Raw genomic sequence first — 553,437 nt, 5'->3', positions numbered from 1 at the left:
ATTATAGATGAATTGACATAATATAGACTAAGAAAATAATTATTGAACTGTATATGATATGAAAAAGCAGTTTGTAATATAATAACTATAGATAATAATCATATTGTTATGCATCTACATAAATTGGCGGAGCTTTGGACATATCAATGTCCATTCTTCGGAAAGAATATTAAAAATATCCTCCCCACTAACTCTCTACCAAAACGTTAATTTCGTTATTTAAACTAAGGATTTATTTATTAATGGAAATATTGTAAAAGTTTTAATCAATATGAATATTAAAGAGAAAAAAACAGAAAATTGATAGAGTAAAGTAATTATATAGGTAGATAAGATCAAATAATTGATTAATAAAATGAAGTAGGCTTTTCATAAGTGAAGTAGGTATTTTGAAGGCTACTTGATAAATGAAGTAGGTATTCATAAGTGATAACTAGTGACTCCCTGGGTTGGAGAACTCGCTCATGAACTGTTGTATTGTAATCTTTGAAACCCGTAACTTTTAATTATACAGAGTTAGTGAAAATTATGGAAACAGCTAAATATTTATTTTACAAGAATAATTTGACAGTTGTAGGTTTATTGAGGATCCTATATGAAATGAAAAATTACCCTCATATGAATTCATTTTTTTTTAAATGAGAAGGTGGTCAAGTGATACATGATTTCGATACAGACTTCCTAGAGAAAATGATAATCTCATTGATATCTCAACCCGTATCAGTTTGTTTCTGTAAAAGTTGTGTATGTAAATTATGTTGTGTATTAACTAGTTGAAATCATGTATGAGCGTCTGTGTGATATTTTCCAGATAGCCTCAGCTGATGTTATGAATGAATGAATGGAAAAACTGTAGTAATTGCATGCAATGAATTCTTCAGCTGACTACATCACAAAAATTTTTTTCTCATGCAATCTCAATGTTATTTTTATATACTAAAAAAGGACGAACAAGTGAGTCAATTTTGTTGTCCAACGAACTTGACCTGTGTAAAGATTCGAAGAATACGTGTTCAAAATTTGAAGCAGATTGATTTTTTTTGTAAAGTTATTGTAGAACATACAAAAAGATAGACAACGACTTTGGTCTTCAGTAAGTCAAAGTTCTCAATTGATAATGTTACATCATGTGGAAGTTGATTCCTCAAATAATGCGTCATTCCTGTATATTTTAATAAGACAATTACTTTCTTCATAAGATAAACATTAAATCCTCTTTATTATGAAGGTTTGTCAATACTGTATTTATTATACCGTATATGTATAAGCCAATTACTAATGATAAACCTACTCTCATTTTTATAATGGTGGTTTGAGTTTTATTAGGGTGTGGGGGGGGGTTTGAATGGTTGCTGGCCTACCAGACAACAACAAACGACTCCTGCTTGAAAGATATAAATCAATAAATGTGATAGGATGATTGCCTCGAGGATAAGGCGGCTTAGTTCAAGCCTTTGAAGCTTAAAAGACGGGGCACTGCGTTCAGAAACTGCCGAACATGTGTGGATAAAAAAGATCCTTTCTTCTCCTCTATTCAATATTGTCAACAAACAAAAAAGTATAGAATTGGACAGAGAGGTAGATTGGTTTTCACAAGTGTTATAAACGTTTCAATGAAATCCTCACAGCTATCGTCATGTTTGAAGAATTTATGAACTCTCATAATTATAGTACTCGAACTTAAGTACACAATTATAGTACATAATACTCGAACTTCAAGTTCCTCGCATCGAGGAGCATAAGAAGGAAAAGTTGATAACGATTTTCATCTCTCAAAAAATGGGCAAAAAATTTACTAAGAATATTGCGGTTTTTAATATATAAGTGGTCCTATTATCTACTGAACAGGAGAGAATTTTCCAAACCCGTTTGCAGATTCGAGTTCATCACATCAAGGAGCATAAGAAGGAGTAGTAGATGATGTTATTATCTATCCCAAGAAAATGAGGAAAAAATGAACTGACCAATGTGCGTTTTTTAATAATATACTTGAGTGGTCCTATCTACTGGACAAGAGAGAATTTTCCAAATCCGTTTGCAGATTTGAGTTCCTTGCATCAAGGAGTATGGGAAAGCGTCGTGAATAATGTTATTATTTCTCCCAAAGAAATGAGAGAAAATGTACTGGCCAATCTGCGATTTTCATATATTCGAGGGATCATTTCTCTTGAACGGGGAAGAATTTGGCAAACCTGTTTGCAGGTTCGGATTTCTCGCATCGAGGAGCATAAGAAGGCAGATTTCATGATGATTAAATTTCTCCTGAGAAAACGAGAAGGATAATGATCTCACCAATTTGCATTTTCCAATATATTTAAGGGGTCATATCTCTTGAAAAGGAAAGAATTTTGCTAATCTGTTTGTAGATTCAGATTTCTCGCATCGAGGAGCATGAGAAGGCAAAGTTGATATCGATTTGATTTCTCCCGAAAAAATGAGAAAAATAATGTACTGACCAATTTGCATTTCCCACTATAATCAAGAGGTCATATTTATTGAACGGGAAAGAATTTTGCTAATCTCTTTGCATATTCAGATTTCTCGCATCGAGGAGCATAAGAGGGCAGAGTTTATAATAATTCTATCTATCTCGAAAATATGAGAAGAATTATGTTTCGATCAATTTGCGTTCTTCACCATATTCAAAGATTTACAGATTCAAATTTCTCGCATCAAGTAGCATTTGGAGGCAGAGTTGATATCGATTTAATTTCCCTCGTAAGAAATGAGAAAAAAAATGTACTGACCAATTTGCATTTCCCACTATATTCAAGAGGACATATTTCCTGAACGGGAAAGAATTTTGCTAATCTGTTTGCAGATTCAGATTTCCCGCATCGCGAAGCATAAGGAGGCAGAGTTGATATCGATTTAATTTCTCTCAGAAAAATGAGGGGAATAATGTTTTGACCAATTTGCATTTTTCACTATATTTAAGGGTTCATATCTCTTGAACGGGGGAGAATTTTGCTAATCTGTTTGCAGATTCTGATTTCTCGCATCGTGGAGCATAAGAAGACAGAGTTGATAATGATTCTATTTTTCTCGAAAAAATGAGAAAAATAATGTTCTGACCAATTTGCATTTCTCACTATATTTGAGGGTTCATATCTTTTGAACGGGGGAGACTTCTGCTAATCTGTTTGCAGATTCAGATTTCTCGCATTGAGAAGCTTAAGGAGGCTGATTTGATAATGATTTATTTCCTCTCGAAAAAATGAGAAGAATAATGTACTGACCAATTTGTATTTCCCACTATATTTAAGTGGTCATATCTCTGGGATGGGGAAGAATTATACTAATCTGTTTGCAGAATCAGATTTCTCGCATCGAGGAGCATGAGAAGGCAGAGTTGATTATGATTTATTTTCTCCCGAAAAAATGAGAAGAATAATGTAATGACCAATTTGCATTTCCCACTATATTCAAGGGGTCATATCTCTTGAACGGGGAGGAATTTTGCTAATCTGTTTGCAGATTCATATTTCTCGCATCGAGGAGCATAAGGAGGCAAAGTTGATATCGATTTAATCTCTCTCAAAAAATGAGAAGAATAATGTACTGACCAACTTGCATTTCCCACTATATTTAAGTGGTCATATCTCTGGAATGGGGGAGAATTTTGCTAATCTGTTTGCAGATTCATATTTCTCGCATCGAGAGCATAAGGAGGCAAAGTTGATATCGATTTAATCTCTCTCAAAAAATGAGAAGAATAATGTACTGACCAACTTGCATTTCCCACTATATTTAAGTGTTCATATCTCTGGAATAGGGGAGAAGTCTACTAATCTGTTTGCAGATTCAGATTTCTCGCATCGAGGAGCATAAGGAGGCAGAGTTGATATCGATTGGATTTCTCTCGAAAAAATGAGAAGAATAATGTACTCACAAATTCGCATTTCCCACTATATTTAAGAGGTCATATCTCTAGAACTGAAAAGGAATCAGCTAATCTGTTTGCAGATTCAGATTCCTCGCATCGAGTAGCATAAGGAGGCAGAGTTGATATCGATTTTATTTCTCTCGAAAAAATGAGGAGAATAACGTTTTGACCAATTTGCATTTTTCACTATATTTAAGGGTTCATATCTCTTGAACAGGAGAGGATTTTGCTAATCTGTTTGCAGATTCAGATTTCTCGCATCGAGGAGCATGAGAAGGCAGAGTTGATAATGATTTAATTCCCCTCGAAAAAATGAGAAGAATAATGTACTGACCAATTTGCATTTTCCACTATATTGAGGGTTCATATCTCTCGAACAAGGAAAAAGTTTGCAAATCTGTTTGCAGATTCAGATTTCTTGTATCGAGGAGCATGAGAAGGCAGAGTTTATAATGATTTTATCTCTCTCAAAAAATGAGAAGAATTATGTTTCGACCAATTTGCATTTTTCACCATATTTAAGAGGTCATATCTCTTGAACAGGAAAGAATTTCGCTAATCTAATTGCAGTTTCAGATTTTTTCGGATCGAGGAGTATAAGAAGGCAGAGTTGATAATGATTTAATCTCTCTCGGGGAAAATGAGAAGAATAATGTTCTAACCATTTTGCATTTTCCACTAAATTCAAGAGGTCATATCTCTTGAACGGGGAAGAATTTTGCTAATCTGTTTGCAGATTCAGATTTCTTGCATCGAGGAGCATGAGGAGGCAGAGTTTATATCGATTTAATTTCTCTTGAAAAAATGAGAAGAATAATGTACTGACCAATTTGCATTTTCCACTATATTCTTTGACTCATATCTCTTGAACGGGGAGAATTTTAAAAATCTGTCTGCAGATTAAGATTTCTCGCATTGAGGAGCATAAGGAGGCAGAGTTGATATCGATTTAATTTCTACCGAAAAAATGAGAAGAATTATGTTTTGACCAATTTGCATTTTTCACCATATTTAAGGGGTCATATCTCTTGAACGGGAAAGAATTTTGCTAATCTGTTTGCAGATTCATATTTCTCGCATCGAGGAGCATAAGGAGGCAAAGTTGATATCGATTTAATCTCTCAAAAAATGAGAAGAATAATGTACTGACCAACTTGCGTTTCCCACTATATTTAAGTGGTCATATCTCTGGAATGGGGGAGAATTCTACTAATCTGTTTGCAGATTCATATTTCTCGCATCGAGGAGCATAAGGAGGCAGAGTTGATATCGATTTAATTTCTACCGAAAAAATGAGAAGAATAATGTACTGTCCAAATTGCATTTTCCACTATATTCAAGGGGTCATATCTCTGGAATGGGGGAGAATTCTACTAATCTGTTTGTAGAATCAGATTTCTCGCATCAGGGAGCATGAGAAGGCAGAGTTGATAATGATTTTTTTTCTCCCGAAAAAATGAGAAGAATAATGCTATGACCAATTTGCATTTTCCACTATATTTGAGGGGTCATATCTTTTGAACGGGGGAGACTTCTGCTAATCTGTTTGCAGATTCAGATTTCTCGCATTGAGAAGCTTAAGGAGGCTGATTTGATAATGATTCAATTCCTCTCGAAAAAATGAGAAGAATAATGTACTGACCAATTTGCATTTCTCACTATATTTAAGTGGTCATATCTCTGGGATGGGGGAGAATTATACTAATCTGTTTGCAGAATCAGATTTCTCGCATCGAGGAGCATAAGAAGGCAGAGTTGATATCGATTTAATTCCTCTCGAAAAAATGAGATGAATAATGTACTGACCAATTTGCTTTTTCCACTATATTCAAGGGGTCATATCTCTTGAACGGGGAGGAATTTTGCTAATCTGTTTGCAGATTCATATTTCTCGCATCGAGGAGCATAAGGAGGCAAAGTTGATATCGATTTAATCTCTCAAAAAATGAGAAGAATAATGTACTGACCAACTTGCATTTCCCACTATATTTAAGTGGTCATATCTCTGGAATGGGGGAGAATTCTACTAATCTGTCTGCAGATTCAGATTTCTCGCATCGAGGAACATAAGGAGGCAGAGTTGATATCGATTTAATTTCTAACGAAAAAATGAGAAAAATTATGTTTTGACCAATTTGCATTTTCCACTATATTTTAGGGGTCATACCTCTTGGACGGGAAAGAATTCCTCTAATCTGTTTGCAGTTTCAGATTCCACGATTCGAGAAGCATAAGGAGGAAGAGTTGATAATGATTTGATTTCTCCTGATAAAATAAGAAGAATATCGTTCTGACTAATTTGCATTCCCCACTATATTCAAGAGGTCATATCTCTTGAACGGAAAAAAAATCAGCTAATCTGTTTGCAGATTCAGATTCCTCGCATCGAGTAGCATACGGAGGCAGAGTTGATATCGATTTTATTTCTCTCGAAATAATGAGGAGAATAATGTTTTGACCAATTTGCATTTTTCACTATATTTGAGGGTTCATATCTCTTGAACAGGAGAGGATTCTGCTAATCTGTTTGCAGATACAGATTTCTCGCATCGAGGAGCATAAGAAGGCAGAGTTGATATCGATTTAATCCTCTCGAAAAAATGAGAAGAATAATGTATTGACCAAATTGCATATTCCACTATATTGAGGGGTCATATCTCTTGAACGGGAAAGAATTTTGCTAATCTGTTTGCAGATTCAGATTTCTCGCATCGAGGAGCATAAGGAGGCAGAGTTGATATCGATTTAATTTCTCTCGAAAAAATGAAAGGAATAATGTACTGACCATTTGCATTTCCCACTATATTCAAGAGGTCATATCTCTAGAACGGGAAAGAATTCAGCTAATCTGTTTGCAGATTCAGATTTCTCGCATCGAGGAGCATAAGAAGGCAGAGTTGATAATGATTCAATTTCTCTCGAAAAAATGAGAAGAATAATGTTCTGACCAATTTGCATTTTCCACTATATTTAAGGGGTCATATCTCTAGAACGGAAAAGATTTTGCTGATCTGTTTGCAGATTCAGATTTCTGGCATCGGGGAGCATAATAAGGCAGAGTTGATAATGATTTAATTTCTCTCGAAAAAATTAGAATAATAATGTACTGACCAATTTGCATTTTCCACTATATTTCAGGGGTCATATCTCTTGAACGGAGAAGAATTCAGCTAATCTGTTTGCAGATTCAGATTTCTAGCATCGAGGAGCATAAGAAGGCAGAGTTGATATCGATTTAATCTCTCTCGAAAAAATGAGAAGAATAATGTTCTGACCGATTTGCATTTTCCACTATATCAAAGGGTCATATCTCTTGAAAGGGAAGGATTCTGCTAATCTGTTTGAAGATTCAGATTTCTCGTATCGAGGAGCATAATAAGGCAGAGTTTATTATGATTTCATCTATCTTGAAAAAATGAGAAGAATAATGTTCTGACCAATTTGAATTTTCCACTATAGTTGAGGGGTCATATCTCTTGAACTGAAAAGATTTTTGCAAATCAGTTTGCGGATTCAGATTTCTCGCATCGAGGAGCATAACAAGGCAGAGCTGATAATGATTCAATTTCCCTCAAAAAATGAGAAGAATAATGTACTGACAATTTGCATTTTCCACTATATTTGAGGGTTCATATCTCTCGAACGGGAAAGAATTTTGCAAATCTGTTTGCAGATTCAGATTTCTCGCATCGAGGAGCATAAGAAGGCAGAGTTGATATCGATTTAATTTCTCTCGAAAAAATGAGAAGAATAATGTACTGACCAATTTGCATTTTCCACTATATTTAAGGGGTCATCTCTTGAACGGGAGAATATTTCGCTAATCTGTTCGCAGATTCTGATTGCTCGCATGAAGGAGCATGTGAAGGCCTAGTTGATGATGGTTTTCTTCTAAAAAATTGTACTGTTCAATTTGCAATTTTCAATATATTGAAGTGGTTCCATCTCCTGAACAAGGGAGAATTTTGATAATATGTATGAAGATTCGTATTACTCACATCGAAGAGCTGAAGAAGGCAGAGTTGATCATGATATTATTCTTTCCGAAAAAAATTTAAGATAGGCTATTGACCGATTTTTGTTTTCCTCTTATATTTAAGGGGTCACATCCCGTGAACGGGAAATAATTTTGTTCATCTGTTTGCATGTTCGGATTCCTCACATGAGGGAGCATAAGAAGGCAGAGTTGATCATGATATTATTTCTCCCTGAAAAATGAGAAAAATATTGTACTGACCAATTTCCATTTTTATATATATTTGAGGGATCATATTTCCTGAACGGGGAAGAATTTCGCTAATCCGTTTAATGATTCGGATTCCTTGCATCGAGGAGCATAATAAGGCATAGTTGTTAATGATATCATTCCTCCCGAAAAAAATTAGAAAAATAATATATGCTACTGACCAATTTTCGTGTTTGATTTTATCTTTGAAATCATATTTCCTGAACTGGTAAGAATTTTGCTAATCTGTTTGCCGATTCATATTCCTCAAATCAAGGAGCATTAGAAGGCAGAGTTGATGATGTTATTACTTCTCCCAAAAAAAGGTCAATAATGTTCTGACCAATTACTACATTTAAGGGTTCATATCTTCTGAACGGGGGTTAATATTGCTAATCTGTTTGCAGATTCAAGTTCCTAACATCATGGATCATAAGGAGACAGAGTTGATAACGATTCTTTTCCTCCCGAAAAAATAAAAAGAATAATGTTGTAGGCTACTGACCAATTTTCGTTTTCCTTTTATATTTAAGTGGTCATATCTTGTTAACGGGAAAGAATTTTGCTAATCTCTTTGCAGATTCGGATGCCTCGCATCGAGGTGCATAGGAAGACAGATTTGATAATGATATTATTTCTCTTGAGAAAAATAATGCACTGAACAATTTGCATTTTTCAATGTGCAAAAATATTTTTCTTTTGCATTTAATGGGGTCATATATCCTGAATGGGAAAGAATTTCACTAATTCGTTTGCAGATTCGGATTACTCGCATCACGGAGCATAAGAAGGCGGAGTTAATAATGATTAATTTTATTTCCGAAAAGTTAGAAAAATAATATACTGGCTAATTTGCCTTTTCTACTAAATTTAAGGGTCATATCTCCTGAAGTGGAAATAATTTTCCAAATCCTTTTGCAGATTCGAATTCCTCACATCAAGGAGCATAAGAACGATTGTTGATTACGATCCTTCTTCTCCCGAAAAAATGAGAAAAGTAATGTACTGACCAATTTGCGGTTTTTAATATATTCAAGTGGTCCTATCTCCTGAACGGAACACAATTTTCCAAATCCGTTCGCAGATTCGAGTTCCTCACCTCAAGGAGCATAAGACGGCTAAGTCGATAACTATTTACTTCTCCCCAAAAAATTAGAAAACTTATGTACTGACCAATTTACATATTGCAAGGTTTTTCAATACATTCAAGTACTCATGTCTCCTGATCAGCAGAGAATATTGCTAATCTGTTTGCAGATTCAAGTTCCTAACATCATGGATCATAAGGAGACAGAGTTGATAACGATTCTTTTCCTCCCGAAAAAATAAAAAGAATAATGTTGTAGGCTACTGACCAATTTTCGTTTTCCTTTTATATTTAAGTGGTCATATCTTGATAACGGGAAATAATTTTGCTAATTTTTTTGCAGATTCGGATCCCTCGCATCGAGGTGCATAGGAAGACAGATTTGATAATGATATTATTTCTCTTGAGAAAAATAATGCACTGAACAATTTGCATTTTTAAATGTGGAAGAATATTTTTCTTTTGCATTTAATGGGGTCATATATCCTGAATGGGAAAGAATTTCACTAATTCGTTTGCAGATTCGGATTACTCGCATCACGGAGCATAAGAAGGCGGAGTTAATAATGATTAATTTTATTTCCGAAAAGTTAGAAAAATAATATACTGGCTGATTTGCCTTTTCTACTAAATTTAAGGGTCATATCTCCTGAAGTGGAAATAATTTTCCAAATCCTTTTGCAGATTCGAATTCCTCACATCAAGGAACATAAGAACGATATTGTTGATTACGATCCTTCTTCTCCCGAAAAAATGAGAAAAGTAATGTACTGACCAATTTGCGGTTTTTAATATATTGAAGTGGTCCTATCTCTTGAACAATTTTCCAAATCCGTTCGCAGATTCGAGTTCCTCACATCAAGATAACTATTTACTTCTCCCCAAAAAATTAGAAAACATATGTACTGACCAATTTACATATTGCAAGGTTTTTCAATACATTCAAGTAGTCATGTCTCCTGATCAGCAGAGAATCTTCCAAATCCGTTAGCAGATTCCAGTTCCTTGCTTAAAGGACCATGAGAAGGCAGAGTTGATAATGATTCTATTTCTCCCGAAAAAATTTGAAATAGTATATTTCGCACCTAGGGCCGAAAATGAGACTTTTCCGGCTCGAAATCGGTTTTCAAATCCGAGGCCGTAGGCCGAGGACTAGAAAAGATTGAGAGCCGGAAAAACATTTTTGCCCATGGTGAGAACGTTATTTTTCGCCACACAGAAAAATAAACAATATTAATATGAGAATAATTGTTTATTAGGCACTTCCGAAAGCAAAACAGGAAGGTCATAGCTCTAGCAAATCTGAGGTAATCTGAATATCAGGAAATTGTCCAAGTATTTTTATTTTTTATTCTGATTTGTCCACATAACCTAAAGGATTATGTTCAATTATGTAAGAGGTTGAGTTTATACTTTTTATTCTTCCAAATGACAATAAGATGATATTATTATAAATGTTTTGATTCTTGAATAATAAACACAAATAATAATGGAAAGTTTTTTGATCAGCTGTTTTAGCACCCTTGAAATTTGGCCAATCTGAATGTCAACGTCAACAATGCTTGTTGTTGTTGACTTCGGAAGTTTAGGTTAGAAGTTCTATCCTACTCTGAAAATCGAATTTGAATAGTTTATAATATATATCTTATCTGTATTTTATTCATCCAAATAAAATGATAGTATCTTATTGCAGAATACTTATTCAACTCTAGAAGCATATAAACTGATTCCGTTTCATAAACCATTTTGTAAACACGTTCACATCAAATCAGAATCAGCTGACTTCAAGGTTATTTTACAGCCCTAGGGCCGTAAAACTTTTACCGGCCTGGTCAGAAAACAATCATTTTCGGCCTCCATATGACGCACGAAAACCAGCTCATTACATTCAAGTGGGGCGAAAAGTAATGTACTGACCAATTTGCGTTTTTTAATATATTCAAGTAGTTATATCTCTTGAGCGGGAGTGGATTTTTCTAATCAGTATCATCTCCGTATCATCTTTGTATCATCTTTGCATCATCTTCGTATCATCTTCATATAATCTTTGTATCATCTTCCCATTTATGGTCGTGTAGCGTTTGCTTTGTGGAGTCTACTCTCTACTTTTGCTACAGTCTGCCAGTAGGAAGTTGTTAGTGTGTGATCTCATTGGATGCGTATATGTGCAAGTGCACGCTTACTTGGTTATGCATGACCAAGCGTGCAGATGAAGAACATAATCAGGAAAGAGTAATGGGAACACTCACACTGAACGCGTGCACTTGCTAATTGCGTTCATTGTGAGCAACTGCATGAAAGCGCAATAGTTATTTGTGCAACTAGTGCGCAAAGTGACAGTTTGCTGCACCGAAAGAAACGTTTACGCCCGAGCCGTAGGCGAGGGCGGAATGGCTTCTTGAGTGCAGCAGAGGAACTTTGCGTACGTATTTCACATTAAGTTTTTCCTACAGTTACCATTGAATATGAAAAGTGGTAATTATGGGAAAAATTGCCTGAAATGCATCAAATGTTTTTCTGTGTAATTTATTATTGATAAAAACCTTAATTTATTGTCAAATTGAATAAAAATGTTGTCCTTGGTTATAATATATAATTAATAATTAGCGCGTTGTGCTTCGTTGCACCTCTGCTTACTATAGCAGCCACAGCAGTCACTGTTACCAACTTCATTTTGATTTTGCTGCACTGTTGCTCCATATAACCTACTAAGTATTTTGCGTTGCCATGTTGCAAATCTGGAGTGCAGAAAAATTTTTCCCGCACTAGAGCGGAAAAGTGATTCTTTGCGTTCTGTAATCAGTGCAGCAATGGCCACTTATCAACGTAACTGTAGGAAAAGTAAAAACATATTCCTTCTCCTGTGATGCAAGTTACAATGTGTTTTAATGGAGCTTTCCATAGTTTGTTCTTCGGCTCCTGCATGATCTGACGTGCATATACGCATCCGATGTGATCACACCTTACTCTCTCATGCTTCTCACCTCAAACTGAATCATATTATGGACCACACAACAGCTGTTGAACCTACACAAGGTCAGGGGTGCTGGTGTGGGTGTGGATCGATGGACTCGCGCACGCGCGTATCTCAAACACCAGCACTCGCTCCCTGAATAATGGAATTCCTTCAGCTAGGTCTAATTGATCGTGGGTTGTCTAAATAAGACAAGTCCGCAGACTATGGTCAGGTCCACGTTAAAATGACAGTATTTGTTTGATATTGGTGTTGCTATCCTTGTCTATCATTCGACAAAGCAGATAGCGCTATCCCTTTCCAGGATAGAAAAGGACGTTGCCTGATCATTTTTAACAATGTAGAAATATAAATAGTAGACTAAATATTCAACCTCAATCATTGAACAATTTATATTTTATTGACGAATAAAATATAATTATTGATTATTTTTGAACAAAAATGAACAGTAAGTTAATATTTTATCAAATGTCCGGTATCAGCTATCCTCTACAGAAGACAGAGAATCGGCAACGCTGTTTCCTATCCATCCCCACTGCCATTATCACGTGGTCGGCCAGGTGGAAAAATGCGCCTCTCCGAAATTTGGCAAAGACAGTCGTTCTTGCATGCCAAACAAGGCCAAATTCAGTCTCCTATCGTAGGGCTTTCACAGGCTAAAGGTCATGAAAATCACGTTTTCCTCTAGATACTGAATTCCTCAACCGTTTTTCAATATAGGCACGCGCTTAGATCGTGAAGGATTTGGGGGACACAAATCAAAATACGATAGAAAATGAGAAAGTGGGATTGTTCCGAATAGAATATTTTGAACAATAAAAGTTAATGTTTAAAATAGAATAATATGGAATGTTTATTCCACTAGTAGTTCTGTGAACAGTAGACCTCACACAGTTTTCTCATCCACAAGTATCTGATGTCACCTGTTCTAGTTGATTCAGTTGAATTACAACTCTTAGTTGAATCATAATTTACTCTTAAAAACTGTTATTTTTTTCTTCGAGATCAAAAACTCATTTATGTTAATAAACTCAGTTCACGTTTGAATTTGCATCCCATATGATGATTTATCCAATTTCGTGATAATCTTTCCATCAGATATTCAATATTTCTCAACTATTTTAAAATTATTTTTTTTCAATCAAGAATATTATAATTTCTTCAGCATTATTCAGTCCATTCAATCATTTTCTATTTTATTTTTAATCACCTATTAAATTTGTTCTTCAAATGTGAGAATATTGATACTGATGGGCACACATCATAAAAAATATTGAAACTCTACCTTATAGAAATATACACGGCCAGACATCTGTGTAATGCATGCAATGAATAATCCAGATGTCAGCTGATTGATTATGAATAATTCTATAGTCTGATTGATCCTATCTTCACAGTAGATGATATTTATAGTGATATCAGAGTATGGAGGAATTTCTTTTCTTTTCATATTATCCTTAAAATGCAGGGAATATTCCTGCCAAATTCCATCGAATTCTATCAACGCGTTTGGCCGTAGTTGCGTTACAGACAGACAGACAAAAGCAGATTGAGTTGAAACATAGACCTCACTACGTTCGGTCAACAAGGAAAACATATGAAATACAATAATTTTTAATGAAAAGCAGAAACACCTCAAAAGAAATCAAGTACAATAATTCGCATGAAATCCCTTCTCATAAAATATAAAGTACAGGATTGCGCAGATGAATCGGGTGGTTTTGAAATACTTGTCAAACTGACAATTTTAAAGGTATTGGATTGAAATGAAGTGCAAAACGTGTAGTTACAATGGACGTTCATTAACAGAAAATTAGTCAAGTTTTTTTTTTTAAATTACATCCATTAAATGGCCACCTCTCGACGCATTGTTCAAGTGGTTGCGCATGCGCATTGCCCGCTCAACGAATTGATGTGATCTAGTCGTCAATTTCTGCCTTCAACTCCTCAATGGTCCCATAATACATAATGTAGACCCTTGCTTCTAAATAGCCCCATAAGAAAACGTCACATACCGTAAGGTCCGGTGCATTGGCCCCAGTGCAAATCTGAATTAAGGGAAATCAAAATTTCAAATCAAATTTCAAAATCAGATCTGAATCAGGGAACAGAGCGCGTACAGCTTGCATTGATATCCTATAGTGAGGTCCACGTTATAATGGTAGTGAAGAAAGATAGAAGAACAACGTTGCCGATTCTCTGTCTTATCAATGCCTTCTATAGACGGTAACTGATACAGGTTTATTGATGTAATGTTGAAACTGTTCATTTTCGTTTAAAATATTCAATGTTATTTTAACAAGCAAGAAATTATATTTTTCAATAATTTCATAATGAATTTTCATAATAAAGATGGACTATTTTGTTAAATTATTATCAATTCTACATTGTTAAAAGACGATCTGGCAACAGAGCAAAGCGAGAAAGAGATAGTGCTATCGGCTTTGTTGAATGATAGACAAGGATAGCAATACCATTGATAATCAAACACTGTCATTATAACGTGGACCTCACTTTACTGGTATGTGCCCAGTCTTGTTGGAACCACATATTGTCCATCTCGTGAGTGTAATGATCATGAATTTCTGTTGTGTTCTGAAGTGCTTGAGCAGTCTAAGTTTATAGACTGATTACAATTACTGGCTATAGTAGGGAGGCGCTCCGACACTGTCCTCCCTGTAATTTTGAAGAAAAGTCAATAATTATTGAAAAGTTTCGATAATATATTTTGTTCCATATTTTCAGATTTTACTAGGCAACTTTTATAGTAGTGAAAAGTCAAGACAAATGTTACCAAACGTTCAAATTTGCCGCTACCGCGAGTGAAGCAATAGGATCGATGTATCATGGATCATCGATCGATAGATCGATTGTATATGGTTCAACGTGGCAACATGGGTCTATGGGGAGCTAGAGAGAGTAACCTTCAGAAAATTTTCATTTGTCAAAAGAAAGCATTGCGCACTATGTTGAGGTTGCATCCACAAACACATTGTAGGGACTATTTTATTAAAATGGAGATTATCAGTGTTCCCTGTCTCTATATTTTGGAAATGTGTGTATATATTAGAAGGTGTTCACTACAGACTATTAATAAGACGCATGAATATAATACACGGCATAAGAGTACCTTCTCGGAATATCATAAATTGACTTTGTATGAAGAAAACCCCAGTTATATTGGTAGAAAGATTTACCAAGTACTACCAATTCGGTTGCGGGAAATATTAACTATAGAAGAGTTTAAACGAAGTTTGAAATTATTTCTAAAGGAGGAATGCTTTTATAGTCTGGAGGACTATTTTGATTACTGTAATAGAGTCAAAGACAAATAGTAATTATATACTAGATATAAATTTAATGAAAAATTTATGGTGTCTCGCTTTTGCTAGCACTTTGACTTCTCTGACGCCGTTGAGGCCAACCAGACGTAATATATATCTATCTATCTATCTATCTATCTAACATTGTACAACGAGTTTATACGGGTTGAGGTACAAGGACACATCTTCAAGCGTCCCATCTTATAGCATTGAGTCTATGTAACAGTATTGCCAATTCTGCAATCGTACTTCATAAGCTAAATATTGCAGGATGAGTCGCCGCCTTTTCGTTGTATTTAATCTGAAATTTTCAGTGCAAATCCGTAGTATACGGTTTCGTATTTGAGACTTGCAAAGAAGTGTTTTGAATTTTATTTTTAAAGGTTCGTAGACCTATGTATTTTTCAAATAACATGTTTAAGGCTATGTAATTTATTGCTTTAAAAAGGTGCCTTGATTCGTTAATGGTGAATGGATAGTAGATCTGGTTTATTTTGTCATGAAGAAAAATGTGGTGTGGTACACTCACACAACTTTCCTTGCTCATTGATCTATAAGCCTCATTAACGAGGATAATTTAGGGAATAACATTATGCCGATTGGCGGCTAAATAATTAAAACTACGATTATACCATTGTGATGGTGTTCAGAGTACATTTCCCTTTGTTTGAAATTATGAAAAATCATGTTTTTGGACTCATGGGACTTTGAAACGTATAGAAAACATGAAATTAGGGTACCTTAAATTTTTTTGGAAAGCAATACTTTTCTTACCTATGGTAATAGGGCAAGGAGAGTAAAAAGCAGTGAATCGACAACACTGTTGTTTCTCCACTGTCATTATAGCGTAGACATCACTTCAGCCAGTTTTACTGTACATGAGAGAGTAGAGTTGAAAATCAAGTACCTACTTGAGATACTTTGACTCAGTTAGAACTGAGTTCTCTAAAATTTCAAAAGGAATGAATAGCCTAATATTTTGATTCATTGAACGAATGTTTCCCTCACATCTTCTCATGCAGCTTGAGTTCAATGCCAGAGAGAGTCCGGAGCATTCAGCACAAAATATGGGAGGAATTTTATTTACTCCGTTCTTCAAGCTTGATTCTTTTTTCAGTTGAGGCAAGTTACAGGGAAATATGATAGAAGTGAATGACATGATATCGGACGCCCACTTCGGTTGAACCTCAATTTGCTGAATTGCCGCAATTACTAAAGGGAAAAGGGAAATCTGTGTCGATGCTGAAAGGGAAAAACATGAAAGTAATCTCATCATCTCTACATCAAGAGTGTTCAACTTTCAGCCACTCTAAACAAGTCGGATTTTTTTGAAAGTGTGGCTTGTCATCCATCAAATTTCTCCGATCATCATCTAGATAACTACAACATTAAACTCGGAATATCGGGGGACCGAGCTTCGCTCTGGAGTGTAAAATAGTATATTTCGCACCTAGGGCCGAAAATGAGACTTTTCTGGCTCGAAATCGGTTTTCAAGTCCGAGGCCGTAGGCCGAGGACTAGAAAAGATTGAGAGCCAGAAACACATTTTTGCCCATGGTGAGAACGTTATTTTTCGCCACACAGAAAAATAAACAATATAAATATGAGAATAATTTATTGTTTATTAGGCACCTCCGAAAGCAAAGGAAGGTCATAGCTCTAGCAAATCTGAGGTAATCTGAATATCAGGAAATTGTCCAAGTATTTTTATTTTTTATTCTGATTTGTCTAAATAACCTAAAAGATTATGTTCAATTATGTAAGAGATTGAGTTTATACTTTTTATTCTCCCAATTGACAATAAGATGATTTTATTATATATGTTTTATTTCTTGAATAATAAACACAAATAATGAAAAATTTTTTGATCAGCTGTTTTAGCACTGAAATTTGGCCAATCTGAATGTCAACTTCAACAATGCTTGTTGTCGTTGACTTCGGAAGTTTAGGTTAGAAGTTCTATCCTACTCTGAAAATCGAATTTGAATGATTTATAATATATAATTCTATTCATCCAAATAAAATGATATTATCTTATTGCAGAATACTTATTCAACTCTAGAAGCATAAACTGATTCCGTTTCATAAACCATTTTGTAAACACGTTCACATCAAATCAGAATCAGCTGACTTCAAGGTTATTTTACAGCCCTAGGGCCGTAAAACTTTTACTGGCCTGGTCAGAAAACAGTCATTTTCGGCCTCCTTATGACGCACGAAAACCAGCTCATTACATCCAAGTGGGGCGAAAAAGCATAGAACATTTGTCACGAAAGATTGAATTCATAGTTTCAGTCATACAATTTCTCAGTCGTACAATTATGTTTTCGCCCCACTTGGATGTAATGAGCTGGTTTACGTGCGTCATATGGAGGCCGAAAATGATTGTTTTCTGACCAGGCCGGTAAAATTTTTATGGCCCTAGGGCTGTAAAATAACCTTGAAGTCAGCTGATTCTGATTTGATGTGAATGTGTTTACAAAATGGTTTATGAAACGGAATCAGTTTATGCTTCTAGAATTGAATAAGTATTCTGCAATAAGATACTATCATTTTATTTGGATGAATAAAATACAGATAAGATATATATTATAAACTATTCAAATTCGAATTTCAGAGTAGGATAGACCTTCTAACCTAAACTTCCGAAGTCAACGACAACAAGCATTGTTGACATTGACATTCAGATTGGCCAAATTTCAAGTGTGCTAAAACAGCTGATCAAAAAACTTTTCATTATTTGTGTTTATTATTCAAGAATCAAAACATTTATAATAATATCATCTCATTGTCATTTGGAAGAATAAAAATATGAACTCAACCTCTTACATAATTAACATTATCTTTTAGGTTATTTAGACAAATCAGAATAAAAAATAAAAATACTGGACAATTCCTTATAATCAGATTACCTCAGATTTGCTAGAGCTATGACCTTCCTGTTTTGCTTTCGGAAGTGCCTAATAAACAATTATTCTCATATTTATATTGTTTATTTTTGTCTGTGGCGAAAAATATCGTTCTCACCAAGAGCAAAAATGTTTTTCCGGCTCTCAATCTTTTCTAGTCTTCGGCCTACGGCCTCGGACTTGAAAACCGATTTCGAGCCGGAAAAGTCTCATTTTCGGCCCTAGGTGCGAAATATACTATTACAGTTATATGAGGAGGCACAACAGGCTTATGCCCAAAACTGTCCCTTTTCAAATGTAGGATATACTACAGTCCAAATCAAAATCTACGTTAAGCTACTATCACTCATCCAAATAACAATTTATTCACACTTCAAAAAACAAACACATCATCAATTACAAATAGGTATACTATGAATTCTATTTAGAATGATGTACTATGTTTGCTACAATATTTGTTAATATACTATGTACTATTCTACACTAACAGCATCTAGTTACTATTTTGGACTTTCTGAAATAAACATGTTCTCTAAAAATAAGGAATAAACAAAAATAAGTTTTTCTTGTTGGATTATTCTTCTCGTAAGATCAGCTGAGGAATAACATACACATGCACTCGCTTACTCACTTCCATTACGGTATCGAAAATTCCAGCTGTTTTTCCAAGGACGTATTTATTCTTTTAATGTCCTTCAGCGAGTTACCCCAGGGTTGAGACCTAGTGCAATCGAATTTTCATATCATAAACCTACTTTGTTCAAAATATCGTGAGAATCGTTAGAGTCGTTTTCGAGTTTCGGTCAAATACAGATATGATATATCTATTATGGTTATATTATAACCATCTAAACATATAAACAGAAATTGCTCGTTTAATAGTATAGGATATAGATGGAGTTAATTTATTGAATAGGTCTATTCATACTTTTTTCTTCAAATAACTAAGAATTTCCATTCAATGAACCTTATTCAATTATTTAATTATTGAAGATTACTTTCTATTTAAAAAATTTTTCTATTTAAAAAATTGTTTTATTACTTTCCTTGCCCTATTACCATAGGTAAGGAAAGTATTGCTTTCCAAAAGAAATTAAGGTACCCTAATTTCATGTTTTCTATAAGTTTCATTACTTTCCTTTCCCTATTACCATAGGTAAGGGAAGTATTGCTTTCCAAAAAAATTTAAGGTACCCTAATTTCATGTTTTCTGTACGTTTCAAAGGTCCCCTGAGTCCAAAAACATGATTTTTGGGTGTTGGTCTCTCTCTGTGTGTGTGTGTGTGTGTGTGTGTGTGTGTGTGTGTGTGTGTGTGTGTGTGTGTGTGTGTGTGTGTGTGTGTGTGTGTCTGTGAACACAATAACTCCATTCCTAATTAACCGATTGACTTGAAATTTTAAACTTAAATTCCTTATACCATGAGGATCCGACAATAAGAAATTCAATAAAATTCAATTCAAAATGGCGGATAATGGCTGAAAAACCATATTTTTCACGGTTTTCTCGAGAACGGCTCTAACGATTTTCTTCAAATTCATACCCTAGATAGCTAGCTATTCATAAGCCCTATCAACTGGCATGAGTCTCATTTCTGGGAAAATTGCAGGAGCTCTGTAATATTCCTGAGAAGAATGAATTTTGTTAAATTTCTATCACGATTTTCTCAAAAATAACTTGACCGATTTCTTTTCAAATTCATACCCTGTATAGTTATTTATCAGCTCTATTAACTGGCATTAGTCTCCTCCCGGGGAAACTAACAGGGGGTCCACCCCATCACTGAGAAATTTACTTTGTAACCTCCTTCTCGTGCGTGAGGTAGGTAGGTAGAGCAGATTATTCAAAAGAACACATGTCGATATTTTATTTGTAGAACAGCTGTTTTGACAACTTTTAAAAAATCCTCAAATTTCATAATTCAAACAAAGGAAAATTTACTCTGAAAACAATAACAATAGTATAATCATAGTTTCAATTATTTAGCCGCCAATCGGCATAATGTTATTTCCCGAAATTATCTTCTTTTAAGAATGAGGCTTATAGATCAATGAGCAAGGAAAGTTGTGTGAGTGTACCACACCAGATTTTTTTATTTTGTACTGCAAGTGTAATGTTGTAATCATGACAAGTCTGTTGATTAAACAGCTATTTCGTGACGTTTCTATTATGTGCACCGTTAAGTGGGAGGAGAGTGTCTAGCTGGGCCAATGGCAGGCGTTCATGTCCTTGACCAATGGCGGTACTCACCAAGTAGTTAAACTCTGCTGCTCTTGTATCTAGTTCCAGGTTATCAGAGATTGACGAAGGTGTTACAACCGAAACCGGTCTTTCTACTATGGTCTGATCAATACTTATGAACACGAAACTATTTTAAATTTGGATCTAGAATAAAACTGTGTTTAAATCAGGCAAGTTTCCTTGAATTCAAGTTTTTTTATCGATTGAGTTTAATGAGCGATTTTGAAAAGTTGAAGTCAAGTTTACTTGAATTGGAGTTACTTGGATTGAAGTCAACCTCATTTTAAACGTTACTTTCATACATTCTACATTGACCGTTTTCATCTCATTCTCCCATTTGCAAGTAGTTCTGTGAACAGTAGACCTCACGCAGTATTCTCATCCACAAGTACCAGATGTCAATTGTTTTAAATGTTAACAAACTCAGTTCACGTTTGAATTTGTATTTCATATGATATAATTCATCCAGTTCCGTGATGATCTTTCTATCTGATGAAAATTAATTTTTTAGAATCAAAAATATTATAATTTCTCCAGCATTATTTAGTTCATTTGTTCATTTTTAATCACCTATCAAATTAGTTTTTTCGAATGTGAGAATATTGATACTGATGGGCACGCATAATAATACCATGACTGCAAAACAAAATATTGAAACCAAAGACCTTAAAGCTGCGATTAGACCAAATTTATTAAAAAAATGTTCATAACTCAATCCTTTTAGATTACATTAGATTGAGCATAACTTATCATACAAATGATGAACATATGTGTTTGTCAACTTCCGTTCAATCTAATAGAATCTATAAGGATTAAGTTATAACCATTTTGTTAATAACTTTGGTGTAAACCCAGCTTAAAGATGCATACCTCTCTAATGTATTTGATTGAAACTATAGACCTTATACAAATACAGTAATAGACTGGCTCCTCCACACATCTGTGTAATCACTTGTCAGCTGATTTATGAAGAATAATTCTATAGTCTGATTTTTACTCTAATATTGGCGGAGGTATGAAGGAGGCTCCTTTTTCCTTTTATATCATCCTTGAAATGCAAAATTTCCAAAAACCTTTTATATACGTCGACGCGCAATTTAAAAAGGAACATACCTGTCAAATTTCATGAAAATCTATTACCGCGTTTCGCCGTAAATGCGCAACATATAAATATATAAACATTTAAACATTAAGAGAAATGCCAAACCGTCGACTTGAATCTTAGACCTCACTTCGTTCGGTCAATTATACATTTAAGATTCAAGTTGAATGCAAAAGTGAAGCATGTCCAACAATTACTTGAATTATCAACAAAACTTGAAGAAGAGTCCACATTGGTGGATTCAAGTTTCTCTTCTTGTAAACTCGACTTCAAGTCTGCAGAAATAATTAATTTATTGATTTTACTCAAGGAAACCTGACTATTGTGAACGCCCCTTTAATAATATTTGATTATTGATACTCATCCAGTCAAATTCTTGCACTGATTGGTGCATGATCAGTCGATCTCTGTGTAGAATTGATTTCCTAGAGGAGTTAACTCAATCCCATGAATTGGTTTATCCCTATTTTTGACTTTGGATGTAACTCCTCTCTAGAGGAAACTTCAGGGTTTGGTCAGTTGCAAAGCTCAGACTTGAGGAGATCTCTCTTGGAAACTTGTTCACAACTTCAAGAATATCGCCCAAAACTCTGAGAAAGACAGAAGACTGAACATTATACTATACCATGAGTCAAACATTCAGAATTACTCGATTTCCAGATATTGCTTGAGTTTTAGTTGAGATCTGAATGTATTTCACTCCTGTTTGGAAACAAGAATTTCTCAAGCAAACCGTATTCAATAATCTGTAATAAAATTTGTGTAAAGTAGTTTGTTATGTAAATGTTGTCATCGAATAAAACTTGATTTGATTTGATTTCATTTTTTTCTCAATGACGAATGACGAAGCCTATTGTGAAACATTGTATATAATGGCTTATTCAATTCTCAGCTTGGCTTTTGAAATATTGGATTTAACATCTAACATATTGGCCCATATAAATAAAACCAGAGCAAATGCTCATGAGCAAGATCATGGAGCATAAGGTTTTGCTCATGAGCAAGAGGTAGAAGCAAAAGCATTAGTTCATTTCTATATGAATGACCTTTACCTTATGCTCCTGAACTCTGGAGCAAATGCTCACGTATTTTTATAATTTTTCATCAGCTGATTCGCTTTTGCAACCTTACTTTGTTTTTATAGCTCACGGAAGCGCTAAATATGCAACTATGGGGCACCGCTTGTGTTTGCGTCGTCTGCTCTGTTTTCTATTTATGAATAGAGTTGTAGGTTAGTTGAGTTTAGAATTTAGAAATTCTAATAGCGTGTAAATGTCAACTCTATAATAATCTTCAGCATATTCTTATAATATCAATAGCCTTCTTATAATCGTCTACACTCTCATTTTCTTAAATGCCTATTTCCTATTTTGTGATGGCTATCTTTATATCAGGTAGCTATCTTTTGTAGGAATAATTGTTATATGAGGAAGATGAAACTATACCAGCAGATACAATCACAACCAATATATATATATATATGATATATATATATATCATGGTTGAATCTAAAAGTTTTATAGTTCTCAAATATTGTTTGTGATTGTATCTGCTGGTATAGTTTCCTCTTCCTCATACGAATTAGTTGAGTTATTTTACTATGAGCAAAAGGTGATAAGCTGCTCTAGACTAGACTCACCTTTTTTGAAGCATTTGCTTCAAAAGTTGAGCAAATTCTCTAGTCTATTCATACAATTTTGAGTATAAGCTTTTACTTTTGAGCAAATGCTCAAACTATTCTTGTGATGAGCATGAGCAAAAGGTTTTGCTCACGTTTATTTATAGAAAATGAAGCAAATGCAAATTCATATTTTAGAAGAATAAGCAAATGCTCAACTTTATTCATATGGCCCATTGTTTTATTCCACATCCTCCACTATCTCAAATTCAATAGAAAAACCAATTAGAACGAGGGAATTGGGGGATTATATTTTCACTTTTATGAGCAAATCACAGTTGGCCGAGACACTCCCAACTATTCCAAGATGGAAATTACTGAGATATTGCAATTATTCAAATATTCATTAGATTGATAAATTATTTAACGAAAATACAAAATTAAATGATCACCCCTTTATTACATCTGTAATTTCCATCTAGCTGTTCACCCTGTTGTCAATATTTGCAGTAGCAAAAGTCTTCGGGGTGATTTACAGCATTTAATTTTGAATTTTCGTTCGATAATAATTATTCCAAATATGATCTTAAGAACCGTTAAGCCCTGTACACACACATTGATTTTGTTGGTACGATATTTTGCTGTCCTTATGAATTCAATCAGATTAAACTGAACTTGACAAACATCATCTGTTTAATCCAATAGAATTTATATGGACGGCAAAATATCGTACGGGCAAAAATCGATTTGTGTGTAGCTAGCCCAAGGCTACATGAAACCTGTAAGGTGGATGTTACGTTGTGAAATTCATGTTGATTCAGTATTGAGCCGATGAGTATTTGACGATATCGCTATTGAATCTGGAGCCATTATTGAGGATTATAATTAATTAGAACACTGTGATAACAAAATAATCTCTTTAATCCTGTATCCATTTGCGCCATTAGCAGGTAAAATTGTGCTCTGTGATACTCCACGTTCTCAACGGGATCGAAATTGAAATTGATTTATCTTCTTCTTTTGTTACAAAATAAAATCTGTCGATTATTGTTGAAACCTCTCGTCTATGAGAATTAATGGCATTTTATGAGTATTTTGTAGCAGTTTAACTGAGGTTTATCTCCAAATTCAATGGAATTCCTCCATTTATGAATAAATGATTATTCTACATCCGCTAATGAGATTTTCAACGCTGTTTTGTCGAGAATATCATTGATCCAGTCGAGTTTAAACTATAGAGTTGGTGATTCCTTATTTTCACAATAACAGGTTTATTTGATGGTCACAACTCGAAAGTTTGAGATCTTTCTTCAACGATCGAAATCAAATAAATTGATTGATCGTTGAACTGTTTTTAGTGATTCTCGTACTAGGTGTATGTATTGACAAACGTGAATTGAATATGCATAGTATGAAATCAATAAAAACGTATGAAATATTAAGGGCTAAACCTGTTTTTTAATCTCAAATTCAATTCAATTCAAATTCGAATTTATTTATTCCACACTCATGAATACATATACATAAATCAAACAAAGCTCAACATGACAATACAATCCAAACAAAGTGTAATAATAATAAACGGTAAGTGAAAAAACCACTGGCATAAGATGACTCTTTTTCGCCAGTGGGAGTAGGAGATAAAATTATAATACGCTTAACCTGATTTAAATTGATTTAGCATAGAAGCAAATATTTATACAGAATAGTAAATTATGAAACGAAGAATCGAAACAAAATTCACAACAAAAAAAATTAAAAAATTCTCTCGAGTAATATAATATACTATATAACTATGGTACTCTCTTATTCATTCATCTTTTGGAACAAATGACTGAAACTGTCCGGCCCTAGAACGATCACATGACATCCATCCCCCACCCATCCCACAAATACAAACCTTTAAACCATGTTATAGAACGAATTGTATATATATATATATATATATATATATATATTATATTATTTAAACTCATGTTATTCCAATATCCACTGCATACTGCTGTATATTACTGAAAGTTGATAACCCTGATCTACTTTCAGCCTACTTCATTTTATTAATCAATTATTTGATCTTATCTACCTATATAATTATTTTACTCTATCAATTTTCTGTTTTTTTCTCTTTAATATTCATATGATTAAAACTTTTACAATATTTCCATTAATAAATAAATCCTTAGTTTAAATAACGAAATTAACGTTATGGTAGAGAGTTAGTGAGGAGGATATTTTTAATATTCTTTCCGAAGAATGGACATTGATATGTCCAAAGCTCCGCCAATTTATGTAGATGCATAACAATATGATTATTATCTATAGTTATTATATTACAAACTTCTTTTTCATATCATATACAGTTCAATAATTATTTTCTTAGTCTATATTATGTAGATTCATCTATAATTTTGCTGTATTGTAATCTATTGTATATAAGTGTATAAGCCAGTATATATTGTAATCTACATAAATAAAGTACTCAATCAATCAATCAATCAATTCATAGATAAAGTGATTCATAAATACAGTGTAAACAGGGTATAAAGAACGCATTTCATGGTAAATGGGAAGAGGGAAAATTATAATATTCTTATAAAAACCAAAAAAAAAATATATATATCACAAAATATTTAAATTGAAAATAAAAAATTCTGACAAATCGTAATTCATGTTTTTGGACTCAGCGGACCTTGAAACGTATAGAAAACTTGAAATTAGGGTACCTTGAATTTTTTTGGAAAGCAATACTTTCCTTACCTATGGTAATAGGGCAAGGAAAGTAAAAATAGCTTGAGCTGATTTTCTCTATGATAATAGCTGTACAAAATCATCCATAACTTTAGCAAGTTATTACTAGGAGTTGACTTCCATTTGTCATATAGATCGTACTCAATTTTCTTTCAATTCACTTTATTTGAACGATTTTCTATGCAGACGCGCTCACTATTCAAAAGAGTGATATCTCATAGAACTCAATAAATAGGTAGAAGATCGTAGACTGGAATACGAAATACCAGACAATAGGAAGCTGCTTCAAAATCAGTCCAAGTTCAATTTGAATTCAATTCCATTGAGATTGAATGTAAACTGAAACTAATTTGTTCCAATGATATTGCAGTTCCTCCTCATAACTCTTACTATAATAGAAATTCAAAGCTTCTTCAATTCCTAGTTATTGTGTACCGTTTTCATTGAATGTACTGCTATTAATTTGTTTATTGAAAATGATATTGCAGCCCGTTTTCATAACTCATCTTCAAACTTTTCAATCATAGAGTACTGTTCTTATTCAGATCAAAATGAAGCTCAACAATTTCTCCTACATTGAATCTAATAACGAGATGTTTGATTGAATTTGGAGCACATCTTTGAAGCACATCATTTGAATTCATGAAGTACGGTACATCTTTTCCCAACCTACAGCCGTCCGATTCACACAAAATAGTGTTCTGTTGACGAGACGAGTTTCTACTTCAAGTGAGAATAAGTCTTGGAACATCTGCTTTCCTCCAAGCTACATTGCAACCATTTTGTTTTTCACACCTTCACCTCGTTCATAAGATATCGATCGAAGGAGAGAAGGAACGTTTTCATCCGTATTCACGACAATACCGAGTTGCTACACGATCTATAACGTATAGGGAAATGATGGCACGAGAGGATATCCCATGGTATAGGCAATACCTACTATTACTTCAGGCCCCACAACTAATTAATGACGTCATAACATGTAGATTGATTCTTCCTAGATCATAGTAGTTTCTACTAGCTTATCAATGTAACTTTTGTTACTGTATCAATTTTTTATTGGATGGAATACTATCTAAATTTCAGATTAAAGACACTTGTATTTTAATAAATATAAATTTTATTGAAATAAAAACACTTTATTCCACAAATGCAATAATTTATCCATACTTTCAGATTGATAGACATAGGCCTACTCGATTCAGTGATAGAGCTATTGATAAATTCAAACAAAAATACTTAATAATAGCCTGTATCAGAGTCGAAGGAGAGGTAAATCAAAGATAAACCAAATTTGATATAACTCTTTTTTAGGAAAGAGCCTCCCACAAACTTGATCACAATTAATCTGTAGTACAAAGAAACCCATCAAGAGATGTTTTTTAGTTAGGTAAAACCTTTAATATTATGATGTTTTGGACAGTTCCAACACTTTGCATTTACTTTTTAATTTATTAGTTCAAAAGTTCTTTCACACACTTTAAGCACACTGTTCTTCCACACTCTAATACACTGTTATTTCAAATTTTATTTAAGCCTACACTTTAATTAAACTTTCCACTCACACTCTATTTACACTGTTCTTCTTCACTTCATGTAAACCGTTGTTTTGTAGAATTGAAGTTCTTTCTTCTTATCGCTCGTATCCATTTTCGTTTCATCATTCGAAAAAGAAAATACCGTTTTAAACTTTAAAACCGTACGGAAACTTTTGGAATCTTGTTACGATTCCCGCAACAATTAGGTACACAACAGTATCCCATGATTTAAAACCAAAAAGAATTCATTAACAAAAACAAAAGGATTATTCATTATTACTTTTCACAAACGAATATTAGAAGAATGATAAACAAACCATATTCATTGAAATGGAACACCGTGAAAATTGAATTTGTAATTCCAATTTTGTTGATTACCATATCAGATGTGATTACAAGCATCAGCGCTCTTATTTCGCTTGCTTACCGCCAGTAGATCATCGATGATCTACATGTGATGACGTCATAGTTTATTAGAGATCAGTTGTGGGGCCTGAAGTAATAGTAGGTATTGGTATAGGGCGTTTATGTTTCAAATTTCAATATTTACTGAAGCCTAGTCTTAGAAGTTGTTTTTAGTGAGGCTATGAGAAGATTTAGTGAAACAATCTTTTGCTAAAAATATTTTAATACTACCACAGACAACACCTAATTATGTTCTGCACCTGGAGCTTGATTTTGAGCATACGTTTCTGTTCGTTTTGAAGCTACATGTGGAGTAGAGAATAGAATAGAATAGAAAATATATTTATTGATACAATAAAAAACATAACATGACACTCAATCAATAATAATTTGATGATTACACAAATATATATATTATGACATGACCTGTTGGTCGTCTGCCAAGTTGAGCTATTTTATTGATTCAAAATTTACATGCAAGTATTTGAAATTGAAGTTTATCCAATTTGAAAAATTCCAAATTTCAAACAATTTTGGAATCAATCAACCAAAGAGATCATGGCAACAAAAGTATTACATATGAAATTACATTATACTACATATGCAGGAGTAAAAAAAGAAAAGCAGTGAAACCATCAAGTATTATATTCCTGTATTAGCATTTTTCTGTAAGCCCAAGCATTCCTCCCAAAACCTATCAGCGCCCTCCAATCACTACCATTCAAAAACCCTACCACCTGATCCTCTGATAGCTCTCTATCGCCTAAATGCGCTCCTCTTATCTCTGCTAGTACTGGACACCTTCCGATAAAATGCATTGTATCCTCCCTTTCCCTCCTATTGCATAACGTACATATGGTCTGAATTCCCTCTCTTCCCACACTACTATTCAAGTACCATAGACCTCCCCTTGATCTGAATATGATTGACTTCTCATTGCGGGTGAGATTGGCTCCTATATAATTATTGTGTTCGGTGATTGGAGTATGTGGAGTATGTGTTCAGAGTTATGAAACTACCCAGGGAAAGACTGCCTAGAGGGTTAGCAGAAAAAGTATTGAGAAAGAAGAGTTTTTGGTGTAGAGAGTGGATGAGGAATTGGACTATAACCTAGTGAGATGTTTGATAGATAGGGCTGAATGAAGAAATGATGTCAGGTCCATGTGCGAAGGAATGAAAGAGAAAATGAGAGTTGAATGGGTAAGGAGAGCTAATCAAGCAGAGTTTCATCCGCTGTATAGACAGTTAGAACAGCGGAGTGATGTTAAATCTTATCTAAACTCGGGCTATGATAGAAAAAAATAAGTTTGATTTTTACAGCCAGAGATTCACTCTTCTATCTCAACTTTGCGCATGGAAGAGAGGGGAGACAGTGGTTATGTTCCTTGTGCAATTTGGCAGAGAAAGAGGACATGCTGCACTTCATGGGGATTTGTCCGATATTGGCGGGTGTCCGAAGAACATGGCTTGGGAAATGTAGACCCTCCGAGGTTGAGGTTATCGAATGGTTGAACGGGAAGAGTTGGGATAGATTGACAGCATTTATGATAGCGGCTTTGAATTTGAGAAAGGATTTGATATTGGAATTCAATTATTAGTCTTCAATGTTTGATTCCATTACGAACTGCTTGTTAAATAATCACTTTGAACAATTAATTACGACATAGCAGTCAGGTATTTATAAATAAAAGCTATTAGCTTCTACTTACATTAGTGTAGCGCTTTCGGACACCTTACATTAGTGTCCGAAAGCGCTACACTAATGTAAGTAGAAGCTAATAGCTTTTATTTATAAATACCTGACTGCTATGTCGTAATTAATTGTTCAAAGTGATCAATTATTAGGCTATGACCGACTCCTGGCAGAAAACTTCAAAGGTTATGCCAGTCACCAACCTAATAATATCAAATATAATTCAATTTATTATGTAATAAATTCTATTGTTGTATTGAATTGTTTACTACAATAAATTTTGTCAATTAAGGTTGTTTTACTAATACTACTTACTAGTGAAGCTATGTTACGAAGTTAGTCTCTTATACTGTACCGTTCTTACACTCTCACCCAGCCACTACAGCAGGCTAATAATCGACAGTAATCGGCTTGAAATTTGGAACATAAACGACCTATACCATGGAATATCTATTTAAAACCAGGTAAAAGATCTTGTTTTCTCTTCTTCTACCTCTACATCACAGAAAACATTCTGAAAGAGCATGAATGGATTTCAGGGCTTCATTTCTCTCTTGTCTCCTACTAATTAGAATCTTGAATCGACCCAGCTCGAGCGCTTGTTTTCACTGTCATGAACTCTCTATTTGATGTAGTCGGTCGGTTTCGTGCAAAACAAAACTCCAAGGACGAGCTCTTTCTTTCATGTGCTCTATCTACGCAGAATAGATTTACATCAACCATCAACCTCACAAACGACTCTATCCTGTATAGTAATAATAATAATAATAATAATAATAATAATAATATAATAATAATAATAATAATAATAATAATAATAATATAATAATAATAATAATAATAATAAGGAGTATTTGAGGCGACATAATAATGTTGCAAAAATAGTGCACCTGAAATTGCAGCAGGAATTTGGCTTCTTTGAAGAAATGCCCCCATACTATTCTTACTCTCCTCCTGCATTTATTGAGAGAAACCAGATTAAGATCTATTGGGATGTTCAAATGATCACTGACAGGCAAGTCATTCATAACAAGCCTGACATCCTAATGTTGAACATGAATCAAAAAGAAGCCTTGATAATTGATGTAGCCATACCAGCAGATGAAAATTGTCAAAGAACAAGAGGTGAGAAATTGAGGAAGTATCAAGAGCTAGCATTTGAGCTCAAAGATATGTATGGGCTCAATAATGTTAGAATAATCCCAATTGTAATATCTGTGAATGGTCTGGTTCTTAATTCAACAGTGGAGAGCTGTAAGGCTATTGATGTCTCAGAAACTCTGGTAGGGAAAATGCAGAAGTCTGTTCTGCTTGACACAGCTCGCATAGTACGCCAAACGCTCCAACATATTTGGTAAAATACTCCATCAATAATAGAAAATAATGCCAAGAGGTTGCATAAATTTTGCCCCTCTTCGCATAAGCTATCCGCAACTGCGTGAAAAAGAGAGAAAAATAATAATAAAAATAATGTCTCTGGTCGAGGTTACAACACGACTTGAGGAGTTTATTCAAATTATAGACATGATTACAAAAAGCATATAAGGTACAATTATTTACAAAGTATTAATACAATTGGTTGATTACTTGCTCTTCTAAGAAAATGTGGCCCCCACTATGTATGAATATGTGTCGGGATGCCACTCATTTTACTATTGTTCAAGATTTTATGCCAAAAGTTAAAAATTCTAATAAAGATACGTTTTGCGAGTCATTAGAAGTTCATAAAAACCACATTTCTTTATACAAATTTAAAAAAGAAAATTGATAACCTATGATGTAGAAATTTTATAAAAATCTAACATAAAAAACATTTATAATACTCATGGGAAAAATCATTATAATGAAGAAAATGAGGATGAAACAGTATGGATAATTTTTCATAGAACTAATTGTTCTCCATGATTGGTTTTATTGGACAGGAGCCAGTTTTTTGCTTTCGATTTGAATGAATTGATTGGAACTGTTTCTTTAATAGATATTGGCAGTTTATTGAAAATTGTTGGTCCTAAATATGTGGCTGACCTCTGAGCAGCTGATGTTGTCATCCTGGGAATTGCCAAGTCCATGTTCCTTCTGCGTGTTCCTTGCGGGCGATTCAAATTGATGAAGAGTTGTGGGTCCTTTCTGGTGAATGTTACAAGTCTGTGAATGTAAATCTGTCTTATGCTGAGGATGCTGAGCTCCGAGTATAGTAGTACTGAAGGGAAGAGTGGATGTTTGCGTTCTATTATCCTCAAAATTAGCTTCTGAACCTTGAAGATAGTGTATAGTATGAATATATCCTGTTGTAATGTGTAGTATATATTCGGTATATATCATGTTGATAGTGGTGGGATTGTAATTCCTCATCACTGCCTTGTACATTTCAAAGCGCTGAATACAATTCTTTGAGCTTCTCTTGGAATGTGAAAAACCCAATGATTCAACCACTCATACTATAGTGAAGTCCACATTTTTAAACCTCTCTGCCACTGGATACGCTATCTTTATTGAGTGAATAGGATTCAAACTTTTTAAGTTTCGTTGTTGAAACAAGCTGGAAATCGCCAAATATGTTTCGTTTATGTGGAGTTATTGAGATATTTGAAAAACCCTTACAATGAACGCTTTTCATCTTGGAATTTTGAATTCAAAAGATAATCATTTAATCAATTCAATTTGATTTTGAATTCAAATTTTTTAAATAAGTGCAATATTTCTAAAGTTTCTAATTTATTGTGATACATTCTGTAATTTATTTATTTAGAGTATAAAATCAACCTTCAAAATTCAAAATTTTAAATCATCATTCTTGGACCGAAAATCAAGTGACGAAGCAGTGTGTGATTACATAACCTTATCTTTTGGACAACATTAACATTTTATCAAAATTTTTGGAGAGAAATAGTACAGGTTCAACCTAGTTTTTCCTCCAATGTCATAATTGTATTATGATTATAGTATTTTATACAAAAAAATGAATAAATTTGAATTAATAAATTGGGAATATTAAACTTGAGCCAATTCCTCTGAATATGATTCATGAGTTGTAAAATCGCTTCCCGGTGGTTCTGTACATCCATTCATCTCTCAGTATCATCCGCCTCATCACCCACGCACAAGCCTAGAGCTTATGTGGGCATCACCCTCAGCAAAAAAAGTGTAATAGAACATGAACTTGACCCTTGAGATTCAATATCTTGTTAATTGATTATATTTCTTGATTGTTCAACAACGGAAGCTCCATTTCAAGTTGCAAATGTCAATTTAGCTCCACTAACATTTAGGATTCAACAATTAGTTGACCGGTAATATCCAACAATGAGACATGTTTTTCTTCTTTTTTTTGCTGAGGGTGATGTGAGGTGAACTTGACCCATGGAGCGCTGTCATCTGTAGCAAGATGGAGAACTAGTAAAGGCCTACTGAGAATGCGAGGACCAATAGGAAGCTTTGTGACGGAAACGGGGCAATGCCAGCCAATCAGAAGGCGTTTGGCTAGTAGGTCCGCCTTTAATCGTTCCCATTAGTGTATAGCCATCTTTCACCATATTCTTGAGGTTGAGAGTACGTTGAAACCCACCTTAAACTGTTGTAGGCTCACTCATCTCTCATTACAATCCACGCAGATGAGGGTGAACGTCACCCTCAGCAAAACAAATCATCATATAGGGTCGGCCATGGTTTATGATTTTGAGAGATTAACTACAGTCGGTATGGAAAAATTGGGCCTAGGGAAGCCAAATTGTCAAATCCTGCCCTGTCTAGAATACATCACAGAATGATCACTTGAGTCCTTGTATGTTCTATTAAATATTTATTTTATTTATTGTATAAAATATCATAATTATGGCCATGAAGGAAAAACTAGGCTGATCCTGTAACATTTCTCTCCAACAGTTTGAAAAAAGCTAATGTTGTCATGGTGTTATTAGGTTATGAAGTCACACATCATTGCTTTGTCACTTAATTGAAATATTTAATCTATGTTTGTTCCTTGAAGTTTAAATCATTAAAGCAGAATTACCTCGATTCAGATGAAAGTAGTCATCTATAATGATTGGGTGATAGTGGGACTATCTATAATGATTAAGAGGAAATCTATAATGATTGGGTGATGGGGGGACTATCTATAATGATTATAGGAAATTCATAATGATTGGGTGATAGGGGGACTATCTATAATGATTAAGAGGAAATCTATTATGATTGGGTGATGGGGGGACTATCTATAATGATTAAGAGGAAATCTATAATGATTGGGTGATAGGAGGTCTGTCTATAATGATTGAGAGGAAATCTATAATGATTGGGTGATAGGGGGTCTATCTATAATGATTTATAGGAAATTCATAATGATTGGGTGATAGGGGGACTATCTATAATGATTAAGAGGAAATCTATAATGATTGGGTGTTAGGAGGACTGTCTATTATGATTAGAGGAAATCTATAATGATTGGGTGATAGGAGGTCTATCTATAATGATTTAGAGGAAATATATAATGATTGGGGATAGGGGGTCTATCTATGATGATTAATGGGATATAATGATTGGGAATAGAGGGACTATATATAATGATTAAGAGGAAATCTATAATGATTGGGTGATAGGAGGTCTGTCTATAATGATTAAGAGGAAATCTATAATAATTGGGTGATAGGGGGTCTATCTATAATGATTTAGGGGATATAATGATTGGGGATAGGGGTTCTATTTGATTCCCTAGCATAAGGCCCTTTCATTCCGTGTGAGAGTTACCAGTTATTCCTAATTCGTGTTCTCATACATCTTACCCTAAGATAAACTACCTTTTAGAATGACGTGCACGTTCATTGTCTACTTTAGAACGCTCAGTGGGAGGATACACCTGCACAAATGTTTACTTAAGCTGCTGGTCCAAATCTACAGTCATTATTCTTGCGCTGAATGCGTGCTAGTCACTGACTCCAGGTGTCATTAGTACCCCTGAACACCCCCCAACACTAAGAACCCCTCCCCCGCCCACCAACAACAAGTGTATGACCACATGCTCATCTTTCATCCAAAAGTTCTACTTCACCATCAATTTTCAAAAACAGATCTTCTTTAGAATCAAATCTTATCTACAGTGTAGACTAGTACAGTCTTGTTTGTGATAGATGATAAATTTCATTCATATTCAAGCTTATCACTGATTGTAATCTATTAGTTCTGTGAACAGTAGACCTCGCGTAGTTATAAACCACAGTCTCCTCTAATACTGTCCATCAGAGTAAATTTTGTCCTGTCCTGTCGTGTCGGCGAGATATCAGTGTATAAACGACTAATGACTGTTTGGGTTGTATGGAAAATGCTAATACTTTGATGTAAACAGCTATGCTACTATCATCAAAAGCTTACCGAGTTGAAAGCAGAGAAAAGTCGGGAGAAAATACTATGCTACTACAAGCCTCACTGCATTCAATTGATAGTCCACACAACAGCTGTGTTTTCTCTAAGTTACATTGAGATATTGAATTGCAAGCGTCATTGCATGCAATTTATAATCCACTCGACAGCTGAATAAATGATGAATAATTCTATAGTCTGATTTTTACTCTAATATTGACGTATGAAGGAGGCTCCTTTTCCTTTTATATTATCCTTGAAATGCTAAATTTTAAAAAACCTTGTATATACGTTGACGCGCAATTTGAAAAGGAACATACCTGTCAAATTTCATGAAAATATATTACCGCGTTTCGCCGTAAATGCGGAACATATAAACATATATTAAAAAACATAAAGATGAATGCAAAACCGTCGACTTGAATCTTAGACCTCACTTCGCTCGGTCAATTATAAACACAGGTTTTCCTTCATTTGCTCCTTTCTACTGTTACTCACTCAATAGTACTAATTGAGTGAGTAACAGTAGAAAGGAGCAAATGAAGGAAAAACTGTGTTTATAATTGACCGAGCGAAGTGAGGTAAGTTCATCTACTATGTCTATTATACAATTATTTATTTATACATTGATACAAACAATATCATTCTCAACTATGAATGATTGGCGAAAGAAAAACAGGCTTAAACCCCCAAACTGTTCCTTTCTCAAATTTAGATGGAAATTGTCCAAAAATAGGTTATGTTTAGACTTCATGATTTTTGTCCAATATATTATATTTAGCCCAGTCAACGAAGTGTTATAGAGGGAAAAGTTTGGAAGACAATTTTTGACCCCGCAGTTCTGTTTAGGGTAGTGACGAGGTAAACATATCAAAAGTCCCCACCCCTACCCTCTGTGCTAAAGGGGGTGGGGGTGGTTCAAAAGTACCATTTTTTGGTTTCTCGCATATAACTCGAAAATTATGCATTTTACAGACATGACTATTCCATAAGAAATTAAAGCTTACATAATTTCCTATAATATTGATCCTACAACTTTTCTATATCTCTGTCACTTTTCGAGATATCCACTCTAAAAGATGTGAGATTTTTGAAAAAACACATTTTCCCTAATATTTTTGCTCTTATAACTTTTTGAATATCGATGGAAAAAATCCATGCTGATCATGAGCTTATAGAGCATCAAATTCTCTTCAATTTGATGTATAATTTGACAAGTTTGCGCACATCCCCACGACTGTTGCAGCAGCGTCAGTGTTGAGTGTGTCTCTCGAAAAGTGAAAGATATATAGAAAAAGTTGTGAGATCAATATTATAGGAAATTATGTAAGCTTTAATAATCATGTCGATTCATGTCTGTAAAATGCATAGTTTTCGAGTTATATGCGAGAAACCAAAAAATGGTACCTTTGAACCATCCCCACCCCCTTAGCACAGCAAGTAGGGGTGGGGACTTTTGATATGTTTACCTCCTCACTACCCTAAACAGAACTGCGGGGTCAAAAATTGTCTTCCCAACTTTTCCCTCTATACCCTTTTTTGAGCATTCATTGCCTGGACTAACTATATTTTCACACTTCATGATTTCAATCATAATAATTATCGATGGATATAAATGTCCATAGCGCTAATGTGTACTGCCAATCAATACCTACTAGTCCATCTACTATATAATATCATAGAGAAACAATAGCATAAGAAGATATCCCATGGTATAGGGCGTTTATGTCGCAACTTTCACTGTAATCTGAAGCCGATTACTGTCGATTATTGTCGATTTTTACTGTTTTGACCGGGTAAGTGTGTATGAACGGCACAATATGAGAGACTACCAGCGCCATGAAGCTTCACAGGAAAGAATTACGTGGACTATCAGCTTGAGATAACAGTAAAAGTTGTTACATAAATGCCCTATAACATGGGATATCTACTTATGCTATTGTTTCTCTATGATATTATACAATCATGATGATTAGTAATAATTTATTATAAATGTCTATAGTGCTGCGAATGCAAATGTATGTGATGCTTATCTGCTATAGTGAGGTCCACGTTATAATGGCAATGGAGAAAGATAGCAGAAAAACGTTGCCGATCCTCTGTCTTGTCAATGCCTTCTGTATACGGTAGCTGATACAGGTTTATTGATGTAATATTAATGGTTCATTCTCGTTTCAAATAATCAATTATATTTTATTAAGCAAGAAATAATGGTTCTCAATATTCTTATAATTAAGATGAAATATCCTGTTAATTAATTATTAATACTACATTCTTGAAAGACGATCTGGCAACAAAGGAAAGTGAGAAAGAGAGAGCGCTATCCGCTTTATTGAATGATAGACAAGGATAGCACTGCCATTGCTAATCAAACACGGCCATTATAACCTCATTAACTTCACTATACAATCATATAATATTGATGCTTATAAAGGACAACTTATGTAAGGATAACTTAAAAAGCCGTAGAATTGTGAAAAGGGTGGTGGAATTTAATTTGAACAGTTTTTGAAGTTTTATCAAAAAATTTTAAAAAGCAAAGCGAGAAAAAGATAGCGCTATCCGCTTTGTTGAATGATAGACAAGGATAGCAATACCATTGCTAATCCATAAAAACCCTTTATTAGGCGGTGTTAGGACTCCACTCATAATCATCATGATTAGAGCCATTTTTTAGAGTGACTGTGGATGTGACATCTTGGGAGAGATTTAAGGCTTTTGAAGAAGGTTGAAGAACACTGCTTGAGTAGTTTGAAGTGTTTGTGCACAAGAGTATGAGCTTCTTAATTGGAGACTGTTGTTGAAATAATCAACAAGTTTTTCTCGTCACTTTTACACTGAATTTATGAAGCTTGTAAGGAGATGCACCCATTCATCAACTATTTTACTAGAGTGAGGTCTACGTTATAATAGCAGTGAAGAAAGATAGGAGAAAAACGTTGCCAAGTCTCTCCATTTTGCCACTGAGTGTACACAGCTGTTACTCAATTCATCACATTAAATTTGATCCAATTTCAAATTAATCAACAAAATTTCTTTCCATAATTTGATTCGAAAATTTGCTTTCATAACTGAGATTAGATTTTTATTTTTATTCAAACCTGGAATGGCGGCTAATTTAAAAAGCTGTGATACAACAATCTAAATTTCAAAACAACAGAAATTGAGTTATTTGGTAGGTATTCAATTCCAATTTCTTTTGAAAATAATAGAAAAAATAGAAATCCTATTCAAAATAAGTAATTTCAATGGAAATAGTTCTGAAATAACTTTTCAATATTAATTATACCGGTACGAGTAGGTCTAACCTATACGTGTAGGCTAACTGAAGCATGGATAAAGTCTAGGATGGTTAGTTATAAACTAACCAGTTTTAAAATGTCATTTCAAGTATTTTAATTTGTATTTCTCATACGGTAATGTCTAAAAATTATTTCATTGTTTCAGAAATACATTTTAAATCAATTGTAGGACTTGTGTACTCAAGAGTTTTGATAGAATGAAGGAAAAAATGGCGACTGATATTGAATTGTCTATTTTTGTACAGTCGCTGTCAAAAGTAAAAATAAAATATTCTGGCAAACTGACAACATTGCAAAGCTAGAGAGAGAAATTTTTATCTGTTTTGTTGTATGATAGAAAAGGACAGCAACAGTATTGTCAATCGTACACTGTCATTATAACATGGACCTCACTATATAATATTATTTTATATAATGATATAATTTCTTCATGAAGAGATCGAATCTTTTCTGCATGTTAGGTAGCGTGGCATTTTCTACGGTGGCAGTTCTTAGTGGGAAAGTCCACGAATACATTTGAAATTAATCTTGGTTCGTGGGAAACGCCAACGTAGCAAGTGTCACATAGCCGTTCAGTAATATTCTGCGACAGTTGAAGTGGATATTGTATTGTTAGAAACATGAAACTTGTTTGCAATTGAATTTGAAGGATGTTTCAAATAGTTGTTCCCGATACCTTCCAGATCCTGAGATTGATCATAAAATCAATATTCAATATTTTGTGGTAACCGAGGTCAGTCTGTGAGGGCCCCCCCCCTGAAGTAGCAGAATAGTTGAACTGAATTAATTACAAGTTGAGATATTCGCCCAAGTCCAGAAATTATCCATGAAACTGTCTATCTGTAGACCACTATCGATTTCCTCTTCGAATATCATCTCCAATCTATCTCCTATCTTCATCCATGAAAACGGAATGTCACTGATTTATCAATACTTAATGTATAGAGATCGTCTCAACCAATAATTTCAAAATTTGTCAGGTTTGTTCAGCTTGAACTGTATATAAGTTTACATGAAGACAGTTTTTGACATTCAAAAATATGTTAAATTAAACCAGAAATCAAAAATTACTGAGGATCAAGAGCTTGAAAAATCACGAAACTATAAAATACTGTATACAGGTTGAGTCATATGTATGGGAACCCTTTAATAAGTTGGAGACTGTGGTAGATATAATACTGTAACTTTCAAGATAAGTTATTGGTCGAATACTCCACCTTTTGACGTACAAATGTATTTCAACCCCTCATAAGGGGGTGACTTATGGGTTGTAACTCGAATATTTAAAATGTAAACACCCATTGTGTGGTACATCATTGTAAAGGCCTTTTTAAATCAAGAAAGATGGCATCAATAAAAATGTTCTGTTATATCTGTATTCAAAATTGCGGTCGATTGAAGTTTTAGTTTTTAGAGAAATGAGGGGTTGTAACTCAAATACTTTAAATGTTAACACCCATTTTGTGGTACATAATTTTGAAGACCTTTCTAGAACAAGGAAGATGACATCAATAAAAATGTTCCATGATACTTGTATCCAAAATGGCGGCTGATTGAAGTTTTAGTTTTTAAAGAAATAATTGATAAAGTTCAATCAGCCGCCATTTTTGATAAAAGTATCATAAAACATTTTTATCGGTGCCATCTTTCTTGTTTTGGAAAGGCCTTAAAAATGATGTATTACACAATGAGTGTTTACGTTTGAAATATTCGATCTACAATCCCTAAGTCACGCCCTTTCGAGGGGTTGGAATACATTTGTACGTCAAAAGGTGGAGTATTCGACCAATAACTTATCCTGAAAGTTACAGTATTATATAATTTATCTGCAACTCCAACTTATTGAAGGGTTCCCATACATATGACTCACTCTGTATAAGTTTACACAAAGACAGTCTTTGACATTTAAAAATATGTCAAATTAAACCAGAAATCAAAAATTACTGAGGATCAAGAGCTTGAAAAATCAACAAACTATAAAATATATAGTCCCTCCTATCATTAAACTATAATCACTCATTTAGGTTTTTCTATTCGTGTTGTTGTTTATAAGCTATGGAAGAGACAGCTTAAGTAATCCTGTAACGGATATAAACGACTTTATTTTGTCAAAACCACTGATTAATTGAAACAATAGCTCGAGATCCTAGTTTCAGTTGTTTCAACTGAAAGCTGAAAAATTGAGCAGCAGAATATATAGTGTGAGTGAAGCCCTACGATTGGTCATTAGCTGTTGAAGGCTCATTGACCAATGAAGACTGAGCTCTACTGTCTTTGGCTGAGGCTAGACATGCTCAAGTTATCCAAATATGGTCATGAGAATCATAACAATTGAAACAGCAACAAGCAAAAATAAACTCGATTACTAACAAAACTGAATGAATAATATTAGTGAGAGTGGTTGAAAAAACTATTCTAAAGCCAGTGGACATACACTACACCAGTATACCCTACCATACAAGCACTACATCAAAAACGAAGGTGAAAAATTAATTTATATTAAGGGAGCAGCCAAGATCAAATTCGAAAGTAAATTGGCAAGAAAGTGAGAACTGAACTTCTTCTCTGAAAGTACGAGTTAATGGCCTATATCAATAAAATCAGAGCAAATGCTCATGAGCAAGAGCATGGAGCATAAGGTTTTGCTCATGAACATTGGGTAGAAGCAAAAGCATTTGCTCATTTTTATATGAATAAGCCTTGCCTTATACTCTTACTTTATGTTCCTGAACTCTGGAGCAAATGCTCACGTATTTTAACGATTTTTCATCAGCTAATTCACTTTTGTAGCCTTACTTTGTTTTTATAGCTCACGGAAGCGCTAAATAATATGCAAGTAGGGGGCACCGCTTGTGTTTGCGTCTTCTGCTCTATTTTCTATTTATGAATAGAGTATTAGGTTAGTTGAGTTTAGAATTTTGAAATGATAGCGTGGAAAAATGTCTTTAATAATCTTCAGCATATTCTTATAATATAGCATATTCTTATAAGCACCTTCTTATAATCGTCTACACTCTCATCTTCTTAAATGCCTATATCCTATTTTTTGATGGCTACCTTTATCTTTTGTAGGAATAATGGTGATATATATCATGGTTGAATCCAAAAAGAGTTTTATAGTTCTCAACTATTGGTTGTGATCGTATCTGTTATATAGTTTCCTCTTCCTCATACGAATTAGTTGAGCAATTTTACTATGAGCAAAAGGTGATAAGGTGCTCTAGACTAGACTCACTTTTTTAAGCATTTGCTTCAAAAGTTGAGCAAATGTTCTAGTTTATTCATACAATTTTGAGTATAAGCTTTTACTTCTGAGAAAATGCTCAAACTATTTTTTTTGATAAGCATGAGCAAAAGATTTTACTCACGTTTATTCATAGAAAATGAAGCAAATGCTTCATATTTTAGAAGTACAAGCAAATGCTCAACTTTATTCTTATGGGCCAATGACTATTAAATTTTATGAGAAGTAGAACATAAAATTTATTTTCCACTATATGTGTGATGTACTGGCTGAAATAGGACCATTTATATTCAAAAACTTAGAATCGTTTTTAATTACCCTACCTATTCTCATTGCTTCTAGAATGTTCAACTGCATGCCTTTGCCATTGTCAAACAGAAAATTAACATCTTCTCCAGCATTGAATCATAGAGAAAAGATAGCATAAGCTAAAATAGATAAGCTAGATAGTATAAAATATTGTTATCTTTCCTCTACACTTATGATTATTTGCTAATACTATAAGATGGGACCATAAATAGAAAATTCTCTAGTCTTAAAACCAAGCATCACTGAATAAAAAGCAGTCGTTAGGTCATGTCAGAGGCTCTGAAATAGATAATTTGCGACCTGAAAACTCTGACACCAGACCTCAGCCAGAAAGGTCACTCGATATTATTATTACTGAATAGCAACTCCTCGTTCGGCTGAACAATAAATGAATTCACGTAGTCAAGGAGATTTCTTTCAGAAATATTTTCATTATTCCGTAGAATAGAGTTTCATTTATTAGAATTACATAATCATACACTAAGAAGCTGTAGCTGACTATTTGCCTGAAGCACTCTGAAATGCTTTAACAATAGGAAGCTCACAAAACAGACAGTCAGCACTTCCATTGTTGGGTAGAAATAATATTCATAACTTTCCTATTCCCAGCATTCATTCTTGCAGAAAATAATAACTAGTTCTTTTCAAGAGAGTTTCAATACAACAATCAAATTACGTTCCAGGTGTCACAAAAAAAAAAAAACAGTACAGTAGTACAATAGAAGGTTGTGCACAAAGCAGTAACATCTCACTTCAGTATCACTACAATAATCCAACTGTGTTTTTTGTAATGTCTCTGTTGATTCTTCTTCTTCTGCTTCAATCGTCCGATTGGTTGGCAGCTTTCCATCTTTGTCTGTCCAGAGCCAGCTGTTTTAGTTGGGTCTGCTTCAAATATTGTAGCCGGGGTCTTCCACGAGCCCGTTGTCCACTGATTGCACCTTCCAGTATTGTTAGCGTGAATTCGCTGTTTCTTATAATATGTCCTATCCAAGAATGCCGTCTGTCCCTAAGAGATTTCAATAGAGTTTTTTGTGTCTCGTCAGCCCTTTGAAATACTTCTTCATTTGTTATTCTATCGGTCCATTTTATTTCCAGCATTCGCCTCCAACACCATACTTCAAATGCATTAATTGCCTTTTCTTCCGCCTTACCGATAGTCCATGTCTCTGAGCCATATAGTGCAATACTCCAGATACAACTCTTTATAAGTCTCTTTCTCAAATCAGACTTTTGGAGGAAAGCACATTCCGTTTATTGATGAAATTGGCCTTGGCTTCTCTTATACGGCGCTTTATGTCTTCTTTGTCTTTTCCATCCTCTGAAATAATGCTACCTAAGTATTTACATTTTTTTACTTGTTTGAGGGCGTTATTCTCTATCTTTACTATTTCAAAATCAGGATTCTTGGAGCAGATCATCACTTCTGTCTTAGCCTTATTTATCTCCATGTAAAATTCATTTTTGAGAATGTCATGCAAGGTATTCAGTGCTCTCTCTAGATTACCTTTATCTTGTGCCACTATTGCAATATCGTCTGCGAAGCGGAGCATTTGCACTCTTAATCCATTTACCTTGATTCCTGAACAATATTCCTTACATTTATTGACAGCCTGTTCTACATAGATATTGAACAAAAGCGGTTGATTATTTAACAATAATTTAAACTGTGTTTTCTGTGATGTCTCTCTCTTCAAATGATACATTTGAAAACACTTAATATGCACTTAATTAACACTAAATAATCTAAAACACAATGATAATCAGAATGCTGTATCTATAAACAAAAAATATGAGAGTCGCCAATAAATTAGTTTCAATTTTAAAAAGAAGTTTTTGATAATGAAGTATTTAAATATCTACCAGATACTCGTAACCTCATTTGGACTATTCTTATCAAAAACAGGGAGAGAAGCAGTTTTTGGTTTATCCTGTTGATTCATGGAAAAATTTGTAATGTGAAATTTTCAGCTTCAATATTTACATCAAATTTTTATATTTGTTTGCTTTTTAAATGTGAATTTGTGTTTAGAAATGAGTTTTCTTGATTTTAAACTTCATAAAATAGAAACTCAGGGAGTGAAAGTGCAAATTTATGGTGAGAAAACAATCATGAAGAACCCAATATTTAACCTATAAACTTGAGTGTTGATAGGAAATGACATTGGGTGATAGGGCAAGGCAGAACATCCAAAAGGATCTCTCTGTTGATAGAAGCCATATAAATAAATAAATAAATCCTGTTGATTCTCTTCCAATCATTTATCTGATATTGTGATTGTGGAATTAAATAAATTAATAATATAATGCAATTTAAAATTAGGCCAGCATGGTTTTTGTAGACGCTAAAGGATTTTTTGAAGACTGGTATCACTGCAAAGAACATTCAAAATAGAGAAATTTTCAGACAGAAAGTGCAGAGTGTGATATTCGGAGAGGTGGAGGAGGAGGAGAAGGAGGAGGAGGAGGTGGAGGAGGAGGAGGAGGAGGTGGTGGAGGAGGAGGAGGAGGAGGTGGAGGAGGAGGAGGAGGAGGAGGAACAGGATGAATAGGACGAAGAATAGAAGGACGAGGTGGTGGAGGAGGAGGAGGAGGAGGAGGAGGGGTAGGAGGAGGAGGAGGATGAATAGGACGAAGAATAGGAGGAGGAGGTGGTGGAGGAGGAGGAGGAGTAGGAGAGGGAAGAGGATTAGTTTAGATTGGATTTCTTTATTTATGTATGTTACAATAATTACTGGCTTATATACTAATTTACATTGAATGGCGATAATGCTAGTTATTCAAAGAATTTTAAAAAGTATAAATAATTTATCAATCAATGAGAATAAAGATTGAATGCAATTAAAATAACGATAATATAATAATGTGATGTAACTTCATAAATCGGCGGTGTTTCAACAAATAATTGTCGATTCTCTTAGAAGGATATAAAATATCCTTCCCATTAACACACGACCGGGTTGTGATGAATTAGAGCTGTTGGGAATTATAACTCGAAGTAATGTTCAAATAAGAAACTCTACTTAATAAGTTAAAAACTAGTTAATTTGAATTTTAGAATTATGGGATGAATGAATGGATGAAATTAGAGTGAGTAATAGTGAATACAATATTGCATTGATAATTATTAGATAAATGGAACAAACGTTATAGAGTGGGATTTAAATTAAAATTTTAAAAATTGATTGAGTTATATTGACAATATACAATACTAAAGAACAGAGAATCTTAAGATGGGAAGATGAATATGTATTATGTAGAATGGAGATGGGATGTGGAAAATGGATGAATGAATGGAATGAAGAATGTAAAGGAAGGGAGATTAGAATATTATTTGTCATGCAGTGCTCTAGGGTTGGACAGACTCAGTCATTTTCTCTATAAGATACTTTTTCAAAGACAGGATGAAGCCTGCTCGGCTTTCAATGCATCTAATAGATGAGGAGGTGGTGTAGGAGAAGGTGGAGGAAGAGGAGGAGGAGGAGGAGAAGTAAATGGTTGATGAGGAAGAGGAGGAGGAGTGGTTGGAGGATGAGGAAGAGGAGGAGGAGGTGGAGGAGGTGGTGGATGAGGAGGAAGAGAAGGAGAAGGTGGAGGATGTGTAGGATGATGAGAAGGAGGATGATGAGGTGGTGGAGAAGGATGAGGAGGAGTGGCGCGTGAACCCTACAGCATCGAACAGCTGAGAAAGGATAGATCGGAAAGAATGAAATTGATGTGGGCATAGAGGCTATAATGGAGGAACAAAACATAACATATTATAGTCACCCAAAATATTGATTAGACGTGCTGTGCTCTCTCAAACGAGTTATTCGAAAAAAATCAAATTTCATTCAATCGGAGATAAAAATATTATCAATTTAAGTCACTCGGTCATAATAATTATTTTACACTACTTACAAGCTTGATTGAAATACTTCTGTAAAGTACAATTAATTTCACTTCATATTAATTTCAATTTCACCTTCCGGTAGTCGCGCCCTACTCAATCACACGAGCAGTCGCGTGTTGTATTTTTTACAACATCCAATTTTCCTAGTTTTATGTACTCTGTTTACTGTCAATAATTGTATAATTACTTTTTCATCTACTCGGATTATTTTACGCTTATGACCATTTGGATGGTTACCATTTCATAGCCCAATAAGGTACATCAAGCAAAGCCATCAATTCTGTACTATTGGTTCGTTTACAGTCCCCGTATACAGTCTTTCCCCATCTTAATGCACAGTGCGACTCAAGCACTGTCGCCACTAAATGGCACCTAAAGACTGAACCATTGCTCGGTTGATACTACAACTCAGTGGAGTGATGGGGGAAAGTTTTGGAATGCATAGGTGACTCATCCCCACACCACCCCATTTAATAGTTTTGTGCAGCAAAAAAACTGACACTGTTGTACTTTTTACAATAGCGCGACTCTGAGGTGATTTTTTTTAAATTAGCAATTTTAGTCTATCGGGCATGATTATTGTACACTACGTAAAAACTTTTCTAAAATAATTTTGTAGAGTGTACTGTATTCAATAAAAAATTCCAGATACTTTACAAGACCTTTGATTCCCGTACGCTCAATATGATCATAACTGAATGAAAAAGACTTAGAAATTGTCAAAAAACCACTGATTTATTGATAATTAGAAAGACCGGTTTCGGTTATTACACCATTGTAATATTGACAATGGTGTAATAACCGAAGCCGGTCTTTCTAATTAATTATCAATAAATCAGTGGTTTTTTGACAATTTCTTAGTCTTTTTCATTCAATATGAATAATTACCACAATATCAACTTCTCAACTACACAAAAAATGATCATAACTACTCCTGTTCCAATGTTCTGAGAACTTTGAACTTTGAACTTTATTTTCCAAAAAAACATTACAAACAAAGAAAACGAAAAACAATAATGGTACTTACTTATTGGATTAGCAAGTTGATGCTAAATGTAGCTATATATTTATAGTTTATTAATAAAAAAGAGATAATCTGAGAGATATACAGCCTAAAAAAATCACAGTTGACTTTGAAGTAGGCTATATACTTTAGAGTTTGGAGAGAGAAGAGTGATGACTTCATTCACTTTCATACAGGAGAAATATTATGCCGTTATTTTCCATTGAATACCAGCAGACCAGGCTAATTTCAATTCAGGGTATATCATTCTATACTCCGGCGGTTCCTAACCTTTTTTCAAAGAGCGTAACCCTTGATTGAAAATTTCAATTTTGCTTCCCCTTTGTTATCGGGCATGGGAGGAGGTGGGGTGTCATTGTAGCGGGATATCAGTTTCACTTTTTCAGCTTTCATGAATTCTTTCCCAGCTCCAGAATGTGTAGAATAATTTTGAATAAAAATCAATCGTCCTCAAGATGCTCTTGTTTCTGTTTTTGATGGGGAAAATGTGTGTTAAGCATATGTTGTATTTATAATATTATCAGCTGTCCTAAAGAGTTGAGTTTGTTATAGTAATTGAAATAAACACTAACTTGAAAACATATTCGCTTGAGAGTTATTACTAATATTTTGTATCCATATTTTATATTCTTTACAACTGTACAGAAAATGATTGAGAACGATGTTGACAGTTGATAATCTTCAATAATGTTGACTGTAGTTTCGAAAAGGACACCAGCACAAATCAAGGCAGTCGTTGAACATGATTTTTTTGGTTTCTCTACCACCAAAATGTGAATCAGCAGCTCTATATCATAGAATAAACAATCTCAATCTTTTTCCCTTCCACCTACTGTTTAAAGTGCTTACTTTACTCCCTGGAAAATAACGATAAAGTGTCACTTTTTGCTCTTGCGGGACTAGAAATAAAGAAAACTCCCTAGAGACCAAAAGTAACTACATTTAAATAACATGGAATACATCTCTATTTTGAAAACTTACATTAGAAATAGGTTGGGAGTTCGAAGCTCAGATGAGGGAACATAATAGAGTTGTCTGTCATTGAGCCAACTGAATTCAATACCTCAACCAGGCATTTGATCAATATATGAAATTTATGTTTTTATGATAAAATTATTACAAACTTTATATAACTATACTAAAAAATGTATATTTTTTTATTTCATGCTATTTGAAATGCCAGCCAACAAATATTCCTGATTAACTAATCAAATTTGAAACGGGAACTTCATCATAGCTGTAGTTGTGGCGGCCATTGTTGTTACAACTTAGATACCGCTGTCGGCAGAGAACTGTGATTTTATTCCATGCTATTTAAAATGCCAGCCAACGAATATTCCTGATTAACTAATCAAATTTGAAACGGGAACTTCATCATAGCTGTAGTTGTGGCGGCCATTGTTGTTACAACTCTTGCCGACAGATACCGCTGTCGGCAGAGAACTGTGATTTTACTCCATGCTATTCAAAATGCCAGCCAACGAATATTTCTAATTAACTAATCAAATTTGAAACGGGAACTTCATCATAGCTGTAGTTGTGGCGGCCATTGTTGTTACAACTTTTACCGACAGATAGCGCTGTCGGCGGAGAACTTTGATTACAATCCAGCTGTCTCTGTTTACTTTTTAGATTATGTTGTAACACATTGTTTGGTCACGTACGTTTTTAAAAATTATTTTATTTGCAGTTTTTATAAAAATGTAGGTGGAGGAAAAATGTTGTGTACATCACGAGTGAAAAATGTTTTTCTCCCTCAGGAAAATTGTTGCCCTCGGCTTCGCTCCGAGCTTTAAACTCTTCCCTCAGGGAGAAAAAAACAGTACTTTCCACTCTAGATATACAAATAACTATTTTTCCATGCCTATACCCTGTTCTTCACTGAGTAATTTCGGTATTCCGGTATTTTCACTGAGCCCACCTGCAAATCAAGGAATGAAATATCAAAATTAAAAAGAGTATCTCCAGTCCGAGAGATATTACTTTTATAACATGAAGAGGAGAAGCCGATTTCTGGTTGCACAGTTTATAGCATGGACAGAGTAGTGTAGAGGGGTAAGATTGCTGCGCACAATTGGATTCTGACACAAAAAATGTAGGGAGAATGCTGTTAGGTGGTGGCAGTGATTGGTGCAGGAAAGAGCATCAGGTCTCTCTGTCATCGAGAGAGAGCTGTGTAAAAAGTAATATCTCTCGCACTATAGATCTGATATCAATGAAAGTATAGATCTGATATTAGCAAGAACTAGTATCTTACGTCACAAGGACGGGAAGGGGCATTTGCAGGCAATAATGATGTTTCTAGTCGAGGCGTTAGCTGAGCCTAGAATTTCATTCGAGAACTGCGAAAGACATTCACGTCCAAGTAAAGTTCACTATTTTTTGTCATAATAATCTAAGGGTAAACGCACACTAGTCAGACCAAGACACGACAAATGCAAGACAAACGCACGACTACAGCAGTGGGCTCTGGTCGCACAGACCAATTGCCAGGCCAGTACATTTATAAATGTAAAACTTTGGTCTTGGTCTTGGTCGAGGTTGTGGTCGTGCTGTTCCAGACCAGTACTGGACTTGGTCGAGGTCCTGGTCTTGGTCAAGGTTGTGGTTGTGCTCTTCCAGACCAGTACTGGACTTGGTCGTGGTCTTGGTCTTGTTGGATGTTGTGGTCGTGCTGTTCCAGACCAGTACTGGACTTGGTCGTGGTCTTGGTCTTGTTCGAAGTTGTGGTCGTGCTGTTCCAGACCAGTACTGGACTTGGTCGTGGTCTTGGTCTTGTTCGATGTTGTGGTCGTGCTGTTCCAGACCAGTACTGGACTTGGTCGTGGTTTTGGTCTTGTTCGAAGTTGTGGTCGTGCTGTTCCAGACCAGTACTGGACTTGGTCGTGGTCTTGTTCTTGTTCGAAGTTGTGGTCGTGCTGTTCCAGACCAGTACTGGACTTGGACGTGGTCTTGGTCTTGGTCGAGGTTGTGGTCATGCTGTTCCAGACCAGTACTGGACTTGGTCGTGGTCTTGGTCTTGGTCTTGGATGTGCTAGTTCGCGTTTATTCCAAAGAAGAATAATTGAGAAATAGAAAACATTACCTGCTTGTGCTGAACTAGTTCTAGCCGAGACTAGAATTCCATTCGAGCACTGCAAAAGACATTCACGTCCAAGTAACATACACTATTTTTTGTCACAATCTAAAGACGAATAATTGAGGAATCATCAGAAAACATTACCTGCTAGTGCTGAACTTACTACATGCATTCTATAAACATAATCTGGTATACAAATTCCGAATCAGGAATTTTGTGGAAGTTGACATAACTACCACCTGGAGCGCTGAAAGTGGTTTTTTGTAGTAGTTTTGCTATTCCTATTTCGGAACTAGGTAACATACTCGACTGTGAAGGAAACATATGATTCTCATTGAAAACAATGGTTTCATTACAGGAGAGTATGCTGTAATGCGAATCATATGTTTATTCGCTCTGCAAACAGCTGTTTACCGGATTTATTTCATGCATGGAAATCAGCTGAGATTGAATGACTATGACAAAAAAGATTTCAGCACTCCACGTCTACTATCTATTGGGCGTACCCTAAGGGTATGTGACAAGGGACAAGAGACAAGGCTGTCCCCTGAAATCGCTTCAATAAAAGTTTGAAGCGAGAACAATGAAACGATCGGATGTTTCCCAAAACTTTGGAGACTCTGTCGCAGACATATTTTCCATTGTAGGAATACGTGATTGAAAATTTAATTTTCGTTGATTCAACTTTGTTAATAATGTACAAACGAGTAACAAACTTTTAACTTTACATTTGTTGAACAATTACTACAGTATTCACTGATTTTCCAACGATCAGAGTTTTTCCATGAACATAAGCAGTCTAAGTTGTGTGACTTTAACTGTGTTTTTGTATGTTTTTCATATAAAAATCATTTTCCATGATGATTTGCTTTATTTTTCATCTTCAATTTTGATTTCATAATAATCTTCAAGAATTAACTGGATTTGAAAGTGCTGATACATTTCAGAATTCCATCATAATTTTGATTTTATAATAATCAACAACAATTTACCAGATTTGGAAGTGATGAGTCATTTAAGAAACAGATATCCTTAGAAAGAGAGGTTTTGATGCACCTACCTTCACTCCGCTCCTCACTCTCAATGATAACAGTAACAAAGTGTATAGGTTATAGAAGAAGTGGAGAAAGATTGGAGAACATTGTTTCTCTGCCTTGCCACTGCCTTCTATAGAGGATACCGGTATCTCTGATGAAGTAATGGCATGAATTAATGTAATGAATAGTTAAATATCCTTGTTCAAAAAAATCAATTATATTTTATCTGTGAAGAGAATATATTTTTAAAATTAACGTTAATATGTTTGAGATTGAATATTTTGTTAATCAATTATATTTCTACGTTGTTAAAAAATGATCTGGCAGCATTGTCTGCTTTGTCGAATGATAGACAAAGATAGCAACACGAATGTTCATAAAATACTGCTATGATAACGTGAACATCACTATAGTAATTTTCCCAAGCAATATAATAATATTTATTGATTCTTTTTTACATTCACAATTGAAAAAAAGCACAAAATAATTTGTATACATCTTAATAATATAAAAAGATCCAAATGGCTCACAAGACTTTCGTCTGATCGTGAGCCTGAGGAAGATACAAACAAAAAAATAAATTAAAAGTGAAAAACAACTAAGCAAATGAAGAAGAACAAAAGTTTTGAAAAACTAAAGAAGTTATAGTGAGATAGAATATGTTAAAAAAAGAGATAAAAGAGAGTAGGAAATGATAATCTCTAATACGAAAGTACCACATTTTTTATCAAAGTAAACACTCTGTATAATAAAGGAATGAATTGGCTTATACAAGTATGGTATAGGATATTCACGAATTAGGTATCATCACGTCTGAACTACTCAACTGATTAAATTGAAATTCTACATAATGGTTGTTAATTTACCGATGATGGTTAAAGGCCTATTTCAAATTCTTCTAGATTTCAGTAGGTCATGTTTTCAGTTTGACAAGTTTTTAATTCGACCTTTGCGGATCACGGGTAGTGAATGAATGGATGATATTGAATGTTCTCTGTTGAAGTATAATTGTTTTTGTCAAGTTTAGAGCAGTACCCTACTCCTGCCAATGCTGGATAACAAGTCATTCGACCGCTGTATGCTGTCACCACACCTCTGCAAATCTCAGGCTCCCCGATCTCATCTGACAAACACCTGCAGATAAATTGAGTTTGATAGTTTAGTAAATTGAGCTCCATTCTGTATACATGTTCACGCTGTATTTGATTGCAAGATTGGATTAATTATCATAAAATTGATCCATTCTATAATGTTTGGTAACATAGAATACACTGGTACCGTACTAACAAAAATATTAGTAGTGTTCCTTTTTCATAGCTTCCATGCTTTATCCTAATCGAATTTCTGGTGGAACATAGAACAGAATGTAGGTCAAACTTGTTTTAGCACAGGAACACTATTTCAGGAACCGAGTCAAAATCAATGTCATGACACTCCATTATGTTCCACCAGCAGGTAACCCGTGCTCCGCAAGGGTCTGATTGAAAACTTGACACACTGAAAACTTGACCTGATGAAGTCTTGAAGAGTTGAAAATAGGCCTATACCATCCTCGGTGAACTGAGATCCTGTATGCAAAAATTCAAGTTAATCAGTTGAGTACTTGAGACGTGATATGCGTCATTCGTGAATTTCCTGTCCAGTACGTGTATAAGCCAGTTCTTTCCTTTATTATATATTTTTCCTCCTCCTACTGTCAAAAGTACTTACTTTACTCCCTGAAACATGATACTAAAGTGTCACTTTTTCGCTCTCGGTACTAAAAAACAGAAAAACTCCCTAGGGAGTAAAAGTGACTCCATTTAAATAACATGGGAAGCATCTCTATTTTAAAAACGTACATTTGGAATAGGTCAGAAGGTCTAAGCTCAGATGAGGAAGCATAAATAGAGTAGTCATTAAACCAACTAAATTCAATACCTCAACCAGACATTTGATCGATATATAAAATTTATATTTGTATGCTGAAATTATTATTACAAACTTCATATCACTATACTAGAAACAATTTATTTTTTTTCTTTTAATCCATGTTATTCAAAATACCAGCCAACGAATATTACTTATTAACTAATCAAATTTGAAACGGGAACTTAATCATAGCTGTAGTTGTGGCTGTCATTGTTGTTACAACTTTAGCCGACAGATAGTGCTGTCGGAGGAGAACTGTGATTACAAGCCAGCTGTTTCTGTTTACTTTTTAGATTATGTTGTAACACATTGTTTGGTCACATACGTTTTCAAAAATTATTTTATTTGCAGTTTTTATAAAAATGTAGGTGGAGGAAAAATGTCGTGTATATCACGAGTAAAAAATGTTTTTTCTCCCTTAGGAAAATTGTTGCCCTCGGCTTCGCCTCGGGCTTCAAACTTTTCCCTCAGGGAGAAAAAACAGCACTTTTCACTCTAGATATACAAATAACTATAAGATTATCATCTATAACGCATGACGCATCATCACGTCTGAACTACTGATCTGATCAACTGTATACTTCTAAAACTCTGTATAATAATGGAGAGAATTGGCCTATACAAGTATGGGATAGGAAATTCACATCTGAACTACTCAACTGATTAACTTGAAATTTTGCATATAGATTCTCAGTTCACCGTGGATGGTTATAGGCCTATTTTCAACTCTTCAAGACTTCATTAGGTAATGTTTTCAGTTTGTCAAGTTTTCAATTAGACCTGCTAGTACTATAAACAGGACCTGGTTTTGTAGCTTCATCAGCCACATCTTCAACTGTTTACAACTTACTGCCTACACAAGAGAGCAAGCGCACAAAACAGCTGAACACGTGGCTGGTAACTGGTAAAGCCTCGAAACCAGCATCTGTTTATATTATAGTATTATACAGAGTGTTTCAGAAGTAGTGTCGAATATTCTAGGGTTTGTTCCTGGATGATAGGAGACTACAAATGTCGTATTTGAAGTGTCCAAAACTTAGTGGTTATCCTTATAGCTGCCATTTAGTTTTTTTCACTTAGTTATTTTCATCTCAAGAACTGAATGATGAATTGATCTGAGATTTCGCAAGAATATTTATGCTATGAAGACTCAACTTTGAAATAAAAAAATGTCTTTGTAAATTTTCAAAATGGCGGCCAATTTCATTTTTTGATGGCGAGTTTCACGAAAACCGTTCACATTACAGAAAATTTACAAGAGACAAAAAAGTTGGAAAATTTTATCAAAATTTCAATGACACCCCATTTATTGAGATTGGTCGGGGAATAACAGAGAAATAAATTATTTACGTATTGCATGCATGACCACTTTAAACATAAATATTACACTTTTAATTCCAATTATATTTGAGATGAAGCTTTGAAACTCGGTATGGCTTCATATGGCCATCCAGCTGATTTTACAATGTTTTTCAGATGATCTTGTTTGTTCATGATCATGCATGCTGTACGAAAATGATTAATTTCTTTGTTATTCTCTGACCAATCTCAATATATGAGGTACCCTTGAAATTTTGATAAAATTTGCTAACTTTTTGTCTCCTATAAATTTTCTGTAAAGTGAACGGTTTTCGTGAAATTTGCAATCAAAAATTTAAAATGGCCGCCATTTCGAAAATTTACATCGAAAAGTTTTAATTTTATTTTGTGGAGTTGAGTCTTCATAGCATAAATATTCATGCCAAATTTCAGATCAATGCATGATTTCGTTCTTGAGATAAAAATTCCTAAGTGAAAAAAAAACAAAATTGCAGCTATAAGGATAACCGCTGAGTTTTGGGCACTTAAAATACGATATTTGTAGACCCCTATCATCCAGGAATAATTCCCTAGAATGTTCGACACTACTTCTGAAACACTCTGTATAATATGATAATAAAAGTTGTTGACAATTCCATATTTTATTTTCAAAATTTGGTTTCAATCGACTTGGGAGACCATTCCTGTTGATTGTTTCGAGGATGACGCAGCCTTGGAAACCGGGACGACGCAATATAAATTAATCAATCATTCCGAATGAGTGGTCGATGTGTGAGTCTTTCATCTCTTGCCGGTCATTGGTCAGCTATTAAAAATAGCACAAGCTCTGCTGCCTTCTGTCTCTCTCCTTTGCTCTCAAATCTCTCTCACTTCACCACACATTTCATACCACAGTAAACTCCCATTAACTTCAACAAATCTCACCACACGAAGCCATTACACAATAGAATCAGTCATTTGAGAAACACCTCATGTCCAAAAAAGTGAATTTTTGGGATATGACTAAAAACCTTTTATTTATATCCTCTGACATTTTTTTACTCTTTTGGAGTTTATATTGATTTGTGTGGCTGTTTGATCAGGTAATGATAATAATGAAAAATATTTCTTAGGGCAGGCTTCCGAGCTCGGGATTTGGCTAAGTTCTAGATTTTAAACAGCTGGAGTCAGAAAATTGACTTTCCGAAACGGGTCGCACTTTTTATGATCTTTATTTTCTCATTTCTATAATAGGAATCGTTTTTCCTATCAAGATATAGGAGTCAGAAAATTCGATTACGAAATCGGGGCGTAGTCGAAGTCGACATTTAAATTAAATTCCGAAAAACTAGAAAATTGAACACAAAATAAAAAAAAGAGAAAATAGTGTAAAATTTAAGATATTTTGAATCACTCAGGAATGTTCCAAAGAGAAAATAGTGTAAAATTTAAGATATTTTGAATCACTCAGGAATGTTCCAAAGAGAAAATAGTGTAAAATTTAAGATATTTTGAATCACTCAGGAATGTTCCATTTCGTCAAGGGAAAACTTTCCCATTTATAGAAATGAGAGAATAAAGATTATCATGAAAATAAAGATTATCATGAAAACTGCGACTACGCCCCGTTTCGGAAAGCTAATTTTCTGACTCCAGCTGTGAAGTCTAGAGCTTAGCTAAATCCCGAACTCGGGAACCGGCCCTAATACTTTCATTCGATGATTAAAAGAATTTGATAACCCCATTGGAGATGTGTTGTTCCCCAAATGAATGACATATTATAGTGTTGAAAAGTATAAAAGAGCATGAAACAGGAGATAAATCCACAAAAACTAGAAAACTTGAATTACAGAAAAAAAGACAATCTGAAAACTTGACAAACTAAAAACATGAAGTACTGGAAACTTGACAAACTGAAAACATGAAATACTGGAAACTTGACAAACTGAAAACATGAAGTACTGGAAACTTGACAAACTGAAAACATGAAGTACTGGAAACTTGACAAACTGAAAACATGAAGTACTGGAAACTTGACAAACTAAAAACATGAAGTACTGGAAACTTGACAAACTGAAAACATGAAGTACTGGAAACTTGACAAACTGAAAACATGAAGTACTGGAAACTTGACAAACTGAAAACATGAAGTACTGGAAACTTGACAAACTAAAAACATGAAGTACTGGAAACTTGACAAACTGAAAACATGAAGTACTGGAAACTTGACAAACTGAAAACATGAAGTACTGGAAACTTGACAAACTGAAAACATGAAGTACTGGAAACTTGACAAACTGAAAACTTGATAAACTGAAAACTGAAGTACTGGAAACTTGACAAACTGAAAACATGAAGTACTGGAAACTTGACAAACTGAAAACATGAAGTACTGGAAACTTGACAAACTGAAAACATGAAGTACTGGAAACTTGACAAACTGAAAAATGAAGTACTGGAAACTTGACAAACTGAAAACATGAAGTACTGGAAACTTGACAAACTGAAAACATGAAGTACTGGAAACTTGACAAACTAAAAACATGAAGTACTGGAAACTTGACAAACTGAAAACATGAAGTACTGGAAACTTGACAAACTGAAAACATGAAGTACTGGAAACTTGACAAACTGAAAACATGAAGTACTGGAAACTTGACAAACTGAAAACATGAAGTACTGGAAACTTGACAAACTGAAAACATGAAGTACTGGAAACTTGACAAACTGAAAACATGAAGTACTGGAAACTTGACAAACTAAAAACATGAAGTACTGGAAACTTGACAAACTGAAAACATGAAGTACTGGAAACTTGACAAACTGAAAACATGAAGTACTGGAAACTTGACAAACTGAAAACATGAAGTACTGGAAACTTGACAAACTGGAAACATGACAAACTGGAAACTTGAAGTACTGGAAACTTGACAAACTGAAAACATGAAGTACTGGAAACTTGACAAACTGAAAACATGAAGTACTGGAAACTTGACAAACTAAAAACATGAAGTACTGGAAACTTGACAAACTGAAAACATGAAGTACTGGAAACTGACAAACTGAAAACATGAAGTACTGGAACTTGACAAACTGAAAACATGAAGTACTGGAAACTTGACAAACTGAAAACATGAAGTACTGGAAACTTGACAACTGAAAACATGAAGTACTGGAAACTTGACAAACTGGAAACATGACAAACTGGAAACATGAAGTACTGGAAACTTGACAACTGAAAACATGAAGTAATGGAAACTTGACAAACTGGAAACATGACAAACTGGAAACTTGAAGTACTGGAAACTTGACAAACTGAAAAATGAAGTACTGGAAACTTGACAAACTGAAAACATGAAGTACTGGAAACTTGACAAACTGGAAACATGACAAACTGGAAACATGAAGTACTGGAAACTTGACAAACTGAAAACATGAAGTAATGGAAACTTGACAAACTGAAAACATGAAGTACTGGAAACTTGACAAACTGAAAACATGAAGTACTGGAAACTTGACAAACTGAAAACATGAAGTACTGGAAACTTGACAAACTGGAAACATGACAAACTGGAAACATGAAGTACTGGAAACTGACAAACTGAAAACATGAAGTACTGGAAACTTGACAAACTGAAAACATGAAGTACTGGAAACTTGGAGAACTGAAAACTTGATGAACTAATAACTTGATGTATAAAAACCTGACTAATTGAAAACTAGATTGAATGAGAACTTGGTGCAATGAAAACTTGTCAAACTTAGATATTGAGAATTTAAAATTCGTAGATGAAATAATTATTACGTGACACTAATTGAAACTAAATTGAATGGAAGCCTGACAGAGTAATTTCTGATCATTCATTGCGAACCACTCAGGCTGGGTTTATACACTACGGTTGTGGTCATACATATCCACATAGTTACATATCTACATAGATACATATCCACATAGTTACATATCCATATAGATATCCACTCATCTAGTTATTCAATCACTCTGCCTAATAGGGAAATGAAGCTGTTAGAGGTTAATAAGGCCGTGGTACCACTACCTCAGTAACTAACCTACCTAATACTATATTATATAATTATATACTAACCACCTAGCTTAATGAGTAGCTACCCAAGTTAACTCTATAACACACCCCTGAAATTAACAGGGTGGTTATGATGAAACAGAGTCCAGGGGCCTCCGGCAAATTTAATGTTGTTAACGGAAACGGAAATACTCTCATTGATTAATTACTTTCAAAGAGAATATTATTGATATATCCATGATTTGTATTTGTATGGACTTTTATATTTCAAATCTCTATAATATTTATAAATTAGGAATATAATTGTATAATAATAATAATAATAAATCATTTATTTGTTTCGACAATTATTGCCATACAAATGAGTTGAGTCATTTACACATGAATATAGATATTTTTGTATATATAAATATTTTTTTACATCAATATTATAACATGATAAACCAATCATAATGCCACCAACCAAGTACAGAAAAGTAAGAATGACTAATAACAAAGATTGAAAACATGAATACCTCTATACATCTAACCTATAATATCTTAAGGCTGGCAGTGACTGATAACTATCGTAATTATCATGCTTATCTATCGGTGGTCGACACCATATTTTCTCTCTTGATAAGTGCTTTCACAGTATACTGATATACCTGTTTGATTTTCTCATCATTAAAGTTAGATAACAGTACCATCAATTTGTCTACATTTTGAACTACATTATTTACATAAGGTAAAATATACTGCAATCTAATACTTTCATATTCCGGACAGATCAATAGAAAATGTATTAACGAAGATTCGAAATCTAAATCACAGGCAGGGCAAATTTTCTCTCCGTCAAGCTGATATCTCTGACCGTTTATGTGTAAGAATGTACTCGTGTTTGACACTCTGTACTGTGTCATACAACGAATCATTTTAATTGGCAGATAATTGTATAATATCATATTATACAGTTGATATTTATACTCGCTGTAAGCACTCAAATTTCGGTTTTGAAGGCAGCGCCTGATGTGTCATTTCTTCTTCTTCTTCTTCTTCTTCTTCTTCTTCTTCTTCTTCTTCTTCTCCTTCTTCTTCTCCTTCTTCTTCTCCTTCTTCTTCTCCACAATGTTACGTTTCGTGTACATATAAGGATTGACTTTCCTTAAATCAAATTTGACTCGATTTGATATTCCTATCTTCTTTGCGACTACGATCTACTACCTCTATAGTCAACCGCACTAAAATAGTCCAATGTAAATTGGAACAGATGAGTGCAGCGTTGCCAAATAAGAGTTGCTCAACGTTGTTCACAGCTGATTATAAATGAGAATTGATTATTATTTTTATAATACACCAGACGGAATGGCAACGTCTGAGGTGGTGAGAGGGGTATAAGATTATCAGCATAGAAGGCAGTGGCATGGAATCGGCAAAACTGTTCTCCTATCCTTCTACACTGCCATCATAACCTTGACCTTACTGTAGGAATTTACGACCCATGATTCAATTAATCTTACGATAAGATGTGGGTGACAGCTCTGAAATCAATATGATGAGGATAAATTTCCAATTATATTTGATGATGATTATAATCCGTGTATCAAATTCAATTTGAGAAACGATTTATTCACACGTTATCTTGGTATTAGCATTCTTGATTGAATTGACAGTTGAGTACACAAATAGTTTAATCCATCGTATGTGCATGCGCATGGGTGAAAAACGATAGGACTATTCAAACATTTTGTGTATTTAACTGTCAATTAAAGTCAAACACGAACCAATCCAGACCAGTCTTTTCCCCCGTTCAATAGTTTTCCACGGCTTTCCAGACACACGAGATGGGTGGGAAATTTATCGGGAAGAGAAGTTGATGGTATCGTTTCCAGGGTTTATCAATTAATAAATAAATTAATTTCTCCACTCATTCTATTCAGCACACCTCATCATGAGCCCATTTTTCTACATTTTATTTGAAATTGTTATTTTGATTCTATTGTTTTTACTTTCCTCGACCTATTACCATAGGTAAGGAAAGAATTGCTTTCCAAAAAAATTTAAGGTACCCTAATTTCATGTTTTCTATACGTTTCAAGGTCCCCTTAGTCCAGAAACATGATTTTTGGATGTTGGTCTGTGTGTGTGTGTGTGTGTGTGTGTGTCTGTGAACACGATAACTCCATTCCTAATTAACTGATTGACTTGAAATTTTAAAAAATTAAGGTCCTTATACCATGAGGATCCGACAATAAAGAATTCAATGAAATTCAATTCAAAATGGCGGATAATGTCTAAAAAACCATGTTTTTCACGGTTTTCTCGAAAACGGCACTAACGATTTTCTTCAAATTTATACCTTAGATAGCTATTTATAAGCCCTATCAACTGACATGAGTCTCATTTCTGGGAAAATTGCAGGAGCTCCGTAACATTCCAAAGAAGGATGAATTTTGTTAAATTTCTATCAGGATTTTCTTAATAATTACTTGACCGATTTTTTTTCAAATTGAATGAAAAAGACTAAGAAATTGTCAAAAAACCACTGATTTATTGATAATTAGAAAGACCGGTTTCGGTTATTACACCATTGTCAATCTCTGATAAACTTAAACTAAATACAAGAGCAGCAGAATTTATACTAGTAGGCGAGTACTGCTATTGGTCGAGGGCATGAACGCCTGCCATTGGCCTAGCTAGACAGTCTCCTCCCCCTCAACGGTGTGACAAAATGGCGGCTTAAGCAACAGAATCGCCATGATAATAAAATTTACTTTTTTCAAATTCGTACCATGTATAGTTATATATCAGTTCTATTAACTGGCATGAGTCTCCTCTCTGTGAATCTAACAGGGGGTCCACCCCATCCCTGAGAAATTTACTTTGTAACCTCCTTCTCGAGCGTGAGGTAGGTAGGTAGAGCAGTTTATTCATAAGAACACATGTCGATATTTTATTTGTAGAACAGCTGTTTCGACAATTTTTAAAAAATCATCAAATTTCATAATTCAAACAAAGGAAAATGTACTCTGAAAACAATAACAATAGTATAATCGTAGTTTTAATTATTTAGCCGTCAATCGGCATAATGTTATTCCCCTAAATTATCCTCGTTCAAGATTGAGGCTTATAGATCAATGAGCAAGGAAAGTTGTGTGAGTGTACCACACCAGATTTTTGTATTATTTATTGAGTGCTTTTATTGAATTCATTAAATCGATATTAGATTGAGTTTCGAATTCATCTATTCACTCGAATTAATTTGAAAACAAGCGGCTCAAAACTGTTTCCTCCACAAGTCACATACATCTGGCTTTTTAGTTCAGAGGCCCGGGTTTAAATCCTGGCCCGGGCAAGATATTTACCTGGGGCCACTCCCGTGTTTCGGATGGACACGTTAAGTCATCGGTCCCCGCTGCCTGAAAAACAGTCGTTGGTTCATGTCAGAGGCCCTGAAATTGATCAGCTGCGACCTTAAAACCCTGACATTAGACCTGAGCCAGTCAGGTTACTAGATATTATTTTTTTTTTCATATACATCTGAGAAAAGTGAATAAATTTTTTAACAATATTCACAAATATTCAAATTTATGAGATTCGATTAAATGGGGATTGAGAAAGTAAAGTAGATAGAATTGAAACAAGTAAGAAAACACGAAATTTTGAGAGAAAAAATATAGAAAATCACATAAAAATTGGATGTAGCCTAACTTTTTTCAACTTCATTCTATTTCTCATTACATGTTCTAACTTTAAATGCCATTTTGAATTACATTATTGCACTCATTTGAAAATGACAGAAGCCAAGTTTTAGTGTGGCTATCATAATGTGTTGCCTTACTAACAGTTTCATGTTTGTCAACATATTCATTAAATTGATACTGGTTCTTGGTTTGATAACTTGTCTCAACTACAAAAGTCGAAACATGATGACTTAAAAAAAAATGATTCAAGAAGAAGAAGAAAGAGAAGAAGAAAAATAAGGAGAAGGAGAAGAAGAAGAAGAGGAAGAAGAAGAAGAAGAAGAAGAAGAAGAAGAAGAAGAAGAAGAAGAAGAAGAAGAAGAATAACGATGCGGAAGATATGACAATCTCTTATTATATTAAAGCTGCAAAAGACAAAAAAATACGGAAAATTCTCAGCCAATACGGCTGATTGTCTCGGAAAATCAGTTAGAGAACACACTGGAGGCTATGGGAAAACCTCCAAATCACGAAAATTTTACCCCCCTGGTACCCCTAGAGCCCCCCAAATTTTTACGACACATTTGAATAAGCCTCGCACAGAAAATTCGATACAAGCTTTTTTGTTCAGCTCCCGGGGATTAGCCTATATTCATAGATCGATTTCGACCAAATTCAAATGGCGACCGGGAAATTGAGTTTCCATCGAAAATTTGAAGTTTTCAAAATACCAAAAATTCTCAGCCAAAACTATAAGATCGCTGTGAAAACTGAACACCAAAACTGTTGAAACTACACTGGAGGCTACGGGAAAACCTCCAGACCTTCCAAATTCTTCCCCACGGCACCCCTGTACTCGCCCAAATATTTGGGACACATTTGAATTTGTTTCCCACAGAAAATGTATCAAAAGCTTTTTTGTTCAGCTCCCGGAGATAAGTCTATAACCATAGCTAAATTTCAACTAAATTCAAATGGCGACCCGGAAATTGAGTTTTCACCGAAAATTTGAAGTTTTCCCAAATACGAAAAATTCTCAGCCAAAACTATAAGATCGCTGTGAAAACTGAACACCAAATCTGTTGCATACTGCACTGGATGCTACGGGAAAACCTCCAGACCTTCCAAAATTTTCCCCCCCAGCACCCCTGTAATCGCTCAAATATTTGGGTCACATTTAGATTTGTTTCCCACAAAAGATTTATTACAAGCTTTATTGTTCAGCTCGCCAAGTTAAGTGGATAGCCATAGCTAAATTCCAACAAATTCAAATGGCGACCCGGGAAATTGAGTTTTCATTGGAAACTGTGTGTGTGTGTGTGGTGTGTGTGTGTGTGGTGTGTGTGTGTGTGTGTGTGTGTGGTGTGTGTGTGTGTGTGTGTGTGTTGTGTGTGTGTGTGTGCGTGTGTGTGTGGTGTGTGTGTGTGTGTGTGTGGTGTGTGTGTGTGGTGTGTGTGTGTGTGAGTGAACTTTGTATCGCAACACTCCCCTCCAGCGTCCTGGCGTGTCCCAAAGGCGGTCTTCACACTATTGATTTTTATGTCACTCGATAGTTGATAAAAAGATGGAACATATGCTTTTTGAATGTAAGTCTTCAGACTGCCAACGGTGATAGAAAAATCGTGCCAGAATATAAAACCTGTCCTATTTTCAGAGCAGAGCAATAGTAATGACGCATTTGCTTCTGCATACAACCGTTCACACTGGTAGAGATTAGTCACTGGAGCCCATTCTTCTCAACTTTATTAGGGTCAGTAGCCTTTGCTGGCTTCACACTGTCGATTTTTCGCTGTGGCTACAGTTATGGTAACCGTATATCTATTTCGCTTTCCGGTAAAGTTATGATCTCGTTTGCGCATGCGCCAACAAACTTCGTTTGTCATAGCATTCATTACCGGAGCTCACTTTTTCTAAATACAGCGTTGTAATGCCTATATTTCTATATATTTTCAACTTCTAAGGTTGTTTCCTAATCTATATTTCGGAGTTTCGGAAACAGAACCCCCTTCAAAACCCTCCCCCCCAAAAAATTGGGAAGTTTAGGTAATAGATAGTTTAGGTCTTTGATGATTCGTTTGAAGGCTCATCACATAGTTCTTTCCTTAACTTACCTCTGTTTTGGTGGATGTCACTTGGAACTACTTTTCATTACACCACCATGAATATATTTGTACTTCAATTAGTGTTGTATAAGCTCATCCTTTGGAAATAGAATCTTCTTTTCTTTTTCACTAATATATTATTTTACAAATCCTGAAAGGATTTAAACTCCATGATTGAAACATTGAAACGATAGGTTACTTAGAAATCATAACCATGTGACCAAAAACAAACACCACAATGCACATGTGAATAGTGGTAGCCGCTCATGTGCAAATGTTTACAGTCATAAAAGGCGATTGGTCGGGTGAAGCCCGCCTCCCAGCCAGAGCGCGAAGCGCGGAGGCTGCTACTGAACCCTATATAGCCATAAAAGGCTATTGGGCGAGCGAAGACCGCCTCCCAGCCGAAGCGCGAAGCACGGAGGCTGCTATCCATCCCTATACAGTCATAAAAGGCAATCGGGTGGGCAAAGCCCGCCTCCCAGCCGGAGCGCGAAGCGCGGAGGCTGCTATCCATCCCTATACAGTCATAAAAGGCGATCGGGTGGGCAAAGCCTGCCTCCCAGCCGGAGCGCGAAGCGCGGAGGCTGCTATCTAACCCTACTGGCGGTGCAGGGGGCGAAGCCCCCTGCCGAGCGTGAAGCGCGAGTACATTGATAAAGCTGGAATAAGAAGAGACAACCAAATCTGATACATACCGACCACAAAGGCATTCACCCCCCACCCCTCCCCGGAAGCTCAACCAACCCCCAAAAAGGAATTCACCCCCTCTCTCTACCGCACCAACAAAGTTCCCATTCAATACGCACTGCATTCATTCGATTGGTTCATGAATTGCAGTCTGTTCTACTGTTCTGATAATGTGTATAGTCTGATCTTGCAGCTTGCAGCTAATCAGGGAACATGAAGATTAATAATTGACATCAGGAAAGGACTATAGATAATACCATTCACACGCTTAGTAAGAAAAGAAATTACATGCATATTTTTAATAGCCGAGACCACTTCAGTCAGTTACACCATAGATAAACAATAGCATGAGTAGATATCCCATGGTATAGGGCGTTTATGTCGCAACTTTTACTGCTATCTCAAGCCGATAGTCCACGTGGTTCTTTCCCGTGAAGCTGTGTGACGCTCGTAGTTTCTGTGCCGTTCATACACTCTCACCCCAACAACACAGAAACAACCGACAGTAATCGATAATAATCGGCTTGAGATAACAGTAAAAGTTGCGACATGAACGCCCTATACCATGGGATATCTACTTACGCTATTATTTATCTATGGTCACACACACATCGATTTTTGAACGTACAATTTCTCTGTCCTTATGAAGTCTACCAGATTGAACGGAACTTGACACATATCGGTTTTTGAACGTACAATTTTTCCGCCCTTATAAGAAGTCCATCAGATTAAACGGAACTTGACACACATCGATTCTTGAACGTACATTTTCTCCGTCCTTATGAAGTCTACCAGATTAAACGGAACTTGACACATATCGGTTTTTGAGCGTACAATTTTTCCGCCCTTATAAGAAGTCCATCAGATTAAACGGAACTTGACACACATCGATTCTTGAACGTACATTTTCTCCGTCCTTATGAAGTCTACCAGATTAAACGGAACTTGACACATATCGGTTTTTGAACGTACAATTTTTCCGCCCTTATAAGAAGTCCATCAGATTAAACGGAACTTGACACACATCGATTCTTGAACGTACATTTTCTCCGTCCTTATGAAGTCTACCAGATTAAACGGAACTTGACACATATCGGTTTTTGAACGTACAATTTTTCCGCCCTTATAAGAAGTCCATCAGATTAAACGGAACTTGACACACATCGATTCTTGAACGTACATTTTCTCCGTCCTTATGAAGTCTACAAGATTAAACGGAACTTGACACACATCATCTGTTTGACATCATTCTATAGAACTCATAGGGACGGCAAAAAATAGTACTTCCAAGAATCGGTGAATGTGTAACTAGCCTAAGGCGTTACACCCTTCAGTCTTCTAGCACTGCTGGTCGTGGGTTTGAATCCCGCTGTACGGAAATCCGAGCGTCTCCTAAACTGGATGCTAATTAGATGATTACCAATTGATTTAGGAATATTTCTCCATGATAAAATTGAATAAATGTGTGGTTGGACGAGAAATAATACGTATGTATGGAGTGTAATAGTAATACGCGAGTATGATTGTATGGAGTATGTTGTTGAATATTGTGAAAGATTTTTGTGAGAATTTTTCCCAACTGTCTAATGCCCGGTTGCAGACTCATCACATAAAGTTGAAAGCAGGCAGTCAACCCATTTATGAAGCCATAGATTCATTTTCCGTTGCACAGATGTCAAAGTAAACTATAGCTCTCATAAAACTAAAAACTCCCAATTAGACACATGATTTCGTTGCACAGTCGTCAGAAAGACCTTATTAATGTCTCCAATAGCTAAACACGGTCAGTTAAGTTATGGGCCCGAAGTCGTGCTGTTAAATCCAATATCTACCCTCGCCAAATGCATTTTAGAGGTTGTGATAGCTTTTTTTGAAAGATGTTTACAAAAAACCATCTATATATTATAAGTAAACTATCTTTTCTTCCCCTATGTTTTTTAAGTTGTTTATAACCTCCAAATCGCTAAATATGGTGAGAAATCTCGCCAAAAGCCAAGAATCGCCATATTATTCATCAATTTTATGTGAGGGTTTTCAGGTCTGTTCACAGTGATTTCGATTGAAACTTTGCCCGATGCTAAGACATTGGTTGGATAGAAGCATGTACGGAAAAAAGTGAATAGAGCTGCAGTGTGACTCAAAGTGTGATGCTAATTCGAGATATAGCTAAATGGGTTCCGGCAAACGACTATGCAACAACCAACAATTCATGTCATTGATTTTAAACTATGTCTCACATAGCTATGTTTGGTTTTATGTAACGACTCTGCAACCGGGCATAAATCTTAACCTAGCTCCGCAGTGCAGGCTGGTTGCTTGGCTGAATCGGACTAGGCGCTGAGACAGCAAATAATAGCAGCGTTGGTGGGAATGCGAGCGGCCGCAGTAAACCTAGTATATTAATGACTTTTCATGATAATTTTCAATTATTTAAAAACATTGTTGACATTCTGAGCCTTTAGGCTAAACTTGGGGTCGCTGAGAACGAATCTGCAATCAGAATTTCTCTATCACGAAAAATAACGAAAAAAATCCAGCTGTTGATCTTCCAGCAACCGTTAACAGTCATCCTGCAATGCGGCCGAAACACTTCCAAGCCAGACACCCATCTCGAATGACATCAACGCCAAGCTGTAAGAAACCATCCTGCACTGTGGCGCTAGGTTTACGGTTCCATGGAGTCTGATTTTTGCTGTAGGATATGACAGACCTTCATATCTTCGCTTTTAGCTTGGATGGGAGGATGACTGAATTGATTATTGGTTGAGTTCCTTTGTATTACATGTTGCCAGTACTTTGTGGACTGAGCTTAAGAGGGCGATGTGACTGTATTGCTAGCTTCATCATACTCACTGGGCACTTGAGCACGCTCTTCTCTCAGAAATGCTTTTCCATTGAAACGTACTTTGCATTATAGGTCCTGTATTTTCAATTGCGATGCTTTCGAAGTTACAAGAGGGAATCTATTGAAGTCATAGTGGAGCCCTTGATAGTCCTGATTTTAACATCCCCTATGTATTATACATAGGCTGAATGTATTGGCAACTATTTTAGAAATTCTACATAATTTCCCATGCTGACAAATAATTTTACTTTCCCTATTACCATAGGTAAGGAAAGTATTGCTTTCCGAAAAAAATTAAGGTACCCCAATTTCTATATTTCTAAACGTTTCAAGGTCCCCTGAGTCCAAAAAACTGGTTTTTGGGTATTGGTCTGTGTGTGTGTGTGTGTGTGTGTGTGTGTGTGTGTGTGTGTGTGTGTGTGGTGTGTGTGTGTGTTGTGTGTGTGTGTGTGTATGAGTGTATGTGCGTCTGTGTACACGATATCTCATCTCTCAATTAACGGGATGACTTGAAATTTGAAACTTAAGGTCCTTTCACTATAAGGATCCGACACGAACAATTTCGATCAAATGCAATTCAAGATGGCGGCTAAAATGGCGAAAATGTTGTCAAAAACAGGGTTTTTCGTGATTTTCTCGGAAACCGCTCCAAAGATTTTGATCAAATTCATTCTTAAAATAGTCATCGATAAGCTCTATCAACTGCCACAAGTCCCATATCTGTAAAAATTTCAGGAGCTCCGCCCCATCAATGCAGATAGATTCCCAATTATCAGGCTTCAGATACAATTGAAACAAAAAAAATCAAGTGGAGTAGATTGAGCATGAAAATCTCTACAATTAATGTTCAGTAACATTTTCACCTAATAAAATTTGAAAATAAGCTTTAAATTCGAGAAAATGTGATTATTCAATTACAAATTATTGTTGATTCTATTAAATCATTCAAATCATGAAGAGATAGCAGACCTCATGTGTGTCTCCAGCGTTATTGCCCTGTTACCAGCTGGCTCAAATCTTTGAATAGTAGACTTGAGATGCGCGGATACACTAGCGTCAGGTGATCAATTTTCATAACGGCAAGGAAAGTTGTGTGAGTGCGGCACACCAGATTTTTTGAATAGTAGCGCTCATCGAATTTCCATCTAGCTGTTTACCCCGTTGTCAATTATATTTGCAGTAGGGGAGGTCTTCGGGGTGAATTGCAGCATTTAATTTGGATTCTTGTTTTATGATAATAATTTTAAAAATTGGAATACTCCTATAGTGAGGCCCACGTTATAATGGCAGTATTTGATTAACATTGGTGTTGCTATCCTTGTCAATCATTCCACAAAGCAGATGACTCTATCCTTTCCTGGCTTCAAGACTTGGCCAGATCTCTTCAACAATCCAATCGACTATTCGATCAAATAAATAATTATCTTATACTAGCTGTCAGGCTCGCTTCTCTCGCCATATCCGTCTAGCCAGGGGGCTCCGCCCCCTGGACCCCCGATTGGATCGTCCAAGGATGAGATCAACAGGCTCGCTTCGCTCGCCTGCATTTTTCATTTGTAGGACGATCATATGTTAGGACGATCCAGTCGGGGGTCCAGACTAAACGTCTGGCTAGACGGATATGGCGAGCGAAGCGAGCCTGATGGCTAGTAATATAATATTCCCAGGAATAGCTCTGATTGAAGTAGCAGTGCCCAATCAATTTTCCCGCGATGAATGCATTTCAATCTTCAACTTGGTGTCAACCTAACGAAGTCAACTCAACTTAATGCCAACCTGACAACATTAATTATTTAGTTACCAGTTAACAACTGTTTCGAAGAGGTACTCTCTCTAGATTATAATTCTATATTAACATATGGTATGGACATTTTTCAATTATAATTAAGAGATTAAGAAGAATATACATGCTAAGAGACGAACTTTAAACCCTTAAAAACCACCCTTAGAGTTAAAATATTACCAAAAGATTTCTTAGTGCGCCTCCAAAGGGCCAACTAAACATACCTACCACATCTGAACGTTTTTGGTCCGGTTGATTTTTAGTTCGACGAATGAGTGAGTCAGTGAGTGAGTGAGTGAGTGAGTGCCATTTCGCTTTTATATAATAGATCTATTGTATAGATCAATTACGATTATTTATTATTCAATCCTTGGACAATATATTTTCTTGACGAATAAAGTATATTTGATTATTATTCCCAACAAATTCAAATTCAAATTTATTTTGTCAATCAAAACAATTACAATTTCAAAGAAAATAGTATACATCACAGAAAATATAATCAGAAAAATCCTTAATAAACAAAAAATGAAATAGAATTAATCATATAACATGAGCTTAGTTTATCAAGAATGTATGAATGGGAATATATATATATATAAATGTATACAATAATACTTATAATTTAAAAAATGATTTGACAAATTTTACTGAGCGCAAAAAAATATAAAATTTTCGTCCGCGCTCAGGGGTAAGCCCTTATGCAGTGTTATAAAGAGTGTCCATGCATTGTTAAAATCCCAATGACCAACAAAAAAAAAATGGAAATGAAATTATTATCAAGAAGAAAAATAAAGAATAATAGAAACTGAGAATTTCTATTTTTAAAGCAAAAGAAAAACAGCAATGAATGATACATTAAAGTTGAATGAAAAAAGACTAAGAAATTGTCAAAAAACCACTGATTTATTGATAATTAGAAAGACCGGTTTCGGTCTGAAACTGAGTTTATCAGAGATTGACAATGGTGTAATAACCGAAACCGGTCTTTCTAATTATCAATAAATCAGTGGTTTTTTGACTATTTCTTAGTCTTTTTTCATTCAATATGAATAATTACCACAATATCAACTTCTCAACTACACAAAAAGTGAAAATACATTAAAGTAGTTACTCATCGTTATCCAGACAACAATCAATCAACCACTCGATACCAACCCTCAATCTCATCAATACAATGAGTAAGCAAAAACCTCCTGAGATTGATTCTGAAACGATGCCTCAGGAATGCTGAATCAATGATGTCTCGAGGCAACCTGCTGTAAAATCTGCCTTGCAAGAAGAGGAAAGATTTTTGGAAAAATGTCAAAAACGGCCTTGGAGTGCATAGCCTCTCCATTACTCTTGTATTGTAATGCCTTTCTGCTTGGATGAACGCGCCGCGCCATCTCCAGTACCACTCAAGAACTGAATGATTACTTTGAAGACATACAAGTATCTTAGAGGCATGACATCCTATGATTGACAAGAATTCAACAAGTCCCCACGTCTACATCCTCCATCAATGAGGCAGATCATAGACTTCTGAAGAGTGATGAGTGATTTTAGTGATTTAGTGAAAAGAATGAATAGTTAATATTACATAACATAAACCAGTATCAGCTATCCTCTATAGATGGCAGAGAGTCGGCAACGCTGTCCTACTATCTTTCTTCACTGCGAGTAACAAAGTGCACCTCACTATACACTTTGTTACTCTTACCATTGAGTGCCTTGATTGAGAGGAGGGGTGGAGTTATTTCAAGCATGAATGAACAGTTGATATCACATCAGATATACTGGTATCAGGGAATAGGCAACACTGTTCTTCCATATTTCTCCACTGACATTATAATGTGGACCTCACTATAGATTGTTGATGTTGATCAACCTATAACCGACCACGCAAGCGTTGTAAGTCGATACGTAAGTTCCTAGAACACTACACGTTTACAGTGCTTGATTTTCGAGTAAATCCGCTTACAGACATGCGGTTTTCGATGTTGATATTCCCATTGATATTTATCAAGAGCAGAGGTCGCAGAGATATAATATTCGCTCACTGTTTCTCCTGCTTGTTGAACACGTATTGATAAGTAGGGATGGGTATCGAAAGACAAAACATCGATGTTTTGAACATCGATGTTTTTTTCTCCTGAACATCGATAAGTGAAAAACATCGAACAGTAAACATCGACGTGTTGCCGTACATTTTACGGAAGACTATTATATACTTAGAGTAACTCAGATAGTGAAATCAATTTCCTTTTTTATGTACATGTAAAAGAAAGGGACAGAGCTTTTAAAAAGTAGTTAACAATGAATGAATATTATTGATTGGAAGCAACGAAACTGTAAGTTAATAAATTGTTTGTAGTTGTAGGTAATCAGACTCTACGTTATCAACGGATCGAATATAAAAAAGAAAGTCCAATAATAGTTGAGTCAGAAACCTCTCGGGATATCCTCGAAGATTCTGTCTTGGGATTTCATCCTAAGCTAATTTTAGCAATCATTGTTACTCATAATCGTATTCATTCAATACCCGATAGTTTTATTTAGGAAATGATAATGAATAGAGGTGTTTTTTATGGCTATCTACACTCCTTACAATACGAGGACCTCTATTCCAGAGCTAGATTAATAATTGGTATCAAACGTATGTTGAGGAAAGCACTTGTAATAAGAAAAACTCTTTCTTCCTAAGAAACGAAAAATCCGACCTCTTATTCAATCATAAATAGGTATCTAACCTTGACAAGGGCCACAGTTATGTAAATCTTCAAGAGTATCCAACAGTCTCACATAAAAATACAGAGAGCCTGATTGAAAAATTCCTTTTTGTTGGGAAAAACATCGATTGACCGATGTCTAGGTAAAACCATCGATAAGTGAAAAACATCGAACAGTAGACATCGTTGTTAAAAACATCGATGTTTGATGTTGAAACATCGATGTTTCTAAACATCGATGTATCGATACCCATCCCTATTGATAAGCAATATCTAGAGGTGCGTCCAGACTTTCGCTCTGCTCCGCAACCGAACGTCACTCCAGCAGAGCGATTGATGATCGACCGGGGAGCAACAGTGGTTTGACCGGGGAACGCGAGAAGATCTAACATCTTCCGTAACGTTCATGATGGGTGCGTGGGTGGAGCGACTGTGGTTCGATGGAGGAACGAGGGCGGTACGAGGGCGGTACGAGGTAGAAGCGTGCTCGGTGCGGGTTGGAAGCGCGAATATGTGTACGCAGCTTAGCATGTATACTATTATTTTTCTTGATGAAGAATGAATCTAGAGTTGAAATAGCTTGACTGTAACTGTTGCAGTCATTGATTAACTGGAAGATGTTATAGCGAGTTCCACGTTATAATGACAGTGAAGAAAGATAGGAGAACATCGTTGCCGATTATTTGCCTTTACTTGCGCACACCAAGACAAGTCAAGACAAGACATTATCAGACACGTTCAGTCACAATACGTCACATTGTTGCTTATGAGACGCAACTCACACTAATTAGTCATTGCAATTATACATGTCTTCATAAGCTACTATGTGAAGTATTGTGACTGAACGTGTCTTGTATTGACTAATTGGTGTGTGCCTAGCCTCAAGCCTGGTCCAGACGCGCAAGTTTAGCTTCAGTCTTTTGCTCAAGCAAAAGTCGGAACACGTAAGTCGTTGCGTCTGGACGGTAAAACGGATCGGACGGTCTTCAAGCTTAAGTCGTCAAACTTAAAATGTATCGGCCGGGAATCGTCTTTTGCCTATCCACCAAAATCTAAATCGCGTAGAAATGGAAATGGAGAAATAGTGATTCCAGATTCGGATTCAGCGCCCTCAAATTAATAAAATGCCTCGCGAGTACTTGAAAATAAGCAAATTTTTATTATCGATTGTAGGAACGTCATTTAACCCGTTGTTTCTTTTCTTGATTCTCATGATACTCTCAGAATTTGATGTTGATATTATGATTTACTATCATTAAATATTAAGATGTACTATATTGAATGAAATAGACTAAGAAATTGTCAAAAAACCACTGATTTATTGATAATTAGAAAGACCGGTTTCTGTTATTACGCCATTGTCAATCTCTGATAAACTAAATACAAGAGCAGCAAAATTTATACTAGTAGACGAGTACTGCTATTGGTCAAGGGCATGAACGCCTGCCATTGGCCTAGCTAGACAGTCTCCTCCCCCTCAACAGTGTGACAAAATGGCGGCTTGAGCAACAGAATCGCCATGATAATAAAATTTACTTTTAGTACAAAATAAGAACCAAGAAAACAAGTGTGAAAGATAATAAAAATGATATGTAAAGTTTTGTACTAAAAGTAAATTTTATTATCATGGCGATTCTGTTGCTTAAGCCGCCATTTTGTCACACTGTTGAGGGGGAGGAGACTGTATAGCTGGGCCAATGGCAGGCGTTCATGCACTTGACCAATAGCAGTACTCGCCTACTAGTATAAATTCTGCTGCTCTTGTATTTAGTTTTAGTTTATCAGAGATTGACAATGGTGTAATAACCGAAACCGGTCTTTCTAATTATCAATAAATCAGTGGTTTTTTTGACAATTTCTTAGTCTATTTCATTCAATATGAATAATTACCACAATATCAACTTCTCAACTACACAAAATGAACTATATTGTTTATAAGAATACTATCTTCAAAATTTCAATCCAATTAAAATCACTGTGTCTCGAAATATGACATGTAAACAAAGCCATTTAGTGATTAACAGTAATATTCTTGTCATTATGTTTTTAAATATAGCATTATCCAGTTGAATCAGCGAAAAAATACGATATAATTATTATTCATCTACCGTATACAATTCAGACTCAATGAACCATATAAAACCCAATTTCTATGAGTCAGTGAGCACAAAAATAGGTAAACGGACGACATAAGACGGATGCGTGTGGACGCAGTTTTGCAATTTTACATCCGTCTTTTGCTTGAACCAAACGATCCGTCTTTTGCTTGAGCAAAAGACTGATGGTATACTTGAGCGTCTGTACAACAACACATTTACCGAAAACAGCTACTAGCCCAGTCAAATAGTCATCATAATGAGCCCCGACCAAACAAAAACTAAGGTAATTGATTTTATTGTTTTAATCGGTCCATTTGGGTACTAGTAAGAGTAATCTATGGTTTCCCACCAAAATTTCTGAAGGCATAACTTTTGGCAGCCTGAAAACCACGAGATTTTCGTACTTTTTCAGTTTTTTCACGATATCTCCAAAACCAACTGTTCAATCAATATTTTTGTTCTATACTTTTTTGAAGATCATTAAATTCTCTACAATTTTCATACCCTAAATGTTTTCCTATCTCCAATAGGAAGCGAGTTATAGGTCGTCGAAAATTGGTAATTTTTTTCAAATTTGCGAGTAAGAGTAATCTAGTAAACTAGTAAGAGTAATCTATGGTTTCCCACCAAAATTTCTGAAGGCATAACTTTTGGCAGACTGAAAACCACGAGATTTTCGTACTTTTTCAGTTTTTTCACGATATCTCCAAAACCAACTGTTCAATCAATATTTTTGTTCTATACTTTTTTGAAGACCATTAAATTCTCTACAATTTTCATACCCTAAATGTTTTCCTATCTCCAATAGGAAGCGAGTTATAGGTCGTCGAAAATTGGTAATTTTTTTCAAATTTGCGAGTAAGAGTAATCTAGTAAACTAGTAAGAGTAATCTATGGTTTCCCACCAAAATTTCTGAAGGCATAACTTTTGGCAGACTGAAAACCACGAGATTTTCGTACTTTTTCAGTTTTTTTCACGATATCTCCAAAACCAACTGTTCAATCAAAATTTTTGTTCAATACTTTTTTGAAGATCATTAAATTCTCTACAATTTTCAAACCCTAAATGTTTTCTTATCTCCAATAGGAAGTGAGTTATAGGTCGCAAATTTGAAAAAAATTACCAATTTTCGACGACCTATAACTCGCTTCCTATTGGAGATAGGAAAACATTTAGGGTATGAAAATTGTAGAGAATTTAATGATCTTCAAAAAAGTATAGAACAAAAATATTGATTGAACAGTTGGTTTTGGAGATATAGTGAAAAAACTGAAAAAAGTACGAAAATCTCATGGTTTTCAGGCTGCCAAAAGTTATGCCTTCAGAAATTTTGGTGGGAAACCATAGATTACTCTTACTAGTACCCAAATGGACCGATTAAAACAATAAAATCAATTACCTTAATTCTTGTTTGGTCCGATGTACTATTTGATTGGGCTATACCCTATATAGAAGGCAAATAATCGCCTATCTTTCTTCACTGCCATTATAACGTGGAACTCGCTATATCTCTGCGACCTCTGATCTTGATAAAAATGTCAATGGGAATATCAACATCGAAAACTGCATGTCTGTAAGTGGATGTACTCGAAAATCAAGCACTGTAAACCTGTAGTGTTCTAGGAACTTACGTATCGACTTACAGCGCTTGCGTGGTCGGTTAGTAGTGACTGTGATAACATGGGTAGGGGGTCCTAGTGGTGGGGGGGTTGGTTGTGGGGGAGTGAGTGGAAGACGCCTCCACATTCGCGTACTGGACTCGGCACTGAGCGGACTCTCTCCTACTCCAGGACTGCAGGTTAGCCAGACTATTAGACACATGCGCCTCCTCATGCACAATACACACACAAGCACACATTCACTAACACTAAACCACACTAATTTTTCCAAAAATCACGAATTTTCTATATCTTGGTTTCATGATTGTGTTGTCAATAGAAGAATACCTACGACGCTCTGTTGACATCATTTGGAGCAGTTACACAAAGAGCGCAAACTTAGACAACTGACACATACAAAAACAGCCATAAATGCACTTGAAATATACTGTAGTAGGCACCGCTTATTGTTATGCCTATTCTTTTTCCTATTCCCTCCTTGCATGAGAAAAGTTTCAACGTTGAATGCTTCACGAACGTTTCCTCTCTTCCAAATTGAAATCTGGAGGGTGACTTCTCTAAATTTGGCTTCTCCTCAATGAAAATCCAACTCTATAAAGACTAAGATTATGAATTTGATAGTTAGATAAAAATCAAACTTCAAGACTCAGAGTTAAAAGAAAGAGTTTGGTAGCTTTAATTGGGGTAGTAAAAGGAATGTATAAGTTTTTCCAGCATTTAATTACTAATCAGAATCTGCCTTCAAATTGGATTGAAGTGTAGGGAGGAGCTAGTCTAGTAAAGAACTTTCAAAGTATGTTCCTGATATATCCAACCTATAAGACTGTATAATCCAGTATAGAACCAATTTCCGAGTATAAGAAAGTTCAATTTATTGTAACATACATGAAGAGCTATAATCTAATCTAATCTATATTGCTAGTGCCGCAAGCTTCAATTATTTATTGATTACTTTTTACAATGAAGCACAGATTGGGAGAGAAAAACTAAGAGTACCTTGTACTATTTCTCTCCCAATTCAGGTAACATTAATAAGCATATCTTGGCTCTCTCAAGGCTCAAGATTCAGTCAAATGCCGGTTGGAAAATGAATATAAATAAAGTTCTTATTATGTACCATCCTATTCAGTCAAATGCCGGTTGAAAAATGAATACAAATAAAGTTCAGATGATGTACTATCCCATTCAGTCAAATGCCGGTTGAAAACTGAATACAAATAAAGTTCATATTATGTACAATCCCATTCAGTCAAATGCCGGCTGAAGAATGAATACAAATAAAGTTCATATTATGTACAATCCCATTCAGACAAATGCCGGTTGAAGAATGAATACAAATAAAGTTCATATGATGTACCATCCCATCCAGTCAAATGCCGGCTGAAAAATGAATACAAATAAAGTTCATATTATGTACAATCCCATTCAGTCAAATGCCGGCTGAAGAATGAATACAAATAAAGTTCATATTATGTACAATCCCATTCAGTCAAATGCCGGCTGAAGAATGAATACAAATAAAGTTCATATTATGTACAATCCCAGTACATAATATGAACTTTATTTGTATTCATTTCTCAGCCGGCATTTGACTGGATGGGATGGTACATCATATGAACTTTATTTGTATTCATTCTTCAACCGGCATTTGTCTGAATGGGATTGTACATAATATGAACTTTATTTGTATTCATTCTTCAACCGGCATTTGTCTGAATGGGATTGTACATAATATGCACTTTATTTGTATTCATTCTTCAACCGGCATTTGACTGAATGGGATTGTACATAATATGAACTTTATTTGTATTCATTCTTCAACCGGCATTTGTCTGAATGGGATTGTACATAATATGAACTTTATTTGTATTCATTCTTCAACCGGCATTTGACTGAATGGGATTGTACATAATATGAACTTTATTTGTATTCATTCTTCAGCCGGCATTTGACTGAATGGGATTGTACATAATATGAACTTTAGTTCTATTCATTTTTCAACTGGCATTTGATTGTTTGGGATGGTATTTGATATGAACTTCAGTTATATTCATTTCCAATCATCAATATTAAATGAATGAAATGGTACATAATATGAAATTAATTGTATTCATTCTCAACCGGCATTTGAATGAATGGGATAGCACATAATATTTTCCAATAAATTTGATATTATGTACCATCTCATACAATCAGTTGCTGGTTGAAGAATCGAAACAATACAAGTTCATATCATGCACCTTCTGATTCATTCAAATTGAGGCTGAAAAATTAATATAACTGAACTTCATTATGTACCATCTCTTCTTGAAAATCACTTTGTGCATTTCTTTCTCCCGTTCTCCAGTATCGAGAGTGAGAAACTATCACAGAACAAGATTCACTTGAGGGTGTAGACGCTCGTGTAAACACCCTAATAGGGTGGTCACACACATGTTGTAGTGTCAGTGTGTAGGGCTTTGAATGTGCAGCAATAATTGGCTGGCTGTCTCGTGTCATGCAATATTGTGTCGGTTTTTTAGTAGAACTTTTCCATAGAAAAGATAGTTTTTAGTCAACAGCATTTGTTATGGATTCTTTCTCAATGTGAGGGTGAGTTATCAGTTATTGATAGCAATGTTGGAAATGAATGTGTTCAATTAGGAATATAAATAAAAATAAAAATCCAAGTACCCTTTTTAAAAATTGTTACCCACAACATGTTTTGGCTATGATGCCATTATCAAGGTATAGGTATATGATGCAATTATACAGAATAGGTGAAAAGTCCGAGTTCGGCTCAATATTTCATACACAAAGGTAATTTGATGGTGGGTGTGATCGGGGATCCTACTCAAATTGAAAATACTACTCTACTATGACTTCAAAAATCTGGTCCGCCATCTTGGATCCGCCATTTTTAAATCAACTTCATTTTTTAAAATGGGAAGGTGTTCATGCGATACATGATTTCGATACGGTACTTCAAGGAAAAATTGAATGGCGGAACCGCACATTGATATCTCAAACCGTTCCAAAGATATTCACATTATTAATCAATACCTCGCAATGCAGAAAGGAGAGAAAAAAGTATGAGAAGGACTTAGTATCTCATAAGAAATGTGATTTCAAGGTGGTTGTGATTGAGGATCCTATTTAAATCGAAATTACTACTTTACTGTTACTTGAAAAATTTTGTCCACCATCATAGATCCGCCATTTTTAATGTAACTTTTCTTTAAATAGGAAGGTTGTCATGTGATACATGATTTCTATACGGAATTTCAAGACAAAATGAATGGCGGAAACCGCACATCGATATCTCAAACCGTTTGAAAGATACTCACATTATTAATCAATACCACTTGTGTTCCATTTCTGATTTGCATGGTATTGATTGAATTTATTCCAAACGGTTTGAGATATCTCAATGTGATGTCTTCATTTTTTCGTGAAATTCCGTATTGAAATCATGTGCATTACCTCTCTCCTATTAAAAAAAATAAAGTTGCATTCAAAATGGCGGATCCAAGATGGCGGACCAGATTTTTCAAGTCATATCAAAGTAGTATTTTCAATTTGAGTAGGATCCCAACTACACTTACCTCGAAATCACATTTTTTAATGAGATACTAAGCCCTTCTCATACTTTTTTCTTTCCTTTCTGCTTTGTAAGGTATTGATTAATAATGTGAATATCTTCGGAACGATTTTAGATATCAATGTGCGGTTTTCGCCATTCATGTATCGCATTACCACCTTCCAATTTAAAAAAAAGAGTTGCATTCAAAATGGCGGATCCAAGATGGCGGACCAGATTTTTCAAGTCATAGTAACGTGGTATTTTCAATTTTATTTTAGTAGGATCCCCAATCACACCTACCGTCAAATTACCTTTGTTTATGAGATATTGAGCCGTTCTCGGATTTTTCACTCACTCTGTATATATCATAATCAGGAATATTATATTGGATCTCGATGTAGAGAGATCTTTTACTCATGAACAATAAATCTATAATATGATGAAAGGGAGAATTGACTTATAGATTTATAGGATTGGAAATTCATGAATGATGCTACCAGTCACTACTACTTCTCAATAATTTTCAATTTTTGTAGCTTTTTAAAGAAAGATGAGGATATTAGCCATGGAGAGTGGAGAGTGTCCAAAAGAACTGAAAAATTTACATCAGCGAATGTTTTGAACTGGAGAATGAAGAGTCACTACTTATCTCTAATCGATTTTTCCCAATTTTCTTAGCGTTTTTAGATATAAAAAAATATTATCTATGGAGAGTGTGCATGGAGTAGTATCCATTGGATAGTGGAGAATATCCATGGAGTATCCATTGGATAGTGAAGAGTATCCATGGAGTATTCATTGGATAGTGGAAAATATCCATGGAGTATTCATTTGATAGTGGAGAGTATCTATGAAATATCCATCAATTGGATAGTGGAGAGTATCCGTGAAGTATCCATTGGATAGTGGAGAGTAGCCATGGAGTATCCATTGGATAGTGGAGAATATCCGTGAAGTAGTATCCATTGTATAGTGGAGAGTATCCATGGAGTATTCATTGGATAGTGGAGAGTATCCATGGAGTATCCATTGGATAGTGGAGAGTAGCCATGGAGTATCCATTGGATAGTGGAGAATATCCGTGAAGTAGTATCCATTGAATAGTGGAGAGTATCCATGGAGTATCCATTGGATAGTGGAGAGTATCCATGGAGTATCCATTGGATAGTGGAGAGTATCCATGGAGTATTCATTGGATAGTGGAGAGTATCCATGGAGTATCCATTGGATAGTGGAGAGTAGCCATGGAATATCCATTGGATAGTGGAGAATATCCGTGAAGTAGTATCCATTGTATAGTGGAGAGTATCCATGGAGTATTCATTGGATAGTGGAGAGTATCCATGGAGTATCCATTGGATAGTGGAGAGTAGCCATGGAGTATCCATTGGATAGTGGAGAATATCCGTGAAGTAGTATCCATTGTATAGTGGAGAGTATCCATGGAGTATCCATTGGATAGTGGAGAGTATCTGTGGAGAATGAAGAGTCACTTATTATTCTCCATTTTTGTAGCATTTTAGTTGAAAAAAGTTTCATATTATCCGAGAGTTATGTTATTTATTGAGGAGTTGCCAATTTTCTACCCCTTCCTAGATCAACGTAAAAAACTCATTTCCTTCTTGGCACCAGATATCACATCAAAGTCAAGTGATAAGTACATAACACATAGACCCAAAACATGTACTACAGTGCTACATATGTAAAAGTACAAGAACTGTAGTACTATATAGTGTTCATGTACTAGCTAGTTCGTTTTACATGCACACCAAACTCTGTGAATAATCAGAGTAATCTTCCACCGAAGTTCAATTTATTTCATTTATTCAAGAAAATAAATACGATATTCAATAGAGGAAGACAGTCGATTGTCCAAAGAATTTCCTATTCCTCAATTTTGTCTCAAATTTTCTTACCTATTACAAAATGTGTAATGTATATTAAATATACTGAGTTACAAAATCAAATCAAATCAAGTTTTATTGTTCACATCGGAGAATACACATCAAATAATTATAGGCTACATTGAAAAGCAGCAAAATACAAAATCAAAATATTCCAGAAAAAAGTATTACATTGTATTCAGTAGAATTATTATTCAACAGCAATGAGCTAACAGTACTTATTAATCTACAATGAAACTTGAATAATTGATTGAATTGGATTGAATTTATTGCCAGAAATTACAAATACATATTTCTACAATACAATATAAATAACATTGATTGTAACTTAAGTGACTTAGTATATTTTCTCGATAATAGAAAAGTAAGCTTTAGTTTTTTTAGTTCATATTTGTAACATTTTATTGTATTTTATTTGTTTTGTAATTCTTTGTCATTTTTTGTCTTGTTTATTGTGTGTTTTAATAAAATTTATTTGAATTGAAGAAGCTTTGTGCAGAATTAATTATTGTTTTGGTGTTCTTATAATTGCTTTTGAACAACACCGCAGCAATAATTTTAATTCAATTCGATTTTATCAGAACACACAAAAAACTAGACAAAACAAAATGACAAAGAATTACAAAACAAATAAAATACAATAAAATGTTACAAATATAAACTAAAGCTTACTTTTCTATTATTGAGAAAATATACTATCATGTATGATAAATGATAATAATGTGAACAATTTTAAGCTTAGCAATCGACCAATGTGAAGAATTATTCATTTATTTATTCAACAAAAACGGAAACACATAATCATAGAATGATTGGAAATGGAAAAACAGGCTTAAAGACCTTATCATTCCATTCCCGAATTTTGATTGAAGCTTAGTCCAAAAGATGTTATGATTCCTGAGCACTTTCAAACACAAATATTTTTGGTCCCAGAATAGTTACAAAAATATTGAATTCAGAATATTAAAATAGTAAATTGATTTAAATACTTTACTGATGTAGTACCTAATGTGTTGAAACTTGAAAAATATTGAACAAATTTGGAGCCTTAATAGAAACACAAACTCACTCTCTGAGTTACCTGATTATTTGACATAGGGAATTTGATGAATTTCCAAAATCGGGGATAAATTGGAGATTGAAAATTGAACAAATTAGTATTTTTCCCCATAAATAGAATTCAAAAATGCTTTGTAAACAGTAAATTTAGTTACATTTTTGAGCCTGGTACAATTCTACCATTTTTTTGTGGTGTGAATTCTATCGGTTTTGGAGTAAAATTACTCATGTCATAATCATATAATTATCAAAAATCATATGACTGCATTTGATATCAAATAATAGAGAAATTAGTGTGTCAAGTAGGAAATAAATAAGGGGTGCCTACTACCTCACTTTTTCATTGTCTTGTTCTCTTCGCTGCTTTTTCTCTATCTACTCCATTTCAACACTATTTTTTATCTTGTTTATCATTCTGAAAAAGATTCAGATCTTTATTTTTAGCGGGCCACATTTGTTGAACCTAGCTGTTCAAAATTAGATGCTTTCGATGTCTTTGTTGTGTAGAAGTATGGATTCATGTAAGATTGCTATCTCTATCCTTCTCTTCGACCCCTGACCTATTCATGAATACGATGTCTGGTGAACGTAGGTCCTAGCAAAGGTAAGAAGGCTTGGACCGGAAGGAAGGAAGTAAGGGAGGTTCGTAGCGGTGGTAGTTCAATAAATGTATTGAACTAGGGGAGCATTCACCACCAACAAAACCGATAAATTATAATTATCATTCATCAATTCCCCTTACTACTACCTGAGCTTGATTTCTATACTGGAACTTTGTCACATCCTTACTCGAGAGAGTCCCCTGGTGGTTTTACTATTCACGCTGGCACAATATATCGATTTGCAACATCTTACTCCAAAATACAACCGAAAGGAATATATTGGCAAATAAAAATCCATGACAACATATATTTCTTCTCATTAGATTGCTGGACTTATCACAATATTATTCTTGTAGGGCATAATCGTATAGGGGATATGAATTTCACCAAGCGCAATATCGATTTGCAACATCTTACACCAAAAGACAACCAAAAGGAATGAATTCGCAAATATAAATCTATGACAACATATATTTCTTCTCATTATATTGCTGAACTCTCCAACATATATGTAAGGCATATTTGTATAGAAGAAATGAATTTTATCAAGCACTATATCGATTTGCAACATCTTACACCAAAAGACAGCAACCAAAAGGATTGAATTGGCGTATATATATCTATGACAACATATATTCCTTCTCATTAGATTGCAGGACTTTTCAACATATATGTAAGGCATATTTGTATAGGGGATAAGAATTTTATCAAGCACAATATATATTTGCAACATCTTACACCAAAAGACAGCAACCAAAAGGATTGAATTGGCGTATATAAATCTATGACAACATATATTCCTTCTCATTAGATTGCAGGACTTTTCAACATATATGTAAGGCATATTTGTATAGGGGATATGAATTTTATCAAGCACAATATCGATTTGCAACATCTTACACCAAAAGACAGCAACCAAAAGGAATGAATTCGCAAATATGAATCTATGACAACATATATTTCTTCTCATTAGATTGCTGGACTTATCAGAATATTTGTAGGGCATAATCGTATAGGGGATATGAATTATTTTATCAAGCACAATATCGATTTGCAACATCTTACACCAAATGACAGCAACCAAAAGGATTGAATTGGCAAATAAAAATCTATGACATCATATATTCTTTTCATTCGATTGCTTGACTTATCAGAATATTTGTAGGGCATAATCGTATAGGAGATATGAATTTTACCAAGTACTATATCGATTTGCAACATCTTACACCAAAAGACAACAGAATGGAATAAATTGGCGTATATAAATCTATGAAATCATATATTTCTTCTCATTAGATTGCTGGACTTTCCAACATATATGTAAGGAATATTTGTATAGTATATATGAATTTTATCAAGCACAATATCGATTTGCAACATCTTACACCAAAAGACAGCAACCAAAAGGAATGATTTCGCAAATATGAATCTATGACAACATATATTTCTTCTCATTAGATTGCTGGACTTATCAGAATATTTGTAGGGCATAATCGTATAGGGGATATGAATTTTACCAAGTACTATATCGATTCGCAACATCTTACACCAAAAGACAACAGAATGGAATAAATTGGCGTATATAAATCTATGACATCATATATTTCTTCTTATTAGATTGCTGGACTTTCCAACATATTTGTATAGGGGATATGTATTTTTCCCACAGTTACCTTGAAAAGTGGCCATTGCTGCACTGATTACAGAACACAAAGAATCGCTTTTCAGCTCTAGTGCGAGAAAAATTTTTTCTGCACTCCAGATTTGCAACATGGCAACGCAAAATAGTGAGTAGGTTATATGGAGCACCAGTGCAGCAAAATCAAAATGAAGTTGGTAACAGTGACTGTGGTATAGTGTTGCGGTGCGCGTTATAATAATAACGATGGACAACAATGAAAGCGACAGCCACCACATTCAGCACACAGCCGCCTTCATTCATTTACTACTACATTATTCAATTTTAAATAAATTAAGGTCTTTATTGATAATAAAATTACACAGAAAAGCATTTGATGGATTTCAGGGAATTTTACCCATGATTACCCACTTTTCATATTCAATGGTAACTGTAGGAAAAATTTAATGTGAAATACGTGCGCAAAGTTCCTCTGCTGCACTCAAGAAACCATTCCGCCCTCGCCTGCGGCTCGGGCGTAAACGTTTCTTTCGGTGCAGCAAACTGTCACTTTGCGCACTAGTTGCACAAATAACTATTATCAAGCACTATATCGATTTGCAACATCTTACACCAAAAGACAGCAACCAAAAAGATTTAATTGGCAAATAAAAATCTATGACAACATAATATTTCTTCTCATTAGATTGCTGGAATTATCAGAATATTTGTAGGGCATAATCGTATAGGGGATATGAATTTTATGAAGCACTATATCGATTTGCAACATCTTACACCAAAAGACAAACGAATGGAATAAATTGGCGTATATAAATCTATGACAGCATATATTTCTTCTCATTAGATTGCTGGACTTTCCAACATATATGTAAGGCATATTTGTATAGGGGATATGTATTTTTCCCACAGTTACCTTGAAAAGTGGCCATTCCTGCACTGATTACTGAACGCAAAGAATCACTTTTCCGCTCTTGTGCGAGAAAAATTTTTTCTGCACTCCAGATTTGCAACATGGCAACGCAAAATAGTTAGTAGGTTATATGGAGCACCAGTGCAGAAAAATCAAAATGAAGTTGGTAACTGTGACTGTAGTATAGTGTTGCGGTGCACGTTATAATAATAACAATGGACAACGACAGCCACCACATTCAGCACACAGCCGCCTTCATTCATTTACTACTACATTATTCAATTTTAAATAAATTAAGGTTTTTATTAATAATAAAATTACACAGAAAAGCATTTGATGGATTTCAGGGAATTTTACCCATAATTACCCACTTTTCATAGTCAATGGTAACTGTAGGAAAAATTTAATGTGAAATACGTGCGCAAAGTTCCTCTGCTACACTCAAGAAATCATTCCGCCCTCGCCTACAGCTCGGGCGTGAACGTTTCTTTCGGTGCAGCAAACTGTCACTTTGCGCACTAGTTGCACAAATAACTATTATCAAGCACTATATCGATTTGCAACATCTTACACCAAAAGACAGCAACCAAAAGGAATGATTTCGCAAATATGAATCTATGACAACATATATTTCTTCTCATTAGATTGCTGGACTTATCAGAATATTTGTAGGGCATAATCGTATAGGGGATATGAATTTTACCAAGTACTATATCGATTCGCAACATCTTACACCAAAAGACAACAGAATGGAATAAATTGGCGTATATAAATCTATGACATCATATATTTCTTCTTATTAGATTGCTGGACTTTCCAACATATTTGTATAGGGGATATGTATTTTTCCCACAGTTACCTTGAAAAGTGGCCATTGCTGCACTGATTACAGAACACAAAGAATCGCTTTTCAGCTCTAGTGCGAGAAAAATTTTTTCTGCACTCCAGATTTGCAACATGGCAACGCAAAATAGTGAGTAGGTTATATGGAGCACCAGTGCAGCAAAATCAAAATGAAGTTGGTAACAGTGACTGTGGTATAGTGTTGCGGTGCGCGTTATAATAATAACGATGGACAACAATGAAAGCGACAGCCACCACATTCAGCACACAGCCGCCTTCATTCATTTACTACTACATTATTCAATTTTAAATAAATTAAGGTCTTTATTGATAATAAAATTACACAGAAAAGCATTTGATGGATTTCAGGGAATTTTACCCATGATTACCCACTTTTCATATTCAATGGTAACTGTAGGAAAAATTTAATGTGAAATACGTGCGCAAAGTTCCTCTGCTGCACTCAAGAAACCATTCCGCCCTCGCCTGCGGCTCGGGCGTAAACGTTTCTTTCGGTGCAGCAAACTGTCACTTTGCGCACTAGTTGCACAAATAACTATTATCAAGCACTATATCGATTTGCAACATCTTACACCAAAAGACAGCAACCAAAAAGATTTAATTGGCAAATAAAAATCTATGACAACATAATATTTCTTCTCATTAGATTGCTGGAATTATCAGAATATTTGTAGGGCATAATCGTATAGGGGATATGAATTTTATGAAGCACTATATCGATTTGCAACATCTTACACCAAAAGACAAACGAATGGAATAAATTGGCGTATATAAATCTATGACAGCATATATTTCTTCTCATTAGATTGCTGGACTTTCCAACATATATGTAAGGCATATTTGTATAGGGGATATGTATTTTTCCCACAGTTACCTTGAAAAGTGGCCATTCCTGCACTGATTACTGAACGCAAAGAATCACTTTTCCGCTCTTGTGCGAGAAAAATTTTTTCTGCACTCCAGATTTGCAACATGGCAACGCAAAATAGTTAGTAGGTTATATGGAGCACCAGTGCAGAAAAATCAAAATGAAGTTGGTAACTGTGACTGTAGTATAGTGTTGCGGTGCACGTTATAATAATAACAATGGACAACGACAGCCACCACATTCAGCACACAGCCGCCTTCATTCATTTACTACTACATTATTCAATTTTAAATAAATTAAGGTTTTTATTAATAATAAAATTACACAGAAAAGCATTTGATGGATTTCAGGGAATTTTACCCATAATTACCCACTTTTCATAGTCAATGGTAACTGTAGGAAAAATTTAATGTGAAATACGTGCGCAAAGTTCCTCTGCTACACTCAAGAAATCATTCCGCCCTCGCCTACAGCTCGGGCGTGAACGTTTCTTTCGGTGCAGCAAACTGTCACTTTGCGCACTAGTTGCACAAATAACTATTATCAAGCACTATATCGATTTGCAACATCTTACACCAAAATACAGCAACCAAAAAGATTGAATTGGCAAATGAAAATCTATGACAACATATATTTCTTCTCATTAGATTGCTGGAATTATCAGAATATTTGTAGGGCATAATCGTATAGGGGATATGAATTTTATGAAGCACTATATCGATTTGCAACATCTTACACCAAAAGACAAACGAATGGAATAAATTGGCGTATATAAATCTATGACAGCATATATTTCTTCTCATTAGATTGCTGGACTTTCCGACATATATGTAGGGCATATTTGTATAGGGGATATGAATTTTATGAAGCACTATATCGATTTGCAACATCTTACACCAAAAGACAAACGAATGGAATAAATTCGCAAATATAAATCTATGACAACATATATTTCTTCTCATTAGATTGCTGGACTTATCAGAATTTTTTATCAAGCGCTATATCGATTTGCAACATCTTATTCCAAAAGACAACCAAAAGGAGTGAATTGGCATATATTTCTTTCTATTATATTGCTGCAATCTCCAACATATAGATTGATAGATAGATGGATAGATAAATGCATTTCTATTTACCCTTTTAATAATAAAAGTTTTGTGGGCGAAGTTGAGGCAACCAAAACCGGTATTTCGTTTTTTAATAAATCCGTGATTAGACATCTAGTCTTTTTATTCAGTATGACGATAGCTACAACAATATCAACTACTCAAAAACTGCGATAACTTCTCAATAATTTCGTATTAAACTTTCTCCACACTCGGACCTAGCTCAAAACAAAGAGCTGATGTTCTTTATTGCTCGTGTTAATAAAATATTGTTGTTTCAAATCAGATTCTATGGCAACAGTCCACGAGGAATGAACGTTTGAAGTAGGTCATTATTATAAACTTTCCCAACATGGTGGCTGTGGGATACATCACCTGTTGGTCTGCACTTCTCTAGGATGTGTTCTCTCTCTTCTCAGAGGCTTATGTCTCTGTCGATTAACCGCTTGAACGAGTAAATGGTCGAGAGGGAGTGGGCCACTCCATAAGTATAGGCACAAAGTTTATGCGGAGGACGGAAAAACTTCACTTCGTGACCCAGTATAGTTCTTGAGAAGTTTCTGATATGGAGCGTAATATTTGAAGACACTGAAAAACCTCATATCAACTCCCAGCCAGTTCTCAATGGGGACAACAAATCTTGCCTTTTCTCAAAGGGAGAAATAATATGAAAAATGCTGGAAACCACATAGATTCCAGGCGTGGAATAAAATAGTTATTTTGCAACTAGTGCGCAAAGTGACAGTTTGCTGCACCGAAAGAAACGTTTACGCACGAGCCGTAGGCGAGTGCGGAATGGTGGTTTCTTGAGTGCAGCAAACGAACTTTGCGCACATATTTCACATTAAATTTTTCCTACAGTTACCATTGAATATGAAAAGTGGGTAATTATGGGTAAAATTCCCTGAAGTCCATCAAATGTTTTTCTGTGTAATTTTATTATTAATAAAAGCCTTAATTTATTTAAAATTGAATAATAATAATTGAATTATAATGATTAGTGATTCAATTGAAAATTTATCTGACTGCTTGAAGGGGGTTTATCTTATGTAAGCATTGAAATCACAATAATCATGGCACATAATGGCAAGGCAACGCTGTTCTCCACTGCCATAATAACGTGGGCCTCACTATGAGTATTACCAACTTTATTTTGATTTTGCTGCACTGGTGCTCCATATAACCTACTAACTATTTTGTGTTGTCATGCTGCAAATCTGGAGTACGCAAAGTACTCACTTTGCGCACTAGTGCGGAAAAGTGATTCTTTGCGACCTGAAATCAGTGCAGAAATGGTCACTTTTTAAGGTATCTGTAGGAAAAAATATTCAAGATCTCTTCTTACTCTTCTATTGGGCTTTTGACAGAGTCTGTAACACGGATTTAAGCATTTCATGATAATCTCTTATTCTCGAAAAATATGAATGAATGCTTTAAAATGTACCGTAACTAAAACACAAAAAAAATCTTATTAAAAACAAAAGACCAAGAAATTGTCAAAAAACACAGATTTAATTAGAATTGGAAGCCCAGTTCCGGTTGTTACACCATTGTCAATCTCTGATTATCTACAAATAAATACACGAGCAGCATCAAAAAAGTCTGTAGCTTGAACCGCCATTTTGGTGACGTTTCTATTAAATGCACTGTTAAGTGGGAGGAGAGTGTCTAGGGTCTAGGCCAATGGCAGGCGTTCATGCCCTTGACCAATACCGTTACTCGCCTACAAGTATAAATTCTGCTGCTCTAGTTTTTAGTTTTAGTTTATCAGAGATTGACAATGGTGTAACAAACGAAACCGGTCTTACTACTTTTAATAGAATCTGTGGTTTTTTGACAATTTCTTAGTCTTCTTATTCAATATGAATAATTACCTTAATATCAACTTCTAAACTACTCAAATAGTGAAAAAAAAACTGAAAAATTCCCCAGATTGATTTGAGGTACGGTAACTTTTAAACCCCTTCCTAATCACACGAATTTCACTCAAGTTATTTTCTCATTCAATACTACGCGTATGATTCATTCTTGGGAAATCTGGAAAGCGTAGAAACACTGGGAGGGTTAAATGCGTGAAGATGATCTCAAAATCGGTTATTAGCGCGAGTCCATCAGAAATCAAAACTGTCTTCAGATTTGAATGAGTCTGATTGAATCGATTTTTTGTTGCTTAAACTTGTTCTATAGTGAGGTCCACGTTATAATGGCAGTGGAGAAAGATTGCAGATTCTCTGTCTTGTCACTGCCTTCTATAGAAGATATATATCTAGTACCGGTATATCTAATGATATATCAACTGTTCATTCTCTCAATTATACTCAATTCATCAAGAAAATATTACATTCTTTGATAATTGAGATTCAATATTTTGGTAATTACTAATCTTTCTACATTTTTGGCAACGATAGAAGAGGATAGCGCTATCTGCTTTGTGTAGTGTTAGACAAGGATAGCAACACCAATGTTAGTAAAATACAACCGCTATAACGTGGACCTTGCTTTGCTAAATAGAGGTATTGAGAATACCGTTTATCATAGCTTTATCAGTAAACATGTATTTCATGTGTAGCTTGAAAGTCATGAGCATTATCAAAGCAATCAGCACATACCAGCATTCAGAAATCCAACAAATTTGATCGAACGTTGCAATGAAAAATCTGAGTAAATTATAAGAGAGGCCGGAATTCCGTTTCCAATGTAACTGTAGGGTATTTTTACACCTCTTGAATACACGCTTTCCAGTAGATGAACATGTGAATCCAATTCAGCCTTCTAAGCTCAGTTGTTCTCGAACAAGCTGGATGAACGCCAAAAAAGCCTGGAATTCATTGATTCCTTGTGTGATTTTCAGGATTATGAACACTTCCGGCCAGTCATTGGCGTGGAATCTGGAAAAACGCATTGATCACGCAAGAAAATGATTTGATTCATTTAATTAATTCTCGAGTTGAACCTGTAAATCAAATTGGAATTCCACTGCTCGAATCGTAACAAATATTCTATTGATAAACTTGAGATTTTGGCCTCAATTTAGGGAAATTCCAAAACCCTTCTTCCTTCTTCAGCCTTTAGCTAAACCAGTGTGTAAAAGAGCTGACAAGTCTATAAAAATTCGATTCTGTAGATTGAACGTTTCTTTACTCATAGCTTAGACAGTACTAACTGAACGAAAAAATATATAACAAACTTTTTGAAAACACAAATTTGAAATTGTCAACCACTTTTTAAAACACAAATAAAAAGTGGTTGACAATTATTTTCAAATTAGTGTTTTCATTATGGAAAAGTACCACAACATCACTCACAACACAACTGTAAGGTAACAATTTTTTTTCAGGGGTTGCCAGGCAACGAACGTAAATGATACGGTAGCCATGAGGGGGATTCCCTTCACAAGTGTATCAAATTTGTAAAATTCTGAATCATTTGTTTCTAAGAAGTGTAAGAGCACAAGGCTGAAACACTAAACACTAATAGTCTATTTTGCGCCTAATTTGAAGAAGTTTTCTTGAATATCTTTGAATCCTTAAATAATCCTTGAATACACACATGGCTTGTGATCCCAAAATAGGCTCAATCTATATAATAAGAGAGAGAAGGGTTGTGTTTGTTCGTGTGTTCGTTTGTTCGCATCAAAACATGTCAACTTGTGGATTGCATACCGGAAAACCGGGAATGATTTAGATCTCCAAATTTTGCACATAGATTCTAAAAATATCAATCTCGTGCACCTGGAAGTCCAAATTTCAATTTTCCTTCTAGATTTTCCAGAATTAATGTTCAAATTTCATTCATGCTACCAAACATGAAGTTCCCTTTACGTTGTAGCCCAAAAGTGTGTTTTTTTATGAGGAGGTTATAATGCTGTTACAAGACATTCATTTTGACCGGAGCTGTGTAGCAATGGTAAGACGCTCGCTTTCGGAGCGATAGTTCCTCGGTTCGATTCCCGATTTACCCGATTTTTTTTGTTCCTTATTTTTTTCCTCGAAACGTATTATTATCAATTAATTGTTGAAGGAATTTGTTCTCATTAAAATTGAACTGAGATTTTATCAAATAATTATTTCTAATGTAAAATTTTGCCACCAGTACAAATAAAATGGACATAGTCTTCAATAAATGTATGTATCTTGGTTTAAGTGCAGTAGCATATACTTATATTTATTTTTTGTAAAGCTTTTTTGTATTTTGTTTTTGGCAAAATAAATTCATTCATTCATTCATACTGTAGGCCTATCATTGAATTTCATAAGAAAAACATGGATAGATCACAATAAAATAAGTGATAATTTATATTCTTCAGTTATAATGTACTACTAGACACAAATTCAAGAAAATTATGTTTGACGCATCATCACGTCTGAACTACTGGACTGATTGATTTAAAATTTTGCATAAAGATTCTTTATTAACCGAGGATGGTTATAGGACTATTTTCAAATTTAAATTTTTTTATTACGTCAAGTTTTCAGTTTGCAAAGTTTCAAAATATACCCTTGCTAAGCACAGGTTACCTACTAGTAATATATATTACGAACTTCAATCGCGAAATGATGTTTAACCAATAAACATAAAAGCCGTTTTTTAATTTTATACATCAATTTAGCAGGGTAGCTCTAAGTAGAGTTGAGGCTGAAGAGATTGGGCCTATGGGTATTGTAGTTCAATCTGAAAATCTTTGGATAATTTTTAAATCTGTTGTAAGGAGTCGTCCAAAGGTTAAACTGAAATTAACGGTCAAATTTCAATGTATCTGGTTGACTAGACTTCTAGATTATGGTGATAGATGACTCCATTTTGATTTTCAACGGATTTCTAATACAATATTAAAGGTAGCTTGAAATGAGAATATGGAAATTTGATAATGGTTGAAGTACAGACATGTCAAATTTGGAGTGAATTAGGAATATATTCAGCCACAGTATGTTTATATTGGGTGGGAAATATTTTAATAACTGTCGAAAGCAGAAAAATGAGGAGGAGCGTGTCATGTAAAAACATCCCATTTATGAAATGATCATTTTGTTCAGAATGGAATTGGCTTGAATTCCGAAGGTGTCTGGCAATGACAAGTTTGGTATGTTGATTTCGAATCTCTGAACAATATCAGATTATTTCTCTCTCACGACCTATTTCAGTAATCGACTGCTGTCGATAAATGATTATTTTTTGCTTCTATATGGAGAGGGAAATGTTTTATTGAGAAAATCAAACAATATGTCTCGTATTAAACCCTCACTGAGACAGTTTCTCTCCTCATTTCAATTCGAATTTCTCTTCTGATTTGTTCAATTCTTTCAGAGAAATAAATCATACCGAGGTCATAATCACATTTTATTACTGAACATACTTTCAGCTTGGCTGATTAAACCATAATCATGTAGAGGGAGGAATCGTTTAAAAAATTGAGACAAAATAATATAATATTCATCATTAAACGAAAATCCAAATTAAATGCTGTAATTCACCCCGAAGACTTCTGCTACTTCAAATATTGACAACAGGGTAAACAGCTAGATGGAAATTCGTTAGAATTTGAATAATTGCAATATCTCAGTAATTCCCAACAGGAGAATATTTCAAGAACACTTTTATTTCATCACAACACAAGTGGTTTCAACTCTCCAATAGCCATTTCAAGTGTAGATGTACATCGTGATAATTAATCGTGGGAATCATTCTAACTTGAACCTTCACAGACTGCCAATACTTCAGACAAGTAGACATGTGTGGATTGACAGACTGTATCAATCAAAACCTGAGGAAATAGTCTGTAATCCAATTACCAGAGTGAATGGTTCCTCGACTTGATAGGTGTATCAGAATCACTCAGGGAAAATGTCAGGAAAATATGTACGATATGTATGATATCAGTAAGGAACGGCATTTCATTTTTTCTGTAATTTTTGTAGTCGAGAGGAAACAATTTAGATCGTTGATGATACATTGACAACATTAACATTCCCTGAAAAGCTAGAAAAAGTATTGAAAAATGTTGAACTTCATTCATATTCGGGCTTATCAATGACCAAGAATTGCAATTTATTTACACAGTTTTTCCTCCATCTGTTTCTTTTCACTGCTACTCAATCTTCCATATATAAAAGCGAAATGGCACTCACTCACTGACTGACTCACTCACTCGCAGAACTAAAAATCTACCGGACCAAAAACGTTCAAATTTGGTAGATATGTTCAGTTGGCCCTTTAGAGGCGCACTAAGAACGCATTTGGAAAACTTTTCAAATATACGCCCAAAATCTGCGTTTTTCCAGCGTTTTTTTGTTTGTTTGCTTTTTCTCAGATTTATCGAGAACAAATAAACAGAAATTGTTCAAATTTAGTACAGGAGCTAAGCTAGGGTGTAATAATGTTGTGCTAGAAGGAATTTGAAATAATGCCAAAGATACGCCCAAAATCTGCGTTTTTCCAGCGTTTTTTGCGCTTTCTCAGCTTTATCGAGAACAAATGAACAGAAAATGTTCAAATTTACTAAAGAAGCTCAGCTGGGGTGTTATAATGTTGTGTTAGAAGGAATTTGAAATAACGCCAAAGATACGCCCAAAATTATTGGTACAGAGGTTTAGCTAAGGTCTAATTTTGTGTGATGATATTTCCTCAAAGATAAGCCCAAAATCAGCGTTTTTCTCAGCTTTACTGCGTTTTTCTCAGTACTATGACATTCTGATGGAATGAAGCATGCTCAAATGAAAAATGCAGGTGAGCGAAGCGAGATCGCTGATCTCATTTTTGGACGATCCAGTCGGGGCTCCGCCCCCTGGCTAGACGGATGTGGCGAGCGAATCGAGCCTGCCGGCTAGTCTCTTATATTTTTAACTCCATCACACGATCAAGATAATTTATTATTGACTCTTGTAGATGTAAAGGTGCGTACAGGCTTTCGCTCTGCTCCGCAATCGAACGTCACTCGAGCAGATCGATTGATGATCGACCGGGGAACGCGAGAAGAGCGTGTAACAGAGGTTGCGCTTGGCAAGCTCCTAGCTTGCGGAGCGAGTGCGGATCGCGCGTGGAGCGATTTCGGAGCGAGTGCGGAGCGTGCGTGGAGCGAGCGCGGAGCGTGCGTGGAGCGAGCGCAGAGCGTGCGTGGTGCGAGCGCGGAGCGTGCGTGGTGCGAGCGCGGAGCGTGCGTGGTGCGAGCGCGGAGCGTGCGTGGTGCGAGCGCGGAGCGTGCGTGGTGCGAGCGCGGAGCGAGTGCGGTGAGTGCGCGGAGCTTGTTGGAGGGGCGTATATCTGTACGCACCTGAAGGATAACTTTCAAGGCGTAAAATCGTGAGATGGAATCGTGGGTAGAGTTGTGAGGAAGTTAGTCCTGTAATGAGGTTCACGTTATAATGACAGTATTTGATCATCACATTGGTGATGCTACCCTTGACTATCATTCGACAAATATTAACAAAATTTTTCTTCTTAATTATGAAAATGTATTATGAAACTATTAAAGAAATATAATCAAATCAAGTCAATTTATTTTCCGTTTTTTACAGTATATACAGAGCATGAAATTACCATAGTTACGGAAATAATTACAAGATAACTAAAAAATCACAATTATACCCTAAAGAACATTACAAAATCATTATTATGGAAAATTATCCCAAAGGTTACAAAAACCAGTTTGGGCAGGAAAAAGAAAGAGTCAACAGTTACAGTTAACACAAAGCAAATTAAGAAAGAGAAAGAAAAAATTACAAAACTGAAAAGACAAGAAGAAAAGAAAGAGAGCTTCAGTATCAGTTTAACATTACAAAAATACTAACAATATTACACTATACACAATAACATTACAAACTCTAAAAAAAAAATGTCGGGCTTACCAGTTGTAAAAAAGTGTACTACTAATAACCGGAAACATCTTCATGTATCAAATGACTATGCAATATCTTGCTCAATAAAATATATTGATTATTTTGAACGACAATGAACAGTTCATACTACATCAAATATACCGTTATGGGCTATCCGCTATAGAAAGCAGTGGCAAGGCAGAGTGAATCGGCTACGCTGTTCTCCTATTCTCCACTGCCATCGAAACGTGGACCTCACTGAATAGTAGGCTCCTGGAGGGATACGATAGCTGAATAATAATAAATGTTTCTGTTTCTTTATTCCTCTTGGCTTTTTCTGCAACTGGAACTGATACATTTTCACATAAAAATGTACATAAAATTATCTTGAAAAGTTTAATATAGGCCTAACACTAAACACTAATAATTGACACGATGATCATGTTTTAAAAAGTTATCTGAATTCGATCTGAGAATGGTTTCGCACTCTGTTTCTCAATTTGTCCAGATAATGTATTTAAGTTTTGATATCCAACAGATGTTTTGTAACAGACAGATCTGAAATAGAGAGCATACATATAATAGAATGGATGAGTTTTGTTCTCAATAAAAGTTAATATATAGATACAACTAAAAACATTTCACTTGAATGGGCTACTTTTATACAAATTATTAAAAACAATATGAAACTTGTAGTACCCTTTATTATTAGAAACTATGAAATATTTCAACGACTAGTTTCAACCATAACTTATGTCATTTTCAAGTTGAAATGTGGAAAATAGATAAACAAGTTGATACTATATAATATGAACATATGCTTATTTTAATAAATAAGTATAATAATTTAATAAAATATAATTCAATTTGACTTAAATAATTCTATTTTTGATAAAATTGAAAGTAAATAAAATTTAAATTTAATAACTTCAACCAAAAATAATGAATAAGAAATAAATTAATCATATGAAAATAATTTGTCGACACCAATTCACCTATCTTTGCAATATATTTTCAAACAAAATTCCGATAAAACTAATTAATTCAAAAATTACCAAAGCACTTATCAAGGAAATAAATGTATGGGTTGAGCAGAATATATATTTTACAATGTTAATAAATCTATTCATGATTCTTTTGAGTTTTGAATGTCTTTCTATCTTTTGTATTATTTATGAAAATTGATTAAGCACTGGGATGTGCTCACAACTGAAAATTTCATTTTTATTGTATTCTTCTTCATTAGTTTGCATTTAGAAGATTTGAATGTAGGCTGTATGACTTGTTTTTGGTTATCACCTGTATAATTGGTTTTAACACGAAATTATTCAATTCTTATCATTGTATTATTTATAAGAAGCATTACTATAATATTTATTATATAAGTATATATTTTTTTTCATTTTTCAGTATTGCTATAGGCTACTTCGTACTGTTTGCTTTATGAACTCACAGCTAGCGCACAAGTTTAATTTTGCTGGCTGTACCAAATCATTTAGATCTATAATAATTTACATTTTTATTATGCATTTTGTATGTATCATTCATGTTTTGTAACTATGTAATTTTGGCGAAATAAACATTCTTATTCTTATAAGAATATACAAGCATATGTTCATATTATAAATAGTATCAACTTGTTTATTTATTTTCCACATTTCAATTTGAAATGACCTAAGTTAGGGTCGAAACTAGACGATATTCTAAAGTTTTTAATAATAAAGGGTACTACAAGTTCCATTTTGTTTTTAATAATTAAGGGTACTACAAGCTCCATTTTGTTTTTAATAATTTGTACAACTGTACAGTTCAGATAGGTGGGCCAGCTAATTTCATAGAACAACCGAAGCCAACCTATCACGGATTACTACGTTCTGTCCGGAAAAACTGAATCCGGATCCAGAAAAATTGCGTCCGGATTCCGAAAATCCGCGTCCGGATCCGGAAACACTGAATCCGGATCAGGAAAATGTCCACATGCTGCTTTATGGTTTTCGATTCTGGCATTCAGGAAACGGAGATGTGAGTTTTGAGTTGGAGATGTTTTGAGCTACATGTTGTTAAGCTTTGTTTAAGTTCGGGTGAGATTCAAGTTGGGGTGAACGACATTAAGTTAAGCTTCAGGGTGAGATCTAAGTTGGGATGAGCTACATTGAGTTAAGCTTTGTTGAGTTAGGGTGACCTAAATGATTGTCACTTAATGATGCGCATATTCTCTGTGCCTCGAACTAATAATTTCCCCACAAAACTGATGATATTTGAAGCACCGGAATTCCGAAAATCATCAAAATATTTGATTTCAAACTAGTTTCCGGTTTCAAATGGATGCACTTTGTGAGGAACCTCAATGAAACATTTTGTGATTCGATATTAAGGTGTATACAGACTCATGCATTTCACTTTTCATCAGCTGATGCTATGCTTATTGTAACTGTATCTCACTGATTCTGTACAAATACAGATATCATCAGAATATTATCAACTGATAAAAATTGAAATGCGTGTGTCTGTGACAGCATAATTCTGTAGACACGTTTATATATAGGAGTATATCGCATTACCATATCTTTACTGATTCTCTGATGCCATTCTGACAATCCTATTTTTCTCACAAGTCGAACATTATCATTGACAACACTATAGACTTGAGGCCGCTATCGTCATCCTATCAAAGATTATTTTGACTTGCTGATTTCTCCTGGTTTCTCTTCCACAAGGATTGACTATGCATGTCACCTCTCTTCTATTCTCACAGACACCATACATCTATTCCTCTCTCTCTATGATCTGACACTTTTTCTACTCGAACGAATGACTTCATCCAAAACTAGTACATTCATTGAACGAACATAAGCGGGAAAGTCGTAATAGTTGACTTTGAAAGTACTCAACACAATTACCGATGATTAATGATATTGTTGTGATTGCATTCCGCACTGCGATCTCGGAAGATCGTTGGTACCATGTCTGAAGATCGCAAGAGGGCTCTGGGAGTAGTGGCCCCTCCTCAAGGCCTTGCTCCGGCTCTTAATCCGCCACAACCAATTTATGAACCCGGTGTCATCTACGGCGTTTATGGACAGCAACTGGTGAGTCTAATCGATTCATTCCTTCCGTATTCATTTTGGATGAACACAAAATTTATGATTGATAATCATTCCACCATTCAAGCAAATCCCCTATCACCCTTCCCCTGGAAACTGGAATGCTGTAGTCCATAGGCAAGTGTACAAACGTTGCATTTTGAGTTCACTGTCATAATCTGGATTCGCAAACAATAGAATGAACATTGGACCATCCCACTCCAAGTGACTATGAATAATACCATTAGAACTTATGAGAATATTATTCTTATATAGCTGATGCCAAAAAGTTAGGTGGCTTCATGGGTCACATGGTGTAACCTACTCACAGCTGATGCAATGCATCTATTTATTGTCTCTTTTGATTTAAAAATCATCACTCAAGCCAAGCTAGATGACAACTCTACTTGACAACATCAGCTGTAGGAATGCACAAGTGACCCACGAAACCACCTAACTTTTTGGCGTCACCTATACCTGTAGTGTGGCGAAAAATATCGTACGCGACTCTCTCAGAAAGGTGTTTACGGTATTCGGATAACATATTCCCGGGCTCGGCAAGCCTCGCCCGGGAAACTATCCTCATACCGTAAACACTAACTTTCTGGGCTTGTAGCGTAATATACTATTTCACTGTTGTGTGCGAGTCCAGCTCAATTCGATGATTGATGGAACGTATATTAGTACAACAAGTTCGCAAAGATATACTCTGTCAAACTAGATAGAATGTAAAAACTCGACCGAGTCATTGTCAATATTGTAGAACCGTTGAATAAAATTGAATAAAAACACACATATGTTGTCAAATTCTACACAGTTTGTAGACTACAAAGTCACAAACTGTGTAGAATTAGACAACATACAGGGTCTGTATAATAAGTAACAGGACTGACCTCAGGGAATTTTTAATTGGAAAAATATGTACAATTTTTCATCAGTCCGGGTTCATCGAGTCCGTCCGGGGATTGCCGATTCGTGGATCCTCCATCACGACAATGCTCCGTCGCACACCTGCCTACTCGTCACCGAGCAGTTGGCCAAACAGTCGAGGGTAACGTTGCCACATCCTCCTTACAGCCCGGATATGGCACCACCGGACTTCTTTTTGTTCCCCAAGATCAAGAGACAACTTAAGGGGACGCGGTTCGGGACTCAGGAAAACGTTGAACGTGCTACGACGAGGGCTCTAGACAGCATAGAGGTTGCCGACTTCCAGGGAGCGTTCAGGGATTTGAAAATCCGGTATCAGTGTGTTATCGACTCCAATAGGGACTACTTTAAAGATATCTGATGAAAAATTGTACATATTTTGCCAATAAAAAATTTCCTGAGGTCAATCCGGTTACTTATAATACAGACCCTGTATGTGTGTTTTTATTCAATTTGATAGAGTGTGATGTACAAAATATAGCTTTAGTTTGGCTATCTATTGAGTTTGACAAAATGCTTGCGTTCTTCTTGTACACACTATTTTTTCCAGCACTCCAAAGACCTATCGCATGAGGAAACGCAAAATTATAATATTAGAAGCCAGCTGGTTATTGTAATTAGAAATTACAGAAATATTAGTTTGTATTTTCTCAAGCAACAGGCCTCTGTTAACATCAATAGTAATGATATCTGTTATCATTACTTGATAACAAATACAGAGTGACACAGAATAACGGGAACTTTTAAAAACGCCATAAAACATCAGTGGAAAGGGCAATAATGATTTTATTCAAACTAATGTAAAGTTCAAGACTTGCCATTTGAGAATTATTGATAACATCTATCACTTTTTGAAAATTACTTCGTTAATATGGCTCCCTCCTAAACGAATACACTCTTGAAATCTGTGTTGACGATTCCTCATTGATCGCTGCAACATCTGCGTTTCCTGGTCCCATGATCTGTCCACCTGCGATTTTCTGTTTGTGGAGCTATCTCAAATCAAACGTTTTCACAACTTGACCAATAACTGTGGTTCAATCATAACAGACAATTCAAAATACTGTTGTTGAGCTATCTCAAATCAAACGTTTTTAAAACTTTACCAATGACTGTGGTCGAATCATTACAGACAATTCAAAATGAAAATAACAATATCCCAGCTGAAATGTTGCAGCAATCGTTCAGGAATCTCAACATTGATTTTAAGAGTGCATTCGTGTAGGATGAAGCTATCTTGAAGAAGTAATTGTCAAAAAGTGATAGATGTTATCAATAATTCACAAATGGCGAGTCTTAATCTTCACAGTAGTTTGAATAAAATCATTTTTGCCCTTCCCACTAATGTTTTATGGCGCTTTTAAAAGTTTCCGTTATTCTATGTCACTCTGTATTATTTACTGATAAATATATTTTGTAACTTTCAAACACCAAGTGAGAGTTATAATACTGAATGTGAAAGTGTTCAATGCATCAAAGCAGTTAGGCATCAAAATAACAGCTCAAGGGACAACCCAAACGAATCGTTTTTCAGGCGTTTTCAGAGGAGTCGACAATGCAAAAAGCTCTCCAATATTGACGTTTGGTAATCAGCTGATAATTAGTCAATCGGAGAGCTTCCTGCCCTGCAGTGTGGTCTGAAAATGCCTGAAAAACCACTTCGTGTGACGTGGCTCTCAATTATTATTTGAAAAGTATTGTGACATTGCGGGAATAGATGATAATTCGCGAAGGGGACGGGAAAAACATTTTCTACCACGATGCTCGGCGTCGGAATGTTGGAGTTCGATAACAGTCTGGTTACACTAGAACGCATATTTCATGAGTTATTCAGTAGAATTTCAAAGCTCAGACAAACAAATTTTCCAATGGATTCATGTTTTCTATCCCTCGTTCAGTTATGCTTTGTGGATTGAACTGGGTGTAAGAATGGATCTGAATTTTCGACTGTAAGCTTGAATTAAGCTTGCAAATGACACGTTCAGAACCACGCTACTCATTCTATCAAATACAAATTCACAGTTCAGAAGAGAATGATTCGTACGAGGCGTAGTCCCGCTCTCAAAACATTTTCCATTTCTAGATTGCAAACAAACAGAATTTAATATCTCTCTTCTAATATATTTTTGATGCTACAGCTATGGAATAATGTCAAAAGACTCCTTCATTTGATGTCGGCGCTCGCCTTTTGCCGAGTTCGTACGAATGTCTATGGTTGTGAGAGTATAAATTACCTGTCTATAAATCTGGCCTTCGCTCCGTTTTTTGTCGATTGGAGACGATAGCCATTTGGTGAGAGTGAGGCGCCGGCATAGAGTGAGGTTCACGTTATAATGGCAGTCGGAGAAGATAGGATAATACAATTTATTGCCAATTCTCTCTCTTGCCAATGCCTTCTATACCGACACCGTTTATAGCTTTCTAGCCCACACCTTCTATAGCTGACACCAGTATATCATTTATGTAATATCAACTTTTCATTCTTGTGTAGAATAATCAATTATATTTTACTCGTCAAGAGAATATATTTTCCAATAATTGAATAGTAAATTTCCTTACTTGAATGAATTATTAAATATCTATATTTTTACATTGTTGAAAGAGCGGAATGGATAACAATAAAGTTAGACAAGGATAGAAACTACAATGTTATTCATATAGTGCCATTATAACGTGGACCTCAATGTAGCACTCTGTTATAACCTATATTTCTCAACTTGATATAAATATTCCATGATATAATTTTCCTTAATAGGCTTTATAAAGCTATATATCATAGGCTTGAATCAGCTCACTCTCTATATTTATTTTAATATCACATGTATAGCTGATGCTCCTTCAATCAACATAATCGAACTGGAATCGAATTAAAAATTATTTTTCCTACAGTTACCTTGGAAAGTGACCATTCCTGCACTGATGACAGAAGGCAAAGAATCACTTTTCCGCTCTAGTGCGCAAAGTATTACTTTGCGTACTCTAGATTTGCAACATGGCAACACAAAATGTTGGTGGGCTATATGAAGGATTAGTGCACGAAAACAAAAATTAAGTTGGTAACAATGACTGTGGTTGGATTTAGATAAGAATTATTTCAATGACTACCTTTCATTTATGATAAAATCCCAATCTACAAATCCAAAACAAGAATAATGTTCATCTAAATCATAATTAAATAATCATCATTCACGAATTCTCATCATTTAATAATGAATAATAGTTCTTTTCTATTGATAATTATTATTTCAAATGCAAGCAATGAGAAAAGTAGCAAAAAATATACATTATAAAATTTGAATTTTGAGGTTAAATGATTACCGTTTGATATCCATATAAATAAAAATGATAAAAAACATGAGAATACTACAATAAATATTCTCTGTTGTCTATGTTATTTTTATAAATATTTTTCCGTTTAATTTGAGCATTTTTCTCGGTAATTTGAGCAAAAGTCTAAATTTCTGAATTCTGTTTCAGTACTTTTTAGCTGGATGAAACAAACTCAGGTATGATCTCCCCGCTAGGTCGCGCGATTGTCAGTTCAGCCATCTTGCAGCCAACCCAATCAGCTGTTGGCGTGTATTTTGAATGCGAATTTTTTGATCTGTATTTTTTCTGATTCTTGAATGAATAAAAATGAGAACTTTCACTGAAAATTTTCAACTTCAATTGGATTATTAATTATTAAGTAAACGTTTCTCTCGGTGCAGCAAACTGTCACTTTTCGCACTAGTTACACAAATAACTATTGAAGTTGATTAATATCTGAGAAGAATATTCTATTGATAAATGTATTAACATGACAACATATTGCATAATGAATGATCATAAACAGTCTTTTTGGACTCCATCCTACAGGAATGTCTTAGTGCCGTTTCCACAAAAGCTGGTTGAGTTTTTATCGTCATTAATTCACGAGAACCAATCAGAGAAGCCGTCTCATCAAAAGGCCTTCTCTGATTTAAATTAATCACGGTTGAAATTTGACCGGCTTTTGTGCAACCGGGCTTCTTGTGCAAGTGGAAAAACATATTTTTCGAATTTATGCTCCATTTAAGTTTCAAATTTCATTACCAGCCATATTATTTCCTCTTGTTAGGATGATATGAAAATTTTAACACCCACAATATTATTGTGCTAATAGAAATAGTATATTTCGCACCTAGAGCTGAAAATGAGATTTTTCCGGCTCGAAATCGGTTTTCAAGTCCGATGCCGTAGGCCGAGGACTAGAAAAGATTGAGAGCCGGAAAAACATTTTTGCCCGTGGTGCGAACACTATTTTTCGCCACACACAAAAATAAACATTATATATGAGAATAGTTGTTTACTAAGCACTTCCAAAAGCAGAAGTGAAGGTGATAGCTCTAGCATATCTGAGGTAATATGAATATCAGGAAATTGTCCAAGTATTTTTATTTTTTATTCTGATTTGTCTTAATGACCTAAAAGATGATGTTCAATTATGTGGGAGGTTGAGTTTATACTTTTTTATTCTTTCAAATGACAATAAGATGATATTATTATAAATGTTTTAATTATTGAATAATGAACACAAATAATGAAAAGTTTTTTGATCACCTTTCTTAGTTCCATGCTAGCGGCTGGAAAGGGTACTCTTTCCGGCCTAGGCCGGAAAGAAACCTGTTCTGACGTCAGACGAGTGTTGTCTGCAAACAATGCATTTCAGATCTATGTAGGGACTGGAAAACAGCTGCTTTCTGTGCAGTGTGGCGAAAACATATTTTTCGAATTTATGCTCCATTAAAGTTTCAAATTTCATTACCAGCCATATTATTTATTCTTGTAATGATGATGTGAAAATTTCAACAACCACAATATGAGTAAGCTAATGGAAAAATATTTATTTAATAATCTCTCTCCGGTACATTTTTGTAGAAAAAGTGTTTAAAATGCATTAGCAGACGCCAACGTTCAGGAAAGCATCACCTGAGGAGTCAGTCACAGGCCGCAGCATTCTGAGGCGGGATAATCGATACAAAACTTTCAAATTAACCTCCACTCTCTCAAACAATAACAATGAGGAAACACAAAACTTCCAGGTAGCAAGCTCATGAAATATGCATTCTTGTTAGAAATTGTTCAAGGTAAAGCTTGTACTTAAAACTCGACTAAAAACATTTTTGGTAAGAAATCCATTTTGTATCGGAATGACTGAATTATAGTCGATGATGTATAAACTTTGAAATCAGGGCCGCCATCTTGTTCCTTAGTTTATAAAACAAGAGGTGGAATTCCATGCAACGGTACTCAAAATCTAAAATGAAGTTCTTGGAAAGTTCTGCTTATACTGTAACAGGAAGAAAATCAGCTCTGAAAATTCATAGTTGGGATTTTAATTGTAATTTCCTATTTGCTAGTGGAAATATTTTGTTTTGAACTATTCTTGACGACATTACAGTCTAATTTTTTGAATAATATTAATTAAAAAAAGTACTCACGTGTGTGCGCTTCCGGTTTCTTACTCCCATTTTCAACTCTCATTTTAATGAGTGTTGAAAAAGTTACCAGGTGAGTTTATGTCATGTTCAAAAGTTTTCTTACATCATGGATTTCCATACTCATCTATTCAACTTTTCATGACGAACTGATACTTGATAATACCTTTTTAAACTATTTTTGACGACACCACAGTCTATTTTTTCGAATAATAGTTTAAAAAAAATCTGGTGTGGTACACTCACACAACTTTCCTTGCTCATTGATCTATAAGCCTCATTAACGAGAATAATTTAGGGTATAACATTATGCCGATTGGCGGCTAAATAATTTTATTAAAACTAAGATTATACTATTGTGATTGTGTTCAGAGTACATTTTCCTTTGTTTGAATTATGAAATTTGAGGATTTTTTAAAAGTTATCAAAACAGCTGTTCTACGAATAAAATATCGACATGTGTTCTTTTGAATAAACTGCTCTACCTACCTTCCTCACGCACGAGAAGGAGGTTACAAAGTAAATTTCTCAAGGATGGGGTGGACCCCCTGTTAATTTCTCCGGTAGGAGACTCATGCCACTTAATAGAGCTGATATATAACTATACAGAGTATGAATTTGAAAAAAATCGGTCATGTCATTTTTGAGAAAATCGTGATAGAAATTTAACAAAATTCATTCTTCTCAGGAATATTACGGAGCTCCTGCAATTTTCCCAGAAATAAGACTCATGTCAGTTGATAGGGCTTATAAATAGCTATCTAGGGTATAAATCTGAAGAAAATCGTTAGAGCCGTTTACGAGAAAACCGTGAAAAACATGGTTTTTTAGCCATTATCAGACATTTTTTCCGCCATTTTGAATTGAATTTTATTGAATTTCTCATTGTCGGATCCTCATGGTATAAGGACCTTAATTTTAAAATTTCAAGTTAATCGGTTTATTAGGAATGGAGTTATCGTGTTCACACTCACACACACACACACACACACACACACACACACACACACACACACACACACACACACACACACACACACACACACACACACACACACACACACACACACACACACACACACACACACACACACACACACACACACACACACACACACATTACCTATGGTAATAGGGCAAGGAAAGTAAAAACATGAAGTTAGGGTACCTTAATTTTTTTGGAAAGCAATACTTTCCTTACCTATGGTAATAGGGCAAGGGAAGTAATAAAGCGTATAGAAAACATGAAATTAGGGTACCTTAAATTTTTTTGGAATGCAATACTTTCCTTACCTATGGTAATAGGGCAAGGAAAGTAAAAACATGAAGTTAGGGTACCTTAATTTTTTTGGAAAGCAATACTTTCCTTACCTATGGTAATAGGGCAAGGGAAGTAATAAAGCGTATAGAAAACATGAAATTAGGGTACCTTAAATTTTTTTGGAAAGCAATACTTTCCTTACCTATGGTAATAGGGCAAGGAAATTAAAAACATGAAGTTAGGGTACCTTAATTTTTTTGGAAAGCAATACTTTCCTTATCTATGGTAATAGGGCAAGGAAAGTAATAAAACGTATGGAAAACATGAAATTAGGGTACCTTAAATTTTTTTGGAAAGCAATACTTTCCTTACCTATGGTAATAGGGCAAGGAAATTAAAAACATGAAGTTAGGGTACCTTAATTTTTTTGGAAAGCAATACTTCCCTTACCTATGGTAATAGGGCAAGGAAAGTAATAAAACGTATGGAAAACATGAAATTAGGGTACCTTAAATTTTTTTGGAAAGCAATACTTTCCTTACCCATGGTAATAGGGCAAGGAGAGTAAAAAACTTCGTAACCATGAACGAAATCATGGTCCTGTACCAATAAAGCTGTGTAGAATTTGACAATATATGTGTGTTTTTATTCAATCATGGAACGGTTCTACAATATTGACAGTGACTTAGTCGAATAATAGTTAATTAGAACTAGCACTCCTGTGTGCTTTACCCACTTCCCTAAGTGTTTAAAATGGGTGTGAAAATCCAAAAGTGCTCCACAATTAATTGAGCACTAGTTTTCAATAACTATCATTCAAAAAATTAGACTGTTGTGTCGTCAAAGGAAAGTTCAAGAAAGAATATATCAACTATATTGAGGTCCACGTTATAATGGCAGTGTTTTATTAGCTATGGTATTGCTATCCTTGTCTATCATTCAACAAAGCGAATAGCGCTATCTCTTTCTGGCTTTGCTCTGTTGCCAGATCGCCTTTTAACAATGTAGAATGGATAATTAATTAACAAAATATTAATTGACAAAATATTTCATCATAACTATGTAAATGCATTATGAGATTATTATAAAAATATAATTTCTTGCTTAATAAAGTATATTGATTATTTTAAACGACAATGAACAGTTAATATTACATCAATAAACCTGGCTACCGTCCATATAGAAGGCATTGGCAAGACAGAGGATCGGCAACGTTGTTCTCTTATCTTTCTCCACTGCCATTATAACGTGGACTTCACTACAGCAGTCTACCATAGAAAGTGAAATAGATGTGTATGAAAATGCAAGATGTGTGAAACTTTTGAACATAGAATAACTCACCACAAGTCATCGTTCTTTTTATGGAGAATCAACATGATTAGGTCGAATGTGTTTTGTCTCTCTGTTACTAAAATGCTCAGTCCAGTGAGTGAAACTCGAATTGCATCAAAATGCACCTTCAAAAGCCATTTTGTGACACTTGTCTGGGACTATAATATTATAGACTACGAGTTTTGTCCTTTCCAGCGGTTCTTATTCATTTTCCAGCTTCCATGCACTAGAGTAAAATTCTGAACTGTAGTTAGTGCACGAAATCGGAGTTGGGAGTGTCCAAGTAGGTCAATATAGCCCTGAGTCCTGCATTTTGGATGGTTATGACGTTTTGGTTTGAATTGCGGTCATTTTTGCTCTTATTCTCACAATCATGAATGGACTCCGTTACTTTCATTCAACATCACACACTCATTCTTTTCATTCATATTTATAAGTCGAAATGAGAGAAAGATAGTGTGTAAAATCAGTGCGGATCACATTGGGATATACACATTACACAGATTATTGAATATTCAGAGCATGAATCAGAGTGATGCCTTCAGGAGATTCAATGTCAATCATATCTTCATCACTGGTATAATTTTAATAATAATTATAATTGAAATCATAATTTTGTCATGTGAACTGCACTTCATTCATCACATTCTTGGCATAATCTTATTTATTTATTTATACGTGGATACAATAACAAATCATATAAATATGGCTTGGCCCAAAACTATTCCATTCCCAAATTTTGATTACATGTCCAAAAATAGGTTATGTTTGTTCTGTAAGAAGTTCAAGGTCAACTTTCGTCCAAAAATAAATATGAGATGCAAATTTTAAATTTAGAAAAATTAAAACACCAAATTATAGTTAAATATTACACTTAATTATTACTGCACATTGTATTAATTAAGTTATTTTATGAATTTTGAAGCCAAAAATACACACAAATTCTCACTAAGAACAGCTGAACATCTTGTTTCTAATCATGGTAATCATGCATGTAGTATACAGATTTGATATGCTGGAAATGCTTCAAGAGTTCGAATAGGTGATACTTGTTGATAATGAGAATATAGAATTCTACATTGTTCCTATGTATGTGTCGGTCAACATGAAAATAATAAGTGAGGCGCACATCTCAGGCTTCCACGAATATTTCCTCTTTCCCACGTGTTTTCTTCCGTGGGAACCTATTTTAATAATAGGCCTACTGAGGGTGATGGAACATAAGCTCTTGGGCTTGTGCGTGAGTATTGAGTGAGAGGGATGATGATGAGAGATGACGACTACTTTCTAGGTAGACGGTATCGACGGCTTATCGTCTCCTTAGAAAAACGGGGTGGCCGTATCTTCGTGATTGTGCTGCAGTCAAAATCTTTTGCCCCGGTCGAGATTCGAACTCGGGTTCTCTTGATTAATAGACTGCCGCGTTAGCACTTACTCCAACGAGTCACCCTGAGAAATAGTATATTTCGCACCTAGGGCCGAAAATGAGACTTTTCTGGCTCGAAATCGGTTTTCAAGTCCGAGGCCGTAGGCCGAGGACAAGAAAAGATTGAGAGCCGGAAAAACATTTTTGCCCATGGTGAGAACGTAATTTTTCGCCACACAGAAAAATAAACAATCTATATATATAAAAATGTTATGTTGGTTTGTGTGTAATGCAAAAACTCCAAAAGTACTGGACCGATTGAGTTGAAATTTTAACATGATATAAAATCCGCATCAAGGATGGTTTTTATCTACTTTTTATACCTTTTACAATTTTCAGGGGCGCTACGCTCGCCCGAAAATTTTTAACTTTTTTGTTTATGGATTTTTCCGATTTTTGACTTCACATTCGGGGTCAGCTCGCGAAAATAAGTCGATTAAAAAAAAAAAAATTGACCGGGCTCGCAGGGTGGCCCGGGGGGAGGGGGTGAAACTTTGGCCATTTTTGGCCAGATTTGAGCTGAGCGCTGCTGCAATCAAAGTGCAAAATCTGACCGCTAGATAGCGCGCATGTTTCAAAACGCAGCTTCAACAGGTTCGTGAGATATAGAGTACCGGTAAACTACACTCTTGATTACCGTATGTTTTCCGGTACAATTATTGGATTTCAATTACTTTCGCAATTCAGAACAAAGAAAGCATACCGATGCTTTTTTTTCGATAATAAATTCGTGTTTCAGTGCAAATAATCGTGTTACTTGTGTTAATATTGTAGTAATTTCAATCAGTGAATGGATCGATACCGGTACTGTGCTACAATCAATTGGCGATTCAGTCGATAGTGTGAGTATAATCTTATCGATGTAAATCAATCTTGTAATGAATAATAATTATTGAGGCTTTTATTCTTGCATTTGTGTATTCATAATTTCTCAATTGTCAATGTTTCATAATCCTCCAAACCTTAGTTCATAAGCTGATCGGCTTATCTTATAGTTTCAATATCTTATTTCTTTTTCATATTCATGCTATGTTTCCTTCTATCATAAAACAACGAGAAATAAAAAAAAATTCTTATCTCTTTTCTACTAACATACCGGCATTTGACAACGGTGTTGTTGATAATACGATCTGGGCTGTGTTGCATGCTAAAATACAAAGTAGGCTAATATTTTAGTAGTCAGCTGGTTATTTGATCATATAAACAAAATGAAGGGATAGATTATAATAATGTATTAGTCTATCTTTAGAATTGTGTGGTCTAGATTTAGATGTGGATTGCTTTTCACATGGACAACTGTATGTTGCGTGTCCCCGAGTCGGCAAACCAGATAGTCTTTATATTTACGCAGACAGTGGAAAAACAAAAAATATTGTATATAAACAAGTATTGCAAAATTAAACTTATATGAAATGTATTCTTTGTTTTTTCTCATTTCTCAACCATTCGCAAACAGAGAGTGAGAATAGGGAAAAATCTGAGTGCAGAAGAAGGCCTTCCTGTAAAATTCGGCGTGCCACAAGGAACAGTTCTTGGTCCGATACTGTACCTCATCTTTGCCAATGAGTTGTGCTCACTCGACATTGGTGGCAAGATTATTGTCTTTGCCGACGACACAGCTGTGATATTTCAAGGCAACAACTGGAACGAGACTTTCATAACCGCTGAATTAGGCATGGAAAAAATTACACTTTGGCTCCACAGTAATATCCTGACTCTCAATTCATCAAAAACTAAATTTCTAGCATTTTCACTGACGGACTCCAAAAAACCTGTACGAAATACAATCAAGTTACATCACTGCAAAATAAATCGCATAGACTGCAATTGTCCATCAGTAGAACGAACAGATAATATAAAATATTTAGGAGTTATAATAGACGACTTACTTTGGTGGGACAAACACATCATACAGCAAACAACAAAACTCAGGAAACTGGTTTACAGTTTCATTCAACTCCGACAGATACTCACACTGGATACGTTAAAAATTGTATATCACGCATTGGTAGAGTCAATAGCAAGATATGGAATCCTGGCATGGGGAGCTACGTATTTCTGCCATATCAATCCTGTTTTTAAAGTCCAGAAACTCATCCTCAGAATAATGGGACAGAAACATCCACTCTACCCTTCAGATTCTCTATATGAAGAGCTCCAACTACTGAGCATCCGACAAATTTACATTCACAAATTACTCACATTCATCAGGAAAAACCCGCAGTTCTTTCTCAACATGGACCACACCCACAGCACGCGAAGAAGGAATATTGATCTAGCAGTCCCCAGGATGACAACTGCCGCCCAGAGAACAGTCACATACTTAGGACCAAAGATTTACAACAGGCTGCCAATGGACATCAAGGAAATGGTACTGGTTAATATATTTAAAGCAAAAACAAAAACTTGGATAATTGAAAATAGAATAAATTATAGTGAAGACCTTATTACAAACTAGATATTATGAATATTATTAATTCATTTTTTTATCAATCCTTTTTAAGAGACTATTCTCAAATATTTTTTTCTTTTAGAATCTAATTATTTTCCATCAATAATTTTCTATTTTATATATAGGTATTCATTTACTCATTTTAATTTCTTTTTTCTAAAAATTTTGCTTTTTTTCATTTTATTTCTCACATAAACATTATTTTTCCTTTTAGTTTTGTAATTGCACAATAAACCAGATTTAACAGCTCACATAACACAGATGTTCATAATTTATTTAACAAGCATAATATTTGTGGTTTCCCAACACATATTTTATATATAGTGGGGGCCACAGAAAAAAAAAATAAACATTCAATCACAATGTGCCACTGCAAAGCGTGGCAGGGTACAGCTAGTATATATATATATGAGAATAATAATTATTCTCATTGTCTATTATAAGCACTTCCGAAAGCAAAAGTGGAAGGTCATAGCTCTAGCAAATCTGAATATCAAGAAATTGTCCAAGTATTTTTATTTTTTATTCTGATTCATCCAAATAAAATGATAGTATCTTATTGCAAAAACTTTATTCAATTCTAGAAGCATAAACTGATTCCGTTTCATAAACTATTTTGTAAACACGTTCACATCAAATCAGAATCAGCTGACTTCAAGGTTATTTTACAGCCCTAGGGCCGTAAAAATTTTATCGGCCTGGTCAGAAAACAATCACTTTCGGCCTCCATATGACGCACGTAAACCAGCTCATTACATCCAAGTGGGGCGAAAACGTATTTTTCCTACAGTTACGTTGAAAAGTGGCCATTGCTGCACTGATTACAGAACGCAAAGAATCACTTTTCCGCTCTAGTGCGGGAAAAATTTTTCTGCACTCCAGATTTGCAACATGGCAACACAAAATACTTAGTAGGTTATATGGAGCAACAGTGCAGCAAAATCAAAATGAAGTTGGTAACAGTGACTGCTGTGGCTGCTATAGTGAGCAGAGGTGCAACGAAGCACAACGCGCTAATTATTATTCATTATATATTATAACCAAGGACAACGAGGACTTTAGGATTTTAGGATTAAGGTTTTTATCAATAATAAAATTACACAGAAAAACATTTGATGCATTTCAGGCAATTTTACCCATAATTACCCACTTTTCATATTCAATGGTAACTGTAGGAAAAACTTAATGTGAAATACGTGCGCAAAGTTCCTCTGCTGCACTCAACAAACCATTCCGCCTGAATACATTGAACCATTCCAATAAACGTTTCTTTCGGTGCAGCAAACTGTCACTTTGCGCACTAGTTGCACAAATAACTATTCTGAGGAATACTACATATTTTATACATCATCAGCGGTATTTTACTTTCAAACAAATCATTTTTAAATCTTAATATAGATCGATTGCAGAATGTGAGGTTGGAGAGTTAGAATAACAATCGAGCAGATCTAAGAAATGAGTAACATCAATAAAAAACTGGATTGAATTGCGGTAATGATATTTCGTATATCTGGTAATATTCAAGATAACTAGATTCAGAAGATTTGATAAACGGTGAGTCAACAGACTGGAATACAATCAGAGGCTTAGAAATCTTCACTCCAACTGGCTACCTCTCAAGCATGCGCAGTTAATTGTGTGTTGTGTTTGAATAATAGACATATAAATAACATGACAAATTAATTCAAATTGTGATCAAAATTCACTCCTAAAAAAGTATTCAGAGTTGGTGGAAACTATGGTAACAGCTTAATACTTCTTCTGCAAGTATATTTCGAGGATTCTATTCGAATTGAAAAAAAAACTACTTTTTTGTCGCTTCAAAATCTTATTCCCCTATTATGCATCCAACATAATTTTTGTGAATGAAAAGGTGGTTATATGATATATGATTTCAATACAGAATTTCAAGAGAAAATCAATGGCGGAACCCCTACACCGATATCTCAAACCGTTCCAAAGTTATTCACATTCAAAGATACCAATAGATCATACGAAAATGGGATAAATGAGTACATAAAAAATCTGACGGAGTTCTCTGTTTCAAATTTATTTACATTGAAAAATAAATTATACAAAAATGAAATGAAAAGTACATTGAGAATTTTGACAGAATTCCCTGTTCAACGTATTAAAAAATGTTATCATATTTGTTTTGTTCATTGATGCCATATTGTATTCCACTCTTGCTCAATCAAAACTCCCCAGCGCCTATCAACTCTGAATTTTTCAGCGGTAGAGAACGTTTTGAAACATAGTGAATCAATTTGTTCATCCTGACCAGCTGTGACCGTGAGTGAATCCACTTAGTGAGATCTATTTCAAATTGGCAGCATTCTATTTGAATAACATCACTGCTCTCCATTTAAACAATACTGACAGATGTCGTAAGAGACTGCCTTGAAGCTATTATGACAGTCGATATTTTCACGCTGAGCTGTGATGTGATGCGTCGAAAACCTCTCATTTGAATACCATGAAAAACATTTATTCAAAAATAACATAATAGCGGTTTTCGTGCGTAAAGGTAGACTTGAGGATAGCTTTTTTCAAGCTACTGCTTGTAGAATCCTGAGGTCGTGTTGAGTTTAGACGTTTCTGAAACACTTTTCTATTCAATATACAGAGTGAGTCATATGTATGGGAACACTTCAATAAGTTGGAGACTGTTGTAGATGTAATACTATAACTTTTAGGATAAGTTATTGGTCAAATATTCTCCTTTTTGATGTAGAACTGGACTTCATCACCTAATAAGGGGGTGACTTAGGGATTGTAACTCGAATATTTTAAATGTAAACACCCATTGTGTGGTACATCATTTTAAAGGCTTTTTTGAAACAAGAAAAATGGCATCGACATAAATGTTCTATGATACTTGTATTCAAAATGGCGGCTGATTGAGGTTAGAGTCTTCAAGGAAATGAGGGGTTGTAACTCAAATATTTTGAATGTTAACACCTATTGTGTGATACATCATTTTTAAGGCCGTTTCAAAACTAGAAAGATGACATCAAGAAAATTGTTCTATGATACTTTTATCCAAAATGACGGCTGATTGAAGTTTCAGTTTTTAAAGAAATGAGGTGTTGTAACTCAAATATTTTGAACGTAAACACTCATTGTGCAGTACATAATTCTAGAGGCCTTTTCAAAACAAAAGATATGACATCAATAACAATGTTCTATGATACTTGTAACCAAAATAACGGCTGGTTGAAGTTCCAGTTTTTAAAGAAATGAGGGGTTGTAACTCAAATATTTTGAACGTAAACACTCATTGTGCAGTACATAATTCTAAAGGCCTTTTCAAAACAAAAGATATGACATCAATAACAATGTTCTATGATACTTGTAACCAAAATAACGGCAGGTTGAAGTTCCAGTTTTTAAAGAAATGAGGGGTTGTAACTCAAATATTTTAATCGTAAACACCCATTGTGTGGTACATAATTCTGAAGGCCTTTTCAAAACAAAAGATATGACATCAATAACAATGTTCTATGATACTTGTAACCAAAATAACGGCTGGTTGAAGTTCCAGTTTTTAAAGAAATGAGGGGTTGTAACTCAAATATTTTAATCGTAAACACCCATTGTGTGGTACATAATTCTGAAGGCCTTTTTAAAACAAAAGATATGACATCAATTAATAGCAATGTTCTATGATACTTGTAACCAAAATGGCGGCTGATTGAAGTTTCAGTTTTTAAAGAAATGAGAGGTTGTAACTCAAATATTTTAAACGTAAACACCCATTGTGCGGTAAATAGTTCTAAATGCCTTTTTAGAACAAGAGAGATGACATCAATAAAAATGTTCTATTATACTTGTAACTGAAATTACGGCAAATTGAAGTTTCACCAATCATTTCTTTAAAAGCTGATACTTCATCAAATTATTTGTCAGACCGGAAATTGAACCCGGAACCTCCTAATAATTGTCGGTCAGGAATGCCTACACCAAACTGACAATCTCTGGATAGCATCATTTCATCTAATTTCCATCTGTATCTAGGCCTATAGCAATTTGTATCTTGTGGTTGAAATTTCTGTGAGTGTGGAATGTTCTCCTCCTGTAGGAAAAGATTACAACAATAATAGTATATTTCGCACCTAGGGCCGAAAATGTGATTTTTCCGGCTCTAAATCGGTTTTCAAGTCCGAGGCCGTAGGCCGACGACTAGAAAAGATTGAGAGCTGGAAAAATATTTTTGCCCGTGGTGCGAACGCTATTTTTGCCACACAGAAAAATAAACAATATATATATATATATATATATATATATATATATATATTATATATATATATATGAGAATAATTGTTTATTAAACACTTCCGGAAGCAAAAGTGGAAGGTCATAACTCTAGCAAATCTGAGGTAATCTAAATATCAGGAAATTGTCCAAGTATTTTTATTTTCTATTCTGATTTGTCTAAATAACCTAAAAGATTATGTTCTATTATGTGGGAGGTTGAATTTATACTTTTTTATTCTTTCAAATGACAATAAAATGATCTTATTATAAATGTTTTAATTATTGAATAATAAACTCAAATAATGAAAAGTTTTTTGATCAGCTGTTTTAGCGCACTTGAAATTTGGACAATCTGGATGTCAATAATGCTTGTTATCGGAAGTTGAGGCTAGAAGTCCTATCCTACTCCGAATATTGAATTTGAATAGTTTATAATACCGGGTGATTACAAATGAAATAGACAGTTTGAATAGCTTGTAGAGAATTTATTATTTAAAAGTTTAGGTCATTACTTACATGATTACATAGAAGAATTCTTGAAGTTTTTATTGAAAATTTACAGATGTTCAATGTGTGCACCATTTGCAACACGACAGATATCAACACGGTAGTCAAATTCTGACCACACACGACTAAGCATCTCACGGTTAATGGTAGCAAGAGCAATTGTGATTCGTTATTTAAGATCATCGATATCAACAGGAAGCGGTGGTACGAAAACTCTGTCTTTTACATAGCCCCACAAGAAAAAGTCGCAGGGCGTTAGGTCCGGACTACGTCGAGGTGTCCACGGCTGAAACACAACGTTTTCCTCACTTGCACGGCCGATCCATCGTCTAGGAAGATGTTCATTCAGATACCCTCTGACGTCTGAGTACCAGTGAGGCGGAGCTCCATCTTGTACAAAAATGAAGTTACAACTATCTTCATGGAGTTGAGGCATTAACCATTCGGTTAACATGTCCAGATAAATTCTTCCGGTTACTGATGATTCTTGGAAGAAGAAAGGCCCGTAAACCTTTTCACAAGATAAAGCGCAAAACACGTTCACTTTAGGAGAATCGCGTATATGCTGTATAGTCTCTCTTGGGTTTTCTGTTCCCCATACTCGTACATTATGTCTGTTAACTTTTCCACTAATGTGAAAAGTGCATTCATCACTGAAAATTAGGTGATTAGACAATGTGTCATTTTCAAGACAATGTTGCATCTCTTGACAAAAATTTTTACGTACAACTTTATCATTGTCATTTAAACTTTGTACTAACTGCAATTTATAAGGTGTCATTTTCAAACGTTTCCGCAGAATTTTCCACACAGTAGGTTGAGGAATTTGCAATTTTAAACTCGCTGATCTAGTCGATTTTCCTGGACTTCGTACAAAAACATCACGAACACTATCAATTTTTTCTTCTGTAACAGAAGGTCATCCCCAGTACTCTTCTTCTTACACACACATCCACTGCTTTAAAAACGTTCATACCAGTCATAAATTGATTGCCTTATTGGTGGTGGTTTACCGTATTTTGTTCTCAAATGACGCTGCACAACAGTAACAGAGTTTGTTTTGGCTAATTCAAGAACACAATAAGCTTTCTCCACTTGAGTAGCGGCCATATTGCTAAACTAAACTGGCTGTTGTAACACGGAGCTGCCAACAATAGCCAGCAACAGTTCTATCAACATAAACTTTAAGAAATTCTCTACAAACCTATATCACTTACTATGTTGAAATACACCAGTTTAATTTTGTACAGGCTATTGAAGTTGTCTATTTCATTTGTAATCACCCGGTACCTATATCTTGTTTGTATTTCATTCATCCAAATAAAATGATAGTACCTTATTGCAGTATACTTTATTCAATTCTAGAAGCATAAACTAATTCTGTTACATAATTAACTACTGTATTTGTAAAACGTTCAGCAGCAAGGAAATTGCCCAAGTTGTTAGAAAATTATCCACCAAGTTTCGTACTAAACACAGTACTTCCAGGTTTGAGGTTAGATTCTATTATTCTCTGAAAATTGAACTTGAATAGTTCATAATATCTCATTTGTATTTCATTTATCCAAATAAAATGGTAGTATCTTATTGCAAAATACTTTATTCAATTCTAGAAGCATAAACTGATTCCTTTTCATAAACTTTTTTCTAAACACGTACACATCAAATCAGAATCAGCTGACTTCAAGGTTATTTTACAGCCCTAGGACCGTAAAAATTTTACCGGCCTGGTCAGAAAACAATCACTCTCGGCCTCCATATGACGCACGAAAACCAGCTCATTACATCCAAGTGGGGCGAAAACTTATTTACACATTTATTATTATAATTGAACGAGGAATGCCTTGATAATATTGTTACTCCTTTTAAATGCATGAGAAATTCACTGCATTGCATTCTGAGAATAATTTTATTGTGCGTTTTCATTTTATCGAAACTTATCACTGTCTCCTCTGAATGACCTTTTTGAAAAACAAAAATGGAATATCATCACATAGATTTATGGCTTCGATTGTCATGCAGCTTCAGGAGTCCACTACCATAGAAACTATAAGTCGAGGGATAAAGAGATCAACAACGGTGTATATATCTTCAGGCCTGAATTTATTGTAACGCGTTTATAGTGAGGTCCTCGTTGGAAGTGGAGAAAGATGGGACCATAGCGTTGCTGATTCTTAGCCTTGCCACTGCCTTCTATAGAGGATAGTTAATACCGGTATATTTGATGTAATATTAATTGTTCATTTTTGTATCAAATGATTATATTTTATTTGTCAAGAAAATATATTTTTCCATGAACTAATAATAAATGTTTATGATTGAGTTTCAATACTTTGTCAATCAATTGTAGTTTTACATTGTTAAGAAAACGATCTGGCAACTTTGCGGAGCTAGAGAAGGATAGCGCTATCTTATTTGTCGAATTATAGACAAAGGTAGCAACTAAACTTTCGTTTACCATTAAACCAATGTTTTTCTTATCACTTCCCAGAAGCAAATACTGTCTAGCGTGCAAATACACGCGGCACAAGCCAAGAGCTCATGTGGACATCACCCTCAGCAAAAAAATTCTCTCCTTATAATTACAGTAGTATACATTCCTTTGTTATTTTTGTATTCTTTCACATTACGGTATTGTACTTGATTTTAAATTGGTATAACTGTTAGAAATCGAATGAATAAATATAATATACTTGTAATTTAATACAATTTAAAATGATTATCAACGTACTCCAAACTTCAAGAATATAGTGGAAGATGTCTTTAGACTAATGGGAACGATTTAAGGCGGACCTTCCAACCAAACGCCTTCTGATTGGCTGGCATTGCCCCTTCACCGTCACAAAGCTTCCTATTGGTCCTTGCATTTTCAGTAGGCCTACACTAGTTCTGCATCTTGCTACAGATGGCAGCACTCCATTGGTCAGGTTCATGTTCTATTACACTTTCTTTTTTTTCTGAGGGTGATGCCCACATGAGCTCTCTAGGCTTGTGCGTGGGTGATGAGGCGGATGATACTGAGAGATGATTGGACGTACAGTTTTAGGTGGGTTACGAACCACCGGGGAGCGATTCTAAAAATCATGGATCATGCTCAAGCGGTCACCCTTCCAATGGTAGTAACAAGCGCATGATCCTTAACTTATGATATCCATATGAACAAATTATTCACATTACAGAAACACTTGATCAGAGCTGCATTATGCAGGCCAATATTGTACCCTAGTGGACTTATTTTTCAAGAATTCCAGGTGCTTAAAGTGAGGCAAACATATGTTTAAAGAATAATATTATTCATTAATAAGAATAGTGATACATTCAACTTAAGGAATAATCCATATAATTTGCGTCCCTCCAATCCATTACAAATTTATATTGACTTTACCAGCTTAAGTGTATGTAGACGTCAGTTTGAATATCAGTCTTACTTGTTTATAAATAAAGTCCCAACTGAATTCATTATTAATAGAATTACAAAATCCATAATGAATCTTATACTGGATTGGATTGGGATAAATGTTTATTTGTAATTATCTTTATTCATTATGTAGAGTTTCATTCTTGTGTTATAAATTAAAAAAAAAATTGTCATGGCTTCCTTGAATTGGTCTTCATAAGTTTGTCATTTGCTTGTGATTTTGTTACTTTGTCTTATCGTTTGTAAGTATTGAGATGTGACCTGGTTTCCATAATTTTAGTTATTCTGGTGGTTTGAATAAGCTCTTTTTCTTTCTATTGACATGTACCTATTGGCTGTACCTAGTTGTTCGAACTCACTGCCGGCGCACAAGTTTCCTTTGCCGGTAGTGCCATTTTGTAAGTTGGAATATTTATTTTATCAATCTGTATTATTTTATGGCAAATAAATGAATTTGAATTTATCTAACGATTGCTTATCATTCTGACAACTGAGTAAATCACTTATAATGATTATAGTCTAGTTGAAATAAGTTGAGAGATAGAGATCAAATCAATTTGATTTATTATTTATTATACTGAGCATGAGAGACTACCAGCGTCACATAGCTTCACAAAAAATAACTAGTATAATTTATTATTACTTAACGAAAATCCAAATTAAATGCTGTAATTCACCCCGAAGACTTCTGCTACTGCCAATATTGACAACAGGGTAAACAGCTAGATGGAAATTCGATGAGCGCTACTATACAAAAATTATTTGTCAGCCCGGGAATCGAACCCAGTACCTCCTAATTGACGGGCAGGAATGCTTACCCTCACACCAAACTGACAATCTCTGAATACCAATAACTACTATGATTGTTAGCTTAAGTTGAAATTGAAAAATGTTATGCCCTATACCATTAGATATCTTCTGATGCTATCTTTTCTCAACGGTACATTATACCTTCTTCTTCATCCATTACCCACAACTGTATGATCGAAACCTAATAAACGGTTAAACCTAATTAACATTTTACAACAAGCTCTCAAGTGTGTGAATCAATGAATGCATATTTCCAACAAACTAACTCTTTCTTGAGAAACTCAGAAGGAAAATGGATAGACATTTTAAATAATATCGGAGAGGATAGAAAGAATCATTTCTGTTATTCTCTCCGAGTCCACAATTTAACAACTAGATGAGAAACAAAAGAGAAAATTATCAGAAGGACATCCTGCTGTTCCCGAAAAACACCAGCTCTCCAAATTCATTCCGATAGGGTTTTGCTGCCTCTATTCTGTTGGATTGTGACGTCACACTGCAGCCAGATCTCGTGTCTGCGTGTCTGATCCACAGAAGCCTTGACCGATGTCATGATTTTTTGCATGAATGTTCCCAATAAAAACGGAGGGTGTCTATGTAAGAGTGTTTTCCACGTTCACTTTTGTTTGAAGATCACGTCAGAATCATGAATTATGTGAAAACTATCGCAAACCAAACCATAGATTCAACTTCCATAATATATTTCGAAGGCACTGAACTGGCTGCCTGTCTATCTCACTTATTGAAGTACAACCTTAGTTTTGGATTGTCTCTCAGTTATAAATCAATTCCGTTGAACTGTCTTCATCTGCTTCCCATACATTTTATCTGGTATTTTATTCCGTAACTAGTTATGCATGTGCATATTCATTTCAATAGAAGTCAAAATTCAAGAACAAACATTTAAAATACAATAAAACAGGATTCATGGTAGGGTATGCTGAATGGAATGAAAGGAGGGAAAATGCCTAGCCAACTATGATTTCTCATATAAAAAGCTGTTAGAGGGTATAAACTAGTAGTTTTGTGAACAGTAGACCTCGCGCTCAGTAAGTTGCATTGAGCTGTTGTTATGTTTTTTCAAAAATTAATAAATAATTTTTATCAATTTAAAATGTCTAGAAGAAATCCTAAATAAGCATAGAGCTTTCTGTCCTATATCGTACCGTGACGTGTCGTCCCGAAATGTGAGTGTGAGCGCTGTTATAAGGTCTGGCTGCAACTGTCTACAACGTAGATGGAAAGATACATTTTCAAGATGTTCGATGTTTTTGAACGGGTAGTATTAAACTCAACTGTCCACTAAAATTAATGGAAAGATACATTTTCAAGATGTTCGTTGTTTTTGAACGGGTAGTATTATAGTCCACTAGACAGCTGATTTATGATGAATTCTATAGTCTAATTTTTACTCCAATATTGGCGTATGAAGGAGGCTCCTTTTTCCTTTTCTATTATACTTAAAATTGAAAAATTCCAAAAACCTTGTATGTACGTCGAAATTTCTTGAAAATCTATTACCGCGTTTCGCCGTAAATGCGCAACATATAAACATTGAAACATTCAAACATTTAAACATTGAGAGAAATGCCAAACCGTCGTCTTGAATCTTAGACCTCACTTCGCTCGGTCAATTAAAGTAAGGAATGAAATAAGGCCGAATATTATCATTAATATACAAATATTATTACTCTCCATGATTAAATAATCAATTTCCTTTGAGAATAAATATTTTGTAAATCAATTATATTTGTACATTGTTGAGAAACGATCAGGCAACTTTGCGGAGCTAGAAAAAGATAGCGCTATCTGTCTTGTCGAATAATAGACTAGGATAGCAACACCAACGTTAATCAAATACTCTCATTATAACGTGGACTTCACCTTACAATGCCTGCATGTTTTGTGATACGAGAATCATGTGATGAGGATTCATAATACAGACAGGTCTATTATTTGTACCTTCATTAGCTAACAGCTGATTCCATTCGATATTCGTTGAGGCTTGAACAACTCTCCTAGTTGAAAAGCCAAAAGCCACTGACGCTGAACTTTGGTGATTATACGTGACCACAATTGATCGCTCAGCGCGAGTCTCCGAAATGCGGAGGCAACTTCATTCCACATTCAAAAAATCTGGTGTGGCGCACTCACACAACTTTCCTTGCCGTTATGAAAATTGATCACCTGACGCTAGTGATCTCGCGCATCTCAAGTCTACTATTCAAAGATATGAGACAGCTGGTCATAGGACAATAACGCTGGAGACACACGAGGTCTGCTATCTCTTCGTAGTGAATGATTTAATAGAACCAACACTTGCCAACAGTTTGTAATTTAATAATAATTTTTTTTCGAATTTCAAGCTTATTTTCAATTTTAGGTGAAAATGTTACTGGACATTTTTATTGCAGAGATTTTCATGTTCTATCTTTTCAACTTGAAATTTGTTGTTCAAATTGTATCTGAAGCCTGATAATTGAGAATCTAAAATCTAACTTTGCATAGATGGGGCAGAGCTCCTGAAATTTTTACAGATATGTGACTTGTTGCAGTTGATAGAGCTTATCAATGACTATTTCAGGTATGAATTTGATCGAAATCGTTGAAGCCGTTTTTGAGAAAATCGCGAAAAACCCTGTTTTTGGCAACATTTTTGCCATTTAAGCTGCCATCTTGAATTGCAGTTGATCGAAATTGTTCGTGTCGGATCCTTATAGTGTAGGTCACTAAAGTCATTCCGTTAACTGAGAGATGAGATATCGTGTACACAGACGCACATACACTCATACACACACACACACACACACACACACACACACAAACACACACATACAGATCAATACCCAAAAACCACTTTTTCGGATTCAGGGGACCTTGAAACGTATAAAAATTTAGAAATTGGGGTACCTTAATTCTATTCGGAAAGCAATACTTTCCTTACCTATGGTAATAGGGCAAGGAAAGTAAAATTATCGTTTTCATCCTGGGTCGAATGTAGAGAAGGATAGTGCTATCTGCTTTGTCGAATGATAGACAAGGGCAGCAACACCAATGTTAATCAAGTACTGTCATTATAATGTGGACCTTACTATAGTTGGATTGTATACTATTAGTATGTTGAAACTCCATACGGCATGAGTTGAGAACAAAAACCGAGAATTTAACATGAGATTGACAGAACAAAGCCAAACTAAGTTTGTGATGAAGTTTATACAAAATCTATATATATATATATAAGCGAAATGGCACTCACTCACTGACTGACTGACTCACTCACTCGCAGAACTAAAAATCTACCGGACCAAAAACGTTCAAATTTGGTAGGTATGTTCAGTTAGCCCTTTAGAGGCGCACTAAGAAATCTTTTGGCGATATTTTAACTCTAAGGGTGGTTTTTAAGGGTTTGAAGTTCTTTTGGCATGTATATTCTTCTTATTCCAATATCTTAAAATTATAATTGAAATGTCCATACCATATGTTAATATAGAACTATAATCTAGAGAGAGTACCTCTTCGAAACAGTTGTTAACTGGTAACTAAATTAATAATTTTGTCAGGTTGTAATTAAGTTGAGTTGACTTTGTTAGGTTGGCACCAAGTTTAAGATTGAAATGCATTCATCGCGGAAAAACTGATTGGGCACTGCTACTTCAATCAGAGCTATTCCTGGGAATATTATATTACTAGCCGTCAGGCTCGCTTCTCTCGCCATATCCGTTTAGCCAGACGTTTAGTCTGGACCTCCGACTGGATGGTCCTAACATATAAATGCTCAAATGAAAAATGCTGCTGATCTCATTCTTGGACGATCCAGTCGGGTGTCCAGGGGGCGGAGCCTCCTGGCTAGACGGATATTGCGAGCGAAGCGAGCCTGACGGCTAGTCTTCAATATAATAAAGTAAGAATCGGCTCATACATGTAGGGGATAGGAAATTTACTTAATTTTTCATATTCGAAAAATTATCGTTTCCAACCTAGGTCATAATTTCAGCCACTCTATATGGAATGAACTGCATATTTCTTTCTACCCCTTGTTTGTATTATCACCACAAGCTCGTAAGGGTGGATAATTGAATTTACATAATTTATGGGTAAAGAGCTGAAGGTTTACCTGGGTCTGTACCTGAGGTATATATTACCTGGTCTATACAGGTATTATCATCTATACCTGTTTCGAGTAAAGCTCTCCATTTGCGTAGCATGTTGATCATTGATCAAACGATCCATGTATATTTCGCATATGTATGTATAATTGAAGAGTGACAGAGTGTTTGTTTGATCATAAGCAAACAATTTCTAATGTAAACTCTAGGAAAACTGGATGATTTGAAACCGAGCACTCCGCATTGAGGTTTCACCATTACGTTGATGTACCTACCTTAAAGCCAGTGTTTCATTTTTCCTTCAAGATGGTTGAGAATCAATAATTGAAAGCCACATTGAAAACTTGGCAAGCTGGTTCATTGATTGATTGTTGGACAAAAACTTGTCATGTGGTATAGTGTGATCAATTCTATAGTGGCAGTATTTGATCAATATTGGTGTTGCTATCCTTGTCTATCATTCGATAAAGCAGAAAGCGATATCCTTTTATAGCTCCGTAAAATTTAAAATAAATCATCTGGTGTGGTACTCAACTTTCCTTGCTCATTGAACTGTGAGCCTCATTCTTGAACGAAAATAATTTAGAGGAATAACATAATGACGATTGGCGGCAACATATTTGAAACTACGATCAAACTACTGTATATATGTACTATATATCACTTTTTGTGTAGTTGAGAAGTTGATATTGTGGTAATATATTCCTAATCATTCATATTGAATGAAAAAGACTAAGAAATTGTCAAAAAACCACTGATTTATTGATAATTAGAAAGACCGGTTTCGGTTATTACAGCATTGTCAATCTCTGATAAACTAAAACTAAATACAAGAGCAGCAGAATTCATACTAGTAGGCGAGTACTGCTATTGGTCGAGGGCATGAACGCCTGCCATTGGCCTAGCTAGACAGTCTCCTCCCCCTCAACGGTGTGACAAAATGGCGGCTTAAGCAACAGAATCCCAATGATAATAAAATTTACTTTTAGTACAAAATAAGAACCAAGAAAACAAGTGTGAAAGATAATAAAACAAATATGTAAATGGAAAAACTATTGACTAATGTATGCTTACAATTTTATGATAAAACTAAATTTGTAGTGTTGTATTGGTTGAAATGAATCTGGTCATTCAAACTATACTGGGAATTTTCCTTAATTACTCTTGTTATTTCTCAAGCCTCTAGAATATTCAAAGATCTGCCTTTGTTATTAAAATGCAGAAACTCAACATTCTCCTCAACTGTGAACTTGTGATTATTTGTTATCAAATGTTCTGCATAGTTAGATTCCCCATTTTGTCTATTCCAATCTCTGATGTGTTCTTTAATTCTACTTTTGAAACTTCTACCAGTCTGACCCACATAACAAGCATTACAATCATCACATTTAAGTTTGTACACCCCGCTTTTATCCCAAATATCAATTTTGTCTCTACTCCAGTTAAACAGACTATTTAAAATCGGTTTGGTCTTGAAAGCAACATGAAATCCATTCCTCTTCAATTCCCTACCTATCTTATCAGATACAAGGCCTAAATATGGGATTGTTATCCAAGTCTTTTCCTCACAGTTTGATCCTACAAAGCTAGAATTGATTGAAATTTGTCTATTAATTTTACTCAATAATCTGTCCACCATACTTTCTTCATACCCATTTGTGACAGCTATCTGTTTAATTTTAGTGATCTCAATATCAAAATCATGATGGCTCATAGGTATTGTTAGTGCTTAGTTGACCAATGGCTGGCGTTCACGCCCTCGACCAATAGCAGTACTCGCCTACTAGTATAAATTCTGCTGCTCTTGTATTTAGTTTTAGTTTATCAGAGATTGACAATGGTGTAATAACCGAAACCGGTCTTTCTAATTATCAATAAATCAGTGGTTTATGACAATTTCTTAGTCTTTTTCATTCAATATGTACTATATATAATTGTTTTCAGAGTACATTTTCCTTTATGTAAACTGTGAGATTCAATGATTTTTTTTCAAAGTCGTCAAAACAGCTGTTCTACAGATGAAAATCTCGACTATGTGTTCTTCTTATAAACTGCTCTATCTACCTACCTCATGCACGAGAAGGAGTTTACAAAGTCCATTTCTCAACGATGGGGTGGACCCCATTAGTTTCCAAGGAAAAAGACTCATGCCAGTTGATAGAGCTGATAAAATAAGGGTAAATAAGGGTATGAATTTGGAATAAATCACTCAATTCATTTTTGAGAAACTCGTAAAAAACATGGTTCTTTAGTAATCATCCGCCATCTTTCTCAAGAATATTACGGAGCTCCTGCAATTACCCCAGAAATGAGACTCATCTCAGTTGATAGGGCTTAAATAATAGCTATTCATGGTATACATTTGAAGAAAATCGTTAGAGCCGTTTTCGAGAAAACCGTGAAAAACATGGTATTTTAGTAATCATCCGCCATTTTTTCCGTCATCTTGAATTGAATTTTATTGAATTTCTTATTGTCGGGTCCTCCATGGTATAAGGACCTCAAGTTTAAAATTTCAAGTCAATCGGTTAATTAGGAATAGAGTTATCGTGCTTACAGACATACACACATACACACACACACACACACACACTCACACTCACACACACACACACACACCACACACACACACAACAACACTCACACATACACACATACACACACACACACAACAACACACACACACACACACATACACACACACAGACCAACACCCAAAATCATGTTTTTGGACTCAGGGGACCTTTAAACGTATAGAAAACTTGAAATGGGGGTACCTCAATTTTTTTGGAAAGCAATACTTTCCTTACCTATGGTAGTAGGGCAAGGAAAGTAAAAATAAATTAATATCTTTATTCCCATCATAAAACTCACTTGACATTCATTTTAAATTTTGGAAATGATATGACCACTTTGACAAGTTGTGTTGTCATTGTTAGTAATTTATTTAATTGTAATTACTAAATGATTGTTAAGACGTATAGATTTTTTTTGGAGTTCAGTTCATTACTTTACAGACAATTTAGCGCACGATGTCTGTAGCATCCTGTAAACTTTAATCACTATTCCCAACAAGCCAAGATAACCAGCAAGAAGCAAAAAATCAAATATAACAAGACAACATACATGAGTAGATCTCCGTACAGCACAATGATATACGTACAAACATACAATTAACAATAAACAAGGCAGCATACAGAAACAATACCTAAACTGAGAAACAACTGGATTCATGAATTTCCAATCAACATAATCAACTCTAAATGAACAGTAAGTAATACAAAAAAATTCAAACCGGGTTAACTCTTAGAACATCAACATCCGTTTGGACCCATAGCCATGCTTTAATTTTCTTTAAAAATTTATTCTTATTATTACATTTCCTGATATCTATTGGCAAACTATTAAAATATTGTGTACCCAAGTAACTATAGGAATTATTGAAAATCATTGTACTAACTTTTTAAGATCTGAAAAAATTTGAAACTGCTCTTCTAGTATTATAAATCAAGTTATTTGTACTCGTATTTCCACTTTTAGAATGATCGCAGAACCCTGAAAACAAAAAGATATTGAACCGGCAAGACATTTATTGTTTTATAAAGTGGAAAAGAGCTTTCACGCCTTGGCTTCTTCAGAACTTATAAAGTGATTTTGCGTAGTTCTAATTGGTTTTACCAATGTTTCAAAGGTTCCAACCCAGCATGTGAATGAATGAATGAATGAATTTATTTTGCCAAAAACAAAATACAAAAAAAGCTTTACAAAAAATAAATATAAGTATATGCTACTGCACTTAAACCAAGATACATACATTTATTTAATTAGATATAATAACGAAATGATATCCTTTATATTATAAATAATAGTTTTAAAATGAAGATTCAATTTATGATCACATGCATAAGTACAGTAGGTGAGGCAAAAACACCGGCAAAAGGAAGATTCTTTGTGCGCCAGTGTGAGTCGTAAATCAGCTTAATCAGGGATGTAATATATAAACTTGAATCTAGCGTATGAAGTGTTCGAAAATATAATTACAATTTATATGAAGTTGATTATTGTATAAAAGTCAATGATTGAAAATAATTCAAGTTTAGCCATGCCTCTATGGCTCTTTTTCTGTGTTTATTATGTCGGAAATTATCAAGTGGAAATTCACTTTCTAGTAAATTTATGAATTTACTGCTAATGTAGTAAAGTTGCCTTCTAAGAAGAGCTGAGTTGGTGTTATATATTTCATATTTTCTTATTGTATTAGGTCTAAGATTATAATTTATGTCATCGGCTAGAGAGAAATTATGCTCGTATTTAAAACTATAATTTGTTATTCAACTAAGATATAACTGTCGTATAGTTTTAACATCAAATTCACTGAACAAAATCTTACTATCATAAGTTCTAGGTTTCTTTAAAATTGTCTTTATGATGAATTTTTGTATTAGAAAAAGGTTTTTAATATGGGTATCGAAAGTCCCACCCCAAACTATTAAACCATATCGCATTAGGGATTCTACTAGTGCCGTATATACCTGTTTGCATTCTGAGAAAGATAGCACATTTTTCAATTTATAAAATTTATAAGATAGGTATTCTTATTCCATATTATTATTATAGGTATGTTATTCCATATTGCAGATTTCCAGATAGTTTTTTATCAATGTAGGATTATAATCAACAAAATATTTAACCCTCATCATGAAAGTTCATTATTGAATCATTGAAACATACTTGTGACGAACTTACTTAAATTGATTATTTTTAAGACAATAAACAGTTAGTATTAAAGTGAATATACTGGTATCAACCATCTTCTATAGAAGGCAGAGAATCAGCAACACAATTATTATCCTATCTTTCTATACTGGAATATTATAACGTGAACCTTACTATAGCGAACTTACCTCTTGAACCATAGTTTCTCACATAAAACATTACTGTTGGTGACATTTTGTCAATTATCCTCAACTCTAAAGCTGCATACAGATATACGCGCCTCCAACCCGCTCCTCGCCGGCTCCGCCCTCGTTCCTCCATCGCACCGCGGTCGCTCCGCCCCCGCTCTGCAGTCGCACCGATCATGAACGTTACGGGAGATGTTAGCTCTTCTCGCGTTCCCCGGTCGATCCACCACTCTTGCTCACCGGTCGATCATCAATCGATCTGCTCGAGTGACTTTCGGTTGCGGAGCAGAGCGAAAGTCTGTATACACCTTAAGGCCGGTTACAGAGCTCGACCGACCGTCAGTGCGTACGTCAGTCGTGATTGTCTTTTCCATAGATGATTTATTCCATGCATCCGATCAGAGCAGGACTGACGGCACGCATGCGCACGGTCAGGACCATGCGTTTTGCACTGCGTACGAAGACCATCGGTCGAGCTCGTGCACATCCGTTCCATCGGTCGACTGACGCGCATTTGAAACAAATAGAAGCTTTCAGATATGTACTGATCAGTAGCCCGATCGCAACATAACCAATGTGCTGACACCTCTGCCCGACAATCAGCTGATATTGAATTGAATAGCATAATGGATGAATTCAATTAATAGTGTCATATTTGAATTCAGAGTTTTTCTATACATTTCTTCAATCATTTCTAATTTTTTTTTTTGAAAAAATAATATATTATTAATATTATCTACACTTATTTGATCCGTAGCTTAAAGTGACTGCAAGTATTCCCAATGGTGATACAAGCTCGAAATAACTCATCAAAATTTCTGATGGACATTCTGAGGTAGTTAAAAAATGTATCTCCATCCCCAAGCAATGATGTACAATGGTACTAAATTCCCTTTGAAATGCTCTTTGGGCGACCATCGGGTGAACTTGATATCTACGTCTTTTAAGTTTTAATCTTTCGTTTACGAAGATAATATGCTGCAATTAAAGACGTCCATTTTGTGAGTGAGAAAAACTGATGTATGGATGTGTATGGTCAGGATGGTGCATACGCACTGACGGTCGGTCGAGCTCTAAATGTGTAATAGTATATTTCGCACCTAGGGCCGAAAATGAGACTTTTCCGGCTCGAAATCGATTTTGAAGTGCGAGGCCGTAGGCCGAGGACTAGAAAAGATTGAGAGCCGGAAAAACATTTTTGCCCGTGGTGCGAACGCTATTTTTCGCCACACAGAAAAATATACAATATATTTATAAATATATGAGAATAATGTTCATTAAGTACTTCCGAAAGCAAAAGTGGAAGGTCATAGCTCTAGCAAATCTGAGGTAATCTGAATATCAGGAAATTGTGCAAGTATTTTTATTTTTTATTCTGATTTGTCTAAATAACCTAAAATATTATGTTCAATTATGTGGAAGGTTGAGCTTATACTTTTTTATTCTTTCAAATGACAATAAGACGATATTATAAATGTTTTAATTATTGAATAATAAACACAAATAATGAAAAGTTTTTCGATCAGCTGTTTTAGCACACTTGAAATTTGGCCAATCTGAATGTAAACGTCAACAATGCTTGTTGTCATCGACTTAGAAAGTTTAGGTTAGAAGTTCTATCCTACTCAGGAAATTGAATTTGAATAGTTTATAATATATATCTTATCTGTATTCCATTCATCCAAATAAAATGATAGTATATTATTGCAGAATACTTCATCCAATTCTAGAAGCATAAACTGATTCAGTTTCATAAATTATTTGTAAAAACGTTCAGCAACATGGATATTGCCCAAGTAGTTCCAAAATTATTCACCATGTTTCGTGATAAACGAAGTACTATGAGGTTTGAGATTAGATTCTATTATACTCTGAAAATTGAATTTGAATAGTCTATAATATCTTACTTGTATTTCATTCATCCAAATAAAATGATAGTATCTTATTGCAGAATACTTATTCAATTCTAGAAGCTTAAACTGATTCCGTTTCATAAACCATTTTGTAAACACGTTCACATCAAATCAGAATCAGCTGACTTCAAGGTTATTTTACAGCCCTAGGGCCGTAAAAACTTTACCGGCCTGGTCAGAAAACAATCATTTTCGGCCTCCATATGACCCACGTAAACCAGCTCATTACATCCAAGTGGGGCGAAAAACTGATTTATGGATGCGTATGGTCAGGATGGTACATACGCACTGACGGTCGGTTGAGCTCTGTAACCGGCCTAAAGCAGATTTTTTCTTTGTAATTTTGACAAGGTGAAAAAATTATCAGTTTTCAAAAATTCAAGTTTAATGCAATTAGTGACAAATAGAAGAAAGTGTTCCAATATTATAGTGATGTCAAGGTTATAATGACTCTAGAGGAGGATAGGAGAACAGTGCTGCCTTCTGTAGATGAAACACTAACTGTTCATTCTTGTTAAAACTAATTCGATCATAGATTATTCGTCGGGAAAGTTCCATTCTTCAAAGATTGAATAATGGATGTTCATGATTGAAATTGAATATTTTGATGAATAATTTTATTCCTACTATCTAATCCAGAGAGCTAATAAATGCTTTGATGTTATCAAGTCCTGGTTAAAGAATAGTCTCCTACATTTGAATATTCAAAAAACTAGATTTCTTCCCTTTTCATTGTCGTCTTCTGGATTGCCTCCAGATAATACTGACTGTAAACTAGTATCACATAATATAAATTGTGCCAGTCCATACTACAGCTGTGGATGTCCTACATTAGAGAAAGAAAATGAAATAAAATATTTAGGTGTAGTATTGGATGTACATTTCGGGTGGAGCTCGCACATTTCATACATCTGTTCAAAACTTAGAAAATTAATTTATAAATTCGTTCAATTAAGGAATGTCCTTCCTATCTATCAATTAAGAATGTTATTCTTGGCACTGATACAGTCAATTATCTGCTATGGTATTGTATCCTGGGGAAGTTGTGGGAGTTCAATTTTGCAACCTCTCATAATTCTTTATAAAAGAATAATAAAAATATGTTTAAAGAGACCCATAAGATATCCAACCGAAGTATTGTATAGAGAATTTGGCGTTTTTAGTGTTGATACCCTATTTGAAATAAATCTTTTGAAGTTTGTGTATTTAAGACGTTCAGAGTTTCCAGTTATGGATGAACATGTATATTCCACTCGTCGAAATCTTGCTAATTAATTAAAAGAACCCTTCACAAGAAGTAGAGTGGCCTCCTTACATGCTTTTGCTAAGGGACCACGACTTTTCAATAAACTGCAATCAGATATATCAGATGCACCCAGTTACAATTTGTTCAAGAATAGACTTAATCGCTTCTATGAAGAAAAACGTTTAATAGAGGTGTAATATTATTTACATTTTTTGCTGTCTTCATTCAAATGTAATTTATTGTTAAAGATTCATAATCCCATCTTGTGAAAAGCACACTGATTATTGTATAAAATTTACTTTATTGTTTGATACCTCAAAATTGTTATTGTATTATAATTAAGTTGACTCAATTAGAGAGCGAGACATCCCTCAACACAGGTTTAGCCTAAAGAGGGATGCACTGTGGTTTTTTCTGTTACATGCTTAATATTATTATCTATGTTCAATTATTATGCTTAAGGTATGTATTTGTATTACCAATTGTAATGTTCAACCATTATGTTTAATGTATGTATTTGTATCACCAATTATTGTGAAAATGCAGTGAAATAAACGAATTATTATTTATTATTTATTTATTTATCTGGCAACATTTTGGAGGTAGACAAGGATAACGCTATCTGCGTTGTCGAATGATTGAAAAGGATAGCAACACCAATGTTAATCAAATACATTATTAAGGAGTACCTCTCTATAAGGGTTTTCTAGAATAGTTACTCACACATCCAGTGGATAGTTGAAATTCTTAATTACTGTTCACAATAATAATTACTACTAAGGATATCGAACAAGGAGAATACAATAAACGTCAGATAAATCAACTCCAGAAGGGAGAAAAAGCTTCTCATAGAGAGAAGCGAACAAAAAATGTCAAGACTTGTAAAAAATCTGAATTGAGAAAGACTTGTATGAATTACAGGAAAGATTATGAGCTTCAGGATCAAAGAGAAAAGATAAAAACTCAGAATTAACGTTATATCGTGTTTACTGAGCTAACAAGAGCGCAGAGTCGGCGGAACGAGCGTTTGGTTTTTCATATCAAAGAGAATAATTATCCAGCAATTTCATTCTTATTCAGATATTTCGAATCGAGTTTAGATCATTCTGATGTAGTAATCAAGCCATTCTCATATCCAGATTGAAAGTGGAAATCAAGTATCGAGAGAAATCTTTATCAATTTAAATACAAGGAAAGCAGCCAGTTTCGAAAAATTAATTAAGGCCGGTTTCCAAGCTCGGAATTTAGCTAAATTCTTGACTTTAAACAGCTGGAGTCAGAAAATTGACTTTCCGAAACGGTTCGCACTTTTTATAATAATCTTTATTCTCTCATTTCTATAATTGGAAACGTTTTTCCTTGACGAAATGAAACATTCCTGATAAATTCAAAATATCTGAAACTTTACACTAGTTTCTCTCCATTTCATTTTGGGATCAGTTTTCAACTTTCGAAATTCAATAAATTGAATCGTGGACTGCGACTACACCCCGTTTTGGAAAGTCAATTTTCTGACTCCAGATTTTTAAAGTCTAGAACTTAGCTAAAGCCCGAGCTCGGAAACCGGCCCTTAGAACAATATAACATGACGAAGCTACGAGAAAATCTATTGCTGTCCTCGCTTTTTATATCAATTTAGATTGTAGCATGTGCCTGATGCTTATACTGGAGCTGAATAATAATTTCTCAAAAATTATGAAAACGACGACATTAACTCAATTCCTTCCTGTAGTCTACATTGACGTATAAACAGTTAAGGTCCTTCCATAATTAAACACCATTTCTTCAGACATACCTGCTCTGTAACTGAGAAATATTGAATGACTGTCTCAATTTCCAGATTCCATTCATTCTCATACAGTTATATCTCTATATCTATAAAAGGCTGAGTCTCAACAGACTGATATCACACCACAGCTCAAACTACTGAGCCTAAAAACTTGAATTTCTGCACAACTTGTTTATGGTAGTCTCAAGACATCCACTAACAAAGGTTTTTTATTAATTTTCTCCTCTGAGGGAGCTAGGGGCCCCCAAAATTTTGTACTTCTTTTCAACCGCCCATTGCACAACAAAGTCATGAGAAACGTTCAGCTACGAAAATAATTTAGATCCATGCAGGAAAATTCCGACCAGGAGCACAGGGGGGTCCAGGAGAGGGAATTTTTCGAAACTTTTTAAGTAAAATCACCAAACTACTTGGTCTACAGACTTGAAAGTATGCACAAATATTCTTCAAACTTGCTAGACGCGCACTAAGAACGGATTTTGAGATATTTCGCCTCTAATGCCCCGTTTCACCAACCTTGGTCAAGGCATTTGAACATGGTTAAAGTCTATCAGCTGGTCAGATCAGAAATAATTCATTCGTTCCACCAACACCAGTAACGTTTAACCACAGTGAAACCAATGGTTAAGTTTGACTGCCGCCGAACGGGCGATCAAACTATTTGAACACGGTCAAAAGACTGGTTCTATCAATTTCCTTGCTTGTTAGTGACATAAATTGAATTCTCGCATATGAAAGAGTTACAGTCGATCGTGAAGAGGAATTCAAAATCAAGGAACAACATAAACAACGAAATTTTGACAAACGTCACAGAGCAAGACAGCTGTGAAGTTCATGGGGGAAGAAGGTATGGATTTTGATACCCGTCATAAGGAGGGTTTGTAAAATACTCGAAAATCTTGACGAAATAAGATACAGAGTGTCTTCCCAGGGTGGAGTGTTGGACAGAGATAGAAGACTGCTGACTTCATTCAAGAGAAAGGAAGATAAAGTCTGTAACTATCAGATGTTTTGCCTTAGCAACTGTTCCATGCTTGTGTACACATTCATTAAAGTGATATTGATTCTTGGCTCGATAACTTGTCTTCAGTGTTGAAATAAAAATTTAAATTCTGGGGTCTGTTTAGTATCAATGTGATAATACACATTTTTCTCAACTCACTTTGCTTGATAAGAAACAATGAACTGCACAGAGATTCACGATATTTGTTCGTGTCTATAATGGGGTTCACGTATATAGTGAGGTCCACGTCATAATGGCACTGGAGAAAGATAGGAGAACAGCTTTGCGGATTCATTACTTCACCACTGCCTTCTATGGATACTGGTATATTATTTGTTGTAACATTAACTGTTCATCCCTGTTAAATAATGATCAATTAAATCCGTCAATAAAATATGTTCTCCAATAATTGAATAATATATTCTAAAAATTGAGATTGAATATTTTGTTAATTAGTTATAATACCGGGGACCGAGCTACGCTCTGGAGTGTAAAAGCATAGAAAATTTGCAACGAAAGATTGAATTTATAGTTGATATTTATTTTTCCTACAGTTACCTTGAAAAGTGGCCATTCCTGCACTGATTACAGAACGCAAAGAATCACTTTTCCGCTCTAGTGCGGGAAAATTTTTTTCTGCACTCCAGATTTGCAACATGGCAACACAAAATAGTTGGTGGTTTATATGGAGGATTAGTGCACGAAAACAAAAATTAAGTTGGTAACAATGACTGTGGTTAGATTTAGATGAGAATCATTTCAATGGCTACCCTACATTTATGATAAAATCCCAATCTAGAAATCCAAAACAAGAATAATGTTTATCTAAATAATAATTGAATAATAACTTCTCATCATTTAATAATAAATAATGTTTATTTTCTATTGACAGTAATAATTATTTCAACTCCAAGCAATGAGAAATGTAGCAAACACACATTTTTAAATTCGAATTTTCAGGTTGAATAATTACCGTTTGAAATCCATGTCAATAAAATTGATAAAATAACATTAGAATATACTACAATAAAAAATTTTCTGTTGTCTATGTTATTTTATAAATATTTTTTAGTTCACTTATAGTATTTTTCGGTAATTAAAGTTAATCATAATTCTAAATATCTGAATACTGTTTTTAGCTGGATGAAAGAACGAAGTTAGGTACGATTCTTCCCGCTAGGTCGCGCGCTTGTCGGTTAAGCCATTTTGCAGTCATCCAAGCCAGCTGTTGGCGTGATTTTGAATGCGAATTTTTTGTTTCATCTGTATTTTTTCTGATTCTTGAATGAATAAAAATGAGAACTTTGGCTGAGAATTTTCAACTTCAATTGGATTATTAATTTTTAAATGAATTAAGGTTGTTATTAATAACAGCATCACACAGACAAACATTTGATGGATTTCAGCCATCATTTTATCCATAATTACCCACTTTTCATATTGAATGGTAACTGTAGGAAAAATTTAATGTGAAATACGTGCGAAAAGTTCCTCTGCTGCACTCGAGAAGCCAAACCGCCCTCGCCTACGGCTCGGGCGTAAACGTTTCTTTCGGTGCAGCAAACTGTCACTTTGCGCACTAGTTGCACAAATAACTATATTCATTTTCTCAGTCGAACAATTATGTTTACAGTTATATGGGGAGGCACAACAGGCTTATGCCCAAAGCTATACCTTTTTATATTCATACTACAACCCAAATCAAAATCTAGGTTAAACTACTATCGCTCATCAAAATAACAATTTATTCACACTACAAAAAACAAACAAACACATCATCAATTACAAATAGATACTATGAATTCGATTTAAAATGATACAATAATATGTTCTCCAATAATTGAATAATTTATTCTAAAAATTGAGATTGAATATTTTGCTACAATATTATTTGTTAATATACAATGTACTATTCTACACTAACTGTACTATTCTCTACTATTTTGGACTTTCTGAAGTAAACATGTTTACTTCAAGAGAAATAAACGAAAATGAGTTTTTCTTGCTGAATTGTGAGATCAGCTGAGGAATATCCCACACTTGCACTCGCTCACTCGCTTCCATTATGGTATAAACGAAAACATTTCCAGCTGTTTTTACAAGGACGTATTTATAATTTTAATGTCCTTCAGCGAGTTATCCTAGTGTTGAGACCTAGTGCAATCGAATTTTCATATCATAAACCTACTTTGTTTCAAATTTCGTGAGAATCGTTAGAGCCGTTTTCGAGATCCGGTCACATACAGATATATATAGACATAAAAACATCTAAACAGAAATTGCTCGTTTAATAGTATAGGATTTCTACATTGTTAAAACTGCCCTGGAACGTTGCGAAGGTACAAATGGATAGGGTCAGACAGGTAGAAGTTTGAAAAGTAGAATTAAAGGACAAATCAGAGACTGGAATAAACAAAATGGGGAATCTAACTTTGCGAAACATTAGATAACAAATATTCACAAGTTCACAGTAAGTTGAGGAAAATGTTGAGTTTCTGCATGTTAATGACAAAGGCATTTTAAGGCAGATCTTTGAATATTCTAGAGGCTTTAGAAATATCAAGAGTAATTAAGGAGAATTCCCAGTGTAGTTTAAATGACCAGATTCATTTCAACCGAATTAAGCTTTATTATAACATTGTAAGCATCCATTATTCAATAGTTTTTCTATTTACATATTTGTTTTATTATCTTTTACTTGTTTTCTTGATTCTCATTTTGTACTGAAAGTAAATTTTGTTATCATGGCGAGTCTGTTGCTTAAGCCGCCATTTTGTGACACCGGTGAGTGGGAGGAGACTGTCAAGCTGGGCCAATGGCAGGCGTTCATGTCCTTGACCAATAGCAGTACTCCCCTACTAGTATGAATTCCGCTGCTCTTGTATTACGTTTTAGATTATCAGAGATTGACAATGGTGTAACAACCGAAACCGGTCTTTCTAACTATCAATAAATCTGTGGTTTTTGACAATCTTTGTATTTGTATTTATACTTCTACATTGGAAACGACAACGTTGCAGAGGTGGAAAAGGATAGCGCTATCTGCTTTGTAGAATGATAGGCAAGGATAGCAACTAAAACTCATGTGAAACAAACACTGCCATTATGAGGTGAACCTCAATATAGTTGGAAGATTAGTATGTTGAATTGCCTTACGGCATGAGTCGAGAACTTCACAGGAGACTGAACAGAATAAGGCCGAACCAAATTTGTGATTGAGATCTACAATTATATAAAATAATAATAGTTATTTGTATATCTAGAGTGAAAAGTACGACTTTTTCTCCCTGTGGGAAAAAGTTTGAAGCCGAGGGCAACAATTTTCCTGAGGGAGAATAAGTATTTTTCGCTCGTGATGTACACAACATTTTTCCTCCATCTACATTTTTTTATAGAAACTGCAAATAAAATCATTCTAATAACTTACGTATTGGTGACAATGTTTCCTAACAACATAACCTAAAATCTAAAACCTAAAAACTGGTCGTCTGATTGCGCTATCTATCGGCAAAAGTTGAAACAATTAAATCAGCTGGGCAGCTACCAAAAATGGCCGACTCCAGATCACGCGGTTCAGATTTGAATTGCAGATCAAAAATATTTGTTGGCTGATATTTTGAATAGAATAAAATATTTTAAAAATTGTATAAATTTTTATCGTCTACTAATATTAAGAATATAATATCATACAAACATATATTTCATGAGTTGATCAAATTTCTGGTTGTGCTATTGAATTCAGTTTACTCAATGACAGACACCTCTATTATGCTTTCTCATCTGAGCTTAGACCTTCTAACCTATTACCATGTAAGTTTTTAAAATAGAGATGCTTCCCATGTTATTTAAATGGAGTTACTTTTCCTCCCTAGGGAGTTTTTCTGTTCTTTACTACCGAGAGCGAAAAAGTGACACTTTAGTATTATGTTTCAGGGAGTAAAGTTAGTACTTTAGACAGTAGGTGGAGGAAAAAATAATTGTTTACCACGCCTAGAACTAATCACTCAAGCCACGGATGAGCTCAGAACTGAAGTTTTATAGTTCTTTGTAGGTAAAGAAGTGTACTGAAAATTAATAAGTTAATTAGTCTGAGTTCATATAGAGAGAAGTCAAAGTTATAATTGCAGCATTTTTGATTAGCATTTGTTTTGCTATCCTTATCTATCATTCGACAAAGCAGATAGCGCTATCCTTTTCCACCTCCGCAACGTTGCCGTTTTCAATGTGAAATTGAAATTTATTCACAACACTGACATATTTTTACAATGCAACTATCATAAAGAAACAGTATCATGATGGAATAAAAAAGAAAAGAACTTGAATAGCTTAACAGCTGTGGTTGAAGTTCTACACTATTGTTATTGTACATAATATGAACGAGACAGTCACTTGATTTGATAACTAAAATAAAAAAAAAGAATGAGTCTTTGTCAATTTCACACAAACAGAATTAGAGCAATAGTAAAAAACAAAAAAGAAATAATGATAAAATCTAAAAAAACAAAAAAATACAATTTCCTGAAGTACTTAAACATCTATACAATAATATTTATTATTTATAACATAAAAAATGAATAAATAAATAAACCTCTGTCACCAGTCAAAATTTTTACCAATTGAGTCTAAAATCAGTCGAATTGAGCATCAGTAAAGTAACAAATGAAGGAAATGTTAAATTGTTTGAAATACTACAAGGAAATACTGAAGGAGGAATAATATTAATCCAATAAAACCTATTTATGCGGGAAAAAAAGAAGAAAATCAAAAACAGTGACAAGCGTCTTGAAAAGATGAGAAAAAAGAGCAACGAATGTGGAAGTATAAATAAAAATACTAAGAAATTGTCAAAAACCACAGATTTATTGATAGTTAGAAAGACCGGTTTCGGTTGTTACACCATTGTCAATCTCTGATAAACTAAAACTAAATACAAGAGCAGCAGAATTCATACTAGTAGGGGAGTACTGCTATTGGTCAAGGACATAAACGCCTGCCATTGGCTCAGCTAGACAGTTTCCTCCCATCCACCGGTGTCACAAAATGGCGGCTTAAGCAACAGACTCGCCATGATAACAAAATTTACTTTCAGTACAAAATGAGAATCAAGAAAACAAGTAAAAGATAATAAAACAAATTTGTGAATAGAAAAACTATTGACTAATCCATGCTTACAATGTTATGATAGAACTAAATTCGTAGTGTTGTATTGGTTGAAATGAATCTGGTCATTGAAACTATATTAGGAACTGTACTTTTACTTTTGTTACTTCTGAAGCCTCTAGAGTATTTAAAGATCTACCTTGTTATCAACATGCAGAAACTCAACATTCTCCTCAACTGTGAACTTGTGATTATTTGTTCTGCAAAGTCAGATTCCCCATTTTGTTTATTCCAATCTCTGATGTGTTCTTTGATTCTACTTTTCAAACTTCTACCTGTTTGACCCACGTAACAAGCATTACAATCACCACATTTAAGATTGTACACCCCACTTTTATCTCAATTATCAATTTTGTCTTTACTACAGCTGAATAGACTATTGAAAATCGGTTTGGTCTTGAAAGCAACATGAAATCCTTTCCTCTTCAATTTCCTACCTATCTAATCAAATATAAGTCTTAAATATGGAATTGTTATCCAAGTCTTTTCCTCACAGTTTGAGCCTACAAAAACGAAGAATTGATTGAAATTTGTCTGTTAATTTTACTCAATAATCTATCCACCATACTTTCTTTGTGACTGCTATCTCTTTAATTTAATATGAATAGTTACCACAATATCAACTTCTCAACAACCCAAAAAATGTAGATGTATCATTAATTAACAGAATTTTATTGATTGACGAACTATCCAATCCCAATATGAGAATATATTATTGAATCATTTAAAAATATATTTCCTTAATTGAAATATGATTGATTATTTCCAACAAGAATGAGCAGAAACTTATTAATATTACATTACAAATCAGCCATCAGTTATCCTATATACAAAACAGTGGCAATACAGAGAATCCGCTACGCTTTTCTCCTATCTTTATCCACTGTCATTATAACGTGGATCTCATTATAGCTTTCTGATTGCAATGACATTCATGAATTTGAATTATTCACTCATTCATTTATAGATTCACGAAGGATACAATCGTGATGAGGAGAACCCATCAGGCTCAGCTCAAAACTGTTCCGTGTTTTGATAAATTGTCACGTGACACAAAGTATTGATTCGACGCGAAGTTCAGCAATAATCAACTCTTTGTCTTTGTCAAATCTGAAGATATCCTTGAGGCATCTCTTGAAGCTTGCCAACAGCAATAACCTTCAATCTTCAAGTTGACTGTATAATATAAGTTTGCATCAAAGTCTGCAGGCGTCCTATTGAGAAGAACAGAAACTTTTTATCCTTACAATCATTGTTGACCGAGCGAAGTGAGGTCAAGATTCAAGTTGACGGTTTTGCATTTCTCTTTATGTAATAATAGTTAATAATGAATGGCCTTTATTCAATTATTCCACAAAAAATCAGTACACAAAGCAATTCATTGCAGGCATTTTCATCCCATGGCATAGTGCCGTCTGGGGGATTCTCTTTATGTATTTTTATGTTTATACGTTCCGCATTTTCGACGAAACGCGGTAATAGATTTACATGAAAATTGACAGGTTCCTTTTTGAATTGCGCGTCGATGTATTTGTAAGGTTTTTTGAAGTATTTCAAGTATTTATATTGTTTTTCCTGCATCTAAGGATTTTAAGTATGTATTTAAAGTATAGTATGAAGGAAGAGCAATTCCTCCTATACTCTGATATTACTTATCAACAAATCCAAGTAGCTTTTCTTCATTTCTTGATAAATAAGCGTAGCCCTCACCAAAGGTATATTACTATAATACCATATGATATCACTATACAGGGTGAGTCGGCATAGCATAGTATGGGAACCCTTCAATAAATTGGAGACTGTTGTAAATAGTATAATATTGTAACTTCCAAGATAAGTTATTGGTCAAATACTCTACCTTTTGATGTACAACTGAATTTCAACCCCTCATCACAGAGTGACTTAGGGGTTGTAACTTGAATATTTAAAAATGTAAAAACCCATTGTGTAGTTCATCATTTTAAAGATCTTTTCAAAACAAGCAAGATGACATCAATAAAAATGTTCTACGATACTTGTATCCGGAATGGCGGCTGATTAAATGAATAGTTTCTAAAGATTTGTGGGGTTGTGACTCAAATATCTTGAATGTAAACACCCATTGTGTGACATCATTCAAAAGGACTCTCCAAAACAAGAAACATGACATCAAAAGAAATGTTCTATGATACTTTTATCCAAAATGGCAGCTGATTGAACTTTATTCATTATTTCTTTAAAAACTAAAACCTCAATCAAGTATCATAGAACATTTTTATCGATGCCATCTTTCTTGTTCTGAAAATATCTTTGAAATGATGAACTTCACAATGAGAATTAACATTTAAAATATTCGAGTTACAGCCCCTAAGTCACCCCCTTATGAGGGGTTGAAATTCAGTTGTACGTCGAAAGGTAGAGTATATGACCAATAACTTATCCTAAAAATTACAGAATTATATCTACAACAGTCTCAAACTTATTGAGGGGTTTCCATACATATTAGTCACTCGGTATATATTATCTGATTATAACATAGGAAAAATCAGACTATAGAATTAATGAACCTAACCAGCTGTCAAGTGAAGTACTAAGTGCATGTAATTAACCTCTCAATGCAACTTTGACTATTTCTTTTGACTTTGCACTGCTTTCAACTACTTAGCAATGTTGCCATTCTACCTAGGGTATTACATCTTACTAGAGTAGGCTGTTGTTTAACACTAATGCACGAGGTCTACTGTTCACAGAACTTCTATAGTCAACCGCACCAATATAGTACGATTTGAAATTGAAAATGCAACGTTGCCAAATAAGTTTTGATCATCGATGTCCACAGCTGGTTATAGATGAAAGTTAAATAATATTTTTGTAATACATGTGACGAATTGGCAACGTCTATGGTTGAGTTTGTGGGAGGTGAGGGGAGACTCATCTGTTCCAATTCCCATCGGACTATTTTCGTGTGGTTGGATATAGTATATATTTTTGGTTTGTTCGATTACAATATTGAGCATTGATGGCGGGGCTTATCTCCGCCCGCCATCCGCTTTCGCTTTTATATAATATATAGATAAGCTCAAATGTGATCATTCACACTGCTAGGCCGTGTTAAGTGGGAACTGTCCAATCAAAACTCATGGAAATTATTTTTCCACTTCACTGATGTGTGAGAAACCAGCTTTAGACGGTCAGCATAAGAAGCGACACGGGTTTCTATAGAAAACAATATAGAATTAAATAAAATGCTTCATTTAGTGACTCCAGCATAGGTCAAATATCATCGTCTCTTATAATTTCATCAATCATACTGAGTGCCGATTGCACAAAAGCCGGTTAAATTTAAAACCGTGAATAATTCCACGAGAACCAATCATAGAAGCCGCCTTTTCAAAAAAGCCTTCTCTGATTGGTTCTCGCGAAATTAATTTAACCGGCTGTTGTGCAAACGGGCCATGTTATTTAAATTTGAATATTGAATCGTTCTGGATATTAAATAAATTCGGTTTTTTTATTGTACTCTTATCACGCTATCAGATATGTTATTGAAGCTTGCACTGGAATTAGACTGTGAGCATTCCTATGTTTGTATCGAATAAATAGATAGATGAGTAAGATGATAGGTACTGTACCATATGAGAAAGGAGAAATTCTATTAATCATTCCAGGACCACGTGCCTATTAGATCATGGAGATTAATTTCATACACTAAACTCACTGATATGAATAATAATGAGCAAGTTCATATTTCCTTATATTTCAAATAACCTAATATTAGAGAAAATTGACTTTTTATCAAAATTTGTGAGAGATATCGTAGAGGCTCAGCCCAGTTTTCCTCCATGATCATATTTATATTCTGATTATAGCGTTTTCTAAAATGAATGGATGAATAAATAGATAGATGAATAACATATAGAAAATTGATCAAATTCAAGTGAAAATTAAAATAATGTAAACTCTGAAAATCCAATGGTCTACTCATTACACCTTGATTCAAATACGAGTAAAACTATAATTCAGTATCAAGGTACGCTGAAGATAGGGTCCATTTGGTTGAAACACGTCTGGGCTTCACATGTCAGGCTAGGGCCACACGAGCGCACATAGTGCGTCCGCTGCAACTTACTTTTTGCGGCCGTCGCCAATGACACCACACGAGCGTTGAGTGTGGTGCGTCAACGTCAGTTGGCTTTACGCAATTGAACCAGACGAAGCAATAACTTTTGCATGTCTCGACGTGCGTTGTAGCATTTCTGCGCAGTTCCAAAATCACCCATCCGTTACGACTTCCGTTACTTGGTACGCACGTACCTCGTTTGTCACCAATTCACTTCTATGTATTTCTACAACGGACGTCAAAAAGTGAGTTGCAACGGACGCATTTTGTGCGCTCGTGTAGCCCTAGCCTCAGTGGGCTACTGTATTTTTGTACGTTGTAGGCCTATTGTATATATGTGACATTTCATACGAACTAGACAAATACGTGTAGATAATTAGAATAGATCCTTCAAAATTTTCCTTGTAATACTACTCGTTGAATAACCCATGTACTATGAACCAAAATAATTGTCTCCTACCTGTATTAATGATGTTTCTCCCGCTGTGGGAGCTCCCAACAAGATGACTTTCACAAGATCAACCGAGTCAGGGCTCATTTCTACTATAGACAGCGGACGCGCTGGTCTGTTCCCATCCCTTCTCTCCAGATAGTCCAGATCCAGCTCTGAAACAAAATATTTCAATAGGATCAATTACATATATTTGATATCAGAGACATATAATCTAAATAAATAGTTATTTGTATATCTAGAGTGAAAAGTACTGTTTTTCCTCCCTGAGCGGAAAGTTTGAAGCCCGTGGCGAAGCCGAGGGCAACAATTTTCCTGAGGGAGAAAAAACATTTTCACTCATGATATACACAACATTTTTCCTCCAGCTACATTTTTATAAAAACTTCAAATGAAATAATTTTTAAAAACGTACGTGACCAAACAATGTGTTACAACATAATCTAAAAAGTAAACAGAAACAGCTGGCTTGTAATCACAGTTCTCCGCCGATAGCGCTATCTGTCGGCAAAAGTTGTAACAACAATGGCCGCCACAACTACAACAGCTATGATGAAGTTCCCTTTTCAAATTCGATTAGTTAATGAGGAATATTCGTTGGCTGGTATTTTGAATAACATGGAATAAAAAAAATTCCACATTTTCTTAGTATAGTGATATGAAATTTGTAATAATTTTAGCATACAAACATAAATTTCATATATTGATCAAATGTCTGGTTAGAGTATTGAATTTAGTTGGTTTAATGACTACTCTATATGTTTCCTCATCTGAGCTTAGACCTTCTAACCTATTACAATGTCAGTTTTTAAAATAGAGATGCTTCACACGTTATTTAAATGGAGTCACTTTTCATCCCTAGGGAGTTTTTCTGTTTTTTCTACCGAGAGCGAAAAAGTGACACTTTAGTATTATGTTTGAGGGAGTAAAGTAAGTACTTTAGTCAGTAGGTGGGCGAAAAATATACTTAATATCTTCTAACTATGGAGTTTCAATGTTGAGAGAACTGGCATGAGTTCTTCGCTTAGTAGTTACAGTGGGCCTACGCATCCGTAGCTTTGCCCCTGTGACTTTGATATGGCAAGGTATGGTTTGCGGGGTAATATTCATGGCATCGCAAAAACATCAGCCTTCAGTGACCCTAGGATGGAGGAAGCTCCTCACAGAGCTTCCTTGAAGAAAGCTCCCTACACACAGAGATTCTTCATGATTGAGAGAGTTACAACAATGGAAAGAGCATGTTGAACAAATGTCAGCTGATAGACTGTGTTGTGCTAGAAGGACCCAACTCCAAAAAGCTCCTTGTGTATCTTTTCGGATGCAACACGTTGCTTTTCAGAGGATACAAAAGGGCATCTGTTGCTTATTCAAGAATGTTAGATTCAGTAGCGGCTCGTGATCTTTTAGCTTGGGGGTTCAACCTCATGATCTATTGGGGAGAAAGGGCAAGATGATATAGAGTATTGAGCATAATCAAGAGTGTAAAGGTAATCAATAATAATTTCAAGGGATTACACCCCAAAGATTAAGCATACTTTCTACAATTATAGATTTTTTGTCCCGTTCATATTTTTCCGTGAGTCTTAATAATGTAATAATTAAATGAGAGTTAATAATTCAATAATTTTTTCAATATGATACTCAACAAGTCATAAATCAAACAATGAATCACAGCAAAAAATACACACTTTTTATTGATTTGAATAAAATCAAGATAAACTTGAACACTCGCCAAATCAGGACACTGTTTCTTCATAGCTTCAGCTATTGCGTTTCTTCAATGGGCCAATGTGGTAATATAATTTCCACAACCACTTCCACTACCGATACACAAAAACACCACTGTACAAAACTACAGGTTCCAATGAATAAGCTATTATAATTTCTTGCGACACTGTTTCAACTGAATGAAGTAAATTGCATATTCAAGTGATGTAGTAATGATAAATAATAGTCCTTAAAAACGACACTAATCTAACAAAATATTATATAATGAATCAAAGCAAAAAAATGTAGCACTAACGTTACTGTACAAAGCTTTAAGTGAGAGTTCATGTTACTTCAAGCTTCTGTTGATGAAACAAAATTTTTGTACACAAAATCTAGTCTTCTCTCTTTTTTGCAACAAAAAATTCAATAACTTTTTCATTAAAGTCAACCAATTGATGAACCATTTTTTTTTTCAATTGATAACATTGCTAGGGCAGTAAGTCTTTCTTCTTCCATTGTACTACTAAGGAATGTCTTAATTCTCTTGAGAGAAGAAAAGCATCGTTCAGCCTCTGATGTAGTCATGGGAATTGTGTTAAGAATTTTTAGTGCTTTTATTACCTCACCATAGCATTCTTCTAAATTATTGTCAATCAAACAACTCAAAAGATCAGTTACTTTTTTCACATTTTTGGAGTCTTCTCTACCATAAAGTATCTGCAATTCCGACTTCAATTTGCTTCTATCAAAAATAGAGTCGAAAGATTTGAGCACATCATCAAGAATTTGATTAGGAAAATGTTTATCAAAATCCGGAAAATTATCACTATTGAACAAACTTGCAATCATTAGGTGGCCATTAAATTTTAATCCTTCAGTAAAACTGTTCACAATAATGCCACAAATTTCTTTAGCAGCTGCAACTCTTGTGATCTGGTAATCTTCACGGATTCTTTTGGAGGTATGAGGGAAATTCTCAGAGATTTCAGAAGCTATCAGATCTACGTTTTTTCAAATTTTCCTCATTTCATTGGTGAAATCTTCCGTTGCAGACATTGCTGTTAATGGATTTAAATTACGTTTCTGCAGTATATTATATAATATATCAACTTGAGGCATGACTTTATAGGAAAACTCTAACCAAAAATTAAATCCAGCTTGTTGAAGTTTCAACCTTAAACCTTGAACCTGGTTGATGGTATTATTTTGCATCGAGGTTTCTTCTATTTTCTCAAAGCATTCAATTATAGATTCCCTATGCTCATAAACTGTGAGCACTGTCCTGCTTTGGAAATTCCATCGAGTTGAAGAGCCACTTGGCAGTCGCCTGCCCACAATATCATTCAATACTTGGGTTCTCTGAGGTGAATGGGGGAAGAAATTTACAATTTCAGATAAATTCGCTAAGAATATTCTCACTTCTGTATTTTGACTGGCAGCACCAGAAATCACAAGATTGAGTTGATGTGCATAAGAATGGATGAAATGAGCATGTGGATACTCTTCCCTAATCAAAGCTTGCCTAATAGGCTTGCTCGCCTCCTCGCTGATCACTCATCACTTTTTGGTAGAGAGTTAGTGGGGAGGATATTTTTAATATTCTTTCCGAAGAATGGACATTGATATGTCCAAAGCTCCGCCAATTTATGTAGATGCATAACAATATAATATCTATAGTTATTATATTACAAATTACTTTTTCATATCATATACAGTTCAATAATTATTTTCTTAGTCTATATTATGTAAATTCATCTATAATTTTGCTGTATTGTAAGCTATTGTATATAAGTGTATAAGCCAGTATATTGTAATCGACATAAATAAAGTACTCAATCAATCAATCAATCAATCACAGATGCTCCATCATTATGAAATAATCCATCTTTGTGAAATAAGTTTATTTTTTTGTTGCCGTATCACATCATTCAATACATTTTTTCTACAGTCTGTTATGGAAATAGCATTACAACCTATTGGGTTTATGAATGTCCAAAATCTCTCAACAACATGTCCATTTTTCAAAATGTATCTTAAAATGACCACTAATTGATATTTAGATGAAACATCTGTGGTTTCATCTGCGATAAGAGCAATATAGATTTGAGGTGTGTGTGTGTGTGTGTGTGTGTGTGTGTTGTGTGTGTGTGTGTGTGTGTGTGTGGTGTGTGTGTGTGTGGTGTGTGTTGTGTGTGGTGTGTGTGTGTGTGTGTGTGTGTGTGTGTGTGTGTGTGTGTGTTGTGTGTGTGGTGTGGTGTGTGTGTGTGTGTGTGTGGTGTGTGTGTGTGTGTGTGTGTGGTGTGTGTGTGTGTGTGTGTGGTGTGTGTGTGTGTGTGTGTGTGTGTGTGTGTGTGTGTTGGCGATTTCACGCCTTTGTGGGTGATCTGTTTCTTCGTCTGTTTGTTTCATTCTCATGAGAGGGGGGGGGGGGGTTTAGTGTCACTATTATTGAAATGTCAACAAGCTTAGCCGATCTGTGCAAGTACTGCGAAATATTTATATATGCCTATTCCTACCTTAGACTCATTCTCGCACACAGGCAGTAATGCCTCTGCGAGAGTAAATATTTCTTAATATATATTTGTTTATCTGCTGTCATTTATGTGGTGCTGACATTGTCTTATTTTTATTGTAAAGTGTATTCTTATTTTATGATGTAGGCTACCACTGTGATTGCTTGTAAGACTTGTGAAAAAAATAACTTTTTGAATTGAATTGAATAGTCAGTATGAGAGATTTCTGAAAGAATATTCTGACGACATACCTGCAACATACAGTCTGAAAGATCATTTTGTATCTCCTTGGAAGTTCCTTTGAAGATGGTGGTGCTTTTGAAATGTTCATTTAACGCAGAATCTAATGCAGCAGAAAAATTAATAAGCCCTCGAAAAATCCCAGCATTTGAGGAATCAACTGTCTCATCGTGACCACGCAGACCAAGCTCAGATTCACCACAAAATTTGAAGCAGTCGATTATTTCTGAAAGAATGTAGCGATTCTTTCGAACTAAATCATTGTGTCTCTCAATATTCTGCCTGAAAGCATTACTCAATTGTTGTCTAATCTCAGTCTTTCCTAGCATACTAAAATCAATGCAGGCATTCTTTTGGTGGGAAGATTCTTCATGTTTTTTATTTTTTGTGATAGATGAACTAGATCATTGATACCTGTCTTTGTCCATGCTGAATCACAACCCTTTGCGTAAATTAAACATGGAAAACAATACAATCGATCACTGACTTCACAACCACAAATCCATGAATTGCGCTGATAAATGTTATTGTTGAATGAGCGACAGTGATTTTTCCCTTTAACAATGTAATCTTGTTTAATTTTTACTTCGAGAGTTGGTCTACCATCATGTTCTATTTTACACCTATCCTCAATATTAATAATGTTTGTCTTTAACAAATACTGAACCTTATTCATATTTCTTCATCAAAATTCTATCACGCTAACACAATAAATTATTTTCACACTTTCACTAAAAGAAAACGGACATACTAAAAAAAACTCCCAATTACACGAAATTACTATATTATTCTTCAACACGCAAAACAAATTTATGTAACGAAAAATGCAGTGAAATCGATCACAACTGTATACAGTTTATAACCTAAACCGTACTGTATAACCTCAAAACTGTCACGCTTACTTGTTTACCGCTTTTTCACTGTCTACTGCCACCAAATTTTAATTCATTGGTTAAGTTCAAGAAGGCACTGATACCGAATCCGCAATCACGAATACTCGAATATTCCGAGGTTTACCGAATGCATTAGTTGCCTCGGCTAGGTTCGGCTACTCTCGGATGAACTCGTGCAAGCGTGGTTCAGGCAGTATCATAGATGAAGGATAAGTGAGAAATATTATTATATTATTCTTACTATTCTGAGTAGATTTTTGCCCACACCTGTCTCTATCAGAGTTCCCAGTGTCGCTCTGGGCCGGCTAAACTCAGTCGGCGACTGGGGAGGGCCGCGGCAGGGGACGGGAGTCTCGGTGGGGCGTCCGTCAACCACCCTCGCTCGGGTTGGGGGTTGAAACAGGGCTTTGAGTGCTTTGGAGGAATGTTTCCCTCTTTTAGGAAAGAGGGGCCGTGCTTTCGCACTGCCAAACAGGGTTGGTCGCGGAAAGAAGGGGACAGGAACCTTGCAGTGTTAGTCGTGAGAAAAGGGCTTCGTGTCGGGACTGAGTCCTAGGCCTCGGGCACCGGGTGTCTTCCGGGGTCTGGGTTGGTTGCGGGGCTCTGGTAAAGGCTTTCCCTGGCCTTCCCAGAGGTCCTCTTGTGATCCCGCACTGGACCGGTGCGCTGCGGCGGCCAGCACTCTGGACTTTCCTAAGTCCTACTGGCCGGGCACTAGCTGTCCTCCCGGGGTCCGGATCGGCCGCGGAGTTGCGGGAAAGGCTTTTCCTGGCCTTCCTAGACGTCCTCTTGCGATCCCGCACTGGACCAGCACGCTGCGGCGGCCAGCACTCTAGACTTTCCTAAGTCCTACTGGCCGGGCACTAGCTGTCCTCCCGGGGTCCGGATCGGCCGCGGAGTTGCGGGAAGGGCTTTTCCTAGCCTTCCTAGACGTCCTCTTGCGATCCCGCACTGGACCAGCACGCTGCGGCGGCCAGCACTCTGGACTTTCCTAAGTCCTACTGGCGGGCACTAGCTGTCCTCCTGGGGTCCGGATCGTCCGCGGAGTTGCGGGAAAGGCTTTTCCTGGCCTTCCTAGACGTCCTCTTGCGATCCCGCACTGGACCAGCACGCTGCGGCGGCCAGCACTCTGGACTTCCCTAAGTCCTACTGGCCGGGCACTAGCTGTCCTCCTGGGGTCCGGATCGGCCGCGGAGTTGCGGGAAAGGCTTTTCCTGGCTTCCTAGACGTCCTCTTGCGATCCCGCACTGGACCAGCACGCTGCGGCGGCCAGCACTCTAGACTTTCCTAAGTCCTACTGGCCGGGCACTAGCTGTCCTCCCGGGGTCCGGATCGGCCGCGGAGTTGCGGGAAGGGCTTTTCCTAGCCTTCCTAGACGTCCTCTTGCGATCCCGCACTGGACCAGCACGCTGCGGCGGCCAGCACTCTGGACTTTCCTAAGTCCTACTGGCCGGGCACTAGCTGTCCTCCTGGGGTCCGGATCGTCCGCGGAGTTGCGGGAAAGGCTTTTCCTGGCCTTCCTAGACGTCCTCTTGCGATCCCGCACTGGACCAGCACGCTGCGGCGGCCAGCACTCTGGACTTCCCTAAGTCCTACTGGCCGGGCACTAGCTGTCCTCCTGGGGTCCGGATCGTCCGCGGAGTTGCGGGAAAGGCTTTTCCTGGCCTTCCTAGACGTCCTCTTGCGATCCCGCACTGGACCAGCACGCTGCGGCGGCCAGCACTCTGGACTTTCCTAAGTCCTACTGGCCGGGCACTAGCTGTCCTCCTGGGGTCCGGATCGTCCGCGGAGTTGCGGGAAAGGCTTTTCCTGGCCTTCCTAGACGTCCTCTTGCGATCCCGCACTGGACCAGCACGCTGCGGCGGCCAGCACTCTGGACTTATCTAAGTCCTACTGGCCGGGCACTAGCTGTCCTCCTGGGGTCCGGATCGTCCGCGGAGTTGCGGGAAAGGCTTTTCCTGGCCTTCCTAGACGTCCTCTTGCGATCCCGCACTGGACCAGCACGTTGCGGCGGCCAGCACTCTGGACTTTCCTAAGTCCTACTGGCCGGGCACTAGCTGTCCTCCTGGGGTCCGGATCGTCCGCGGAGTTGCGGGAAAGGCTTTTCCTGGCCTTCCTGGATGTCCTATCTCGCCTCGATGCCCCACTGGTGGCCTACCAATGGGGAGTCAGGTTTCGACCAAACCTGACGTGTTGTCGTTGGTCGAAACTGGCAACCCGTCGTCCAAACAGGTTAAGTGTCGTTTAACACTCGCCCCAAACGAGTGTAGAGCAGTGGAGTTCACTGTGTGAGAGGCTAATCAACTTTAGCCTCGACACAACTCCCGGTCGCAGAAGAAATCGGAGGTCACGTAGTACGGATGTACTGTGACGTTGCTAGCTGCTCGCTGCTTCCTTCTCACCTCTCTCGACCACTCGACTTGGCTCTCCGAACTCGACTGCCTTTTGCTGGCCTTTCTCGAGCCTCCCTCAGTGACCGAGAGGGAGGGGAGAGAGGATGCGCAGCAACGCTGAGCGGTAGGCCAGTGGCTGGCTTGAACGTTGACCCCTCAGATTCTATGATAGATAGCCGAGCGTCGAATAAATGAGCCCTAAATTCAATGCCTTTCTCTAGTTACGATATACATCGTGACACACTGTTCCTACTAAGGGAAGGGGGGGAAAAGAGAGGGGGAGGAGAGGGGGGGTGAGGATGGAAGGGGTAAACGGCAGACAGAAGGTCCCAAAAGCCTGAGTACATTCTGCCGCCTCTCCGCCGGTCAACATAGACCGAACATAAACTGGGCGCCAGGTTGGTTCCTCGCCAACCGGGGTGATGCGTCGGCACCATCCGAAGAAATGAGCAAGCTACCGGCCAGATCCTAGGCCTAGCTTCAGAGAAGATCTTGAAGATCTGCGCCGTGCTTTCGCACTGCGTTGAGACGCCGTGTTCGCACACTGCAAGAGACCGCCGTGTTTGCACACTGCAAGAGGCCGCCGTGCTTCCGCACTGCGATGGGGGACGCCGTGCTTTCGCACTGCAAGAAACGCCGTGCTTTCGCACTGCAAAGGACCGCCGTGCTTCCGCACTGGAATGGGGGACGCCGTGTTTGCACACTGCAAGAGGCCGCCATGCTTCCGCACTGCGATGGGGGACGCCGTGCTTTCGCACTGCAAGAAACGCCGTGCTTTCGCACTGCAAAGGACCGCCGTGCTTCCGCACTGCAATGGGGGACGCCGTGTTTGCACACTGCAAAAGGCCGCCGTGCTTCCGCACTGCGATGGGGGACGCCGTGCTTTCGCACTGCAAGAAACGCCGTGCTTTCGCACTGCAAAGGACTGCCGTGCTTCCGCACTGCAATGGGGGACGCCGTGTTTGCACACTGCAAAAGGCCGCCGTGCTTCCGCACTGCGATGGGGGACGCCGTGCTTTCGCACTGCAAGAGACGCCGTGCTTTCACACTGCAAAAGACCGCCGTGCTTCCGCACTGCAATGGGGGACGCCGTGTTTGCACACTGCAAGAGGCCGCCGTGCTTCCGCACTGCGATGGGGGGACGCCGTGCTTTCGCACTGCAAGAAACGCCGTGCTTTCGCACTGCAAAAATAAGGACGCGGTGCTTTCGCACTGCAAAAGGAATGCCGTGCTTTCGCACTGCCCGGGGCGCCGTGCTTCCGCACTGCCAGGAACACCATGCTTTCGCATCGCGAAAAAGGACGCCGTGCTCCGCACTGCAGAGTTGCCGTGTTTTCACACTGCCGAGGACGCCGTGCTTCCGCACTGCAGATGAGAGCGCCGTGCTCTCGCACTGCCAGGAAGGGCGGGTAACACAAAAAAAACGAGGTGAACACACCTCAGACAGGTTCTGAGAACCTAAATAACATTGCAAGGGAAACGCCGTGCTTCCGCACTGCAATGAGTCGCCGTGCTCTCGCACTGCAAAAATAAGGACGCGGTGCTTGCGCACTGCAAAAGGAACGCCGTGCTTTCGCACTGCCCGGGGCGCCGTGTTTCCACACTGCCAGGAACGCTATGCTTTCGCATCGCGAAAAAGGACGCCGTGCTCCCGCACTGCAGAGTTGCCGTGTTTCCACACTGCCGAGGACGCCGTGCTTCCGCACTGCAGATGAGAATCGCGGTGCTCTCGCACTGCCAGGAGGGGCGGGTAACACTAAAAAACGAGGTGAACAACACCTCAGACAGGTTCTGAGAACCTAAATAACATTGCAAGGGAAACGCCGTGCTTCCGCACTGCAATGAGTTGCCGTGCTCTCGCACTGCAAAAATAAGGACGCGGTGCTTGCGCACTGCAAAAGGAACGCCGTGCTTTCGCACTGCCCGGGGCGCCGTGTTTCCACACTGCCAGGAACGCTATGCTTTCGCATCGCGAAAAAGGACGCCGTGCTCCCGCACTGCAGAGTTGCCGTGTTTCCACACTGCCGAGGACGCCGTGCTTCCGCACTGCAGATGAGAATCGCGGTGCTCTCGCACTGCCAGGAGGGGCGGGTAACACTAAAAAACGAGGTGAACAACACCTCAGACAGGTTCTGAGAACCTAAATAACATTGCAAGGGAAACGCCGTGCTTCCGCACTGCAATGAGTTGCCGTGCTCTCGCACTGCAAAAATAAGGACGCGGTGCTTGCGCACTGCAAAAGGAACGCCGTGCTTTCGCACTGCCCGGGGCGCCGTGTTTCCACACTGCCAGGAACGCTATGCTTTCGCATCGCGAAAAAGGACGCCGTGCTCCCGCACTGCAGAGTTGCCGTGTTTCCACACTGCCGAGGACGCCGTGCTTCCGCACTGCAGATGAGAATCGCGGTGCTCTCGCACTGCCAGGAGGGGCGGGTAACACAAAAAAACGAGGTGAACAACACCTCAGACAGGTTCTGAGAACCTAAATAACATTGCAAGGGAAACGCCGTGCTTCCGCACTGCAATGAGTCGCCGTGCTCTCGCACTGCAAAAATAAGGACGCGGTGCTTGCGCACTGCAAAAGGAACGCCGTGCTTTCGCACTGCCCGGGGCGCCGTGTTTCCACACTGCCAGGAACGCTATGCTTTCGCATCGCGAAAAAGGACGCCGTGCTCCCGCACTGCAGAGTTGCCGTGTTTCCACACTGCTGAGGACGCCGTGCTTCCGCACTGCAGATGAGAATCGCGGTGCTCTCGCACTGCCAGGAGGGGCGGGTAACACAAAAAACGAGGTGAACAACACCTCAGACAGGTTCTGAGAACCCATATAACATTGCAAGGGAAACGCCGTGCTTCCGCACTGCAATGAGTCGCCGTGCTCTCGCACTGCAAAGATAAGGACGCGGTGCTTGCGCACTGCAAAAGGAACGCCGTGCTTTCGCACTGCCCGGGGCGCCGTGTTTCCACACTGCCAGGAACGCTATGCTTCCGCATCGCGAAAAAGGACGCCGTGCTCCCGCACTGCAGAGTTGCCGTGTTTCCACACTGCCGGGGACGCCGTGCTTCCGCACTGCAGATGAGAATCGCGGTGCTCTCGCACTGCCAGGAGGGGCAGGTAACACAAAAAAAACGAGGTGAACAACACCTCAGACAGGTTCTGAGAACCTAAATAACATTGCAAGGGAAACGCCGTGCTTCCGCACTGCAATGAGTCGCCGTGCTCTCGCACTGCAAAGATAAGGACGCGGTGCTTGCGCACTGCAAAAGGAACGCCGTGCTTTCGCACTGCCCGGGGCGCCGTGTTTCCACACTGCCAGGAACGCTATGCTTCCGCATCGCGAAAAGGACGCCGTGCTCCCGCACTGCAGAGTTGCCGTGTTTCCACACTGCCGGGGACGCCGTGCTTCCGCACTGCAGATGAGAATCGCGGTGCTCTCGCACTGCCAGGAGGGGCAGGTAACACAAAAAAACGAGGTGAACAACACCTCAGACAGGTTCTGAGAACCTAAATAACATTGCAAGGGAAACGCCGTGCTTCCGCACTGCAATGAGTCGCCGTGCTCTCGCACTGCAAAAATAAGGACGCGGTGCTTGCGCACTGCAAAAGGAACGCCGTGCTTTCGCACTGCCCGGGGCGCCGTGTTCCACACTGCCAGGAACGCTATGCTTCCGCATCGCGAAAAGGACGCCGTGCTCCCGCACTGCAGAGTTGCCGTGTTTCCACACTGCCGGGGACGCCGTGCTTCCGCACTGCAGATGAGAATCGCGGTGCTCTCGCACTGCCAGGAGGGGCAGGTAACACAAAAAAAACGAGGTGAACAACACCTCAGACAGGTTCTGAGAACCTAAATAACATTGCAAGGGAAACGCCGTGCTTCCGCACTGCAATGAGTCGCCGTGCTCTCGCACTGCAAAAATAAGGACGCGGTGCTTGCGCACTGCAAAAGGAACGCCGTGCTTTCGCACTGCCCGGGGCGCCGTGTTTCCACACTGCCAGGAACGCTATGCTTTCGCATCGCGAAAAGGACGCCGTGCTCCCGCACTGCAGAGTTGCCGTGTTTCCACACTGCCGAGGACGCCGTGCTTCCGCACTGCAGATGAGAGTCGCGGTGCTCTCGCACTGCCAGGAGGGGCGGGTAACACAAAAAACGAGGTGAACAACACCTCAGACAGGTTCCAAGAACCTAAATAACATTGCAAGGGGAACGCTGTGCTTCCGCACTGCAATGAGTCGCCGTGCTTGCGCACTGCATGTGCCGGGCTTTCGCCCTGCATGGCCGTGTTTTCACACTGCCTTGCTTCGCCGTGCTTGCGCACTGCATGTGCCGGGCTTTCGCCCTGCATGGCCGTGTTTTCACACTGCCTTGCTTCGCCGTGCTTGCGCACTGCATGTGCCGGGCTTTCGCCCTGCATGGCCGTGCTCTCGCACTGCCTTGCTTCGCCGTGCTTGCGCACTGCTTGTGCCGGGCTTTCGCCCTGCATGGCCGTGTTTTCACACTGCCTTGCTTCGCCGTGCTTGCGCACTGCATGTGCCGGGCTTTCGCCCTGCATGGCCGTGTTTTCACACTGCCTTGCTTCGCCGTGCTTGCGCACTGCATGTGCCGGGCTTTCGCCCTGCATGGCCGTGTTTTCACACTGCCTTGCTTCGCCGTGCTTGCGCACTGCATGTGCCGGGCTTTCGCCCTGCATGGCCGTGTTTTCACACTGCCTTGCTTCGCCGTGCTTGCGCACTGCATGTGCCGGGCTTTCGCCTGCATGGCCGTGTTTTCACACTGCCTTGCTTCGCCGTGCTTGCGCACTGCATGTGCCGGGCTTTCGCCCTGCATGGCCGTGTTTTCACACTGCCTTAGGTCCGTGACTACTCACCTACGGCTTGACCCAAGCCCGTTGACCGTCCGGGAGGCGCACTCGGATCCTCGGACGGCCGGCGCGAGGGCGCCTTCCGGGGCGGAAAGATTGGTGAGTGACCTTCCTCACCGTAGGCCGATCCCCAATGGTGATTAGGGCGAGGCCTCGTCCGCAGTCGGTGGTAGACAGGCGAACTGCCGGCGGCAATGATGAGTCTTCCTCTTCTTCCTCCGAGGAGAGTTCGAAGACCTCGGATTCGGCTGGGTGGACGGCAACGGCGGGACGGGGAGGTGACGATGGCTGGCTGCTGGTAACCGGGAAACAGCTGGGACCCCCTGGAAGTTCGCGGGGTTCGGTGGAGGCTGCTCCCCAAGCCTCAGTAAGTCCTCTTTCTCGTACCCAAACGGGGGTAGGGGCAGTCGGGGTCGCAGTTGTCGTTACGGCAGAAGGAGGGGTCGCGGGGCGGACAGCCTCCTCAGAGGTCCCGTATGCGGGTGAGATTGAGAAGCCCCCGCCTCCTCCCTCGAGTAAGGTGTCCTCATCCTCCGTGGGGACCTCCGGGACCTCCATAGGGGTATCAGCGACCGTAGAGGACGATGGCAGTGGAGTGTCGGCCCGAACTGGACTAGGAAGAGGTTGGTGAGCAGGCTGAGTCACCGTGACTACAATGTTGCGGTCGCGGCTCGTCCGCAGAGCGGGGAACTCCTCGAACAGCTCCCTGGAGGCAGCCTCTACCATGCTATCCACCGGCGGAGTCCGCTGCTGGAGGAGCCGGAGTAGCTGTTGGCCTATAATACGCTCCGATTGCCACCGGGTGAGGCCTTCCCGGTTGTGTTGGAAAACCTGCACCTCCCATCTGGTGACGCAGCGCATTCTCTTCACCTGGCAATATTTAGCCATGATGGCATGGATGGCTTCATGATCGTCTGTTGATGTCTTGTGGCCGGGGTCTAAGATGGTGGTAGTAGCCTCTTTCCTGTTCACCACTGCCAGGGCAATACCTCCCCCCCGAATCAGAGGAAACCCGAGGAGAGTGTCTCTCTTTAGGTTCCTCAACACCTCTCGAAGTCCTTCAGGGGTTCGGTTCGCGTGTCGGGTGCGCAACGCCTGAAAAGGCGTGAACCTCGCCTTCTCTGTCACCGACAGCCGCTCCATTTCCCGCAGCACCTGATCTGTAAAGCAGGCCCGGAACGACGGCATTTTCTCCTCTTTTTTAAAAAAAAAGTGGTAGTTGAGAGGACTCGAAGGCGTAAACGGGGAAAAACAGGAATAAACGGGAATTATTAGATTGCATAAAATGAAAAACAATGCAGGATCGGACGAGAATAATCTGTTTAGTAGACAAAATAAATTGATTATTTTATCTTATCGCTATGCGTCGACCGCTCAATAGGCACGTAGCACTGAAATCCAGATTTAACTGGCAGAACGGTATAATAGGAAAAATGCTGTTTCTCGATGCCAATTCCTATATGAGATGATGACAAGCCTTTTCTCATAAAATTTCTTATTAGAATTATATTATTGAAGATAGAAATATAGCCATAGAAAATGTCTATAAGCACAGGCCGTGGGAAACTCGGACCTGTCTACTGAACGTGACTAAATCACAATTAAAACAATAGCACAATAAAGCATAGACTACTGTAATACCAATACAGCTCCAGTTTCTTTCAAAACGAGATGAATTTGAAATAATGAAATAATGAAGATCTTATTTCAGTAAAATCACTTTATGGATATTTTCATTTTCAATAAAATATTGGAGAGAGACTGATCAAAATTTGAAACCAACAAAAACGATTGTAGTACACTATGACTTACAATCACATGCAACTTATTCAAATGCCATGAATAATCGGTTGCCTAATTACATGCAACTTATTCAAATACCATGAATAATCGGTTGCCGAATCACACACAACTTATTCAAATTCCATGAATAATCGGTTGCCTAATCACACGCAACTTATTCAAATACCATGAATAATCGGTTGCTACATAATATACTTCTATCCACAGAAAAATAACTCCTGTTATTTTCTGTAACGTAATACATTTATTACCACGGACCCAAGCAATTATCGCCGGCTTTATTTTATGATCAAAATAAATATTTAATCCAAAACCTCATGGACAAATAATATTATTCAGAAAAAATCTGACAATTAATTTCCTCCAATGCTAATTATCGTTATACAGTTCACAAATTGTGGACGACAACATGATAAATGAAATAATTCAAATTCCATCTCTATGACCCGTGCTTGGCAAGGGGAATTGGATTAAAAGCTCTGAGACAATAAGATGGCGATATAGTTGGAGATGAAAATAAAAGCAACAATAATTTTTCGACTTTACAGAAAAAGCCTAGAAACCGCTTATCTGTTTTAATTGAACTAGGATGGTTGAGTTGCCATTCAGCTTAATTTCGACTCTGTTAAAACAGGACCATTTACTCGAAAGAAAATTGTTATGAATGCTACCTTTAAATATAGGCCTAATGTTCACATATTTCTCTGAATCGAGAAATAATTATTTCATGCTCCAATATCAGGCTAGTTTCAACTATTCCAATGCTATCAATTATCTCAAACCCCATAAATAAACGGGCTATATTTCCAAATATATTTTCCTCCAAATTTTAGGTATTATTTCTCCTCCTGGTCACTCACCTTACTGCTGCTGTTGAATTACTCTTCCCCGATACTCCATCAGGCGAGTGGGCAGCGACACCCGGCTTACTCGATTCCTCCTGCTGTCATCGCTCTCCTCCACACTGGCTCCTCCATCATTGTCCTCTCCGCCGTCGCGGGCGGCTCGCATTCCGCTGTCGTCCTCTCCATCTTCCTCCTCTTCTTCCTCGGGAAGGGGCGGCAAGATTTTTATATCCTTTACATGAACCGTCAGCATTTTACCAGCAGCTCCTTTCAGCAACACTACAGAGGCGCTCAACATTTTCTCTACCTCATAAGGCCCAGAAAATTTTGGAGCCAGCTTCGCCGCAAACTGGTTCACTCCAGACGAGAGATGATAATCCCTCTTGTACACCAACTGGCCCGTCCTCAGTTCCAGTGGTCTTCGCCTAAGATTATAATACCTCCTGGTATTATTATAGGCCTCGTTTAGATTATCTAAAACGAGTTTCTGTGCACGTTTCAGTACTTGCAACCTCCTCAGCTGGGCTGCTCGACTCGTGCCTCCATCCTCCTGTCGAGGATCGTCTTCCTCCTCACCACAAGCATCTCCTGGTGCTCTCAACTCTCTTCCGAAGTTGAGGAAGGCAGGAGTATACTTAGTGCCTACATGCACCGCTGTATTCATGGCGAAACAAAATTCCTCCACATAGCGATCCCAATCCGCATGGTGCTCGCCCACATAGAGCTGTATCATAGTCTTCATGACTCTATTAACCCTCTCCGTAGGGTTGCAGCTCGGTGTGTAGGGTGGGGTATAGAATAATGTGATGCCATTCTCCTTACAGTATGACTTAAAAAGTCTACTTGTATACTGTGTTCCATTGTCACATATAAGCAGCTTCGGCACCCCAAATTTGGTGACGACGAGCTCCCTCAAAGCTCGCGCTACGGCATTGCTGTCTGCCTGAGCTAGCGGCCGAGCTTCCGTCCACTTCGTGAACTGGTCCTGAAATACCACCAGGTATTTATTCCCCCTTTTCGAGCGAGGTAGCGGACCTACAATATCGGTGCTAACAGTCTCCCAGGGTCGCACCACTTTCCTCTGGCTGTTCATCTGTCCGTATGGAGGCCGCTGCTCCACCTTATGCTTCATGCACGTCTCACAGCGCCTCACATACTTCGCGACGTCCGCATACAGGCCCGGCCAATAATAGCGACAGGCTATCCGGTGATAAGTCCGGAATACTCCTTGATGGCCCGCTGTCGGGGCATCGTGGCTCTGCTGAAGTATCTCCCTCCTAGCACCTCTCGGAATACATAGCTTCCAGCCATCACTCTCCGGCGCATCAGGAGGTTGTTGACGGGCCCATATGTGACGATACAACGCCTCACCCCTTACCATATAGTCGGGGTATTTCTGTGGATGATGGAGTAGATTGTTCTTCATCCTCCTTATCCATCTGTCGTCTTCCATGACGATGGCGGCTACCGCTCCTGTAGGCTCCTCCTGACCTTCTTGTGGACTTGCCGGCACGTCGCCTCCTGGCAACGCTCGTGAGAGAGCATCCGGGACCACGTTTAGCTTCCCTCTTCGATACTTGATGACCAAGTTATATTGCTGCATCTCTAAGGCCCACCTTGCTAGCCTTCCTGTCGGGTTAGGGATAGCTCTAAGCCACTTTAGAGCCTGGTGATCAGTAATCACTGTAGTCTCATACCCCTCTATGTACGGCTTGAATTTTCTCAGGGCGAAAATCACAGCCAGGCACTCCTTTTCGGTGGTAGAATACCTCAGCTCGGCCCCCTTGAGCCCTCTGCTTGCGTAGGCGATGACCTTCTCCTCTCCATCGACCTCCTGAGTAAGCACAGACCCTAGTCCATACTCAGAGGCATCTGTCTGGAGCGTGAACGGTAGTTCAAAGTGAGGATATGTGAGCACTGGAGATCTAGTGAGAGCCCTCTTTATCTCCTGGAAAGCTCTCTCCTCTTCTGGTCCCCAGTGCCACTTCACTCCTACCTTCAGCAACCGGTGAAGAGGTGTTGCAAGGTCCGAAAAATTCGGGACAAACCTCCTATACCAGGACGCCAACCCCAGGAAACTCCGGAGCATCCTGAGCCGCTGCGGAGTTGGGAACTCGTTTACCGCTCTCACCGTCTCAGGATCAGTCCTGAGTCCTTGCTCCGTCACTATGTGTCCCAGGTAGCGTAGCTCTCGCTTCAAGAACTGACATTTCTCTTGATTGATTATCAAGCCAGCTTCTCTCAGCCTACTGAACACTCTAGCTAGGTTCAGCATGTGAGCCTCCATCGTTTCTCCTAGAACGATGACGTCGTCTAGGTAAGCAAAAGCACAAGGCTCCAATTCCGGCCCAATTACTCGGTCTAGGAGGCGCTGAAATGTAGCTCCAGCCGAGTGTAGACCAAAGGGCATCATCCGGAACTGGAACAGCCCTCTTCCAGGAACCGTAAACGCTGTAAGCTGCTTACTCTGCTCCTCCAACGGTACTTGCCAGTAACCGCTCTTCAAGTCGATTGAAGAAATGTACTTGGCATTCCTCAATCTATCCAAAATGCCTGTCATATTCGGCAAAGGATATGCATCTCGTTCAGTGAGTGCATTAATCTGCCGGAAATCGATACAAAACCGCATCTTTCCATTAGCCTTCTTCACCAAGACGATTGGTGAACTCCACGGGCTACTGCTCGGCTCAATGACCCGCTGATCGAGCATACTGTCCACCTCCTCGTTTATCACCGCTTGCATAAGCGGGTTACGGGGATACGGACGTTGTCGGAACGGCTCAGCTCCTTCCTTCAGCCTGATTCTATGAACCAGGAGGTGAGTCGCACCTGGCACATCTCTGAATTTTATCAGCTCCGTCTCCAGGAATTTCTCGAACTCCTCCCTTTCTGAAGCGACTGCTGCCACCTGTCCCACTAAAGCCGGAGGTAATATCATCCTCCTCTGCCTCAAATCGAGTTTTGCTTGAATCGCTCTTAAATGACTTAATCCCAAAATCATTTCGGATTCTAACTCTTTGATCACTGCCACTCTCCAGTAGACTCGTCTACTACACACCTCGGCAGTCAGCTTCAGCTCCTCCACTACGGGAAGCTTTTCTCCAGTCACCAAGATCGGTTGATGACTAATTGGTTTCACCTGGCAATCGCCAGACTCCTTCAGTCGCCTTGCTGCCTCTCCAGAGACATAGGACGACTCGGCCCCGGTGTCGACCAGTGCATTCAGCCAGACATCTCGGACACGTACTAGCATGAAGACGCGTGTCTCCTGAGGCTGTGGACACCTTCCTTGCCTCTCTATCGGGGCTGCACCGGACTTCACCTCTCTTCCTCGGGCCTTCGCAGCTTTCTGGGTAGTTGTAGCACTCTTCTCCCCGAGTTGAGGCTCCCATTCCGCCGTGCGTGCGCGGGTGTCGATTTTCACCCTGTGCTCCTGCAGGAACTCCATGCCGAATAAAAATTCGGGGGATAATCCTTCCATGATCGTCATCACTGTGGGAAGAATTTCTTGGCTGATTTTCAGGTTGATCTCCACCTTTCCATATAGCCGCGCCGCGGTTCCATTCGCCAGAATCGCGCCTCTCTCTGTCGCAGTTCTCCTTGCACATCCAGCTGCCTCTAAGCTCGCAAACGTTGCCAAGCTTAAGTAGTTGGATTCAGCTCCTGTATCGAGTAGAGCTCGATACTGGTGGCCAGCTACCTCGACTGTGGTATACAGTCTGTTGTCGAACTGCGACTCCGGTTCCAATTGGAGTTGGTTCCTAGTTCTCACCACTGCGGCTTTGTCTGTCGCCCTCTTCTGATCCTTCTCACAGGTGCAACCGGGACGAGGTTTTCTACAGCCCACGCAGAGAGAAATCTCAGGGCATTCCGACCTCCAGTGACCCTCTTTCTTGCAATGCCAGCAGGTAGGTCCTACTGGAGTCGGCTCCACTCGCCGTTGTGAAGTTGTAGGCTCTGGCTCGGGGCGTGCTTTCACAGGTTTACGAACCTCTTCCTGTTTCACAGTCCTCTGCCGCTGTTGAGCACTCTTCTCCTCTGACTTTATCCTCTCATACTGCCTGGCCAGCTTGAGTAGATCGTCCACGGTATAGATTTCAGCTTCCCTAATGTACAGCTTGTACCGGGGTAGAAGATTCTTGTACAGCCTCTGTAGCTGGTGATTGATTGAACAATCTCCTCTTCTCCTCATGAGAGTCTGAAGTTCTTCTACGTAGTCATCGATAGCCTCGCCTTCACGCTGCCGTCGACCCAGGATTTGAGCATCCAGATCCTCCTCATAGGTTGCTGGATAATAACGGGACCGAAAGTCCATTACGAAGTCGTTCCAATGCCGCCAGAACCCTCTTCGGTTCCGCATCCACAAGGAACACCTTCCCGCTAGCATTTCTGGTAGCGCCGGGAACAGCTGCTCCCCTGTCAGCCCGTAGGCTTGTTGTAACTCCTCGAGACGCTCTAGGAAGCTAGGAGCGTCTCCGTTGCCATCATATGACAACCTCCATCCTCGCACCTTATCGCACACCGTCCCTGGGTCCATAAATGGTGTATGGTGGGCTGCAGCCCGGACCGGTGAGTGCGGTGCCTGTCGTGGCCTGTACTGGTGCGCCGACGACTCCTCTGGTCGCACTAATGCAGGTCTCGCGTGATACTGTGGGCCAGCGTCCACATGCGCCGACATTGACCTCGGTGGCGCTGGCTGTATCACCGCCTCTTCAGCGGGAGGCAGCGGTAGCATCGTGAGGCATCGCTGCCGCTGCTCCGCTAACGCCCTCCGCAACTCGGAACAGGTGCCGTCTGTGGGCACCGAGTCTAGGAGTAATTCGACCGCGTCTCTGTTCCGCAATCGATACACCCATGAATGGCATGATTCGCCATCGGAGGCTGGTGAGGCCTCCTCGGGCAGCTTCCCGAGTCTGGAAGACTCCTGATGATCTTCCTCTACAGGAGGCCACAGAGACGTTGCTCCTTCCGCCTCGTGGTAGCTTGTGCTAGCTCCATTGCTAGCCTGGTTCAGGTTGTTGGCTTCCTCTGCCGTCTTCCTGTGATGGTCCACAAGAACCTTCCTCAGCTCCGCCATCGTACCTGTTGTAGGTAGCCCTGCTGCTGTTGCCAGGTCCACTGCTTCTTTCCGGTGGAGTTTGTAGATCCAGGACACTCCTGGGTCGCTGTTATCCTCTCGCGCCTCCTGGTCTTCTCCGGCGCGACTACATTTCTCCTCTGCACTCATTGCTGTTTTTCTCCTCCTGCCTTGGGCCCCACGTTGGGCGCCAATCTTCTGAGTAGATTTTTGCCCACACCTGTCTCTATCAGAGTTCCCAGTGTCGCTCTGGGCCGGCTAAACTCAGTCGGCGACTGGGGAGGGCCGCGGCAGGGGACGGGAGTCTCGGTGGGGCGTCCGTCAACCACCCTCACTCGGGTTGGGGGTTGAAACAGGGCTTTGAGTGCTTTGGAGGAATGTTTCCCTCTTTTAGGAAAGAGGGGCCGTGCTTTCGCACTGCCAAACAGGGTTGGTCGCGGAAAGAAGGGGACAGGAACCTTGCAGTGTTAGTCGTGAGAAAAGGGCTTCGTGTCGGGACTGAGTCCTAGGCCTCGGGCACCGGGTGTCTTCCCGGGGTCTGGGTTGGTTGCGGGGCTCTGGTAAAGGCTTTCCCTGGCCTTCCCAGAGGTCCTCTTGTGATCCCGCACTGGACCGGTGCGCTGCGGCGGCCAGCACTCTGGACTTTCCTAAGTCCTACTGGCCGGGCACTAGCTGTCCTCCCGGGGTCCGGATCGGCCGCGGAGTTGCGGGAAAGGCTTTTCCTGGCCTTCCTAGACGTCCTCTTGCGATCCCGCACTGGACCAGCACGCTGCGGCGGCCAGCACTCTAGACTTTCCTAAGTCCTACTGGCCGGGCACTAGCTGTCCTCCCGGGGTCCGGATCGGCCGCGGAGTTGCGGGAAGGGCTTTTCCTGGCCTTCCTAGACGTCCTCTTGCGATCCCGCACTGGACCAGCACGCTGCGGCGGCCAGCACTCTGGACTTCCTAAGTCCTACTGGCCGGGCACTAGCTGTCCTCCTGGGGTCCGGATCGTCCGCGGAGTTGCGGGAAAGGCTTTTCCTGGCCTTCCTAGACGTCCTCTTGCGATCCCGCACTGGACCAGCACGCTGCGGCGGCCAGCACTCTGGACTTCCTAAGTCCTACTGGCCGGGCACTAGCTGTCCTCCTGGGGTCCGGATCGTCCGCGGAGTTGCGGGAAAGGCTTTTCCTGGCCTTCCTAGACGTCCTCTTGCGATCCCGCACTGGACCAGCACGCTGCGGCGGCCAGCACTCTGGACTTTCCTAAGTCCTACTGGCCGGGCACTAGCTGTCCTCCTGGGGTCCGGATCGTCCGCGGAGTTGCGGGAAAGGCTTTTCCTGGCCTTCCTAGACGTCCTCTTGCGATCCCGCACTGGACCAGCACGCTGCGGCGGCCAGCACTCTGGACTTTCTAAGTCCTACTGGCGGGCACTAGCTGTCCTCCCGGGGTCCGGATCGGCCGCGGAGTTGCGGGAAAGGCTTTTCCTGGCCTTCCTAGACGTCCTCTTGCGATCCCGCACTGGACCAGCACGCTGCGGCGGCCAGCACTCTAGACTTTCCTAAGTCCTACTGGCCGGGCACTAGCTGTCCTCCCGGGGTCCGGATCGGCCGCGGAGTTGCGGGAAGGGCTTTTCCTAGCCTTCCTAGACGTCCTCTTGCGATCCCGCACTGGACCAGCACGCTGCGGCGGCCAGCACTCTGGACTTCCTAAGTCCTACTGGCCGGGCACTAGCTGTCCTCCTGGGGTCCGGATCGTCCGCGGAGTTGCGGGAAAGGCTTTTCCTGGCCTTCCTAGACGTCCTCTTGCGATCCCGCACTGGACCAGCACGCTGCGGCGGCCAGCACTCTGGACTTCCCTAAGTCCTACTGGCCGGGCACTAGCTGTCCTCCTGGGGTCCGGATCGTCCGCGGAGTTGCGGGAAAGGCTTTTCCTGGCCTTCCTAGACGTCCTCTTGCGATCCCGCACTGGACCAGCACGCTGCGGCGGCCAGCACTCTGGACTTCCTAAGTCCTACTGGCGGGCACTAGCTGTCCTCCTGGGGTCCGGATCGTCCGCGGAGTTGCGGGAAAGGCTTTTCTGGCCTTCCTAGACGTCCTCTTGCGATCCCGCACTGGACCAGCACGCTGCGGCGGCCAGCACTCTGGACTTATCTAAGTCCTACTGGCCGGGCACTAGCTGTCCTCCTGGGGTCCGGATCGTCCGCGGAGTTGCGGGAAAGGCTTTTCCTGGCCTTCCTAGACGTCCTCTTGCGATCCCGCACTGGACCAGCACGTTGCGGCGGCCAGCACTCTGGACTTTCCTAAGTCCTACTGGCGGGCACTAGCTGTCCTCCTGGGGTCCGGATCGTCCGCGGAGTTGCGGGAAAGGCTTTTCTGGCCTTCCTAGACGTCCTCTTGCGATCCCGCACTGGACCAGCACGCTGCGGCGGCCAGCACTCTGGACTTCCCTAAGTCCTACTGGCCGGGCACTAGCTGTCCTCCTGGGGTCCGGATCGTCCGCGGAGTTGCGGGAAAGGCTTTTCCTGGCCTTCCTAGACGTCCTCTTGCGATCCCGCACTGGACCAGCACGCTGCGGCGGCCAGCACTCTGGACTTTCCTAAGTCCTACTGGCGGGCACTAGCTGTCCTCCTGGGGTCCGGATCGTCCGCGGAGTTGCGGGAAAGGCTTTTCCTGGCCTTCCTAGACGTCCTCTTGCGATCCCGCACTGGACCAGCACGCTGCGGCGGCCAGCACTCTGGACTTATCTAAGTCCTACTGGCCGGGCACTAGCTGTCCTCCTGGGGTCCGGATCGTCCGCGGAGTTGCGGGAAAGGCTTTTCCTGGCCTTCCTAGACGTCCTCTTGCGATCCCGCACTGGACCAGCACGTTGCGGCGGCCAGCACTCTGGACTTTCCTAAGTCCTACTGGCCGGCACTAGCTGTCCTCCTGGGGTCCGGATCGTCCGCGGAGTTGCGGGAAAGGCTTTTCCTGGCCTTCCTGGATGTCCTATCTCGCCTCGATGCCCCACTGGTGGCCTACCAATGGGGAGTCAGGTTTCGACCAAACCTGACGTGTTGTCGTTGGTCGAAACTGGCAACCCGTCGTCCAAACAGGTTAAGTGTCGTTTAACACTCGCCCCAAACGAGTGTAGAGCAGTGGAGTTCACTGTGTGAGAGGCTAATCAACTTTAGCCTCGACACAACTCCGGTCGCAGAAGAAATCGGAGGTCACGTAGTACGGATGTACTGTGACGTTGCTAGCTGCTCGCTGCTTCCTTCTCACCTCTCTCGACCACTCGACTTGGCTCTCCGAACTCGACTGCCTTTTGCTGGCCTTTCTCGAGCCTCCCTCAGTGACCGAGAGGGAGGGGAGAGAGGATGCGCAGCAACGCTGAGCGGTAGGCCAGTGGCTGGCTTGAACGTTGACCCCTCAGATTCTATGATAGATAGCCGAGCGTCGAATAAATGAGCCCTAAATTCAATGCCTTTCTCTAGTTACGATATACATCGTGACACTATATTATATTACTATATTGCTATATTATTCTTGTCTCTGGCTGTATTGTGAACCAGATTCGTGCTAGCAAACCGATTCCCCTCCTCCGTACTACCACCTCACCCAGCCATGTTTCTGGGTTCAGATCGGGAAATGAACACTGGTTTCCACCACCACCCGTCTCGTCTAGCCGTTGGTGCTGTTTCAAGCTACTCCGGCAGCAAAACATCGACGTTAAATTTACGTAGATGAAAAATGTTGTGATGTAATTTCATGAGTATAAAATTAAAATATATAATTATTTGAGTTGCAAATTCATCATTGTATAGGAAGTTGATTCAATTCTGGGGGTTCAGTGAACCATTGAACACATAGGACGAGCTGCAGCTGTCAGTAGCATACTCTTCTTGAATCATACTTTTATATTTAGTTACTTTCATATACTCTACATTGTTGTTTAATTTGGCTCTCCATGAAGCAGTAAAAGGTATCACGCATGGAAGCACCATAGTAAATAGACTATGGCAAGTTTGTGGATATACAGACGATCAGGTCATAGTAGCTAGAACAGTACCAGCCTTGAGAGAAGCCTTCACATCACTGACAATCAATAGTGAACCAATGGGATTGGAGATAAATGAGGCCAAGACAAAGTATCTGAGAGTGTCACCAACAGTAGGCCTAGGTAGGAGAGTTGCTAGAGACATGAAAATTGGACCCTACACATTTCAACAGGTAGAAGAATTTGTCTATCTGGGAACACTTGTGACAAGTAGTGGGAAAGTCTCAGCAGAGATTAACAACAGGATCATGGCGGGAAACAGGGCATACTATGCTAATATCAAGTTGTTCAATATCAAATCTCGATTGATATCTAGAGCTACGAAATTACAATTATACAAAGCATTGGTGAGGCCTGTGGTGAGTTACGGATCGGAAACATGGGTGCTTACAGCTGGAGATGTGAAAAGATTGAGAGTTTTTGAAAGAAAGGTAGTGAGAAGAATCATGGGTCCTGTTTTTGAGAATGGTCTTTGGAGAGGAAGAAAAAATTTGGAAATAGAGCAGTTCTTAAACAATGAAGACATTGTGCGGTTTATTAAAGCTGGCAGAATAAGATGGATGGGACATAAGGTGAGAATGGGAGATGAAAGAGTAGTGAAATGTATATGGAAGGACAGGATATATAACAGAAGAAGAAAAGGTCGACCGAGAAATAGATGGACGGATGATGTGGAACGAGATCTGAGAACGCTTGGAGTTCGTAACTGGAGGGGGCAGGCCCCCCCTCGTGGGGGTCGCGACAGTTGGAGAGGCTATGTGAGGGAGGTCAAGGGTTGCAAAGACCTGTAGAGCTGAGGAGTGAGTAAGTAAGCATATACTCTACACTAGCCGTCAGGCTCGCTTCGCTCGCCTTATCCGTCTGGCCATGGGGCTCCGCCCCCTGGACCCTCCGACTGGATCGTCCAAAAATGAGATCAGCGGGCTAGCTTCGCTCGCCTGCATTTTTCATTTGAGCATGCTTCATTCCATCAGTAAGTCAAAGTACCTCGCTCGATTCGATCACCGAAGCGCAAAAAAACCACTAATTTCGGGCGTATCTTTGGCGTTATTTTAAATTCCTTCCAACACAACATTATTACACTTCAGCTGAGCTTCTGTAGTGAATTTGAACATTTTCTGTTCATTTGTTCTCGATAAAGCTGAGAAAACGCTAAAAACCGCTGGAAAACGCAGATTCTGGGCGTATCTTTGGAATTTTTTTCAAATACGTTCTTAGTGCGCCTCTAAAGGGCCAACTGAACATACCTACCAAATTTGAACGTTTTTGGTCCGGTAGATTTTTAGTTCTGCGAGTGAGTGAGTCAGTCAGTCAGTTAGTCAGTGAGTGAGTGCCATTTCGGTTTTATATATAGATTGATGACTGACAACGGTTTCCATATAATTTTGTAGGTTGGAGTTTACCTTCAAGATTCAAGTCGATTCCAAAAGTCACACATGTTCAACATCTACAGAACATGAAGAAGGGTCTACATTGGTATAGTGGATAGTTCTTGTAAACTTTACTCCAAGATACATTCATTTTATGAAAAACTTTTTCTATAGTCCAACTTGTGATATTTTACTACAATATTTCAATGTGTATTTGTAAATTTGTTCGTTTTTATAGTCCAACTTGTGATATGTTACTTATTATTGACGAAGCCTATTGCTTACAATTTTGTATTGTTCTTTTATGACCAATAAAATGATTGATTTTTCATTCTTGGTCACCAGTTCCTGATAGGGTGGAATTCACGTTATTGATATCTCAGTTGATAATTCATTCTTTGCTACTATTCATTTTTAATTTTCACTAAACACACTAGAAGTGGAGACACTAACTTTTTAGCAGTGCCGACGTTGCGACCTGTTGTTAGTCATCTTCAGTCTGAGGAAACTCTAATTCTAAACTTTTGATCCAAAGTTACTTTTCAATTTGATTATTTTATGGCAAATAAATGAATTTGAATTTGAATTAGAATCAACACTTTTGAATAGATTTGAATCAACCTGAAGTTTCTCCGCTCATAATGATTTTACCAACTGAAGCGAATTTGAAGCAACTGTTCGGATTCACATGACACCTTTGTTTATGCAGAGAGAGATGGAATAGAATCCATGCATGTAGAACATTCATGTTTCACATTGTCCCAAACTCTATATCGGTGAGGTCTCTCATAACAAGTCTATTATAATAAGTTCTTCTTCGAATTCGAAATAATAATTCAACAGAATTGATTCACTAAACAATCAAAAGCGTTTGGCGCGTGCTCTGAGTAAGCGAGTTTTAGCAACAGTTTCTCATATATTGTTTGTTGCGGCGGGATTAGCGAAGCATGAACAAATGAATGAATGATATTGCTTTGTTTCTAAGAGGAAAATCGGAGGATCAAGCACACGTGTGGTGAGATAATGCCAAATATTCAGACAAACAGTTCTCTTCCGTTGAGATATTTGACGTTAATTATTATTTGAAATTATTTCCAGTGCTTTGCTTGCCTGCCGTTGGCTTATTTGATTAATGCTCGTTGAAGTGAGCATCCTATTCACTCCAAGTTACAATATCAAACATTCAATACCAATCTGTATTCTGATATCAGAAAATAATCAAATATTCCAGTGGTTTCAAGTGTTTGCAGCTACAATTATAACCTGCTTTGAACGTTTCTCCCAATTTAGCAAACATGTATCTTATTTACTCATTCTCTGATATGATGAATAAATTCATATTCCTCCAATCACATATCTGATACCGGAAGATAATCAAATATTCCAGTGGTTTCAAGTGCTCGCAGCTATACAAGAGAGAGACCTGTGAGTGGTTGGAGGCAAACGGATTCTCCATGAATGATAATAAGACCCAAACTCTCATATGTGGCTTAAAACACAGAGCTGACCCTCAGCAGTCCATAGGAGAAACATGAAGTAAGTTCCTGGGCGTCTACATAGACCAAAGATTAACATGGGAGCCTCATTGTAGAAATCTTAGTGGCAAGCTCTCAAAGTCTATCTACCTCATAAGATGTCTCAAGAGTCAACTGTCAACATCTATGTGTAGCTGGTAGTCTCTCATACTGTGCCAGTCTTACACTCCCAACAACACACTAATAATAGACAGTAATCGGCTTAAGTTATCAAAGCATCGGCTTGAAATTTTGAACAACCTAAGATGCCTCAAGAACCAATTACTGTCGAATGATTATTTGCGTATGGCATATTTCAGTTTGTTCCACAGTCTTTTGTCATATGGTATCCTACACTGGGCTGGAAGTAGTCGAATGTCTCTGGTGTTCTTCTTCTCCAGAAAAAAAGCTGTGAGGATAATAGTGGGGACCACTTTCAGGGAACATTATATAATAATAATATCGAGTGACCTGGCTAGCTCAGGTCTGGTGTCAGAGTTTTCAGGTCGCAACTGATCAATTTCAGGGCCTCTGACATGACCTAACGACTGCTTTTTAGGCAGCCGGGATCGACGGCTTAACGTGTCCATCCGAAACACGGGAGTGGCCCGAGATAAATATCTTGCCCGGGCCGGGATTTGAACCCGGGCCTCTGAATCATGAAACCAGCCATCCCGTTTAAGTAATTCAATTCAACCTTAGAAACTGTTTTCATTTAGCCCATTGGCTTTACCGTAATGTACCGGCCGAGATTTCAACTACTGAGGGGGTTAGCGTTGCCGTCTACAAGCGGAGAGTGACCGGGTGGCTGCTCTGCATCGGTTCAGATGCTGCGGAGGCTCTTCTACATTCTCCATATAGATGAATATTTCTAGTTCTGAACACAGAATAACATTCAAATATTACACACAGTACCACGCTAATAAAGCTATATTACTCCCAACTCAGCCCTTTAACCGCCGTCGAGCTGACACTTTTATTTTATTTATTTATTGTTTTTTTCTATCTTTAGTTTCAAAATTTATTATTAAAATAAACTCTCTTATTATTCTTTCAAATTTATTTATTATTCATAGTTTGTAATCTATTTTATTATTGCTAGTGTTTGCCCTCTGTCTGATAATTTGCGACTCCTCCCTGCACACGGACAAATCCTCCAGGCAGGGAGAATTTATTCATGTAATTTATAACACTTTTATATTTTGTGAATATGTAATATTTTATGAATAAAACAATTTGAATTTGAATTTGAATTTGATCCACTCGACTACGGCCACTCCTTCAGGAACATTGTAAACCGTTATTTGTTTGTCTTGGAATATTAACGGTTTACAACCAATATATTTATGTTGTTGCCTTGTATATACATAAAAATAAGTGTAAAATGAACACAAGAGGTATGGTTCATTCATACAACACCCGCCAAAGACAACAACTTGATACCCAACGTACAATATTAACCAAAGTACAGAAGCCCCATCACGTCTTAGGAACAAAGGTCTACAATAGGTTGCCAGAGTCAATAAAAAATTATCCAGTCTCTTTGTTCGGCAAATAACTGTTCGATCTTCTGCGTGCAAACCCCTTCTATTCTTTGGAGGAGTTTTTCACACATAATTTATAATAAATCAAGTGTTAAGTGTTATGAATATTTTATTGACGTTGCTGATGACTGTATAGTCCGATAGCAAAAGAATTAAATCTATCTATCTATAACCTACTTTGAACGTTTCTTCCAATATGGAAACCATTTATTTGATACTAGCTGGCCCGGCGAACTTCGTACCGCCAAATAGTTGATGCATCTCATGACAAACTTTAGCTGGAGGAGGCGCGATGCGGCATTTCGCATCCAGGTGCTTCTTGCTGATTGGCTTGAATGGAAGATCCCACACACACTGAATCGGGCATGGCGTGAAACGGTGTGATAAGGCGATTTCCATAAGATCAACACTTGGTATTTATTTATTTATTTATAATCATTACATTACATCAATTTTGGGATCACCAAGTATCACCAAGCCACGCCTCCTCAGGTATGGTTAACCATAGCTTAATCTGATGCACAATTTTGTTATGAAAATTATCCAACAATCAGTATTTGCAAGTACATCTCAATATGGACTTTCTGTGTGCTTAGTTAGTTGTGCAGCAGTTTGTATTTTTAGTTATAGTTGAATGCAGCTTGCTGGGAATTGAATGCCTGCAATCGATCAGGATCGAAACGGATATTGATTTCACAGATGCGTATTCTTGAATTGTTATTGATTCACTTATCATATCGTCTACTCTCTCCAACGCCATGATCATATCACCCCAGCCCACATTGCTAGTTCAACATTAAAGCTTCCCGATCAGAGGTTTTTTCGAATAGTCAAGCTTGTTAGAGATATCTTGAAATACGGTAATCCGAACTATTTTAAAGATGATTTCAAATTTGTCTCTGAAGGTAGGAGGAAAGATGCTTCACATACTAGAACCGGAGTAAGTACTTTAAGGATACCCAATCATCGAACTACTATTTTCACAAAATCCTTCTTAGTCAGTGCCTGTCGTGCATGGAATGCACTTCCTGTTTCTATCAGGGCCATCGAGAGCCGAGCGAGCTTCATCCTAACTTGAAAAAAACATCTTTTGGAACAAATGACTGAAACTGTCCGGCCCTAGAACGATCACATTACATCCATCCCCCACCCATCCCACAAATACAAACCTTTAAACCATGTTATAGAACGAATTGTATATATATTATATATATATATATATATATATATTATATATATATATATATATATATATATATATTATATAAACTCATGTTATTTCAATTATCCACTGCATACTGCTGTATATTACTGAAAGTTGATAACCCTGATCTACTTTCAGCCTACTTCATTTTATTAATCAATTATTTGATCTTATCTACCTATATAATTATTTTACTCTATCAATTTTCTGTTTTTTTTTTTTCTCTTTAATATTCATATTGATTAAAAGTTTTACAATATTTCCATTAATAAATAAATCCTTAGTTTAAATAACGAAATTAACGTTTTGGTAGAGAGTTAGTGGGGAGGATATTTTTAATATTCTTTCCGAAGAATGGACATTGATATGTCCAAAGCTCCGCCAATTTATGTAGATGCATAACAATATGATTATTATCTATAGTTATTATATTACAAACTGCTTTTTCATATCATAGACAGTTCAATAATTGTTTTCTTAGTCTATATTATGTAAATTCATCTATAATTTTGCTGTATTGTAAGCTATTGTATATAAGTGTATAAGCCAGTATATATTGTAATCTACATAAATAAAGTACTCAATCAATCAATCAATCAATCATCGTATTCTTCTCGTATGTGTGACATAAAATCAATATGACCTGCCTTCACCTTTTCGCTTTTTCTCCAGGGATTGTCGAAGAATACCAATCTGCTGACCAAATCCCGTTGGGTCTCCATGTAACAATAATACGATTATTCCTTGGGATATGGGCTATTATTTTTTACTCGCTTTTCTGTCACGTATTACTTTCCACGATATACTTCTCGTGAGAGTCAAAAACCTTCACTTTATTTTACTGAATTTTCTACAGTATCATTGTACTTCTGGTCAGTTATCCTACAACTCGGGAATTCCAGGGACATCAAGCAGACTTTATCTGCTTTGTGATTCTAAATTCCACTCAGATTTATCTTTATTCTTCAATGATTGAATGAATGAATTATTATATCCAAAACGTTTTCAAACCAAATCGTTTTTCTATACAATAAGTACATCATCAAAATGATAGCGAGGAAAAAATAAGGTAACCTTGTGCTATTCCTCTCCCAAATTTAGATAAGGTTACACATAGTCCAAAATAGGTTAAGTCTTAAGTCTTCACAAAACTTTCAGTCCTTAATCATTTTCACAACTATAATTTATAATCCACAATCTATAATATCTAATTATATAATAAAGGAACGAACGGCTTATAAGAAAAACTGATTAACTTCTAATTCTGCACAAAGATTCTCAACTCAGCAAGGATGGTTACAGACCCATTTCTAGTTTTTTCAATATTTCAGGGTACCACAAGTTCTCAGTTTATCAAGTTTAAAATTCGCCAGGTTTTCAGTTTGTTATACTTTGCTTGTGAGTGACTGAAGAATAGTATGCAACGGTTTTATCTTATATCTTCTTATTATTCTTTTCCGATCTATATTTCCTTCTTCTTCTATCTATATCTCCTTCTTCTCCTACATCTATAATATATATGTGAAGGAACGAATGGGCTTATACATGTATGGGATACGAATGAAATACATTTTTGACGCATATCGCGACTAAACTACTGAACTGATTAACTTGAAATTTCGCATGAGGGTTCTCAATTTACCGAGGAAAGTTGAAGACCTATTTCCATCTTGGTTAAGAAGTTAATTATAAATCGAGTGATTGAAAAAAAATTCATTAGTATTAGTATTATCTCATCCACTGACCACCTGTAAAAGGGGTGTAAGGATATGTCAATTTGTCATTAATCAAACAGTAACATGTTTTCTATCTTCTCAAACCTCCATCTTGAGGTTTGTAAAAATCTTTGTATTCCTCCACTGAGTAGGCACATATGGATAGCAGCTCTTTTTTCAATAAAAATCTGAAAGCTTTACCAGACTTTTCTTTTATGTGAGATGGGAATAAGTTGTACATCCGGATATCTGAACTCCTTACCCCTCGCTCATACATAGTACTACGGTGTGCATCATCTCTCAAATTATTCCTGTATCTGGTCGAATATTGGTGAAATGTTTCTCCTGTATTAAATTCATTTGTGTTTTTTAAAAAGCAGATTGTTTCCAGAATATATAGGCTAGGAAGTGGGAGAATTCCAAGTTTTTTGAAATAGGGCCTACAACTAGTTCGGATTGACTCCCCTATCATCACCCTCAATGCCCACTTCTGAAGTCTAAACACCTCCACTACACTGCTAGAATTACCTCAAAAAATAATTCCATAGTTCTTGGAGTGAAACAGGGCGAAATACACACTTCTAAAAGCCATTGAATCCAGAGAAACCTTCAGGTTTCTAAGAATAAAAATTGCTGAATTTAGTTTGGCCTTCAGGCATTCCAGATGTGGTTTCCATGAAAGATCAGAGTCAATCACCACTCCAAGAACTCTTATACTACTTACAGAATCTATATTATTGCCTTCAATTTCCAAGCTACCCCCCTTAGTAGTTCGAAAAGGTATTTCTTTGGTTTTTTCTTTGTTCAGAATTAACATATTAGCAGCTAACCATTTCTGTAATTTAATAAGTGCTGCTTTGCTCTCCAGTTCGGCATTGGGCTGACTATCGCTTTTTAGTAAAATACTAACATCGTCTGCATATAAAACACTTTTTGCTGGTTCAAGGTAAGAAGGTAAGTCATTTATATAGAGCACAAAAAGAAGGGGACCGAGTACTGATCCCTGGGGGACCCCACTTCTCGTTTTCATCCAATTAGAATGATACTCATAGCAGTTAGATTCATTGAATTTGTGATGCAAAGTTCACCTAAGATGAAAGCCCAACCAAATCGTTTTTCTATTGTGAATATTGTACTAGTTGATACTTTCAATATCAGCAAGAACTATAAAACTAAATTCCATCCATTTGTGATCTGAAGAGACCCTTTCAAAGAACGGGTTACCTGCTAGTCCAAGTATTTATTTATTTATTCATTGATTTATCACAGTGTGTACAAATACTTAACATGAGGAAAGGCACAACAGGCTCATTTAAGGTCTTAAAGGTTTACACTATAAAGGAAAGGAACTGCTGGCTTATACACGTACGGAATAGGATATTCACGAATGACGCATCATCACGTCTTAACTACTCAACTGATCAATTTGAAATTTTCCATAGAGATTCTTGATTCACCGAGGATGGTTATAGGCCTATTTCAAACTATTTAAGATTCCAGTAAGAGTTCCGTAGTTGACAATATTCTGATTAGACCCTTGCGGAGCACGGGTTACCGGCTGGTCAAATATAAAGTATTGAACATTCTGAATGAAGAAGACTAAGAATTTGTCAAAAAACTACTGATTTATTGATAATTAGAAAGACCGGTTTCGGTTATTACACCATAGTCAATCTCTGATAAACTAAAACTAAATACAAGAGCAGCAGAATTTATACTAGTAGGCGAGTACTGCTATTGGTCGAGGGCATGAACGCCTGCCATTGGCCTAGCTAGACAGTCTCCTCCCCATCAACAGTGTGACAAAATGGCGGCTGAAGCAACAGAATCGCCATGATAATAAAATTTACTTTTAGTACAAAATAAGAACCAAGAAAACAAGTGTGAAAGATAATAAAACAAATATGTAAATGGAAAAACTATTGACTAATGTATGCTTACAATTTTATGATAAAACTAAATTCGTAGTGTTGTACTGGTTGAAATGAATCTGGTCATCTAAACTATACTGGGAATTTTCCTCAATTACTCTTGTTATTTCTAAATCCTCTAGAATATTCAAAGATCTGCCTTTGTTATTAACATGCACATGTTATTTGTTAATAACAAAGGCATATCTTTGAATATTCTAGAGGCTTTAGAAATAACAAGATTTATTAAGGAAAATTCCCAGTATAGTTTAGATGACCAGATTAACATGCACATGTTATTTGTTAATAACAAAGGCAGATCTTTGAATATTCTAGAGGCTTTAGAAATAACAAGATTAATTAAGGAAAATTCCCAGTATAGTTTAAATGACCAGATTCATTTCAACCAGTACAACACTACGAATTTAGTTTTATCATAAAATTGTAAGCATACATTAGTCAATAGTTTTTCCATTTACATATTTGTTTTATTATCTTTCACACTTGTTTTCTTGGTTCTTATTTTGTACTAAAAGTAAATTTTATTATCATGGCGATTCTGTTGCTTCAGCCGCCATTTTGTCACACTGTTGATGGGGAGGAGACTGTCTAGCTAGGCCAATGGCAGGCGTTCATGCCCTCGACCAATAGCAGTACTCGCCTACTAGTATAAATTCTGCTGCTCTTGTATTTAGTTTTAGTTTATCAGAGATTGACAATGGTGTAATAACCGAAACCGGTCTTTCTAATTATCAATAAATCAGTGGTTTTTTGACAATTCCTTAGTCTTTTTCATTCAATATGAATAATTACCACAATATCAACTTCTCAACTACATAAAAAAAAATATTGAACATTCATTTTTTAAAATATATTTTTCTTGATGTGCACCTTATGTCAACGATTGAGGCTATAATGCAATGTGTACACTAACTCAAAACTGAGTCTCCAAATATTCAGTTTTCCTTCCAGGACTACTGAAATTATCCCGTTTTCTTCTAGTACTAGGAAATTATTCGAACACAATTAAATTTATCATGTATAATATCATTTTATCACAACCCATTTAGTTTAAACTCTTCTAAAGCCATTCTTAAGTGTATTTTGTTATACAGAGTGAGTCATATGTATGGAAACCCTTCAATAAATTGGAGACTGTTGTAGATAAATAATACTGTAACTTTTAGGATTAGTTATTGGTCAAATACTCCACCTTTTGACGTACAACTGAATTTCAACCCCTCATAGGGGGTGGCTTAGGGGTTGTAACTCGAATATTTTTAATGTTAACACCCATTGTGTAGTACATCATTTTAAAGGCCATTTAAAAACATGAAAGTCGTTACTGACATAAATGTTCTATGAAGCTTGTATCCAAAATGGCGGCTGATTGAAGTTTCAGTTTTTGAAGAAATGAGGGGTTGTAACTCAAATATTTTGAACGTAAACACTCATTGTGTGATAAAACATTTTAAAGGCCTTCTTAGAACTAGAAAAATGACATCAATGAACATGCTCTATGATAAATGGCGACTGATTAAAATTTATCAATTATTTCTTTAAAATAAGATACAAGTATCATAGAGCATTTTTATTGATGTCATCTTTCTAGTTTTGAAAAGGCCTTAAAAATGATGTATCACACAATAGGTGTTTACATTCAAAATATTTGAGCTACAACCCCCCATTTCTTCAAAAACTGAAACTTCAATCAGCCGCCATTTTGGATACAAGTATCATAGAACATTTTAATCGATGCCAACTTTCTTGTTCGAAAAAGGCCTTCAAAATGATGTACCACACAATGGGTGTTTACATTTGAAATATTCGAGTTACAACCCCTAAGTCACCCCCTTATGAGGGGTTGAAATTTAGTTGTATGTCAAAAGGTGGAGTATTTGACCAATAACTTATCCTGGAAGCTGCAGTATTATATGTTCAACAGTCTCCAACTTATTGAGGTGTCCCCATACATATTATGATTCACTCTGTATATCAGATATGTACAAAGTAGAACAAAGTTAGAAAGACAATAAAAGCTCATCTGGGAACGATGTTTTGATGTGCTAAATATATGTGCGATTTAGTTGAAAATAGTAAATTATGCTTATACGCTGACGATATAAGTCTGTGCATTGCTGAAGAGGACTGGAACACAACAGAAATTAAATTTTACAATTCTATATCATCAACTAAAAAGTACCTAAATCACAGACATCTGCTACTTAATGATAACAAAACAAAGTTCCTCCATTTTACTTGTAGAAATTCAGAGGTAAAACAACTTAATTCCGTAAATAATAAGAAAGAAATTAAATTTTTAGGTCTATATCTTGAAAACACACTTAGTTGGTCCGTTCACATTCAAGAAATATGTAAAAAATTAAGCTCAGGAATTTTCGCGCTGAGACGACTAGCAAAAATTTCCAACTTAGAAACGTTAAAAGCAGTTTACTTTGCAATGATCCACTCCCACATTTCATATGGAATTGAAATATATGGAGGAACAAGCATCTCAAACTTAAATAAAATACTCCTATTACAAAAAGAAGCAATAAGAATAATTCTAAATCTTGATAGAGAGCAATCATGCAAGCCATTCTTCAGTAAGTTAAAGTTCATGACGGTGTACAGCCTGTACATTTATAGGACAATATTATATATAAAAACTAACGAATCTAGATTCCCACGGCAAGTAGATATACATAATTACAACACAAGAGATAAAAATAATTTTACAATAAAGAAACACAATAAGGAAGAATATAAACAAAGTCCAACGTACATGGGAATAAAATTTATTGGTTGTCTCCCAGGTTGCATAAGACATGAACCTGATAGATCAAGATTTAAGGAATTGCTGAGAGCATATTTGATGAATTTAGCATGCTACAGTATAAAAGAGTTTACTGTAAAAAAATGAATTTTATACAGTCACTAATTTCTCTTTAGCTTTAAGTTAGTTTTTAGTTTTTGACTTTTTCATGTACATTTTCATGTATGTTTTGGAAAGAAATAAATGATTGATTGATTGATTGATTGATTGATGAAAAGGTCGAGAGAAACATACATATAAAATTCCACATACGATTTCCATTCAGAAAACCGAACTCAAGTTTCGATGCTTTCGCCTCTCGGCACCATTCACAGTGGAATTAGAGCTCAAACCGCAGAATCTACAACACTGGCTCTGGCCTCCACCACAACAACACCTCCAACTAAACAACAACAGAGCATTGGCAGATCCAACTCACCGCTCACCACACATGGAATGCACGTACATAGCAGATTCGTCAACAACAACACCAACAACAAGAATATTCAGCAACAATCTACTGATATTCAAACTCCCATTTAGTCATTGATATTCTAATTTTTTACTGTAGTTATCACTACTATTTATCAGTTTACTATAGATTAATCAACAACAAACAACCTACGTGGATGGATAATGAGTGTTTAAAAGCATTTGAGGAAAGAAACTTGGCAAGAATGAGAATGATGAGTCGGAAAACGAGGGCCACAACTGCATTCTTTCAAGAAAAGAGGAGGCATGCAAACAAGCTGTGCCGCTAAAAGGAGATAAAGTTTAAAAAGAACAGGGTTGACGAGATTATGGCTTTTGCTGGAGAGAAAGAAGTTAAAAAGATGTATCTCCGTATAAGAGAAGGGATTGCTGGAATTCCACTGAAACTCATACGTCTTACTAAAATGACACTCCACCAAACAAATTTTAAAGTGAAGGTTCAAGGAAAGCTCACCAGCAGTTTCTCAGCAAACATTGGCCTTAGACAGGGAGACGTATTATCTGCTATGTTGTTCAATCTAAGTCTTGAAAAAGTCATTAGAGAAATAAATGTAAACCCAGGAGGTTCAATAGTGAACAGAATGCTTCAATATATGGCATACGCAGATGACGTGGTCCTGATTGCAAGGAATAGACACACATTAGAGGAAGCATTCAGGCAACTCAACGGAGGATCGGCACATCTCGGACTATCAATAAATGAAGGCAAAACCAAATATTTGAAAAGCAGCAGGGTCCAGGACACTGTTGAAAGATTTTTTGAAGTTGACAATTATCGTTTTGAAAGATTGAGCAATTCCAAATATCTTGGTTCTATCATAACAGACAACAATAATGTTGAGACTGACATAAAAGCAAAACTAGCTGCCGCAAACAGATGCTATTATGTATGCCCTGACCCAATATTTGAGATCTAAAATCCTGTCCAGGAAAGTGAAAATACAAATATATGAAACAGTCATAAAGCCAATTGTTTTATATGGAGCAGAGACATGGGTTTTGACAAAGAAGGATGAGGATCTATTAAATATTTGGGAGCGAAAGGTTTTGAGAAAGATATTTGGCCCTGTAATGATGAATGGCGAATACGATCAAATCAAGAGCTGCGTGATCTATACCAGAAATGTCAAATTTTTGACGAGATCAAACTGAGGCGTTTGAGTTGGCTGGGACCCGTTGAGAGGATGAGTGACTCAAGAATTGTAAAAAAGGTCTTCAGGAACAACCCAGGAGGGAGAAGGCTGAGAAAGCGTTGGCTGGAGGATGTGGAGGACGACATTAGGAAGCTGGGTGTCAGGGGATGGAGACGTAAGGCTGCCGATAGAGACGAATGGAGAGGTTTTTTGAAGGAGGTCAAGGCTCTGAATGAGCTGTAGCGCCAAGGAGTAAGTAAGTAAGCAAGTAAACAACCCAGCGTTATTCAAAATCTCAGTTAGTCATTGACATTGATATTCTGATATTTAACTAATAGAAGTTATTATTTGGAGCTTTAATATTCTCACCATCCCAGCAAATTGTGAATCTAACCACTATAGTGAGGTCCACGTTATTCGACAGTATTTAATCAACGTCAGTGATGCTATCCTTGTCTATCATTCGACAAAGCAGTTAGCGCTATTGTTTTCAACCATCATAACGTTGCCAGCTCGTTTTTAACAATCTAGAAGAAAAATCAACGGGATATTCAATCTTAATTATGGAAATTAATGTATTATTTAATAATTGGAAAATAAATGAATTGATAAAATAGAAATAAATTAATTTATTAATCTTAGGCCCGGTTGCACAGAAGCCGGTTGAATTTTAACCATGGTTAATTCCACGAGAACCAATCAGAGAATGCCTTTTTGATAAGACGGCTTCTCTGATTGGTTCTCGTGGAATTTATCACAATTAAAATTCAACCGTCTTTTGTGCAACCGGCACTTACAGGATAACCTTGTTAGGATACATCAGTCGATACTGTTTTCTAGTTACGTTTTCTGTTTCATTATATTCTACTTGTTTTCCCTGGTTCTATTTTATTTTGTACTGCAAGTTAATTTTGCTATCAAATTCTGTTGCTTTAACCGCCATTTTGTGACATTTCTACCATAGGCACAGTTTGGGAGGAGAGTGTCCAGCTAAGCCAATGGCAGGCGTTCATGTTCTTGACCAATTGCAGTACTCGCCCACTAGTTTTGAATTCTGCTGCTTTTGTATTCAGTATTAGTTTACCACACATTGATAATGGTGTAGCAACCGAAACCAATCCAACTCAAATTACCAATTTACTATTGATAAAACCGAAAATAGAATTTTTAAACCAATAAAATTTACTAAAACCGAAACCAATTCACTATTAATGAAATCTGTGGCTCTGACAATGTTTTCGTCTTTTTATTTAATGGGGAAAATATTCGATCGGATTGAGAAAATCTATCATTTTATCATTTGAAAAATAATCCAATGTCCATTTAATATATATCCATTCAAAGTCTCCAATGCCCACGCACAAGTGAAACAATCATGCAATAAAAGCCCAAAAAAAGAAATCTTTATTCAAATAAATGAGCAAACAAATCCATCCTAAAAGGCAAATACAATATTGTTTTCTAAATTGTGTTCTCGATGGGCTACCCAGTGTGGGGGCACTTGAATATATTATTATATAAATCTCTGTTTTTGAATTTTTGTTATTTTATAAAGATCTCGAATAGGGTACTATGGTGTTATTCCACAAATATATAGATCAACAGATGTTAATTACTGAGATGTTGCAATTGAATATGAATAAATATATTATTATAAATCGAAAATTGAATGCAATAATTTAGAAGTAATTTTACTTTAAAATTAAAGTACAAATTAAATGCTGTAATATTTATCCTGTTGACAATATTTGCAGTAGCAGGAGTCTTAGGGGTGAATCACAGCATTCAATTAGGATATTCGTTCAATAATAATCATTTATAAATCTCATGACAACAACAACTGATGAACAAAACTTTATTGAGCAGACAAGTATAACTCGTCTCAAGGAGCAAGACTGTAAAATGGAACGAGTGAGTGGGTGAATTCTGGGAGAGAAAAATTTCAAAAATATATCTCTTCAAACAATATATTGGTTAGAGGAAACTCAGACACAATTCAACAACTGAGGTGGAATAAATCAAATCTGAGTGAGAAATGTTCAAAACCCTCAGTCTCCAGACAAATCAAAACACGAGAGCCCAAGTATCAGAAATCTACATTAAGCATGATTTTATTGTAGAGAAAAGAAGTTATCGAGCCAAGAACCAATATCAATTCTATATTCACAAACATGGAACTGTTGCTAAGGTAACAAATCTGGCTACACTACATCTCCCTTCCTCTCGAATGGAAACAGCATTTCCTATCCTTGTCCAACACTCTACCTGGATGAAAATCTGTATCCTCTTTCGTAGAGCCGTTTGAGTATTTTATCAACCCTCTTCATGTTAAAACCTTTTTCCCTTCGATGAATTTCTCAGTGGTCTAGCTCTAAGATGTTTGTCAAGATTTTGTTCTATTCTCTGTTCCACATGTTGGTACTTGATTTTGAATTCATCTCCACGAGCCTCTCGAGACATCTCCATGTCGGGTATACATTTTCCAGGTCAATAAACGTCTCAGTGGTCTGGCCAAGATTTAGTTTTATTCTCTCTTATAAGTTGATCCTTGATTTTGAATACATCTTCACGACAGACTGTAACTCTTTCATATGCACCACTTGATGCAAGGGTCGTTCTCAGTTCCCTTCCAGAGATTAATTTCTGCTATAGTAAGGTCCACGTTATAATGGCAGTGTTTGATTATCAATGATATTGCTATCCTTGTCTATCATTCAACAAAACGGATACCGCTATTTCTTTTTTCTCGAATTTCATGCTTGATAGAATATAATCGATCATTTTAAATGAGAATAAACAGTTGTTCTGCTCGTTCATCTCCTATTATATCCTCCTCATTGATTCCAGATCCAGAATGATGAGTCAAATATTTAAATATTCCTGATATATTTTTACTTTCCTCGCCTATTAACATAGGTAAGGAAAAAAATTGCTTTCCAAAAATTTTAAGGTACCCTAATTTCATGTTTTCTATAAGTTTCATTACTCTCCTTGCTCTATTACCATAGGTAAGAAAAGTATTGCTTTCCAAAGAAATTTAAGGTACCCTAATTTCATGTTCTCTATACGTTTCATTACTTTCCTTGCCCTATTACCATAGGTAAGGAAAGTATTGCTTTCTAAAAAAATTTAAGGTACCCTAATTTCATGTTTTTTATACGTTTCATTACTTCCCTTGCCCTATTACCATAGGTAAGGAAATTATTGCTTTCCAAAAAATGCAAGGTACCCTAATTTAATGTTTTCAATACGTTTCAAGGTCCCCTGAGTCCAAAAACATGATTTTTCGGTGTTGGTCTGTGTGTGTGTGTGTGTGTGTGTGTGTGTGGTGTGTGTGTGTGTGTGTGTGTGTGTGTGTGTGTCTGTGAACACGATAACTCCATTCCTAATTAACCGATTGACTTGAAATTTTAAAATTAAGGTCCTTATACCATGAGTATCCGACAATAAGAAATTCAATAGAATTCAATTCAAAATGGCGAAAAAAATGGCGGATAATGGCTAAAAAACCATGTTTATCACGGTTTTCTCGAAAACGGCTCTAACGATTCTCTTCAAATTTATACCATGGATAGCTAATTATAAGCCCTATCAACTGACATGAGTCTCATTTCTGGGAAAATTGCAGGAGCTCCGTAATATTCTTGAGAAAAATGGCGGATAAATACTAAAAAAACATGTTTTCACGATTATCTCAAAAATGACGATTTTTTTTCAAATTCATACCCTGTATAGTTATTTATCAGCTCTATCAACTGGCATGAGTCTCCTTCCTGGGAAACTAATGGGGGGTCCACCCAATCCTTGAGAAATGGACTTTGTAACCTCCTTCTCGTGCATGAGCTAGGTAGGTAGAGCAGTTCATAAAAAGAACACATAGACGAGATATTTCATCTGTAGAACAGCTGTTTTGACGACTTTTAAAAAAGTAATCGAGTTTCACAATATTTACACAAACAAAAAAGTACTCTAAAAATAATTATATATACACATAAATACAGAAGTCTGATCGTAGTTTCAAATATGATGCCGCCAATCGTCATTATGTTATTCCCCTGAATTATTCTCGTTTAAGAATGAGGTTTACAGTTCAATGAGCAAGGAAAGTTGTGTGAGTGTACCACACCAGATTTTTTTATACATACGTTGATAGATACGATATCATTCTCAACTATGAATGATTGGGAAAGTAAAAAGAGTTGAAGATGACCTTGAGAGAACGTTTTTGAGGAATGCATTGTGACGTTTCACGACACGAAATCTCTTTTATAAATCCCCTGAATGTGAATAAGGGAAAGGGAAGCAATCCCATGAATGTGAATAAGGAAAAGGGAATCACTCGGTATTTTTCACTTACTCCTTCGAAATATTGGAGATGACATGCTAGAAAGTAACGTAATTTCCACTCGCACCTTCAATTCTCTCAAATTCTAGTGATGAAAACTTCTAAAGGAAGGTTTCCAAGCTTGGGATTTCGCTGAGTTCTAGACTTTGAACAGCTGGAGTCAGAGAACTGGCTTTCTGGAACGGGGCGTAGAAGCAGCTTTTATGATAATCTTTATTTTCTCATTCTTGTAATTGGAAACGTTTTTCCTTGACGAAATCAAACATTCCTGAATAATTAAAACAGCTGAGACTTCACAATATTCTCTTTCAATTTTATTTTGTGTTCAATTTTTTGGTTTATCGGAATTCAATTTTAAATCCACGTTTACGTGGACTGTGACTACGTCCCGTTCCGGAAAGCCAATTTTCTGACTCCAGCTGTTTATAGTCTTCTGCATAAATTGGGACTGCGCCCCAACTTCACCCTCCTAGGTCAAAAATAAAGGAAGTCATTCTATTCTATTCTGAATCGATCTATTTCATCTTTTTATCGATTCTAACTTTCTATCTATTCTACGTATCTTCCCATACATCCTATATTCTTATCTTTTCCATCTCTTCATTTATTCTATTTTTCTGAATAATCTTTTCTTTGTTATGCTCATTGTAATGTTATCAAGAGATCTCAATCTTTGACAAAAAATGATGACAACAATGGCTTCGAAATATAATAATATAATAATATTTATTCGACCGATCAACATACATTGTACAAAATATTTCAGAAAAAAAACACTCTCAACTGGTGTAGCAAACACCTTCGCATGCACAATACATTGTATATCAAAGTCTAAATGAAACCCCCAAGGTAATCCTGTGTGGGGCCCTTCTTCATACTTTTATTCACAATAGAAAAAAATGAAATGAAATAAGTAAAAAATCAAATGAAAATATATTTTAACAAATAATCATGATGGATTGATTATTCAGAGTGTAACCTTCAAAAATGATCTTGAAACTGGCTGTTAGTAGATTTGGAGGGAGAAGTCAATCACCCTCCATTTATCTTACTCCTTATATAATTGAAAAATCCATTTACCCAAATGGCCGATGAATGTTCCATGTCAAATCATTCAGAAAGTCCCACATTCAACAAAGATCAACGTAACAGAGTAATGAACCAACAGTTGATTCCATCAATAATTGTTAGGACGAATGACATCAATTTCCACTCTCTCTGTATCAGAACAAAAAATGTCGGCTTTGGTAGCTGAATAAGCGAGGCCGTGTCTTGTCATATCCTCGAACCGTTCGTTTTGAGTAAAGCTAGCTTATATTCATGACTAGCCGTCAGGCTCGCTTCGCTCGCCATATCCGTCTAGCCAGGGGGCTCCACCCCCTGGACCACCGGCTGAGTCGTCCAAAAATGAGATCAGCAGGCTCGCTTCGCTCGCCTGCATTTTTCATTTGAGCATGCTTCATTCCATCAGGAAGTCAAAGTACTGAGAAAACACAGAAAAGCTGGGAAAAAACGCTGATTTTGGGCGTATCTTTGATGAAATATTAAAGTCACCTCATCACAACATTTTTAGACCCTAGCTAAACCTCTGTACCAAATCTGAAGATTTGAAAATTACTTGATGAAATAACTGAGAAAACGCCTCTTCGTAAGACGGCTTCTTTGATTTGTTCTAGTGGAATTAATGACGATTCAGATTCAGCCGGCTTTTGTGCAACCGGCACTGATGCTCGTTTGCAGAGACGTCACATGAAGTTTAAAACAGGCTGTTAACTCATAAAGTTGAAGCTTTAAGGCTTTGTAGGCTCTTCAAGGTAAAGACAGGCTTACGAAGCCATAAATTCAGTTTCCGTTGCACAGATGTCAAAGTAAACTATAGCTCCCGTAAAATGAAAACGCCCAATTAGACACATGGTTTCGTTGTACAGTCGTCAGAAAGAGCTTATTCATGCCTCCAATAGCTAAAAACGGCCTGTTAAGTTATGGGCCCGTAGTCGTGCTGTTAAATCTAATATCTATCCCACCAAATGCATTTTAGAGGTTGTGATAGCTTTTTTGATAGATGTTTACGAAAAACCATCTGTATATAAGTAAATTTTTTCTTCTCCTATGGTATTCATAACCTCCAAATCGCTAAATATGGTGAGAAATCTCGCCAAAAGCCAAGAGTCGCCATATTGTTTATCAATTTTATGTAAGGTCTTTTAGGTCTGTTCACAGTGATGTAGATTGAAACATTCCCCGATGCCATTACATTGGTTGGATAGAAGTATGTACGGGAAAAAGGGAATAGAGCTGCAGTGTGACTTATGTGTAATTCTAATTTGAGATATATCTAAATGAGCTTCGGCAAACGATTGTATAACAACCAACCATTTATGTCAGTGATTTTAAACTATGTCTCACATATCTATGTTTGATTTTATGTAACGACTCTGCAACCGGGCATTAAACTAATAGTTTCAAAATGCCTATTGGTGTTCTAGCATATCCAACACTTCTTCAAATAATTATTATGAACTGATCATTATTTCAAATTTTCAAATTTCAAATTCATTCAAGTAAGTTACTATACATTCTGGTTCATACACGAATCTATAATAAATTACAGTACAACAGCCAATTATGCAACAAATTTCACATATTATGAAAACTTTTTAATTACAATGAAGATTGAATGCAACATTAGAATATTGATAATATAGTATTGTAATATAAATACACAAATCAGCGGTGTTTCAACAATGAATAAATGATAATTTCAATGAATAAATATACACCCCACTATATATTATATGTGTTGGGGTATGCACCTGTATTGGTGTTGTAGTTTTCAAATCCGTTTTTATAGACGTTTCTACAAACTTGCAGATCTGGGATTGAAAAACTAGCCTACACTATAGTGAGGTCCACGCTATAATGACAGTATTATTCGATCAACATCAGTATTGCTATCATTGTCTATCATCCGACAAAGCAGATACCGCTATCCTTCTCTAGCTCCGCAACGTTGCCACATAGTTTTTTAACTATATGGAAATATGATTTTAATTAACCAGATATTCAATCTCAACTATGACAATTCATTATTGAATTATTAAGAAATATAATATAAAATATAATCGTTTATTCCCAACAAGAATAAACAGTTAGTATAACCGAGATCAGATTTTAAAAAAGGCAGTGGCAAGACAGTGAATAAGCAAGGCTGTTCTATCTTTCTTCACTGCAATTATAACGGGAAACTCACTTAGCTATAGTATTTTGTAACAAGAATAAACAGTTAGTATATACCGGTATCTGATATTTTCCAAGAGGAGGCAGTGGCAAGGCAGAGAGTCGGCAACGTTGTTGTCCCATTTTTTCCACTGCAATAATAACGTGAAACTCACTTATCTGTAGTATGTTATAACAAGAATAAACAGTATATACCGGTATCAGATATATTCTAATAGAAGGCAGTGGTAAGGCAGAGAATCGGCAACGCAGTTTCCTATCTTTCTCCACTGCAATTATAACGAGGACCTCACTATACTGTAGTATGTTGATATAATATGGGGTTCGTGAAAGAAGGGGCTGTGTATGCAACCCGCATCGCATCTTCTCTTGTATCACCTATAATAAATTATCTTCTATTATTTATATGGATCTAAATAACTTATTGAACGATGGAAGTGAGGTCTAAGATTCAAGTCGACGGTTTTGCATTTCTCTTTATGTTTATATGTTGATATTTCTGATTATATTTATGTTCCGCATTTACAGCGGAGCGCAGCAATAGATTTTCATGTAATTTGACAGGTATGTTCCTTTTTGAATTTCGCGTCGACGTATACATACGGTTTTTTGAAATTTTGCATTTTAAGGAGAAGGAATCTCCTTTGAACGCCGCCAATATTACCGTAGAAATCCGACTATGGAATTATTCATCACGAATCAGCTGTCTAGTGGACTATAATACTACCCGTTCAAAGACATCAGCTGTCTAGTAGACTATAATACTACCCGTTCAAAGACATCAGCTGTCTAGTGGACTATAATACTACCCGTTCAAAGACATCAGCTGTCTAGTGGACTATAATACTACCCGTTCAAAGACATCAGCTGTCTAGTGGACTATAATACTACCCGTTCAAAGCCATCAGCTGTCTAGTGGACTATAATACTACCCTTTCAAAGACATCGAACATCTTAAAAATGTATCTTTCCATCAACGTTAGTAGACAGTTGTCTCCTAACTTTGTCTTTTCATGAGCTGAGGCCATGATTCTAGTTTGGAGTTATTGATAGAAAACATTTTTTTCCATTTTTCTTCTTGTAATCTGATGATTAAAATTGCAACAAATATTATTGAAAAGAAATTGATTTTTAAAATCATGAAAAGTGAGAAATGAAGTTTGTGGGAAATCAGCATTATGGTAGTTTATTTTGTTAATTTCAACACACCGATTTTTCGCCAACACAACAACACAGCATGTTCTCTGATAGGTTGATTGGATTGGCGTATCGACGGCAGCCAGACCTGATAACAGCGCTCACACTCACATTCCGGGACGACACGTCACGTTACGATAGGACAGAAAGCTCTATGTTTATATATATGATTTTTTTCTAGACATTTTAAATTGATAAATTATTCATTAATTTTCGAGAAAACATAACAACAGCCCGTATTCTTGAGTGAATATTTATTGACCGAACGTAGTGAGGTCTATGTTTTAACTCGGATATTCTTTTGTCTGTCTGTATTTAACGCGATTACGGCCAAACGCGTTGATAGGATTCGATTTTTTCAACTGCTTTCCTTTTTCAACTGCGCGTCGATGTATATACAAGGTTTTTTTAAAATTTTGCATTTTAAGGATAACATGAAAAGAAAGAATTCCTCCATACTCTGATATCACTATATATATCATCTATTTCGAAGAAAGGATTAATCAGACTGTAGAATTATTCATATTCAATCACCTGACAAGTGGATTATTCATTACATGCATTACACAGATGTTGTCTGGCCGTGTCTATTTCTATAAGGTAGGGTTTCAATATTTTCTATGATGCTTGCCCATCAGTATCAGTATTCTCACATTTGAAAAACAAATTCAATAGGTGATTGAAGATAAAATGAAAAATGATTAAATCAACTGAATAATGCTGAAGAAATTATAATATTCTTGATTGAAAAAAGATTAATTTTAAAATAGTTGAGAACTTTTTTTATCAGATGGGAAGATTATCACGGAACTGGATAAATTATCATATGGAATACAAATTCAAACGTGAACTGAGTTTATTAACATATTAAGTGAGTTTTCGATCTTGAGGGAAACAGATAACAGTTTTTAAGAGTAAATTATGATTCAACTGAATCAACTAGAACAGGTGACATCAGATACTTGTGGATGAGAAATCTGCGTGAGGTCTACTGTTCACAGAACTACTAGTTTATAACTAGCAGGTGGCCCGTGCTTTGGGAGGGTCCAATTAAAAACTTCACAAACTGATAACTTGAAAGAATTTAGAATAGGCCTTCAACCATCCTCGCTAAATGAAGAATCTATTATTAAAATAATTAGTAGTTCAGACGTGATGATGCGTCATCCGTGAATTTACTATCCCGTAAGCCGATTCCTTCTTTCATGATATCTATCGTTCATATACGAATAAGATGAAATTAGCTCAGACAAATTAGACTTTTTGTCTACTTTGACCCTTAATTAACTAAATTGCGACAGCTTTTCAAATAATGTTAGTGGTTTAAATTATTTAATTTCAATTGTAATTTTTATATATGATTAATTGTTTGCAGAAGATGTAACGTTATTGTATGATTTGAATTTTTGTACCCTGTTATCATGGACAGTAAAAACCAATCTGATTCAATTTTATTTGATTTGAATCTCGATTTTTTGTATTGCTTGACATTTAAAAGTTCTTACAAACTCTTGCAAAAGTATTGAAAATACCAAAGTACAAGTCTGGAGCATGTTGGCATCCTCCTCACGGAAAAGAAGTATCTGTTGAAGAAAATAGGAAAGTACAATTTATTATGAGTTTGTCGGCTTGTACAGTTCGAATAGAATACTGTCTCTTACAAAGGATTTCCACAATCCCAAGTTATCATATCAATAAATTGAATACAAAAAAATACCGTGTAGATCTCTGGTCTTTTATCATAATTATGTAATATCAGTATTGTCGGCACACGACACTATAATTATGATGTCATTATTGGTCTTCTTATAGCAGCATTGAAAAGTGAACAAACAAGGGACCGAGCGTAGAGAAGTCAGAGTTTTCACTCGTTATGTGTGAATGTTGATGACGCACTTATGGCCAAACGAATACGTTTTATCGATTTCCATGAGATTCGACAGCGAAACCTGTATTTCCTTTTGAATCCTCCAACGATTGTAAAAACCAATCCGGAAAACAAAACAATTTTGATTTCAAACGAGGAATGTGGAAGGTTATCTAGATTGAACATTTTATGAAGAGATGGGAAATGTTCTATATATTGAGCTCCCTCTCATCGTCTAACAATCTTGATATCAAAGGTCTTTATTCTTCGATGAAATGATTCTCCGTTCTTGAGGTACCTACAAATGACGTTTCCTGATTTCCACTTGATATTTGTATGCGGATATTTTCCAGACAAATATAGGAAAATCAGACAAACGTCATTTCACCTCAATATCGAAGATCAAAGATTCATTGAAAACGAAGAATCGTTTCATCTGACAAGAAAGATCGATAGCTTTTTTCAAAAAAGCTTTTAATAGCTCTTTTCCACGTACAGGAAGTATACTATCAATAATATATGATTCCTTATAGGATGCAAAGCTGCAGTATCAATACCATTTGTGATGGTATAGATCCTAAAATCCTTCAAAGTTGTACTTTGACAATAGAACTCAATGTACCAAATCTATCAGTTTGTGAATAATTCAATGCCCTGCGTTTTCAATGAAAGCTATCATTCTGCTATCGCTCATGCCGGCTTTTCCGGCACAGAACTGTTACAATGATTCATGTATGGAGATAAAATATCTCTCTGGCATGTGTACAATCATGTATTCAAACATATGCTCAAAAACTGTCAAACATGATCTATGTTCAATGTTGATACAGTTAGGCTAATAAAGATTAATCAATTCTCATTTTCCATTGCAAAGTTCAAAACTGATTAAATTCTGTTATTGACGCAAATTTAATATCTTCTTTTCTTGTATTCATATCAGGAAATTCATTCCCTAAGTTCAATATTTTGGATCATTATTGGGGAACTGTAATTATAAGGCTACCGTTGATTTATAAATTACCGTTGATATTCATAAAATTATTCTTCATTCATTTAAACAATAACTACATTATCAAAATGATAGAACGAGGGAAAATAAGGTAGCCTTGTGCTATTCCTCTCCCAAGTTTAGATAACACATAGTCTGAAATAGGTTGAGTTCAGTAGTTCTTCAATTCACAAAATTTTCAGTCCTCAAGTATTTTCACAAAGTAAACTTTCAAATTTAGATGCTTCAACACCAAACATAGAATAATATCTCACATTATTATAAGTTGAATAGGAAATATTCACATATTAAAAATATAATTTTGAAGAATCACCGGAAAACAAACTTAATTCTAAAAGCTCAGCTAAAAAAATAGAATGATGTTGGGTCGATAACTTGTCTTCACTACAAAAACTGGACACTTCTTCTTTAATGGACAAGAAAAACATGGTATTGTTTCACTATTCTATAGGGTTGACTTGTAATTGTTCAGTATTAATTTGTAATTAGCAAAAATAATTAATTGATAAACTTGTAATTTGAATTTGAATTGGAATTTATCTTCGATCGTAATATCATGTCGTGTGATAGCTACCAGTTGTGGTTGCCATAGCAACAGCTAGAGGCACCAGATATGGTTGCCATAGCAACAGCTGGAGGTATTAGTGTTTTTGTGTACAAATTTATTGATATATTGAATAAATCTGAAAATGAATTCAACTCATATTCGTCACTTGACTTAACTACAATAGCTTATATCATTCATCTCTGGAACAAAGTTAATTGTATAGAATGTGAAAGAAACAGTTCATTTATTGGAATTAAAAGCCGATCATGGTTCAAATGGTTCAAACGACCATGGTTCATGGGTCAAAGCCGATTATGATTTCGATCATAAGATCGAAATCAATGCTCAGTTTTACACAACAATTTGATATTCTTCTCTTCACATGAAATCTTTATCGAAGCTCCGTATAATTTGAGTTTGACTTTATTCAATAAAGTTCATCCATTACAATTGAGGAGTTGTTTTTAATTAATTCTTTCATTATTGCGAATAATGAACACATGAGCGTTTTGCTTGTGCGTGGGTAATAGAAAGTGAATTGATGAGATGATCAAAGTCTATGCCATCGGCGGGACTCGAACCCACGAACTAGGCGGTGCTAGCAGACCGACGTCTGTAACGGTCGTTTAAATTAGTCATGTTTACTTGAATTCGGCGGGACTCGAACCCACGAACTAGGCGGTGTTAGTAGACAGAAGTCTGAAACGGTCGTTTAAATTAGTCATGTTTACTTGAATTCAAGTCTTGTATAGAATGGATGTATAACAAGAACAAGTTTACAAGAACAGGAAGTTGAATCCACTGTGTAAATGTAAACCCTTCTTCAAGTAGATGTTGAGCATGTTTGAGTCTTTAGGTACAATATAACCTACAAATGAAAAATTGAGATAGAAATATTAGTTGTCAGTCGATGAAGAAATGTATAAATGTACAACTAAATAGGAAAGTATGATGCGAGTTTAAAATTGAAAAGATTTTTTTACTTCATGATTATATACTTTTGATTTCATGATAACTTGACTTCAAGTTTTCACAATCACTTATCTAACTCGAACGTTAAAAAACTTGAATCCAGGGAATCTTAACTATGGTGGAGTCCACGTTATAATGGAAGTGTTTGATTAGCAATGGTATTGCTACTCTTGTCTATCATTCAACAAAGCGAATAGCGCTATCTCTTTTTCGCTTTGTTCTGTTGCCAGATCGTCTTTTAACAATGTAGAATTAATAATTAATTTACAAAATATTTCATCTTGATTATGATATTATTGGAAAATATAGTTTCGAGCTTAATAGAATATAATTGATTATTTTAAACGAGAATGAACAGTTAATATTACATCAATTGAACGGTATCAACTACCTTCAAAATGAATGAATGATTAGATTTTACTGTCGTAGACCAATATAGGTAATTGACAAAGTCATAGTAATACAATCACGAAATAATAAAGTCAATGTGATAGTTTAGAGTCACAAAGTGGAATTACATCAAGTAGAATCGAAAAACTCTGTCAAACAATAGAAAGGTCTCAAAAAGTAATTTTTTTCAAATAACAATATTTTTACCTAATTTGATATCCAATGGCAACTCATATTGTACATTCTCAAGCCGATGCATGGTTTTTCATGTTTATGACAAGACGTGGAATAGATATGGAATATGATCGTACAAGATATGGAATATCAATGTGGTCTTTTTCGAATAGAAATACTAAGAAATTGTCAAAAACCACAGATTTATTGATAGTTAGAAAGACCGGTTTCGGTTGTTACACCATTGTCAATATCTGATTAACTAAAACTGAATACAAGAGCAGCAGAATTTATACTAGTAGACGAGTACTGCTATTGGTCAATGGCATAAACGCCTGCCATGAAGAACTATTTTAAAAACAAGTTTTTTATCATAGGGAGTCTGTTGCTTAAGCCACCATTTTGTGACACCATTAAGTTGGAGGAGACTGTCTAGCTGGGCCAATGGCAGGCGTTCATGCCCTTGACCAATAGCAGTACTCGCCTACTAGTATAAATTCTGCTGCTCTTGTATTGAGTTTTAGTTTATCAGAGATTTACAATGGTGTAACAACCGAAACCGGTTTTTCTAAGTATCAATAAATCTGTGGTTTTTGACAATTTCTTAGTAGTTTTATTAAAAAAAAGACCACATTGATATACCATATCTTTCACGATCATATTCCATACCTATTCCAGGTCTTGTCATGAACATGAACCACTTTGACAGCATCATTTCGAGAATGTATAATAAGTTGCCATTGGATATAAAATTGCGTGAAAATATTGTTATTTAAAAGAAATTACTTATTAGTGGCTGGTTTTGAGACCTTTCTATTGTTTGACAGAGTTTTTCGATTCTACTTGATGTAATTCTACTTTGTGACTCTAAACTATGACATTGACTTTATCATTTCGTGATTGTATTACTATGACTTTGTCAATTACCTATATTGGTCTACGACAGTGAAATCTAATCATTCATTCATTTTGAAGGTAGTTGATACAGGTCCATTGATGTAATATTAACTGTTCATTCTCGTTTAAAATAATCAATTATATTCTATTAAGCTCGAAACTATATTTTCCAATAATATCATAATCAAGATGAAATATTTTGTGAATTAATTATTAATTCTACATTGTTAAAAGACGATCTGGCAACAGAACAAAGCGAAAAAGAGATAGCGCTATAAGTATCAATAAATCTGTGGTTTTTGACAATTTCATAGTATTTTTATTCAATATGAATAATTACCACAATATCAACTTCTGAACTACAAAAAAAAAATGTTTTCCTAGTGTCATGAGTGTCTATAGAAGGCATTGACAAAACAGAGGATCGGCAACATTGTTCCCCCATCTTTCCACTGCCACTAGAACGTGGACCTCACTATAATGTTAACTCTTCTTCAACCCGGCCGTCTAATGATTGATCTCTATTATCTCCTATCAGTTTCATCCGTATTTCCCTCACTGTCCATTCATTCTTTCGATTATCCTTCTTTATACTGAGCTCTCTGTTTGCGACACTCATTTCATCTCTCTCAAAATGGTGAGTGAAAGTGTCTAGTCCAAGCCAATGACCGACCTTCAACCTGTATTCTATTTTACTCTCTTTTTTCAACGCATTGAATTACAATGTTTTGTTTCATTCTATTCAAGATTCATCACGGTGTCAAAAGCGTTCTGCTTTAATGAATAATATTTTTTTGTGGTTGAATTAGCTTTCAAGTTTCAGTTATCTTGATTAGCATTAGAATATCGTACACTAACAACGGAAGAAATAAATTATGAAAATTCCAGTTACAGGAATTATTTGGAGAGCTATGTCTTGTATCAAACATTTTTTCTATTGCGATATTAAGAATATCATAATAATGTGAGAGAAATTTATATGTTTTTATGGTTGGGTCACAGTTCAGTATTAGGACACGCCTGTTTCTATAGCGATGTCCACGTTATAATTATAAAAAAAACAACAGCTGTTGTAGCTATGGTGAAAGTGATATTTTCGAGCTCAAAATTTAAGTGATTTTATTCTATATTTTGTGAATATTTGAAGTTTGGTTTTTGTTTTAACGGAATTTTCATTATCAATCTATCTTAATTTGAAATTCTTTGTTTTATTCTGATTCAAAGTTTCAGATTGAAGATTTGGTGTTGAAATTGAAGTGAACATAACCTATATAATATTTGGACGATTTGTGACAAAATCAGGAAATCGAAGAAGTTTTGGGCAATGGCCTGTTTTTTCTTTTCCGACTATTATATTGTTCGCTCTATCTAATAAATAAATAAATAAATAATGGCAGTGGAGGAAGATAGGAGAAAAACGTTGCCGATCCTCTGTCTGGTCAATGCCTTCTATAGACGGTAGCTGATACAGGTTTATTGATGTAACATTAAATGTTCATTCTCGTTTAAAATGATCAGTTATATTTTATTATATTTTTCATTATGAATTTTCATAATTAAGATGAAATATTTTGTTAATCAATTATCAATTCTACATTGTTAAAAGACGATCTGGCAACAAAGCAAAGCGAGAAAGTGATAGCGCAATCCGCTTTGTTGAATGAAAGACAAGGATAGCAATTGCTGATCAAACACTGCCATTTTAACGTGGACCTCACTATCGAATCACGTATTTCAATTTATAATTTCAACTTGTATAAACAAACGTTTAACAACCTTTCAACGCTAGTAATATATTAAGATGTGACTTGACGTGATCTGAGTTTGCCAGATGAATTGATATCATATTTTAATGTTCACGTGTGTTGTTACAATGTGGACATTATAATATGATAATAAATTATATAACTCATCTAACAGACAATGCTATCCCGTACGTGTATGAGCCAATCCTTTATTCTATTATATTATAGATAATACTCTGGAGATGAGGCTGCAGGGAAATTAACTGAACGTTCTAATACATTTATTATCTTATCAAAATTTGGGAATGGAATAGATTTGGGCCAAGCCTGTTGTTCCTTCCTAATCATATTTATATGATTTGTGATTCTGTCCACAAATGAATAAATAAATAAATTAATTAATTAATAGGAATTAAAAAATATCCAAATTCGAGAGGAGAAGTCGTTCATCTGTCCTTCTTCGATTGTCATGATTCCAGACAGGCGGGACGTCAACTGATTGAGACCAATTAAATGTGTTATTGCGTTGTGGAATCCTCGTGGCACCATCATTCTTGATAATTTAGCTCTAAATTGAGAGAAATATACAAATTTCAATAAGTAAGAGGATTTCGTTCAAATACTGCGAGACTGTGCTGATAGACAGGTCAGACAACAATTCATTGGAAGCAATTATTGCTGAGTTCTCCTTGAAGTATCAAAGGAGATGGAGAAGTAATAAATTGATGTTGGTTCCATCTGATAAGTTAGTAAAAATACACGTCTCTCATCAAATGATTTGAAATTCTCAACGAGTTCAGTAGATGTATCGAGGTCGCGCCTCGCGAGTCGCCTATAATCAAAGGTCTAATTGCCAATAAGTGAAAATTTTCAAACGACGGCTTCAACAAGTATCGCTACTCAATAAGTTACTGATTCGTCCTGCTGTGGTGGGAGAAACCCACGTTGCGAGATGTGCGGCTAGATCAGGGATGGAGGAAAGAAAGCATAAATAGAGGCTCACCTGGCGGAGGTGATGCCAGTCTCTGTTGGGTGGCCAAAGGGTTCACTTCGAGAAGACACATCAGCGGCGGCGGACCAGTCTCCAGCCACGCTTCACTCATGAATCTCTTCACGAGCTTCAGTCCTACTAAGACCATCTGTTCCTTCATAACAGGGACCTGCATCAAACTTTTCCCACCTGGCCCCTCAGATCCTGACGGAAACGTGAGTACGCTCCAATTTATCTCAAATTTCTTCATCTGTCTTCGGAATCTCGCTTGTACAGTGAGTACTTTCCAATCTTGAATCTTTTCAAAGTTTCCATCGTTACAACAATATCGTTTATATTCTCAACACTTCAAACCATAATCTAATCAAATAGAAAGTCCTGAACAGGGGAAAACTGGAACAGTTGGAGGTTAAATTTTCAAATATTCTTGAAACTGTATCGAATCAAGTTCTATCAATGAATTATAATAAACGTGTATCATTGCTACTCCTGTTCATACAAGGAATCTGATTTTGTATGAAAATCCCCACCTAAAATGTCTTGAAAGTGGAAAAACTAGGTATTAGAAATAAGAGAGATACTTGATAAACTTGAAGCTCCATTCATCATGACAATTTATGATTTTACATGATAGAAGGAGTTTAATAGTTTATATTTGTGATATTTGTTTAACTCAAAACAACTTTCATCATGAAAATACAGATTTGACATGATGAATGGAGCTTAGATAGTCCATAGTGATCAAACTCTATTTATTCATCTTGTGTAACCTCTCCAAGTGATGAATTAGGAAGTCAGTTCTATTATTAAATAGACTCTCCAAGTAATAATTTAGGAAATTAGTTGTATTATTATATTTTAAAACATTTGAATTGTTGTGGTTAAATAGAAGAGTGTTCATTTCTGTCCAAATTCCGCCAAGTTATCAAATGAAAATCCATTCTATTCCATTCTCCTTAATGCTAATAAAACTTATCAGCACAAAATTATTAGAATTATATTGTATTATTTGTTGTAAACTGTTCGTTATGTGTTTACAACATAACCGTCTGGAAATTAAGGAAGCTTGTTAAGGAATTGAACCCATGGAAGAATTTTTTTTTTGAGTTGAACGGGTTCGTTACCTATTACCCTTCCAAACTCGTCAATCGGCTCTGCCCCACCCTGTCCCATTCCTCTCACCTCTCCATCAGCATCTTCGTCTCTTGCATACTATTCCTCCTCTCACCTCTCCTTCAACATCTTCTTCTCTTGCATACTGTTCCTCCTCTCACCACTCCTTCAACATCTTCTTCTCCTGTATTCTGTCCTCCTCTCACCTCTCCTTCAACATCTTCTTCTCTTGCATACTGTTCCTCCTCTCACCTCTCCTTCAACATCTTCTTCTCTTGCATACTGTTCCTCCTCTCACCTCTCCTTCAACATCTTCTTCTCTTGCATACTGTTCCTCCTCTCACCACTCCTTCAACATCTTCTTCTCCTGTATTCTGTCCTCCTCTCACCTCTCCTTCAACATCTTCTTCTCTCATACTGTTCCTCCTCTCACCTCTCCATCAGCATCTTCGTCTCTTGTATTCTGTTCCTCCTCTCACCTCTCACCTCTCCTTCAACATCTTCATCCTTATGACCAAAATGCTGTGAGTGTATTAATTCACTCTGGAGGATCTACTGGAAAAAGACCACAATTAGAAAGATGGAAAGTTTTTCACTTGAAAAATATTAAATGTAGCACAATGATGGAAATTTTCACCCTGTGAAGAATGTATAAAGATCAATGACTGATACTGAAAAAATATGCTCAAATAGGACGACTGACGCTAGTATGCACTAATGTATTGATTGATTGATTGATTGGGTACTCTATTTATGTAGATTACAATATATACTGGCTTATACACTTATATACAATAGCTCACAATACAGCAAAATTAAAGATGAATTCACATAATAAAGACTAAGAAAATAATTATTGAACTGTATATGATATGAAAAAGTAATTTGTAATATAATAACTATAGATTGTTATGCATCTACATAGATTGGCGGAGCTTTGGACATATCAATGTCCATCCTTCGGAAAGAATATTGAAAATATCCTCCCCACTAACTCTCTAACCAAAACGTTAATCTGATTAATAAAACTAAGGATTTATTTATTAATGGAAATATTGTAAAAGATTTAATTAATATGAATATTTAAGAGAAAAAAGAACAGAAAATTGATAAAGTGAAATAATTATATAGGTAGATAAGTTCCAATTATTGATTAATAAAATGAAGTAGGCTGAAAGTAGATCAGGGTAATCAACGTTCAGTAATATACAGCAGTATGCAGTGGATAATCAAAATAACATGAGGAATCTTCACACAAGATATTCAGCGTTGATGAAGTCTCATTAACTGATTATTATTCATGTTGAATACAGATTTCAGCCAAAGGCTATGAGACCAGAAGTGGCAGGAATCTTGAATGTAAACTTGAAGTAGAAAATGGAAAATGGAAAGTGGAAAATGGAAAATGGAAAATGGAAAATAAAAAATGGAAATTTGGAAGAGGGAAGTGGAAAATGATGGATGGGTAGAATTGATTACAACGTCACAATCTCCAGAATGAGATGAAGTCTTAACGATCAACGATGAAACTTCTTAAGTGTAGAGAAACTGGAAAACACCTTTTTTTAATCGCAATATCGAAAACAATGATTGAGAAGGCAGAGACATTTGGAAGTGCAGTATAATTATGGAAACTACATGCTCTAATTAGTAGTTTGGAACTCATCGACGTATAAAATTCAGTTTCAATCAGTTCGTTGTAGGGTCCAATGAAACATCACCCCCAGTGAGATACAAGTTATAGGCCTAATGATAGAATTTGATTGTAGAGAAACTGGAAAACACCTTTTTTTAATCGCAATATTGAAAACAATGATTGAGAAGGCAGAGACATTTGGAAGTGCAGTATAATTATGGAAACTACATGCTCTAATTAGTAGTTTGGAACTCATCGACGTATAAAATTCAGTTTCAATCAGTTCGTTGTAGGGTCCAATGAAACATCACCCCCAGTGAGATACAAGTTATAGGCCTAATGATAGAATTTGATTGTAGAGAAACTGGAAAACACCTTTTTTTAATCGCAATATTGAAAACAATGATTGAGAAGGCAGAGACATTTGGAAGTGCAGTATAATTATGGAAACTACATGCTCTAATTAGTAGTTTGGAACTCATCGACGTATAAAATTCAGTTTCAATCAGTTCGTTGTAGGGTCCAATGAAACATCACCCCCAGTGAGATACAAGTTATAGGCCTAATGATAGAATTTGATTGACATTGGTTTTGCTATAGTGAGGTCGACGTTATGACACGTAATGACAGTGTTTGATTAAAAATGTTGTTGCTATCCTTTTCTCCCATTCGACAAAGCAGATAGCGCTATCCTTTTATGACTTTGCAACATTACCAGATCGTTCCTTAACAATGTAGAATAATAATTTATCAACAAAATTATGAAAAATTTAATATTTTATCATTGAAAAAATTCCATTTTCTCCACGAATAAAATATAATTGATTACTTAAAGAAAAATGAACAGTAAATACTACATCAGATATACCGGTTTCAGCTATAATCTATAGAAGTCAAAGATACTTTTTGTCATACCTTCTCAATCGTAGCTGTTTTCCATGCATTAAATTAAGCCGGTAAACAGCTGTTTGCAGAAAAAAAACATGTGATTTTCATTACAGCATACTATACTGTAAAGAGATCATAATTATGTTCTCTTTACAGTCGAGTATGTTAGGACTCTACTGAGTCCCAATAACATCTGAGTAATTAATATAGGCTACTAAGTCAAATAATTAAAGAACTTATTTAAGGAGTTTCATAAATTATAAGAACTCATCTGAAATCTCATAATTCAGGCCTTTATTATTTTATTTGAGCTCGAAGGGTCTGTCTGTTATGAATTAGGAGCTACGGGCTAGGTCATGTTTATAGAATGCAATAGCTCGAGCAGCAGCAGGTAATGGTTTCTGTTTCTTAGCAATATTATTCTTTCTCAGATAACTATGACAAAAAATATTGTACGTAACTTGTACGGTAACATATTTACCGCATTCGTATGATAATTCTGCCCTCAACTACGTTTCGGGCAGAAACAATCATACTTAGCGGTAAATTATCGTTACCGGACTTGTTACGTAAAGTACTATTAATACTTTACCATGATGAGAAAAATGTCAAGTGACACCTGAAGATTGATTTTGATTGATAAAAATCACGAACAGGCTTCAAGACTTCACCTCACTGGATATGTGATGATGCTTCAAAGCATCATGGATATAAATTCAGTCTGAGAATAAAATGAAGTTATTTTCGAAAGAGAAAACCAATAAGGTTCAAAACGTTTGTCAACGAAATATCGAACACATTCGGTGTATGCGTGAACAAATTCGGTGAAGTGATGATAAGCTGCAGTTAATACAGACGTGGGAGCGCAAACCGCCCGATCACACACTTGGAAATATCGTCTGTTAAATACGGTCTTTCAAATGAATTTACGGCCTCTCAAATGAACTTGTTCCGCTCCAATAAACTCATTCGATTCTCAATCATTTGAACAAAATAATCCAACAATATCAAATATTGTTGTGAAGCTCATGTTCTATAGTGTGGTCCACGTTATAATGGCAGTATTTGATTGAAATAATAATAACCTTGTCTATCAATCGACGAAGCAGATAGCGCTTTTCTTCTCTAGCTCTGCAACGTTGTAAGATCGATTCTCAACAATTAAAAATATAATATTAGAAGTATTCAATCTCAATGTTATGGAAATGCATTATTCAATCATATATCCTTGACAAATGAAATATACAGTCGAACCTCTCTATAACGTACCTCCACTTAACGAAATCCTCTACACAACGAATTTTCACCTGGTCCCATGACATCTTTGAGTTTTAGCTGCTTATTTACCTCTATGTAAAGAATTTCGGACCTCTCAACAAGAAAGTTTTCTCTTGACTTCAACCTACAAAGTGTAGTGTGTATTGGAAGCAGACGGTTATTTCCAAGGAAATTTTTAGTTTCAGCAGAAAGGTCAATAGACTAAATATGAATGACAATTCAAGTACGATGAAGATAGGGTGGTAGACAGTCAATAGAGGGTGAACACATGTCGGAAATTGAATTCAAGTTACTGGATATTGAATTCCAAGAGCTTGTCATTATTGTAGATCAGGCAGGTGAACGACTGGACTTCCTCATTCTTGCTTTTGTCACACATTTCAATTCTTTGAACTGACTATGATGATGATGGCTGTGACGGAACCTGAGGAGAAGAATCCGACAGATAAAGAAGTTCTAGAGGCTTTCAAAATTATCAGGCAAAGATTAAAACAGGAAAATAGTGTACCAGGCATGTCTGACTGTTTGAATAGATGTGAGTCGTTTATCAAACATGATTTTTTATTCAAATGCAAAATTGAACCGAAAATTACTCACTTTTTCAAATATGAAACTTAAAAAAATAGGAAAGTTGATATTTATAGTGAAGTTATTGAAAAAATAACCGTATTTTGCGTTCCATTTTAAACCGTAGTTTAAAGAGTTGAAAAATATTGCTACAGAGTATGTACTTTGATTAAACTCCACTAATAGTACAAATCAAGCTTTCTGAAAATAAATTGGTGAGTTTACTTACTTATTACATTCTATAAATATTCAAAAAACATGTTTTTTTCCAAACAGCATGATTTCAAATTTTCAGAATTCCATATTAATATTGGCCTAATAGGTACCCTACCTACGTTCGCGATATGTTTTATATTCATTTATTTACTGCCGTGATACGATATTATAAGATCAATTGGATCGTAGCAGATTTCTTGACAGAACCTCTCAATAACGAATACCTCTCTGCAGCGAAGAGTTGATATTACATTGGATATACCAGTATCAGATATATTCTCTATGAAATGCATTGGCAAGGCGGAGAATCGGCAACGATATTCTCCTATCTTCTCTTCACTGTCATTATAGAGTGAACTTCATTATACAAGATTACTACTGATACTCTATCCCACTTGCTTACTTATCTGCTTCACTTGAACATACTTTTAAACATTCTTATTTTATCACTTTCAGCTATTAGAAAAATGTGGTGTAGTACACTCACACAACTTTCCTTGCTCATTGAACTGTAAGCCCCATTCTTAAACGAGGATAATCTAGGGGAATAACATTATGCCGATTGGCGGCTGAATAATTTTATTAAATTTACGATTATACTATTGTTATTTTTTCATAGTACATTTTCCTTTGTTTGAATTATGAAATTTGAGGATTTTTCAAAAGTTGTCAAAACAGCTGTTCTACAAATAGAATATCGACGTATGTTTTTTTGAATAAACTGCTCTACCCACCTACCTCAAGCACGAGAAGGAGGTTACAAAGTAAATTTCTCAGGGATGGGGTGGACCCCCTGTTAATTTCTCAGGGAGGAGACTCATGCCAGTTAATAGAGCTGATATATAACTATACAGGGTATGAATTTGGGAGAAATCGGTCATGTCATTTTTGAGAAAATCGTGATAGAAATTGAACAAAATTCAGTTTAAATAGTAACATAACTGTAAAATAACAGTTTAATTAGTAACTATCCGCCATTTTTCTCAAGAATATTACGGAGCTCCTGCAGTTTTCCCAGAAATGAGACTCATGTCAGTTGATAGGGCTTATAAATAGCTATCTATGGTATAAATTTTGAAGAAAACCGTTGTAGCTGTTTTCGAGAAAACCGTGGAAAACATGTTTTTTGTGATTATTCGCCATTTTTCTCAAGAATATTACGGAGCTCCTGCAGTTTTCCCAGAAATGAGACTCATGTCAGTTGATAGGGCTTATAAATAGCTATCTAGGGTATAAATTTCAAGAAAATCGTTAGAGCCGTTTTCGAGAAAACCGTGAAAAACGTGGATTTTTAGTCATTATTCATCATTTTTTCCGCCATTTTGAATTGAATTTCATTGAATTCCTTATTGTCGGATACGGTACTCATGGTATAAGGACCTTAAGTTTAAAATTTCAAGTCAATCGGTTGATTAGGAATGGAGTTATCGTGTTCACAGACATACACACACACACACACACACCACAACACACACACACACACACACACACACACACACACCACACACACACACACACACACCACACACACACACACACACACACACACACACACACACCACACACACACACACCACACACACACACACACACACACACACACAACACACACACACACACACAACACACACACACACACACACACACCACACACACACACACACACAACACACACACACACACAACACACACACACACACACACAGACCAACACCCAAAAATCATGTTTTTAGACTCAGGGGACCTTGAAACGTATAGAAAACATGAAATTAGGGTACCTTAAATTTTTTCGGAAAGCAATACTTTCCTTACCTATGGTAATAGGGCAAGGAAAGTAAAAAACGACTAGCAGTCAGATATTTTACAATAAATGAATTAATCACTCACTGTGACAACGAGATCTTTCGGCAGGTCCGCCATCTTATTGGTTGCCTTCACCAACAAACAACAATGAAGAATACTTATTTCCCTATAGATAAAGATATGAAATAGGTAATATAGATCAGATTCTGAATAACTACTCAGCTTCTTTATCAATGTAATTAAAAGTTCAGACTAGAAAAAATCCAATAATTCATTTCAAAACACTTGTTAACTTTTACAACAAATGGTTAACAGAGATTTAAGTGATGTCCACGTTATAATGGCAGTGGAGAAAGATAGGAGAACAGAGTTCTCTGCATTGTCACTTTCTACTATAGATACCGATATATCTGATTTATTATAACTTTGTTCATTATTGCTCAAATTTATTTCATTGGCAATTACAGATCATAATTATAATATGATTGGGAGAAGACAACAGGCATAGCACAAAACTGTCTTCTCCCAAATTTTTACAAATAAAAGTTTCAAAAAAGAATGAGGTTAAGAATTCACTTTCACTTCAAAAAGTCCAATTTCCACTTCAAAACTAATGACTAAACTAAAAATTTTGAATTTTGATATTTGAAAACTGATGAAATTAATCAATTATATTTCATTCGCCAGGGATATATATTTTTTAATGATGAAACAATATATTTTCATGATTGAGATGGAATATTTTGTTAATTAATTATATTCTCACATTGTTAAAAACTGATCTGGCAACTGTGGAGCTAGGTAAGGACAGCCCTATCTGGAGTGTCGAATGATAGACAAGGAAAGCAACACCAATCTTATTCAATTTCTGTGATTATAACGTGCACCTCACTGGAGATAGCTTTGCGTATTGTGACATCATGTTTGTCATATCAATGTCAACAGCCTACATGATTGGTATCAGCACCTTATTCCATCACTTTGTAGGAAACCATCATCATTTCACAGGCAATATTCGTTCGTGTCAATCCCTATCAGACTCGTCATCATTGAAGCTCCATTTCAAGTTGGAAATGTCAATTTAGCTCCACTAACATCCAGGATTCAACAATTAGTTGACCGTTAATATCCAACAATGAGACACGTTTTAGGTGGGTCGTCCACTAGAACCGTTTTCGTCCGAACTATCATCGGCCGAAAACTATCGAACGATCCCCCAACAAATAAAGGGATCCATCCCTAAAGGGATGCTCATCCCTTGCAACAGGTTCATACGGCCGTGCACGGCCGTCTCCGGCCGATCAATTTGTTTGATCCGAATTGAATGGGATTTTCCGGCTCTATCCGGCCTTTAATACCTCCTGCTTCATCCATTACCCACATTTGTGGGATCGATGGCGTCATAGAGTCCGATTTCAATACACACAATAACCAACTAGCGAACTAACTAGTCGAGCTAAGACAACAAACTGTTCCTAACCTAAAATTGTTTCACAGTCATGTTTGTTTTTGTTCCTTGAAGTTGTTCTGTTTTATGAAGTTCTAACTACGAACAATGAAAAGATGATGAGTTTGGTTCAAGAGCATTCGGTTCAATTTAACCTAAAATTGTTTCACAGTCTTGTTTGTTTTTGTTTCTTGAAGTTGTTCTGTTTTATAAAGTTGTAACTACGAACAATGAAAAGATGATGAGTTTGGTTCAAGAGCATTCGGTTCAATTTAACCTAAAATTGTTTCACAGTCTTGTTTGTTTTTTTTTCTTGGAGTTGTTCTGTTTTATAAGTTCTAACTACGAACAATGAAAAGATGATGAGTTTGGTTCAAGAGCATTCGGTTCAATTTAACCTAAAATTGTTTCACAGTCTTTTTTTTTTTTCTTGAAGTTGTTCTGTTTTATAAGTTGTAACTACGAACAATGAAAAGATGATGAGTTTGGTTCAAGAGCATTCGGTTCAATTTAACCTAAAATTGTTTCACAGTCTTGTTTGTTTTTGTTTCTTGAAGTTGTTCTGTTTTATAAAGTTGTAACTACGAACAATGAAAAGATGATGAGTTTGGTTCAAGAGCATTCGGTTCAATTTAACCTAAAATTGTTTCACAGTCTTGTTTGTTTTTGTTCCTTGAAGTTGTTCTGTTTTATGAAGTTGTAACTACGAACAATGAAAAGATGATGAGTTTGGTTCAAGAGCATTCGGTTCAATTTAACCTAAAATTGTTTCACAGTCTTGTTTGTTTTTGTTCCTTGAAGTTGTTCTGTTTTATGAAGTTGTAACTACGAACAATGAAAAGTTGATGAGTTTGTTTCAAGAGCATGTTTCATTGTGGGATATATGAGAGACAATAGATATCATCGGCGTGATGTTCAAAGGAATCTGCGGACAAAGATTGCTAAAAAATAGGATCTGAATGTAATATTATTGTAATGAATAACTAATTTAGTATATATTTGTTTATTCAATTTCCAAAATTTCAATATAATCATAGTTTATGAAAAATTTTTAATTGGCAACTAGACTGACGTAAACGATTGTAACCGACGATCATATTCGGCCGAATTAACGGCCGGCAGATTCGTCCGATCCAACGGCCGAACGGATCGGTTGAATATGGTTCCAGTGGACGGTTACCCTTACTTTTTTTTTGCTGAGGATGATGTGAGGTGAACCTGACCCTTAAAGTGCTGCCATCTGTAGCAAGATGTAGAACTAGTGTAGGCCTACTGAAAATGAGAGGACCAATAGGAAGCTTCGTGACGGAGAAGGGGTAATGACAGCCAATCGGAAAGTGTTTTGCTAATACGAGGTCCGCTTTTAATCGTTCTCAATAGTCAGGAGCCACCTTCCACTAGATTCTTGTAATTTGAATTACGTCGATAATTTTAGGATCTTATATTTCAAAATAAGTCTTCCTAATTCACTTCATAATCTTTCGTTTATTTTCGTTAAGATAAATCAAATCAAATCAAATCAAATTGGTTTTTATTATCATGATTTCAGGATACAAATATTCATATTATACAACAACGTTACATCTTCTGCAACCAAACAATCATAAATAAAACTTACAGTTGAACTAAAAAATTAATCATTATAACTAAATCTAATTGTTATTATATTGTAGCTCCAGAAAATACAACATTATATTTTAAAAAACTTCATGAAAACTCTCCACAAAGGCAAAGCCTGTGTGTGGAAGAGGGTCTTGGCGATGATTGGCTAACGTCGGACTGTCCCCATACTTGCATCTATCACATTCTTGGGTAAACCAGGTATTAATATCAGAGAAAATTTGAAGTTAAAGGATTTTAAGTATAAAAAATGTAAACATTTAGAGTTAAATTTGGACTATCATTACACGACATTTGCTTTATTTATACAATGAATGAATCATCACTTCTATATTTGTCCTCCCAATCTCCTTTAACCAGTCATTAACATTTTTTTATAAATATTTGTGGATTTACCTTCGGTATTACGTAGATTTTCAGGCAGATTTCTATACAAAATGTGTGCTATATAATAAGTATTAGTAGTGGAATGAGTTTTGACTAGCCTTGGAACTTGAATTCCTATTGCTTCTGACGAACGAGTTCGATAGCTGTGCTCAATTTTCTTGAACATATCTTTATGATTTTTGTACATGTATAATAATATATTTCTTACATAAATTTGCCTTATATTTAAAACATTGAATTCTTCAAAAATTTCATCAGTAGGAATGCGTATACGTTTTCTTAATGCTGTTTTAATAATAGATTTCTGTGTAACTTCCAAGGGTTTTAGTAATGTTTTATAGGCACCCCCATAAGCTAAAATTCCCACTTCGATAAGTGACTGAACATAAGAAAAATATATATTTCGTAGCTCTTTTAGTGATAGAATTTTGTTTAATTGGTAAAAAATGTAAATGGCTTTGCGAATTTTACTTTTCAAGAATGCAATATGAGCCGACCAATTCAATTTCTCATCTATCATTACTCCTAAATATTTATAAGCTACTACACTTTCAATCGATTCACAGTTACATTGTATATTGGTAGGTTCAGTACAAGAATGTAGAGTGATGTTATTAATTCTGTCTTCTTGCCTTCTTCTGGAAAAAATTTCTATGAATTTAGATTTCTTAATATTTAAAACATTATTATTTGAGCCCAATTTAATGACTGAATTTCTACTTTTGCCAGATTTGTTATTTCAACGAATACTATTTTAAAAGCATGATGATGAAATCACGTATGTAATTGTATTGACCATAAATTAAGGTTAAACCACACTGGATAATAACTTGTGTAAACGGAGGGTGGTTGTTTCTTATCTTCTATAATATTTACCAAAATTATGCTATCGAATCATCTTTACCGGTATTCGAATCCTCGATTGGTTGGGAGCTTTTAGTGGATTTGTTCATTCAAATGCACAGATTTTCATAAATTGTCACCTATTATAGCAACTAGCAACTACGAGCCAGGAACTTCAATGAAAAATACTAATAAAATCCAACTTCAGGTTTATTGAACTAATAAAATCTTATTAATAGGTAGAACGAATTATTAAGTCAGGTAACATGTCAAATTTTCAAACAGAACAAAGTTATTCAGCAATCGATTCAGGTCAAGAAGACATACTCAATTTTCACTCTATACATTTTGGAAACCTGCTAACTAGCTGCATTTAAATTTGGGCCTCGGTCATTCTATGAAACTAAATTTTGAGCTTAATAAGGAAAAAACAAAAGTTCGGCACTCACCATTTCAACAATATTCAAACTTGGACTCTTCAGAAACACTCACATACCCTTTAATAAAACTCACTATACTTGAACTCACACACACAAATAATTTCCTGATTCTACTCCATACTAACTCTATTAAATTTGGTTCCCTATTCAAATAGATAAAAATTACTGATAACTGAAAACTCAACAATTTGTCCCTCTGAATGAAAAATGGGCCCAATCTGAGGACTGAGGCTCGCACACCATTACATGTTTTTCCAGTTACGTCTCAATTCGAACTGAGGCCCTTTCACTGAAAATTATTCCCCCCCCCCTAAAATTAAGTTTGAAGTACGTTGATGATTATCCACCATTGTAAAAAATAGTAATAATAAATAAATGTATTCCCTTCAAAAAATACAACAAGCAATTGAAACATAAAAAGTACAAAGTATCTAGAATGTAATACAATGAGTCTATAAAAAAATATAGAATTTAATTCTATTGGAAATTAACCTACTCAACTATGAGAAACCCATGAACTAGAGTACAAATGGGATCCCCTAACAGTTAAATAATCATTCATAATTTGATTTCTAACAATCACACCAAGTTCAAATCTAGAATAATAATGTGAAAGAAACAATAATCAGATTGAATTAACAAAAATCGGCTTGAAATTTGGAACATGAACGATATAAACCATGGGATAACTTCTTATAGGATATCTTTTCTCTATGATTTATTATATTGCTGAACTGATTGCCTGATACATGATCTGAATTAAGGTGAGTATGTGTTCTTATACTGCGTTCGATTAATAATAGTAGTTGACGAGAAAACTAGTAGTTAGGAGAACAATAGAACTCGCTACACTCACTAACATCACTACTCACATACACGCCAGCCTATTCACACACAAACACACTTACAAATTGGATTTAGAATATGATGATAGGCTATATGCAATAGTTATAGGATCGGTGGAGGACACTGAGAAATAGAAGTTTTTTACACTTTTGAGTTAGGATGCACGGTTAAAGAGATAAAAAATCTGAAACTTGAAATCTGGGGCGGAAAATAGTCATCGAGCAGAGCAGTGATTGAGTGAAATCTAGCTTAAGTAGTACAGTTAATAGATGTACATAATAATTATTAGTAGGTAGCAGTAAGAAATTCTAAAGAGAGTTTCACTGTAGTCCATATTATATACAATTAGTAAATTAGGTTTGATAAAATTTGCTCATTAGTCTCAAGACTAGATAGCAATAGTAATGTGATTAAAAAAAAAAAAAAAAAAAAAAAAATTATTAAAAATTCAAAATTTTCAACACCTAATGCATGAAATGAAACCGCCTTGGAACGGTTTCAAAAAAAAAATTCTAATTACAAAAATAACAAATTTTGAACATGTGATACATGAAATAGTGCCGCTTTAAAGCGCTGAGAAGAATGAACCTGATTTGAACCTGATCCGATAAAGTATTGAAAAGGTTGATTTTTAGGGTAAAATTTCCGAATAAGGGGCCGCCATCTTGAAACGGGGATGAATTTGAAAATTTCAAATAAATATACGTTTCTGCGCCTTGTTACAAAGTGCTTGTATACCATTTTTTTTCAAGTCGGTCCATAACTGCGACTGTAACTGCGGTACAAACAAACAACCAGACAAACGCCGATTGACTTGGAACATAGAATTTTCTTCGCTCATTCAATAAAATTATAAAATAATTGGCCAATTATTGTGTCATTGACAATCACTGACAAACTCAGTACAAATAGCAGGAAAGTGTACTAAGATATGAAGTTATCATCAGAAGAGAGCATTTCAGATGAGAAACTAAGACGGAAAATATCAGATGAGAACCATCAGGAGAAGGTAGGCAAATATCCTGGCTAGAGAGATCAGAGTTCGTAGCCCAAACATTCACTTTTCCAAGTTAGAAACGTATCAATTATTGACGAGCAAACTTACTAAATTGTAAAAATTATTTAAAAGATTTCATAATTTTTGGATGGAAAATTCGCACGAATAACTTGTAAGTAAAGTAAATTCGTATGACTTTTGTTGGTGGGGAGTCCCATGCTGGAAGGTCCATCCCCCCGAATACAATATAAGCCGTCAATGGGCCTTACGACTGTCATACTTCAGCCGGGACCGACAATTTAACTTGTAGGAATCATAGGACATAGGCGCCTGGGTGTGTAAACTCAATGGGTCATATGAATAAAGTTGAGCATTTGCTTATACTTCTAAAATATGGAGCATTTGCTTCATTTTCTATGAATAAACGTGAGCGAAACCTTTTGCTTATGCTCATCAAAAAAATAGTTTGAGAATTTTCTCAAGAGTAAAAGCTTATACTCAAAATTGTATGAATGAACTAGAGCATTTGCTCAACTTTTGAAGCAAATGCTTCAAAAAAGGTGAGTCTAGTCTAGAACAGCTTATCACCTATTGCTCATAGTAAAATGGCTCAACTAATTCGTATGAGGAAAAGGAAACTATACCAGATACGATCACAACCAATAGTTGAGAACTATAAAACTCTTTTTAGTTTCAACCATGATATATATCAGCATTATTCCTACAAAAGATAGTCATCACAGAATAGGAAATAGGCATTTAAGAATATGAGAGTGTAGACGATTATAAGAAGGCTATTGATATTATAAGAATATATTGAAGATTATTATAGAGATGACATTTTTTTACGCTATTATTTCAAAATTCTAAACTCAACTAACCTAAAACTCTATTCATTTCATAAATAGAAAAGAGAGCAGACGACGCAAACACAAGCGGTGCCTCCTACTTGCATATTTAGCGCTTCCGTGAGCTATAAAAACAAATTAAAGCTACAAAAGCGAATCAGCTGATGAAAAATGTTAAAAATACGTGAGCATTTGCTATTTGCTCCAGAGTTCAGGAGCATAAGGTAAAGCTTATTAATATAAAAAGGAGCAAATGCTTTTGCTTCTAACTTTTGCTCATGAGCAAAACCTTATGCTCCATGCTCTTGCTCATGAGCATTTGCTCTGGTTTTATTCATATGGGTTAATGGGTCTGGTTTGTGATTTAACTTAATTGTTGGTACATCCTATTGATTGATTCATTATGGTGTTATAACCTGTTCTACATGAAAAATTCACATGAGTCAAATTGCTTAGTACGATGCAAAGCTGAGAAGGAGAAATAAAGATGATGAAGAAAGAAATGAAGAAGAAGATGATGATGAAGATGGAGAAATTGAGAAGTTGATGAAAATTCATGAAAATCAAGAAGATGAAGAAATGAAGCAGAAAAAGGTGAAAAAGAAATCAAATGCAGAGAGATTAGCAACCATTGGAAAGTACTTTAAGATGTTAACATGTTGACACCAAATTACGCCATGTAGAATGACAAGAATAGACAATATTCCTGTGTTTTGAAAAGAGAAATCTTAAAGGAATCACAAAATGGGTATAGATTTATGACGTGAACTTTGGGGATGCACCAGTGATAATAACATCACCCAACGTCCAAAGATTGCAGCAAAATTTCTCCGGAATGCGTCTGAGAAAGACAGATTCTCTGTTTTATACGGGAATTAAGTAAGAGGTTAGCTAAACGCTCGTCTCGGATCAAGTTGAGATTAATGGGGAGAGACGGTAGACCACTCATGAGCCAGGATCGCTATCATTAAGTGATTTTGTTCTAAATTTCCTACTCGTGATTTGCAGCCATCCTGAAACGTTCATAATTCATCCATCATTAATCTTAATGGTTGATCATCTTAATGATCATTATCTGCTATTTATCTCCAGTTTCATTTCCATTCATCTTGTCTATCTACTTCTCGGAAGATGGGTCTCAGATTAAAGACATGATTTCCAACAAATAGATCTCAGAATTATCAAATTCGTCACTGAATCGATAAAGCTACTCGCACATACACATTGGTCAAGTCTCTTCGAATCTTTTGGTAAAGCTAGTATAACTTCAAAAGTATAATAATTATGATTTCGAAGTGGAAATACAATTAATCTCAAAGGTTTCTTCCTCATATCAAACTTTCTTTTGCATCCAACCTTTCTATTCAGTTGTTTTAGACACTCTATGTTAACCGAAAACTGGTTTTATCTTATTTTCGCGTTTGTAGGTTGAATTTTACCTTGAAGATTCAAGTTGAATACAATAAGTCAAACCATTCAACATCTACAAAACTTGATGAAGTATAGTGGATTCAAGTTTCTCTCCTTGTAAACTTGTCTTCAAGTTTGCAAAATACATTCATTTTACACAAAACTAGAATTCGAGTAAATTGACTAATGTAAATGCCCTCAATTGATCTTGATACAATGTGTATCAAAATTTATCAATGTATGGTTCAACTTGAGAATAACAAGAGTGGAGAGAAGAATCATCGTAACTTATTATATTAACGTGAATGATAAAAACTATTGCTTACAATATAGAAATTTATTTATCGTTCAAAATACTACAATCATGATAAATAATTATGACATTGGAGGAAGAAATAGGCTGAGCCTGTACTATTTCTCTCCAAAAATTTTGATAAAAATTTAATGTTGTCTAAAGTTTGAGGTTATGATATGTAAGCAATATATTTGCCTTCACCAATATGTAAGGGTGGGAAAATGAAAAAAAAAACACAAGAAAAGATCGTACAGGTTTTTGATATTTAAAACAAAACAATAAATTATTTATTACAAAATTAGAATTATATTTAGAAATTACGAAATAATAATAATCAGATGAATATTTCAGGGGCTACTCGCTTTGCTGCTAATGAAGATTCAATGTTTATGGTTATGAAAAATTTAAGAACAATGACTCAGTAGTCACCTACCTTTTTGAAATAGCTTCCCACTTTGGCATCCACTGGTATTTCGCGGCGTTAATTATCAATTAAAAATCAAAATAACTGATCTAATGAAATGGGTTCAGATCCCGTCCTATTCAATAATACAATTCTCTTTAAACTGCCCGAACTGCGACAGGAAAACTGTATTATAAAACAAGAGCAAAATCAATCCCCTTCACCAGAACAGCCGGACTTTACTCACAGTCCTAACGAATGAGCTCACACACCGACTCTCACACAACGACCAAGAGTAAAATTTATTTTACTCTTAAAATATAAAATATAACTCAGTCAATGCCAAACATGAAATACATTTCAGTACATATTTTTATCTGTCGCACAAGCGGCACGTTTGTTATTAAAAACAAAAGAGAAACTACATTAATTTTGACAACAAATGAAATAAACAATCTTTCTGTCGATGACAAAAATTGTTCAAAGACAAAAACACTGTTCATTAAACTTTTCTAAATTAAAACTCTAAAATCCTGATCAATATGAGATAAATATATGATTCAAATATATGTCCCATATGACCAGGTGACAGATATCACACTAATTATATCAACTTATCAAGGAACTCAGCCCAGGATTCTTATCTTCCATTTTTTCAATCTTGTATTGAATTGTCCTTCATATAATATTCCAAAAACTGGTAAAACCATCGTTAAACAAACCCCTAATATCCAAATACTTCAAAACTGCACATTATTGAATAGAATGTAGTCATCCGTGGTCTAGTGAATAGTGCCTGAGTAGAAGCTTAGAGACACAGAATAGGTACAGAATGGAAACTTGTAATCAATCGCTTATCTAACCAATGGTTTTTACATGACCCCAATACTAAACCCGTCACGTGACCTTGGGAAGTTCCAATCCTGGTCTTCTGATTGGCTCGTAGCAGTGAACGAGATCAATTGATCCGGATCATTGAAGTGATCCGAACCTACCATCAATACTATTACAATGCGGCGCTTCCTAACAAGATGGCGGATTTTAGCGTCAGGGTACTAGCCAAGTTTCCGTACTGTATGTATACTGTGGTAGAGATTCCTCGTTCAAACAAACTCATCGGAAAACGTTATCAACCAGGTCATTCTATTGTTATCGATTGAGCACGTTAGATTGTCGGACCCGGCTGATGTGTGATATCTGTAAGGCCATTAACGGCTTATATACAGGCGAGGTGAGACCTTCCCTCAGAGGTCTTCCCATCAACGAATTTACTTTATTGAATAGAATTATCTAATCTTAATGTACTCTAATGGAACATGCCTATTATCATATTCAATTATACAGCATTACAGAGTATAATACTGTATTATACAGTAGTGATAATCTACAGCTAGCTCAAATTAATGGAACTACGTCATTGGTAATGTAGAGTCTCCATTAGCTCGGATGTTTGCTCTCTGGTCCAAAATGGTAGATCCATCCTTAGTGACAGCTGTATTTCTCCTATAGTGAGATCCACGTCATAGTAGCAGTGGTGAAAGACGGGAAAACAGCGTTGCCGATTCTCTGCCTTGTCATAAAATAAATAAATAAATGAATAAATATGATTTTATTGCCGTTAAATTCTTAGAACAATAGGCAAAGTCAAATATTGATTATAGTAAGACAAAAGATAAAATCAAATTTTACAGCAACTGTACATACAAAATTACATTACTGAGTCTTAAAATAATACAGTATCTAAGTAAACTGTAAGTCAATTGGATTTTCAAATAATAATATTCATTTGAATGTACAAAACATATTCCTTACAGCACAACTTGAGCCTTTAGAACAATATATAAATACAAATAGAAACCTCTTAACTCTAAGCAACAATTATTTCACTCTCAAAGAACTCTTCAACACTATAAAAAGGATTTATCACAAGCCAATTCAATAATCTCGTCTTAAATTTCTTTTCTGTCTCTGATATTAAATCTGAAGGTAATTTATTGCAAATTTTTATACCAAATGTATCATAACTTTTGGCTGTTTTGGATAACCTATGATAGGGAATATCAATCCTATGACAATTTCTTGTGTTATAGCTATGAGTTTGATGCCTTAATTTTAAATTGGATGAGTTTTTTTTAACATGCAACGATACAGTATAAATGTAAAAATTCACTATTGTCATTATTCTAAGCTGGACGAAAAGAGGCTTACAGTGTGCTAGTCTATGAGAATCAGTTAAAACCCTGACCACCTTCTTTTGCAATAATAAAATATTTTCTGCATGACTACTATTTCCCCACAGTAGTATGCCATATGTTGCAATACTCTGAAAAAAGGCAAAATATATCGATCTCAAATAATTATCTGGAACATGATTTTTCAGTTGTCTGATCAGATAAATCACTCTTGAAAGTTTGCTTGATATATAATTAATATGAGCTTCCCAAGTCAAATATCTGTCAATGAATATCCCCAGAAATTTTACATCGCTTATTGCATCCACACAATCTAAGCCACCTCTAAGGGTGAAGTGCATAGTCTGTGTTTTATTCTCGTTGAGCATGAAGCCGTTAGCCCTAAACCATGTCGCTGCTTGCATCAAACACTGTTCATTAAACTTTTTTAAATTAAAACTCTAAAATCCTGATCAATATGAGATAAATATATGATTCATATATATGTCCCATATGACCAGGTGACACTGTCAAAAGTAAATATAAAATATTCAGGCATATAGACAACATTGCAAAGCGATAGAGAGATAGTGCTCTCTGTTTTGTTGTATGATTGAAAAGGACAGCAACAGTATTGTCAATCGTACACTGCCATTATAATGTGGACCTCACTATAGAGCATGCACTTTAACACTTGAGCATTCACTTCAACAACAGAATGTTCACTTTAACACTAATACATTTACTTAAGCAGTGATTTGGTAATTTTAGACCTGATGACGCTATGAGTTTGCTCAAAACGCGTGTAATCTTCAAGAAATTGGCCCATTCCACACCTAAACGTTCAGGCTTTATCTGTTGATACAGCTTACAACCTATTGTGAGGTCCACGTTATAATGGCAGAATTTGATCAACTTCGGTGTTTCTATCCTCGTTCATTATTCAACAAACGAGAGTGCGCTATCCTTTTCTAGCTGCGTTACGTTCTCAGATCGTTTTTCAACAATGTTGCTATCCTTGTCTATCATTCGACAAAGCAGATAGCGCTATCTTTTCCTAGCTCCGCAACGTTGCTCGATCGTTCTTAACAATGTGGAAATATAATCAATAATCAAAATATTCAATTTCAAAAAATCTATTATTCGAAAAATGAAGATTATATTTCTTGGTGAATAGAAGTAATTGATTATGTGAAACAAGAATGAACAGTTAATGGGCCATATGAATAAAGTTGAGCATTTGCTTATACTTCTAAAATATGGAGCATTTGCTTAATTTTCTATGAATAAACGTGAGCAAAACTTTTTGCTCATGCTCATCAAAAAAATAGTTGGAGCATTTGCTCAAGAGTAAAAGCTTATACTCAAATCTGTATGAATCAACTAGAGCATTATTTGCTCAACTTCTGAAGCAAATGCTTCAAAAAAGTGAGCCTAGTCTAGAGCAGCTTATCACCTTTTGCTCATAGTAGAATGACTCAACTAATTCGTATGAGGAAGAGGAAACTATACCAGATACGATCACAACCGATAGTTGAGAACTATAAAACTCTTCCTAGATTCAACCATTATTATATATCACCATTATCCCTACAAAGAATAAATACAAAAGATAGCTACCTGATATCAAGATAGCCATCACAAAATAGGAAATAGGCATTTAAGAAGATGAGAGTGTAGACGATTATAAGAAGGCTGGCTATTGATATTATAAGATTATGCTGAAGATTATTATAGAGATGAGATTTTTCACGCTATTGTTTCTAAACTCAACTAACCTAGAACTCTATTCATAAATAGAAAAGAGAGCAGACGACGCAAACACAAGCGGTGCCCCCTACTTGCATATCTAGCGCTTCCGTGAGCTATAAAAACAAAGTAAGGCTACAAAAGCGAATCAGCTGATGAAAAATCTTTAAAATACTTGAGCATTTGCTATTTGCTCCAGAGTTCAGGAGCATAAGGTGAGAGTATAAGGTAAAGCTTATTCATATAAAAATGAGCAAATGCTTTTGCTTCTACCTTTTGCTAATGAGCAAAACCTTATGCTCCATGCTCTTGCTCATGAGCATTTGCTCTGGTTTTATTCATATGGGCCATTGTCATAGTCACGTTTGAATTAAATTTTGAAAAACTAGAAAATTGAACACGGAATAAAATAAAGATGAAATAGTGTGAAGTTTCAGCTATTTTGAATTATTTAGGAATGTTTGATTTCGTCAAGGAAAAACGTTTCCAATTATAGAAATGAGAAAATGAAAACTGCAATTACTGTCATGAACACTGCGACTACGCCCCGTTCTGGAAAGCCAATTTTCTGACTCCAGCTGTTTAAAGTCTAGGACTTGGATAAATCCCGAACTTTGAAACCGGCCCCCTCAAGATCATTATCAGGACAATACTATTGTGCAGCTTCTTTTCAAGAGTCTCGATTCATAAACGAAAATGTTCATTATAGCAATTGATGCCTTTAAGATGAACCCAGTTCTTCTCACAGCATCAATGGCCCATATGAATAAAACCAGAGCAAATGCAAGAGCATTTCCTTGCAAATCCATGCAAGAGCATGGAGCATAAGGTTTTGCTCATGAGCAAAAAGTAGAAGCAAAAGCATTTGCTCATTTTTATATGAATAAGCTTTACTTTATACTTTTACCTTATGCTCCTGAACTCTGGAGCAAATGCTCACGTATTTTAAAGATTTTTCATCAGCTGATTCGCTTTTGTAGCCTTACTTTGTTTTTATAGCTCACGGAAGCGCTAAATATGCAAGTAGGGGGCACCGCTTGTGTTTACGTCGTCTGCTCTCTTTTCTATTTATGGAATGAATAGAGTTTTAGGTTAGTTGAGTTTAGAATTTTGAAATAATAGCGTAAAAAATGTCATCTCTATAATAATCTTCAGCATATTCTTATAATATCAATAGCTTCTTATAATCGTCTACACTCGCATCTTCTTAAATGCCCTAGAGTTGAGCAAATGCTCTAGTTTATTCAAACAATTTTGAGTATAAGCTTTTACTTTTGAGCAAATGCTCGAACTATTTTTTGATGAGCATTTGCAAGAGGTTTTGCTCACGTTTATTCATAGAAAATGAAGCAAATGCTCCATATTTTGGAAGTATAAGCAAATGCTTAAATTCATTCATATTGCTCTATGTCAGCGCGCCAATTCGTCTAATATGGGAAGCGTAATGACAATATGATTGATTCGAATGATGACGCTACTAAGCAATGAAATAGAAATCTTCATAACGTACAGACGCTTACATTTTTAATGACAATTAATCCGATAAAAGAATTGATTGAACCCACCCCAATTCAATAGAAGAAATGATTGGAAAAACTATGGACTTTTATGAAATGAGATAGAAATCTTTTTGGCCCACAGAAGAAGGAGAAAGAGAAATGAAGAGACGATGTTGGAGCGTATAATTTTTCTCATTTATAATGACAATAATCCCAAATATCTTATGGAAGAGTTGATAAGAGCTACCTCTATTCAATCAAAAAAATGATAAACAGAAATAATGACTTCTATGCAATAAGTAGATCTAATGACCTCTGCTACTGCAAATATTGAACGAAGTACTAAATAGCACAAGGAAATAAGTTGAATAAAACTGTCCAAAAAATCATAAATTCACAATTTGTTTTTGAGATATTTCGACTTGGAGATTATTAAAACAAAAAAGAGCATCAGTTGGAGAGAGCATCATTTGCTTGGGGATTTACTCTCCCAATAAGAACTGCTCCAAATGAGGAAAACGTTGAGGAAAACGTAGCTGTACACTGCTTGCTAAGCATTCGTTTGGAGAACATTTTAATTCGAATTTCCACGAAGAATGAATTATCTTTTATAGAAATGAGCAGACACGGAGAATTCAATGCTATGATTGTAAAGAAGCACCTACTCAGGTGCTCCCAGATTTTAACTTTAATATACAATCCCCAAGTGACCTCTCAGCCCCTTTCATACTAATCATAGGTCTAACTTTCATTGGTACTCCATTTCACAATCAGAATCATGCTTATTATCTTCTGGAATGTCTGGAAAACGAGGATAATCATTTTCTCAAGATATCTTACGTATTGAGAATGTGTGAATGAAAATTCACGGATAGCATTTATCACAATAGGCTATATCAAGATTATAAAATAGAATTAATTTTTTATTTGTTGACATGGCAAAGTTTGGTCAGATTATCAATGACACAGTTATAAAATTACGTTTTCAGAATGTATGAATGAAAATTCACGGATAGCATCTATCACAATGTATCAAGATTATAGAATAGAATAAAATAGAATTAATTTTTTATTCGTTGAGATGGCAAAGTTTGGACGGATTATCAATGACACAGTTATTAAATTTTAAGTCGCTCCTGTTGCAATATATCAAGATTATAGAATAGAATAGAATAGGATTGGCCGTAGTCGAGTGGATCAGATGCTGGCTTTATGATTCAGAGGCCCGGGTTCAAATCCTGGCCCGGGTAAGATATTTATCTCGGGCCACTCCCGTGTTTCGGATGGACACGTTAAGCCGTCGGTCCCGGCTGCCTAAAAAGCAGTCGTTAGGTCATGTCAGAGGCCCTGAAATTGATCAGCTGTGACCTGAAAACTCTGACACCAGACCTGAGCCAGCCAGGTCACTCGATATTATTATTATTATTATTATTATTATTATTATAGAATAGAATAAAATAAGATTAATTTTTTATTTGTTGACATGGCAAAAGTTGGACAGATTATCAATGACACAGTTATTAGATTTTAAGTCGCTCTTGCTGAATAATATAGAGAAAAATATAAAATAGAGAAAAACTAGATATCTCTCTTTATATTGTGCTGTACACGAGTAGCATCATATATATAGGAGGAATAATGTAGGGAACGATGAACTTCCACATTAATTTGAAGGGGGATAGTGTAGTGGTAATATTGACTCATGTCGTGTCACGTCGCGTCATCACACGCTTTGTCGCGTTCCAATAACCGCTTAGCCTGAAAAATTAATTTGAATTTGAGAGTTCGCTCTTTTAATTTCTCCATATTATACTCAAGTCTACTCAAGTTGACATGTTTTCCCCATTTATCCCTTCCATATGCAAACTACATGACTTTTCGAAAGTCCTCAGCAGATAATTGATTCGATATTCAAAACAGCTCGATAATTGGAAAGTCTGTATATCAGGAATGAGTTTTAGAAATTGTTTGTTGGTATAGTCACACACACCAACACATCCAATCAACAAAAACAACATTGGAGGTGTTGTTTTAGTATTTTATCTAATATTTTAGACAGAGTTATCTAATAAGTTATCGAGGAGTTATCTAATATTTTCTCAACATAAACATTCGAAAAGGCGTGTTCATATTGATCAAGCTCTCTTGAATTCAATTTTTCTTAACGTTTCAGTAGAGTGCATTTATTTTTCAAACTTGAAGTCAAGTTTCAAAGGCAGAAATTTGATTTAACTATATCAATGTAGACCTTTTTTCTGAAGTAAATTGACTTTTGGACTCAACTTGAATCTTGAAGCTACATCCAAATCCACAAGATCTAATGAGATGAAAACAGTTGTCAATCAATGTAGAATGTATAAAAACAACTAACTGAAGACGTATGATGCACATGTACATTTATACTTGGATCTTGAAGCTACATCCCAATCCATAAATAATAAAATGAGATGAAAACAGTAGTCAGTCAATGTAGAATGTATAAAAAACTAACTGAAGACGTATGATGCACATGTAGAAACTTTGAGTACAATTGGATATTTACTCCATAATCATGTTATTTTTAGGTTTTGAAAACTTGAATTCAAGTGAACATGACATCACGTTTTCAATATTGGAAAACATAAATTCAAGGAAACCTGACTATTGTAAACGCAGCTCAAGGAACAAATATATCCTTCCTCAAAGTCTGATTGTTGATGGAAACTGGAATAAACTCGAATATAAAAAATCAATTAAGACCACTGAAATATTGCAATTATTCATAAATAATGATTACCATTCTTTTTTTGTGTAGTTGAGAAGTTGATAGTGTGGTAATTATTCATATTAAATGAAAGAGACTAAGGAATTGTCAAAAAACACAGATTTATTGATACTTAGAAAGACCGGTTTCGGTTATTACAACATTCTCAATCTCTGATAAACTGATATAGATAGATCTCAACCATTGTCAATCTCTGATAAACTCCTCTGACAATAAAATCTCTGACAATCTCAGTTTATGAGAGATTGACAATGGTGTAATAACCGAAACCGGTCTTTCTAAGTATCAATAAATCTCTGGTTTTTTGACAATTTCTTAGTATTTTTCATTTAATTACCATTCTTTCCAACTGAACTTTGGAAGTTATTGGACAAACATGAATTGTGAAAAAAATCTTCAATTAAATCTCAAAAAAATTGTTCTATAGTTGACACGTAGTAATGGCACAGAATATTTTCATTAACATTGTAGTTGCCATCCTTGTCTATCATTCACTAAAGCATATAGAGCTATCCTTTCCTAGCTCCGCAACGTTGCCAGATCGACTTTCAACAATGTGAAAATATTATTGATTGAGAACATATTCAATCTCAACTATGAAAATTTATTGTTTAATGTTTGAAAATTCGAGGATTTCCTTGAATAAAATAGGATTTATAATTCTAAAGAAGAATGAACCGTTAGTGTTAGATCAAATATCAGTATCAGCTATCATCTGTGTAAGGCAGTGGCAAGGCAGAGAATCGGCAACGTTGTTCACCTCTGTCATTATAACGTGTAGCCCAAAATAGCACAGCTGACTCAGCCCTGAGCGAGGCATTATCGAGAGCGGCTTTTGTATGTTTGGCTTGCACTGTAGTTGCTTCATCTGGTATCATGGATAATTCAATCATACCGTTACTCCATTGGCATTCACAGTCAAAGCCTTTGCCTCTTATCAGCCTAGAAAGAACCCAAAACCTTTTTTTGAGAGATTCGAACATGACGTTGAATCTCCTTCTGGATTGTCATTTAAGATGGAATGTACAAATTATGAGCTTATGCCGTAGGTCAAGATACCTCATTCACAAATTCTATAATATTGGTATGCTAAAAAATAAGGAAATCGCTCGTCTGGTATACTTTACTTTGCCTATGGACAATCAGTATTGCAATACGGAATAATTGCATGGGGGGGGGGTGCCAGATACCTTCATTTCAATAAATTATTCGTTGTTCAAAAGTTTTTAATTAGAGCTATTTCATCCAAACCTAGACGATACCCCAGTAACGATCTTTTTATTGATTTCAATGTTTTAACGCTGAGACAGTAGTTGTACACCAAAAGCCTTCTTCACTTTATATTGAAAAATGAGAATAATTTCAAGCCGCGTGAGCCCATATACCACTTAAGACCTTCTAGCATAATCTACGATAATGATCGGACCGTGCTTGATGTATGTCGTCGACAATTCATCTATGTATCAAATAGATTGATGAACAGTCTTCCTCGAGATTTCCTGAGTATTAATATGAATATCGGAAAAGGGAAAAATTTGGATAAATATATACTTGAATATAATCTTAGTGAACTCCTATTTCAATAGTCTCCCTAGTTTTGAATCAAAAGATCTTGAGTTACTTGCTTACGATTAAAAACACTTTGCACCCATTTGATTGCTTCAGTAACTTATGATCAATTGTTTTGTTTGTTCTGTTAGTTTAGTTTCGTAGTACTCCTTTTCATTTCTACTTTTCTAGTTAACTTGTTCATAGTATCATACTAGTACCGTAATGTAATTAAATATAATTATTGTCATCGTTGGTAATTGCAAAACCATTAGGTTCGAAAAGCATAACTATTAAATAGCTATGCGAACTTTGTTGTTCAATTAGTCTTAATGCTTGTTTTATTCATAATCTTGCTTTCTTCTTTATAATTATAGTCTCTTCCACCTCATCTCTGAAAAGTTTCCACTTTTATTTTTTTTAGGTACCTACCTACGTTAGTAATTATAATTATAATTATAATTATCAACTCGTTTGTAATTTTCTTGAGTAATGAGTGTCGTCGTTTGATATTTTTTCAATAACCTACCTGCGCACAGTTTTAAACCTATGCAGGTATAATTTTCCCTCAAATAATATTACCCGTAATTATTTATAATAGGCATTATACTTTTTATAGAAGCAATGTTACTTTCTTATTAATAAACTATAAATATAAAGCTACATTTATCATCAACTTGCTAATGCGATAAGTAAGTTCCCTTATTGTTTTTCGTTTTCTTTGTTTGTAATGTTTTTTGGAAAATAAAGTTCAATGTTCCTTCACAAAAGAATGACACAGAATGACATTTTCTAATCATTTCTGGTCCTTTTGAACAGTCAATGAAATAATTATTATTTCTACTCACACAGTCTACTTTCACAATGATCTACAACAACTCAGTCTCATTGAATTCAGAGACATCGCATTTAATTAACATTCAGTCTCATCACCAGTGGAAGAATTTAATGTTTTACGAGATAAATTATACGCTTTCCAAGCTGATAAATGAATATATGAATGAGTAATGAGGCTAGGGCTCCCACGTTTCTCTTGTAGTAAGAATATATTCCAAGTTGAATGGAATAAAAATTATGTTAAGAATCATTTATCATAAACATGTTTTAGCTGGCTCACGTAGAATTGTAAAGCATAAATAAGCGAAAATAAGCATGCCTTTGCTTGCTGGTTTTTAGGTAAGCTTTACTACTCTTCAAACTCATGATGAGTATGCCACTTTAACCACATTCTCCATCTCCTGAAACTTTGAAGACAAAATTATGACATATTTTGAACTGCATTCACATTATTGATAGTCATATTACTTATGGCAAATTGATGGTTGATAGTGACGTACACGTTATTATGGCTGATTAATATTGTTGTTGCTATCCTTGTCTATAATTAAAAAATCTATCTTTCTCTAGCTCCGTGATGTTGCCAGATCGTTTTTTGACAATCTATTTAGAAATTTGATTATCAAACAAAATATTTTTTCTTAATCATGGAAATCCATCTATATAATAAGAGAGAGTAGGGTTGTGTTTGTTCGTGTGTTCGTTTGTTCGTTTGTTCGTTTGTTCGTTTGTTCGTTTGTTTGTTTGTTCGTTTGTTCGCATCAAAACATGTCAACTTGTGGATTGCATACCGGAAAAACGGGAATGATTTAGATCTCCAAATTTTGAACATAGATTCTAAAAATATCAATCGCGTGCACCTGGAAGCCCAAATTTCAATTTTCCTTCTAGATTTTTCAGAATTAATGTTCAAATTCATCTTTGCTACCGTAGGCTACATGAAGTTCCATAGCCAAAAGTGTGTCTTTTCATGAGCAGGTTATAAGACCACATTATACGATCGTCTAGTATGTAGCGCAGCGGTAAAACGCTTGCTTACGGAGTGATGGTTCCTCGGTTCGAATCTCCGATCTTTCCCATTTTTTTTGTTCTTAATTTTTTCCCTCGAAACGTATTATTATCAATTATTTTTTGAAGGAATTTGTTTCCATTACTATTGAACTTGGATTTTATCAAATAATTATTTTTAATGTAAAATTTTGCCACCAGTACAAATGAATTGGACATAGTCTTCATGCTGTAGGCCTATAATTGAATTTCATAAGAAAAACATGAATAGATCACAATAAAATAAGTAACTTAGTAATTTATATTCTTCAGTTATAATGTACAATCAGACACGAATTCCCAGTGAAACGAGTATTTTAGGTATTTTGTTTGGAATTGGGAAAACAAAAGGCTGCCTGATTCAAATTGAGGAGGATCCTAATCTAACTAAAATTTATTGATGTATTGAAAAAATCAATATGATTCTGTCATGCTTCCCATCTTAGCAGACATGTTTTAGCTGGCTCACTTAGAATTGTAAAGCATAAATAAGCGAAAATAAGCATGCCTTTGCTTGCTGGTCTTTAGGTAAGCTTTACTACTCTTCAAACTCATGCTGAGTATATGCCACTTTAACCACAATCTCCATCTCCTGAAACTTTAAAGACAAAATTATGACATGTTTTGAACTGCATTCACATATATATATATATATATATATATATATATATAATATATATATATATATATATATATATATATGCATGCATAGACCAAAATTAGAAGAAAAACATAATTTTACACTTAATATTTCAAATACCAATAGAATTTAGAACGTTCTGGAGCCACTAACACGCATCTTCTCCAATAACATCATGGAGGGCCGACAGCCCTCCATGATAGGAGTGTTGTGGACACTCAGATATTAGGTGGTTCATTGATTGAATTTGTCCACATTGGCACAGAGGATCAGAGGTGTATCCCCATGCTGTCATCAGCTCAGCACACCTTCCCACCTGCGTCCTGAACCGGTTAAGGCCACACCATCTCTCTACGTCTCAGCTGGGTGCCAGCGACAATGTCATTAGTGTCATCCACAAGGCCTTTGTTCCTGACCTCTCCCTGAAACCATCTCAGTCTCCATAACTCCCTTGCACTTCTAATTTCCTCTTGCTCGTCAAGTCTCAAGTATCTTCTTGACTTGAGGCGCCTTGGTGGAGGGTTAGCCAAATCTCTAGAGACTGGGAGATCCTCATGAATGTGTTGCAACTGGGAAATGAACTTGTTCTTCTTCTCCAACCTTCTGAGATCTGGAGGCATGATGTTACTAAGCACAGGCAACCACTCAGTCTCTGTTGGTCTCAATGTCCCACTTATCTTCCTCATAGTTTCATTGAAAACTGTATCAATTTTCTCAACATGTCTGCTGCGAGCCCAGACAGAAGAGCAGTACTCCCCTGTACTGTACAGAAGTGCAAGACTTGATGTTCGAAGGGCATTCATGTCACAACCCCAGGTTGTTCCCGCAAGTTTTCTGATGATATTTAGCCTTGTCTTCAGTTCATCTCTCAACCCCTGCAGATGTTGTCGATATGTGAGGGATCTATCAAGTCTGACTCCTAGGTAACAGGGAGCTTCCTAATGCATTCACATTATTGATAGTCATATTACTTATGGCAAATTGATGGTTGATAGTGACGTAGGCTACACGTTATTATGGCTGATTAATATTGTTGTTGCTCTCCTTGTCTATAATTTAAAAATCTATCTTTCTCTAGCTCCGTGATGTTGCCAGATCGTTTTTTGACAATCTATTTAGAAATATGATTATCAAACAAAATATTTTTTCTTAATCATGGAAATCCATTATCAATAATTGGAAAATTTTTTGAAATATAGTAGACCCATTATACATATGGATTTCACTCTATTCAGACCTCACCTCTCTCTCAAAACACAACTTTTCAAGACCTCCACAGCTGAACTGTGGCCACTGCTACCTGTATAGTTGTTGTTATACGATAGCTGACAATGTACACTCCAGTGTACAAGTCGTCTCAACCTTAGACCAGTTATAGAATAGACACGGCCTATTGTATATTCATACTGAAAGTCGATGAAGCTAACATCTACTGCCATATCTCCAAATCGTGACGTCAGCATCGGATAGAAAACTTTTCTGTAGAGTTTGTTTACATTGTTTCCCCATAGCAGATTGTGTCTATTTCAGCGGGAGCGCAGCTGGAGTTTATCATTTTAATGAATAATTTTTTTTTTTTTTTTAGATTACGTCCTAAAGACTCCAGTCATGGAGTATAAGACAAGTCATGTTATTACATAATAGTTCTAACACTAAGTAGTTCAACCTAGTTTAGGTTTGAAAGGAATTCTTGTACACTATAAAAAGCTCTATCAACTAAATATTTTTTCATTTGTTTTTTGAAAATCTTCAAATCATCATTACTTTTCAAGATTTGAGGTAGCTTGTTATAAAATTTCCTACCAATATAATCTGGTTTTTGTTCAAATAACCTACTATTGTGACCCATTATATGATAATCTGCTCTGTTTCGCGTATTATACTCATGAACATCTGAATTCTGGATCACACCACTCGTTTTCACATGCATTACAACTTCATATACATACAAAGATGGCACAGTTAATAGACCAAGCTTTTTAAATAAAGGCCTACAAGAGTCTAACCTATTCACTTTCTCTATACATCTGAGTGCCTTCTTTTGAATCTTAAACACTCTGTCCATATTTTGTTGAGATGAATTACCCCATACTAAAATAGCATACCTAATATGAGATAGTATAAGTCCATGGTAAGCAGTTAACAGTAGTTTTTTATCATTCAGCCTAGCAAGCTGCCGCAGGACAAATACCCCAGATGATATCTTATTACATATCCTCTCAATGTAAGGATGCCATGTTAATTTCCAGTCCAATAAAATTCCCAAGAATGCTACTTTCTCTTCTTGGTCTAATTCATTTTCCTCTACAAACACATTTATTTCTCTATCCTCTACTGAATTATATTTACTTTTGAATTGTAGGAATTGAAATTTCTTACTATTTATTGTTAATTGCCTTTGCTTCAAGAATTGGACAATTGACTGTACTCCAGTAAAAGCATTTATTTCTAGACTATCTAATAAATAATTGTTAAAGATAAGCGATGTGTCATCAGCAAACAACAGAGCTCTGTGATCTTTTAACTCTTTTGGTAATTGGTTCACATACAACAGAAACAGTAAGGGACCCAGAATTGAGCCTTGAGGTACTCCAGCCTGGACCTCCAGTTTTTGAGATTTAATTTTTACTATTCCATTCCCATAATAATTTACATCCTTCTGAAATAGACACAATCTGAAAGTTTTCTATCCGATGATGACATCACGATTCGGAGATATGGCAGTAGATGTTGGCTTCAGAGGCTAGACTTCCCAGCAGTGTCTATTCTATAACTGGTCTAAGTGGGAATCCACTCCAACATAACCATTATCAGCTCAGAAACAGTATAGTGTACAAATCAACCAAAGTATACATGTGTAAGTGGGAGAAGCCAGTTCTGACGAAGAACAAGAATGAATAGTTGATATTACATCAGCTATTCTCTACAGAAGGCAGTAACAAGGCAGAGAATCAGCACACTGTTCTGTTCTCCTATCTTTCTTCACTGCTATTATAACGTGGATCTCATTATAGTCTTATTACAAAATATTATGGGCACAATCAGTATATATAACAAACAAAATCTTGACAAGTTTTGATCTGCAATTATATTCTTGATAGTGAGACGCTACAAGATATAACATGAGGGGGTCAGAATACAAGGGTCCCAATGACATTTTTCATTTTTTTGAGTTAGCTACAGTAATCGATAGCTGAAAGTAAAAATCTAAGCGTAAGTCACATCAGTGCTGACATCTGGTGTAAAATTTTTAAACTACATTTTCGAACAGCTGTTTATTCGATTAAACAAGGGGTCCAAGTGACTTGGATCCCTTGTTTACAGGACAACGGTTGCTCGTATCCATCAAATTGAATTTAACCTTGATTAAGTCATGTCACCAAGCAAAAGATACCTCAAGAACCAATCAGCGAAATCAGATAATATTGCAATGAGGTCATTAATCATTGTTCAATTGCTGGTAAATTTGATAGATTTATGTGTAGCTAGACAATAGAGTTTTGTTTGGTAAAGAAGGGGTACAAGTGATACTTCTTATCACTATTTAGCTGATAATTGAGAAAGGAGAGCAATTTGAGACATGAAACTGTACGTTTGATTTGGTAAAAGTATACTGAATAGTTATAGGAATAGGTGAATATCATTTCTATATTTATTTCATGAATTAAGAATTAATTAATGTAAATAAAATTTAGGCTCAATTTTCTCGAAACTAACAATATGTCACTTGGACTCCTTGTATTATAACTCCTTTACATGATCTCTGTCCCTCAAACCGTAAAAGAGTGACCAAGAGTGATGTATAGGAGTGGTAATGTCTCTGTCACACATCGCCCCCTCTCACTCTGCATTCATAACGGCTGCCAAGAACAAACTGACCAAACTCTCACCCTTTCTTTTGTGAAGGTTTTTCTCCTTCATCCCCTTCTATTCCCTCAAAATCCTTTTTAGTTGGTGCCTGTCGTGCATGGAATGCACTTCCCGTTTCTATCAGGTCTATTGAGAGCCGAACGAGCTTCATCCCGACTTTAAAAAAACATATTTTGGAACAAATGACTGAAACTGTCCAGCCCTAGAACGATTACATGACACCCATCCAACCAACAAGTAGAAAACTATTCCTTTACCCATCCAACTAATACAAACCTACAAACGCGTTATAGAATAAATTGTATATATATTTAAATTATATTTATCTCTTTCCTGTATAGGGCTACTTGTAATATAAATATGAAGAAAATAAATAAAAATCTCAGTACCCTTTTTTAAAATATTTAAAATTAATAATTTTTTTTAGTAATAAAATATTTTAAAAAAGGGTACTGAGATTTTTATTTATTTTCTTTATATTTATGAAATTATATTCTTTCCAATATCCACTGCTGTATACTGCCGAAATTTGATTACTCTCATCCAGTTTTTAGCCTACTTCATTTCAACAATCAATAATTTATATTCCATTTACTTAGCCTACATAATTATATTACTTTATTGATCGTAAGTTTTGTTCCTGAATTCTCATGTGAATCTAAACTTCTGCAACATTTTTCATTTATCAAAAATTGTAAACAAATCTTCAGCTGAATGATTGAAATTGAAATTTCTGTATAGAGTTACTGGAAAGGATATTTTGAATATTCTTCCAAAAGAGTTTGACATTGATATGTTTGAAACTCCTCCAATCTATGTAGATGCATAACAATATTATCCATAGTAATTCCAAATTGCTTCTTATCATATCATATTCCGTTCATTTTTTTCAGTTTCTATTGTATAAATTCATCTAAAATTTTGCTGTATTGTAAGCTATTGTATATGGGTATCTTGTTTAGCTTCAATCATTCAATTGGTCCCATCGTTTTCTGTCCAGAGCTGTACTTTTCAGTTGGATGTAGCTCTGGATCCCCAGATCTTTGCTAACTTGCATCAGATATTGTAGCCGGGGTCTTCCACGAGCCCTTTGTCACATTATTGAAGCTTCCAGTATTCTTAACGTGAATTCGTTGTGTCTAAATACATATACATAATACAAATACATAATAGACAAGCCAAGAAAGCCGTCTGTTCTTTGAAATAATATGTAAAACATATTGCTTTTCCTCAACCCTTCGAAATACTTCCTCATGAGTTAATAAAAACAATATGAAAATCTTGTAGTACCCTTAATTTCCGAAAACTTTAAAATAGTTTCGACCCAAACTTGGGTCTTTTTGACCAGAAGAAAATGACCTAAGTTAGGGTCGAGACTAGATGTTGAACTATTTCAAAGATTTCAAAAAATAAAGGGTACTACAAAATGTTTATATTGTTTTTATTAATTTGTTAAAAAGTAGCCTATGTGAGTGAAGTGTTTTTCCTCATGAGTGTATATGAGTGTTTAGCCAGTAATCTACATAAATAGAGTATTCAATCGATCAATCACCCTAAAAAATCACAAAAATCTCATGTGTTTGTAGTCGAAGGTTCATGCTATAACTCGTGGCCTCTATTACACATAAATGATGATTGAATTACTTTTAATACATTCACATCTTGATGTTCAGTTGAATATCATGTGTTATGTTATAACTCGTGGCTTCTAATACACATAAGAAAATGATGATTGATTTACTTTTCCTCCACCTCCTGTCTTAACTGCTTACTTTACTCCTTGGAGCATAATATTAAAGTGTTACCTTTCCGCTCTCGGTACTAAAAAACAGAAACACTCCCTAGAGCGTAAAGTAACCCCATATAAATAACATGGAAATCATCTCTATCTAAAAACGTACATTTGGAATAGGTTAGAAGGTCTAAGCTCAGATGAGGAAGCATATAGAGTAGTCATTAATCCAACTAAATTCAATACCTCAACCAGACATTTGATCAATATATGAAATTTATGTTCATATGCTAAAATTATTACAAACTTCAAATAAATGTATAAATTGTTTTATTATTCCATGTTATTCAAAATACCAGCCAACGAATATTCCTCATTAACTAATCAAATTTGAAACGGGAAATTCATCATAGCTGTAGTTGTGGCGGCCACTGTGATTACAAGCCAGCTGTTTCTGTTTACTTTTTTACTTTCCTTGCCCTATTACCATAGTTAAGGAAAGTATTGCTTTCCAAAAAAATTTAAGGTACCCTAATTTCATGTTTTCTATACGTTTGATCACTTCCTTGCCCTATTACCATAGGTAAGGAAAGTATTGCTTTCCAAAAAAAATTAAGGTACCCCAATTTCATGTTTTCTATACGTTTCAAGGTCCCCTGAGTCCAAAAGCATAAACGGAAAAAATGGCGGATAATGGCTAAAAACCATGTTTTTCACGGTTTTCTCGAAAACGGCTCTAACGATTTTCTTCAAATTTTATACCCTAGATAGCTATTTATAAGCCCTATCAACTGACATGAGTCTCATTTCTTGGAAAATTGCAGGAACTCCGTAATATTCCTGAGAAGAATGAATTTTGTTAAATTTCTATCACGATTTTCTCAAAAATGACTTGACCGATTTTTTTTCAAATTCATACCCTGTATAGTTATATATCAGCTCTATCAACTGGCATGAGTCTCCCCCCTGAGAAATCAACAGGGGGTCCACCCCATCCCTGAGAAATTTACTTTGTAACCTCCTTCCCGTGCGTAAGGTAGAGCAGTTTATTCAAAAGAACTCATGTCGATATTTTATTTGTAGAACAGCTGTTTTGACAACTTTCAAATAATCCCCAAATTTCATAATTCAAACAAAGGAAAATGTACAATCACAATGGTATCATCGTAGTTTCAATTATTTAGCCCCCAATCGGCATAATGTTATTTATTCCTTTTAAATTATCCTCGTTAATGAGGCTTATAGATCAATGAGCGAGGAAAGTTGTGTGAGTGTACCACACCAGATTTTTAGATTATGTTGTAACACATTGTTTGGTCACGTACGTTTTTTAAAAATTATTTTATTTGCAGTTTCTATAAAAATGAAGGTGGAGGGAAAATGTTGTGTAAATCACGAGTGAAAAATGTTTTTTCTCCCTCAGAAAAATTGTTGCCCTCGGCTTCGCCTCGGGGCTTCAAACTTTTCCCCCAGGGAGAAAAAACAGTACTTTTCTCTCTAGATATACAAATAACTGTTTCATGTTTTTATCTCTTGATGTTTATTGTATTTTGTCAGAAAATGATAGTTGGTATTCATGCGTTTGTATGTTTATTGCATTTTGTCAGCTGGCTATGGAGCGCCAGGACCTCGTTATCAGAGTGATTCTGACGGTGGTTGGAGTATTGCTGGCTCTGTTCCTGATCATGTACGGGTACTTCTGGTGCCAGCGCAGGCGTCGTAAGTCCAACTCTGATGCTGCCAACAGCGATCTGGAGGCGGGACCTGCGTCCCCTGGTCGCCCCGCTAACTCCACTTTTCTCAGCCTGAGAACTCCGCTCATCTCCACCAGGACATTCGGGTGAGTGCTGCGTCACTTACTTATAAGAAAGAGAAAAAATAGCATAAAAAGATATCCCATGGTTTGTAGAATTCATTCGAGTTTTGTATCAAATTTTGGTGTTGTGTATCAAGTTAAGATGATACTGTATCATATTGTGTTGATACTGTATCATTTTTGGTGATATCATAAACAAAAGATGGCATAAGAAGATATCCCACGTTTTGTAGACTTCATTCGAGGTTTGAACGTTTTGTATCAAATGTTGGTGATGTACATCAAGTTGAGATGATACTGTTTCAAGTTTTATTTTCAAGTTAAATTGTTCACATCAGTAAAAAAGAACCGAATACAAATTACTTTATCATATTTTGTTGATACTGTATCATTTTGTAGTGATACTGTATGGTGATATTATAAAAAAAAGGCATAAGAAGATATCCCATAATTTGTAGACTCATTCGAGGTTTAAAAGTTTTGTATCAAATTTAGGTGTTGTGTAACAAATTGAGATGATACTATATCATATTGTGTTGATACTGTATCATTTTGTGGTGATACTGTATTATTTATCGTGATACAATAGATGAAAGATGGAATAAGAAGATAAAGGTAGCTTATGTTCCAAATTTCAAGCCGATTATTCGTAACCCTTAACTTGGTAGTGAATCACATGGGATACATCACATTTATCAGCCATTTTCAATCTCTGAAGATTATTTTCAGGTTTTAATTCGTTTCCAGCCTCAACTGTAACATATATAGGTAGTTTACGTTCCAAATTTCAAGCCGATTCTTCGTTACTCAAGCCGATTACTGTCTATTATTGTTATTTTGGCCGGTAGAGAGTGTAAAAACGGCATAGTATGAGAGACTACCATCATCACATAGCTCCGCGAAAAAAAACCTTTTTTTATCGCGGATGATGCCTACATGAGCTTTTCGCTTGAGTGTGGATAGTGAGAAGTGCGAGGGTGAATTATGAAATGATCAAACGTCCATGCCTATTCGATGGAATTCGGCGGGATTCGAACCCGGGACCAGGTATCACTAGCAGACCGAAGGGTGCAACGCCTTTGTCAACTCGGCTTTCTGACCGAGGACAATCTACCAAGACTATCGGTATTTAGTAAAAGTTAAAAATTTGAATATAATCAAAGTTTATTCATCAAAAACAATCAAACAAATTCGAATATTATAACATGCAATACAAATAAAACAAAGAAGTTTTATGCATTGGATAATTTCTTAATAGGCATAGATTCTTGAGAAGCATAACAACATTGTGTTGTTAACTTGTGAGAATCCTTATTTTCAACGCCATCCTTGTATTTGTAAGAACGCCACTAAACTTTGTTAAGTTTTTTGAACTTAGCTTCAGCCAATGAATAAAAATTCAATGAATAAATATACACCCCACTATAAATGATATGTGTTGGGGTATAAGTTATTAGTTGCTTGTTGCGTGTCGAAATTACTATTTACAAACTTCATTCATTGTTATAGAAGAATTGAAGAATCACCTATACCATTGGATATCTTATGCTATTATAGTTCTATACTACCTTATATCTTATGCTATTTTTTCTCTATGCTCACACGCACTGCTCTCACTCATTCACTCTACTTAGCCTACTTGCTCACTTTACTCTCATATAATTACCTCACTCAGGCCATGTATATGCCTCATCCTGTGTAAATTTGAAAGCGATTTATTTCTATGTTCTTTTGAAAGGTATCAGGAAAATCCTATCAACACTTGGTGTCAGCTTGTGAAAAGCAAACTTTTCTCATCAAATTCGGATCGGACCTGAGTTGAACTTGTCTGAAACTCTGCTGCATTAAGCGAGATCAATCTCAACTCAGATTCAGCATAGTGATTGCTTATCACTCCGCATTATGAGCAAAATACGTTCGAACCCATCACCAACCTTCATATTCTGATTGAGTTGTCAATAGAATGTTTCTTCTTTTGAAAGGATAAGTTATAATATCATAGAGTAAAGATATTTAATATAACTTAGATTATTTGTCTCTGGTTGAATTTCCTTATCAACAATATTTGTGGAGAGAGAACTCTGCACATCGAATCCTTCAATTAAAATAAAAGAAGAAAAAGAAGAAAAAAAAGAAGGGAAAGAAAAAGAAGAAGAAGAAGAAGAAGAAGTGCAACCATGTGCTTTTCCTCTCCCGTGGGAGGAGAAATAAGTTAACCTTGTGCTATTCCTCTCCCAAATTCATCGAGGTAATCCGAAATAAGTCTTGTAGTGTCATTCTCGACTCTTGTAGTCACTCCCGATAGTCGAGGCCTACGACCGTAGAGGACTGCAAAACAGTCCTCCACTGTCGCACGCCTCGACTGTCGTCGGTCTCGACTGTCACGCCCCCGTTGAGGCCTCTTCAATTTTTGTACGACAGTTGAGACCTGCGACCGCAGAGGACTCCTAAAAAAGAGTCCTCAAATGTCGCCTGCGTTAGGCGACAGTATAGGACTCTTCAATTTTCGTACACTCCCGACAGTCGAGGCCTACGACCGTAGAGGACTGGAAAACAGTCCTCTACTGTCGCAGGCCTCGACTGTCGTCGGTCTCGACTGTCGCGCTCCCCTTGTAGTATTTCACTTCACAAAATATCCAGTCCAACAAAAAGCAAATTTTTAGATTTAGATGTTTTAAAACCAAACATGGAAGAAATTCTACACATTAGGATGGGAAATATTCAGACATTGAAGTCAATTTTGAGGAAGAAACTTTTTTCTTCTAAACTATTCACGGGTCTAGGATCTTCTAGACTATTTCTACTTACAGAGATGTGGACACACCAGGGAAAACTCATATAATTATAGAAGTAAGATTGTTTATTGGTTGCACATATCTTGATTTCTTATTTCTCCATATTCTTATCATGTATAACAAACACTTGTTGAACGTTGAATATCACTTCCTATCCGTGTATCCTAATCTCCCAATCGATCATCTCATGCATCCCACACATGCGTTTATTTATTTATTTATTTATTTATTTATTAGAACAGTCACAAACACGATATTTGGAAAGAGAAACAGGCAAAACTTCTTCAGTTCCTTGATTTTGGCACATAAATAGTCCAAAGTGAGGTTAAGTTTAAAATTTCTGTTTTCACCAAAGATTAACACTCAGAGAATACGTATTCGAGATATGACTGATGAATTTTGAATTTCGAAGGGTTGATAAGAGCCGGAAATAACACTAAACAATCCAAAAGTTTCAATAATATTGAAATAAACTTGAAAATTTTGAGCAGAAAAATTAAAACTACTATCACTGCAACTATCAGCTGATATGCGAAAAATAGTTTATGAAACTATATAGTTTATAGTTTATAGAATAGTTTATGAAACTTTTCACATCAAATACAGATTGTATGCTTGTCTATATCATTTGTTTATCAAATTCAATGACAAAAATACAAAGTGGAAGAAAAGACAGGCATGACCCTTACTATTTACGAAGACAAAAAGTTAAATTAAAAATTCAAGTATTCATAAAATGGAACTATAGTACCCTTTGAAATTAATAAAATAATAAAACAATAATACAAATTGCAAATAATAGTCTCGGTGATCACACAATCGTCGGGTTATAAATGTTCACTAATAGTTTTGTTATTTCAGATAACATCTTCAAGAAAACTAGCAGCTGCCCCTATCTATCAACTGATTTTATTAATTTTAAAGGGTACTATAGTTCTATTTTATAAATACAGCCCTGAATTCATACATTTTAAAATTCAAGATTTGATTGAATTTGTCATTTGAAGAGCATAAATTTCACTTTATCAATTCTTCGTTCTAATGTATCCTATCAATGAAATATTACTAACACACTCTGTTGTAGTTCTGACACTGTGTTACTTGTAAATATTTGAAAAACACTTACTTTTGTTGGAGTATTGAGAAATGCATTTCACTCCTGAAGAGGAGCTTCATCAGCCTGACACCAGGGGCGCTTGCTCTTATGGGTTGGACTGTGTGGCCAAAATGTGGGAAAATATTACATTCGATTTGAAGTTAAGTTGATCATTTAATAAGTTGGATTTGTCATAGTGGAGGTGTTTAAAAATTTCGTATTGTTCTAGTGTGTTGAGTCTCTGGCTTTTTTTATCCTGGAAAATAATATAAAACAAATCCAGAAAGACCCAACAACAAGATATCAAAATGAAATAAAACTAGCTATAAACAGAACAAAAAACATTCTCAAAGGAAATTAAAAAAATATATTTAAAAGAGATTCACCCTTCTGCACCTACTCTTCAAGCACTTCCCAAACTCCACAAGAGAACATACCAGTGTCATCTATCATACTATCATACTATCATACTATCATACTATCATACTATCATACATCAATACTATCATAGACTACAAAAAAGCTCCAGCATACAAATTAGCTAAACAAATGGATTCACAACTAAGGAAACTGATACCAGTAGACCAGCATCCTGCATATTTAAAAAACAGCTTGGACCTTGTAAATAAAATTAAAGATATTCACATTCCATATAATTCCACTCTAGCATCATTTGATATCAGGAACCTCTACACCAACATCCCAGTAAAAGAAACCATAGCTATTATTGAAAAATCCTAAACAATCCACCAGAGAGCTAATAGAAATATTAAAAATCATAACATCACAAAATTACTTCACTCATGATCAAAAAAACTCCAGTCAAAAAGAGGGCCTTCCAATGGGAAGCCCAATCTCCTGTATACTATCTGGAATTTTCCTGCAACACATGGAAGAAACAGAAATATTCAAAAATAAACATGCAGAAAAAATCATTCATTGGAAAAGATATGTTGATGACATAATACTACTCTACAAAGGAAATGCCAGACAATGTGATCAACTCCTTTCAGAATTGAACAAAATACACAAAAACATACATTTCACTGTAGAATATGAAATCAACAATGCCCTAAGCTTTCTGGACCTCTCCATATCGAAACAGGACAACAAACCAAGATTTAGTATTTTCAGAAAGCCCACAATGACAGATACACTCATCCATAAAACATCAAATCATCCACCACAACACAAACTTGCCGCCTTCAACTCCATGATTCATAGACTAATAAGCATTCCACTTACAAAAGAAGATTACCAGACAGAATTGAACTCTATAAAATATCTGGCACAAAACAATGGCTACTCATCCAATGTGATAGACAAAATACTTCATAAAATGAAAAACAAGAAACAGAAACCCCCAAATCTCAACAAATACGTCACACTAACCTATTTCAATCAAAAATCACAATCCATAGCAGAAATATTCAAAAAATCAGGCTACAAAACAGCATTTAGAACTAACAACAACTTGAAAACCCAACTAAAAACACGAAAAATAGACAGCTCACAATTATTTGAAAAGACAGGAATTTATAAACTAAGATGTAATACATGCCCAAAATTCTATATTGGAAGGACCGGCCGTAGCTTCAAAATAAGGTACAATGAGCACATAACAGCAGTAAATTCAAATTCAGAATCAAATGCAGAACATTCTGTAGCCACAGGACACAATCACAAAAGCATACAAACAGATATCGAAATCCTACAAATTCTTCAAAAAAGCCAGAGACTCAACACACTAGAACAATACGAAATTTCTAAACACCTCCACTATGACAAATCCAACTTATTAAATGATCAACTTAACTTCAAATCGAATGTAATATTTTCCCACATTTTGGCCATACAGTCCAACCCATAAGAGAAAGCGCCCCTGGTGTCAGGCTGATGAAGCTCCTCTTCAGGAGTGAAATGCATTCCTCAATACTCCAAGAAAAGTAAGGGTTTTTCAAATATTTACAAGTAACACAGTGTCAGGACTACAACAAAGTTATTATGAAGTGTTTTGTCATGGAAAGCAACATCAATTTCTAACACAGTTTCGAAAAAATATATTCCAAAGTTTCAGGTTTAGTTCAAATACAGGAATGCATCAAGCGAGATAATTTCAAGTCGGAATCAGCACAATAAGAACCTTATTTCCACATTATAGTTGTATAGGATATCAATGGGAAACTTCGCATATCATATACAGATTGTATTTACGTCGTAGCACTTTACAAGTACTGTGCTGCAGAGGAGCATGAAGCGAGATCAATCGTAATCTAGGATCAGCACAATGCTGAGTGGGTATGATCAGCTCAATGGGAATAGCTGATACCGGTATGAGCAGTTCTCTATATTGCCCCACAGCTCTACCTGAACTCTCTATCAAATAGGATCATACACCTACATCCGATAATGCGTGTTTATTCAGAGGATAAATTCAAACCGAGTGAATTCAAAACTTGATCCACCTCGTTTCACTAAAAACTTTGCAAGATAAGTCAATTCATATGGATTCAAATCAGTTCTGAACTGATTCAATTCAAACAAGTGAACAGGTTTTGTTGCGAGAATGGACTATTTTGATGCGTGTGAGAAGGTGATAATGTAGAACGTTCATTCTAGATTCATACTTGAATCTTTTCAGTTTTCATCATGATTATAATAGCACCTAGTTGGAGACTAATCTGCTATCATATTTTGAATAATCCCTCCTCTCGCCTCTCCTTTAACATCTTCTTCTCTTGCATACTGTTCCTTCTCTCACCTCTCCTCCAACATCTTCTTCTCTTGCATACTGTTCCTCCTCTCACCTCTCCTTCAACATCTTCTTCTCTTGCATACTGTTCCTCCTCTCACCTCTCCTTCAACATATTCTTCTCTTGCATACTGTTCTCCCTCTCACCTCTCCATCAACATCTTCTTCTCTTGCATACTGTTCCTCCTCTCACCTCTCCATCAACATCTTCTTCTCTTGCATACTGTTCCTCCTCTCACCTCTCCTTCAACATCTTCTTCTCTTGCATACTGTTCCTCCTCTCACCTCTCCTTCAACATCTTCTTCTCTTGCATACTGTTCCTCCTCTCACCTCTCCTTCAACATCTTCTTCTCTTGCATACTGTTCCGTCTCTCACCTCTCCTTCAACATCTTCTTCTCTTGCATACTGTTCCTCCTCTCACCTCTCCTTCAACATCTTCTTCTCTCGCATACTGTTCCTCCTCTCACCTCTCCTTCAACATCTTCTTCTCTTTCATACTGTTCCTCCCCTCACCTCTCCTTCAACATCTTCTTCTCTTGCATACTGTTTCTCCTCTCACCTCTCCTTCAACATCTTCTTCTCTTGCATACTGTTCCTCCTCTCACCTCTCCTTCAACATCTTCTTCTCTCGCATACTGTTCCTCCTCTCACCTCTCCTTCAACATCTTCTTCTCTTTCATACTGTTCCTCCCCTCACCTCTCCTTCAACATCTTCTTCTCTTGCATACTGTTTCTCCTCTCACCTCTCCTTCAACATCTTCTTCTCTTGCATACTGTTCCTCCTCTCACCTCTCCTTCAACATCTTCTTCTCTTGCATACTGTTCCTCCTCTCACCTCTCCTTCAACATCTTCTTCTCTTGCATACTGTTCCTCCTCTCACCTCTCCTTCAACATCTTCTTCTCTTGCATACTGTTCCTCCTCTCACCTCTCCTTCAACATCTTCTTCTCTTGCATACTGTTCCTCCTCTCACCTCTCCTTCAACATCTTCGTCTCTTGCATACTGTTCTCCTCTCACCTCTCCTTCAACATCTTCTTCTCTTGCATACTGTTCCTCCTCTCACCTCTCCTTCAACATCTTCTTCTCTTGCATACTGTTCCTCCTCTCACCTCTCCTTCAACATCTTCTTCTCTTGCATACTGTTCTCCTCTCATCTCTCCTTCAACATCTTCTTCTCTTGCATACTGTTCCTCCTCTCACCTCTCCTTCAACATCTTCTTCTCTTGCATACTGTTCCTCCTCTCACCTCTCCTTCAACATCTTCTTCTCTTGCATACTGTTCCTCCTCTCACCTCTCCTTCAACATCTTCTTCTCTTGCATACTGTTCCTCCTCTCAACTCTCCTTCAACATCTTCTTCTCTTGCATACTGTTTCTCCTCTCACCTCTCCTTCAACATCTTCTTCTCTTGCATACTGTTCCTCCTCTCACCTCTCCTTCAACATCTTCTTCTCTTGCATACTGTTCCTCCTCTCACCTCTCCTTCAACATCTCCTTCTCTTGCATACTATTCCTCCTCTCCCTCTCCTTCAACATCTTCTTCTCTTGCATACTGTTCCTCCTCTCACCTCTCCTTCAACTCTTCTTCTCTCTGCATACTGTTCCTCCTCTCACCTCTCCTTCAACATCTTCTTCTCTTGCATACTGTTCCTCCTCTCACCTCTCCTTCAACATCTTCTTCTCTTGCATACTATTCCTCCTCTCACCGCTCCTTCAACATCTTTTTTCTCTTGCATACTGGTCCTTTAATTTATAAGAATATAATTTGTGAAGGTATGGCCCATTGGTTCAGCTTTCTATATTGGTTATTACTTAATTCGATTGAAATTATCTCCTACACATTCATAATGTGATTCGTAGCTTCTTCCATGAAAATTGAATTATCTCTTATTATTGCATTGAGACAATTCAATTAGGCACATACTTCAATACCATATTCATTGATGTGTCGATTTTCATTTTTAATATCTATTGATCTAATATCTTTACATAATATTTTATACAAGTTGACATTTATTCATTTTAGTACGTACAATAGAGCATTGAGTCTCATTGAGGTATAGGAAACTGATATCATTTCAATTTATATTATTCTAGTAAAAAACAAACTAGAATAGATATAGGCTACTCACCTTCAAAATAGGCTACTAACACCTTTTAAAACTCATAAGAGAAGGTTATCCATTAAGATTTCGATAATACAATTCCAATAAGTCTCATATGTATTTACAATAAATTAAACAATATAGGCTACACACTACACACATCCTACAATCAACACAGTTTTATTCAATATTACATGTGGAGTATAATGACACATTTTCCTAAGTTATTCAAACTACACTAAAATATTTGAGATAATTGCCGCTTTCCTTTCTATCATTGATATTATCTCCCATTAACAACTTGTCAACATGATTGTTTGGTCTGGGCGCAATTTTGGACAGTTGCATTCTTCAAATTTGCTTCTGCTATTTAGTTCTTTGGTCAATATTCACAGTAACAGAAGTCATTAGTTCTATTTATATGGCTTCAATTGGATATTTGGAATGATAATTATTACAGAAATAATATTCAATCAGTTGGTTAAACATCAGTTTCTAATAAAATCTTTAGTAGGGGTAAAGTGAGACTTCTGGAGAAAAGCTGCCCCCAACCTGCCCCCAAATCTGCCCCAAATCTGATTCTTGGTTCTAACCTTGCCCAATCCAATGTAATCTCATCTAACCCTAACCTAGCCATACCCCTAATCTCACAATAAACCTCAAATGAAGATTTCCCACTTTTTTGGAGAAAAAAAACTAGATCAAGCTTTTTTTTATTTCTCGAATAACTAAGAAACCGTTAATTTTACAAAAAATCTACAAGAGTAACTTTTTCCAGTAAATCTAATAACGAATCCATTGACACCCCATTTGTCAAGATTGAACAAAAAATAAGGATCTCATGGGAAAACTGGATCCACCTTTTTTTTTATTTCTTGAATAACTAAGAAACCGTTAATTTTACAAAAAATCTCCAAGAGTAACTTTTTCCAGTAAATCTAATAACAAATCCATTGACACCCCATTTGTCAAGATTGAACAGAAAATAAGGATCTCATGGGAAAACTAGATCCAATAACTAAGAAACCAAGAATAACTTTTTCCATTTGTCAAGATTGAACAGAAAAAGTAGATCCAATTTCTTGAATAACTAAGAATAATTTTTTTCAGTAAATCCATTATTTGTCAAGGGATCCTAACTCTGAAACTGAGCAACAAGCATTTTTATGTTGAGACCTTGCTTAAACCTCAGCACTAAACCCCCCCCCCCCACAGGGGGGGGGTTGGGGGCTTCACCCTCTGCCTTTAACCTGAACTACTTGAAAACTCACCTCAGGTTGTATTAAACTTTTATTATAAAAATAGATCATGAGTGTTGATAAATTTGGTCGATATTTGTATGATAAGATAATAATAGAGATATTAATGTTGATATCAAAAATTTGATTCAGAATTTTTTCCATTTTTTACAATGTATACCATTAGCTGCAACTTTCATACCAAACATTAATCTCAATAATGAAAAAGAATGGAAGTATATGACTGATCCAAACTTAATCCAACAATTCTCACTCTCTTCTGGAATCTCTTTTAAAGAATGGTATGAAAAAAATGTAATAAATATAGGTGAAAAATCTTAGGTTTAGGTGAGTACACCCAGAAAGAAATTGTAGATGTAGGTGAGTACACCCAGAAAAAAATGTAGGTTTGGTTACCCAGACCAAGAACATTATTCAACTTTAATGAAAAATCTAAGCTCATATGGATACACAGTCAGTATTTTGCTTTGAAAGAAGCTGATAAATGAATAATAATATAAAATGCTTTAAAATTAAATTTGAAGAAAATGGTTGAGATCAAGACAAGAACAATTCTACAAATTAATGGGATGATGCTGAAGGTAAAATATTGATACATTTGTAGATAATACTTTTGATTTGAATAATGTCTAGTTTTGTTATTTTATAGAAGATTTATAATACTCTTTTTACTGTTCCACTCAGTGGTGTATATTCAAACTCATTATCATAGAGGATTAAACAGTAGGCACTGGTTTTTTCTGAGAAATTATTTGTTGTTTCCAATGTCAACTTTATGTCTATTGCACCAGATTTCAATAGTTCATTTTGCTTACTACAGTCTATAACAACCAATGATGCATATTCATCAAATGTTTTATACTCAATTGATGTACTGCTGTTATAAGGATAGTATTCATTTTGGAATTCAGAGAACATGTGATACAATAAATGTTTATTACCAACAATATTTTCATAGGGGAATGATTGAGCATTTAAATAGAGATTAACATTGTTCAGATTACAGAAATCGAAATGTGACCTGTTAGCAGTTATAACATTTTTCCTATTCTTTTGAAATCCAAGAATAATGAATCTAGGTTTCAATATGTTTGAAGTTGTCTTAACTGTCCATTGAAGATTAGTAGTTTCAGGTAATTGTGGAAATTCATGCAATTCCCATGATCTGAATGGAATGGTAATTGGTATATCACTATGTGTTAAACTCAGCAGATCAAGACGAACAGTGTCAGAAGCATGTATATAGGGTACTTTCCATTGTAGTTTTGTAATATCAATTTTCACCGATTTTGCTGTCTCTGATTCAATACAATTTAAGTCTGATGATGATCTTAATAGAACAATTTCCTGACGAACATTTAATAGAACTTTTCTATAGTCTTCCATTACACCTAACCACATATCAAAGGAATGCAAAAGCAGAATTTATCTAAACTTTTCCATCCAGTCAACTTCCATCCTGCATTCTCCATAATTTTTTCATTGAGTTTTGATTGACGTAGATAGTTTTTCATGGTTGTTGTCAATCCTACATTACGTGTGCGATCAACTTCAACCCCTCCCAATTCATATCTGATTTCATCAAATAGGTATGCAACTCCATTATTGATAAGTGAAAAGTCCTTGGTTTCAACATCATTCTTATCTTTTACTTTGATTTCGCCTTCAATTATGAGAAAACTTCTACTTGGAAGTGTATAAATATCTTCTTGTTTTAAACTGATTCGAATTTCATCATTGTAATTAAATGTCTGTTGAATATATGGTGTGTGAGTGATATACTCATATTTGGTAATACTCTCATCAAGATGTACACTCTGATCAACAAGTAATATATCTGACTTGACTTGTTTCTTATACATTTTTATTATATATATTTTTCCTTCTCAATACAACCTGAGGTGAGTTTTCAAGTAGTTCAGGTTAAAGGCAGAGGGTGAAGCCCCCAACCCCCCCCCCCCCTGTGGGGGGGGGTTTAGTGCTGAGGTTTAAGCAAGGTCTCAACATAAAAATGCTTGTTGCTCAGTTTCAGAGTTAGGATCCCTTGACAAATAATGGATTTACTGAAAAAAATTATTCTTAGTTATTCAAGAAATTGGATCTACTTTTTCTGTTCAATCTTGACAAATGGAAAAAGTTATTCTTGGTTTCTTAGTTATTGGATCTAGTTTTCCCATGAGATCCTTATTTTCTGTTCAATCTTGACAAATGGGGTGTCAATGGATTTGTTATTAGATTTACTGGAAAAAGTTACTCTTGGAGATTTTTTGTAAAATTAACGGTTTCTTAGTTATTCAAGAAATAAAAAAAAAGGTGGATCCAGTTTTCCCATGAGATCCTTATTTTTTGTTCAATCTTGACAAATGGGGTGTCAATGGATTCGTTATTAGATTTACTGGAAAAAGTTACTCTTGTAGATTTTTTGTAAAATTAACGGTTTCTTAGTTATTCGAGAAATAAAAAAAAGCTTGATCTAGTTTTTTTTCTCCAAAAAAGTGGGAAATCTTCATTTGAGGTTTATTGTGAGATTAGGGGTATGGCTAGGTTAGGTTAGATGAGATTACATTGGATTGGGCAAGGTTAGAACCAAGAATCAGATTTGGGGCAGATTTGGGGGCAGGTTGGGGGCAGCTTTTCTCCAGAAGTCTCACTTTACCCCTACTATCTTTCATGAAGATACTTTTCACCTGACATTCCTCTATTCTTTCCAGTGAATTGTTGAAACATGTTGGGCAAAAAAAAAGTAATTGTAAATTTCTGTAATAAACATACTGTGATTCATTTATTTATCACATTCCACAATCACATTATCAAATTAATGATTGAAAGATAATCAACAGGATAACCCCAAACTGTTTCTCTCCCTGATTTTGATAAAAATACTCCAAACCAGGTTATAAAAACACTTTTTTAGATTGTTACACTAATAATTGTAGAATATGCAACTTGTCTATTCAATATCAACCGTGTCTCCCAACTCCTTACTGACATTTCACTACCTTTGATTTAGGGTTCATGGAAGTTATTTCAGGAATCTGTAGTTTCACAGACATACTTATTAAAACAATATTTGTATAGGTTTTTTATGATGGGAAGTCCCTGACGAAAGTTCCATCTCACCTGAAGATATAATTCAAGCCATCTTACATAATAATGTTAATCATAATTTATGACATGTCATAATTATGACAAATTATTTAATCACATAATCTATTACTGATATAATAATGTTAGATCCATATAAAACGCGGGAGAACTAGATCTTGAATCTTGAGCCCTTCAGTATTAGGCTACTGGAAAACTCGATAAAACGTTTATCGAATTGCTTTGTGGACTTTCTGAGAACACTGTAGAGGAAATTACGTCTGTTTCTATAAAATGCCAGTTTCTGCACTGAGTCTCATGGAAGAGAATGTTCATTTTATGATGGGCTGGGCTCAAAAGCTCTCTCACCGAGCAAGAAATGGGAATAATGCTTCAAGATTAATCAGGCTCAGCTACAATGTTACAACAGATCTCAGGAAACCTTTCATTATAAGGCAATAACATTTTATAGTTTTCTTATCCCTCTTTTCAGTCCTCAGGCAGTGCAAATTTTATGAGATAGTGCGATTTTATGTTGTAAAATAATAATTGTATGAGTGAATATACAGGGATTCCAACATTAAAATGTTGGATAGGTTAATTTGAGCTAGGTACTTTGTAGTTTCTATTCTTCAATGGTTTGAGGAGAAATATTATAGCACTGATGGTTGAAAATTCCTATTTTAGGAGCCCACTCAATATTTGCTTGTTCAAATGATATTTTGAAGTTGTAAACCATTCGATTCCTGCTATGAGTTATTCATATTCTTCCAATTGGTATTTTTATCGGACTATGCTGAGTTAGACCAGAGACAAATAATCTAGGTATTAAATAATCTTTATAATAATCGATGATGATAGTGAAAAACTTTCTAACGGTATCGTTACTCTACGGCAGTGGTCGCCAAACAGTCGATCGCGAGCTACTGGTAGCTCGTGGGGTAGTTTTTGGTAGCTCACAGAAATACTCGTGCAAACGAATGTCGTCCAGTTTGAATTTAAACACTTTCCCAGTCTGAAGAAAATCAGTGACGAGAAAAATCCTCCACAGCACCGCATAAATAACCAAGAATACGTTACAATTCTTTCAGACTTGAGACAGCAGTTTGATCAACGATTTCAAGATTTTAAAAGCATAATTATCAAATATGGTACAATTCATCAACTCTCTTTTGTAGAGATCTATGCAGAAAATTTTACAGCTTGTGTTGTAGAACATTTTGGTGGAGATCAGGCTTCAGTTGAAATGGAATTTGTTGATTTTCAAAATTATCTGTCTCTCAGATCACTTTCTAAAACTGGAAATATTTGGCCTCAAGTCCCCAAAGAAAAATATCCAAATACTATTCAAGTTGCATTGAGGTTGAAAGCTATGTTCATCTCCACTTACTTGTGTGAAGCATCTTTTTCAAGTTTGAAATTCATGAAAAATCGATATAGAAACAGACTGACTGATGAACATTATTTGGACAACTGCATCAGAATGGCGGCTACAACGTACACTCCAAACATCAAGAAAATACTTGATGACCAAAAAGAGTACGTTCCACTGCTCTCATTGAAATGTACATTTCAACTTTTGTTATAATTTTTGCTATCAGTAGATTATCAGTAGAGAATCAGTAGATTTCAACACTAGAAATGTATCTTTATAGTCAATAAACATACTTTCTTCAGTCTAATATTGCTTGGTAGCTCACTAGAAGTTTTATAAATGCTATTGTAGATCACAGGTTCATACGTTTGGCGACCATTGCTCTACGGTAAGATATAGTAGAAGTTCATACTCTTATTTTAGTGAAGACATTTGGAGAGCATGATTTATTTGATAAGTATATATCAATAGGTACCTTAAATATTAAGTTCATTTAATAGCAGAGAATTTTCAGGTGAATGTAAGTGTTTTCAGGTTAATAAGTATATATTAGTAGTTACCTTATATATTGAGTTCATTTTTTTAAGTATAGCAGAGAATTTTCAGGTAAATATAAAGAGCTTCTCTGAACGTGACATGCTCTTTATCATAGATAAAATAGTATCGTGTGCTATCTTTCCTCTATTATTTATATCCTCTCATTTCATTTCTCATTCTTCATCAATGTTTTCATATCTCATTTTGTCTTCATTAGTATTTTTGTTTTTAGAATTAGTATCAGTATTAAGTATTAATATTTATTTAGTATTTTAGCAAGAGCCAAGCTACTTATTGAACTAATACCTTTTTTGTAGATTGAGAATGAAAGAGAATTATCAATATCAATTTAACGTGTAAATCTGTGAACTCATATGAAGTACAGTATGTTTTGATCGGAAATAAGGGTTTGTAGAGAACTCTATACAGAGTGAGTCATATGTATGGGAGCCCTTCAATAAGTTGGAGACTGTTGTAGATATAATACTGTAACTTTCAGGATAAGTTATTGGTCAAATACTCAACCTTTTGACGTACAACTGGATTTCAACCCCTCATAAGATGGTGAGTTAGGGGATGTAACTCGAATATTTCAACTGTAAACACCCATTGTGTGGTACATCATTGGAAAGGTCTTTTTAAAACAAGAAAATTGACATTAATAAAAATTATCCAAAATGGCGGCTGATTAGAATTTCAGTTCTTGAAATAATGAGGGGTTGTAACTCAAATATTTTGAATGTGAACAGCCATTGTGTGATACACCATTTTGAAGGCATTTTCGAGAAGACATCAATTGAAATTTTTGATGATACTTTTATCTGGAATGACGGCTGATTGTACTTTATCAATTATTTCTTCAAAAACTAAAACTTCAATCAGCCGCCATTTTTGATAAAAGTATCATAGAACATTTTTATTGATGTCATCATTCTCGTTTTCGAAATGCCTGTGATGTACCACACAATGTGTGTTTACATTTGAAATATTTGAGTTACAACCCCTGAGTCAACCCCTTATGAGGGGTTGAAATTCAGTTGTACGTCAAAAAGGTGGAGTATTCGACCAATAATATATCCTGAAAGTTACATTATTATATCTACAACACTCTCCAAGTTTGGTAGAGAGTTAGTGGGGAGGATATTTTTAATATTCTTTCCGAAGAATGGACATTGATATGTCCAAAGCTCCGCCAATTTATGTAGATGCATAACAATATAATTATCCATGGTTATTATATTACAAATTACTTTTTCATATCATATACTTTCAATAATTATTTTCTTAGTCTATATTATGTAAATTCATCTATAATTTTGCTGTATTGTAAGCTATTGTATATAAGTGTATAAGCCAGTATATATTGTAATCTACATAAATAAAGTACTCAATCAATCAATCAATTTATTCAAGGGTTCCCATACATATGACGCACTCTGTATATAGATTTTCTATCGAAATTGCATGCCTATAATAATTATTATCATCAATCATTGAAAATGTTTCAATTATTACACAGCTGTTTAGTGAAGTTGATCTCCACCGCAACTAACATAATGTTATGTTAGACGTGACTTCAGACTTTCATGACAAAACATTTAGAAAATAGATTGCGTGGCTCGTTGGAGGAAGTGATAACTCGCCGTTCTCATAATCAAGAGAACCCGAGTTCGAATCTCGACCGGGACAAATGTTTTTGACCACAGCACAATCACATAGATACGGCCCCCCTGTCTTTCAGAGGAGACGATAAGCCGTCGGTCCCGACTACCTAAAAAGTGGTCATCATCCCTCTCACTCACTACCCAAGCACAAGCCTAAGAGCTTATGTGGGCATCACCCTCAGTATTACCATAGAGAAAGAATAGCATAGGTAGTTATCCCATGGTATGGGGCGTTTATGTCGCAACTTTTACTGTTATCTCAAGCCTACAGTCCACGTAGTACTTTCCTATGAAGCTTTATGACGCTGGTAGTCTCTCATATTGTGACCTTATACACTCTTACCCGGTCAAAACAGTAAAAATCGACAATAATCGGCTTGAGATAACAGTAAAAGTTGCGACATAAACGCCCTATACCATGGGATATCTATTTACGCTATTGTTTCTCTATTGTATTACTATTTTTTAACATAATATGAGTAGTTTAATCTCAACATGTTCAACCTAATACGAATGGTGTCATTCAAGAAAATGGAGTCTTCTCAATGACGTAATTACATAAGCCAATGGAGCGCATTGTAGGCGTGGCAGTGGGAGTGTACTCGCACGTGATTGGTCGAGGTAGTGTGACGTAGAAGCTCTCTCAGCTGACATTGAAATCAGCAAATGTATATGCAGCTGAAAACTGTAGAAGGAATTTCAAATTAATTGAAAAGATCTATAAGGTCTCTATCACTCCAAACTATGTTGATTGTCGGCGTTTTAATCTAAATCCCTCTATGGTTTGCTTGTATTTTTTCTTTTGTTTCGAGACTAAGGCCCGGAAAGGCATTTTCTGATTGGTTCGCGTGGAATTAATGACGATTGAAATTTAAACGGCTTTTCTGCAACCAGCACTAAATGGTAGATAGAGGCTGAGAACAGCAAATTTATTGAAAACATCTACAGGGTGATTCTTAATTATGGTAAAATGATTCGATACGTGATAGTAGAGGTAAAAATAAGAAAAAAAGCTCTAATAAACATATATCCATAAACGCTTCATTAGCGAGCTATACAGAGTGAAAGATTTCGCCCGGAATTCAGTTCCTCTGGTGAAATACACCGATGCTGAATTGTTTGGGGACTAGTTTTTGAAAAACTTATGCAGGATTCATATGTAAAATTATCTGAAAAATTGAATAAAACTAGTCTGGAAGCTGTTATGTGAGTAGTTTTTGAGAAAAAAGTTGAAATTTGCAAAAAATCTAACTAGAAAAACACAGACTTATATGTTTGATGCCCAATAACTTTCTTTAATGTAGAGTGAACAATTAATTTTTCGCAATAAAAATTGTAGAGAATTTAATTCTGAAAAGAATCATGTAAGCTGTGTAAACTAAATTCAAATAAAATTTGAATAAAATGTATTCTTATGTAGTACATTACACCACAAAACATTACTCCTCATAAAACAGCAAATTTTTGTGATGTAATGTACTACATAAGAATACATTTTATTCAAATTTTATTTGAATTTAGTTTACACAGCTTACATGATTCTTTTCAGAATTAAATTCTCTACAATTTTTATTGCGAAAAATTAATTGTTTACTCAACATTAAAGAAAGTTATTGGGCATCAAACGTATAAGTCTGTGTTTTTCTAGTTAGATTTTTTGCAAATTTCAACTTTTTTCTCAAAAACTACTCACACTACAGCTTCCAGACTAGTTTTATTCAATTTTTCAGATAATTTTACATATGAATCCTGCATAAGTTTTTCAAAAACTAGTCCCCAAACAATTCAGCATCGGTGTATTTCACCAGAAGAACTGAATTCCGGGCGAAATCTTTCACCCTGTATAGTTCGCTAATGAAGCGTTTATGGATATATGTTTATTAGAACTTTTCTTCTTAGTTTTACCTCTACTATCACGTATTGAATTATTTTACCATAATTATGAATCACCCTGTATAATGTCTCACGTTCGAAAAATGTTATTGATTGCAATTCTAGTGATAGCAATAAATAAAGGAAGTTCATATTAATTTTGTTAAGGAATTATTTATTCATTTATAAGTTGATACAATCACAAATCATATGAATATGATCGGGATAGAACAACAGTCATAGCCCAAAACTGTTCTGTTCACAAATTTTTATAAATAATAACATGTCCGAAAAATTGGTTATGTTCTGACTGTGGACTTTCGTACTGAACCTATTTCGGTCTCAGGGATTATTTGTATTATGTGTTATGTTTTGAAGGGACGGATTCAAGGATCCAAAGGTTCAAAGAATCTCACACGTCAACCGAAGCTTATTGTGTGTCCCAAGTATGTTGGTTGGGCAAACCATTATTTTTATCAATATATTATGATATTCGTATTTAATTATGAGTGATAATGGTTAGAATAGATTGTGTGGGTTACAATGAAAAGCAGAACTATTTTAACTCTATTGGAAGTGAGGCAATACCCCGAAATTTAAGTGATTTTTGGTGAAATTTAAGTGACAGTCTGATTGAAGCAACATCACTCAACGATGTCAAGCGATAAGATGCCAACTATCATTCTCTCTCACTCAGTCTCACTCTCTCTCACTCAGTCTCACTCTCTCTCACTCAATTACTCACTCTCTCTCACTCAATCACTCTCTCTCTCACTCAATCACTCTCTCACTCTCTCTCTCACTCTCCATCTCTCTCTCACTCGCTCTCTCTCACTCTCTCTCTCTCTCACTCAATCACTCTATCTCTCTCTCACTCTCTCATCTGATCTCACTCCACGATGTCAAGCGATAAGATGCCAACTATCATTCTCTCTCTCTCTCACACACACACTCTCTCCCTCACTCTCTCACTCTCTTTCACTCTCTCTACATTGTATCAATCTACATAAGCTTATTGTGTGTCCCAAGTATGTTGTTTGGGTAAACCATTATTTTTATCTATATATTATGATATTCGTATTTAATTATGAGTGATAATGGTTAGAATAGATTGTGTGGGTTACAATGAAAAGCAGAACTATTTTACTCTATTGGAAGTGAGGCAATACCCCGAAATTTAAGTGATTTTTGGTGAAATTTAAGTGACAGTCCGATTGAAGCAACATCACTCAACGATGTCAAGCGATAAGATGCCAACTATCATCCTCACTCACTCACTCTCTCTCTCACTCAATCACTCTCTCTCACTCAATCACTCTCTCGCTCTCTCTCACTCACTCTCTCTCTCTCTCTCTCTCTCACTCAATCACTCACTCTCTCTCCCTCTCTCTCACTCTCTCATCTGATCTCACTCCACGATGTCAAGCGATAAGATGCCAACTATCTTTCTCTCTCTCTCTCACACACACACTCTCTCCCTCACTCTCTCTCACTCTCTTTCACTCTCTCTACATTGTATCAATCTACATAAGCTTATTGTGTGTCCCAAGTATGTTGGTTGGGTAAACCATTATTTTTATCAATATATTATGATATTCGTATTTAATTATGAGTGATAATGGTTAGAATAGATTGTGTGGGTTACAATGAAAAGCAGAACTATTTTAACTCTATTGGAAGTGAGGCAATACCCCGAAATTTAAGTGATTTTTGGTGAAATTTAAGTGACAGTCTGATTGAAGCAACATCACTCAACGATGTCAAGCGATAAGATGCCAACTATCATTCTCTCTCACTCACTCACTCTCTCTCACTCAATCACTCTCTCTCTCACTCAATCACTCTCTCACTCTCTCTCTCACTATCTCTCTCTCTCTCTCGGGTTACAATGAAAAGCAGACCTATTTTAACTCTATTGGAAGTGAGGCAATACCCCGAAATTTAAGTGATTTTTGGTGAAATTTAAGTGACAGTCTGATTGAAGCAACATCACTCAACGATGTCAAGCGATAAGATGCCAACTATCATTCTCTCTCACTCAGTCTCTCTCTCTCTCACTCAATCACTCTCTCTCTCTCTCTCACTCAATCACTCTCTCTCTCTCACTCAATCACTCTCTCTCTCACTCAATCACTCTCTCTCACTCTCTCTCTCTCACTATCTCTCTCTCTCTCTCTCACTCAATCACTCTCTCTCTCTCTCACTCAATCTCTCTCTCTCTCTCTCTCTCTCACTCTCTCATCTGATCTCACTCCACGATGTCAAGCGATAAGATGCCAACTATCTTTCTCTCTCTCTCTCACTCAATCACTCTCACACTCTCTCTCTCACTCTCTTTCACTCTCTCTACATTGTATCAATCTACATAAGCTTATTGTGTGTCCCAAGTATGTTGTTTGGGTAAACCATTATTTTTATCAATATATTATGATATTCGTATTTAATTATGAGTGATAATGGTTAGAATAGATTGTGTGGGTTACAATGAAAAGCAGAACTATTTTAACTCTATTGGAAGTGAGGCAATACCCCGAAATTTAAGTGATTTTTGGTGAAATTTAAGTGACAGTCTGATTGAAGCAACATCACTCAACGATGTCAAGCGATAAGATGCCAACTATCATTCTCTCTCACTCAGTCTCTCTCTCTCTCACTCAATCACTCTCTCTCTCTCACTCAATCACTCTCTCTCTCTCACTCAATCACTCTCTCACTCTCTCTCTCACTATCTCTCTCTCTCTCACTCACTCAATCTCTCTCTCTCTCTCTCTCACTCTCTCATCTGATCTCACTCCACGATGTCAAGCGATAAGATGCCAACTATCTTTCTCTCTCTCTCACACACACACACACTCTCCCTCACTCTCTCTCACTCTCTTTCACTCTCTCTACATTGTATCAATCTACATAAATTTAACTCATTTTTACCTTTTATGCAACTACAGATACAAAATATTTCATCTCATATTGTTTTATGATAATTATTATACTTTGTGAAATCTTTGTTTTTAGGGTTGTTTTGTGTGCATGTGTGAGTGAATGGCAACTTGATTAGTTCTTCATTTCTGATAGGTTTTTCTATATGATTTATCTAGTGGAATTTGAAATATTGTTTCCAATTGTATTAATAAATTAAGTTTAAATTCTCTTTTATTATATGTAATTGTATTTTGATTAGGAGCTTTATTTAATTATATTAATCTTGTGTAATCTTATTACATAATATGTAATCTATTTTTTCTGTTTTCTTATGTGAATTTTTCTTCTATTGTAAAGGATTGTGTGGTAGAGAGGACCAGGAGTCCCAACTCCGCCCTAATAAAGGCATACAATCAATCAATCTCCAACACTCTCTCTGCACATATTACTCCTTTCTTCAACGATCTTAACTGGCTTAAATTGAAGGAACGAAGAAAATTCTTCATTCTATGTCTGACATATAAACTATTGGTTCTAAATGACGGTCCAGAGTATCTTCGTGAGGCTTTCACCTTCATGACTGATGTAAATCCACAACGTCGAACAAGAGCTCATCGCTATAAGTTACAGATACCTCTGCATCGTACAGTATTTTTTAATAAATCTTTTGTTGTTAAAGCCTCAAGAGAGTGGAATGATTTGCCTGATCATAATTATAGTTCTTTGTGGTTCGTTTAAACTTTTCAAAAAGAAGTTGTACCAGCATCTTGGTAATTATACAGTTTGAGGGGGGATGACTTGAATCGTTGTAGGTGTGAGCTTGTCAATAATTTGATTGTAAATTGGAACGTACATAGACCGTTAACATAAACTTCAGTTTGAGAATATGTTTTTGTTATTCTCAGTTATTATTAATTTCTCTTTCATTAGTATTATTATTATTTTTAAATCTTTTTATTTCATCTATATCTGTCTGCTTGGGAAATCAAAAAATTCTATATAATGTATTCATGAATTTTCAATAACATTTATAAATCATATTTATTGAATTGGCTCAGAAGCAGGTGTAAACAAGAATTGAATTGATTCATATTCATATCATTTCTTCAATTTCTCTTCTTCTTCTACTTTCTCATCTCTCTTACTTTTCTCCTTATTTCATTCTCTACTCTCTCTTTTTCATAACATGATCTTTATTATCTACTTATAATTATCTTAATTTATATTATCTAATTTAATTCTATTTCAACTTCCAACAGTTAACTGTTTTTATTTGTAATACTTATATTCTTGTTCATTTGAATACTGTTGTATCTTGTTTACTTGTTTTGTATTGTACTGTTGTTTAGTGCAACGGGTCTATCGAGACCCAGCACGTCATAATAAAAATCAATCAATCAATCTCTAATATAATATAATCTAATCTCTCTCACTCACACTCTCTCTCTGCAATCGCATAATTTTTTGTCAAATTTGTGGCGTTGCTTCCCCTCGTAGTACAAATTTCGTAGTTTCCACTCGATCACTATTTTTCAGGGTTGTTTATTTATTCATGCAAGCTCCTTTTTATCCCGTGATCTATTTTGCTGTATTTCATTAATAATTACCATATTATATTGTGAATATCTCAGAACTGATTAGCTCATCCATTCCGCGATCTATCTTCCTGTATTTTATTCTCCATTGTCATATTTTAAAATCTTGTGTGGTACACTCACACAACTTTCCTTGCTCATTGATCTATAAACATCATTTTTAAACCAGGATAATTTCGGGGAATAACATTATGCCGATTGGCGGCTAAATAATTAAAACTACGATTATTCTATGGTCATTGTTTTCAGAGTACATTTTCCTTTGTTTGAATTATGAAATTTGAGGATTTTTTAAAAGTTGTCGAAACAGCTATTCTACAAATAAAATATCGACATGTGTTCTTTTGAATAAACTGCTGTACCTTCCTACCTCACGCACGAGAAGGAGGTTACAAAGTAAATTTCTCAGGGATGGGGTGGACCCCCTGTTAGTTTCCCAGGGAGGAGACTAACACCAGTTAATAGAGCTGATAAATAACTATACAGGGTATGAATTTGAAAAAAATCGGTCAAGTCATTTTTGAGAAAATCGTGATAGAAATTTAACAAAATTCATTCTTCTCAGAAATATTACGGAGCTCCTGCAATTTTCCCAGAAATGAGACTCATGTCAGTTGATAGGGCTTATAAATAGCTATCTAGGGTAAAAATTTGAAGAAAATCGTTAGAGCCGTTTTCGAGAAAACCGTGAAAAACATGGTTTTTTAGCCATTATCCGCCATTTTTTCCGCCATTTTGAATTGAATTCTATTGAATTTCTTATTGTCGGATCCTCATGGTATAAGAAACTTAAGTTTTAATTTTCAAGTCAATTGGTTAATTAGGAATGGAGTTATCGTGTTCACAGACACACACACACACACACACACACACACACACACACACACACACACACACACACACACACACACACACACACACACACACACACACACACACACACACACACACACAGACCAACACCCAAAAATCATGTTTTTGGACTCAGGGGACCTTGAAACGTATAGAAAACATGAAATTAGGGTACCTTAAATTTTTTTGGAAAGCAATACTTTCCTCACCTATGGTAATAGGGCAAGGAAAGTAAAAATATCTCTGAACTACTTGGGTCATCAATGAATGAACTGAAGTTTCATTAGTTGTTTATCGTAGAAGATTTATAGTGAGATGAGAGTTGATGGTTAGTCTCTGAGACTAATCTAGATCTAAAGACAATCTATATTGAAAGAATATATTTTGGGATTATAGAAATAAATTAATTGTGAGTCACTTTCCATGCAGACTAGACCCAATTCTACAGATGAGGATTCTACAATCAGATATATGTTCAGAGATAACAGATTCAGACCCGGTTTCTAGGATACTGATTAAATCTGATGGATCATTAAATATACATTGTATTTATCGCTGAAACATTCTTCCACTCAATTATTTATCACTTAAAATTCATTGTAATATGGATAAGAGCAATTAAGTAGATCAATGTCATAATGTAGGCTCCATTGTAGGCTATTTAACAAACTGAGACACATTCAAAAAATAAATTTGTTAAATTAATTTCTAGTAAATAATCTCTCCAATACTGTAGTCAGTACAATTGATTACTTTTTCAGTTTTCTGTTCACCCCAAAAACGACACAAAACAATGTTACTCTGATTAATTCATAATTGGATTTTCATAATTAGGCTTCATGTATGCTGGAATTTTAATCAAACATTGGTTGAATAACCTTTTCCCGTGCTCGTCACCAATTTACGCCCGTTAAAACAACACGACCAATTAAGCAATTAAGCCCTTTCCATGCGTGGCATGATTTCAACTTCAATTTGACTAACAGATCTATAATGAGGTTCACGTTATAATGGCAGAGGAGAAACATAGGATAACTATTTTCCGATTTTCCGCCTTGTCACTGTCTTCGATGGAGTAATAATCCTAATACTGGTATAATTATATCTGATGTAATATCAACTATTCATTCTTGTTTCAGTTACATTTTATTCGTCAGTGAAATATATTCTTAAATGATTGAATTTTCATGATGTAGATTGAATATTTTTATTTTATTTCTACATTGTTAAAAACGATCTAGCTATGTTGCGAAGCTGAAGGAGGATAGCGCTATCTGCTTTGTCGAATGATAGACAAGGACAACAAAACCAGTGTTAATCAAATTCTGCCATTAATGTCACTATGGAGAGTACTTTGTAAATTGCAATTATGGGACAGGCCCCAGGGAGAAAGCAACATTGTGTGCCGTGATATTGTTTCGAGATAGTGAAGGCGTTGGCGCGTTTCGGAATCACAAAGCGTGATTTTGACGCCAGAATTTAACAATTCTGGAAGAAACACTGAATTGCAATCCAATACGAGCTGATCACCTGCGTTTATGACAACAATAGAAGTACTTAGTTAGCAGCACGGGACTTTGTGGCCAATGCCATTTCAATACAACAATAGAAGCACACGCCGTTTTAATGCTGATTCTATCAAAAAGGCCTGCGATCTCTTTTTCCCTATTTCGAAAAAGTGATTCGCTATTTCTCTCGCACAAATCAATCAATCACTCAATCAATTCTATCCAAAACAACACAATACAATATACATAAAAGAAATCAAAACACAAAAAAATCACAATCTATTTTTAGATTATTATTATTAATCTATTTTTTTCAATTAGCCTATTTTTCTGGTTCCAAATTATTATATCTGTTGTAAAGTCACCGCCACCAACCTGAACGACTAATAATTTAGTAATAATTGATATTGTATAAAATATTTCCTTCTACTTTCCTTCCTCAATCCCTTTTAGTTCTTCTCCTTATTCTTTTAATTCTAATCATTATGTTTATTATAATTTCTCATTTTGATTGTAATCCTTTTATTTCATTTCTTGTATTTTACTCTTGACTCACGACAAGCTATTTTATTTTATTTATACTTATTTTAATTTAACGTTGTGAATAATTTTGTTTTGATCTGGCACCTGCTGAAAACCCACGGGTTTAGCAGGACCCAACAATGTAAAAATGTTTTTCTAATGAAATTGATTGATTGAAATACATTTCTAATAAAATACAAAAACAGGCTTCAGGGTGGGGTGTGCTGAAAAAAAGAAAGGAGGAAAAATACCTAGCCAACACTATGATTTCTAATGTAATGGGCTGGTTGAGGGTATAAAAGTAAGGAATGATGAGGAGAAGAAAAGGGAAGTATTAAGAAGAAAATAGAAAAAAATGTGCAAAAAATTGTAAGCGAAAGTCCACTTTCAGCAATTGTATCTAAAAGAATCCAATTAGATCGTTGGATTCAGTGAAATCTAGCAATACTGTATTCCATAAAAGCGGAGAAAACCTATACATTTATTCTTAGATTGTTTATTCTATGATAGACACAATGCTTCAAACTAAGGTTTGCACAAACTATAGGAAAGAATAGTACTGCTTATACATGAACAAATAATACTTTTCGCCACACTGCACAGAAAGCAGCTGTTTTCCAGTCCCTACGTAGATCTGAAAGTCATTGTTTGCAGACGACTCTCGTCTGACGTCAGAACAGGTTTCTTTCCGGCCTAGTACCCTTTCCAGCCGCTAACATGGAGCTAAGAAAGGTGATCAAAAAACAGCTGATCAAAAAACTTTTCATTATTCAATAATTAAAACATTTATAATAATATCATCTTATTGTCATTTGAAAGAATAAAAAAGTATAAACTCAACCTCCCACATGATTGAACATAATCTTTCAGGTATTTAGACAAATCAGAATGAAAAATAGAAATACTTGGACAATTTCCTGATACTCAGATTTGCTAGAGCTATCTCCTTCTACTTCTGCTTTCAGAAGTGCTTAATAAACAATTATTATTATATATATTTATATATATTGTTTATTTTTCTGTGTAGCAAAAATAGCGTTCGCACCATGGGCAAAAATGTTTTTCGGCTCTCAATCTTTTCTAGTCCTCGGCCTACGGTCTCGGACTTGAAAACCGATTTCGAACCGGAAAAGTCTAATTTTCGGCCCTAGGTGCGAAATATACTATTGTGAAAATATTTGAGGACTGAAAATTTAGTGGAGTGAACAACAAGACTCAACCTATTTCGGAGTATGTGTAACCTTATCTAAATTTGGGAGAGGAATAGCACAAGGTTACTTTATTTTTTCTCTACCTATCATTTTAATGATGTACTTATTGTATAAATCAATATTACATCATTTATTTTAAATAAATTAAGGTTTTTATTAATAATAAAATTACACAGAAAAACATTTGATGGATTTCAGGGAATTTTACCCATAAGAATAAATGGAAGTACTTAATATCCATAGCAAGGTAAATTACTCAGTTATTTCGAGAGAGTATAAAGAGGCAAAGGTACCTATAGAGAATAATATTGATAGTAATCTAGGCCTTTGTGCTAAGCAACAACGTGTCAGCTGAATTATCAATGTGTCAATTAATTGATTTGTCTGTCAATTACTTTGACTCTGATAAAAATCTTGAATGTGTCATTGCTTATATGGAGTGTGTCATTACACATTTATTTCAAACTAGCAGGCAATTCGTGCTCCGCAATTGTTTCATTGAAAACTTGACCTACTGAAATCTTGAAGAAAATTCAGGCCTATAACCATCCTCGGTAAATTGAGAATCTATATGAAAAATTTTAAATATTTTTATCAGTTGAATAGTATAGACAGTCATAATGATGCCTCATTCGTGAATTTCCTATCCCGTGCGTGAATGAATGTTTTCCTTTATCATATTATAGATAAATCTTGAGAATGAACTAGTGAAAGAGTCTAGCTCAATAAATAGTGCAATACAGAATATTTAAATATACGGCGGAGAAAAATGTGGAGGGAATTTATCGTAAAGCTGCATTGACATTGGTCGAATTTCCTTAAATTCAAGTTTTTTTAATATTTGAGTGGAATGGGCGTTTTTGAATACTTGCAGTCTAGTTCACTTGGATTCATAACATCATGAATTCTGAAGTAGAATAAACCTCAAAAATTCTACCTAATTATGAAGTAGAAAATCCAATTAACCTTGAAGTTCTCTTCCTCATAACATACTTTCTTCTGCATCATACATTTTCATTCATTTGATTTAATACATTCCACATTGACAGGCAACTGTTTTTATATCATTGTCCCATTTGTAAGTTGAATTGTACTTTCAAGATGAATCCAAAATTCAAACATCTACAAAACTTGAAGAAGGTTCTACATAGTGGCATAGTGGATTCAAGTTATTTTTCCTGTAAACTTGACTCAAACCTTGCAAATAATTATATCTATTTTACACAACGTCAAATTCAAGGAAACTTGACCAACTGTTTGTGTAGTTGAGAAATTAAAATTGTCTTTTTTTCATCTATTCATAACTTGACTAAGGTGGAATAAACGCGATGGAAAAATTCCACATTATCTCTGTTCATAGTTACCGAGCGAAGTGAGGTCTACGATTCAAGGCGACGGCATTGCATTTCTCTTTATGTTTATATCTATGTTCCGCATTTACGGCGAAACGCGGCATTAGATTTTCATGGAATTTGACAGGTATGTTCCTCTTTGAATTTCGCGTCTACGTATGTATACGGTTTTTGGAAATTTTGCATTTTAAGGATAATGCAAAAAATGCACAAAAGGAAAAGGAGTCTCGTTCGAACGCCAATATTACCGTAGAAATCAGACTATAGAATTATTCATCATAGATCAGCTGTCGAGTGGATTATAAATTGCATGCACGTGATAACACGATGTAGCATATTATTCTCTCCCGACTTTTCTCTGCTTTCAACTCGGCAATGATGTAGATTTTGATGTAGCTTGTGAGCTTTTGATGATAGTAGCATGGTTGTTTAAAAGAAATTTTTTATAATAATAATAATTATTATTATTATTAATGTCGATACAACAACTCAAACAGCCATTAGTTGTTTTCACACCGATATCTCGCCGTCACGTCAGGACAGGACATAATTCACTCTGACGGACAGTATTAGAGGAGTCTGTGGTTTATAACTGTGCGAGGTCTACTGTTCACAGAGCTACTAGTGTAAATGTGTCCAATGTAATAGTATATTTTGCACCTAGGGCCGAAAATGAGCCTTTTCTGGCTCGAAATCGGTTTTCAAGTCCGAGGCCGTAGGCCGAGGACTAGAAAACATTGAGAGCCGGAAAAACATTCTTGCCCATGGTGAGAACGTTATTTTTCGCCACACAGAAAAATAAACAATATAAATATGAGAATAATTGTTTATTAGGCACTTCCGAAAGCAAAACAGGAAAGTGATAGTTCTAGCAAATCTGAGGTAATCTGAATATCAGGAAATTGTCCAAGTATTTTTATTTTTTATTCTGATTTGTCTCAATAACCTAAAAGATTATGTTCAATTATGTGGGAGGTTGAGTTTATACTTTTTTATTCTTTCATATGACAATAAGATGATATTATTATAGATGTTTCAATTATTGAATAATAAACACAAATAATGAAAAGTTTTTTGATCAGCTGTTTTAGCACACTTGAAATTTGGCCAATCTGAAAGTCAACGTCAACAATGCTTGTTGTCATCGACTTGGGAAGTTTAGGTTACAAGTTCTATCCTACTCTGGAAATCAAATTTGGATAGTTTATAATATATATCTTATCTGTATTTCATTCATCCAAATAAAATGATAGTATATTATTGCAGAATACTTTATTCAATTCTAGAAGCATAAACTGATTCCGTTTCATAAATTATTTGTAAAAACGTTCAGCAACATGGATATTGCCCAAGTAGTTCCAAAATTATTCACCATGTTTCGTGATAAACGAAGTACTATGAGGTTTGAGGTTAGATTCTATTATACTCTGAAAATTGAATTTGAATAATTTATAATATCTTATTTGTATTCCATTCATCCAAATAAAATGATAGTATTTTATTGCAAAATACTTTACTCAATTCTAGAAGCATAAACTGATTCCGTTTCATAAACTATTTTGTAAACATGTTCACATCAAATCAGAATCAGCTGACTTCAAGGTTATTTTACAGCCCTAGGGCCGTAAAAATTTTACCGGCCTGGTCAGAAAACAATCATTTTCGGCCTCCATATGACGCACGAAAACCAGCTCATTACATCCAAGTGGGGCGAAAAAAACATTTTAAAGAAATCATGAGAATTAACAAGTTGAGGAGTTAAGCTCAATAAATAGAGCAAATAGATAGATAGATATATTTATTGATGATAGATGATTGCCTTTATTCATCACACTTTGAAATATTACAAGTAGTGTTGTGGGCGAAGTTGCGGCAACAAGAGACGTCTCTTTGGATAGAAGGCGGAGGAGTTCATTGTGAACGTGTATGTTTTGAGAAATGGGAACTGGTGGATGGTTAAAAAGTGAGAGTAAGATGATGATGATGATGATGATGATGATGATGACAAGGGTGCGTAAAAGAAGTAGTAAAGGGAGTTGAGGGGTGAATCAGAGAAGTGTTCAAAGGAAGAATTGCAAGGCAAGCGGAACAAACCATCCTACAACTCCGAGCAACTCTCTGACTTGATTATTGATTTTGCACAGTTTGTCGCAGGTCATGTCAATTTTGTAGGTCAAGTTTACGGGAAGGCTATCAACACTTTTAATGACGTAGCTATCGGATATATTATGATCAACGGAAAAATTCTGGCACATCTATATTCAAATGAAAAGCGCAAAGTACGAGATATGTTGAAGAAATTTCATGCACGCAGGGTACAGAATTGTTATGATGAAGAAATTTGTTCTAGAAACTTTGAGGAGATGAAACTTGGACAAGTGCCATCCAGAAGTTGACCTTCATCACCAAAAATAGTCACACATTGTAATGACAGTATTTGATTAACATTGGCGCTGCTATCCTTGTCTATCATTTAACAAAGCAGATAGCACTATTCTTTTCTAGCTCCAAAACGTTACCGGATTGTTAACAATGTATAAATATAATCATTTCACAAAACATTGAATTACAATTATGAAAGATTTGTTCAAAAGATATTATTTCCTTGACGAATAAACTATAATTGATTATTTCGAACTAGAATGGGCAGTTGTTACATGAGATACACCGGTATCAGGATTCCTCTATAGAAGGCATTGGAAGGCAGAGAATCGGCTACACCGATTGTGTAGGGAATGCATTCGACCTTGTTATACAAATTCTGTTTTGTAATGACAATAAACAATTTTGATTTGATTTGATAACATTGTTCTTTTATTTTTCTTCACTGTATAATGACATAACGTGGATCTTAGTTTAGTGAAAAGCTGAGGTGAGAATAATTATGTGAGTGGCAAAACGAAATCAACTTATAGACAATCGGCAACCCTGTTGTCTAATCTTTCTTCACTGCCATTTTAACGTAGACCTCACTGCTCACTATAGTTGCGACTCATATTCATAATAATAGGACTATAATGAGGCTCACGTTATAATGGCAGTGGAGAAAGATAGGAGAACACGTTGCCGATCCTCTGTCTTGTCAATGCCTTCTATAGACGGTAGCTGATACAGGTTTATTGATGTAATATTAAATGTTCATTCCTGTTTTAATTAATCAATTATATTTTATTAAACAAGAAATTATAGTTTTCAATAATTTCATAATTAAGATGAAATATTTTGTTAATTAATTATCAATTCTACATTGTTAAAAGACGATCCGTCAACAGAGCAAAACGAGAAAGAGATAGCGCTTTCCGCTTTGTTGAATGATAGACAAGGATATAAACACTGCCTTTATAACGTGGACCTCACTGTAGGTAACTGTTGACTATGAAGCAATGTGAAAGCGTGAACAATTCAGTGAATAATATCCCATTTTTTCCCTTGTATTATTATCTGTTGCAATTCATTAATAGAGAGTTGATAATTAGATTATTGTTGACTAGTGATGAGTAACTTTCTTTTAATTATTAACTTATGGTTGAAAATTTATCATCTTAAGGAAATGTGTTGTATTGAATAGAAGTTTCGACTGGAAATTTCGATGGAAAAAAGGGATGATGTATAACTTTTCTGGTGGCGCTCAGAGTCTGTCAATTAGGATTAGTAGAATATTCCATCAGAATATAAATGATATTCGACGCAGGATGTTGGAGAGTTCGAGCTCCAGCAATCAAGCCAACGAATTCTGTCGGACAATTCTGCAACTTCCGGAACCCTATCGATTAAGTTGCGCAAACAACGAACTTTCATAGTAGCAATCCATTTTCAGTATACAGTGATACATTGTATTATTTGTAAAAATGACGTTTTCACGGAAGCTACTATTATGGTGCAAAATCTCCGCATCGGAAATTAAAAATAGCAGTTTAGAATTTGAAAATAAGCCTTGAACGTTTCAAAGTAGAACCCCCAAACTTTAGAAAAACATAACCCGTACCAGATACAGCCTATGGAACGGCTATATGAAGAAGAAAAATGGTGGAGATAAGTTAAAAAAAAATATTTAAATAAATAATCAATTAAATGTTTTACAGTTCACTCACATCGGAGTGAGACCCTACTTTTAATCATATTTAATTATAACTGGCTGTTTCTGCAGCCAATTATTTGTTTTTCTGCCTATAATATCAACATTTACTCATATCTTTTTTTCAATCTGTATTTTTCTCAATTTAGTTTAATATAATATCAATTTTCATAATTTAGTTTATCGATTTTAAATTCAGCGAATTACGCCAGGCCCTCACAAACACAGGCTTTTGCCTACATGTGAGTCTCTCATAACGTAAGGGTATATATAAATGTACTGTAACTGTACTGTATTATTTGTAAATTGTGAGAATAAAAATTTGATTTGATTTGATATGCAACCTGAATTTTATAAAAAGTGTTATTATAACCTCATTCGGACTATTTTCACCAAAATTAGGGAGAGAAACAGTTTTGGGTTTATCCTGTTGATTTGATATTGTGATTCTGGAATTAAATAAATGAATAAATAAATAATTGAATTCCAACATCAGACCTGAGTCAGTTATGTAACTTTCATCGTTAAAAATGTAGGAAACCCAATGTTTTAAAAATATTCATTCATCTATAATTTACTAAAGGAAAGAATCAGCTTACAGATGTAGGGGATAGGAAATTCACGGATGACGCATCATCACGTCTTAACTACTGGACTGATTAAAATATTCGCAGTAGAGATAGAGATATCCATGAACATTCAATAAATATCTATGTAAAAAAACTATTACAAATATTGGACTTCGCTTATCAATTACAATTGATCGTACAGATAACAAATTGCCTGTATTGTAGACCATACTCAACTACAATGTAGCCTATAATAAAATATTAAAAATAGCTTTTTCATTAAAAAAATCAAATTATTATCTAGCGAACAAAAAGTAAAATTTTGAAGGATGCTCTGAGTATTGAGAAAATCTTCACACAAAATTAAAATTCAATAGAGAAGCCTGTTCATGATAATGATACACCATGAAATTTAAATGTTTTGGTCACAAATTTAAACCGTAGCTTCTCTTCCCTACAAATTTCATCAGACTGAGAGTGCCATTGTAGAATCATATTATAGTGAGGTCCACGTTATATTGGCAGTATTTCATTCATTGGTGTTGCTGTCCTTGTCTATCCTTAGACAAAGCAGATAGTGCTCTCCTTTTCTACCTCTGCAACGTTGTCAGATCGTTCTCCAACAATGTTGACAAAATATTCAATCTCACTTATGAATATTTATTATCAAACCTTAAAAATATAAATTTTATTGACGTATAATATTGATCATTTTAAACAAGAATGAACAGTTAATATGACATTGATATACTGGTATAGGCTACCTTCTATAGAATGCATAGAGAATTGGCAAGGCTGTTCTCTTATCTTTGTTTACTGCCATTATAACGTGAACCTCACTATATTATGTGTGTCTGAAACAGATTGCGTCTCCAGCTCACGTCAAAATGTGACAGATGGAGTTCACGCTAGAGCGCTCCTGTGTATTGCCTCGTTGAAGAACAGGATCAGTTAGTTTCACGGTTTTCCACACTCAGTGAGCGCGCCACTAGACAGACTTTACACAGAGAGTGCCTTTTTTAAATTGTCTACTGTATGATAATCTAAAAGTCTCTTTTCAATTAGTGTTCAAAGATTTTATTGACGTATAATTGATCATTTTAAACAAGAATGGAAAACTAATATCACATTAGATAGAGCCACTATAGTGAAGTCCACGTTATAATGGCAGTGAAGAAAGATAGGAGAAAAACGTTGCCAAGTCTCTCCATTTTGCCACTGATTGTACACAGCTGTTACTCAATTCATCCCATTGAATTTGACTTAATAATAATCATCACTTCCTTGATGAAATAATCAATTTAATGTCAAATTAATCAAGAAAATATATTTTTTCATAATTTGATCCAAAAATTTGCTTCCATACATAAGATCAGATTTTTATTTTTATACAAACCTGAAATGGCGGCTAATTTGAAAAGCTGTGATACACCAATCTGAATTTCAAAACAACAAAAATTATGTTATTTGGTAGGTATACTATTCCAATTCCTTTTTAAAATGATAGAAAAATCCTTTTTAAAATGAGTAATTTCAATGGAAATATTTCAGAAATAACCTTTCAATATTATTTATACCGGTACGAGTAGGTCTAACCTAAACGTGTAGGCTAACTGAAGCATGGATGAAGTCAAGGATAGTTAGTTATCAACTTCTAAAATGTCATTTCAGGCATTTTAATTCGTGTTTCTCATACGGTAATGTCTAAAAATTATTTCATTGTTTCAAAAATACATTTCAAATCAATTATACGACTTGTGTACCAAAGTATTTTGATAGAATGAAGAAAAAAATGGCGGCTGAGTTACTTTTGTACAGTCACTGTCAAAAGTAAAAATAAAATATTCTGGCAAACTGATAACATTGCAAAGCTAGAGAGAGATAGCGCGATCTGTTTTGTTGTATGATAGAAAAGGACAGCTACAGTATTGTCAATCGTTCACTGCCATTATAACGTGGACCTCACTATTAATAGACAGAATTGCCTCAGATCGGCGAGATTTCATATTGTCTACTGTATGATTACCCAAAAGTCTCTTTTCAATCAGGTTTTGAAGATGTAAAGGGAAGTTAGAGAGGTTGAGTTTAGGCTTTTATAACTGGTATTATTGAAATGTTTCGATACTTTTAGATAATAAACCCAAATAACGAGGAGTTTAAATACTTGTACATTAGAGATATCGAGCATATGAATGACACCCTTCCCACACGCATCAACTGAAATACTCTAAAACTGAACGTCACCATCCAACTGAAAATTACTGTTTTTATCTTATCCTGATTTATTCCAACTCACTACTTCAAATTCTGTATTTTCTGTATAAATACAATAACAAGAAATGCATGTTTATTACAGTCTTCATAAATACAAGTGACACATAGTTTAGAATGATTTATAGAATTTTATTAACATAAAAAAGGTCAGAAAAAGTCAGCCAGACAAAACCTCATTCAATGAGTGAAACTCTCTCTCTCTCCAAAAAACTTTTTCAGTTTGTTTTTTTAAAAGAAACTTCCATTCTCTTATTGACAAATCGGTCAACTTCTATACATTTCTATGAATTTTAGTAGGATAAATTGAAAAATTTTGTCTCAATAGTGAGGTTTAAATTAGTCAAGTTTTCTTCATTCAAGAAACTAAAGAAACTTGAATCAACTTGACCAATGTGAACCCTTTTTCAAGTTTTCTCAATTCAAGTATAATTTATTGTTGATTCAAGAGTTTACTCTCTAAATTTCCTTAAATCATGTAGCCTATTGTCGATTCCATACTTCATTGTTCAAGTTTTCTTGATTCAAGAAGATGTTGATCATGTTTGACTTTATATATAAGCTATCTGCTTCGGTATAACAGCGCGGATCATCAGACCAATACTGACAATAATAATAAATTTCGATAAACGTTGTCATTCACTAAGATCGTGGCCTCATCACTGAAAACAATATATCTTCTATGTAATAAGAGAGAGTAGGATTGTGTTTGTTCGCATTAAAACATGTTAACTTGTGGATTGCAAACCGGAAAAACGGGAATGATTTAGATCTCCAAATTTTGCACATTCAGATAGAGTCATATGTATGAGAACCCTAAAAAAAAATTGGATACTGTTGTAGATATGATACTGTAACTTTAAGGATAAGTTTTTGGTCAAATACTCTACCTTTTGACGTACAACTGAATTTCAACCTCTCATAAGGGGGTGATGTTTGAGATTTTAAAGAAATAATAGATAAATTTTAATCAGCCGCCATTTTGAATAAAAGTATCATAGAGCATTTTTATTGATGTCATCTTTCTAGTTTTGAGAAGGCCTTCAAAATGATGTATCACACAATGGGTGCTTACGTTCCAAATATTTGAGTTACAACCCCTCATTTCTTCAAAAACTAAAACTTCAATCAGCCGCCATTTTGGATTCAAGTATTATAGAACATTTGTGTATGCCATCTTTCTTGTTTCAAAAAAGCCTTTAGAATATGATGTACCACACAATGGGTGTTTACATTTAAAATATTCGAGTTACAACCCCTAAGTCACCCTCTTATAAGGGGTTGAAATTCAGTTGTACGTCAGAAGGTAGAGTATTTGACAAATCCCGAAAGTTACAGTTTATATCTACAACAGTCTCCAATTTCACTGGAGAAACTTCAATTTCATTGAAGGGTTCCCATACATACGACTCACTCTGTATATTCTACACATGTCAACTTGTGGATTGCAAACCAGAAAAACGAGAATGATTTAGATCTCCAAATTTTGCACATATATTCGAAAATCATCAATCTCGTGCACCTCCCAAATATCAATTTTTCATCTAGATTTTTCAGAATTAATGTTCAAATTTCATCTATGGGACATGAATACATACCATATGTTAATATAGAACTGTAGTCTAGAGAGACTACCTCTTCGAAACAGATGGTTGAAATTGGCAACTAAATTAATAACCAGTCAAATTTTGTCAGGTTGGCATTAAGTTGAGGAAATTTCCTAAACAAGATTTGTGTTTTGTCACTTTATTAGGTTAGCATCAAGTTGAAGAACTTATCTATACTTTAATAAAGGGAACACGTACGGGATAGGAAAATTATGTTTTCCTACAGTTACGTTGAAAAGTGGCCATTGCTGCACTGATTACAGAACGCAAAGAATCACTTTTCCGCTCTAGTGCGGGAAAAATTTTTCTGCACTCCAGATTTGCAACATGGCAACGCAAAATACTTAGTAGGTTATATGGAGCAACAGTGCAGCAAAATCAAAATGAAGTTGGTAACAGTGACTGCTGTGGCTGCTATAGTGAGCAGAGGTGCAACCAAGCACAACGCGCTAATTATTATTCATTATATTATAACCAAGGACAACGAGGATTTTAGGATTAAGGTTTTTATCAATAATAAAATTACACAGAAAAACATTTGATGCATTTCAGGCATTTTACCCATAATTACCACTTTCATATTCAATGGTAACTGTAGGAAAAACTTAATGTGAAATACGTGCGCAAAGTTCCTCTGCTGCAGTCAAGAAACCATTCCGCCCTCGCCTACTGCTCGGCGTAAACGTTTCTTTCGGTGCAGCAAACTGCCACTTTGCGCACTAGTTGCACAAATAACTATTGACGCACCATATCACGTCTAAACTACTGGACTGATTATCTTGGAATTTCCATATAGATTCTTAATTAACCGAGGATGGTTCTAGGCCTATTTCAAACTCTTCATGATTCCACTCGGTCGAGTTTTCAGTTTTTCAAGTTTTAAAATAGATCCTTGCGAAGCACGGGTTACCTGCTAGTCTTCAATAAACTATACGTGTACAAATATTGTTCATCATAGATTCACAGAACTCGAGCCTTCGATCGAAATTATCTTCATTAAGTTCTTGTATTTTAAATGGTTTGAAGAGTGCATCTTTCAATGTCCGAATCACTGAACTTTGGCTATGGCAAAATCTCGTCCTACTTTACGAGTAGAGCAATGAGGATCCTCAATAAACTCTTCATTGACCGAACGTAGTGAGGTCTATGTTTCAACATAATTTGCTTTTGTCTGTATGTAACGCGATTACGGCCAAACGCGTTGATAGAATTCCATGAGATTTGGCAGGAATATTCCTTTTTCAACTGCGCGTCCATGTATACACAAGGTTTTTTGAAATTTTGCATTTTAAGGATAATATGAAAAGAAAAGGAATTCCTCCATACTCTGATATCACTATCATCTACTTTGAAGATAGGATCAATCAGACTATTCTATATTCTATATTCATGATCGATCAGCTGACAAGTGTGCATTGCATGCATTACGCAGATGTCTGGCCGTGTCTATCTATAAGGTAGGGTTCCAATATTTCATATGATGCGTGCCCATCAGTATCAATATTCTCACATTTGAGAATCAAATCTGATAGGTGATTGAAAATAAAATAAAAAATGATTAAATGAACTGAATAATGCTGAAGAAATAATAATATTCTCGATTGAAAAAAAAATAATCTTTTCTTGTTCAAAATCCACAGAGCTGTAAGCTGTACGGTAATAAAAGTGAAAAGCGATCAAGAAATTCTTTAAAAACTTATGTTTAGCTGGCACCAAAAAATATATTCTAGAATGTAAGATAAAAAAGTTATATTGTTACTCTTGAATCTACTACGGTCTTCCTCGTTTATTAGAAATCTCTCGAAGGCAAAATATCTCAGTTATGTGTTATTAAAAACATGTTTTCTAATCAAATACCACTGTTAAAAATTGTCTGAATTTCAATCCCTCATGAGGAGGTGACTTGGGGATTGTAAACCAAATATTTCAAATTTAAACACTCATTGCGTGGTACATTATTTTAAAGGTATTTTCAAAACAAGAAATATGGCATCGATAAAAATGTTCTATGATGCTTGTATCCAAAATGGAGGCTGATTGAAGTTTTAGTTTTTAAAGAATCATTCATTCATTCCAACCGAATATTATATCTTACACTCTCAACCCAACAAAACAGTAATAATAGTGTCTTACACTCTCAATCCAACAAAACAGTTATAACAGACAAAATTCGACAGTAAGAGGCTTGAAATTTGTAGCATAAACGACCTATACCCATGAAATATCTACTTATTATATCTTTTTTCCATGACATAACCTTCTTATAATGCTGGATTCGAATAAAAGGAATATTTCTTCAGAGTTTAATTGAAGATTTTGATATTTGGTGTTCTCCCTATTTCAATGTTCTGAGGAATATTTCAATTTGAGAACATTGATGCAGTTGGTCAAAGAGGAATAAAAATAAAATCCATGAAAAATTTTTCAGTAAATCTAGAATTTATGAAAAAAACTAAATCAGAAAAGTACGGTGTAGATGGAGAAAAATCTTTCTAATGAATTTCCACTTCATATAAAGTTTTGAAAAACTGGAATTAAAGTTTGCAAAGATCGTTCATTTTCACTCAAACGTGTGCGAATTCTCTCAAGTTTTCTTCCTTGAATCAAATTCTTCAATGGGTTATACCATAGAGAAACAATAGCGTAAGTAGATATCCCATGGTATAGGGCGTTTATGTCGCAACTTTTACTGTTATCTCAAGCCGATTATTGTCGATTACTGTCGATTTTCAATATTTTGGCGGGGTGAGAGTGTATGAACGGCACAATATGAGAGACTACCAGCGTCATAAAGCTTCACAGGAGAGAACTACGTTGACTATCGGCTTCAGATAACAGTAAAAGTTGCGAAATAAACGCCCTATACCAAGGGATATCTACTTATGCTATTGTTTCTCTATGGTTATACATAGTCCGAAATAGGGTAAGTCTTGTAGTTCTCCACTTTACTAAATTTTTAGTCCTTGAATATGTTCATAGAGTAGATTTTCAAATTAAGACGCTTCAAAACCGAAAATAGAATAAATATCACGGAATATTGTCGGTAATACTTGGCTGGGAAAACACCGGTGAAAAATAAAACCAGATTGGTGAAGATTTAGGGCCGTTTGCACAGTATAGATTGCTAAACTCGATTAAGTTAATCGATTTTAAGTTAATCTGAAAGTTTAAACTTGAATCGGTTTTCTCAAGGCATATACTAATCCAGTTTGAGTTAAACTAGTTTAGCATCAAGTTGGTAATAGAATGTCATTGTTTATAATATCAGGAAGTCTGATTTTTACAGTAAATTTGTTATTTGTTTGCAAACGATCAGTAAATTGAGGTTATGTAGCTATTCTTTTCTTGTTCAAAATCCACAGAGCTGTAAGCTGTACGGTAATAAAAGTGAAAAGCGATCAAGAAATTCTTTAAAAACTTATGTTTAGCTGCCACCAAAAAATATATTTTAGAATGTAGGATAAAAAAGTTATATTGTTACTCTTGAATCTAATACGGTCTTTCTCGTTTATTAGAAATCTCTCGAAAGCAAAATATCTCAGTTATGTGTTATTAAAAACATGTTTTCTAATCAAATACCACTGTTAAAAATTGTCTTGATTTCTATCAAGTGGTTTATTCAATCAAATACTAATTGGCAGTTGCTTTACTCAAGCAAAACCGTAAAGAAAATTCTCTATCATCCCAGAAATTTCAATTTATTATTCGTTTTTGTCCAATTTTTCTGTTTCAAAGTTTCTTCGCAGTCATCTTTTTCAATCGCATTAAAAACTTCTATCAATTCCTCCATTATAATCATTTTTACATTCAAATAATGAATCACCATAACCTAAATAATTATTATCGTCTACAGAAGCAATAAAAACAATTGTCGAAATAGTTTCGACAAAAGTCGAAAGCTGTTCCTCATCAATCTTTACAGATGTCAAGTTAATCCAATTATTTGGTTTAAACCTCCTGCTTTGGAGGTTTAAAGTCGATACAGAGTTTAAACTGATACTGTGCAAACGGAATTTCAGTTTAAACGAAAAAAATCAGATTTGGTTTAAGCTTTAGCTTATATATAAGGCCCTTATTCACCCATTATATATTGTTTTGTCGATCTGGTAACGTATTGACTGCATACGGCTGGATTCCATCCTAGCCGGTCGAGTAGAAATAATCCTATTTCAAATGATGGCAAGAATATTTTGACAGTCGGATTCCAGCGTAAACCAATCATGCAATCATCCCGATAGTGGCTCAATAACATTGGGAACTCAGGAATGCTACATTCATCCAGTTTGTGAACATCCAGTTCAGAAAATTGAGCGTGAAACCAGTAGACCATGACTATATTACAACAATCATAATTAAAATCGCATGATTTCGGAATGCAAGTACTGCAGGCTGGAGAGTGAGTCGCATAGTTTCGCGGTCTGTTTTACCAGTTTGCATAGGATGAAACTATTCCAAATCCGATCATTAAATAAATGTAAAGTTCGAAACCGATATTGAGGTCTGGTATCCAATTTCTCTCCTCTAATGGGTGTAAACATGGGATATTCATGTGAATATTGAATGGATTGAATAAATTGCTGAGTCGTTTTCAAGCGAATTCTCAGGAAAAAATGTAAAATCTTATCAGATGATGGAACATACCACCTGATCATGAATCTTAGATCAGATAAGATTAGATTAGAGTTCTTTATTAACCGAGGATGGTTATAGGCCTATTTTCAAATTTCGAATTTTTTATTACGTCAAGTTTTCATTTTGCAGTTTTAAAATAGACCCTTGTGAAGCACGGGTTACCTACTAGTGTATACTATGATAAAGGAAAGAACTGAGTCATACAAACACGTACGGGATAGGAAAATTATTTTTGACGCACCATATCACGTCTAAACTACTGCACTGATTATCTTGGAATTTCCATATAGATTCCTTATTAACCGAGGATGGTTCAAGGCCTATTTCAAACTCTTCAAGATTCCACTCGGTCGAGTTTTCAGTTTTTCAAGTTTTAAAATAGATCCTTGCGAAGCACGGGTTACCTGCTAGTCTTCAATAAACTATACGTGTACAAATATTGTTCATCATAGATTCACAGAACTCGAGCCTTCGATCGAAATTATCTTCATTAAGTTCTTGTATTTTAAATGGTTTGAAGAGTGCATCTTTCAATGTCCGAATCACTGAACTTTGGCTATGGCAAAATCTCGTCCTACTTTACGAGTAGAGCAATGAGGATCCTCAATAAACTCTTCATTGACCGAACTTAGTGAGGTCTATGTTTCAACATAATTTGCTTTTGTCTGTATGTAACGCGATTACGGCCAAACGCGTTGATAGAATTCCATGAGATTTGGCAGGAATATTCCTTTTTCAACTGCGCGTCCATGTATACACAAGGTTTTTTGAAATTTTGCATTTTAAGGATAATATGAAAAGAAAAGGAATTCCTCCATACTCTGATATCACTATCATCTACTTTGATGATAGGATCAATCAGACTATTCTATATTCTATATTCATGATCGATCAGCTGACAAGTGTTCATTGCATGCATTACGCAGATGTCTGGCCGTGTCCATTTCTATAAGGTAGGGTTTCAATATTTTCTATGATGCGTGCCCATCAGTATCAATATTCTCACATTTGAGAATCAAATCTGATAGGTGATTGAAAATAAAATAAAAAATGATTAAATGAACTGAATAATGCTGAAGAAATAATAATATTCTCGATTGAAAAAAATAATCTTTTCTTGTTCAAAATCCACAGAGCTGTAAGCTGTACGGTAATAAAAGTGAAAAGCGATCAAGAAATTCTTTAAAAACTTATGTTTAGCTGGCACCAAAAAATATATTCTAGAATGTAAGATAAAAAAGTTATATTGTTACTCTTGAATCTAATACGGTCTTTCACATTTGTTTTCTTGGTTCTTATTTTGTACTGAAAGTAAATTTTATTATCATGACGATTCTGTTGCTTAAGCCGCCATTTTGTCACACCGTGTAGGGGGAGGAGACTGTCTAGCTAGGCCAATGGCAGGCGTTCATGCCCTCGCCTACTAGTATAAATTCTGCTGCTCTTGTATTTAGTTTTAGTTTATCAGAGATTGACAATGGTGTAATAACCGAAACCGGTCTTTCTAATTATCAATAAATCAGTGGTTTTTTGACAATTTCTTAGTCTTTCTCATTCAAAAAAAAATATATTTTCACTGGTCTGGAACCCGCAAACTTTCATGAGTCACATGTAGTGATTGGCTCACAACTCATACCATTTATGGTCAATGAATTGAAACAAGCAATTATTCTTCAATGAAATTAACATTTTCAAAAAATTAACACTCTCCAGTATTAAGCAATCTTTAAGATACGATTACTGAAGCATTTAATTGCGAAGGTAACAAGCGAAAAAGACAGTGAAGGGAAAACTGGAACATCCACTCTAATCCACTTTGTGAATGGAGGAAATCGAATTTTTGAAGGCGAGGATCTCGGCAAATGGAATAATCGTAGGATTTTTTCATGACAGGTGTAGAAAATGAGTTTCAGAGAAATGAGAGGAGAATTGTTCTGCGGAAAGTGTGAGAAATGGCGCAGGTTAAACTTTGCGGGAAAGAAACGAGATCTCAGAAATAATATGAGACAGGAATTGCCGAGAGAAGTTTAGTATTAGAGTGAGATGGATGGAGATGATACAGAACGATCCTGGCGATAACCAGGGAGAATGAAATTCACAAGAGAACATTATTTTCCGTCCATGTATTTTTTCAACTCGGATTTGTACTATTAATTTTTTGCGTACGTTATAGCGTGTGTGATAATAAAGAAGGTATCCATATTATGAATTACTCTCATCCATTTACAGACCAGAATTTCATGTACACCGGTAACTCAGTTTCATTTTTCGCAATATACAAATTATTTGATATGATATTTAATTCAGGAAGTATACGTATATCTACCCATTCAGGCCTTTGAATTAGAACTTGGATGACAATATTCCAAACTATTTCAATCAATAATCATTAAACAAAATTCCAGTTCTTATAATACCGATTAGAAAGTAATCCGGATTGATGATCAAAGTGTAAAACGCTAGTAAAAAGTGAATAGGGAAGTAATGAGGATTTGAGTGAAATTTTTAATATTTTTGTGATTGTGAAGGAAGATTTTTGTTTTGATTTGTAATTTGAAATTAATTAATCTGACAAATTCAAAATTATTGTAGTACATACATTTTTTGGAATAAGTTATCATTTGAAACATTAGTTGTAGAAGATTTTTTAAATTATAAAATTGCTAACTCTTATGATGTAAATGTCATTCACATGAATATTAGGTCCATCAAGAAAAATTTCGATGAATTCATTTATTACATAAACCATTGTAAAACTAAATTTGAAATTATAATATTATCTGAAACATGGATTAGTAATGACTCAGAATTTGTTTTTAATATAGAGGGGTACTCTGTTGTAAATAGAATAATAGGTTCACGAGGAGTGATGGATTATGTATATTTGTAAGCAAGGATATTGATTTTCAAGAAGTTAATATAAAAATAGATAACGTAAATTCAATATAATTAAATTTAAATAAAAAATTCATCATATGAGATGATCGCACTTTATAGGTCTCCTTCTTTAGAAGTAAATGCCTTCTGCTAAGTTTGGATTCCTATTTGCAAAGTATTGGAAATGAGGTATCTGTCATTGTAACGGGTGATATAAATATAAATATAATGGACGAAAATAATCTAAATTACTTAACAATGAGTACTTAGTATTTTACAATTAAATGGCTTTAAATCTTACATCAAAAATATACTAGATCTTTCAATAATGCCAATGGGCAAGTTAACAGTTGTATTGACCACATGTTTTTTAAGGGTAAATCAAATAAGGAGTTGGACGTGCTAGGTGCAATCTTGCAATCAAGTATTACTGATCATTACAGTATTGTTTTCCATATCAGAGAGACATATCATGATGTTAAATCTAAGATAAAATTAAGTGATGCTGTAACTAAAATAAATTTTTGTAAGCTAAAATTATGCCTTGAATCTTAAAATTAATGGATGAATGAATGAGATGGATGATATTAGAATGAGTAATAGTGAAAACAATATCGCATTAATGATTGAAAATAAATAAATGAAAAAACGTTGAAAGGTAGGATTTGATTAGGATTTTAGAAATTGATTGAGTAATAATGACGATACAATACTAAAGAACAGAAAATGTTGAGATGAGATGATGATAATGTATTATGTAAGATGGATGAATGAATGGGATGAAGAATGGAGAGGGAGAGAGATTAGAATATTTGTCATGCAGTAAAAGTAAATTTGTATGGCTTTTGTTGGTGGGGAGTCTCTTGCGGGAAGGTCCCACCGCCTGAATATATAATTTGAGCCGTCAATGGGCCTTACGACTGTCATACTTCAGCCGGGACCGACAGTTTAACGTGCCCATCCGATAACACGGGAGTGATCTGGTTAAAAAACTTTTGGTTGTGAGTGGGTTCGAACCCGGGATCTCTATTCTGCTACGCAAGCACTCTATCCACTAGACCACGGATCAGTGCTCTAGGGTTGGACAGACTCAGTCATTTTCTCCATAAGATATTTTTTCAAAGACAGGATAAAGCCCGCTCGGCTCTCAATGCATCTAATAGAGTTGGGAAATTTATTCCATCCACGACAAGCATTGACAAGGAACGATTAGATAGATAGTAGTTCGGTGATTAGGTATCCTAAGAGTATTTTGCACCAGTTCTAGTATGGGAAGACAGACCTTACGGAAACCTCTAGCTAGAACTAATTAAAAAAAATATATATTTTCACTGGTCTGGAACCCGCAAACTTTCATGAGTCACATTTAGTGATTGGCTCACAACTCATACCATTTATGGTCAATGAATTGAAACAAACAATTATTCTTCAATGAAATTAACATTTTCAAAAAATTAACACTCTCCAGTATTAAGCAATCTTTAAGATACGATTACAGAAGCATTTAATTGCGGAGGTAACAAGCGAAAAGACAGTGAAGGGGAAAACTGGAACATCCATTCTAATCCGCTTTGTAAGTGGAGGAAATCGAATTTTTGAAGGCGAGGATCTCGGCAAATGGAATAATCGTAGGATTTTTTCATGACAGGTGTAGAAAATGAGTTTCAGAGAAATGAGAGGAGAATTGTTCTGCGGAAAGTGTGAGAAATGGCGCAGGTTAAACTTTGCGGGAAAGAAACGAGATCTCAGAAATAATATGAGACAGGAATTGCCGAGAGAAGTTTAGTATTAGAGTGAGATGGATGGAGATGATACAGAACGATCCAGGCGATAACCAGGGAGAATGAAATTCACAAGAGAACATTATTTTTCCTACAGTTACGTTGAAAAGTGGCCATTGCTGCACTGATTACAGAACGCAAAGAATCACTTTTCCGCTCTAGTGCGGGAAAAATTTTTCTGCACTCCAGATTTGCAACATGGCAACGCAAAATACTTAGTAGGTTATATGGAGCAACAGTGCAGCAAAATGAAAATGAAGTTGGTAACAGTGACTGGGCTGCTATAGTGAGCAGAGGTGCAACGAAGCACAACGCGCTAATTATTATTCATTAGATATTATAACCAAGGACAACGAGGACTTTAGGATTTTAGGATTGAGGTTTTTATCAATAATAAAATTACACAGAAAAACATTTGATGGATTTCAGGCAATTTTACCCATAATTACCCACTTCTCATATTCAATGGTAACTGTAGGAAAAACTTAATGTGAAATACGTGCGCAAAGTTCCTCTGCTGCACTCAAGAAACCATTCCGCCCTCGCCTACGGCTCGGGCGTAAACGTTTCTTTCGGTGCAGCAAACTGACACTTTGCGCACTAGTTGCACAAATAACTATTCCGTCCATGTATTTTTTCAACTCGGATTTGTAATATTAATTTTTTGCGTACGTTATAGCGTGTGTGATAATAAAAAAGGTTTCCATATTATGAATTACTCTCATCCATTTACAGACCAGAATTTCATGTACACCGGTAGCTCAGTTTCATTTTTCGCAATATACAAATTATTTGATATGATATTTAATTCAGGAAGTATACGTATATCTAGCCATTTAGGCCTTTGAATTAGAACTTGGATGACAATATTCCAAACTATTTCAATCAATAATCATTAAACAAAATTCCAGTTCTTATAATACCGATTAGAAAGTAATCCGGATTGATGATCAAAGTGTAAAACGCTAGTAGAAAGTGAATAGGGAAGTAATGAGGATTTGAGTGAAATTTATAATATTTTTTGTGATTGTGAAGGAAGATTTTTGTTTTGATTTGTAATTTGAAATTAATTAATCTGATAGATTCAAAATTATTGTAGTACATACATTTTTGGGAATAAGTTATCATTTACATAACCTCTAGACTGTGTATTCCAAATTAAGGTTTAAAGCAGTTTTGGGCGAATGCCTGTTGTTTTTACCTGCATTGTATCTATTGTCTATGAATAAATAAATAAATAAGAATTCTTGACAAAAAGTTTTGTTAGCATCCAAAAACTTGAGCAAACAAGAAACTTGAAGTACTGGACTGCATTGGATTCATAGCAACTGAAAACAAGGGCTAGCATGTAGCCCGTGCTTCGCGGGGTCTAATTAAAAACTTGACCTACTTAAATCTTGAAGGATTTAATTCAGGCCCATAACCAACATCCGCGAATTAGGAGTCTATAAGTAAAATTTCAAGTTAATCAGAAGAGTAGTTCAGACGTGATGATGCGTCATTCGTCAACTTCCTGACCTGTACGTGTGTAAACTGATTCTTTCCTTTATATTATAGACTAGCAGGCTATTGACAAACTGAAAATTTGACCGAGTGGAAAGCCAACATCGGTAAATTAAGAGTCTATGCGCAAAATTTCAAGTTAATCAGCTGAGTAGTTGAGACGTGATGATTCGTGAGCTTCCTGTCCCGTACGTGTATACGCCATTTCTTCCTAGAATGAGACATGAATTCTGCTAGAGTGACATAGACATCTATTGAGATGTACAACTCACACAGTATATTTGTCCAATCAAGTACTAAATTGTACCTATAGCCAATTACCTAGAAGACCGGTGATACGGCTAGAGTGATATTATTGAATAGACCCATGAATTGAACCAACATAGTGTGATATTTCCATGCTTGTGTGTTAGGGATACACAAGCAAAGGGACTAGTATCCCTTAAATTAGGGATAGAATCCCTAATAAAGGGACTAAAACCCAGGAGATTTAAGTTTCACGTTACGGTAATGTGTCAGATTGTATACTTATGATAGGCTCCGCTCAACAAAGCTGTCATTATATAATAACTAGCCGTCAGGCTCGCTTCGCTCGCCGTATCCGTCTAACCAGGGGGCCCCGCCCCCTGGACCCCGACTGGATCGTCCGAAAATGAGATCAGCGGGCTCGCTTCACTCGCCTGCATTTTTCATTTGAGCATGCTTCATTTCATCATTTTCTGTTCATTTGTTCTCGATAAATCTGAGGAAAAGCAAAAAAATACGCTAGAAAAATGCTAATTTTGGGCGTATCTTTGGCGTTATTGCAAATTCCTTCTAACACAACATTACTACACCCTAGCTTAGCTTGTGTGCTGAATTTGAACATTTTCTGTTCATTTGTTCTCGATAAAGCTGAGAAAACGCTGGAAAAACGCTGATTTTGTGCGTATCATTGGAAATTTTTCCAAATCCGTTCTTAGTGCGCCTCTAAAGGGCCAACTGAACATACCTACCAAATTTGAACGTTTTTGGGCAATCTCCAAACAATCCATTTTAGGTTATTGCCCAGGTTTATATAGGCTCATATATAGGTTTTAATATAAATTGTGCCGCTCTAAAATGTGCTGTATTAAACGAATGGTATCGTTGGAATGCTATCGATAGAGGACAAGAGTTGTCAGCAGTGAACCTTGAAATGTCTGAGCCGCTCCAAATCATACTGTATTTATTAATTGAAGAAAACTTCTCACTTGATTGCACCATTTCTTCCCTTTTCAACACGATATTTCCCTGTTTCATAGATGAATAGTTTCTAGACCTACCGAACCGGCCGGAGACATCACAGCTTAGTTAGTTAGCTATTGTTTTCGTTTTAGTATGAGATCGGAAACCGAATTGTGAGCATAAACATTCTGCATAGGCATAACAAGCCGCCATAACATTGAATCCACTTTTCATGAAAAACATTATTAGCAATCTCCTGTCATTGTCACCAACAAACCCATCTTATTTAGAACCATTTTCCGTCTCACTATCATTTGTGAGACTATCATTTGTGAGACTATCATTTGTGAGACTATCATTTGTGAGACTATCATTTGTGAGACGATTCATCGTCTGAATTGCCTACTGCATATTCCATTTTTCTATCAGTTGACCGATTTCTTATAATTGATTGTAAGAAAAGTTGTAATATTGTGAATATGGGGACAATATGAAGGTAACTTCCTTGAGAGACATTTATAAGTCCGGTGACCCTGAAAACAATGTCTTTAGCACTTTCAATGGAGCAAATAATAGATGACATGGATAAATCTTCACAATATACTGTACTTTCTTAATGGCCCTTCTCATTAGTTTGAAAGTTTTAGGCTATTCATGAGCGAGGTCTACTGTTCGCAGAACTACTAGTTATAATAATAATAATAATTATAATAATAATAATGATAATAATAATAATAATAATAATAATAATAATAATAATAATAATAATAATAATAATACAGCTACTGTTGAATAAGAGTATTGATATTGTGGAATTCTTATATAATTGAAAAAACAGTTTTATTCTTGTTACATTCACATTTTTCAGAATTGTAAACGGCAATTTCGTTTTGAAATCAGCACAACCTCAGCTGCACTCCTGTTCACAAGTCTAATATACAGGTGGGTGTGAAGTCCGAGAACGGCTTAATATCTCATACACATAGGTAATTTGACGGTGGGTGTGATTGGGAATCCTACTCAAATTGAAAAAACTACTTTACAATGAATTTAAAAATCTGGTCTTCCATCTTGGATCCGCCATTTTGAATGTAACTTCATTTTTTTGAATAGGAAGTTGGTCATGCGATACATGATTTCTAAACAGAATTTCAAGAGATAATGGATGGCAGAGACTGCATATCGATATCTCAAACCGTTCAGAAGTTATTCACATTATTAATCAATACTGTTCAAAGCAGAAAGGAGAGAAAAAAGTATGAGAACGGGTTGGTATCTCATAAAAAGAAGTGATTCCAAGGTGGGTGTGATTAGGGATGTTACTCGAATTGAAAATACTACTTAACTATGACTTTAAAAATCTGGTCCGCCATCTTGGATCCGCCATTTTGAATGCAACTTTTTTTAAATGGGAAGGTGATCATGCAATACATGATTTCAATACGGAATTTCAAAAAAAATGAATGGCAAAAACCGCACATCGATATCTCAAACCGTTTAAAGATATTCACATTATTAATCAATACCACTCATGTATTTCATTTCTGCTTAAATACTATTGATTAATAATGTGAATATATTCGAAACGGTCTGAGATATCGATGTGTGATTTCGCCATTCATTTTTTCTTGAAATTCCGTATTGAAATCATGTATCGCATGACCTCCTTCCTATTTAGAAAAATAAAGTTGCATTCAAAATGTCGGATCCAAGATGACGGACCAGATTTTTAAAGTCATTGTAAAGTAGTTTTTCCAATTTGAGTAGGATCTCCAATCACACCCACTGTCATTAAACTTTTGTGTATGAGATATTAAGCCGTTCTCTGACTTTTCACCCACTCTGTATGTAGATGTGTCATAAATCAAACTGCTCTACTCAGAAATTGTTTGTATCTATTTGGATTTATTGCCAATTAGAATATTCAAAACATATTACAAGATCTTTATAATATGACATATCATTAAATATATAAATGAATAAACATAATTAAAATAAATAAAATTGAAATGAAATATTAATTCAGGCATCACCAGCAAAAAGAAAATTTTTGCCCGCTGGTGAGAGTTGCAAAACAGAATTTAGAGATGATATAAGCTTCAACTTGATTTTGGGAAATTTATGGATGACTGCATTTCACTCTGATAAGGATTTATTTTGGGTAACCTAGAGGTAGAGGAATAATTCACCTTCAGTATTGGATGTATATTGAATGGTGAATTATTGTGTGGCAGACCGGAATAAGGGTGCGTGAATTCTCATGGAATACTGGTCGAGTTGAGGATGTGAGCTGAGCACAATATTTGTTTACTCGCAGTAATACCTCTTTTGAAATAAGCTCACATCCCACGTGCAGCGGAGACACGTTATCGAGCCAACAACCAATATCAATAATTTAATGAATGTGTTCACAAGCTTGGAACTGTTGCTAAGGCAACACATCTTCCTTTCTCTCGAATGGAATCAGCGGTTTTCTATCCTTGTCTAACACTCCACCCTGAGAAGCACTCTGTATCTTATTTCGTCAAGCCTTTCGAGCATTTTACAAACCCTCTTCAAGTCGGGTATCCATGCCTTCTTTCACTTCAATAAACTTCTCAGCGGTATTTCTCGGTGACGTTTGTCAAGATTTCATTTCATTCTCTCTTTTATTATATGTTGATCCTCGATTTTGAATCCATCTTCACAAAACAGGAAGGATGAGGAACAGAAAAGTAGAAAGTCGGAATGAACATTTCTACTAACAATAGAAAGAAGGAGGAAGAAGGAAATAGTGAATAGTGGAGAGGAGGAGAAAAAAGGATAAAGAAGAAGAAAGAAGGAGTAAGAAGAAGAAAGAATTGCAAGCGATGAGAGAGGGAGAAGTATGAGCTCTTTGTCGAGAAGAGATTAGATTAGATTTGATTAGATTTCTCTATTTTATGTATGTTACAATATTCACTGGCTTATACACCAATTTACATCAGATGACGGTAATGCTAATTACTCAACGAGTTTTACAAAGTATAGATGATTAATCAATGAGAATAAAGATTAAATGCAATTGAAACAACGATAGAAACAATTGTAATGTAACTTCATAAATCGGCAGTGTTTCAACAAATGATTGTCGGTTCTCTAAGAAGGATATAAAATATCCTTCCCATTAACACACGACCGGGTTGTGATGAATTAGAGCTGTTGGGAATTATAACTCGAAGTAATGTTCAAATAAAAAACTATACTTAGTTAAAAACTAGTTGATTTGAATCTTAGAATTATGGGATGAATGAATGAATAGATGAATGAAATTAGAATGAGTGATAGTGATATTAGAATGAAGAGGAGAGAGAAGGAGCAAGAAGAAGAAAGAAGGAGAAATAAGGAGAAAGGAGGAGGGAGAAGGAGAAAGAAGGAGTAAGAAGATGAAATAATTGCAATGATGAGAGAGGAAAAGTAAGAGCTCTTTGTCGAGAAGAGAGATTGATTGATTGATTGATTCATTTATTTATTTATTACATGTCAGTTCTTGGAAAACCTATTGCATTAAATAACATTACATTTATACATTGCGAAATTACAAAATAATTATCATGAATTGAAAATATTATTCTAAATATACAAAATGAGAAATAATAAGTAAACTCAGTAAAAGTAATTGAAAAATATATAACTAACACAAAAAACTATGACCTCATTACAATTGAAAAATATTAAGATATGATGAAGAAGGAAGAACATTATAGTAACAAATCAATAAAGAATAATAATAAAAAAAGTGGAAGAAAGTTATGATGAAGAAGAGTACTAGAATTGAGAAAGATAATTGAATAAGATTGATGAGAAAGAAGATTGATTATTGATAAGATTGAGAGAGAGAGACAGACAGTGAGAAAGAGAGAGAGAGAGTGAATGAATCTGAAAATGTAAAAATGAAGAAACTTGAAGATGGAAGTCGTATAGAGAAAGAAAAAGATGATTTATCAATTTTAATCGAATACTACCACATTAACGTGGACTTGACTAGGTTATAGTATTCAACATTTTTCAATGCAAATCCGTTCTTCATTACAATTTGCTATGAGACCATATATTTCGTGCTTTCATATCGCCTAATACTTGCTAAAAACTTCAACACGGTTTAAAATATCTATCAACTACCGGGCTCAACTTGATTTGATTAATAATTATTCAATGTTGTTTTCCATCACGAATTGCTTATAATCAAATCACTATTTTGTTAAAATTTTGGTTTAATTCAGGGCTACTTTATTTTATTTACAAACTAGAATTTTAATTGAGAATACAAAGGGTATTTATATATCAATTTCAAAGGGTACTATCATTCAATTTTATAAACACTATTATGTTAATTGTCTGCTATAGTGAGGTCCACGTTATAATGGCAGTGTTTGATTGGTATTGCTATCCTTGTCTATCATTCAACAAAGCGGATAGCGCTATCTCTTTCTCGCTTTGCTCTGTTGCCAGATCGTCTTTCAACAATGAAGAATAAATAATTAATTTTCGCCACACTGCACAGAAAGCAGCTGTTTTCCAGTCCCTACGTAGATCTGAAAGACATTGTTTGCAGACGACTCTCGTCTGACGTTAGAACAGGTCTCTTTCCGGCCTAGGCCGGAAAGAGTACCCTTTCCAGCCGCTAACATGGAACTAAGAAAGGTGATCAAAAAACAGCTGATCAAAAAACTTTTCATTATTCAATAATTAAAACATTTATAATAATATCATCTTATTGTCATTTGAAAGAATAAAAAAGTATAAACTCAACCTCCCACATAATTGAACATCATCTTTTAGGTTATTTAGACAAATCAGAATAAAAAATAGAAATACTTGGACAATTTCCTGATATTCAGATTACCTCAGATTTGCTACAGCTATCACCTTCCACTTCTGCTTTCGGAAGTGCTTAGTAAATAACTATTCTCATATATTGTTTATTCTTGTGTGTAGCGAAAAATAGCGTTCGCACCACGGGCAAAAATGTTTTTCCGGCTCTCAATATTTTCTAGTCCTCGGCCTACGGCCTTGAAAACCGATTTCGAGCCGGAAAAATATCATTTTCTGCTCTAGGTGCGAAATATACTATATCAGAATATTTCATATAATTATGAAAATTCATTATGAATTGATAGAAAAATATAACTTCTTGCTTGATAAAATATAATTGATTTCAATGAGAATTAACAATTAATATTGCATCAATAAACCTGTATCAGCTACCGTCTATAGTAGGTATTGACAAGATAGAGGTCCCGCGACGTCCTATCTTTCTCCACTGCCATTAAAACCTGGACCTTATAGTCGTTATTTTTAATGACAAAAAGTTATTTAATAATCATTCTTATTTAGTTCTTTGTGGCAGAAACTATTGAGGGAGAGAGGGAGGTTTATTGAGTGGAGGAGGATGAAGGGGGGATGATATCAGGGAGGAGGGAAAATACTTGATGCTGAAGAGAATAGCACAGGACAGAGAGAAATGGAGAAGGAAGAATCATGTATGGACCTGCTCTAGTGCACAATACTGATGATGATGATGGATGCAGTGGTGATGATGATGATGATGATGATAATGATGATGATGATGATAATGATCAGCTCACTGTAAATATTGAGAGGTTTTCTAGTCGCTGTCAGTTCTACTCTTTCGCTTGAATAATTGAATGAGTGCTCGTATCGAGTTTAAATTGTCCACCAGTCGATGAAATTGGTCTGCTTGGAACGTGGACCTAATTGGATTGACCGTGGTAAGTGTATCCGGCAAAGACTTGAGTCGGTATGACGTAATTATAGTCACAAAGGGTTCCTGGGAGTGCACAAAAGGGTACGGTGTGGACAAATAGTCAGTGCAGACTATCCATCTAATATCAATATTATAGCATCCTATATTCACTCTCATCCAACTATCTCGAAACTCCGATGCCTCTGTATTCTAAATAATTCTATTACAATGCCACACTATCACACTACCATAGTAACAATATTACAGTATCACAATACTATAGTAACACAGTAACAATATAACAGTATCACAATGCTACAGTAACACTATTACAGTATCACAATACTACAGTAACACTGATACAGTATCACAATACTACAGTAACACTATTACAGTATCACAATGCTACAGTAACACAGTAACACTATAACAGTATCACAATGCTACAGTAACACTATTACAGTATCACAATACTACAGTAACACTGATACAGTATCACAATACTACAGTAACACTATTACAGTATCACAATGCTACAGTAACACTATTACAGTATCACAATACTACAGTAACAATATTACAGTATCACAATACTACAGTAACACTATTACAGTATCACAATACTACAGTAGAAATATTACAGTATCACAATACTACAGTATCACAGTAACACTATTACAGTATCACAATAATACAGTAACGCAGTAACACGTTCACAGTATCACAATACTGCAGTAACACTATTACAGTATCACAATACTACAGTAACACAGTAACACGTTTACAGTATCACAATACTACAGTAACAATATTACAGTATCACAATACTACAGTATCACAGTAACATTATTACAGTATCACAATACTACAATAACACAGTATAGTATCTTAAGTCACAAGGACAGGAAGGGCCGTTTTGCAGGCGAGAATGATGTTTCTAGTCGAGGCTTTAGCCGAGACTAGAATTTTATTCGAGGACTGCAAAAGACATTCACGTCCAAGTAACTTACACTTTTTTTGTCATAATATTCAGAAAAGAATAATTGAGAAACAGCAAACATTACCTGCTTGTGCTGACATTACTACATGCATTCTATAAACATAACCTAGTTTACAAGTTGATTGTAGTTGACAAAACTTCCACCTGGAGTGCTAAAATGCGGTCTTAGTACCAGTTTTTTTGTTCCAAATTCGGAACTTAAAGCATTCTCGACTGTAAAGAAAACATATGATTTTATTACAGTATAGTATGTCGTAATGAGAATCATTTATGTCTATTTGTTCTACAATCAGCTTTTTACCGGCTTGATTTCATTGATGTAAAACAGGTGAAATCGAATGACTGACAAAAACACTATTACAGTATAACAATAAACAATACAGTATAACAATATAGTAAGACAGTAATACTATCATACTACCTCAGCAACTATTTCTATACCTACTAACTGTATCTGTAGCAGTTTTACAAGTAATGTATTACTGTTTCTCCATTTTTTTAGCTTTAAACAAAACAAAACAGACAGATATCGTTGTTTCTACTGTTGGATCATTGCTTATAGTTGTTGAAAATGAGAGTAAGTCAACATCGACAATTGTTCAGTTATTTAGTACATTATAGTCAGCCGCACGAAGATAGTCCGATGAAAATTGAAACAGATGAGTGAAAAATAGTTGAGCAACGTTGTCCACAGCTGATAAAAAGTGAAAATTAATCGATTTTGCATGATACACCTGACTAATTGACGAATTGGCAACGTCTATGGTTTTCGATCTCCATCAATTGAAGTCATAATTCAAATCATCAGCTGAAAGATGGAGTTGATGTTCAATGAAAAACTCCACCTGATCGATAAACATCAACTCATTTAGAAATAGTATTAAATATATTCCAACAGTTGGAATCATTATTTTACCGACTGATCACGGTATTATCATAGAGTGAGTTTACTATAGTCAACAGCAAGAAAATAGTCCGATGGAGATTGGAACAATTGACGAGTCCCTTCTCATAAATCCAAAGGACGTTGCCAATTCGCCAGGTGTATTATGTAATTATTGATTAATTCTCACTTATAATCAGCTGTGAACAACGATGATCAACTATTACTTTGCAACGTTGCACTCATCTGTTCCATCGGACTATTTTCGTGAGGTTCACTATAGTTGACTTAATTACTGAAAAATTGTCGATTTTGACTTGCTCTCATTTCAACAACTATATGAAATAATCCAACAGTAGAAATGAGGATTTCTATATTTTTTAAGCTAAAAAAAAAAACAGTAATACTGCCATGGTTATTAGGTATAGAAATAATTTTTCGAGTTAGTAGTCAATTGAAACTAATCAGACATTAGTATAGAAAAATGATTGTTTGAAGAATTAATTCGTTTGACTTAGGTTTGGTTACCTAATATCAATACTCATCAGTATGAAACATACAGTCATGACAAACAAACATGGCAGTCCTCCATATAATTTCCCAGAAATCAAGTTGAAGTTCAATCTGTTGAATTTTAATAGTGATTAAATTGCAAGACAACTGTTCAGGGAAAGTTTTTTCAAATTAAAGGTTTTTCTGATTAATTTTATTTTTTATGATACAAATGACACTAATGTAATAGCAATGGCAGATAAAATGATAAGGAAGTCCTTGTCTTATTTTTCTTCCAAATTTGTAGGTGATGACACAGTCCAAGATGGGGTTAGATTTTCACTTGTACAATTTTAGTCCAAAATAAACATAGAAACTATAAATTTAGAGTTAAGATAGCTTAAATTTATGAATTAATTATAAATATTTCACTCAATATTATCACTTGTAACGATATAATATTAAGCTATTTAAATATTATCATGTCTCTTTTCAACTGAGCTCAGCACTCATCGTTTTCTATTCCCATTGATTGTATCTTCATGCTTTCATCAAGTGTTCTTCTTCTGCACGACCTCATATCTTCTTTCGTACTCCAAAATTATATCAAATATACCATATATCAAATATAAAATATATCAAATCTACTACTATATCAAATATTTGAGTTTTATATTGTTATATTATGGAAGGAAATCTTCGAGTATATCTCCAATCTAAGAATCTTTTTGCTAAACATTTATGTAAAAATTTTCAACACTCGGCCTCTGCGCACAGGTTTTTTTTCTACCTTGCAGGGACCCTCCTTATATATTATATCAAATATTTAAGTTTTATATTGTTATATTATGGAAGGAAATCTTCGAGTATATCTCCAATCTAAGAATCTTTTTGCTAATCATTTATGTAAAAATCTTCAACATTTGGCCTCTGCGCACAGGTTTTTTTTCTACCTTGCAGGGACCCTCCTTATATATTATATGATTACTAACTAATTATAATACCTACTGTATATATAACTATTAAGTGATATTTATACTTCATGCTTTAAACTTTGTAATCATCATTGAGGATAAATAAATTTGAATTTAAACAAATTTGGAACCATGGAAGTAACACAAACTTCTAAACACTAAACTCAGTTAATTGGATTGAAAGTTAACAGACTCTAGAGTTTTTAGCTTTTCATATGAGAATCGGCAATACTAATCAAATTACTATGACGAGTTATTCAGCACTCGGCAGTTCTTATAACTAATAAACCTGAACATCTCAAACTTGCAATTGTGTTCTGTATAATTCGTTAAAAATGGAATGAATGTTTCAAATATTTAATCAAGTCTAATTAAAAACTGCAAGCCAGTTAACAATAACTGGATTCTTGAGTCACGTAGTAAACCCGCAGATTGCCAACAGAATACTCTTGACTAATGCTCACTCAAGCGGAAAGGGCTTACATTCTTGTTTTCAGGAATTTTTTTATCGGATAGAACTCACGAGACACTACTAAGCACGGAAAATTCTGTTTTTCTCAACCCAGCAAGAATCCCGATCGTGAACTCTAAAGTGAGGTCCACACTATCCTTGTTTATCATTCGACAAAGCAAACAACGCTATCCTTTTCTAGCTCTCCAACATTTCCAGAACGTTTCTCAATGATTAATCAACGGAATATTCAAGCTCAATGATGAAAATTCATTGTCAAGTCATTGTAACATATTATTTTATGACAAAAAATTATTTCACTTTTTTGTAGTTGAGAAGTTGATATTGTGGTAATTATTCATATTAAATGAAAAAGACTAAGAAATTGTCAAAAACCACAGATTTCTTGATACTCAGGTTCCGGTTGTTACACCATTGTCAATCTCTGATAAACTAAAACTAAATACAAGAGCAGCAGAATTTATACTAGTAGGCAATTGCTGCTATTGGTCAAGGGCATGAACAAATAATCACAAGTTCACAGTTGAGTATGTTAATAACAAAGGCAGATCTTTGAATATTCAGAGGCTTTAGAAATAACAAGAGTAATTGAGGAGAATTCCCAGTGTAGTTTAAATAACCAGATTCATTTCAACCAATACAACACTACAAATTTAGTTCTATCATAACCTTGTAAGCATACATTAGTCAATAGTTTTTCCATTCACATATTTGTTCTATTATCTTCCACTTGTTTTTCAATTCAATTCAATTTTTCTTCTGTCTGTGACCAGTGTATATACCGGATAGACATTGTCGATTAATAAAAACACAAAAGTTCAAATATGTACACTTTTCTTGGTTCTTATTTTGTACTGGAAGTAAATTTTGTTATCATGGCGAGTCTTTTGCTTAAGCCGCCATTTTGTTACACCGTTGAGTGGGAGGAGACTGTCTAGCTGGGCCAATGGCAGGCGTTCATGCCTTGACCAATATCAGTACTCGCCTACTAGTATGAATTCTGCTGCTCTTGTATTTAGTTTTAGTTTATCAGAGATTGACAATGCAGTAATAACCGAAACCAGTCTTTCTAAGTATCAATAAATCTGTGGTTTTTTGACAATTTCTCAGTCTTTTTCATTCAATAAAAAATTATTTATTACTTTTAACAAGAATGAAGAGTTGATAATATCAACTTATTATTACATAAGATATTTGTGGTTGAGTGGAAGAGGAGGGAGGCTCTTATTGCCTCAACTTCGCCCACAACTCTTTTCAATATTTTGCTAATAATACACTCATTAATATTTTAAAGTGTGATAAATGAAGGCAATTATCTAGCTATCTATTCACTGGTATCAGCTCTCTTCTATAAAAGGCAGAGAATCAGCAACACTGTTCTCATATCATTTCTACACTGCTATTTTTACTTTCCTTTCCCTATTAACATAGGTAAGGAAAGTATTGCTTTCCAAAAAAAATTAAGGTACCCTAATTTCAAGTTTTCTATACGTTTCAAGGTCCCCTGAGCCCAAAAACATTATTTTTGGGTGTTGGTGTGTGTGCGTGTATGTGTGTATGTCTGTGAACACAACTCCATTCCTAATTAACCGATTGACTTGAAATTTTAAACTTAAGGTCCTTATACCATGAGGATCCGACAATAAGAAATTCAATAAAATTCAATTCAAGATGACGGAAAAAATGGCGGATAATTACTATAAAACCATGTTTTTCACGGTTTTCTCGAAAACGGCTCTAACGATTTTTTTCAAATTTATACCCTAGATAGCTTTTTATAAGCCCTATCAACTGACATGAGTCTCATTTCAGGGAAAATCGCAGGAGCTCCGTAATATTCCTGAGAAAAATGAATTTTGTTAAATTTCTATCACGATTTTCTCAAAAATGACTTGACCGATTTTTTCAAATTCATACCCTGTATAGCTATTTTTCAGCTCCATTAACTGGCATGGGTCTCCTCCCTGGGAAACTAACAGGAGGTCCACCCCATCCCTGAGAAATTTACTTTGTAACCTCCTTCTCGTGCGTGAGGTAGGTAGGTAGAGCAGTTTATTCAAAAGAACACATGTCGATATTTTATTTGTAGAACAGCTGTTTTGACAACTTTTAAAAAATCCTCAAATTTCATAATTCAAACAAAGGAAAATGTACTCTGAACACAATCACAATAGTATAATCGTAGTTTTAATAAAATTATTCAGCCGCCAATCGGCATAATGTTATTCTCTAAATTATCCTCGTTAATGAGGCTTATAGATCAATGAGCAAGGAAAGTTGTGTGAGTGTACCACACCACATTTTTATAATAAACGTAGACTTCACGATAAATAAGACCCTATTACCGAGGAGATAACAAAAGAATTCATCTTCGTTTCAAGAATTAAATTTTGGTAATGTCAACAATGTAGAAGAGGGTTGGGATTAGATTTCCGTAATTACAGAGATTTAGCTGATAGATATTCAATTTCAACATAATGAGGCTTGATAATTAGTGTAAGATAGCACGCAGAAGGCCCTCACTGCAAAATCCCTTGACAGATATTATATTTCATAGGGTTTCTGTGAGCCTTTGTTTTGAATGGATGAAAATCTGATAATGAGGATTATCTTAAATGAACAACAATGCAGCTTTATGAAATTTAATGTTTCAGGAATATTGGTAGGGAAGTCTATAATGGGTGAATAATGGATGGTAGAAGGGGTTTGCTTCGGCTGTCTTCCCTCAGGGTTGACAACTAGCTTTTCCAGAAAATGAACAAAAGAATAATGATCTAGAATGTCTGAACAAATTCGTCGTTGTGAAACTGGAATGAAGCTCACAATGTAGTGAAGACCAAAGTTATCGAGCCAATATCAATATAATGCTGGTTTATACAAACAAACTAATATCTACTATAATAGGGTCCACGTTATAATGGCAGGGGAGGAAGATAGGAGAAAAACGTTGCCGATCCTCTGTCTTGTCAATGCCTTCTATAGATGGTAGCTGATACAGGTTCATTGATGTGATATCAACGGTTCATTCTCGTTGAAAATAATCAATTATATTTTATTAAGGTTGTGCAAAGGCTAAAAATAATCTTCCTACTCGACATATTTCCCAATTTGTTTATCATCAAGCTATCAAAATGAAAAAGATTTCACAGAAAAACTTTTTTTTCCCGATCATTACTTTTTGAGATAAGAGCGCCTAAAGTTTAAATTTTTGGGAAAGAACATTTCAAATTCGGTAAGAGATAAATCCATCACATTTAGAGGATAGATTCTTCATGGTATTTTGTTGATTCAGTAAAACAAGATTTTTCTGAAAATATAAATTTTTAAGATATTTTACTAATTCAATTAGCTAAAAATAACCAAAAATAACTTTAAGTTGAGTTATTTTTGGTAAATTGAATAACTTTTTCAAAAATTGATATTCCTAGAACATTTTTGTTTTACTAGATCAACAATACCATGAAGAATCCATCCTCGAAATCTCATGGATTTATATCTTACCGAATTTGAAATGTTCTGTCCCAAAAATTCAAACTTAAGGCACTCATATCTCAAAAAGAAATGATTGGAAAAAAAATTTTCCTGAGAAAACTTTTTCATTTTGATAGCTTGATGATATAAAAATCAAAAAACTTTGAAAAATATCACCAGTAGAAAGTTTATTTTTAGCCTTTGCACAGCCTTAAGCAAGAAATAATATTTTCAATAATTTCATAATAAATTTTAATAATTAAGATGTAATATTTTGTTAATAAACTATCAATTCTATATTGTTAAAAGGCGATCTCGCAACAGAGCAAAGCAAGAAAGAGATAGTGCTATCCGCTTTTTTGAATGATAGACAAGGATAGCAGTACCATTGCTAATCAGACACTGCCATTATAACGTGGGCCTAACTATAATCTAATTTGGGTTTTTGTAGAATAATAAATATTTGATAATAATAATGTGGTGAGGCAACCACATCAGAGGTAACCATTACACTACATTCTTCTTTCACATATATTTCTTTATTCGTTGAACAAATTACTATATTACTTCCAATTACTCTACTGAACCTCTTCGACACGTGTCTACACCCTTTCTTCCTGAGACTGAATTTTCAACTATTTTGCTTAATGATGTTTATCAAATTTTTAATTCCTTTTTGTTCCAGTTTTCAAGATGTTTCCGGCTTAAATGATTCATCTTCCTCCCTGTGTGCAAAAGTTTCAAGTTTCTTCAAGTTTGAAGTCTCAATTTCGCAGTCTTCAAATTTCTTCATTTTTACATTTTCAGATTATCTCTCTACTTCCATTATCTCTTGCAATGAAATTGCAAGAATGATGTTTCACCTACATTCTTTTCTCCTTCTCCTTGGTTACCTTTATCCTTATCTTATCTTTATCCTTCCTTTATCTTACTTTCACCTTCGCTTTATCTTTCCTGTTTAGCTGTCTATTTCTTGACAAGATACTTGAGTTTTGTCTCTGTCTACCTCTCTCTGTTCAACCTTATGACTTTAAAAAACGAATTTTTCCGTTCTTGAAGAACTTTTTGTATACTCTAAGGGCCGGTTTCCGAGCTCGGAATTTAGCTAAGTTCTAGACTTTAACTAGCTTTAAACTCTGGAGTCAGAAAATTGGTTTTCCGAGTCAGAGCGTTAACGTAGTCGAGGACTTGAATAGACTCTGGAGTTTATGGATCACGTTAGACCCTGGAGTTTATAATTTCGCTTTCTGAGTGAAGGGCTTATAAGTCCAAGACGTGAATTAGATTCTCGCCTCTTTCCGAGTCAAGGATTTATCAAAAATCGTTTAGTCCAGGAATCAAAACAGCGTGATTCTAAACCCTCGACTGGGGTAGGGTTAAAATTCAAGTTCTAGACTTAACTGAGCGAACACAATTCAGTTATTGTTTTGGAGTAGATGAATAGCCAAATAGATGTCATGGAATACCTAAATTATTTCGATTAGTCCATCTAAATTCATAATTATTATAGTTTGCAAGTTCATTTTGCAATAAAATTGTATCAGAATTATGCTTAAAAAACTAACCTTATTTTACGAATATGACATAACCTGAAAATGTTCAAGAAAAATAATACAAGGATTGCCTTGGAATTTATATTCCAATCTGAATGTTATTAATCATGTCATATCCAACATATTGATAATAATAATAAATTATTATTCCACTTCTTTTCAAAACAAATACTTTCCAAACTCAATACCCTAATGAAATTTTTATTCCAAAATGACTGGTTAGGATCAATGATCAATAATAGCATAACATAAAATGAAATGTTTATTCATTCACCTTTCAAAGGTTTTGTTTTGAATAGGCCTACAAGAAATCGAAACTTAATTTTACAAAAAAGTTTGGAGAGCATGCTCATTTGAATTATCCCGCTGCAATCAGCTGTTTCCGTTTTGCTATAATGCCGACAATACAACAGCAAAATATTGTGAATTTCCCTCATGTTTACTGCGTTAAAGTCCTGGACTCAAATAAGTCGAGAACTTAATAGACCCCGGAGTTTAGAAGATAAAATCGTGACTCAGAAAGTCAATTTAGACTTGAGAGATTATTTTAGTTCTGGACTCTGTAAGTCCAGAACTTATAGATCCCGAGCTCGAAAATCGGCCCTAAATGCTCTCAGTTTGTCTAAAGCCAGTTACACACACATTGATTTTTGAACGTTCGATTTATGCCTTATGAATTTCATCAGAATAAACGGAACTTGACAAACATAATCTGTTTAATCTAATAGAATTATAAGGACGGTAAAAATCGATGTGTGTGTAACCAGACTTACTTTCTAAATAGTTTTTTACATATTAATCTGGTCTTCTATTTGTAGCTTCTCTTACAAACTCTAATCTGAAACCCCAATCACTATATCTTAACAATTCATCATGCAATTTTGCTCTTGATCTGAGAAAACGCAAATGAGATTGGAAAAACTTAGATTCTGGACGTACTTTGGAAGTATATTTCACATCCGTTCTTACTGCGCCTCTAGATGGCCAACTGACAAATACATGACAAATAATATTCACTAGACTTTCAGTTCAGTTGATTATGAATGAGTGAGTGAGAGAATGAATCAGTTACATTTATTTCACTAGAGATGAATAATTTATCCATTCCAAACAACGATTTATGTTGTTTCGTGAGTGTTAGATCCAGATGAGAGAATTCAAACTATGGTAAGATCCAAGCTATAATGGAAGTGTAGAAAGATGAGAGAACGGTGTTGCCGAATCTCTGCCTTGTCACTGCCTTCTATAGATGATACTTTTATTATTATATAACATGTACAGTTCATTTTTGTGTAGGATAATCAATTACATTCTATTTGTCAAGTAAACATATTTTTCATGATTTAATAATAATTTTTATGATCAAGATCAAATTTAATATTTTTTTAATTATAATTCTTCAATTTTAAAAACGATCTAGCGACGTTGCGGAGCTGGAAAAGGATAGCCTGAGAACGGTGTTGCCGATTCTCTGCCTTCTAGTTAGTGTAGTTGATATTGGTATATCTGATGTAGTATTAATATTTCATTATTGTTTACAATATCAATAAAATTTTATTTGTCAAAAAAAATCATGATTTAATAATAAGTTTTCATAATCGAGATTCTATATACTAAACATTCTATATACTAAACATATTTCCACATTGTCGACAACAATCTGGCAACGTTGTGGAGCTGGAGAAGGACAGCCTGAGAACGGTGTTACCGATTCTCAGCATTGTCACTGCCTTCTATAGAGGGTAGCTGATACTGGTGTATCTTATGCTACATTAATTTACTGTTAATTTCGTTAAAAATATTTATTTATATTACTTTATTCGTTAAGAATATAAACCGGGTGTTTCAAAAAGAATTACCCAATTTTAAACAGTTATATTTTGTTTTAAAAAATGGTGTACACAAACCAATTTTACATCAATTTACCTACAGAAGTATCAAGTCTATGAGGATGTATTATAAGTGTTCTATAAGTAAGTTATATTTCTTTTTCAAAATGATGTACACAAACCAATTTTACATAAACTTACTCATAGAAGTATCAAGTTTAAGATGATGTATTATAAGTGTTGTATGTGCCCTCCTTCTGAGGCTCGGACGACATCTAGACGGTAGCCAAATTCATCCCAGACTGTTCGCAAGATATCTTCTCGGACTGTAGCTACTGTATCAGTTCTGTTATATCCTGGTTTTTAGCTTCTCAATATCAAGTGCTAAGGGAGGAACAATGTTGAAGATTGTGTTCATGTTTCTCCCTTAGCACTTTTTATTGAGGAGCTAAAAACCAGGATAACTGATTCAGTAGCTACAGTCCGAGAAGACATCTTGCGAACAGTCTGGGATGAATTTGGCTACCGTCTAGATGTCGTCCGAGCCTCAAAAGGAGGGCACATACAACACTTATAATACATCATCATTAGCTTGATACTTCTCTGAGTAATTTGATGTAAAATTGGTTTGTGTACACCATTTTCAAAAATAAGTTTTCGCCACACTGCACAGAAAGCAGCTGTTTTCCAGTCCCTACGTAGATCTGAAAGACATTGTTTGCAGACGACTCTTGCCTGACGTCAGAACAGGCTTCTTTCTGGCTAAGGCCGGAAAGAGTACCTTTTCCGGCCGCTTTTTGAAAATGTGTTTGGACAACTGTGCCATATGGTGCATTGTGTTCAGAAGGGTGAGATCGGAAATTTCCACCCCACTTTGAGTACCCTACGACTGGTTCTTCAGATATGAGACATCAAAGTTTTCTCCCCCACCCTCATAAAACATTCTTATTCGATTTATTATTCTTATATAGCTAATGCCAAAAAGTTAGGGGGCTTCGTGGGTCACATGGTGTAACCTACTCACAGCTGTTGCAATGCATCTATTTATTGCCAAGCTAGATGACAACTCTACTTGACAACATCAGCTGTTGGAAGGCACAAGAGACCCACAAAACCGTCTAACTTTTTGGCGTCAGCTATACCTGTAGTGTGGCGAAATAGTATATTTCGCACCTAGAGCAGAAAATGAGATTTTTCCAGCTCGAAATCGGTTTTCAAGTCCGAGGCCGTAGGCCGAGGACTAGAAAAGATTGAGAGATGGAAAAACATTTTTGCCCGTTGTGCGAACGATATTTTTCGCCACACTACAGGTATTGCTGACAAAATAAATAAAGAATACAAAATAAAGAATACTCGTTAAGCTATCGTACCTATCTCTTGATTTTAGTGGTAGAAGATTTGAAGTCAGGATTTCAGATTCTTTTAAAATTTCACTTGGAATACCACAGTCATCTTCAAGCATTTTTGAAAATTCGGAATGCACTAATCAACAATAAATAATTGAATAGAACTGGTTGCGAAGCGAATTAGTTTGATTCGAAACTGGAACTGAAATCATGGCGACTTTAGCTGATGATGAAAGTGGACACTCGCCCGATCTAGCAGATGACTTATTAACTACTTCCATGAGCAGCTGGAAAGAGACAACTTTCTGGCCTAGACCGGAAAAGAAACCCTTTTCTGACGTTGTCTGCAAACAAGGTCTTTCAGATTTACGTAGGGACTGGAAAACAGCTGCTTTCTGTGCAGTGTGGCGAAAAGGTCTTTACGGTATTCGGATAACATATTCCCGGGCTCGGCAAGCCTCGCCCGGGAAACTATCATCATACCGTAAACACTAACTTTCTGTGCTTGTAGCGTAATATACTATTAAAATTGGGTCATTCTTCTTGATACAACCGTTATTTTTATTATTAGTTGATAAGTTTTCATAATCAGATTGAATATTTTGTTAATTAGATGTCGTACATGTGGTGGAGATCATTCAACTGTAGGTCGCCCCATGTTCAAGACTATGGGAAAAAAGATCCCATATCGTCGTGAGGACTCTGATGAGGAGATGGAGATGTCCGAGCATGCTTTCAGCTATATCTGAGGAGGACGAGCATTTTGCCAGCATTATCTGAGGAGGAGCTGAAATAATTTTCAAATGGGCTGAACCCAGCAAATTTCGCTTGTGCTTGCAATATTACTTTACTGTTATCTTAGATCACATGTGTAGCTGATTTTTTGATTCGCTTGTATGCTTATCGCATTTCTAGCTTACTCCTCAAAACGGATTTTATCCATGCTGACAATACATATTTATTACTTTGATGAATAAAAAAAAAACTGATAATGATTACTTGGTATCATCTTTTTTCAATGATAGCTCTTCTTATTATAAATGAAAATAGAAATCTAAGTATCCTTTTTAAAATTATTAAGTCACAATATGTTTCGACTATATGATGCCATTATCAAGTCAATATCATTTATAAGTCTCCATAATGGCATTATAATAGCCTTAACATGTTGGCAATAAGCAAATTTAAAAAGGGTGATTCAACCCCAATTATTAAGCGTTCTATTTTCATTTATATTCAAGAGTAGCCCCAAAGAAAAATTTATTCCAATGTTTATTTTTATTCTGTCAATTAATCATACTTGTGCATTGTTGAAAAACGATCTGGCAACGTTACAGGACTGGAGTAGGAGGAGGAGGAGGAGAAGAAGAAGAGGAAGGAAGAAGAAGAGGAAGAAGAAGAGGAAGAAGAGGAGGAAGAAGAAGAGGAAGAAGAATGGAAGAAGAAGAAGAAGAGGAAGAAGAAGAAGAGGAAGAAGAAGAAGAGGAAGAAGAAGAGGAAGAAGAATGGGAAGAAGAATGGGAAGAAGAATGGAAGAAGAAGAGGAAGAAGAAGAGGAAGAAGAAGAGGAAGAAGAAGAGGAGGAAGAAAAAGGAGTGCAACCTTGTGTGTGCTTCTCCTATCCCGGGGAAGGAGAAATAAGTTAACCTATTCCTCTCCCAAATTCTTTGAGCTAGTCTGAAGTAAGTCTTGTAATATTCACAAAATATCCAGTCCAACAAAAAGCAAATTTTTAGATTTTGATGTTTCAAAACCAAACATAGACGAAATTCCACACATTAGGATGGGAGATATTCACAGATTGAAGTCAATTTTGAGGAAGAAACTCCTTTCTACTGAACCGTTCACGGGTCTAGGAACTTCTAGACTATTTCTACTTACAGAGATGTGGACACACCAGGGAGAACTCATATAAATTATAAAAGTAAGATGATTTATTGGTTGCACATAACTTTATTTCTTATTTCCCCATATCCTTATCATGTATAACATACACTTTATGAACGTTGGATATCACTTTCTATCCGTGTATCCTAAATTCCAAATCCAGCATCTTATGCATCCTACACATGCGTTTATAAAACTTTCCACATCAAATACAGATGTTGCTTGTCTATATCATTTGTTCATCAAATTCAATGACAAAAATACAAAAATTATAGATCAATTTACATAATATAGACTAAGAAAATTATTATTGAACTTTATATGATATGAAAAAGTAATTTGTAATATAATAACTATAGATAATTATATTGTTATGCATCTACATAAATTGGCGAAGCTTTGGACATATCAATGTCCATTCTTCGGAAAGAATATTCTAAATATCCTTCCCACTAACTCTCTACCAAAACGTTAATTTCATTAATTCAACGGAGGATTTATTTATAAATGGAAACATTGTAAAAGTATTAATTAATTAATATGAATATTAAAGAGAAAAAAAAAACAAGAAAATGTATAAAGTAAAATAATTATATAGGTAGATAGCATCAAATCATTGATTAATAGAATTGAGTAGGCTAAAAGTTCAGGGGAATCAACTTTCAGTAATATACAACAGTATGTAGTGAATAATCAAAATAACATGAGTTTAAATAATATATATAATTATATACAATTTATTCTATAACAGGTTATAGGATTGTATTGGTGAGATGGGTGAGGGATGGTTGTCATGTGATCGTTCTAGGGCCGGACAGTTTCAGTCATTTGTTCCAAAAAATGTTTTTTTTAAGTCAGAATGAAGCTCGCTCGGCTCTCGATGGACCTGATAGAAACAGGAAGTGCATTTCATGCACTGACTAAAAAGGATTTTGTGAAAATAGTGGTTCGATGGTTGGGTATCCTTAAAGTACTTTCTCCGGTTCTAGAAGAGGGAGAGGAGAAGAAGAAGAAGAAGAAGAAGAAGAAGAAAAAGAAGAAGAAGAAGAAGAAGAAGAAGAAGAAGAAGAAGAAGAAGAGAAGAAGAAGAAGAAGAAGAAGAAGAAGAAGAAGAAGAAGAAGAAGAAGAAGAAGAAGAAGAAGAAGAAGAAGAAGAAGAAGATCAAGAAGGAAAAGACAGAGAAGAAGATGACAGGAGAAGAAGAAGAAGGAGAAGAAGAAGACATTATAGAAGATGACAGGAAGGAGAAGAAGAAAAAGACAGAGAAGAATATGACAGGAGGAAGAAGAAGAAGGAGAAGAAGAAGAAGACAGAGAAGAAGATGACAGGAGGAAGAAAAAGACAGAGAAGAAGATGACAGGAGGAAGAAGGAGAAGAAGGGAAAGACAGAGAAGGAGAAGAAGAAAACATCGAGAAGAATAATAAATTAAATATGAGGTGAGAAAATGTGAAAGATGAGGAGACAAGAGACAGTAGATAGAGAAAGATAGAGGAGAGGAGTTAGAAACAGAAGAAGAAGAAGAAGAAGAAGGAGGAGAAGAAGAGAGAAGAAGAAGAAAACGTTGAGAAGGATAATTAAGTTTGAGGTGAGTAAAGGTGAGGAAGGAGAAGGCAGGAGTTTTGGAGGAGAAGTAAGGAGAATGCAAATAAGAATGAAGGAGAACGAGGTCAGATGAGGTCAAATAAGGTTTCACTCAGATGTCATGAACAGACAACAGAGATTGCGTCGACATAAGAAAGAGACAGCAGATACTTGTGATGTATTCCTCGCTTAGCAAATCGTTGTCTGAGATAGTAAGAGTGAGTCCGCTGTTTTCAGAACATCGGAGAAACTGAATGAGGAATGTAATAGTATTTTACGTTACAAGTACGGTAACAATAATTTACCGCATAAGTAAGAAAGAAAGAAAGAAAGAAATGTTTATTGCCAAAATCATTAAACAAACTTTACAAATGTGAAAAATATAAAAATTTTCATATACAATACATTGCAAAAACTTGAAATTTAAAATATTTTCCATTTAAAAATCGATTATAATATTATCATTGGCGTTACCAGCAAAACTAAGTAGTTTGAGCGATGGCAACGAGTAATCAGTCGGCTATAATTAGTGGCTTGAGATTCAGTCGAAAATAGAAAAAATATAATAAAGGAAAAAGAAACATATGGAATGTATGAAAAACTAGAAAAAAAAAACAAAATTTCAATCCGAAAAGAAGAAGTACTGAGAGTGAAATACTAAGAGAGCAGAAAAACTAGAATGAATTCATAATAATTTAATAACTCAAAAGAAAAAGAAAAAGTATGAGTGTTTCTGCCCGAAACGTAGTTGAGGGCAGAATTATCATATGAATGCGTTAAATACGTTACCGTACAAGTTACGTACAATTTTTTTTTGTCATAGTCATTCAATTTCAGCTGTTTTACATCCATGAAATCAAGCCGGTAAACAGCTGATTATAGAACAAAAAAACATATGATTCTCATTACAGCATACTATACTGTAATAAAATCATATGTTTTCTTCACAGTCAAGTATGTTTCCCAGTTCCGAAATTGGAACATTCAAATAGATTCAAATAGCTATAAAATAGTCTTCAGTTGTTATATTGGTAACAATAATTTCAATTTCTTATTGTTGAGAACTCTAGTGAGAAGAAGAGAGTGAGTTAATAATATCTAAGTAACTAATAGAATAACAAAAATATTATTTGAACTCATCTAATAAGTTTCAAGTTATAAGAACTCATCTGACATTTTTTAACATCGGCCTTTATTATTCCATTTGAGCTAGATGGGTCTGTTATGACCTAGGAGCTATGGGATAGGCCATGTTTATAGAATGCAGTAACTCGAACAGCAGCAGGTAAGATAATGGTTTTTTTTTCTCAGCAATATTATTTTTTCTCAGATAAGTATGACAAAAAATATTGTACGTAACTTGCACGGTAACGTATTTACCGCATTCGTATGATAACTCTGCCCTCAACTACGTTTCGGGCAGAAACAATCATACTTAGGCGGTAAATTATCGTTACCGGACTTGTGACGTGAAGTACTATTACGTAAAAAGTCCGGTAACAATAATTTACCGCATAAGTATGATTGTTTCTGCCCGAAACGTAGTTGAGGGCAGAATTATCATACGAATGCGGTAAATACGTTACCGTACAAGTTACGTACAATATTTTTTGTCATACTTATCTGAGAAAAAATAATATTGCTGAGAAACAGAAACCATTACCTGCTGCTGCTCGAGCTACTGCAGCTCGTATACTGCATATAATTATATGCGCTACTGCATATAAACATGACCTAGCCCGTAGCGCCTAGTTCATAACTGACAAACCCTTCGAGCTCAAATAAAATAATGAAGGCCTAAATTATAAGATTTCTGATGAGTTCTTATAACTTGAAACTTCTTACATGAGTTCTTTGATTATTTGAGTTAGTATATTAATTACTGAGATGTTATAAGGACTCAGTAGAGTCCTAACATACTCGACTGTAAAGATTATGATGTCTTAACAGTATAGTATGCTGTAATGAAAATCACATGTTTTCTTGTTCTGCAAACAGCTGTTTACCGGCTTGATTTAATGCATGGAGAACAGCTGCAATTGAGTAAGTATGACAAAAAATACAAAATTTTGAGTACGCCAGTTTTATGAGAGAACTCACAGAGACAAATTCCTGGAACTTTTCAACTCTGAAATGCTTTATTGAGGAAGAGATGTTGAACGAAATTCTTTTCCAGAGGTGTAATTTTTATAGAGCTTACTGGTTCTTGTTAAAATTGTTTCACCTTCCTAGAACTGTGTAGGCCTACGTCCTGATATTTTCCAGATGAGAGATTCTTCATTGATGCATACATCAGTGAAATGACAGGAGAGAAAAAAAAAGGTAAACTTGTGCTATCCCTCACCCATCTCACAAATACAAACCTTTAAACCTGTTATAGAATGAATTGTATATATATAGAGTGATTCTTAATTATGGTAGGATAATCTGATACGTGATAATAGAGGTAAAAATAAGAAAAAAGTTCTTATAAACATACATCCATAAACGCTTCATTAGAGAGCTATACAGGGTGAAATATTTCGCCCGGAATTCAGTTCCTCTGGTGAAATACACCGATAATGAATTGTTTGGGGACTAGTTTTTGATAAACTTATGCTGGATTAATATGGAAAAATATCTAAAAAATTGAATAAAACTAGTCTGGAAGCTGTAGTGTGAGTAGTTTTTGAGAAAAAAGTTGAAATATGCAAAAAATCTAAGTAGAAAAACACACTTCTACGTTTGATGCCCAATAACTTTCTTTAATGACCAGTAAACAAATAACTTTTTGCAATAAAAATTGTAGAAAATTTAATTCTGAAAAGAATTATGTAAGTTGTGTAAACTAAATAGAAGCTGAATAAAATTTATTCTTATGTAGTACATTACACAACGAAAATTTGCTGTTTCATGAGGAGAGAACTAATAACTCATAGGTTGTAGTTGCATAACAATATAATTAATTATCTATAGTTATTATATTACAAATTACTTTTTCATATCATATACAGTTCAATAATTATTTTCTTAGTCTATATTATGTAAATTCATCTTTAATTTTGCTGTATTGTGAGCTATTGTATATAAGTGTATAAGCCAGTATATATTGTAATCTACATAAATGAAGTACTCAATCAATCAATCAATATCTATATAAGAATAGACATAGTCCGGAACAGGTGAAGTCATGTAGTTGTTCACTTCACAAAATTTTCAGTCCTCAATTATTATTTTCACAGAGTAGATTTTCAAATTCAGATGCTTCAAAACCAAACATAAAAGAAATATTTCACATAGCCTATGTATAGATAAATCCAGTTTGATAAACCCGTACATGCAGAACCCAGAATTTTCCAAATATTTCTTCAATTCTTTGATCATATTGTTTCAATCTGAAATCATCTATCCAGCAACAGTACTGACATTATCAATGTATTATTAATTTATTTATTGAAACACAGAACACAATTCTTTTGAATGATTAGGGAAGGACAAACAGGCACAGCCCAAAATTGTTTCTTCCCCAAATTTTGATGTATACACTATAAATACGGTAGTCCAAAAAGTAAGATATGTTCCCATACACTTATGAATTTGTGTCCAATTTTCGATCCAAACATTTGAAACATAGAAGTTCGAATTTAGATTTTCACAAATCAAATTGAGTAACAAAATAACAATGTCATCAGATGCATTGTCTAATAACACTTTTCCCACTATCAGGATACAGAAATTTGAATTCTTCTCAAAAAAAATAGTGTTTTTTTATTTATAATATTATAAAATAATAAATTGGCTTATGCATGTACGGGATAGGAATACACGATTGACGCATTAGCAATTATAAACTAATGGATAGATCAATTTGAAATTATACATAAAGATTAAATATACTAAGGATGGATATAGGCTTATTTTCAGTTCTTCAAGAGTTCAACAATGAAACCCCAACCAAACACAGCCTTCTCCAAGTGAATTCATGGCGTAATTGGTAGAACGTGTCAATGACTCATTACTTAACTTTAACTCAACAAATTTGTTTCAAGTATCAAATTAATTATTTTGAAAACAAATAAACTCATTTTTTGCTGAGAATTTTACTAATATCATGCAAGTAATTTCGAAAAAATACCATATTTTCTATTTTTTGTTTCCTAGACATGAGCATACACAAAATAGGCATGTTTCCTACACAACATGAAATTATATCCTCATTGCAAAGCACGGGCTACCTGCTATTTAGTGATAAATGCACACTGCTATTACGCTTCCATGTAGTGCAGACTTGAGCACCACGAACACGCGTAATTCACTTTTCATCAGCTGATTCAAATCAAATCAAATTAAATCGTTTATTGCACAAAAAATATATACAGAATACAACAAAAAGGAAAACAACTTTGTACTACACGTCGGCATAAGAAAACTTGTACGCCGACGTGGAGTCTTAATATATCTTATTCACTTGTACATTAATATAATTATATAAAATATTATAATATAGGCTTACAATAATTAACATTCAACCAACTCAATATTCCATTCTAAGAAATAACAATAATAATTGAAGATATACATGAAGCAGAATTTTAAATTCATACAACATTAATCAATATCAAACCAAATCATTAATTGAATAAAAAATAATTTTCTTTCACCCAGGTATGAAGTTCTTTTATTTTAATTCATGATTGTTTGATTATATCTGTATCTGTACAGAAACAGTAACAAACAGATATGATAAGCGTAGCATCAGCAGATGGAAAATGAAATGTGCGTGTTCGTGGCGCTGAAGTCTGTACGAAGCTTAGAGATTGCTTGATATGAAGATGATACCATCTTAGATCCCACATCATATTTTATTAGCTTCTCAGCCACAACAAACTCAATAGACACCAATAATAGCACACTAAAAATTGCCATGCAATGACCTTCTACTTGTCTTTGAGTACAACCATGAAGATAGCGGACCTGCAGAAAGATCTCGTCACAGTAAGTGGATAAATTTATTTTTTGAAGAAATTTGACTGCTAGTCGAAAATGTTGAGGGTCAGTTAGGTTCAGAATTTGTTTTGAACAATCAATTCAAATCAAATAAAGTAAAAGCTTCAAAAGTAGTTTATAAAACAGTTTTATCATAAAGGCCTTGTTAGACCGACTACCGCCTGTACCGCTGGCAGTAGCGAGCAGGTGGATGCTTTATAGCAAGCTGTCACACTGAACTCTCGCCCGCGGTGGTACTATAGAGTAGTGTAACAGGCCGACTGGCCATAGTAGTGACTAGCGAAACTCAGGGAAACGTAGTACGCATGTTATGAAAATCTCTCTCCTTATATTCAAATATGACAAGTAATACTACCTTGCTTTGCGTCCGCTCCGCGCGCTGAGAGCAAGCGGTAGAGCTCGGTACTAGGTGGTACTCCCGCCAGCTAAGCGAGAAACTCAGGGAAACGTAGCTGTACGCATGCGCTTGATAGTTATGAAAATCTCTATTCATATATTCATATATGACAAGTCAGACCACTTAGCTTTGCATCCGCTCCGAGCGCTGAAAGCAAGCTGTAGAGCGCGGTACTAGGCGGTACTCCCGCCACCAAAGCGAGCTCTGTTGGTCCTAAATATAATTGATAGCACAGGGAGAGATTTTAAAAATTTGGTTCCACTGGTAGCGGATTCAGTGTGACAGGTTCTCATGGGTCATTAACGCACAAGTCAAGGCCTTGTCAGACCAACTACCGCCAGTACCGCTGGTGTACCGCTTTTTAGCAAGTCTTGTCACACTGAGCTCGCGCCTGCAGCGGTACTCTAGAGTAGTGGGAGAAGCCGGCTGCATGTTATGAAAATCCTTAAGCAAGACAGAACAGACCCCAACACTCGATTCAATATGGCGCCAGTCATAGATAAATACAGATGGCTACCAACTGACCCCAACACTCGATTCAAGATGGCGCCGGTCATAGATAAAATACAGATGGCTACCAACTGACCTAACTGACCCCAACACTCGATACAAGATGGCGCCGGTCATACCAGACCGGCGACCGGTCACCTTAGACCAGTTATAGAATAGACACGCTGGGAAGTCTAGCCTCTGAAGCCAACATCTACTGCCATATCACCATATCGTGACGTCAGCATCAGATAGAAAACAATGTAAACAAACTCTGCAGAAAAGTTTTCTATCCGATGCTGACGTAATGATATGGCAGTAAATGGTGATATGGTCATAACTAGAACTGCTATAAAATTTGATCAGCTGATAGACTGGGACAAATGGGAGTTGGTTCAGTTTTTAGCCATCAGTATTTATCTTAGACCAGTTAGCATAGACACGGCCCATTGTATATTCATACTGAAAGTCGATGAAGCCAACATCTACTGCCATATCACCAAATTGTGACGTCAGCATCGGAAAGGAAACTTTACTGCAGAGTTACATTGTTTTCTAACCGATGCTGACGTCACGATATGGCGATATGGCAGTAGATGTTGGCTTCATCGACTTTCAGTATGAATATACAACGGGCCGTGTCTATTCTAACTAGTCTAAGATAAATACTGATGGCTAACAACTGACCCAACTCCCATTTGTCCCAATCTATCAGCTGATCAAATTTTATAGCAGTTCTAGTTATGACCAGTGCCATCTTGAATCGAGTGTTGAGATCAGTTCTATAGTTGTCTTGCCTTAAGGCCATGTCACACTGATTCCGCTACCACCGCGGGAGAGAAGTTTTAGAAATATATCTGTGTTATCAAGTATGTCAGGTCCAACAGAGCGCGCTTTGCATGCGGAAGTACCGCGCAGTACCACTTTATGAGAAATTTTTCTTTTCTCACGTGGAGAATGCGGAGTGAAGCGGTGTGACTTGTAACATGGGTAATGCAATGCGAAGCAGTGTGACTTGTTATACTGTGTTTAAAGATAGAAATTTTCATAACAAGCGCCCATGCGTACTACGGGAATGCAAAGCGAAGCTGTGTGACTTGTCACATTGCAAATGCGACGCGAAGCTGTGTGACTTGTCACATTGCAAATGCGAAGCGAAGCTGTGTGACTTGTCACATTGCAAATGCGAAGCGAAGCGGTGTGACTTGCCATATTCAAGGATAGAAATTTTCATAACAACCGCGCATGCGTACAGCTACATTCCACCGAGTTCTTTGCTAGTCGCTGTGTCAGTCAGTCAGCCAGTCAGTTACCCGCCGGCTTCTCCCACTGCTCCAGTCGCGAAGAAAAATTTCTCACCAAGCGGTAGTGCGCGGTACTAAGCGGTACTCAAACTATTTATTTGAATTTTCATTCATTTAAATTATCTTTCACAACATTTGTATAGAATTTCTGCATTGTCAGCATACACAATTCATTGATTTATTTATTGCCAAAAAGAAAACAAACAATAATTTACTCATACACATACATACACGATATATTAATATCAATATCAACATATTCAATTATACAAATCACAAATCTAAGATCAATAAACAAATCACAAATTCATAAAATACATAACAATACACTAAATAAGTTGAGTAACTGATAAGGCTACAGGTTTCTTAATCCTAATATAATTCCATTTGATATTCATCATAGAGTAGATTTGAAGGGAATAGAGGCTTGGATTAAGGAAAAGTGGTTTTCCCCTGGGACCTGGATGGTGGTGATATATAGCCTATATTTATAAATTTTTTAAAGCAATCTCTATTTCATTTCTTGCAATTCCTGAGACCAATAAAAAATCATATTTTTCATACAATCTCTGTTTTGTTCTAGTTTTTCCTATTAGAAAATCTTATTTGCTTTTTCTCTCTCAAAATTTGTTATTACTCTTTCGATTGATTTTTTGTAGTGATATGAAATAGTTTTCTCCTGTCATAGACTTGATTTTTTATTGTGTTATTCTTAGTATTTATTTTGAATCGGACATTTTTGCAACACCCACCAGCGGTCAAAGACTTTACTTTTGCTTGTGGTGCCTAAAACAATTTTTAGTTTTTCAGTTCTGGGTAGTTAATTTTGTTTTATTTTCTTGTGATAAGTGTTTGATTTATTAACCTTTGATTTGTTACGTTGTTGAATTTTGACAGTAAAGAATATTTGAAATTGAATCCAAGCAATTTTGATCTAACTTAGTACCTTGTGTCTAGATAGGTCGGATCCAACAAAGGAAAACAGTCATCAGAGGAAAGTTATTCATCTAAAAATCTAAAAACTCGCGAACTGAATAATATGCTTTATTTATCAAATACTTTAAGATATACTTCTTGAATTGAGATTTGGAATTTAAATTTGATCAGTTTGAACTGTATTCGACCTGGATATACTTGATAACAGGGATATGTTTTCAAACCTTTGCTCCCGCGTCAGTTGCAGAGTCAGACTAACAAGGCCTATAAAAATTTAAAATAGAGACACAAGTGAGCGAGATTTATAAGTTAAGTGAACGAGCGAACGCTTGTCTTAACCATCTTACGAGTGCCTCAAAAACCATTCATAAAACTTTCATATTCAATAATTATTTCATTTACAACCACCCTAGCAAAGTGTCACATTGCTGACTTATTGTGAAGTTAGAAATCAACCATTTAGCCTATTTGGTAGAAAGATTGAAATATAAGGATGGGTTAGGTTTCTACCCAGAGAAAGTGAACAATAAACTGGAAATACTAGAAAAACAAGACAAACTGAAAACATGACGTAATGAAAACTTGACAGAATGGTAACTGATTCAACTAAAAACTTGATAATCTGCTAGCGTGATGAACTGAAAACTTGATAATCTGCTAGCTTTATGAACTGAAAACTTGAAACTGGTAACTTGATGAACATAAACCTTGAAGAACTGAGATCTAAACGAATTGAAAACTTTACAAACTGAAAACTTGTGCTACAAAAGAAACCAGCTGCTACAGTGACATCCACGATATAATGGGAGTGTTTGATTAGCGATGGTATTGCTATCCTTGTCTATCATTCAACAAAGCAGATAGCACTATCTCTTTCTCGCTTTGCTCTGTTGCCAGATCGTCTTTCAACAATTTAGATTTAATCGGCAAAATATTTCATATTGATAATTGAATTTCATTATGAAATTATTAAAAAATATAATTTCTTGCTTAAGCAGATAGCACTATCTCTTTCTCGCTTTGCTCTGTTGCCAGATCGTCTTTCAACAATTTAGAATTATTGGCAAAATATTTCATCATGATAATTGAATTTCATTATGAAATTATTAAAAAATATAATTTCTTGCTTAATAAAATATAATTGATTATTTTTAACGAGAATGGACAGTGAATGAATGGATGAATGAATGAATTTTATTTGCCAGAAACAAAATACAAAAAAGCTTTACAAGAAATAAATATAAGTATATGCTACTGCACTTTAACCAAGATACAAACATTAATTTAATTAGATATAATAACGAAGTGATATATCCTTTATATTATAAATAATAGTTATAAAATGAAGATTTAATTTATGCTCACATGCATAAGTACAGTAGGTAAGGCAAAAACACCGGCAAAAGGAAGATTCCTTGTGCGCCAGTGTGAGTCGTAAATCAGCTTAATCAGGGATGTAATATATAAACTTGAATTTAGCGTATCAAGTGTTCAAAAATGTAATTTATAATATGAAATTGATTATTGTGTGAAAGTCAACGATTGGAAATAATTCAAGTTCAGCCATGCCTCTATGGCTCTTTTTCTGTGTTTATTATTTCGGAAATTATTAAGTGGAAATTCACTTTCTAGTATATTTATGAATTTACTGCTAATGTAGTAAAGTTACCTTCTAAGAAGAGCTGAGTTGGTGTTATATATTTCATATTTTCTTATTGTATTGGGTCTAAGATTATAATTTATGTCATCGGCTAGAGAGAAACTATGCTCGTATTTAAAACTGTAATTTGTTATGCAACTAAGATATAACTGTCGTATAGTTTTAACATCAAATTCACTGAACAAAATCTTACTATCATAAGTTCTAGGTTTCTTTAAAATTGTCTTTATGATGAATTTATTGTTGTATTGGAAAAAGGTTTTTAATATGGGTATCGAAAGTCCCACCCCAAACTACTAAACCATATCGCATTAGGGATTCTACTAGTGCCGTATATACCTGTTTGCAATTAAATAGTACAATATACAGCGGAATTGTTGTGAAAAAGGTGAAAATTCGTCAAGAGGACTAACTTGACGGCTTAGGAAATGGAGGCCCCTGAAATAAGGAAAAAGATTTTAAGATTTAGGTGAATTTTAACTAATATTACATCAATAAACCTGTATCAGCTACCGTCTATAGAAGGTATTGACAAGACAGAGGATCGGCAACGTTGTTCTGCTATCTTTCACCACTGTCATTAAAACGTGGACCACAATATAGCATCAGATACCGAGTTATAATGTTTATGTTACCACCATTGGAAAACGTGATATAAAGATCAAGTCGGCACATAATGTTCACATTGAAAAGTATTTATATTTTTGAAAAATCATTGCAAAAGACAATTGGGATTTATTGTGATGTAATGTTGACTTAATAACATGGTCATAGATGAAAGCTGAAGGTCGTTTCTGCTATCACATCTCATCTCGCTTTGATTAAGATATCCCAATCCTGGAGCTTGCAAAGGTATTCAGGCCTCTCAAAGCAATCCTGTGATGAAATTCATTACCAATGGTACAATGGAATCCGATTAGGCCTACTGGAATTTGATTTAGATTAATCAGATTACATTGAGAACATTGAATTTGGCTTTATAGAAGGAAAACTTTATGTTGCATTCAACACAGGAAGTTTTGTAAGCTATACTACAAAATCTGGTGTGGCGCACTCACACAACTTTCCTTGCCGTTATGAAAATTGATCACCTGACGCTAGTGCTCCCGCGCATCTCAAGTCTATTTGAGCCAGCTGGTGACAGGGCAATAACGCTGGAGACACACATGGGGTCTTCTATCTCTTCATAGTGAATGATTTAATAGAATCAACAATAATTTGCGATTGAATAATCACATTTTCTCGAATTTAACGCTTATTTTCAATTTTAGGTGAAAATGTTACTGAACATTAATTGTAGAGATTTCCATGCTCAATCTACTCCACTTGATTTTTTTTGTTTCAATTGTATCCGAAGCCTGATAATTGGGAATCTATCTGCATTGATATGGCGGAGCTCCTAAAATTTTTACAGATATGGGACTTGTGGCAGTTGATAGAGCTTATCGATGACTATTTTAAGTATGAATTTGATCAAAATCGTTGGAGCCGTTTCCGAGAAAATCACGAAAAACCCTGTTTTAGCCGCCATCTTGAATTGCATTTGATCGAAATTGTTCGTGTCGGATCCTTATAGTGAAAGGACCTTAAGTTCCAAATTTCAAGTCATTCCGTTAATTGGGAGATGAGATATCGTGTACACAGACGCACATACACTCATACACACACACACACACACACACACCACACACACACACACACACACACACACACACACACCACACACACACACACACACACATACAGACCAATACCCAAAAACCAGTTTTTTGGACTCAGGGGACCTTGAAACGTATAGAAATTTAGAAATTGGGGTACCTTAATTTTTTTCGGAAAGCAATACATTCCTTACCTACGATAATAGGGCAAGGAAAGTAACAACAAATCGATCCTTCAGTCAGGCAATCCTTCTGGAGCTCCGCAACGTTGCCAGATTGTTTTTAACAATGTAGAAATATGATCAACATGAGATTCAGACTCAATTATGGAAATTGTTTATTCAATCATTGCTAAAATATATCATCTTGACGAATAAAATGTAATAATCACTTAAAATATCAATTATTGATTATTTTGAAAAGTATTAATATCACATCAGAGAATGCCGTATGCGAAGGCGGAGCAGATAACCAGAGCATGAGACATATTCTCCACGAATGTATAGGTTTTAAGGTGCTACAGAGCTCTTCAATTGTACACCTGATGCACTGCAGTGGCTGTAAAGCTGCGTACACATATACGCGCTTCCAACCCGCACCGAGCACGCTCCGCCCTCGTACCGCCCTCGTTCCTCCATCGCACCGCAGTCGCTCCGCCTCCGCTCTGCAGTCGCACCCATCATGAACGTTACGAAAGATGTTAGATCTTCTCGCGTTCCCCGGTCGAACCACTGTTGTTCCCCGGTCGATCATCAATCGCTCTGCTGGAGTGACGTTCGGTTGCGGAGCAGAGCGAAAGTCTGTACGCACCTTAAGAACTACATGTAGAAATCTAACATACAGAGTGGGTGAAAAGTCAGAGAACGGCTTGATATCTCATACACGAAGGTATATTGATGATGGGTGTGATTGGGGATCCAACTCAAATGAAGATACTACTCTACTATGACTTCAAAAATCTGGTCCGCCATCTTGGATCCGCCATATTGAATGCAACTTTTTCTTTAAAAAGGAAGATGGTCATGCAATACATGATTTCGATACAAAATTTCAAGAAAAAATGATTGGTGAAAACTACATATCGATATCTCAAACCGTTCAGAAGATAAAACCGTTCAGACCAAATCTTTTAAGTCATAGTAAAGTAGTATTTTCAATTTGAGTAGGATCCCCAAACACACTCACCGTCAAATAACTTTTGTGTATGATATTATATTAAGCCGTCCTCGGACTTTTCACCCATCCTTTATATTATTCATTTACCTCAAAGTCTATTTAGCACTAGCACTACTTATTGATTCATACAATGAGTACATCATAAAAATGATAGGGAGAGAAAAAATAAGGTAACCTTGTGCTATTCCTCTCTCAGATTTAGAAAAGGTTACACATAGTCTCAAATAGAAAGAAAGAGAGAAAGAAACTTTATTTCGCCAAAATACAAATAGTTTTAATATTAATATAGTTTTAAATAGTTTAAGTAGTTTAACCTGGAAGGGGTGTTGGTTGTTCACTTAACTTTATGAAAGTACTATATATAAATTAATATATTTTTAACTCATTAACGAATCAAGGATATTATGATACAGTTAATGACATTACTTCAATTTTATTAAGATTTCATACCTACGATATATGAGTGTTCTCATATATATATTATATCAGATATACCAGTATCATCTATCTTTCAGAAAAGGCAGAGGCTAGGCAGGGATCGATCGGCAACGCTGCTCTTCTATCTTTTTTCACAGACATTATAGCAGAAACCTTACTGTATGATATTTCATTATTATAAAATTACAAATTACATCCTCTTACAGATTTGGAGGAGTAAGAAAATATAGAAATATCTTTATATTCTAAACAAGAAGATGATTCTAGATCGAAGAAAACTGGTGAGTTATAGCATACAGAAAACATAGCATAATAATACTATTTTTTGTTACAATAATTTAAAGCTGCGTACACATATTCGTGCTTCTAACCCGCACCGAGCACGCTCCTCCCTCGTACCGCCCTCGTACCACCATCGAACCACAGTCGCACCGCCCACGCACCCATCATGAACGTTACGGAAGATGGTAGATCTTCTCGCGTTCCCCGGTCGAACCACTGTTGCTCGCCGGTCGATCATCAATCGCTCTGCTGGAGTGACGTTCGGTTGCGGAGCAGAGCGACAGTCTGTACGCACCTTAAAGAAGAATAATTGAGAAATAGAAAACATTATCTGCTAGTGCTGACGTTACTAATGCATTCTACAACCTAGTTTACAAATTCCAAATCAGGATTTTTGTGAAAGTTGACAAAACTTCCACCTGGAGCGCTGAAGGTGGTTTTTTGTAGCAGTTTTGCTGTTCCTATTTCGGAACTTGGAAACATACTCGACTGTAGAGAAAACCATATGGTATAATTACAGTAGAGTAATGAGAATGGTATGTTTATTTGCTCTGCAAACAGCTGTTTACAGGATTGATTTCATGCATGGAAAACAGCTAGAATTGAATGACCATGACAAAAAATAGTGTACGTTACTTGGACGTGAATGTCTTTTGCAGTGCTCAAATGGAATTCTAGTTTCGGCTAACGCCTCGACTAGAAATATCATTATCGCCTGCAAAAGGCCCCTTCCCATCCTTGTTACGTAAGATACTATAAATGGATATCAATTTGATGACTCTTATGGTTTATCAATAACCATTATCAGTAGTCGAAAGTAATCAGCTTGAATTAACAGAAAATTTGCTTGAAATTTGGAACATTGACAAACATGGGATAGTTCTTATATTCTTTACTGTAGAACAATGGTTGCCAAACTGATGAGCATGTGAGCTAGAAAAGCATCTATAAAACTTCTAGTGAGCTACCAAAGGGATGTTAGACTGAAGAAAGTATCTTTTATTGCCTATAGAGATACATTTCTGGTATTGAAATCTACTTATCTCATAGTAAAAAGTATAACAAAAGTTGAAATGTACATCTCAATATGAGAGCAGTGGAATGTAGGCTACTCTTTTTGGTCATCAAGTATTTTCTTGATGTTTGGAGTGTATTTTGTAGCCGCCATTTTGATTCAGTTGTCCAAATGTTCATCAGTCAGTCTGTTCCTATATAGATTTCTCATGAATTTCATACTTGAAAAAGATGCTTCACTCAAGTAAGTACAGCTGAACATAGCTTTCAACCTCAATGCAACTTGAATAATATTTGGATAATTTTTGGAGACTTGAGGCCAAATATTTCCAGTTTTATCTGAGAGACCATTTTGAAAATCCACAAAATTCCATTTCAACTGAAGCCTGATCTCCACCAAAATTTTGTACAACACAAGCTGCAAAATCTACTGCATAGATCTCTACAAAAGAGAGTTGATGAATTGTACCATATTTGATATGCTTTTAAAATCTTGAAATCGTTGATCAAACTGTTGTCTCAAGTCTGAAAGAATTGTAATGTATTCTTGGCTATTGCTGCGGTGCTGTGGAGGATTTTTCTCGTCATTGATTTTCTTCAGACTGGGAAAGTGTTTATATTCAAACTGGATAACATTCTTTCGCAAGAGCATTTCTGTGAGCTACCAAAAACTACCCCACGAGCTACCGGTAGCTCGCGATCGACTGTTTGGCGACCACTGCTCTAGAACATGGTACGTCATAGTGGAGTAGGTCGATTCCCACACAGAAAACACTTTAACATGTAGAGAACATATTAAAAGAGTTTTTTATTGTAATTAACTGTAGTATGTAATTGTAATTTATCTAATATTCTCTGTAATTGATGTAGTAGTTTCATTTTCTTGGGAAATAAACATTTTTTTATCCAATTTATCGGAATTTCAAGAAAAAATGAATGGCGAAAACCACACATCGATATCGCAAACCGTTCAGAAGATAATATATACACATTATCAATCAGTACCATGCAAATCAGAAATGAAATACATGAGTATTTCTAAACGATTTGAGATATAGATGTGCGGTTTTCGCCATTAATTATTTTTTTTGAAATTCCGTATGGAAATTATGTATCACATGACCAACTTACTATGTAAAAAAATAAAATTGCATTCAAAATGGCGGATCCAAGATGGCGGACCAGATTTTTAAAGTCATATTCAAGTAGTATTTTCAATTTAGTAACATCCCCAATCACACTCACCTTGGAATCACTTCTTTTTATGAGATATCAACCCGTTCTCATACTTTTTTCTCTCTTTACTGCTTTGAATAGTATTGATTGATAATGTGAATATTTCCGAAACGGTTTGAGATATCGATATGCGATTTCCGCCATTCATTTTTTCTTGAAATTCCCTATCGAAATCATGCATCGCATGACCACCTTCCTATTTAAAAAATGAAATTGCATTCAATATGGCGGATCCAAGATGGCGAACCAGATTTTTATAGTCATTGTAAAGTAGTTTTTCCAATTTGAGTAGGATCCCCAATCACACCCACCGTCAAATTACCTTTATGTATGAGATATTAAGCCGTTCTCGGACTTTTCACCCACTCTGTATAATATAATATGAAGTAAGTACTTATCTCACTTACTATATTATAAAGCTTTTGTTATCATGGCAAGACTTTTGCTTAAACCGCCATTTTGTGACGTTTCTATTAGGGGCACTGTTAAGTGGGAGGAGAGTGTCTAGCTGGGCCAATGGCAGGCGTTCATGTCCTTGACCAATGGCGGTACTCAGCCACTAGTTCAACTCTGCTGCTCTTGTATTTAGTTCCAGGTTATCAGAGATTGACAATGGTGTAACAACTGAAACCGGTCTTTCTACTTTCAATATAATCTGTGGTTTTTGATAATTTCTTAGTCTTTTTATCTGATATGGATTTATATTACCATTATATCTACCTCTCAACTACACAGAAACTGTATTATAGAGCTTCCTCTTTACTTATGCTATCTTTTCTTTATTTTCATAGTGAGCTACAGGATTATTCACAAGTCTTGGCTTGAATAAATATTTTTTATATTAATAAATATATATTTATTTATTGTCATGGAACAATCAAGTTATAAGCAACGTCAATAGTCGATAAATATCCCAGAGTAGTCATAAAACATGCAATAAACAAAACTACTAACTATAAATAACTTGAGTTATGAAGTAATTCACAAGTCTTTACTCAAGGAACGAACAGTCACGTGACCAAGGTCAGGCATTAGCTTATATGACCACCTATGACCTACAAACTCAATGTCAAACTGACGAAACAGCACAATAAAAATGCAGGACTGAAAACAAGTATAGGTTGATGACCAATAAAATGGAGATAAGAGCTGAACAAAGTACAGCATTAATGACCTACATCAAGATAGGGACTTGATCATTTCAAATTGTATTGGGATACCTTTTTACTACCCAGATATCTTGAGAGCTTTTGATTGACGAGCTAGTATTGGATTGGATTTTTGTGATGAACATTCGAGGGAAAACTATAAGAAAACGAATGTTCAAAATACTCCTCACGGACCTGATTCAATTTAGGTGTATAGGCTACAGCTAGTCGATGATTATTGTGTTATCCTCGGTCCCCTACTCATGATCATAATAATTCACTGTTCGATCATCCTTAGAATTTGATGATCACACGAAAAAGCGCTGCCATTCGTGAAGCACAAAAATATAAAGGGGAAGACTCCTATTCTGAGACGAGAGTGATTCTCTAATAAAATGCTTTCAACGCAGAAGGAGGCAGCTGAGAGAGAGAGAGAGACAGTGTGAGGGAGAGATCTGTTGTCTTTAAGAATAACAAGGGCTGTGCCGCTGTTTGCAGCTCGTTCACTTTACAGCTGCCATAAAAAATGCATCGATCGATGCAGACTAAGATTGATGACACTGACGGTTCTATACATTCAACATCCCACCATGATGATAATTATTGCGATACTGTTGTGTTTGTTGTAACCAGCCAGCAGCGCACTTCATTGAGTTCAGACTCAGCTGATGAATATTCATGTTCATCAGCCAACACAATCACTTTACAGCCAATCCCCTTCAAATATAATTACAAAAACAGTTGCGAAGTCAGATAGTGTGAAACCAAGTTCACTCAAACCGAATCGGAATAAAATCAGTCATATTTCGCTAAAACAATGGAAAAATCACTTACAGAATAATGTAATCAAATTTATTTGAATAAATGCATTCTCTATTTGATTCCATCTGTAACTGGTTGGCCGCTATGGCTTCGTATAAAATGAGCGCTGCTATCCAGAGATTGTCAGTTTGGTGTGAGGGTAAGCATTTGTGACTAGCAATTGGGGGTTTGATTCCCGGGCTGGCAACTAATTCTTGGATAGTAGTTCTCATCGAATTTCCATCTAGCTGTTAACCCTGTTGTCAATGTCTGCAGTAGCAGAAGTATTCGGGGTGATTTACAGCATTTATTTAGGATTTTCGTTAAATAATAAAAAATCACTCATGATTCTACTATATACTCATGGAGCTATTTAAAATAGTAGTTCTGTGAACAGTAGACCTCGCGCAGTTATAAGCCACAGCTTCCTCTAACACTGTCCATCAGATTAAACTCTGTCCTGTCCTGTCGTGTCGGTGAAATATCGGTGTAAAAACGACTAATTGCTGTTTGGGTTGGTGTATCAACAATGCTAATCATCTGTTCTAAACAACTACTATCATCAATATTCTCATGATTTGATTGAGTTGTCATGTTTAGTCATGTTTTGACTGATTGAGTTGAAAGCAGAGAAAGATCGAGAGAAAATACTATGTTACTTTGAGTTATCAATTGCATGCGTCATTGCATGCAATCAATAATCCACTCAACACCTGATTTATGATGAATCATTTTTATAGTCTGATTTTTACGGTAATATTGGCGTGTGAATGATGTTCCTTTTTCTTCTATATCATCCTTAAAATGCAGAATTTAAAAAGAAATATATATATATATATATATATACGTCGACGCTCAATTCAAAAAGGAGCATACCTGTCAAATTTCATTAAAATCTATAGCCGCGTTTCGCCGTAAATGCGGAAAATTAATATATACATGAATATAAACATACATATGAAAACATAAATCACATGAGAGGAATGCAAGAGTGTCGACTTGAATCTTAGACCTCACTCCGCTCGGTCAATTATTAATTGAACTATAGAAGTGTTGTTATTAACCTAGTTTACAATATTTGATCCAATTTTAATATTAAAACAAACTTGCTTGTAGAATCTGAGTACCACTCCAAGTACCACTTCTGGTTTCATTTGTTAATATCGAGTGACCTGGCTGGCTGAGGTATGGTGTCAGAGTTTTCAGGTCGCAACTGATCAATTTCAGGGCCTCTGACATGACCTAACGACTGCTTTTTAAGCATCCGGGACCGATGTCTTGACATGTCCATCCGAAACACGGGAGTGGCCCAAAATGAATATCTTGCTTGGGCCAGGATTTGAACCCAGGCCTCTGAATCATGAAGCATCTGATCCACTCGACTACGGCCTCTCCTATGATGTATATTTTTTCTGAATATCTGCGATGCTTCAAGTTGGCTTTCATTCATGAAAAATCTGGTGTGGCGCACTCACACAACTTTCCTTGCCGTTATGAAAATTGATCGCCTGACGCTAGTGTTCCCGCGCATCTCAAGTCTACTATTCAAAGATTTGAGCCAGCTGGTGACAGGGCAATAACGCTGGAGACACACATGAGGTCTGCTATCTCTTCATAGTGAATGATTTAATAGAATCAACAATAATTTGCAATTGAATAATCACATTTTCTCGAATTAAAAGCTTATTTTCAATTTTAGGTGAAAATGTTACTGAACATTAATTGTAGAGATTTTCATGCTCAATCTACTCCACTTGATTTTTTTCGTTTCAATTGTATCTGAAGCCTGATAATTGGGAATCTATCTGCATTGATATGGCGGAGCTCCTGAAATTTTTACAGATATGGGACTTGTGGCAGTTGATAGAGCTTATCGATGACTATTTTAGGTATGAATTTGATCAAAATCGTTGGAGCCGTTTTCGAGAAAATTGCAAAAAACCCTATTTTTGACAACATTTTCGCCATTTTAGCCGCCATTTTGAATTGCATCAGATCGAAATTGTTCGTGTCGGATACTTATATCGTAAGGACCTTAAGTTCCAAATTTCAAGTCATTCCGTTAATTGGGAGATGAGATATCGTGTACACAGACGCACATACACTCATACACACACACACACACACACACACACACACATACACACACACACACACACACACACACACATACAGACCAGTACACAAAAACCAATACCCAAAAGGCCTCAGGAGACCTTGAAACATATAGAAATTTAAAAATTGGGGTACCTTAATTTTTTTCGGAAAGCAATACTTTCCTTACCTATGGCAATAGGGCAAGGAAAGTAAAAATGGATGTATCTATGTCCTTCCACATTTTAACGCACAGAAGTGGCCTGATATCAAATTTAGAGCTGCAGAGTTGATATTTCGAAAGATATATACATGATTTCAAAGCTGGAGATTTGTTTCAAACTTTGGTTTACTCATGATAGTGCAATGGTCTTCTCATCCACAAGTATGTTTGTACATGCATGCTCGAATTTCCACTCCAGACGATATACTCAACACGTATTTCCAACTGACAAAATTTCCATGATTCGTTGAATGCAGGCAAAACTGGTAAAATTTAACAGTCTTTATCATATTGATTGTTCTTCGATTCCAACGAATTCGTAACAAAATTTACCAAACTCGTTGTTTAATATTATTACTTGAAAGAATGTCGATTTCTGATCAACATTATCCAAACATTCATTCCGAAGACTATTCTGCAGACATTTTCTCTACATTGATCTGTAATCTCAATATTGTGCCTGATTTTATGAGAACTGCTTTCCCCTACTCTACAGCTTGATGCTAAGATGAGGATAATAAATTTAATGAAGCCCAACTTGATGAAATCATGCTTTCTATCTTTTCCTGCAAATGGAACCAATAATCAAATTCATATTAAACCAATTCGAATATTGATGGATGTGATTTCACCACATGATAAATGATCTTTTGTACTAGGATTTCTCTCTGGCCTGGGATAATCGCTGCGAGAAGAGTACAATTATCTTTAACAAAAGGCGAACATGAGTTTCATAATTGAAATCGGATTATTATTTCGAGGGATTATTAATCGGTAAATACGGTTCACTAGGTTCATGTCATGAAGTGTTAGATTGAAAAGATAATTTCTCTGACAATGGGACTCGAAATAATCTGGATTATTCAAGTAATAGGATTAATACACGAAAATTCATCTATTGAAACTCTGTACAATAATGGCAATTCAAAGAGCATTCAATATACCTGCATCAATTAGATTAGGAATTTCCAGTTCAATCATTTGATAATTCGATAGTAATCTGGATTAAAATTATCATTGTTCGCCGTGAATTTCAATTATGTGGATACAGGTACAATGGTGAAAACTTACAAATGAATACGCGGTCATTCCGAATCTGAATTGAATTTCTATCTCTAATTGATGAACCACTGTTCTTTGTTGTAGCATCTAGAATTAACAATTGATCACTGTCAATGATAAGCTTAATGCAGAGATTGGTCTCAATGCATTTGGAGAATTGAAGGGTATGCAGGTTTAATACCTAAATTGTATAATTGATGATAAATTTTGTTCGACCACATCTTTTTGAATCCTAATTCAATCGCTGATTCTGCATAGGTATTAATTCATCAAGTTTTAATAATCCCAGCTCACATGTGGCAATCAACTCTCAGTGTAGATTCAATTAAAGCTTATTCAAATCCACAAATTCCACTAGAATGGTTCCATGCTAAAGCTGCTCAGGACAAATTAATATGTGACTCGGCAGATTATATAATATACTACCTGTTGAGATAGAGAATTATTCAAGTCCACGAGATTTACTTCAATGGTTTCATGCTATAGCTGCTTAGGTCAGAGCAGATTTATAATACTATCTGTGAAGAAATAAAATTGAATCTGTCAGGTATATATCAGAAGAATCCAGTTTGCAAGAATAACATTTTAATGTGAAAATCACCGAACCGTATTCAACCAATCCGTTCGGCCGTTGGATCGGACAAATCTGAATCAAACGGCCGAATATTGTCATTCATTGGAACCGTTTACGTCAGTCTAGTTGCCAAAATTATTGAATTAACTACTATCATAGCAACCAAAATTTTCCATGAACAATGATTATATTGAGATAGTGAAAATTGATTAGAATAATATCCAATAAATTAGTTATTCATTATAATAATCTCACCTCCAGATCCTATTTGTTCAGTAATTTTTATCTACAGATACCTTTGAACATCACGACGATGATATCTTTTGTCTCGTATATCCCACAATGGAACATGCTCTTAAACCAAACTTATCAACTTTTCATTGTCCATAGTTGAAACTTTATATAACCGAACTAGTTCAAAAGACAAAAACAGACAAGACTGTGAAACAATTTTGAGGTTGGGATGATGTTGTCTCAGCTTGACTTCGGCCGGATAGAGCCGGAAAATCCCATTCAATTCGGATCGAGAACTTATGGTGATCTTGAAAACATAAGAGAGTGACAACAATTTGCAGACATCAATGATTCAATACAGTAACATAATACGCGTCTTAATATAATTTTATAAAAATTGTTAGCAGTAAAGTGTACTTTATCGCTTCCCGACGGTTCCGAACACTTCAAACTGTAGATCCATTCATCTCCCATTATCATCCACCTCATTACCCAGGCACAAGCCTAGATCTCATGTGGCCATCACCCTCAGCAAAAAAAGTCAGACTTTCCATTCCAGGTAAACTTACGATAAGAATTGCTTTTTTATGGCTTTTAAATCCCCGTACTGCGCTAATCCAATGCCATGCTTCATAACAGTTTATTAAGTGAAAAGTTTGAGAAAACGGTGTTTACTGCCGAGAATGATTTACGCATGGGACGGAGTCAGATTTATCAGAAAAGTACGAAAAACACCTTTCCCCGTTCCTTTCACCTTTCCACATTTCGATATTTACCGTCTTGCTGGTCCAAAACGTGAAAATCTCAGATTCAGGAACCAAATCAAAAGAAACGATCAGTTGCTATTCTAGCAGTTGAAATACTATAGAAAGATTTTTATTTAAATTGACATTGAAGTGGAACCAGAGCTGAAGAATGAAACTAGAATCTCAGAATATTAGAATCTCAGAATTGAACTTAGGATCGAAACGTGCTATTCTAAAACAGAATTTCAGATTCAGAAACCAAATAAAAACTTAGAATCGTAGAATTAATCTTAAGCAGATAGTGCTATCCTTCTTCTCTAGCTCCACAACGTTCTCAGATCGTGCTTTCACAATGCTTGAATATTATCAATTAACTGAATATTTGAATTCATTTATGAAGTTTTATTATTAAATCATAATAAATATATTTTATTGACGAATAAAATATAATCGATAATTTTCAACCAGAAAGGAACAGTTAATATTTCATCAGAAATACTAATATTAGCCATCCTCTATAGAAGGCAGTTTCAAGGCAGAGAATCGACAATATTGTTCTCCCATCTTGCTCAACTGCAATTATAACGTGGACCTCACCATACTAATAGTCTGTTAAGGTGCGTACAGACTTTCGCTCTGCTCCGCAACCGAACGTCACTCCAGCAGAGCGATTGATGATCGACCGGCGAGCAACAGTGGTTCGACCGGGGAACGCGAGAAGATCTAACATCTTCCGTAACGTTCATGATGGGTGCGTGGGCGGAGCGACTGTGGTTCGATGGTGGTACGAGGGCGGTACGAGGGAGGAGCGTGCTCGGTGCGGGTTGGAAGCGCGAATATGTGTACGCAGCTTTATACACTATACTATTGTACTCTCATGCGAGCTCCTAAAAGAAGGAACCGTATAGGCAACCCGCCCAACTTGTTCCCTCGTATCTGAATCATACATTGGCTCACAATGCTCAATTTTTACCATTTTTCTTCATTTTTAAGGGCCGGTTTCCGAGCTCGAGATTTAGCTAAGTTCTAGACTTCAACTGGCTTTAAACTCTGAAGTCAGAAAATTTGTTTTTCCTACAGGTACCTTGGAAAGTGGCCATTGCTGCACTGATTGCAGAACGCAAAGAATCACTTTTCCGCTCTAGTGCGCAAAGTATTACTTTGCGCACTCTTAATACTAAGGACCGGTTGCACAGCAGCCGGTTAAAATTTAGAAATGAGGATTTATTCAAATTTTCAAATTAATTGGCTTGCTTCCATAGATCAGGAAACGTGGATGTTTTCAGTGCTAGATTGAAAATGAACTCAAGCGGCTCAATAAACAAATCAGAGCAGCCCCTGATGACATACGGTGGAACCAAGTCTGGACCAACAGATCCATTACCTTTCAAGCTCCGTATAGAATTAACTATATCAGCCCTTGAGATAGAATTCAAGTGGAAAGGGGAGTGACCAATTGTGTCATCAAAAACTCCAGCATGATTGTCATTTCTGTTGAAAACAGATGAGAAATAATCTGCAAACGCCTCTGGAATCTCAGTACCTGTGACAAAAGTATTATTCCATCTCATAAAATTCTCTGACCGCTTACCCTTTCGATTATTATTTATATATGACCAGAAGCTCCTCATGTCACCACCAATACTTGTCTGAACTGAATCCATATAAGCCTGATAAGCTTGAGAAATTTTAAGTTTCAAAGCAGATCTCAATCTTCTAAATTCCTCGTCGTGATAAGCAGAGACTCTCCTCTTCCGGGCACATTTCTCCTTCCGTTTGATGTCTTGAATATATTCCTAGTATACCACCGAAGGTACCTGCCAATCCGATCACCAGCGGCTCTTCTAGGAACACACAGGTCAAAACATGAGTAAACTATGTTATAGAAAACCTCAGTTGCCTCATTGACTTCTGAACATGAATAGACAGCAGTCCAATCAGCGTCTCTCAGAGATTCATACAAGCAAAGAAAATCAGCTCTCTTGAAAACATATTGAAATTTGTCATTTGATTCATCTCCGTGATCTGCCCTCATGTGAAGCAATGGAAAAGAAATGGAAAGCGTAGGATGATGGTTATCCTCGGGAACCAAACAGTCATCGCATCTTGAAACATTAAAGGTGCGTACAGACTTTCGTTCCGCTCCAAGACCGAACGTCACTCCAGCAGAGCGATTGATGATCGACCGGCGAGCAACAATGGTTCGACCGGGGAACGCGAGAAGATCTACCATCTTCCGTAACGTTCATGATCGGTGCGAGTAGAGAGCGGAGGCGGAGCGATTGCTGTGCGATGGTGGTACGTGGGCGGTACGAGGGAGGAGCGTGCTCGGTGCGGGTTTGGAAGCACGAGTATGTGTACGCAGCTTTACATGGAACGAGCTAAGAACCAAATCCAAAGTCCGATTATTACAATTGACAATTCCATTAAAAGACTCTAAGCCCATCACCCCCATGAAAAGTCCCAATGCAGCTGCCAGACGAGACCCTCTACTGAAGTCAAAGTTAGAGCCACCTATTTCGGGAATATTCCAGTCACCAATGACTATTACATTGCTATTTGAAATTCCATTGAATGATTCGATCAATTCAAAATATCTAAGATAAGTCTCATAGGAAGTCTATGGTTTAAAATAAACAGCGTTGATGTAGTACGGATCTTTATTATTTAATAAAATCTTAATTCAGATAGATTCAAAAACCGGTGATGAAAATTCTGATAATAATACGGCCTTAAGAGAACTGCGAACATCAACAAGTACTCCACCACCCCTCAACCCCTGATCACCAGACCTATCCCTGCGGAAGACAGTGTACCGCTCATCGAACAATTCCTCATTATGGATTCCATCGTACAACCATGTTTCAGTGAGGACAATTGCATCAGCATCACACTCTAAAACCTTCCGGAAAAAGCTTGGAACTTTGGAACGCAGACCTCTAACGTTTTGGTATAAGATATTGAAATCCAGTATTATGAGCAAAAAAAATAAAACTGAACAAAATGAAATAAAATAAAAAAGAAATATGGGAGAAGAATGAAATATGATAGGTGATTACAGTGAAATTTTAAACTGAGGATGATAAAAATTATGTGATGAAGTATTAAGTATTATCTTATTAGTATTTGTTTTAAAGTATAACACTAGCCTGTCCATGGACATTATAATAACATTAGATGAGATTTACCTAACCAACTCATGATTCAAAGAAGAAGAAAAAAACAATAATAGTAACTCCAACTATACATGCGATTTGAAACCATGTAAGAATAAAAATTGTGAAAACAGCAGCAATCGATTTAATTTAGAATGAGAAGTTGTAATCGTGAAAGTACGGAAGCTTAGATTGTTTATCATTTAATGCCCTATATATATTGCTATTGAACTGCCATTATATTGAACTTTATTATGAGCCTAACTGTATTGCTAACGAAAAGTAAAAGTGACCTATCTTATCTGAATAGAGCCGATAAAATGAAATCGAATTCATCAATAAGTGAAAAACAACTTGATAGCAGGAGCATTGATTTTAGTAAGATTCAGAACGAAAATTATTATCAGAGAACAATCATGAATAAAATTAAATACTTTGCACCTTGTATCTTCATACATTGCATCAGCCAGAAAAAAAATAAACAATCACTACATTAAGAATAACAGCGAATACTGTGATAAGATACGAAGGATGAAAACCGAATAAAAATTTCGTATATTCACAAGTAACAAACTGGCCGTTTACCTGAAACTGTAAAATAATAATATATCCGTGACTCCAATACAAATGGATTGAAAATTAAAGCTTATTTGAGGAGAGATAATTTAAAGCTTGGGGAAGTTTAAATCATTGTCATTTCTTATCACTGTCGGTGACCTATCATTTTCACTTTTACGGATACGAACACATCCAGTCCGATCAACCCATGCATCTTTGATTACTCCTTTCTTCTTAAGATCACGAGCCATCCCTAGAAGTTTTCTTCTCTTAGCAGTGAGACTGCGATTTATGTAGATTGGGCCTTGACCTTCAAGACCGTGGACCTGTTGCCTTCTGAGGACGCCTATCTTTCTTCTCAGCTCCATGAACTGATCAGCATCGAGACGTCTCACAAATCTGACGACGATGGCCGCAGGGGGGCCCGGCCGCATACCGCCGCCAGCTGCATCCGCCGCGTGACGTTCTCCCGTACGAATCGGCAATCGATGGCAGGCGTCCACCATACTCGGCGTCACGTTCAAGCCCACCGCTCGTCCCACCTCAGCAATCGTCTCCATCACATCTTCGTCCGCCTTCCCGGGAACACCGTGGATCTCAAGCGTATTCCTTCTGGTATACTGCTCTTGGTCATCGAGACGATCCTCAGTAGACTGCAGTCGCTCACGAACTTCTTTGATTTCAATCCGGAGTGAATCTATGAGCTGCTGCTGCCGATCAATTATCTCGCTCTGCTTACTAATCACACTACTAAGTTCACTCTGCCCATCCTGACCGGTTTTAATTATACTTTTTAACTCCTCTATACTGGCGGAGAACTGCGAGTGACTATTTCTAATTAATTGCTCCAAAAACTCCATTGAAACAGTAGGATCGGTCATATTCGAAGAGTTTGACTCGGGGGTCACGTTAGTTTTAACTGGTGTGCTATCTAACGAGTGTTGTCTCGATGTACGCTGTTGTTTAAGACAACCAGGACAGCACCACGATGAGTTTTTCAAAAATGATAAATCACTTGATTTTATATTAAGACAAGCTATATGAAAATAAAAATTACACTCCTTACAGAAGAGTTTATCAGCTACGTCAGATCGATTAACCGGTTGGTTGCACTTTCCACAGGCACTCATACTATTACGAATTTGGAACAGTTTTATAAAGCACAGCTCAAAGTAATAATTTCAAACTGTCATGAATAACTCAATTAATACACAACAATTAACACAACTCAAAGTAATAATTTCAAACTGTCGTAAAAGCTCACGAATTAACTCAATTAATAGGTTAGAATGCTCAATTCAATAGAATAGTCCATAGACGGATCAGGTTGCTACAGTCTAATCATCGGCGATAAGAGAGCGCAAAATCAATACACCTTTCCGTTCGAGCTCCGAACAGATACTGTTCGAATTGAAAAAAACTGCGTTTTTTCATGTTGCTTCTTCAACATTAATGTCTTGGGTTAAGATGAAGTTCTGAAAGTCACATTAGGTGAAATCTTTCAATAGACGCATTACTGTATTTCTTCTGGAATTTAGCTCTAGCAGAATACTATGAGTATCTAATGAATATGAATACTGATACAGAAAACTCTCTATCGAGTTTGCAAGGTCTCAGTTTGTTGCTCGGTTATGTTCATAATGGATTTATTGATTCAAGATACACAATAATCCATAAAAAAAGTAAGGGATGACTAACAGGTCTAGCCCAAAACTGTTCCTTCCCGAATTTTGATTCTTATACTAGTCCAGAAAAAAGTTTATGTTTCTCTACTTTATAAAATTTGTGTTCAATTCACTGAGCGAACAAGAAATTTCGAATTAATTTAAATTGAAACCAAATCATAAAACAAAATCATCACCCTCATTAAACATTTGAAACTGTGTGGAGAGAATAATGTAGTTTTTAAAGATGAATAATTGTTCAAAGTTGGAATGTCTCAAAATTTGTAGGCACTGAATACATGAAAAATCGTGATGCACAATGTATGTCAATGCAGGCTAGGCTAGGCTTGCAAAAATTGAGTCCTAGTATTGTAAGTCTTGATGAAATGAACCAAATCAATTATTTGTATGTCTTGTTGAATAAAGATATGTAAAGTTCTCAAAATAATTGATAATAATAAATATTGCTAGTTCCAATTTCAACGTGTTCGAAATCTGTAATAGGTTAGAGTTCTGAATGAGAATACTTCACCAAACAATATTGTAGAAATTGGCAAGTAATTGTTGGAAATCACTGAGAAATGAGACGCCGCTCATGAATTTCGACTTGAATACATAGGTAATAGTTCGAAAAGATAGATGAATTAGTTAGAATCAGTTTTGCAGTCACTGAAAAAAATGTATCAGGAACAACCAGGAAAAGATGCTGTAGTGCATAGAACAACTGAGAAGCCATTGCGAAAAAGCGGCAAGAAAGACACTGCCACACAAATCTGAATTCAAATTCAGAATTAAAATTACAATCAACAAATCGATGCCAAATGGAGAGGCACTAAAAATACTCAAATAATACAAAATCAGACAAGAAATACAACTACAGAATACAATAATGACAAAATCGAGAATATTTAATGACAATGGCTGTTGGGTTGGCAACAGACGGAGCGGGAAAGCGCTAAATTCAAAATTACTGAAGAAATTGCTGTGAGTTTCAACACTGTGAAATATTAGCTAATTTGAAAAAATGTTCTCCGGGAATTATTTATTATTTCTACAAGAAAGCACTGACCGGGAGCAAAAAAGCAAGGATACTCCTTGTACTTATACACAAACCAGTTCGCTTGAAGTAGGCTACATTGATATGTTTATGAACAAGATACAGGAAACTTGTTATCGAGTTTGCAAGGATTGAATTTGTTGCTTCAGTTATGTTCATAAACCGCGAGAACTCTACCGACAAATTTTGCTAGGAATCAATTTCTTCCATGGAATATGAATCTTGCAGTTACCACAACAGACCTGGTACGTCTGGTATATACAGGTTGATATATACAACATGTTGCTTTATATAATGAATGGGTTGATATATATACAAGTTGTGACATGATATATATATATAAAAGAGTTTACATATATGTATATAAAATGGGACATAATATATAGATAAATGGGTGTACAGGTTGATATATAAATGCAAGTTGTGACATAATATATATAAAAATGATTCAAGACTAGTATTTGTTCCGACAGCAACAGATGCAAGTACTATAATATATGGCAAGTGTTGCTCACGCCTTTTGGGGTACAGGGTGGGGGTTGTTTTGAAGGGTGGTTTGGGGTTGGTTCAGCTATCCCGAAATCGATTGGGGTGCGCAGAATCGAGAGGAGGGCCAGAGGGGGTGTTACGATAGCTCTTCAGCGGTGTTCAGACGTTCAGCGTTCAGCGTGAAACCGAACTTGTTTTAGTCGGAGGCCAGCAGTAGAGCCGGCATCCCCACAAAACACTAACACTCACGCACCACACACAAACACACTGACGCAAACGCACATACACACATATTTTCTAACGTTCATCATCGCCGCTTCAAATTGTTCTCCTTTTTAACGTTATTTATAAATCGAAAATCGTTGTTGCTGTTATTGTTGTTGTTGTTGTTGTTAAGTATTCTTGTTGTTGTTGTTGTTAAATGTTGTTAATCGTGACAGTTTGACTAAAACAGTCGCCGTAGAACCAAAAACATTGATATTCTAGTTGATGTTGTTAGTTGTTAAAGCTATCGCTGTTGTAGTTTCTCTAAATATTGTATAAGTTATCGTTTGTGACGCATTTTCGGACCAGTATCACTAGCACAAGTCTACCAACCACACAAGTCGCGTGCGCGGAGGCGGGACTAACCAAAAATGTTCAAGAAGTTACCGCTCTCCAAGTTCAAGTTTCTTTCTCAAAGCTTGTGAGTAGATCCAACTGATATTATGCATGCTTCCTACTCTTAAGCAGGGTTTACATCAGTCAAGTTTACTTGAATTCAAATATTCTCAAACATTTGAGTTGAATGGGCGATATTGTAAACTTTAATAAGTCAATGCCACTCGAATTCCAGTTTTCATAACCTCAAAAGTATATAGCTATGAATGAATAAATCTCAGAGTTGCCTTCTAACTTCAGATACTGTTTTTGGTTAGATATAGCGATATTTATCCATAATAAAACACAAGAATATGAATGAAAATAGAAATCCAAGTAATAATAATGACTTTATAATGGCATTATATAACCGAAACATATTAAATAATTTTAAAAAGTGAACTTGGATGCAGGGGTGCCCACTGCCCACAGCATGTTTTGATGTCGCAAGTTGCGACATGAGGCTGAATTTTTGGGGGGATTTTTGGAAAAAACTAGGGAAAATGGGGGGGATTTTTCAATATACAGTTTTCCAAGTACCTAAATGGATACCAAATTTTGAGAATTTTGGGGGGGAATTTTGCGACATGGACCATTGGGGGATGGGCACCCCTGCTTGGATATCTATTTTCATTTATATTCAAGAGTAGCCCACAAGAAAAAGGACAATTTTATGTGGAAAACTAGAATATTGTATCCTTTCTACTTTTAATACTTCTCTTGCATCATACTTTCCTATCAATGTTTCTATACATTTACATTGACTGATAACTGTTTCCATCTGATTTTCCCATTTTTAGGTTGGACTTTACCTTCAAGAGTCATGTTTGATCTCAAGTTCAAACATGTCTAACATCTACAAAACTTGGAGAAAGGTTCAATGTATTGGTATATAGTGGGCCAAGTTTCTGTTCTTATAAACTTGACTCCAAACTTGCAACATACACTCATTACATACAAGAATTGAATTCAAGTGAACTAATGAAGTGACTAATGTGAACCCCTCTCTATTATCCCCTCTTTACTGACCTATTTATCCACACAAAATAATCTTATATCATCAAGTTCATTTTCTTTTAATGAAATTCATACAGTTTACAGTTACTAATTGGATTTAGTTGGTGACTGTTACAACATCGATATAACTGTATAATACATCGATAGTGGCCAAGTTTTGATGAAATTCTTGATTATAAGTATTATGTAGTATAGAATCTATAGTTGATGACTACTATAATAAGATTTATGAGACACTGTCTTCAACTTTACAAGTCTATCCTAATTGTTGTATTTTCTTAATGTTTTCTATTTAGAGTAGAATCTATTAATGATTATTATGAGATTAATGAGATACTTTCTGTCTCGAACATTAAAGATGTCTACCTGTTGTACTTTCTCAATGTTAAATTATCTCTTTAAAACCACCATCAATTGAATTGGTTCGATTAGGAATAACCGTCCACTGGATCCGTATTCAACCGATACGTTCAGCCGTTTGATCGGACGAATCTGCCGGCCGTTAATTCGGCCGAATATGTTCGTCCAATGGAACCGTTCACGTCAGTCTAGTTCAGTAGTTGGCTGAACTATTGCATATTGTAACTACTATCATAGCTACCAAAATTTCCCATAAACAATGATTATATATTAAGATTTTGAAAATTGAATAAACAAATATCCACTAAATTAGTTATTCATTACAATAATCTTACCTTCAGACCCTATTTGTTCAGTAATCTTTGTTCACAGATTCCTTTGAACATCACGACGATGATATCTTTCGTCTCGCATATCCCACAATGGAACATGCGCTTGAACCAAACTTATCAACTTTTCATTGTTCATAGTTGAAACTTTATAAAACAGAAATTTTCCATTTGATGTGTCAAATGGCCAGGAGATCCTAAGATAAGTCTTGCCGCCAACAGTTCTAGCTCATTTAGTATGAACCAAGGATGCACGTGTAACAATGTCACGGACGCGAGCTAGATTGCACCACAAAAAAACGCAGCAGTCAACAAACAAAAATTAAATGCTGATATATTGCTGATCACCGCCAACCAAAAACCTTCACCAAACCTCCCGCCCAGGGGTTAAAATGATGTGTCCCAGGAACAAACATTCCAATGGCAGATGTTCTTGCCTGTCCGCTATGGCGGTCATGTATTCGATTTAGTTCCCCAAACGCCAGTCTCCATCCTGCATTTCTAAAATAAATAAATAAATAAATAAAGGCCTCTATTGAACATTTCAAAGAATCATTACATAATATTATTGTATATTTAATTGTCGGCATATCTCCATGGCAAAGTGCCGTCAGGAGGAGTTATTGGAATTGACATACATGCAATAAATTAACTTTTCTTTTTCAATTACAATATTAATGTTTTTTTTTCAAAAGTTGTATTCGTGCACAAGAGAGTATCTGTACTGCCACGCTTCTTTGCAGTACCGGCCTACAGCTTCCCAGTCCTGCCCGTTTAGTCTTGACCTCAGCTCCTGAGTTGTGAGGATACTGTTGTTCAGTTGTCTTCTCCGGATTTCAGAAAGGATGGGACATCTTGCAATGAAGTGTGGTACGTCTTCTTCTTCTTTCATGTTGCATAATGAACAAATCTTCACTGCCTGGCTAAACGAGTATTTGTTCAGTCGGATGAGCTCAGTTCTAGCCTTCAGGAACCACTTCACCAGTGTGAAGTCACCCTGATGATGAATGTAATCCGTGAAGTTTGTCAATTCAGGGTAGATTGAACATCTCTGGCTGCGCATCCTTCTCCTTCCGAAGCTCTCGCTGAGCCCCTCCTTGACCCTGTTCACCACCGCCAGCACGTTGCACGATGGAATGCTGGAAGCAGGGATGCCAAAGACAGTTTGTAGCTTCAGCCAGTCGTTATATATGAAGATCTTCTTCTCTATCACCTTCTTCATCAGTATGCAGGGGTATCTGTGATCGGGTAGGCTCAGACATCGATGTACGTACTTGAGCTTCAAAGTGTGGACTAGCAGTGGGCTAACTCCACTTTCAAGGAATAAACAATAGTCAGGGGCCCACAATGGCAGGTTGAAGACTTTTTTCAGGAAGAGCCGTTGCACTTTTTCCACCACATCAACCATCTTTCCTCCCCACACTTGTGCTCCATAGCATATAATGGATCTTGATACAGCTTCAATAACATCAAGTTTCTGCTTGAGTTGTATATTATTCTGTGCTAGGAGCCCGTTAAACACGTTCAAAGAAATTTTTGCAGCAGAGGCTTTTTCCTTAAAGTGCCGACTCAATGAGAGTTGAGATGACAAATTCACTCCTAAGTACTTATAGCTTCCAACAACTTTGATTGGATCATTATTATATCTCCAAGCATCATGCCTACTAATCCTACCACCTCTTCTAAATATCATGATTTCGGACTTCTGAAGATTCACCTGGATATTCCACCTCTCACAATATGTTTCCAGATTGGCTATCATCCTTCTCATTGATACTCTATCTGGGGCCAGAAGAACAATATCATCAGCGTAAGCTAATAGTTTAATGCAAATGCCACCCACACTGATCCCTCCATCTAAATACTCCTCCAGATCATTAATAAACAATGAGAATAGTAGGGGGCTCAATAAACAGCCCTGTTTCACACCTTTACCTGTCTCAAACTTTCCTGAGAGGCCCTCTTGTCCCCATACTCTTGACGTTGATCCTTCATACAGCTTCTTCAGTGTATTCAACATTTTTTGTGACACTCCAATTTCAGTGAGTTTGTAAAACAGAGCATGTCTATCAATTTTGTCAAAAGCTGCAGACTAATCGACAAAGAACGCATATACTTTTTTTCCTTTCTCTGCCAGCTTGATATTCACAATGCTCATAACATTGAATATGTTATCAATGGTTGAGTACGATTTTCGAAAGCCAGCCTGAAACTCTCTCAAAATATTGTAGGAAGACGCCCATTTCTCCAACTTATCCAGCAATATTCCTGCGAATAGTTTTGCTACTGTATTACCAAACGAAATGCCTCTATAATTTGCGGTCTCATTGCTGTTTCCTTTTTTGAAGATTGGGTATATGATGGATTCCTTGAAGTATCTCTGGGATGTCAGAAGAATTGAGAAGCTCATTAAATATCTTCACCAATTTTTCCAAAAAGACGGCCGGCGCATACTTGAAGAACTCATAGGTTATTCGGTCCTCACCCGGTGCTTTATTCTCTTTGACTCTTTTAAGGACATTGGTGAGATCTTGGAAGGAAATCGGCGCATCAAAAATTTCATCCCCAAAGCATGGTGCTGCATATAATACTTTGTCTGCCGTGATTAAAGGACTAAGCAACCGGCTGAAGTGTGCCACCCAGTCTTCCAATGCAATATTGACTCCCACAATAAAATTCTTCCTTCTAAAACAACGTACAAGCTTCCATAATTAAGCTGAATCTTTTACTCCCTTGAATTTTTCTGTCAATTGGCACCAAAAATCTTTCCTCTTCCTCACGCATAATTGTTTGAAAGCTCTATTCGTCTCAAGATACTCCGCTCTGATTGTTTCCGAGTTTGTTCTCCTGAATACCTTCAATAAACGAAACGATTCTCTTCTTTTTCTTTCACATTCAGAATCATACCATAACTGTCTCCCTGCACACCTTCAGTGGCCATCTGATTGATCAACAGAAGCAGATTCTTGAATTATTGAGAGCAGGAATTTCAGATCACCCTCAGAATTATTCCACTGCAGACGTCTATTAATTCTTGAAGCTAGCACTTGCTGATACTTGAACTTATCATTTGGCCTCCACTTAAGCTTTCTGCGGATAGGTACTGGGTCCAGGGGTTGAAAGGATGTGTCCCAGGAACAGACATTCCAATGGCAGATGTTCTTGCCTGTCCGCTATGGCGGTCATGTATTCGATTTAGTTCCCCAAATGCCGGTCTCCATCCTGCATTTGGGTATCCAGGCGCACCACGTGAAGGCGCTTCTAGCTTCTATAAAAGATGTTGAAGATGTTACTTGGAGAGAAGAACTTCTGAGCTAGAACGAATACAATAATTGCGCTCTGAAGACCTGAAGAAGATGGGGGAATACTTCCATAAATGGAGGCTCATTCCAAACCTGAAGAAAACAGAAGTCAGCTCATTCCACCTAAATAATAAAATGGCTAATAGGAAACTCCAGGTTCATTTCAATAATGTACTCCTCCAGCATCAAAATTCCCCCAAATATCTAGGTATTACACTGGATAGGACACTGTCTTACAAAAAACACCTGGAGACCACCTCAGAGAAAATTCAAACCCGCAATAACATCATTCAAAAATTGTGTGGTTCTACTTGGGGTGCCTCAGCCCATACCCTGCGGTGCTCCACTCTGTCTCTTGTTTATTCTGTAGCAGAATACTGTGCATCTGTGTGGATCAATAGCCATACACTATAGTTATTTGTGCAACTAGTGCGCAAAGTGACAGTTTGCTGCACCGAAAGAAACGTTAGGAATGGCTTCTTGAGTGCAGCAGAGGAACTTTGCGCACGTATTTCACATTCAATTTTTCCTACAGTTACCATTGAATATGAAAAGTGGGTAATTATGGATAAAATGATGGCTGAAATCCATCAAATGTTTGTGTGTGTGACGCTGTTATTAATAACATCCTTAATTCATTTAAAAATTAATAATCCAATTGAAGTTGAAAATTCTCAGCCAAAGTTCTCATTTTTATTCATTCAAGAATCAGAAAAAATACAGATAAAACAAAAAAATCGCGTTCAAAATACATGCCAACAGCTGGTTTGGATGACTGCAAAATGGCTGAACCGACAAGCGCGCGACCTAGCGGGAAGAATCGTACCTAACTTCGTTCTTTCATCCAGCTAAAAACAGTATTCAGATATTCAGAATTATGATTAACTAGAATTACCGGAAAATACTATAAGTGAACTAAAAAATATTTATAAAATAACATAGACAACAGAAAATATTTTATTGTAGTATATTCTAATGTTATTTTATCAATTTAATTGACATGGATTTCGAACGGTAATTATTTAACCTGAAAATTCGAATTTCAAAATGTGTGTTTGATACATTTCTCATTGCTTGGAGTTGAAATAATTATTACTGTCAATAGAAAATAAACATTATTTATTAATCAATGATGAGAATTTATTATTTAATTATGATTTAGATAAACATTATCCTTGTTTTTGGATTTCTAGATTGGGATTTTATGTATAAATGTAGGGTAGCCATTGAAATGATTCTCATCTAAATCTAACCACAGTCATTGTTACCAACTTAATTTTTGTTTCCGTGCACTAATCCTCCATATAACCCACTAACTATTTTGTGTTGCCATGTTGCAAATCTGGAGTGCAGAAATTTTTTTTTCCCACAGATACCCTGAAAAGTGACCATTTGTGCACTGATTGCAGGCTGCAAAGAATCACTTTTCCGCACTAGTGCGCAAAGTGAGTACTTTGCGTACTCCAGATTTGCAGCATGACAATGTAAAATAGTTAGTAGGTTATATGGAGCACCAGTGCAGCAAAATCAAAATTGAGTTGGTAACAGTGACTGCTGTGGCTGCTATAGTGAGCAGAGGTGCAACGAAGCACAACGCGCTAATTATTAAGTAGATATTATAACCAAGGACAACGACAGCACAGTGCCACCACAGCACACACCACACAGCTGCCCCCCGCCATTCAAACACTACTACATTATTCAGGCAATTTTACCCATAATTACCCACTTTTCATATTCAATGGTAACTGTAGGAAAAATTTAATGTGAAATACGTGCGCAAAGTTCGTTTGCTGCACTCAAGAAACCATTCCGTAAACGTTTCTTTCGATGCAGCAAACTGTCACTTTGCGCACTAGTTGCACAAATAACTATTCCCGCACTAGAGCGGAAAAGTGATTCTTTGCGTTCTGTAATCAGTGCAGGAATTGCCACTTTTCAAGGTAACTGTAGGGAAAGAAAATTGATGCACAGCTCAACATGGCTATGAGAATGATTACTGGGTGTATCAAGTCAACTCCTGTAAATTGGCTTCCAATACTGAGCAATATTGCTCCACCTCCCTTACGGAGGAATGCCCTGTTAAAAGAGTTCAAAAAGATTTCCGATAACCCAATGCTGCCAATTCATGAAGACCTTCCCAAACTAGAAATAGGTCGCCTCAGATCTAGAAGGCCTTCATTGACATCTGCAAAGGATTTGGCTAAAACCAATTTCAACATAGACTCAGAGTGGAATGCTGCTTAGAATTTGCAAGCACCTGACCAATTGACACAGCATATGAAGCCAAATAAAGAGCCAGGAGGTTTCAGCCTTCCCCGTCACCTTTGGAAGGGATTAAACAGGGTGCGAACAGGGCATGGTGTATGTGGTGACAGTCTGCATAAATGGGAGATCATTCCATCACCTGAATGTGACTGTGGAGCTCCAAAACAAACTTTGAAACATATAACTGAGGTCTGTCCTGTCAGGTTGTATCCCCATGCCGTTGAGGATTTTGTGAATGCTGCAACAGCAGCTCTTGAATGGTTGGCTGATTTGGACTTAGCTTTATAAATGTCTAGTTTTATCTTTTAATAATTATGTTATTAAAATTACTGGTTCTCTCCATGTGCATAGTTTTATATTTTGACTTTTTTAATTTAATCTTTTTTTTATTGTCAATACTATAGCTATCTAGTCTGGAGACTAATGAGCTAATTTTTTCTACCCTAACATACTACTTGAAAATTTTAACAGCGAATATCTCATTAGATATTCTTACTGATATTGATTGTTTAATAATATGTACACTTATGACTGTACTATAGAAGCTAGATTCACTCAATCACTGCTCTGCTCTTTCACTGGACACTAATTGAGCAAGCACTACACTAGCTCATACGGTTTCCTCCTTTTGAGCCTTCACACCAACCCTCCATTGTCTAGCAGCTGGATCGCCTCAACGTTGTCGTGTTGGTGCAGTCGCCCCTCGTGCCTCTCCGCATGCCTCTGGATCTCGGTGGACACCAGGTCAACGTGCAGGTCTCTATGAAGATCGCTGTTCCTGACATACCAAGGAGCATCCACAATGTTCCTCAGCACCTTGTTCTGGAATGACATTGATGTTGCTGTCTTTGGTACACCCCCAAAGTTGTATACCATATGTCCATACTGGCTTTAGTATCTGTTTTTACAGAAGTACTTTGTTTTGGATTTGTAGGTTGGAGTTTTTACCGATCAACCAATACAGCTTCTTATATTTGATTCCAAGTTCCTCTCTCTTCTTCTTGACATGGGCCTTTCAGCAAAGCTTTGCGTCCAAGGTCATACCTAGATACTTGGCATCATTGGCATATGGTACAACTTGGTTGTTAATTGTTATTGTTATGGGCAGGTCCTTCTTATTGGTGAAGTTGATGTGAATCGACTTTGCTTCATTTAGTTTTATCCTCCACTTTCTAGTTCAATCTTAAATTTTTTTGATGGATCTCTGTAGTTTTTCTGTTGCAATATGAATATTACTGTCCACTGATAATATGGCTGTATCGTCTGCAAATGTTGCTGTAGTATTCTCATCAAGGCTGGGAATATCGCTGGTATAGAGTAGGTAGAGAAATGGTCCTAGAACACTTCCTTGAGGAACTCCTGCTTTTATTTCCTTCAAATCAGAATATGAATTTTCATGCCTGACTCTAAAGTATCTGTCAGTCAGATAGGATTTTAATATATCTGTAAATTGTTTTGGTAGCACTTTTTTCAGTTTGAAAAGAAGACCTCCATGCCACACTTTATCAAAAGCTTGCCCTATATCAAGGAAAGCTGCTGAACGAACTTTTTTCTCTTCTAGGCTCTTCTCTATTACATTCACAATCCTATGCACTTGGTCTATTGTTGAGTGTTTCACTCTGAAGCCAAATTGGTGATTTGGAATTATGTGCTGTCTCTCAATTACTGGTGTTAGCCTACTCAGTATAATCCTTCCAAACAGCTTGGCAAGCACAGGTAGCAATGATATTGGCCTATATAATGATACTTCATGTGGCTCTTTACCTGGCTTGAGTAGCATTATAACCTCTGCTACTTTCCATATTCCTGGTACAAATTCAAGTCTAAAAGAGGCATTCAAAATGTGTGTTAATTTTACTATTGCTTTTCTTGGTAGGTGCTTGAGGACTAAGCCAGTTATCATTTCGAATCCAGGGGTCCTTTTGTTATTCAGATTTCTTATTTCTCTTTTCACCTCTTCTACTGTGACACACATTATTTCTTGATTTGGCTATAAGATGTTCTTCTCCTCTGCTTCTAAAGTGTCTTCTTCAGTTGTGTTGTTTGGTTGAGAAACGTTGACAAGATGATCTGCAAAGGTCTGTGCCTTTTCATCACTACTCCTTGCCTATTGTCTGTTCTGCTTCTTGAGAGGAGGAGATTGATGAATGGTTTTTTTTATTTTTTTAGCTGCCTTCCAGAGTGATTAGTCTGTACTGCGTTCTGCTGTTAAGTTTATCAAGTAATTATTGATTGATTCATTCTTGATACATTGAATCTCTCTCCTTAGTTCTTGAGTTACATTGTTTAAAACTCTTTTGTCTTGAGGAGAACGTGATTCCTGCCATCTCCTTCTTGCTCTTCGTTTTTCCACAATCATTTCTCTGATTTCCGCCGGGTAATTATTTCCAGTGGTTCTTCTTCTGAATTGTGGAGTATTACACCATGGTGCCTGTTGGGTATCAGTAAGAAACTTCTCTAACTCCCGATCAATCTGTTCTTCGTTTCTTAATGGCGAGTTCAACTCTATTCTTTCATCCAGCATTTTTTGGAAACCATCCCAATCCGTGTGGCTGTTGACTAGCGCAGGACAAGCATTTTCTTTCTGTGGAATTGAATCACTCAGAGTCAAAATGATGGGTGAGTGGTTCGAATTTAGATCGAAACTATCCTCTAAATGCAAATAATTTACCGATATATTCTTTGTCAGAAAAAATCTATAGGATCTGGGATTTTCCTCGTATCGGTGGGCCAGTAGGTTGGTTTACCAGTTGAAAGAGCTTCGCACCTCATCTCTCTCATTGCTTCATAGAGCTGTCTTCCCTTGTGTGTTGTTAAGCGCGATCCCCAATGCACATGCTTTGCATTGAAATCTCCACCAAGAATGAATTTGTCTCCTAACATATCTAGCAATGATAAATATTCATCTTTTCTGATGGAATATCTGGGAGGACAGTAAATAGCTGCAACAACAGAATGATAATTGACTGCTTACACTGCTACACCTGTCATTTGTATTCTATCACTTTCGAGTTTCACTTGTTCACGATGTTGTAGATTGTCTCTGATGATGATGGCACTCCCACCCCTTGCGACATTGCTGGGATGTAAAGCATGATAGATCCTATAGCCTTTGAATTTTATAAACTGCTTTGTAAAATGAGTCTCAGATATAAGACACATATATATTTTTTCTATGTTTAGAATTGCTTCCAACTCCTGTTTCCGTTGTAACAATCCATTTGCGTTCCATTCCATTATTTTTAGTGAATGAATCATTTGAATTGCAGTAGTTTACTTTGTTCTAACTTCTGAAATTTAGACTGCAGTGAGGTGATTATTTGTTCTTGTCTATCCAGTTTTGCCAAGATGAGCTGCAAAATATTATTGTTATCTCCTACTTCACTTTTTGGCTCTCCCAATTTTGGTCTATTTTCTTTTGAGACAATCTGGGCGAAAGTTAATTTCTTAACCGCGCTCTCATTGTTTGGATTGTGGGTTTGTGTATTTTCTGTGATTTTTGGTGGAATATTCTTCACTGTGTTCTTCCGTGAATCTGGAATATTTTTTGTTTTATTGGAGTTTCTAATCTTTTGCAATTCGATTGCGACAGTGCAGCCTCGATAGCTGGCTGGATGTGCTTCTCCGCAATGAATACATTTTGGTAAAGCATCACTGGGTTTTGTACAGTCTTTTGTTTGATGTTTACCTGCACACTTTACACACCTAGGCTCCTTGTTACAGTATTTTTGTGTGTGACCGTATGCTTGGCATCGTTTGCATTGCGGTATCAGGTTGGCCTTCTTCACTGCTTCCACTTCCACTTTGCAACCAAGTATATTTTTAAGTTCAAAAACTTTTTTTATATTTTCTTCCGCGCTGAATGAGACTATGAACATATCTAATGGCTCTCTTGTCTTCCACTTTAGCTTATTCACAACTTCTAGAACTTTCAATCCCCGTATTTTCAAATCTTCCAGTAGGCCCATCATGTCCGTACTACAAGAGTGATGAAGTTTTTTAATCATTACTCTCATTGGTCTCGACTGCTTATCTTCATAGGAATGCCAGTTAAATCCGTCATTAATGAGTTCTCTGGTAACATTCCGATAAGTTTCGGAGTCGACTGCATTTATTTTGAACGTTTCTCAACTCAAGAGTTTTATTCTAAATTTGTCAGCTGGCGACACTTTTTTCAAACTCTTAAGGAGTCCATCTAGATTCTTGATACCATCCACTATGATTGGGGGTGGTGGCATTTCTTTCTTCTCTCTCTTCTCCACGTCAGTGGTTTTAGAATTCAAGTTCTGTTGAATTCTTTTTGCAGACACATTTTTGACTTCTGGCGATGGAGTACTAAGCTTCCTCTTCTTGGTAGCCCGCTTTGTACGAGTCCTGATCCATTCCGTTTCTTTGGCCAAATCTTCCTCATTTGTTGAGTAGTTCTCGGCTGCTGAGCTGGTAGGCTGTGAGCTGTGAATCTTCTTCTCAATATTCAGAAATCTTGCTTCCAAATCCTGCACTTTTTCAACAGTTCTAAGTTGCTCTTCTCCAATTCCTTCCTCTTCTCATCGGTCTCTTTCCAGGCGATGAAAAGTACCTGCTCGGTTGAAGTTTCGAGTTTATTTAATTTGATATATTTATCCGGTGAACACTGGATTTCTGATGTATTTAGCATGGTGTTGATGTCCATACTGTCGTTAGTGGCTTCCTGTTCTCCTTGCTCTTCTTTAGGAATACTAGGTGGCTTCACTAAGTTAAACATATTTTCAAAACATACCTTTCAAACAGCCCTCGTATTTTAATTTAATGACAATCAATTATTATAATTGAGCGCATAATTCATATTTGAGAGGTAAATGTGTCAAAATGCCATACGCTATATATATATATATATATATTATATATATATATATATATATGGCATTTAAAAAAAAACAGAACAAGTATGAACCTGTTGCAATGGACGAGCATCTATAGCTTTCTTTGTTGGGGGATTGTTCGGACGAGTTCGGTAGTTTTTGGCCAATGCTAGTTCGGACGAAATTGGTTCCAGTGGACGGCGCACCTTCAAAACTATTTTTTTTTTTAATTTAACGCAAACTTCTATCATTTAATAGATTACGAGATTTTATAGATTTAACACCACTAGGTTACCACAAATGCTAATCTATTGAATGTATTTGAATATGAGTAAGTATCATTCATAAGGTTACAACTTTTGTAAGGGATGGAGATTTCGAAATTGAAACACTCAAAAAATTTCAATACCAATAATTTGATAGTAACAGATAGATGTAGAGCTTGTGATTATCACTTCAAAAGATGATATTGGAGGAGGTGAATCGTATACTCTGCGTTGACCACTTGTTGAGTAATTGGAAATGCATATCATGATTCGATTTTCATAAAACTTTTTTACTGTCTAATAAGTTTTTATAACACTAAAAATTCACGAAATATTATTAATCTTCATTAAGAACAATTGAGCCCAAATGTATTTCACCTGGTTGGGAAATAGTCCTCCAGGCAATGAATGCTCAAAAAAGGTATAGAGGGAAATGTTTAGAAGATAATTTCTGACCCCGCAGTTCTGTTTAGGGTAGTAAGGAGGTAAACATATCGTAAGTCCCCACCCCACCCTCCGTGTTAAGGAGGTGGGGGTGGTTTGAAGGTACTATTTTTAGGTTTCTCGCATAAAACGCAAAACTATGTACCTTAAGGACTTGACTGTCATATAACAAATCATAACAGCATACATAATTTCCTACAATATTTATCCTACAACTTTTTTATATCTCCTCTTGTTTCCGAGATATCCGCTCTTGAAGATGTGAAACTTTTTAAAAAGACACGTTAGCCACCAATTTTTGCTCTCATGACTTTTCAAAAATAAATGAGAGAAATCCATATTGATTATGAGCTTTTAGAGCATTGAATTCTCTTCAATTTGATGAATAATCTCACACTTTTACGAATTTCCCTTCACCTTTTGCATCAGCTTTAGTGTTGAGTGTGAAATCTCCACTATTGCAACAATAGACCAATTGACAAAGGAATTTGGAGGAAATGTTTTAAACAAAATTAGTGACTTTGCAGCTTTGTTGAGACTAGTTAGGAGAAGAATATATGAAGAGTCCTCATTCCCAACTCATGTGCTTAGGGGATGAGGGTGGTTTAAAAGTTTCATTTTTCAGCATTTTGCTTCCACGCTCATTGAGAACAGTGTCTACAACCGACATAACTAACAATTCAAAAATGAAGCTTGATAAATTCTCTTCACTTCTTGTTCAGTAGAATTTTGTGATATTCCCAATAGATCCCTAGATATTTGCTTTTCAAGGTGTGTGATTATTAAAATAACAGAGTTTTATGCAATGCTTTGCTCTTTCAGGGCTTATAACTCTCCAATATTGCATCGTAAAAATAGTTACTTATCGTAGGCTTGTAAAGCATTGAATTGTCTTTGAAATGATGTATCACTTCACTATTCCAAGTTTCCCTTTCATTGTTATAGCAGCTTCAATGTAAGGGGTGAAATTTTCATTGCTGCAACAAGTGTCAACTCAGCGGTTCCACACCTTCAACAGATGTGATATTGTGAATAAATAAATAAATAAATAAATATTATTTCCGAACAGAGGGGATAAAGATGCGCATTTTTGCTATGTCCACCTACCAACTAGTCCGAATCAAGCTGCAAAGTCAAAAGTTGTGTCACAGACACCCCATTCAAATGTCATTGTAAAACAATAAATTATTGCAGCAATGAAAATTTCACCCCCTACATTGAAGCTGCAATAACAATGAAAGGGAAACTTCGAATAGTGAAATAATGCATCATTTCAGAGACAATTTAATGCTCTACAAATCTTCGATAGTAATTATTTTTACGATTCATTCATTGTTGGAGAGTTATAAGCCCTGAAAGAGTAAAACATTGCATAAAACTCTGTTATTTTTATAATTACAAACCTTGAAGAGCGAATATCTTGGGAACTATAGGGAATATCACAAAATTCCACTGAACAAAAAGTGTAGAGAGTTTATCAAGCTTCATTTTTGAATTGTTAGTTATGTCCGTTGAACGCAATGTTTTTAATATATAAGTGTGAAATCAAAACGCTGAAAAATGAAACTTTAAAACCACCCTCATCCCCTTAGCACATGAATTTGGAATGAGGACTTTTTATATGTTCTTCTCCTTACTACCCTAAACAGAACTGCGGGGTAAAAATTGTCTTCTCAAGTTTTCCCTCTATAACCTTTCCTTGACTGGACTAAAATAATAACAATTAGGATCATATTATCTATTCACTTGTCAATAGATACGATTGGTAAAACATTCACAAAAAAACTTTTTTTATTATTGAAAGTCTGGTAACCAGTGCTCCGCAAGGGTCTATTTTAAAACTTGACGAACTGAAAACTTGAAGTAATGGAATTTTAAAGAATTGAAAATACGCCTATAACCATCCTCTGTTAATTAAGAGTCTATATGCAAAATTGCAAGTTGATCAGTCCAGTAGTTCAGACGTGATGATGCGTCAAACATAATTTTCCTATCCCGTACAAGTATAAGCTGGCTGTATAAGCCAGTTCTTTATTATTGTATAGATGAATGGTTTCAAGTATTTTAGTATTTAATGGTATCAATGTTATTGTATGCTATTCAATGGTATCATAGTATTTAATGGTTTTATGTACTCAGTGTTATAGGTATTCTATCCTAGTTCTAGAATTGCTCAAACACTGTTCTGGGTGAGGAGAGAATTCTAATAAACTTCGCCTGAACAGTGTACAATAAATATATTAATATAATCTATCTAAACTGTGCATTCATATCAACTAATTTGAACAAAATTATGAAATTATTGAAAAATATAATGTCTTGCGTGATAAAATTTATTTGATTATTTCGAACAAGAATGAACAGTTAATATTACATCAATAAACCTGTACCAGCTACCGTCTATAGAGGGCATTGCCAAGACAGAGGATCGGCAACGTTTTTCTCCTATCTTCCTCCACTGCCATTAAAACGTGCACCTCACTTTAGCCTTGCAGCATGAATTCATAATATAAAATTCCCATTCAAACATATCTCTGTAAAATCTGTGAATTGAGATTCACTCGTAGTAGGCGGACCAGATCAGTTATCACTCCTGTCCCCTTCATACGTGATTCGGTTGAATCAGAAGAGACAAAATAGAAAGCTTACCCTTTTGGAGGGAGAGGGAAATCCAATGGACCTGACCTTTCACATTCTTGAAATAGATTCATCTAAATCTGATTCCAGCTGGAAAATCTTGGACATGGTGTTATCTGTATCCCTATTCTTTATTAAATAAAGAATCTTTATTATAAATACATTTTATTCTTACAATAAATACATTAATAAAATGATTTGGGAAGGAAAAATAAGGTGGATTTGTGCTATTCCTCTCCCAAATTTAGATGAAATTACAAATAATAATCCGAAATAGGTCAACCTCTCCATATTTGAAGTTGTCATCTCCATATTTGAATAATGAAATATAGCATTCACAGGAAATCATGAATCCACTGATGAAGATCACTTAAAAATCATGAACTTATTCTGAGTAGCATGATCATCGAATGATGAAAGTTATTCTGCTTAGAAAACAAACCAATTTTCTATAAAAATATTCTCAAAATAGTGTGTGAATTAAGTTATCATTTAAATTCCAAATTCTGGATTCCTAGTTTATATTATTGACTCAAAATTGCACAAAAATCATGAAGTGTGAACATAACCTTTTTTTGGACAACTTCTATCTAAATTTGGGAAGGGAACAGTTTTTGGCTTTAAGCATGTTGTTCTATTCCCAGTCATTCATAGTTGAGAATTATATTGTATCTATCAATGTACAGAGTGAGTCATATGTATGGGAACCGCCCTTCAATAAATTGGAGACTGTTGTAGATAAAATACTGTAACTTCTAGGATGAGTTACTGGTCAAATGCTCTACCTCTTGACGTACAACTGAATTTCAATCCCTCATAAGGGGGTGACTTAGGGAGTGTAAGTCGAATATTTTGAATGTAAACACTCATTGTGTGGTACATAATTTTAAAGGCCTTTTTGAATCAAGAAAGATGACATCGACAAAAATGTCCTATGATAATTGTATCCAAAATAGTGGCTGATTGAAGTTTTAGTATTTGAAGGAATGAGGGGTTGTAACTCAAATATGTTGAACATAAACACCTATTGTGTGATACATCATTTTTAAGGCCTTCTCAAAACTAGAAATATGACATCAATGAAAATGTTCTATGATACTCTTATTCAAGATGGCGGCTGATTGAAGTTTTAGTTTTTGAAGAAATAATTGATAAATTATAATCAGCCGCCATTTTGGATAAAAGTATTATAGAACACTTCTATTGATGTCATTTTTCTCGTTTTGGGAATGCCTTGAAAATAATGTATCACACAGTGGGTGTTTACGTTCAAAATATTTGAGTTACAACCCCTCATTTGTTTAAAAACTAAATCTTCAATCAGCCGCCATTTTGGATGCAAGTATCATAGAACATTTTTATTGATGTCATCTTTCTCGTTTTGGAAATGCCTTGAAAATGATGTATCACACAATGGGTGTTTACGTTTGAAATATTCGAGTTACAACCCCTTATGAGGGGTTGAAATTCAGTTGTAAGTCAAAAGGTAGAGTATTTGACCAATAACTTATCCTGAAAGTTACAGTATTATATCATAGAGAAACAATAGCATGAGTAGATATCCCATGGTAAAGGGTGTTTGTGTCGTAACTTTTTCTGTTATCTCAAGCCGATAGTCCACGTAGTTCTATCCCATAAAGCTATGTGACGCTGGCAGTCTCTGATATTGTGCCGTTCATACAATCTCACCCCAACAATACACTAAAAATCTACAATAATCGACAGTAATCGGCTTGAGATAACAGAAAAAGTTACGACATAAACGCCCTATATAATGGGATAAGGGGAATGGGGGAATGCCGGTATGTTAAGCAGCATCCTTTTTAGTTTTTGGTAAAACTCTCAATTTGGTCTGGTAAATTTTTTTGTGGCTTCCACATATCACAGGCTACAATATACATTTTTTGTAGATACTTGTGACTAAATGAGTACCTTGAAAAGTATTTTTTCTAAGCCCTTACACATACCGGTATTACCCCGACCCTTGGGGTAATGGCAGTAGGGACTTTCCCCATGTATTTCTAATTGCAAAAATTTAAAACCCAAATTTCATAATTTTTCCGTGAAAAACAAACTTAAACCATCTAAATATATATTATAGGCAGTTGAAGAAAAGACTCAAGTATGAGAATAGTTATTTGTGCAACTAGTGCGCAAAGTGACAGTTTGCTGCACCGAAAGAAACGTTTACGCCCGAGCCGTAGGCCAGTGCGCAATGGCTTCTTGAGTGCAGCAGAGGAACTTTGCGCACGTATTTCACATTAAATTTTTCCTTCAGTTACCATTGAATATGAAAAGTGGGTAATTATGGGTAAAATTCCCTGAAATCCATCAAATGTTTTTCTGTGTAATTTTATTATTAATAAAAACCTTAATTTATTTAAAATTAAATAATGTAGTAGTGAATGAATGAAGGCGGCTGTCACTGATGTGGTGGCTGTCGCTGTCATTGTTGTCCATCGTTATAACCCCACATTCCCCTATCTACTTACGCTATTATTTCTCTATGATTATATTTACAAAAGACTACAATTTATTGAAGGGTTCCCACACATATGAATCACTCTGTATAATAAATAAATAAATAAAAATGATATTTCAACTGTTATTCTAACTGTAATTGCATGTCGCTCATAACATTATTATGATCACTCTCAGTGGGAAGTGTAATTTCAAAATGGTGAGCTATTGTAGAATGTTTGTTGATAAATGGTGGAAAACGTGCTCAAAGCTACGAAACGAGGTAAATTGGTCAAAGAGAGAAATAATTGTTCCAGTTTACTCGATTGCACGTGCCATCCAATCAAATCACAATTCAAACACAGGCTGCCAGTTGAATCTTTCATATGACATCATGTTATGTTCACAACGACAAGAATCATTCCAATTTCATCACCATCCAACGCTGCCAAATCAAATCAGTATTTTCAGTCATTCTTCGAATTAGTCGACTCACTTCTAAAAATGTTTAGAATTCGTTTGACAGCTCTTGAATCTAATTATTTGAGACAAGGATATCAAAGATATCAGAATTGTTTTGCATCGTCGATCAAATATTTGCTATGATAGAGTGCAAAGAAATTCTTATGTATATGTTTTTTAGTCCTGCAGGACAGCCTTTGTATAATATTCATGTCAATTGCACGAAAAATCTTTTTGAATGATCAATAAAATAATATTGAATTCACAGGTAAAGTGGAGTCAACGTTATAATGCAGTATTTGATTAATCTTCCGGCAGTCGCGTTGTTGTAAAAATTACGACAGTGTCAGTTTTTTTGCTGTACAAAACTATTGAATGGGGTGGTGTCGGTGAATGAGTCACCTAAGCATTCCAAAACTTTCCCCCATCACTCCACTGAGTTGCAGTATCAACCGAGCAATGGTTCAGTCTTTAGGTGCCATTTAGTCACGACAGTGCATAAGATAGGGAGAGACTGTAAACGAACCAATAACACAGAATTGATGGCTTTGTTTGATGTACCTTATTGGGCTATGGAATGGTAATCATCCAAATGTTCATAGGCGTAAAATAATCCAAGAAGATGGAGAAAGTAATTATACAATTAATTAATATGTTTTGACAGTAAACAGAGTACATAACACATGGAAAATTGGATGTTGTAGAAAATACAACACGCGACTGTTCGTGTGATTGAGTAGGGCGAAGAATATTTTTTCTTGACGAATGAAATATTATTTTTCCACAACTGCGCGTAATAGTATATTTCGCACCTAGGGCCGAAAATGAGACTTTTCCGGCTCGAAATCGGGTTTTCAAGTCCGAGGCCGTAGGCCGAGGACTAGAGAAGATTGAGAGCCGGAAAACATTTTTGCCCATGGTGAGAACGTTATTTTTCGCTACACAGAAAAATAAACAATATAAATATGAGAATAATTGTTTATTAGGCACTTCCGAAAGAAAAACAGGAAGGTCATAGCTCTTGCAAATCTGAGGTAATCTGAATATCAGGAAATAGTCCAAGTATTTTTATTTTTTATTCTGATTTGTCTAAATAACCTAAAATATTATATAAGAGGTTCAATTATGTGAGAGGTTGAGTTTATACTTTTTATTCTTCCAAATGACAATAAGATGATATTATTGTAAATGTTTTGATTCTTGAATAATAAACACAAATAATGAAAAGTTTTTTGATCAGCTGTTTTAGCACACTTGAAGTTTGGCCAATCTGAATGTCAACGTCAACATTGCTTGTTGTCGACTTCAGAAGTTTAGGTTAGAAGTTCTATCCTACTCTGAAAATCGAATTTGAGTAGTTTATAATACATATTTATCTTACCTGTATTTTATTTATAGTATCTTATTGCAAAATACTAATTCAATTCTAGAAGCATGAACTGATCCAGTTTCATAAACCATTTTGTAAACACGTTCACATCAAATCAGAATCAGCTGACTTCAAGGTTATTTTACAGCCCTAGGGCTGTAAAACTTTTATCGGCCTGGTCAGAAAACAATAATTCTCGGCCTCCATATGAAGCACGAAAACCAGCTCATTACATCCAAGTGGGGCGAAAAAAAGAATTTACATACGCAATTATTCTCGTAAAACAGCTTATTTCTGAGAAGAATCTACTTTTTCGCTCGCTAACCATTCGCGCATGCGCCGTAAATTTTCTTTACGCTCGCAAATCATTCGCGCATGCGCAGAAGAGTTTCTTTACGCTCGCCAATCAGCTGATGGGTAAGCAGCTCGCCAAAAGGTCAGATCTTAACCTAAAAAGTCGGTAATTGTAACTCCGCCCATATAAGTAAATTAAAAGGTTTGGGCAGTTGTAGAAAAAATGTTGTATGTAAGTCGCGCGTAATGCTTCTTTATCACTCTTGAAAAATTATCACGCTCCGCTTCCCGTCGCGTGATGACTGTTTTGCGCGAGCGATAAAGTCGCGCATTACGCTCTTAATACATAAATAGCTATTATCATTTAAAAAAACAATGAACAGTTGATATTACGTCAGATACATCCGTATCAGCTATCATTTATAGAAGTCAGTGACAAGGGAGATAATCGGCAGCGCTGTTTTCTTATCCTTCTCCACTCTCATAATAGCGTGGACTTCATTGTAGGTATTCTATTCCCCACAGAAACAAAGGAATTCTTGGCGCAACCAACGTTAAAACAGAATCAAAGGTCTTTTTGTTACAAATCCCTTAAGAGGGGGAGCTGCACTCTAATTGGTTGATCCCTTTACGATAAATGAGCTGTCAGCTGGGAGTTTCAAGTATCCAAGGAATAGTACAAAACCATTGTTTCATAATTTCCTTTGAAAATCGTTCATGCCTGCATTATGATACTGAAATTACATGATGTTATATTACTGAAAAACAGATGTTACAGCTGTTATATAGCTATGGTGAATGTGATATTTTCGAGCTCAAAATTTAAGTGTTTTTATTCTTTATTTTGTAAATTTATAGTTTGTTTCATGTTTTTAAGAAACTTTTATTATTAGTCCATCCAAATTTAAAATTGTTTGTTTTATTCTAATTTATATTTTAGATTGTGATTTGGTGTAGAAATTTGAATGGACATAACCTATAATATTTGGACAATTTAAAACTAAATTAGGAAATTGAAGAAGTTTTAGGCAATAGCCTGTTTTTTCTTTTCCGATTCTTGTATTTTTTGCTAACCTTATAAATAAATAAGAAATAAATAAATAAATTACAGCTTTGTTTGTTAAAGAATTACGTTTCGCTACAATTATCCATCATCATATTTTATTCTTCCAATCATGGGAAGCACCCTTACTCATTGTTAGATGTCTGGCACTATTTGAATGACCGAATTTTATCTACTAAGAACAAAATACAAAAAAGCTTTACGAAAAAAATAAGCATATGCTATTTGGTAGATCTATTCTGTTATACATAGTTTATGTATAGTTTAGAGAATAATGAAATATTCATACTGCAGAAGAAAGCCATTAGGATAATTTATAAGATTAATACAATGCGCTCTTGCAGACCTTATTTTAGAGAAAAGAGATTGCTGACGGCTCCTGCTATTTATATATTAGATTTAGCAATCTTCGTTTTTAAAAATAGACGAATGTATGAGGAGAACCAGGTGAGTCATTCCCATAATACATGATTTAGAGGTTTTGTTTACCCACATCATAGACTAAGCCTGCTGGAGAGTGGCCCGTTTTATATGGGAATGAAAATATTTAATTCAATCCCATCTCACATAAGAGAAATTTATGGCTTGAAGGAGATCAAAAAAAACACTCAGGGAATTCCTTATTGTATTGAGTCCGTACAGGTTAGCAGACTTCCTTGTTGAATAGTGTTTGATTGATGTATGTTACGTGGGATCTGTTGTGTTGAAATAGGAGGGATGGTAGATATTAGATTTAACTTTGACGTGTCATATACTGCGGGATCGTTGCTCGCTTAATGCAGTTCAGTAATTGTGACGAACAAGAAAAGTAAAGTAAAGTAAAGTATGAAAAATGAATCAGTTCCTAAATGATTATAGTAATTGACAGAATATGAACTTCACCTGTTGCCTTATCTCATGGATAATCTTCAGATCTCTCTTATAATCCCGCTCACTTCATATTGTTCAAGCTATCCTCCATGATGACCAAGTTATGATCGCAGTGGTGAAAGATGGAAGAACAGCGTTGCTGATTCCCTGCCTTGTCACTGCCTCCTATCAAGGATAGCTGATACTTGTATATCCTATTACATAGGATACTGTTCATTCTTGTTTGAAAATATTATGCTCAATTATATTTTTTATCCATCAAAAAAATATATTTTTCAAGAATTGAATAACAGGTTTTCATGAATGATATTGAATATTTCGTTGATTAATCATATTTCTATATTGGTAGAAAACAATCTGGCAACCTTGCAGAGCTAGAGAAGAATAACGCTATCTGCTTTGTCGGATGAGTGACAAGGATAATAACACCAATGCCAATCGAATACTATCATTAAAACGTGTTTCTCACTATAGTATTCAGTAAGTTATCGGCTCCCATAATATTTTTAAGAACAAAAATAAGGCAAGAGATAATTTTCAGTTATCATTCAACAAATTTTGAATTTGTGATTAAACTTAGACCCCAATCTCTCTCTTCATCTGCATACTGTTCCTCCTCTCACCTCTCCTTCAACATCTTCTTCTCTTGCATACTGTTTCTCCTCTCACCTCTCCTTCAACATCTTCTTCTCTCGCATACTGTTCCCCTTCTCACCTCTCCTTCAACATCTTCTTCTCTCGCATACTGTTCCTCCTCTCACCTCTCCTTCAACATCTTCTTCTCTTGCATACTGTTCCTCCTCTCACCTCTCCTTCAACATCTTCTTCTCTTGCATACTGTTCCTCCTCTCACCGCTCCTTCAACATCTTCTTCTCTTGCATACTATTCCTCCTCTCACCTCACCTTCAACATCTTCTTCTCCTGCATACTGTTCCTCCTCCCACCTCTCCTTCAACATCTTCTTCTCTTGCATACTGTTCCTCCTCTCACCTCTCCTTCAACATCTTCTTCTCTCGCATACTGTTCCTCCTCTCACCTCTCCTTCAACATCTTCTTCTCTCGCATACTGTTCCTCCTCTCACCTCTCCTTCAACATCTTCTTCTCTCGCATACTGTTCCTCCTCTCACCTCTCCTTCAACATCTTCTTCTCTTGCATACTGTTCCTCCTCTCACCTCTCCTTCAACATCTTCTTCTCTCGCATACTGTTCCTCCTCTCACCTCTCCTTCAACATCTTCTTCTCTTGCATACTGTTCCTCCTCTCACCTCTCCTTCAACATCTTCTTCTCTTGCATACTGTTCCTCCTCTCACCTCTCCTTCAACATCAAGAGTTTGAGCCCAAATTGGTTCAACCCTACAAGTTATTAACTTTAAGAGTATCAATATTATACGACTGATATTTGGAGAGTGAAAAATCCCATTAGTGAGACATCTGTAATTTTTTGAGGCATCTGTCATTCACCGTTGTCCAATAATGTCGATATATTTCTTGTGATTCAAAGATTGATTTGATAGCAGAGCTCCATAATGTTCAGCAACTTCTAATTTTCCTTGTCATATCTTACAGCTGTCATTTCAAGATTTCTATCAATAATGTCTCTCTTGATCATTTTCATGACAGAAAATTCATGTGTCAAGTTTCAACTCCCTCCACCTCAATAAGTACTTTCATAGAGGTCAAACGAGAACAATAGTGGAAGATCTCTGATAACTACTGGTGCAAATTCAATTAAAAATTTCGACAGCTCTTTTTTATCACTCTTGATATATTTTTGACAAATACCTCAAGTTCAAATTCCCATCCTAAAACTCTTTGCCTAAACAAGTACTTTCATAAATGTCAAACGAAGACAGACAATAATGGAAGATTTCCGATCACCATTAAAACAAATTGAAATTATAATTTGACAGGTATTTTTTGTTTCAAAAAAACAGAAACACTTATGACACGCAATCCAATCTATGGAGAGTATTGGAGGATGAATTATAACGCATTGACAATCAAGATAATATTCATAAAGCGAGAGGTTGACATGTTTCATAGACGAACGAAATGCGCCAATTCGTTCAAATTTTCCACCCTTCCATTCAATTTGGTCTAGTCTATAATAATAATAATAATAATAATAATAATAATAATAAATTTATTAGCCAAAAAACAGGATGTCACAATTTGACATATAGGCCAGTCAATATAACAGTAAAACACTTAGTCATTACAAATACTGTCAATAAAAAAACAATACAAAGTCACATTTACAATAAAAACATGTATGGTATATTAATCCTATTCATATGACAGTAATATTAATAAATTCTAAATATTGAAATCTTCCACATTCATTTTCATGTCGATAAACTCTTCAACTGAGTAAAAGGGGTTTTTCAAGAGAAATATTTCTAAAGTCTTTTTTGAACCTCCTGTGATTAAGTTGCCTCACCTCAATAGGAAGCCTATTCATCAATTTAATTGCAACATTCGAGGGACTTTGATCAGTTTTATGCAGTCTGCTTCGTGTTACATTGAGCGTCTGATTGGATCTTGTATTATAAGAATGAATTGCATTTCTCAACTCCATTTTCTCTGGATTTGCTTTCAGGAATAGTAAGCATTGCAATCACGTCCTACTCAATCTTGGAAACCTACTCAATCACGTCCAATTAGTTTTGTCAAATAGTCGCCAGATAGCATCACTATTCAATCTAAGCTATATTTCACGTTTGAATTCCCTGACGTCACTTTTTATAAATACAGATATATACCTCACACACTGGATTGCTTACTTTTTTCAACTCAAACCATTAATTTTGAAACACTTTTGAGGTGGAAATACATTTTTTGTAGCAGTGATATCGTTTCGACATGTTGTTGGTCATCTTCGGATTATTTTTAAAAAGGATGAACAGTTAATATTACATTAAATATAACGGTATCATCTATCTTCTATAGTAGGCAGTGGCAAGGCAGAGAGTCGTTAAAACTGTTCTCCTATCTTTCTCCACTGGAAATATAACGTGGACCTCACTATAACAGGCTGTATTCGGTTGATACTCTCATGCGGGCACATGAAAAATAAATAAGGGGCTATATAGGCAACCCGCCTTGCCTATTCTCTCCTATTATCTCCTGACACAATTCTGGATTTTTTTACCAATTTTCCTAATTTTTCAAAGGCAGACTTTTTATGTTCCGACTTCGATTGCACCCGCACGGCTTGCAAAGCTTAGAGGTGGATTAGAGGGGGAGAAGTGAGCTCAGATTCTATCCACGTAAGCCGTGTTTACATTGGTCAAGTTTCCTTGAATTCAAATATTGTGTAACCGGTGGAGGTATTTTTAACCCTACACCACACCTGACATCATTTCTGTAACCGGTGACATATTTGTCTCTATTTAGTTTGATCTTCCAAAATATGAAATATATAAGAATACATGTGGTTCGATAGTCATTCTTGCAGACTATACCACCGCTGGCCACCAATGTAAACGGAGGGGGGTTGTTTCTTCTCTTCTATGATAAAGTTTACTGCTATCAATTCATCTACCGGTATTTTAATCCTCTATTGGTTGGAAGCTTTCAGTGGATTCGTTCATTCAAATGCACAGATTATCATCATTATTATAAATTGTCACCTATTATAGCAACTAGCAACTACGAGCCAGGAACTTCAATGAAAAATACTAATAAAATTCAACTTCAGGTTTATTGAACTCTAAATGGATAGAACGAATTAATAAAAGGTAACATGTCAAATTTTCAAACAGAACAAAGTTATTCAGCAATCGATTCAGGTCAAGAAGACATACTCAATTTTTTTATCTATACATTTTGGGAACCTGCTAACTTGCTGCATTCAAATTTGGGCCTCGGTCATTCTATGAAACTAGATTTTGAGCTTAATAAGAAAAACAACAAAAGTTCGGCACTCACCATTTTAACAATATTCAAACTTGGACTGTTCAGGAACACTCACATACGCTTTAAAAAAACTCACTATACTTGAACTCAAACGCAGAAATAATTTCCTGATTCTACTCCTACTAACTCTATAAAATTTGGTTTCCTATTCAACTGGATAAAAATTACTGATAACTGAAAACATAACAATTTGTCCCTCTGAATGGGAAATGGGCCCATTCAGAGGACCGAGGCTCGCACACCGTTACATGTTTTCCCAGTTACGTCTCAATTCCAACTGAGGCCTTTTCACTAAAAATTATTCCCCCTCCACGAGCGTTGAGCATAACTTCCAGTGGAAAAGCCAAAGCTGCAAAAAGGTCAATGCTCGTACAATTTTCAAATACAGTGGCTTTTTCGACATGAAATTGAAACTGCAATTGGAAAATGCACGAAAATTGCTTTAATTTTGACAAATGAGCAACAAGTTAGCAAATTCAAACAAGACAGAGTCAATTCTCACACTAAAAACGCAGGGTTCAACAAACAGTAAAATCAAAGTTCATTTCAGTTCAAAAACCTGAAAAATAATATAAGATACACACAAACAACTACAATAATACCCACTCAATATTCACACTATTACAATTGAGTAAAATGAAAGATTTTTGCAAACCTTAAGTTTGCAAGAACAGAAAGTTGAATCCACTACACCAATATAGACCCTTTCTGGAGAGTTATTGATTCAAGTAGATGTAGAACATGTTTGACATTTAGATTTAACTTGAATCTTGAAGGTAAAATCCAACCTACAAATGGGAGAATGAGATAAAAACAGTTGTCAGTCAATGTAAAATGTATTAGACAAAAACGTTTTCCTCCACCTACTGTCTAAAGTACTTACTTTACTCCCTGAAACATAATACTGAAGTGTCACTTTTTCGCTCTCGGTACTAAAAAACAGAAAAACTCAGTAGGGAAGAAAAGTGACTCCATTTAAATAACATGGGAAGCATCACTTTTTTAAAAACTTACATTTGGAATATGTTAGAAGGTCTAAGCTCAGATGAGGAAGCATAATAGAGGCGTCTGTCATTGAATGAACTGAACTCAATACCACAACCATAAATTTTATCAACTCATGAAATATATTTTTGTATGATATTATATACTTACTATAAGTAGATGATAAAAATTTATACAAATTTTAAAATATTTTATTCTATTCAAAATACCAGCCAACAAATATTTTTCATCTGCAATTCAAATCTGAAACGCGTGATCTGGAGTCAGCCATTTTTGATAGCCGCCCAGCTGATAATTGTTATAATTTTGGCCGATAGATAGCGCAATCGGCAGTGCCAGACGACCGGTTTTTTTGTTTTAGATTTTACGTTATGCTGTTAGGAAACATTGTCACCAATAACGTCAGTTATTAAAATGATTTGATTTGCAGTTGTAGAGGAAAAATGTTGTATACATCACGAGCGAAAAATACTTTTTCTCCCTCAGGAAAATTGTTGCCCTCGGCTTCGCTTCGGGCTTCAAACTTTTTCCAAGCTCTCCGATTGGCTGATTCTCGATACGTCGACCCAATCAGCCAATCAGAAATCTTCCTGTCCTGCCGTGACTTGTCGATTCGTCAGTGAAACGTTTTATGTATTCGGGCTCCAAATGCCAATGGATGGAATGCTCTATTTTCTACATGGAGATTAATAAGTATTTAATGAATATCAAATTGATGATGGAATAATGATCTACGAGTATACAGATGTAAATTACTGAGATATTGCAATTATTCAAATGCTAATGAATGAATAATTATTATTTACAACAGGGTAAACAGCTAGATGGAAATTTGAAGCAATTTATGGGTACTGGGTTTGATTCCTGGGCTGACAAATAATTTTTGAATAGTAGCGCTCATCGAATTTCCATCTAGCTGTTTACCCTGTTGTCAATATTTGCAGTAGCAGAAGTCTTCGGGGTGAATTGCAGCATTTAATTTGAATTTTTGTTTGATAATTATAATTCTACGAGTATAATTCCTCATGAAGAGATCGGTGATAGCTCTATTCTCATGAGATAGTATTATCCTAAACAACCAACAAACTCTATCCTATGTTATCATTTCAATTTCCAAAGAAAAGTCAAGATTTTCCTCTTTTGAAGTTCGGTAAAATAAATGTATACTGTGATGATTGTTGGCGTTTCAACTCAAACTTGATATTTTGGACAAGATGCTTTCTAATGCTCCTCATAATATTTACATAAACATTAATAATTGAAAATCGACTTGACATTTCCATAAAGTAACACAATTTTTATGATGGAAATCTATTAGATATTTATAAAACAGGTTGAAACAGTTTTGATAGATTCAAGCATCATGAAAATAGAAATCTCTGCGCTTAGCTCTTGAAGTCTCTAGGATACATAATCGATATTACGAGAGTGCTATTCCAGGTTTCCATCTATCTTTACTCAAAGTGTCATTCTTTCATACTCAATAACTGACAACTACAAAATTTCAAATTCCAGAAAGATATATTTACTGTCTTCACGGCAATCAAAGTTCATTCATGCCGAAACAGCTATCTCATAAATTTCAGTAATACTAGAATGAAATCTCGTTATCGTACTCTTGTAGTGGGGTCCATGTTATTATGACAGCATTTGATCAATAATGGTATTGCTATACTTGTCTTTCATTCGACAAGACAGTGGTATCTTTCTCTACCTACCAGGTCGTTTCTCAACAATTTGAACTCTAATGAATTAACAGAATATTTCTACTTATTCTTGGAAATGTATTTCTTAATCATTTGGAAAAAAAATCCTTAGCTAATAAAATAATAGTATTGATTATTTTTGGAAAGATTTAAAATTTGATATTACATAAGATATACAGGTATCAACAATCTTCCAGAGAAGGCAGTGGCTAGACAGATAAACGACAACGCTGTTCTCTTATCTTTCTCAACTGCCATTATAATGTGGAACTCTTTGTGCCGGTTGCAAAAAAGTCGGTTGAATTTTGATCGTGATTAATGTGGAGAGAACCAATCAGAGAAAAAGTCTTATCATAAAGTCCTCTCTGATTGGCTCTCGTGATATTAATCACGATTGAAATTCAACCGGCTTTTGTGCAACCGGAACTGTATAGAACAAATATTGACATCAAGATTGTAATATTACTAAGAGACAAAGCAGTCGTGTATAATATTTTTACGGAGTAACTTTGTCAAATTGTAATCTTTCAAAATCATAAACAATTATTAAGATGATCGGTATAGAAATTGATTTTATATATTATGTGGATTGTATCAGAATATTGTTTTCTAACCCTGAGCGTGAAGTTTATCCAATCGAACTTAAACCACTAGATGCCGGTTGTACAAAAGCCGGTTAAACTTTAACCGTGATTAATTCAACGAAAACCAATCAGAGAAGGCCTTCTTCGTAAGACGGCTTCTCTGATTGATTCTCGTGGAATTAATCACGATTAAAATTTAACCGGCTTTTGTACAACCGGCACTAACAGTATTAGATCACTGAAGATATTATTAATAACCATCTATGCTTCTTCAGTACGTTTAGTTGTATGATTATTTACCTTGGGGAATCATAATTGTCAGACTATAGCATTACCTTTCCTACATATTGATAATAATTTAGTGAAGTCCACGTTATAATGGCAGTATTTGATTTGCATTGATGTTACTATCTTTGTCTATTATTCAACAAAGTAGACAGCGCTATCATTTTCTAGCTCCGCATTGTTGCCGGATTGATTTTAAACAATGAGGAAATATGAAAAAAATCAAGTTCTGAGAGTTTATTGAATGTAATCATTCTATTATATTCGGTTTTTGATCAGATCAAAATCGAAATTTACGGTTTATTTATTTAGTAGATAGCGCTATCATTTTCTAGCTCCGCATTGTTGCCGGATTGATTTTAAACAATGAGGAATTATGAAAAAAATCAAGTTCTGAGAGTTTATTGAATGTAATCATTCTATTATATTCGGTTTTTGATCAAATCAAAATCAAAATTTACGCTTTATTTATTTCTAGTTTATTATTAAATCATTTGAAAACATATTTTTCGAAGTATAATTGATTATTTTGAACAAGAATGATAAGTTAATATTACATCAGATATACCGGTATCGGCTATCTTTTAGAGGAGTTAGTGGAAAGGCAGAGAACTGGCAACGCTGTATTCCACTGCGATTCAGAGAGCCATCAACGTTTGAATCAGTGTTCTGGATATTGGGAGAAGTGAACGTCCCAGAAATAAAAAAGGAATTGGATAACGGAAATAAATTTCTTGCAGAAGAAAAGGGGACAGAGGTATTTTTTCCAAGAAGGAAGAATTATATTGAATAAAGCGAAGGAAATTGTTGTTTTAGAGAACAAAGGGAGAATTGGGATTACTGAACAGGGAGGAAATTGGGATAATATCAGAGGGAGACAACTCGAGTCGGGAGAAGCCAAGTTGGAGGCGATGAACACGATTTATTTCCAACAGTGATGAATGAAAAATGTTGTAATGCGTCATCAATAAGGTATTATTATTGAAAAGTATCCTACTTGATCATATTTGGAGGATTAGTAGCATCAAGCAAAAGCCGATTAAATTTTAAGTGGTGATTAATTTCACGAGAATTAATCAGAGAAGGTCTTTTTTATAAGACGGTAAGTCGATGGATATCATGTCTGGGGATAAGTAAATTGTATATTTCCTACGTCAAATATTTTAAGAACCATCATAATATACGGTTTGTATGAATATTTCTGGAATGAAAATTTCGGGAAAGTGAAAACCTAGGGAAGATAACCCTATTTCAAAATTCGACTGAGTCATTGTCAATATTGTAGAACCGTTCCATAATTGAATAAAAACACACATATGTTGTCAAATTCTACACTGTTGTTTTATTTAGTACATGACCTTGGTTTCTTTTTTTCAGTCAACTTGAAACTGTGACCGGTGTGGAACAACAGTGTCGAATTTGACAACATATTTGTTTTTTTATTCAACCCTATTTCATACTGTTATTCATACTGTATTTCATAATGTTATTCAGATTTGGGAGAGAAAGAGTAGAAGATATTCTCAGTTATTCCCCCCCGAATTAGTGTTTTTTTTTTCAATTAAAAGAATAAATGAATAAAATAGACAATCAATGTACAATAAAACAGACCCATGTGGAGCACGGGTTACCTGCTATAGTGAAATCCACGTTTTTATGGCAGTGTTTGATTAGCAATGGTATTGCTATCCTTGTCTTTTTTTCAACAAAGCGGATAGCGCTATCTCTTTCTCGCTTTGCTCTGTTGCCAGATCGTCTTTTAACAATGTAGAATTAATCATTAATTAACAAAATACTCCATATTAATTATGAAAATTAATTATGAAATTATAATAATAATAATATCGAGTGACCTGGCTGGCTCAGGTCTGGCAGTTTTCAGGTCGCAACTGATCAATTTCAGGGCCTCTGACATGACCTAACGACTGCTTTTTAGGCAGCCGGGACCGACGGCTTAACGTGTCCATCCGAAACACGGGAGTGGCCCGAGATAAATATCTTGCCCGGGCCGGGATTTGAACCCGGGCCTCTGAATCATAAAGCCAGCATCTGATCCACTCGACTACGGCCACTCCTATTATGAAATTATTCAAAAATATAATTTCTTGGTTAATAAAATATAATTGATTATTTTAAATGTGGATGAATCTTTGATATTGCATCAATACCTGTATCAGCTACCGTCTATAGAAGGCGTTGACAAGACAGAGGATCAGCAATGTTGTTCTCCTATCCTCCTCCACTGCCGTTATAACGTGGATCTCAATATAGTATTAAATAAGCCAAGAAGACGATTGTACTCTACTTTGATTCCATTATTATCAATGGCGGATCAGCTTTTTCATAATTGATTCCTATCGAGCTTGGTCTGGAACTGCGTTTTTACACACCAATACTATAAATAAACTTGAAACAACTGACCGATTGACCATAACAGAACTAATTCTGTCACAGTGACTATTAGCTGGTGATCGAAGATTATTTTTGGAATGGGTGAAAGAGAGAGAGAGACAAGTCGATGACAGTGCAGCTCTGTCATTTAATAATTTATTTATTAATTCTCCGATTGCTGCATCACTCCATTCAAGATAGCAGATCTAAACTCGTCTCAGAAATACCCTTCCAATCGCATTTTCCCCTCTAGTCTCCTCGGGATGATAAGCCAAATAGCTTTCTCGTGGCATTACCCAGATTAAACCATCAAATATAAATCTGCTAGTTTGTGAGGTCCACGTTATAATGACAGTTTGATTGACATTGGTGTTGCTATCCTTCTCTATCATTCGACAAAACATATAGCGCTATCCTTCTATTCCAACAATGGTGAGGTCCACGTTATATTTGATTGACATTGGTGTTGCTATCCTTGTTTGTCATTCGACAAAGCATACAGCGCTATCCTTCCCTAGCTCCATAACGTTGTCAGATTATTTTTAACAATGTAGAAATATCGATTATTCAATTCCAATAATGGTAATGTATTATTCAATCATTGAAATATATGACTATACATAGTGACAGTTTGCTGCACCGGAAGAAACGTTTACGCACGAGCCGTAGGCGAGAGCGGAATAATGGTTTCTTGAGTGCAGCAAAGTATCTTTGCGCACGTATTTCACATTGAATTCTTCCTACAGTTACCATTGAATATGAGAAGTGGTTGATTATGGGTAAAATTATGACTGAAATCCATCAAATGTTTGTGTGTATAATTTTGTTATTAATAACAACTTTAATTTATTTTAAACTTGATAATCCAACTGAAAATTAATAATCGATAATTTATTCAAATTAAAAAATTAATTAATCCAATAAATTAGAAAATTTGAATAATTTTGAGTGAATCTTAATTTCTAAATAATTTTTCAACCAATCAATTTATGAATGAAGAAAAAATATTTTTTTAAATAATGAATAATTAATAATATTCAAAATGTATAATTTAATGAGTTCTAATTTTTATTTATTTGAAAATCAGAAAAAATATAGATATAACAAATTCGCATTCAAAATACACGCCAACAATGTCAACAGCTGATTGGGATGGCTGCAAGATAATATGCAAAGTATTAAGAGTACGCAAATTGATACTTTGCGCACTAGAGCGGAAAAGTGATTCTTTGCGTTCTGTTATCAGTGCAGGAATGGTCACTTTTCAGGGTAACTGTAGGAAAAAAATATTTTCTCCACGATTTTTTTCTCTTCTCCAACACATCCAACCACAAAGCCCATGGTTTTTATATTATTTTATTTGTTTTGTAATTCTTGTCGTTTTGTTTTGTCTTGTTTTGTGTGTTTTTAATGAATAAATAAATAAAAATAAAATTGATTATTCAAAACAAGAATGAACAGTTAATATTACATGAGATATACCGGTATCAGCTATCTTATATAGAAGGCAGTGGCAAGGCAGAAAACCTACATCGCTGTTCTCCTATCTCTCTACAACCCTAGAGCACCGCATAGCAAATATTCTAATCTCTCTTCCTTTTCATTCTTCATCCCATTCATTCATCCATTTTCCACATCCCATCTCCATTCTACATAATACATACGGTATTCATCTCCCCATCTGAAGATTTTCTGTTCTTTAGTATTGTATATTGTTAATATCACCCAATCAATTTCTGAAATTTTAATTAAATCCCACCCTATAACATTTTTTTCATTTATCTTATTTCAATTATTAATGCAATATTATATTCACTATCATTTTATATTTCATTCATTCATTCATCCCATAATTATTCTAAGATTCAAATCAACTAGTTTTCAACTTATTAAGTAGAGTTTCTTATTTGAACATTACTTCGAGTTACAATTCCCAACAGCTCTAATTCATCTCAACCCGGTCGTGTGTTAATGGGAAGGATATTTTATATCCTTCTAAAAAAATCGTCAATTATTTCATGAAACACCGCTGATTTATGAAGTTACATCACACTATTATCAAATCAAATCAAATATTTATTTGTCCCAAAAACATGATTACAATGACAAAAATGGTTATAAATTAAAAAAGTAAAGTACAATATAAAATGGAAAAGGAAAATACCATTAATAGGATTATACATAACTATATTAAAAACGGGAAGTCCCTGCAAGGTTCGAGGATCCTGGGCGCAGAGGCCGAGTGTTCAATGCTTAACAGTACAAGTAATTAATAATGGGATATTATTAACAAATGGGGAAAAGAAAAAGTGAGTGAGGAAGGGAAGAGGAAGATTATCATCGATATTATCGATTATTAGGGATATTATATTATCGTTATTCCAATTGCATTCTATGTTTATTTTCATTAATCAATTATTTATACTTTGTGGAATTCTTTGAATAACTAGCATATTATCGTCATTTAATACTTCGTGGAATTCTTTGAATAACTACCATTATATCGTCATTTAATGTAAATTAGTGTATAAGCCAGTAAATATTGTAGGTATTGTAAAATACATAAATAAAGAAATCTAATCTAATCTAATCTCTACTGTCATTATAACGTGGAACTCACTAAAGTAGTATATAAATTCAGTTGTCACTATTCACCATTAAGTGCTGGTTGCACAACAGCCGGTTAAATTTTAACCGTGATTAATTCCACGAGAACCAATCAGAGGAGCTGTCTTTACGAAAACGCCTCCTCTGATTAGTTCTCGTGGAATTAATCACGGTTAAAATTTAACCGGCTGTTGTGCAACCGGGCCTGAATCTTGCAATTTCATCCCCAGCCAATCTGCCATTGTCCGTTTTCACACCGATATCTCACCGACACGATACGACAGGACAGAATTTACTCTGATGGACTGTGAGTCCATCCATCACTGATCAGATTTGGAAACGATAACTTACTGTCAATTATATTTGAGGAGTGATGATTTGTCATTGAGAATAGTGGTTCTTAATCGAGAAAGTATCATTTTACTTTCCTTGCCCTACTACCATAGGTAAGGAAAGTATTGCTTTCCAAAAAAAATTAAGGTACCCCAATTTCAAGTTTTCTATACGTTTCAAGGTTCCTGAGTCCAAAAACATGATTTTTGGGTGTTGGTCTGTGTGTGTGTGTGTGTGTGTTGTGTGTGTGTGTGTGTGTGTGTGTGTGTGTGTGTGTGTGTGTGTTGTGTGTGTGTGTGTGTGTGTGTGTGTGTGTGGTGTGTGTGTGTGTGTGTGTGTGTGTTGTGTGTGTGTGTGTGTGTGGTGTGTGTGTGTGTGTGTGTGGTGTGTGTATTTATTTGAAAATCAGAAAAAATATAGATATAACAAATTCGCATTCAAAATACACGCCAACAATGTCAACAGCTGATTGGGATGGCTGCAAGATAATATGCAAAGTATTAAGAGTACGCAAATTAATACTTTGCGCACTAGAGCGGAAAAGTGATTCTTTGCGTTCTGTAACCAGTGCAGGAATGGTCACTTCTCAGGGTAACTGTAGGAAAAAAATATTTTCTCCACTATTTTTTTCTCTTCTCCAACACATCCAACCACAAAGCCCATGGTTTTTATATTATTTTATTTGTTTTGTAATTCTTGTCGTTTTGTTTTGTCTTGTTTTGTGTGTTTTTAATGAATAAATAAAATTGATTATTCAAAACAAGAATGAACAGTTAATATTACATGAGATATACCGGTATCAGCTATCTTATATAGAAGGCAGTGGCAAGGCAGAGAACCGACATCGCTGTTCTCCTATCTCTCTCCAACCCTAGAGCACCGCATAGCAAATATTCTAATCTCTCTTCCTTTTCATTCTTCATCCCATTCATTCATCCAGGAGTGGTCGTAGTCGAGTGGATCAGATGCTGGCTTTATGATTCAGAGACCCGGGTTCAAATCCCGGCCCGGGCAAGATATTTATCTCGGGCCACTCCCGTGTATCGCATGTACACGTTAAGCCGTCGGTCCCAGTTGCCTAAAAAGCAGTCGTTAGGTCATGTCAGAGGCCCTGAAATTGATCAGTTGCGACCTGAAAACTCTGACACCAGACCTGAGCCAGCCAGGTCACTCGATATTATTATTATTATTATCCATTTTCCTCATGCCATCTCCATTCTACATAATACATACGGTATACATCTTCCCATCTAAGGATTTTCTGTTCTTTAGTATTGTATATTGTTAATATCACCCAATCAATTTCTGAAATTTTAATTAAATCCCACCCTATAACATTTGTTTCATTTATCTTATTTCAATTATTAATGCAATATTGTATTCACTATTACTAACTCTAATTTCATTCATTCATTCATCCCATAATTCTAAGATTCAAATCAACTAGTTTTCAACTTATTAAGTAGAGTTTCTTATTTGAACATTACTTCGAGTTACAATTCCCAACAGCTCTAATTCATCTCAACCCGGTCGTGTGTTAATGGGAAGGATATTTATATCCTTCTAAAAGAATCGACAATTATTTCATGAAACACCGCTGATTTATGAAGTTACATCACATTATTATCAAATCAAATCAAATATTTATTTGTCCCAAAAACATGATTACAATGACAAAAATGGTTATAAATTAAAAAAGTAAAGTACAATATAGAATGAAAAAGAAAAATACCATTAATAGGATTATACATAACTATATAAAATCCTGCAAGGTTCGAGGATCCTGAGCGCAGAGGCCGAGTGTTCAATGCTTAACAGTACAAGTAATTAATAATGGGATATTATGAACAAATAGGGAAAAGAAAAAGTGAGTGAGGAAGGGAAGAGAAAGATTATTATCGATATTATCGATATTATATTATCGTTATTCCAATTGCATTCTATATTATTCTCATTGATCAATTATTTATACTTTGTGGAATTCTTTGAATAACTAGCATATTATCGTCATTTAATACTTTGTGGAATTCTTTGAATAACTACCATTATATCGTCATTTAATGTAAATTAGTGTATAAGCCAGTAAATATTGTATTGTAAAATACATAAATAAAGAAATCTAATCCAATCTAATCTCTACTGTCATTATAACGTGGAACTCACTAAAGTAGTCTATAAATTCAGTTGTCACTATTCACCATTAAGTGCTGGTTGCACAACAGCCGGTTAAATTTTAACCGTGATTAATTCCACGAGAACCAATCAGAGAAGCTGTCTTTACGAAAACGCCTTCTCTGGTTAGTTCTCGTGGAATTAATCACGGTTAAAATTTAACCGGCTGTTGTGCAACCGGGCCTGAATCTTGCAATTTCATCCCAAGCCAATCTGCCATTGTCCGTTTTCACACCGATATCTGACCGACACGATACGACAGGACAGAATTTACTCTGATGGACTGTGAGTCCATCCATCACTGATCAGATTTGGAAACGATAACTTACTGTCAATTATATTCGAGGAGTGATGATTTGTCATTGAGAATAGTGGTTCTTAATCGAGAAAGTATCATTTCAAATTAAGATGATAATGAGATTTGTAATTGAAGGGATGTCAGTTGTAATTATTTAGAGATAAAACTGATGACCCATCTATTCTTCTTCACAAATTATTGGAATACGGAATACAGGGTTGCTTCCTTCTCAAATAATGTAGTCCTGATGTTGGGGTAGAGCACACGACGCAAGTGTATATTTTCCTCATTCTCAATCATTGATCTCATTGAAGACAGTTATACACACATCGATTTTCAGACGTACGTTTTTAGCCGTCATCAGATTAAGGGCCGTTTGTACAGTGTAAGTTTAAGCTAAAGCTTAAACCAAATCTGGATTTTTTTAGGTTTAAACTAAAATTCCGTTTGCACAGTATCTGTTTAAACTCTATATCGAGTTTAAACTCTGGGAAAGTTTATACCTCCAAAGCAGGAGGTTTAAATCAAATAATTTGGATTAACTTGACATATGTAAAGATTTGATGGAGAAATAGCTGATAGTAAGTTATTTTTCGACCGTTATTTTTATTACTTCTGTAGACGATAATAATTATTTAGGTTATAGTGAATCATTATTTGAATGTAAAAATAATTATAATGGAGGAATTGATAGAAGTTTTTTATGCGATTGATAAAGAAGACTGCGAAGAGATGTTGAAACTGAGAAAAATAGGGCAAAAATAATTTAAATTTCTGGGATGATAGAGATTTTTTTAACGGTTTTGCAAAAAATTTCTTGATCGCTTTTCACTTTTATTACCGTACAGCTTTCAGCTCTGTGGATTTTGAACAAAAACAAGAAAATACTAAAATAGTAGCTACATAACCTCAATTTACTGATGGTTTGATAAATAACAAATTCCTGTAAAAATCAGCCTTCCTGATATTATATACGATTACATTCTATTACTAACTTAACGCTGAACTAGTTTAACTTAAACTGGATTAGTAAATGCACTGAGAAAACCGATTCAAGTTTAAACTTTCAGATTAACTTAAACTCGATTATTATCTTAAGTCATCTCAGTTAGATGTGATCACTCCTCGAATAAAATTGACTGTTTTCATTCACATTCAATTATTACAGGTCTCTATTATCAAAAACAACTGATCTTTACACAAATCAAATCAAATTAAACCTCGAATACACTTTAACACCTCTTAATAGAAATAAAACACCATAAAAAATTGAAACATAACATAATAGTGATCTGGAATATTGATTCGATGAAAAATAAGCCTTTCTCAAATACAATAGAAAAGGTTTAGTTTTAATACAGGAACTCCCGTCACTTATCCGAGAGCCGGTTTCTGAGCCCGGGATTTGGCTGAGTTCTAGACTTCAAACAGCAGTAGTCAGAAAATTGACTTTCCGAAACGGGTCGCATTTTTTATGATAATCTTTATTTCTCATTTCTATAATTGGAAACGTTTTCCCTTGACGAAATGAAACATTCCTAAATAATTCAAAATAGATGAAACTTTACACTATTTTCTCTTTATACTAGTAGTTCTGTGAACAGTAGACCTCGCGCTTAGTAAGTTACATTGACCTGTTGTTATGTTTTCTCAAAAATAAATAAATAATTTATCAATTTAAAATGTCTAGAAAAAATCCTAAATAAATATAGAGCTTTCTGTCCTATCGTACTGTGACGTGTCGTCCCGGAATGTGAGTGTGAGCGCTGTTATCAGGTCTGGCTGCAACTGTCTACAACGTTGATGGAAAGATACATTTTCAAGATGTTCAATGTTTTTGAACGGGTAATATTATAGTCAACTGTTACTAACGTTGATGGAAAGATACATTTTCAAGATGTTCGATGTTTTTGAACGGGTAGTATTATAGTCCACTAGACAGCTGATTTATGATGAATAATTCTATAGTCTGATTTTTACGGTAATATTGGCGTATGAAGGAGGCTCATTTTTCCTTTTATATTATCATTGAAATGCAAAATTTTCAAAAACCCTTTATATACGTCGACGCGCAATTTAAAAAGGAACATACCTGTCAAATTTCATGAAAATCTATCACCGCGTTTCGCCATAAATGCGCAACATAATAAACATTTAAACATTAAGAGAAATGCCAAACCGTCGACTTGAATCTTAGACCTCACTCCGCTCGGTCAATTATTTTGTGTTCAACTATCTAGTTTTTCGAAATTTAATTCAAACGTGACTATGACAATGACTACGACTACGCCCCGTTTCGGAAAGCCAATTTTCTGATTCCAGCTGTTTAACGTCTAGAACTTAGCTAAATCTCGAGCTCGGAAACCGGCCCTAAGCCACTGTCGTGAGTTATTTCGGGCGCTGAAAATAGCTGAGAGGTGTGCAGATTAGTTTCACTGACCTACGGAGCTAAGTTCTGATCTCGGAGTATTATTTCGGGAATAATGGTCACTTGGTCAGGTACAGAGCTGCAGCGTTTGTTTTTGCGAGCTGATTTGATCCTGTTAGCTCAGTGAGGGATGCAACCGCTACCTACCTCACTCACTTATTTACTCACTCACTCACTGACTCACGCACTCGCTCATTCACTCACTCTCTTTCACTCACTCTCTTTCTCTCTCCATCCCTCACTATGCGTAACACACCGTTTGTGTCAAAGCGTATTGTTGTGGTTAGAGGATATTTACTCAGAACTACCAATATCACTATATACTAAGCCACATAATTCCCTATGTATTATATATAATACCGATATATATTTCGACAAAAACATGGTTATCGTCATATATTTTATATGTACATGGTATCCATATATATATATATATATGAAATTCTGAGTGCAATGGCTTGTGAATAGAGAGGATGCAGGGGGTTGCCTGATATTATTTCCTTTCTTCACGGTATTTGATTATCAATAAATGAATTTTCTCAACAAAATCATATACAGTAGTTTGCTCAGTAATTTTTACTTTCCTTGCCCTATTACCATAAGTGTCGTGAGAAAAGTATTGCTTTCCGAAAAAAATTACCTCAATTTCTAAATTTCTATACGTTTCAAGGTCCCCTGAGTCCAAAAAAGTGGTTTTTGGGTATTGGTCTGTATGTGTGTGTGTGTGTATATGAGTGTATGTGTGTCTGTGTACACGATATCTCATCTCCTTGGAACTTAAGGTGCTTGAGATATAAGGATCCGACACGAACAATTTCGATCAAATGCAATTCAGGATAGCGGCTAAAATGGCGAAAATGTTGTCAAAAACAGGGTTTTTCGCGATTTTCTCGAAAAAGGCTTCAACGATTTTGATCAAATTTATACCTGATATAGTCATTGATAAGCCCTATCAACTGCAACAAGTCCCATATCTGTAAAAGTTTCAGGAGCTCCACCCCATCTATGCAACGTTTTATTTTAGGTTCCCAATTATCAGGCTTCAGATACAATTTTAACAAAGAATTTAAAGTGGAAAAGATTGAGCATAAAAATCTCTACAATTATTGTTTTGTAACATTTCACGTTGTATTGAAAATAAGCTCGAAATTCGAGAAATGTGATTATTGAATTGCAAACTGTTGGCAACTGTTGATTCCATCAAATAATCCACTATAAAGAGATAGCAGAACTCGTGTGTCTCCAGCGTTATTATCCTGTCACCAGCTGGCTCAGATCTTTCAATTGTAGACTTGAGATGCGCGTGAACACTAGTGTCAGGTGATCAATTTTCATAACGGCAAGGAAAGTTGTGAGTGCGTCACACCAGAATTTTTTATGTTTCGAATCAAATAGACTTGTCTTTGTGTATGATTTAGTATTTTTCGGATATGATCTTTATGTATCATATTTAGTAATGTGAGCATAAATAGAGTTAAGCCAGTTACACACACATCGACGTTTGACGTTAGATTTTTTACAGTCCCTATGAACTCTTCGCCCTCCTAGGTTTTAATAAAGGCAGTCAATCAATCAATCAATCAATTCTACTAGATTAGTCCGAACTTGACAAGCATCATCTGTTTGACATTATATGTTGAATCTAATAGGATTTATGAGGACGGAAAATTCGTACGTCCAAGAATCGATGTGTGTCTAACTAGACTGAAGCCAGTTTGAATTGGTGATACAGTAAGTATAGTAACACACACATAGATTTTAGAATTTTCGATTTTTTGCCGTTCTTATGAATTCTACCAGATTGGACGAAACTTGACAAACATAATCTGTTGAATCTAAAAGGCCTCATAAGGACGACAAAAATTTTCAAAGTTCCAAGCTAATATTAAAAGTTTCAACAACTGTAACAATTGACAAAAGAAAAACTAATCGATTGGGCTCATATCTAAATGGACTTTGTATCCTAAATTGGATAAATTTGTTCCAATTAATCATATTATAATTAACTTTGATTAATGGAACTGAAAATAGATATAACCATCCTTGGTGTAATAATTGCAAAATGTCAAGTTAATCAGTTCAGTAGTTGAGACGTGATGATACGTCAAACATGTATTTCGTATCCCGTACTTATATGAACCATTCCTTCATTTATATATTTAGTATATAGATGACGCGTGTTCACCACAGCACAGAGTTATATGTAGTTTGAAATAGCTTGACCTAGCTTCTACTAAGAGCAACTACATAATATGGACGATACTACTATATTCATCTATATATCCATAGAATATATATGACGTGGTAATAGGTATATATGACAAGTTCTGTGAACTCGTGGGGCAGAGTCAGTTAAATGTGATAGGTTGATAATGGTTTAATGAATTTAGTGTCAGTGGGGAGCAAAGTTTCTGGTAGAGGGACTTCATTCCCCAACCATTTAAGTAACTTTGTCATTTGCCTGGTCAAATATCCTTTTTCAAACTTTTTAATATGATTTCGTTGAAGAGGCAAGGACTCAAGCCTCATTGAACAAGCTTCATAAGCAATCAGTGTTGATATAATCTCATTTCGAGGTATATTCTAAAATCTAATTATCAATAAACCAATCAACTCATCAAAATGCAAAAGTTGGATGCATTCACTGAGCACATTAGTGAGGTGCACGCTATAATGGCAGTGGAGAAAAATAGGAGAATTGCGTTGCCGATTCTCTATCTTACTACTGCCTTCTATGGAGGATAGCTGGTACCAGTATATCTGATGTAATATTAACAGTTTATTCTTGTTTAGAATAATCAATTATATTTAATTCCATCAAGAAATTGTAGTTTTCAATGATTAAGTTATAAAAATTCATGACGCATCATTACGTCTGAACTACTGAGCTGATTAACTTTGAATTTTCTATATTGATTAACAATTTATCGAGGATTGTTATAGGCCTATTTGATATTCTTCAAGATTTCAGAAGGTCAAGTTTTCAGTTTGTCTAGCTCTTCCAATATTACTGTGGAAGTCAGGCTCTAAAATTATTCATAATGAATCAGCTGTCGAGTGGATTATTTGTTGCATGAAATTATTATTATTATTATTTTGTCATGTGAAACTGTATATATTATGAGCATAATAACTCTAACATAGTATGACACGTCAATTAAATAATAATCAACTACATCTAGTTTTTCCAGCCCTGAGGTCACAGCAATTTCAATTCAGCAATTAATAACACAGAGTAACAAAGTATTTTTTGTCTGCTTTCAACTTGGGCTGAACAGTTGCCAGTAGGGAATTATCTTTTGGTGATAGTAGCATAGAGAAACAATAGCGTAAGTAGATATCCCATGGTATAGGGAGTTTATGTCGTAACTTTTACTGTTATCTCAAGCCGATTACTGTTGATTATTGTGGATTTTCACTGTTTTGTTTGGGTGAGAATGTATGAACGGCACAATATGAGAGACTACCAGTGTCACACAGCTTCAAGGGAAAGAACTACGTGGACTATCGGCTTGAGATAACAGCAAAAGCTACGACATAAACTCCCTATACCATGGGATATCTACTTACGCTATTGTTTCTCTATGATAGTAGTTATTCACAACCGATGATTAGTATTTTCGATACACCAACCCAGTCATTAGTCGGTTTTCACACCGATATTTCGTCGACACGACAAGACAGGAAAGAATTTTACTCTGATGGACAGTATTAGAGGTGGGTGTGGCTTATAACTGCGCGAGGTCTACTATCACAAAACTACTACTTCACAAGAGTCACAAAAACTCATGTTAGGTAGCGCATACCGCACGTGCTGGTCTCGTATCAATATGCGTCATACCTAGCTCCAAGCGTGTCACGTCTCGTCTTGTTTTAAATTTGCGCTGATCCATTACTTTTAAATTTGTGAATGAAATTTGCGCTGTGTCACGTCATACTACAGTCGTCTCAATTTATGATGAGCCTTAAGCTGCGTACACATATTCGTGCTTCCAACCCGCACCGAGCACGCTCCTCCCTCGTACCGCCCTCGTACCACCATCGAACCACAGTCGCTCCGCCCACGCACCCATCATGAACTTTACGGAAGATGTTAGATCTTCTCGCGTTCCCCGGTCGAACCACTGTTGCTCGCCGGTCGATCATCAATCGCTCTGCTGGAGTGACGTTCGGTTGCGGAGCAGAGCGACAGTCTGTACGCACGTTTACTGAGGATATTTAGATGAATGAATTGTTAGCACTGAACTTTTTTCGATTTAAAAGATCTGTTTTACAAAAATGGAGAACTCTAGCATTCACGTACGACACAGAATAACAAAGAAACTTAACAAGAGGAAAACATACTACAATAGAATGAGAAACGTTTGAGCAATATAAAAATAGCCTGGAGTAATACATGTGGATGTAGAATCCTTCTTGTCTCTATATTGTCATGCTTGTAACGAATTTGGTGGATTATATACAGGTACATGAACATGATATGATATATGATTATCCAGTACATGAGTTTCATATGAATTCCATATGGGAGTGAAATCTTTCATCCATCCATCCATCCTTGACATCTTATTCTTATCTCATCCTTATCTCATCCCATCTCATCCTCATCTCATCTCATCCTCATCCTATCTTATCCTTATCCCATGTTGGTATGAGGAAAAAACTCCTGGACCTAGTAAAGGTTGGTTTGCCTAACTAACATACTTTGGGACACACAATAAGCTTCGGTTGACGTGTGAGGCTCTTTGAACCTTTGGATCTTTGAATCCGTCCCTTCAAAAACATAAACATCCTTATCTCATCTCATCTCATACTAGTAGTTCTGTGAACATTAGACCTCACGCAGTTTCCTCATCCACAAATATCTGATGTCACCTGTTCTAGTTCATTCATTTGAATCACAATTCACAGCTGAATCATAATTTACTTTTAAAAATTGTTATTCGTTTTCTCGAAAATCAAAAACTCACTTAATTCATGTTAAACTCAGTTCACATTTGAATTTGTATCCCATATGATAATTATCCAGTTCCGTGATAATCTTCCCATCTGATAAAAATATTTCTCAACTATTTTAAAAACAATTTTTTTCAATCAAGAATATTATAATTTCTTCAGCATTAATTTAATCATTTTTTTATTCTATTTTCAATCACCTATTAAATTTGTTTTTTAAATGTAAGAATATTGATACTGATGGGCACGCATCATAAAAAATATTGAAACCCTACCTTATAGAAATAGACACGGCCAGACATGTGTGTAATGCATGCAATGAATAATCCACTTGTCAGCTAATTGATTATGAATAATTCTATAGTCTGATTGATCCTATCTTCAAAGAAGATGATATCAGAGTATGGAGGAGTTACTTTTCATTTCATATTATCCTTAAAATGCAAAATTTCAAAAAAACCTTGTGTATACATCGACGCGCAGTTGAAAAAGGAATATTCCTGCCAAATCTCATCGAATTCTATCAACGCATTTGGCCGTAATCGCGTTACATACAGACAAACAAAAGAAAATCAGAGTTAAAACATAGACCTTACTACGTTCGTTCAATCATCCTTTCCTTCTCCATCTCTTTCCATCTTTGTCATGGATAATTTGGTGGTTAGATCACTCCTTTACCATAACTTTAAATCTTTAATAATATTAGAAATACTAGTGCCAGTTGTACAAAAGCCTTCGGAAAAGCCGTCTTTTCAAAAAAACCTTCTCTGATTGGTTCTCGTGAAATTAATCACGGTTGAAATTCAACCGACTTTTGTGCAACTGGGCCTTAGTGTTGAAATGCCTATTGTGTAGTTTAAAATACCAATTACCTACTTCCCTTTATTCACTTTTCCATACACTCATACTTCTTCCTCAATCATGAGTCTATGAATTTGTGCTGGAGGGGTGAGGTTAGGAATGAAATGACATTTAAAATACATCTTATTGGCTTTTGAGAGTTTTGAGTTCGTGAGACTTCTGGCGGAGTTAGGGATGATAATTATTATGATGATATCAGGTGGAATACGACTCGAAGTATTGATTGGTTCAGAGAGATGCTCTCATAGCGGACTGAAATTGCATGTTTGAATTTTTCACTCCAACAACTTTCTCAATATAAATATCAAGTTATCAACTTGACAAGTTGACAAGCGGTACGCCATTGGAGATTCAAAAAGTCTTCTTCTTTGGAAATCACTATGGTAACTTGCTTCCATATTATAAATTCCAATATAACTCATTATAACTTTCATATTTCAACTCCAGGCCATTGAAGATTGAGTGGATAGTGTTATTTTCAAATGGAATTGGAAATATTACTTCGTTTTCAAATCATATCTCTCCATAATGGGATTTACCCTACCTACAGAGTCAGAAGTAGCGTAGACTGCTCTCTCAAATGTTATTATGATTATCTGCAGGAATTTTCGCTATTATAGTAAGGCCACGTTGAAATGGCAGTATTTGATTGGAATTCTGTTGCTAACATCATCCGCAAAAGCAGATAGCGCTATCTTTTTGTACCTCCACAACGTTGCCAGATCGGTTTTAACAATTTAAAAATAAATAATCAATAAGCATCTATCTTTTTGTACCTCTACAAAGCTGCTGGATCGTTTCTTAAGCTGCGTACACATACTCGCGCTTCCAACCCGCACCGAGCACGCTCCTCCCTCGTACCGCCCTCGTACCTCCCTCGTACCACCATCGAACCACAGTCGCACCGCCCACGCACCCATCATGAACGTTACGGAAGATGGTAGATCTTCTCGCGTTCCCCGGTCGAACCACTGTTGCTCGCCGGTCGATCATCAATCGCTCTGCTGGAGTGACGTTCGGTTGCGGAGCAGAGCGACAGTCTGTACGCACCTTTACAATGTGGAAGTATAATTCATTAACAAAACATTCAATCCAAATTATGATAATCTATTATGAAATTATTAAGAGGTTTGTTGTAGTTCAGACATTGCGTTACTTGTAAATATTTGAAAAAACACTTACTTTTCTTGGCGAATTGAGGAATGCATTTCACTCCTGGAGAGGAGCTTCAACAGCCTAAGGTGATTAAGCTCCTCTTCAGGAGTGAAATGCTTTCCTCAATTCGCCAAGAAAAGTAAGTGGTTTTTTCAAATATCAACGTAGAAACACATTGTCTGAACTAGGACAAAGCTATTATATAGTGTTTCGTCATGGAAAGCAACATCAATATTAAATAGTTATTTGTTTATCTAGAGTGAAAAGTGCTGTTTTTTTCTCCCTGAGGGAAAAGTTTGAAGCCCGAGGCGAAGCCGAGGGTAACAATTTTCCTGAGGGAGAAAAAACATTTTTCACTCGTGATATACACAACATTTTTCCTCCACCTACAATTTTATAAAAACTGCAAATAAAATAATTTTTAAAAACGTATGTGACCAAACAATGTGTTACAACATAATCTAAAAAGTAAACAGAAACAGCTGGCTTGTAATCACAGTTCTCTGCCGACAGCGCTATGTGCTATTGTCGGCAAAAGTTGTAACAACAATGGCCGCCACAACTACAGCTATGATGAAGTTCCCGTTTCAAATTTGATTAGTTAATGAGGAATATTCGTTGGCTGGTATTGCGAATAACATGGATTAAAAGAAAAAAATATAAATTTTTTCTAGTTTAGTGATATGAAGTTTGTAGTAATAATTTCAGCATACGAACATAAATTTTATATATCGATCAAATGTCTGGTTGAGGTATTGAATTTAGTTGGTTTAATGACTACTCTATATGCTTCCTCATCTGAGCTTAGACCTTCTGACCTATTCCAAATGTACGTTTTTAAAATAGAGATGCTTCCCATGTTATTTAAATGGAGTCACTTTTACTCCCTAGGGAGTTTTTCTGTTTTTTAGTACCGAGAGCGAAAAAGTGACACTTTAGTATCATGTTTCAGGGAGTAAAGTAAGTAGTACTTTTGACAGTAGGTGGAGGAAAAGGTATATTTCACTGACGAATAAATGTAATCAATAATTTTAAACGAGGATGAACAGCTAATTTGGATATACCGGTATCAGCTCTATCCTCTATAGACGGTAGTGATAAGGCAGAGAATCGGCAACGCTGTTCTTCTATCTTTTTCCACTGTCATTATAGCGTGAACCTCACCATATATGAAATTTTCTAGGCGAATGAAATGTAATTGGGCGTTTTAAACAAGAATGAATAGTTAATATTACATCGATAGACCGGTATCAGCTATATTCTCAATGGAAGGTACCGCTACAACGTAGACCTCAACATAGATAAGAGATGAGATGCACACTTTCCCTATTGTAGATTCAGAGTGACAAATGGAGGATATGACCCTAGTGCAGGGACATGAAAATAGATCCAGTGACCACCGGTACTATTAGCATACAAGTGCAAAAGCCATCAATCCATGGACTAGTGTATTCTGTTTTTGTGTCAGATGGTCGGGTTTGCAATCAGTTGTGAGCCTATTATTCACTTAACCATCAGTGAATGTGCTACCTGAGACGAAATATGTATCCACCAAAGTGAATAGTACTGACAGTGCACTTATCAGTGTGCTATTTCGGAGAGTTCTAGCTGTATTAACATCACAACGTTTCAAAGATTCAAACCCAGCTTAATTCAATGACTGACAAGTTGCCAAAGCTGAAATGGGTCTTTTACTGGAACATTAATTTGTTTCTAAATATTTTCTCATTTTGAATTTCAATCAGTGTGCTATTTCGGAGAGTTCTAGCTGTATTAACATCACAACGTTTCAAAGATTCAAACCCAGCTTAATTCAATGACTGACAAGTTGCCAAAGCTGAAATGGGTCTTTTACTGGAACATATTGTGCTCGTGAATTTGTCTATAAATATTTTTCCAATTTGAATTTCAATCAGTGAGGTATTTCGGAGAGTTCTAGCTGTATTAACATCACAACGTTTCAAAGATTCAAACCCAGCTTAATTCAATGACTGACAAGTTGCCAAAGCTGAAATGGGTCTTTTACTGGAACATATTGTGCTCGTGAATTTGTCTATAAATATTTTTCCAATTTTAATTTCAATCAGTGAGGTATTTCAAAGAGTTTCAGCTGTATTAACATCACAACGTTTCAAAGATTCTAACCCAGCTTAATTCTATGACTGACAAGTTGCCAAAGCTGAAATGGGTCTTTTACTGGAACATATTGTGCTCGTGAATTTGTCTATAAATATTTTTCCAATTTTAATTTCAATCAGTGAGGTATTTCAAAGAGTTCAGCTGTATTAACATCACAACGTTTCAAAGATTCTAACCCAGCTTAATTCTATGACTGACAAGTTGCCAAAGCTGAAATGGGTCTTTTACTGGAACATATTGTGCTCGTGAATTTGTCTATAAATATTTTTCCAATTTGAATTTCAATCAGTGAGGGATTTCACAAAGTTTCAGCTGCATTAACATTAAACATCACAAGCTTCCAAAGATTCAAATCCAACTGAATCCAGAGACTGACAAGCTGCTGAAACGGAAATAGGTCTTTTACTGAAACATGTTGTGCCCATGATTTTTTTCAATTTGAATTTTAATCTATTGCTGAAATTAACGTAATCTGTTGAAGTCAATTCTTTTGAAAGCTGAGCGACTATTCATCTATATTTTTTCAATTTGAATTTTAATCTATTGCTGAAAATAACGTAATTTGTTGAAGTCAATTCTTTTGAAAGCTGAGCGACTATTCATCTATATTTTTTCAATTTGAATTTTAATCTATTGCTGAAAATAACGTGATATGTTGAAGTCAATTCTTTCCAAAGATGAGCGACTATTTATCTATATTTTTTCAATTTGAATTTTAATCTATTGCTGGAATTAACGCAATCTGTTGAAGTCAATTCTTCTCAAAGCTGAGCGACTTCATTTCATGATTTGATGTAGAATATCAACTGAATTTCTCAATATTAGATCAGGAAGAAAATTAACATAATAATGATTAGAACATTAAAAATAATAATGATAAATGTAAACCGCTTCATCCGAGTTGTGTGTATTTGTTCTATTAGTCCAGCTTATACCACTCCTTTCCATTATCATTTTACCTGAAAATGCGTACAGGCTTAAGTGCCACGAACCCACAAACACACACACATCTCACTTTTCATAAAATTATGTTATTGCTCATTATAACTCTATTTATACAGAAAGTGTATATATCAATCAATTTTGCTAGACTGAAAACGTGGACGTATAATGATAACATAATTTGTCAATGAGATGAATGGGATCACAATGATATCCATGTCGTATTTCGTTGGTGTTCTAAGTGTCAATTAATTTTGATAGTCTCAGGACGTGGACGTATTATGATAACATAATTTGTTAATGAGATGAATAGTGTCAATGATATCCATGTCGTATATGAGAACATGATTTGTTGATGAGATGGAGGAGATCACAATGATATTCATGACGTATTTTGCTAGTGATCTAAGAGAGTCAATTAATTTTGCTAGTTTGAGGAGGTAGACGTATTATGATAACATAATTTGTTAATGAGATGAATAGTTTCAATGATATTCATGTCGTATATGAGAAGATGATTTGTTGATGAGATGGATGGGATAAATGATATCCAAGGCGTATTTTGCTAGTGTTCGAAATGCATATTATACAGAGTGTTTCAGAAGTAGTGTCGAATATTCTAGGGTATTGTTTCTGGATGATAGGAGACTACTAATGTCGTAGCCTATTTGTGGTATCCAAAACTCAGCATTTATCCTTATAGCTGCAATTTTGTTTTTTCACTTGAGAATGTTTGAAACTCGGTAAGGATCCATATGGCAATCCAGCTGATTTTACAATGTTTTTCAGATGATCTTGTTTGTTTATAGTCAAACATGCAGTTCGAAAAGAATTAATTTCTCTGTTATTCTTAGCCTAATATTCATGAATAAGATATCCTTGAAATTTTGATAAAATTTGCCAACTTTCCTGTCTCCTGTATTTTTTTTGTAAATAGATGGTTTTCGTGAAATCTGCAATAAAAAATTTAAAATGACCATCATTTTGAAAATTTACATCGAAAATTGTTTACATGCATTACGAAAAGATTCAATTTCTCTGTTATTCTTCGTCCAATCTTCATGAATGAGATATCCTTGAAATTTTGATAAAATGTGCCAACTTTCCTATCTCTTGTAATGTTTTTGTAAAGTGAATGGTTCTCGTGAAATTCGCAATCAAAAATTTAAAATGACCGCCATTTTGAAAAGTTACATCGAAAATTGTTTATTCTATTTTTTGAAGTTGAGTCTTTATAGCATAAATATATTCATGCCAAATTTCTGATCAATACAATATTTCGTTCTTGAGATAAAAATTCCCAAGAGAAAAAACCAAATGGCAGCTGTTAGGATAACCGCTGAGTTTTGGACACTTCAAATAGGACATATGTAGTCTTCTATCATTCAGGAACAATACCCTAGAACAGTGGTCGCCAAACAGTCGATCGCGAGCTACCGGTAGCTCGTGGGGTAGTTTTTGGTAGCTCACAGAAATGCTTGTGTTGTCAACCATGCATTGAGAAACATGACTACAAAATTTTGTATTTCTCAAAGATATGAAGTTAAATGATTTAAATTTGTAGCTTCAAGGGAAAGATAAGAACATCGGTGAAATGATTTGAACTGTAAAATCGTTTTCCAAGGAACTTGAGATGTGGGAAAAGAATGTCGTCCAGTTTGAATATAAACACTTTTCCATTCTGAAGATAATCAATGACGAGGAAAATCCTTCACAGCACCTCAGCAATAACCAAGAATACGTTACAATTCAGACTTGAGGCAAAAGTTTGATCAACGATTTCAAGATTTTAAAAGCATATCGAATATAGTACAATTCTTTAGCTCTCCTTTTGTAGAGATCGATGCAGAAGATTTTGCAGCTTGTGTTGTAAAACATTTTGGTGTAGATCAGGCTTCAGTTGAAATGGAATTTGTTAATTTTTATAATTATCTTGTCTCTCAGATCACTTTCTACAACTGGAAATATTTGGCCTCAAGTCCCCAAAGAAAAATATCCTATTATTTATTATTCAAGTTGCATTGAGGTTGAAAACTATGCTCAGCTCTACCTACTTGTGTGATTCATCTTTATCAAAAATGAAATTTGTAAAAAATCTATATAGGAACATTTTTTCGGACAACTGCATCAGAATGGCGGCTACAACGTACACTCCAAACATCAAGAAAATACTTGATGGCAAAATGATTTCCACTTCTCTCATTAAAATTAATGCACATTTCAACTTTTGTTATACTTTTTGCTATGAGATAAGTAGATTTCAACACTAGAAATGTATCTTTATAGGCGATAAAAGATACTTTCTTTATTCTAATATTCGTTGGTAGCTCACTAGAAGATTTATAAATGCTATTCTAGCTCACAGACTCATAAGTTTGGCGACCACTGCCCTAGAATGTTCGACACTACTTCTGAAACACCCTGTATATCAATCAATTTTGCTAGTTTGAGTTGAGTAGTATCAATCATATTCATGACTTATAATTATGAGAACATGATTTGTTAATGAGATGAATGGGATCAATGATATCCATGACGTATATGAGAACATGATTTGTTAATGAGATGAATGTTATCAATGATATGCATGATGTTGGGAGAGAGAGAGAGAGACTTGCTTTGTGTGGAAGGGGCATTGCATTCCTTGGCAATGACTACGTGCTGTGTGCACTGCAAAAGCCGAATAATAATCAGTGAGAGCAAGAGCAGCACAGCAAGGCACAGCAAGGCACAGCATCCTAATGGCGCTATTCATCTCCATGAAACCATCTTGATGTCTCTGCATATCATGAGCCTTTGTGCCTTTCAGTCTTTGTACCCGCGTTCATTACAACCGGCTGATGGAAAAGATAATGATCCTCAAACACTTCGTTATGTATATTTCATAACCCACTAAAATACATGTTCATGATCATTTTAGATAGTTATTGATGTCATGTAAGCATATGAATGTGAAGCATTTTATATGATATAGTATATTTCGCACCAGGAGCAGAAAATGAGACTTTTCCGGCTCGAAATCGGTTTTCAAGTCCGAGGCCGTAGGCCGAGGACTAGAAAAGATTGAGAGCCGGAAAAACATTTTCGCCCGTGGTGCGAACGCTATTTTCCGCCGCACACAAAAATAAACAATATATATATATGAGAATAGTTGTTTACTAAGCACTTCCGAAAGCAGAAGTGGAAGGTGATAGCTCTAGCAAATCTGAGGTAATCTGAATATCAGTAAATTGTCCAAGTATTTTTATTTTTTATTCTGATTCGTCTACATAACCTGAAATATGATGTTCAATTATGTGGGAGGTTGAGTTTATACTTTTTTATTCTTTCAAATGACAAAAAGATGATATTATTGTTATAAATGTTTTAATTGTTGAATAATGAACACAAATAATGAGAAGTTTTTTGATCAGCTGTTTTTTGATCACCTTTCTTAGTTCCATGTTAGCGGCTGGAAAGGGTACTCTTTCCGGCCTAGGCCAGAAAGAAGCCTGTTCTGACGTCAGACGAGAGTCGTCTGCAAACAATGTCTTTCATATCTACATAGGGACTGGAAAACAGCTGCTTTCTGTGCAGTGTGGCGAAAAAGATTTACCACAAATAATACTAGTAGTTCTGTGAACAGGAGACTTCGCGCAGTTATAAACCACAGTCTCCTCTAATACTGTCCATCAAAGTAAATAATTCTGTCCTGTCCTGTCGTGTCGGCGAGATATCGGTGTATGATCGACTAATGGCTGTTCGGGTTGGTGTATCGACAATAATTCTAATAATTCGATGTAAACAGCTACTATCATCAAAACCTTACCGAGTTGAAACCAGAGAAAAGTCAGGAGAAAATATTACGCTACTTCAAGTTATCAATTGCATTCCTCACTGCATGCAATTGATAGTCCACACAACAGCTGTTTTTTTCCACTGAATTACATCATAGAGAAACAATAGCGTAAGTAGATATCCCATGGTATAGGGCGTTTATGTCGCAACTTTTACTGTTATCTCAAGCCGATTACTGTTGATTATTGTCGAATTTTACTGTTTTGTTGGGGTGAGAGTGTATGATCGGCACAATATGAGAGACTACCAGTGTCACACAGCTTCACGGGAAAGAATTACATGAACTATCGGCTTAGGATAACAGTAAAGTGACATAAACGCCCTATACCATGGGATATCTACTTATGCTATTGTTTCTCTATGGTTACATTGAGATATTGAATCGCATGCGTCATTGCATGCAATTTATAATCCACTAGACAGCTGATTTATGATGAATTATTCTATAGTCTGATTTTTACTCTAATATTGACGTATAAAGGCGGCTCATTTTCCTTTTATATTATCCTTGAAATGCAAAATTTCCAAAAACCTTGTATATACGTCGACGCGCAATTAAAAAGGAACAGGCCTGTCAAATTTCATCAAAATCTATTGCTGCGTTTTGCCGTGAATGCGCAACATATAAACATTTAAACATAAAGAGAAAATGCCAAACCATCGACTTGAATCTTGACCTCACTTCGCTCGGTCAATAATAAGATTTGTATTTGTAGTATAGTCTTATTAGTATTATGCGGAACATATGAACATAAAGATAAATGCAAAACCGTCGACTTTAATCTAAGACTTCACTTCGCTTGGTCAAAAAAGTGGTAAGGTTTTAATGTATGATGACGACACATCCTACATTTGTAGTGGAAAGTATGCAGAAAATTTAGAATTAGATACTTTTGCATGCCCAATTCCTCAGTCAACATAACCTCAAAGTAAACTAAACTAAAACGCAGCTCTTGCAGTTCAAACATAGAAATAATTACAGGGAACTTGGAGAAATAAATGGAGTGGATGTTGAACAACCTCTGTCTGTGAAATTTCTAGTTGTTTTGCTGGACCAGAACTTGTCTTGGGATAACTATATTGATCAATTGTCTGTAAAATATCATCTGGAGTGTTCACACTGAGGCAGATTTCAAGATTATGTACTGGGAACACTATCTTGACATGTAGGCCTACAGTTTATCATGCCCTCATAATGTCGCATATTCAGTTTGCAATATTGGTTTGGGGAGCTCCAGTCTCAAAAATTAAGAGTTTTTAGAATGCAAAAGAGAGCTATGAGAGCAATAAAATGTCTTAATCCATTAGAGTATTTTAAAGATCTAGGACTAGAACTGTGCCTGCACTGTACATTTTCGTAGTGATTATGTAGTCTATATAAGGGATAAAGAATTTTCAGAAACTGTGACATACATAATTATGACACAATAAATAAGAGTAAATTTTCTGCACAATACCACAGGACAGCTCAGTATAAGAAAAAGCCTTCTTATATCGGTATCAAATTTATCAGTAAACTGTCAGCTTTGAGAGAAAATGAGAATAAGGATATTTTCAAAAAGCTATTGAAAAAATATATATTGAACGGGGTATACTACAGTATTCAAGAATTTATGGATGGAGAATTAGACTTTTGGGAGGGTTGAATTATTGTAATGTACATTGTAGAATGTGATGTATATAAGTTTATTCGTATTCTTCTATTTTTTGACAAATATTTCTTCTTGACGATTTCCTATACTCTTTCAAGAGTCTCCAGGAAGGAAATTTAATCAAATCAAATGTATAATATATTATATTTATTCATTTAACAGAGACATAAACACATTATCATGAAATTATTGGAAATTGGGAAGATAGTCTTATAGCCCTTACTATTCCAATCCCAAATTTTGATTCAAAATTAGTCCAAAAGAGGTTCTCATTTCTCAGCACTCTCCAACACAAATATTTTTGGTCCATTTATAATCTATAAATTCATTTCATTCCATTCATGTGAAAGATAACCTTTAATTTAATCCTTGACCAATATGGAAGACTTAACCACTAGGTTCTACTTTCACAAACAATATTCTTATAAAATTCAAGTCAAAATAGAATAACTAGGTGCTATAGAATTGTATAATCTAATACAAGATTATAGGTATTTGAAAATTGATGAATCAAAACACCCTTTTTTGAAAGTTTGATTTATTACTAATGACATGTTTCGACTTAATAGTGTCATTTTCAAGTGAGGGAATGAAACAAATAGCTTCGAATAAATACTATCACTAATATTTTTAGGTATATAGAAATAATATGATGGGTATAGTATTATCAATATTGTATGATATAGTGAGGTCCACGTTACAATGATATTTGATTAACATTGGTGTTGCTATTCATGTCTATCATTACACAAATCAGATAGTCTTCTATCCTTTTCTAGCTCTACAACGTTGACAGATCGTTTCCCGTAGGAATATAAGTAAATAACAATACATTCAATCTTAATATTATTGAATTTTATTAATGAATCGTTGAACAAACAAAGAACAGTTAACATCAGGCCTACCGGTATCAGCTATATTCTATAAAAGGCAGAGACAAGGCAGAGAATCGGCAACCCTATTCTTGAATCTTGAACCTCACTTCGCTCAGTCAATAATAAGATTTGTATTTGTAGTATAGTCTTATTTTTGTATATAGTCTTATTAGTATTATGCGGAACATATGAACATAAAGATAAATGCAAAACCGTCGACTTTAATCTTAGACCTCACTTCGCTCGGTCAAAAAAGTGGTAAGGTTTTAATGTATGATGACGACACATCCTACATTTGTAGTGGAAAGTATGCAGAAAATTTAGAATTAGATACTTTTGTCAATATACATGCCATAGCCCAATTCCTCAGTCAACATAACCTCAAAGTAAACTAAACTAAAACGCAGCTCTTGCAGTTCAAACATAGAAATAATTACAGGGAACTTGGAGAAATAAATGGAGTGGATGTTGAACAACCTCTGTCTGTGAAATTTCTAGTTGTTTTGCTGGACCAGAACTTGTCTTGGGATAACTATATTGATCAATTGTCTGTAAAATATCATCTGGAGTGTTCACACTGAGGCAGATTTCAAGATTATGTACTGTAAACAGTATACCTCGCGCAGTTATGAACCGCAGCCTCCTCTTAAGCTGTCCATCAGAGTAAATCCTGTCTGTATGTCGTGTCGGCAAGATATCGGTGTGAAAATGGCTAATGGCTGTTGGGGTTGGTGTATCAAAAATGCTAACATCAGAAGCTAATCTCCTTCAAGACATACTAAACAACAGGACAACCAGAGTTCAAAGCAGAGAAAGTTCGAGAGACAAAACTATGTTATTTTAGTTATTAATTTCATGCGTTATTGCACTCAATCAATAGATTATTCATTCAATAGTGCATAAAATTGCATTTAATGAGGCATGCAATTTATGATCCACTCGACAGCTGATTTATTTATTTATTTACAATATAACATCGGAAACAACAGGTAATGACCCAAATATGTTTCCTTAACACAACAATAAGTACAGTATACAGTTCAATCAAAACAAAAAAAAGATACTAAAACTAACGTTTGAAAAGAAAAAAATAATACTTAGAAAACTACTCCTAAAACATTCCTTAATAGAGTTGATGGTGAAAGAGATGGTAAAAATGGATGAATTTTATACAGTCACTAATTTCTCTTTAGCTTTAAATAAGTTTTTAGTTTTTGACTTTTTCATGTACATTTTCATGTATGTTTTGGAAAGAAATAATTGATTGATTGATTGATTGATTGATTGATATAATTATGAAGTGATGAAGGAGAGGTGCTATCAGTCTCATATGAATGATAGGATGAGTGTGATAATGAGTGTAATAAAAAGATAAGAGTGTAATAAAAACTTTGAAAATAAGGGTTAAGTAAGAATAAAATGAGTTTGAATGTGCAAATAAAGAAAAAATAATGTATAAAGAGTGATATTTTTATAATGATAGAAATATTAGCGAAAATTATGGCTGATGATTAATAACAGCCATAAGTTATGATGAATAACTCTATAGTCTGATTCTCACTCTAATATTGGCGTATGAAGGAGGCTCCTTTTTCCTTTTATATAATCCTTGAAATGCAAAATTTCAAAAACCTTGTATATACGTCGACGCGCAATTTAAAAAGGAACATACCTGTCAAATTTCATGAGAATCTATTACCGCGTTTCGCCGTAAATGCGCAACATATAAACATTTAGACATAAAGAGAAAATGCCAAACTGTCGACTTGAATCTTAGACCTCACTTCGCTCGGCCAATAATGAGATTTGTATTTGTATTATGGTCTTATTACTCTCCTTGCCCTATTACCATAGGTGAGGGAAGTATTGCTTTCCAAAAAATTTGAGGTACCCTAATTTCATGTTTTCTATACGTTTCAAGGTCCCCTGAGTCCAAAAACATGATTTTTGGGTGTTGGTCTGTGTGTGAGTGTGGGTGTGTGTGTGTGTGTGTGTGGGTGTGTGTGTGTGTCTGTAGACACAATAACTCCATTCCTAATCAACCGATTGACTTTAAATTTTAAACTAAAGGTCCTTATACCATGAGGATCCGACAATAAGAAATTCAATTCAAAATGGCGGATAATGGCTAAAAAACCATGTTTTTCACGGTTTTCTCAAAAACGGCTCTAACGATTTTCTTCAAATTTATACCCTAGATAGCTATTTATAAGACTATCAACTGACATGAGTCTCATTTCTGGGAAAATTGCAGGAGCTCCGTAATATTCCTGAGAAGGATGAATTTTTTCAAATTTCTATCACGGTTTTCTCAAAAATGACTAGACCGACTTTTTTCAAATTCATACCCTGTATAGTTATATATCAGCTCTATCAACTGGCATGAGTCTCGTCCCTGAGAAAATAACAGGGGTCCACCCCATTCTTTAAAAACTTACTTCTCGTGCGTGGGGTACGTAGGTAGAGCAGTTTATTCAAAAGAACACATGTGGATATTTTATTTGTAGAACAGCTGTTTTGACAACTTTTGAAAATCCTCAAATTGCATAATTCAAACAAAGGAAATGTACTCTGAAAACAATAACAATAGTATAATCGTCGTTTTGATTATTTAGCCGCCAATCGGCATAATGTTATTCCCCTTAATTTATCCTCGGTTAAGAATGAGGCTTGTAGATCAATGAGCAAGGATAGTTGTGAGAGTGTACCACACTAGATTTTTTTTGTATATAGTATTATTCATGAAGATTTCGTCTGTATACAAGGTGATTCATAATTATGGTAAAATAATTCAATACGTGATAGTAGAGGTAAAAATAAGAAAAAAGTTCTTATAAACATATATCCATAAACGCTCCATTAGCGAGCTATACAGAATGAAAGATTTCGCCCGGAATTCAGTTCCTCTGGTGAAATACACCGATGCTGAATTGTTTGGGGACTAGTTTTTGAAAAACTTATGCTGGATTCATACGGAAAAATATCTGAAAAATCGAATAAAACTAGTCTGGAAGCGGTAGTTTGAGTAGTTTTTGAGAAAAAATTGAAATATGCAAAAAATCTAACTAGAAAAACACAGACGTCTACGTTTGATGCCCTATAACTTTCTTTACTGACCAGTAAACAAATAATTTTTCGCAATAAAAATTGTAGAGAATTTAATTATTAAAAGAATTATGTATGATGTGTGAACTAAATTCAAAAAAAAGTTGAATAAAATGTATTCTTATGTAGTACATTACACCACAAAAATTTGCTGTTTTATGAGGAGAGAACTAATAACTCATAAGTTGTAGATGATTGCAAATAAAACATGGATTTTAATAACAGCTGTTCAAGAGAAATTATCAGCTGAAAATTATTTTCAGAAATATTTTAGCTCACTGTTGAACAAAATACAAACTGTAAGTTAGGCCTACTGTAACCGCGCTGTGTTTTTTGTTCAATCTATTAACTAGTTATTTGTAACCATTCCACTTTGCTTTTTTGTTAAGTGTTAACTTTTTAAATTTTATTTTTGTAACAAAAATTATTTGTTTGCTGGTCATTGAAGGAAGTTATTGGGCATCAAACGTAGAAGTCTGTGTTTTTCTACTTAGATTTTTTGCATATTACAACTTTTTTCTCAAAAACTACACACAATATAACTTCCAGACCAGTTTTATTCGATTTTTCAGATATTTTTCCATATGAATCCAGCATAAGTTTTTCAAAAACTAGTCCCCAAACAATTCAGCATCGGTGTATTTCACCAGAGGAACTGAATTCCGGGCGAAATCTTTCATCCTGTATAGCTCGCTAAAGAAGCGTATATGTTTATATGATACTTTATGATACATAACGTATACGTTATGGGTATATGTTTATATGAACTTTTTCTCTCATTTTTAACTCTACTATCATGTATTAAAATATTCTACCATAATTATGAATCACCCTGTATAGTGAGGTTATGTGTGGATGAGAGGCTGATGGTTGTCATTGTACAACATGAATGATAGAATAGTTGACTGTGACCCTTTTCCTATTGTTTGAGCGAACAAAAGAGCTCGAATTGTGCAGAGGATTACCATTTTTTGTCCATTCCACCGCGACGAAATGACACGTCACTAAATGGCTAGCATGTGTTCCGTAGCGGTCAGTGTATGTCAACCTGAGTAAGAAAAGAAAGAACATTTTTCTATTCTCTTTCATCCATTTTCCGCTATCTAGGGTATTTACTGAAGCGAGCGTACTTGAATAGTTCTAGGACCAAAGACTATGTATGAATACGTATTATCTCTTATATGAATCTTATTCACAATACAATGCTAAAGACAATGCTCTATATGGATACGTATTAACTCTTATTCACGATACCACACAAATGACACTTTACAATAACATTGGTACATAGGTACCACATAATCCCATTTCGGACTTTTAAGAGCCGGTTTCCGAGCTCGGCATTTAGCTAAGTTCTAGACTTTAACTAGCTTTAAACTTCATTTTTTGTGGAAACAGTTGAATTTGATTGTTGAACGAATATTTTTAATTGGTTTCAATAATATTCATTCGTAAATTCATACATTCTACGATATATTAATGTTCATTCTAGTGAATGTAAATTGTAATTCAAGAGGCTTGTTAAATCTGTTCCTTTTCCTGTTAGATTTTTCTAAATTTAGTTTCAATTCCAACACTGAATCGGTTATATAATTAGATAATTTCGCTTATGGAATGAATGCAACTTATCAATAAAGTATTTCTTTCACTGTGATTGCAATTCCCAACTGATGATCTTTATCAAGTTTTTTCCATAACTGAATAGGCTTCCAGATAACAGAATATTATGAGAGGTTCGATTGTTCGTCCTACTATAGAGTTGAGCCATTATTGATAACAATAGATTGTTTATACATATAGCCTATACAGCTCATTTAGCATACTAAAATAATAAACGTAATTCATCTAAAACATTTCTTACAATTATTATTCTTATTAGAATATGGCAAAAACTTATTTTCAACTTTTTATTTTTAAGGGAGGCACGGCGTGGAGCCTCAAATTGTTTTGTTCTTTCCCTTTGTAATTCTCTTCTTCTTCCTCTCTTTCTTCATAATAATAACTTTTCACTTTAATGGTTGCTGATGATATTGACAGATTTCAATATGTTTATTGTAATGAAGTTCCATACAATACTGAACTGATTGAAGTTTTTTCATCTGAAATAAATCACATAAATATTTTACAGCAAAATATCAGAAGTTACACAAAAAATTTCGATGATTTCTTGATTAACATAGGGGCAATGAATGTGAAATTTGATATAGTTGTGCTGACGGAGACCTGGCACTGCGATGATACTACCATAGCGCCGCTCGAGGGGTTTGATTTGATAGCGACTAATCACAGAAGGAATAGAAAAAAAATCACAGAAGGAATAGAAAAAAAAAACTCTGGAGTCAGAAAATTGGCTTTCCGAGTCAGAGCGTTAACGTAGTCGTGTACTTGAATAGACTCTGGAGTTTAGAGATCATGTCAGACCCTGGAGTTTATAGTTTCACCTATAAAGTTTTTAAGACCCTGGATTTTTTTTCGCTTCCTGAGAGGGCTTATAAGTCCAGGTCTTGAATTAGATTCTCGCCTCTTTCCGAGTCAAGGATTTATCAAAAATCGTTCACTCCAGGACTTGAAACAGCGTGATTTTTAACCCTCGACTGGGGTGGGGTTGAGATTCAAGTTCAAGACTTAACTGAGCAAACACAATCCAGTTATTGTTTTGGAGTAGATAAAAATCCAAATAGATGTCATGGAATACCTCAATTATTTGGATTAGTCCATCTAAATTCATGATTTATAGTTTGCAAGTTCATTTCAGAATAAAATTGTATCAGAATTAAGCGTGAAAAACTAACCTTATTTTATGACTGACATAACATAAAAATGTTCAAGGAAAATAATACAAGAATTACCTTGGAATTTATATTCCAATCTGAATGTTATTAATCAATGACATATTCAACATGTTGATAATAATAATATAACAATAATAAATTATTATTCCAGTTTTTTTTTCAAAACAAATACGTTTCCAAACTCAATAGCATAATGAAATTTTTATTCCAAAATCACTGGTTAGTTTCAATGATCAATAATAGCACAGCGTAAAATCAAATCTTTATTCATTCACCTTTCAAAGGTTTTGCTTTGTATAGGCCTACAAAGAAATCTAAACATATTTTTACAAAATAGTTTGGAGAGCATGCTCATTTGAATTATCCCGCTGCAATCAGCTGTTTCCTTTTTCCTATAATGCCAACAATATAATTGCAAAATATTGTGAATTTCCCTCATGTTTACTGCGTTGAAGTCCTGGAATCAAATAAGTCGAGAACTCAATAGACCCCGGAGTTTAGAAGATAAGATAAAATCGTGACTCAGAAAGTTAATTTAGATGAGAGAGCTTATTTTAGTCGTGGACTCTGTAAGTCCAGAGCTTATAGATCCCGAGCTCGAAAACCGGCTCTTAGGCTCTTAATGCTACCTAAATTTGGGGGAGAAATAGTACAATGTATTCTTAGTTTTTTCTCCCGATCTGTGCTTTATTGTTATAAATAATTAATAGAGAATGAAGAATTGGTAGTTAAAATAATAAGGCAATCCTTGTGCTATTTTCCTTTCAAATTTGGGTGATCACACAATCCAAGATAATGCTAGTTCCTCACGTACTATTATTCCTACAATAATTTTCGTTCAAAATAAACATGGAAACTATACATTTTCGATTAATATAAATGAATTGGGAATATTCCACCCAATTACCACTTGAAACGATATGGTATTGAGTTGTTTGAGGAAATTTTAAACCATTGATTGATTGAGTACTTTATTTATGTAGATTACAATATATACTGGCTTATACACTTATATACAATAGCTAACAATACAGCAAAAGTGTAGATGATTTTACAAAATATAAACTAAGAAAATAATTATTGAGCTGTATATGATATGAAAAAAGCAATTTGTAATAACTATAGATAAAATAGATAATATTGTTATGCATCTACATAAATTGGTGGAGCTTTGGACATATCAATGTCCATTCTTCGGAAAGAATACTCGAAGTATCCTTCCTGCTAACTCTCTACCAAATTCTGTCAACCATGAAAGAGAGTCTAGTCTTTATTATGAAGCTACTATACAAAAAGGAACAAAAATAAATATTGTGAGATACATTAGATAAAGCTTGTTCAAAAGGAAACAGAAGATTTGTATGGAGAAAAATAATATTCTCCATGAGCAGGTTTTGCCTGTGCTCTGCAAGGGTCTGTTAGTAGTAGATTGGATTCAGTTCTATGGTCCCATGCTAATATTTATTTATTTATTTATTGATCAATACAAAATTACAAATCATTTGATGAATATATGTCTGGGCGAATATTGCAAGTATTAACAACCTCTAAATTACGTAAACTTTGTATCAAAAATTAAATAGATTTATTCATTAATCAAAATGATAATTTATTGATAAAATTTAAAATAGTCCTATAACCATCGTCGGTAAATTCAGAATCTTTATACAAAATTTCTAGTTCATACGTGATGAATCGTCAAACATTGCATTGCTAATTTGGCCTGATCAAACTGAGCTGCGAGATCTGACTGCCCTATTGATGTGAATATTTAATGTGTATTCACCGATGTGAACAATTAAACTTGATTTAATTTGAATAGTTATCCAATAGTTGAGTTTGTAACCGGTGGACGTATTTTTAACCCTACACCACACCTGACATCATTTCTGCAACCGGTGACATATTTGTCTCTATTGAGTTAACCTTCCAAAATATGAAATATATAAGAATACATGTGGTTCGATAGTCATTCTTGCAGACTATACCACCGCTGGCCACCAATGTAAACGGAGGGGGGTTGTTTCTTCTCTTCTATAATATTTGCTAAAGTTTACTGCTATCAATTCATCTACCGGTATTTGAATCCTCTATTGGTTGGGAGCTTTTAGTGGATTCGTTCATTCAAATGCACAGATTATCATCATTATCTAATTGTCACCTATTTTAGCAACTAGAATTACGAGCCAGGAACTTCAATGAAAAATACTAATAAAATTCAACTTCAGGTTTATTAAACTCTAAATAGGTAAAACGAATTAATGAAAGTCAGGTAACATGTCAAATTTTCAAACAGAACAAAGTTATTCAGCAATCGATTCAGGTCAAGAAGACATACTCAATTTTCAATCTATACATTTTGGGAACCTGCTAACTTGCTGCATTTAAATTTGGGCCTCGGTCATTCTATGAAATTAAATTATGAGCTTAATAAGAAAAACAACAAAAGTTCGGCACTCACCATTTTAACAATATTCAAACTTGGACTCTTCAGAAACACTCACATACGCTTTAATAAAACTCACTATACTTGAACTCACACGCACAAAATATTTCCTGATTCTACTCCTACTAACTCTATAAAATTTGGTTTCCTATTCAACTAGATAAAAATTACTGATAACTGAAAACTTAACAATTTGTCCCTCTGAATGGGAAATGGGCCCATTCAGAGGACCGAGGCTCGCACACCGTTACATGTTTTTCCAGTTACGTCTCAACTCGAACTGTGGCCTTTTCACTGAAAATTATTCCCCCTCCACGAGCGTTGAGCATAACTTCCAGTGGAAAAGCCAAAGCTGCAAAAAGGTCGTACAATTTTCAAATACAGTGGCTTTTTCGACATGAAATTGAAACTGCAATTGGAAAATGCACGAAAATTGCTTTAATTTTGACAACTGAGCAACAATTTTAGCAAATTCAAACAAGACAGAGTCAATTTTCACACTAAAAACGCAGGGTTCAACAAACAGTAAAATCAAAGTTCATTTCCGTTCAAAAACCTGAAAAATAATATAAGATACACAAAAACAACTACAATAATACCCTCTCAATATCACACTATTACAAGTTGAAATATCATTTTCCTCCACCTACTGTCTAAAGTACTTACTTTACTCCCTGAAACATAACACTAAAGTGTCACTTCTTCGCTCTCGGTAGTAAAAAACAGAAAAACTCCCTAGGGAGGAAAATTGACTCCATTTGAATAACATGGGAAGCATCTCTATTTTAAAAAGCACACATTGTAATAGATGAGAAGGTCTAAGCTAAGATGAGGAAGCATATAGAGTCAGTCATTGGGCCAACTGGATTCAATACCTCAACCAGATTTGATCAACATATGAAATATATCTTTGTATGCAAAAATTATTACAAACTTCATATCACTATACTAAAAAAATGTATAAATATTTTTTTTTATATTTCATGCTATTCAAAATACCAGCCAACGAATATTCCTTATTAACTAATCAAATTTGGAACGAGAACTTCACCATAGCTGTAGTTGCGGCGGCCATTGTTGCTACAACTTTTGCCGACAGATAGCGCTGTCGGCGGAGAACTGTGATCACAAGCCAGCTTTTTCTGTTTACTTTTTAGATTATGTTGTAACACATTGTTTGGTCACGTACGTTTTTAAAAATTATTTTATTTGCAGTTTTTGTAAAATTATAGGTGGAGGAAAAATGTTGTGTATATCACGAGTGAAAAATGTTTTTTCTCCCTCAGGAAAATTGGTGCCCTCGGCTTCACCTCGGGCTTCAAACTTCTCCCTCAGGGAGAAAAAACAGCACTTTTCACTCTAGATATACAAATAACTATTATTTATTCAATCACTCAGAGCTACACAACTTTAATAAAAGTACCACAGACTTAAGCCCAAAACAGTTCCAACTCTAATTTATACAACAGTCCAAATATTAAGAAGTCACAATCAGCCAGATAGAAGAAGCAGGTTTTTACAGAGCCACACCCTCCTATCTCCATTGAAGAATTCCTATTGAATGATGCCAATTTCCAAGGCAACTGCTATATACTAGTCGAGACGACAGCACTTCCGTTCACAACAGAATTTTCTTCCGTAGGAGGGAAAAACGAGATGAAGGGAGACAGATACGGAGAGAGAGTGGGTGTGTGTGTGCATGTGTGTAGTGGAAGAGAGAGAATCGATGAATCCAGTCTTAAAGGTCGTGAGAGTTCGCGTATGTTTTCTTCATATTTGAATAACAAATTGGAATAGCTTTGAAGTTTGAAATAAAACAGATTCCATGGAATTTAATGAATATGATGAATGAATTCAATTCGATAGACTGTTCTCACCAGATGCATCATCATACAGATGCTATTTCAACATGATATATCAACATGTAGTCTCTATTTTTCTGTGAATAGATGGATATTATATTGATAAGTGTCACTGTATATCAGTAATCCATATTCATAAATTTCCGAAGACAACAGGCAACGCCCTAGTCATTCAATATTGGTATCGACAATTTCGGCCTCAAAACGTTGGATAATTGTACTCAATTATCTACACAGAAGAATAATAAATATCAGTTGGTGAAAAATCATGAATTCTTGCAGTGTCTGAGATATTGTATATTCTTAAGGTGCGTACAAACTTGTGCTCCACGAACACGCTCAATTTTACTTAATTAACTACACAGAATAATAATAAATATCAGTTGGTGAAAAATCATGAATTCTTGCAGGATCTGAGATATTGCATATTCTTAAGATGCGTACAGACTTATGCTCCACGAACACGCTCATTTCGCTTCCCATCAGCTGTATCTCACTGTTTTTGTTCGTATCATTTTTCTTCAAGTAAATATGTTACTTCCAAATTATCCAGAGTGGTATACTTGCTGAGAAATTCGATAAGCTGTGTCCCACGTCCTATGTGAGATCAGCATACTTTTCTTTCAAAGTATAATCACGTATGTGCTTTTGCTCTGGGGGAATAGTCCACATGTTCAGGATATATTAATAATTTTTCAATTCAATTTATTCCACCAAAATTGAATGGAATTGAATTGGAAAATTATTAATATATCCTGAACATGTGAATTCAAAAAAAATGTTATAAGAATAATCACAAATTCTGGAAGCCAATCTTCCATTGTAAACCGTTATTTGCTGAAATAGGTATACTAACAATTATAAACTTGAATATTTTTACTTGTCTTTTATATACGAGAAATAATTTGCCTAATAATCAGCTAAGAAGAATTATACATTCCCACAATACTAGGGGTAACGGAAATATAGAAATACCTTTCTGTAGGCTGACTGAATCTCAGGATAGCTATGATGTTGTTGGAATGAGAATGTTATAGTATATTTCGCACCTAGGGCCGAAAATGAGACTTTTCCGGCTCGAAATCGGTTTTCAAGTCCGAGGCCGTAGGCCGAGGACTAGAAAAGATTGAGAGCCGGAAAAACATTTTTGCCCATGGTGAGAACGTTATTTTTCGCCACACAGAAAAATAAACAATAAATAAATATGAGAATAATTGTTTATTAGACACTAACTTTGTATTCTTCCAAATAACAATAAGATGATATTATTGTAAATTTTTTGATTCTTGAATAATAAACACAAGTAATGAAAAGTTTCTTGATCAGCTGTTTTAGCACACTTGAAATTTGACAAATCTGAATGTCAACGTCAACAATGCTTGTTGTCGTTGACTTCGGAAGTTTAGGTTAGAAGTTTTATCCTACTCTGAAAATCGAATTTGAATAGTTCATAATATATATCTTATCTTATTTCATTCATCCAATAAAATGATAGTATCTTATTGCAGAATACTTATTCAATTCTATAAGCATAAACTGATTCCGTTTCATAAACCATTTTGTAAACACGTTCACATCAAATCAGAATCAGCTGACTTCAAGGTTATTTTACAGCCCTAGGGCCGTAAAAATTTTACCGGCCTGGTCGGAAAACAATCATTTTCGGCCTCCTTATGACGCATGAAAACCAGCTCATTACATCCAAGTGGGGCGAAAAATAAATTACCACATGAGTGGATAGAAGCTCCATTTCTATTATTTAGAAATAGGCTACACAGCTGGTTGATTGAAAATCCATTTTATAGTGTCCATTTTTATAAATTGGATCAAAGCATCCACTGACTTCTCTGGTAACATAAGATAGTATTTTTGTGATTTGGATCGTTTCTCACTACTTTCTCCACTATATCAGAGCCCTAAGTTTTTCTAGCCCAATATTATCATTCGAGCTTACCGTACTCTAAAACAGCTTTATGCTTTTCTCATTTGCGTTCCTGTTGTGCTGTCTAGCCTAGCGATGTTTAAAATGTATAACTCCACTTTGAAGATTCTTCTACCTGCTTTTCAATTCCATTATTTACTACTTTTTTTGTATGTATTTTTTATCTCCTACTTTTTAATCCTACTTTATTTCACATTATTTTATGCCACTTTGTTTATAAATTTTTTGTAATCTATTTCTTTTTGAAGCTCACGAACGGACGTAAGTCTTGTGAGCTCCACATTCTATTTTTTGTAATAATTATGTACATTGTCAATTTGATTTTCTATGTTGTACAAGAGATGAATGAATGAATAAACTAGTGTCAAAGAGTTTTTCGAATTTGAACAATTTATTCTTTAAGATGAACTATTTTATACTATTCTTTCTAGTATTCATGTTATTTCCTCTATGTAATATTTTACGTGTATGTTATTTTGACTGGTGCTTTTTACATTAACCCTTCATGTTATATGGGTTGACTATGTTTGCTAAACAATAATTTCTGACGTTGTGCATAACTATTGTAATGTTGATCGGCAATAGAATTATATTTATTCATTATTCAAATACAAGTATAATAAGCTGAACGTCTTCTGATGAAAAGTGAGACTCGCGTTTTTTATTACTTTCCTTGCCCTACTACCATAGGTAAGGAAAGTATTGCTTTCCAAAAAAAATTAAGGTACACTAATTTCAAGTTTTCTATACGTTTCAAAATACCCTGAGTCCAAAAACATGATTTTTGGGTGTTGGTCTGTGTGTGTGTATGTGTGTGTGTGTATGTGTGTGTGTGTGTGTGTGTGTGTGTGTGTGTGTGTGTGTGTGTGTGGTGTGTGTGTGTGTATGTGTGGAGGTCTGTGAACACGATAACTCCATTCCTAATTGACCGATTGACTTGAAATTTTAAACTTGAGGTCCTTATACCATAAGGATCCGACAATAATAAAATCAATAAAATTCAATTCAAGATGGCGGAAAAAATGGCGGATAATTACTAAAAAACCATGTTTTTCACGTTTTTCTCGAAAACGGCTCTAACGATTTTCTTCAAATTTATACCATGGATAGCTATTTATAAGCCCTATCAACTAACATGAGTCTCATTTCTGGGAAAATTGCAGGAGCTCTGTAATATTCTTGAGAAAAATGGCGGATAATCACTAAAAAACAATGTTATTCACGGTTTTCTCAAAAACGGCAGTAACGATTTTCTTCAAATTTATACGATGAATAGCTATTTATAAGCCATATCAACTGACATGTGTTTCATTTCTAGGAAAATTGCAGGAGCTCCGTAATATTCTTGAGAAAAATGGCGGATAATTACCAAAAAACCATGTTTTTCACGATTTTCTCAGAAATAACTTGACCGATTATTTTCAAATTCATATGCTGTATAGTTATTTATCAGCTCTACCAACTGGCATGAGTCTCCTTTCAGGGAAACTGATGGGGGGGGTCTACCCCATCCTTGATAAATGGACTTAGTAACCTCCTTCTCGTGCATGAGGTAGGTAGGTAGCGCATTTCATAAAAAGAACACATAGTCGAGATATTTCATCTGTAGAACAGCTGTTTTGACGACTTAAAAAAAATCCATCGAATTTCACAATTTACACAAAGGAAAAAGTACTCTGAAAACAATTATAGATACACATAATATACATAAGTCTGATCGTAGTTTCAAATATGAGCAAGGAAAGTTGTGTGAGTGTACCACACCAGATTTTTATTGATTGATTCCTCATTAATGCTTGATCACAAAGTACAATTTATTGCCAGGTTTTGCAAGACTTATAGCATACTGAAACTCATGAGTATGTACGCACCTTTAGAAATATACCGAATTCTATTCCATGATTCACTGGAGAGGATTTTACTTGAAACAATTGTGTGTTCGATATTTTCTCAACAGAGAGATCAATCATTCGGAAGATGTATCTCTTTTATTCTAGTAAATATATTCATGATTCTAGTGAATAATACGATCGATGATGAGCAGATAGGATGAGCAGATAGAATACGAATGCCTCGCTTTTGCGTATATTCATGATTTCGCTCCACTTCATATACCAAGAATCTTCACAGTGGAAATGACTTGGGGAGTGGTTGTCAAAGCAAATGAGACGGTCTTATCTCACTGTTCCAGATAAGCAGCATGCTATATAGTGAGGTCCACGTTATAATGACAGTGGAGAAAGATAGTTGAACAGCGTTGCCGAATCTCTGTCTTGCCACTGCCTTCTATAAAGGATAGCTGATACTGGTATATCTAATGTGATATTAACTGTTCATTCTTCTTTCAAATTATCAATCATGAAAAATATTTCTCAATTATTAAATATTGAATTTTCATAATTGTGATTGAATATTTTGTTACTCAATTAAATTTCTACATTACTTAGAATGATCTGACAATGTTGCAGAGGTAGAAAATTATCAATCATTGAAAATAAAAATTATGAATCATGAAAAATATTTTTCAACTATTGAATAATGAATTTTCATAATTGTGATTGAATAATTTGGTAACTCAATTATATTTCTACATTGCTTAGACTGATCTGACAATGTTGCAGAGCTAGAGGAGGATAGCGCTATCTGCTTTGTAAAATTATAGACAAGGATAGCAACACCAATGTTAATCAAATACTGCGATTATAACGTGGACATCACTGCAGGTTCTCCCGTTGGGACGGGGTGTGCTGGAGGCCAGTTCGTTTATGAGGTGCAAAATCACTTCCCGGTGTTTAGGAACCCACCTAGAACTCTAGATCGATTCATCTCTGCTATTACTCACGCACAAGCCCCGTGCTTATGTGGGTATCATCCTCAGCAGTAAAAAGAAACCCAAGTACAAAGAAGAAGAATGTTTGTCGGTGATTCAAATTATAGGAAATTTCTGAATATGAGTTGGCCGGAAAAGGAACCTAAAGGAAAAATAATAATATTTTTCAGTGATCTGATTCAAAGTAAATTTGTCCCTGAGAGTTGGTATGGAATGAAGTTGAAATAATCCCTGAGAGAGAGCTAATGGTATTATGTAAAAATAAAATAAATAAAATAAATAATCTGTAGGTGAGACTAACAAACGAATAAGAAAAAGCCATAGATCAATAATTGTTATCTTATAATATCTGAATGGGGACAGATCCCATGAAAATTGATGACTATGTATAAATATTCAATTTGAATATTCCTGGTTTGCGTACAGGCATTTTTTGTCCATGCAGACCATTTTCTGAAGATTTATTTGACTTAGTGTATTCATGAGGTTGTTTTTATTCTTTTTTGTTGTTTTAAATTGAAAATGAGTTCCTTAGATTTTTACTTTCTAAAAAAAATACAGTTTTCACTTAACATAACAGCATGTTTTGTTATTTCAACTCGATAAAACAACATGTATACTTTATTTTTATGTGAATAAATTTGGCGTTGGCAGATATAATCGCATCCTCAAATCTGGGAGGGGCTGTGAGAATGATGAAAATTAAAATAATAATAACATAAATATTATATATGTTTGTGTTGAAGCTGAAATATACACAAACAAAACTCGCTTAAAATTACAATAGCATTTCATTGGAGGCTCTGAACAGTTTATAAGATTTTGGAAGAGATGAAAGCTGATTTTTGTGACCCACGTGACTCATGCAATACCACATAATTATATATATATATATATATATATATATATATATATTATGATTTTTATTTTGAAGATCTGAATAGTTCACATTGTTTTGGGAGAGCTGCAAGCTGACTCATGTGACTCAAGTTACTATGCGACTCACGTGACTCGTGTCACTCATGTGACTCATGTAACTCACGTGACTATGTGACTCATGTGCCTCATGCGACTCACGTGACTATGCGACTCATGTGATTCATGTATCTCATATGACTCATGACACTTACGTGACTCATGTGACTCATGTATCTCATATGACTCATGTGACTCATGTGACTCATGCGACTCAAGTGACTCATATGACTCATGTGACTCATGTGACTCATGCGACTCAAGTGACTCATGCGACATATTTTGCCTCATGCGACTCATGTGACTCATGTGATTCAAGTGACTCATGTGACTCATGTGACTCATGTGACTCATGCGACTCATGCGACTCAAGTGACTCATATGACTCATGTGACTCATGTGACTCATGCGACTCATTTGCCTCATGCGACTCATGTGACTCAAGTTACTCATGTGATTCACGCTACGCATGCGACTCATGTGACTGACTCACGTACTCACTCGACTCACGTGACTCATATGACGTCACATGACCACACTACACGTGGTATCTGCAATCTGAACAGTGAAAAGCACTAAAGAAAGTTGTTGCATGATTTAGTGAGTTCCTCGTTTTGATGGCAGTAATTCATTAACATTGGTGTTGCTATCCTTATCCATCATTCGAAAAAACAGATAGTGCTATCCTTCTTTAGATCCGCAACGTTGCCAGATAGTTTTTTCAACTGTAGATATGTAATTAATTGAAAAATTATTTAATGTAAATTTTGAGAATTTATTATTTGATTATTGAGAAATATATTTTTTGTTGAATAGAACATAATTGATTATTTTTAACAAGGATGAACAGTTAATATCATATACCGTTATCGGCAATCCTCTATATATAAGGCAGAGAGAATTGGCAACTTCCGTTATAACGTGGACCCCACTACCCCGTTTCGATGCATCTAAGGTTGAGGCGTGCATGATTGTTGATGATCAAAACTAAACAATTAGTGAAAGTGCGCGAGTTTAGCAGATAGTGCTAGTGCTGAACCCTGTCGGCAGTTACCTGACTTGTTATCGATTCCCTCGCGAGAGGACGCTCACACTCAGAGCGGCGCTTCTGCCAACTAAATAGCATCGATTTCCACCCTATCATACTCTCTCTCTCTTGCCATGGTGCTCGCTCTCTCTCCTCTGCTCTGGAGAGGAGTCCAAAACACCAATCACCATTTCATTGAATGCGTGTCTGTCAGGATCACCATGCAGGCGCCCTCAAACACCCCCCAACACCCGACCAATTACTGACACTCTCTCTCTCACACTCACTCTCTCACTCTCTCTCTCTTCATCTCTCTCAAATGCACTGACCAGGAAAAAAATGTTTTGATTATGAAAAATTGTTGGTAAATTCAGACCCGTCCACTTCCTCTCACACACACTCTCTCTCTCTCACACAAATACAAACCTTTAAACCTGTTATAGAATGAATTGTATATATATATATATATATATATATATATATATATATATATATATATATATTATATAAACTCATGTTATTTTAACTATCCACTGCATACTGCTGTATATTACTGAAAGTTGATTACCCTGATCTACTTTCAGCCTACTTCATTTTATTAATCAATAATTTGATCTTATCTACCTATATAATTATTTTACTCTATCAATTTTCTGTTTTTTTTCTCTTAAATATTTATATTAATTGAAACTTTTACAAAATTTCCGTTAATAAATAAATCCTTAGTTTAATTAATTAAATTAACGTTTTGGTAGAGAGTTAGTGGGGAGGATATTTTTAATATTCTTTCCGAAGAATGGACATTGATATGTCCAAAGATCCACCAATTTATGTAGATGCATAACAATATAATTATCTATAGTTATTATATTAAAAATTACTTTTTCATATCATATACAGTTCAATAATTATTTTCTTAGTCTATATTAAGTAAATTCATCTATAATTTTGCTGTATTGTAAGCTATTGTATATAAGTGTATAAGCCAGTATATATTGTAATTTACATAAATTTAATAAAGTACTCAATCAATCTCTCTCTCTCTAACAATAACTTCTCTTCTTTTTTATTAAAAGTCTGATCACAATGTTTTGTAATAGGATCACCTTTATAGTTTATTCCTTACCTATTCCATCTACCCTCTATTGTATTGTATTATGAAGTTTAACATTTTCATGGTATACTTTCATGATAAGTTTCATTCCACATGGATGCAAATAACATCTTTTCTTTCCTCCAGTATTGCTAATGTGATCTAGTATAATGTTGATGGCTTAATATATACTATATTATTTTCTTTGATACTGTATTTGTAATTGATTATACTGATGCAGAACTGTTAAATAATTATTTATCTCTTAAGTTTGATTTAATTTTATTGTCAATTTTTGTAAATGTTACCACAGGCAAGAGCCTTTTAACAATTATCAATAAATATCTATGTATCTATCTCTCTATCTCTCTCCATCTCTCTCAAATGCACTCACCAGGAAAAAAATGTTTTGATTATGAAAAATTCTTGGTAAATTCAGACCCGTCCACTTCCTCTCCCACCCCCTCTCTCTCTCACTCAATAACTCACACACTCTCTCTCTTTTTCTCTATCAAATGCGTTAACCTGAAGAAAATGTTCTGATTATGAAAAACGGTTTGTTGAATTGAAACATGTTCACTTCCTCTCGTTCTTTGAATTCAAACACGTCGACTGCCACTCACTCATACCCTCTCTCACAGGCTCTCTGTGTATCTCTCTTTTCCTCTTCACTCTGTCTGTGTCTCTCTTCTCTCTCAGCCTCATTCTCTCTCTCTTCTCTCTGTCTCTCCCTCCCTTCCTATTCTCTCTGTCTGTCTGTCTGTCTCTCTTTCTGCCTCTCTCTCACGCTGTCTCTCTCTCTTCTCTCTGTCTCTCCCTCCCTTCCTATTCTCTCTGTCTGTCTGTCTCTCTCTGCCTCTCTCTCACGCTGTCTCTCTCTCTTCTTTTCTCTCTCTTTCTCTTCTCTCTCTGCCTCTCTCACACTCTTCCTCTCTCTCATCTCTCTCTAACTGAGGCAAGATTTAAACTGAGACAAATTTTCCTTTGGTAAAGGGAGAAGATATTCTCGGAAATCCTCTTCCAAGAATGAACGAACGCTTAGCTGTTCAAATCTCGGCCAATTTGAGTATTATCTTCGCCAATTTGAGTATTATCTTCGCCAATTTGAGTATTATCTTCGCCAATTTGAGTATTATCTTCGCCAATTTGGATACAAAGACCATAGTGGATGGCATAGTAATTTGGATATTATACCATAGTAGTCTCCAATCGCATCTTATCTTTTATTGTTTGATATTTTCAAATTCATACTTACCTTTTTCATTTTATTAGAAGCTTAATCGCATCTTATCTTTTATTGTTTGATATTCTCAAATTCATACTTACCTTTCTCATGTTATTAGAAGCTTAAATCGTATCTTATCTTTTATTGTTTGATATTCTCAAATTCATACTTACCTTTTTTAATTTATTAGAAGCTTGCTATTTGGTAAGCTACTTATAAGTATAAACCCAATTTATACAACAGTATTATAATTAGGGTCTTTGAAGCACGAGTTTTATGTAGCTTAAGATACAAGCGAGTGTCTTAAGCATCTCACGAGTGCTTTATGGAACAAATAAAACTGTTGTATACTGTATAGGCCTACACTATTTTATCTAAAACCACTCAAGCAAGCAATCACATTGTTGAATTGTTAATTTAGGAATCAACCAACATAAAATGTAAAAAAATTGTAAAAACATCAGAGAAAACATTGATCAGTTAAAACATAACATTTTAGGAGGACTCAAAGAGATGAGATATGTCAACTCAAACCTACAACTCCGAAATTCCAATGATTTCGAATCGAATTTCTGTGCACATTTATTCAATTCATGAATTTTCACTAAGAACAAGGCAACATACAGTTGACTATTGAGGATTTTTAAAAGCTTGATAATAGAAGCAAAATTAGTACCACACATCAAAAGATAATTGACCGAGTGAAGTGAGGTCTAAGATTCAAGTCGATGATTTTGCATTTCTCTTTATGTGTATATGTTGCGCATTTACAGCGAAACGCAGCAATAGATTTTCATGAAAATAGACAGGTATGTTCCTTTTTGAATTTCGCGTCGACGTATACATAAGGTTTTTTTTAAATTTTGCATTTTGAGGAAAATACTTAAGGAAAAGGAGTCTCCTTCGAGCACCAATATTACCGTAAAAATCAGACTATAGAATTATTCATCAAAAATCAGCTGTCTAGTGGACTATAATACTACCCGTTCAAAAACATTGAACATCTTTAAAATGTATCTTTCAATCAACATCAGTAGACATTTGTCTACTAACTTTGTCTTTCCATAAGCTGAGGCCATGATTCTAGTTTTGAGTTTGGAGTTTATTGATAGAAAACATTTTTTTTTAATCTGATGATTAAAATTGCAACAAATATTATTGAAAAGAAATTTATTTCTAAAATCATGAAAAGTGAAGTTTGTATGAAATCAGCATTATGGTAGTTTATTTTGATAATTACAACACACCGATTTTTCGCCAACACAACACAGAATGTTCTCTGATGGGTTGATTGGATTGGCGTATCAACGACAGCAAGACTTGATAACAGTGCTCACACTCACATTCCGGGACGACACGTTACGGTACGATAGGACAGAAAGCTCTATGTTTATTCAGGATTTTTTCTAGACATTTTAAATTGATAAATTATTTATTAATTTTTGATAAAACATAACAACAGGTCAATGTAACTTACTGAGCGCGAAATCTACTGTTCACAGAAGTACTAGTGAATTCTATGATTCAAGATCATGAATTTAACATGCAACAAGCTAAACAATCAGGAATCAACACAGCTTTGACAATCAGCTGTTGTATAAAGCTGCGTACACATATACGCTCTTCCAACCCGCACCGAGCACGCTCCTCCCTCGTACCGCCCTCGTACCGCCCTCGTTCCTCCATCGAACTACAGTCGCACCGCCCACGCACCCATCATGAACGTTACGGAAGATGTTAGATCTTCTCGCGTTCCCCGGTCGAACCACTGTTGCTCGCCGGTCGATCATCAATCGCTCTGCTGGAGTGACGTTCGGTTGCGGAGCAGAGCGAAAGTCTGTACGCACCTTAATACTCAATCAGCTGATTTCTTTCACTTCAGAATCCGTGGCTCAATGCTGCAGTCGTTGTATAAAGATGTTATAAAATGACAGCTGTTAGTATTGATTGTGAAGTGATGTTTAGATTATCGTTTATGTTTTGTAATCAATATTATTCATAATTGCATGAACAATAATTAAAAATCTGGTGTGGTACACTCACACAAATTCCCTTGCTCATTGTACTGTAAGCCCCATTCTTAAACAAGAATAATTTAGGGTAATAACATAATGACGATTGGCGGCAACATATTTGAAACTACGATCAGACTTCTGTATATGTGTATATATAATTGTTTCCAGAGTAGGCTTCTTTTCCTTTGTGTAAATTGTGAAATTCGATGATTTTTTAAAAGTCGTCAAAACAGCGGTTCTACAGATGAAATATCTCGACTTTGTGTTCTTTTTATAAACTGCTCTACCTACCTACCTCAAGCACGAGAGGAAGGTTATAAAGTCCATTTCTCAAAGATGGGGTGGACCCCCCATTAGTTTTCCAGGAAGGAAACTCATGCCAGTTGATAGAGCTGATAAATAAATACAGGGTATGAATTTGAAAAAAATCGTTGGAGCCGTTCTCGGGAAAACCGTGAAAAACATGGTTTTTTTTAGTAATCATCCGCCATCTTGAATTGAATTCTATTGAATTTCTTATTGTCGGATCCTCATGGTATAAGGACCTCAAGTTTAAAATTTCAAGTCGATCGGTTAATTAGGAATGGAGTAATCGTGTTCACAGACATACACACATACACACATACACACACATACATACACACATATACACACACAGACCAACACCCAAAAATCATGTTTTTGACAAAGGGGACCTCGAAACGTATAGAAAACTTGAAATTAGGGTACCTTAATTTTTTTGGAAAGCAATACTTTCCTTACCTATGGTAATAGGGCAAGGAAAGTAAAAATGGCGATTTTTTGAAATGATATTATAGTGGAGTTTTGAAGACAGCTTTTCAGATTGATTGTGATGTAATGTCCACATTAGCAAGGTTGTTTACGTTGTATAAAAAATACATCCTTATCCCGTATCATTGTTATATTCTATTATCTATAATTACATCATCGTTGTTATTCTCGAGATCCTGAAATGATTGAAACCACGAAAACCACTTTCCGATTACATATGTGTTACCGATGCTACCGATTACATAATATATATTACATATTATGTTACCGATTAAACAATATTCAGACAATGCCGACAAGCAATGTTATAAGGTTCTGCTCGTGAGTGGCTAGTGAGAAACTGTTGGTTCCAGACGCTCCAGACAGCCCAGATTCAATTACTAAATCTATTGTTTCAATTAGTGAATTGCCAATCATGATGAAGTAATTTCCAATTTACAGATAGCATGCTCTTCGGACTGGACCCCTGAGGGAATAAACCAATCAGAATATCAGCATGCTTCTCTCGCATGTGTATTCAATCTAAACTTTTCGATTATAGTTATCGAGAAGGCCTGTAAGTACTGGGGCGATATTGATTCTGAGAAACAAGATTTCCTCATACGAACACCTGTTGTTGATCGAGTTGAATACGGATTGAAATACCGAGCTAGTCAACAATATTATATGAGTGTTGGAGTGTTGTTCTTGAGAATAATTTTAGGTCAAAATCTGAAAAACCACAAGATTCACAAACGATGACTCGTTTTGGCTTGAACCGCATTGGAATTAGTTCATTTAAACGTTTTCGCTCCACTTGGATGTAATGAGCTGGTTTTCGTGCGTCATATGGAGGCCGAAAATGATTGTTTTCTGACCAGGCCGGTAAAAGTTTTACGGCCCTAGGGCTGTGAAATAACCTTGAAGTCAGCTGATTCTGATTTGATGTGAACGTGTTTACAAAATGGTTTATGAAACGGAATCAGTTTATGCTTCTAGAATTGAATAAGTATTCTGCAATAAGATACTATCATTTTATTTGGATGAATAAAATACAGATGAGATATATATTATAAACTATTCAAATTCGATTTTCAGAATAGGATAGAACTTCTAACCTAAACTTCCGAAGTCAACTACAACAAGCATTGTTGACGTTGACATTCAGATTGGCCAAATTTCAAGTGTGCTAAAACAGCTGATCAAAAAACTTCTCATTATTTGTGTTTATTATTCAAGAATCGAAACATTTAAAATAATATCATCTAATTGTCATTTGGAAGAAAAAAAAGTATAAACTCAACCTCCCACATAATTGAACATAATCTTTTAGGTTTTTTAGACAAATCAGAATAAAAAATAAAAATACTTAGACAATTTCCTGATATTCAGATTTGGTAGAGCTATGAGCTTCCACTTCTGCTTTCGGAAGTGCTTACTAAACAATTATTGTTTATTTTTCTGTGTAGCGAAAAATAGCGTTCGCACCACGGGCAAAAATGTTTTTCCGGCTCTCAATCTTTTCTAGTCCTCGGCCTATGGCCTCGGACTTGAAAACCGATTTCGAGTCGGAAAAGTCTCATTTTCGGCCCTAGGTGCGAAATATACTATTTCATAGTGAGAACAGCGAAGCTTTCTTCAATGAAGTCTTGGAGGAGGAGTTGGCGGGCATAATTATAAATGGAGAAGCCATAAATAATTTGAGGTACGCTGAAAACACTGTCTTGTTGACAAGCAATATGGTGGATATGCAAAGATTGATCCAAAAATTGCATGACAGATGTGGTGAATTTGGTTTGAAATTGAATCTGGAGAAAACCAAATTAATGTTGGTCAGGAAAGCCTTGAATATACAAATTCAGACAAACCTAATGGTGGACGGTAATTCATAGAGAGGGTCCATAAATATAGATATCTGGGGACGTGGGTAGAGGAAAGTGGGGATTCGACGAGAGAGATAAGAAAAAGGATTGAGATGGCCAGATCGACATTTGTAAAAATGAAAAAATTGTTCACGAGCCGGGACATAAATATAGAATTGAAAATGAGGATGTTACGCTGTCACGTGTTTTCCACTCTCTTGTATGGGATGGAATCATGGACCCTCAATAAGAGCCATATGGATAAGTTGGAAGTGTGGTGGATACCATGGACGGATAGAGTAACGAACATGGAAGTCCTAGGAAAATTAAGAAACAATGTGAAATTGTTTACACAAAAAAAAAAGAAAACTCCTTTATCTTGGACATCTAATGAGAAGCCACAAATATATAACTCTGCAGAATATAGTTCAAGGGAAAATCAGCGGAAAAAGGAGTGTTGGAAGGCGACGTGTTTCCTGGCTTAAAAATTTGAGGGATTGGTTTGACTGCAGCAGCAAAGACTTGTTTCGAGTGGCAGTGAATAAGATCCGGATTGCTGTGCTGATAGCGAACCTCCGATAGGAGACGCACTAGAAGAAGAAGAAGATAGTGAGATCACTGGATTTTTGTCAAAAATATCAGTCATTTAGTGTAAAAATTACAAACATGTTTCAACATCGATGGTGTCATATAATGGTGTTATATTAATTAGTTCATTTAAATGTTCACATAGTGAAAACACTGGATTTTTCTCAAAAATATCACTTATTTATTGTAATTACAAACATGTTTCAATATCAATGGTGTCATAACTGACCTAACATAGTCTTCAACACATGCCTCTTCACAAAATCGAATGTGATAAGCTGCGTACACATATTCGCGCTTCCAACCCGCACCGAGCACGCTCCTCCCTCGTACCGCCCTCGTTCCTCCATCGCACGGCAGTCGCTCCGCCTCCGCTCTCCAGTCGCACCCATCATGCACGTTACGGAAGATGTTAGATCTTCTCGCGTTCCCCGGTCGAACCACTGTTGCTCGCCGGTCGATCATCAATCGCTCTGCTGGAGTGACGTTCGGTTGCGGAGCAGAGCGACAGTCTGTACGCACCTTAAAACAGACGTTCTTGAGAGCAATGTAATCAGGGAAACATTGATTTCTAGCTCATTTCGAAAATGTTTTGCACGCGTGAATGTTTTGACTGAGCATATCTACTTTCCTGTCCAACCACAAGGATAGTGTCTACTGTCTATACACTATTCTTGGTCGAATACCCATTCCCAATTGAAACGATTTGATATTTCGAAAACCATTTTCTTGAAAAACACTTCTTATATGAAGCCTAAACCAGTGTATAGCCTGAGAAAAATCGATGTGTGTGTAACTTGCTTCGTTTTCTATGAATAAACGTGAGCAAAACCTTTTGCTCATGCTCATCAAAAAATAGTTTGAGCATTTGCTCAAAAGTAAAAACTTATACTCAGAATTGTATGAATAAACTAGAGCATTTGCTCAACTTTTGAAGCAAATGCTTCAAAAAAGGTGAGTGTGGTCTAGAGCAGCTTGTCACCTTTTGCTCATAGTAAAATTGCTCTACTAATTCGTATGAGGAAGAGGAAACTCACCAGATACGATCACAACCAATAGTTGAGAACTATAAAACTCTTTTTAGATTCAACCATGATATATATCACCATTATCCCTACAAAAGAATAAATACAAAAGATATTAAGATAGCCATCACAAAATAGGAAATATGCATTTAAGAAGATGAGAGTGTAGACGATTATAAGAAGGCTATTGATATTATAAGAATATGCTGGAGATTATTATAGAGATGACATTTTTTCACGCTATTATTCCAAATTCTAAACTCAACTAACCTAAAACTCTATTCATAGAGAACAGAGCAAACGACGAAACACAAGTGGTGTCTATACTTGCATATTTAGTGGTTACGTGAGCTATAAAAACAAAGTAAGGCCACAAAGGCGAATCAGCTGGTGAAAAATCTTTAAAATACGTGAGCATTTGCTCCAGAGTATAAGGTGAAGCTTATTCATATAAAAATTAGCAAATGCTCTTGTTTCTACATTTAGCTCATGAACAAAACCTTATGCTCCATGCTCTTGATCATGAGCATTTGCTCTGGTTTTATTCATATAGAGCCATTGACTGGACGGGTTCAATAATATTAAACAAACTATGGAGAAAGTGAGCCGTAGACTCTAGACTATAATAGACACATCGATTCTTGGATGTACGATTTTTGCCGTCTTTCAAAATTCTTTTAGATTCAACAGATTTTGTTTGTCAAGTTCCGTTTAATCTGATAGAATTCATGAGGAAGGCAAACAAATCTATGTGTGTGTGTAGCTGCACCACCTACGTTTAACGCTAAACCACGTTTATTTGTAGGTATGGTTTCATTCATCATAATGTGTTTCATACGGGGTTTAAATGAACTGCTGACATTTCTCCGTTTTAAATGAGTGTCTACATACGGGTCTGAGAGTAGTAGTTCTTTTTCCAATTTGTATCATTCTTCCGAATTCAACCTTTCATTTTTCATTCATTTAAGATGGAATTCTTTTTGTGGAATCACTATCATACTGAGGATATTTCAATTTCTTGTTGAAACAAATGATACTTCTATATTATAAATATTTCACCTGCTCAGACTTATATAAAATATCACGATTTTTTCTTATACGCATTCCTTTATCGTGAAGCAATATATTACGTTCCACTCATAAAATTCCTGAGCTATTCATCATACGTGTAACAGAATAAACCTGATTAAATCAGTTTTAATAATCAAGTTGATAAAATAATCTGATCTATTAAGAGGGAGAAATGTCTCTAAATCTACATAGTATCAATGTTTTACAATAATTTTAGTGTAGCGAGAATATTATTAGTCAACTTGATAATTTTACAGATATTACGAAGCTGCATGTCGTTCCAAATATTGTTTATAAAAAGGAAAAACTCACTGACATGACTTCAAAATGAGAAAATAAGTGAGTAACAAAAAACAAATCTGTAGAATTCATCATGAAAAATACGACTAATTTAGCGTACTAATCAAACACAACTCCATACGAAATTACATTTCATTCCAACATAATTAATTTTGGAATGACTTCTTAATCATCACAGAGAAAATATTTCTTTCATTATTCGCGGAAATTTTCCAAATGCACAAATTCAAGGAAAAAGTAATACAGGAGGAATTCGGTCTCCCGCTTAGCTTGGTATTTTTCATCCATTCTGCAAAAAATATTTGTACTTTGACAGAGTTGACTGCATGTTATTGATCATTCTCACAATTTTCTAGTATGTTCTTGCTTCATATATTTTCCAGTATTACTCGATAGAAAAAACTAAGAAATAATTGTCAAAAGCACAGACTTTATTAAAAGTAGAAAGACCGGTTTCGGTTGTTACACCATTGTCAATCTCTGATAAACTGAGACAGCAGAAGAATTTATACTAGAAGGCGAGTTCCGCTATTGGTCAAGGACATGAACGCCTGCCATTGGCCCAGCTAGACACTCTCCTCCCACTTAACGGTGCATATAATAGAAACGTCACAAAATGGCGATTCAAGCAACTGACTCGCCATGATAACAAAATTTGCTTGTATTACAAGATTAGACCCAAGAAATAGTATATTTCGCACCTAGAGCAGAAAATGAGATTTTTCTCAAGTCCGAGGCGAGGACTAGGAAAGATTGAGAGCCGGAAAAACATTTTTGCCCGTGGTGCGAACGCTATTTTTCGCCACACACAAAAATAAACAATATATATGAGAATAGTTGTTTACTAAGCACTTCCGAAAGCAGAAGTGGAAGGTGATAGCTCTAGCAAATCTGAGGTAATCTGAATATCAGGAAATTGTCCAAGTATTTTTATTTTTTATTCTGATTTGTCTAAATAACCTAAAAGATGATGTTCAATTATGTGGGAGGTTGAGTTTATACTTTTTTATTCTTTCAAATGACAATAAGATGATATTATTATAAATGTTTCAATTACTGAATAATGAACACAAATAATGAAAAGTTTTTTGATCAGCTGGTTTTTGATCACCTTTCTTATTTCCATGTTAGCGGCTGGAAAGGGTACTCTTTCCGACCTAGGCCGGAAAAAAACCTGTTCTGGCGTCAGACGAGAGTCGTCTGCAAACAATGTCTTTCAGATCTACCTAGGGACTGGAAAACAGCCACTTCCTGTGCAGTGTGGCGAAAACATATAAAAGATTAAGATCTTTTATGTTTTGTCACCAAAAATTGTGTGGTACTGGAAGTTTGGAAAGTTCAGTAAAAGAATGTTTGAGATCTTCTTGCTGTTTCGGGAATATTCCATATCCTCAGAACTCATCTGCAACCTTGGTATATGACAGGCTTGTTGCGCTGATCAGTTCGTTGTTTGTCAATTATTACAACGACGGGAAAAATCTGTAGAGCCAAATGTATTTCCCTTATAATGGACTCATTCGAGCATGATCTTTCACAAAAGTCACATTTCGGATGACAAGAAGTTTTGACAAAGCTGAGCGTCCTCATATTTCCCTCACATGTCACATGTCAAAGGAGAAAATAGAATCCATTATCTTTGAAGGTTCCACGTCTTGAAATAATAAACTCCTCCAAAAGGTTTGCAAGCCGAACTTAATGTATCTCCTGTGAGCTCTTCTCGTTATTGTCGCCGTTCAACGTTGCGTAAATTTTGAAAGAGCCTCATTTGAGCAAAAGCTTGAGGTGGTGAGGTGAGGGATAAGGTGTTGCTCTTCAACTCAACTTACCAGCAAGTTATGTTCAACTCCTCGTTTCTCGACTCCTTCTTGTAAATTAACAGCTTAACAAGGCTTCAAATTTCCTGCTTGCCAAGCAGTTGAAGACGAATCTGTCAGACACCTGTTTAATTAACACTTAGTCCCGGTAGCTGCATGAGAGAAGATTGTCTGGCTTTAGCTATCACTGAAAGGATATTCGAGATGTCAGTTGTTTACTTCGCACAGTGCTTATCAAACTTTGTATCCAATGTCAACATATCGCATTTACACTTTACATCCAACATGTTGCAGATTTTCTCACATCAAAGCCTCATGAATTTCAGTTATTCAAACTATATGAATCAGATGAATCAGGGACTTTGATACATTTCAGGGAGTTTTTTGAGAATGATCGCGTCTTGGATTAGGCTTATGTAGTATTTGAATGAGCTGCTCATGATGGTCATATGATAATAATATTTTTTTCAATTTTTCTCACATTACATATATGATAGGTTTCACAAATTGAAGTAATCATTATACATATCATCTTATATCTATCATACATGAAGTAAGAATCTATTCAGATTTTCCGATTATAATTTTGTGGCTGCCCCTTAATAATAACACTGAGGGTGATGCCAACATACGCTCATAGGCTTGTGCGTGGGTGATGAGTTATGAATATAGTGAGCTCCACGTTATAATTGCAATATTAGATTAACATTGGTGTTGCTATCCTCGTCTATCATTCGACAAAGCAGATATCGCTATCCTTTTCTACCTCCGTGAAGTTGCCAGATCGTTTTACAACAATTTAGGAATATATTTTTCCTACAGGTACCTTGGAAAGTGACCATTTCTGCACTGATTGCAGGCCGCAAAGAATCACTTACTTTGCGTACTCTTAATACTTTGCGTATTATCTTGCAGCCATCCCAATCAGCTGTTGACGTGTATTTTGAATGCGAATTCGTTCTATCTATATTTTTTCTGATTTTCAATAAATAAAAGTGAGAACTCATTAAATTATACATTTTGAATATTATTAATTATTCATTATTTCAAATAATATTTTTTTTCATTCATAAATTGATTAGTTGAAAAATTATTTAGAAATTGAGATTTACACAAAATTTCAAATTAATTGGATTAATTCAATTTGTCATTTGAATAAATTATCGATTATCAATTTTCAATTGAATTATCAAGAATAAATTAAAGTTGTTATTTATCACAAAATTATACATACATTTGATGGATTTCAGCCATCATTTTACCCATAATCAACCACTTTTCATATTCAATGGTAACTGTAGGAAAAATTTAATTTGAAACACGTGAGTAAAGTACCACTGCTGCACTCAAGAAACCATTCCGCCCTCGCCTACGGCTCGCGCGTAAACGTTTCTTTCGGTGCATCAAACTGTCACTTTGCGCACTAGTTGCACAAATAACTATTATTGACAAAATATGGTATCTCGATTATGAAAACTCATTATTAAATCATTGAAAAATAAATTTTATCGACGAATGAAGCATAATTGATTATTTCCAACAAGAAGAGTTAATCAGCTATTGTATGTCGTAATGAGGTATAGAAGGCAGTGGCACGGCAACCCTTTCCTCCACTGCCATTATAACGTCAAAAGGTTGTTTTTCTCTCAGCTGACGCTCGATTTGAGCCCGCAAAATTTGCAGTTTCAAAGAACTTACGCTAGATGGCACGACAATGCATTTCCCATTCTCAACAATACTATTTTTCATATAGTGAGGTCGACGTTGTAAAGGCAATGAAGGAAGCTAAGGCTGTGCAAAGGCTAAAAATAAACTTTCTACTCGTGATATTTTTCAAAGTTTTTCGATTTGTATATCATCAAGCTATCAAAATGAAAACGTTTTCTCAGAAAAACATTTTTTTCCGATCATTTGAGATATGAGCGCCAGAAGTTTGAATTTTTGGGCCGGGACATTTCAAATTCGATAAGATATAAATCCATTAGATTCCGAGGATGGATTCTTCATGGTATTGTTTATCTAGTAGAACAAAAATTTTCTGAAAATATCAATTTTTGAAAAAGTTATTCAATTTAGCAAAAATAACTCAACTAGAAGTTATTTTTAGTGAATTGAATAACTATCTTTAAAATTGATATTTAAAGAAAATTTTTGTTTTACTGGATCAACAATACCATGAAGAATCTATCCTCTGAATCTCATGGATTTATCTCTTACCGGATTTGAAATGTTCTGTCCCAAAAATTTAATCTTTAGGCGATCATATCTCAAAAAGTAATAATCAGAAAAAAATGTTTTCCTGAGAAAACGTTTTTCATTTTGATAGCTTGATGATATACAAATCGAAAAACTTTGAAAAATATCACGAGTAGAAAGTCTATTTTCAGCCTTTGCACAGCCTTGAGAGAACAGCATTGTCACTACCTTCTATAGAGGGTAGCTGATACCAGTACATGTGATGTGATATTTATTGTTCATTTTTGTTTAAAATAATAAATTATATTTCATTCGTCAAGATATTTCAATGACCCAGTGATAAATGTTGATAATCAAGATTGAATAGGTTGTTCATTAATTATATGTCTACATTGTCGAAAATCGATCTGGCAACGTTGCGGAGGTGGAAAAGGATAGCTATGTCTGCTTTGTCAAATGATAGACAAGGTTAGCAGCATCAGTGTTAATCAAATATCACTTGTACGTGTATTTACGAGATGTTTTCTAAGTGTGTAATATTTATACTGGAAATCTTGCTTTAATGTATATTTTTAAATCCATAAACTATTCTATTTATTCTGTTCTACTGCTGAAATATTCTATTCTGCTGTTACATCTGCTCTCACTGTTTGTGGCGGTATGCAACTCACTTGGGAATGTGATCAAGGTTCTCTCATAAAATCCCAGTTCCGTCTAGGAGCTAGCTTGCTCGAACGGTAAACCACATACTTTCCTGTCTTGAGGCGTAAGGCGTAATACTGATCTTGCTTCGAAACTAAAGACAGTGCAAAGAAAAGAAGGTATTTTGCGTACTATAGTTGGCGCGAAAACAGGTACTTTTTTGGAAAGATACATTTATTTCCTCGGGTGGAGGAATGTAAGATTTTGTCCTTCACATATGTTTTCCCTTTGTCCCTTCACATGCTCATGATTGAAACTTATGCACTCACGTACGACATCTTACATAAGAAAGGGATAACATAATTTAAAAATATATTTATACATATATTTTAATAGTTATTTGTATATCCAGAGTGAAAAGTGCTGTTTTTTCTCCCTGAGGGAAAAGTTTGAAGCCCGAGGCGAAGCCGAGGGCAACAATTTTCCTGAGGGAGAAAAAACATTTTTCACTCGTGATATACACAACATTTTTCCTCCACCTACATTTTTATAGAAACTGCTAATAAAATAATTTTTAAAAACGTATGTGACCAAACAATGTGTTACAACATAATCTAAGAAGTAAACAGAAACAGCTGGCTTGTAATCACAGTTCTCCTCCGACAGCACTATCTGTCGGCTAAAGTTGTAACAACAATGACAGCCAAAACTACAGCTATGATGAAGTTCCCGTTTCAAATTTGATTAGTTAATAAGTAATATTCGTTGGCTGATATTTTGAATAACATGGAATAAAAAAAAATATATACAATTTTTTTAGTATAGTGATATGAAGTTTGTAATAATAATTTCAGCATACAAACATAAATTTTATATATCGATCAAATGTCTGGTTGAGGTATTGAATTTAGTTGGTTTAATTACTACTCTATATGCTTCCTCATCTGAGCTTAGACATTCTGACCTATTCCAAATGTACGTTTTTAAAATAGAGATGCTTCCCATGTTATTTAAATGGAGTCACTTTTACTCCCTAAGGAGTTTTTCTGTTTTTTAGTACCGAGAGCGAAAAAGTGACACTTTAGTATCATTTTTCAGGGAGTAAAGTAAGTACTTTTGACAGTAGGTGGAGGAAAATATTATGTCAACCTTCAAAATTCAAAATCTTTAAATATTATTCCTGGATTAAAAATCAAGTGAAGAAGCAGTGTGTGATTAACATAACCTCAAACTTTGGACAACATTAACTTTTTATCAAAATTATTTTTGGAGAGATATAGTACAGGCTTAGCCTATTTTTTCCTCCAATGTCATAATTATATTATGATTGTAGTATTTTGCACAATAAAAAAGTAAGAAATAATAATAATTTCTAGGGCCGGTTTCCGAGCCTGGGGTTTAGCTAAGTTGACCTTGAACAGCTGGAGTCAGAAAATTGACTTTCCGAAACGGGGCTTAGTCGCATTCCAACGTTTAAATCAAATTCCGAAAACTAGAAAATTGAACACAAAATAAAATAAAGAGAAAATAGTGTAAAGTTTCAGCTATTTTGAATTATCTAGGAATGTTTCATTTCGTCAAGGACAAACGTTTTCAATTACAGAAATGAGAAAATAAAGATATAATGTTTCGGAAAGCCAATTTTCTGACTCCAGCTGTTTTTAAAGTCTGGAGCTTAGCTAAATCTCGATCTCGGAAACCGGCCCCAAGTGTATTGAACCCGAAAATTCCAATCTATCGATATATGCGCACAGACTTGAGTGCCACGAATACGCTTATTTCATCAGCTGATACTATAGGCTACTTATAATTCCTGTATATTACTTTTCTGTACAAATACAGATATGATAAGCATAGCATCAGCTGTTGAAAAGCATGCTACGACTTATTCGCGACGTTCAATTCTGTACGCACCTTTAGAAAGTGATAAATCATGAAATAACGTAATTTGAGTGTGATAAACCCAAAATTCATTTATTCATTTATTCATTTATTTATCACATTGTGTACACATACTTAACATGAGGTAAGGCACAACAGGTTCATGCCCAAAACTGTCCCATTTCCAATTTATACTATACTGTCCAAATCAAAATGTTGGTTATGTCACTCTCACTTTTCACTTTTAAATACAATTTACGCTCTTCAATACTCAGATAAACGAGCAAATTTTGAATCAAATAGATACTATTAGAGTCTAGAATCGAAAATTCTAAAACAGTAACTTAATAATTATTATTCAAAAAGTCTAAATCTTGAATGAATTTTTAAGCTAAAAACTTCACACTTACGAATAACCACAGCTGTAATTCTATTCTATCTATTAATTACTTTTTTTATGAAAACCATTCAATGTTATAGAAACCACTGGTTTATTAGAACAATTTGAGGCTATATTACTCGTAATATTAATATATTATGATGTAATATATATATATTAATATGTTATGATGCACTGTGAACTGAAATTCAAAGCTCTGAAGATGAGAAAAAGCAAACAATGGGATATGACCAGACTTAAAGATGATCTCACTCAAACGAAATACGTGGAGAAAACAAACAGGACCATGGAAGAAACAGAAAATCAGATGGGAGTGGAGCAGGAATGGAACAAAATAAAGAAGAGTATCAAACTTTCGGCAGAAGAGGTTTTAGGAAGGAAAAAGCAGGAGAACAGAAAGGAATGGATAAGCCAAGATATTGTTGAAATGATTAATGAAAGACGAAAGTACAAGAATTCTCAAGATGAAGAAGGATTAAGGAAATACAGGAGTCTGAGGAACAAGATTATTCGAAAGGCAAAGCAAGACAAAGAAGAATATTTAAGAGAAATTTGCAAGAACATAAACAATTGCATGAAAACAGGGCAGATGGATATAGCTTACAGAGAGGTGAAAAGATTCTTTGAAACAAGGAAAGTGAGAACAATGAGTATTGTAGACAAAAATGGAGAATTAAAGTATGATTCAGAGAGTATAGCAAAACATTGGAAAGAATATCTGGAGCAGCTGTACTGTGGAGAGGACAATGAGAATCTGCACTTGGAAAGAGAAGACGAGATAGAACTACAGGAATTGGGGGCACCAATGTTGATGGAAGAGTTTGAAAAAGCACTGCGAGACCTAAAAGAAAGGAAGGCACCAGGAATAGATGATATACAAGGAGAGCTCTTGAAAAAGTCTGGTGGAATGTTAAAGAGAGCACTGTATAATCTTGTAAATAGTATATATATGACTGGAGAGTTACCTGACGATTTTGTAAAGTGTATTATAGTACCTATACCAAAGAAATCAAATGCAAGATCATGTGAAGAGTACCGTACGCTGAGCTTAGTGAGTCATGCATCGAAAATAGTTACCAGAATTATCCTCAGGAGAATAGAAAAACGAATTGATGAACAATTGTCTGAAGATCAGTTTGGCTTTAGAAAGGTGTAGGGACAAGAGAAGCAATTCTGGCGCTGAGACAGGTGATAGAGAAGCAGATGAAGATAGGGAAACGCACATGCATAGCCTTTATTGACATTGAAAAAGCATTTGACAATGTAAGTTGGAACATCCTATTCAACATTCTTCGCCAAATTGGGATAGACTACAGAGACCGAAGACTGATCTACAACATCTATAAACAAGAAATTGGAGTTATTAGGAGTGGAAATGAAGAGGAATCTGCACACATTCAAAAAGGGGTACGACAAGGATGCGCGCTATCCCCATACTTGTTCAATGTGTATATTCAAAAGGCAATCGACAGAGTGAGAGAAAAAGTTTGTACAGGAGTGAAAATTCATGGGGAAACGGTAGATATGCTTCGTTTTGCGGATGATATAGCAGTAATGGCAGAAAGTGAAGAGGAACTACAGAAAACACTGAATGAAATGGACAGAATAATGGAGGAAGAGTTTAGATTGAAAATAAACATCCGAAAGACCAAAGTGCTAATATGTTGCAGGACAGGAGAGAACAGCTCAGCAGTAAAGCTAAGGAATGAGGTAGTAAATGAAGTGAAGGAGTTCAATTACCTGGGTAGCAAAATCACAAGTGATGGAAGAAGCTGCAAGGACATTGCCAGCAGAATTGCCCAGGCTAAGATTGCCTTCAATAAGAAGAAAAATCTATTCACCTCAAAAAACATAAGTCTCGACGTAAGAAAAAACATGTTGAAAACGTATGTATGGAGTACTGCAACATATGGAAGTGAGGCGTGGACAATGGGGGTGAGAGAGGAAAGAAGATTGGCTGCATTCGAGGCATGGTGCTACAGAAGAATGATGAAGATCAGTTGGAGAGATATGATTACAAATGAGCAAGTGTTTGAAAGAGTGGGAGAGAACCGGAACTTCTTGAAGTGGATCAAACAAAGAAGAGCACAGCTGATTGGCCACATCATCAGACGTGACACTCTACTGACAAGGATAATGGAGGGAATGGTTGAGGGAAGGAATATGAGAGGAAGACCTAGGCTGGAGTATATGAAACAATTGCTACGGGATATGAGATGTGGATCATACTACGAGCTGAAGCGGAAAGCGGACGACAGAAAAGCATGGAGAGCTGCTGCCAACCAGCCCTACGGCTGTTAACCCAAGAGAGAGAGATTAATATATTTATAACCTATAACCTATGTATAATATTTGGACAATTTTAAACTAAATTAGGAAATTGAAAAACTTTTGGGTAATAGCTTGTTTCTTCTTTTCCGTTCATTGTATTGTTTGTGCTAACCTAATAAATAAATAAATAAATACTACAGTTATTGAAAGAAGCTAAACAGTTTTAAATGAAAACATCAAACAAAACATGATAGAAAGAACATATTATGGCATTTGAAGATGAGTGATTTCTCTGATCTGTGATTGGAGGATAGATTTTATGTTTCAGTGGATAACTCACCCTGTATTGTAGCGAAACGTCTCATATTATAGCACGACACGAGTTAGGTCAACCTCTATCCATAGCCCGAATATCAACCAAATTTCGGAGATTTGCATTGTTCATGAAATCCATGAATTAAATCATGGATTGTTGCAAAAATTGTCAAAAATTAAAATCGCTCAAACTTTCAGGAATGATAGTACTTGACAAGAGGAACAATAATATGTCATCACATTGGCCAAATTCCCTCCTATTCTTCAGTTATAAGCATTTGATGATGAATGATTTTTCTGATCTGAGAGTGGAGGTGAGATTTCATGTTTGAGTGGATAACTCACCCTGTATTGTAGCAAAACGTCTCATATTATAGCACGACACTTGTTAGGTCAACCTCTACCCATAGCCCAAATAACAAACAAATCTCGAAGATTTGAATTTTACATGTACTCCATGAATACATCATAAGTTACCAACAAAAATACTGTTTATTTTCTGTAAACGTGAGAAAAGACAACTCAAATAACCTGTGGAGAGATTCTTCATTGATAAATTCAAAAATACAGTATGTTCACTAGTACATTTCAAGAATATTTTATTCTAAAATACTAACAAGAATACTGCTTCTGAGAGAAGTGATAAACGGACAACAACTCAAATGACCTGTAGAGAGCACAGAGCACCTCCATTTTCTACAATTTTACACCGGGTACGCAGCGCAACAAGATTAATAGTGTATGTTGTGTACAAGTTGCTGTTCGTTGACCGCTAATGTGAATCTGTATTTCTTGCACGCGATCGTTGTTTACATCAGTCCTTCTCCCTCCCTCTCAGTCCCTTTCAGACCCTCTCTGTTGCGCTCTCTCCCACGAACAACGCTTGGACTAAAAAAACATTGTTGTCGATAGACGATGGAGTGAGTACGGTGCTATCGTCACACCAATCATCAATAAGTCAATAATTATGATGTATGGTAAAGCAACCTGAAGATTCCAAAAGTTATCTAGGTCGAGCTGGTGATAAAGTCCCTCCCAAAAAATAGGTTCCAATTTGTCGCTGTTTTCCATCAAGCTACGGTTCGAATTAAAAGTTGTCAATAGTATACTTCCATAAGGTGTGAGAGTATTGGGTATTGGTACATATGCAGTGTTTACATCAACAACTATAGAAACTTATTTGAAAACATAAATATCTAATTATCATCCCACTCTCATATTCAATTATCGATTAACTAATGAACAAATTGGAGGAACAACCGACTCTGAAAACGTCTGGAAAATGCCTTATATGGTCTCGCCCTTGATCAGCCTACTCCACAACCATTCTTTTTTCTCTTAGGGAAGATAAGAATGGATAGATAGAATAGAATGACTGCCTTTATTTTATACCTAGGAGGGCGAAGTTAGGGCGCAGTCGGCCCTAGACTAGATAGATAGATAATTTAGCAGCCACTAATCTCCTCTCAAAGGGGTATATTATGGATTTGTCAATCATTCAAATTCAAATTCAATTTATTTCCAGAAAGTACATTTTACAATATATTGCCTGAAAATGACTGACTCTAATATGGAATAATGGAGTCAATACAACAATAGACACAATACAAGAAACAAAAATTTGACTTTCTACTGTTGTAGTTTACAAGCATGAGCTATTCAAACATATTTAATGATTTAAATGTGTTCAAATTATTTAAACAAAGGTAACAGCAACATTTATTTCCTGTTTTGAAGTGTGTGAATCAGCACATAACGTATGTTGGGACTGTTTGCACAAATTGAAAAATACATTGTTTTCAACAAAAGCATTTCCAGAGGTAAAATAATTCAACATGACTGATTAATTAATATATGGTCATCAATACTGTATGAAAATACTTTGAGGTCGGTTAACGTCAGATCAAATTATAATAGCCGACCTATACACGTTCACAGAGCATACATAAAAGCGTAGAGAATACACGTTGCATGGACAATAGGGAAACACTTCAAAGTAAAACGATAACAATTGAGTTGTCTGCTGCTACCCTTGGTCCGAAATTGCCAGTTAACACACATTGAAGCATTGAAGCCGCACTAACGCTTCATGTAGGATGGGGAAGAGTGGAAGTTATTTCGTCGAAATTCTGCTATTTTTGATGTGTATGATATGATATCTATATACCCACCTTTTATACGATCAGACCGATATATATAGTGTTTACAACAAATGTTTTCATCCACTTCGATCAGTTTTTTCTCTCTTTTTTACGAAATATTGGAATTGACAGATAAAACTCGTTTATGAAACACTTTTTTATTCAAAGGAGATAAAAATACGGGGAAAGTGGCATTTTACTCTAATTTCGTTCCATTATATATCGTGTAACAAGGACTATTTTTTTGTTTATGACAAGTACACTTTTAATGCGAAACAAATCCACAATTTGAAAAGACCAATTGTTTTTTGAAGTGATTGAATACAGTAATGAAATTGAACTCCAGTTCTTGAAATATGCATACAAAAAACGAAATGTTTCAATAACGTTTTTTATGTTATTCTGTGTTGAGAGGAAATTAATTCCTTTCTTTTACAAATTGAAATGCGTGCATTTCGAAAGCAGATGTATTATACAGGTGGAAAAGTATTTCTGCACTAATGAATTTGTGTAACAAGCTTTCAACTACAGTACCATCATCATAATATAATCGCATTAAATGCATATTAATATAGCCAATGAAACCTATTCACAATTTTTAGAGGTATAAGGGATGAAATCAATAGTTCTATATCGGAGTGATTTCTTAGAGTAAATAAGTTCTATACGGTAATGCTTACATATTACAATTCGTTTTGAATTCAAGTTTTGACTTTTTGACAGTAATCGACAGTTTGGGTGACAATAGAGGTATGAAAGGATGCCATTTGTCAAGTAACCCACATTCAAGTGATTATCTCGTAATGATTCCCACGCTTTGGAGAAAGATAGGAGAACAATGTTGCCGATTCTTGCCTTTTATAAACAGATGATAGATGTGATATCATCTGTTCATTCTTGTTTGAAATAATCAATTATATTTTATTCGTTGAGAAAAAATATTTTTCAACGGTTAAATAATACATTTTCATAATTAAGATTGATTACATGTCTACATTGTTAAAAACGATCTGGCAACGTTGCGGGAGGTGAAAAAGGATAGCGCTATTTGATTTGTCTAATGGTAGAAAAATCTAATACCAATGTTACTCAAATACTGCCATTGTAACGTGGGAGTATCAGTTAGAATATTGTATTTGATAAGATACGAATAACAATATCTTCTTCAATGTTGTTTTTCATCACGAACTGCTGACTATAAATCAATTTTTGTCATTAAAAATTTCGTTGAAGTCATTTCACTGCTAGTCGTTCTTTCTAATAAAAAATCTGGTGTGGTACACTCACACAACTTTCCTTGCTCGTTGAACTGAAAGCCTCATTTTTAAACGAGAATAATCTAGGGGAATAACATAATGACGATTAGCGGTAACATATTTGAAACTACGATCAGACTACTGTATATATGTGTGTATATAATTGTTTTCCGAGTACTTTTTCCTTTGTGTAAATTGTGAAATTCAATGATTTTTTTTAAAAGTCGTCAAAACAGCTGTTCTACAGATGAAATATCTCGAATTTGTTTTCTTTTTATACACTGCTCTACATGAAGGATGTTACAAAGATCATTTCTCAAGGATTGGGTGGACCCCCATTAGTTTCTCAGTGAAAAGTTTTATGCCAGTTGATAGAGCTGATAAATAACTATACAAGGTATTAATTTGAAAAAAATCGGTCAAGTCATTTTTGAGAAAATCGTGAGAAATATGATTTTTTAGTAATTATCCGCCATTTTTCTTAAGAATATTACGAAGTTCCTGCAATTTTCCCAGAAATGAGACTCATGTCAGTTGATAGGGCTTATAAATAGCTATCCATGTTATAAATTTGAAAAAAATCGTTAAAGCCGTTTTCGAGAAAAACCGTGAAAGATATGATTTTTTGTAATTATCCACCATTTTTCTCAAGAATATTACGGAGCTCCTGTAATTTTCCCATGAATGAGACTAATGTCAGTTGATAGGGCTTATAAATAGCTATCCATGGTATAAATTTGAAGAAAATCGTCAGAGCCGTTTTCGAGAAAACCGTGAAAAACATGGTTTTTTAGTAATTATCCGCCATTTTTTCCACCATCTTGAATTGAATTTCTTATTGTCGGATCCTCATGGTATAAGGACCTTAAGTTTAAAATTTCAAGTCAATCGATTAATTAGGAATGGAGTTATCGTGTTCACAAACATACACACATACACACACAGACCAACACCCAAAAATCATGTTTTTGGACTCAGGGGACCTTGAAACGTATAGAAAAATTGAAATTAGGGTACCTTAATTTTTTTGGAAAGCAATACATTCCTTACCTATGGTAATAGGGCAAGGAAAGTAAAAATAGCATCTCTCTTGATTTGTTCCTACTCTTTCTGTTCCACACCCCTCATTCTTCATAATAGTGAGGCATGTTTCAAAATAATTTATACATTCCAGTATCACCCTATTCTATCGCATAATAATTTGTTTGGATACGAGTGTGAGGGTGTAATTTGGATGGATGCCCGCACAACCTGTTGATCCTTGAGCGTTGGCTCCTTGCTACTTGTTAGAAGCCGACTGCTATTTAGGTGGCATTGGAAGCCAAGTATGGAACAGGTGTTTCATGTCAATACCCGCTGTTTCTATCTCTTGGCTCTAATCATGTTTTTATCTACCACCATGTTATAATGTGAACATCATAATCAATCCCACACAAGGGGTCTTTTCGTAATGTATGTTTAAACTATACTAGTGACCCCTTGGGTTGAAGAACTCGCTCAAGAACTATTGTATTGTAATCTTTGAAACCTGCAATTATACAGAGTTGATGAAAACAGCTGAATATTTCTCTTACAAGAATCATTTGACAGTAGGTTTCATTGGGGATCTTATTAATTGAATTGAAATATTACCCTGTCACTTCAACATCTTTAGGTGCGTACAGATTTACGCGCCGCGAACATGAGCAATTCACTTTTAATCAGCTGATGACAAGCTTTTTATATCTGTATCTTACCGTTTCTGTGAAAATACAGATATAGTCAGCTGATTAAAAGTGAATTGCTCATGTTCGCGGCGCGTATATCTGTACGCACCTTAATATTAACCAGCTGGAATCATGTGTCAGTGCGTGTGATAGCTCACAAATAGCCTCAACTGATGTTATGAATGAATGGAAAAACTGTAGTAATTGCATGCAATGAATTCTTCAGCTGACTGAATCATACCAATTTTTTTCTTATGCACATTCAATGTTATTCTTATATTCTGAAAAAGGACGAAGGAGTAAGTGAATTTTGTTGTACAACGGTCTTGACCTGTGAAAAGGTTCGAAGAATACGTGTTCAAAATTTGAAGCTGATTGATCAGTTCTTGCTAAAGTTATAGTAGAACATACACACAGACGGACAATGTCTTTGGCCTCCAGTAAGTCAAAAGTGAGAACTCACTAACGCTCGTTCAACTATGATGTGAACATTATGCAACGACTCGAACGTTATAACACGGTTTCCGATGCTGGTGGAATCAACTTTAAACCATAGTTTCTGATGCTGTCAGTTTCAGATTGTCAAGTTTTCAGTAAATCACGTATTTAGTTTGACAAGCTTTCAATTCGTCAAGTTTCCAGTTTATAAAGTTTACAATTCGTCAGGTTTTCAGTCCATTAAGTTTTTAGTTCGTCAGGTTTACAGTATTTCGCCAGGTTTTTAGTCCATCAAGTTTCCATTGTTCACTCTCTCTGAGTAGCTTTTTACCTATTGTTATTCCAATCTTTTCACCATAGATGCCAGTTGGTTGATTTCTAACCTTACAACAAGTCAGAAATATTATATAATTATTATTGAACGAAAATACTAAATAAATGCTGCAAATCACCCCGAAGACCTCTGCTACTGCAGACATTGACAACAGGGCTAACAGCTAGATGGGAATTCGATGAGAACTACTATCCAAAAATTAGTTGCCAGCCCGGGAATCGAACCCGGTAACTCCCAATTGCTAGTCAGAAATACCCTTACACCAAACTGACAATCTCTAGATAGCGCTCATTGGCAGCATTTATTTAGTATTTTCGTTTAATAATAATTATATATTAATTAGCATTTGAATAAATGCATTCTCTATTTAATCCCATCTGTAACTTGTTGGCCGCTATGGCTTTGTATAGAATGAGCGCTGCTATCTAGAGATTGTCAATTTGGTGTAAGGGTAAGCATTCCTGACTAGCAATTGGGAGTTACCGGGTTCGATTCCCGGGCTGGCAACTAATTTTTGGATAGTAGTTCTCATCGAATTTCCATCTAGCTGTTAGCCCTGTTGTCAGTGTCTGCAGTAGCAGAGGTCTTCGGGGTGATTTGCAGCATTTATTTAGTATTTTCGTTCAATAATAATTATATATTAATTAGCATTTGAATAAATGCATTCTCTATTTAATCCCATCTGTAACTGGTTGGCCGCTATGGCTTTGTATAGTATGAGCGCTGCTATCTAGAGATTGTCAGTTTGGTGTAAGGGTAAGCATTCCTGACTAGCAATTGGGAGTTACCGGGTTCGATTCCCGGGCTGGCAACTAATTTTTGGATAGTAGTTCTCATCAAATTTCCATCTAGCTGTTAGCCCTGTTGTCAATGTCTGCAGTAACAGAGGTCTTCGGGGTGATTTGCAGCATTTATTTAGTATTTTCGTTCAATAATAATTATATATTAATTAGCATTTGAATAAATTCATTCTCTATTTAATCCCATCTGTAGAAATATTATACTTTGCTTGAGTGGTCGTACGAAAAATGGTGCATACATCAGTTTATATGGTATTTCAAAATTCAAATTTATTTATTCCACACTCATAAATACATATAAGTACATGAATCAAAGAAAGCTCAACATGACAATACAATCCAAACAAAGTGTAATAATAATGAACGGTAAGTGAAAAATCCACTGGCATAAGATGACTCTTGTTCGTCAGTGGGAAAGCACTAATGAGATGTTTAAGAAACGCGTTCACCCCTTTAAATGTATCTCCAAACAACAATTAATTCAATAAGATACTGCTTCAAACTATCTAAGATTTGCAAAAAAAAATACTTAAAAATTACCATAAACACTTGTTTATACTATTAATCATATTCCACTTATCGATATGTACGATTTGGATGCGGTTACCAATTTATCTAAACTATATATTGTTGGATATCCATCCTTCACCACAATTAAATTAAAGTCGAATTTGAAAACACTTTTGATGAGGTATAAGCACTTACATATTATAGCAGTGACGATTGTTTCAACCTGGTTGGTTGAAATTCATGGTTTTCACCAGGTTGAAACTATACTAAGATTAAACTATATATTTTCTAGATTCAACACTATACATTGATTGAATTGAGGCGTTATTTCACTGAAGCCTTCTTTCAAATGTTTGACATAATAAGTCACCTTTTAAACAGTTGTGAAGATTCAACACTATACTTTTATTAAATTGAGGCATCATCTCACTGAAGCCTTCTTTCAAAGTTTTGAAATAATAAGTCACCTTTTGAACAGTTGTGAAAATGATATTCATAATTGAGGGAAGATACTATTTATATATATTTTTTAAATATATTATATCACTTTCAACATCAGACCACTTTTCAGTTAGAGAGGAGCTTGATAAATTTCACGGCTGTCAAATTCAGACAGACGGTTCGCTACAGGGATCTCAGTTTCACAGCCAACAAAATAGTAAACATCCACTTCATTCAGAATGAAACCACCGGTTCAACGATCAAAGAATTTCATGAATGGAGCATTTTCAATGCTGCAACCTCAAATCTACTCTAAATATTTGGAAACCTATATGTTTTTCTCTTACCTTCCAGCTGGACATCGTACTAAAGTGTCATTATTGAAATTCGTCGTTTCAAATTCAGAGGTTTTATCAACGATCAGCTTCCCGACATTCACAAATAGATCTCTCGATTCCCGTCATTTATTTATCCATGCATAGATTACATTAGTAGAATGGGAAAACAGACTCAGCCTGAAACTTTTCTGTTACTGAATCTATTCAAATTTATATCAAACTAATTGACTTCACAACAACAATTTATATTAATACCAAATAGTTCATCTATACCTTTTTTCTCTCTTCAATCAAAGCAATTAACAATATTGATATCACTGTTACAAATTTACTATCCGATTCATGTTATCCAAGCTTATTTATTCCAATTTTATTTTTGTACACTCTATCTCAATTTATTACGCTGAAGATATTCTTAGAGTTATGCTTTGTTTTGCATGAATCTCATTGTATTGATATGAGAACATGATTAACTTCATTCGATTTATACTAAACATTTTCATATTACATGAATAACATAGGCGACGGATATGAAAGAGACAAGAAGATGAACGAGTTGAAAAATACGAGAAACGTGAACTGATCTAAATGTAGAAATTATCTCTGTTGGAGAATATTTGTCAAGTTAAACAGGAAACAATAAATTGACTCTCACACAAAGAGGTAATGCTGAATAAAAGTTAAAGTATCAAGTTTACAGTCTGAAATCTAGAGTCTTCACACAATCAAAGACGGACGTACTGCAAGATGAAATCAATATGGAATACATCATGCGGTGCATGTTCAGTGGTTAGAATAATTTTCTAAAACTTGAGTTATCCTGAATAAATTATCCTTATTCAAGTTATCTCATTGAAAAAACTTGAGGCGATAATTCATACTTATTGATGATGCAAAATCTATAGCAAATGGCAAAATAATATGAGATGAAATGAATAAGTGAAAAAGGGAAAAGAGATCGGTGAAAATCATGACCTCATCTATTCAATGAACCTTTTTATTCTATGTGTGTATATCCCTACAAGCCACACATATTTTTACGCATTCAACAACAAGAGATTTAATTGGTAATATCACTCGTTTGATCAGTATAAAAAAACACGTTGGGCTTATAATTGAGAACAGCGGATACCTTTTGTCCGATGGAATACTGCGAGATGAAACTTTCTGATGGAAAGCCATGAAATGAAACTTTGTGATTAAAGGGCGTCATTAAAGCCACGGGTCGTTGAGGCTTCAGTGCTGGTACTCGTATTCTTTATTAATTTATTTTTTGCCAAACGCACCTGTTTGATCATTGGCTTGGAACAGATGACCGCTTTCCGCTTTGTGACTCCAGTTATCTGAGATCAAATAACTTGTGGATGGTCAGAGCTCAACCAAAACTGAAAGTGCATTCACAGCATGATCATGACTCTCACAGCTGTATTCAGGACTGTTCCGGTTACCTTTGGGCTTGGAAATAGATATCTTCTTCAATACAACGTTTGAAGGAATTCTATCTATGGGAAATCAAATCAAGCTTTATCCAAACTACATATTTACAATTGGTCAAAATGTTGTTTTATCAATTACTAAACAAAACTACGTTTAATGAATTCCATTTATGGGAAATCAAATAAAATCAAGCTTTATCCCATCAAAATATTTACAATTTGTCATAATATTATATTACTAATATCTTTAATAAAATTAGTAGAATTGATGGTGATGTGAAATCTCTCCATAATAAGAAAACAAAGATATAGTCAAATTTCACTAAAAATTTTTAGTGAAATTTGACTATATCTTTGTTTTCTTATCACTAATATCTTAATAAAAAATCACAAACTTTTTGTGTAGTTGAGAAGTTTGTTGATATTGTGGTAATTATTCATCTATATAAAAGCGAAATGGAACTCACTGACTGACTGTCTGACTCACTCACTCGCAGAACTAAAAATCTACCGGACCAAAAACGTTCAAATTTGGTAGGTATGTTCAGTTGGCCCTTTAGAGGCGTACTAAGAACGGATATGGAGAAATTTCCAAAGATACGCCCAAAATTAGCGTTTTTCGGGCGTTTTTTTTTTTTTTTTTTGCTTTTCCTCAGATTTATCGAGAACAAATGAACAGAAATTGTTCAACTTCAGTACAGAAGCTAAGCTAGGGTGTAATAATGTTGTGTTAGAAGGAATTTGAAATAACGCCAAAGATACGCCCAAAATTAGTGTTTTTTTGCGTTTTCTCAGTTCTTTCATCGAGTAATAGACAGAGAATGTCCAAATTTTAGACAGAGGTTCAGGTAGGGTCTAAAAATGTTGTGATGAGATGACTTTAATATTTCATCAAAGATACACCCAAAATCAGTGTTTTTCTCAGCTTTCCTGCGTTTTCTCAGTACTTTGACTTTCTGATGGAATGAAGCATGCTCAAATGAAAAATGCAGGCGAGCGAAACGAGCCCGCTGATTTCATTTCTGGACGATCCAGTCGGGGGTCCAGACGGATATGGCAAGCGAAGCGAGCCTGAAGGCTAGTATTAAATAAAAATTACTAAGAAATTGTTAAAACCACAGAATTTATTCAAAGACCGGTTTCAGTTGTTACACCATTGTTAATTTCTGATAAGCTGAAACTAAATACAAAAGTAACACAATTTATACTAGTGGGCGAGTACCGCTATTGGTCAAGGGCATGAATGCCTGCCATTGGCCTAGACCCTAGACACTCTCCTCCCACTTAACAGTGCATACAACACAAACGTCACAAAATGGCGTTCCAAGCAACTGATCCACCACGATAACAAAATTTACATGCAGTTCAAATAAAACCAAAGAAATCAAGTCAACAAAATTTACTTGCAGTACAAATCAAATCAAATTTATTTTGTCAAATTGAAACAATAAAATGGCTTATGAATAATAAAAATACAAGCAAGAAATACATAATAAGATTCCAATTACACATAAACTCTTAAATTAAAAATAACTTGTTTTCTATCTGACAAAGCCAGCAAAACCTAGGTTTGTACATAGTACTAAACTGATAGAGTTTGTAAGGAACACTTTTATGTTCACAAAAAAACCAGAGAAATCAAGTAGAAGTTAATAAAACAAATATGTAAATAGCAATACTATCGACCAATGCTAACAAGGTTATGAATTAACAAGCAGTTCGTAATGAAAAGAAAATTGAAGAGATTATAGTCTTTATAATAGTGTATAGTTTTGGGACCAGCTTTTCCTTGTTCTTGAGTGTAAATGAACTAAATTTCAGATAAGTGAAATCATAACCCTACACCGGACTTTCAAAATGTAATCTAAATTTGGGAGAGAAATAGTACAATCGTTAGTTTTTCTCTCCCGGTCAGTGCTTTATTGTGAAAAAAATAACAGCTTTTACAAGAGGAATGACATGTGAGGCTGTGGAGACAGTCCTGGATAGACTGCGACAAAGTGTCACCATAAATTTAGGATATCATACAACGAATATGCTTTTTTTACTTACCTTCCCCTATTACCATAGGTAAGGAAAGTATTGCTTTCCGAAAAAAATTAAGGTACCCCAATTTCTAAATTTCTATACGTTTCAAGGTCCCCTGAGTCCAAAAAATTGTTTTTTTCGGGTATTGGTCTGTGTGTGTGTGTGTGTGTGTGTGTGTGTGTGTGTGTGTGTGTGTGTGGTGTGTGTGTGTGTGTGTGTGTGTGTGTGTGTGTGTGTGTGTGTGTGTATGTGTGTGTTGGTGTGTGTGTGTGTGTGTGTGTGTGTGTGTGTGTGTGTGTGTGTGTGTATGAGTGTGTGTGTGTGTGTGTGTACACGATATCTCATCTCCCAATTAACGGAATGACTTGAAATTTGGAACTTAAGATCCTTACACTATAAAGATCCGACATGAACAATTTCGATCAAATGCAATTCAAGATAGCGGCTAAAATGGCGAAAATGTTCTCAAAAACAGGGTTTTTCGAGATTTTCTCGAAAATGGATCCAACGATTTTGATCAAATGTATACCTAAAATAGTCATTGATAATCTCTATTAACTGCAATAAGTCCCATATCTGTGAAAATTTCAGGAGCTCCGCCCCATGTATGCAAAGTTTGATTTCAGATTCCCAATTATCAGGCTTCAAATATTATTTAAACACAAAAATTTCAAGTGGAAAGGATTGATCAGGAAAATCTCTACAATTAATGTTCAGTAACATTTTCAAAATTGAAAATAAGCTTGAAATTCTAGAAAATGTGATAATTCAATTGCAAACTGTTGGCAACTGATGATTCTATTAAATCATTCACTATGAAGAGATAGCAGTCCTCGTGTATCTCCAGCGTTATTGTCCTCTCAGATCTTTGAATATTAGACTTGAGATGCGCGTGAACACTAGCGTCAGGGGATCAATTTTCATAGCGGCAAGGAAAGTTGTGTGAGTGCGCCACACCAGATTTTTTTAAAGTAAAGATGATGTAGTATAGTAAGGTATTCATCAAAAATGTTCAGTATCTTCCATAGATCTACAACTGGAGAGGTTTGTACGCTTGAAGTATTTTGAGGAGCATTTCAGTTGAGGGTATGAATAAGGTGATGGTGCAATATAAGATGAAAGATAGTGTTGGAGCGAAACGACGGCTTTTTATGGCTATTGTCTTATATGTTGCAGCCATTGTATATCTAGCCTGTTGTTGCTATCGGTTGGAGAGAGTGAGGAGCGTTTTTTAAACGACACCGTGATAAGTGATGCCACTTTAGTGTGGGGGAGACAGACTGCGCTGCTAATGAGCTGTTGTCGTTCAACAAGACGCAGAAGCACCCTTTGTGAGGTGCATTCAACATTGGGAAACATGCTTCACGTCTAACTCTACAACTAGCCTACTATGGCTACGGCCTACCTGCCAGTCGAGCAGCTAATTATTTTCAAAAAAATTACACACGAGTTGTGGCTACAAGTTTCAGGCGAATCATCTGCTATTTTCCACACGGGTGAAACATGTGTATTAGTTTGTTTAATAATCATTGTCAATATTTGTATCACAGCATTAAAGTTCGCTTATTCATTAAATCGTATTTGAAGTATTTTATATCATAGGAAATTACCTACCAATTGAATTTCCTATTAATTCATTTCACTTCCAGAGTATATTTTAATATATTTGCTCTTAGTTTTCTTGAACTTCTGCATTCAAATTTAGTTTTACATAATTGATTCTCTTTTTTATTGATTGCAACCCTACCCTAAGCTCTGTTGCTAGCATAGTCTTTATTTTTACTTATCTTACGTATTTTGTTTAAAACAAAAATAATTGAAGATATTGCTCTTTGATGGCATCTCCCACATAGGAATTTCTTGGGAGTGTCTTTCTCAGTAAATTGAAAGATTATATTAAGAATATATAGAATATATTATTGTAAGTACATAATTTTTCTAATTTCACAGAAGCTACGTTTTCTTTTTTGTTTGTACTTTTGTTCACTTTCTTTACCGAGGAATCAAATTTATTATTATTATGATTCAACAGTCTACACCTTTCTATGTTTTCACGACTACGTTGGACAAAATAAGCGATTCCTCTGCAGGAGATCCACGTTACGTAGTGGTAAAAGATTTCTTTTTTTAAAGATTGTGTCCTAAGGACTCCAGTTATGGAGTATAGAACAAGTCAGGGAATCTGACTTATTGTATGAAACTTGTGTTAAGACTAGTCTATCTAAGACTGTCTGTTTAACACTAGACTATCTTGTGTTAACACAAGATAGGAGAACAGGGTTGCAAATTCCCTACCTTGTCACTGCCTCCAGTGTATCCAGTAATACCAGTGTATTCGATGTAGAATAAATTATTTATCCTTGTTACAAATAATTATTCAAATTTTATTCGTCAGGAAAATACATTTTTCAATAATTTCAAAGTGAATTTTCATAATTAAGATTGAATATTTTGTTAATTAATTCTACATTGTTGGAAGACGATCTGGCAACGTTGCGGAACTAGGAAAGGATAGCACTATCTGCTTTGTCGAATGATAGACAAGAATAGCAACACCAATGCTAAATACCACCATTATAACGTGGACTTCATTATATTTAAAACTTCTACGATAACTCCGTTCAATTTGAATTCATATTGATGAATTTTGAATTTTCAGGTTTTTTTTGTCTCTTTAGAGATCGAATACTGATTATTGGAGGGCATGTTTAGTCTTATCCATCAATACATAGCAACTAGGCGTGAAGGTGTGTACAGACTTATGCGCCCGAACACATTTTATCAGCGTGGCGTATGCTAGTGGCGCGCATAAGTCTGTACGCACTCTTACATGTAACATATGTATTCCGAAAGTTTTCTCGGATTGATGATATAGAGATCAAGACTGGTATCTGTGACCACAGTGACAATAACATCGAGGTATTATCATCAACAGTTTGAAGCTTTGCCCATAAAAATAAATTTAATACACAATCAAAATCTCATCATTGAAAGTTTTAATGGGAGCGAACTTTGTGCAATTATTCCAGGTCCACGAGTCCCCGAGCAGCTGAGATTGCCATAAAGTATGAGGCGATGTCATGAGCTTGTTAGGAGATAGTGTTAAGGAGGTACTTAAAGGATGAAGTAGGTACTTAAAGCGTGCTCCTACTCCATCTTCTCCTCAGAGCAATGACGATCAACAACCTCTTGAAGGTCCATACTAGGCTGTATTCTCCCTATCCGCGGATAATACTTGAGTTTTATATCTTTCATATAAGACAGACTGATCCGAGAGCTGTTCCAGGTATGTATCCTGGTGCGAACTAGAATATAAGGATGCTATGTCGAACTTATAAGTCGGTTGATTTCTAACCGAAAAACAAGTAAGCAAGGTGATTATTTGCTTATGCAGGCCAAGATTGTACCCTAGTAGAATTCTTTTTCAAAAATTCCAGGTGCTTACAGTGAGACAAACATATGTTAAAAGAATCATATTATTCATTAATAAGAATAGTCATACATTCAACTTAAGGAATAATCCATATAATTTGCGTCCCTCCAATCCATAACAACGTCCCTCCAATCCAACTCCAACCAACGCGACGAAGTTGTCATTGCTAATCATATTCTTGAAGAGCAGGTTACAAACTTAGATTTACCAATTACTGATCAATTTCATCTCCATCCAATCTCAGAAGAAGACACTTTCAAAGAAATTTAACGTATTCATAGTAATGCTATGGGTGTAGACAAAATTCCTATTAAATTTATCAAGAATATGTTATTTGCTGTTTTACCAACCATTACATACATTTTCAACAAGTCACTTGAAGAAGGCAATTTTCCTGAAAACTGGAAGTTTGCTCTGGTTCGCCCTCTAAATAAAGTTCCATCACCCAATAAAGTTGAGGATTTTAGACCAATCAGTATTCTACCTGCATTGTCCAAAGTGCTAAAAAGACTCATTCATGCTCAAGTTGTAAAATTTCTAGACAAGAATAGTAAGCTTCATAACTTTCAATCAGGCTTTAGGAAATTCCATTCAACTGAGACAGCTCTGCTTCGTGTCACTGATGATATAAGGTTAGCTATGGACCGAAGAAAATGCACCATCCTCACCCTATTTGATTTTTCTGAAGCATTCATCATACAGTCCTTTTGAATAAGTTGGCTATTCTTGGTTTCAGTCACAACTCGTTAGTTTGGTTCGAATCCTATCTATTAGGAAGGAAACAATGTGTATCTGTCGGTGACAAAAAGTCAACTTGGAATAACGTTATGCATGGAGTACGACAAGGTTCAATTTTAGGCCCTCTCCTCTTCACTTTGTATGCTAATGACCTTTCTTTCATTATCAAATTCTCCAGTTTCCATACTTATGCAGACGACCTTCAAATCTATTTAAGCTGTCCCATAACAACAATTAATGAAACAGTTGGAATAATGAATCAGGATATCAATTCGATAGTGGAATGGACAAAGAAAAATGGCCTTAAGCTTAATCCCATCAAAACACAACCCATTATAATTGGATATTCTCGTCTTATAAACAATATTGACCTTGAATCGATTCACAAAATTAGTGTAGACGGTAATGACATTCCTTACTGTAGCTCAGTTAAAAATTAAGGCATTATTATGAATAATACTCTTGACTGGCAGAACAAGTGAACAAAACTTGTAAAAAGGTATTCTCAGCCATGCATGCATTGAAGAAAATGCACGATATTCTCCCTAGAAACATTAAATTATTATTGGTTCAATCTCTCATCTTCCCACATTTAATGTATTGTGATTCTGTTCTTAACGATATGCAAGTCACTCTGAATGATAAACTACAGTGTTGCCAAAATTATTGTCTACGTTTCGTCTACTCTCTCCAACGCCATGATCATATCACCCCAACCCACATTGCTAGTTCAACATTAAAGCTTCCCGATCAAAGGCTTTTTCGAATAGTCAAGCTTGTTAGAGATATCTTGAAATAGGGTAATCCGAACTATTTTAAAGATGATTTCAAATTTGTCTCTGAAGGTATGAGGATAGATGCTTCACATACTAGAACCGGAGAAAGTACTTGAAGGATACCCAATCATCGAACTACTATTTTCACAAAATCCTTCTTAGTCAGTGCCTGTCTTGCATAAAATGCACTTCCTGTTTCTATCAGGTCCATCGAGAGCCGAGCGAGCTTCATCCTGACTTTAAAAAAACATCTTTTGGAACAAATGGCTGAAACTGTCCGGCCCTAGAACGATCACATGACAACCATCCCCCACCCATCCCACAAATACAAACCTTTGAACCTGTTCAAAGAATGAATTATATATATATATATATATAATATAAACTCATGTTATTTTAATTATCCACTGCATATACTGCTGTATATTACTGAAAGTTGATTACCCTGATCTACTTTCAGCCTACTTCATTTTATTAATCAATAATTTGATCTTATCTACCTATATAATTATTTTACTCTATCAATTTTCTGTTTTTTTTCTCTTAGATATTTATATTAATTAAAACTTTTACAATATTCCCATTAATAAATAAATCCTTAGTTTAATTAATTAAATTAACGTTTTGGTAGAGAGTTAGCGGTGAGGATATTTTTAATATTCTTTCCGAAGAATGGACATTGATATGTCCAAAGCTCCACCAATTTATGTAGATGCATAACAATATAATTATCTATAGTTATTATATTACAAATTGCTTTTTCATATACAGTTCAATAATTATTTTCTTAGTCTATATTATGCAAATTCATCTATAATTTTGCTGTATTGTAAGTGTATAAGCCAGTATATATTGTAATCTACATAAATAAAGTACTCAATCAATCAATCCATTACAATTTGATATTGACTTTACAAGCTTAAGTGTATGTAGACGTCAGTTTGAATATCAGTGTTACTTGTTTATGAATAAAGACCCAACTGAATTCATCATTAATAGAATTAGAAAATCCATAATGAATCTTATACTGGATTGGATTAGGATAAATGTTTATTTTAAATTATCTATATTCATTATGTAGTGTTTCATTCTTGTGTTATAAATTTAAAAAAATATTTGTCATTGCTTCCTTGAATTGGTCTTTTTGAGTTTGTCATTTGCTTGTGATTTTGTTACTTTGTCTTATCGTTTGTAAGTATTGAGATGTGACCTGGTTTCCATAATTTCATTTATTCTAGTGGTTTGAATAAGCTCTTTTTCTTTCTATTGACATGTTTGCTGAACCTAGTTGTTCGAACTCACTGCCGGCGCACAAGTTTTCTTTGCCGGTAGTGCCATTTTGTAAGTTAGAATATTTATTTTATCAATCTGTATTATTTTATGGCAAATAAATAAATTTTAATATGAAATGGTCGTAGATTTAAATCAAATCACTCTTTATCCTCCGAAAAATGTACTTGACAATCAATTTTTATCGTATTATTCAATTTTCAAACCATACATATGTCGGTTGATTATTCAAATCAATTTTTAGTCTCCAAAATGCACTTTACAACAATTTTAATCTTATTATTCAAATTTTTAATCGAAACAAGGTCAAATAGTGTATACATCGGTTTTATTTTGGTCTAAAAACTCATAAAATTTCCAAGGTTGCGTACAGACTTTACGCCACGAAAACGCGAATCTCACTTTTCATCAGCTGATGCTAAGTTTATTATATCTGTATTTTAACAGGAACAGTAAGATACAGATATAATCAGCTTATGAAAAGTGAAATACGCGTGGCGTAAAAGTCTTTACGCACCTTGATATTTCAATGTTCAGATCATGGAATTTAATCTTGTACAAGGTGCGGCAGAGAAGCTTTCTTACTTTAAAAGTTAATACAACTCTTTGTATGGTCAGAAAGTATGCATTTTTTGCAGTGTAGATATATTATTTAAAGTTTTGTTTCAATCAGTTTTGAATATCCATGTAGGTGACGTCCCCAATCTCCACACACTGAGTAATAAAATCTGGTTGAAGTTTCCTCTGGTTCAGACTCTATTCGTTCACTGCATAAATGAGTTCTACTCACTCTTATTCAATACTTCAAACCATATTCCCTCCAACAGTTTCAAATAGAGCAATCTTGACAAAGGATTGGATCACAGTCGAAATCACCTCTCAATTCTTGAGAAAAGTAGTACATTTCGAAACGAGTTTCTCATGAAAATATCATTCTCCGATTCCAAAGAAAATGACACCTGATTTGTGAGAATCGGATCATAAACAACTAGGATAATGTGACGATAAAGCTGTCGGTTTGTGACTCTGCTCCTTGCAGATTGACCTGTTGCTTGGAGAAAAGCCACCATCTGAAATTCTCTTCAGAATATTTCAGATAGTGGAACATTTCTTGTGAGGATCGTGGTTTGGATGATCAGAAAATTCACAAATTACACAAAACGAAAATAATATTCAATGAAAACCTTGGAAGTGAGTGCTGTTTTTTATGAGGAGATAGGTTCACCGACGATCTATGAGCCACGATCTATATCTATTACTTTTTAATCAAGTATTTGAATAGGTCTACTTGAATGTCCAATTATCATAGGAAACTACTAAAGTCAACCGCACAAATATAGTCCAATGGAGATTGGAACAGATAAGTGCAACTTTGTCAAATAAGAGTTGGCCAACGTAGACCACATCTGATTATTAATAGGAATTAATCAACATTTCTATTATATACATGAATTGGCAACGTCGGAAGGTGCGAGGGGGTGAGGAGGTACTCAGCCGTTCAAAATTCCTTCGGACTATTCTTGTTCGGTCTCCTATAGTACCCTCTTTACATTTTTGTATAAACATATAGGAATTTAATTTGATGATTCCTATGTTGGAATTGATTAAATGGAGCTAGATGAATAATGAATTAATTTTAATGTTGGAATGACAAAATTGTATTTTTGATAAATATGAAAATAAAACTTTTACAAGTGATAAACAAACTATGCTAGTTGAAAACATCACAGGTGGCAATCAGATGATTCGACACAAACACGCCATGCCATTCTCAGGTAGTGTTAATTCTTTTGTACATCTTTTTTAAAGCAGAAATAGTTTCTCGTGCCATTTTCAACTCTCAAAACTATTCTTTTATGTGCTTGATTTGAGGCACATATCAATTTCCGCCGTAAATCCAAATCAAAATCGAATGTCACTAGATAGTACTTTGAGGAAGTCAGAATTGTTTACATTAACTACGTTATCTGATCACTTTGTAATCACATTGGGTGTTTATTTGAGTGACAGAGCACAGAGCGCGAAACGCGTCACCTCTTTCATAAGAGATGACAGCAGAATTCGGTTGTGAGCCCCGCTCGTCAAGAGACGTTTGAAATTTCGAAATTTGTTTGTGTGATGAGGGGAAAAGGGTTGTTGGTGGGGGGGGTTTGAAAGGGTTGGGGGTTGAGGAGGAGGTGGTAAGGAGGTGAGGAGGAGGTAGAAAGGGGAGTCGATCGATAGCTGGTGACGTTTCTCAGCTGCGTGTGTCCGGGGGCTCTTGCACTAGCCGGGGTGGTATTTTGTGACGGCTAGGTTGGTAGTTGTGACTTGTTGCGCGGCTGGTTCCTCAGTGGCAAATGGCTCAGTTGGCCGAGTGGTAGCGTCGCAGCGTTGCCATATACGTGTTTGCTCTTTTGAACATGTTGGCTGTTGCTCGTCTCTGGTTGCAGACATGTGGGCTGCAGTATCCCGATCTCTAGAGATATTTGTCGCTTTTTTCGAGTATTACGCATCCAGGTAAGACTCCCCTATCGCTTCCCCCCCTTCAACCACTGTCACTTCATTTTTTATTCCACGCAACAACTCACTTTTCCTTATCTCTCGTGAAAATAATGCCCGCCGAATCTTTTCATCATACTCTCCGAACTGAAATCAATAGTGGTTTCATTAAACCCACCTTGCTCTGGACACGTTTTTAACAAAATTCACAGCACGATGAAATTATTTTCGAAAGTTCGTACAGTACAGCCTCGTTTATTCCCAGCTCAATCTGTATGGACACGTTTTTAACTAAATTTACAGCACTATGAAATTATTTTCAAAAGTACAGCCTCGTCTGCTGTTACTCAACTTTCCTGTATGAATACGTTGTAAACAAAATTTACAGCAGTTTGCTGTTACTCAACTCACTCTGTATGGACACGTTTTAAAATAAATCACAACATGATAATGATAAAATGATTCGCGAGTAGACCTTGGTAATTTATTTAGACCTTATAGGACTGAAGCGGAATAAACAAAACAATTAAGGAAAAACTTACAAGAAACATACTAACCAAGAAGCAGGTCCATGAAAAGGATAAAAGGAGAGATGTATTCAGAGTTGAGAATTTCCAGTATTGAGGCTATCAGTATCGAAGATTCCCTGTTTATTCGTTTGCGATTATTTCTCAATTTCTCAGTTTTCTCAATCAATGTCGAATATAATATATGAATCTCAAATCTTGAAATCAAATTCCAAATCTATGAAATTCTCTATTCTGAATCTCAATTCTTTCAAACTCACTAAAAAATATTGACCCTCCATACTATACCACACCAAATTATCAGAACGCAATATTCGTAATACATTTATATTAGTTGTTTTTCTGGCTAATCGATACTTCAAGAGAAAATTTACACTTGAAAATTCAGGCTTTTAACTTGAAAAATCACACCGTCAATTCTAGTAAATAATCAACCCTTTTACTTGGAAAACTTTAGACTCTCCCATAGACCCTTATACTCTGCAGAGTGAAAAGAATATTACAAGATGGAATTATTACAGTCTAGCAGGTAACCCGTACTCCGCAAGGGTCTAATCAAAAACTAAAAACTTGAACTACTGAATTTTTAAAGGATTTGAAAGAAGTCCATAACAATCCTCGGTGAATTGAGAATCTATTTGCGAAACTTCGAGTTAATCAGTTTAGTAGTTTGGACGTGAATTTCTTATCCCGTACGTGTATGAGGCAATTCTTTCCTACATTATATTTATTGTAGATGGAATTATTCTTGAAGAACTGCCTCAATCAATGAGACAGTCAACTAGAGGCAACAATGCATTTCAACCCTCTCTCAGATATTGAAGAACTGTATGTGTACTCAAACTTTCACACAGAGCACAATGGAAACTGTCAAATTGCAAACGACTCTATCCTATCTTTTGCTTTTCAAATGAAAGCTTATTCAGCACCAGATATTATTTGTGCATGATAGATGAATTTCATGAAAATACAAATAGAGAGATAGTCTATGCTCACTAAATCTTCTCATAATTAGAATCAAATAGCCAAAAAAGTATACCTACTATACACAACTATAGAAGTGATATGTGTATTCACATTGTGAATAGACAAGTTTAAATAGAGTTTAGATTTCTATTCTTATTTATATTAAAGAGTTGAAGAAAAAGTGATGTGTGTTATGAAATTCTATTCTACAGAAGGTTCAGGTCTATTCTAACATCCCAAGAGCTTGTATTTCGTTATTCATTCAAAATGAATCTAGTAGTTCTGAGAACAGTAGACCTCACGCAGTATTCTCATCCTCAAGTACCGGATTGAAACTACAGCAATATGGAAATACAGCAATAGACTGGCTTCTCCACACATCTGTGTAATCACTTGTCAGCTGATTTATGATGAATAATTCTATAGTCTGATTTTTACTCTATTATTGGCGTATGAAAGAGGCTCCTTTTTCCCTTTATATTATCCTTGAAATGCGAAATTTTCAAAAACCTTGTATATACGTCGACGCGCAATTGAAAAAGGAACATACCTGTTATATTTCATGAAAATCTATTACCGCGTTTTCGTCGTAAATACGCAAGAAATAAACTTATAAACGTTTAAACATTTGAACATTTAGTCTAATCCAAACTAAAATATGAATCTGGAGGTATAAATAGATTCAATCTATAGTGTGAAATCTTTATTATATCGAAGCTATTCAATATTAAAATTATTCAAAATTAATAAAAACAATATAAGAACCTTGTAGTACCCTTTATTATTAAACACTTTGAAATTCTGCTGCTCTTGTATTTAGTTTTAGTTTATCAGAGAATGGCAATGGTGTAATAACCGAAACCGGTCTTTCTAAGTATCAATAAATCTGTGGTTTTTTGACAATTTCTTAGTCTTTTTCATTCACTTTGAAATATTTCAACCAGTTTCGATCCTAACTGAGGTCATTTTCAAGTTGAAGGTTTTTATTAGTTTGTACAAAAGTATCCCATGTGAGTGAAGAGTTTTTATAAAATTATTCTATACATTGTAGAATGATAACCTCTCACTCTACTAGAACTGTGAGAGGCAGCTCGGCTTTTCCGGTTATTGTGCATTTAGCTATTGCAATATTTCCGGGAGAATTCGAATCGTTTGACGTAAAGCCAAGTGCTGTTGAATATTGTGAACTATTACACTAACGGGCGGTTTCATAATTATTTGAGATTGATCACAGGTGATTTCCTCATCAGAATAATTAACGAGAGCACTCTCATGAACTCAGCAGGCAATGCTTTTCTGTCAGCTTGATAATATTCTCTCTCATCATCGTTGTGGCTGTCTGCTTTTGAAGTCAATTAAGGCCAGTTTCAAGCTCATAATTACAAAACCACTTCCAACTACTAAAATCTGATGTTGAATACTCACACAACTTTCCTTGCTCATATTTGAAACTACGATCAGACTTCTGTATAATTATGTGTATATATAATTGTTTTCAGAGTAGAAATTGTGAAATTCGATGATTTTTTCTAGTCGTCATTTTTCTTAAAGTCGTCAAAACAGATGTTCTAGAAATGAAATATATCGACTATGTGTTATTTTGAATAAGCTGCTCTACCTACCTACCTCATGCACGAGAAGGAGGTTAATAAGTCCATTTCTCAAGGAGGGGGTGAACCTCCCATTAGTTTCCCAGAAAGGAGACTCATGCCAGTTGATAGAGCTGATAAATAACTATACAGGGTATGACTTTGAAAAAAATCGGTCTAGTTATTTTTGAGAAAATCGTGAGAAACAGGGTTTTTTAGTAATAATCCGCCATTTTTCTCAAGAATATTACGGAGCTCCTGCAATTTTCCCAGAAATGAGACTCACGTCAGTTGATAGGGCTCATAAATAGCTTTCCATGGTATAAATTTGAAGAAAATCGTTAGTGCCGTTTTCGAGAAAACCGTGAAAAACATGGTTTTTTAGTAATTATCCACCATTTTCTCTGCCATTTTGAATTCAATTTTATTGAATTTCTTACTGTCGTATTCTCATGGTATAAGGACCTTAAGTTTACAATTTCAAGTCAATCGGTTGATTAGGAATGGAGTTATCGTGTACACAGACATACACACATATACACACACACACAGACCAACACCCAAAAATCATGTTTTTGGACTCAGGGGACCTTGAAACTTATAGAAAACTTGAAATTGGGGTGCCTTAATTTTTTTTGGAAAGCGATACTTTCCTTAACTATGGTAATAGGGCAAGGAAAGTAATAAGACTACTTTAGTAGATATTCACTACTCTAAACAAATTATTTTATAAAGTATTTTTTCTTGATTCGAAGTAGTTTTTTTACGAAATTACATAATAAAAGAGTCGACTATCACGATTGTAAACTATACAATCACGAGACAAACTGTTTTTATACTTCGAATTGTGTATTAATGATTAAGAAGCGTTCAATGATTATGAAATCCGAATTAGTGGGGTCCAGATTAACGAGGTTCTACTAAATTTGATAATATTGAAATTCGAAAATCGAAACCTCTATTCGCACTTTCTCATATGGTTAAAAGTAACACCTCAAAGAATTCATAGGTCCTGACAACGATTATTTATTTAATAAAAATTCGACTGAGTCATTGTCAATATTGTAAAACCGTTCCATAATTAAATAAAAACACAAATATGTTGTCAAATTCAACACAGTTTTATTCGGTACACGTTGACTATGACCGGTCAACTTGAAAAAGTGGTCACCAAACCATGGTCCTGTACCGAATAGAACTGAGTAAAATTTTATAACATTTATGTGTGTTTTTACTTTCCTTGCCCTACTACCATACGTAAGGAAAGTATTGCTTTCCAAAAAAAATTAAGGTACCCCAATTTCAAGTTTTCTATTCGTTTCAAGGTCCCCTGAGTCCAAAAACATGATTTTTGGGTATTGGTCTGTGTGTGTGTATGTGTGTGTGTGTGTGTGTGTGTATGTGTGTGTGTGTATGTGTGTGTGTGTGTGTGTGTGTGTGTGTGTGTGTGTGTGTATGTGTGTGTGTATGTGATATGTCTGTGAATACGATAACTCCATTCCTAGTTAACCGATTGACTTGAAATTTTAAACTTAAGGTCCTTATACCCTGAGGACCCGACAATAAGAAATTCAATAAAATCCAATTCAAGATGGCGGAAAAATGGCGGATTATTACTAAAAAACCATGTTTTTCACGTTTTTTTCGAAAATGGCTCTAACGATTTTCTTCAAATTTATACCATGGATATGGTATAAATATAGCTACTTATAAGCCCTATCAACTGGCATAAGTCTCATTTCAGGAAAAATTTCAGGAGCTCCGTAATATTCTTGAGAAAAATTGCGGATAATGACTAAAAAGCCAAGTTTTTCACGTTTTTCTCGAAAACGGCTCCAACGATTCTCTTCAAATTTATACCATGGATAGCTATTTATAAGCCCTATCAACTGACATGAGTCTTATTTATGAGAAAATTGCAGGAGCTACGTAATATTCTTGAGAAAAATGACAGTTACTAAAAAACCATTTTTTTCACGATTTTCTCAAAAACGGCTCTAACGAATTTTTTGAAATCCATAACCTGTATAGTTATTTATTAGCTCTATCAACTGACATGAGTCTTTTTCCTGGGGTACTAATGAGGGGTCCACCCAATCCTTGAGAAATGGACTTTGTAACCTCCTTCTTGTGCATGAGGTAGGTTGGTACACGGTTTTTACTTCTTCTTCTTCCATATACCGTGGGTAGGTAGAGCAGTTTATAAAAAGAACACAGTCATAGTCAAGATATTTCATCTGTAGAACAGCTGTTTTGACGAATTTAAAAAAAAAATCATCGAATTTCACAATTTACATAAAGGAAAAAGTACTCTGAAAACAATTGTATATACACATATACAGTAGTCTGATCGTAGTTGCAAATATGTTGCCGTCAATCGTCATTATGTTATTCCCCTAAATTTATCGTTTGATAATGAGGCTTATAGTTCAATGAGCAAGGAAAGTTGTGTGAGTGTACCACACCAGGTTTTTATTCATTTATTTAATATGTGAATATGTCCTATTTTAGTCATAATAATGTGAAATATTTCATCTATGTTTGTTTTTGAAGAATCTAAACTGAAAAATCTACTTTGTGAAAATAATTAAGGTCTGAAAATTTTGTGAAGTGAAAAACTACAAGACTTAACCTATTTCGGACTATGTGTAACCTTATCTGAATTTGGGAGAGGAATAGCACAAGGTTACTTATTTTTTCTCTCCCTATCATTTCTATGATGTACTTATTGTATGAATCAATAAGAAATGAAGAATAAAGAAGCAATAATACAAACGTAATAGATGTATGATTTCCAAGTAGACCTACTCTTTTTCAAATAATGTGTTTAAACAATGTCTAAAGTAATAGTAATTGCAAATTACTCTTCAAATCAATCTTGACTGAGAAGGTACAAAATATCAATTAACTAGCAATATACAGTACTAGCCGTAAGGCTCGCTTCGCTCGCCGTATCCGTATAGCCAGGGGGCTCCACCCCCTGGACCCCCGACTGGATCGTCCAGAAATGAGATCAGCGGGCTCGCTTCGCTCGCCTGCATGATGTAACATTTTCTGTCTATTACTTGATGAAAGAACTGAGAAAACGAAAAAACCGCTAATTTTGGGCGTATCTTTGGCGTTATTTCAAATTCCTCCTAACACAATATTATTACACCCCAGCTGAGCTTCTGTAGTAAATTTGAACATTTTCTGTTCATTTGTTCTCGATAAAGCTGAGGAAGCGAAAAAAAACGCTGGAAAACGCAGATTTCGGGCGTATCTTTGACGTTATTTCAAACAACATTATTACACCCCAGCTGAGCTTCTGTGGTAAATCTGAACATTTTTTGTCCATTTGTTCTTGATAAAGCTGAGAAAGCGCAAAAAAACGCAGGAAAACGCAGATTTCGGGCGTATCTTTGACGTTATTTCAAATTCCTTCTAACAAAACATTATTACACACTATCTTAGCTACTGTACTAAATTTGAACAATTTCTGTTCATTTGTTCTCGATAGATCTGAGAAAAAGCAAAAAAACGCTAATTTTGGGCATATCTTTGATGTTATTGCAAATTCCTTATAACACAACATTATTACACCCTAGCTGAGCTTCTGTACTAAATTTGAACATTTTCTGTTCATTAGTTCTCGATAAAGCTCAGAAAACGCTGGAAAAACGCAGATTTTGGGCGTATCTTTTGAATTTTTTCCAAATCCGTTCTTAGTGCGCATCTAAAGGGCCAACTGAACATACCTACCAAATTTGAACGTTTTTGGTCCGATAGATTTTTAGTTCTGCGAGTGAGTGAGTCAGTCAGTGAGTGAATGCCATTTCGCTTTTATATATATATAGATTTTAACAAACATTGAAAGTTTATGGTTGATGGCCGATTCTCTATCCATATTTTTATCGGCATAGCTTCAATTCATGGTAATGTTATTTGCTATCATCACAGAGTGAGGAACATCAAGAAGAACAATACAGATTGAGAGAGATGTGTCTCTATTCTGTGCTATCATTAGCATACACTGCCTTAAATTGTTATTCTTTCTGGTTCAGTACAAAATTATTAATTTGTGTGAATTTCGAATCGCTAAGAAACTACCTTCAACATTTACGATTGAATTTCTTTCCTTTATTTCTGATTTCATCCTATCTTTATAGTTGAATACCGCAAAAAAACGTGATAGTGTTAAAGATATCTATCCAACTGGGAAAATATCTTCTTGAAGAGCTAAATCCTTTTGTGAATCATAATAATTCCACATCATTCCACCGAGAACTAGGTTTTACCTTCGATTGAGTACATCAACTTTTCCAGTAACTCATCCATGTGGAATTTTAACACTATTTTTTTCTAGAAGCTACAGCTGAATAATAAACGAGACTGTATGATGAAGCTTAGATAAAAAGGTTGGAAGAAACCAAAATTGACAAGCAGAATAATATTCATGACAGTTTGTCACGCTCAAACTTGATAAATTATAATCAATAGCGATAGACACTGTTGGCTTCTCCGACGGCCTCAAATTAATTCATTATCGATTATGTCAACAACAATATAGATTATTATAAGAGGAGTATAGGAAAAATATGTCGAGTACAGGCACTTCATATGAGGATGATAATGATGAACGTAGGCAAACCCTCATCGATATTAGCATATGCATATTCCGATCCAGTTTGAAATTGGTGTTTTTTTTCTCATCAATGGTGCAATTTTCGAACCTTTTATTTTGATAGTGAATGTAGTCTATATATATTTTTACATTGATTACATCATTAGAATGATGGGGAGAGGAAACATGGTGTATAGTGGGGTCCACGTTAGGGAAGATTGAAGAACAGTGTTGCCAATTGCCTAGCATTACAATCACCACATTTAAGTTGTACACCCAATTTGACATATGCAATAATTGAGAACTCGAAGTAAAATAGTATTTTTCACTTCAGATACTGTTGCTGATGAGATAGATATTGGGCAATATGAATGAAGTTGAGCATTTGCTTATACTTCTGAAATATCGAGCATTTGCTCCATTTTCTATGAATTAACGTGAGCAAACCTTTTGCTCATGCTCATCAAAAAAATTTTTTGAGCATTTGCTCAAAAGTTAAAGCTTATACTTAAAATTGTATGAATAAACAAGAGCATTTGCTCAACTTTTGAAGCAAATGCTTCAAAAAAGGTGAGGCTAGTCTAGAGCAGCTTATCACCTTTTGCTCATAGTAAAATGGCTCAACTAATTCGTATAAGGAAGAGGAAACTATACCAGATATGATCACAACCAATAGTTGAGAACTATAAAACTCTTTTTAGATTCAACCATGATATATATATACCATGGTATATAGTATTGGAAACTATACCAGATACGATCACAACCAATAGTTGAGAACTATAAAACTCTTTTTAGATTCAACCATGATATATATATACCATGGTATATACATGGTATTATCAAGCATGATAATTATATCACCATTATTCCTACAAGGGAATGAATACAAAAGATATTTTTTTATACCTGATATAAAGATAGCCACCACAAAATAGGAAATAGGCATTTAAGAAGATGAAAGTGTAGACGATTATAAGAAGGCTATTGATATTATAAGAATATGCTGAAGATTAATTTAGAGATGACATTTTTCACGCTATTATTTAAAAAAATCTAGACTCAACTAACCTAAAAATCTATTCATAAATAGAAAACAGAGCAGACGACGTAAACACAAGCGATGCCCCCTACTTGCATATTCAGCGCTTCCGTGAGCTATAAAAACAAAGTAAGGCTACAAAAGCGAATCAGCTGATGAAAAATCTTTAAAATACGTGAGCATTTGCTCCAGAGTTCAGGAGCATAAGGTAAGAGCATGAGGTGAAGCTTATTCATATAAAAATGAGCAAATGCTTTTGCTTCTACCTTTTGCTCATGAGCAAAACCCTATGCTCCATGCTCTTGCTCATGAGCATTTGCTCTGGTTTCATTCATATGGGCCATTGTGATATCTATTCATAATGAAAACACCGGGTAGTTGTCAAATAAGTGATATTTTTGACAAAATCTCAGTGTTTTCATTGTAAAATAGTATTTTCTCCCGACCTTTCTCTGCTTTCAGCTCGGTCAGCATTCGATGATAGAAGCTGTTTACAACAGATGATTACTAGCATTTTCGATACACCAACCCGAACACCCATTAATCGTTTCCACACCGATATCTCACCGACACGACAGGACAGAACAGAATTTACTCTGACGGATTGTGTTAGAAGAGGCTGTGGTTCATAACTGCGCGAGGTCTACTGTTCACAGAACTACTATTATTCATAAGTATGGGAATGTAAACAAATATAGCGTAATGGCTATTGGGTTGAGAAATTGGTATAAAGTTGAAATTGATGTTCGAATGACAATGTTCAATCGTTAATCAGGATATAGTCCGGTTTTTCAATTTCCTTCTTTCATTCGTCATGTATAGGCCATCACTCCATTCAATAGCCTATGCCTCAAAGTATATCAGCTTTGTAATTTGAAATGCACTCCCGAATTTAAAAAAATCTGTTGAATTTGATTGTATACTTTCCCCAATTATTTTGTGGCAACCTTGAAAGCTAAAATGAGGATATTTTATCTCATTTTTTGTCTGTACGCATCTTTGGACTTCTGAATTCTAATTATTGTAGATAAAATCGTTTCGTGATTATCTTTTTTTTCTGTTGTATGCTTGGAGTGGACGATTCGTTCCGTAGCATTTTATCTAGTGACAATATAAATATTTCTGACAAAGTCTACTTTTCCTGAAGCAGATAGAAGATAATTTATTGTGGCATTAAAAGTCGTACTCCACAAAAAATGGATAGATATAGACTGGTAGTTCCTTGAACAGTAGACCTCACAAAGTTTTCTCATGCACAAGTATCTGATGTCACCTGTTTTTAATGTTGACAAACTCAGTTCACGTTTGAATTTGTATTCCATATGACATAATTCATCCAGTTCCGTGATAATCTTCCCATCTTATGAAAATTAATTTTTTACAATCAATTTTCATCTGATGAAAATTAATTCTTGACAATCAAAAATATTATAATTTCTTCAGCATTATTCAGTTCATTTGATTATTTTTAATCACCTATCAAATTAGTTTTTCCATTGTGAGAATATTGATACTGATGGGCACGCATAATAATACCATGACTGCAAAACTAGTTATTTGTATATCTAGAGTGAAAAGTACGACTTTTTCCCCCTGAGGGAAAAGTTTGAAGCCCGAGGCGAAGCCGAGGGCAACAATTTTCCTGAGGGAGAAAAAGTTTTTTTCACTCGTGATGTACACAACATTTTTCCTCCATCTACATTTTTTTATAGAAACTGCAAATAAAATCATTTTAATAACTTACGTATTGGTGACAATGTTTCCTAACAACATAACCTAAAATCCAAAACCTAAACAGCGGCCGTCTGATTGGCACTGCCGATTGCGCTATCTAGCAAAAGTTGTCACAATTATATCAGCTGGGTGTCTACCAAAAATGGCTGACTCCAGATCACGCGGTTCAGATTTGAATTGCAGATCAAAAATATTTGTTGGCTGGTATTTTGAATAGAATAAGATATTTTAAAAATTGTATAAATTTTTATCGTCTACTAATATTAAGAAGTAATATCATACAAACATATATTTCATGAGTTGATCAAATTTCTGGTTGTGGTATTGAATTCAGTTGACTCAATGACAGACACCTCTTTATGCTTTCTCATCTGAGCTTAGACCTTCTAACCTATTTTAATGTAAGTTTTTAAAATAGAGATGCTTCCCATGTTATTTAAATGGAGTCACTTTTACTCCCTAGGGAGTTTTTCTGTTTTTTACTACCGAGAGCGAAAAAGTGACACTTTAGTATTATGTTTCAGGGAGTAAAGTAAGTACTTTGGCCAGTAGGTGGAGGAAAAAAATATTGAAACCAAAGACCTCAAAGATGCATACCTCTTTAAGGTTCTTGATTGAAACTATAGACCTTATATAAATACAGGAAAATACTGGCTTCTCCAGAACATCTGTGTAATCACTTGTCATGAATAATTCTATAGTCTGATTGAACCTATCTCAAAGTAGATAATATATATAGTGATATCAGAGTATGGAAGAATTCCTTTTCTTTTCATATTAGAATGCAAAATTGAGAAAAACCTTGTGTATACATCGACGCGCAGTTGAAAAAGGAGTATTCCTTCCAAATCTCATCGAATTCTATCAACGCGTTTGGCCGTAATCGCGTTACATACAGACAGACAAAAGCAAATCGAGTTAAAACATAGATAATCGATGAAAATAGTTATTGTGGCTTCAAAAGTGGTACTCCACAAACAGTAATAGATAAAAGGAAACTTTAATTCGTGGTTTGAGAATAAGCGTTTGTCAGGATGAGTGGAGAAGTTAGAATCAATTAAGTTGCTCTCTTTGCAGATATATCCGTCGCTTTGTTCAATAAACTGTCCGGTAGTTGAAGTGGTTAGGAACAAGTTGAAATCATTGTGAATGGCACTTGAAAATTCGTCGAGAGAGGGACTAGAACGTGCATAGAAATCGATGCACTTGAAAGTGTGTAGGACTGACCAGTGACCAGAATGGTGAGTGTCAAACAATGACCATTCACATAACTTTTAGACGACTGGTGTGAAGCAGGTTGCCTATTCAGCCCCTTCTCACATTCTACGGGCAGTTCATTGAGAATGTGGTTTGCTGTACTCAAATTCATTGAGAATGTGTTCATGAATGACCGATTATACGAGCAGTGAAGGTCCATGTTATAAATAGAGTATTTGATTGAGTGGTTGCTATCCTTGTCTATCAATCGACAAAGCAGATAGCGCTATCCTTTCCTACCTCCACAAACTTCCCAGATCGCTTTTCAACAATGTAAAAATATAATTTATTAGAAATTCGACTGAGTCATTGTCGATGTTGTAGAACCGTTGCATAATGGAATAAAAACACACATATATCGTCAAATTCTACAGTTTTATTTGGAAATGTGACCACGAAACCATGGTCCTATGTGTTTTTATTTCATAATTTATTAACAAAAGATCCAATCTCAGTTATTAATAAATACTTTTTCGCCACACTGCACAGAAAGCAGCTGTTTTCCAGTCCCTACGTGGATCTGAAAGACATTGTTTGCAGGCGACTCTTGTCTGACGTCAGAGTACCCTTTCCGGCCGCTTTTTGAAAATTTTTGAAAATGTGTTTGGACAACTGTGCCATATGGTGCATTGTGTTCAGGAGGGTGAGATCGGAAATTTCCACCCTACTTTGAGTACCCTACGCCGTCTAGTTCTTGAGAAATGAGACATCAAAGTTCCCCCCCCCTCGTAAAACATTCTTATTCAATTTATTATTCTTATATAGCTGATGCCGAAATGTCAGGCAGCTTCGTGAGTCACATGGTGTAACGTACTCACAGCTGATGCAACACATCTATTTATTGTCTCTTTTGATTTGAAAATCATCACCTTAGCCAAGCTAGATGACAACTCTACTTGACAACATCAGCTGTAGGAACGCACAAGAGACCCACGAAGCGTCAGCTATACCTGTAGTGTGGCGAAAAATATCGTACGCGACTCTCTCAGAAAGGTGTTTACGGTATTCGGATAACATATTCCCGGGCTCTGCAAGCCTCGCCCGGGAAACTATCCTCATACCGTAAACACTAACTTTCTGTGCTTGTAGCGTAATATACTATTCAACCATTGAAAAATAGATATTCTTGAAGAATGAAATATAATTGATTGTTGAAACTGAAAGAAGTTTCGGGTTCTTTGAGATTCGGGCCCAGATACTAAAACATGTATAAAATTTAATAGATTATTAAACCATAGTTTTGATATGGATTTAATGATACATCAGATTCAATCAGTGTTTTAGAAACCGCGCCAATCCACTCTATACATATTTTGATATAGACTGAACTGTCCATTATACTTGATAAGTGCACTAGTAACCAGGACAATCTAATCTATCAAATTCCCTACCACAGGGCAAGAACGTTATCCAACTTTCTGCCCTATAGCTTTGTTAATAAATGCCTTTTGATCATTAATATCATGAATAATGTAGAAGTGGAATGAGAATAATGGTGTTGATGTGATATGTCAAAAGCTATCTGCGTAATTTGGTCTTTGAAAATGCCGTTCTCTTGAAATTTGAGCCGAAAAATGTTGCGAGTAAATAAACAAATACCGCTCATACTCTCTATCTTTCTCACACTCTCTGTCTCTTTCACGCTCTCTCTCTCTCTTTCTCTCGCTGTCTCGCTCTCTCTCTCACACACTCATCATATTGATTACATCAACATTCTGTATTCACATCTACGTTGAGTCGACACAACACTGTTCAGAAATTATTAAAAATACTGGCAGAGATATGAGAGAAAACTCGTTTGAGTAATCAATGCTGACTGCTTTTTCCCTCTTTCTATCACATTGTGGAAGCGTATACGATCAATTAAAAACATCAAAGACAGGAATTTCTCTGGTGTTTTTTGTTTATTCAACTTGTCTCTGCCAGTCCAAATCAATGCGTATATTAAACATACCACAAAAAAAAAATTAACTTCAACAAGATATCCCATTATTCTCCTTATCTCCGATTATTGAAACGTGATTACGTTAATTTTTATTGGATTCTTTTGAGAACAGTTTTCCCTATATGAATGGGTCAGTTTTCCCTATATGAATGGGTCATTTTTCCCCTTTGTGAAGTCCACTCGCTTTGAATGTGGTTTCATTTCGACATGATGGCAAGCCACTTTGTAACCGTTTAGCTCTCTCTGCGTTTTCATTATTCCATAAAAAATATTAATCCATGAGAGTCGTTTTCATTTTAAGCTTTTTATTTCTCATTTTTTATTCTGACAGAGCCATTGACTGGCAAACATTTCCTCTTTTTTCTTCTAAATCGACAATAAACAACAATACTTATTGTACAGGTGAAATGTTTTTCATGTCATAAGTTTTCAACTTTTGCATCTTGGATGATTGGTTTTGCAAATTGAAGTCAATTTACTTTGATTCAAGTTTACATAACTTCAAAAGTATATAATTATGGAGTAAAAAATCTGATTAATCTAAAAGTTTTCTTTATCATATCATAGTTTCATCTTCATCATACGTTTTTATTCAGTTAATTTTATACATTTTACAATGACTAAAAACAGTTTTTATGAATAAACCTGTTCAAACATCCAAGTTGAGTCCAAATGTAAACATGTTCAACATCCACTTGAATCAACAAAACTTGAAAAAGGGTCTTAATTGGTTCTTGTAAACTTGACTTCAAGTTTGCGAGATACATTCATTCTATACAAGCTTGAATTCAAGTGCACTTGACCGATGTAAACGCCCTTTTAAGGGTTTGGAAGTGACCCATCCATAAAATTGATCTACTACATTGGTACAGTGAACCCTGTAAACTTGACTTCAAGTTTGCGAGATACATTCATTCTATACAAGCTTGAATTCAAGTGCACTTGACCGATGTAAAGGCTATAGCCCTTTTAAGGGTTTGGAAGTGACCCATCAATAAAATTGATCTACTACATTGGTACAGTGGACTAATCCTGTAAACTTGACTTTAAGTTTGCGAGATACATTCATTCTATATAAAACTTGAATTCAAGTAAACTTAACTGATATGAACACTCCTTTTTACTTTCCTTGCCCTACTACCATAGGTAAGAAAAGTATTGCTTTCCGAAAAAAATTAAGGTACCCCAATTTCTAAATTTCTATACGTTTCAAGGTCCCCTGAGTCCGAAAAAGGGGTTTTTGGGTATTGGTCTGTGTGTGTGTGTGTGTGTGTGTGTGTGTTGTGTGTGTGTGTGTGTTTGAGTGTATGTGCGTCTGTGTACACGATATCTCATCTCCCAATTAACGGAATGACTTGAAATTTGGAACTTCAGGTCCTTACGATATAAGTATCCGACACGAACAATTTCGATCTGATGCGATTCAAGATGGCGGCTAAAATGGCGAAAATGTTGTCAAAAACAGGGTTTTTCGTGATTTTCTTGGAAACGGCTCCAACGATTTTGATCAAATTCATACCTAAAATAGTCATCGATAAGCTCTATCAACTGCCACAAGTCCCATATCTGTAAAAATTTCAGGAACTCCGCCCCATCAATGCAGATAGATTTCCAATTATCAGGCTTCAGATACAATTGAAACAAAAAAAATCAAGTGGAGTAGATTGAGCATGAAAATCTCTACAATTAATGTTCAGTAACATTTTCACCTAAAATTGAAAATAAGCTTTAAATTCGAGAAAATGTGATTATTCAATGGCAAATTATTGTTGATTTTATTAAATCATTCACTATGAAGAGATAACAGACCTCATGTGTGTCTCCAGGGTTATTGCCCTGTCACCAGCTGGCTCAAATCTTTTAATTGAAATGCGCGGGAACACTAGCGTCAGGTGATCAATTTTCATAATGGCAAGGAAAGTTGTGTGAGTGCGCCACACCAGATTTTTAATAGTAGCCAAGGGTTTTGAAGAAGTAACTCAGTAACTTATTGATGTAATATTAACGGTTCATTCTCGTTAAAAAAAACAATTATATTTTATTAGGCAAGAAATTATATTTCCAATAATTTCATAATAAAGATAAAATATTTTGTTAATCAATTATTAATTCTGCATTGTTGAAAGGCGATCTGGCAACAGCGGAAAAGAGATAGCGGTATCCGCTTTGTTGAATGATAGACAAGGATAGCAATACCATTGCTAATCAAACACTGTCATTATAACGAAGCCTCACTATAGGAGCGAAGGACAATAATAGAAGAAAACTCAAAAATAATGTTCCTATAAATTTTTTTGTGGATGGAAGAAAAATGTTGTGTGCTTCTCGAGACCGGAGTATTGTTTTCCCTAAGGGGAATTGTCGCTCTTGGATACGACATGCATTCCCTTCAGCAAGGAAAAGTTTCACTCTAGATGCACAAATAACTATTTCAATCCTAACTCTTGTTCTTCTGCCTTTTGTAAACAGCCATTCCTCACGATCGCTTTCAGCGACATAGTATCCTCGTTCCTCTTTTAATCTTCTGGGAACAGTCATTATTCATTAATTTAATTTAATTTAATTGAACAGTCATTAATTTAGGTATCAGAGACTATGAAATAGAATCCGTGAATGATATAAAAGTTCTTGGAGTGGTGATTGACTCTGACCTTTCTTGGAGACCTCACCAAGAATACCTCAAAAACAAACTGAACTCAGCAATTTTCGTACTGAGAAATTTGAAAGCTATATTGGACTCCAGGGCTCTTAGAACTGTTTATAAAAGTGTTTATTAAAGAAGGTTTATTTTGCACTGTTTCACTCACACCTGACCTACGGCATTACTTTTTGGGGAAATTCAAGTTGCGTAGTTGAGGTGTTCAGAATGCAGAAGTGGGCATTGAGAGTGATGATGGGAGAATCAATTCGAACAAGTTGTCGCCCCCTTTTCAAAAAACTTCCAATTCTCCCATTCCCAAGCCTATATATTTTCGAAACAATTTGCTTCATTAAGAAAAATCTACATGAATTTAATACAGGCGGAACATTCCATCAATACCCTACAAGATATAGGAACAACCTAAGAGACGACACACACCAGACAACCATGTATGTTAGGAGTTCTGGTATTCGGTTGTATAATTTATTGCCAGCTCATATAAAAGAAATGACTGGTACAAAATTCAGAGATCAATTAAAGAAGGAGCTGCTGTCCATATGCGCGTACTCAAATGAAGAGTTCAGAGAGTACTACGAGCGTCAAAATGGGGTTTAGAGAGAATAGAAAAAAAAAATGTATTGACTTTTCATGTACCTATTTATGTTCTAAACTACGAGCGTCGAGATAAGGTTTGGAGAGAAAAAAAAATATATTGACTTATCATTTATGTATTTATGTTCTGTATTTTATTGACTTACGACATTGACAAGTCCAAATACCCCTTTTATAGGAGGTCAGTGGATGAAATAAAAATAAATAAATTCTCAATCGAATCAAACATCTCAGTATTTTGAGTAGCGTTGCAGTTATTGCAATATCATGCAGAGTGTTACAATGGTGGCAGTTATTCTAGTGACTACCAGTGAAGCTTGGTTTCCATTAGTAGAGTTCCCTGGGCAAGTACTGACTATCTTGTGAACTCTCCCAATGAAAACGTTCATGGTAGAGTAGAGTACTAGTTTTTAGCAGAGTAGAGCTTGATTGATTGTTTGTTTTTATTTTGTGCTAAATCTAGACAGACACATTGCACATCAATAGTATATTTCGCACCTAGGGCCGAAAATGAGACTTTTCCGGCTTGAAATCGGTTTTCAAGTCCGAGGCCGTAGGCCGAGGACTAGAAAAGATTGAGAGCTGGAAAAACATTTTTGCCCGTGGTGCGAACGATATTTTTCGCCACACTACAGGTATTGCTGACAAAATAAATAAAGAATACAAAATAAAGAATACTCGTTAAGCTATCGTACCTATCTCTTGATTTTAGTGGTAGAAGATTTGCAGTCAGGATTTCAGATTCTTTTAAAATTTCACTTTGAATACCACAGTCATCTTCAAGCATTTCTGAAAATTCGGAATGCACTAATCAACAATAAATAATTGAATAAAACTGGTTGCGAAGCGAATTAGTTTGATTCGAAACTGGAACTGAAATCATGGCGACTTCAGCTGATGATGAAAGTGGACACTCGCCCGATCTAGCGGATGACTTATTAACTACTTCCATGAGCGGCTGGAAAGAGACAACTTTCTGGCCTAGACCAGAAAAGAAACCCTTTTCTGACGTCGTCTGCAAACAAGGTCTTTCAGATCTACGTAGGGACTGGAAAACAGCTGCTTTCTGTGCAGTGTGGCGAAAAATATTTTACATCAGAAATTATAAGTAGCATAAAAGAACTAATAATACAGAATATAATGTATAATAATACAGAAATTATATACATAATAATATGAAGAGTGGTGTGGCACAGTGGGATAGTACTCTACCACTTGTCTTCCCCCACCACCGCTTCTCACTATACTCTACCACTACTATGCTAATGACAACAGTCTCGAGCTAGTAGAATAGAGTCGTGCCGTAGGCTATCAATTTTAAGAAATATTGTTATTTATTTAGAAGTATTAATTTATTAACTTTTATCAAAAAGTGTTGATTTATTGACCGAGCGAAGTGAGGTCTAAGATTCAAGTCGATGGTTTGGCATTTCTCTTAATGTTTATATGTTGCGCTTTTACGGCGATACGCAGTAATAGATTTTCATGAAATTTGACAGGTATGTTCCTTTTTAAATTGCGCGTCGACGTATATACAAGGTTTTTTGGAAATTTTGCCTTTCAAGGATAATATAAAAGGAAAAAGGAGCCTCCTTCATACGCCAATATTACCGTAAAAAGTAGACTATAGAATTATTCTAGGTACCTTGGAATTATTCATCATAAATCAGCTGTCTACTGGACTATAATACTACCCGTTCAAAAACATCGAACATCTTGAAAATGTATCTTTCCATCAACGTTAGTAGACAGTTGACTATAATACTACCCGTTCAAAAACATTGAACATCTTAAAAATGTATCTTTCCATCAACGTTGTAGACATTTGCAGCCAGACCTGATAACAGCGCTCACACTCACATTCCGGGACGACACGTCACGGTACGATAGGACAGAAAGCTCTATGTTTATTCAGGATTTTATCTAGACATTTTAAATTGATAAATTATTGAATAATTTGTTGAGAAAACATAACAACAGGTCAATGTAACTTACTGAGCGCGAGGTCTACTGTTCACAGAACTACTAGTACTCTACCACTTGCCTTCCCCCACCACCGCTTCTCACTCTACTCTACCAATGCTATGCTAATGGAAACAGTCTCAAGCTAGTAGAGTACAGTCGTGTCGTAGGCTATCAAGTTAAAGAAGTATTGTTATTTATTTAGAAGTAATAATTCATAAACTTTTATTAAAAATCTGGTGTGGCGCACTCACACAACTTTCCTTGCCATTATGAAAATTTATCACCTGACGCTAGTGTTCTCGCGCATCTCAATTCAAAGATTTGAGCCAGCTGGTGACAGGGCAATAACCCTGGAGACACACATGAGGTCTGCTATCTCTTCATAGTGAATGATTTAATAGAATCAACAATAATTTGCAATTGAATAATCACATTTTCTCGAATTTAAAGCTTATTTCCAATTTTAGGTGAAAATGTTACTGAACATTAATTGTAGAGATTTTCATGCTCAATCTACTCCACTTGATTTTTTTTTGTTTCAATTGTATCTGAAGCCTGATAATTGGGAATCTATCTGCATTGATGGGGTGGAGCTCCTGAAATTTTTACAGATATGGGACTTGTGGCAGTTGATAGAGCTTATCGATGACTATTTTAGGTATGAATTTGATCAAAATCGTTGGAGCCGTTTCCGAGAAAATCACGAAAAACCCTGTTTTTGACAACATTTTCGCGTGTCGGATCCTTATAGTGAAAGGACCTTAAGTTCCAAATTTCAAGTCATTCCGTTAATTGGGAGATGAGATATCGTGTACACAGACGCACATACACTCATACACACACACACACACACACACACACACAACACACACACCACACACACACACACACACACACACACCACACACACACCACACACACACACACACACACACACACACACACACACACACCACACACAACACACACACACCACACACACACACACCACACCACACACACCACACACACACACACACACACACACCACAACACACACACACACACACACACACAACACCACACACACACCACACACACACACACCACACCACACACACACACACACCACACACACACACACACACACCACACCACACACACACACACCACACACACACACACACATACACACACACACACACACACACATATATATATATATATATATATATATATTATATATATATATATATATATATATATATATATATATACAGACGTATATACAGACGATATGTATATATATATACAGACCAATTCCCAAAAATCACTTTTTTGGACTCAGGGGACCTTGAAACGTATAGAAATTAAGAAATTGGGTTACCTTAATTTTTTTCGGAAAGCAATACTTTCCTTACCTATGGTAATAGGGCAAGGAAAGTAAAAAGTGTTGATTTATTAAAAAGTATTGACATTTTTAGGTTGGCTCTGTTCACTAGAGAACACACCTTCTCTACTATTCTCAATTGTAGTGTGAATAGTTACTCGACCAAGTAAGTAGAGTAGAGTTAGCTCGGTAGAGTTAGTATGCCAGTTACTCGACCACTAAGTCTACTTGTAAAAACCAGGCTATAAGGACAGACTTCTGAGCAACGCCGCGGCTAGAGCACATGAACATTTGCGATAGTCCACATTTTTATAATCTTTGTACGTGCTTGACCATCGGTGCATGTGTTTCAAAATAATATGTTTTATATGGGTCGGCCGCTTACTCGTGGGGGAAGTGCCATTGCTCTGATTGTTGGGCTCAATGGATTACTCCACTCATTCGATTAGCATCATGGGGATTTCACAAAGCCACCTTACCATGTTCAACTCTCCAAGTGCTTTTTAATGACGACAGTCCATTCTTGTTTAGAATAATCAATTATATTTCATTCAAGAAAATATATTTTCCAATGATTATATAATAAAATGACAATACAAATGGATATTGTACCACAAAATCACACACAACACAAAATGTAAGATTAAATAATAAATTTCCATAATTGAGATTCAATATTTTGTGAATCAATCATATTTCTACATTGTTGAAAAACGATCTGGCTACGTTTGCGGAGGTGGAAAAGGATAGCACTATCTGCTTTGTCGAATGATAAAGAAGGATAGCACTACCAATCTAAATCAAATACTGTCATTATAACGTGGACCTCACTTACGAAGATGATATGAGGATGATAGACAAGGATAGCAACCCCAACATTAATCAAAAATACTGCCATTATAACATGGATCTCACTAAAGGAAGATGATAGAAAAGGATAGCAACACCAATGTTAATCAAATACTGCCATTATAAAATGGATCTTACTATATGAAGATGATAGAAAGATGATACAAGGATGATAGACAAGGATAGCAACACCAATTATAATCAAATACTCCCATAATAACGTGGACTTAGTAGTGTACCTTGTGATATTCAGAAAAATTCATGTGCCTTTGCAGTACAAAAATGAGCAATATAAAGTTTCAAGTATAACAGTATTGAAGTTCTTAAGTAATTAAAGATTTCCGGATGATGAGGCAGAACTAAGGAGATCTGTAATTTGACGGAATTTGTTGTCTTGAAATTATTAAGAGAAGAGGAATTGAGTAGGTGTGAATTATAGCATTAGAACAATTCTAACGAGGCACTCCACATTATTAAAGTAGCTTTATCATCAGAGAAACTTTGAGTATTAATTACACCGTATCACCACATACGCTTTTTGTTTGGAAGACGCAATAAGTGACTGAGAGAAGCATGCTGCGAGGGATTAAACCTTCTCAATGAAGACAGCTCTTTGATTAAGGAGCTTCTGCTTTTATTTCCTCAATATCATGCACTGCACATTATCTCCTCAATATCATGCACTGCACATTATCTCCAATACCTGTGGAACGAGCTTTCATGAAAAGAAAACTTGAAAAACTCATTAAATTGAGAAACTTGGAAGAAGTGGTATGCATTTGAGATGAATCATTCACTTTTTTTAAATTGTAATAAAGAAAGTTTTATTTGAATCTATAATGGAACCAGCTACAGAACTCGTTGTGAAAAGATTCAAAGTTCACTTTATTTGAAAAGTAATTACAGCAACAAGCTCAATGTGGAGAACGATTTTCTATCATGACATACCTTGAGCTATGATGAGGTCCACGCTATAATGGCAGTGAAGAATGATAAGAGAACAGCGTTACCGACTCTCTGCCTCCTATAGAGGATAGCTGATACCGGAATATCCTGTGTAATATTAAATGTTTATTCTTGTTTGAACATCATGGATTTTTGCAAAAATGGTCAAAAATTAAAATCACTCAAACTCTTAGAAATGATAGTACTTGACGAGAGGAACACACACATTGGCAAAATTCCCCCTATTCTTCAGTTATAGTCATTGAAGATGAGTGATTTTTCTGATCTGAGAATGGAGGTAAGATTTTATGTTCCAGTGGATAACTCACCCTGTATTGTAGCGGAACGTCTCATATTATAGCACAACACTTGTTAGGTCAACCTCTCTACATAGCCCGAATATAAACCAAATCTGAGAGATTTGCATTTTCTATGTTTTCCATTAATTAAATTTTATTTGAATGGGAAATATTTTTCAATGATTAAATAATACATGTCCATGACTGAGATTGAATATTTTGTTAATTTATCATATTTCTACATCGTTAAATCTCGATCTAGCAACGTTGTGGAGCTAGAAAAGGATCGCGCTATCTGCTTGTCGAATGACAGACAAGGATAACAACACCAATGTTGATCGAATACCTTGGACCTGACTATAATCATTAAAGTTTTCATGAGATAAGACGAGCTTAAAAAATCATTGAATGTTCATTTCCTTGTTTAGAACTACTTTTATACACAAAAAATTAGAGATCGAAGCAGCCTTCTATTAGTTACTCGTATTTGTTATTTTTTACATAGCATGTTTGGAACTTTCGAGTGTAAATGGACAATATATATAAGGTTTCATCCCTTAATAACGAGTGAGAGCAAGTCATATTTCAATCCTCCATTATGAGATTTCTTGGACACTCATAAATACTCATATTTATATTATTCCAATAATTAGTGAAGAAGAGCAGCTGGGTCATCAGTTTGATCCCTAAATAGTTACAACTGACATTTCCTCATATTACAAATCTCATTATCATCTCAAATTGAAATGATACTTTCTCGAAAAAAAATCACTAATCTCAATGACAAATCATCACTCCTCGAATATAATTGACAGTAAGTTATAGTTTCCAAATTTGATCAGTGATGGATGGACTCACAGTCCATCAGAGTAAATTCTGTCCTGTCGTATCGTGTCGGTGAAATATCGGCGTGAAAACGGACAACGGCAGATTGTAAATTGCAAGATTCAGGCCCGGTTGTTCAACAGCCGGTTAAATTTCAACTGTGATTAATTTCACGAGAACCAATCAGAAGGCCTTTTTGAAAAGAGGCTTCTCTGATTGGTTCGCGTGGAATTAATCACGGTTAAAATTTAACCGGCTGTTGTGCAACAGGCACTTATATTCTGAATACTACAGATTCAACAACAATGACATCCCTCAACTCAGGTTCTTTATGATAAACAGGTTAATAAACATACCGACCTACAAATCTTACATGTAAAAAGCAAAGACCAAAACTAAACACAATATAACAGTTTGGAGTATACACCCAATTTAAAAGCAATAAACACAGCATATTAAGGCTGTGCAAAGGCTTAAAATCAACTATATACTGGTGATATTTTTCAAACTTTTTCGATTTGTATATCATCATCCTATCAAAGTTGAAAAGTTTTCTCAGGAAAACATTTTTTCTGATCATTACTTTTTGAGATATGAGCGCCTAGAGTTTGAATTTTTGGGACAGAAAATTTCAAATTCGGTAAGAGATAAATCCATGAGATTCAGAGGATAGATTCTTTATGGTATTTTTGATCTAGTGAATCTATAATCCTCTAAAAATATCAATCTTTGAAAAAGTTATTCAATTTACCAAAAATAACTCAACTGAAAGTTATTTTTGGTCATTGTTAGTAAATCTAATAACTTTCTCAAAAATTGATTTTTTCAGAGAATTTTTGTTTTAATAGATCATCAATATCATAAGAATCTTTCATGTAAATCTCATGGAATTATTTTATACCGAATTTGAAATACTCTGTCCCAAAAATTTAAACTTTAGACGCTCATATCTCAAAAAGTAATGATCGAAAAAAAATGTTTGCCTGAGATTTGATAGCTTGATGATATACAAATCGAAAAACTTAGAAAAATGTCACCAGTAGAAAGTTAATTTTCAGCCTTTGCACAGCCTTTATAATGAACAGACCAACTTTAAATCTCACATCCTATTCGATTGATCTGCCACTTCATCTGCCACTTTAAACCCAATTCAAAATTGCCTTCCAATTTGAACGAGGAATACAAATACAGATGAACACAGACACTTCTGTATTTGAATAGAACTGGATAGATTGTACCTAAATTAGAAATCGGGATAGACTGAACCAAAATTGGAACTCAGGTAGCTTGATAATAATGTAATTGTATTTAGAAATTGGTATACAGGAACCTGTTTAATTCGAAATTAATCTATGCACCAATGACTATGTAGAGCGCGTGTTAAATGTATTATAATTGATCAGCTACATGCAAGGGAGGATCGAGGATCGATTCTATTCATTAGTGAGGAGAGGTGTGGTTATTTAAAGAGGACCGACCAGAGTGAGGAGGGTGTGGCCCAGGATTTGCATGTCCATATTGTTTTGGTTTTGAAATTGCAATCGAAATGGGATGATGGTACACCCGGGTTGAGGTGATCACCAATATAGGAGTAGCCATCATTGTTGGACCCGCATGCAGCTACCACAACCCCCCCCCCTACCCAATTTACCCCCCCCCGTAGCCGACTACATGTCACCCACATGTCAACTGGTCCTGTCGTTATATTGACCAGAACAAATAGCAATCTCGGCTTTTTCTCTACAACGTCCATTCTTGAACAAATCCTCATGGAATCCTGTATCAAGTTGCAAGAGCTATTCTTGAAAGATTTTCTCTTGGAAACCGATGTATCAAATTGCAAGACTTGAGTGGAGTATAGTCAGAGACAGAGACAAATGAATAGGCAGTATCTTTACTCCATGGTTTAGTTTGGAGATGATTCATGGCTCAAGCTGCTAGGTTATTGAGTATTTAGTTATGTGTCAGCCTAGAGATGAGTATTAAATTACCTATGTGTCATATTGCTAGGAAATATGTATCCTAGGCCCGGTTGCACAAAAGCTGGTTGAATTTTAACCGTGATTAATTTCATGAGAACCAATCAGAGTAGACCTTTTTGATAAGACGGTATCTCTAATTGGTTCTCGTGGAATTAATCACGGTAGAAATTTAACCGTGATTAATTTCATGAGAACCAATCAGAGTAGGCCTTTTTGATAATACGGTATCTCTGATTGGTTCTCGTGGAATTAATCACGGTAGAAATTTAACCGGCTCTTGTGCAACCGGGCTATAGTCTTAGAATGAAGTCAGGTATCAAGAACAACTTCTAAGGCTTTAGTTGAGTATATACTAGTAGTTCTGTGAACAGAAGACCTCACGCAGTTTCTCATCCACAAGTATCTGATGTCACCTTTTTGAAATGTTAAGAAACTCAGTTCACGTTTGAATTTTTATTCCATATGATATAATTCATCCAGTTCCATGATAATCATTCCATCTGATGAAAATTAATTCTTCACAATCAAAAATATTATAATTTCTTTAGCATTATCCAGTTCATTTGATTATCTTTAATCACCTATCAAATTAGTTTTTTTTCAAATGTGGGAATATTAATACTGATGGGCACGCATAATAATACCATGACTGCAAAACAAAATATTGAAACCAAAGACTTTAAGATGCATAACTCTTTAAGGTCTTTGATAGAAACTATAGACCTCATAGAGATAAATTCGGCATCTCCAGAACATCTGTGTAAACCACTTGTCAGCTGATTGATTATGAATAATTCTATAGTCTGATTAATCCTTTCTTCAGAGTAGATGATATAATAGTGATATCAGAGTCAGATTTTCAAGGTGAGAGGGTCTCTATTACCTCTAAATTTTAGGGTGGGTAGATATTATGAAAGTTATATTTGCTCACTGTGCAATAGTAGGGAAGTGGAAGACACCCATCACTTCATAGGTAGATGTAAAATCCTAGGTGAATTACGTGCCAAATGGTTTGGATGTTGGGTATTGAATGAGGTGGCAGTTCTCCAATACCTGAATGGTAAAGATTGGAGAATCCTGTTTGGGTATGTAAATGAGGCACTTAGTATCGGGAGTTTTTAGTGTTAGAGTATAATTTCTGAATAAGTACATTTAATATGTGGGATTTGTCATTATTTTGTGCATTCTGATTAACCGTAATTTTTGTAATCAAGGATTTATAAAATCGAGTTTATGTTCACTTATATGATGTATAATCTATGCTTTTTCAAGTATGTATCTGATAATTTAATTCGTTGCTATAATGTATACACTTTTGTTAATTGTGTTTATATACACAATTGTTAAGTTAATATTGTAAACAACCAACTCTGGCTGACGGCATAAAGCCATGCCTATTGAATTTTTGACTTATTGAATTGTAAATTGTATCCTTTGTTTTGTATAATAAATTCTTTTATCTATCTATCTATCTATATAGTGATATCAGAGTATGGAGGAATTCGTTTTCTTTTCATATTATCCTTAAAATGCAAAATTTTAAAACACCTTGTGTATAAATCGACGCGCAGTTAAAAAATGAATATTCCTGTCAAATCTCATCGAATTCTATCTACGCGTTTGGCCGTAATCGCGTTACATACAGACAGACAAAAGAAAATCATCCGAGTTAAATCCTTCGTTCGGTCCTCGAGAAATCCTACGTTCGGTCAAATATGTATACTTATTAATATTTATTCTTTATTGATTCATACAATGAGTACATCTTAAAAATGATAGAGAGAGAAAAAATAAGGATAAGAATAAATAAAAAATAAAAAATAAAAAAATAACAAATAAAAAATAAGAATAAATACCTTCTGCTATTCCTCTCCCAAATAGTTATGACTCCAGTTGCAACGCTCAAGTTAAGAGTTATGTGTTATGCTGCTATAGTGAGGTCCACATTATAATGGCAGTGTACGATTGACAATACTGTTGCTGTCCTTTTCTATCATACAACAAAACAGATGGCACTATCTCTCTCTCTCTCGCTTTGCAATGTTGTCTATTTGCCAGAATATTTTATATTTACTTTTGACAGTGACTGTACAAAACTGAACAAACCAAATTCTCAGCCGCCATTTTTTTTCTTCATTCTATCGAAATACTTGAGTACACAAGTCGTATAATTGATTTAAAATGTATTTTTGAAACAATGAAATAATTTTTAAACATTACCTTATGAGAAACACAAATTAAAATACCTGAAATAACATTTTAAAGGTTGATAATTAACCATCCTAGACTTCATCCATGCTTAAGTTAGCCTACCCGTATAGGTTAGACCTACTCGTACCGGTATAAATAATATTGAAAAGTTATTTCAGAATTAATCAATTAAATTACTTATTTTTAAATAGGATTTCTATTTTTCTATCATGTTTAAAGGAAATTGGAATAGCATACCTACCAAATAACTCAATTTCTGTTGTTTTGAAACTCAGATTGTTGTATCACAGCTTTTAGTCGCCATTTCAGGTTTGTATAAAAATACGAGTAAAAATCTGATCTCAGTCATGAAAGCAAATTTTCGAATCAAATTATGAAAGAATATATTTTTTTGATCAATTTGACATTAAATTGATTATTTTATCAAGGAAATGATAATTATTATTGGATTAAATTTTATGGGATGAATTGAGTAACCGGTGTGTACAGTCAGTGGCAAAATAGAGAGACTTGGCAACGTTTTTCTCCTATCTTTCTTTACTGCCATTATAACGTGGACCTCACTTTAGCCTCAAGTTGAATGTGAAGAACATTATCTGTCATTTTTCTCGAGCTGAGTATGATTTTATGTGTCGGATTCCTAATCTTGAACTATTCTATGTATCAAAATATGTGTGAAGCTAGTTAGATAATGGATTGTGTCATAGTTCCAACAGTGGTAAAGTATGCTGAATTTTCACCACTTGTGTTCGAAACAAAACCAGTTTATGATAAAAATTATCCTTACAGTGAAGAAGAGTTATAATTTCATCTGGAACCGTAGTTTCAACTAATATTTTCATTAGCTTTGTATTATTCATAAGTAGCCCATTATTCTCCAAACTTTCAAGAATATTGGATGATGTTCGTTTGAGGAAAAATTGGAAAATACTATAAAAAGCAGGAAATAATCAACTTTTTTGCGAAACATCTTTCCCAAGCTTTATATAATTCATTTTTAATCATACTTTCTCGTGAATCTATTCATCAGAATAACTGGATTATGAGGCATCACAAGATACATTCTGAGTAACTGGTGCAAAATTGGAAAATACTGTGAATAAAAACAGGAAATTGCATATTTTTTCGATCTCTATCATATCGAGCTCATCATTATTACAAGAAATCTGTTGTAAGTGCTCCCAATACACACGAACAGTGCAAATATTTACAGAATAGTAATTTAAAGATAATATTAAATCGATATGTTACTACAGGGAAACGGTCACACGACACGGTAATCGAACCTGAAATGCTCTGATTGCTGGTTGAATGACATATCAGATAAATAAATATCGATATGTGTCGCCGATGATATGACAGCAATCAATGCTTGATTTTGTTTGCTTGATAAACAAACAACACTTGAAAAGCTGAAATGACAGCAGACAAGAAATGGAATGTTGCAATTATTAATTTTCAATTACTCCATCTTTGTCGAACTCATACTCTGAATTTGGGAGAGGGATAAAGCAGGGTTCGCCTGTATTTGCTCTTCCAATAGAATTTTAATGGTAAATAATTAGTACTGATGAAATACTCTCCGATATTATATTATTACATCGGATTTTTCTCTTGATTATATATAATTTGTTAAAGTGGTGTGTACCTTTAACATTTAAATTGTTTGTTTATTCTGTGTATTTGTAAAGTTGATATTGTGGTGATTATCCATATTGAATAAAAAGACTGGAAAATCATCAAAAACACAGATTTTATTAAAATTATAAAGAACGGTTTCGGTTATCAATCTCTCAAATGACCATTATCAATCTCTCACGCTATTGTTTCTCTATGCTAAAACTAAATACATAAGCAGCAAAATTTATACTAGTAGTCGAGTACCGCTATTGGTTAAGGACATAAACGCCTGCCATTGGCCCAGCTAGACAGTCTCCTCCCACTTAACGGTGTCACAAAATGGCGGCTTAAGCAACAGACTTGCTATGATAACAAAATTTAAAAAAATCTAATAATACTGGACTGACTACTTTGTCAATAGGCAATGATTTCGTGTGGCATCTATGTGATTTGTACTTGAAGTACTAAATAAAACCAGAGAAAAAAAGAAAAAGTCGTTCATTTCCTTGTCCAATAGCGGTACTCGACTACAAGTATAAATTCTGCTGTTTTTATATTTAGTTTTAGTTCATCAGAGATTGACAATGCTGTAACAGCCAAAACAGGTATTTCTACTTTCAATAGTATCTGTGATTTTGATAATTCTTCAGTCTTCTCATTTGATAATTGTTTGTTTGTTTTAAAAGCTTCCCAGAGACTCTTATCAGAGTATAGGAACTGTCAAAATTTATTAAACTCAACACAAAAAAAAATACACAAAGGAACCCTTTCTACACACATACTCTTCCGTGGTATAGAAATAGTATATTTCGCACCTAGAGCAGAAAATGAGATTTTTCCAGCTCGAAATCGGTTTTCAAGTCCGAGGCCGTAGGCCGAGGACTAGAAAAGATTGGGAGTTGGAAAAACATTTTTGCCCGTGGTGCGAACGATATTTTTCGCCACACTACAGGTATTGCTGACAAAATAAATAAAGAATACAAAATAAAGAATACTCGTTAAGCTATCGTACCTATCTCTTGATTTTAGTGGTAGAAGATTTGCAGTCCGGATTTCAGATTCTTTTAAAATTTCACTTGGAATACCACAGTCATCTTCAAGCATTTTTGAAAATTCGGAATGCACTAATCAACAATAAATAATTGAATAAAACTGGTTGCGAAGCGAATTAGTTTGATTCGAAACTGGAACTGAAATCATGGCGACTTCAGCACTGATGATGAAAGTGGACACTCGCCCGATCTAGCGGATGACTTATTAACTACTTCCATGAGCGGCTGGAAAGAGACAACTTTCTGGGCTAGACCGGAAAAGAAACCCTTTTCTGGCGTCGTCTGCAAACAAGGTCTTTCAGATCTACGTAGGGACTGGAAAACAGCTGCTTTCTGTGCAGTGTGGCGAAAAAACCTTTTCAGAAGCTTCTCAATAACATCAAGATTATTTACACTTTTTCCATATGAGTAGGGAGTTTTCTAATAAATTGAAGGCCCATATATGTTGGTTTTTATTTTCAAAAAGAGCTGCTCTGTGGTATAGTGAAGCATATATATAGTCTGCTGTATTTCTGATTTGTCATTTCAGATTGATGATCCGGTGTATAAATTGAAATGAGCATATGCTACATAATATTTGGATGGTTTGAGATAAAATTAGAAGAAGTTTTGGGCGATAGCATGTTTTTCTTTTCCGACTATTATATTGTATGCTCTATAAATTTATTGTAATCTTTTTTCTTTAGGGCTAATCTTGATTATGAATAAAAATAAAAATCGGAGTCCCCTTATCAAAATTGTTTAGTCAAATGTTTTTAAGATTTCTTGTATTATATCTATGAGTATCATCATTTTCATCCATAGTCTATCTCTTAACATAGATAATCACCACCCTCATAGATATGAATAGAGGAAACGGTTGGTTAATAAATAAATACTACTGGATATTCTGAAGAAATGTTCAGTACAGATTTATATTCCAGTAATTTTATCTCCATTGACCGATAGTCTTTTCCAATCCAATCAGATATTCAGAAGAATTTTTCAGTGCAAATATTGGCAGAGGAATCAATAGCTGCTGAAAATTCTATGAACTTGATTAATTGATGTGACTGAGCAGGGAGCTCTCTTCCTCTACACTAGGTTATTAATGGTAACTTGACGCCATTTCAATCAGTAAACCTGGCGTCCTATTGTCCCAACACAGCTTTCCACGGAAAAATATCGAGAATGATGACTCGGCTCTTACCACTGTTTAAACAATAACATTTCAAAAATTCATTTATCGGGAACGTGACGAGTTTCTGAATTCCGAGTATGGCGAATGTTCGCAAACCTGTTCATTATTTATTAGTTGATTTGTATGGCAGCTTGAAACTTTTAGGGATTATCACAAGTCATGAAAATTAACTTTTCCTTATAGACATGAGAATTTACTATTCATTAGCGGTGGTAGCTCGATCGTTTCAAATGGCAACTTTCATCTTGTGGCACATAATTTCTCCAATTTAATTAATTAGGCTATTAAATTGTACTTAATTCCAATTCTCTCATCATGTTCAGGGAAAACGTCAGTTCATTATATTGAAGTTCTGTTCAAAAATCCATTGTTCCTGTTTCCATTCCGTAATCCATACATTTTCACTGGTATTCTAAAGGTGCGTAAAGATATACGTGCCGCGAACATGAGCAATTCACTTTTAATCAGCTGACTATATCTGTATTTTTACAGAAACGGTAAGATACAGATTTAAAAAGCTTGGCATCAGCTGTTTAAAAGTGAATTGCTCATGTTCGCGGCGCGTAAATCTGTACGGACTCCTTTATGTTCCCCAAGATCAAGGGACAACTTAAGTGGATGCGGTTCGGGACTCTGGAAAACGTTCAACGTGCTACGACGAGGGCTCTAGACAGCATAGAGGTTGCCGACTTCCAGGGAGCGTTCAGGGATTTGAAAATCCGGTATCAGCGTGTTATCGATTCCAATAGGCACTACTTTGAAGATATCTAATGAAAAAATGTACATATTTTGCCAATAAAAAATTTCCTGAGCTCAGTCCTGTTTAATCGATTTCCTGTATAATCGATTATTTTAAACAGGAATGAACAGTTGATACCATATCAGATATCCCCTGTAGAAGGCAGTGACAATGCAGAGAATCGGCAACACCGTTCTCCTATCTTTCTCCTCTGTCATTAGAATGTGAACTTGACTAAATTTTCGTTGTGCGTTAGTCGATGATGCAAATTGTTAGTTGTTGGTGAGTATTGATAACGATAGGCCTAGTATCCTTACAAACCTTGACCAGACATGCGTCGTGGAATATTCAAATAAGGATTAGAGGCTTGCCTGTGGAAGAAGTTTGGCAAGCACAAACGGCTTTAGCGTAAAAAACTTGGGCTCTGCTACTTTACAAATACTTGGGATATAAGTTCGACAAAGATCTTCGGCTTCAGAAAAATGAAAAGACGATCAAGAGCAAGAAAGAGAGAGAGCAAAAGCAAGAAGAAGAAAAACAAGAACAAGAACAAGAAGAAGAAAGTGAGAAAGAAGAATTAAAGACTACAGAAGACTGAAGACCAATATTATACTTATATTATAAGTTATATATTATACAATATCATACTATAGTATAGTATACTTGAGTATACTTTTAGTATACTTGGAATACATCGAAGACTGGTAATCTGTAGATTGCGCCCAGCGGTCACAATGTGTTCAGCCACTCACAGATTGCACGTAACAAAGTGAACGTCCGTGACGTCATCATGAGTGATGCCATTTCGCTCTCACTAGCAGCCGACATTACGTTCCCCGACTGAAGGAGCGGAGTTCAAATTAACTCCAGTATCCTAGGGAAGCTTCAAGCAAAACACTACTGTATTATGACAACATATTAGCCAAGTTAATGAGATACATATTTCTATCCTATAATTCCATTCTAATTGATAATAAATGATTGGGATAGAACCATGATTGTACGATTAATCATTCATTAAGAATCATCTTCAATGAATGATCACTGTAAAATTGGTTGTAGCAACATATTGTCTAAATCATTCATCCTAAAGGTTCGTACAGATATACGCGCCGCGAACATGAGCAATTCACTTTTAAACAGCTGACTATTCCATTCCATTATGAATTTTTACAGTAACGGTAAGATACAGATATAAAAAGCTTGGCATCAGCTGATTAAAAGTGAATTGCTCATGTTCGCGGCGCGTAAATTTGTACGCACCTTATTGTTTTGATTTTTCATTTCTGAATTTGTATTCATGACAGAGACAATGGGCGATATAAATAAAGTTGAGCATTTGCTTATACTTCTAAAATATGGAGCATTCGCTTCATTTTCTATGAATAAACGTGAGCAAAACCTTTTGCTCATGCTCATCAAAAAAATAGTTTGAGCATTTGCTCAAAAGTAAAAGCTTATACTCAAAATTGTATGAATAAACTAGAGCATTTGCTCAACTTTTGAAGCAAATGCTTCAAGAAAGGTGAGGCTAGTCTAGAGCAGCTTATCACCTTTTGCTCATAGTAAATGGCTCAACTAATTCGTATGAGGAAGAGGAAACTATACCAGATATGACCACAACCAATAGTTGAGAACTATAAAACTCTTTTTAGATTCAAGCATGATATATATATCACCATTATTTCTCGCTATTATTTCAAAATTCCAAACTCAGCTAACCTAAAACTCAATTCATAAATAGAAAACAGAGCTGACGATGCGAACACAAGCTGTGTCTCCCTACTTGCACATTTAGCGCTTGCGTGAGCTATAAAAACAAAGTAAGGCCACAAAGGCGAATCAACTGATGAATACCCTTTAAAATACGTGAGCATTTGCTCCAGAGTTCAGGAGCATAAGGTAAGAGTATAGGGTAAAGCTTATTCATATAAAAATGAGCAAATGCTTATGCTTCTACCTTTTGCTCATGAGCAAAACCTTATCCTCCATGCTCTTGATCATGAGCACTTGCTCTGGTTTTATTCATATGGGCCAATGTGGGTGATAGATATAGAATTTCAAATTTAATAACTCTCCCAACATAAGTATCATATGTTGAATCTTTGTGTTCTTTAGATCCTATGGCTCAATCTATAAATTATTCCATTCATAATTCGTTTCAGATTCTCAACACAAATTATTAATTTGTACCATTATACAGATTGATTTCGTTGTTCAAAAAAATTGTCTCATTCCTTCATCTTTTTTTAGAAAATTACAGAAAGAACTAGACTCCATTACAAAAATTATCATGATATCTTAATCATGGTGTTCTATCACTCCATTTTTTATTCCTTTTTTATAAAAAAAGGAAATTAAGCAACCGAATGCTGCACAATTCAAATCAACCGCCGATTCAATCAAGCCTTAAAGTATCTAATGAAAAATGCAGGCGAGCGAAGCAAGCCTGATGGTCTTATTTCTTGATAAATTAGCAGGTTGCTATTTTACATTTTTAAGAGCGTATATCTCGAAAACTGTTGGAGATATCACAAATCATCACAGAACAAATATATAATTGTAGAGAATTTATCAAGCTTCATTTCTGAATAGCTATTCATATCGGTTGAACGAATTTTTCTCAAGATATGGGCGTGTATGCAAAACATTGAAAAATTCAACTCTTAAACCACCCTCATCCCTTTAGCACAAAGGGTAGGGATGGGGACTTTTGATATGTTCACCCCCCAACTGGTCCCAACAAAGCTGCGAAGTCAAAAATTGTGTTCATTCTTTCCAAATTCCTCTATCAATTGGTCTATTTTTGCATAACTGAAGATCTCACACTCAACACTGAAGCTGCTGCAACAGTCGTGGGGATGTGCGTAAACTTGTGAAATTATACATCAAATTGAAGAGAATTTGATGGAAATTGAAGAGAATTGAAGAGAATTTAAAGAATTTAATAGGAGAAAAATTGAAGAGAATTTAAAGATGTGAAATTTTTGAAAAAACACGTCTTCCTTCAATTTTTTGCTATTTTTGCTCTTATAACTTTGTGAATATCGATGGGAAAAATCCATGCTGATCATGAGCTTATTAGAGCGGATATCTCGAAAAGTGAAAGAGATATAGGTTGTGAGATCAATATTGTAGGAGATTATGTAAGCTTTAATTTCTTATAGAATAGTCATGTCTGTAAAATGCATAATTTTCGAGTTATATGTGAGAAACCAAAAAATGGTACCTTTGAACCACTCCCATCCCTTCAGCACAGGGGGTAGGGGCGGGGACTTTTGATATGTTTACCTCCTCACTACCCTAAACAGAACTGTGAGGTCAAAAATTATCTTCCAAACTTTTCCCTCTATAACACTTCGTTGACTGGGCTAAAAAGATGGATAGCAATACAAAAACGAGGAATCGAGCCTCTACATTCTGTTATATTGAGGTCCACGTTATAATGGCAGTAGAGAAAGATAGAAGAACAGCGTTGCCTAATCTCTGCCTTCAATAGAGGACAGCTTATAACGGTATATCTTAGGCTGGCCACTAACGGTAAAACATGCATGATACACAGTCATCGTACATTTCATTACAGCGAAACGCATCGAGCAAAATTTATTGAGGTTAGGTTTTTGTATCTCTGATTTTTGTTGTTCATTTTTTCTTTGCTGCTCAATTTTAGGTTAAATTGATAAATACATAATTAGTTATGTATTAGGTATTAAATTGTTAGTATTAGGTATTAGGTATTATGTATTAGGTATGTATTATTAGGTATTAAATTAAGTACATTTTTATCATTATAATTTTTAATTTTTTTAGTGGTCAATTTATTATTCATATTATGTTAGAAGCCTCTTTCAGATGATGAACATGTGTATGTGCATGATAAACATGCATGAAATGTTTATCATACACGTTCTACCGTTAGTTGTCGGTCTTATGTAATATTAACTGTGCATTCTCCCTTAAAATAATCAATTACACTTCGTTACATATGTTTTACTATGATAAAATAATATTTTTAAAATGTACATTAAATATTTGGTTAATTAAATACATTTCTACATTGTTAAAAAAACTCTCTGACAACGTTGCAGAGCTAGAAAAGGATAGCTCCATCTGCTTTGTTGAATGATAGACAAGGATAGCAAAACCAACGTTAATCAAACACAGCTATTATAACGTGGACCTGACTGTAGTTGATATTATAACTGGAATCTCCGGTTGGAGTTATGAGTGTAATCAATCACAGCACCGGCTGTTCTTAGGAGTTGAAGGTAACTCACATTGTTTGATGTCTGGAACGAGAGAGCTCACCACTCTCCATCCAACTCCACAGCTGAATAGCATCTAATAATTGATTCACCATGCAAACCTTGTATCAAGGCTAATTGATAAGTTTCAACAACAGGTTGAACCTATTCTTCGAACAGTAATCAATTACAGGACAGGACATTTTGATAACAATATAACTTGCTATTGAATAATGTTCTCAAACTTGAAGAGAATAATGATTTACGTTAACGTTAATCTATTTTTTTTATCTGTTTCATGTGCTGCCTTCCATCAACAGAGCTCAACTCGAGTGAGTATAATTACAGTAATATAACACTCTATTTATCTTCATACTGCTTTTTTCCACAAACCGCAATGTATTCTGTTCCGTGAAAAAAACAGGATGTATCTGGTATCCCCATTAAAAAGAGCTTTTAGTTGTTTTCAGTTTGAAGCTTTCAGCTGTTTTAAAAGCCGCGAGCTGGAAAAGAATATTTTGTTGATCTCAAAATTTATAAACACTCCCACAAGTATGAAAAATCTGTGTTCACCACAGAGTATAGAATGTAATAGTATATTTCGCACCTAGGGCCGAAAATGAGATTTTTCCGGCTCGAAATCGGTTTTCAAGTCCGAGGCCGTAGGCCGAGGACTAGAAAAGATTGAGAGCCGGAAAAACATTTTTGCCCATGGTGAGAACGTTATTTTTCGCCACACAGAAAAATAAACAATATAAATATGAGAATAATTGTTTATTAGGCACTTTCGAAAGCAAAACAAGAAGGTCATAGCTCTAGCAAATCTGAGGTAATCTTAATATTAGGAAATTGTCCAAGAATTTTTATTTTTTATTCTGATTTGTCTAAATAACCTAAAAGATTATGTTCAATTATGTAAGAGGTTGAGTTTATACTTTTTATTCTTCCAAATGACAATAAGATGATATTATTATAAATGTTTTGATTCTTGAATAATAAACACAAATAATGAAAAGTTTTTTGATTAGCTGTTTTAGCACACTTGAAATTCGGCCAATCTGAATGTCAACGTCAACAATGCTTGTTGTCGTTGACTTCGGAAGTTTAGGTTAGAAGTTCTATCCTACTCTGAAAATTGAATTTGAATAGTTTATAATAAATATATCTTATCTGTATTTTATTCATCCAAATAAAATGATAGTATCTTATTGCAGGATACTTATTCAATTCTAGAAGCATAAACTGATTCCGTTTCATAAACCATTTTGTAAACATGTTCACATCAAATCAGAATCAGCTGACTTCCATGTTATTTTACAGCCCTAGGGCTGTAAAACTTTTACCGGCCTGGTCAGAAAACAATCATTTTCGGCCTCCATATGACGCACGAAAATCCAAGTGGGGCGAAAAATTACATACTATAATCTCCGGTATTCACAACACTATGCAACTTTATTCCTTCAAAGCAACTATTCTTAGGCCTGGTTGCACAAAAGCCGGTTAAATTTTAATCGTGATTAAGTTCACGAGAATCAGAGAAGGCGTTTTTGAAAAGACGGATTCTCTGATTGGTTCTCGTGGAATTAATCACGGTTAAAATTTAACCGGATTTTGTGTAACTGGCACTTGGCTATTAAATAAAAATACTAATAAATTTTCAAAACCACGGATTTTATCAAAAGTAGAAAGATTGGTTTCGGTTGGTACACCATTGTCAATCTGTGATAAACTAAACTAAATACAAGAGCAGCAGAATTTATACTAGTAGGCGAGTACTGCTATTGGTCAAGGGCATGAACGCCTGCCATTGTCCTAGACACTCTCTTCTCCCACTTAACTGTGATAACAAAATTTACTTGCATTTAAAATTTTTCATTTTTAAAGTTTGTTATATTGATATTGTATTATGTAGACTTTACATTGAATAATAATTTAATGACAATAATTATTCAACTCATCTTGTTCACTATCACTCCTATAATTCGTTTTTGAACTACAGTATTTTTGACGATTATTATTTTTGACAGTCTTATTTCCTGATTACTAGTTATTAAAAACTAGTACTTATGTGTGGATATTTATTTTCGGATATTTAGCGTTGGTTTTTCATAGTTGAAAATTTATTCTAGAATCAGAAAGCGCTTCACACGTGAGTAGTAGCATAGAGAAACAATATTGTAAGCAGATATCCCATGGTATAGGGCGTTTATGTCGCAACTTTTACAGTTATCTCAAGCCGATTACTGTTGATTATTGTCAATTTTTACTGTTTTGACCGGGTAAAAGTGTATGAACGGCACAATATGAGAGACTACCAGCGTCATAAAGCTTCACAGGAAAGAATTACGTGGACTATCAGTTTGAGATAACAGTGATAGTTATGACATAAACGCCCTATATCATGGTATATCCACTTATGCAATGGTACTAGCTTTTAATTACTAATAATAAAAAATTACATTGTGGTGTCGACAAAAATAGTTCAAAAACGATTATTGAACTATGTAATGTTCTGATTTGCTGTGTTGAAGGAAGAAAATATTCTATTCTATATTTCTCAACAGCCATGAATGAAACGAGGCAGGACTTCGGGATGAATAGACTACTATAATTTCCATAATTTGAAGAAGAGTGTCCTAAAATAAACATTCCAAAGACCTAGAAATAGCAGATTAAATCTGATAAATTTTATCAAATACTGAGTGAAGCTCAAGGCAAAAGATCCAATTAGAGAGAAATGAGGGGAAATCATTTCTTGTCTGTTGATTGCTGACAAATTCATATCAAATTATAAATATTATCAGCAACCATCTGAAAAGAGAGGCGTTCTAAGCTCAACTTACGGTGAGGTCCACGTTATAATGGCAGTATTTGATTAACATTGGTGTTGCTATCATTGTCTATCATTCGACAAAGCAGATAGCGCTATCCTTTTATAGCTTCACAACATTGCCAGATCGCTTTTCAACCATATTATAGTTATCTGTAAATTTAGAGTGAAAAGTACTGTTTTTTCTCCCTGAGGGAAAAGTTTGAAGCCCGAGGCGAAACCGAGGGCAACAATTTTCCTGAGGGAGAAAAAGCATTTTTCACTCGTGTTATAATACACAACATTTTTCCTCCACCTACATTTTTATAAAAACTGCAAATAAAATAATTTTTAAAAACGTACTTGACCAAACAATGTGTTACAACATAATCTAAAAAGTAAACAGAAACAGCTGGCTTGTAATCACAGTTCTCCTCCGACAGCACTATCTGTCGGCTAAAGTTGTAACAACAATGACTGCCACAACTACAGCTATGATGAAGTTCCCGTTTCAAATTTGATTAGTTAATAAGTAATATTCGTTGGCTGGTATTTTGAATAACATGGATTAAAAGAAAAAATATATAATTTTTTCTAGTATAGTGATATGAAGTTTGTAATAATAATTTTAGCATACAAAAATAAGTTTCATATATTGATCAAATGTCTGGTTGAGGTATTGAATTTAGTTGGTTTAATGACTACTCTATATGCTTCCTCTTCTGAACTTCGACCTTCTAGCCTATTTCAAATGTACTTTTTTAAAATAGAGATGCTTCCCATGTTATTTAAATGGAGTTACTTTCCCTCCCAAGGGAGTTTTTCTGTTTTTTAGTACCGAGAGCAAAAAAGTGGCACTTTAGTATTATGTTCCAGGGAGTAAAGTAATTACTTTAGACAGTAGGTGGAGGAAAACTATATTTATGTATAAATATAGTTAATTTACAAAATATTCAATCTCAATTATAAAAAATATTATTTAATCATTGGGAAACATATTTCCTATACTATTGAAATATAATTGATTATTTTAACAGTACTTTACACATTTTAAACATTACTTTAGACAGTAGGTGGAGGAAAACTATATTTATGTATAAATATAGTTAATTTACAAAATATTCCATCTCAATTATAAAAAATATTATTTAATCATTGGGAAACATATTTCCTATACTATTGAAATATAATTGATTATTTTAAACAAGAATTAACTGTTAATATTACATCAGAAACACCGTTATCAGTTTTCCTCTTACGGCTGTATCAAGGCAGAGAATCGGCTGCTGTTCACCTCTCTTTCTCCACTGCTATTATAACGTGGACCCTACCATAGCTAAGCATTACGCAACAGAAATGTTTCACAATAGTAATAATAATGTTACTTAATTTTTAAACCTAATTTTTAAAACTTAACTTTTAATTGTTTCACAATAATAATGTTACGCAACCAGAACAGTTTCAAACTTACAGTTTACTATTTTTGGAGTAGTTCGGAATTAAATAACAGTAAATTAGAAAACCCCCGGGCTAGAGAACTGAATTAACATTCTAAAGTAGTAATTTTCTGAGTGAAAGTTTTAGATCAAATTATTGAGAAAGTTATTTTATTGATGGATATAGTATATCGACAGAAATTGATTATTATCAAAGAGACCAATATAAAGGTGCATTAATTTTTATTTGTGCGTAAATTTCCGCAGTCGACAACGACAAGCCTTGTTGACATTCATATTGTCCAAATTTCAAGTGTGCTGAAACAGCTGATCGAATAACTTTTCATTATTTGTTTTATTATAGTACATAATTTTATTGAATTTCAAGTCACATACTTACTTACTCCTCAGCTCTACAGGTCTTTGCAACCCTTGGCCTCCCTCACATAGCCTCTCCATCTGTCACGATCCTCGGCCTGCCCCCTCCAGTTACGAACTCCAAGCGTTCTCAGATCTCGTTCCACATCATCCGTCCATCTATTTCTCGGTCGACCTTTTCTTCTTCTGTTATATATCCTGTCCTTCCATATACATTTCACTACTCTTTCATCTCCCATTCTCACCATATGTCCCATCCATCTTATTCTGCCAGCTTTAATAAACCGCACAATGTCTTCATTGTTTAAGAACTGCTCTATTTCCAAATTTTTTCTTCCTCTCCAAAGACCATTCTCAAAAACAAGACCCATGATTCTTCTCACTACCTTCCTTTCAAAAACTCTCAATCTTTGCACATCTCCAGCTGTAAGCACCCATGTTTCCGATCCGTAACTCACCACAGGCCTCACCAATGCTTTGTATAATTGTAATTTCGTAGCTCTAGATATCAATCGAGATTTGAACAACTTGATATTAGCATAGTATGCCCTGTTTCCCGCCATGATCCTGTTGTTAATCTCTGCTGAGACTTTCCCACTACTTGTCACAAGTGTTCCCAGATAGACAAATTCTTCTACCTGTTGAAATGTGTAGGGTCCAATTTTCATGTCTCTAGCAACTCTCCTACCTAGGCCTACTGCTGGTGACACTCTCAGATACTTTGTCTTGGCCTCATTTATCTCCAATCCCATTGGTTCACTATTGATTGCCAGTGATGTGAAGGCTTCTCTCAAGGCTGGTACTGTTCTAGCTACTATGACCAGATCGTCTGCATATCCACAAACTTGCCATAGTCTATTTACTATGGTGCTTCCATGCGTGATACCTTTTACTGCTTCATGGAGAGCCAAATTAAACAATAATGCAGACAACGCATCTCCTTGCCTTTCAAGTCACATCCATGGAGATTTAGTCACCTGCATGGAATGGGTTGTCCATGGAGGTAACATTTTCTCATTGTACATTCCAGAGAAATATAACCCTCAGAGAATGTCAATAAGTAAACATGAAATTCTGATTATTGTAAATTTGTTGGAACCACATAATTTTATTGAATTCTGAGTCACCTTCATGGAGATTAAGTAGTCACCTACATGGAATGGGTTATCCATAAAGGTGACATCCATGGAGGTGACATTTCCTCATTGTTCATTCCTGAGGAACATAACCCTCAAAGTATGTTAATAAGTAAACATACAATTTCGATTTTTGTAAATTTGTTTTTTAAAGAATTAAACATTTCTAATAATATAAACATACTGTCATTTAAAAGTATAAAAAAGTATAAGCTCAACCTCCCCGATTAAAACATAATTGAACATAATTTTTTAGGTTATGTAGACAGATTGAAATCCACCCAATCTGAGATTGTCACCAAGTGGTGATCGACGACAGTATTCACGCACTAACGAAAACCCAGCTTCAGATCGAAATGTCATGGGATAGAGTTACAGCTATCCAATGTAGATGGCTGTGCTTCAGTACAGTCTGTGGCAAAAAGGAGTCAATTTATTGAGAATCGGCAACCTTGTTCTACCATCTTTTCTACTGCCATTATAGGCACGTGACCCTCACTATAGAAACTGGCTAATCATTTTGAGAACGCGAAAACTCTGAGTCCATTCTAACACAATAGTTATTTGTGCAACTAGTGCGCAAAGTGACAGTTTGCTGCACCGAAAGAAACGTTTACGCCCGAGCCGTAGGCGAGGGCGGAATGGTTTCTTGAGTGCAGCAGAGGAACTTTGCGCACGTATTTCACATTAAGTTTTTCCTACAGTTACCATTGAATATGAAAAGTGAGTAATTATGGGTAAAATTGCCTGAAATCCATCAAATGTTGTTCTGTGTAATTTTATTATTGATAAAAACCTTAACTTATTGTCAAATTGAATAAAAAAGTTGTCATTGGTTATAATATATAATGTAATAATTTGCTCGTTGTGCTTCGTTGCACCTCTGCTCACTATAGCAGCCCAGTCACTCTTACCAACTTCATTTTGATTTTGCTGCACTGTTGCTCCATATAACCTACTAAGTATTTTGCGTTGCCATGTTGCAAATCTGGAGTGCAGAAAAATTTTTCCCGCACTAGAGCGGAAAAGTGATTCTTTGCATTCTGTAATCAGTGCAGCAATGGCCACTTTTCAACGTAACTGTAGGAAAAACAGCTTTTCTTTATTAATTACTGTAATGCTCGCGTAGCGCGGATTAAAAGACTAAAAAAGAAGATGTGCTGTACAAGCGTGGAATTATATACAACAGGATTTCCCTCTCTCAGTCTTATGTCAGAATTCCCTCATTGATTATACTAAAATATTTCAAGTAAACTGAGAATTTCACTTTCATAACTCAGTTTCAAAATCCATTATTCATCACTTTCAGTAATCTCATATCCCTTATCTCATTTTTTTATGGAGAGCAAGAAGAGATCACTCTCTGTTATGTTAAAATGTTGCTACGCCAAATTCAAATTGCATGCATATTTGAGATCTCCCACTATTTCTTGTGATAAATTTAAATGTGTTTCCCGATTTTGCTTGTTTCTTGAATTGAATTCCAATTGAATAAAATGGTCTGTCATAGTCAATTTTCCAATTGTATTTGAGAAAGTATCAATTTAAATTTTTATTCAAGTAATAGGAATATTCCCCACTATTATGTATGGTTTGTTATATGTGATTAATTTGAATATTTGTGGTGTATGACTATACCCTGTGTATTATATTCTATAATATGTTGTATTACTATTATCAAAGTAACTAACAAAACCTACTCTAGAACATGGTACGCCATAGTGGAGTAGGTCAATTTCCACACAGAAAAACTAAACAAGTAGAGAACACATTATAGGAATCTTTTGTAACTAACTATTGTATGTAATATTGTTATTTATCTAATATTTTTGTAATTGATATTGTAGTTTTAGTTTTTTTAGGAAATAAACATTTATTATTTATTATTTTATTAAAGTAAGTTCCGGTTGCACAAAAGCCGGTTAAATTTTAATCGTGATTAACTCCACGAGAACCAAACAGAGAAGCCGTCTTCTCAAAAAAGCCTTCTCTGGTTCTCGTGTAATTAATCACGGTTAAAATTTAACCGGCTTTTGTGCAACCAGGTCTGAGTAGTATTCAATTCAACTCAATTTGAGAATATATCAGTAGATCAGTTGTATTAATAGTCATTCGTAATTCAGAAAACATCAGATTATAATGAGAACAGTAATTTTTTTGTGAAGTAATCACATGTATTTGAGAATAGTCATTTGTATTTGAGGACATATCAGATGTGAATAATAAGTTATCAATTAAAAATGTGAAAACTATTCACTTGCGTCATGTGTTTTACCTTACCATCAAGATTACATAGAAGAAATCGATCTTGTATTCTGTATTTCAATCCTATCATATTAAGCGAGCAATATCTCTATTTATATATCTGATTATTCATGTTTAACGGATCTCGAAAACGGCTCTACCGATTTTCACGAAATTTGGAACATAGTAGGTTTATGATAAAATGATTCGATTTCACTAAGTCTCATCCTTTTTTGGTAGAGAGTTAGTGGGGAGGATATTTTTGATATTCTTTCCGAAGAATGGACATTGATATGTCCAAAGCTCCGCCAATTTATGTAGATGCATAACAATATAATATCTATAGTTATTATTACAAATTACTTTTTCATATCATATACAGTTCAATAATTATTTTCTTAGTCTATATTATGTAAATTCATCTATAATTTTGCTGTATTGTAAGCTATTGTATATAAGTGTATAAGTCAGTATATTGTAATCTACATAAATAAAGTACTCAATCAATCAATCAATCAATCCTTGAGAAAACTCGATGAACGGCATTAAAAGGATAAGTCATCCTTGGCTGAAACAGCTGTGGATAGTAAAAAAGTGAGTATGTGAAAAATCAAAATATCGCATCCCCGAAATTCATAAGATGACGTATAGCCAGCTGTGAAATTTAAACACGATCATTTTATAGAATTGTGTTCTGTTTATCAATAAATAAAAATAACGAGCGAAGCTCGGTGCCCCGACATTAATCTGTTAACAGGACAGCACTGGGTTATCAATCTGTCTTCTGTATTACAACATACTGACATATCCTAAATTATAAATCACACTATCTTAAATTAAAATGATCCTTTCTCAAATACTATCCATTATTCTCAATTACAAGTGATAACCTCTCAAGTGACTGTTGTCATTTACATCTGACATTTTCTCAAATACATTGAGACATTTCTCTAATGATCACAATAAATCATTCAAATACAATAATTGGAAGTGGTAGAGTAGTTGACCGAACGTAGTGAGGTCTATGTTTCAACTCGGATTTTCTTTTGTCTGTCTGTATGCAATTATGGCCAAACTCGTTGATAGAATTCTATGAGATTCGGCAATAATATTCCTTTTTCAACTGCACGTCGATGTATACACAAGGTTTTTTGAATTTTTGCATTTCAAGGATAATATGAAAAAAAATGAATTCCTGACAAATGGATTACACAGATGTCTGGAGAAGCTGTGTATATTTCTATAAGGTATATGGTTTCAATCAAAGACCTTATGCATCTTCAAGGTCTTTGGTTTCAATATGTTGTTTTGCAGTCATGGTATTATTATGGGTGCTCATCAGTATCAATATTCTCACATTTGGAAAAAACTAATTCAATCGGTGATTAAAAATAATCAAATGAACTGAATAATGCTGAAGAAATTATAATATTTTTGATTTTTATGAATTAATTTTCGTCAGATGGAAAGATTATCACGGAGCTGGATGAATTATATCATATGGAATACAAATTCGAAGGTGAACTGAGTTTGTTAACATTTCAAACAGGTGACATCAGATACTTGTGAATGAGAAAACTGCGTGATGTCTACTGTTCACAGAACTACTAGTATCCTATGGAGCAAAACCATCTGATGTTTGTGGAGGAGAAATTGAAGGGAGTAAAAGTCTATAAATACGGAAATGAAACGGAAATTTCTTCAAACATTCTTTGAAAAAATTGAATCTTTAGAGGGTCGGAACTCTTCTGTGGTAGATTACTTTTTTGTCAGAACCTTTCAATTTTCATCAGGTAACCCTAAACAGGAGATAGAAAATATGAAATGACGCAAAAATGAGATGTTCATAGAAGGAGACGCGAAAGAATTCCTAATGAAGTGAGAAATACTTGGGAATGAAAAGGAAATGGGTTGAGAACGATATGAGAAAACGATAAGAGAGAGAAAGAGATGGTTAGAGAGAGAGAGAAAGTGAGAGGGAGAGATTTCACGAACATTTGATGAAAAAGAGAGATGGAGATAAGAAGGACTTTGGAAAGAGTTGAGAGATAATTACAAATTGAAAAACAGATAGGAAAGACATGAGGGAAAGAAAATTGAAATGAATTGATAAAAAATGTGCGGAAAAAGGTTGAAGATCGATGAGAAAGAATTGAGAGAGAGAGTCAGAGAGAGTGGTAAGAGAGTATAAAAAGAAAGTTCAAGAAAAAGTGGTAAGCAGTTATGAAGTTGTGGAACAAAGTGAGACGCGTAAAGATGATGTATGAATACGTTTGGAGGGACTTCGAATAGAGTTCACAAAGAGATGAGGATAAGGTGATAAAAAGTTGTTGATAGAGTTGAAAAAGTGTTTACAGATGATATTCAAGGAAAAGCTTCTAAAGAATAAAAAGCAAGGTGAGACATAGGCCGAAAGTTTCTACTTTTATAAGGCATGCAACAGCAGTATTTATTTTTAAATGATCAAACTAAAATGATTAAACAGTGAGGATTAATTGACGCATCCATTTTAATTAAAAAATTTTACACACAAGTGAAAAATGAATTATGCAGTTTTGATGATTTCGTGTGAACTGGCGACTGCCTGCTAGGAAAGCCGACCCAAATAATGCAACGAGAAGAACAAAATTATAATCAATTCCTATTACAAATTGGATTATTAGTTGAGAACAGAAGGGAACAATGGTACACTCAGATTTTTGTCGGTTTTCATTAGTGATAACCGGGGTTTGAAGGAATCAAGCGAATATCATAGGAATAAAAAGTGACTTTCACTGGCGTATAATCACAGGTGACTGGAATAGTTATTTGTGCAACTAGTGCGTAAAGAGACAGTTTGCTGCACCGAAAGAAACGTTTACGCACGAGCCGTAGGCGAGGGCGGAATGGTTTCTTGAGTGCAGCAGAGCAACTTTGCGCACGTATTTCACATTAAATTTTTCCTACAGTTACCATTGAATATGAAAAGTGCTTGATTATGGGTAAAATGATGGCTGAAATCCATCAAATGTTTGTCTGTATAATTTTGTTATTAATAACAACTTTAATTTATTTAAAACTTGATAATCCAATTGAAAATTAATAATCGATAATTTATTCAAATTAAAAATCTAATTAATTTGAAAATTTGAATAATTTTTAGTAAATCTTATTTTTCAACCAATCAATTTATGAGTGAAAAAAAATATTTGAAATAATGAATAATCAATAATATTCAAAATGTATAATTTAATGAGTTCCTTCTCATTTTTATTTATTTGAAAATCACAAAAATATAGATAGAACAAATTCGCATTACAATACACGCCAACAATGTCAACAGCTGATTGGGATGGCTAATACTTTGTAATACTTTGCGCACTAGAGCGGAAAAGTGATTCTTTGCGTTCTGTAATCAGTGCAGGAATGGTCACTTCTCAAGGTAACTGTAGGAAAAATATTTTCACATTGACAATGTAGAAAGATAGGTTTGAGAATTAGAAAACGTAACAAGTCTCAAGTCAAATTCACTAGTATATATGTAAATTGTGACTTTCGAGAAAGGGGCCCTGATATTTAGGGGATTATGTTTACAGACCTCATGCAGCAAATCTTAGACACAATTCTGTAGTTTCATGCAGCTACTCTTTCAAAATCAGTCACGTGGTCATTAAGATGAAGTAAGTAAGATGGGAAGCGATTAGTTCCGTGGTCGTTGCCGCTGATGAGCAATCGATAAGATAAGTCAAACTTTATGCGTCTCCCGTTGTAAGGGTGACCACTCCACAGTCAAACTCCCCCTAATACCATTCATCAGTTTGGAAATCGCTTCTCAGTGGTCAGGAACCCACCTAAAGCTGTAATTCCGCTCATCGCTTATCATCAGCCGTCTCATTACCCACGCACAAGCCTGGAGCTCATGTGGACATCATCCTCAGCAAGAAAAAAGCTTACCCGATGTTCACACTGCATCATATGAAGTGATAATAATCACTAATCATCAGATGCTTATAACTCAAGAATGGGTGGGAATTTCGCAAATGTGATGACATAATTATTATTGTTCCTCTCATTAAGTACTATCATTCATGAAAGTTTAAATGATTTTAATTGTTGACCATTTTTGCAAAAATCCATGATGCTTAATGGATTTCATGAAAAATGCAAATCTCCCAGATTTGGTTCATATTCGGGCTATGGAGAGAGGTTGACCTAACAAGTGTCTTGCTATAATATGAGACGTTTCGCTACAATACAGAGTGAGTTATCCACTGAATTACATATCAAGAGATAAAATGACAGAACAATTGAAAATAGAAAAGATAAGAATATTGAATAAGATTTCGTGTGATTCACCTATTATGAGAATAGGTATTGATCAACATCTTATTATTATAACTGTTTGTACAGTGCCAGTTTAAATAAAATTTGACAATTTCAAATTGTTAAATGAAAAACACTAAGAAATTGTCAAAAAACCACAGATTTATTGATACTAAGAATGACCGGTTTCGGTTATTATACCAATGTCAATCTCTGATAAACTAAAACTAAATACAAGAGCAGCAGAATTTATACTAGTAGGGGAGTACTGCTATTGGTCAAGGGCATGAACGCCTGCTATTGGCCCAGCTAGACAGTCTCCCCCCACTCAACGGTGTCACAAAATGGCGGCTTAAGCAACAGACTCGCCATGATAACAAAAATTTACTTTCAGTACAAAATAAGAACCAAGAAAACAAGTGAAAGATAATAAAACAAATATATGTCAATGGAAAAACTATTAAATAATGTATGCTTACAATGTTATGATGAAACTAAATTCTTAGTGTTGTATTGGTTGGAATGAATCTGGTCATTTGAACTAGACTGGGAATTTTCCCTAATTACTCTTGTTATTTCTGAAGCCTCTAGAATATTTAAAGAATATTCGGTGTAATAACCGAAACCGGTCTTTATAAGTATCAACAAATCTGTGGTTTTTTGACAATTTCTTAGTCTTTTTAATTTAATATCAATAATTATTACCACAATATCAACTTCTCAACAACACAAAAAAAGTTAAATTGGATTATGTCCATATGAAGTCATGTTCGTTATAATGTGGTTTACTTTGATTTGCAGCCACCAGCTGATTGAATTCCGTTTAACCTTTGACTGTGCAAACTGCCCTAAAAAATTAAAGTTAATAAAAATAATAATATAAATTGATTAGGCTGAGTATAGTTCAGTCATTCAACACTTTAGTGAAGTCCACGTTATAATGACAGTGGAGAAAGATAGGAGAATAGCGTTGCCGATTCTCTGCCTTGACATAGAGGATACCGGTATATCTGATGTAATATAAACTCTTCATTATTGTTTGAAATGATCAATTATATTTTACTCGTCAAGAAATATACTTGAATGATTGCTTATAATTGAGATGAAATATTTTGTTAATTATTTATATAATTTTCAAATTGTTGATAAACGATCTGGCAACGTTTCGGAGCTAGAAAAGTATAGCTTTATCTGCTTTGTTGAATGATAGACAAGGATAGCACCACCAATGATAATCAAATGCTCCCATTATAACGTGGACCTCACAACACTAACTTGCTCGTATAATGTGCCATTCATTTTGGAGGAGTTTTTTCCGTTGAACCACTGCTAGTTCCCCAAGTTATTACATTCTGATACTCTTTGATTTGTCCTTGTTTCCAATACGGTCAGAAATTTTTCTCACCTCTGAGTTATTTCATAAATATTATAGTTGACATGTTTTTTCCATCAGTAGGCGTGTCTCGTCTAGCCGCCAATAACTGACCTTTAGCTTTTAGAACCACCGTGTAAATAATAAAAGAGCTTTTGCTGTTTATCAATCCTCCGTTTACTTGTTACAATCTTCAAACCCATTTGAATTAGGACCAAAAATAACTGTTTTTCTTTACTTCATTTTACTTTTATAGAATCTTTAAAACCTTTTGAGTTAGGACCCAAGAAATCACTGTTTTTTTTAGAGAATATTGATATGATTTAAAATCAGGCCCGATTGCACAAAAGCCGGTTAATTCTTAACCGTGATTAATTCCACGAGAACCAAAATAGGTATTTTTGATAAGACGGCTTCTCTGATTGGTTCTTGTGGAATTAATCACGGTTAAAATTTAACCGGCTTTTGTGCAACCGGGCCTGTTTATTGTTTATTGTTTTGAAGGGACGGATCCAAAGGTTCAAAGAACCCCACAAGTCAACTGAAGCTTATTGTGTTCCCAAGTAGTATGTTAGTTAGGCAAACCAATACCTATGTCCTTTACAAGAACCAGGAGTTTTTCCCTATACTAACATCCCATTCATCACCTGGTTGCTTGTCGCAATCCAGTGTGATATGCTTGGCAGTCTCTTCAGACTGATTAGTCCCCGTGACCTACGTGAGTTCCACTCCTGGCCTTCTTTGAAGGTCCTTCCGCTGAGGAAAGGGTGGCCAATTTGCCTCTAGGGCGCCCGGCCACCACCCCTGACTCAGCCTCTTGACTCATATTTGTGCCTGGTGTTTTACCCATCTCTGGTCCTTTGGGTTTTTCTTTTCCTCTCCGAAACTCTGAAGGGTCTAAATCCTCACCTCTCCCTAGAAGCTTTGCCTGAATGACCTCCCTTCTTTGAGCAGTGGTGAGTTTTTGGCCTCCCACTAACAAACTCGTGACCTACGTGAGTTCCACTCCTGGCTTTTTTGTAGGTCCTTCCGCTGAAGAAGGGGTCGCCAAATTGCCTCTAAGGCACCTGGTCACCCTCGACTCAGCCTTTTGACCCGCATTTGTTCCTGGAGTTTCACCCATCTCTGGTCTCTTGGGTTTTTCTTTTTGCCCCTTCCGAAACTGCCCTGATGGGGCAGATCCCATGGGTTTGATGGCAAAGCAACTTCTGGAGTTGTCTTGGGGTTCCTTTCAGTCGCCTCCTACGACAAGCATGGATGCTGTGGGTGAATTCTGGTTTTCAACACATTCTTGAGTACGATGTTCGACTCAAAGCTCCCCACAACCCAAAGGGGGCAGCCGGGCCTGAGTGTTATTATTCATCGCATGCAATGACGCATGCAATTAATAACTCAGAGTAACATACTTTTCGCCCCACTTAAATGTAATGAGCTGGTTTTCGTGCGTCATATGGAGGCCGAAAATGATTGTTTTCTGACCAGGCCGGTAAAATTTTTACGGCCCTAGGGCTGTAAAATAACCTTGAAGTCAGCTGATTCTGATTTGATGTGAACGTGTTTACAACATAGTTTATGCTCCTAGAATTGAATAAAGTGTTTTGCAATAAGATACTATCATTTTATTTGGATGAATGAAATACAAATAAGATATTATAAACTATTCGAATTCAATTTTCAGAGTATAATAGAATCCAACCTCAAACCTCATAGTACTTTGTTTATCACGAAACATGGTGGATAATTTTGGAACTACTTGGGCAATATCCATGGTGCTGAACGTTTTTACAAATAATTTATGAAACGGAATCAGTTTATGCTTCTAGAATTGAATAAATTATTCTGCAATAATATACTATCATATTATTTGGATAAATGAAATGGAGATAAGATATATATTATAAACTATTCAAATTTGATTTTCAGAGTAGGATAGAACTTCTAACCTAAGCTTCCCAAGTCGATGACAACAAGCATTGTTGACTTTGACATTCAGATTGGCCAAATTTCAAGTGTGCTAAAACAGCTGATCAAAAAACTTTCCATTATTTGTGTTTATTATTCAATAATTAAAACATTTATAATAATATCATCTTATTTTCATAGAAAGAATAAAAAAGTATAAACTCAACCTCCCACATAATTGAACATAATATTTTAGGTTATTTAGACAAATCAGATAAAAAATAAAAATACTTGGACAATTTCCTGATATTACCTCAGATTTGCTAGAGCTATGACCTTCCACTTTTGCTTTCGGAAGTGCTTAATGAACAATTATTCTCATATATATGTATATAAAAATATATTGTATGTTTTTCTGTGTGGCGAAAAATAGCGTTCGCACCTCGGGCAAAAATGTTTTTCCGGCTCTCAATCTTTTCTAGTCCTCGGCCTTCGGCCTCGGACTTGAAAACCGATTTCGAGCCGGAAAAGTCTCATTCTCGGCCCTAGGTGCGAAATATACTATTCTCCTTGCATTCAACTTGGGCTGACCAGTTGCCAGTATTTCTTGTAGGAAATTAGCTTTTGGTGGTAGTAATTGTTTATCCAATCAGCCATCGGCCGTTTTCATACCAATATCTCGTTAATAAGATAGGACAAGACAAGAATAGTATGTAGATTAATAGTATAAACTATATACTATCTTATAGTATAGTATAGATAGTATATACTATATACTATCCTTGAGGACAGGATAGAATTTACTCTGATGGACAATATTAGAGTACTAAACTTGAGGACAGGACAGAATTTACTCTGATGGACAATATTAGAGATCCTTGAGGACAGGACTGAATATTTACTCTGATAGACAGTACTAGATGAGACCGTGGTTTATGACTGCGCGAGGTCTATTTTTCACAGAACTACTAGTGATATGGTATTTTTAAGTTGAACTTACATCAATGGTCAAACCTAATGATTTCATTGAAGTTGCATATGTTTATGTTTATGTTTTGAAGGGATGGATTCAAAGATCCAAAGGTTCGAAGAACCTCACACGTCAACCGAAGCTTATTGTGTGTCCCAAAGTATGTTAGTTAGGCAAACCAACTCCCGTGTCCTTTACAAGGTTCAGGAGTTTTTTCCCTGTACCATCATCCCATTCCTCAGCTGGTTGCTTGCAGCCAAACAGAGCCCTTCTTCTAGCTCCAAGACTTTCGCAATCCAGTATGATATGCTTAGCAGTCTCTTCACACTGATTACAAAGCCTTCACATCTGGCTTTCTGGCTTTCATTTCTGACTCCAATTGTGTGGAGATTGCATATGTTATTCTCCTATCAATTTGATTAACCGTGTTAATCTCATATCTGTTGTTATATTCTGAGCTGATGATTGAACCGCTGACACAAATTTTGTTTTATTGTTTATGAACAGAACAACCGGAACCGGAAGTCCAGGAAGCAAGTCTCCGGCAGGGGGCTCAGGGCCCGCCACCGGAAGTCAAGATTCGTCAAAAACTCCACCAACTGCACACAACAAAGCACTTCAAAATGTCAAGGGTGATCACCCTTCGGTGAGTAATCATTGATCAATATTCATTTATTCAATTTGTATAATGTATTAATTCACTCAAAACTCAAATATATTTCTTTCAAATTCTACAAAATTAACAAAATACTAAAACTTCAGGATTTAAAAACAGTATATTTTGCTTTGGTGCAATCCATATTAGAATATGGGATAACAATCTGAGGTGGGGCTTTTGATAGTCATTTGAATAATGTATTTATCACTCAAAAGAGTATTATAAAAACAATATTGAATGAACCTCGATTGCATCCAACTAATCTGCTATTTGAAGAGTTTAATGTGATGAATTGAAAAATTTAGCAAAATATATTATCAAGTATAAAAACAAATTTTTATTAAATGATATGATTCAATATGTTTTTAGATCAGATACAACAACCTATAAATACAAAATTTATAAAATAAAACTAACAGTAATTAGAAGACAGCTCATTATTTTATACAGCTCTCAAAGATATACTGACTGAATGCTGCCCGTATTCATTAGGAGAATGCTATGAGATCTTCTCACTGAAATCCTAGAGATCAGAAGTTATCCAGACGATTTTGTAAAATGAAAAACTTTCCCTCAATGGAGGGAAACCATATACTTGATATATTTGACATGTCGTACACCGTTTGAGCTGTGCTCATCATATGCGGTTTTATACGATGAAATAACAATAACAATAACAACAATTAAATGTACAAGATTCATAAATGAATCGCCTTTTGATCTGGAAGCAAGAATTAATTACAAAATACTAAAAAATTGGATAATAGAAAACTATTTCTTTTCAATTGAAAGAATTATCTAATTTTTCCAATCATATTTTAAAGCGTGAATTATTTAATTTTATTTGTTCTCTATTATTGTATAAAACCAGGAAAGAACCAATGTAACAAATTTATCCAAGCATAACTGATTGCAACTCTCACCAGCGGACATGGCTTAATTCCTTTTGCTGCTGATGCCAAATTACACATGAAAAGTATCTAATTATGATTTTGGTATTATTTATGCTCACTTATTATTTTATTATTTCATACTTTTGATTATAAAATTGTCTATTTTCTTTTATTTGTTTTGAATATGTATTTATTGTATGGCAAATAAATGATTTGATTTGATTTGATTAATAATTGAAACATACAAGAGTTAATAATCAAATATCATAAGACACAGACGGGTAATTTTTACAGAGCCCACCAAATGCCCTGTAATCGGTGCGGCCAGATCGGCAATTTTTGTCCAGTTATAAACTGACAAAAATGGCCACCTCACTTGAATCTGCCGCCAACTGCTATAGTGAGGTCCAAGTAAAGGTGCATTTTTCCGTTTGTGCGTAAACTTCCGCAGTCGACGACGACAAGCATTGATGACATTCATATTGTCCAAATTTCAAGTGTGCTAAAACAGCTGATCGAATAATTTTTCATTATTTGTATTCATTATTCAAGAATAAGAACATTTCTATAAGTATCAATATATTTCCATTTAAAAGTATAAATTCAACCTCCCTGATTACATCCTAATTGAACATAATCTTTTATGTTAATTAGACAAATTGAAATCTACTCAATGTGAGATCCCCCCCACCCTGCCGAGGTCGACGACGCACGACGGCATTTACGCACAAACGAAACCCCAGCTTTATGATGGTACTGGAGAAAGATAGAAGAACAACGTTGCCAATCCTCTGTCTTGTCAATGCCTTCTTGTCAAAGACTGTAGTTGATACAGGATTATCGATGTAATATTAACTTTTCGTTCTCGTTTAAAATAATCAATTATATTTTATTAAGCAAGAAATTATATTTTTCAATAATTTCATAATGAATTTTCATACTCAAGATGGATTATTTTGTTAATTAATTATTAATTCTACATGGTTGAAAGACGATCTGGCACCAGAGCAAAGCGAGAAAGAGATATAGCAAAGCGCTATTCGCTTTGTTGAATGATAGACAAGGATAGCAATACCTTTGCTAATCATTCACTGACATTATAACGTGGACCTCACTATTAATAGTAACATAGTTAGTTTCAACAAGAGAGTGCAATAGTTCAGCTTAAATCCAACGAGAAATCCAAGTTTACCAAGAAAATGATGAGTGATGATATTTTTGCAGGATTGGTATCAGAAAATAGTTATGTTATTAGTTTCTGCAAGAAAATGCGATAGTTGAGCATAACATCTTCTTCTCTTGCATACTGTTCCTCCTCTCACCTCTCCTTCAACACCTTCTTCTCTTGCATACTGTTCCTCCTCTCACCTCTCCTTCAACATCTTCGTCTCTTGCATACTGTTCCTCCTCTCACCTCTCCTTCAACATCTTCTTCTCTTGCATACTGTTCCTCCTCTCACCTCTCCTTCAACATCTTCTTCTCTTGCATACTGTTCCTCCTCTCACCTCTCCTTCAACACCTTCTCTTGCATACTGTTCCTCCTCTCACCTCTCCTTCAACACCTTCTCTTGCATACTGTTCCTCCTCTCACCTCTCCTTCAACACCTTCTCTTGCATACTGTTCCTCCTCTCACCTCTCCTTCAACACCTTCTCTTGCATACTGTTCCTCCTCTCTCACCTCTCCTTCAACATCTTCTTCTCTTGCATACTGTTCCTCCTCTCACCTCTCCTTCAACACTTCTCTTGCATACTGTTCCTCCTCTCACCTCTCCTTCAACACCTTCTCTTGCATACTGTTCCTCCTCTCACCTCTCCTTCAACACCTTCTCTTGCATACTGTTCCTCCTCTCACCTCTCCTTCAACACCTTCTCTTGCATACTGTTCCTCCTCTCACCTCTCCTTCAACACCTTCTCTTGCATACTGTTCCTCCTCTCACCTCTCCTTCAACACCTTCTCTTGCATACTGTTCCTCCTCTCACCTCTCCTTCAACACCTTCTCTTGCATACTGTTCCTCCTCTCACCTCTCCTTCAACACCTTATCTTGCATACTGTTCCTCCTCTCACCTCTCCTTCAACATCTTCTTCTCTTGCATACTGTTCCTCCTCTCACCTCTCCTTCAACATCTTCTTCTCTTGCATACTGTTCCTCCTCACCTCTCCTTCAACATCTTCTTCTCTTGCATACTGTTCCTCCTCTCACCTCTCCTTCAACACTTCTCTTGCATACTGTTCCTCCTCTCACCTCTCCTTCAACACCTTCTCTTGCATACTGTTCCTCCTCTCACCTCTCCTTCAACACCTTCTCTTGCATACTGTTCCTCCTCTCACCTCTCCTTCAACACCTTCTCTTGCATACTGTTCCTCCTCTCACCTCTCCTTCAACACCTTCTCTTGCATACTGTTCCTCCTCTCACCTCTCCTTCAACACTTCTCTTGCATACTGTTCCTCCTCTCACCTCTCCTTCAACACCTTATCTTGCATACTGTTCCTCCTCTCACCTCTCCTTCAACATCTTCTTCTCTTGCATACTGTTCCTCCTCTCACCTCTCCTTCAACATCTTCTTCTCTTGCATACTGTTCCTCCTCTCACCTCTCCTTCAACATCTTCTTCTCTTGCATACTGTTCCTCCTCTCACCTCTCCTTCAACATCTTCTTTTCTTGCATACTGTTCCTCCTCTCACCTCTCCTTCAACATCTTCTTTTCTTGCATACTGTTCCTCCTCTCACCTCTCCTTCAACATCTTCTTCTCTTGCATACTGTTCCTCCTCTCACCTCTCCTTCAACATCTTCTTCTCTTTCATACTGTTCCTCCTCTCACCTCTCCTTCAACATCTTCTTCACACCAAATATGAGTATGTCATGATAAAGATGATAATGATGACAGATAAATAGACCTATAATAGGTTCTGAAAAACCGTGACGTGAACTCTAGATCTGGCCTCAGAAGTTTATCCTTATAGAGGTTCATTTTCGTTTATGCGTAAACTTCCGTAGTCGTCGACGACAAGCATTTTTAACATTTATATTGTCCAAATTTCAAGTGTCTAAAACAGCTGATCGAATAACTTTTCATTATTTGTATTTATTATACAAGAATAAAAACATTTTTAAAAGTATCAACATATTGCCATTAAAAAGTATAATCTCAACCTGCCCCATTAAAACATATGTAATAGTGTGAATATTGAGTGGGTATTATTGTAGTTGTTTTTGTGTATCTTATATTATTTTTCAGGTTTTTGAACTGAAATGAACTTTGATTCTAACTGTATGTTGAACCCTGCGTTTTTAGTGTGAGAATTGACTCTGTCTTGTTTGAATTTGCTAACTTGTTGCTTAGTTGTCAAAATTGAAGCAATTTTCGTGCATTTTTCAAATGCAGTTTCAATTTCATGTCGAAAAAGCCACTGTATTTGAAAATTGTACGAGCATTGACCTTTTTGCAGCTTTGGCTTTTCCACTGGAAGTTATGCTCAACGCTCGTGGAGGGGGAATAATTTTCAGTGAAAAGGCCACAGTTGGAATTGAGACATAACTGGGAAAACATGTAACGGTGTGCGAGCCTCGGTCCTCTGAATGGGCCCATTTCCCATTCAGAGGGACAAACTGTTAAGTTTTCAGTTATCAGTAATTTTTATCCATTTGAATAGGAAACCAAATTTTATAGAGTTAGTAGGAGTAGAATCAGGAAATTATTTGTGCGTATGAGTTCATGTATAGTGAGTTTTATTAAAACGTATGTGAGTGTTTCTGAAGAGTCCAAGTTTGAATATTGTTGAAATGGTGAGTGCCGAACTTTTGTTGTTTTTCTTATTAAGCTCATAGTTTAATTTCATAGAATGACCGAGGCCCAAATTTAAATGCAGCAAGTTAGCAGGTTCCCAAAATGTATAGATTAGAAAATAGGGGAAGTATGTCTTCTTGACCTGAATCGATTGCTGAATAACTTTGTTCTGTTTGAAAATTCGACATGTTACCTGACTTTTATTAATTCGTTCTATTTACTTAGAGTTCAATAAACCTGAAGTTAAATTTTATTAGTATTTTTCATTGAAGTTCCTGACTCGTAGTTGCTAGCTGCTAGAATAGGTGACAATTAGTTAATGATGATAATCTGTGCATTTGAATGAACGAATCCACTAAAAGCTCTCAACCAATCAAGGATTCAAATACCGGTAGATGATTTGATAGCAGTAAACTTTAGCATAATGTTGGTAAACATTATAGAAGAGTAGAAACAACCCCCCTCCGTTTACACATAATTGAACATAATCTTTTAGGTTATTTAGACCAATTGAAATCTACCCAATCTGAGATCCTCACCCTGTATTGGTCGACGACGGCATTTACGCACAAGCGAAAACGCGGATGAGCTCACATTGCATACGAATTTCTACGACACCGATCGTACGAAATGAGTGCGCACACTAAATGCGTTTCTCTCCATCATACTTCTTGACGTAAGCTAATATTTGTTAGGTTTTGTTTGGTTTACTGCTTAGCAATGAATTCCCAATACAATCAATTGTATCTTTTAGAAAATTCTCTGCTGATTCGGAGACTGAGGCAGCATCGATATCATCGCAGAACTCAATGGGTGCGTGAAATTTATTTGAAAAGAGAGGAGCTTGGTGAATTTCATCACATAATGTCAGACTTAAATAATGACAACAACTTGTTCCATGGTTATCTACAAATGGATAAAGAAACCTTTGACTATATAATTGAAGCTATACGACCCAATTTATCTAGATACAGTAATTTTCGCAAAACCATAATTATCATCACTCTGATCCCACAAACATTTACGACCAAAAACTAAATTAACAAGTTTATCTGTGTCCATTTTTATTCATTTGTTTTTATTTGCAAACACGTAAAAAGTATGTGTAGAATCATGGAACGAGAATGTACCCTAGTAGACTACTATTTAAAGAAATTGATTTACCAACATTGAGACAAACATACGTAACTAACGCAATTCTGTACATTAATAAAAACAAAGACAAATTCACTACTCGTAATACACCATATCTAATACGTCCAAATGTTTTTAATACCTACAATAAGCTATTCACTAGACTTACATCTTGCAAACACCAATTGTCCTTCTATTGCCATAGAATAATAAATTGTCTACCTGAAAAATTCATTCTAAATAGAATTACTAAGTGTTTAATTTATGAAATAAGAGAGTGGGTATGTAGGAAAGTTTACTTCAGACTTGTGATTTCAGAAGATTAATTGACTTTTTGTTCTAGTGCTTACATTGTTATATTGTACATACATTTATATTCTAGTGTTTATATTGCATATTGTTTCTTCTGGTACTAATTAAATTGTCTTAGACATCCATCCTAATTACTTTTAAGATTTTTGAACTCTCTTCCAGAGCTCAAGCATTAGCTTTACTGGGAGAGCCCATTATTTCAATATTAAAATAAAAGAAAACATTCGTTGAATATGTTTTTAAATTAGTTAAGATTATAATTAGTTATAACATTATAAGAATTTTTTTGTTTCACTTGTTTGTAAAAAAAGAATGGCAATAAATTGATTTGATTTGATTTGATTTGAAGTGAGAAAAATATCCCAACAGGATGGGATCAAGTTTGGATGTCGGAAGTATACGTGCGTGTATGTACGACCAACTCTTATGTAGTGTGAGCATTCACAATTAATTTCAATTTATCGGGATCGTTCGTGCGTTTTCGTACGTACTTGTCCGATCAATTTTCGTGCGAAATCGGATGCAATGTAAGTGCATCGGTAGGAGGTAGGAAAGGATAACGCAATCTGCTTTGCCGAATGATAGACAAGGATAGCAACACCAATTTTGATCAAATACTGACGTTATAATGACGTGGTCTCAACTATTGTTACGTAAATACTGGTTCTTTAAATTTAAATATTTCAAGCTACAAGTTTCAAATGCTCTGAAACGGAATGTATAAAACGTATCAAATCTTTGTGCTGAATAATATTTAAATTCAGAAAAAACCACATACATAGAACACATAGAAAATCAGAAAAGGTACTCACCAAATCCCAAATCCAACATGTCGTGAATCGAATTGCTTGCCTACTTCTATTTGAGGTAGAAGGTGGACAGTTTGATAGGATAGATGAAAGGAAAAGATAGGTGAAATTATGCAAACCGATTTATCCGAAATGCGATTGTTAAAGTTGATTCCTTGCTGTTTTCCCGTTCTGAAATGAAGTTTACTGTCTGGATATATAACACTATGACTTGACTATTGATAAAAGCAAAACTAAAAATTGAGTTCTGGCATTCACTTTCACTAATACGAAACGTGAGTAACTTTCCACGTAAAACGAAAATGCAATTTATGTACACGAATAAATGTATAGGCCGAATTTCCTATAATATTAAACGACACGAATATTTAGGCAGATTCAGGACGAATTTCCTGAATATTAAAGCCTCGACAGGGAGTGCTAGCAATACGAGAGCTGAATTCACACTGACTAATAAACTATCCAGTGCCTGGAACGATAAATTGATGAGTAATGGATACTATAAAATTATAGAACTCCTGCCATCTAGCAGTCAATGAGCGAATGAATACAATTTCAAATGGCCTCAACAACTATAGTCATTATTGAAGTGGGAACGGTTTGTATTCTAATTGAGATTGAATAGTTCTGTGACTGATTATAATTCTTCATTGTTGAAGTACGATCTGGCAATGTGGTGGGGCTGGAACAGGTTGCTTAGTCGAATGAAAGCAACACCAATGTTGAGCAAATACTGTCATTATAACGTGGACGTCACTATAGGAAAGTGCAATTCCTTCATCGACCGATCATTAAGCATCCTGCTTACAGCTTCTCCTGCGTAGAGAATGGAAATAATGTAGCGAAGGTACAAGGTCAGGGCAATTAGGAAGATACGGAGTCTGTTGAAGCGCCAGGCTTCTAAGAGCCTTTTCAGTTGCACGCAAAGTGTGTGCCTAATTGCAAGATTTTGTCTCAGACTGCCTGAAATATGACGAGCGAAACATCGGAGGCTTTAAAGGGCGTACAAGCTTACGCGAGCCAACGAGAATTTTCAAAATTTTAGAAATATTTACCCGGGTTTGCTTTGATTTTCATTCTTTACTGAAGGTGTGTTGCTTCGTCCATTACCATCATCATCGAAGCTCCTTTATTAATCCAGGTTCCATCATTAAAACAGACACTATTATCAATAGGGAGCGCTCTCTCTCTCTCTCTCTCTCTCTCTCTCTCTCTCAGTTTGGTAGAGAGTTAGTGGGGAGGATATTTTTAATATTCTTTCCGAAGAATGGACATTGATATGTCCAAAGCTCCGCCAATTTATGTAGATGCATAACAATATGATTATTATCTATAGTTATTATATTACAAACTGCTTTTTCATATCATATACTGTTCAACAATTATTTTCTTAGTCTATATTATGTAAATTCATCTATAATTTTGCTGTATTGTAAGCTATTGTATATAAGTGTATAAGCCAGTATATATTGTAATCTACATAAATAATAATCAATCAATCAATCTCTCTCTCTCTCTTGGTAGAGACTTAGTGGGGAGGATATTTTTAATATTCTTTCCGAAGAATGGACATTGATATGTATAAAGCTCCACTAATTTATGTAGATGCATAACAATATAATTATCTAAGGTTATTACAAATTGCTTTTCCATATACAGTTCAATAATTATTTTCTTAGTCTATATTATGTAAATTCATCTATAATTTTGCTGTATTGTAAGATATTTTATATAAGTGTATAAGCTAGTATATATTGTAATCTACATAAATAAAGTACTCAATCAATCAATCAATCAATCTCTCCATTGTCCATTGGACTTGCGTTGCATGCATGAATTCATTGCAATACAGGAGATCTATCATGTTTATTGGATCCAACCAATGGCTGATTCTCATCTGATCCTCCAAACTAAGCAAATTAATTTTTGATTTTTTCGGGCAAAACCTTACACAGGAAATCCAATATTGTACAGAATAGTAGCTCTAAAATTAGTTTCATTTTGTAGTTTCAAAATGATTCTCAGGAAACTTATATTTGTGTCTCGAATTTAAGACCGGTTGCAGACGAACCACTATCGCATGTGGGATGTGGGACCGACATAACACAGAACAATACGACTAACGCAGAGAGACTTTCACGCTACATTCGAGAAAACGCGCATTAGTGCAGCAGTTTTCAGATGTTTGTATCATACTCGGGTGTTTTTATCAGATGTTTAATCATACAGCTGTTTTCAAAGTCAAAGCAACTGCGATTGTGGTACAGAAGCTAGGGGAAGCGTAGTGCTCAAACCAGTGGTACCACAATCGAGGAGTTGGGTGGAAAAACGACCTGAGTCAAGAAATCAAGTTTTGTGTAAATTGAGTTTGAAATATTTAGTACACATCTTCATTATTTCATCAGAATGCAATATTCTTGCAAGTATTTGAACTTTATTGATCTTTTATACTATTTTCAATGCTATTATTCATAATTAGCCAGTAATCCAAGGCTAACTGATATTAATTGATATAAGGTGTGTTGTCTCAAGTCGTTTTTCCATAACCCTGGTTGTTACATGTTCAGAGGTTCAATAAAATGATGAAAAACCCGTATCAAGAGTAGTGATAATGATAATATATTGCTCATGATATTGGATAATTAATAAGTAGGTGATAAAGATCTAAAAAATGTCATTTGGAAGTGAGCAATTGAAGATGATATTTTCTTCTTGAACACGTTTCTTCCCACAATCAAGACTCTGGAATGTTACATGGTACTGTTCTGATTTTCGGGAAATTCATACACCCCAATGTTTTCAGCATCGGATTCTTCTTCAGGAGCGTCTTCTTCATTATTTCCATTATCTAGAGGATAATTGGTTCCCTTGGATGTATTAATGATCTTCTTATACCATTCATTTGGTAGAGAGTTTGTTGGGAGGATATTTTTAATATTCTTTCCGAAGAATGGACATTGATATGTCCAAAGCTCCGCCAATTTATGTAGATGCATTACAATATAATCTTGTATAGTTATTCCAAATTGCTTTTTTCATATCATATACAGTTCAATAATTATTTTCTTAGTCTATATTATGTAAATTCATCTATAATTTTGCTGTATTGTAAGCTATTGTATATAAGTGTATAAGCCAGTATATACTGTAATCTACATAAATAAAGTACTCAATCAATCAATCAATCAATCAGCTTCTTCTTTTGTAAGAAAACAAAATAAGGATTTCACTGGCTGCTGGCTCACAGCTTGTCAGCTGAATAATTTCAGGTTTGCCACACAAACGAAAAATTTTCACAACTCAATCATTTTTCAAGATACAACAACATTTTATGTACCAATCTGTTCAGAATTTAATGGCGTATAGAATGAAGCGTGTTGCGGAAAAACGACACGAGTAGCCTCGGGTCGTTTTTCTACCCAGCTCCTCTAATCGCTGCCACAGCGCACAACGCCATGCGGAAGTATCAGTGCCACTGCCATGCCTGCCAATGCATTCCATATGCGCTGCGTTTGTGGTACCACAGATGGAAAATAATCGCTCCCACATCCCACATGCGATAGTCGTTCGTCTGCAACCGGCCTAAACCCAAAGTGTTTGACAACCCAACGATTGATTTCAAATTATATAGTAAGGTCCACGTTATAATGGCAGTGGAGAAAGATAGGATAACAACGTTGCCGATCCTCTGTCTCGTCAATTTTTTTTTTTTTTTTTTTGATTACGTCTTGGGGACCCCAGGATGGAGTATAAGACAAGTCAATATACCATATAATATGCATAAGTAATATATATACACATATGGTTTGGATATAACTCGCAGTATGTACCTAAGTAAAAAGGCTGTCCAGTTTATTTATAACATAGAAAATACTGTGTATTCAAGCACACAGAATGTCAAGACTTTGAAACCAACCCAGATATTCAGATGGAAAGGAACTCTTGGATACTATAAAATGTTCCATCGACCAAAAACTTTTTTAGTTGATTCTTGAATATTTTTACCTTCTTAATACTTCTGCCTTCTACAGACGGTATTGATGTTATATTAACTGTTCATTCTCGTTTAAAATAATCAATTAAATTTTATTAAGCAAGAAATTGTATTTTTCAATAATTTCATAATTAAGATGGAATATTTGGGTAATCAAATATTAATTATTCATTGTTGAAAGACAATCTGACAACAGACGAAGCGAGAAAGAGATAGCGCTATCCGCTTTGTTGAATGATAGACAAGGATGGCAATACCATTGCTAATCAAACACTGCCACTATAACTTGGACATCACTACAGGGTTTCCGTCCCATGATCAAATTCGATTCTGACCAATCAAAGCATCATAATTTTTAGTTTGATTATATTATTTTATTTTGTATCATTGAATCAATAAAATAATAATAATAATAATAAATAATTCCTCTAGGGTTGTTGATAAGAGAATGACGATGAGTATAAGAATGTTCGACTACTTCTGTAAAACATGTCTTTACTCACGCCATTAAAATCTTCGAATAGAATTCCAAATCCAATTCTTACTCTCTCAAAAACTGTATTGAATAGGATTTCAATATTAGAAACGAAATTGAATCTCCTATACAATTGATATTACTTCTTGAGTGTTATGAATGTGATAATGGACCATATGAATAAAGTTGAGCATTTGCTTATACTTCTAAAATATGGAGCATATGCTTCATTTTCCATGAATAAACGTGAGCAAAACCTTTTGCTCATGCTCATCGAAAAAACTAGTTTGAACATTTGCTCAAAAGTAAAAGCTTTTGCGAATAAACTAGAGCGTTTGCTCAACTTTTGAAGCAAATGCTTCAAAAAAGGTGAGTCTACTCTGGAGCAGCTTTTTACCATTTGCTTATAGTAAAATGGCTCAACTAATTCGTGTGAGTAAGAGGAAAGTATACCAGATACCTGCTCATGAGCAAAACCTTATGCTCCATGCTCAAGAGCATATGCTTTGGTTTTATTCATATCGCCCTTTGTGTTAGTTATCCATACTGGATGAAAAGACTAGACGTTGTCTAACCACTAACAGATTCATCAAAAACAAGATACCGGGTATCAGATATCTTCTGTAGAAGGCAGTACAAGGCAGAGAATCGGCTGCGTTGTTTCTCCACTGCCACTATAGGTCAAATTCACACTGGTCACAAACGTCTCTTACAGACATATTCTCCAACTAATACCTACCCGTCCTATGTAACAAACTTGGGAATTATCGCTTCTATATCATAAAATATGACTCATTCTATATAATATGTGTATCTATACACACCAAGAGGTTTACACGTCTGATTCTATATTACGTGCCCATTCATGCACCCAACTTTTCCAAATTTTACACAGTTTAAAAAGTAAGTTCTAGAAATATTCTGGGAAAATTTCAACTTTCCGTACCTAACATTCGTAGAAACAAAATGGCGACATATTGAAAAACGATACTTTAAAAACATTAAAAAGGTATTTTTGGTTTTATAAAATATTTGTATAGTTGTACTTTAAGGCAACATGACTTTCAAATAAAAAACTAGAACATGGCCTGATGAAATACCTTAAAGTCCAAAACTATTTAAATTAAAACCCATCCACAGCAACACACTGATAAATGATTTGTAAGCTCTTACAAAGTAACTTCGCGGTATCCGGAGAAGTTCCTCTTCTATTGATCGTTTTAGTTCCTAATCATTATTGAAGCTATGGGTATAAACTTTTTCCTTCAAGTAACCCTATAGAAAGAAGACACAAACAGTTGAATTTGGTGATCGGGGTGGCCAATCTAAAAAATCACTTCCACGACCAATCCAACGGCCATGAGGATTGGCATTTAGTAATCGCTTGACATGATTTGCGAAATGAGATGGAGCACCATCTTTTTGGAAGATTGCTTGATCCATTTCTGGTACCATCAAATGAGCCAAGACTAAATTCACTAGCTAATTAGAAATGTTGATCATTGATGTGGTTCGTTGTTTGCTCGACAGATGGAGTTCCTTTAAATAAAGTAAACAAATCAGATTACTTATGAAAGTAGTAAGTTAATTTGTAAAATTTTCAATATGACGCCATTTTTGTTTCTAGGTTATGGAGCTGATATTTTCTCAGAATATTTTCAGAACCTACTTTGTAAACTGCGTAAAATTTAAAAAAGTTCGGTGCATGAATGTCTACCTCTTCGTGGGACACTGTACTATGTACTATATAAAGGTGCGTACAGATATACGCGCCGCGAACATGAGCAATTCACTTTTAATCAGCTGATTATATCTGCATTTTTACAGAAACGGTAAGAATCAGCTTGGCATCAGCTGATTGAAAGTGAATTGCTCATGTTCGCGGCGCGTAAATCTGTACGCACCTTAAAACATTCACATTCCGCCTGGGATGTTAGAACTCATGTTCTCAAGTTACCATACAATCTTTTAGACCTTGAATACTGGGAGATCTTTCTCTACTGCCATTATAACGTGGACCTTACGAAAAAAATACGCATTACTTTATGTTCCCAATGATAAATGATAAATTCACTAGCTAATTAGAAATGTTGATCATTGATGTGGTTGGTTGTTTGCTCGACAGATGGCGTTCCTGCAGAGCCGATCCATATCATTGGTGGATATGTACATAGATAATTCTGAGCCATCAGAGAATGTTGGACAAATCCACTTCAGCTTAGAATACGACTTTCAAAATACTACTCTTATCCTCAGAATTCTGACGGTGAGTGCTGTTTGCATTACATACAAATAGAATTATGTATTATTAAATAAGCTATATGCTATAATATGAGATGTTTCGCTACAATACAGGTGAGTTATCCACTGAATCACATATCAAGAGATAAAATGACAGAACAATTGAAAATAGAAAAGATAAGAATATTGAATAAGATTTCGTGTGATTCACCTATTATGAGAATAGGTATTGATCAACATCTTATTATTATAACTGTTTGTACAGTGCCAGTTTAAATAAAATTTGACAATTTCAAATTGTTAAATGAAAAACACTAAGAAATTGTCAAAAACCACAGATTTATTGGTACTTAGAAAGACCGGTTTCGCTTGTTACACCATTGTCAATCTCTGATAAACTAAAACTGAATACAAGAGCAGCAGAATTTATACTAGTGGGCGAGTACTGCTATTGGTCAAGGGCTTGAACGCCTGCCATTGGCCCAGCTAGACAGTCTCCTCCCACTTAACGGTATAACAGAAATGTCACAAAATGGCGGCTGAAGCAACAGACTCGCCATGATAACAAAATTCACTTACATTAATTTTATTTACAGTACAAAATAAGAACCAAGAAAACAAGTAAAAGATAATAAAACAAATATGGAAAAATATGTATTATATTTCTTTCATTCGATGAATATTTTAAAGCATTCGATAGTAAAAATATGATCTTTAATATGGGTATTATAAGAAAACCCTATAATTCAATCTCTTTTGTATGAGTACTTGATGGAAATACTCATTTTTTACATTCAGAAATTCAAGAATCATTCATCATCACGTCTGAACTACTAGACTGATTAACTTGAATTTTCGCATGTATTATAGATTCTTAATTTACCGAGGATGGTTATAGGCATATTTTAAAATCTTTAATATTACAGTACATCAAGTTTTCAGTTTGTCTAGTTTTTAATTAGATACTTGCGGAGCACTGGTTGCCTGCTAGTGATTAATTAATGAATAAACTATAATATTGTGTACTTCATGTGTTATGTTTGTTATTAGCTTGTGTTCGTGGTGCATGAGTGTGTACGCAGCTATAGGCGACGTTATTCACCATTTTCAATTTCCTTGAAGCGAAGTTCATCCTTCAAAGACTTCCAATTACTTTATTGAATGGCTTCATCCAATAACGAAATCAGTTTCAATCGATGAATTTTATTGTTTTGTGGTCTACATGGATGAACTTTGTGATATCTGTTCTAAAGCATCACAATTGATTAGGTAGCCGATATTGTAGCTGAAAATATTTCAAAATTTACAAATCCTCATGAAATATCAATAGCTACACATTTAAACAAAGAACCTTACAACATACCTCACGACATGACAATTATAATAATCTGCATTTGAAAAATAAGATATACTTTCATGAAACGACTAAGGCGTTGCACTCTTCAGTCTGCTAGTACTGCCTGGTCGTGGCTCGTGGGTTCGAATCCCGTCGGTAGGCATGGCAATTTGATCATCTCATCAATCACCAAAGCACTCATTCCATTACCCACGCACAAGCAAAATACTCATGTGGGCATCATCAGCAGTAAGACTGAGCTGTTTGAATTTCATGGAAACACATGAGACATTAGTTCTATTGAATGAAAAAGACTAAGAAATTGTCAAAAAACCACTGATTTATTGATAATTAGAAAAACTAATACTTGCTAAAAAACTAACTTGTTATAGAACTAATGTCTTTTTTTTTGTGTAGTTGAGAAGTTGATATTGTGGTAATTATTCATATTGAATGAAAAAGACTAAGAAATTGTCAAAAAACCACTGATTTATTGATAATTAGAAAAACTAATTATCAATGAATCAGTGGTTTTTTGACAATTTCTTAGTCTTTTTCATTCAATATGAATAATTACCACAATATCAACTTCTCAACTACACAAAAAAAAGACATTAGTTCTATAACAAAGTGAGATGAAAGAGATTTCATTGAAAAGTATTTCATAGATTATTAATGTTCGGACCATTTCCACAATCTGCAATGATAATATCGTTCATTTGCAGTTTTTATAGAAAATATAGGTGAAGGAAAAAATGTTGTGTACATCATGAGTGAAAAATACTTTTTCTCCCTCTGGGAAATTGTTGCCCTCGGTTTCTCCCCCTCAGGGAGAAAAGGCTACATTTTTCACTCTAGATACACGAATAACTATTATCATAGAGAAACAATAGCGTAAGTAGATATACCATGGTATAGGGCGTTTATGTCGCAAATTTACTGTTATCCCAAGCCGATAGTTCACGTAGTTCTTTCCCATGCAGCTGTGTGACGCTGGTAGTCTCTCAAATTATTGTGCCGTTCATACACTCTCACCCCAACAAAACAGTGAAAACTGACAATAATCGGCTTGAGATAACACCAAAAGTTGCGACATAAATTCCCTATACCATGGGATATCTACTTATGCTATTGTTTCTCTATGCTATTATTCATTCTGTATTCCAACAACTTAATAATTATATTTTGTTTTGTCGGGTTTCTAGGCTAAAGAACTGCCAGCCAAAGACATGTCTGGAACTTCTGATCCGTATGTGCGAGTCACCTTGCTACCAGACAAGAAACACCGTTTGGAGACCAAGATCAAACGCAGGACATTAAATCCTCGTTGGAACGAGACTTTCTACTTTGAAGGTAAGCCATCATCTTTTCTTCAGGTGTTTGCCTGCACTATAATAGGCGTGGCCGAGTGGTAGAGTGGACATTATTGTCAAATCTTCGCCACGTCATTGAAATAAAGTTATTTTATAATCTTTTTGTCATAGTCATTCAATTCAGCTGTAGTCCAGGCGCTGGCTTACATTGAGCATACATGAGGGAGGCAGAGAATTTGACTTCGGATTATTGTTAGGGGGTCTTTAGTGTATATGAAACTCGATGTCTTCACGTCCCAGGGTGGTCGACAGCTTGTGGGGGAGGGGGGTAAGTTGTAAAAAACGCGCGTTTATAAAATCGCCTGTCCTGCAGTTACTATTCATAGTACAGCTTTTACATAACTGGCTTTCAATGTGGTCCTATACATTCTTGCGATAAACCGCATAGTTTTTCCGTAAAAAAATAAAATATCTCGAAAAATGTATTTTTTTATTATGGACTTTTTGTTATTTCTCGAATATTCAAGTAATTAGCCGACTTAGAGGAAAAGGCTCCCAATAAACGTTGTAGGCCGTTTCTTGCTGAATCCAATGATATAATTATATAGTTTGAGGGTTACGATCATAGATGCGGCGGTGGGAGGGTGATAAGTAGCACTTTTATGCTGCGGCGCGGTCCTACCCCATGATTAATGCTACATGTTTTCTGCTACAAAAAGTTTTTCAGCTGCATGAAATCAATCCGGTAAACAGCTGTTTGCAGAGCAAATAAACATATGATTCTCATTACAGCATACTGTACTGTAATGAAACCATATCTTTTCATTACAGTCGAGTATGTTTCCTATAGTGAGGTCCACGTTACAATGGCAGTGAAGAAAGTTAGGAGAAAAGCGTTGCCAAGTCTCTCCATTTTGCCACTGACTGTACACAGCTGTTACTCAATTCATCCATTAAATTCAATCTAATAATAATTATCATTTCCTTGATAAAATAATCAATTTGATGTCAAATTGATCAAGAAAATATATTTTTCATAATTTGATTCAAAAATTCGCTTTCATGACTGAGAACAGATTTTTATTTTTATACAAACCTGATATGGCGGCTAATTTAAAAAGCTGTGATACAACAATCTGAATTTCAAAACAACAGAAATTTAGTTATTTGGTTGGTATTCTATTCCAATTTCCTTTAAAAAAAATAGAAAAATATAAATCCTATTTAAAAATAAGTAATTTCAATGGATTAATTCTGAAATAACTTTTCAATATTATTTATATCGGTACGAGTAGGTCTAACCTATACGGGTAGGCTAACTTAAGCATGGATGAAGTCAAGGATGGTTAGTTATCAACTTTTAAAATGTTATTTCAGGTATTTTAATTTGTGTTTCTCATAAGGTAATGTTCAAAAATTATTTCATTGTTTCAAGAATACATTTTAAATCAATTATACGACTTTTGTACTCAAGTATTTTGATAGAATGAAGAAAAAAATGGCTGCTGAGAATATGATTTGTTCAGTTTTGTACAGTCACTGTCAAAAGTAAATATTAAATATTCTGGCAAATAGACAACATTGCAAAGCGAGAGAGATAGTGCTATCTGTTTTGTTGTATGATAGAAAAGGACAGCAACAGTATTGTCAATCATACACTGCCATTATAAAGTGGACCTCACTATAGTTTCAAAATACGAATAGCAAAACTGCTACAAAAAACCACCTTCAGCGCTCCAGGTGGAAATTTTGTCAACTTCCACAAAATTCCTGATTGAGAATTTGTAAACTAGGTTATGTTTATAGAATGCATGTAGTAATGTCAGCACAAGCAGGTAATGTTTTCTATTTCTCATTTATTCTTATTTAGATTATTATGACAAAAAACAGTGTACGTTACTTGGACGTGAATGTCTTTTGCAGTGCTCGAATGAAATTCTAGTCTCGGCTAACGCCTCGACTAGAAACATCATTCTCGCCAGCAAAAGCCCCTTCCCGTCCTTGTGACGTAATATACTATTGTTTGCATTCATGGATTCCTCGTCAATTTTTTTTTAAATTTAGAATACACTGTTCTTGGTGAAATTTAGTGATATTCATCCATAATGAAACTCCTCTAGCAAATCAAGTGATAAAATTTCGATCATCATGTAAATCTGACACTAAAGTGCGAGATAAATTTCTTTTAACACGGCTCTTTCTCAAAGACGGAGAGGTCCGATGCTCTATCCTCCACTAATCTCTCCCACTACCTAGCAGCATTCTCCTTCTTTTGTGTCTGTGTGAGAGAGCTTTGTAACGCTTCGCTCCCCTCCACTGGCAATGTTCCAAAGTGATATGTTTGTGTATGTTACGGAGATGTGTTCATCACAAGAACCTGAAGCGAAATGACACGGCGCATCCAATTGTGCGCAGGATGTCCGTCTGTGACTATGCTACAAACTGTGGAGGGAGAAATGGGTTTCTCCTCTTCATGTTAAAAGTAATTTATCTCGCACATTAGTAACTTATACCTTTCCCCCAAATTCCAGACATGAGGGCAAAGCTTCCATACTGGGGAGGAACCTCAAAGCAACTTCATACCCCAATTAAACTCATTTGGCGGCAACATTATATAAGGGGAGGGTTTTAGTAGGCTGGTCTGCTAGTATGAAAAATTCCTTCACCTTCACGGTAATATTATATTATAGAATAATCAATCATAAGTGTAGGCCTAAGTAGCATTTGGTGGGGAAAATATTCTTTTATATACACTTTTTTTATATTACATATTATTATATATTATATTATTTTTATATTTTTTATATTACATTCGTCTTTCAAGTTATGACCAATCGGAGGTTGAAAAAAATTATGCTCGTACTTCAACTATCAATTTCTTAATTATCCTATCATATTAAGCGACCAATTTTTGTATATCTGTTTACATCTGGTTATCTGGTTATTTATGTTCAACGGATCTGGAAAACGGCTCTAACGATTTTCACGAAATTTGGAATATAGTAGGTTTATCATAAAAACACTTCATTCACTTGGGTTACTTTTCAAATTAATAAAACAATATAAAATCTTGAAGCACCCTTTATTTTTAAAAAAACTTTAAAACTTAAAAAAATAAACTCACTTAGTTTAAACTTTTAAACTTTAAATTTTATTTTATTTTATAACCTGACGATGGTGTGATCACCGAAACTAGTTGTTAAACTATTTTAAAGTTCTTTCTTAAATAGAGGGTGCTTTAAGATTTTATATTGTTTTATTAGGTTTATCATATAAAAATTCGATTGCACTAGGTCTCATCCCTGGGAAAACTCGCTAAAGGACATGAAAAGAATAATTCATCTTTGGAAAAACAGATGATAATTTTGTCGTCTGTCGATAACAGAAGATGCGTGTGCCTGTGTGGGAGATCAGCTGTATAATCAATTAGCTTACCGCATCTCGCGAGAAATCTAGAAATTCTAATTGACTCGATCAAAATAATCTGATTTGTTGACATGAGATGGTATATCATAATATTCAAAGTTAATCATTAGTTTACAGTTCTAAGTGATTAGTGAGTGTTATTTTGTTTATAACTTTTATGTTTTCAAATATTTGGACTGAAAATTTGACCTGAATTCCAGTGTATGGAACATAACCAACTTTTTGGAATATTTATAGAGTATAAATCAAAATTCGGGGAAGAAACAGTTTTGGGCTGAGCCTGTTAGTCATTCCCCAATCATTTTAAAGAATTGAGTTCTGTTTATCAATAAATAAATAACGAGCGAAGCTCGGTGCCCCGATATTTTTAATAAAATGAATATCATTCTTAATTTTTCTCAATTAAATAGATAACCTCCATTTCAGTTTTCAACTGAAGCTTTGTTATCTATACTATCCGATGTGTGAACAATTCATTTGATCTCACTGACAGACTAACTGAAGTAAGTGAGTGCTCTTGAACTACAAGAATTCTCTTCAACAAGAAGAACACTCTTAGCTTAGGATAAGCACACTTCAACTAAAGGGGCATTCCACCTTCTCAACTATTGTTGGACGTTGTAGTGTAACTTAATCAGCGGAGAATCTGAAGGTGCATTTTCGTTTGTGCGTAAATTTCCGCAGTCGACGACGACAAACATTGCTGACATTCATATTGTCCAAATTTCAAGTGTGCTAAAACAGCTGATAAAATAACTTTTCATTATTTGTATTTATTATTCAAGAATCAAACATTAATAATAATAATGTAACCGGTGGAGGTATTTTTAAACCCTACACCACACCTGAAATCATTTCTGTAACCGGTGACATATTAGTCTCTATTTGAATCCTTGATTGGTTGGGAGCTTTAAGTGGATTCGTTCACTCAAATGCACAGATTATCATCATTAACTAATTGTCACCTATTCTAGCAGCTAGCAACTACGAGTCAGGAACTTCAATGAAAAATACTAATAAAATTTAACCTCAGGTTTATTGAACTCTAAATAAATAAAACGAATTAATAAAAGTCAGGTAACATGTCAAATTTTCAAACAGAACAAAGTTATTCAGCAATCGATTCACAAAAAATATATTCATTTCCAATCTACACATTTTGGGAACCTGCTAACTTGCTGCATTTAAATTTGGGCCTCGGTCATTCTTTGAAATTAAATTTTGAGCTTAATAAGAAAAACAATAAAATTTCGGCACTCACCATTTTAACAATATTCAAACTTGGACTCTTCAGAAACACTCACATACGCTTTAATAAAACTCACTATACTTGAACTCACACGCACAAAAAATTTCCTGATTCTACTCCTACTAACTCTATAAAATTTGGTTTCCTACTGAACTAGATAGAAATTACTGAAAACTTAACAATTTGTCCCTCTGAATGGGAAATGGGCCCATTCAGAGGACCGAGGCTCGCACACCGTTACATGTTTTCCCAGTTACGTCTCAATTCCAACTGTGGCCTTTTCACTGAAAATTATTCCCCCTCCACGAGCGTTGAGCATAACTTCCAGTGGAAAAGCCAAAGCTGCAAAAAGGTCAATGCTCGTACAATTTTCAAATACAGTGGCTTTTTCGACATGAAATTAAAACTGCACTTGGAAAATGCACGAAAATTGCTTTAATTTTGACAACTGAGCAACAAGTTAGCAAATTCAAACAAGACAGAGTCAATTCTCAGACTAAAACGCAGGGTTCAACATACAGTAAAAATCAGAGTTCATTCCAGTTCAAAAACCTGAGAAATAATATAAGATACACAAAAACAACTACAATACTACCCTCTCAATATCACACTATTACAATAATAATAATGATAATAATATCAAAATATTGCCATTTGAAAGTATAAACTCAACCTCCCCCATTAAAACATAATTGAACATTATCTTTTGGATTATCAAGACAAATTAAAATGTAGCCAATGTGAGATTGTCACCCTGTCGTGGTCGACGACGGCATTTAGGCACAAACGAAACCCCAGCTTTAGCCAATCTAATTCGATGAATCATAAACACACCGATACAACCAGCTGTTCCAAATTCCATAATAAATCACTAACAAGTTATTCACTGATTGATTCTATCCAGTATTGATCAAGTGAGTGTATGTTAGAAACATGATGATAAAATGTGTATCTTTTCGCATACTCTCATACAAGATCCATGAACTTTACTATAGTAAGTTCCATGTTATAATGGTAGTATTTGATTAGAATTCGTGTTGCTAGCCTTGTCTATCAATCGATAAAGCAGATAGCGATATCCTTCTCTAGCTCCGCAACTCTGCCAGATCGTGTTTTAACAATATGTGAATATAAATAATAGACAAATGATTCAATCTGAATTATGTACATTTTTGATTTACCATTGGAGAATATATTTTTTGACGAATAAAACGTAATTGATCATTTTGAAAAGAATAAACAGTTGATATTACATCAGATAAATGGCATCAGCTTCTTCCATAGAGTGCAGTGGCAAGGTAGAGTACTGGTAACGCTGCTCTACTATCTTCCCTCACTGCCATTAAGCCATTATAATGTGGACCTCACCATAGAATAGTATCATAGAGAAACAATAGCGTAAGTAGATATCCCATGGTATAGGGAATTTATGTCGCAACTTTTACTGTTATCTCAAGCCGATTACTGTCGATTATTGTCGAATTCTACTGTTTTGGTTGGATGAGAGTGTATGAACGGCACAATTTGAGAGACTACCAGCATCACACAGTTGCATGGGAAAGAGCTACGTGAACTATCGGCTTGGGATAACAGTAAAAGTTGCGACATAAACGCCCTATACCATGGGATATCTACTTATGCTATCGTTTCTCTATGATAGTATAGAGTTGACTCTATAAAGGAGAGTGAAAGACTTATATTCCTATTAGAGTTGGACGTTTGGAAAAATTTGCAGTTCATCTGCTTCTCTATAATTCTAATTAATTATTTAATTCTATTTTAACTTCCAACAGTTAACTGTTTTTATTTGTAATACTTATATTATTGTTTATTTGAATACTGTTGTATCTTGTTTACTTGTTTTGTTTTGTACTGTTGTTTAGTGCAAAGGGTCTATCGAGACCTAGCACGTCATAATAAAAATCAATCAATCAATCTCTTGTTGAAGAGAAACTTTGTTATTGTCTATCAATTGATCAACTTTATTCAGTATTGATCAAGTGAATACACTGATGCCCGGTTTCACCAACCTTGATCAAATATAGCCTAGCCATGGTCAAAATTCGACTGTTCGTTCAAACATACAACTGTTCCACCAAGCTCGGAATTGATCAAAACTCCGTCGGTCAAATCTGAACATGGTCAATTCTCGTAACTGTACTTTTCTGAAGTTGTCTAACATGTTAGCTGGCTTGCTATTGGCTACATCTGATTTTGATGGAGGAAATCACTGAGATATTGCAATATTATTCAAATGCTAATGAATTGATAACTATTTTTGAACGAAAATCCAAATTAAATGCTGTAATATAGTAAAGTAGCACCCCATGATACTTAGCCTTCCGGTAGTCGCGCCCTACTCAATCACACGAGCAGTCTCGTGTTGTAATTTTTACAACAAACAATTTTCCAAGTGTTATGTACTCTGTTTACTGTCAAAACATATTAATTAATTGTATAATTTCTATTCCCATCTCATTGGATCATTTTAAGCCTATAAATATTTGGATGATTACCTTTTCGTAGCTCAAAAAGGTACACCAAGCAAAGCCATCAATTCTGTGTTATTGGTTCGTTCACAGTCCCCGTATACAGTCATTCCCTATCATACTCATGCACTGTCGCGACTAAATGGTACCTAAAGACTTAACCATTGCTCGGTTGATACTGTAACTCAGTGGAGTGATGGGGAGATAGTTTTGGAATGCATAGGTGACTCATTCACTGACACCACCGCATTCAATAGTTTTGTGCTGCAAAAAAAACTGTCACTGTCACTGTACTTTTTACAACAGCGCGACTGCCGGAAGGTTAATATCAGTTTTGCTGCTCATATTCAGAGGGTAATTTGCGCTGAATGCCCTTTTTACTTTACCGTCAGGCCATCAAAAATTCAGATTACTGTACTTTTTCTGTAATTATTTTACTGATTTTTACAAATCACCATCAATTTCGACAGTTTTTTTGTATGAACAGAAGAGCATTCCAATTCTAATGAGATACATTGAAGCAGCAAGGTTGATTTAAGGATTGAATAATATAGGCCTACTTTGTAATAGAAGAGTAAATCAAATCTTCGATTCAAAATCTTCCTTTATTTTCTATACTATAAAAATTTACAAATTAAAAGAGCCCGTGAACGAACCTAATAAATAACTTACTGGAACTAAATTCAATCGCACTAAAAACTTTGAAATTTTTCATTGCGTCAAAAACATACGGTAACCTACAAACAAGCAAGGAAATTGATCGAACCAGTCCTTTGACCGTGTTCAAATAATTTGATCGCCCGTTCGGCGGCAGTCAAACTTAACCCTTGGTTTGACCGTGGTCAAACGTAACTGGTGTTGGTGGAACGAATTATTGCTGATTTGATCATCGGATAGACTTTAACCATGTTCAAATGCCTTGACCAAGGTTGGTGAAACCGGGCTTGAATAGAATAGAATAGAATAGAATGACTGCCTTTATTTTATACCTGTGAGGGTGAAGTTAGGGCGCAGTCGGCCCTCTCTTACACTTAGCCCTCAACTTTTGTTTGATGAATGTTAGAAACATGATAATAAAAATGTGTATCTATTGTAAAAAACTGACCTTTCAGTTTCAACTCATTCTCTAGTGACTTTCTTAATTGATTGAATGTTCAGCTCTATTCCATATTTTCAACTTTCCGGGTGATGATTACCCGACTCGAAACTCAAGGAATTATTGAATACCGCGTATATCAAGTGAAATGAAAAACGCCAACACTTTACCGGAACCCCAGATGACGTCATTGTGATTGATAGGCTCCAATGGAAAAAAATAATTTATGCCTCGAGCTACTCATGAATAATGTTTCTAAAAGCTAATCTCTCTTTTCTAGGCTTCCCCATCCAAAAACTGCAAAGCCGAGTTCTCCACTTGCATGTGTTCGACTACGATAGATTCTCCCGTGACGACTCAATAGGCGAAGTCTTCCTGCCCCTATGCCAGGCAAGTACATTATTCATTTTTGATATTTCAAATTTTTGTTCCTACTAATACCGTGTACAAATGAAGATTCATTGGCCCATATGAATAAAACCAGAGCAAATGCTCATGAGCAAGAGCATGGAGCATAAGGTTTTGCTCATGAGCAAAAGGTAGAAGAAAAAGCATTTGCTCATTTTTATATGAATAAGCTTTACCTTATACTCTTACCTTATGCTCCTTAACTCTGGAGCAAAATGCTCACGTATTTGAAAGATTTTTCATCAGCTGATTCGCTTTTGTACTCTTACTTTGTTTTTATAGCTCAAGGAAGCGCTGAATATGCAAGTAGGGGGCACCGCTTGTGTTTGCGTCGTCTGCTCTGTTTTCTATTATTTATGAATAGAGTTTTGGGTTAGTTGAGTTTAGAATTTTGAAATAATAGCGTGAAAAAATGTCATCTCCATAATAATCTTCAGCATATTCTTATAATATCAATAGCTTCTTATAATTGTCTACACTCTCATGTTCTTAAATGCCTATTTCCTATTTTGTGATGGCTATCTTCATATCAGGTTAGAAGATGACTATCTTTTGTATTTATCCTTTTGTAAGAATAATGGTGATATAATTATCATGCTTGGATCTAAAAAGAGTTTTATAGTTCTCAACTATTGGTTGTGATCGTATCTGGTATAGTTTCCTCTTCCTCATACGAATTAATTGAGTCATTTTACTATGAACAAAAGGTGATAAGCTGCTCTAGACTAGACTCGCCTTTTTTGAAGCATTTGCTTCGAAATTTGAGCAAATGCTCTAGTTTATTCATACAATTTAGAGTATAAGCTTTTACTTTTGAGCAAATGCTCAAACTATTTTTTTATGAGCATTAGCAAAAGGTTTTGCTTACGTTTATTCATAGAAGCAAAATGAAGCAAATGCTCCATATTTTAGAAATATAAGCAAATGCTCAACTTTATTCATATGGCCCAATGAATCAATTAGATGGTTTCGGATTGATTGAATTTAAATTTTGAAAAATAAATTCAAATATCATATTCTTCTAATTAATATAATGATTTCGAATTAATTGAGAGGATTTATTGTAATTGTAATTACAATTTATACCAGCTGTCCTAATCTTGATTTATATATTCATTTTTTGATATCGGTCAAAAACTACAATTATGTTCTAATCTTGATTTATTAATTTCATTTTTAGATATCGTTCAAAAATTGCAATTACAATTAATATAAAAAATATAATGAATTATATATGTTTTATAATTATGACACTTTCTGACCCAAACAGAAACTACTGTTTAAACATACACACTACCCGATTAGTAAATCATTATCCAATGGGTTTGCACAGATAAGCTAGCGAGTAGATCATAGCCGACAAAATATTAGGGAGATAGACCGGGAGCGTAGTACAAGAAAAAGCTGAGCGGAGAGACTGAAGATTGAACGATTTTTGTTAACTCAAGCAGAAAACTGTCGACTACTGTCTATTACTACTGTTTTGCCCGAGTGAAAGTGTAAGAACGGCACTCTATGAGAGACTACCAGCATCACGAAAAAATCTACTAGGACTATCAGCTTGAGTTAGACTTTAATTTTATACAAAAAAATAAAAAATTACAATTTTTTAGTGTAATCATTCTAGTAATTGTAATTAGGATTAATTGCTAACTGTAATTCATAACTTATGATTGAAGAAAGACTTACAATGAAAACGTATCTATAGTTTATTGCTGCTGAATTATTCGACGAAAATAAGAAACATATCGAATCAATTTGATCAGGAAGAATATGCTATTCAGAAACCTTCCTAATTTCGGCTAATTATATTCAGTATATATGGTCGACAGAGAATCCAATCACACAAATAATTGAGCTTTTCAACTCATTTATTCAAGATATTATCATAATAAGATAAGCTTCTATTTGATAATATTGATATTTCTTATTATGTTAAAAGTAGTAAGTAGGCATATATACTACTTGGGTAGAAGTAAGTAGTTGCCTAATTTGATCCAATGAATTCATGTTCTCAAGCTGGGACTAATTTTCACTTTCCTTGCCCTATTACCATAGGTAAGGAAAGTATTGCTTTCCAAAAAAATTTAAGGTACCCTAATTTCATGTTTTCTATACGTTTCAAGGTCCCCTGAGTCCAAAAACATGATTTTTGGGTGTTGGTCTGTGTGGGTGTGTGTGTGTCTGTGAACACGATAACTCCATTCTTAATTAACCGATTGACTTGAAATTTTAAACTTAAGGTTCTTATACCATGAGGATCCAACAATAAGAAATTCAATAAAATTCAATTCAAAATGGCGGCAAAAATGGCGGATAATGGCTAAAAACCATGTTTTTCACGGTTTTCTCGAAAACGGCTCTAACGATTTTCTTCAAATGCATACCCTGTATAGTTATATATCAGCTCTATTAACTGGCATGAGTCTTCTCCCTGAGAAATTAACAGGGGGTCCACCCCATCCTTGAGAAATTTACTTTGTAACCTCCTTCTCGTGCGTGAGGTAGGTAGGTAGAGCAGTTTATTCAAAAGAACACACGTCGATATTTTATTTGTAGAACAGCTGTTTTGACAACTTCCTCAAATTTCATAATTCAAACAAAGGAAAATGTACTCTGAACACAATAACAATAGTATAATCGTAGTTTTAATTATTTAGCCGCCAATCGGCATAATGTTATTCCCCTAAATTATCCTCGTTAATGAGGCTTCATGATAGATCAATGATCAAGGAAAGTTGTGTGAGTGTACCACACCAGATTTTTCTATTATTGCTTTCATCAACGTTGAAATACACGGGACTTCATCAAATTGATGTTTCACCAAGCTTTATAAAGGCTACTGAACGAAGATTTCCAATTTCAACGTCTTGACTATGAGCAGACAGTGAACATTGTATAGTGAGTTTATGGAGTATATATTTATTAGAGCGTGAAGTTCTCAAGTGTTGTGTAGTTTTGTCTCTACTAAAAAACCTGGTATGAGTGAAAATAATTCTTCAGAAGCACGTGATGTTTTACTGTTCATTTTCTCGACAGATGTGTGCCGTTCTCTCCTACTCTCAACATTATTGATTTCCCGTGTCTCATTAGTTGATTTCTAGTAGATTGAACTTGTTTCAATTACACTCTTCACATTATTGTTTTCCAGTGTCTCATTGAACGATGTCTATAGTGAGGTTCACGTTATAATGGTAGTGGAGAAAGATAGGAGAACAACGTTGCCGATCCTCTGTCTTGTTAATGCCTCCTATGGAAGGTTACTGATACCGGTTTATTGATGGAATATTAACTTCCCGCTCTGGTTTAAAATAATCAATTATATTTTATCAAGCAAGAAATTATAGTTTTCAATGCCTTTTATGGAAGTTTACTGATACCGGTTTATTGATAGAATTATAACCATGAACCATATTAAGGCTGTACAAAGGCTAAAAAAAAACTTTTTACTGGTGATATTTTTCAAAGTTTTTCGATTTGTATATCATCAAACTATCGAAATGTAAAAGTTTTCTCAGGAAAAAAATTTTTTCCCATCATTACTTTTTGAGATATGAGCGCCAAAAATAAAAATTTTCGGGACAGAACATTCCAAATTCGGTAAGAGATAAATCCATGAGATTCAGAGGATAGATTCTTCATGGTATTGTTGAAATAGTAACACCAAAATTTTCTGAAAATATAAATTTTTGAAAAAGTAGTTCAATTTACTAAAAATGACAAAAAATAACTTTTAGTCGAGTTATTTTTGGTAAACTGAATAACTTTATCCAAAATTGATATTTTCAGAAAATTTTGGTTTTAATATTTCAACAATACCATGAAGAATCTATCCTCTGAATCTCATGGATTTATCTCTTACCGAATTTGAAATGTTCTGTCCCGAAGATTTTTATTTTTGGCGCTCATATCTCAAAAAGTAATGATCGGAAAAAAATGTTTTCCTGAGAAAACTTTTACATTTTGATAGCTTGATAGTATACAAATCGAAAAACTTTGAAAAATATCACCAGTAGAAAGTTTATTTTTAGCCTTTGCACAGCCTTAACTTAACTGTTCATTCTCGTTTAAAATAATCAATTATTTTATATCAAGCAAGGAATTATATTTTTCAAAGATTTCATAATGAATTTTCATAATCAAGATTTAATATTTTGTTGATTAATTATATTTCTACATTGTTAAAAAACGATCTGGCAACAGAGCAAAGCGAAAAAGAGATCTGCTTTGTTGAATGATAGACAAGGATGTCAATACAATGCTAATCAAACACTGCCATTATAACGTGGACCTCACTATGGTAGATTTAACTTGTTTTAATTTAATTGTAGCAGAGAAAACTTATCCGATAGTTTATTTGAACTTATAAGATTGTTTTTTTCTATGATTGTGGTATATGGCACGCTAAGAAACCTGTATTTTGATATGTGTTAGATATGAATGAAGACATTTGAGGGCTCTCTTTCAACAGTGAGAGCATCAAGATAGTAAATTTAACGACAACGTTTTATTTTGCAGGTGGATCTTTCAGAAAAGCCATCATTCTGGAAAGCTCTGAAGCCACCAGCCAAAGATAAGTGCGGTGAACTGCTCACTTCCCTGTGCTACCATCCTAGCAACAGTATTCTCACTCTAACTCTCCTCAAAGCTCGTAATCTCAAAGCAAAGGATATCAACGGAAAGTCTGGTAATAAGAAACATTTTGATCTCTCAACATTATGTAGCATAGGCTGTGTTAATATGTATGCGTTCAGTTTCATAAGATTCAAGAGCGAGATAAGAGATAGACTCTTAGTGGCGGTTGCACGAGAGCTGATTAAATTTTAATCGTGATTAGTTTCACGAGAACCTATCAAAGAAGCCTATTTTTACTTTCCTTGCCCTATTACCATAGGTAGGAAAAGTATTGCTTTCCAAAAAAGTTTAAGGTAACCTAATTTCATGTTTTCTGTATGTTTCAAGGTCCCCTGAGTCCAAAAACATGATTTTTGGGTGTTGGTCTGTGTGTGTGTGTGTGTGCGTGTGGGTGTGGGTGTGTGTGTGTCTGTGAACACGATAACTCCATTCCTAATAACCGATTAACTTGAAATTTTAAACTTAAGGTCATTATACAATGAGGATCCGACAATAAGAAATTCAATAAAATTAAATTCAAAATGGCAGAAAAAATGGCGGATAATGGCAAAAAAACTATGTTTTTCACGGTTTTCTCGAAAATGGCTATAACGATTTTCTTCAAATTTATACCCTAGATAGCTATTTATAAGCCCTATCAACTGACATGAGTCTCATTTCTGGGAAAATTGCAGGAGATCCGTAATATTCCTGAGAAGAATGAATTTTGTTAAATTTCTATCACGATTTTCTCAAAAATGACTTGACCGATTTTTTCAAATTCATACCCTGTATAGTTATATATCAGCTCTATTAACTGGCATGAGTCTTCTCCCTGAGAAATTAACAGGGGGTCCACCCCATCCTTGAGAAATTTACTTTGTAACCTCCTTCTTGTGCGTGAGGTAGGTAGGTAGAGCAGTTTATTCAAAATAACACATGTCCATATTTTATTTGTAGAACAGCTGTTTTGACAACTATTAAAAAATCCTCAAATTTCATAATTCAAACAAAGGAAAATGTACTCTGAAAACAATAACAATAGTATAATCATAGTTTTAATTATTTAGCCGCCAATCGGCATAATGTTATTCCGCTGAATTATCCTCGTTAATGAGGCTTATAGATCAATGAGCAAGGAAAGTTGTGTGAGTGTACCACACCAGATTTTTCGGAATTGCCTTCTCTGATTGGTTCTCGTGAAAATAATCACAACTAAAATTTAGCCGACTGGCCATACTGTTCCTCCTCTCACCTCTCCTTCAACATCTTCTTCTCTTGCATACTATTCCTCCTCTCACCTCTCCTTCAACATCTTCTTCTCTCGCATACTGTTCCTCCTCTCACCTCTCCTTCAACATCTTCTTCTCTTACATACTGTTCCTCCTCTCACCTCTCCTTCAGCATCTTCTTCTCTTGCATACTGTTCCTCCTCTCACCTCTCCTTCAACATCTTCTTCTCTTGCATACTGTTCCTCCTCTCACCTCTCCTTCAACATCTTCTTCTCTTGCATACTGTTCCTCCTCTCACCTCTCCTTCAACATCTTCTTCTCTTGCATACTGTTCCTCCTCTCACCTCTCCTTCAACATCTTCTTCTCTTGCATACTGTTCCTCCTCTCGCCTCTCCTTTAACATCTTCTTCTCTTGCATACTGTTCCTCCTCTCACCTCTCCTTCAACATCTTCTTCTCTTGCATACTGTTCCTCCTCTCACTCTCCTTCAACATCTTCTCTTGCATACTGTTCCTCCTCTCGCCTCTCCTTTAACATCTTCTTCTCTTGCATACTGTTCCTCCTCTCACCTCTCCTTCAACATCTTCTTCTCTTGCATACTGTTCCTCCTCTCACCTCTCCTTCAACATCTTCTCTTGCATACTGTTCCTCCTCTCACCTCTCCTTCAACATCTTCTTCTCTTGCATACTGTTTCTCCTCTCACCTCTCCTTCAACATCTTCTTCTCTTGCACACTGTTCCTCCTCTCACCTCTCCTTCAACATCTTCTTCTCTTCCATACTATTCCTCCTCTCACCTCTCCTTCAACATCTTCTTCTCTTGCATACTGTTCCTCCTCTCACCTCTCCTTCAACATCTTCTTCTCTTGCATACTGTTCCTCCTCTCACCTCTCCATCATCATCTTCCCCACACACTGACCAATAGTGTATGTGGGGAAATATTTATTTCCTGATAATATGCATTGAATTGTAATGTGAATGTTTCATTGATATATTTTGTTGATGGGAATAAAATTGGATTTAATTGAATCCTCTCACTTACTTTTATGATTTGTTTTTAGATCCTTACGTGAAGGTATGGCTGCAGTTTGGAGATAAGCGTATCGAGAAGCGGAAGACCCCGATTTTCAAATGCACTCTGAATCCAGTATTCAATGAGACATTCAGTTTCAATGTGCCATGGGAGAAGATACGTGAGTGCTCCCTTGACGTCATGGTCATGGACTTTGACAACATCGGTCGTAACGAGTTGATTGGCCGTATTCTGCTGGCCGGTGAGCAGTTCAATTAATTTCTTTCAAACTTCATACTCAAAATCTAAACTGTACAACCTGAGAAGAATGATGATACTAACTTGAATTGCAAGTCGAATAACTTGCCTGTAGCGAAATTGACTTTTTCCTACAGTTACGTTGAAAAGTGGCCATTGCTGCACTGATTACTGACCAACGCAAAGAATAACTTTTCCGCTCTAGTGCGGGAAAAATTTTTTCCGCACTCCAGATTTGCAGCATGACAACGCAAAATAGTTAGTAGGTTATATGGAGCAACAGTGCAGCAAAATCAAAATGAAGTTGGTAACAGTGACTGGGCTGCTATAGTGAGCAGAGGTGCAACGAAGCACAACGAGCACAGCATTAATTATATATTATAACCAAGGACAACATTTTTATTCAATTTGACAATAAATTAAGGTTTTTATCAATAATAAAATTACACAGAAAAACATTTATGGATTTCAGGCAATTTTACCCATAATTACCCACTTCTCATATTCAATGGTAACTGTAGGAAAAACTTAATGTGAAATACGTGCGCAAAGTTCCTCTGCTGCACTCAAGAAGCCATAAACGTTTCTTTCGGTGCAGCAAACTGTCACTTTGCGCACTAGTTGCACAAATAACTATTTAAATTATGTTGTTAATCAAATGTGAACTGAAATTCTAGTTTAAACTAGCAGCTGACTCAATTTAAACACATTATATAAAAAATGTGACCACTCATTGATTAAATGAGTTTAATAGTTGAATCAAATTTAGAGAAGGATACCATAAGCCAGTTACACACAAATCAATTTTTGGAGGTTCGATGTTTTGTCAGTTCTATCAGATTGAAAGGATCTTGATAAACATCGTCTGTTTAACTGATGTTTTTCAACATCATCTGTTTGATCTAATAGGATTTATAAGGACGGAAAAAAATCGTGTGTGTAACTAGCCATAGTCGTATAAAATCGAATTTATTGTACCTACCTCACAGGTTCAGTAATAATAATAATATATTATTTGTATGGCTTTTATTGGTGAGGAGCAACTGACGGAAGTTTCACCTCGCCTGAATATAATTATTATATCATTTAAGGCTGTGTAAAGGCTAAAAATAAACTTTCTACTCGTGATATTTTTCAATGTTTTTCTATTTGTATATCATCAAGCTATCAAAATGAAAAAGTTTTCTTAGGGAAACATTTTTTTCCGATCATTACTTTTTGAGATATGAGCGACTGAAGTTTGAATTTTTGGAACAGAACATTTCAAATTCGGTACTATATAAATCCATGAGATTCAGAGGATAGATTCTTCATGGTATTGTTGAAATAGTAAAACCAAAATTTTCTGAAAATATCAATTTTTGAAAAAGTAGTTCAATTTACTAAAAATGACCAAAAATAACTTTTAGTCGAGTTATTTTTGGTCATTTTTGGTAAACTGAATTCTTAGGGAAACATTTTTTTCCGATCATTACTTTTTGAGATATGAGCGACTGAAGTTTGCATTTTTGGAACAGAACATTTCAAATTCGGTACTATATAAATCCATGAGATTTGGAGGATGGATTCTTCATGGCGTTTTTCAAACTTTTTCATTTTGGTAGCTTGATGATATACAAATCAACAAACTTTGAAAAATATCACGAGTGAAAAGTTTATTTTTTAGTCGTCAATAGCCTTACGACTGTCATACTTTAGCCGGGACGACAATTTAACGTGCCTATCTGATAATACAGGAATGTTTTGGATAAGTTTGAGTATCATGCATGTTAATTATCTCATAAATGAGATTTTTCTACAGTGTAATGCAAATGATTAAATCACCCAGTTGGACTTTGCTAGTAGAAAAATGTTTATGATTAGGATTGTTGAGTACTGAAACAGTTGCAAGTTTCCATGTCGAACGAGTTACTTCTTCACACAATCAACCGATTTTTGTGATTGTGCTATAAAAACATTGAAGGTGTCTGCGATCTCCAAGCTTGAAAACCTATAAATCGACATCTTTAATAATTATTTATATAAGTAGGAACTTGAAAAGTTCTCAACAATATATCAGTTCTATGACATCTATGTATCGGTATCGTAGTTTCTATAAAATCGCTGTATGATATTTAACACTGGGAAACTAGCTACCTTTGGCTTATGACTTGGATGATTCTGATTCTTATAATTTTTGAGAAGAATTACTTGTAATAAATTACTGGTTATAGATTTTTAAAGATGTTCATAACTTTATCGGCATTGAAGGTGTCCCATTCGCGAGATATTCTATGAATTGAAATGTAACTTTCTGCAATAAATACTAGATAATTTTGAAATTTATATTGTTGGTTGATATCCTACTTACTTTCAGACACCTTCAATGTTTTAGTATTAACTCGTATATTTTTATTTGGAACATTATTTTTCCTATCATCTTGATTGTACCTTAGTGATGATCGATAGAAAATGAGTTTGAAGTATTCAAATTAGCGTTTTAAGACCAACTCCGATAAAGAATAATTTCAAACTGCTCCTCATCTGATATCTGTTGGGCTTGCCTATCCAAAATGAAAGAGGTTTGTTTTTTGTTTGGCCTAGGCAGCATGTAAGAAAAGTAGTTCACCGTAATATGCAGTTCAAGAAGATAACTAGAAATATTTTTAGATTTGAATATTTATAAACTAGATCTATGAAGAAGTATTCACATTTGAGAATTCTTATTCCTATCATCTGGAATTTTATTCTTTTCTAGATAATATGAATGAATCTTCACGTAACACCAAAAATTCAAAGAAGAGTTACAAATTTTGTAAAGAAATAACGAAGAGGTAGTTTTCATCATAGAAGAATCTCATTCTGAATACATTTCAACCGTTTTAGGAAGTTGAAAGGAAATACTTTACAGAAATCGAGTTCCTGAAAGAAATTTGCCGTAATAATAATCATTGAACGGTTAGCAGCAGAACGCCGTATGAACGAGACTCCTTGTCAAAATATTCTAAACAATTGAGAATCCCAAGTAATGATAAAATAATGTTCAAGTAATTATCAAATGGAAATTTCTGAATTCCTTTAACATATACTCATTCTTAAGTATTTTTTGGATACTTGATTCAACTGCTTTAATATTCCTTGAAAGGCAAAGCTGTAATTTGTATTCATTCCTTCCATGATTACAAAGTTATCTAATTAGGATGAATGAAGTGTACAAAATAATCTTTAAAAGTGTACGAGTTATCAGTCACAGGATAAATAAGTAAATAAGAAGCTAAATAATCTTTTCCAATATTTTTATCTTCAAGAGTTATTCGCACTTGAAAGTGCATTCCAAGATTTCCAAATTTCATCACGTCCACACACTGCATCGTCAGGATATTAGGAGAAAATTCTGTAAGAGAAGAACACACGGAGATGAGGACCATGAAGGAGGAAGAAGATAGCCCAGGCATACAGCTAAAGAAAGACAGAGAGACCTTGGAAATAAAACTGCATAGCAATGTCTACCAGAGGTTAGAATCAGGACAGTGCAGAATCAAAGACTCAGTTGGAGAGACACAGAAATAATAGCGAAGATGTCGGGAAAGGAATTCATTATGGCACCTCAATTCCCCAATTACAGAAGGGATGGGTATTGGACATTTCTGCAAAAATTGAGAATGAACTATCTGCAACTCCTACATGGATGGAAGAAAACAATGAAGAAGAAGGAAAGAAGAGAAGAGAGAGCCACCACAGGAGAACTAGATGAGAACTTACTCAACTTCAACAAAGACTATTGCTTCAACTTCAACGTCAACATATATACATCGTAAATGTGGAATCAACTCAATATTTTTGCAAAAAATTGAAGTTTTCAAACCAAATTTTCACATTTTTGTTAACTCTTTTAAATTTTAATGTTCAATTTTCGTATAAAATAACAGCAATTTTTATTGAAATAAATGATAAATAAAGATTATATTAAATATAAATATTTATTTATATTTGTAATAGAGAGTTAAGTGTAAAAGAGTGTCGACTGCGCCCTTACTTCGCTCTCTAGGGAAAATAGAGGCAGTCATTCAATTCAATTCAAAAAATATATATTCAAATAAATTTATTCCACATTCAAGATTCATAGATCAACAGATTGATTTGACATCAAGATTTACTCTTAAAACTCTTTAATATTCAAAGTTTGTTCTCCAGCAAAACAGATTTTAATATATTTTTCTTGATACAAAACACTGAAACTAACAATCAGTACTTTCTAATTATCTAACATATTCCACTTATCAAGTAAATTGTGATGTGATATCATTGAAATTTTTAATGTTAATCAATGAAATGGAACTAATGGAAAAATTCTACTGGAGTTCTACGAGGGAGTGATTGAAGCAACTTCGAGTTTTATTTGACGAATTTGAGGATGTGATTGAAGCTAATAATAGGCGATTTGAATGGAGATCACCACACGTTATTCTTGCTCTTTGGTGGCAAATCATCATTCATATAATCATGTAAGTCGTTTAATTTTTTAGTAAATCTTCTACAATTGTGAACACTCAAGTCATAAGCCATTGACCAAGGTAGCTAGTTGAATTTTGAAATGCTCTAGTGAATTATTAGAAACATTGAAATAGATGTTCTCTTTAGATATGGATGTAAATAAGACGGAGGTTGATAGATAAAATAATTTTTGTCATACTCACTCAATTGCAGATGTTTTCCATGCATTAAATCAAGCCGGTAAACAGCTGTTTGCAGAACAAGAAAACATGTGATTTTCATTACAGCATACTATACTGTAAAAAGATCATATGTTCTCTTTACAGTCGAGTATGTTAGGACTCTACTAAGTCCCAATAACAACTGAGTAATTAATATACTAGCTCAAATGATTAAAGAACTCATTTAAGGAGTTTCAAGTTATAAGAACTCATCTGAAATCTTATAATTTAGGCCTTTATTATCTTATTTGAGCTCGAAGGATCTGTCTGTTATGAACTAGGCGCTACAGGCTAGGTCATGTTTATAGAATGCAGTAGCTCGAGCAGCAGCAGGTAATGGTTTCTGTTTCTCAGCAATATTATTCTTCCTCAGATAAGTATGACAAAAAATATTGTATGTAACTTGCACGGTAACATATTTACCGCATTCGTATGATAATTCTGCCCTCAACTACGTTTCGGGCAGAAACTATCATACTTATGCGGTAAATTATCGTTACCGGACTTGTTACGTAAAGTACTATTATCATTTTCAAATTTATTATTCAATATGAGTGGGGTATCCATAGAATCATTGATATCAAATATTTTCACTACTATTTTATTCTTAGATCTCAGACCATGTATCCCTGATTAGAATGGTTACTTTATCAATGATTTTATATGGTCATTGAAGTGCTGATCTCTAGAGTTCCCTCATTCTAAACCTGGATCTATTTGCGATCTGTTTTATTTCTGTTAAAACAGGGAAAAATGGGTCTGGAGCTACTGAGACCAAGCATTGGCAAGATATGATAACGAAGCCTCGTCAAACTATCGTACAGTGGCACCGTTTGAAACCTGAGTAAGGTGACAGGTGAGTGGATACAAGTATTGCAAAGCTGCTCACATTGGATGATGATAGAGGAAATAATTTAGTTTTCCAAGTGAAAGTGACAATAAAACTAATGAAGAAACTTAAGTTGAACTTGACGAACCACTAGATCATTGCTGTGCAAAGTTCAATTCAATTCAAAAAGTTCTTTATTCCTCATAAAAAACATGGTTTTGTAACCGCCCTCAGATGGGGGTAGAAGAGAGATCTCTTAATTCTAAAGGGCGAGTCATGGGACTTTATCAATAACAACAAACTTTTGCTTTCTGTTTCACTTCTAAATTTTATTGACTGAAATAATCTACCAGAAATTTAAACAACAAATAATCGAAAACATTCTATTGCATATCCTATAAGTCAAGAAAACTGTCTTTAAAATTTTGCTAACTTTTCGTCTGGAATTCTAACTGTTCACGAAGGTCATTTTACTATTAAACTTTTAATCTGTTTCTATTCGCGGCTTGATTTAGACTGATCTTTTCCACGCAGATTATGTTCCCCTTCACCAACGAGACGACGGTCCACGTGGTGACAGAGCACAATTCCGTGGCAAAGGAAAATGCAAGTATGAAAAAATACTCGTGTATTTTCCATCGCTAATGGAAATACAGTACCGTGAGAATACTTCAACCCTGCATAAAATTTAAGACTTCCCAGACGCAAGTTAGCAAAATCTTAATGTGAGAAAATTATTTTTCAACAGTAATATAAATTTCTCACGATAAAAATTCACAAAGAAAATTCAACTACAGATTACTAAAGTCTCATCATTGTTAAAGTCCTAATTCTACTATTTTCTAAATGAAACCAATCAATAAATTTATTTCAATCTCATAACCATTACAGTATCATGGTATCATGGTATGATTCATGGTATCATGGTATGATTCATGGTATCATGGTATCCTGGTGTGATTCATGGTATCATGGTATCATAGAAAAAAGTTAGAATAAGAATATCCTTTCGGTCGTTTATGTTCCAAATTTCAAGCCGATCTTTGTCAACTCAAGCCTATTACTGTTGACTATTATTAGTGTGTTGTTGAGAGTGTAAGAAGGGCACAGTATGAGAGACTACCAGCGTCACATAGCTCCACCAAAAACAACTACTAGGACTATCAGCTTCGGTTAACAGTGAAATTTGACATAAACGCCATCACCACAAAATGATACAGTATCAACGCAATATGATACAGTATCATCTCAACTTGATACACAACACCAAAATTTGATGGAAGTTTTCTAGAGAACTGATTCTGTACTAATTCTAATTCTTGAAATTGATAGAAATTTCATCCATTCCCAATTAAATTTTATTTGTAGTCCTAATTGATAAACGATAAAAATGTTACCGGTATTTTAGTGCTGACCCATTCAAGCTAATCAACAAGGTTCAGTATTTTGTGTATTTCTCATTCAATTTTGCTAATTTCTTTATTTCAAGTAAACTTATAATGGTTGTAATGTAAATGTTCCAGATGATACCAACAGAGCGGATTGCGTCGAGAACAGTTTTTGTAAATGTGGACTGACTGAGAAAAAAAATATATATACTATAGAGATAGGAACTTTCTGAACACATTTATATTGTGGAATACGTTTTGCTCGATGTGTATGTGTAAAAGTATTTATTTGTGAAACCAAAGTATTTAATTCTATTGGTCAATATTGTAGATAACCAATGGAGCTACTAATTGAAATGATCGGATGATGATCATTTCAAGGAGTATGGGTCACAAATTACGTATCACTAACCTTTTAACCAGTCTTGAATTAAATATATTATTACTCAGTTCAAGCTGTATTATGTGTGTTCAGTTTAAGCTTAGAATGTATGTCGTCTATGTAACAAAAAAAACAGCTTTCAATATGCTATTCTTGTATTTTTTACTAGGAAATAAATTGTATTTTCCTTATTCGCATGAGAAAGGAACTGCATATTTGTTTAGGCAATGCATTCAAGAAAAAACAATTATTCAATCTACCAATTACTCTAAAACTCACGCACAAGTCTCAGACTCATGTGGCGAGTTCCACTACTCATCGTCTACTAAAAATAAAGACACATGGATAGGAATGGAGCATTCAAATTAAATCGCAAAGAATGTTAATATTTCACAAAATTCTATGGGAAAGTATTCAGACATCTCTTTTAGAATTATCAAGTAAACTTTGAAAGCTTCTACTTCAGTGTGGACCAAATCTTTATCCATCAGTATTTAATTATATTCTTTTTGATTGCATGTTCAAAAATTTGGAGATGACAACACCAAACATAATTGGCAAAATCAATCAAGCCATCATCTATATCTCAATTGATAACATAAATCTATAATCACTCGAAAACAATTGAAACAAATCAGAACAATCATTTTAACATAATTATTATGAATCCAAGATAAAAACCGTTGTTATCAAATATTTTATATCCAGAGAGCACGCACAATATTATTTGGTGTACTATGACACTCTTTCTAGTCAAAATTATCTCAAAAGAAGTGTACCGTATTCCTGATTTGGTGAAAAATATTATTCATTTTGAAAATTATTTTAAAGGAAAAGGTGGTAATACAAAAACTAAATCATGGGAGAAACCCGGAAGCTTCCATGAATTACCGGTACCGATTATTTTTTTAACTCAATATTTATGAGTACCGTATACGATTTCAATATACGTATCCAATTTCATTATTTCAAAACGTATTTCAATTCAATTCAATTCAATTCTTTTTATTTGCCATCAATACAATTTACAATAAATTACAATATCGGAATTGAATTTGATAAGATAATGTTCCAGTGACCCAATTCTCTTTCACACCTTCATTGGCATGTTGGTATAGAGTATTGCAAGATCTATGATAACATGAATATTATCTCAGTAGCCTAAATTGTATAGGAAAAACAATTTCCAGACATGTACAACATTATTATTTTTCCAAATAATTTAGTCACCTACCCGATGGATACGGTACCAACAGAGATTTCATTTAATGATTTGCAATTTTTCGACATTAAATGAAAATTTTCCATATTATGATTTTCCCTTCTAACCTGTTTGGAATTGATGAGCTTAAACAACGTTCTAATGAATACATCGACTACATAATATTATTAATAAATATAGAATGAATTACATGAACTATCGAATACAATCAAATAATATAGTATCAGGTGTGTGACCTTCGAATATTCATTAATTTCCTGCAATATTAACAAATTCTATTGGCAATACAGTAATCACTTTTTCTTTGCAATTTTTCCGGGGTGAAAACACTTTTTCCCAGTTGAGTTTTCATGTATTTTCAAGATTCATTAATTCAAAGCTACTACACTATGGCCATACTATACATATCTCATGTATGGATTCACGGTAAAATCTATAATATAAAACCTCTGTCATTTTTTGAATCATTTTTATTGGATAAAAATTACTCCATATTCTCAAAACCATTAATTCATTTAAAAAATTCGAGATACTAATTTCGGTTGTTACACCATTATCAATCTCTAGTAAAATAAAAGCTTAAACATTGTCCAGCACAATACAGATGAAACTCTATGGTTGGCCATTAACTGTTGACCAATAAAGGCTGAGCTGTACTGCCATTGGCTGAGTCAAGACACGCCCAAATAATCCAAATATGGGCTGTTAGACAAGAACCAATGAAGTGGATTCAAACTAACAAGAGAAACTTTGTTAGTTTCTGAGCTTCTGTTTGTTGGTTGTCTAACAATTCTTATTTTCATATTTATACTTGAGCGTGTCTTGTCTCAGCCAATGGCAGAGTAGAGCTCAGCCTTAATTGGTCAACAGCTAATGGCCAATCGTAGAGTTTCATCTACGCTATATATTCTGCTTCTCAATGTTTGAACTTTCATTCAACTATGGCGTAACAACCGAAACTAGTATCTCAAGTTTTTTTTTATAAATCAGTGTATAATCAAGTCATTTTTATTCAATGGAAATATATTGTCTCGAACAATGAGAGTAGAAATTAAACTTGGTTAGTCACAAACTAACAAAGTCATTTTTAATAATTTTATTGTATGGTATGAGATGTTGAGGTGTTTCTCCATGATTGAAAGAATAAGAGGTTGATGTTGTCAATACCACTGCATATTTATTCGAAAATTAATTCATCTTACAGAACCAGGTTTCATGGTAACACCTACCATTCAGCTAAAGATGTGGTAGGTGTTACCATGAAACCTGGTTCTGTATTGTGAATTAATATTCGAATAAGTTAAAGTGGTATTGACAACATCAACCTCTTATTCTTTCAATCGAAGTCATTCTTATTCATTATGGATAATATCTAACACAACTTCACCCTCACAATAACACAGATAATTTTATTATATTCGGACACAATTACGGAAGATATTCTTTGGATTAATTTACCTCTTCAATGGAAAAAGAATCAAAATAGTTACAGAGCTTGCAAACTAGAGCATTTCTTTCATTTTGTAATACACAACCAACTATAAATTCATTATTCTTTTGAGATTCCTCATTTTTGTGTTAGTGTAACTTTAAAAATAACAGTGATAATCAATAGGTTTCTACCAGGGTTTTCTCTGAGTGTCACAGTATATATAAACTTCATGACAGATTATTTTCAAAACAATCCATCCTCAATTGTCACTAATAGAAAGTAATCAGGATTATAAATGGGAAGAGGCTAACACACTAACACCTTCGACAATCAAAATATTCTATGAACAAATAAACAAACGTTTCAATCAATAGCTGGCATTTCACAAAACTGAGTGGGATTCTTTTCTCTGATAAAAAATATTGTAGAGTGGATATTGATTATATTGAATTGCGTTGCTTTCTTTGCTGGTTGAGTTCTATACTGTTTGTGTAATGAGTCATTGAACTCTGAAAAGTTTTATTATAAAATAACTGTTATGATTGTTAGTATATATGAGATGTGTGTCACACAACAAACTTCTTATGTACCTACTATATATATATTTTCTTCCCATAGTAGTACTAGAATAGAAACTTAGGACATCTTTGTTACAAACCTACATAAGATGAAATGTATGGGTTTTATTGAGTCTGTAACAAACCAATACTGAATTCATGTCAACAGAATTCAAATTCGAATAACTGTATTCAAGACGCTTATTATCATCACCTGATATACTTGAAACCATTATTCTAATCACCTTAGTTATCGATTTTGGAAGTAATATTTACATCGTCACTTATTATTCTAAACGTGGATTGAACTCAGTTTCCAGAGTTTCAGATATTTGATTAATACCTACAGTGATAATACAAAGAATAAATTAATAGTTTTATTACATTACATTACATTTATTACATTCCTTAATCACAACATCAAATTAATGATTGGGAGAGAATCAACAGGATAAACCCAAAACTGTTCCTCTCCCTAATTTTGATAAAAATAGTCCAAATGAGGTTATGAAAACACTTTTATAAAGATCACAAAAATTTACAGTTCAAATATACATTATACTAAAAATTTTGTATCTCGGTTGATCAGAAAGATGAAACAAATTATTATTACACTTGAAAATGCATTTATAAATTGAAAAATATTAAAAAACTTGATAAATTTGAAGCCAGAAAAATCACAAAAACATTCACACATGCACTCGTTCACTCAATTCCATTACGGTATTCACAGACGGAATTATGTCCAGCTGTTTTACGTCCAAGGACGTATTTATCCTTTTAATGTCCTTCAGCGAGTTATCCTAGGGTTGAGACCCATCATTGACCTCATCCAGAACCAGAAACATTTCAATTACCTACTTCAGTAACAATAATTCATTTCTTCTTCATACGTAACCATGTCAGTCAATTAAATCATAATTCAACAAAAAAGATTTCACAATAATCAAATCTTATCATAATCAGTTTATTATCTCTACAAAACAATAAGGTATGTCAATAAAACAATGGCAAATTTCCGACTTACTATACACAATATGCAATTCTATACTATAGAACTATTACTAAAAACTACAAAACATAATTCCTCTTCCATCCATTTCCTAGCAGATGAGAATCTAATCCAATTTATCCAGTACAAAAACCAAAAGCCATACGAATTTACTTTTTTTATCCAGTAATAGAGAATCATTTCCATAACATATGACACAAATATTAGGGATTAATTATCAGTTCATCAGAGAAATATCAATGAATATGCTGTCAAAAAAACCTTTTCTGAATTGTCGATTCAACAGATTGTTATATAAATAACAATTTGATGGGATTTCTACAAGCTATTTGAGAAGATCTATAAAATTCATGACACTGATCAAAAGATTAAAAATCCAAATTCGTACAAAAGCCATAGCACTGTATCGAATGTAATATTAGAAAAATCTGGATAAATGATGAATATGAATGGATCGTCGATTATTATGAGAGATAGATGTTCAAGAACCGCAATATATCAGAATATGATCGATAACATAGAATGTAGGGGTCGGCACCTCTTTGTTTCATTAGGATTTTCCGTTTTCCTTCTTATTTTGTGTGTTTTTTAATAAATCTGAAAAAAATTGAAACTCATAAGAGAATACTTAGTACTGTACATTCCAATTATATCATGGAAGTACTTATTGGAAGTAAAACGTTTTCTGTATTTCTATATACATGGAGGCACAAGCATAATACATTGGAAGGATATTCCTCATTTCCTGATAAAATTATTATGATGTTTGTAATAATTACTAACAACTTCTTAAAGACAAGAACCAAAGTGAGAAAAATTGAGCCAATGATTTGTTTTTCTCCAGTCCGATTCCAAAAGTACGTCTTTGTATTTCAGATTTCTATGGTTATATTTTATTATAAACTCGATTGGACTGGAATCCTTTCAAGAGCATGTTTTCTAGCACAAATGTCCATAACAAATGCTCCAGGCCTACGGTTATTAATTCTACCAAAAAATTGGGAAATCAAACGATTTTTCCTGAGGTCTAACCTTTTTCCTTCAATCATTTAATTTTAATGAGGAGGAATTTTTTATTGTTAGTCAGCATACATTATTAAGACACCTTACATACATAAAAATGCTCATCATATTTTCACCTCAAATTTCTATTCCTCAACTCCTCTATTCAGACATAATTACTTCTGAAAATCTCATAATATCATTAAGCGTGAATTTTGACAAAGTATAGGCCTACAAAAATCTATATAAATCAATATACTAAAGAAGTCCTCAGCTACTCGCTGTTTTGATATAATTGATGATTTAATGTCACGGAATTGCATGTAGTGAATACACTCTACAGGTACTCATGGTATCTTCAAAGTTTCATTAAAATTTCAATTTTCTGTATTCTGAATTTTTACATTTGTATTAATAATTTGATTCGATTTCCGTGATAATATACTTCGGTTGCCGACCCCTGGTTCAGTGGCGGTACCTATAACAGAGGCTACTTTAAATCTCAAATACTTTCACAAGGTAATTTAGTCAAAAACTAACATCACACTGTTTCAAAAACTCATTCAAGGGCCAGTAAACAAATAAAAAACACTTATATCATTTTGTAATATCATTTTGAGGTGTTCAAAACAAGATAATAGAAGCAAATTTTAGTTTATGAACAATATTATGTACAGTCTTTGATAAGATGAAAAAGAGTCAAGGTGTATTTTGATAATTAAAGAAAACGTTTGAAGTGTAACAAATTTGAAAATTTTATAAATTTACATACAGTGATTGGTATGAAATTTGTTACAGCTCAATTTAAATGACTTGTTGACGTTTCTAAAATATTTTTATAGGACTTGAATATTATACTTTTAAAGGGTATTTTTGAAACCATGCTTGTTGAAATATTAGAACTGTTAGTACTGTTCTGTAGCTGATATTATTCTAGGAAATACAATGTTGTTGCTAAGTAATTTATGTAATTGTTATACACTTTATACAGAGAAAAATAACAATGCTCTGCAAATATTGATTAAATGAATCTGAATAGAAATACCACAAGCAACCAACAACTAGATCTCTGTCAGTGTTATGTCCCACAATGAAATAAGCTTAATGGTATCACAATTCCTGGTTGTTCTATGGAAAATCATATTCATCAAATTTGTCATTAAACTTGTTCAAGTACCGTATCCACAAAAATTTGAACCAATAACATTCATTTCTTTGAGAATTTAAATATCTACAAAATTAATTTTTATGAGTGATTTTCCATTAGGTGAGTTTTTTGAAACGGAGAATGTCATCCTTCAATCTATTATCACCTACATTGATAACCCACAATTGATTATCAATTCAATTAGAAATGAAAAGAAATTAGAAAGCGGCTTCAAGCATAAATTGTTTACAGATTGATTAGGCTTATTTTCAATCAAATATATTACAAGATAATTCCTGAAAAAATATGAAAGAATTATTTATTTATTATTTAATATCATCCATTTTTATTATCATTATTTCAGTTATATAATATCTCATGTGTGTATGCTAAGCGAATTCCTGATTTTATTTTCAATTATGAGATATGCTCCTGTTTGCAGACAAAGTTCACTCTTTAGCAAACAGTATTGTATTCATTGACTGTACACTACGCATTTTTGTTGATTCATTATTTAATTATTGTTATTCTGCAATGTACTTGTAATTGAATAAATATTTATTCATTTATTTACAGATTAACTATGCTCATTTTGAATCTAATATGTTAAAAAATAATTCCTGAAAAATATAAAATAAAAACGTACAGTCATTTGGTACACAAGTCTATTAGAATATGTAGACTCAATGTAAAGAAGGATATGTGCATTATAATATACAAAGAATAGTATTACCAGTGATAATATCCAATCTAGAGTTTTCAGTTGTTCTTTAATTGGGGAAGTGATACCATTGGGCAGATGGGATCAGTGAGTGTAGAATGCACTGGATGTGATTTAACATTGACGTGATCAGTTGTTTGTATTGTTGACTTTCGTGACTATTCAATCAACTACGAATATTATTTCTCCCATAAGAATTGCTAGCCATGTTACCCACAAAGCCAATATTCCTCAGTTTTATTTCAATTTGAAACCGTTACTGTTTTTCAACTTACAGTTTAATGATTTAATCTAATTGAGATTTGGAAATTAATGTCTAGTCAAACTTTTAAACCAGTTTTGAAAGTCCTTTCAAGATGCTACTTATCAATGATTTAATCTTTCAACCATCTAAAACTAATAAATTGGTTCTTTCTAAAAAAATTATTCCAAAGCTAACTACAAAGGAACAAGGTTTAAGGAAACTTGTTAGTATAATTATTATAGAAGTTATCATTTTATACTTATCATTCAACTCAGTAGAAAACATTTTCATCAGATATTTTTTTAAATATTATATATTATTCATAATGACTAAATATTCAAATATAATATATATATATTATAATGTTTGAAAGTCCTTTCAATAGGCTACTTATCAATGATTCAATCTTTCAACCATCTAAAACTAATAAATTGGTTCTTTCTAAAAAAATTATTCCAAAGCTAACTACAAAGGAACAAGGTTTAAGGAAACTTGTTAGTATAATTATTATACAAGTTATCATTTTATACTTATCATTTAACTCAGTAGAAAACATTTTCATCAGATATTTTTTTAAATATTTATATAATGACTAAATATTCAAATATATATATATTATAATGTTTTAATGAACAGATAGTCATTTTAGCTCCAAATTTATCAACACTTGTTTAATAATCCCTCTAACAGTAGTATAAACACTTCCAAATTTATATTAATGTACCAGTATGATGAATTTTCTTCTTCAAGCTCTTCTCATCTCAAGTCTTAATAATAGAGAGTCTTTGAGTGGTAGACAGGACTTGCAAGTCCTGAGACCACCAGATAAAGAATATTTTCTAATATTATTCTACTCTTGACCTTAATGTAAATCTTGGTTTTAATCCTGGCCTCAATATTTGTCTTAACCTTGGTTTTAATCTTGGAGTTTATTCTTCTTATTTTCAAGCTTGATTTTCCACAAATCTTAGATCATCGGTAACTAGGAGAAATAATATTTGTTGGTTGAAATTGTAGTATGGCTTAACATAATAATAGTCCAACATAATCGAGACTACGATGAAAACAATAACTGGATACTACAACTGTATCCTTTCAATCGTATGAGAATGAAACCAGAAGCCTTCTTCCTATAGGGGGTGGATCCTCTATAAAAGATTCTAAACGATGAGTAAAATTTTGAATTGAAATTTGAGTTTAGTGCGGAAACCTTGATTATATAAAGAACTTGCCAGGCATCTGTCAAGGAATTACCGTATCATTCAATTGGTGTTATAACATTGAAGGCACAGTACCAGAGTATTTTATTTTGTATAAAACCAACAGTAGCGAAGCCAATAAGAGAGCCCAGTTAGGCCCAACCCATATTTGAGAACTGTGCGATTTGAAATAATCAAGTCGAAAAACTTTTCTCAAATTGAGTATTTCTTATGGGAGGCTCCTTTACCCTGTGGAGTACTCAACAAATACTACTTGGGAAAAACACTGTCCCCTCCCTCGCCCCGACACTGAGACCATATTCAGGCTAAGCCACTGGAACTGACAGACACCTATATATTGTGCATTCAAACTTGTATCAATATTTAGATATTTAGCCAGTAGATCTAGAGTTGTATGGATGTATGTTTTAGAAACTTCTTATGTATAGATGTAGCTACGGTGTTAACTTAACATATTCATAAACTTAGTAGTCTCTGAGTCCGAATAGGACTCGGCTCCAGAGTCCGAATAGGTTATACCGTATTACAGTGTATTATCCATTTACGCTGTTGTACTCATTGTAACCATTAGATTAATGTTAGCAGTATAATATCGTATCCCTATGTATAGGCCTATGATTATATCAGCTGTGTGCAACTCCTAGGTCGCCAAAATGTCCAAACAGGCATCATTTTCATACTAATTGCATCCTTTTATATGAACTTTGAATGGCGTGAGTCAAAACCAGGAAGGTACTGCTTACTGTCTTTATTTTCAATTGAAGTTGCTTGATAAATGAGTTATATTTATTTATTCATCAAATTATTTGTCATGGAACCAATAAAGATGTTTATTCAATTTTTACTTAGTGTAATTTCAATGGGAATTTTTAGTTATGAAAATGCAGGTTTGTCAATGAATAAAATTATAAGGATAGTAATAATATTACTCCTACCACTTTACGCTATAATTTTCTCCTGAATCACCTATTCATATAATCAATGATTCACATCAGATTGTTTTAAAATGCATTAATGTATGTGTTAATACAAGGTATGTAGCCTACCCATTGGCATATATACATTCTGGTGAATTACTTGTCTTAGCCATGTTTTATCTCTCTTTAATTAATTGCCAGTTATTTTATTTCAAAATAATTTTGTACTGTAATGGTTTTGGTGAATCCTATTTATTCTATGAAAAATAACTTGTGAGGTGATTTGAAAAATTTTATTGATGTTGTTTCAGCAAATAGTTTATCATTAATTTGTTAGCACTGATTTTAGGCACAATAATGTGAAATTCATGCGAATTCTTGAAGAAATGTGCGTTATTTG

The 553,437-nt window shown here is 35.3% G+C and overlaps 1 protein-coding gene across 5 annotated transcripts; it reads left to right on the top strand.

Moving 5' to 3' along the window:
- Positions 1-75,864: 75,864 nt before the first annotated feature.
- Positions 75,865-544,503, top strand: LOC111047425 (synaptotagmin-7). 5 transcript variants are annotated; one of them, XM_039442270.1, is made up of 12 exons: positions 75,889-75,927; positions 99,025-99,162; positions 237,595-237,827; positions 487,299-487,310; positions 504,035-504,173; positions 517,720-517,860; positions 520,377-520,524; positions 529,025-529,134; positions 533,671-533,839; positions 536,062-536,274; positions 541,712-541,820; positions 543,317-544,503. In XM_039442270.1, exons 2-11 carry the CDS (start codon positions 99,037-99,039, stop codon positions 541,810-541,812), a joined length of 1,392 nt encoding a protein of 463 aa, XP_039298204.1. In that variant the 5' UTR covers positions 75,889-75,927; positions 99,025-99,036; the 3' UTR covers positions 541,813-541,820; positions 543,317-544,503. The 5 variants fall into 5 exon arrangements, with proteins under 5 accessions (XP_039298206.1, XP_039298204.1, XP_039298205.1 ...); XM_039442272.1 differs by lacking the exon at positions 99,025-99,162 and having other exon boundaries at positions 75,865-75,927; XM_039442271.1 differs by lacking the exons at positions 75,889-75,927; positions 99,025-99,162 and adding an exon at positions 201,144-201,308.
- The last annotated feature ends 8,934 nt before the right edge of the window (positions 544,504-553,437 follow it).

This window comes from Nilaparvata lugens, chromosome X (assembly GCF_014356525.2).
Source record: "Nilaparvata lugens isolate BPH chromosome X, ASM1435652v1, whole genome shotgun sequence".
Lineage (NCBI taxonomy): Eukaryota > Metazoa > Arthropoda > Insecta > Hemiptera > Delphacidae > Nilaparvata > Nilaparvata lugens.
This window is presented reverse-complemented; position numbering and strand designations above follow the sequence as displayed.

Bases quoted from the DNA above. Each gene is read 5' to 3' on its own strand.
- LOC111047425 (XM_039442270.1), top strand. From the start codon at position 99,037: ATGTCTGAAGATCGCAAGAGGGCTCTGGGAGTAGTGGCCCCTCCTCAA. The intron at 520,525-529,024 runs GTAAGCCATCAT...TCTCTTTTCTAG, and splicing joins CGAGACTTTCTACTTTGAAG to GCTTCCCCATCCAAAAACTG. The intron at 529,135-533,670 runs GCAAGTACATTA...TTTATTTTGCAG, and splicing joins TCTTCCTGCCCCTATGCCAG to GTGGATCTTTCAGAAAAGCC.